At 42.3% G+C, this 576,716-nt stretch overlaps 1 protein-coding gene and 1 long non-coding RNA gene across 3 annotated transcripts; both read right to left on the minus strand.

Moving 5' to 3' along the window:
- Window positions 1-30,787: 30,787 nt before the first annotated feature.
- Window positions 30,788-431,398, minus strand: HS3ST4 (heparan sulfate-glucosamine 3-sulfotransferase 4; the record flags this gene model as incomplete). 2 transcript variants are annotated; one of them, XM_082600501.1, is made up of 3 exons in its annotated part: window positions 30,788-31,524; window positions 430,665-431,047; window positions 431,135-431,398. In XM_082600501.1, 3 exons carry the CDS (start codon window positions 431,396-431,398, stop codon window positions 30,888-30,890), a joined length of 1,284 nt encoding a protein of 427 aa, XP_082456627.1. In that variant the 3' UTR covers window positions 30,788-30,887. The 2 variants fall into 2 exon arrangements, with proteins under 2 accessions (XP_082456627.1, XP_082456626.1); XM_082600500.1 differs by having other exon boundaries at window positions 430,665-431,398.
- Window positions 431,399-511,197: 79,799 nt separating this feature from the next.
- On the minus strand, window positions 511,198-549,166 carry LOC309816255. The gene is made up of 3 exons (XR_014295988.1): window positions 549,110-549,166; window positions 519,686-519,778; window positions 511,198-511,281 (listed from the first exon to the last, which is right to left on the minus strand). It is a non-coding gene; the product is annotated as an uncharacterized lncRNA (long non-coding RNA).
- Between the last annotated feature and the right edge of the window lie 27,550 nt (window positions 549,167-576,716).

Below are 576,716 nucleotides of genomic sequence, written 5' to 3' on the forward strand. Positions count from 1 at the left end.
ATTCATTTCCTAGTTTAATTACTATTGGAAAAATAAAATGTGAGCTCATAATTAGGAAACTCACGTGTCTGAGAAAGTGACGTTTACCCTGATACCTAAAGGATGAAGGGGAATTAGACAATGATGTTGGGTAGGAGATAAGGAAGAGGACCCCATGCTCGGGGAGAACTTTGTACCAAGGAAGCAGCAGAAACTGGGGCTGTCAATGATGTAAAAAAAAAGGGCAGTGTGGCTAGAGATCAGGAAGCAAAAGGGAAATGCATGACATGTGGCTGAGAAAAGCACCATGGTATGATTATACAGGGCCTTACAAGCCAGGCTAAGGATTTGGGTCTTTTTCCTAAGAGAATTAAGCATTCTAAGCAGGGAAGTGACATAATCAGATTTGCATATTTTAAAGCTCTCTGTAGGAAAGGGAAACATCTGAGACAAAGACTGGAAGGATATTCTGCAAGACTTGTTGATTCTTTGGAGGTAGACGGTGAGAGAGAGGATAAAGTCAAAGACAAGTCTTAGGTTTTAGATGTGAGAGTCTGGGTGGGTGGGATGCTCTATATGGAGATTAACACTGGGGAAGATCAGCTTGGGAAACTGGAGGTGCTGAGGAGGAACTGGGACCATGTGAGATATCTAGGTGGTGACCTCAAGCCATCAGATATCTGGGAACGGACCTCAGAGGAAAGATCTGAGCTAGGATGATAAACTTCCAGAGTTTATCAGCAAATATTTGGGGGTGGCCAAAAAGTTCGTTCGGGTTTTCCATGCCATCTTATGGAAAAACCCAAACTAAACTTTTGGCCAACCCAATAGATGACAATTAAAACCATGGATGTAAATGCTCTCAACTGGGGGCAGGGAGGCCATGGGAAGAAACAGGGTCTGGGATGCTGCCCTAAGTAATTACAATGAAAGAACGGGACAAGGAGAGTCAGGGAAGACAGAGGAACATGGTGAGGAGTGTGATGAGAAATAAGCCAAAGAAAGAAAATTCTTCTAGAAAAAGAAAGTGGTCAGTAGTCCATATCAGTTAAGCTGTAAGCAGTAAGTAAAGCCAGGAATGGAAAGAGCTCCTTGGACCTAGCCAGACAGAGTAATTAGTGACCTCAGGAAGGAATCTTCTGGGGGATTGCTGAAGGCAGGGTCCAGATTGGAGGAGGTGGGTGGCAAATGAAGGTGAAGAAGGGGAGTCAGTGAATTTACTGAGACTTTTCCTTTGAGTTGTTTGCCGTGAAGAGGAAGCAAGAGAAACCTAGCTGCTAGAGTGAGATTTAGGTGACATTTTTGTCTTACGTTTCCATTTTGTGCCCGTTAGGATGCCTTTCTGCATCAAGTAACAATGGCAAATTGATCATTCAGTGAATTTAATTTTTTTTCTTTACAGTTTCATTTTAGGCTAATTTCAGTAAATTGACCTAGAGTCAAATTCAGAAGTCCATGTCAATAAAAAACATCAACTTTTGAGTACTTTCTATGTGGCAGGCTCCCTGCTGTGTCAGTAGTACTCTATGTTGTCACATTAACCCCTCACAAATCACTGGCAAATAAGGTGGTTTTAGTCTCAATTTACCAGCCAGGAGACCGAGGCACAGGAAGGGTCTGTAACTTGCCTAAGGTCACCCAGCTGGTAAGGGATGGAGTCTGAATTCAAGTTGGACCTGCCTGGCACCAAGGCCAGGGCTCTTCATTACCATGCCTGGGCTTGCTTCCAGGGCATGGGAAAGGTCTGGAATACCACACCAAAAACTGTCATCCTGAACTGTAAGCAGCAAGGAACTACTTTAGATCCTAGAGTGAGAGTGTGATCTTAGAAAACCATTATTTAAGGCTTTTCTCAGATAACTGGGAAGGGTGGGCTTATATTGGAGAGGTCTTCCTTCTTCTTCTCACCTTTACTTAAATGTACTATTTCATCTCTCAGATTTCAGTGTAATTGTCTCTTTGTCACTAAGTGGGGTAACACAAGGGTGTAAATACCAGAAGACAGAGTAATTGAAAGTCATGTTAGAAGCTGCCTACCACAGGTTGCTATGAATATCTGTATTCTTACCTGGAGACACCTTCATCATCACACATATTGTAGTATACCTCTGGTTGCTTATTTGGAATATGTTTTCTAGGAGAATCATTGGGTTGGATCATGCATATTGTTTATTGTTTTGCATGTTTCCTAAGGCTTTTGATACACAAACCCATAATATCTTCAACAATAAAAAATGTCATAGCATTTTAGCCCCTTGCCTATTTTCATTATTGTATGAGCAAGTTTTTTACCCCACACACTCATCAACAATGGTTTTTATTCACTCCCAAGTTGAGTGAAACATAGTTCACAATCTTTTTCTTCACTTCTTTTTTTTCACTTTTTTTTTTAACTGCTAGGAATCCAACACTCCATGTTTATTAAGTATTTGGGTTTTTTTTTCCTGGAAACAGCTAGTTCATAACTTTTGCCCATTTTCCTATCAGGGCATGTGTAATTTCTTAGTGATTTCTAAGAGGTCTGCATATTTAGAATATTCTATTTGTGTTACATAAACAGTAATAGAATAAACATAAACATTAAAAACTTAACTATACTATTTCTGTTACATAGTTGACAAAAACTTTTTCACATTTTGTAATTGGCCTCTCAGTTTTATGATATTTTTGATATAAATACTTTATTTGAAAATATTTAAGGTAATCATATCTATCAATATATTCCTTTATTTTTTCTTTTTGAGTTATTCTAAAGAAGTCTTCCTTTCTATACCAAGTTTGGTTACATAGAGTATCTTTCATTATTTTTAGTTTCTTTCCTTATTTCCTTCCTCCCTTCCTTCTTCTCTTCCTTTGCTTATAACATTACAATGCTTTAATCCACTTATTTTCTTTTATACCTTCATGTAACCATTCAACGTCTCCTTTCTGCTTCTCTTTTTTCTTCTTCTTACTACTGTCATTTTTATAAATGAATAGTGGGTTGACCATATATAGAATAAGATTCTCCCTACTCTTGCTGATGGAAAATGCCATATTTATCATCTTGTACATTTTTATATATATTGGTCTCTTCTTGAGCTATCTCTGCTTTTTCTTTGAGCAAATGATCCATTCTTGAGCCAGTTCCCATAATGTTTGAAACAAGTATATTAATTTTATTAATATTATAATTTATATACATATTATTCATTAGCATATCATTACATTATTATATTAGTAAATTAGTTTATTAGTTTACACTCTTCTCACTGCTTATTAATATTTTTCTAGCTGCTCCAGGATGTTTATTTTTTTAATTTAAGAATAACTTTGTTAAGATGTGAAAAATTACTCAGATTTGGCTTTAAATTGTTTACACTCATAAATTAGGAGAGTTAATAGTTTTAAAATATTATTCTTCCAAAGAAAAACATAGTAAGTCTCAGTTTTTTTCAGCCTACTTTTATGAGCTCTCAGTAAACATTTGTAGCAATTTTTTACTGATCTTGAGCACTTCGTGTCCACCTTGCAACAGTTGTAACTACTATTTATATTCCATAGCATTGTAGTATAGGGGAGATTACTTCACCTCTCTGAACTTCCTCAGCTCATTTTTGAACCAGACATGTTCACCCCTGCCTCTCACAGGTGCTGTGAGGGTTAAATGAGGTGGTAAATTTAAAGCTCCCAGAGCACTGCACAACACGGCAGGTGTTCAACTTGTGATGGTAAGAATTGGTGTTAATTTAAAAGAAATTGTAGAACAGCCTTAGATAATCATGATCAAACTAGACCATGAAGAAAATTCCTCTTCCACATGACAACTCTCTATGCACCTGGTACAATTAGCCCATAAGTCTTTTGAAGTGAGACCACAAGACAGCAAACATCATCCAAGTTGGAATATTGTGGCTTTAACTCTTTTTTTCTCAGTCCAGCTTCACACTCCATAGCAGATCCATCCAACTACATCAAATGAAAGCTATCGGATTTCTAACTGAATTGGAAATGCCTATCATGTTCTGCCATTAAGTATGATTTGGATTAGAGTGATTCATGGATACATAAACACAGGGGTAAACAGATGTTGTTTACCTCCCCACTATCTTAATCCTTGTCATTCTAATTCTGAGACGCTATGTGATGGTTCTATATGGTGGTTTTATAGGATAGTTCTCTATGATAGCTCTCCATGATGGATCTATCTGTTGAATCTAGAGGGTGATTCTATAGGATGCTTCTAGACGATGATTCTAAATGATGCCCTATGTGCACTCTCCCCATGGTACCATTGTTAAGACTAGTGTGGAATTTCCACTGTCAGCTCCTCCAGCCTGTTGTAGAAGATGACATTCAGCAGATGGAAAATGAGAGAGAAGAAATGGAGGGTTGACAGAGGGGTTTGGAGGAAGAGAAACGGAAATAAGAAGTGCATATGAGTGAGTAGTAGAAGGAAAGGAGGTGGGTGGGAAGAAATAGGGATTGCACATAGGGTGAAATAGGGTGGGTAGAGGAAGAAGTGTTGACAGACCAGCAGAAGAGAGAGGAGGTAGTTAGAACGAAAGGGAATAGAACGGGAAGTCTTAGATGATTCAATTTCTTCAAAAATCATAGTGGAAATGTCCCCAAATGTTGCCAACAATACATTCTGTGACTAAGTCATTATGCAGAGAGATGAGCTGGGGGCTGAAGGACAGAATTAATATAGTAAGTAATTCTATCCTTTTGGCAATGTCTTTCTGCGTGAAATAATGGTTTTATGTCTCACTTCTCTCCAGTCTGCACATTCCTCATAACAAACAGTTCCACAGTGAGTGACTATTTATGTTTCAAGGCAACAGCATTGGCATAATGGACGATCCTCTGAATCTTTTCCTGCAAAGAAATGCCAGGGCTGCCTGGGAAACCTGGGAGAACTTTCTAGTTGGGAATAAAGCTGCTGCCGCTGCTGACTACAGAAGTTGGAGTTCGGAACCTGGAATCAGGCAGATCTTGGTTAAAGCCCTTCCAGGGCTACTTATTGACTTACCTTCACTGCATCAGTTTTCTTGTTTAAAAATGGGAAATGCTCACATCTGGCTCACACGTGAAGGCATACAGCACAGTAACCTGGAACACAGACAGGGTTCAGTGATGGTTGCTTAGGAAAATGTCAAATCTCTTTCCAACCTCTCTCAAGTATTTATATCAAAAATATCATAGGGTTTCCCTGGTGGCACAGTGGTTGAGAGTCTGCCTGCCGATGCAGGGAACACGGGTTCGTGCCCCGGTCTGGGAAGATCCCACATGCTGCGGAGCGGCTGGGCCCATGAGCCACGGCCGCTGAGCCTGCACGTCCGGAGCCTGTGCTCCGCAACGGGAGAGGCCACAGCAGCAAGAGGCCCGCGTACCACAAAAAAAAAAGTCTTTACTCCCATAAACCTCAGAGTGTGTCTATATGTGGAGATAGGGCCTTCATTGTGGTGATTAAGTTAAACTCCAATATGACTGGTGTCCTTATAAGAAAAGGAAAAGACACCAGGGATGCAAGCACACCGAAATGACCATGTGCAGAGGCAGCAAGAAGGTGGTCAGTTGCAAGCCAAGGAGAGAGGCCCCAGAGGAAACCAAACCTGCTTGTTTAAGATACCCCATCTCTGTGGATGGACCTAGAGATTGTCATACAGAGTGAAGTAAGTCAGAAAGAGAAAAACAAATATCGTATAATATCACTTCTATGCGAATCTAGAAGAATGGTACAGGTGAACTTATTTGCAAAGCAGAAATAGACTCACAGATGTAGAGAACAAACTTATGCTTACCAAGCGGGGAGGGGGGTGGGATGAATTGGGAGATTGAGATTGACATATATGCACTACTATGTATGAAATCGGTAACTAATGAGAACCTGCTGTATAGCACAGGGAACACAGTGATCTGTGGTGACCTAAATGGGAAGGAAATCTAAGAAAGAGTGGATATATGTATACGTATAACTGATGCACTTTGCTGTACGGCAGTAACTAACACAACATGGTAAAGCAACTATACTCTAATGGAAAAAAAAAGGAGACCCCATCTCTTATCCTTTATTAGGGCAGCCTGTGTTCGTCTGCTAGGACTCCCATAAGAAAATGCAACAGACTGCCATTTCTTTCTGTGTCTGTGTCCTCTTCTTATGAGGACACCAGTCATATTGGATTAGGGCCCACCCAGAGGACCTTATTTACCTTAATCACCACTTTAAAGACCCTATCTCCAAATGCAATGACATTGTGAGATACTGGGGCTTAGGACTTCCACATATGAATTTGGGGTTGGGGGTGGGGACACAATTCAGCCCATAACAGAGACCCTAAGAAAGATAAGGAGAGAGAGAAGAACACTGGCTTCTCTGGATGATGTGCTTTGGGCCAAACCCTGCACTGGGTGCATCCAATCCTTACAAAAGCGCTGGGAGGTAAACCACATGGTCTCCCTTTTAAAGGTGAAAGAGCCCAGGCCTGGAGAGTAAACATCCAGTCCCCACCCCCAGCCCCAGGTGGGAAGGGAAGGGAAGGGCTTGTGGGGTATGAATTTCTTCTCAGTGTAGCCCTGGGTCACCTAACCTGCCTCTTTTCTAGCCGTTCACAGTGCCCAACCGGAACCAATTTTTGCAGAATTGGCCAGTCACAACTGGGATGCTAATGGGACCAGGCTCTTAGGCTTGTGGGGACATGAGACTGCCATGCAGAACACTCAGCAAAGTGCTCAGACCTGGCAGATGCTCTAAGCAGTGATGGCTCTGCTCATCACGAGGATTATTTTGTTGCCTTGAAAACTTTTGAGTGCAAGAGAAAGAGGCTCTCGAACTGGTGATTTTACCATCTACTTCTAGGTACCTCAGCCAACACCAGGAAACTGAGCTAGGGATGTTTTCACACACATTAGCAGCCCTGGGAAGGAAGAATCATTATTCTCTTCCAGGTAGAGATATCCCTAAGGAGGCCCAGCTGAAAATGCAGAAGCCCAGGTTTTGTCAGCTCACTTGAATGGGCTCATCTAAGTAGAACTGAACACCAGCCTCAGCCACCGCCTCAGCCCTACCCCCACACATCATCGTGCTCCACGGCCCTGGAGATGGTAAATCACAGCAAGTCTCTTCTCAGTCAAAGAACACACATCCTTATCCTTTGTCCCACCTAGACTCTCCTTCCAATTTTCGCTAGTCAAAGCTTCCTGGTCTTAAAAGTTCATCCCTGCAGCTCCGTTCCTGGATCTGCTCTAGGTCCCTGAGGAATCTTCCATATTGAAGGGTAGAGGAGAAATATCTAATGGTTATTAGGGCCTAGGGTGGACCCTTCACGTCCCATATGCTTTACTGCTCCTCACTCGTGTTTGAGGAGGCAGTGTATTGGTCCAGACTTTAGGGATGACTGAGGTCATAGAAATGTTCAGTAACTTGCCAAGGTCACCCTACCACTAAGGGACAAACCCAAGCCAGACTGACTTCATCTTTCCAGGGTATATATATATATATATATATATAATACACACATATATATTACCTATGTATGTATGTATATATATATATATATGTATATATATATATATAATTTTTTTTCCTGTGTTTGATTCTTAAGCCTCCAACCAATTTTACCAATAAGGAAATTGAGAGTCATTTGGTGACATGCTAAGCTCAGTTAGCTCCCAAGATGGAGCTGAGATTAGAAACTAGTTCTTCTAAGTCCAGTGGTCCAATCAAGGGTCATTTATTTATTCAACATAAATGAATTGAGCTAAAACATAGAAGCAACCCCAATGTCCATCAATGGATGAATAGATAAGCAAAATGTGTTCGATACACACAACGGAACATCATCCTGTCTTAAAAAGAAAGGAGGGCTTCCCTGGTGGCGCAGTGGTTGAGAGTCCACCTGCCGATGCAGGGGACGCGGGTTCGTGCCCCGGTCCGGGAGGATCCCACGTGCCGCGGAGCGGCTGGGCCTGTGAGCCATGGCCACTGAGCCTGCGCGTCCGGACCCTGTGCTCCGCAACGGGAGAGGCCACAACAATGAGAGGCCCGTGTACCACACACACACACAAAAAAAGAAATTCTGACGTATGCTGCAACGTGGATGAACCTTGAGGACATTATGCCAAATGAAATAAGCCAGTCACGAAAGGACACACACCGTATGATTCCACTTGTATGAGGTACATAGAGACAGAAAAGAGAATGGTGGCTGCCAGAGGCTGGGGGAAGCGGGCAATGGTGAGTTACTATTTAATGGGCCCAGAGTTTCAGTTTTATAAGCTGAAAAGAGCTACGGAGATGTATGGCTGTGATGCTTGTACAACATTATGAGTGCATTTAATACCACGGAACTGTACACTTAAAAATAGTCTAGATGGGGGCCTCCCTGGTGGCGCAGTGGTTGAGAGTCCGCCTGCCGATGCAGGGGACACGGGTTCGTGCCCCGGTCTGGGAGGATCCCACGTGCCGCGGAGCGGCTGGGCCCGTGAGCCATGGCCGCTGAGCCTGTGCGTCCGGAGCCTGTGCTCCGCAACGGGAGAGGCCACAACAGTGAGAGGCCCGCGTACAGCAAAAAAAAAAAAAAAAAAAAAAAAAAAGTCTAGATGGTAAATTTTATGTCATGTGTATTTACCAGAATTAAAATATCAGGAAAAAACTTGGACTGAGCACCTGCTGTGCACAAGGTAGCCTTCGAGTCAATGAGACTTCAGTCTCATCCCTGCCTATCTAGTGGCAGGGGATGGGGGGGATGTACAATTAACAATAAATGTAACATGACTACTCTGGATAATAGGTAGGAAAAGTTAAAAGGTACGTTAAAATGGGGAAAACGGTGGCCATTTTAAATGAATGAGAAGGTAACCTTTGAGCAAAGACTTGAAGGAGGAAGAGGAATGAGGCTGTGGTTACCTGGGAGAGGAGCATCCCAGACAGAGTAAAGACAGAGAATGAACATGGCGGCCGAGCATGCTGGCTTGATACACAGCAAGAAGGTCAACATGAGTGAGGCAAAGGCAGTAGTAGGAGATGATGACAGAGAGGAAGATGAGCCATGGAAACCATTGGAAGGACTTGGCTTTCTAACATGAGAAATACAGGAAAGCCCACAGTCACAGACTAAATTGTCCCCACAGCCCAGGCTGGTGATGTCACCCCAGGATGGCTCAGGTAGGACTGTGGCAAACAAGTGTGTCTGCCTCTTCTGAATGGGGCAGCCCCTACTCACTTTCATTCCAGATGTCCCCAAAGGAGAAGGCAAGCCTGATGTTGTCTGATCTGCTTTTCAGTAGAAGCCAGAAATCTGGACTTTTACATGAAGCTTCCTGATTTTTAAAAAATATTAGCAATGAGTTCCATTTTTTCAAAGCACCACGTCTCCCTCCAAGAAGCCTCTGATTATAGAATTGTAACAAACTGACCCAGTTTGAGGCCTGTGCATTATACCAGGTTGCCATGTGATCCTACATCACCAGGCCTGTCTGATAGATTTTGAGTCATTAGGAAGAATCAGGCCATTATATTCATTACCTGCATTCAGACATAAGATTTAACCTCTATCAGTGCAGTTACCTCTTTGTGTTGCAATGATCTGTGTATATGTCTGTTTCTCTTACTAATTTGTGAGCTAGTCGAGGCCAGACACTGAGTTTTCCTTGGCTTTGAACCCCTAGAAGAAGGCTACACACATAATAGGAGTCCAGTAAATATTTATTGAATAAAGCTGTAACAGTGAATGTGTAAAAATAGCTTGTATGTGTATTGAGGACAGAAGGAAAAGAAAAGACACAAAAGTAAAATGTGGATTGTGTTAGAGGTTGGCATTTAAGGAAACTATTTTCTTTTGTTTTCCAAACTCCCCATACTGTTATTATATTGATTTTGTAACTGTTAATGGGAGAAAACGTTTTAACAAAAAAAAATCAGTTAGTCTTCTAGGCCCCTCCTTTCAGAGATGCTCTCGTTGGGATACAAACCCTGTTGGGGAGAATTCCCTGCAATATCCCACTTGCTGGCCCCAAGCACTTGCTCACATCATTGAGCTCAGAACCAATCCAACATTATAGTTGTACATATGGGAATCCACATGATAGGCTTGATATCTTCTCTATACCAAAGAGCCAATCCAGCCCAGCCCAGACAATTCCCACTAAATTTCCAGGATCTTTCTAAGAAAGGTTGCATTTAAGAAATGTTGGTGTTTCTGCAGTGAGGACAAACATGGAGAGAAGCGCAGTCTTGGTGATGGGACAAAATAGATGACATGTTGACCTCACAGGTCATAGTGGGTGGTCCAAGCACCATGTCTAACAGGTGTGTGTAGTGGTGTGGGAATTCAATTCAGCAGCCAAGGCATGGCACAACAGAAGCCAAGTGACAATTGAACACTGGGGACCAGATGCATAGTGAACATCCATCCACTCCTTCCTGTGTCTACCACTCCATGTACTCCATTTTGGAAAAAAGATGTGATTTGGGTATTTGCAAATGGTGCCAGAGTAGGCAAATGTGTTATGCATGGGGTGGGGGGTAGAGGTGTCCATGTGGGCTCTGGTGTGTGAACAAAACACTGGTATATTAGGCAGGGGAATTGATCAGTCCTAACTAGAAGCACCTATTACAGAATCTCTGTCCTGTGGATTAAGCCAACAGAGTGGAGAGGAGAATGGAACCAACTGGCTATGATGGATTCTGGTACTAAAGATCTACCTCAATCCTGCTCCAGGGTCTGACTACAGAGAATAAAGAAATGATAGCCAAGTGAGAACTTGGCCATCAGCTTTATTAAAACCCAAGTCCCTCCTTGACCCCCTTCCCTCCAGAGGGAGGCCCTCTGGAGAGCATGGATTGAGCCTGACCCTAGAGTAGAGGTTTCTAATTCTATTCCTCATGCTTTGGGGTGATGCCATTCTGTACAGCAGACCCAGAGTTGACCCAAGTTTGAATGGAAGAAGCTGGGGAACAGAGCCATCTCCTCCTCCAATTCTTCCTTCCCTCTAAGCACAGGCAGGTCCAAGAGATCAAGGTCCAAGGTACACATGAGCAGTGATCAAACCTATAGGCAAACACTGTCCAACACATATCATGTTCTCATCAATTATAGTGGCTACTCTACCTCCCGTGGGGAAGAACAAGAAAGATGGGTTGAAGCTCTCCTTACAACCTTTCTTAGAAGGTTAGAAGCTTTGACAAAAGTCTCCCTTTCTGTAGAAACACAAAAATGAGTAGGAACATACCTACTATGGATTAGACAATTTCCTCTGTCTAATCCTCTATAGAAATGCTACCATGGATTGAGCCCTTTCCAGTGCTCCAGGCATCTTTCCATATATTCACTCATTTAACCCTCCCAACAATCTTATGAGCTAACTAAGATGGGATGAGGCACAGGGAAGCCAAATGATGCACCTAGTAAGTGACCAGGTCAGACTAAGAACCCAAGGGCATCACACCAGAGTATGGACTCTGAACCTCTGCTCTGGAGCTGATGCAAGCAACATTACACCAGCCCTTTGTCCTGGTTTGACAGGTAAGGAACTTGTGGTTTGCCCATGATGTCAAAGAAAGCTGGGTCTAAACTCATGCCTGCCTGAACCTAGAGCATGTTCAATTACACCAAGAAAGAGCTGCTGCATATAAGCAGTTATAAAGGTCCCCAACTCTTGTATCTGATGGGCAGATAGCAACTCACCTGAGGAGATCCCACAATGCCAGTTGAGCCACTGCATCATGGTTCTGACCCGTTATTTAATCCTAAACTCCAGTCAACTGAATGCACACAAGACAAGAGGAAGGCAAAGGTTACTGTGCTCCCTACCTCTCTGGTCTGGAAGATCTGAGTTTGCAGCTGGCGAGGGTGAAGGCTGTAACGGTCATCCATGGTTGCACGTTAGAACCACTTGGGATAAATTTTTAAAAACATTTTTTTAAAGTTCCAGTGTAATTGATCTGAAGTATAGCCCTGACATAAAGGTGTTTTTGTTTTATTTTAAGTTCCCTAGGGGATTCTAACATGTAGCAATAGTAGAGAAACACTGGGCCAGGAAACGCACTCCAAGCTGACAATTAGAATTAAAATCTTCCCCTAAACTAACCTTCATCTTAGACACCTGGGACTTGACTGAGCAATGACACTTGAAATGGAAACGATCTGCCATTATTTATGGAGTTTAATTTCAGCTCGTGATCCTAATGCTGGGTCTGTGAGGAGAGCCTGGGGAGGGGAACTTGGGGGGAAAGGTGAAATTGAAGGATGAGGCCATACAGATGGCACAAGAACCAGCAATTCACTGCCCTTGTTTGGTAAACACACCCAGTGCTTAATGGTGCCTAATGGTGCCTGTAATTGATGTCTAAAGTTATTTAAGAGTAAATTTACTAGAAAATAATTAGCAATTTTATAGTTCACTACTTCCTCGCTTTGGGGATAAAAATTTTTTCAATGGTTTTATCAGGCACCACAATACAACAGTGCTATGAAATCAGTTTGCCCTAAATGGAGGTAGACATGGGTCCCCTAAAGAGATAAATATGTTTAAAAAATTGTTTGATTAGCTATTTTCATTCATTGGAATGTAAGCCTATTTTCCCCTCCACTACCACTCCCCACCGTGCCAATCTCCCGTTTGAATCTGTAATAAATTATCCTTAATCAACAACAAGGGAAAGTTGTAGGAAGGCAGCTTGGGGATGGCTTAGATTTGACCTTGGGAGTCCTTAACCTTAGCAGTGGGAGTGGAGAAGAAAACTGTTCTCTCATTAAGCCAGATACATCTTTCCTTAGTGAGTTTGTAGGAATATTCATTACAACACATTAGCTCACCTCTTCCTCTTTCTGCCCAGCTAGCCCAGGGCTACAAGGAGAGATGGAATGATAGAAATACATTTACTAAAGATTTTATTAAAGATTTACTAAAGAATTTGCTTGGACTTCTCTTTCTGGAGCCCTCTGCTCACAGCCAATAGGGAAAGGAATTGCTGTAGTTTGCAGTTCAGATAGAGGCTCTCAGTGGCTTTTACAAACTTTCTGCAGATGATTACCAGTTTCCACATCTGTGAAATGGGTAAGACAGTCTTTCCTCTTCTTGTTCCTAAAAGTGTGGTCCATGGATCAGTAGCATCAGCAACCTTGGAAGTTTGTTAGAAATGCAGAATTTCAGGCTCCTCCTCAAAACTACCCAAAATGAATCTCTAGGGGTGTGAAGCTAGATACTAGTGTTTTAGTAAGTTTTCAGGTACTTCTTACGCATGCTTGAGTTTAAGAACCAGTGCTTTACAGGAGTACTGTGAACAGCAAATGAGATAAGTGAAAATATACTCTGGAAAAAAATGGAAGATGCTATCAAGATTCTGGGTATTACTATTTCTCTTCATATTATTAAGTGTAAATGTCACAAAAATATTAGGAGGTATAGGCCTAGAAGACTCATCCTGTAGCTTCATCAAAATTTTCTATCAGTGATGTTAAATCTTGAGTCTTTTAGAGGCAGACATATGGAAGACAGAAAGCAGGCTGATGGAAGTCTCTAAGGACATGTGGGGAGTGGGGTGAAGTAGGGACCCACACCCTTCCTAGGAGCACTCCAGTTCTGTTTCAAAACAATAGAATTGTGCAGGCCAGATAGAAGAGTTCTGCAAACTGAATTTGGTCTGGGGACTAATGATATGCATGGCACAAAAGTTTGGAATGCCCAAGAAAAATGTGTCCCCTATATCCCTTTTATTACTTTTCTTCAATTTTTGATATTATAGAAATTAATTGTTTAAGAGTCTAGTGGAAGTCACTCCAAAATGTTCTGCCTCATATTAGCTTTCCTGATCATTTATAATTTTATTTTCACATGGCTGTTGGTTAGCTGTGTTTCACTGAATATTTTCATTTTTGGATATCAGTTGTTAGAAAGATACCTAAATGTGACACCTTCTTACTGAATATATGGGGTCTATGACTGTGTGTTTACATATGACTTATTTCTTCATCTAGAAAAATATTTTGGCTGCAATATTACCTTCTTGTAGCATCAATACTGTGCTTAAAATGTGAACTAAACTCTTTTAAAATATTTTTTCCTATATTAAAATCCACTACAATATAACATAGCCATTAAGAATATGAGTTTTACAAGACGAAAAGACAACATGGGAGAAAATATTTGCAAATGAAGCAACTGACAAAGGATTAATCTCCAAAATATATAAGCAGCTCATGTAGCTCAATCTCAAAAAACAAACAACCCAATCCAAAAACGGGCAGAAGACCTAAACAGACATTTCTCCAAAGAAGATATACAGATTGCCAACAAACAAGTGAAAGGATGCTCAACATCACCAATCATTGGAGAAATGCAAATCAAAACTACAGTGAGGTATCACCTCACACCAGTCAGAATGGCCATCATCAAAAATTCTGCAAACAATAAATGCTGGAGAGGGTGTGGAGAAAAGGGAACCCTCTTGCACTGTTGGTGGGAATGTAAATTGATGCAGTCACGATGGAGAACAGTATGGAGGTTCCTTAAAAAACTAAAAATAGAACTACCATATGACCCAGCAATCCCACTACTGGGCATATACCCTGAGAAAACCATAATTCAAAAAGAGACATGTACCAAAATGTTCATCGCAGCTCTATTCACAATAGCCCGGAGCTGGAAACAACCTAAGTGTCCATCATCGGATGAATGGATAAAGAAGATGTGGCACATATATACAATGGAATATTACTCAGCCATAAAAACAAATGAAACTGAGCTATTTGTAATGAGGTGGATAGACCTAGAGTCTGTCATACAGAGTGAAGTAAGTCAGAAAGAGAAAGACAAATACCGTATGCTAACACATATATACGGAATTTAAAAAAAAAAAAATGTCATGAAGAACCTAGGGGTAAAACGGGAATAAAGACACAGACCTACTTGAGAATGGACTTGAGGATATGGGGAGGGGGAAGGGTAAGCTGTGACAAAGCGAAAGAGAGGCATGGACATATGTACACTACCAAACATAGGGTAGATAGATAGTGGGAAGCAGCCGCAGAGCACAGGGAGATCAGCTCGGTGCTTTGTGACCGCCTGGAGGGGTGGGATGGGGAGGGTGGGAGGGAGGGAGATGCATGAGGGAAGGGATGTGGGAACAGATGTATATGTATGACTGATTCACTTTGTTATAAAGCAGAAACTAATAAAAAGAAAAAAAAAAAAAAAAAAAAGAAGGCAGACCAAAAAAAAAAAAAAAAAAAAAGACTCATGTACCACAATGTTCCACTGCAGCTCTATTTACAATAGCCAGGACATGGAAGCAACCTAAATGCCCATCAACAGAGGAATGGATAAAGAAGATATGGCACATATATACCATGGAATATTACTCAGCCATAAAACGAAACGAAATTGAGTTATTTGTAGTGAGGTGGATGGACCTAGAGTCTGTCATACAGAGTGAAGTAAGTCAGAAAGAGAAAAACAAATACTGTATGCTAACACATATATATGGAATCTAAAAAAAAAAAAAGGTTCTGAAGAACCTAGGGGCAGGACAGGAATAAAGACGCAGATGTAGAGAATGGACTTGAGGACATGGGGAGGGGGAAGGGTAAGCTGGGATGAAGTGAGAGAGTGGCATGGACTTATATATACTACCAGATGTAAAATAGATAGCTAGTGGGAAGCAGCCAAATAGCACAGGGAGGTCAGCTGGTGCTTTGTGTCCACTTAGAGGGGTGGGATAGGGAGGGTGGGAGGGAGCCACAAGAAGGAGGAGATATGGGGATATATGTATATGTATAGCTGATTCACTTTGTTAAGAAGCAGAAACTGACACACCATTGTGGAGTAATTATACTCCAATAAAGATGTTAAAAAATTTTTTTTCAATATGCATTTTAGAGCAAGGCAAACTTAGGCTCAGATAGTGGTTCTGTGACTTACTAGTTGTGTATCCTTGGAAAAATAACTCCCACTCTTTAAACCTTAGTTGTATTATCTATAAAATGGGGTCAATAATTTCTACCTTACAATGCTGTTTTAAGAATAAATGAGATGGGAAATGAGTATCATGCTGTATGTGGCATCTTTTATTATTATTAATTCTTTAATTTATATAGGATAATATTGTTGGTATGTTTGTTCATAGAACAGTGTATTGTATTGGGAGATGATATCTGGTAGGAGAATGGTTCCTTATGAAGTAAATAATTAAAAAAAAAAAAGAGTCCAGTGGAGTTCAGTAGTTTTCTTGAGTGACAGATTGTTTGGGCCATCTCCCCATGATCTAGTAAGGTCACCTGGAAGAAGATGTCATCATTTTCCTCTGGGTAAGGGGGCTCTGTTCACTCTTTCTAGCCACAAAGCACTTCATAAGATTAAGAATGTAGAGGGGGATGGCTAGAGTAAGGTCATCTGGGGTTAGCAACACTGGCTATCCATGAGGAATAGCCTCTCTGTTTGAATGGAATATAAAGATATAATGGCCATTTTGTTTTTAAAAAGGAGGAACTTTGCAAATGGAATGCACCTTACCAGGAACTGTCAGGAAGATCCATTCTAGCAAAAATGACCGATAGCCTTGCATAGTCTGGGTTGCAGAAGGCTTTGGTATGAGTCTCTGTTCTTCCTGCCTGCTCCACGTGTGGCTATAAGCTGTTCACTGCCTGGGGAGAAGAGCAGGAAAAAGGAAACTACACAGAGTTGGAAAACTTCCTCTGGGACAGCTCTCTTAGCCTCTCTATCTTTTGTTTCTTTCTCTGCAGAATGGGAATCATAACCTAAATCAGAGTCAAGTGACATCATGGATGGGAAAACGATTTATAACCTGCAAAGTTAAGAAGTCAGCCCCATAGCTCATCTGTGTCAGTCCAGCAATAGCTCAGTAAATCTCTTTCCTCTGGGGTCCACATGGTGACAGAGAATGGTTGGCCTGGGAAAATGTCCCACTAGGAACTTGAGAAGAATATAAAATCCCATCTCTGCTTTTCTAGTGAAGCCCAGAGATTCCCCAAAGAGGGAGATGCTCACTTAGACCCTGGGTCCTGCTTCTGCCACTTATTAGTTATGTGACCTCTTAACCCCTCTAAGCTTCAATTTCCTCATCTATAACATGGAATGATATTAATGCCTACCTCATAGGGTTGTGGGGTAAATTTGAGTAAAATAATCTATGTAAGGTGCTCAATATGTCTTCATCAACTTGGTAAATATTTATTGAGTGCGTACTGTACGTGAGGCACTTTTCCAGGAGCTCAGGGCAGAGCAGTAGACCCCAGCCAGGGGGTCTTTGCTCACTCACCTGTCCCCCCAAGGGGTATGTCCCAGTGGAGGAGACAGATAGTGAGCAATTGAACACATCATGGTGATGTATGCTGTAATATAACAACAGGCACTGAGAAATGCTATGAACAAAAACACCACAGGCTAAAGGGATAAAGCTCCAAGGTGGAAGGGTTGTGTCTTTAAATGGGGTGGTCAGGGAAGGCCTTTCTAAGATAGGGATATTTGAGCAGAGACCGGATGGAATGAGGCGAGTCATGCAGTACCTGGCAGAAGAGCATTCCAGGTGGAGGGAAGAGCACTTGACACTTAGTAGGTGCTCAGTAAACACTAGCTTCAAATAAAGGGAAAGCTCGACAAACAGATGGCATCTAGTCAGACATAAAGGTGGAATTCTTATCCATGATGATAAAATGCTAAAAGGAGCATTGATTGAGGTCTGGAGGCTCCGAAGCCTTTCTCCAAAGAGATAAAAAACTGTCTTCCTCTTGGAGTTCTTAATGGTGTTTCCAGAAGAAAAGTCAGATGCCCATTCCAGCCTGGGAAAGTATACAGGGGAGATGTGCATAGCTCTTCTCATTCCATTTTTCATCACGTTATCCCTTTACAAGAGATCAGTATGCTCAGTAGGTGAAGAGGCAACAATGGGAAAGTGAGACTAAGAGAAGGTAACAGGACTTCCCTGACGGTCCAGTGGTTAAGACTCCACGCTTCCACTGCAGGGGGGCGGGTTCGATCCCTGGTCAGGAACTAAGATCCTGCGTGCTGCGCGGCGCAGCCAAAAAAAAAAAAAAAAAAAAAAAAAAGGAAAGAAAGAAAGAAAAGGATGGGCAAGGTTAAAGAGTAGGTAACTAAGTAGAGGGGAGTGGGCTCAAATGAAGACTGCAATCTCTTTGCCTGGTGCTCTCCTCATGAAATAATGTTTACTCATTCGTCGAAACTTTCATTCATCCTTTTGTTTGATACTTGCTGTATCAGTCCTAAGATGTGGCATCAGTGGAACAGAGCTGAATAAGACATTCCTATCCCATCCCCCCAAATAATGGCTCAGGGGAATGATTTACAGGGTCTCCATAGCATTGTAGAATCCTTAAAATGCGGAGGATGGGACAACGAGTTCAGCCAGGGAATCGTGGAAGGAACATTTCCATCAGGTCTTTACGCATGGGAAAGAAAGGATTCGTGCAGGGAGTACAGGTGAGCAAAAACTGTGTAGGGGATGATGACAAATTGGTGTGGCAGGACCACTGAGTATGCAGTAGTCGCCAGGGAGGACGCTGGAGGAGGGGATGGTCTGGGGAGCAGATTGTAAAAATCCGAACGCACTAAGCTGAGGAATTTGGAATCTATCATGAAGGCGATAGAGAACTATGAAAAATGTTTTATCGGGGCTTCCCTGGTGGCGCAGTGGTTGAGAATCTGCCTGCTAATGCAGGGGACACGGGATCGGGCCCTGGTCTGGGAGGATCCCACATGCCGCGGAGCAACTGGGCCCGTGAGCCACAACTACTGAGCCTGCGCGTCTGGAGCCTGTGCTCCGCAATGGGAGAGGCCACGATAGTGAGACGCCCGTGCACTGCGTTGAAGAGTGGCCCCCGCTTGCCACAACTAGAGAAAGCCCTCGCACAGAAACGAAGACCCAACACAGCATAAATAAATTAATAAAACTCCTATCCCAACATTTTCTAAAATAAAAACCAAAACGTTTTATCGGCTTCCCATCATCTCCTTTTGGAATCACTTCCCCCCATTCAATAATTGTGTTTTCCAAATCATAAGGGCAGGGGCTGGCTCTGCCTGGTTCCCAGGTGGGACTGGAGCCAGGCTAGGAGACTGCTTTAGATTCTTGGCCACCGTGACTGCTTCCTGAGAGGCCATGCGATCCATTTTTGATGGAGCTCTTAGGAAAATGTGTTTCCTGGGGAATTGTTACGAGTCATGTAGGTTGGACTGCAAGCAGCCATAACAATATAATATGAAAACACTCTGAGAATGATAAGACTGTTATCATGTGAAAAGAGATCAGTGGAGACAAAATATTGGAAAACAGAGTGGGTAAAGGAGAAGGGATTGAAAAAGAGCAAATTTACGAATATTATTCAACCCTTGGATTCAGCATACCTTAAGCCAATACCTTCTGGAAAACTCAGTTGCGAGCCAGTAAATTCCTTTAGTCCTTAATCTCATTTGAGTCATGCTGTCTGTCACTGCCAGTTAAAGAGGTGACTGACTCACCTAGGAGGCATGAGTAGTTTATTAGTAAGGGGATGTTATAATGTTTCCCTTGTCAGCTAACATAGCCCCAGATGCAGAATTGACTATAAGTAAGAAAGGGACAACACTAGTGGAAGGGAGACCATTTATGTGCAGATCTCAGAAGACCATATGAGAAGTGTAAATTGTGAGTATAAATGTGTTTTATGCAATTATTTGCTAAATCCGACAGCCCTAAGTGGAGGCAATGAGAAGTAGCTGAATTCTGGACATATTTGCTTTTAAATTATATGCAGGGGATAAGGAGAAAGAGAAAAATGAGGATGAATATAAGTTTTTGGCTTGGAGAGACAAAGAAGCCATTTACTCAGATAGAAAGACATTGGGGGGCACAGAATTGGGTGGGTTAAAACATCTGGAATTTGACTTGAGTGTATTAAGATTGAGATACCTTCTATAACCCCCAAATGGACAAGTCAAGTGTTGTTCAATATAAGAATCTGGAGCTCAAGAGAGAGAGATCTGGGCTAAAAATGTGAGATTGAGAGTCACCAGCATAGAGATGGTGTTTAAAACCAAGAGAATATATGAGATCACCGGTTAATGGTTGTTAACATTCTGAGGTCATAATGATTTCCCCAGATACTGAGGTATGCTGAACCATGCATTCTCTTTCTTGTCCCAAGGACTCTAGGGGCTTGTAATTTAGGATGCTTTAACATGCAAGAAAAATTATTCATAAATACAAGTGTCTCAAGCCACAAAGATTTTTCTTATCTCACTTGACAAAAAGCTTTGTTGTCCTCATGGTTACAATTTGGCTGCCACAACTCTAAATCTGTCATCCTTTTACAATGGGGTTCAAATGTAGAAAAAAATGGATTCCTATCATATCTTTTCTTATCATTGGCCACTCTTTTTTTTAATCTTTAAAGATTATATTTCTCAAAAGCCCTGAGCTGTCCACTGCTCAGGACCCACTGGCCATAAGAGGATCACATGTCTCCTGGCAGTGGGAAATTAAATGAGCATAATTGCTTAGATTGGTCATGGTTCATTTCTTGGGGTTGTGGAAGAGGTCCACTTTCCACGCATGTATATTGACACCTCTTTCCGGAACAAAACCAGGGCTCTGTTATCAAGGAAAAGGGGAATAGACAGCTGTTGGATAGGCTATCAACAACATCTGTTATAAGAATTGTGACCATTGACACCATAGCTTTGGGAACTTGCTTATTACTTATAGTTGAAACCATGGGAGTAAATGAGACAGTGCAGAGCATCCACACAATGAGGAATGGACCAAGGATAGCAACCTCCACCATTAACTGAAAAACACACACACACACAGACAGGAGGAGGAGTCTGTGAAGGAGAGATAGGAAGAGCTGGAAGAAGTATCAGAGAGAAGATGATATGGAAGATAGAGCAGGAGGGCTCCATGGAGCAAGGGGGTAACCAACAGTGCCAAATGCTAAGGAGAGATTAAGTAGATGAAGGCTGAAAATGGCCTGTATATTTGGCAATTGTAACATTACTGATGACCTCAAGCATTTCTTTAGACTTATGGGAGCTGACCGCAGGACTCAGGGGTGTAAGAAGAGGAAAGCAGTTGAGAGACTGCAGAGAGGGTAAAATCTACTTTCCAAAGCTTTAGCTGTGAAGGCGGGATGGTGTATGGTATTTAAAAAAAATAAGTTTATTTATTTATTTATTTTTGGCTGCGTTGGGTCTTTGTTGCTGTGTGCGGGCTTTCTCTAGTTGCGGCAAGCGGGGGCTACTCTTCATTGTGGTGCGTGGGCTTCTCATTGTGGTGGCTTGTCTTGTTGTGAAGCACGGGCTCTAGGCACGTGGGCTTCAGCAGTTGTGGCACACAGGCTCAGTAGTTGCAGCGCACAGGCTTAGTTGCTCCGCAGCATGTGGGATCTTCCCAGACCAGGGCTCAAACCCGTGTCCCCTGCATTGGCAGGCAAATTCTTAACCACTGAGCCACCAGGGAAGTCCTGTATGGTATTTTGAAAAGTGCTACAGAAAGTTTTTGTCTTTAAATTAGTGATGGGATGATCTGTTTTAGATTGACATTAAATGTAAATTCCAGTGAAGAGGGGGGTAAATGAATAAAGTATGTGATTCTAGAGGTTAAGAATTAAGGATTCAAGGCAACAGTAGGACATGATGAGACGTGGGTGGAGGAATTAAGGATTCATACCATAGCTAGTAATTTATAATTTATAATAACATTTATAGTAATGCTAATAACAGCAAGCCTACTTACTGAGCTCTTTCTTCTTTCCAGTCCCTCTTTTAAGTTCCTTGCCTGTATCATCTCACTTAGTCCTCACCCTGACCTATGAGGTGGGCACTATTATTGTTTCCATCTGACGGATGAGGGGAGGCAAGACCAATGAGAGGCAGAGAGAGATGACCTTGACTTTCTCTACTATGTCAATTCTCTTGACCAATAGAACAAAGGGGAGGGGACATCGGTAGGGATAGAAAGCTTGAAAGAAGGTGGAAATTTCTGAAACAAATACAAGGGACCTGGGGAAAAAAAGCTGCCAGGGGAGAAATAAAAGGGATGAATAACAGAACTGAGAACTTAGCTGAGGTTAGAAACCAGAAATTGATAGAGACCCCAATCTGCATCGTCTCCCAAGAGCACCAGAGCAGAATAAATGGATGATGGGATTCATCCTGGCTTGGGGACTAGTCTGCAAGTCTATGATTTAGACTCAGTGCTCAGATGTGCTGTCTGTGGCATAAACAGTTCCCATTTGAATTTTTGCTTTTTCTTTCCTCTCAGCAGGATGGCCAGAGTAATGAAAGCCCTTATTTCCAAGCCCTTCCCCCGAGCATCCCCAGAAGCAGAGCCTCTCCCCTGGCACCCTTTAGAAGCACTTCTACTGGGATAAAAGCGAACTCTTTTCTTCCTTAAATGACGGAAAAGAAGCTATCTCCTTCTCCATCACACAGTCTTGCCTTTGATCGTCAAAGCCACAGTGGAATCTGCAGCCATCGTCTCGAACGTTACTTGCTCTTTCCTCGTGGGATAGAAGGAAGCAAAGTGATTGCTAAATATTGCTTTTTCCATGAGTTATCAAAAAGAACACACACCACTTTTTTTCTTTATACCATTTATTGTAGATTTTTTATTGTTCCCAAGGCTGTTCCCATGATCTTAGAAACAAACTAGTGACAAAAGCACATCCCCTAAAGGCACATACATTTAAGGGGAAATATCCTTTGTCATAGAGACACTGGTGTAACCGATTTGCAAGTAATGACATGGCAGAGTTAGGTCTGCCAAGGAGATTGGGCTTCTTGCAATTTTTTAGGGAAAAAAGACTAAATCCTTCCATCCAGCACAGAGCTGTGTGAAGGTTGCCCTGTACTGTCCCACTTTTGCCTTTGTGGACCCACTCCCAAGGCATGCAGGACATGAAGTGAGGGGCTCTTAACCTTTCAAGAACCATAATTTGTCATTTTTCCAACCTGCTTCCAACCTAATCCTGCATTCCAGCTCATCTTATTCCCTCTTCCCCACCAGAATATTTTGTGTTTCTTCCAGGCAGGGAAAACTGAAACAACCCCAAAAGAAAGTTAGTTAGAAATGTTCAAAAAGCTTAATATCAACTCCTCTCTCAAATTGAGACTTAAAGGAGATATCCAATATCTTCTAGAGCCCCAGATCCTCTTAATAATCAAATTCCAGAAGTGAATGTCCCCTGGGAAACCATCCTAGCCATTCTTGCTTACTGACTGGATTGCTCTTGTACCTTTCCAGACAGATGGGCAACTTTCTCCTATTAAAGTTTCATGAGGATAGGTAATAGGACTTCTTGTTCACAACCTTCCTCTAACACCTGGCACACCTATGATACATAAACGCTTGCCAAATTAGTGATAGAATGGGATAAATGGTGGGGATTTCACAGCCTACTTGGTTTGCTTTAACAACTGTCACTGCCTAAAACTTCCCTCTTGTGCTTAATTTAGTGGATTCTGGATAAGGATGATTCCCAGTGGACTCCTTGGGACTTCATCTTACTCCTTATCCAAAGATGCCTCTCCTGGTTGACAGATTAAACGTAGAGTTGACAAAGAGCAGTGGAAAGGTATGTGTACTGGTCAAACACACACACAGGTCTAGGCCCACCCAAAGGTGTGCTCTCTGCAGAACTCTGCAACACTCTCAGCCTGCATCATTAGTACCTCATAAGGTGGGGTCTCTGACTTCGGGAACACCATTAAGAAAGGTTGGACTGCATTCCAAAAAGGCAAAGCTGGGGCGCATTTAGAATCAAGCATAAATTCATCCCTTGCTTCCTGAAAAAGTCTCCCTGTCAGTATTTGTAGAAGCACCACATTTCTGAGATCAATCGGTTAGGCAAAGCTACTTTTAATACCCTTGGTTTGTCTCCTTAATCTCTGATGTGAGGGTGTGGAAAGTGCATTGGGCTACAAGTCAGTAGATCCAGGTTGGGAGCGTGGCTATTCTATGAGCTTAAATGAGACAGGATGCTTCTTAATTTTGCATCTATAAAGTGAAGACATAAGACATGATTCTTCACACCAAGTTTCTCTATTGGTCTGCATCTAGACTCCTACAGTAACTTATTCTAATTCTCAGAGCACCCTAAAGCTTGTCCTGACTTTCTGTTGCCTTTTTTTTCTCAGAATAGCCTGTCCTGGAGCTACAGGACCCAGGTTCCCAAGGCACGTGGAATAGATAATCTGGCATTTCTGTAAGGGAAAGCTTCTCTCAGTAGAGACAGTGATATATGTGGTTACTGGAAGATGAGAGCAAAAAACAAGAAATTTATTAGGGAAATAAGCTGTCCAGGAAGGATCCATCCAGGACACCTGCTAGGAAGTACTTCCTGGGGCCAGGTGGCTGAGAGAGGGGTCTACTGCTCTGGGTCTCACTGTGAACATAGATCTTTGTCTGATCTTGGACCAGGGGCTGGGGAATGAGTTCATGACGCTTGAGACTGGCCAGTGAGAAGTGTTCACCCAAATGAGCTCCTTGTCTCACATTCAGACCTACTTACCCCACAACTGTCATAACAACAGGGTGTTATGGGTCCACTCAGAGCCAGAAAGAAGCTGTGATGAAGATATTCCTGACCCCAAAACACAACAGACTGTTCCAGCTCTAGTCTACTCATGGCCTCAAGGATGAGCTGTTGACTGGTCATTCGTTTTAAAATCATACTTTCCAAGTGGTCCAGAATGATTAGATGAAATCAGAGCTATTCAAGGAAAGCTGTTCAAGCCCAGGAGAGGTCTTAGAGAAAAGATTATGAAAATACCCTTTGAAATGTTTCCTGCTATTCTTTAGAACAGGCTGTACTGAAGCTTCTCTCTCCTACAATTCCCAGTGCAGCAACCTGTGTTGTGATTTTACTTCAGTCATTACACTGATGTGCAACTTTGGGAAAGTCCCTTAAATTCCCAAACCATCACAGTTCCCATCTGTAAATTACAGGGTAAGACGTGTCGGTAATCCCTGACCTAGAGGACAAGTCTATATCCAACTTAAGATGTGCGAGTGTGTGTGTTTTCATTTCACTATTATTGAGTTTAGCACATTTTCAGAAAAGTTGGAAATTGGTTCCATTGGTTTGCTATATGAATCAACAAGTAGCTGACAGCTAAGGAAAGGGGGGGTCATCATTTGACCTTGGCCTTACACAACACCAAGGATACTATAGTTGTAGGGGGGGAAATCTCTGTAAGGACTTATGTTCCCTATTAATGGCTTGGCTATGATCAGTTAGAGATACACACCTTTTCTTCTGTGAAAAAATTATCCTTGATAGCAACGTCCCTCATGCATACTTCTCTCTTTTTCCCCCCAAATCTCTGCCTTATAAACTTATTAATTATCCATTCTTGTATTATGTTTTATTTTGCTAGTGTCTACTTCTCTGTGCTTTTAGCCTAACTCTAAAGAATAAGAATAGTTTTATGATTTGAGATGAGGCCAAATACTGCTGAGTAGGGTCTTAGACACCACAAGTACTTGGTGGTCTTTCCTTTTCCCTAGTTGTGACCACCCCCACCCCACCCCCATTTCATGTTTCCATAGCACCCTATGCATACCATCTCATAACAGTGTAAACCTTTTTGTATACATTTCTCCCGTGTCCATCTTCCCCAGTAGGCTGGGAGCCATGTTAAGGCAAGTCAGCTTTGCTCTCTCTTTCAATTGCCCCTTGGTCACTCTACACATATTTGTGGAATAAAATCTGAAGGAAACATGGTTGACTCTGGAGCACAGCTGCTTTTCTGTATCCAGGGACACTCAAGATGCTTGCCTATCTTCCATCTGTGGACTCACATTTCATACATTTTCTTGGCCTTTATTTTTTGCCTTGATGATGGATGATGTACTATTATTACCTTGAAATAACATATTTTCACAATTTAAAAAAAGTGGTATCCCATAATTCAAAAAGAGTCATGTACCAAAATGTTCATTGCAGCTCTATTTACAATAGCCCAGAGATGGAAACAACCAAAGTGTCCATCATCGGATGAATGGATAAAGAAGATGTGGCACATATATACAATGGAATATTACTCAGCCATAAAAAGAAATGAAATTGAGCTATTTGTAATGAGGTGGATGGACCTAGAGTCTGTCATCCAGAGTGAAGTAAGTCAGAAAGAGAAAGACAAATACCATATGCTAACACATATATATGGAATTTAAGAAAAAAAATGTCATGAAGAACCTAGGGGTAAGACAGGAATAAACACACAGACCTACTAGAGAATGGACTTGAGGATATGGGGAGCTGTAAGCTGTGACAAAGCGAGAGAGTAGCATGGACATATATACACTACCAAACGTAAAATAGATAGCTAGTGGGAAGCAGCCGCATAGCAGAGGGAGATCAGCTCGGTGGTTTGTGACCACCTGGAGGGGTGGGATAGGGAGGGTGGGAGGGAGGGAGATGCAAGAGGGAAGACATATGGGGACATATGTATATATATAACTGATTCACTTTGTTATAAAGCAGAAACTAACACACCATTGTAAAGCAATTATACTCCAATAAAGATGTTAAAAAAAAAAAAGTGGTTTCCCATATCTCTTATATTTGAAACGGACACATCCTCACCCACTTGATAAGCTAGAAATCATATGAACTCATCTCTCCCCACCCCAAGTTGTCACACGAAGAACCTCAGGAGGTTCCCCCAGCCCACTTTATTTCCAGAAACATATGAGACCTGCTCCCAAGCACCTGCCCTGATTCTCAAGCTCCTTCATCTTCCAGGTAAACGTTTAGGAGTCAAGAGTTCCAAGCACAGAGTTCATAGCCTGGAAGCTTGAAAACTTCACTCCCACTTCCATCTCAAGGGAATCTGTTTGGCTCTTTGTGAATGAGCCTTGGTGCCTTGTAGCATCTAAAAGAACCTTGAGTGAGGAGCAAGAGAAAGGCCAGAGTGAGGTGACCCTGTCTGGGTATGGGGTGGGGGGAGGGGCCTGACCTGGGTAGGGAGAAGATTTCTCATTGAAATGCCTGAAATCCAGCCAGTTCTGAGCCATTTAGAGAGGGCTTTTCTTCTGGCCTCGGCTCAGAGCAAAATCAGTGGTGGTTCCCTTCTTCTGAGTAAAGATACACCCTTGAAACACTGTAAAGTTATGTTGTTCTCAAAGGGCCATCAGGAACCTCCTTCCTTCTTCTGCTCCTCTTCCCCCTTCCTCATCTTCTTCATGATCATCAGAAGGGTCACCACCATCATCATCACTATCCAGTGTGTTCTTTTCAAATAACTTCCCACCTATTAATTCAGTTTAGTCATTGCAACAACTCTGGGTGGTAGTCCAGTAGGGATTGAATACGTCCGTTTTCGACATAGGAAAACTAAGGTTCAGATAAGGAAGGCTACTTGTCCGAGATAGAGGCAAGGATAAAACCCAGCTACCTTTCTTCTGACGGTAGTGAGACAGAAGTGGTTTTCTGGGGGGTGGGGTGGGGGGGTGGGGATAAGGAGGTAGAGGATGGGCAAATGGGAAGGGGCAAGACAGACTGGAAGGATCGGGAAGCCAGAACCAAGGGACTGAAGTTTTAAAGACGTGAAACTCAGATGAAGACTCCCAGTACCATGGGAATGAGCAGGCCACACTCTCCTGAACTTAAAATTTGGTCCAAGAGGCTCATAAAGTTGCAGGGAATTCCCAGTGAATGGCCACATCCTTCCAACTCTGAAATCAGGGTTTTCGTATACAGTCTAAAGATAAATAGGGATGCTGAATGTTTCTGTTATTATTGCTATTGTGTTTTGAGCTGGGAGGTACCAGTTCTAAGGTCAAGGCATCCATACCTTTCAGGTACAGACTATTACCTGCAAAAAGTGAAGAACACGAGAACAATGCCAGCTGCACTACTTGGAAGGATGAATTCTCCCTTTTTTATCTTCGAACCACTCGCAGCAGCCTTTCCAGGGCTGTGAATCATCCATTCAAGGGAAGGGAAGGGAATAGAACATTAAATATAATTTATGTTTTGCTAATTGAAATCAAATACAACATTCAGTCTCCCGTGAGTTGCCATGCTCGTGTTTAAACAGGGCGGAAGTATCATTAACCTGATTCTATTTTAGTAGGCTGACTTAGCTTTTCTGGATAGGAATTAATTCCTTTGTCAAGTTTCCCCACTGAAGAAGGGGATGTGGCTTAGTGACTTGGAGCAAGTCACAAAGATCAAGCTAGAGGAGACACAGCCGAAAAGAGACCTTAAACATGTCAAGTTGGCATTTCTTTTCAGAGCCATGAGCTTTCAACCATATCGCCAAACAGATGCTTAAAATAAAAATCCTCCAGATCTCAAGGCTTAGGCCTCTGCCCTATTTCTCCAGAGAACTTTAGCCTACTGTTCTATGCAAGGGCAGATAAATTCTTTAAGGAGGTTTCCCCACTTTGATTTCCCAGGTCAAAATGGCTTTTAACCATGGGCTAACCATTTTAAAAATGGATTTGCTTGCTCTATTTATGTGAGGATGCATACTTACTAGGTTTCTTTTTAAGCAGCACTTAAGGTCTTGATGTTCTGGGGTTATGGGGACAGGCAGACAGCCAGTAAGATGGCACATGGAGAGTAGGTGTGATTGAGGGGCTGAGCTAATGGGTGACCACCCACCATAGAAGAGATGCTGGTAGTCTAGAGTAATGGCCATCCTTAGTCGGTGGAAAAACATCTTTAAAGCTTTCCTACCAGCAGCTGCTCCTTTGACCTCGTAAGTTATAAGATCATCCCTTACCTCATTGTCACTGAACTCCCAAAGAGACCTATTCCTCCAAGGAAGCCATGAACACTAGGGGCCATGTGTCTCGGAAGTAATCCCCACAAAAGCATAAAAGGAGGGGGGGAAGGAGGATGAGGGGACAAAGAAATACACAGGTGAGACTTCCCTCATTCTCAATCCCACCTTCCATAAGACTATTTTTGAAAGGATAGATGTCTAGGCCCTACCCTAGAAATTCTGATCCTTTAAAAAGTCTGCAGTGGAGCTTAGGAAGCTGTAGCTTGAAAACACCACACATCTGCCTCTGATGTGTAACTAACAAGATCCACTCCTTACTTTGCTTATAAAACAAGGCCCCAAATCAGCTAGCCCACATTATGCTCTTCTGATTAAGCAGGCATTGTCTTTTTTCAAGTAGGTGTAGATGTGTACGTGTGTACGTATTTTTATATTTATCTTCTTTTACTTTGGTAGTAAAGGCATATATGTTGCCTTCAGCTCAATAACCACTTTCTTATCTGGAAAGAATTTATTTGTTTCTGAATCTGGCACATCAGTCCATTCTTTGCCAGGATGGGTTAAGATAGGAGGGTACCGTACCCCTTACAGCAGTTGCTTCTTTTGTGCTATTTCAAGAATCATCCTGACCTGCAGACAGAATTCCCTGAAAGATTCTCTAATCTGGGTCTTTCTGGCTATCCCAGAGAAGGGATACTCCCAGAATTCGAGGGTAGGGGTAGAGGTGGGAATGGAGGTGACCAACACAAACACACCATCAAAACCCATTAATCAGATTGCATTAAGCTTTATAACAACACAGTTTTCAGTTAGCGGGAGAAATGACAGTTTAATAACAGCCGAACAGATTTCACTCCCCCCCACTCATACATATTTCCAATTTTGCTAGAACAGTTCCTGGTTTTGGAGATCTGTGAAAAGCGCTTTATGTCAAATGCTGCATTTTAATGGAATCAAACTAATGGGAAGGGACATTTTATGCAGCAGCCCTTGATGGGGGTGTCTGCAGACAGCCCTTACCCTCCCCCACCCCCATACACTGGATCTGATAAATGGAGTCAGCCCTCTTGTCACTGCCCCAATATGTGCCATCTCTGAATTAAGCAAATGAAGCATGAGATGACCATGTAGGGGAGACGGTGGGACAAAGAGAAGGATGGTGACTGATCCCCTGTGGGTTGTGTTGCTAAAGGTTATTCATGACAAAAGACATGCCAGCTCTCTGGTCCTCGCCCCTCTGGGGACCCTAAGGGACAGAGCCCATCCTCATAGCATGTGTCAGAACCATGCGGCTGAGGGTCTTCAGGGATGGAGACCTCCCACCAAAATGACTGGCTTTCTTTTTTTTCACTCCCAGAGATGGCATTCATCTTTCCCAACCTCAGGGCTCTGAGCTCTGCTGCAACCCCTCTGCTCTGAGAGCAGCCCTGTGATTCTGATTCTAAGGAGGCACAGGCTAAGCTTCTCCACCGCCCAGGATACTCACAAAGAGAGAGACCCAACCCCCCCTTCGGGGGCTCTTAGAAAGAAGGCTTCCAGGGGTGTCAGCTTTTTTTGGTGAGAAACATGCATGCCTCTGCCTTCATAAGGTGAGGAGGGAGTAAGTCAAAGGTTGTGGGATGAGACCTTTAAGGAGAAGGCTAGAGACACTTTAAGAAGGAGGAACTTGCTCCCTAGGAGTCCTGGAGCAATTGGCCACAATTAGTATTCTGGCAAGATACCAAAGCAGAGGTTGACAGAGCAGGGGCCTTTGCCAGATATGGGGCTAGAACTCGGGTTTCCCAAATTAAAGTGAGAGACTCCGGCCAAAAGTAGACCTTCCTTTCTTTTTTATCATTTAAACAAACATTCATGCCACTGTCTCTGACCTTGACAACTATTTATGTATCCTGTCTTCAGACTGGATTAACCAGCAGAAGACAAGAATTAGCAGTGGATTCTGGTGGCCATCTGGTCAACCAGATGCTGCTACCCAGGCAGGCCTGGTACCCTCATGAGTATGTCATGGGATCCATCCCTTTGCCTAAGCCAACAGCGTTGGAAGCAATCCTGATTGGACAGAGGAGGAGATCTACTTGGCACCCCAGCAAGGCTGAGGCTGCACACCCTGGGGGATTCAGGACTCAGGTAAGGAGCCTCCCTAGCTATTCACCAGCCTTCCCTCCACATCTCTAGCCTCATTTGTCACCCTCTTCCTGTTCCCACTGGAAATTTTGACCAGTCATTTGGTAAAACATCATGTTGAAGGGTTTGTAGAATTTCCGCAGTCTGTGGATCACATCGGGGTCGATGCGGGGATGAGTCCGACCTTTGCTCTTGCCTAAGCACCTGGGGGCGCTGCTGTCTTCTGGCTTCTTTAGGCAAGGGAACCCCTTGGTTTTGTTGAAATAGAAATGTTTCTCAGTCACAACACGCTTGAGGCCTAGAAAATCCTGTACTTTGGCCATTTCCCCGGCAGGGTCCACTATGAGTCGCTCACCGCTGACGAAGAGGATCTGAGAGAGGGGGAAATACTGGAGCCAGTTTTCCAGATGCAGAGCATAGATCCCTATTCGAATGGCGCTCCAGGAGGCATCGATCAGCCCTAGGGTCCGATTTTTGAAGGCCAGCACCTCGAAGGTGGGGATCTCGGGTTTCTTTGACAGTGTCTGGGTGTAATCGGAGATGGCCCTGGTCACGGGGTTTCTCACCACCACGATGAGTTTGATGTCCTTGGCCATGGAGTGGATGCGCTTGGGGGCCTCATTTGTCACAAAGTAACTTGGTGTCTTCTCCATGGTTAACTGCCCATCCAAAGTCTTAGGCATCACATTTCTGGAAGACGGAGGAAAACAAAAGAGTGATTATTCCTGTCCAGAAATAACTGAACTTGTTGCACGAAATGTATGATATAAATAGCCCAGTGGGGAGCTACCCAATAAAATTCATGTACACTTGGAAGTTCTTTTTGGACTATATATCCCTCTATAGCTCTGATTATAGTATTATCAGAAAAAGCAGCATAAAGCTTGTGCAATTCATTCGTGGGAATCTTATACACCTCCATTTAAATTTCTGCTCTATCTCTTACCAGTTATGTTTAACCTAGATCGACTCTTAATTTCTCTATGTATTAGTTTTATAATCTCTGAAATGAAGATAATGATAGCACCTACTTCACACAGTTGTAAAAAGATTAAGGGAGATAATGCTTTTAAAGCATTTAGCACAGAATCCGGCATGTGTTAAGATCTTAATAAATCAAGGATATGGTTGTTGTAGTGACTTTCAGAAAGTGTTTGAGCTCAACAAGACCTCAAAGATGATCTAGTCCAGGGGTTGGCAAACTACTACCTGCCTCCTGTGGGTCATTGTATGGCCCACAGCTAAAAATGATTTTTCATCTTTAAAGGATGGGGAAAAAAACTAAATAATAAGACTAAAATTTTGTGATGCATGAAAATTATATGTAATTCAAATTTCAATGCTTATAAATAAACTTTTATTGGAACATGGCCACACATTCCTGTCTGTGGCTGCTTTCTGCATCTACATCAGCAGAGTCGAGTAGTTGCAACAGAGACTATATGACATGCAGAGCTGAACATATTTCCTATCTGGCCCTTTAAGAAAACATTTCTTGATCCCTAACCTAATCCAAAGGCATCTTTATGCAAATGAGGAAACTGAAGCCCAGAGACAGGGAATCAGACAGGCTTTGTGACCTCAGCAAGTTGAATCACATCCCTGAGCCTTATTATCGTCATCTGTAAAAATCCTAAAACTTACTTCAAGTTCAGTTGAGGATGAAACGAATGACATATAGTGTGACATACAGTGTGACAGCAACTAGCATAGAATTAGTTTTATACATGGGATCCGGCTCCCAAGGTTGCCCAGTGAGCCAGTGATAGATCCCACACCAGGACCCATCTCTCTTGGTTTCCTTCCCAAGGTTGCTTCTCCAAACCCATCCCTCCATCCATGTTTGCCTTCAGAGTGGCCTTGTCTTACTTGGGAACTTCAGGAGATTAAAGGAGTTTGATGTCCTTGTACCTATCGGTACAGCAGGCCATCTGCCACCATGTGCTCCATCCATCTCCATTAAGTCTATTCACTTCCGAGTCTTGCACCAAAGTGGTACATTTAGGATTACCCAAGACCTCTTTGTTATGATGACATGCTTTTAAATGTCTCAGCTAATAAAACTTAATACAGACGAAGATCCCTCAGCTTCCCCTGCCATAATTAAATTTATTTACTATTGCGTGTGTGGAGAAGGAAGGATTCTTCTTTTATCTCTAATTCACATGCTCTGTCAATAATTAATTGCTACTGGGTTTTGAGCTTTCTCGGCAAGCATTTTTATTAGGCAAGAGGCACTTGCCTCTTGACTAATGTAGAGAAATTCACAGGGAGTTTGATGTTGTCCGTGTATAATGGTTGGGCAGTAAGGAGTTTTCAGATCAAAGCAATAGCCCTGGCCATAAACAATCATGCTCATCTTGAACTGATATTATCTCCCCGGTATTTTTTTTTTTTAAGAAGATGTTGGGGGTAGGAGTTAATTAATTAATTAATTAATTATTGCTGTGTTGGGTCTTCGTTTCTGTGCGAGGGCCTTCTCTAGTTGTGGCAAGCGGGGGCCACTCTTCATCGCGGTGCGCGGGCCTCTCACTATCACGGCCTCTCTTGTTGCGGAGCACAGGCTCCAGATGCGCAGGCTTAGTAGTTGTGGCTCACGGGCCTAGTTGCTCCGCGGTATGTGGGATCCTCCCAGACCAGGGCTCGAACCCGTGTCCCCTGCATTAGCAGGCAGATTCTCAACCACTGCGCCACCAGGGAAGACCCCTCTCCCCGGTATTTTGAAAGTTTTCACATTTGTGTGCCTGTTTGGCTCTTATCAGATTTAATTGTGACGTTTGGAGGGGCAGGGCTAAGGACCACAGTTTTAGGGGAGTCACATGTGCCTGATTTAAGAGTTCTGATTACCTAGGTCACCTTGATGAAGTGAGTACACCCACTCTGAATCTCCATTTTCTCATCTAAAAAATAGGGTTAACAAGAGTCCCTCCCTTATAGGATTGTAATGAAGATTGAATGTGATAATGCAGGTAAATCACTTAGAATACTGTCCAATGAATGCCAGAATTTTAAAAGCTTAAGCCAGAGGCACAAGATCATTGGCACAGCAATTCTTAGAGAAGAGTAAGGAGAAAATATTTACGTTTGACCAAACGGAAAAGCTGAACAACGTGGGAACTAAGGAACTGATCTAGAAAAGAAGGATATTCTGATTCAAGCCAGTGTCATCAACCATTCTTCCTGATCTGGAGACTGATCTGGAGTAATGGGGAAGCTGCTATTAGTTCAGCTGAAGTTGAAAGAATATACTGATATCCTACTTTTCTTTTAGTTGGAGAGATAGATTCTCTTCTTTTATTATAGAACTCATTTAATAGTATAAAAATATTAAATAAATGTTGATGCAAAAAATACTGAAGATAGATATTTTTACATGGCCTCTTCCAGATTTTTGCCCCTCAGATATATCTTGCTCCTTTTAATTTGCTGTATTTTTCTTTAGCAAGGAGCAGCTGCTAGGTTTTTCTTCTCATCCAGTCTCTGCCATTCACTTCTTAGACCTCAGTGTTCATCTTTTTTTTTTTTTTTTTTCCCGGTACACGGGCCTCTCACTGTTGTGGCCTCTCCTGTTGTGGAGCACAGGCTCCAGACGTGCAGGCCCAGCGGCCATGGCCCACGGGCCCAGCCGCTCCACGGCATGTGGGATCTTCCTGGACCGGGGCACGAACCCGTGTCCCCTGCATCGGCAGGCGGACTCTCAACCACTGCGCCACCAGGGAAGCCCCCTCAGTGTTTATCTTTACATTGACAAATTCATCTCCTTCACTTCAGCTAACTGTTACAGTCTGTCAAGATCTGTGTTGATCTCGAGTCTTTTATCTGAAGCATCTGAGATAAATGGTACCCAGCCTATAAGCCAGTGTGTATAGGAGTAATTATGTGACTAGCTCAGTGCTTGGTGCAAAAAGCAATGAGAGGAGCAGGGCTAGAGAAGGCAATGGAGAAGGGAGCAGAGACGCCTCAATGGCTTTGATCGTCATGTGACAGATGGTCTACACCGTGCACTTGAGGACAGTTCCTGCATCTGGGGCACACATGGTAAAACCATCTCATTAAGCCAAGAGACAACTGTTGTTGCATGAGATACACAGGATTTTTTGCTGGTAAGAAGCTATCCAGTAGCTGCTCAAAATCAATGAAGTAGCAGTACCCCCTTTCCAAAAATGATTCTGAATCAGTTATATTCATTCATTCATTCATTTGTTCCATAAATGCTCACTTCCATAAATGGCAATATACTAGTGAACAAAACAGACAAGGTCCCTTCCGTGACAGAGCTTCCAGTGTAACTACTACATCTGATAAAAGGAGAGTTCTTTATAGCATCACATAAATAACTATTTTTTTTTTTTTTTTTCTTTTTGCGGTATGTGGGCCTCTCACTGCTGTGGCCTCCCCCGTTGCGGAGCACAGGCTCCGGATGCGCAGGCCCAGCGGCCATGGCTCACGGGCCCAGCCGCTCCGCGGCATATGGGATCCTCCCAGACCGGGGCACGAACCCGTATCCCCTGCATCGGCAGGCGGACTCTCAACCACTGCGCCACCAGGGAGGCCCTAAATAACTATTTTTATCAACAGAGCAGGTATCATTACTATTTCACTTTTAGAGAGAAGGAAACAGACTCAGAACCTAAAGATACTTTTTCGAAGTCTCACTGGGTGAGTATATCCTTGGTTCCTAAGCTCACTGGCCAAGCAAACACCTACCACCAGTTTCTGGCAAACAGCAGGTGCTGAATAAGTATCTGTTGAATGAATGGATGAATAAACCATTAATCTCCTGTCCTAAGGCAAGGCTTTGTTGTGATGGGTTTTGTCCTAATCTGGTCACTTCTCAGGCCTTGTCCCCTCACCAGTCTTCTCACCTGGGCCCACGGCCCAGCAGCTATTTCTGTATCTATCCAAGTGTCTCTCTTCCTAAAAGACTAGAGGGGGCAGTCTATGTGTAAGACCAACTTCTCCCAAAGTGGGCTTTGGATCTTGTCTCCCTCTACTTTCTCAGGAATGATTCATCCCAAGTGTCCTTCTCTCTCCTGGTTTTAGGGAAGTTCTTCTTGACTGGGTCTGACATTTTGACTGCCCATGTTCTCACATCTTTATGTGCTTGAGAAATGGGGAGGAGACCAGTCATGCCACAGGAGAGTGAGCAAAGCTAAGGAAGTGAGAAAATAAGGTCAACGGGTGGGGAGGGAAAGACCACAGGGGGTCTTATGGGCCACGGGCAAGACACTGGGTTTTATTCCATGTGTGATGAGAAACCACTGAAGAACATGAAACAAGAGAACATAAAATTTACATTTTAAGAGATTTTTTTTCCTGGCTGCTTTGCTGAGAACACACAGGCATGTGGCAAGAGCAGAAGGCAGCCTGCTAAGAGGCCATTGCAGGAGACCAGGTTAGAGATGGGGGTGGCAGGAATGCCAGTGGAGAGGGCAACCTAGGAAGAAGTGTTCAGAATTAGGATGCCTTTAAAAGGTAGGGCCAATAGTCCTTTAGGATGGGTGGGATGTGTGTGCAAGAGAGAGAGAATATCAGAGAAGACTCCAAGATTGTTGGCCTGAGCTAATGGGTAAGTAGTAGTGCAGTTTATTGACATGGAGACAACTGAGAAAGAAGCCAGTTTCAGGGGAAGATACCAAGTCTGATTTTGGACTTGGAATCTGAAATACTCAAGTGAAGGAGTTGAGTAAGCATCTTGATACAGGAGTCTGGAACTCAAGGGAGATCCCAGTTGGAAGTGGACATTTATATCATGAGTTCACAGTCCACCTGCCAGAAAGTAGGGCGAAGGAATGTCAGATTCTCTTCACCTTCACTAGTAGAAGGTAGGACCTAACCTCTGCCTATCTGGGGAGTTCTCTTGAATAAGGAAAAGCATTCAGATGCCGGAGTGCAAAACAAATTTTTAAATTCCATAGCAAAGATTTTCACTAAATCCTTTGAATTTCCAGGGTCTTTGATAACTTCCCGTATTACAGAGCTTAGGATAATGTCATAATATGGTTGGTTCCCATGCCCTCCATGGCTAAGCTCAGTTTCCGGAAGCCATGGGCAATGTTTTATTCACCTTTGTATCCCCAGTGCCGGCGGCGTGGCAGCTGCCCCATAACTATGTGTGGTTATTAGATGAATGAACGAATGACATACGAATGAAAACATGATCCGCAGAAGTTAGGAGAATTGGGGCAGTTTGGAGGGCTCCTCTAAGTAGGTTTCCCTCACGTGGGGTTCAGTGCTTCTGAATTCCAAGCCATCCCTCATCTGAAGGACCCTGCACTGCAGTGTGTACCATATGGTGAGAAAACACTGCATCTGGGCTTGGAACGGCTCGTTAACAGTATCTGGGGTGCTCAGAGCAGCCGTGACATCAGCGTCAACACACAGTCCTGAAGCGAGAATCATCCTGCAAGATCACACAGCTGCTCTCACAACCCCAAATGTTTATGAGACACGATCCAACTCGCTCGCCCTCCACCACCTCCACTCTGCTGGTGGGGGAGCTGGGCTGAGCACAAGCCCCAGCTGGATGCAGGTCAGCATCCAGGGCTTCATAGGAAACAACAATAATAGCGATCCTACGGTAGTTATCATACGCCATTTATCCAGTGCTCACTCTGTGCCGTTTGGTGGTTGAGAGTTCAAATTCTGAAACCAGATCAATGTCTCTAAGCACGTTCAGACACTGGGCTCTACAGCCTGGTGGTTAAGAGTATAGCCTCCAGATGAACCGAATCTGGATCCACTTATCAGCTATGTGACTCCGGGCAAATTACTAACCCAAGTAATTTGTGTCTCAGTTGCATTATCTGGAAAACAGGTGTCATACCGATAATACCCATTTCGTAGGGATTTTGTGACGATGATATGAGTTAATGCCTAAAAGAGTGCCTCACAGATAGCAGGCTCGCAATACGTTAGCCGTGAATTTTTAAAACAACTTTCTTAAGAAGGTATGACTACCTTCACCACTTCAGAGGTCAGGAAACTGAGGCTCAGTGAAATTGATCTGTTAGTCCAAAGTAACAAGAGGTAGCGTTGAAATTCAACCCCAGGTCTGTTGTGAACTTTAGCCAGAGCTCTTAGTTACTGCCTGGCAATGCTTAACCAAATGACAGAGGCTCAACAAGGTTACATGACTGGCCCAAGGTCACTCTGCTGGTAGATGGCAAAGCTGAATCTTAGATTGAGCCTCATTACGTGTGTTGTAAAGGTGGGCTGTCACTGACTCACCACTGGGAGTTATAGAAACCCAGGCCAGAAGCCCCAGAAATTCTTACCAGATCAAGCTCCGTCATTCAATTTGCGACACCTCTCTCCGGGGTGCCATCAACTGAAGCAAATGGACACCATCACGAATGCCGAGGGAGAAGGCAGTCACCCGTATTAGATGTAAAGAGCCCATTCTCTCTGGAAGGGTTAGCAGCTGAGCTTGCCTTTCGCTTGCCTGAATCAGAGGTATGTGGGCACCTCACATTTTCCCAAAGGCATTATCCAGTGGGATAAATGGTGCATAAAGGAGCAATATTTTCTGAGGCCTCCAGAAACTGTAACCCAAGAGAATGGTGGTTAGAGCCAGGGCATGAGGTAAGGCTGTTTCTTCTGCATTGAGGAAAGAAACTTAGAAATTCCATCGGGCGCCTGCTACTTGCCAAGCATCGAGACGGGCAATTTCACATATTATTCTGGCTGAACTGCACAAGTAGCATACAATTCACTGAGCCCATTATAGAGATGTGGAAACTGAGTCAAAGAGACAATAAACCCTGCTCAGGACTACTTTTCGGCCTCATTCTTTTGGAAAGTTCATGCTGCTTTTCAAATCCAAGTTTATGAATCCTGGAATCCCTGAAGATGAAAAGTCAAACCCTTTGGAAACCACATTTCTTATGTAAAGACCCAAGAAAAGCAGCCTTTGCCAGGGCCATACGGCTAAGGACCAAACTGAAGGCGAGAAAGAAGGGATCCTGAGTTATAGCTCTGACTTGAGAACTAACTTGCCGAATGCATTTAGGACAAGGATTTTTCCCTCTCTGGACCTGTACCATGAAAGGGCTATGTTAATATGAATTCCCTCATTCATTCCAACGAGTGTTTGCTGGTGCTTATTATGTCGGGTATATAGTGATGCTAAAGCAGGCATGGTACCTGCCCTGCAACAGACTGCAAGTTCTTTGAAGGACACACCTGCATTTCCCATTTTTGTAAAGTGGTCTGTGCTTCAGATGGGGCATCTCTGTTGTGGGCAGAGGTCTCTTTTCAGGCAAAATCACATCTGCCACCAAGAGGGAGAAGGAGGTGACAGAAAAGTGAGGGCAGAGGAGAGGAAAGGAGGGAGAGAGCTGAAGCAAAGGGTGAAGGCGACTAGAAGCGAGAGGAAGGAGAAATGAAGACAAGAGGAAGGAAAGGAGTGAGGAAGGAGGGGAGGAAGAAGGCGGACAGAAGGAGCTGGGCTTTGAGGAAACAAAGAATTTGAATAACTGGAGAAGAATGAGGAAAGCATTCCAGGTTTTTTTTTTTTTTTTTTTTTTTTTTGCGGTACGCGGGCCTCTCACTGCTGTGGCCTCTCCCGTTGCGGAGCACAGGCTCCGGACGCGCAGGCTCAGCGGCCATGGCTCACGGGCCCAGCCGCTCCGCGGCATGTGGGATCTTCCCAGACCGGGGCACGAACCCGTGTCCTCTGCATCGGCAGGCGGACTCTCAACCACTGCGCCACCAGGGAAGCCCAGCATTCCAGTTTTGAATGACACATGACCACATTGTGGGAGAAAAGAGCAAACCCGGATCTCAGGCACTTTTGTGGTTTTAAAGTTTGTGCCAGGCAGGTAGAGATATTTTAGGATCTATGAAAGAAAAAGAGAGAAAACCATTTATCTGTTCATGAATTTGGCAACTGTCGTGTGCCAGGTACATTAGGAGATACAATGAAGAGCAAGATGTGTCCTGAAGATGTTCACATCTTCTGAAAGAGTAAAAATAGTCTGTGAGGTCTATCCTTGTCTCTGAGGATTCACGGAGTTCCATGAGTTTCAGGTAGAGAATCACTGGCTGAGGGTCGACTTGATTCCGGAGTCCACAATCACCTCCTTTAGAAGCTTGTCAGTGGGTGCTCATCCTGACAAAGGCGGGTGGCTCAGCGTTTGACTTCGGGGTTCCATCTCTGAACCACAAGTGGCTTTAGCAACTCATTCCATGTCTTTTATCCTCAGTTCCATCATCTGTCAAATGGGTATAATAGCATCTCCTCATTCAGAAGAAAAGGTATCAGGCATCCTGGCACAGAGCAAGTATTGGTAAATGTCCGCCCTTGTTATTGCTGCTAGTGTAACGTAGCACATAGTAGGTACAAACAAATTTATTTGTTGAATGAGTTAAGGAGACCAGCCTTGCTTAAATTCTGAATCTAAATGCCTATTACTGGTTGTCTAATATATACACCCCTCTGTAAATGATGGCCCTGATTCATGGAAACCCACCTCTCCAACGGGTGTTGATACGACCCACTCTGAGAGGACCAAACAGCTTCTGCTTAGCATAGACTCCAGTGAATTTCTAGAAATCTCTTTCTCCTTGCCATCCCAGGGTGCCCAAGCACTTGGGAAGCTTCAGTGCTAGGCAGAGCTTGGCCACTTTATGGGGCCCATATAGCACAAATCCTAGGCTTGCTTTTATTTCTCCTTGTCATCCCTGGCTTTTCCCAGTTCCCCCCGGGGGGTTCAGCATCAGTAGGCCACCATATGACAGAAGCTGACTTGTTCATATGTTTTTTTTTGTTTGTTTTTTTGCAGTACGCGGGCCTCTCACTGTTGTGGCCTCTCCTGTTGCGGAGCTGAGCCTCCGGACACGGAGGCTCAGCGGCCATGGCTCACGGGCCCAGCCGCTCTGTGGCATGTGGGATCCTCCCAGACCGGGGCACGAACCCGCGTCCCCTGCATCAGTAGGCAGACTCTCAACCACTGTGCCACCAGGGAAGCCCCATATGGTTTGATTTAGAAAACACATATGGACAAAAAACAACTATGAATTTGACAATCCCTTAAAATGAATTTGTGATTGAGTCATCACCACGGAATCTACAGTTTTGAATGTGGCCATGTGTGCGCGTATGTGTGTGTATGAGATTTTTATTGATTTAGTTTATACTCAGTGTTTGGTATCTATAGGGATGTGAAGGTCCCTGCAATAATTCTCAAGCCCACAGGTTGGGAAGCAGGGTTCTAAAATCTAAATCTCTGCCTACTTACAACCTCAGCTCCATCGGTGCCTTCTTACCCACAACTCTCCCTCCAATCCGTCCTCTCTTGTTATTTGACCAACTCACTCCAGAGATTCGAAAACAAGATGCTCCCTGATTTTGAATTCACAAGATCACGGCTCACTTCACCTGCCCCTGACTGGGGATTCCACCCGGAGTCTACTTCTCTGATCCTTTATTCATACACATTCAAAGAGCGTCCCACTGCAGAACCTCATACACCAACTTCTATTAGCTGTTTTATTGTATTTTCTTTCCTCAGGCTCAGCGTTTCAAAGGGCAGGTGCCACAATGAAATGATGATTATGGAGGTGTCAGCGTTGTTTGCCTGGGCACCTTGTGCTCACGATTTAACAGACGGTGACAGGAGAGGGCTCCTCTCGGGAAGGTCCCATTCCAGGTCTCTCCACCGCACACTGCACTCCCAGCTGTGTGTCTGCTCATCCCTGCCTTGGGGATGCTGCCAGCCCTGCTTCCTTCTCACCTGCATCCTGTGGCTGAGCCAAGCCCTGCTTGCTCCTGCTGAGTCTGTCTCTGTCACCCTTTGCATGTCTCAGCCCTACTGTGTGGCTCTATCCTGGCTCTGCCATCCTCACTCTAAAGGACTTTGGAACTTATTTAACCACCTCAAGCCTCAGTTTCCTCATACAATGGGTATCGCAAGCAAGACCTATCTCAGAGCATGTTTTATGAAGGTTGAAAGGGCCGGTGCTTATGATGCTGCTGTAGAATGAATGTGTGTGCCCCCCTCCACACAACTCATATGTTAAATCCTAACACCCAATGGGATGGTATTGGGGGTGTGGCCTTTGAGAGGGGATTAGGTCATGAGGGTGGAGCTCTCATGAATAGAATTAGTGCCCCTATGAAAGAGACCCCAGAAAGCTTCCTCCCACCTTCTGTGGTGTGAGGACGTAGTGAAAAGATAGCCCTCTATGAGCCAGGAAGCAGGTTCTCACCAGGCAGTGAATCTGCCAGCATCTTGATCCTGGAATTCTCAGCTTTTAGAACTGTAAGAAATAAATGTTTGTTGCTTAAGCCACTCAGTCTATGGTATTTTTGTTACAGCAGCCAGAATAAACGAAGGCTTAGCACAGAGCCTGGAAGGAATTAACTGCTGAGTACAAGTGTTAATTATTGTTGCTATTATATATGAATCCTGTTTACTCACTGTGCATTCACAGAGAATGCCATCTTAGGACCTGTGCTGACCGTGAGGTTATTTCATGTTTATCTCATGTGCATCCTTAAAACAAACTTTGTTTTTGTAAATAATTTGTACGTGTCTCTTCCTTGTGATGCAAGGAATCTAATCGGCTAGACGGATATATATATAATAAAACATTGGATGTTTTATTGGTGGAAGGGCTGCTCAGGTCGACTCACACCTGGCCATGAAAACTTGTTAAATAACTCGGTCAAGATGGAGGCATCCATGCATATGAAGGACAGGTGTGAATGGTGCTGGGAAGAACAATATTTTGTCACACGGCCAGGCACCAACTCTAGTGTTGAAGGAAACTTGTTCTCTCCACCAACAGAATGCAGCCCAGAAACCCCTCTTTTTCCTACATTTGGCCAGGATGGCAGGACCTCCTCTCCTACAAAGTGCCCAAGTAAGAGCCTTCCAGGTGTGTCCTTGAGATATTTCCTTCATAAGGTTGCATCCCCAAATCAAGATCTCTAGCTTCAATGATGTAAAGCACAATCATAAATTAATCAGTGCACCCTACTGTGCCTGTACTTAGACCTGACTTTCACAGCTTGGGGCACATGAAATACTAAACAGATTTTCAAACCCATCCATCTGATCGTATAACAGATGGAGAAATAACAAATAGGAAAGAAGATCAGTGCACACCTAGAAAGATATACACAAACAGGCACACAAACTGTGCCCCAAAGATTGAAGATTCTAATATTATATCATCAGATATTCATGCACACTGATCTCCTACAGAGTGTTTCTTTTTCTCTTTCACACACACACACACACACACACACACACACACACACACACACCCCTCTACTCTTCCCACAACTGGCTCCTTCTTTTTCGGTACGCGGGCCTCCCACTGTTGCGGCCCCTCCCGCTGCGAAGCACAGGCTCCGGACGCGCAGGCTCAGCGGCCATGGCTCACGGGTCCAGCCGCTCCGCGGCATGTGGGATCTTCCCGGACCGGGGCACGAACCCGTGTCCCCTGCATCGGCAGGCGGACTCTCAACCAATGCGCCACCAAGGAAGCCCCAACTGGCTCCTTCTTATTATTCAAGTCTTGGCTCAAACATCACCTACTCAGAGGGCAATCCCCTTCCCCAGGCACCATCTAAATCACCCTCCTTCACACCAGTCTCTTTTGTTCACTTCCTAGGGCTTCTTGCTATCTGACATTATCTTGTTTATGTGTTCATTTTCTTGTGTCTAGTCTGTCTGTCCTAAAGGAAGCAAGCTCCCAAGAAGGAACACAGTTTGGCACTTCTGCATACTGCTGAATCTCCAGCATCTCACTTAGTGCCTAGAATTGAGACATAGGTCTCAATAAATATTTGTCCAATGATGGAAGAGATGAAGGAACGAAGGGGAAAAAAAGCACAGCTGGAAAGAAGAGAAGGGAGAATAAAGGAAAAGAGGAAGGAAGAGAGGGAGGGAGGAAGGGAAGGAGGAAGGATAGGAGGAAAGAGAGTTAGGAAGAAGGATGGAGAGACCATCATTCAGGTCTCATATTAAATGTCTGGCTTTGGATTATTAGGAAAGCCACTAGCCACATGGAACTATTTAAATTTAAATTAATTAAAATTAAATTGAATTAAAGATTTAATTTCTCAGGGACAATAGCCACATCTCAAGTGCACAATAGCTACAAATGGCCAATGGCTACTGTGTTGGAGGTACAGCTCTAGTATATTCCATCATCATGTAACATTCTATTAGATAACGCTGGTCTGGTCCATCAGCTATGATTTTTGTGACATCAACAGACCACTCAGAAGTCATCTCTCAGAGAGGCTTTCCCTGATCATTCTATCAAAAATCATGCTTGCTCCAAGTTACTGTCTATCCCATTGTCTGGTTTCTCTTCTTGTTCACACCGTGTGGCATTGGTCAAGATTTGGAATTATCTACTTTACTTACCAGTTCACATGATTTCTGATGCCCTTCGACCTGGAACTGAACTCTGCAGTGGCAGAGCTTTGTCTTATTCACTAGGTGCTCTATCTGTCTCTAATGGAGCATTGTATATAATAGGTACTTAATAAATGACAGTGAATAAACGAATGACCCCTCTGGATGTGCACATTTACATTTGTACACATTTTACACATTTTACTCATTTCATGCATCCATGCAGCAAGACAAGGGAAGTGAAGTAAGGTCTAAGCTGGTGGTAGGTGGGCCTCCATCCCTTCACCACCAGCTGGTGAGAAGGTAGAAAAGGCTGAGTGCTGATGCTTACTCTTGCTCACGGCCCAACCCCCTTCACTGAGGCTCTGCACATCTTGCCAGACTTCTCAGGGGCTGGACTCAGCGTCCTAGCCAGGCTCTAGCACCAAGGGGCGGGAGCCTTGGGAAAATCCAGGTCTACGGAGCTGTGCTGCTGGCTGGCAGGGGAGGAGCACATACAAAGTCACAGCCTTGGGCTTCCCTGGTGGCGCAGTGGTTGAGAGTCCTCCTGCCGATGCAGGGGATGTGGGTTCATGCCCCGGTCCGGGAAGATCCCACATGCCGCGGAGCGGCTGGGCCCATGAGCCATGGCTGCTGAGCCTGCGCGTCCGGAGCCTGTGCTCCACAACGGGAGAGGCCACAACAGTGAGAGGCCCGCGTACAGCAAAATAATAATAATAATAATAATAAAAATAAAGTCACAGCCTTTGCTGCATGTCTGATCAATTGCCTACAGACTTATTCCTCTCACATCTATCCACAATGACACTGCAGTCATGGTATCAACGTGTTAAGAAAGCTCCATTTTTGGAGGATGTTTTCAGGGGGAATGAATATTCCCTTGCTGTTCTCTTTTTATGCTCCTCCCTAGACCCTCTCACAATAGTCCTGGCAGAGTAAGATTCTGCTTATGCTGAAAGATCCCAGGGAAGCAGGACATTGCCCCCAGATGACTGTGGATCTCATCTTCTGCCTGGACTTACTCTTCCTGGTCTACAGAATTTTTGGTCCCATTCCGGAGCTCAGTACACATTTGATATGCTGCCTTGGGAAACAGGCTTCCTCTTTACTCGTCAACCTGTGTGGATGTGTTCTTTCTTTTTACGGTACGCGGGCCTCTCAGTGCTGCGGCCTCTCCCATTGCGGAGCACAGGCTCCGGATGCGCAGGCTCAGCGGCCATGGCCCACGAGCCCAGGCGCTCCGCGGCATGTGGGATCTTCCCGGACGGGGGCACGAACCCGCGTCCCCTGCATCGGCAGGCGGACTATCAACCACTGCGCCACCAGGGAAGCCCCGGATGTGTTCTTAATAAGCCTCAAACCTGTGCGCCTTGAATTGGGTAGATATGCTACTCTGATTCCAGGGGAATCAGATGTTTCCCTTTCTAGGTCCAGATGGCTGGCTTAGTTGCAGAAAAACATAATACCACGGACTCCTCTCCAGATAGATGTTTCCCACTGCCTAGAGCTCCCCATCTGCCTTCAGTCACCCCTGACCGTCTTTCATCATTAGTCTCATAGCTTAGCCCTCCTGCACAGAGCCCGGTGTCTTTGGGTGAATATGTATGCACTTGGGAGTATGTTGACACAAACAGTATACTACCCAATGCAGCATTCTAAAATTTGGGTTTTTGCTCGGTGCTTTGTGAACACCTAGAGGGGTGGGATAGGGAGGGTGGGAGGGAGATGCAAGAGGGAGGAGATATGGGGATATGTTTATACATATAGCTGATTCACTTTGTTATAAAGCAGAAACTAACACACCATTGTAAAGCAATTATACTCCAATAAAGATGTTAAAAAAAATAAAATAAAATTTGGGTTTTCTACTCAAGAATACTTCTTGATCTCTACGTCTGTGTCTCTATTTCTGCTTTGCAAATAAGATCATCTATATATGTATACGTATAGCCGATTCACTTTGCTGTACAGTAGAAACTAACACAACATTGTAAAGCAACTACACTCCAATAAAATTAATTAAAAAAAATAAAAATAAAAAAAGAATGCTTCTTGAGATTTTCCCTTATCAGTTCACTTCCCATTTTTAAATGGATGTTGCATTCTATAGCATATGCAAACCACAGTTTATTTAGCCATTTCCCTGTAAAGGCTCCTTGGATTTTCATCAATTTTCCATGATGACAAAGAAGGCTAACGTGAGCACCTTTGCACATGCCTCTCTTTGTATGTACCCGTTTGAGTATTTTCCTAACGCAGCCCTACAGAAGTTGGGTTGTTGGGTCATGGGAGTTTGTGTCTAAAGGCCATAATAGATACTGGCACATTGCCCTCCATGGTGGTCATGCCAAATTATGCTCCCACTCATACTGTGTGAGAATATCCCTGTCCCATCACCAGCTTCTAATGGTACTGACCCTTTTTATTTCACCAACCTGGTGATAACCATCCTTCAGGACTCAGCCCACATGCCCTGTTTTCCCCGGGATGACAAAACACTTCCCTGCTGTGGACTCTGCTGCCTGGTCTATTTCTACCATTGACTCATCCCACAATATGGCACATACGTATTTCCTTGTCTTCTTTATCAGACTCTGAGCAACTTGGGGAAAAGGCCAAAATGGCTCCCAGGAAAAGCTTGCTTGGTTGGACCAGATTAATCCCCTGCTCTTTCCAGATGCTATAACAGACCTTTGCCAGGAATGCTTGTGCCCCTGGCAGCACCAGGAACAGGTGGAGTGTCATGTGAACTTTGTGCATCGAGAAATATTGATGGGAAAATAATCTATGCAGAAATGAGTGTGACTGGGTGCAACCAAGCAGAAGTAAGGGAGGGACAAAACTCAAAGGAAGGGTCTGCTGGCAAGAATAAACTGTAGCCAGGCCCTGCTGACCCCTGCACGTCAGCTCGGTGAGGAGTGCTGTGCTCTGGCCACAGCCCTGCCGTGCGCCCCCTGCACTCTGCATTTTAGCCTCTTAGAATTATCTTGCCATTTCCTGGAAACAATGGATTTTACCATATCTTAGATTTTGCATATGACGTTCCAGCTTCCTGATATACCCTTTCCTTCCTGCCCACTGACTGGTGGAGCCCTTGTTCATGGCATGCCTGACCCAAAGGCCTCCTCCTCTGTACAGCTTCCCTGGAACATATATAATATAATATAGTATAGTATAATATAATATAGTATGATGTAATATAATACAATATAAATACAAATATATCATAAATATATACCAACCCATAAATTACTGATAGCATTGCATCTATCTGTGTGACGCTCCCCATCATCCCAAACATTCCCGGATGTTGTGCCAGAGGGGTAGATGAGAGAAAGAAAGAGGAAGAAGGGGAGGCGCAGTGAGTACGTGAGCATTCTGGAAAAATACCACATTGGTAATTAGATGGTCAGCCTGGAAATGATTCTCATCCTTTCTGCTAATTGATTGACCAAAACCAGTCTTGTGACCCCCACCCACCCACAAGGGAACAAGAAAGCTGAGAGTTACTAGAGAAATGACCTAAAGACTAAAAAACCCACTCTCCTGAATTTTGAGTTTGTTATTCTCTTGTATGTGGGTATATCATATGTTGCATTTCTAAACGATATGCTGTTTAGTTTTGTTGGTTTTTTTCCAAAATGGCATAATACTCTAGTCTTCTGTTAATTTTTTAAAAAACTTAAACAATATCTTTATAAAATCTATTAATGCCATTGCATTTACTGTTAGTGAATCCATTTTCACTGCTGTATAAGATTCCATTGTGTGGATATGGCATTATTTATCCATTTTTTCTGATGATGGACATTGGGGTGGTTTGCTTTATGAACAATGCTGCTATGTAAATTCTTGTACATGCCTCCTGGTATAAAGGGGAAGAATCTCTCTTGGGTATTTTCCAAATAATGAAAATACTGAATCATGAGCTCTGAGATGCTTACCCTTATAAGATGATGGCGCTTAAGTTATATTCCCTCCACCTGTGCAAAAGAGCTCACATTCATCCTCCTTGTGACTTAATGTCTGCTACTGTCTTACTTTGAATTTCTCTCAGTTTGGGAGATCTTTTTCATTTATTGATGATTTGTGTTTCCTCCTTGTTGAAATATCTGTATCTTTTGCCCATTTTTCTATTGGATCGTTTTTCTAGATTGCAATGATCTTCTCCCAGTTTGTGGCTTAACTTATGATCTTCTTTATGTGTATTTGATGGTCAAAAGTCTTAATGTTAAAGTAGTTTAATTTACCACTCCTGTTTCTTATTTAAGAAATCCTTCTCTACCTGAGAATGAATATATATATATATATACATGTATATATGGAAATTGAAGGAAAAAATTATGTGGCTCTCTGGGAGAAACCTGTTCTAAGCAGAGGAAACAGTTAGTGCAAAGGTCCTGGGGTAGGAGGGTTCTTAGTGTGCACAGAGGCAAGGTGGAGGCCAGTGGGACTGGAGGCCACGGCAGAAGACAATATCAGAGAGGTAATGGGAGGCCTGATGATGAAACTTCATTCTGAGTGTGATGGGAAGTCCTTGGAGTTTTTTGAGCAGAAGACTAAGTGTCATGATCTGAATTGCAATTTTCCAGGACCACTTTCCACAGATGAATTGGAATTGACTGCACAGGGATTTAGAAGCTGGGAAGCTCTAAGGAAGCGATTGCAGCTGTCCAGATAAGAGATGATGGTGGGAGTGATGTGGTGGGCAGAGTCTGGGCATACTTGGAAGAAAGAGCTAATAGAATTTGCAGATGGATTATATTTGGACTGTAAGGGGAATGGGAGGTGTTAGGGTGACTCCAAGGCAACAGCCCTGAGCAACTGGGTTGGAGGAAGACATTGAGAGAAGATCTGGGTTTAGAGTGAGGGAAGATTAGGAGCTCTGCTTCAGACATGTTATGCTTGAGATGATTTTAGACATCCAGATGGAAATGCCAGGTAAGCAGTGAGTCTGGAAGAGATCTGGGTGGAGAAATACTGAATGTTGCCGACATACACAGATGGTATACGCTAAGGTGTATACAAAGATGAGGAAAGGTCCAAGGACTGAGCCCTGTGACACTTCTACATTCATCTCTGGGGTTGGGGGTGTGGGGAGATGGACATGCCAGGAGATGAGCCTGGGAGAGCAGGTGTCTCCAGAGGGACAGGACATTTCTATCCCAGCTGTGTGCTCATTCCTGCGTCCCAGACCTGTGATGCACTGCCAGGGTACCAGCGCCGTGCCCAGTTGCTCCCTCTCCTCTCGTCCTCTACCCCTAGATGAATTACTACCGCCAGTTAACATTTGCTCTGGCTCATAAATCCATAATGCCGACCACACAAACCTCAACGGCCTGTACTTGAGACTCACAAACATGCAGAGAAGACTGTGTGCGTGGAGGGTATAAATGATGCTGTCGCCCGAGGCTGCTGCAGGAAACAGGGCCCCCGACATGGTGCCTGCATTCCGCAGTTACTACCTAAACAGCCTGCTTCCCTTTGCCACTGCCACCCTGGGAGGTAGAGGAAATTAGCTGTAAATATTTTACTGCTGGTTATTTGCAGGAGTAAATCACAGCTCATTTTGCCACAGAGTCAATGGAATGAGCATGAGTTTCTTTTGCTCCCAGGGGTTGTTTGTGATGTCATCTTCCTGGTTTCATCCTGCATTTAACTTAGTCCTCAGCATGTTTATGTCTTTGCAGTGTAAGTTATTCTGTGTCTCCTGGATGGGCAGGAGTGGTGGGATGGGGGTGGGGTGGAGAAAGGAAGCAGGATTTCTCTTAGTGCTCCAACACTGGGGCCCACTGGGTACCAATGCTCATCAATCAGCAACTTATTCATTCATTTACTAAGCAATTTCTGACTGATCACTGTATACCAGATGGTCTTCTAAGTCTTAGAAGATGAAGATCAGTATCACCCATCCCTGTCATCAAGGAGTTCCACAGCCTATTTGGGAAATCCCTGATAATACCTAAAACGTACTCATACCAACAAATGTTCTGTATAATATTTACTGAGATCTTACTATATGTTCCAAGTGTTTTACAAAATTAAATCCATTTGCTGTGCAAAAGCTTTTAAGTTTCCTTAGGTTCCATTTCTTTATTTCTGTTTTTATTTCCATTTCTCTAGGTGGTGGGTCAAAAAGGATCTTGCTGTGATTTATGTCATAGAGTGTTCTGCCTATGTTTTCCTCTAAGAGTTTGATAGTGTCTGGCCTTACATTTAGGTCTTTAATTCATTTTGAGTTTATTTTTGTGTATGGTGTTAGGGCGTGTTCTAATTTCATTCTTTAACATGTAGCTGCCCAGTTTTCCCAGCACCACTTATTGAAGAGGCTGTCTTTTCTCCGTTGCCTCCTTTATCAAAAATAAGGTGACCATATGTGTGTGGGTTTATGTCTGGGCTTTCTATCCTGTACCATTGATATATATTTCTGTTTTTGTGCCAGTACCATACTGTCTTGATTACTGTAGCTTTGTAATATAGTCTGAAGTCAGGGAGCCTGATTCCTCCCTCAGAATGGGAGAAAATATTTTCAAATGAAGCAACTGACAAAAGATTAATCTCCAAAATATACAAGCAGCTCATGCAGCTCAATATCCAAAAAACAAACAACCCATCCAAAAATGGGCAGAAGACCTAAGTAGACATTTCTCCAAAGAAGATATACAAATTGCCAACAAACACATGAAAGAATGCTCAACATCACTAATATTAGAGAAATGCAAATCAAAACTACTACAATGAGGTATCACCTCACACAAGTCAGAATGGACATCATCAAAAATTCTACAAACAATAAATGCTGGAGAGGGCGTGGAGAAAAGGGAACCCTCTTGCACTGTTGGTGGGAATGTAAATTGATACAGCCACTATGGAGAACAGTATGGAGCTTCCTTAAAAAACTAAAAATAGAACTACCATATGACCCAGCAATCCCACTACTGGGCATATACCCTGAGAAAACCATAATTCAAAAAGAGTCATGTACCAAAATGTCCACTGCAGTTCTATTTACAATAGCCAGGACATGGAAGCAACCTAAGTGTCCTTCGACATATGCATGGATAAAGAAGATGTAGCAATATATATACAATGGAATATTACTCAGCCATAAAAAGAAACGAAATTGAGTTATTTGTAGTGAGGTGGATGGACCTAGAGTCTGTCATACAGAGTGAAGTAAGTCAGAAAGAGAAAAACAAATACCATATGCTAACACATATATATGGAATCTAAAAAAAAAAAAGGTTATGAAGAACCTAGGGGCAGGACAGGAATAAAGATGCAGTTGTTGAGAATGGACTTGAGGACACAGGGAAGGGTAAGGGTAAGCTGGGACGAAGTGAGAGAGTGGCATGGACTTATATATACTACCAAATGAAAACAGATAGCTAGGGGGAAGCAGCTGCATAGCACAGGGAGATCAGCTCGGTGCTTTATGACCACCTAGAGGGGTGGGATAGGGAGGGTGGGAGGGAGATGCAAGAGGTAGGAGATATGGGGATATATGTATATGTATAGCTGATTCAATTTGTTATAAAGCAGAAACTAACACACCACTGTAAAACAATTATACTCTAATAAAGATGTTGAAAAGAAAAAAATTACAGCCTAAACTCACCTTAAAAAAAAAACCACATGATTAAACCCATTTAACTCTTACAAAAATCCTCTGGGGTAAAAATTACTTTTATCCCTATTTTACAGAAAAGGAAACTGAGGCAAGGGACAGTTCAGTGACTTGCCTAAGGTCACACAGATGGCAAGATTCCAATAAGGCAGCTCCCTTAACTGCATCAGTGCTACCTTTTGATATGCAAACAAGCAAGAGAAAGAGGGTTAATTATGATTAAGCATCTATTACATTTGCTTTATGATGTAGATCTGTGCTTGGTGATTTCTACAACAAATCCTTTAATTTCTAATTCTGGAAAATAAGCTCTATGATTTTACTCATTTTACCAAAAAATTAGGCTCAGAGAGTGATCCAAGGATACCTAAATAACATGCCACCAGGCTGAGATTTGAAGCCAGAATTTTCCGACTCTACACCAAGCTCTTTTCATGCTGCTGTGGGATGACGGTTGTTGCAGACAAAGGTCTGTTCAAGGCACCACGGAACAGGGAATACCTAACCCCTGAGAGTTTGGGAGGTGAAGAGGGGGCAGCTAGTCTAAATTGTGAAGACAAAAAAGAACAGTTTAGATAATCAAGGGCCGTAATGACAAGAGAGGCAGCGGACCAGCACGTGAACAGTACATAGTGATGTGAAATATTGTTGCTGGTTTTCTTTTCCTAAGTTCTTGCACACAGGGCATGTCAAGTCCTTCTGCACCCAGCAGAAGAGGAGAGATTAAGCAGGAAGATGACACAGTAAAGGCTAAGGAGAGGGGCTTTGGAACAGTTCCCTTGAGATCTCTCCTTCCCTCTGCATCTGTGCTAGGGGACCAGCACCTGAAGAAAGGTTTCCGGTTCCACTCTCCTTTCCACTAAAGATCCAAAGTCCTGGTAGAAAACATCTGATGGCTCTAGTTTATTATGCAAATGAGTGCCAGTCCCAAACCACACACAGTGGGATAGAGGCAATTCCCTGAGTGCAAACTGGGGCACTTTAAAGCAGAAGACAAGGTCAGAGGTATCATCTGAATAGGCATACAGAAGAAGTGTGAAAGTAGACAAGGTCAGAGGTAGCATCTGAATAGGGATACAGAAGAAGTATGAAAGTAAGCCACATGGAGGAAGGCAGAGGAAACAGCCCTTGCAAAATTCTGGGGTGAAAGTATGTCTGGTGTGTCTAAGGATCAGGGAGGGAGGAGGTGGGGTGACTAGAAAGAAGTGTGAGATTGGAAGAGTGGGAGGAGATCAGGGCAGAAAAGCAGCAGGGTCCAGGTAATACAAAGCTTTGAGGCCACTGTAAGATCTTTGGATTTTATCTTGAGTAAGTGGGGAGCCAGTAGGTGGTGTTGAGGAGGAAAAGGACATGGCCAGTCTTACACATTTGGAAGATCATGGTGATTGCTGTGTGGGGAAGAGGCTCTAGGGGGTAAGTATTGAAGGAAAACCATTAGGAAGCTACTGAAATCATCACAGTGAGAGGCAATGGGGGCTCAGGCAAAGGTAAGCGTGATGGGGGTGTGATGACATATGGCAGCCATAACAGCATTTGCTTGTGGATTGGATTGAAGGTGTGAGAGAAAGAGAAGAACCAAGGATGACTCCAAGGTTCATGCCCTAAATAAAAGGAAGAACAGAGCCAAGGCTTTCTGAGAACAGGAAGACTCAAGAGGAACAGGGTTTGGGGAGTTGAGAAACAAAGAGTTTGCTTTTGGACATGTTAATTTTGAGGTGCTTCTTAGATACCCAAGTGGGAATGTTGAGGAAGCAGTTGGATTTACAAATCGAGAGTTAGTAGGTCTGGATTGAGAACTGTCAATTGAAAATCAGTATACAGGAGATATTTAAAGCTTTGAAAGTGGCTGAACTCAGAAACGGAGTGGGTGAAAATGGAGAAAAGTTCTGAGAAATGAGTCCTGGGTTCTCTGTGAGCCCTGACCAAGCTTCCAAAAAAGGGATCTGCTGATCCTTTAAAAGTGGTACCAGCCCCAAATGGTCATGTTTTGGTCACTTACTAGAGTCAGAACAGTGAGTCTAAGGTGACTTCAACTTACTGGGCTATTGTCCTTTTTTTTTGGTTGCGAGGTATGTGGGATCTTAGTTCCCTGACCAGGGATTGAACCCGGCACCCCCGTGTCTTGGAAGCTCGGAGTCTTAACCACTGGACCACCAGGGAATTCCCTATTGTCCTTTCTCAACCACTGTCAATCACGAACAGCATCAAGCCTAAAGACACAGCAGAGACCAGGACAGGTTGGTGACAGAGAGGCTAAATTCGCAAGCTTCCAGGAGGAACAACTGGTTCCAGACACACTTAGTTAGGGTGACTGGTTAGTAGTATCAGAGGAAGGGACACCTTCAAACAAGATAATGCTGAGCTCTATAGATGCCTTAACTGAAGCCAGTTTATCTAAACTAACTTCTCTTAACAAGCAACCCACCTAGTGGTCAGGTCATGAAATTCACACTTCCTTTGAGGAGTTCTAAATCTAGTCAAATGTATTTTTTAAAAAACCACATTTACGGCACTTTAAGATCTAAACAATGTTTAAAAGCATTCCAATTTAGCTTTGTATTTGTAGTGTATGTTTGTGTGTATGTATGTGTGTGTGTGTATGTATTTATCAAATCTGCACATTTTATGAAAGTTGGGCTTTCTCTGTATTGGTGTGGAAATTGTCATATTTTATCTACTTTCAAACACTTTAAGTAGTTTTTAATGACACTGATAATAAACCGTTCTTTAAAATTTGGTTTCCAGGGGTAAAAAGAATAGGATATACAAATGGATGTGAAATACTCAACAGTATTGAATTTTAAAGGATATGGTCATTAAGTGAATTTATAGCTTGGTAAAATGGTGTTATTAGATTAATTAAGCTGGGAAGGTTTGGATTAATCATGCACCAAAAGTCTCACTCATGGAGATCAAGTAAAGTAGCCAGGGCTCCCCTGGTGGTGCAGTGGTTGAGAGTCCGCCTGCCGATGCAGGGGACACGGGTTCGTGCCCCGGTCCGGGAGGATCCCACATGCCTCAGAGCAGCTGGGCCCATGAGACATGGCCGCTGAGCCTGCGCGTCCGGAGCCTGTGCTCTGCAACGGGAGAGGCCACAACAGTGAGAGGCTCGCATACTGCAATAAATAAATAAATAGATAAATAAATAAATAAAATCAAGTAGCCAGACAGAGTCCTTTGAAGGTATAAAGTCAATACCTGGGGATGTAGGAGATGGAGTGGGTAGATAAGAACTTCCTAATGAAGATGGCCAGAGTACCTCCTGTCTATCCTATGAAGCCAATGGGGGGTTTACTCCCCCATTACAGCTTTCATGGCAATTTCGAGAGCTCCAGAGTGACAACTTTTCCTTCCTTAGAGAAGAATTGTGATTCCTTGAGAAGAAAACTGAGTTGGAATCACATGGATCAAAGTTCAAATCTAGACCCTACAACTTATTAACCATAACAATGATGTGTTCTCTTGTAATTTACTTTATGGCTTAGGCCTCAGTTTCTTCACTGATGGTGGTGATGATTAGATTTCTTTGCCCCACTATTGTGAGTATTAAATAAGGCAATTATATAAAAACACCCAACTCTGGGTGGCAGAGTTAGGCTAGCTACTCCCCCAAACTCATTTTCTCTTTCTTCTGGGCAGATAACTAGGTTGCATTTCCCAGCTTCCCTGACAATTGAATGTGGTCATGTGACTGAGTTCTGGCCAACAGAATATGAGTTCAAGTGATGTGTTCACTCCCAGGTCTGTCCCATAAAAATTTCCCACTCATGATCTCCATGGTCTTTCCTCTTCTGCCTGGCGGCTGTTTATAACCAAACTAATCTTAGAAGCTACATGTTTACCATGTCAGAGCCTCTATCAGCTTGGGCTCCTGAATCACTGTGTGGAAGAAAATTTTCCTTCCCTTGCCCCATAATCTGCAACCCCTTGGCTACTGACGTAGTAGAAAATAAACTCTTATTGTATTAGCCTGCCCAAACTGGAACAGACAGAATCTGACACCTAGTAAGAAAGAACATGAGCAAATGAGCAAAAACCCAGAGAGAGTAAATCACCGAACATTATACAACAGAGATGGCAGGTCGACATAACACATGGCGATTGCTGGGTGGAGGTGGGAGGTATTTGTTTTGTATGTACCAGATCTTCAATGGGATAATGAGCCTCATGCTGCCCAAGGGACAGCTGTTTCCAGGAATGGTATTTTACTTTGCTTGATGTGTTACCATTTGAGGAAATGGATAGGAAGAAAATGGTAACAGCAGGGGAGAAAGAAAGAAAGAGGAATGGTGGTGGGATGGACAAGAAACTCAGAGGCTTTTTCCCTGAAGCAACATGGAGAATTCAAAGAACCACCTTTTGTGAGCCTGGAGGATTAATGACAAATGCCCCAGCAGGTAGGTAATATCAGAGTTCAAGATCCTGGGTGACGATGATGTCAAATACCTTGGAGGCCTTCTTTCTTTTTTGCGGTACGCGGGCCTCTCACTGCTGTGGCCTCTCCCGTTGCAGAGTGCAGGCTCGGGACGCACAGGCTCAGCGGCCATGGCTCACGGGCCCAGCCGCTCTGCGGCATGTGGGATCCTCCCGGACCGGGGCACGAACCCGTGTCCCCTGCATTGGCAGGCGGACTCTCAACCACTGCGCCACCAGGGAAGCCCTTGGAGGCCTTCTTGATAGAAAAATCCTTGCTAGTCTGAGCCAAGAGACCTTACAGAGACTGGATTTTTGCATGACTTTAGGCTTTCAAGAGCCATGGTCCAGTTTCAGAATTGTTATATCGACCTACCCACCCTGAGTGGAACCACTGTCTGTAAATTAAGAGTGCTTGAGGTGGGGTATGCTTTTGTATCACACAACTGTTTTGTCTCATATCCTTGGAAGAAGGGAACTGATACCCCAAAAAAGGTAATACTTTCCAATAATAACCCATGTTATTGCGCTACAGCCTTCCAATTGGGGTCACAGAAGAATCTCTTGTCTGTTAAGAGAATACAATCCTGAGACAGATTTCAAAAAGCGATAGAGAGAATATTGTAAAACGGAAAGGGGGGTGGGCAATCACAAAAAGAATATAGCCTGGTTATTTGGTTATGAAAAAAAAGAAAAAAAAATCTGTGAGATCCCAAAGTAAAAAGCACATATCCATCCTTCCAGGGAGAGGGTTATGACATGAGGCTGGAAAGGAAGGCCAGACCCAGGTAGGGCCCAGGAGTTTGGATTTCATTAGAAAGGTCTTACAGTAAAAGGATGACTTGAAGTAGGTCAACTTTGAAGAGTCCATCCAAACTCCAGTCGGGGGAATGGACTGGAGATGTGGGGGAATTTGAGAGTAGAAGTGAGGAGACTATTTAAGAAGAAAGTTGGCAGCTTGGCTGGGGGTGGGAGGAGGAGATGGGGAGGAGTAAGGGGGTTGGAGACACACATTGGAGTAATCAGGTCAGGCTGGATACAAGCGGTGAGGGACATGGTGACAGCAAGGATGGCTCCCAGGCTTCGGTTATTGGGAACTGGGCAGATGGTGTTGCCATTTACAAAACTGGAAGACGGCGAGGCCCAGCCCTCATTTCCTGCCTTAACCCTGGCTCAGCTGGGGAGCTCCTGCTGCCCCATCTGCAAAATGGGGATAATAATGGCTTCCTTAACTACCTCATAAGACTATTAAGACTATTAAGAGGATCACAGGAGATGATGTGATAATAATGAAAACACTAATGCAGGAGTTATGGGAAGAACAAGGCTCTTCGTGATGCCAGGTGGTGGTTCAAGCAAAACTTTTTAAGACCTGAACTGATGATTCCAGTTTGGTTGGGGAGATTTATGAGGCATGAAAATAATGCAAGGGGACTAAGTTTCATAAATCAGAGTGGAAAAGTTTTCTCATTATTGTATGGTTGCACCACGGATTGGGAACAGGTATAAGGGAGGGTGCAAAAGAGTGACTCAAACGTACCATCATGTCTCCTGCTGTCCTCAAAATCTAGGGCAACTAAGTCATCTTTAGATACCTCAGGGAACCAAGAAAGCACCTGCTCGTAGGCACGGATCTGGAGGATCTGAGAGGGGCCCCGCCGAGCATTTGTGGCTTAGGGTACCCAGACTTGTCCCAAATATGCTGTCACTCTGTGACCTTGAAGCAAGTACCCAACATTAAGTAATCACACCTTTTCATACATAACACTGGGGGAGGTACCTTACCGGTACCACTGTTGTGAAAATGACGTGATACAACAGATGCGAATGTCCTTCCCCCAGATATCCACTTGGCCCCTCCATAGTTTCTGCTCTTTCTCCTTCTCAGGGACCCCCTTCTCTTCTCTACTGAAATAGAAATAGGATAACCCCTACACCCTTTCCTCCTAAAATCATCAGTGACTCATATTTCTGTTTATTTACTTACTGTCTGCCTCCCCCACTAGGATGTAAGTTCCAGAAGGGCAGGGGTTTCTGTCTGCTCTGCTCACTTCTCTGTCCCTTGGTACCTGGCTCATAACTAGCCCTCAGTGAACATTTATTGAATGGATGAGTAAGTGGATGTGAGTAAACTTCTCATGAAGATGACAGACATGGAGTGCACGTTGGATTTCCCTTCTTTGATCCCCCTGTTGACCCTGGGAGCGATGTTTGCTCCAGTTCATCCCAGATCTATCCTTCATTTGAGGTTTGAGTCTGACACAGGATGGAGTCTGACTGCCTGGGTTCAAATCCTAGCCCTGCCACATTCCAGATGTTTGACTTGGGCTCAGTTATTTAACCACCCGGCAGCAACACTCTCTCTTCTTTCCTCTACCCATCAGCTACGCTATCCATATGTCCATCTGTATATTCACCCATCATCATCCACACGTCCAAATTTTCATACATCACCCTGGACATTCATCCATTTGTTCATTCATTCAACAAACATTTACTGAGCACGGGCTTTGTGCCAAATTCCATGTCATACCCTGGAGATCCCAAGATACCTAAGTGTGATGCTTAATTTTATGTATCAACTTGACTGGGCCATTGAATGCCCTGGTGTTTGATTAAACATTATTTCTGGATGTGTCTGTGTTTCTGGATGAGATTAAAACTGAATTGGTCAACTGAGTAAAGCAGTTTGCCCTATCCAATGTGGTTGAAAGCCTCCAATCCATTGCAGGGCTGAAAAGAGCAAAAAGGCTGAGTGAGGAAGGACTCTCTCTCTCTCTCTGCCTGTCTTCAAATTGGGACACTGGCCTTCTGTCTTTGAACTTGGACTCAGACTGGAACTTACATCATTGGGCTTCCTGGGTCTCTAGCTTGCAGACTGCAGATCTTGGGACTTCTTAGCATCCATAATGGCATGAGCCAATTCCATTATAATAAATCTCAATGTCTCTCCCTTCCCTCTCCCTCCCACCACTCTCTCAATAGACAGATAATCTCCTGTTGGTTCTGTTTCTCTTGAGAATCCAGACTAACACAGTAAGACAATGTTTCTATTGCAGGAACTGGAGGCTCTACCCCACCAGGTCTAATGAATCATCAGATATGATGCCTTGGGACAGTGGTGACTTGACAAAAAGCAGTGAGAACCATATGGCTTAGCTGTGGCAGGTCTCCTAGTGACATTCCCATGCTTATTGGCTGATCCAATTCATATCACTTCTCTCTGAAAGCCAAACAGACCTGGGGATTGTCCTGTGGAGAAACTCATTATGGCCAGTTCTCCACCATGTTTTTTTTTCTGCCAAGGGAAGTGTAGCCATGAACAGGGTCAGGGACGAGACAAAGACAGATCCCTGAACAATACCTCAGGAGGGCTCTAGAGGTCCCACAATATAATTTCTTGTGCCCACCCCATTCTGTATTTTTTTTTTGAGAGGACTCCAGTTGCCCCATGAAATGGTGCTCAGAACATATAAACAGTCACCAAGAACCTTAGCTCAGCATTTCCAGATTTTATCCAAAACCTCCAACCTCCTGCTACTCTATCACTCCTAATTCTATACTATGATCCTCCAGTAGAATTTAAGCCCCATGGGGCAGGGGTTTCCATCTCTTTGTTCACGACTGTGTCCCCACACCAGAGTAGTACTTGGCACGTGGCAGGTGCTCGATAAATATTTCTTGAAAAAATGAATTCTTGAAATGTTTGCTTTCTGGATCCCACTTAGATTTGGAGTCCTCGGTTTGAATCCTCTAAAATTCTTGGCACATGATGGGCACTTCATCAATACCAATTTCTTCTCTTCTTCCTCCCTACCTATTCCTCATATTGCAGTTACTGGCTGGGATTCCTAGCCTTTTGGATGGCAGTCCAAATGTTCCATCACTAACTTCATTTTGGCGTCTCCTTAGGATATGGTATCTTCTCTTTGCATCTATATCTGTGGCTCAGTAGCTCTCTCCTTCAGTTGGCCCTTTGCACAGGGGTTCCCAGCAGCAAAGGTGGAACAAAGGCTGGTCATCATGATGTACCTAAGGTGTCAGGAAACCAATGCCCAAGGACATGAAAGATGGGCTTCAATAGCAAATACTGCCTTGGAAAGGCAGGGAGCAGGGGGCCAAGTTCTCTTCTGCTCCTTTAAAAAAAAACCTGTATGTGTGTCTGATCAGGCATGATTTATATCCAGCAAGCATTCACTGCATATCTCTTTTTTGCGCCAGAGCCTATGCAAGATGTTTTCAATATATCTGTTGATTAATCCACACAACACACCTGACAGCATGTATTGAAGTTATAGAGGCTTAATATTACCACAGATCAAGGTAAACGTTACAAGTGAAGAAAACACACTTCATAATTCCTCATCTATTCCTCTCCTTTATTAGGGATTGGTTAATTATCCAGAAGGCAGAGTGATTTAAACGTCCAGACATCTGCATATAGACATTGCTTCTTTCTTTAGTCTAGCTTCGTGGTCCTCAAACTTTAATGTGCCTAAGAGAAACTTGACAGGGTTGTATAATAAAACCTCATAGACTGTGCTTTATGGGTGACTTAAGGAATTCTCAAGGGTAATGTTGACTCTATATGTTGAGTGAGCCTCAGGTGCTCACTCCAGAAGCTAGCCTAGTAAACTCAACTTATGGCCTCATCTTCCCAACACAGGCTCCTCACAAGTCCCTTGATGCATTCTCGGGGCCAGGGTGAGGGGGCCCAGGCTGGTGGAGGATTTGCCAGCTCCTTCTGACATCATGCCACCCTTTCTTATAACTCAGTGTTACTGATTCTCTTTCTGTTGCTTGGAGGTTTGGCATCTCCAGATTAAAGTCTCTTATGACTGTTTATGATTGCATACCCTTTGGATGGTGGTACAAATCTTCTATATGGCTCCCCGGGGTCTCCATGGGGAAGGCCACCATGTGGCAGTACAGAATTCTCAGGTCACCTTTATAAATCTAGTTGCTTTTATGGGTTCGGCTCTTTGGGTCTCATTCATTGGTTCTTGAGGACAATACTATTCCTGGGGGAAATTAGGTGCACCTTTTCCATGTTCCTCTGCAGAAGGAAAGAAATGGGCCATTCTCTAGGTAGGGCCCTGAAGGCTTTTCATACAATCATCCCCGATGTCTGTCAGCCTGTGTACCTCGGGGAATCCTGGCCAACGTGGACACAGCTCAATGATTAATGACTTCTCCAGGATGCATGGAAGGACCATAAACATCCAAATGCTGGGAGGTTTCATGTGATTTATTCAACTCATTCTTTCAAGGAGAACTCTGGAGCTGCAAATGGCTTCCAGGCCAGTTCTGCTCTTTCCTTGTTCCAGCTGCATGATCTTGGGAAGGTTTCTCAACTAATCTGAGTCCCAGTTTCATTTTCTGTAAAACTGTCAATAGGAGAGTTGTGAAAATCAGAAAAAGGAAAAGAAGGGACTGACATTAAATGCCTACAATGTGCCCGCTACTTCATAGATATAATTTCATGAGGCCTATTAACAAAATTATGAAATTAGAATTAGTAATAATAATGATGAGAGTGAAAATGAATTATTTACAGTGAGCCTGGTACCAGGCCAACTGGTCTCTATGCATTCTCTCATATGGTTCACAGGGCCCTATCAGGTAGGCAGTGCTGCCTGTCTACAGGAGAAACTGAGGAACAGAGAGGTTAAGTGACTTGCTCAAAGTTGCACAGTCCAAAATTTGGGGATCCAGGACTCAAACTAACAATTCACAGGCACAAAAGTCCAGATGTGCTCTCCTATCTCCTAGTATCATTGTTCCAACTCTGTGCGTGTGGAAATTAAAGCTATGAGAGACAAAACAACTGCCCTCGAGCGACACAGCTTGTAAAAGCCCTATTCAGGGTCTGCCTGCTCCTGAAACACGCTGCCTCTGGGATTAATACGACCACGGTGTCAAGGCCAACAGACCTTCCTGGCATGAAGGAAGCACTCAGCATACGTGAGCAGCCTTGCTTTTTTCCTTCAAGCGTCCTTGTCTTTCTATCTGCTCTTCAGACCCCCTCTGCAGTGACACTTGGCATGTATCCCTTTTCACAAACCCACCCTAATCTCTCTGGCTCCAGCATCAAGCCCTCCTCTTCCGCCAGCCTTGACAACAGACGGCAGAATCAGCCTGGATCCACCCTCCATCAGGACTTTCAGGGGGTACCTGATCTGCTCTCAGCTGCCACAGGCTGGGAGTTGCTCTTCCACCTTTCAGCTGAAAGAAGTCAACCTGCACCACCTGGAGACGCAGACAGTCCCGTTCTGATTTCTAGGGGTCCTTAGGTTGCTTCCTCATATGCACCTTCTCTGGGAGGTGCTGAGGGGTTTGGATAAAGCTCTTCTAGGAGGAAGAGCGGGGCTGGGACGAACCTGTTACACCTGCTCAGAAAAACTCCCACTGCTAGGGACGTATGTGCACGTGTGCGTGGGGATGCACGCACGCACACACACATACACAGACCACACACATATACACGGAGCCCCTGCAGGAACCTTGGAGCAACTCTCCAGGCAGGCAACAAACAAGAGGAGACAGGTCCCCTGGGCAGACTTTCATTCAGAGACAATTAAGCTCCTGCTACTGGCATGTCTGGACTACACCAGAAGAAAACAGCTGGATGGACTTTGTGGAATTTACAGGGTATATTTTGGATGCTTAGACATGAAATATACCCTACATGGCCTAAGGAAAATTTAATATTGGGGAACCTTGAAGAGATCCCGGATAGAAAGGCAGTCTGCCTCCAGAGCAGCTGAAACAGAGAAGGGGAGAGGCCTGTGTGATAGCTAACTGGGGGAGGCGTGGCATACCTGCTCGCACTCCAAGGATGGATAAAACGAGCTGTGATTCGGCATCTGATCTGAAGCTCCTTATCGCAGGTGCTGGTTTGCAACGCGCAGCCTTGCCCATGACAACCACACACTGCAAGCTCCTCCCTCATCATTCACTGACCATAACTAACATGGATGTGTTTGGGGCATTTGTACCTGAAATTAGAGTTGTGTGAGCTCATCGGCCTGCCATTCACCCTACAACCAGCCAGCCACTACCACAACCCACCAACCAATACAAGCGATCCACATTATCATCAACCCTCACCACAGCTGACCATGCACCTTGACGGCCAACCAACCATGACAGCAAAACCAAACATCACCACACAAAGCAGCCGGCACCACAGCTGGTCACTTCCTCAACCAACCATCTGCTAAAACCAACTAGACAAGACCGCGAATGACAATCCATCAACCAAAACCCTAATTAATCAGAGACCATCACAGCTAATCAAACATCCCAACCAACTTCTAACACAATCAACCACCGACACAACCAACCAATCAAATGCCTCTGTATTCAACCAGCCACCCCCCAACCCAACACGACAGCCAGCCAACAGCTAGCACATCCAGCAGCCAGCACTATTAGCTAACTTTTATTTAGCGTTTACCATGTGCCAAGTACCTCCTATGGGTTGACTCATGTTATCCTCACACTAACCCGGTGGGATAGGCATTACTGCTGCTGCTGCTACTACCACTAATATGATATTCCACTATATTAGTTACACTGTATTATACCCTGATGCAGGGATCATCATAAGCGATGCAGAAGGTGTGCTACAGAGAGGTTAAGTAGTTTGCTCAAGGCCACACAGCTAGTAAAAAGCAGATTTGGAAATGGAACTCAGGCATTCTGGCCTGAAACCAAACATTCATGCACTAAGCAAAATTACTCTGAATGACACGCATCATGTGCTGAGCACCTACCCAAGGACAGGCACTGTGCACTGCTGCCCACGGAAGGTCTGTCCACTTGGTGGGGCATCTCTCATCAGCACCATGTGGGTGCTGAGCACTCTGCTAGGTCCTGGGAGACGCAGCCCACCATGGGCCCTGGGGAACCCTGCACGCTCTCGTTAAGTGAGCGAAACCACCAGACTGATCCGATGCTGCTTGGATACTGAGCCGTTTCTACAGCCGGTCACACTGACAGCTTAGTAGGTCAAGGCAACCATGCTGGCTATCATGGACCTGTTCATTCCCAGGGGAGAGGACAGCCTCATTAATGCTCGCCTTCTTATGGTGCTGGGCCCTCGGCCCTGGGTTCCTCAGGGGTAGAACAGCATGGGCAGAATGTATTTGGGGCATCCCATTGCCCGTGGGGCTTGGGAGCAAGAGTTGGTGTGCTACGTGGAGGCTGTTTGCTGTGCTGTAATAAACATCTCGCTCTGATCCGTGGAGTCTCCCCATCTACCCTCAGGGTTAATCCTTGCTGTCTTCTGTGTGGCTGGGGGCTCTTCCCCGATGGTAGGCGATGGAGCTAAGTATGAGCAAACATGGATATGGTCCTGCCCTTATGAGCTTTAAGTCTAATGAGAGACACATGTAATATCCAATACTTGAATCAATTATTATAGTGACAAGTGCTGCAAAGATGAAGCACAGTGAATTGTAAAAGCCTATCATTTAGGTGTTAAGTTTTGTTAAGGTTGGATATTAAGTATATGCATTTCATAGTCTTGGTCTCTATCTATTTTTCTATATTGTAAAACTTCTCCTATTAAAAATATAAATAGTAAAGGCAAGGATAGCAATCAAGATATATTTAAAAAAAAAAAGTCTATCATTTAGGGATTTAACCAAGCCGGGTGGACAGGAAAGGCTCCCACGAAGAAGAGCTGAAGTGGAGCTGAGATCTGAAGGACGAGAGTTAAGTAGAAGAAGAGGAGCTTGTGGCCCACATGCGATGAGACCAGAGGGAGCGTGGCGGGCCGAATGGCTAGAGACGCCAGTGTGGCTGGGCAAAGCGAGGAACATGAAATCTTTCAGAACCTTGGAGAAGGCCACATTCATGAAGGATCTTATCCTCATCTGAAGAGAAATGGGAAAGTGTTGTAGGGTTTTAAGCAAAGGGAGACGTGAGGGGTATAATCCACATCATTTCCTGTTTTTATTTTTATTTTTATTTTTTGCGATACGTGGGCCTCTCACTGTTGTGGCCTCTCCCGTTGCGGAGCACAGGCTCCGGACGCACAGGCTCAGCAGCCATGGCTCAAAGGCCCAGCCGCTTCGCGGCATGTGGGATCTTCCCGGACCGGGGCACGAACCCGTGTCCCCTGCATCGGCAGGCGGACTCTCAACCACTGCGCCACCAGGGAAGCCCCATTTTCTGTTTTTAAATGATCACTTTGGCTACTATGGGGAAAATGGTTTTGGGGGGAGGCAGGATCAATATACAATGGAGTGAGTGGGGATGGCTGGCGCCAATAATCCAAGCAAGAGATGCCACTGGCTTGGCCCAGGGTGGCGGAGATGGTGAGAAGTGGAGAGATGTGAGTTACTTCAGGGTTTAAATCAGAGAGCCTGCTGATGACTTTGATGTTTGGGGAGTGAGGGAGCCAGAGGTGTAGGTAGGTCCCGGGTTTTGGCTTGGCTCAGCAGAATGACAGGCATTCCCTGGTTCCCTTAAGAAGCCTTGGTTCAGCTGAATCCCAATTCCGGTACCAGCTTGTCCCTTGATGGGAAAGAAAGGGCCTCCAGTGAGCGGGCGGTTCATTATGCAACTCTCCAGGGCAGCTTGGGGCTTGCTCTAACCAAATCAAGGGGATTGAAATCCTATTCATCGTAAGTAAATATGTCTAGCTGCTCAGAGATGCCCACTCTGCGTGGCCAGCATCATGCCTCCCGCTGACTTGAATGGTCAAATTACATAAACTTGAGCCCCATCAGGAGTTTGTGAAAGAGATGCCAACACACTCTTAATGATCCTGGCTCATTAAGGTGCAGAAACTGGAACCCCAAAGTGTTTAAAGAACAATTAATCAGCACGTTCTGCATTAAAGGCTTGGAAAAAACATTCCTGCACAATCGAGGTGGTCTGGAGGAAGAAACTGTTCGCTTAACAATGACAGCAGTGGCGTGGAGGAGGAGGGAGAGAAGGCAGTGGCAGTGAATGCGCTGCATCTGGGCCAATACGTGTAGATGCCCGAGACCCAGCTAAACTGCAGTCAGTTCGTCAGAAAATACAGAGGAAAAACCTAAATATACACTTATGAAAGATGCAATCAAATATTAGTTGGTAGAGAGATAAGTGAAGGAAGGAACGGATATTTATTAAAGGTCAAGGGTTTTCTGCATTTCATTCATTCGGCAAGTATTTCTTATATACCAGCTAAGAGCCAGACATTGTTGTAGGTGTTTGGAAAACAGATGCAATCCTTACCCTCATGGTACTGACATTCTAGTAGGTGCATCAGACAATACAAGATAAGCAAATAAAAATGATATATTCTTTTGTAGTTATAAGGACTACAAAGAAAAATAAAACAAAGGGAATAGAGAGGGAGGGTGCTATCACAAGCAGAGCAATGATGAGGTGACATCTGAGCAGAGGTCCTGAGTGATGTGAGAAAACAGGCATTGAGATTAACTGGGGGAGTCAGCATTCCAGGCACGTCTCAGATAAATTCCATTTTATGCTCATGAGCGGTTCATTTTATAAACCCATTTTACAGATGAGAACATTGAGGGCCAGAGAGATGAGTTGGTATTTCTGGGGTTATAAAGCTTGTGATTAGCAAAGCTGAGGTTTGAATCTGCACTAGCCTGACTTTAAATCAGCTACTCTTTCAGTTACACTCAACTACCTGTCTGATGTGACATTTCATTCAGGTTTCTATCAATCAGTGTGGGAGTTCAGTTCTTCAAATAACTAAACATGGATAAGGCTGGCTTAAAGAACCAGGTCTCAGTTGAGGGGAAACACAGAGGGGAGTGGAGATGGACAAGACACCGGCCATAGAGGAGAGGAGGATGTGTCTCTGTTCCTAACTTGATTCACCCAGAAACCCTCTATGTGATTCACTTCTCTCTGCTACAAAGTGTAGCTGCTAAGGGTAGGAGAACATTGAGGAGATCACAGCTGTAAACTAAGAGTTTAATCAATGACAGCTATGACAATGGCTAGAAACCTCCCACGTGTTCTTTGAGACCCAAGGATCACCCCCTTGTTGAGATTCTCTGTATCCCTCCAAGTAGAATTCATCTCTCCTCTTCTTGTTTTACAAATCCCTATTAATGTATTTATTTGTCTTTAAATAGATACATAAAGTATGCTTTTGGTAGATAAGACTAAAAATTTTTATGTGGCTCTAGAGGCCTCTGCAATACCCTGTGGAATTTTAATCAATGTCTTTATGGTTAACATATGATATACAATCTAAGATGCCCTAAGGATTCTGTGGTATATGGCGTACATGAATTTCTGAAAAAAGAAGTATCTGGAACATGAACTACAAGCTCTAAACAATCATTATAAGAATCACTTAACAAGGTTCTGCCCCTACTCCAGAAAAGCAAGACCGAATAAAACAAAATCAGTGCTGAATACTCAAACTACGTCTTCCAAGGTTTTAACCAGAATAAACTCTCTTCCCAACCTGCACAAAGCCATCAGTTACAGCATCGAGGAGTTCCACCATTCTTTCCACTCTGACTGAGCAGCATATTTTATTGGTTAAGGGCACTGGTTTTAGAGACAAATTGACCCACCTAAGATTCAAATCCTAGCTGTGGTCCTATTATTTCTATATTAAATATTTTCTATTAATATTTTCTATTAAATATTTTCCTTTTCTTAGTTTAAAACTATTTGCTAAGTATGAAATGATGTAAGAAGTGAAAAATTTCAAATACAACATACAATAGCAAGAAACACATAATAGGAAAGTCACCATTCCTATAATATTTGAGGAGGTCTTATCCCAGATAGACTAGTTTCTGTCATGATTAATGAAGAAACATGGAAACCACCTTTATTTTCTCAGTTTGTTAAAAGGTTCATAAGAGAAACTGGGTAGACAGGAAGGAGAGAAAGGGAAGCTAAAAAATTGAGGATAAAAATCACATTTCTTTTTTTTTGGGGGTACACAGGCCTCTCACTGTTGTGGCCTCTCCCGTGGCAGAGCACAGGCTCCGGACGCACAGGCCCAGCGGCCATGGCCCACGGGCCCAGCCGCTCCGCGGGACGTGGGATCCTCCTGGACCGGGGCACGAACCCGCGTCCCCTGCATCGGCAGGCGGACTCCCAACCACTGCGCCACCAGGGAAGCCCTAAAAATCACATTTCTTATGCAATGGATCAAAGAAATTACTGCCAGGAAACAAAATAGGCCCCCAAAACTATTAAAAAGTCAAACTGTAGGCAATCCTAGTCTGATACAAAGCAAAAAGAAATGGACAATCTTGGGTATGATGAAGTTTAAAAAGATGCAACAAAGCTCTGTCCTGTTAGGAAATGATGACAGAGATGAATCCAGAAAATACCAAAATTAAATGGGTAGGCTTCTCTTGAGGAGGAAAAAAAGAGTCCAAAAAGGAAACCCGAAGGTTGACCAGATTGGAAACCCATTATCTGTTGACCTTGGGTAAATTCCATAACTTTTTTAGTCTCAATTTTCTGATATCTAAATTAGGGCTAATATATACATTTTTCATAAGGACTAATTGAGATCATAGACGTGCTATCACAGAGTACGGTTAAAATAACATTCAAGAAATGGCAAGATATTATTATTATTATTATTATTATTATTTCTGTCCAGAGTGTAAGCCTCATAAAGGCAGTATCTGTGCCTGTACTGTTCACCAATAATCTATAACACTGCTAAATCTCTGGATTCCTACACAGGGTCTGGTATATATTATACCTTCAATGAATATTTTTTGAATGAATAAATGAACTCACGTTCACATGTGCTACTTAAGTCTTCATGCAATCCCGTGAGGTGGGTATTATTAATATGGTTCCCATGTTAGGGTTAAGATAATTAAGGTTTCCAGAAAGTGGTGAACTAACTTGCCCCAAATTACAGAGTTGCTAGGGAAGAGTCAGGATCTGCATCTAATTTTTCTGGATCTAAACCTTAGCCTCATTCCAGTTCACTGAACTCCCCCCAGAAACCTCCAGGATTCAGGATGAGAGAGGAGCCAGTGGAGGCACAACTTTCCATCAAAGAGTCATATCTGGAAGGCCAGGAGCTGCGTCCCACTAGGCGAGCCACTGAACGGATGGGAGCTACGTTCAGATGCAGGGTCTGCAGGGAGCATCACAAAGGCATGAGCAACCAGGACTCAAGGGATTTATAAAGAACAAAGGAAACTACAACAGACTCCAATCCTTTGGCTGGCAAAAGAAGGGTCTTAGGAGACAAAAAAGTGATGGAAGCATGACCACTGTTCAGACTGGGGAGCATTTAATACTTCAATCCCTATAATCTTGCAGGAGAAAGAAATGGGAGATTAGCTGGGGTGTGAGGTTTGAGACTTGACTTCAGAAAGAAAAGCAAAAGGAGGAAGGGCTAGGGAAAGTGAATTCCAGTGGAGAGGCTATTTCTGAAGGTCCCTGGTGTCTTGAGAAAGACAAATCCCCTAAAGTCTCCATAGAAAGCCCTTGACTGGAGGCACTGAAGTAACAGAGAGGGATTAAAGAAATTAAGTCTGTTTAGTTTGGATAAGCAGAGCCGAAGTGGAGGTATAATAACCACTCACTGACGTCTGAAGAAAGGACATGCTCAGGAGGGACAGATATTATAGAAGCTGGCCCGTGGGGATCTGGCCAGGAACAAAGGGATAAAGCTAAGCCAGGGGAAATTGGACCATCAGGACAAAGTCCAAATTTGGCAGGGAAGCCGTCTCACCAGGAGCTACTGGTTCCTTTGTTGCTCCTCAACATACTATGTCCGTTCCTGCCACAGGACCTTTGCACTGTCACTCCTCTGTAATTCTGTATTTCTCTGTAACTCTCTCCTCCCCAGATCTCACAAGGCTGCTTCAAGCTCATCTCATACGTTCTCTCCCTCAGAGAGGCCATCCTGACCTCAAAGTCCAAATGAAGTTAGCCCTCTAACCCGCAAACCCCCACCCCTGGCAGCAGCCATTCAAATTACTGTTTTCTCTTACTCAGGGCACTTGTCACACGTGAAACTATTGCCTTTATTTAACTCTATGGGTTTATTTTTTATCTCCTCTGCACTAGAATATAAGAATGTAAGCCCCTGTCTGTCTAGATCAGAGATTTGCCAAGTACTGACCACGGGCCATATCTGGCCCTTCACTTGCTTTTGTAAATACAGTTTAATTAGAACACAGCAACATCCATCCACGTACGTATTGCCTATGGCCAGTTTCACTTCACAAAAGCCAAGCTGGGACTCGAGTTTGGTTGCAAAGTCTAAAATATTTCTACCCAGCCCTTTACAGAAAAAGTTTGCCAACCCTTGGTCTGGATAGCACTGAATATTCAAGTGCTTGAGATAGATTTGATGGAATTAATGAACAGAATGAAATAAAGGTTAGAAGGGGACAAAAGTCTCTGATGCTCAAATTAGCTGCAATAGCTACAGAAATATTCAAATTAATGCAGCTCACTCACTTTAATACATTTTTTCAAACGCCCACTCTACTGCCATGCACCATGCCTACAGCTGGGGAAGAAATGATAGAAATAATAGACTTTTTAAAGTGTTGGAGACTAAGAGCTGGTGTGAGGAAGAAACTAACAAATGAATTGCCGTAATTCTATGAGCTGCAGAGGTTTAGAAAATGTGCTGTCAGAGGGCAGAGGAGGAACAGCTAATTATGTCAGACAAGGGAACAGAGGCAGGTGCGGGAGAGCATCACTGAATCCATGTCATTTCACGTTGGCCTTGAATATCATGAATAATGGCTTCTATTTATTGAGCATTTCCTTTGTTCCAGGAACCGTATAAAGGCTTATCACATTCAGTCCTTACAATAAACTCCTGTGACAGACGCCTGTATCAGAACAGGTTAGGCTATGCTACAGCAACAACCAATCCCTCCCATGTCAGCATCTTAAAATAACCAAGGTTGATTTATTGTTCATATAACATGTGTAATACAGTTGGCTACAGTGAGGGGATGGGGGTAGTCGCAGCGTGAAGTTGGTACATAGGACCCCAGGGTGACAGACACTCCACCATCTAATGAAGCTACTTTTTTAACATGAAGCTCCAGGTTTGTTACTCCAGGGCGGGAGAGGATGGAGAATCACATACAGCTCTTAAAATCTTCTGTGCAGGGCTTCCCTGGTGGCGCAGTGGTTGAGAGTCCGCCTGCCGATGCAGGGGACAGGGGTTCGTGCCCCGGCCCGGGAGGATCCCATGTGCCGCGGAGCGGCTGGGCCCGTGAGCCATGGCCGCTGAGCCTGCGCGTCCGGAGCTTGTGCTCCACAACGGGAGAGACCACAGCAGGGAGAGGCCCGCGTACTGCAAAAAAAAAAAAAAAAAAAAAGAAAGAAAGAAAAAAAAATCATCTGTGCAGAAGCGTGGTGTGTGCCATTGTTCATTTGCCCAAACAAGTCACATAACCATGCCTAACTTCGAGGGTGCTTGAAATGTGCCAGAAGGAGAAACAGGAAATACCAGTTGAGCGTTAGTAATGTCTACCAAAGTGTTATTTACAAAATGATGAAGCTATAGAACAGAGAGGGTAGGTCACTTGCACAAGTTCACACCACTAGTGAGAATAGAGTCCGGGTTCAAAACCCAGTCTGTCGGGTCCTACCACTTGTGTCCTTCACCAAAACGGCTAAAATGATCCTAAAGGCTGGACAAGAGCTTCTCAGGGAGAGAAGGGAAAAGTGAAGGCAACTTTAAGTAAATGATGTAAAAAACAGAGGGTAAAGATCAGTCAGGTATTAAGGACTGATGGAAGACAGCAGAGCCATCACTGAAGCCTGGAAATGCTACTTGATGAAGAACAGCTGTAGTCAGGTCAAGGCTTAGAGATTTTTTTTTTTTTTTTTTTTTTGGCGGTACGCAGGCCTCTCACCGTTGTGGAGCACAGGCTCCGAACGCGCAGGCTCAGCGGCCATGGCTCACGGGCCCAGCCGCTCCACGGCATGTGGGATCTTCCCGGACCGGGGCACGAACCTGTGTCCCCTGCATCAGCAGGCGGACTCTCAACCACTGCGCCACCAGGGAAGCCCCGGCTTAGAGAATTTTAAGGGAATATAAAAGTGACTGACAGAATAGGACGCCCAGAACTCACCTCCATAAAGCCTATGCTATAAAAACCCTATGGAATACCAGTTCAGTTAGTTTCTACCTCCCTCCCACTTCAAAGGACATATCTCCTGAGATAAATGGTGTCTGCCTTTACTGGGAGTTCCTAAATGGCTTGGTGTCCTGTTCTTGGCCTCCAACTCTTAGTACATGCTGTTTCCTCTCCCTCTGACATTCTTCTGATTTCTTCACCTGGATAAGTCCTCCCGGCCCTAAGACACAGGTTGGACACCTCCTCTCTTGGAAGCTGAGTAGGGTGTATGCCCCAGAGTGGACCTCCCAGGACACTGTAAACTTACTTTATCAATAGACCTAGTGTACAGTATTTGAAATGCCTCATAAACTCCTCAAAGACCCAGTCTTGGACTTACCCATCCCTGAGTCCTCTGTACCTAGTGGAGTACCTGGTACCTTTGAGAGTTTCAATCAATGTCTATTGAATGAATGACTATATTTGCAAAAGCCCTGTAACCCACTGCTTCCCAAACTTTGCTGTGTATATTTATTACCTAAAGATGTTTTAAAATCAGATTTTGATTTAATTGGGCTGGGGTGGTGCCTGAGATTGTATATTTCCAATAAGCTCTTAGGTGATGCTACTAAATGTTGGTCCGTGGACACACTTTGATTATCAAGGCTGTAGGGATGCTGTGGATGCCCACCCATATCCTCTCATCTCATTGTTTCCGTGGACGCCAACCGGACAGACTGCAGCTGCCAGCACCTGTGACTCTTGAGGTCTTTCTCTGGCTGCTGGACCCCACATGGCCCTGTAGGAGGAAGACTGGAAGGGGCTTAGAATTAACACCCCCAAGAGAAGCCATCAACCAGTGACTGATGGGTATCGGTGAATAAATACCCCAGCTCCCTCATCCCTTGGTTGGAGTGGCCCTGAGACGTTCTCCATAGTAACTCCCAGAGTTTCCCCGTAGGACTGTGCTCCCATTGCCCACATTGGTAACCTACCTGTTGGTGAATTTGCTATTTGCTTTCTTCCCTTCTCTGTCCCTCTTCTACTCCTTTACTAGGGTTTCCTGGGACGACTACCTAAATGAACCACTTGTTATCCCATCATGGTCTCAGGGATGCTTTCAGGGGAAACCAACTTAAATCAAGTCCCTAAAACTCTAGCTATCTGCTCTGTCCGTCCTTGGACTTCTATTAGGTACTCATTCATTCCTTCATTCCACAAGTGGGCATGTAGTGAAAGATCAATCAATACTTGAGGGTAAGGAATAATTCTGATTTTTTTTCTGTGTTCCCAGTTCCTAGCAGAAAAGCAGACAAAAGCAGGTTTGCAGGGCTTCCCTGGTGGCGCAGTGGTTAAGAATCCGCCTGCCAACGCAGGGAACATGGGTTCGAGCCCTGGTCTGGGAAGATCCCACATGCCGCAGAGCAACTAAGCCCGTGCACCACAACTACTGAGCCTGCACTCTAGAGCCCGCGAGCCACAACTACTGAAGCCCGTGCGCCTACAGCCCATGCTCTTCAACAAGAGAAGCCACCACAATGAGAAGCCCGCACACTGCAATGAAGAGTAGCCTCCGCTCATTGCAACTAGAGAAAGCCCGCGCGCAGCAGCGAAGACCCAACGCAGCCCAAAAACAAACAAACAAACAAAAAAACCAAAACAGGTTTGCAGAAAATGTTGGTTGGTGAGAGAAGGACGAAAAGAAGGAAAGAGCTATTCTGCCCTGACTTCCTGAATCCAGCCTTGGCCATGGTGGGTGGTGCTCTCCAAGTATGAGGAGTTAGGCTGTCAGGCAGATAAGTTCAAATTTCCCTTCTGCCATTTTCTTATAAGGTACTTGAATTCTCTGTGCCTTGGTGTCCTCATCTTTCAAACCAGGCTATCAATAGGACTTATTTTTTGGTATAGTTATTATGAAGGTTACATGAGATAATGGATGAATATCAACTCTCTCCCCAAACATGCCTGACACAGTGCTTGGAAAGCAGCAGATCCCATGATGTTGTCATTATCATTGGCTTCCTTCAATGAGCCAGCTCCAGTGCTAAAGCCTTTATGACTATTGTCTGAAAGACTCCAGAACAGAGACAGGAGGTAGAACTTGATATGTGGGCCCCAAGAGGAAATTCCCTTCCCTCTTCCTGAACAGAAATTCTTTTGCCTATCACAGTGGAGGTCCTGGAATCAGACAGACAGGGTTGCGTTCAAATCCCAGCTCTGTTACTGGTGATTCTGGGCCATTACATAACCTCTCTGAGCCTCAGTCTCCTCATCTGTCTAGTGGGCATAGTAATAGTACTCATCTCATAATGCTAAGGTATTGTGATGTTTAAATGGCATCAGGCATACAAAGCACCTGATAAATTGTAAGAGCTAGTAATGTTATTTTCTTTATCATTACTGTTATTAATATCAGACCTACAGAAGCAACAGGGCTTTCAGCTCAGGCAGCATTTGCTCTTCTGTGAGTTCAGGCATCCAGGCTGGACTGGTTCTCCTTGACTGCCAGCTTCAAAAGAGCCTTTCTTTTTCAAAGGATACATTTGTTAAGTATGTGAATTTGCACGCTGCCCAAAGCCCCCCGTGGCTCCTGTAAATCCAGATTATGCTGTTTATCCCTTCAGTCCCAGCTGCTGTTGATCATATGGAGGTAGCTCGTTTATTATGTCTCTGGTTTTCCAGGCACCTGCTCAAGGCTGCCTTCGTGAACTTCAACTGCCACCACCGCCACCGAGTTACATGTTGATGGCAGTACCCACGGTCCTGGTCACCCACAAAGGGGCCTGAGAAGATGCCGGGGCTGGGACGTTCCAGGGAAGAGCCCCTTCCTTGCATCCTGCTGGGCACCACAAGCAACAGAGCTGCCTGTTTCACTATCGTTTCTCCAAATTGGTACCAACAGCTGCTTTCGTTCTCATACAAGACAAACATAGTCGTTTCGCTGTTTTGTTATTAACACATTCTGGCATAACTGCTTGGGCTCTCAACTGTGACCTGTTAGAGATGCACTCAGCTGTGGAATTTTTAAGGGGAATACAGCGTCATGGTTAAAGGTGGCAAGATGATGTATCCCCACCGAATCTATTCATCTGTAAGCCCCCAAGTCAAATCTCTTGTTGAATTTGTTCACACTTAAATTAATAGTTGAATTTACATAGATTTAATGTCTCATAATCTTTCTGGTCTGAGAATCTATATGCAAGACTAGATGCATCAGCTCAGATAGATCGCATTTAAGGCTGAAAATAATTTTAACCCCTCCAAAGCCCAATCCTTTTGCACATTACTAAGCCAGAACAGCCAATCCTTTCTAATAAGACACATAAAACCTGCTGCTGCCCAAGATTAAATACACATTTCTAGGATTTGGGCCATGTGCATGGGTCTGTTTTAAAAAAACAAATTAAAGCACAAACAACTTTGGCAGGGGAAATGCGGTCACTCGTTATTCTTGTCCCCCTCCCCCAAATGAGGCAAACACTACTCATCCCTGAGGGTTATTCAAAGTGCCTGGGATAAACATTCCTTCAATCAATCCACACAAATGTCAGTTGAGTGAACTCAATTCATGCATGCAACCAATATTCACTGAGTCTCTGATATGTGCCAGGCCCTGGCCTGGGTGCTGAGCACATAGCAGAGAATAAACCCGATGACGGCCCTGTTTTCCCGGAACTGATATTTCAGTCGGGGAGGCAGACAAGCAAACCAACACAAATAAATGTGTAACACGTGGCAGGTGGCGATAAGCGCTCAGAACATAAGTACAGCAGAATAAAGGCTAGAGTGACAGTAGTGGGCAGGACATGGCAGCATTGTAGCTTATTGGATAAAGGTGGTCAGCCTCCTGCAAAGGCTGAGCGAAATGGGCAGAAAGCCATGCAGATAACCAGAGGCTGCAAGTGGAGATCATCGTGACCACTGATCCATCAGGCCTCACTGTGACCACACCCTTTTGCAACAGCCATGTTGCTGCTCCTCCCATCAAGAGGTGGCATCTATTTCCCCACCTCCTTGAATCTGGGCTTGCCATTGGTGAAAGCAAGTCATACTTGCAGACCTTCTTTTTTTTTTTTGCGGTACGCGGGCCTCTCACTGTTGTGGCCTCTCCCGTTGCGGAGCACAGGCTCCGGACGCGCAGGCTCAGCGGCCATGGCTCACGGGCCCAGCTGCTCCACGGCATGTGGGATCTTCCCAGACCGGGGCACGAACCCGTGTCCCCTGCATCGGCAGGCGGACTCTCAACCACTGCGCCACCACAGAAGCCCCAGACCTTCTTTCATTCACCCTCTTGGAATACTGAGATCACCATGATGCAAAGAGGCCCAGGCTAGCCGCCTGGAGGCCAAGTTACCCCAGTGGCTGGACAAATCAGTGAGGTCACTGAGGACCATCAGAGGATTGCAGCTGCATGGATAATCAGGTGAGACAAGCAGAAGAGCCACTCAGGGGGGAAAGTGGTGGTGGTGGTGGTGGTGGGATGAATTGGGAGATTGGGATGGACACGTATACACTAAAATGTATAAAATGGGTAACTAATAAGAACCTACTGTATACAAAAATAAAATAAAATTCAAAAATTCAAAAAAAAGATATATCTATAAGGTTGTTTCTTGTAAATGGATGGAAATGCAAAATTGGAAACAATCTGTATGACCAGTAATTGTGTTTATCAATACTATTGTAGCAATTAAAAATGATTAGGTAAATATACATGTACTGAGGTGGAAGAATTTCCAGTATATATTATAAAGTGAAAAAAGCAAGTTTCAGAACAATATGCATTTACATGAAAAATACATTATAGCTATGTATATGAAATGCATATGCATAGAAAAATTCTGTGAATGGTGAATAACAAAATTTTAACAAAGATTTCCTCTGAAGAAGAGAGTGGCATTTATGTCGTGGGTGAGAAGCACTATGTCTTTTTTAAAAAAAATATTTATTTCTATATTTGCAATGTTTATGAATGTAATGTTTCTATTCATGTATTACTTGAGTAATTTAAAAATACAAATAAATTTTATAAATGGTTATAACATTGCCATCTCAAAAAAAAAAAAGAGTCACTCAGGTGCCACTCCACTGAAACATGAGAAAATATAAATAAAAAAATATAAATGTTTGGTGGCATTAAGTTTCAGGTAGTTTGTTATGCAGCAATAGCTAGCTGCAACACTGTCCCCAGAAGAAGGAATAGTAAATGCAAAGGGCCTGAGGCAAACTCTACTTATTGGTGGTGGGGGGCAGGGTTCAGAGAACCACAAAATGGCCAGTGTGGCCAGAATGAAATGTGTAAGAATTCTTAACCATTCTGAATAATGTCTAAGGAATGCAGAGTTCCAATTCTATGAACCTATAAAAGCAGTGGCTACTCCTGCCATCCTCATATTCCAATAACAAGGGCTGCTAGGATTGACATACTTTCTTGTTACCTCATTTAATCCTCACAGAATCTTATGCGGAACATCTCATTATTCCCATTTTAGACATGAAGAAACTCTGCTTGGAGACGAGAAGTTTTGTACCCACCTAGTGAGTGGAAAAACCGAAAATGGTTCTAACTCCAAAGGCCATGTTTTGATCACGATACTTCCCTGGTTCCTAACCCTTAATTCTCTCCCAGGCTCAAGCAGTGGGATAACTTCTTCTAAACCCACTGCCTTGACTGCAGCCATTCTCACAGTATGGGTGAGCCTGAGATGCTCTTCCCCAATCCAATACTTTAACTGATGCCAACACCTTTAGCCTATAAGAATATGATCTTTTGGGTAAAGAAAGCCCACTTCAATGCCAGAGTCGCTGTTCTAACCATGTAAACCCCAATACTGTGCCCTTACTAGATTCCTGGGCTGCCCATCTCCCTCCCTACCAAATCCACACAGATACAAGCACATATGTCTCTCTGCTGGTCCCTGTCCTTGATCTGTACCTGCAAGTGCTTTTGTACTTTAATGAAGCTTGCAGGCTCAAGCTACAGCCTCCAATACACGCAAGATTTCTAAGCAGGTACTATAATTTAAAGTAGATCCATAAAACTGGCTGGGTCTGGGACCAGCAGTGAAGGTTGAAAGGAGGGATTTTTTTCTGTCATTGATGGAAAAATGGATTATACTCAGGAATAAAGGCTGGGGATAAACTATTAAATTTCTAGATGACAATATCTAACCACCGTGGACATCCCAGGGAGGAGTGTTGGTACAAAACTGAAGATATTGAAAATTATGTCAAAAAAGGAAATGTCTAACAATGCAGAAGATAATACATTCTTTTTCAGGAGTGAAAAACCAAGCTGGCATCAAAGAATAACTGGAGTGTGTGAAATAGCCTGGGGATGCCCTTTGGGAATATATTAGGCAATCTGTTTAAGAAAAATGAATTGCAACCATATTTATATCCCAACCAGTTGAGAAAAGTAACTAAGACTCATGCTACACTGTTTCCTAAGCACCTCTGTCCAGTTTACTGCCATGTTTTCAAAGGTCTACAGAATATCTGCATAAAACTGCACGAGATCACATCCCAGCATGAGGCACGCAGGTCTCCAGTTAGATTCATAAGTGATAAGAACAAATTCCAATATAAAATATTCAGTTATTCATTCATTCTTTTAGCAAACCTTTGTTGATTATCTATTACTGATCAGGCATAGCACTGAGTGCTAGAAATGCCGTCCCTATTCTCAGGTAACTACTATCTGATAATAGGGGAGACAGCGTGTTAATGATTGAAATAGAGTATCGTAAGCCCAGCGGCAAATAAGAACAGGTGCTAAGCAATCACCCAGGAGGCCTGCCAGCCATTTTGTGAGGGAGAGAGTTGGCCAAAAAAGATAGTCTGGAGAAGTTTCTTGGACTTAGTAACACACTTTTTGAGTCTTAAAGTAAGAGTTAGTCAGACAAAAAATCGGGACGGGCATTCGCCTTAAATGAATGCAGAAGCTCAGCATTCTTGCTTGAAGCTCAGAGTCAGGACACTGGCAGAAAATATATGGGGAACATGATAGTTGATGGACAGTAGGTAGGCGTTAATATTAGAAAGTAAGAATACTCACATTACAAATTGCATTGTGTACCAAGTCTAGGAACTAAAGCTTTTTTCTGATTCCAAAGGTCAAGGATTCGTATAGAAGAATGATAAAAAGATAGTCGGCTGATAAACCATGTCTTTTAAGGACCCAGCCTCTTTCTAATTTCCCTTCCATCATTCTCAGCCAGTTGGCTTTTGTCTTTGCGGCCTCTCATTGTCAGATGGCTACCCAGCTCCAGGCATCACATCAACACTCAAAACGGGAAGAAGGAGGAAAGCGGCACCAGTCCTAAATGTCCTTTCTATCAAAAAAACAAAAGCATTCCCAGGACTGCCTCCACAGATATCTATTTACATCTCACTGTTCAGAAAATGCCATGGGGCCCCTATCTAGTTGCCAGGAAGGATGGAAATGTCTGAAGCTTTTCCAAACACAGAAGTAGGAAAGGAGCCGTTTGAGACTGGTCAGTCAGACAGTTGTGCCTGATGAGGGATTTTAAGCAAAAAATTTCATTTGGGGGAGAAAAGCAAATACTTCTAGAGAAGGAATTCCCTGGTGGTCTGGTGGTTATGACTGCACTCTCTCTGCCGAGGGCCCGGGTGCAACCCCTGGTTGGGGAACTAACATCCCACAAGTGCCGCAGCGAGGGAAAAAAATGCACTTCTGGAAGATGTGGAGAAGCCACAAGTTTCCTACCCTTAGGGGATCCTGAGAAATGACGTGGGAGTGGGGATGAGGGGCGGCATGGAAATGATATTTCATATTAAGTGAAGGGCTTTTCGTTTGGAAACTGGAAGGCGGAGGGAATTGCTGAAATATTCAGTAGAAATAATCAAAATTGGAAAAATAATTCAAGTTGTCTCCCAATTTCTATAATTTTCATAATAATACCCAGACAGTGCATTAGAACGCATAACATAAATAGTTATGCTTTGTCTTGTTCAGTCTTATGACAACTCAGCAGGAGAGAAAGCTAAGGAATCAAAGAGTGAAAGCAACAAAGTATCCATCCGAGGGTGACACAAGTAACAACTGGCAGAAGTCCTCAAACCCAGGATTATGCACACCACATCCCCGACACACTATCTCTTTGACAGAATATTAAGGAAATTTAATGATACCTAGAGTATGTATGATGCTTTAAAGATTATTTAGATTTTAAAAGTACAGGTTCTGAAGCCAAAAAGCATTGCAGGTCTCCAAATTTGCATAATCCTGAAGAGTTTTCAAGAATAATTTTGACTCTACACAAATTCCACCCTCAACATTGACATTAGAACTCAATCTCCCTGCAGAATGGGGCCATGCTCTTTCTAATGGTGGCTGTAAAAAAATTAAAATGAAATAGTTCATGTAAAGTGCTCAGCACAGGGTCTGGCAAAGATTTAGGGCTCAATAAATGTCTGTTGAATACATAAATGGACAAAATAGCAAGAATTTACAATAGTAAGAACTTATAGTAAGAACTATAACTCCGGAACTATGTGCTGGACACTGTTCTAAGTCTTTGCATGTAGTAACTCATTTAAGCCTCATTTAAGCGAGATAAGGGGTAGTGTTTTGCCCCATTTCATAAAAGTGCTTTTGACCAGTATACTGTACTGCCTCTCATGGAAGAGAAAAGGAGTTATTATCTCTTGGGTGCCATCTTAAATTTCTAAGACTGAGGCCACCACCACACAGATATTCCTTCCAACTGTGTCAGGGGCTCTAGAGACCATTGGTCTGACGTGGGTACCAATTCTGATGCTCCACATCCCATACCAAAGGCACCAGCTCATCAGCCAAGATTCTCCCTGGCAGGTGAAGATGAAACATCCCTCTTCTAGACCACTCTTCTAAAAGCTAACACCCCCTCATCCAGGATCCTAGGTAGTCTGAGTCAGAATGGCCCTAAGAAATAGCTCATCCAAATATTTTCTGAGAATTGAGAACAAGCCCCAGAAAGGAAAGGCACTTACACAAGATCACGCAATAAGTAAGTGGCCCACCTGCGTCCAGAACCCATTCCTTCTGGTGCTGAGTTTTCTACATTACTCTGTGCTGACTTTCTCAAATGATCCTTCCATGTTTGATGGTCCTTCTCTCAGTTCTGTCAAAACCCAAGGACAGCAAAGGTGGCGCCCATCGGAGGAAAAGGTGGGAGGGTATTTGGCTCAATTCACACATTTCTGACTGGGCTTCTGATGAATGTTCCAAATGAGATCATGCATTCAGCAATGGTGATACGCTAAGGTGATTGAAAGAAAAGGTGCGTTCCAGGAGGGCAAGGAGAGCGTGAGGACCGTGAAGTGCCTAAGGCACCAAACTGAAGGGGGCTCCATCCTGACAGTAAGTGCCTCCTAAATTTTGTCCCCAACGAGCCTCACTTGCTTCACTCTAGTCCTGTCCCTGGTGCATCCTGCGCTTTAAACCTGAGTCCGGGGACGAGCTGTTGGTGTACTACTAATGAACGCACTGAAAAATAAATCTTCTAATTATTTTGTGAAGAGCATGACTATTTCGCATCATGTTTTCCTTAGTAAAAGTTTAAATGTAAACATTTGATAAATGCCACCATTCATAACCGTTTTGACAGTTAATGATTTTTTAATACAGCGAAGCCTCAAAAAATGTAAGTGCCTCAGGCATCTCAGAAAGGGAGACGTTTCTAAGTTCAGAAATACTTTCTCTTTGCTCTGGAATCTGCTTTTGGACTTAGATGCCCCAACTCCTTGCTCCCTGCCTGGCTTCCCTCTTCTCTCCTGAAGCATCACTCAGGGCCTCAAGCCCCCCCGACCCCAACTTCTCTCTCCCGCAGTCCCTTCCCTGACCCCCACCCTCCCTCACCCCTCACCTACTCCCACTGATGTTTCTCTCTCTGTTTCATGTGCCTCTTCCTCAGAGCACAAAGAATTTCATCTCAGGGGTTTGTGGAGCTGTGTGTAGGGGCTCCTATGGGGCTTCATGCATAATTAATGACAATTCAGCTACACATGTTTTCTGTTAGCAATTCAGGCTCTTTTAGGACTTTTTAAAACATACTTTGCAATTTGCCAAAATTCTGAGAGGCATTTAAATAGGAAAAATCCATAAAAGGACAGAATGTCGGAGGGTTTTGGAAGGAGGCTTTAATGAAGAATTTCTCCCCGGAGAAGCATTTCCTGAAATGCTTTTTGCTCAGTCCCACAAGTTTTTCCAGATGAGTATAAGACTAAATCGCAGGTCTCCTCAAAAACAATGTCAATGGAATACATTTTTAAAAAAATGGTCCCAGGTTACCATAACAACCAAGGTTCCAACATCATGTTGACTAACTGCAAAGTGATATGATCAGGAAGACCAGAGCAGAGAACAAAAGTATCAGGTTGCTATAGCAACTGGATATACAGAAAATGGAGTTGTTTCAATAGGGAAGTTTTCAGTGCCAAAGTAAATGTACAGCATCCTTCTAGGGTAAATGATCACCCAGGCAATTTTTACATTAGTCAAGCGTTAGCCCATCATTTTGTTTGGTTAGCAAAGCTCTAAGGCAGGAGTTTTATCAGTTAGCTATTGCTGTACAACAAATAATCTGAAAAACGTAGGGGCATTAAACAATGACCATTTATTTTCCCCAAGAGTCTATGTGTTGCCTGGGGAGTTCAGCTCATCTGGGCTGGGCTCAGGTTATCTGTGCCAGGCTCGTCTGATTTCTGCTGGGCTTGTTCAAGAGTCTGCAGTCACAGTCAGCTAGCAGCTCAGCTAGGGGCTGGCTCGTCTAGGAATGTGTCAGCTGGGATGACTTGCTTTGTTCCTTTTAGTCTTCACTCTCCAGCAGGCTACCCTGATTTTGCTCTCATGTTGGAGCAGTTCCAAAAGAAAAGCAAATCTTAAAAGACCTCTTGATCCCTCGAGTCAGAACTGGCAGGCTACCACTTCTACCACATTCTGTTGACTAAAGCAAAGCACAAGGCCAGCTCAGATGCAAAAAGTATGGAAACAGACTCCATTTCTTGATGGGAGAGGCTGTAACATCCCATTTCAAAGGGTATAGGTAGAGGCAAGAGTGGAGAATTGGAGTCCTTTTTGCAAACAGCGTACCAAGGTGCCAACTTTTATATGACATGCCTTGAAATCACACACAAAAGTTGAACATGCAAAAATCAAACAATCCAACTCCATATTAAAAGTCAATTATCTTCCAGGGAGCAAAACAATAACATAAAATGCCAAGTTATAGCTCATGCATTGAACATAATTTTTGACGATGTATTTTCAGGATTTTGTACTTGTTCTTTAATTTCATTCCCTTCCTTCAAAACTGAAGAGAGTCAAGTGACCACTTGAGTCCCAAAGGGCATATAATTAAAGCTGGATCTGAGATTGCCTGAAATGTTCATTCATCAGCTGATGGAAAGAGGCTGTTTGGTGAAGTGATTAAAGTGTGGGCTTTGGAGTCAGATTGTCCAGGTTCAAATTTTCTCTCAAAATCTGGTTACATAAACTTGGGTACAACATCCCCATAATTCCCAGTTCTCTCACCTGTAAAATGAGGGTAGAATATTTTGTTGATCCTAAGATACAATTTTCACTTTTTAATATCTCTGAAGTTGAAGTTGGGGTGCACCACACAATTGATGCCATGTTAAAAATCACACATGAAACTGCTTGCATCCAATTAATGGCATTTTAGACTCAATGACTATGGTGGTGCCTTCCTCAAAGGGTTGAATTAAGCTAAGCTGACTGATTAGAACAGTGTCCATCCCCAGTAAGTGCCCAATAAATGAGAGTTGTGGGGAGGAAGAGGAGAAAAATTCACACTTGGCTAAGATGTTGGAGGTTTAGGAAAGTAGACATACAACTATGTACATCCAAGTTGTGCACAGTGTGAATGCCTGAAAGGGAAGGACACTCTGAATCTGCTCCTCTGTGGTGTCTTTTCAGGAGAAGTGAAGAAACTGAACTTCCCTGATGAGTGGCTGGTGCCAGAAGCAATTTTTCTTGATTACACAAAACTGTCACATCAACCCTGGGAGGACAGTATCATCTTCCCATTCTACTGAAGAGGAAACTGAGAAATAGCAAGGTGGAAAAAAAATGTGCCTGGGGTCACAAAGTCAATTAGTGTCAGAGAGACACTGAACCCATATTTCTCTGATTCCAAATTGCCTTCATTCATCCTCCCGGGACAGGAACAAGTAGAGAGGGGAACACGAAGGACTCCATTGTTTTGGTGCTTAGAATTATTGTGAGTCACTGCTGATTCAGAACTTCTCTCTAGAAGGACTCAGAGGCAGTAATTTGGTTGGAAGTGGGGCTGGGGACTTTGTCCTATGGACTGAGTATTTATGTCCCTCCCAAAATTCATATGTCAAAATCCTATAGGAGGTGAGGACCTTGGGAGGTAATTAGATCCTAAGAGTGGAGCCCTCATGAATGGGATTAGTGCCTTCATAAAAAAGGCCTGAGAAAACTCCTTGTCTCCTTCCACAACGTGAGGTTACAGCAAAAAGATGGCTGTCTAGGAAGTGGGTCCTCACCAGACACCAAATGTGCTGGCACCTTGATCTTAGACTCTCCAGTCTCCAGAATTGTGAGAAATAAATTTCTGCTGTTTATAAGCTACTTGGTCTATGACATTTTGTTACAGCAGCCCAAGTGGGCTAAGAGAGCCTGGAAATAATGTTTGCACAGGAAACGTGATTTTTAATTAGACTGCATGTTAGTTTTGGGGTGCTTGGGAAGTGTTGGTTAATACAGATTATGAGGGACAAGCCACCCCTCAGAACACTGCAGCCTGTAAAATGCTATTCAATCCCATCTACCTCTCAGATCCATGGGCTTACAAGGACCTTCCTACCCAATCAAACTCCTTGGAGTCCCTGCATGTCTTTATCCATGTCTGCATCTCTGGTCCTTGGCACAGACCCTGCCACTAATTATTGGCTACATAAAATTTGCCGATGCCTAAAGAATCCTACAGGAATTCATTCCATCTACAGATTTGATGTTGAAGGAACAAATGTACCTGAACTTCACACATTGCAAAGGGATCTCCTTCCTTTGGCTATAGAAAGACTCTAGAGTGAGACTCATTCCAAAATGAGAAGGAAGAAATCATTTGGAATTTGGCAGAGCCAATGAGGCAGGAGGAATTCTGCCCTGTACGCAAACTGCAGTTACGCAGGTGCATGATGTTTTTCTGTTAATTAAACTTTCACATGTCTCAGCATTGCAGCTGCCTGTGGTGAGTCTCATATCAGCTAGATTTCCATTTACCTGAGGGATAGGTTCCCGTTGGAAGTCATCTAGGTTTCTTGCAGATGCTCACTGAATAAGTAGAAGGAAAGTGGAAGGAAAGGACAGAGGGATCAAGGGACAGAAGGGAACAAGATGAATGCACCAAAGGAGAATGAGGTGAAAACGTTTCCACTTGTGGTCACTTTTAATGTAGAAGGTTTCATTTCCTCAATTAACACAGATAATACAAAATGATGGGATGATAATATTCTTTCTCTCCAGGGGACTGTTTTTGTCAGTTAGGGCTGCCTTGGTCAGTTGGGGCTGCTCTAACAAAGTGCCATAGACTGGGTGGCTTAAAATAACAGAAATATATTTCTTACAGACCAGAAGTCCAAGATCCGGGTGTCAACATAGTTGGGTTCTGCTGAGAACCTCCTTCTGGTTCAGAAAGTTTCAGACTGTCAACTTCTCATTGTACCTCAACATGGCGGAAAGAGAGCGAGCTAGCTTCTATCCTCTTTTTATAAGGGCACTAATCCCATTCATGAGGGCTCCACCCTCATGACCTAATTACCTCCCAAAAGCCCCACCTCCTAATACCATCACATTGGGATTAGTGTTTCAACACAGGAATTTCAAGGGGACACAAACATTCAGTCCATCACAGGGACCATCTGCTAAAATGTTCACTGTCTCTTGCAGAAAGAATACCTTTCCCTCCACTTCCCTTAACAAATTCTTTTTGAAGTTTAGGGGGAGGAAAAAGCAAGTTATATATGATGAACAAGTGTAACTTCCTTTATCTCACGATTAGGTCACTTCCCTCACATTGTTCGTGAGAACCCTTCACCGTCTCTGCCGTTGCCCCACACGCAGGTGACTGTGTCATAAGCAGCTCACTCACAAAGCAAGTTTCCTACTGAGAGGGTTTTCTTGCACCTTGCATTTTAGGGTTCATAGTGGAGACCACCCTTTGTCTTCTTTACCAGGTTGTAATGACCTGACGTGTCATAACCAACACTCAATTCCAGTTGTCACATAACATATTCAGGAAGATCATCTCAAACACACCCTCCAGACTGTGGAACTCCATCCAGCTGTTTTGAATGAAATAATAACTTAAAAATGGGCAAAAATGTATTTTATTAATGTAGATGAGATATAGATGATTGTCTTATTTTATTGTCTTAATTTGCCCCTTTCTACCACAACGAAGACGCGAGAGCAAAGTTTTAGTACTTGGTATCGAACTGTCTTCTCTCTGGACTTCTTCATATCAGGCTGTGAGTAGTTCAAAGTGAGATCTGCTTCCTATTTACTTTTGGTCTCCTGTATCTAGGCTGGTGTAGAGTACTTGGAAACTAGGAGTCTTCAGTAACTGTTGAAATCCGTGGGCAAAATTTTCCCTCCCTTCCTTTTTTATTTCTTGCCTTATGGTTTAGTCTATGCTGACTGTCCAATCTTACTACACTGTGTTTCTAATTCAACCTCAAGTTTTCTTTACCATTGGGCATGGAATAAATAGCTAAATATATAAGAATATATTTCTAGCTGCCATCTCTGCTCCTAGGCTTTCTCCACTCTGTCCTGGTGTACACCCTCTGCCGGGTTTATTCCCTAAATCATGATGCTCAAGAACCTACAAGGATTCCCCACAGCCCATGAATCATATCTAAACTACTGTACTCTGGATAACTTCAAGTCTCTCCCTTATCTGGCTCTACGTACCCTGTGTTGTTCCCGCCAGTCCTCAACCCCTCCAGGCCATTCACATGACTCACTCTGGCTCTTGTACATGATACTTCTGGGACTCTGTTCATGGTCTACCCACACCTGGGCTAACTCCAGTTCTCTCATCCACACCCTCAAGACCTACTCTAAACATTAAGACAGATGTCGGAGACTATTTTTTGCTAGTGATTAAAAATAGCCAACATTTAAAAACTGAGTTTAGTTTAAGAAATCCAGATTTCCATCATCTCTTGAAAGAGTGGAAGATTTGGCTATGCTGAATTTTCCTTCCTACATGACAACTTCTGGAAGGATCTGAGTCATGGCTTGGTTTCTTTAGAAGAGGACTGCATTGTCTGGGGACCACAGTCCCCATCACTCAGACAACACGTGTGTAAACACCAGCCCCATTCACCCGTGTACATTTACCCACCTAGCCTCTTATATATTTCAGTAGTGAACCCAACTGAAGCCCTAAGACCTAATTTAAGGTAATTTTCTCCATAAGGTATATCTTAATTGTGTTTTAGTTGTTTCCCTGAGGAAGTATGGGATGCCAGTTGTCAATGGCCTATTTTAATTTACTGGAATTTACCAGTCACCCACAGTTTTGTTGGAATCCTAGGGGTTCACAGTTGGCTTTCAAACAACCCTCTCTGTATCTGGCTCCATTCACACAGCTAGGACTTTTCCCAAGGGAATGAAGTTGTATCAGATGACCTCTAACATCTTTTCCAACTCAACTCAATATGGTGCTGTGAACATCTCACCCACTCAGTTTCTCCCTATCACATTTCATGACTAGGCTAAGCATGGGCTTGTTAGCTGAAAATGGATAGGACAGGGAATAGCCAGGGACTATACAGTGCACTGAAAGGATTGGGGAAGCTGTTGGCTGTGATGCAGATGGACTGATTGAGCTCTAAGCTATAAGAGGAAGTCAGACTAACCAGAAACTCTGGAAAGTATTGATATATTCATGGGAAGGCTCAGCATGGGGTAGAGGGGTTCCTGCAGTGTATGATGCATGGCAATGAAGATGATTCAGAGCTAAGTCAAGTATGGCAGGTATGTATCAAAAAAGTAGGCTAACAGGGCTGCAGACACCTAGCCAAAGTTCAGGTATAACTATCGCATCTTTGGGGGCAAAAAGAGATAGGTAAGAGGAAAATAGGTCTTCATTTGACTGACAGTACCAAAAAAGTTTTCATGACAGAAATCTAGATAGAAAGACCAAGCCAGACCCTCATTTATTAAAATTTAATGTGCACCAGTCACTGAGAAAAAGCTATTACTATCCCCATTTTAAAGATGAGAAGACTAAGTCCCAGAGGCATTAAGCAGCAAGTTAGTATTGAATCCAGAAGTTGAACGAGATCTTATTCCAATGTTCCCTTCTCTAATTTCTCTGAATTGGATCTGAGAAACTTAGTTGGTTTTAGTCTTGGGGCTCTGGCTCTGAGACAGAAATCTAATGGTTGGATAGTAGACACATGCTCTTTTAGCCACTTAACATTCATTAACCTCTTTCTCTCACTTTTAGCCCATGAGCTTTAGGGAGAAGTCTATTATGGACTCCAGAAAGTGGAGCACATGACCCAGCCTAGCTGTTTAGAAAAGTTCACTCTCCTGGCTACATTTGTTCAAGGATGAACATGTGACCCAAGCGAATCCAAGCAAGGATGAATCTCAGGAGTTTTTTAGGGACAACTGGGAGGAAAAAAAAAAAAGACTTTTTTTTTCCCATGGGACCTGAACCTTGAGAGAACTGGAAGCTAAAGCTGCTGGTTCTACCTTGTCACCGTAAGATCAGAATTGGCCAGAGAATAAAGTCAGCACAGAGATCTGAGCCCTGAGATGGAAGAAGAAAGAGAAACTGAGAAACAGTCTTGATGACATCATTTGAGCCTGAGTCAAATTGCACTTGAAGCTAGAATGACTCTTAGATTCTTCATATTCCTGAGCCAATAAACTCCCAGCTGCTTAGACCACTGTGGTCAGGTTTTCTGCTACTTATAATGAAAAAGTCCTACCCGAATTCTGGGCACAGAGTAAAGTTAAAAGGATGCCAAGCTCCCAATTATCTGGCCAGGATTTCTTAAATCCACACTCCTTCTGGTCATAATTGTTCCCAGATGCTTGTGTGCAGCCAAGATGGTGAGTGGAGGTCAAGGAGAGCTTGAAGAAAGAAGAGAGGTGTGGAGACTTGGAACTAGGTGAGCCTGAACATTCTCCACCATGAGCTAGGCTTGCGCTCTGAGCCAGGACCCCACAGTGCAGCCGTAAGTACATGCTGTGCGATGAACCACCTCTTATTAGAGAGAGACAACACAGTGTCTGCAGTCAGGCTCAACCAATTTATTAGTGCTTTCTGAGATGGCAAATAGGCATCTGGCTAAAGGAGTCTGTGGAAATAATTTAATTAGACAAAAAAAAAAAAAGAGAGAGAAAGAAAGACAAGAAAACCTTTGACAAACTTCCACATCAAAAGCTGTTCAAAACACTGCATCACCATGGGATTGGGGTGTGTGTGTGCCTTTTGCCATGAATAGAGAATGTGCTCAGAAACCAAGAACAGAGAAGTAAACAGGACCTTGAAAGGAAGGGAACATGTAATAAACAGTGTTCCTCAAGGATCGATGATAGCACTTGTTTTACGGATCTTATGAAAGATCGAGGATGCGTTGCAGAGTAGAAAACCCCATCATGTGGATAGTAGCGAATTCTTCCAGTTAGCAAGCAGCCAGAGGGAAGGGACAGAGACTCCCACTGGAATACCCAGCCACTCAGCAATCAATGACTGACCAGTTAATTACAAATCCAGGGTGATCAATTGCAGGGTGGCGTTTGAAACTACTGTGCTCTTGTGGGCATTTCTAGACCAAGGAGAATTAGAAACTGCTGCCTTGCTCCCAACACAGTATCTGCTAGAAGGTTGAACACATACCAGGCACTCAATCAATATGTGTTAGTTGTTATACCAGATTTCAGATGACAAATATGCCACCTTGGCTATCTTCCACCTTGTGGCTAATTGAGAAAGAGTCCCAGTGCCTGTCACGTCTAAGTGTCAGTGTTATGATTGATTGGCATTGTCTGCTATGGAGGAAAAAAAAAGCAGAGAATAGTGCGAGTACACTGAGTGTCTGAAGACTGTACAAACTGAGCTATTTGAGAGCAGGAAGCAAGGTACTCAGGTGGGAGTGCATTTCAGCAACTCAATGGCCACTAGGAAATTCTCACAGCAAGCGAGGAAGATAATAGCTTTGCAGAGCTGAAGTGGGGTCTACTCTGGTGGAAAAGGTTCCAACTAATGTGTCACTGGTATTTACCCTAGGTTACCAGCCACAGACACCCCCAACACTCCAATATAAGAAGAGCACAGGTCAAGTTCAAATTGCTACACCTACTTCCCAGGGCTTCAGGCTCCTCATACCTCTTAGGGAGTTTGAGTAGTCATCCAATCTTTCCATGTGGGGCAGGACTGGGTTTCTCTGAATTGACCATAAGGAAAATCCTAATGCACAGACTCGGGGCTCTGACAACAGTCAACAATCACAAGTAAAATAATCATAATTATACACACACACACACACACACACACACACACACACACACATAGAGAAAGAGTTTTATGTTTTATGGATTTCACAATGCAATGTGTTTACCTTCCTAGAGTAACGCATTTAATCTTATCAAGATCCAGTAAGCTGTCATCATCATATCATCTTCACAGCTCAGACCAGGAGTGTTTATATGTTCTATCAGCCTCACGTAGTGAAGAATGAAGCTGGGAATCTAGCATATATTAGGCTTGTTCATGAATCAGTAACTGAATGAATGAATTGGTTAATGAAGCCAGCCTTTCTGACCCAAGTTTAGTGCCTTGCCTATTTTTTCAATATCGGTACCTAAAGGGTTCTCTCTTCCTTATTGTAGTTCGTTGTTAGGAATAAAAGATAACGATTTTGTGAAAACAGTTCTGCCTCTTCTAGCCTGGTAGTTTTCTGTAAGAAAACCAGATCTCACGTCTTATGGAGAGCATTCAAGAAAAAGAGAGAGCAGGGAAACAAGAGAGACAGGTAAGGAGAGAAAAGAAGCAGCCCAAATACCTCAATATTCATCATCCCAAACCCATCATTTTGACCAGGGCTTTCACTGCTTCCCAACCATCCACTGATGCCTATTGACACATTCTGGGGTTGCAGCTGGCTATGCCTCATTCTTTGAACTAGAGGCTTAGGACAGTTGATCTGGCTTCCCTGTTGATCCTGACTTGAAATCGTCCTTTTTTTTTTTTTTTTTAACATCTTTATTGGAGTATAATTGCTTCACAATGGTGTGTTAGTTTCTGCTTTATAACAAAGTGAATCAGTTATACATATACATATGTTCCCATATCTCTTCCCTCTTGCGTCTCCCTCCCTCCCACCCTCCCTATCCCACCCTTCTAGGTGGTCACAAAGCACCGAGCTGATCTCCCTGTGCTATGCGGCTGCTTCCCACTAGCTATCTATTTTACATTTGGGAGTGTATATATGTCCATGCCACTCTCTCACTTTGTCCCAGCTTACCCTTCCCCCTCCCCGTATCCTCAAGTCCATTCTCTAGTAGGTCTGCCTTTTTATTCCCATCTTACCCCTAGGTTCTTCAGGACCTTTTTTTTTTTTTTTTTTTGGATTCCATATATATGTGTTAGCATACGGTATTTGTTTTTCTCTTTCTGACTTACTTCACTCTGTATGACAGACTCTAGGTCCATCCACCTCACTACAAATAACTCAATTTCGTTTCTTTTTATGGCTGAGTAATATTCCATTGTATATATGTGCCACATCTTCTTTATCCATTCATCTGTTGATGGACACTTAGGTTGCTTCCATGTCCTGGCTATTGTAAACAGAGCTGCAATGAACATTTTGGTACATGACTCTTTTTGAATTATGGTTTTATCAGGGTATATGTCCAGTAGTGGGATTGCTGGGTCATATGGTACTATTTTTAGTTTTTTAAGGAACCTCCATACTGTTCTCCATAGTGGCTGTATCAATTTACATTCCCACCAACAGGGCAAGAGGGTTCCCTTTTCTACACACCCTCTCCAGTATTTATTGTTTGTAGACTTTTTTTGATGATGGCCATTCTGACTGGTGTGAGATGATATCTCATTGTAGTTTTGATTTGCATTTCTCTAATGATTAATGATGTTGAGCATTCTTTCATGTGTTTGTTGGCAATCTGTACATCTTCTCTGGAGAAATGTCTATTTAGGTCCTCTGCCCATTTTTGGATTGGGTTGTTTGTTTTTTTGATATTGAGCTGCTTGTAAATTTTGGAGATTAATCCTTTGTTAGTTGCTTCATTTGCAAATATTTTCTCCCACTCTGAGAGAGTTTTGTTTTTCTTTTTAATTAATTTTTATTGGAGTGTAGTTGATTTGCAGTGTTGTGTTAGTTTCTGCTGTACAGCAAAGTGAATCTGTCATACATATACATATATCCACTCTTTTTTAGACTTCCTTCCCATTTAAGTCACCACAGAGCATTGAGTTCCCTGTGCTATACAGTAGGTTGTCATTAGTTACCTGTTTTATACATAGTAGTGTACATATGTCAGTCCAAATCTCCCAATTCATCCCACCACCCCTTTCCCCCTTTGGTAATCATACGTGAGTTCTTTACATGCCCAATCTTGTCTGATCTCCAAAGCTAAGCAGGGTCAGGCCTGGTTAGTACTTGGATGGGAAATCATCCTTTGGATCACACTCTCTCCACCTCCCTCTGAAAGGTGTGACCTACTACTTGCTTCCCACCCTGCAGGCTGAACCCGGATGATGAATGGGGCCAAATGATGCTCCCCTGGCACGTGTGCATCTGACCTGATTGCTGGGACTCCAGGGTCCAGCTCTACAGTTGTGGTTCTACGACCTCCCTCTCTCTCTTTCCTTCTCTGGGCTTCAGTTTCTCCATCTGTACCAGAAAGGGGCTGGGTGAGATGCTCCATGAGGATGCTTCCAAAGCCAAGATTCTGGAATTAACTGCATTCATGTGGAAGGAAGCAGAGGCGGATGATATGAGAAGCCATTCCCAGCCCCCCTGATTCTGCCTGAGGGAGCAAGGGGGCCAAACAGAAATACGCAGTTCTTCAGGGCTGCTCTGAGGCCAAGACATGATGGACAGGAAGGAACCCTGTAATCACCGAGCAGGAGAGCGGGCAATCCATTAAGACCTTTTAGTCAAAGCTGCCACCGAGCTGTCCACCTCCTGCTACGCCTGTGAGCCCTGTTACTCCCCAGTTTTTGTTTGTTTGTTTGTTTTTTGCGGTACGCGGGCCTCTCACTGTGGTGGCCTCTCCCGTTGCGGAGCACAGGCTCCAGACGCGCAGGCACAGCAGCCATGGCTCACGGGCCCAGCCACTCCGCAGCATGTGGGATCTTCCCAGACCGGGGTATGAACCCATGTCCCCTGCATCGGCAGGCGGACTCTCAACCACTGCGCCACCAGGGAAGCCCTCTTTTTCTTCTTTTGACAGATGGAAAATCTCCAGGGGTTGCTCTGAGCTAATGCCCAGATAATGCTCAAATAACAGGCACGTGTATAGCCCCTAGCTTGGCCCCTTTACCCTATAGATGGGGAAAGTGGGCTTCAGAAAGGTGCGGGGGCTTCCTAGAAATCACACAGCCACAATTACATAGCTCAGAGAACTGCTGTAATTCAATGCTCTAATGGGGCCCTTTCCTTGCAATGACTCGTGTTACTCCCACTTTTCATGGTGAAGCTCTCCCTCCTCCACCAGGACCTGATGCCTCCTTCTCAGGAAGGACTTCTCAGATGGCCATCACTCTGTATTTTAATTCTCTCTCATACTTTCTGGGCAGGACTGTGCCCTTCTACCTTGGACTCCCAGCGAGATGTCCCCCTCTGTCTCCTCTAAGATATTCCACAGTAAGATGGAGACCCCGCTTGGTTCCAGGCTTCTGCATCACTCCTCTTGACAAGAAAGACTGGGTACATTACTTGAACTCTGTGAGCCTTGGTTTTCCCACCTATCAAATGGGGATAGTATCAACTTCACAAGGGAATTGTCAATATGACAATACAACAGGAACTACTCAATAAAATACACTTAGTGCTAATTATAAATAGGAATACACCTTATGATACTAATAATGACACATACATTAACTTGTCATCTCTGGGTAGTTACAGAACTGAGGATGCCAAGTTGATAGGCTGACCTGTGTTATCATGAAAATCAAGAAGGGCAATAAATAAATAAATGCCTGTGTGTCATGGCTCATTATTGGGTGAAACACAAGGATGCCCTTAGTGATTTTTTAGGACATGGCATGGAGGGCATTGGTAGAAGCTGCATTTAGTGAATAACAGAAGAGAATGGAGCTTCAGGGTGAACACACATGGATTAAGAGCAACCAGAACACCTGCCTCGTCCTAGAGAAGGCTGCTTGGGCACCCTGCTCCACCCTGAGATGGACCTTGGAGCATCTTATAGCATTATGCATTCATGGAACCCATGGCCATGTTGCCTGTCCTCAGCTCAGGCTCTCTCTGGAGACTGGATTTCAATGGGGTCTTTGCCTGTAAAACAATGTCTTGTTGCTCACACACCTGGGCTCCCATTTCCCATCTTTCTGTCTCACTTTGGTGGAAATAGCCACTGTTTTTGCACAACCCTTTCCTGATTACTAGCTCTCAAAAATTTCCAGCCTGGCTCACTGGCCACAGTTTTTTTTTTTTTTTTTTTTTACAACTTTATCGGAGTATAATTGCTTCACAATGGTGTGTTAGTTTCTGCTTTATAACAAAGTGAATCAGATATACATATACATCTGTTCCCATATCCCTTCCCTCTTGCGTCTCCCTCCCTCCCACCCTCCCTATCCCACCCCTCTAGGTGGTCACAAAGCACTGAGCTGATCTCCCTGTGCTATGCGGCTGCTTCCCACTAGCTATCTACCTTATGTTTGGTAGTGTATATATGTCCATGCCTCTCTCTCGCTTTGTCACAGCTTACCCTTCCCCCTCCCCAAATCCTCATGGCCACAGTTTTGATTATTTCAACTGATCAGCTTTCCTGACCCCTTGATAGAAATTGACAAGGATTCAGGGAAGAGAGGCATTTCGCCCTTGCACTGGTAGGTAAACTGAGTCCATTAAGAGGGGAAGTTGATTTGAATGGATAAGAGTTAGCAACCTTCTGAAAAATAAGAGATCTTGATGCATATTCTCTTTCTTCCTCTCTCTCTCCCTCTCCCTCTCTCTTGGTGGTGAGGATACATTAAGATGTAAATCCAACCTGTCAAGTATGGTATTTACAGTCCTAGGGGATCTTTATCAAATGTCCAGTGAGCCTGAACCATGTAGAGAGACAAGCCAGGTCTTTTAGAACTCTTGACTCAATCTGTAAAGTTTCCTTATCTGTATGAATCAAATCAATCAGATGGTTAGAATGTAACTTCTTTCTGGTCAATGTATACTCAATTGCTGTGAGACATGATACTTTAGGATGGTATGCATCCCGAGGACACCTAAGAGGAGAGGAAAGAAACAGAGTGTCCCTCACCCAGTGGCTCTCCAGAGTGGAAGGCTTTTAGTAAAGGGACAGACACTTGGTTCAGAGGATCTTAAAGTACGTCATTTGGAGATCCTCATATGGGAAGTTGTTCTTCAAACCCATAAGGTTTGGCATTTATTTGTAGCCACAGCTCCATCGGTGGGTAACACCTAGAACTAGGCTGTTGCCACTGACCAGCAGTTATGCCTGAGACCTCCCTGATAGCCTCCAAATCATTGTATTCCTCAGCCCCCATCACCATGACCCAAACACAGTGCCCGAGTTTCCCCTAAATCACCATCAGCATTGGTCCCATGCCGGCTATGAGCTAGGCAAAGTACGGCGTTTTACAAATATCATCTCCTTTACCATCATAACTGAAAGCTGAGCCTCAGAGAGGGTAAATCACTTACCCAAAGCCACATAGCTTCTCAATGCCAGAGCTGAGATCTGGGGCTGGGCCAGTCCAACTTCAAATCCTGTGCCTTCCACTTGGATCTCAGCAGGCTCTTTCCCTGCTGGCAGTCCTGCCCTTCTCATTAATGATCCACATTAAAGGGCAATTTTGGATGATCTAAAAAGACCAGCTCATCAATTTAAGAAAGGATGACAGAGATGTGGCAAAGCCAAGCCGAGTGACTCTGAATTCAATCTCACAGGAACAAAACAGAACAATCCGATCTAACCTTCAGCAGGTCCTCAGAGAACCTCTAGTCCAGGGGTTGGGAATGCATGTGACATCAGGAGCCACCTATGAAATATCGGGGAGTCAAGCCTCTCTGCTGAGCAGGAGAGCAAACACCCTTTTGTGGTCAAAGCCTTCACAAATATTTGCTTCTCTCGCCCTGGGAACACGGTAGAATCACGTGTCTTCACCTGCTCACTCTCAGACATGACTGTATGAATTGCTTTGACCAATGGAATGTGGGAAGTAGCGACATACGTCATGTTAAGATCCAGGGCATCTACTGCCACAGTCTCCTTTGCTAGCCTTTGTGGTGGCAGAAGTCTGTGTTTCAAAAAAGCCTCCATCAGCTTCCATCCTTGAACCCCATGCTGGGCAATGCACCCCAGCTGATGCACAATAGACATGTTTTCTGAATGTGGAATAAGCACTTAATTATTGAGAGTTTTGCTGTGATTGTTACTGCAACAGAGTCTAACCTATATTGTTACACTTGCCCAGTCATCTGTAGTAAATGCTAATGCCAATAATAATAATAAATATGAAAATTTATATATATATATATATAACTATATTGGGAAAAAATCACATATACATATAAGATTCTGATTTTCAAGTCTCTAGACAAGTAAATTGGGTCCAGAGAAGTCCATACTTGACCCCGATGGTGCACAGGGACACACATTGTAGTCCCAAATCAAGATCTCCTTGTCCCGGGTTGATTAGGACCACACTTCCTAAAGTCCCAATTTGGGTCTTCCTGGGAAAGAATAACCTATGTTCCCTTTACATCATTGTAAAGTCTGCTTCTTTCCTAAGACCCTACTGTTTACATCGCCTGGAACCAGATATGTTTATTGTCCTCTACATGATTTTTCTGTGACTTGGGAGGTTCATGCTGGATGATAAAAGCAACAAATGATAACATTCATTAGTTATTCTCAGTGCTGTGATGACCATTTTAAAACGACTTATCTCACTTAAACTTCCTAAATGAGAAACCTCAAACTTCCACCTGCTCTCACGGACCATTATAGAAAGACAACGTGTCCATCAATTTATGTGGGAAAGTGGGTTTTTGAGTGATGTTTCTTATGTTGCCAGGATATACACATAGATGGCAGAGCTGGATGGGTGCCTAGAGAGTATCATTCAGATGGGGAAACTGAAGCCCAGGGAGGGAAAAGGGCTTGTCCAAGGTAACACAGCAAACTAGTGACCTAGAACTTGATCCCAGGAGTCCAGTCTTGTGGTCTTTTTTTTCCCAACAAACCTCACAGAATCATCTGAAGGCAACTAACAACCTATGTTACATAAGATGAAAAGAGTTCAAGAAGGTAGACAAAGCATATTTTTAGTAAATCAGAAGTCCCCATCTCAAATCAGAAATCATCTGCAGAGATAAAGGTCCCTGCATGGAGGTAAAGCAGCACAGGGTACAAAGGATACAGAAATATATTCTGGCTTCAGGGTCCAGGAAGCATCAGGAGTGGCAGGGACCACGGCAAAGCATAAGGCACATGGTCTGCAGCTACACGCTCCAGCTGCTGTCGCCATGGGGGAATATAGTGCCAGCATTGTCAGATCTTTTGAGTTTTTTCAGAATAAGCCACAATTCTGGATCTTACAGTTTTTTTTTTTAATATGCAGTCTCCTGACTTTTAAATGTTGCCCTTTTCCCCCAAGAGAACATTGTGTAAGACAGACAGAAAACTTTTGCAACATCTGGAAAGCAGAAGGCTGGATGGGCCAGTTCAAAACAAAAGAAAGGGGAAGGAGCAGATGGCAGGGTATCCCAGAGTCTTGTCCTGCCTGCTCACAGCTCCTTGTCCACACATGGACGGTCTCTCTGCCTTAGCCTACAAAGCTGGACATGATCTGCTCCCAGCTTTCTCCTCTCTGAACCAATCTCCTCCCAGTCTCCCCATTGCTCACTCAGGCCCAGCCCCAGCCCCAAGGACCTTCTCGCTGTGCCTTAAACATACCGAACTCATTCCCGCACTGTTATGGCTCAGGTTTGTGTTTCCCCCAAATTCATATGTTGAAGCCCTACCCCTCATGTGATGGTATCTGGAGATGGTGTCTTTGGGAGGTGATTAGGTTTAGATGAGGTCATGAGGGTGGAGCCCTCATGATGGGATTAGTGCCTTCAGGAGAAAAGGAAGAGACACCAGAGCCTCCTTTCTCCAGCGAGAAGGCGGCCATCTGCAAGCCCAGAAGAGAGTCCTCACTAGGTACTGAAGAGGCCAACACTTTGATCTGGGACTTCCAGCCTCTAGAACTGTGAGAAATAAATGTTTGTTACTTAAGCCACCCTGTCTGTGTCTTTTTTGTTATAGCAGCCCAATGAGCGTAATACAGGCACCTTTGTGCTTGCTGCTTCCTCCACCTGGAACTCTCACGGGGCAGATTTCACAGAGTTTATTCCTTTACACCATTCGGATCTCAGAGCAACAGTAACCTTCTCAGGGAGGCCTCCTATGGGCCCCCACTTGAATGACGCTTGCTTGTCATCACTCTCCATCACCTTGACCCATCCCTGAACGTATTTTACATGCTTCCTTACTTGATATTATGCTTCCTTACTTGATATTATTACAGTGACCATGTAAATTCACGAAGCCGAGACATGGCACATTGTTTCCATTTCTCTATCTGCAGTGCTGAGACCAGCATCGATGGGTATTTTGTTTATATTTGTTAAAAGAAAGTGGACGAGAAGAAAGAAAAGCTGAAAGGATGGAAAGAAGGAAGAGAGAAAGGAAAAATGGAAAACAGAAAGAGAGGGGTAGGAAAAAACAGACTAGGAAAAAAACTGTCCTACTCCTATCTGGGTGATCCTGGATGTATCATTTCATATCTTTAAGCCTCAGCATCCTCCTGGGTAAATAAACATAAGAATGCTGACTTCTCAGGGTTTCTTCTGAATTAAAGAGACACTCTAGGAGAAAATATGAATATATTTACTTGCCCTGTGAAGGTGGGTTTCCTGGAATAATGCTCATCCTTGTCAGGAAAGCTTGTGGGAAGACAGCTGTGTTACTTGTGTGGAGGGAGCCTAGGCAACCTGCATAGGGCTCCTGCACTTGTCAGTCTCTGCTTGAGGTTTGCAGGGTAATTAAAGGTACAGTAGGCAGGTGTCATTAACTTGTTAACCTGAAGTTTTCTCCCACTCCCGCCCCTACTGGAAGAGAGCTTGCAAATGGGTTCCCATGAACCTGGTCTGACTTAGATGGTTTCCTTTCAATTATTCTCCCTGGAGCTCTGCACATTTGCTGGGCTCGTTATTAAAATTCAGGGGCTGCATTATATTAACCCACAATACCTCTCTAGATGAACACAACGTGGATGCCAGGCTCCTTAAAAGTCACTGCTTCCCAAAGGAGATCCCTGACCTCCAACCTTCATGGTCCCCTCCATCCCAGCTCTCTGCTGCAGAAAGGGTTATTTTTTTTCCCCACATTTCCAGCTAAATTGCCCAAGTTAGGCAATTAGGTCTTCTGAGGAGCTGTATCTTTTGCATGCTTCTAAGTGAGGGCTGGAAAGGCAAGGACTCTCTGAATGGCACTTTGGAAGCACTGAATGTAAGGCTCACGGTAAGAATGCTGACCACACGCCTTTCCACAATTTGCAGTGTGTGTTCATACATCTTGGCTCACTTATCACCAGGAGTGATATGTGGGGCAGGTCTCTGACATGGGAGGAAGAGGAGGCTCAAAGGCTCAGAGTTCAAATCACTTGGCCAAGGGCGCTTGGTCAGAAAGAGGTGCTGCTGGGAGTCACAGACAATTCTCTGACCTCTTAGCCGGGATCACATCTGTCTTAACCCCTGTTGTAGCTACAGTATCTTGCACAGGGCCTGGCATATGGAAAAGACTCAATGAGTTTTGCTGATAACTATTTCCAGAAAAACAAGCAGAATTCATATTATTTTGTACTTCAGAGTATGTAGCTGTATTTAATTCTATTTATAGAGAAGAAACAAAGGCAGAGCCAATCTTCCGAATTCATCCCTGTTGATGGGGAGATTCCAAGGTATGAGAACACACACACACTCACAGGCACACAGGTCTCCCTCCAACACACACATACACACACATTCACAACGACATCCTCCTCCAGATGCTTTTCCCAATAATTGTCACCATTTTCCTTCCTCTTCTTCCTTGCCTCAGCCCCACAAAGGTATTTCCCAGGGTGCAGGCTTTTGCATTCCACCTTCATCACTTTTGCTGTGGCTTATAAGAGTTAGTCTATTATTTTTTCCAATATTTTCTTTAAATCAACCCACTTCAAAACAATCTTGGCTACCTTTAGGTAATAAAGGAAAGTTTTTGATGATTATTGCAAGTGGAAGCCCACAATCATCTGTCATAAATAAAAGGCGAGCATAAAAATTAAAGAAGATGAGGACTTCCCTGGTGGCGCAGTGGTTGGGAGTCTGCCTGCCGATGCAGGGGACACGGGTTCGTGACCCGGTCTGGGAAGATCCCACATGCCGTGGAGCGGCTGGGCCCGTGAGCCATGGCCGCTGAGCCTGCGTGTCCGGAGCCTGTGCTCCGCAACGGGAGAGGCCACAACAGTGAGAGGCCCGCGTACCGCAAAAAAAAAAAAAAGAAGATGAGAACAAGAGTATTCTCAAATTCTAGCTAGATTCCATTATCTTCCAAGGCCCCTTGTCTTCCTCTTTGTTCCAAGGGGATATTAGCAAATGTCAGAGAGGTGTGAAAGGCATATTAGCACCAACTGAGATCTTCCTCCTGAAAAACTGCAAGACAAATGAAAAGGGAGTGACTTTCTTGTGGAGTGATGCAATGTTATTTAATGTTGAATCCTAGTACCACTTAAAACCTTGTCACACACAATCGTGTGCGTGTGTGTTTTCACACAATCAGTGCTATGGGTTCAGTGAAAAGGTGATCTCGAGGAAGGATTAAGTCCCAATTCCCCCAAGTGGCATTCCAAGTGCTGTGCCACATGATCTGGTGTTTATCTGCAGCCTTTTTCATGATGCCACCTGGACATACCACTGGTCCCAGCTCATTATGGGCTGAGTTGTGTCCTTCCAAAATTCACATATTGAAGTCCTAAGCCCCAGTACCTCAGAAAGTGACTGTATTTGGAGATAAGATTTTTAAAGAGGTGATTAAGGTAAAATGAGGTCATTAGGGTGGGTCCTAATCCAATATGACTGGTGTCCTTCTAAGAAGAGGGCTTAAGACACAGACACACACAGAGGGAAGACCATGTGAGGACACAGGGAGAGGGCGGCTGCCTGAAAATCAAGGGGAGAGGCCTCAGGAGAAAACAACCCTGCAGAGAACTGATCTCAGACTTCTAGCCTCCAAAACAGTGAGAAAATACATTCATTTTGTTTCAGTCACTGAGCCTGTGGTACTTTGTTATTGCAACCCTCGCAAACTAACACACAGTCGAAACAGAAGTTGCACACTTCCCAAAGTTCACTTATTCTCCAATGCTCAGCCTCTGTCTAGGCCATTACATCACATCTGGTTGACTCGGAAGCCATGTCGCTCTTCAAGCACCACTTCAAATGCTTTGGTCTTCATGAGATATTTTCCAATCGTTTACACAAATGTAATTTCTGCTTTTGTCAAAACCCTGCAGGTTTCTGTGCATGCTGCTCATTGCCCTGATGGCACAACCACTTTCTACCATTCTCTTCTCACCATGAGCTCCCTGGGAGTCAAGCCCAGGTCTTTCTTATATAATAGGAGCTCAGTAAGTACATCTTCAATAAGACTGGATTAAGTAAAAGGAAATAAAATGATGGGAGATAGGAGAAAGTGAGTAACAGCTGAGAACACAAGGGCTTCAGAAACAAGATCCTGGCTTGGGTTCTGCCCTCTGTCCTTTGCTGGCTGTGTGACCCTCAGTGACTTTTGAGGCACTTTGAGCTTTTGCTTTCTCACCTGTAAAGCAGGGTTAATAACAGCACCCTGCAAGGTTGCTTTCAGGATTAAACTAGATAATGAGGCCTTCCAGGGCAAGAGACCAGCTAGCAAACAACGAGATTCACCTTCCACCGACGTCCCTCTGAGATATTCATGAAAACGCACACACCAGCACATGCAAAGTTGCTGCAGCCCTGGGAACAAGAAATATTGATCAAAATCTTTGGGGCCTTTGAGGGTTTCCTCTAATCAAAGAAAGGAAGTGCCCTTGCTGATAAACAAGGCCAGGCCCTTCTGCAACAACTTCTTAGCACAAAAGCTTAGGGCCCAGGGCCCAGTGCCAGTCAGAGGCAGGAGAGCTCCCTGAACTACATGGGAACTATTTCGGGAGGTGCCCACACATACTTTTTCTTTCTATTCCTCTAATCAGTGCATCCCTTTCTACACTCATTCAGGACTACGATGCCCAGTTGTGGAACAAAGCTATCATGCCACTTCTTTTAAATAGGAAAGGAAAGGAAATAAGAAAGAGGCAAAAAACCACTTTCTGCTGCTTTCCACTTTTTTTGCAAGAAAGGAATGAAAAGGAAGCATATCATAGTAGTTAAGAGCACATACTCTAGGGCTCCTTTGCTCAGCTTTGAATTCTGGCTCGAATACTTACTAGCTGTATGATGTTGGGTAGATTATACTGACTCAGTTTTCTCATCTGTCAAGTGGGGATACTAAGACTATCAACCTCACAGGATTATTCTGCAGATTAAATAAATGTAAAGGGCTTTGGAATAGTGCCCAGTACCACCCCAGTAAGCAATGAGTAATGTTTGTTAACTAAACTATGTGTATATAAATATATATGTGTACACACACACACACACACACATTTCTCTTCATAAAGCAGAGACAAAAAATTCCTCCTTAATCTTAAAGAACCACACCGGCTAAAAGTCTTCCAAGATGTCAGAAATTCAGCTCAGAGTGGTGAATATCACTCACAGAAAAGAAAATCTAACAGCAACCAGAAGTACCATGTAGGAAATACAAATGAATCCACAGAGCCTAACATGGGCAAACAACAGGCTTGAATAAGAACTCTTCTTCTCCTTTCATGGAAACTATCTTCTAAGTACAGCCAAATCTTGTACAGCAAGAAAGAAGAATGTACCTCTCACACTCATGCAGCACAGGTAGAAAATGCCCATGAAGAAGATATATTCTAGGCAACAAAAGAAAATTTCTGAAAGCAAAAATGTTTTATGGTCTTTATAAAGTTTCAAAACTATAAACTCAATGAAATAAGAAATAAAGTGGAAATGATAAAACAACTAACTGAAATGGAAAGAACTGTTTCAGATAAGCTAGTACGGAAAACAAGAATAACATCAGAGAATTAAAATATGCATTAGGCATGGTAAAGGAACAGGTTATCTGAAATGGACAAAAATATAATCATTAATGTCAGAGAAACACTGGGATGTTATAAAAGTGCAGAGAAACAGCAAAAAAAAAAAAAAAGAAAAGAAAAGAAAAGAAAATATTGAGATGGAAAATTCACAAATGATGGTTGTTCCTAAAGAAAAGACCAAACACACACAACCAACATTCACAGGTTTAGGAAGACACAGTGGTGAGAAGTTAGACACAAAGCCTGCATTAGCAGAGCTCACTGTCTAGTGTGAGAAAATCCTAGCAATGAGGTATAATCTTCCAGGGAGGACAGTCTACACATTTTTCCTTCCTACCTTCTGCAAGTTCTACTGCTGTGCTCCACTAAATCAGTATTTCCTAAACTACATTCTGGGGAACACTGTTTGTAATTCTACTGGCTCTTCTGGGTAAAAATAGTTCTCCGGTCAAAGAAATTTGGACAAGAATATGTTAATCTAAACTAAAACCAAATTCTTTACTTCATAACTTTAATGCTGAGATGCATTATGAATTTTGAAGAGTGAGATATTATGCCACATTTTCAAATTCAGAAAAGGTAGAGGTCACCTTTGGCTGATACTTTTGAGCACGATGCCAACCCCCCTGTCTTTTTCATCTCTCCTAACAGCTACTGACATCTCCTAGACATGGCTGAGAAATGCCAAGGTAGACCCTGAGCAAGCAAATGCCAGGATCGTAATATGTCAGGCTCTCACGGATGTGCCCTCAGTGCTACACCCGCAGCCTTTAGAGCAGCTTGATGTACAAATTACACATTCACACAGGCTGTCAGTGTCTTTTGCAAAATCATGGCTGGGGAGACCACTGTCGGTCTTGCAGGAGAGCACTGAGATCCACAGACTGGTCAACCAGCAATCCTGTCCCAGAACTTAAGTGCCTCTGTTTACTTCTCCTGCCACTCTAGAGCCAGTAACCACAGGGCATGGGAAAGCCCTGACCTGCTGCTTCCATCTGGCTGCAGCTCCACTGGGACATGGATAATGTGCCCTTATGGTAGTACTACAGCATCATGTCTACCTGGGATATTGCTCCAAACCAGCAACCTCTGCTACCACCAGAATCCAAGCATCATCCCAACTTGTAAATCTCCCATATCAGGCCCCACCCACTGGGCTGGATCCTGGAATGTTGAAATGCATCTGAAACACTACTTTCTCCATCTCTAGTCCAGCCTTCCTCCTTTTTGTACGTGGTCTGGGTCTGCCTCCGGACAGCATGTTATGATGCATTGATGGTCTCCCACCAGAAGTCATTTGTCGATTTCTGCCTTTCCTCCTTCTCCTGCTCTCTTCCTGTGGAATGACTTGGTGGCTCCTTGGAGCTCCTGCAGAGTCCATGTAACAATTAGAGCAGCTCTGATGGAACATATGGTGAGGGAGAAACAGGACTCACTTGAGGTGCAATTACCAGATGTAGGAGGTACTGCTGGGTTTCCTCATCCAAATAATATACTGTGCAAGGAAGAACAGAGATCTTGGAGCTGGGCTGCTTATGTTGGAATCCTTGTATCACCACTGACTAGCTGTGATTTGGGGCTATTTACTGAATCTCTCTGGTCTCAATTTCTTAATCTATAAATTGGGGTTTAAAATGGATCATGGAGGCACCAAGCTGAAGACAGAGAAATTGGCTAAGAGGTTCTTGCATTAATCCAGGCAAAAGGAAATAAGGGCCTGGACTGAGACAGTGACAGAGAGGATGAAGATAAGGAGGTAGAATTTGAAAATTACTTAGGAGGTCAAATGGCACAATTTGGTGACCAAGTGACCATGGGGTATGGGGTGCAAGAAGAATAGGAGGGGTAAGATGAGAATGAAACCATTCAAGTGTAGCTCCTAACTTTTCTACTAGGGTAGTTGAGTAAACGTGGGTGCTACTAAAAAAGACAGTCCATAAAAGAGATTCATATTTGCTGTGTGTGTGTGGAGGGGATCAGTGTATTCCCAGGAGTTCTGTTGGAATGATTACTATCTCTGTTCATTTTCCTCACCACACTGTGATTACAATCCTCAGATGAGGAAACTGTGTCTGTTGCTCAACATCTGTTACCTACCTAAATCCTCACACCAGCCCCATGAGGTAAGTGTTCTACTCTTATCTATTCTTAGCTCCATCATGTAAAAAAGTAAAAAGCAACAGAGAGGTAAGACACTGGCCCAAGATCACACAGCACCTCGGCTGGGATTGATTGATTGATTATTTTATTTTTTTGCAATTTTTTTACATTATTTATTTTTTGCTCTCGAAGCTCTTCTTTTTTGAGTTTTAAAATTTTTATTGAGGTATAGTTGATTTACAATGTTGTGTTAGTTCCAGGTGCACGGCACAGTGATTCAGTTTTGTATATATATAAATATGTATTATTTTTCAGATTCTTCAGCTGGGATTTCAACCCAAGGATGAGACTCCTTGAATTATCAGCCTTCCAGTATTACACACTGCCTCTCAAATACACTTTACCAGAGAGGCATTCTGAATATTATCATCCGTGCCATCTTCCTGCATGAAATAGTTCAGTCTTCTACATAATTTTGATTTGAACCCCTCCTTGTATATTTGAGAGTTTGCCCTAGCTAGTGCAAAGGTGTTTTACCATATTATGCATTTGTCACAGCTGTGCTACAAACCTGTGTGGGCATTATGTTTGCATCGTGTGGTTTCTCTAATTAGTGTTGAAAGCTATGACATGCACAGATAGATATGTATACAGAGATTAGGAACACATAGCAATACCATTTTAACATCAAAGTACACATGCCTTAGAAGAATAGCCTATTTTGAACTCTTGGGCACTATCTGCTTAGCTGATAGCTAAGTGAAATTGGGAATGTTAGAAAGCTGTGAATACGGTTCAATATTAATATTATAGGTTACCTGGGAAAAGTGGTTTTTACGCTATAAAATGATACTGCCCAAATCCAGCAAAAGGCTTAAAAGTCCAAACCACTCTAAATATTGATTTGACTCAACTGTTCAATTTAGAACATTCCTATATCCCCGGAGAGGAGTCATTCCTGAGGAAAATTGTGAAAATGGAATGTAAAAAAGGAGAGAGAAGAAAAAGTAATACTGCAGATCTACCATGGACAGAGTTCACTTTCATCTTTGGGTAAATTTCTTTCCACCTCCTGAAAAAGAGAGCCGCAAATAATGGTTCTCCCGATGAAACCACCCCAGCTGGATCATGCTAAAAAGCTTTTAGGAGGCAAGCGGTAAGTAAATTCAACTGTTCAAATGCAATTGGATGTAATCCTAAATCAGTAGCATGGGAAATCGCCAAGCCATCAATAACTAAAAGGATTGAGACTATTAGATGTGGACACCAGAGAAATAATGGATGTTAAAGAGGTCAGGAAACAGAAATGATTGCATTCACCCACCACATTGCTCTAAAGCTGATGATGGGAGAATGGGAGCTCCATTTTCTAACCACTGAACTATTAAAACACACACACACACACACACACACAAACACTGATAAATGTCAGCTTCAGTTTTATCCTGTAGGTGGTTAAATAGTTTCTTCTTCAGTGTTTTGAAATAGAAGAGGACTTTGGTCTTTTACTCGTTTCAGAGTAGAAGGGGAAGGATGTCTGCCTTCTCCACCAACAGTTCAGACTGGGAGGGTTGGATGCTGGGGCATCAACGATTCCAGAACCTTGGAGGCAGGATACTGGAACATAAGGCAGGCAGGGACACACAAAATGTCTATCTATGATCTTAAAGGATTTTTGAAGAAGAGCCAGTTCTGCTTCTCCAGCCAAGCTTTTGCTACTTGCCAGGAACATTACACTTCAGTAGATCAGAGATTCTTGCAGTATGGACCCATAAAGCCTGCCCACATGAAATCATCTGCGTTGCTTGTTGAAATGAAAACTCCCAGACGAAGGTCCCAATGTACTGAAGCAGTATCGCTTGAGGTGAGGCAAGGATTCTTATGACCTTGAGAATTACCATGGTCATTAGTGGAATCAGAAGTTGTGGCTTGAGTGGGATGATATTAAATTCCAGGCTCTTTGAAGTTATTATGATATAGACCAGGGGTCAGCAAACAACTGCCTCCTGGCCAAATTTGGTTACCACTTGCTTTTGTAAATAAGGTTTTAATTGGAACGCAGTCATGTTCATTCATTTTTGTCTTTGAGTAGTTGCCACAGAGACTATAAGGCTTACAAAAATCAAAAATATTTACTAACTGGCCCTTTACAGAAGAAGCTGGCTCACTTCCACAGTAGACCAATGGTTTTCAATTATTTCTGTACATCAGAATCATTTACAGATTTTTTTTTTAATGCCACTTCCCAGACCTATTCCCAGAGATTCTGAACCACCAGGATTGGGGTTGGACTGGGATACAGGTGTTGTTTAGAAGGCTTTTCAGGTGATTCAATGTGCAGCCAGGATGATGAACAGGATGATGCTGTAAAGGGGATTGCACATGGTTTGCAAACTGGCTGAAAAGAACTTGCTTCATAATCCCACCTCCCCACAGCTGAGTGTCCTGGGGTAGCCTAAGTAATTTGTGTGAGTCTCAGTTGCCTTATCTGTAAAAGAGAGATATCAGTAGTCACTTTGTTGGGCAAGGTGTTATGAGGATTAGAGACAAGGAAAGCATACCTCCCAAGACAGGGCTTAGCATCCAGGAAATCTACATAAATGATGTTGGTGATGAGGGTGATGACAATGAAGACAACTGTGATGGAAGGCAATGCCTATGGCTTTAATAATGCAATTAAGTATGCATTCATTAAACACTAGCTGTGTGCTTGGGAAGGGGAAAACGAGATACGTAAGACGTGACGACCCTCTGAAGGAGCTCACGGCCAAGTAAGCCAAGCAGGCACATAAAAAGATACTGACTGCAACAAAACCATTTCAACCTCAGTAATAATCAGAGAAATGAGAAATAAAACGTGAGACATTTTCTCCCAGGAAACATGCAAATATTAGAAATATTGCAAATATTCTGCTTTCACGGAAGTGTAATTTTATAGACTTTTTAGAGGGTAAATAGTCAAGTTAATATCTGTGTTCTTCTCAAATCCTCTATTTCCCTTCTAGGTATCTAGTCAGTAGGAATAATATGCATCTGTGTAAGAACATGCACTGTGGCATGGCTGCAACAATGGAAACCATACAAATACCCCATAAGGCGGGGAATGGCTAGCTAAGTCATCAGTCTATGTAATTTATTGAGGGTTTTTTTTTAATGAGGAATACATACAGGTATAAAACAGACAGCTGTCCCAAGCATTTTATGATGAAGTTGCAAATAATAGAAAATGCCAAAACCTACATATAGTAAAGCACACATACCCACACGCAAACCAAAACTTTACGTTTTTATCCCCTTATGTGTATGTAAAATCCCAGACAAGATTACTTCTGGGAGGGAAAGGTAGATTTAGAGTAGGATAGAGGAGATCTTTCATTTTACTTGTATTGTTTGAATATTTAATAACATGAATGAATGTATTCATGTGCTTCTTATGTACATTTTAAAAATAAAAAACAGGACAATAATTCAATATGGAGAGTATTATAATAGAAGTGTGTGTAAAGTATGATGGCAATGCCAAAAAAAAAAAAATCTGCTGGGGTGGGATGGAGAAGAAGAGATGCCACAGAGACAGGATAAGACTGAGCTGGGCCTTGAAGGGCGAGCCATTGGAGAAGATGATGGTGGCATCCCAGGCAGAGAGGGGACCACGAGCAGGAGATCACGGCCACGAACGTGTACGCTATCACTCATTCATTCATTTATTCACTCAACAAACATTTGAAGAGTGTCTCCTTTGAGCTCAAGAATCTTAAAAAAAAAAGAGATACAAATGAACTTATTTACAAAACAGAAACAGACTCACAGACTTAGAGAATGAACTGATGGTTACCAGGGGGGAAGAGGAGGGGAGGGATAGTTAGGGAGTTTGGGATAGACACGTACACACTGCTATATTTAAACTGGATAACTAACAAGGACCTACTGTATAGCACAGAGAACTCTGCTCATATTCTGTAATAACCTAATTGGAAAAAGAAAAAGGATACATGTGTATGTATAACTGAATCACTTTGTTGTACACCTGAAACTAGCACAACATTGTTCATCAACTATACTCCAATATAAAATAAAAAGTTAAAAAAAAAGAATGTTCTAGGTGCTAGACATATATGGGGTGGGGGGAGGACAAAGGTCCCCACCTTCATGTTGCTTCTATTCTAGTCTGTCTAGATAGACAAGATACAGTCCAACAAGTAAAATGCACAGTGTGATGGTGGGTGTGATCTGGAGGGAAGGGGCATGGGAAGTGCTGGCGTGGGAATGGGGTCCCCTACTTTAGCTAGGGTCCCCTAACTGTGGCTGTGCTAGGAGGTATCATGGACAGAGAGCAGAAGCTGAGAGAACTAGCTATGGATACAATCAGAGGAAGAACATTCCAGACACAAGAACACTGGGTGCAGAAGACCCGCTGCAGGACTGAGCTTGACATGTCCCAGCGACAATGAAGACAGCACAGCTGGAGTGGGTCAGCAAGAGGACTGTGGGTCAGAGGGCGGGCGGGGGCTGGACAGGTCACGTAAGGCTTTGTGAAAAATGAAAAGGATTCTGGACTCTTCTTGAGTGATGGGGGTAACTGGAGGCTTTTGAACTGAGAAGTGGCTTGATCTGTTACATGTTTTTAAAGATCCCTCTGGTTGCTCCACTGAGAAGACTCCAGGGGCAAGAGTGGAAGCAGAGAGACCCGTTGGGAGGGTCCTGTAATTTGCAGGATCTGCTAAGGGTCCGGGCGACTGAATCTGTGGGGGCTGGATCATTTGATACCAGTGTGGGAAACAGGGTCTTGGCAGCCTGTGGACATCACTGGTGCCTCTTCCTTAGGTAGCAGCTCCCCCATTCTCTTGGACAAACCCGCCTATAACGTTGCAGAACCCAGGGTAAGAGTACAAACCAAGGGCCCTATACTATATGCCAAGGTATTTGAAAGTTTTAAAGCAATCTATTACAGTGTTCTATAAAATATGTACTATCATACCATCTTCATGATGACCTGGAAGGCCAGGTTCAAATTTAGAATCCTCAGACTTCTCAGGCTTCCTTGCCAAAATATAGCAGGATGGGGAGGGCTGGCACCTGGCTTATGGATCCTGAATCCGTACCCTCAGCCTGTCCCCCACTTTTCTTCCTCTTGCCAGCTATGTGTCCCGCCCCCCGCCATAGTGGTTTTTTGCACGTGTGGGTACATTGCAACCTGCACGTTGAAAACTGGTGGACAACTGGCTTTACATCCCCTCTGGCTTTGGTATGCAATTTGTCCTTGGAAAGGCAGATCCAGGGAAGAGGCAACTTGGGCAGGGAAATCCAGGTCCTCTGTTACCAAGAGAATGATCCAGAAGGGAAAGTGCAGGTTGTAATAAGCAAGTGCCCTTGCCCCATGGTCTTCTCATCTCATGGGAAGACATGCAGTGGGAGAAGGGCTAGAGTGGAGATCTCTAGGGTATATGACCCAGGGCAAGGATGCTTCTTGCATGGGCTTAAGAATGGTACTGCCTTTCTTAAGCAAGATGGTGAAGCTTAGGTCTATACTCTTCACCCAAGGAACATGGGATGCTTTGATTGGTAACCCTACCAAGAAGCCACGCAATGCAGAGGAGTTCCTAGGAATTTGAATCATGAATGCAGGGGCTGAAGGAAAAGTCTTGGTGCTGGTTTGTACTGGCCACTGGTTCCTGAAGAAACTGTCTCTTAACTCCTATTCTCTGGGGTGTTGGGCATCCTCTGGTTCTAGTACTATCTTAGGCCTCTTTGCTCAGCTATTCCTTCCATTCTAGGAGGTTTTCGCAGTGCATTCTTTTCAAGGCTTGCACCATTCAGAGATAGGTACTGTGCCTGTAACCGAGAAACCCTACAAGATGCAGGTCATGTTACAAAGAATTTCATGTGCCACATGAGAGCAGGTGACTGAAGTTCAGGCTTTGAAACAGAGAAGTGGCCTGGGGTTTTTGTTTGTTTTGGTTTTTGTTTTGTTTTCAATGTCTCTGGAGAAACATGGAAAATGGGCAGAAAGGGAAGCCACTTTAATCAGTGGCTTCAACACAGGCATTCATGATGAAGTAGAAGCTGAACCTCAAGAAAGAATGACATTCAGGTGAGAAAGATGCGAGGAGACTGACGATTGGCTAATGAGCTCATTTTCAGACAAGACCAAAGATTCAAGGCTGACTACCAGGAATTATAGATTGGGCGGAGTAACATCAAACCCCAGTTCAATTCTAGAAAACATCATAAAACAGATGGTTTTTGAGCAGGGAGAAGCCAACAGAGGTTCAGTGTGACCCAGCCATGCCAGACTCCTGTCAGCCCCAGCCTTCCCCAATCCTGTGTACCGGCACGAACTGAAATGCTTCAGCAGCAGGACGCCTATTAAATGCCTTGGCCTCACTAGCTAGTGTGCTCTTAATGGGGCTGCCATGAACTTGGTATACAAGCCTTGATTCCATTTAGCAGTAGCTTTTCCCTAAACCTTCCAGGCCTCTTAGTCTCTTGCTGGCATCAGTATCTCAGTGCACCTGTATAGTGTTGTGAAACCACTAACCCCTTATGAAGTTCTCCCTTGAGAAATTCTCCCTTGAGGGACTGCCCTTACGATGGATGTCTGCTGTCTTTACCTGGCCAGCATCCACTTCCTCTGGGGCTGGTAACAGCTCCGTATTTCACCTTGAGAAAGGACCCTTCCTCCCATCTCAATCCCCGTGCTCATTGAGGTGGCGGTGAGGATGGGGTGTTGACTTTGCTTCCATCTCCAGGGCTTTATCTTTGTCCTGTGACTCAAGGAGTTGCCACTGATGAGTTTCATTAGGTGCCTATGAGGACAAGGTCAATGGTAGGATGATGGGATCAGGTTTGCATCTGGGGAACATCCCTCAGGCTCACTCTGAGGAAGAGACGACATACAACAGGACTAACTGGGAGACCGTCAAGAGTTTGAGGGAAGAAGATGGCGCTTTGGACTGAAATATTGGCAGGAGTAAGAGAAATAGATCGACTCAAATGACTTTTCGGAACTAAAATCAACAGGCTGGTGATAAATCAGATATGGGGAACTGAGGGAGAAAGAGATGTTACAAATGATCCTCAGCTTGTGTTTTGGGCAGATGAATGGATAATGGTGACTTCACCCATAAAGGGGAATCTGAAAGAGAACCAGACTTGAGCAAGGGATTCGTGAAGGGCAGGGCTTCCGTTTGGAATATTTTGAAACTCCTAAGAGCAAGTGTTAAGAGGCAGCTGCATATACACATAAGGAACACTGAGGATGTGTCTAGGTTGGAGGTATTAACTTGCCAGTCCATGTACAAAGCTAAAGACATGCATAATATCAATGAGGAAAGAAGACAGAGCCAGAGACCAACTTGGTAACTGTCCCCTCTGCATTCATGTTGACAACTCTCCTTCCATCTTCCACTGATGCTGTTGGGTTTCCTCCCTCTCAAAATGTACCCACCCATGACTTGTTCCTGTTTAATTAATCCTAATCATCGCCACAGCTAATTTCTGGGGATGGTATTTTGACTTTGTTAACTATTTTTCATGGCACCATGATAACAATGTCTTACATAGGGGCGGTTTAAGAGATCTGACCAGATGATGAGGCTAATTCCATTTTTTTAAATTCGTTCTCCTAATGGAGACACCAAGCATCTGGAATCTGAAACCCTATCCTCTGTTCTGCAGAGACCTCCTTCTCCCACTTCATGGAGCATCTCCAGTTTGGGGGATTACACATTAGGGCAGAAGTGGACAGGTTAGATTATGTCTTATGGACAAGGGTCCAGGACAGAGAGCAGCCTGGAGGTGCTGCAGGATGGAGAACAAGATAACTTGGGGGTTATGATCAAGAGGTCTGGCAAGAAAAAGAGAAACCTGACTTATTCTGTGTGGCCCCTAGAATAAGCAGGATCTGTGACTTGTAGCTCTTGTGTTCTCAGGCCAGCATAAGCCCAGTACAAAGCAGGCTTCAATAAATGGGTGTTGAATGACTCTGTAGATGATGAGGAATGTATAGAGCAGTGATGAGGCTTAGCTGAGGATGCTGAAGATGTCATTCAGGCATCCTGTGCATACATCACCCTCAAACGCTGCCTGGTGACTGGGCATGTGTACTTAGCACCCACCAGAATCTTGCCCCTCATATCATGATGTCCATGGGCCCATCTCCAGCCAGTCCCTCCCTTGCTCTGCCCTCTTCCCTGGAAACTGCAGAAGCCAGAGTCAGACAGCAGGGACTCCAGAAAGGTCCTGGGGAGGAGGCAATCAGGGTGAGACTCAATCATTTACTGCAGCTCTCTTTGTCTTTTCCTGGGATCACCCAGAGCTGAAATCTGATTATGGAGCCTGGGCCACTAGATGGTGGGGACATGGATGGGAAACTATTTATTACAGGGCTTCCCTGGTGGTGCAGTGGTTGAGAGTCCGCCTGCCGATGCAGGGGACACAGGTTCGTGCCCCGGTCCTGGAAGATCCCACATGCCATGGGGCGGCTGGGCCCGTGAGCCATGGCCGCTGAGCCTGCGCGTCCGGAGCCTGTGCTCCGCAACGGGAGAGGCCACAACAGTGAGAGGCCCGCGTACCGCAAAAAAAAAAAAAAAATATATATATATATATATATATATATATATATATTTATTACATAAGACAATATGCAGTGTTATCCTACCAGCCCCTTCACCTCTCTTTGTCCACATGATTCTCATCTCACACCGGTATTCTCACTACCTTTCTTTAGAGAAGAGGAAGTTGAGGCTCAGACAGGCTAGGATCCATCACCCAGCTTGTAAGCCACGGACTGTACTTCAGACTCCGAGCCTGTGTTCTTTCCACTCAACTTCACAGCCACTCTCCAAGGTTCTAATGAGTGGGTCTCACCTCATATAAACCCTCCAGTGAGTGTAAAGAGAACACCTGAGCTAGAGCCACTTCTTTTTTTTTTTAATTTATGATGAGGATATTTTGGGCCAGAATCCAAATCAGGGTTAGAACCATGCCTCACTCTGCTGGGCTGTGCTCCTGGTGGATTAGGCCAGAAAGCACTGACATGCTTTCTAAATGATCACTCCTCCTTTTTTTTTTTTTTTAAATTTGGGACCAATTTGCTCCTCTCTGCTTGACTGGGATCTAACACTAGCTTAGCTGAAATAGATGTAATGATAATCAGCGTTTGCCTCTGTGCAGTCTTTTAGTGGAATAAGCCTTCCCAGGCTTCCTCCCTGGCTGGAATACAAACATCTTCCTTGAGCAAGCGAAGTCTGATCATGATTCTAAACTTATTCTGATAGAAATGAGTGAGACATCTTTGCCAGAGGGGATCGGGGCTGGAATTGTTCCTGTCACTACGTGGCTGGGAGCTGCTAAGCGATCTGTAGCCATCTTCTTGTGCCTGATTCTATTGGTGGGGGGGGGGGGTCCACGTTCCTGGGTTTACACTTCAGCTCCCAGCCCCTCATTGCAGCATCAGATCCCTCTTCTCCATCCCAGCATCCTGGGCAGGCAGCAGGGACATGAAATCCTGCTCCAAATGGAGCTCTTGGCTGGTCACAGTGTTCCCACCCACCTGCCTTCAGACTATCCACAGCTGTTGCTTTCCTGAGTCTGCTACATAGGTGCCCATCTCTGTGCTTGACACTTTGCATAAATCATATTACTTCATTCTCTCAACAGTCCTTTCCTTGACAAATATTTATTTTGCATTTCCTGTGTGCAAAAGGAATACAGTCCAAGGAATGCAGCAATGAACAAAAGGCAGGCAACCCTCTGTCCTTATGGGCCTCATGTTCTTTAGCAGGGGAACATCTCTTTAAATGGTACTGTTATCCTCATTTTTAAAGAGAAAATAAAGTTTGGAGAGTTTTCATAACTTGGAACCTCACACAGCTGGTAAGTAGAAGAGATGAAACTCAAGCACTGGTTTCTAAGACCAAAACCCACCTTCCTTCTATTATATTGGACCACTTCCTGCTGATGGCAGGTCTTACTCGTAGAATCCCTATGACTGAGGGGGTGAGATCAAGATTTAACAGCTTGTGCCTTGGTTTGTACACCTAGCACATTCACAAGGGAGGCTGCAAACTGGTTCTGACTGATTCAAAAGCTCTTTCATTTAATCAGGTTACAGAGAGTGGAAAAGCACGATCATTCTAGCTCATCCATAGCAGGCCTACTATGGGCCAGGCATAGTTTCAGATGCTTTATTTGCATTGCTTCATTTTCTCTTCATAACTAACCTACAAATATGGGTACTTTTAGTATTATTTCCATTTTACAGATGAAGAGACTAACAGATGGAGGGTTTATGAAACTCTTGCCAGAGTCATGGAACTGGGAAGAGGAAGAGCTTGGGTGTGGCCCCAGGCCGGCTGGGGCCAGGGCTAGTTCTTGGATACCACCGGCTGCGTGAAGATGAGATGCAACTGCTCTCAGGCTGGAGGAAGGCTGGATTCCCAGATGTCCCTCGGGCCGTGCTACCCCATCACTTGTTCTCAAGTTTGACAGGTCTTGCTCTTATAAAGAGCAAAAGATATGAAGGACTACGGATCTGGTTTTGACAAACAGGCAGAGGAAGGGTGTACTTAGCGAAGAGGACAGTGCGAGCTAAGGTTCAGGGGTGAGGAAGAAGCATCCTGGTTTCTAAAAAGACAAGTCAGAGGGGCTTCCCTGGTGGCGCAGCAGTTGAGAATCTGCCTGCTAATGCAGGGGACACGGATTCAAGCCCTGGTCTGGGAAGATCCCACATGCCGCGGAGCAATTAGGCCCGTGAGCCATAACTACCAAGCCTGCGCATCTGGAGCCTGTGCTCCGCAACAAGAGAGGCTGCGACAGTGAGAGGCCTGTGCACCGCGATGAAGAGTGGCCTCCGCTTGCCACAAATAGAGAAAGCCCTCGCACAGAAACGAAGACCCAACACAGCAAAAATAAATTAAAAAAAAAAAAAAAGAAAGACAAGTCAGAGGATCATCACTCCTTTTCACACCGGACATGAAACCGGTGGTCACCCAACCAGGAAGATCTCCTCTCTGGTCAGTCCCTTCAGGCCAGCATCCTTCTCCTCCTGGGACTGGTGCAGAGATAGACCCAGGGACTCTCCCAGGCAGAAGCAGCTACATACTTTGCAGGGCCCCGTGCAAAGGGAAAACGTGGGGACCTGTGTTCAAAAATTATTGCGAATGTCAAGAGGGCAACAGCAGATCATTAAACCAAGTGTACGGCTCTTCTAAAGGCAGGGCGCAGTGCCTCCAAGCCAGTCTTGCTCCCAGGTCTCTCTGAGCAACATCATCACCTCCCTTATCTCATCTTTTCCTCAAGGCAATTCTGGGAACTGAATATCATCACGCCCAAGTTCCAGGTGAGGAAACTGAATGTCGAAGGCCAAGAAGGACCTGATCAAGTTCTCAGAATTAATGAGTAACTGTGTCAAGATCAGAATAATAATGAAACGACAACCAACAGGTAACATCTGTGGAGTTCCAGGACTCGAAGCTATGATTCTCTGAAGCCACGTCCATAGACATGCTGCCACTCTGTCTCCTGCCTGTAGCTTGGGGCTCCTGTGTCTAATGCAGAGCTTGGACAGTTTCCTGCCTGGATTATATAGTCTGGTCTGGACCATCCCAGAGGTGGAATCAACGCATGTGTCAACAACTGTCCAGGGTCATGAATATCTTCCCCAAAGCCTAGAGAAGAGGCCCAAGTGGAGACAGCAGGTAGCATCTTTACAAATTGCTGTTGCTGCCAAGTCAACCTCATCCTCGGGCTGGCACAGGCTGCCCTCAACAAACAGATGGAGGAGTTTCTCTTCTTGATAACCAGACATGCCCAGTAGAGTTTTCTATTTAATTATCACAATTTTTTAAGTGAGTTTAAAAATATAGCTCCACCGCCTGCCGATGCAGGGGATGCGGGTTCCTGCCCCAGTCTGGGAAGATCCCACATGCCACGGAGCGGCTGAGCCTGTGAGCCATGGCCGCTGAGCCTGTGCGTCTGGAGCCTGTGCTCCGCAACAGGAGAGGCCACAACACTGAGAGGCTCGCGTACCGCAAAAAAAAAAAAAAAAAAAAAAAAAATACGGGGCTATATATATAGCCCCGTATTCATACTCACTTTTCTACCCTATTTAGTCCAAAATTAAGACTCTTTGTTATCCAGATTGTTTCTTTCCTGTGTGATGCAATCCAGCCATACCATTAGATGGGTAATGTGTTTAAGACCAAAGAGTCAGGCATAACTGAGTTTAGGTCCAGCCCCTTGTGTTACCAGATGTGTCAACTCGAGCAAGTATTAAACCTCTCCTAAGCCTCTGTTTCTTCATCAGGATAATAAAAGAATGCAGAGTTGTGACTATTAGGTGCATATTAGCAACGTGCTTAATGAATGTTAACAATTAGCAGTAGTGTCATTGGCAGTAACACTCCTAAATTGGTCTCATCTAATTCCTCTGCTAACTCATTCACTTTTTCATTCATTCATTTGACTTAAAGAAATCTTGCTGAGTACTTCCTATGTTCCAGACCTGTGCCACAGTTTGGAAAAGCAGAAGGAGACAGAGGCCCAAATCTAGAGGAGTTCACAGACTAGTCAGCAAGGAGGAAGTAAATGCTGACCTAAATAGTTATACTACAGAGTAGACAATGTACCAGAGAACATGGAGACAGGACATGGCTGGGTGAATCAAGGAAGGCTTCTTGGAAGAGAGGACATTAAGTTGGGCTTTTCAATTGGATAGTAAGCAGCTCAGTGGGTAGTGTTTCAACTACTGGCCAATGAGAGCTGAAGCTATTTTTTATGAATGGAACTCTCTATAGCTTCCTGACAGCATGGCTATAGTCCAAAATTATCCCCAGTTCAGAGTTTTACTTTTACTTTTGAAAAGTAAAATAGATTTTACTTTAAATTTAACGTTTTGAAAGTAAAACAGATCTTTTTTCATATTCCAAAGGTCTACAGCAGGGACTTAGGCAGTAGATATTTATAAGCAGGGGCACGTTGAAGGAGGAAGGAGGGCACTGACTTATGAGTAAGGATTCTGCCATGAGTCATAGGATATTTTCTAAACGCTCAGCCCACAGATGTATGCACGCACAAAACGTTTAGCATTTATCATTTAAATGACCCACAGTGACCTCTACCCACCCTTTTGCCCTGTAACAGAAGGTTCTGCGGGCTCCTTCTTCTTTGATGGCTTGAGCACCAATGTCCATTTTCCATACCTAACTTAGAGGACACACCTGATTAGTCCAAAACAATTATGATGATCCCATTTCTCTTGGCAGGGATTCGTGCAGGCGTGGATATGTGACCCAATTCTGGAGAACAGACTTGAGCAGAAATCAACTGGTGGGGGGAGGTGGGGGGCGGGCTTCTGAGAAAGGTTTCCTCTCCGATAAAAAGGGGCACCAGAAAGTGATGTCATATCTTGTTTTCCACATTCTTGTTCTTCTGCACAGAACTGATTCTGGATGTGATGCTTACCTAACATTGCTACGTCTAGTTCATGACCATGAAGAAAAGCTAGCCTGTATAAACAACTGACACATCACAACAGCAGAGGAGAAAGACAAGACTAACCAGATCACTGGTGACATCACTGAGCTACTGAGTTATCCAACACTGGAGCCATCCTATCTTCCAAACTTCTTATTACGTGCAGTACTAAGTTGTTCCTTTTGGGTAAGCTAATGGGATCAGAGCTCTCTGTTATCTGTAGCTAAAAGCATGCTTTATGATTAAGCTATAATCTGTTGGCTTTTGAAATCATAGAATTGGTCTCGGTTATCAACATAAGGAGAAATGAGGGAGGCTTATCAACAAACGATGTTGTTTCTAACCCTCCTGTTACTTGAGAAACTTAATTGCCCGTTATTGCCTATCCTCCCATGTGACATCAATCCATGCCACAGAGGCAGCAGCCAATCCTAGCCTTTCACTCTTGTCCAGTAGTCGGCTTCACCCCCTCTTCGCCAGCTAGCAATTAATGAACCACTGGTGCATCACCAGCCAATCAAGGATGGCCTTGAGTTCCAGGGAGCATTTTGGACATCAGATGTGGGACCCAGGGTACGAATGAAATAGTAACAGATAGTGGAATGATCAAGGAAAGCTGGCAATCGACCAAACCTGCAACTGGGATCTATCTTAATATCAAGTCATGTTATAGCACTTTCATGGTGGAAAAATTTGACCTTTGTGTTAAACAGTAACACATCTTCTCCCTTACATCAGAGATGGTTTTGAAGTATAATTTTTATTCTCTGCAGAACTACAGAAGAGTAACTTGTGCCCCATGGTCTGGAGGAGATATGATGGAATTAATTAAGAAAAGTAAAATCTGAACCTTATCCATTAGTAACTTTATTACTAATGGAATGGGAGAGAGGAATCCATAAAATAAAGACAAGTCATATGCTACAAACTAGCTCCTAGCTGGCCATGCAACTCTAAGCAGATTGCTTAGACGATCTGGCCTTTGGTTTACCCATCAAAGGTAAGGAGGCTGCACTTGACTCATGGCTTTTACTAGATTACATTTTGTCAATGTGGCTAAGGCTGGGATTATGTGAAGATCAATTAAAGAGGTACTGAAAGTGTTTTGCATACCAGGAAGCATTATGTTAAACGAGACTTGTTTTAAAAATAAACAAAAGAAAAAAGAAAAACAAACGAAATAGTTCTAGAGTGCCCTTCTTGCACGTCATAGTTCTAAAGGGAAGATAGACGTAACACCAACTAATGGTCTATTATAATAATCAGAGCTCTCATTTGTGGATGCCTTCTCGACACTGTGCACTGATCAATCCAAGTGTTTTCTATACATTCCCTCTATTACCTAGAATGACCTTGCAGGAAATGCATTTTCAGATAAGGACACAGAGACTCAGGTTGGACAATTTGCTGAGGTCCCATGACTAATAAGTAACAAAGCCAGGGTGCAGATTTATATATGTCTGGCTCCAAAGCTCATATTCAATCTACTCTACTGTGCCATATCAAATCCAAAGTCTGAAATAAGAACCATTCCAGAAAACCCTTTTATGCATTTTGGAATTTCAGTGCAGTCAAAATTGTTTTCTAAAATTCTGTCCTCTGTCCATTTAAATACCATTCCTCTTACCAAACCAGCTGTGCCAAAATTGGGGGCAGGAAAAAAAACCATACACATGCCTATACACATGGCCCATGGATATACATAGTCTTTATGGGGAAGTAGGTGACACAGATGGTACATCAATATGACATAATCTTCAGCCATTAACAATAAAAATCATTAAGTTTTTAAAAAATTTACTTATATTTTATTTATTTACTTTTGGCTGCACTGGGTCTCCGTTGCTGCGTGCAGGCTTTCTCTAGTTGCTGAGAGCAGGGGCTACTCTTCCTTGCAGTGCACATGCTTCTCATTGTGCTGGCTTCTCTTGTTGCGGAGCACGGGCTCTAGGCACGCGGGCTTCAGTAGTTGTGGCATGTGGGCCCAGTAGTTGTGGTGCCCAGGCTTAGTTGCTCCACAGCATGTAGGATCTTTCAGGACCAGGGATCGAACCTGTGTCCCCTGTATTGGCAGGCAGATTCTTAACCACTGCGCCACAGGGAAGTCCCAATCATTAAGATTTTTTATGTTTTGTTTTGGTTTCTTTGGCCGCACTGTGGGGCATGTGGGACCTTAGTTCCCTAACCAGGGATCAAACCCACGCCCCCTGCGTTGGAAGCATGAAGTCTTAACCACTGGACTACCAGTGAAGTCCCAAAGATCATTAAGATTTTTTAAATTGAAGTTTAGTTGATTTACAATATTATTAGTTTCAGGTGTACAGCACAGTGATTCAGTATTTTTACAGATTATACTGCATTAAAAGTTATTACAAGATAATGGCTATAATTCCCTATGCTATACAACATATCCTTGTTTATTTATTTTTTTTTATTTATTTTTTTTGCGGTACATGGGCCTCTCACTTTTGTGGCCTCTCCCGTTGCGGAGCACAGGCTCCGGACGCACAGACTCAGCGGCCATGGCTCACGGGCCCAGCCGCTCTGCGGCATGCGGGATCTTCCCGGACCGGGGCACGAACCCGTGTCCCCTGCATCGGCAGGTGGACTCTCAACCACTGCGCCACCAGGGAAGCCCCCTTGTTTATTTTATACATACTAGTTTGTATCTCTTAATTCTATATCCTTGTGTTGTCCCTCCCCCCTTCCCTCTCCCTGCTGGTAACCAGTAGTTTGTTTTCTATATCTGTGAGTCTGTTTTGCTATGTACATTCCTTTACTTTTTAGATTCCACATATAAGTGACATCATTTGTCTTTCTCTGTCTGACTTATTTCACTAAACATAATATTCTCTAGGTCCATCCACATTGCTGCAGATGGCAGAATTTCATTCTTTTTTATGGCTGAGTAGTATTCCATAATACACACACACACACGCCATCTTTATATTCATTCATCTGTTGGGGGACATTTAGGTTGCTTCCCTATTTACTACCATAAATAGTGCTGTTACGAACATTGGGGTACATGTATCTTTTCAAATAGGGTTTTCATTTTGGGGGGATATATGCCCAGGAGTGGAATTGCTGGGTCATATGGTAAATCTATTTTTAGGTTTTTGAGGAACCTCCATACTGTTTTCCATAGTGGCTGCACCAATTTACTTTCCCACCAACAGTGTATAAATGTTCCCTTTTCTCCACATCCTTGTCAACATTTGTTATTTGTAGACTTTTTGATGATAGCCATTCTGACACGTGTGAGGTGATATCTCATTGTTTTGTTTTGTTTTTTTTTTGCGGTACGCGGGCCTCTCACTGTTGTGGCCTCTCCCGTTGCGGAGCACAGGCTCCGGACGCTCAGGCTCAGCGGCCATGGCTCACAGGCCCAGCCGCTCCGCGGCATGTGGGATTCCCCCGGACCGGGGCACGAACCCGTGTCCCCTGCATCGGCAGGCGGACTCTCAACCACTGCGCCACCAGGGAAGACCCTCATTGTTGCTTTGATTTACATTTCTATAATTATTAGCTATGTTGAGCATCTTTTCACGTGCCTGACAGCCATCTGAATGTCCTCTTTGGAAAAAATGTCTATTCAGGTCTTCTGTCCTTTTTTAAAAATATTGAGTTGTATAACTGGTTTATATATTTTGGATATTAACTCTTTGTCAGTCATATCATTTGCAAATATTTCCTCCTCTTCTGTAGGTTGGTTTGTTTTGTCAATGGTTTCCTTTGTTGTGCAAAAGTTTTTAATTTAAATTAGGTCCCATTTGTTTATTTCTGTTTTTATTTCTTTTGCCTTTTTTTTTTCTTAGCAAAAAAATACTGCTATGAATTATGTCAAAGTGTGTTCTACTTGGGCTTCCCTGGTGGTGCAGTGGTTGAGAGTCCGCCTGCCGATGCAGGGGACATGGGTTCGTGTCCCGGTCCGGGAAGATCCCACATGCCGCAGAGCAGCTGGGCCCGTGAGCCATGGCCGCTGAGCCTGCGCGTCCGGAGCCTGTGCTCCGCAACAGAAGAGGCCACAACAGTGAGAGGCTCGTGTACCGCAAAAAAAAAAAAAAAAAAAAAAAGCATTGTCATAGGCTAGAAAATACTATGAAAATATGGACCTTCTTATTGACTTAGAGCAGGATAACTAACAAAGGTCCATGGACCAGATTGGACTGGACACCTGTTTTTTGCAGCCTGAAAATACAGCCATATGCCTTCATTTATGTGTGTCTACAACACCTTTTACACTACATGAGAAGAGCCGCAGACTCTGGGCCCCCCAAAGCTATCTGCCCTTTACAGAAAAATTGTGCTGACCCCTGACTTAGAGGCCTGGGATTATGAACACGTCACATTCATGCTCGGTATTAATCCTACAGGATATGTCAGATAAAGAGTAGGCCCTAGACATTATCTACCACTAACGTTTTTGGATTTAGCTTTCTTGATTTCAACCAAGATTCATCCATGAGATGAGTATTCACCATTACACTGAGAAGAGAACTTTGATGGGATGTGTTTAGAAACCTTGAGCACTGGGGGCAGACCCATAGCCTCACAGATCTGTGGGTTTCTCTTGCAAACACAGCAACTCAAAAATGGCCACTTTATATCATTTCCAGTGAAACTCACATAATAAAGTGTAGCAGTTGCTAACTCAGAGGTCTAGAGGGGTTAGGCAGGTAATTCAAATGAGTGAAGTTGGTTGTGCATAAGACAATAGGGAGTGTTGGGGACCCAGGTAAATGGGGAAATAATGCCCACCTCATCCCATCCTGCCCATGATGGACGCTGGCTACCGATCCCCAGCTGGTCACTTCTCTGCTTGGCAAAAATGCAGGCCTGCTGTGGCCAGATCTTTTAACTTTTCTAAGGAAGCTGAAAATCCAGATATTTAGGTAACATTTCCTATATTTAAAAGTTGGCAACTTTTTAAAAACTCATCACATAGAATAATAGAAATCTGCCAGACAAATTTGTCCCATAGGCTGACAGTTGTCCAAGTCTGCTGAAATTAAATTCACAAATGTGTGAGTTTGCAATGATTTCAAGAAGTACACCTGATGGATATTCAAATCCTTAAACAAGATCTACTTTGAGATTTGAAAGCTCCAAACACTCAAATAAATATCAGCAATCATGTTTAATGAGTGCTTGCCATATGGTAGGTACTGTTGCAAGTGCTTCACATCTATTCCTTTAGGAAGCAAGGACTGTCTTCGCCATCCCCATTTTATAGATGTGGAAACTGAGGCATAGAGAGGTTAATTAATTCACCAAAGATGGCAACACTAGTAACTGTAGGGACTGGGTTTGAGTCTAGGCAACGTGGGTTCCAGACTTTGGGTTCTTAGCCGGAGCTTTTAACCCTTTAATGTACACACAGATCATCTGAAGATCTAGTTAAACCCAGTTTCTAGTTCAGGAGGTCTGGGTGAGGCTTGAGATACATTGCGAACAAGCTCCCAGGTGATGCTGCTGGCCCATGAACCACACTTTGAGTAGCAAAGCTCTTAACCACTACAACAGGGGTTCTCAAAGTGTGAGTCTTCAGAGCAGCACCACCAGTGTCCCATGGGAGCCCCTCAGAAACGACATTCATCAGGTCCCATCCCGAACCTGGAAGTCTGGAGTGGGGTCCAGCAATCTGTGCTCGCCAAGCCCTCCAGATGATTCTGATGCAAGTTCAAGTTCTTAGAAATGCAAAGCCTTAGTCCTAGGGCTCCCACAGCCCCATCCTTTTTCAGCATCCCTAGCTTGGCTATGGGAATAGTCACAGTGCACCTTCTTTCTGTCTTAGGGCTTTGATTCTTGCTTGGACCAGGAGACACAGTAGTGGGTGCCAATGGTTCTGAGTTTATCTATAATTCCTGGAGGCCCCATAAAGAGCAGCACTGCCTTAAATAGAAGCAAGGGCTGTCTCTGTTATACACATTTATCTTCTAATAAAGCCAAGATCAAGTGAGATAAAATTATCCCAGTTTGACTCAAGCCACCTCTTTGATTCCACTACCAATTGTCAAAGGTGACTGCCACTGTGTTCTCTGGATCTGACATCCCTTCTCAGAAGTTCCCCACATCCTGGGCTTTAAGCATTCATAGACTTTGGGAGGTAAGACTGGTGGGAGCTGGGTGTAATTGGGGGAGGGGGTGGTGTCGGGAGAGCACGGACACCGCACAGCTGTTATCTGGAGCACCAGACGTGTTTTGACAGTTTTCGAGATGGTCATTAAATCACACGCTGGAGAGATGGTGAAGTGGGTGTCAGTCAGACTGGGGATGGGGCTGGTGCAGCTGGCGAGTAGCAATTGCAGTGACTATGTGAGGGGAGTCAGAATGAGAATCATAAATCTTGATTATTCTGTCTCAGCTGATTTGATCCCAACGCCTGGGACAGGAACAGAGTTCACATCTCACTGAAAACTGCAAAAAAAACGGATTAAATGTACAGACTGAGATAAATAGCCCTCGATCCATGTTAATGTTCAAACCGTCACCACAGTGGAAAAGAGGTTACATTTTGCAAATTGGGGATCTGTTTTGATAAGAAGAGGCATTCTGGATCCTTGGGAGCCAGAGGGACCCACCGCCCTTCCTCTGTGTTTTTATTCTAGTCCCGGAGAACAGCTATCTCTGTGTTGCCAGAATGCTAGCTGCTCTTACGATGAAAGCAATTAGTACAGCCAGCCCTCCTGATTCAGAGTGCCCTCCTGTTAAAATCAGGCACCCTATAGAAAAATGGAAATGCAGAGTCGTTACCATAAAGCAATAATTAAGTAAACCATTCAATTATGGATGAAAAAAGCACTTGGATTAATAAGAATATTGTATGCTTAAGAGCATTAAAATACCAGCGTATTACCATTTCTGCATACATAATGAATGAACTTGGAGACCAGAATGATTAGGATATAAAAATACGAACTGGTGGCCCCCTTCCTCATAAACCAATGTTGCTGCTTGGGGTCTAGGGGTGGGGCAATGTGTGAATAGCACAGGACCCCTGGACATTCCTATCATTGCTTAGAAGTAGGGATTGAGGGGTGAGATGGAAGGGAGAACAGATGAGAAAGAAAAACTGAGTAGCTGGCAGCTTCCGCTTGCAGGATGGGAATGTGGCTGGAAGAGTCCTCAGCATCCAGATGAGGCAATGAAAGGCAACGGTGTGGAGCAGGGGTTGCAAAGTCACATGACGACAGGGGCCAGGCAGGTGACACTAACAGGTGAACTGGGCCAGGTGAAAGGTAATGAGGATGGGGTGACTGTAATGAAAGTCGGCGACTGTTTGCTACTCAGCTCCAGCCATTTTTCCGCCAACAGGAAGCATGAGCCCAGTGCTGCCAGATCTTCTGATTTTCAAGAGAAGGTAGAAAAGCTAATGTTTGCCTGAAGTTTCCCAAGTATAACACCATGTGGGCCACACACAGTGTTGGTGAGGGCCAGATATGGCTCCTGGGTCACTAGTTGTGGTCCTAGGTGGAGTGTCAAATGCTTAAACGTAGAGGGTCAGGAAATCGTGTCCTTTTCTGACCTTGTCAATAACTGGCTGCATTACCCTAGAAGCATCTCATTGCCTTGCTAGGACTCAGTTTCCTTGTGTGTCAAATAAAGTCTTCTAGACTGTAAGCACTTTGAGGGCAATTATGATGTCTGCTTTGCTCACCTTGATATTCCCAGAGTGCAGCAGCATGCCTGGCATAGAGCAGGCACACAGAAAATGTTTGTTGAATGACTGAATAAGTGAAAGAATGAATGGGCGTCATGCTGTGAGTTCCCACAACCAGTCTCCTGGTTTCTGACCGTCAGTTCTGACCAGTCCTATCCCCCCAGCTCTTTTTCTTTCTGGTCAAAATACAAACCCTGACTCCTGACCCTGTCACTTTCTCAATTTATACTTTATTTTATCCACTTTCCCAAACCTGTTCATTCATCTGTGAAATCTTAAAGTGGCCCCATTGTTCTAGGTTAGGTCCTATGCTGGGCACTGGACACAGAGAGATAAAACAGTGTTAGCCCTGCTTTCAAATAGCATCCAGTCTAGAGAGCTCAAATATCAAGTGAGCATCAAAACAAAATGCAACGGGATCAACTCTCCAAGGTAGATGTGTGCAAGGCTCCATTTTGGTTTACCTTTTAACCCAGCCATCGAACTCACTTAGAATCCTATCTTAGAAAATAGATTCTAGGACTCTGGTGCTGCTACCTGGCTTCTGAAAATTTGTGTCAGAAGTTCCTTTCTGCTCTTTCCTGACAGTTCTTCTCAGCATAATCCTGACTGTCCCAAATCTCCCCTTAGTACCATCTCTGGGGGCTGCTTTCCTTCCAAATGGCTTTAAAAAAAAAAAAAGGCTAGACAGGTCTCTTATATGTATAAGGAAACTTGATAGAACTGGCATCATTTGCCAAAAATAGATAGGAAGCACAAATAGATCAGAAACAAAGCACACTTTAAAATTTCATGTAGATGTTACTGCTAAAGGGTCCAAGTCTAAGACCCACTTTCCTTTTATAAAAAAGGAGGTAAGCTAATGATAGAGAGAGAATAAAGATATGTTAGCCCCATACTGAGACACTTTCCTCCTTGGCATAAAGAGACAAAAGAGAAGTAAAATGTGAGTAACTTCCCAATGATGTGATTCAGTATTATTTAATGTCCTGTCCATGTAGCCGCTAAAGTGATCTAGTATATACCAGTGGTACTTACACCTGTGAATTACTCTGACTCCAGAGCATGTCTGGGTGGACAGAATTAGATATTTGGGCCCTGCTCTGACAACCACACTTGCAGGATGATTCCTAGATACTGTAATCACAAGAATAGCCTCATCAGAGTCCTCCTGTTCACAGGAGCAAGACATGTGAGAGGGTAAAATCTGTTTGCTCACATTTATTCTGTGCAATTCATGTGTCTGTATAGGCTCATTTCTGGATTTACTTTACCCCAGGGTGTCTCAATCCCATTGAAACTGAGCAGGTCACTGTGGGGCTCCCAGGTACAAATCCTTTCTGTGTCCTCGTTTCTTGTTTGTAGGAAATAGGCTTCTTTCAGCCTCCCAGACCTTCCCTAGGTTCCTGAGGGCAGATTGATGGTTGCTAATCAGGGAAGGGAGGGAATGCAGAAACAAAGGGGGAGCAGTCAAGAAACAATAGTGCAGCCATGGGGCTGGGTCCTGGTTCCTCCTCAAGGAATATACATAACAATATCTTTGAGTTTTTCTGCAGGTACTAAGACCCCAACCAAGGTGGAGGATAGCAACTTCAGGCTGATCACCAAATTCCTGGAACACCGCCCTGTTACCTTACCACCAACCAATGAGAAGAAAGTCTGCATACAGTGGAAGATGATGAAGACTCTGACCCCCTCCCCAAATGATTTTCCCTTTAAAAACTTTCATGGTCCAGCAGAATCTCTGGAGTTGGTTTTTGGATATGAGTCCACCTTCTCCCCAGGTTGCCAGCCTCCTGAAAAAAGCAACTTTTCCTTTCCAGCCAACACGTGTCTCTTGAGTATTGGCTTCCAAGCAGCAAGCAGTGATGCTGTTACCAAGTTTGGTAACAGCGGTAACAGCATCACTACTGACTTGGGGGCCAGATAACTCTGTGGTGGAGAGAGATGGCTGTCTTGCACATTACAGAATATCTAACAGCATTCTGGGCTCACTCATCAGATTCCTCCCTCCCCAGTTGTGACAACCCCAAAATGTCTCTATTCCTGGCTAAATGTCTCTAGGTAGGGGTTGCAGTCACCCCTAGCTGAGGAGTACTGGTTTAACTTAAACCTAAAAAATTAGAGAGACAATCTGTGGATTAAGGAGTTTGGCCTCCAAAGAGAGGTCTGACTTTTGTCCTCACTCCTGGGAAGTAACCTCTAAACCCTAGGAATTTCCCTCAGTAGGATCATCTTTGTTATTCATGCTGGGCCACACCTGATAGTTTATGCTAATTTGGTGACCCGTGGTGGGCCCTTAGATAGTCTGTGTTAACCAAATGACTCAGGGTGGGGGCTGGCCACACCACCACAGAGAGCAACCACGTGATTAGAAGCTCTGAGTCACACAGTATCCTGACCTTTAAAGAGGGCGGGAGGGCTGGAGATCGAGTTCAACCATGTGAGCAATAATTCAATCAGTCATATTTAAGTAATGGAGCCCCAATAAAACCTCTGGACACCAAAGCCAGGTGAGCTTCCTGGATTGCCAGTAGGATAAGGCATCTCTAAGGATGACAGAAGTTCTGTGTTTGGAACCCTTACCCTCTGCCACCCACCTGAGTCTGCCCTATAGATCTCTTTTTTTGGCTGGTTCTGAGGTGTGTCATTTGCTATAATAAAATATAATTGTAAGTATAGCACTTTCCTGAGTACTAGTGAATTATCACATCTGAGGGGAGGCATGGGAACCCCTAAATTCGTAGCCAGCTGGTCTGAAGTGGGATGGCCCTGAGGACCTCCAAACTTATGGCTAGAGTCAGAAACCTTGGGCAAACTTGCCATCTAGACGACTATATCCTTAACCTCCAGTTTGACTAATTCCGAGTACAAGTGTAACAAGGTCATGTATTTTTCATCATCAATTTTGTCTTAAAAATCTTTTCTCCAGCAGTTTACCATTGCTCTTTGTGGGGAAGGGCTGTGCATCATAGCTCCAGTTCACCATTAATACCAGGAGGAATTTCCAAGATGTTGAGTCACAGGGTGTGGTGGAAATGGCTCAGATCTCTAAATCATGAGCATAAACCCTAAGTCTATCCCTTTGTGTAATGGTGGTCAAGTCACTTCACCTCTTGAGACTTGCTGTCCTCACCTGTAAAATAGTGATGATAGAGCTTTCACTCATTCATTCATGAAGTATTCATGGAGTGTCCACAATGTGACAGGAACTGATTTAGCCCCAGGGATATAGTATCAAACAAGACAAAAATCCCTGCCCTCATGGAGTGCACTTTCCAGTAGGAGAAATGGACAATAAACAAATAATTTTACGTGATGAGAAGCACCACAAAGGAAAATAAAGCAGGGTAAGGAAAGAGAAAGTAATAGTAAGAGTGGATACTTCTTTCAGTAGAATCCTTTAACACCTCTCTGAGAATCCTTTAACACCTTGTGCAAAGGCCCTGAGGTAAGCACAAATTTGGCATATGTGAACTATAGAAAAACTTGGCTATTGAAGAACAAACAACATAAAGCCTACAAAATTAATGAGCTTAGCTCCTGGCACTTAAATGAAAGTGTAAGCATCCATTAGGTGATTCTGCATAAATGCACACTGAATGTTGCTGGAAAACATCCCCGGGAATAAAAATGGTTGAATTCGATTGTGTGCTTACCATATATTTTATATTAATTAACATATTTGATCCTCACAACACCCTCTTGAGGTCGATAAGGCTGTCTTCACCATTTTTACAGCTGAGGACATTGAGGCCAGAGTCTTAAGGAAATTGCCGAAATTCACACCGCTTGTAAGTGGCAAAACCAGGAATAGGAACTGACAGTCATCTCTTGAGTACCCTGCCCTTAACCACTCAGCTGTCCTGCACATTTTGACAACAGCTCTAATCCAAGATCTGGTCTCCTTTTTCTGACCTCTCAAAACACACTTGGACCTTTCCTGTGAATTTATCATCTGATATATTTATTCAATGAGCATTTATCAAACACCTGCTAAATTGCCAGCCCTTGAACAGGCACTGAGAATATAAAGAATGTGGCCCGGCCCCTATACATGCTGGAGTGTGGGAGTAGAGACAAGTGCAAAATTATAATGCACTATTTCAAGCCTTGAAATGGCATTTCACTGCCTCATGTGTCTTCCACTTGTCTTCCCAACAACAATATGTCAACAGAGGTTGTGTTGTATGAAATTTATTGCTAGTGTATCTGGACATTTTCATAAACAATGGGGAAAATATTACTGGCTTCTGAGAAACAAAAAATTACATAGTAGAATTACAAATTTCAAGAAATCTTCAATTATGCTTAGAACAGACTTTGCTAACCAGGTTTTCTCAGCTGCCCAAATCTTGATTTTTCTCCTTTGATCTTCCCTCTTTATTCGAAAATTTGGCTCATTGGATGAGATACAAAGCTTCTCTTCCTTTTTGCTACTGTTGCATATTATTTCTTCTCTCCCTAGTCCTCAAGCTCATACATTTGACAGGAGTCCTTTCCCCATGGGCCACATGAGAGGAGGTTAAGACATTAATCTCTGTCTCCTTGTTTTATGGTCAAATAGGATTGTCTGCAAACCACGCCCTGCTGGCTTATCTACTGAGACATAAGGCCCTGTTGCCTTGTTTGATTAATTCTTGAGACTGATTTGGAATTTGTACCTATCTCCTTCACAATCATCAGAGAGGCATCAATTGATTATTCAGGTGTAGAATCTATTCTGTTCTCCAACTTTACAGCCCTCTCAACCTCTTCCAGAAATTGCAAGGGCTGTTTGGCCCTGGTGTGGCTTTCATTCATCTTGGCTTGAGTAATACATGGGAAAAGAAGCCTAGAATCTGTAGACCTCATCACCTCATTTCTGTAACTTAGATCTCCACCTCATATATCCCTGATAATATTTGTAATGGATTAGTAAAACATGGATTTTGCTTCCCTTTCTATTATACTCTCCACATTGTCTCCATTCCAACTGCGTTTCCTGCTTGCGCGCACACACACACACACACACATGCACGCACACATACACACTCCTGTTGCCAGATTGTGATTGGCAGTCCACCAGTCAAACCCAGCCTTAAGTCATGTTTTACTCTCCCTCTTCATGTATTTTAAACAGTTAAATTGGAATGTTTTCAAGTCATACTGGGGCTCTCCAGTAATGGTGGGTACCAGAGACCCCATCAATCTTTATTCTCCAGTTTCATTTATGTATCTCACCTGCCTGGTGGCTGGAGGAATCTGAATTTGCAATCTCTATCTCTAGCCACACAAAACTACTTCCAATTTCCTAACCATGCCACACTGTGTCGTCACTTGATGCCACCACACATGATGCTATTCATGCTTGGACCCTTTTTCCTTCCCTACCTAGGACTGAATGCTGAGAATGTGGTATGGGTAGGGCACTATGATAAGCGTTCAAAATGAAAGAGGGACTGTTGGTATCCCATCTTATAGAAGAGGAAATTCAGGCTTCTGGAGATTAGGATAATTGTGTAATATCATACAGCTAATAAATAGTAAATCCCAGATGAGAACTCAGACCATTGGAGACTCCCTGGTGGCACAGTGGTTGGGAGTCCGCCTGCCAGTGCAGGGGACGCGGGTTGGAGCTGTGGTCTGTGAGGATCCCACATGCCGCGGAGCAACAAAGCCCGTGTGCCATGACTACTGAGCCTGCGCTCTAGAGACTGTGGGCCACAACTACTGAGCCCACACGCCACAATCACTGAAGCCCACATGCCTGGAGCCCGTGCTCTGCAAAGGGAGAGGCCGCCACAGTGAGAGGCCCGTGCACCATGGCAGAGAGTGGCCCCTGTTTGCCGCAGCTGGAGAGGGCCCGTACACAGCAACAAAGACCCAATGCAGCCATAAATAAATAAACAAACAAACAAATAAAAAGATATCAGACCATCAGCTCCCCAAACACACCTTCTTTTCCAATAAGTTATCTCAGTCATTCTGCCTTATTCTTCAACACTCAATTCAGATAAATCCCTCCTCTGACTTCTTTGAGTTTCCACGGGCAGAATTAGTTACTCCCTCTTAAGCATCCCCACAGGATTCTAGGAGTCTTTGTGAAGTTATCACACTTTGTTGCATTTATTTGATTCCATGTAAATATCCCACTGGACCAGTATTTCTCAGACTTGAAAATGACAAACGTCCCAGAGCACATCCTGCAGGTTCCCAGGTTTTCCTTGAACCTCAGTTTAAAAGCCCTACCCTAGCAAACATAAATATGTTTAAAAACTACAGATTTCACCTTGTAAAGCCATTTAGACTCTAAAAATATTGAAAACTCCTGCCCATACTAGTCTATGCCCCTCTTGAAGGCAGGGGCCATGTCTTATTCATTTTTAGATTGTTATTGCTCAGCCTCAGACCTGGCCTGGAATGCAGCTTCTGAAAATGTTAGTTGAATAAATGAATGAATGACAATGTGGGCTTCCTAAGAAGACAGGAGCCACAGCTCATGTTGTTAGGATCAATTAAGCTAAAATGGAAAGCTGAATTTGCAGAGCTAATTCCCCAAGTTCAGTGGCTGCAGTTTAAACCAGTCTCATAGCTGAGACAGTTGGACTGGTTTTCTTTTGGCCATATCTGCATTCTTCTTGCAACAGAGAATGGCACTTCCCAGTCCCAATGACATTTGGCAAGAGTGAGTGACTTACTTTAGCCAATACAATGTGATTAGAAGTGAAATACGTTGCTTCTGGGTGGAAGGCTGTAAGAGCTGGTGAACCATCTGTCATTTTCCTTCACCTGCAACATTCCAGATGGCAGAGGTTGCATGTGCTTACACACCTGAACAAGGATGCCACGGGGCAGAGGCTGGAGCCGACTGCAATGGACATGAAGCATGGCGGAATGGGAAACGCCCCTTTGCCGTGTTAAGCCACTGATATTTGTTGATTGTTACTGCAGCAAAACTATTTACTTACTCACTTAACAAACATTTATTGAGCACCTAATATTCCAGGCTCTAGGCTAGGAGCTGAGGATAGAATGTTGCAAAATCAGATATGGTCTTTTTTTTTTTTTTAACTTTTTAGTTTATATTGGAGTATAGTTGATTAACAATGTTGTGTTAGTTTCAGGTGTACAGTAAAGTGATTCAGTTATACATATACATGTATCTATTCTTTTTCAAATTCTTTTCCCATTTAGGTTGTTATATACAGTCTTTAATCTCACAGAACTCATAGTTTATTGGGAAAGACAAATATTTTTTAAGGAAAGACATACATTTAAATATACAACGTGACATATTTTGAGATGAGGAGTATGCCGCTATGAAATAAACTAACAGAATCAGCTGATCAGAAGTGACTTCCCCCAAGGAATTCACAGTTGAGCAGAGCGCTGAAGGAAGAAAAAGAGTGACTAGGTAAAGGCTTTGGAGGATGGGAGAAGAACATGTGAGGCAGGGAGCACGTGCAAAGAGCCCAGGACAGGACCCCATGAGTTTAAGGAACTGAATGAAGGCCAGTGATACACCAGTAAGACCAGCTTGGAACTTCCCCACCTTCTGTGACGATCAGACAAGATGGAAGCACTGGCATTCTATCCATGGGTACAGCTAAGTGAAATAGTGCATATGAAATTACTTAGGACCTGGAAGGTACTAGAACTTAGTAGGTACTTCACAGATGCCAGTTGACTCTGACGCTGTGGCATGTACCAAATTCCTGACTTCCTGCTTGCTTTTTCTTTTCTTTTCCTTTTATTTTTTCTGTCTTTTCTTTTTTTTTTTTTCAACAGAGACCCTATATCTAACTGCCTTGGGTCCTAAAAGTTTACATCCTTGGAGGGAAAAGAGAGAAAAACAGTGTGGTGAATCAGTTTCTCTGGATATTGCTTCATAAACCCCCATTTCTACTCATAGTTCATGAAAACAGTGTAAGGTCCCTGAAGGACATGGTCATGTGATGGATAGAAGCTCTGGTCTTCACTGCCTGAAAATGCAAATTAGAAAGAGAGGAAATGGCCTGGTCTTGTGAGCCTGCACACCTTGTGAGCGGCACCCCGGAGGATTTGAAAAAATGGGACAGGGGAGCAACATTTTATTAAGTTCTAGGGTACTTTTGGATACTGTCCCTTCTACTTCCCTAACATCCCTAAATTGTACCTGGAAACATTCCCATTTTGCAGATGTGTGCAGAGCCTACAGCAGACAACAGGTAAGGAAACTGAGCCACACAGAAGTCCCAAAGCTCGTAACTAGTCAAGCTAAGATCTGAACCCAGTTCCATCAGATCCAGAATCTTCCCGAGGCTAACAAAGAAGCTTCAGATTGTGCAAAATTGAAAGCAGGAGTTATAAAAGCAAATACCTCCCGGGGCCTGTGCAGGGCAAATGAGGGGAGAAGCAGCCTGGAAGAAGCAGAGAGGGGGCCTGGCGAGCATATGCTTTTTTGAAAAGGGGCAGCTACTAACCAGCTACGATTGGTAATTGCCATGTGGCACTGAGGACAGATCTCTCCATATTTCAAGAGAATCCTCAAATGTAGATAATATTGTAAAACCTCTGAGCTGTTAAAATGCTGGCATCTAAGATAGCTTGCTAGCTAGCTAGATGGATGGATGGATGGATGGACGGATAGATAGATAGATAGATAGATAGATAGATAGATAGATGGGTGGGTGGATAGGTAGGTAGATACATAGATAGATAGACAGATAGATAGGTGGGTGGATAGATAGATAAATAGATAGGTGGGTGGGTGGATAGATAGATAGATAGATGGGTGGGTGGATAGGTAGGTAGATAGATAGATAGATAGGTGGGTGGATAGATAGATACATAGGTGGGTGGGTGGATAGATAGATAGATAGATGGGTGTGTTGGTGGACAGATAGATAGATAGGTGGGTGGGTGGATAGATAGATAGATAGGTGGGTGGGTGGATAGATAGATAGATGGGTGGGTGGATAGATAGATAGATAGATAGATAGATAGATAGATAGATAGGTGGGTGGATAGATAGATAGGTGGGTGGGTGGATAGATAGATAGATAGATAGATAGATAGATAGATAGACAGACAGAGAGACAGATACTCAGTCTCTGCAGGAACCAAAGCTGTACTGAAGCCTCATTTAACCCAGTGGTTCTCAACCAGGTGTGATTTTGGCTCCCAGGAGACATTTGTCAATGTCTGGAGACACTCTGAGTTGTCACAACCGGGGGCAAGGAAAGCTACTCTATTCTGGTGGATAGAGGCAAGGGATGCTTGGAAATATCCTACCATTCATAAGGCAGCCTCCCATCCAAAGAATTATCCAGCCCCAAGTGGCCATAGTGCCAAAGTTGAGAAATCCTGATTTAACCTGTGGTCCCTCAAGCTCTGATATCTGATTTAAAGGTTTCTTAACCCAGTCTTCTCCAGGTTTCATCATCCCTCACAGCTATCCTACGGCAGGGATGGCATGATATTTACTTGCTTTTCATTTGGTTTGCCTTGTTCCAGACCCAGGCTACTTCTTACTAATGCTGAAGGTCTTGAGTTACACTTGCAAATCCAGCTTAATGTTCAAGTGTATAAGAAACAGGAACGATTCAACTCCAGTCAATAATGTAAACAAAGCCTGGTTTAGATAAACCCCATTACCAGACCTGAAGTGGCCCAGGGCACCTCTGCTACTGCTGATTAGCATAAATGCTAAACACAAACCAATTAACACACTCTAAGGCTGCTTATCTCCTGTCACTTAGCGCAGAAATAAAGCCCAACGCTAAATACACATATTGATTTGGCCATTAAATCTAGCATCACTCAAAATAAAACTCATTATATTATTGAGTAACAACAAAGTCACCGTAGTTTTCAGGATGGGCTGTATTATTAAGAAATTTCACTTTTCCACTGTTCCACCGATTTCCCAAACCACACTGAGCATTTCCTCTCAGCGTGGGTCTTACCAGCTCCTGGACAAACCTAGAAAGTAGAGTTCTGTATTCCCCTGAACACGATCTTTGCTTCTTGCCCTAAAAATGTCCATTCAGAAGGGAATCCTTTTTCTTTAAAATGCTATTTCAGCATAGACAAGGAAATTTTATGCTTGAAAGAAAGGACATTAAAGGGGAAGACGAACTGGGATATTAAACAACAAATACAAAAACCACAGGCGTTATAATAAAAATGGGTTAACTTTGAACATTAACCACAGGCATTGATCTGATGCTTACAGGCAAAAAAAACTGCAGAAATATCTTCCTTGTTTAGGTGTAAACAACAGACCGAGGCATCTGAAAAAAATGTAATCACGAAATCACTTTGAATAGGCATTTTAATTTATTCTGCATCAGGTGCCATGTGCCATATCCTATATTCTATTGTTTTGGCAGCCATCCCATTTTACCAAAATGAGTTAAATCTCCTCAGTGGGAAACCAAGCCCCAGTGAATGCTTTGTCTTATTGACCTTCATATCACATATGCTAGTTTGGCATGTTTGCATGTAGAGGACACTATTCCATATGGGTAACACAGAGACATTGGCCATGAGCTGTCTCAAGAAATGCCTGCTTCTAGAAGTGGCCATAGAAGTTAAGTGTCTACTTCTTGGGTTGTGTTTTCCCACAGATTTCATTTGTGGGCTCTTTTATCTTTATTTCTGATTGATAGGATTGGACACATGATCTTAGCCCTTGTAAATATCTCTCTACCAAATGCTCTCCTTACCACAGCATCCTTGTAAAGTACTTAATAACCAGTGTATTTATCAGCTGCTCTTAACACATGACTCTGGTGTGTTACAGATCAATGGTAGAGAAAGAAGTGTACTTACAGCTCAGGGAAGTACACATGATCCATAGTATCTCCTATTTATACAACACACCTTACCAATAGAAATTTGTTATACTAAAGAAACTTATTTGTCAGGATGGCAAGAAGCCCTGTCTTTAAAACAAAACAAAACAAAACAAAACAAAACAAAACAAAACCTTCTGTGGGGACTCAGGATTACAAGGTGGAGTGAATGTGTGCATTTATCTCCTTTCGCTCCAGAAAGATCATTAAAATGTTAGTAAATACATGTTAAACTCTAATTTCTAGGTTTGTTAAACATGTATAGAAATACATATGGACAAAAAGAACTGGACTGGGACAAGAGGAGATGAGGAAACTGACTTGGCAGGATGGAAAAAAACTGGAACTAAGCACCCACACTGACAGGCATCAAAAAGAAGCAAGAAAATGTGTTCCAAAGAAACATGGAAGGCCCAGAGCTTGGAGGTTCCAGGCAGAAGGAGTGGGCACAGGGCATGGAGCTACATACAGCGTTGTCAGTTGAAAGTCTACTCATCCTACATTGCACTGCCAGGCAACACCTTCACCTCACTCCAAAACCCCTGTCAAATGTCAAGCTGAAAATACCTCCCCCACAAAAGAAACGGAAACAAACACAGTCTGTGACTTCAGAAGGGGGACACAATCAGTGCAGCTCATCCCACTGTCCAGAGTGATCCATTCGGGAATGGCCATACTACCTAGTCGTTCCAGTGAAAGTCACCCTTGGAACTTCTGCTGGAAATGTTAAGCAAAAGACACATTCCTCCTGCTGGGATTGCTAAACTGGTAGCATCTGAGCCTGCAGTTTCTGGTGGTCATCTTTCCCCAGCAGAAAAACTGCCTGAGAATAAAGTCAATAGGGAAGCTGGTCCAAAAAATGAGAGAGGCAGATTCATGATGGGCTTTGTTTGAGCACCAGGATCCAGCCATACCTGACGCCATTATCCCTGGATAAAATCAGCAAACACTCAGTGAGCAATTATTATGTGTCAGCCCCACTTCTAAGAGATTTACTTATATTAAATCAATTAACCCTCACCACAGCCCTGTGATGAAGGAACTATAATTATCTCTGTTTTACAGATAAGAAAATCATTTGGACAAGTTAAGTAACTAGGTCAAAGACTCTAACTCAGGAGGTATGGCTCCAGAGCCTACAAGTTTAAAACATTCGAGTATATAATCCCTGGTTGTTACTTCTGTGAGTCAATAAATTCATTGAAGTCAGTTGGAGTTGGATTTCTGTCCCTTCTATCTGAAAGAGACTTAACCAATGTACTGTCTTGTCTGCTAGGAACAAGAAAGAAATCTTTACTGATGGGAGCCTGCCAAGCATGTAAACACTATTTGTGTAAAATGCCTTGACAAACCCTTCTCCTATGAATTGTTTTCAAGTAAGGAATTCTAAGGATGCATCTGGGAATCCAAAGTCCTTCCTCTGGAAACACTGAATAATCCAAATCTTTTTAAAGTCCAAATGTTCAGTAGCTCTTATTTCTGGATTTTTCCTAAGATCTAAGCCCCCACTTTTCCACCATTCCTCTGAATTTCTCAGCTACTCAGATTTCTGGTCGGCAAGGAATTTACCTCTTAACCCTTTCCACTATTTCTGGCTTACTTCCTCTATAAGAAACAAACTAGAACTTTGCCGTACTGTCCCACTTGGCCTCATGAGATACATTTTAAGTGCGGTGGCTGTTTACTGTCCCACCTGCTCTGGAGTAATCCTTAAAAAACAATGTTCACAGGCTCCTAAGTTAGTCCCTCTCTGTTTTTATGCCTCCACTTTTCCTGAGTAATCCCAGCCATTCCCGAGGCTTTAATGACCAACTAACTACACACTGATGGTCCCTAAACTTCATAGGGAGTTTTGGTTCTTCTGAGCACTACACCTATAATCCCAGTTTCCTACTACATATGTGCACCTGGAAATCCCATAGAAGCAACAACACCAAAACAGTCTCAGTCTCTTCCACGCTGCGCCAGAACCCCCATCCACCTACTCCTCTACCTGTATTTCAGTTCTATTAATGGTGTTATCATTCATTCAAGATTCTAAAACAGACAACTTGGCTTTTTCATCTTTCTTGCCCTGGACCCCTTGTTCAATTAGTTACCAAGTCCTGAAAACTCTCCCTTAAAATATCCCTCAGAGAAAAAGAAACCCTTTTACACTGCTGGCGGGAATGTACATTGGTACAGCCACTATGGAGAACAGTATGGAAGTTCCTTAAAAAACTAAAACTAGGGCTTCCCTGGTGGCGCAGTGGTTGAGAGTCCGCCTGCCGATGCAGGGGACACGGGTTCGTGCCCCGGTCCGGGAGGATCCCACGTGCCGCGGAGCGGCTGGGCCCGTGAGCCATGGCTGCTGAGCCTGCGTGTCCGGAACCTGTGCTCTGTAGCAGGGGAGGCCACAACAGTGAGAGGCCCGCGTACCTCAAAAAACAACAACAACAAAAAACCCCCTAAAACTAGAGTTACCATATGGTCCTGCAATCCCACTCCTGGGCATATATCTGGATAAAATTCAAAAAGATACATGCACATTTATGTTCACGGCAGCACTATTTACAATAGCCAAGACACGGAAGCAACCTAAATGTCCATCGACAGATGAATGGATAAAGAAGATGTTATGTATGTGTGTGTGTGTGTGTGTGTGTGTGTGTGTGTGTATATATATATATATATATATATATATATATATATAAATGGAATATTACTCAGCCATAAAATGAAATAATGCCATTTGCAGCAATAAGGAAAGACCTAGAGATTATCATACTAAGTGAAGTAAGTCAGAGAAAGAGACAAATATCATATGATATCCCTTTTATGTGAAATCTAAATTAAAATGATACAAATGAACTTATTTACAAAACAGAAATAGACTCACAGACATAGAAGACAAACTTATAGTTACCAAAGGGGAAAGCAGGGAGAGGGATAAATTAGGATTGGGGGATTAACATATATACACTACTATATATAAAATAGATAACCAACAAGGACTTACTGTATAGCACAGGGAACTACATTCAATATCTTGTAATAACCTATAATGGAAAAGAATCTGAAAAAGAATAAATTTATATGTATATATTTATACACACACATATATATAACTGAATCACTTTGCTGTACACCTGAAACTAACACAATATTGTAAATCAGCTATACAATTAAAAAATAAATATATAAAGGGGGAAAAGGAAAAAAATCCCTCAGAGACACACTCTCTTCTCTTCCCTCATTATTTCCTGGCTGAACTATTGCCGATAGCCCCCTCTATCTCCCATCACCTTGAGGTCCTTTCCATCCTAATCTGCCCTCCCCACTGTAACCAGCACAATCTCTCTTCAAAAACCATGTCGGAGCCTTGGAAAAAATGGCACAGTAGATGCAAGCAGTCAGGAAGCCCTTTCTTGAATCCCTTTAAAATGCCCTCAAACAACCAATAAGAGGATGGTGTGATACCTTTGCGAACAGGATAAAATCAATTACATTCTGAATCAGGGCCGAATTTATATTAATTGTAGCGTCTTTCGAAATGGATTTTGAAACATATTATATCACAAGCTTGTTGAAAAATCTCAACTACTTTGTTATTGCCTAAAGAAAGATAAATCCCAATATTTTTTAGACTTTTTATTTGGAACTAATTTCAAACTTAGGGAGAAGTTGCAAGAATAAAAGCAGCACAAAAAATACCTGTACTCAGATTCACCTATTGTTAACATTTTGTCTCTTCTGCTTTATAATTTGTTCTATATAAATATTCATACAGACTGTTATTTTCCACACCAATTTTAGAGCACATGTACATATCGTGGTCTTTTACCTTTAAATAGTTCAGTGTCTATTTCTAAAAATAAGAGGTGTTTTTATATATCCACAGTACAGTTATCCTCTTCACTAAATTTAACACTGATTCAATATTTTTATCAAATCTACCACCTGAACTCCAATATTGTCAATTGACCCAATCAAGTCCTTTATTGCTTTTTCCTTCCCTCAGAGATTGCATTTAGTTGTTATGTCTCTTTTCTCCTTTAATCTGTAACATTTCCACAACCTTTCTCTATCTTTTATTACACTGACATGTTTTGAAGAATACAGTCCCTTTTTTTCTTTTAAACAGAACTTCCCTCATTTGGGGTTTGTCTGATGTTTCTTCATGATTAGATTCAAATTAACCACTCTCCCATTGAATACCACATAAGTATACCCTGTCCTTCTCAGGGTAATATGTCTAGGAAGCCCAAATATTTCCAATGTAGCATTCAGGGTCTTTACATTTTGACTCTCCCTAGAGTCCACACACCCATTGAACCCTGCCCGTCTGACCTCCCAGAGACCAGCCTTTGGAGAATCTGTTTACCCATCCATCATCCATTCCTTTGCGGAATGCCCTCCCCAAATTCCTTATGAACGCTGCTCAATCCTCTTGGTTTTCATAGGGTAGATCCCACCTCTCTTGTTCCAGAAATATCATCTGGGACCAGGAATGGCCAACAAGGTCCCTCCTCTCCTTAGACACAGAAATGCAATCAAGGATGGGCACATATCACTAGGGAGAACAGTATGGAGGTTCCTCAAAAACTAAAAATAGAATTGCCATATGATCAAGCAATCCCACTCCTGGGCATATATCTGGACAAAACTATAATTCAAAAAGATACATACACCCCAATATTCATAGCAGCACTATTTACAATAGCCAAGACATGGAAACAACCTAAATGTCCGTCAATAGATGAACGGATAAAGAAGATGTATATATACATACATACAATAGAATACTATTCAGCCATAAAAAAGAATGAAATAATGCCATTTGCAGCTACATGGATGGACCTAGAAATTATCATAGTAAGCGAAGTAAGTCAGAAAGAGAACAACAAATACCATATGATATCACTTATATGTGGAATCTAAAGTATAGCACAAACGAACTTATCTACAAAACAAAAACAGACTCACAGACATAGAGAACAGATTTGTGTTGCCAAGGGGAAGAGAGGTGGGGGAGGGAAGGATTGGGAATTTAGGCTTAGCAGATGCAAGCTATTATATACAGAATGGATAAACAACAAGGTCCTGCCATATAGCACAGGGAACTATATTCAATATCTTGTGATAAGCCATAATGGAAAAGAATATGGGAAAAATATATATATATAATACTGAATCACTTTGCTGACCACCAGAAACTAACACAACATTGTAAATTAACTATACTTCAGTTTAAAAAAAAAAACGATGTGCACATATCCCAAGTTAGGCCATCCTGGACTTTCTCCGGACCTCTTAGGACATCTCTTTTCTTTGAGCTTTGTGAATTATGAGAGCACATATGTTTGGATCTGTGGAGGAAGAGCATCTTATCACAGTGTAGAGAGGTCTTTGCTGAGAATGAGGGAAAATGTAGCTGTAACTTGAAGTGAGCATATGAGAAAGAAAAAGACGGAAAGGGATATGTGATGGCCTCATTTAAGCACCTGATTCCTGCCATGCCTGAAGCCTTCATTACCCAGGACTTTTCAGTTACTTGAGCTGGTAATTTCCTGCGTTGTTTAAGCTAAAAGTGGGTGTCTGTGTCTTGCAAACTGCGTCAGCCTGACTTTGTCACCTTTTTCACACTAGTCTGTGTTGCTGATGTCCAGCATGATAACAGATTGGGCAATAGTACATATATTTACTTTTCAACATTGTGTACATTTATCTACAGACTAGATCAGCATTTCTTAGATTCTGTGTTCACCTATTGCTGTACTGACTGTTCAATACTGCTCATGAGTAGTCTGATAGAAGAGATGAGTACATAACTATTTAAAATTATATTTCAAATGGAAAGTTCAACATGAATTTTTGAGAGCCCTTAGGATGTGTCTAAAGTAGTTATCAGAGGAAAACTCATAGTTCTAAATGGTATGAATTTTAAGCTAAACAAATGAAAATAAATTATACTTAAGGATCTAGAAAAAAGAACAAGATAAGTGCAAGAAAAACAGATGGCAGCAATTTAAAAAGATAAAAGCAGAAATTACTAGATTACAGAGTAGAATAAAAATACTTGAAATGATGGATACAATCCCAAACGTGGTTTTCTGAAAAACCACCTGCTCACCTAATCAAGAGAAGAAGAGAAAAATGTGAGTTAACAATATTGAAATAAGAATGGAGAAACAGTGTCAGATGCAGAGGCAATTCCATTATGCAAGAAAGAAATATATGCTCAGAAAGCTTCAGAAGTGAATTATATCAAAACTTCAAGAAAAAAAAAATCTTGTGCCATTCAACCTGTTATAGAGCATCCTGTTAGAAGCATAATGTGATAGGTGCTCAGAGAGAAATCTTAAACACTTATCAGGGCACTTTAGCAGGAGCCTTTTGCTAGTTCTCAAAGCTTGAACTTCCTGCTCTCGTCCATCCCAGACAATGGGAATCTGGGGAGAGAGACTTGGATTATGAACATATGGAGGAAATAAATATTCATCAAATGGCACAAGCCTGGGAAGAGTGAAAAAAAAAAAGGATTAAATGTCAGGACCAGGAATGAAAAATATTCTGATAAACTGGAGTCGTGGAGCCGATTTCTAAAAATACCTGGATATGGTACTGAACTTTGGTAGATCAGCCAGGAAAGTAGTCACACCTGTGATATCAGTTATGCAACACTAACTCATTATAACTCAGAAATATGATGTGCGTAGCAAAAACGTGAAGTAACCTTATGTGATGTTGCAGAAGTATACTATTTAGAAAGAAGAAGATGACAGTCTCCATCTACAGTACAAGTCACTACACTTGATATAGTGCCCAGTTTTAAAGGAATATCAACTTTTTTCAAAAAAGAGAGAACATGTCCAGAGGAAGACTAGGATAATTAGGAATCACTTGATGGAATCTATTGTTTTGCTTTTTCTCATTCTTTGGGGAAAAATAATTCATTTCTCCTTGCAGAAGCATTCGCCATTACCCTCCTCCACACACACATACACACACCATCCTTAGCCCATGTTGGGTCTTAAAACTGTCCAGAGCAGTGGATACATGATCCAGGCATGCCCAACCACAGCCTTATCCTCTTGGAAAAAAAGGAACTGATTAGTTTTTAGGCTCATGATCACCAAATTAAGAATTGAGTTGGAACTATTAGAAAAATATTCACTTCTTGCTGGGATTGCTCAGTTGAGAGGACATAAGTCTGGGGCTACTAGGGACACTGTGACCACGAAGCCAGTGGAGAAAGCATCATAGATAAGAGATGGAAAGAGACAGGTTCCTGATGCCATTAGTGAGAACCTTAGTCCAGTCAGTACGAACTTTTCGGTTATGTGAATCTACAACGCTCTTTAACTAGTTTGAGTTCAGTTTCTGCCATTCACCACCAAAAGATTTCTGGCTAGTTCAGCATGCCATATGAGAAATTATTAAAGGAACTCTTGATTTAAAATTCAAAGGACACACAGAGACCATTACAGCCCTCTTTAAACTCTCAAAAACCATTTCACTGAAATCAAACAAGGTAAGGATGACCTGCATCGCTAGTATTATTTTGCATTTTCCTGGAGGTTTTAAGAATACAATAAGACAAGAAAAATAAATTAATTTCTGAACTACTGGATAAGAAGAGAACATTTTTTTCCTCTTTGCTGATATGATTATCTAGATAAACCATTTTGGTTTGACAAAGTGGCTGGATGGAAGATAAATAAACAAAATCAGTACATTTTCTAAGTCAAGTACTAACTAGAAATGAAAATGGAAAGAAAATTCATAAACATGATAAAAGAAATACTTAGAAATGCATTAAACCCAAAGAATATGAGACTTATCTAAAGAAATCTATAAAACTGTATTTAGGAATATCAAATCTACATATCAACAAGTGGGAAGATATAGTATGTCCATGGATGGGATGACAATACATTATATCAGTTATTTGAAAATTACCTTATTAATTCAATGTAATTTCAATTGGATACCAAATTTTTGTTAATTTTATAAAGTGATATTAGTTTTTATATGGAAGAATAAACTTCCCAGAATAATCAAAAATATGTGAAGAAGAATAGTGAGAAATGACTTGCCTTGCAAGTTATTAAAACATATTATGAAATTACCATAATCAAAACAATGTGGTATTGAAACAAAGAAATAAATAGATGGAGGGGTGGCAGTAATGAGCCCTGAGCCTATATATATATATATATATATATATCCAGTAACAAAAACATAGTTTTATTTAATAAATAGTGCTGGCATAACTGTTTATTATCTGGAAGAAAATGGAACCCATTATCTTATACTGTATATTAAATTTTTGACAGATTAAAAATTTTAATGTAAAGAAATAATAATACAGTTAAATCCTAGGTTATAATTAAAAATTATATGCATATCTCCAGAGATTTAAACCACACAAAATACCCAGAAGCTATAAAACTCTCTCCTAACACTTTATCTTGCCCTCAGTCTTATCCCAGTCCTCTGGTGGAGGAGGATGGATGCAAAGCAATCACATAACAAATAGAGGATTCTTAGAATCTATGAAGGTGTCAGGGGATAGTGTTGTCACCACCAATGCCTGCAGAGAATTGCTATAACTAATAATTAGAAGGCTTTTGGTCCCAAATTTTATCTGGGCTCTGATCACATTTCTTTGCTAGTTCTCAGCCAAGGAAAAAATTTCCTGTATCATTATTTATACTGATTATCTCCTGGTCCATCTTATCTACAAATATACCCTTTTTTTAAAAAGGAGAAAGAACAAATCAACTGAAGCAAATGTGCTTCTTAGCAAGGTGACACTTTTTGAATACATAATCCTGGTAGACTCTAGGGGAAATGGAAGTGGGAGCATCGAAGAAGAGAGAAAAATTCACATTTACTGTTCACCTACTATGTGCAAAATACTTTCAATATCAGAAAAAAACCAAACCAAAAAAAAACAGTTTGTGTCATTATCCCTGTCTTATAAATGAGGAGACTACCACTCAGCAAGTTGAAATAACTTGCTCAAGGTCACTGTGGTAAGTATCCTGATGTATTTTCCCACCTGTTCCCTCCTTTCAGCACTCTGATTTCTCTTTGAGAAATCATCCACCCCCATTCTCAGTCCTTGTGTATCCAGGGATGGGCACATGGCTGAAGCACAGACAATCACTTTGTTTCATCCCCTCACCAGAGTGATTGGGCTAGGCATGGGACTCTGGTCAGTCCTATTAGTGCAAATTTTAAAATTTTGTTGTAACTGTTGAAAAACATAAGTTTTTTCCAGTCCAGTAGTTGAGCTGGTAAACTGTAGGCCTGAGCTGCCCTGTGGACAGAGCCAACCTAAGAACTGAGCTGCGGCTTCCCTGGTGGCACAGTGGTTGAGAATCCGCCTGCCGATGCAGGGGACACGGGTTCGTGCCCCAGTCTGGGAGGATCCCACATGCCGTGGAGCGGCTGGGCCCGTGAGCCATGGCCGCTGAGCTTGCGCTCCGCAACGGGAGAGGCCACAACAGTGAGAGGTCCGCGTACAGCTAAAAAAAAAAAAAAAAAAAAAAAAAGAACTGAGCTGGACAGATGAAGCCTTTTTCAAGAACTAGGGCAACAGACAGGGTCTTGATTGTACAGTTTGAGCCCCTGGATCTAACTATACCTGAAGCAAATGCTGCTTTTGAATTTTGCAGGTACATAGACCAATAGATTCCTGTATTTACTTAAATCACTTCACGTTGGGCTGCTGTCCCCTGCACAGAAAACGTCTTGATTAACTGAGTCACCACAGAGCTAAGAAGTGATACAGCCAAGATATAAATGTCTTTCTTTCTGACTCCAAAGATCATAATCTTTCCACAACGTCATGCTTCCTAGAAAAGCACTATTTATTAGCTGGAGAAAAATAGTCCACTTCACCAAAGAATCTGCTGTGATACCTGACACATCCTTAGCCTGCTGTGAAAACTATGCTGTCTTTGATGAATGGGATTAAGGAAGAACATTCTGGGAAAGCTGATGTTAATGGGATTTAAATTGTATTGAAAAAAAACAATGAAGTCTGGTTACCAACGATGTGGCTGTTACTTGGGAAAAAAGCACATGTTGAAGAGGAAAGAACTATGGACTCTGAGTAAAAAGAACAGAAAGGTAATTCTGGTTTCACCATTCAGCTGTGTGATTTTAGGCAAGATGGGGGGTAGTTCTCTGAGCCTTAATTCTTTCTCTTCCTCCTGGCAGAGATTTTGTACAATGAAAATAAGATCTTGGCTGTTAAAGTACTTTTATTTCTTTAATTGTAAAGGGCTATAAAGTAATATTATTAAATTTGCTGGGGTATTTGAGTACAGTTTAGGTTTCCAGTGCCTTTATTACAATGTATAATAGCGAGTCTTTAGACTCAGCATTAAAAACAAATAACATATTTAAAGAAATGAATATTGGTTAAAAAATAAATAAGTAGGATCAAGTTAATTGCATTTACTAACTGAAGACATTAGCTCAAAGGCAGTATTGGAAAGATAAAAATGGTGACTCATAAGTAAACAGCATATATTATATTGTCTTTACAATATTGTATGAAATGGTAAGATATGTAGATAATGTAAATAAGATAAAATGGGCAAATAAAGAGAATAAATGTTATAATAAGATTGAAAAAATAAATCTAAAAGATTAAAAATACCAAACAAGACTATGTAGAATAAAAATTAAAACATGATAGGGTCATAATAGGGAAAAGAGGAATATATTACAAAGCTAAGAGAGTTAAGTAAAACAACGTACACAGAGGAATAGAGAGATTCTAAAGCCAGACAACTACCTGGATCTGTACCTTATAATTACTGAGCACACAGTATGTTCCAAGAACTAGGTATTTTATATTCAGTATCTCATTTACCCTAACAGTAACACGGTACACTCGGTATTAACATTCCCATCTTACAAACTGGGGAGCCAAGGCCTGGAGTGGCTAAAGGATGTGCCATGGTCTCACAGTAGGTCCAAGTGCAGCTGAAATGGGAACTCCAAGGTTTGGTTTCTAAAGCACACTTACTTTGCCCCACACTGCCTCTAAAACATCTGTGGCTACCTCTCAGCACCCCCCAAAGGTTGCCTCTAGGTGTCATTGGGATTTCAAGACAGAATTAATACTGTTAGGGTGTGACGGACGTAAAAGCACAACGGTGCCCACGATCCACCCGGCATTATCCCAGTAACCAGCCCATTCTTCCCTTGGGAAACCACCCAACCACACTCTCTCGCATCTCAGCTCTGGGCGGGGCACCTAACCTAGGCCTCAGCCTATCAGGTTATCGCATTCCTTTCCCAGCACTGATTGGCTCCAAGGTGGTCAGATGACCCAAGCCAGGCCAATCAGAGCTGCAACCTCAGATTGCAGGGCTTCCGTTGGAGCTCACAGAGAGTTTGATTTCTCATCCCCACTCATCCCACACCCACCTACCTCGATTAAAAAAGAAAATAAGAAGTTTCCCACTGGCGGCAGCCATCTATCCACCCCAAAGGGGACGGCCTGCCTGGGAATGGGCCGTACAGAGTGCAGGATGTAGCTGAGCAGTGCAGAAAGAACAACAACGTCCTCATGGCTCAGCTTTATCCTCAGTCACGCTGAACCTGAAGTAAAATTACCCCTGCACCTTGCAAGTACTTGAGCCAGCGTGCCCGGTGGTTTCTCTTCCTTACAACCTGAAATTTACAGAGACATCAACTTGAAGCCTTGTATCCCTATTGTGAGAAGCCGTGAAGGAAACCAAGAACGTTTCTCACCCCTAGCCTCAAAGTCCCAACAAGATGCTGACTCTAATCTGTGGCTATGGGTGTCACTGTCAGACTGCTACGGTTCTAACTGGGAGCTCCCAATATACCTCAAACGACTTGGATGTCTCCTTTGAAGATTATGTGGCTAAGAAGACGACAGATTCCCTTTTATGGGTTTCAGTGTAAAGAGTCAGATAATCCTGGATTCAAATATTAGCTTTGTCACATACTAGAGTATGATCCTTGGGAAGTCAGTGACTTTTCTCTACCTCTTTGCCTTGATACATATTCCTCTACCTGGAACACTCTTCCACCCCTCTTCACCACCCCCTCCCCTTTGCCTGGATTAGCTCTGGTCAAATCTAGATCTCAGTTTAGACATCACTTCCTCCAGGAAGCCTACCTTGACTTCCTTGACTAAGGTTTAAATCAAGTTCGCCTTAACCAGATTCTCAAAGCACCTTCATTCTTTCCTTGCCCCAGCACTTGTCTCCCTTTAATAATCATAATAATCATTATCAAAAGATAAATATCTAGGTCTCCCACCAGGATAGAAACCCCATGAGGCAGGGAGTGTGCCATAGTATTCACCATCGGATCCTCAGGGTGAACTAGCACAATGCAAAAGTTTTGATGAATGAACAAATATCTCAGCCTTTCCATTTTCTCATCTGTGTAATGGACATCATTGTAGCCAGAAACATAGGATTGCTTGGTGATTTAATTCCAGGTTGCAGAGAGCCCATCACATCTGGCACACACTGGGTGCTCCATAAATGTTAATTCCCTTCTACTTCATTTACCCTTTCCAAGAAATTTGTTTCTTATGGAGTCATTCTTTGCTAATCACTAACTTGATCTCCCTGAATGCCATTAATAAAACTAATAAAATCCTCACTATTTCTTCAGGAGACCATGACAACTCAAGGGTTAATAATAATCTGTCTCAGCTTGACAATAATTCCTGGGTCACAATCACCACAGAAAGCTCTTTTTTTCCTCAGTAGCTGTCAACACAGAAATAAAGTGATTAAAAGTGTTAAATATCAGATATAATAAATGGCACCAATATAAAACTTAATGCCCCTAATATTTCCTTTGAGTTGCTACCTTTTGCATTAATTGAAGCAAGAAATGTTCCACTTAGATAAAATATCTACTTAGTATCCTGCTCATAAACACATCTGCAACCTGAGCTCACCGGTTCAGTGGGTTTAAATTAGTTGGTATCAATGTTATTGATGATACGAGGATTCAGAGAGCATGCTGAGGCCGTAATGAGGAGGACGATGCTTTAGGTTCTCGTATTCTCCACAGGCATGGACACAGTCCCGTGGACGTGTGTGGGTGAGATGACTGCAGGGCCTTACAGGAAAAGTTACAAGGCTTTACAGAGACCCAGTAGCATCATAATGGATCCTTTGCTGAAATGAATAGCAACTGCCCTGCTATGTGCCAGAGGCAGGATGACATTTTTACTGAACATCTATTATATATGAGGCAATGGGTATCACAGCGGTTAAAGGCACTGGCCCCAGAGTCAGGCAGATTTGTGCTTGAATCTGCTTCTGCCACTCCCTACATATCCATGAGCACAACACTTTATCTCTCAGATCTGCTGTTTCTTTATCTGCAAAATGGAGCTAAGAATAGCACCTGAGTCATGAGGTTACTGTGAGGATTAAATCCACAGTGACTGGCACGTGCCAAATGCTAGGCATGATCATTATCATAATACTTGTGTGATGTAATTTCATCTTCACACTGGTCCTACCAGAGTGCATTATCCTACTAGAGGGCTCACTGGATTTAGAGCCAAAACATCTGGGTTCAAAAGTTGTTTAGAATGGCCAAAATCCAGAACACTGACAACACCAAATGCTGACCAGGATATGGAGCAACAGAAATCCTCATTCATTGCTGGTGGGAATGTGAAATGGTACAGCCACTCCGGAAGACAATTGACTGCTTCTTACAAAACTAAACTTACTCTTACCACACAATCCAGCAGTCACACTCCTTAGTACTTTCCCAAATGAGCTGAAAACTTACATCTGCACAAAAACCTGCACACAGATGTTTATAGCAGCTTTAGTCATAACTGCCAAAAGTTGGAAGCCACCAAGATCCATTCCTTCAGTAGGTGAATGGATAAATAAGCTATGGTACATCCAGACAATGGAATATTATTTAGTACTAAATAGAAATGAGATATCAAGCCATTAAAAGACACGGAAGAACCTTAAATGCATATTACTAAGTGAACAAAGCAAATCTGAAAAAGGCTGCATATTGTATGATCCCAACTACATGACATTCTGGTAAAAAGGCAAAACTATGGAGACAGTAAAAAGATCAGTGATTACTGGGGCTGGGGATCGGGGAAGGGGAAGGAGATGACTAGGCAGAGTACAGAGGATTTTTAGGGCAGTGCAACTATTCTGTACACTACTACAGCAGTTGATGTATGTCATTATAAATTTGTCCAAACCCACAGAAGGCACAATACCAAGAATGAACTATATTATGGACTTTCAATGATTAAAAAGAAAAACATCCGGGAGACTAGGTAGCTGTGTCACCTGAGACCATATATTCATTCTCTCCAAAACTCCATGTTCTTATCCGTAAAATGGGAATAAACAACCCAGATGAGGTCACTATGAGTTTAAATGAGGTCATGCATTAGAAAGTCTCTGGTTCAGGGTAGGTGATCAACAAGTCAGTATTAGACTCAAGACTTAAAAAGCATCCGCAGTGCCATTGGCCTCAGCTTGGGGTAGGAGCATCTGTTTCCGGAGGCCCAGCCTAGGATGGTGGGGATCGGAGGCAGGCACAGAGCCAGTGCTGATGGAAGGAAGCCAGAGTTGTTTACATTCCTAATTACAGGAACCAAGGCTTCAGCACAGCCAGGTGTCATTCCAACAGACAAGGTTAATAGGACGTGAACCGGCCAAGCTGCCGCCACTCTGCTCGTGGAGGACGGGCGTGGAGGCAAAGCCGGCAGCCGGGCCATGCTGGTCAGCTTCAGCCGCGTGGAGGCACGGGTTAAAATTCAATCTTGCAGATCCTGAGTTTCTCCTACAACCTCCTCAAGGTTGCTGTAGGTCTGTTTCACAAAAAGGCACTGTCACGGGGTGGGGTGGCGGGGGAGCCATGGTCAAGTCAGGTATTTGGCCAGGGGTTTCCAACAGTGTCCTATTTCCCCTCCAGCCGTGAATTTTAGGGAGGAGAAATGCATGTGGCCGTTAAGGGCACCAGCTTCAGAGTCCAAACCCTGGGGGAGATCCCACCTCTGCCACCTTCAAGTGGGGTGAACAGCAGCAAACCATTTAACCGTTTCGGAATTCAATTTCCTCATCTGTAATATGGGAATAACTCTTTTAGAGTCGTTGGGAAAATAAACTACTTACAGGCACGTGGGAAACTAGCTCAATAAATATTAGTGAAAATTATTAGCAGTATTGCTTTAACGGGCTACCTGGGCAAGTTCTGAGCCCGGGCATCCCTCAATCCACAGTCCGTGCCCTGCCGGCCAGCAGACGCTTTAACCAGACCGATTAACAACCTGTTTCTGATCAGTGATTTATGGCTTATGTTTCCCTGGTAATGAAATGTAATTGCCAAGCCTGAGATGTACCACGGTGACAAAACAAACCGCCGCCTGAAAATTACATTCCAGGTCCCATAAGAAAAGCTTCAGCAACACGCCGGAATGTCTTATGATCAGAGGCGAGTGCTGCCAGGCCTCGCCTTCGAGGCGCTTGTTCTGTTTGAAGGTGGAAGAGGCGCTCCTTGCCAGTGTATTATTCTCCATAAAAATTAACGCCGTAACAGGACGCCGAATGGTTTCGGCTAATGTGCTTTTGAATGAGGACTAAATTTTATTCATAAGCGTCCGTGTCAGGACTAAAATAACATTTTTATGGACACTGTGAGCATAAACAGCAGTGCTGACTCAACCAGGTCTGCCGCTGAATTGCCTTGTTTCCCTCCGGGTGGCTGTTCAGACAGCAGGGGACTGGAAATGAGAGAGCCTGGGCTGGGGTCCTGCCTCTAGGTTCTCCTGTTCTGAGATATTGGAGGCAAATTAACCAGAAACAAAAATGAAAACACGCCACCCCCGACCTTCCGGCTCATCATCTAGAAAGCGGGGATAACAATAAAACCAACTTCAGACTGATGCTGCAAATATAAAGCTCACTTATTCATTCATCCATAATTCCACTTTCCCATCTGGATTCTGGGCACACAGCAGTCTTCAAAACAGAAACAACCTTGATCTCGTGCAACTTCCATTCAGACAGTAAAAAGTGAATACGTATACTGGATGCTCTGCTAAGGAGATGTCGCTGCTAGTGAGAAAAATTAAACAGAAGATCGGTCATGCCAGTGGGGGTGGAAGATGCAGGCAGTTTTAAAGAGGGTGGTCAGAGAAGGCCATCCTGAGAAGATGACACTGAAATAGCCCCGGAAGTGGGGGGGTCAGTATAGATCAGGACTGGAGCAGAGAGCCAGATTCACACAGTAAACATCCAATAAATGGTTGCTATTGCTGTTGTTGAGTTGTTGCTGTCATTACGGGGAGAATGCTGTGAGAATACCTATGTGAGAGCTTTCAAAACTGCAAAGAACCATGCAACCTAAGTCAATGGATTCGTGCGTGTAAACGTCCAAGGAGACTTTTGTCACCCCTTCCTGCGATAGAGGTTAACCTTAACATGGGTGCCCTGGGCAGGAAAAGCTGCCCTTGCCTCCAGGAAGACCAGAGTGTTGTGACTCATTTGTTTAACAGTGGGTCCCCTCTACCTCCTAGAGCATCCCACTCAGAGATTTGCCCAGTGACTAAAAAAGGCCAAGAGATGTGGGGAGAAAGGGGAGGAGCCTTGACTTTTCAGTAACTACCTGAATTCTTGAGGGTACTTAGGGATGCAGGAGTATGCTACCTTGTCATATTAGCCCATGAATTTCTAGAGACTCTGTAAAGTTAAAAGTTCTAGATTGTGATTTCCGCCTTCTGGAATCAAAGGACCAAAGCTCAAACCTGCACTTTGAAACTTCTTAACTGTGTGATGTTAGAAAATGTCACTTACCCTAAAATGTGGATTGGAAGAGTAGCTTATGAGGCACAGAACCAGTACGGGGGTAGAAATGGGACCTAAATGCAGGTCTTTCTGACTCAAAATCCCACGCTCATATGGATTTAGGATGGTGAGAACATATCTCTTTTAGAAGCACGAGGAAAGACTCCACACAGTTTGACCCTGCCTTAGCTATCTAACTGTATTTCCTTCCAACAAAAATTTCTGGTAACAGGAAGGCCGTGAACTTGGGATTCGGAGAGAGTTATACTACACGAGTTACTTACCTTCATCTGAGAAGGAGGAATCAAACCGACTTTATGTCATTGAAGGGATTAAAAATTATATCAAACATTTATTGAGTATTAATATGATACAGATGCAATGCTAAGCAGTTTAGGGACACTACTGGCTTTAATTCTTACAGCAAGAGTATTATTATCCCCACTTTGCAGAACAGGAGACTGAGCCTTGGAAAGTTAAGATTTTTCCCAGTGTCACATAGCTAGAAAATGCGGACTAAACTCAAGCAGTCTGACTCCAGAGCATATGCAATGAATCTCTACCATGTGCATCCCTTAAAGGAGCTAGATCACTTCTGGGTCCACGGTAGGTGCTTAATCAAGAGACACTAGTCCTAAACTTTCTGTAAAGTGAAACCCTATCCCTAGTGCCTATATACACTGCGTCTCCTCCCACTTCTAGGCCTTTGCTTAGAAGGGTCTTCCTGCCTAAAGGGCCTTTCCTGATTCTCTCCTCAACACAGTATCTGCCATGTTTATCACAGTTAAAGGGAAGATCCACTTCCTCGTGAAGCCAACAGAAATTGTGATGGGATGAGTGGGTCGATCTTAAACTCCAAACACTCCACCTGCAGTGCAAGTACAGTACAAGTTTTTTGTTGGCTTGTCTTTTTTGTTTTATTGCCTGCCTGTGTCTCTACCTCTTTTTCTAAAAATAACCCCAGTTTTCTTTTGAGGGAATCTTTACATCCAAATTATCAGTCCAGGTGGTTTATATGAAATAACTCCAGGCTCCAGGAATGACACACCACCCAACCTAGGTCACCCAGTGTACCTCAGAGTGTCCACCAGAAATATATTGGGATACATACAATTTTCATTCTGGGATGACCAAGCTGGTAGTGTGTAATGCCCATGGAGATGCCCATGCCCATCTTTTCCCTTACTGAGGACAGCCTTGGTAAGAATTAAGAGTAAAACAAAAGGAGACAGATACCTGATTGTATTGTTTGAACCCCTTGATCCAGCCATACCTGAATCAGTTACATGATCCCATACATCTATTTTTTTTTCCTATGGCCATTTTGAGTTGGGTTTCTGTCACTTGCAACTAAAGACTCAATGCACACAAATTCTTTAACATTTTAGCTCTGCAGCCTAACCCTTTTGTAATTTTTTATTACAAAAATATGCATTCTGTTACCTCAGTGATCTTATAGACTCTTTAAAGACAGCAGCAGATTCCTTTCCCAAGTCACTAAGAACTTGTAAGACAGTCAAGGGTACTTGGTGGCTGATCACATTAATTAGAATAATCTATTTAGCAGCCTTGGATTTTTTTTTTTTTTTTTTTTTTTTTCCCGTACGCGGGCCTCTCACTGTTGTGGCCTCTCCCGTTGCGGAGCACAGGCTCCGGATGCGCAGGCTCAGCGGCCATGGCTCACGGGCCCAGCCGCTCCGCGGCATATGGGATCCTCCCAGACCGGGGCACGAACCCGTATCCCCTGCATCGGCAGGCGGACTCTCAACCACTGCGCCACCAGGGAGGCCCGCAGCCTTGGATTTTTATGCTTACAGAATCTATGGTGCATGGACAGAGGTGGGAATGTGAAGTTAGGTTCTAGAACTGGTCCCATAGTTTACTGTGTGACCCTGGCAAAGTCCTTTCACCTATCTAAGTCTCAGTGTCCTCATATAAACTGGAGAAAATAATAGAAAATGATAATGTCTAGGATATTGGGTGTAAAAGTGACGTGATAAGACTCATTTCTTGAGATAGGCAAGCAGTTTCTCCTACTTCTCTTCCCTTTGCCTTGGCCTCTAACTCTGTCTCTGCTAACACAGGCAAATGGACCTATTCCAGGTAAGTGAACAAGTAGAAATTAATTTATCCAAACAGACATGTCAACTCTGCTTGGAAACACAAGGGAAGCCTGTTGGACTGGTTCATACCATGGCAACAGGAAAAGCATCAGCCATCACCTACCACAGGGCTCTTGTGTAAATTACATGATGCTTAGGAAAATCATTTGCAAACTGCAAATCACTATATGAATGTGTACCAGGAGAACCAGGTAACTAAAGGGTACAAGCTTTCTGGAGGTCAGCAAGCAAGGGGCTGTGAATCCTTCTCAAAGTTCAAACAAATCCCTGAGAACATGTTCTCTTTTACTGGGCAAATAAAGTGCAATAAAATGCAAAAAAAAAAAAATTCATGGAGTGTCTTCTAAGTGTTGGACATTACATTGAACCTTAATGTATATCTCTAATCATCACAATGATTCGAGATATGTACTGAGTCCTGACTATATGCTCCTTACTAGAGGAATGAGAATAAAGAGATGGTCCCCAGAAACTCAGACCAGTGGAAGAAAAGAACGTGTGAACAGCCACACAAAGAGAGGTCTGTTCAGGGAACTAAATGAGGCCCCCATGTAGGAGATACTGTCAGTTCTAGTCTGTATTCCTAGGACCCACTAGCCAGAACCACTGGTTGATGGGAGTTGGTGTACAAATGCCCCAGCTCCCTCGCCCCTTGGGTGGAATCACCTTGAAGTTCAAGTTCAACATTCGCTCCCGGAGTTCACAGTGCTAACTTACCCGTTATTGGATGCCTTCCCTGTCTTCTTGCCCTTCCCCACTCCCCGACCTCTGTCTCCTGGAATCATTTTCCCAATTCACTATTTGCACTTGAGTTGTTGTCTCAGGTCAGCTTCTGGGACAACCCAAACCAAGACATCCTGTGAGGTGAGAATCATTGTGCCTACTTTATAGACCAGGGAACGGAGACTTAAGGTCACACGGGTGCTTCTCCCATGCCCTCCCAGTTGGATACTGGGGTTCACACCAAGTTATGTAACTACATGCACATCAGGCAAACCAATGGGAGGATCTTCCCTGAGATTCTCCACCATCGACTCCAGTGTTGGCAAACACTGCTCATTTCTCTCCCAACAGATGAAACTCCAGGTAGTACTAAGTGGTGAATAATTCACTTCACTCATCTTTATTAATATGCATTGAGGTCCACTGAGTGCCAAGTGCTGACCCATGCCATGCTATAAATATTCACTCAGGACAATGACACGGATCATTACTTCAGACACTTGGTTGTGGAGATGGAGCCAGATACTTAACCCCAGATCCCATAGCTCTAGGACGCAACTCAAAGGGATCTGAGAATGGCGTTCGGAAAGAAAGAGGGCCAGAATGCCAGAGGGTGTCTTCCCTAGCTCTCCCAGGCTGTATCACCACCCTTGTCCTCTCTCTACAATCCTAGCTCCGCCCAACCTCTGGGTCGTTCTTGCCCAGCCCCATGTCCACCCCCACTGAGTCTCTGGAATAAGTCTGCTTCTGTGACAGGCAGCTTCTAAGATGGCCCCAGTGATCCTCTCCTCCTCGTGGCCATGCCATGTGGCACCCCCTCCCTGTGAGTGTGGACTCAGCTCTCCAACTCATTTCTGGTAACAGGGCCGTCATGATGGGATATCACGAGGGTATAAGACTCTCACTCCCCTCTTGCTCACACCCACTCTGGCTCCTTCCCTTGCTCACTCTGAGGGAAGCTACACTGCATGTTGTCCCAGTGGCTGGGAACTGAACCCTGCCAACAACCAAGGCAGTGAGCTTGCCAATGGATCCTCCCCCTTCTGGAGCCTAAGATGACCGTGCAAGGTTGGCACCTTGATTGCAGCCTGTAGACTCTGAGACAGAGGACCCAGGTAAGTCGTGCCTGCATTTCTGACCCAGAGAAACTGAGATAATTCATACGTGTTCTTTTAAGTCACTAAATTCTAAGATAATTTATTACACAGCAATAGGTAACTAATACAAAAGCCTTCGCATCGTCCTCAGTGTTGTCCCTCATAGGACTAGGCTAACATACGACAACCAGTGTTGTCGTTAGTTAGTACTAGTCAACTTCTACTAGTTCTACGTCTACTACTTTCATTAGTATTACATCGCCTGGAGCAGTGGAAGTGCTCAAGAAATACTGGATGCTACCTGTCTTAGTCTGTTTGCCCAGCTGTAACAAAATACCACGGACTGGGTGGCTTATAAAAAACAGAAATTTATTTCTCACAGTTCTGGAGGCTGGAAGTCCAAGATTAGGGTGCCAGCACAGTCGGGGGAGAACCCTCTTCCAGGATGCAGACTTCTCATTGTGTCCTCACATGGCAGAAAGGACAAGGTGGTTCTTTCAGGCTTCTTTTATAAGAACACTAATCCCATTCATGAAGCCCCCACCCTCCTGACTTAATCCCCCGGCAAAGGCACCACACCTCCTGATACCATCACCTTAGTGGTTACAATTTCAACATATGAATTTTGAGGGGATACAAACATTCAGACCTTAGCACTACCATCATCGTCATCACCATCCTCACCATCAACATCATCACCACCATCATCATCGTCATCATCCTTATCATCATTATTATTTAACAAGTGCTACTGTGAAGTAGCTTCTGTAATAGGGGTAACAAGTAGGGGTATATTATCATATTTAAACCTCAAAACTGATCTCTTCAGGATGCAAATCAGTTCCCCCACCCCTAGGCCCCCCTATAGGCTAAAATGTTTTATTGATTTTCCAGTTCCCTTATGATGTGGACCAAAATCCCTCACTTGTTCTAGGCTTTCTTCCACTCTCTCTGTGTCAGCCACCTACCCTGGCTCTCTTTAAGCTCCTCAAAACCCTCCTTGCTTCCTCCCACCTCAAGTTCCCTCCACCTGCTGTTGCTGTGTGTGCAGGGCTCTCTCCTTCCCTGTGCCTTTTACCTCCTGAGTTCTCTCTCTGTGCTCTGCTCAAGCTCTCAGCTTTCATCGCCCAGCTGACCAATGCCCTGCCAGACTCTCAGAAGACATATTCATCTCTTCACCACATCTTTCCCACAGTTGATTTTCTTGACTTGTTGATTCTTTGATTAATTTCTATCTCCCTCCCTGAATCCCGAACTCCCTGAGGGTAGAAACTACGAGTGTCTTCTTTTGTTAAACATTCTAAGCGCCTTGTTGGGTGCACCTTTTTTCGTTAGCTCCCCAGCAGCCCTGCACAAATTCGGCCCTCAACATGTATTGAATGAATGAAGCAAAGCTTACTACCCATATTTTTAAAATGAAGAAGCTCAGACAGGTTAAGTAACTTGCCCAAATCACACAGCTGATAAGTGGCAAAGCCAGGATTTGGTCTCACACAGCGTAAAGGGTTAAGATCTTCAGGCAACCCTTAAACAAAAAAGCATTGTGCGTGCCTCAGGCCTAAACTGTTCTGTTTTCTTGATAAACCTGAGAGTACAGAAAGTACTTTTCCTGAACTTGTCTTAAACACCTGTTTCTTTTTTTTGCGGTACGCAGGCCTCTCACTGTTGTGGCCTCTCCCGTTGCAGAGCACAGGCTCCGGACGTGCAGGCTCAGCGGCCGTGGCTCACGGGCCCAGCCGCTCCGCGGCATGTGGGATCTTCCCAGACCAGGGCACGAACCCGTGTCCCCTGCATCGGCAGGCAGACTCTCAACCACTGCGCCACCAGGGAAGCCCAACATCTGTTTCTTATATATAGCCCCAAACCACAGAATGTAGGGGTGTATTTGCCCTGGGCTTACTTACCTTGGGTCATCTTTTCTGTGAACTAAGCTCTTGAATGAACTTCTCTAGACTTTAGACTCTCTTTTCTGGAAACTGAAAACAATGACCTAATCTTCATAGAACTGCATTCCCTGTTTCTCAAGCCCCCTCCTCGAGAACACATCACATCTCTGATAACTGCCAGGATTCTAGCACAGTGTGAATTTTAGACTTTCTCCCCTACTGTAGTGGAAATGAAGGCTTTTCTTTCCTCACCTGTTTTTCTGTGATTACTCTAGGACAGTGATTCTCAACACATGATACCAGACTAGAAGCATGTGTGTCCCCTAGAAACTTGTTAGAAATGTGAATTCTTGGGCTCCATTCTACCTACCGCATCAGGGACTCTGCAGGAAGGTCCAGCAATCCGTGTCTTCACAAGCCCTCCAGGTGACTCTGGTGCAGGCTGAAGTGTGAGAATCATGGACTGACAGGCTGATTAAGACCCCCAACTTATCTCCCCAAGAAAAGCTTTTCAGCAGAGAATGTGTCAAGTTAGAGCATCAAGAAAGAGGTGAGGGCTCACATTGGCCAGAATGGCCATGATCAAAGAGTCTACAAATAATAAATGCTGGAGAGAGTGTGGAGAAAAGGGAACCCTCCCGCACTGTTGGTGGGACTATAAATTGATACAGCCACTATGGAGAACAGTATGGAGCTTCCTTAGAAAACTAAAAATAGAACTACCATATGATCCGGCAATCCCACTCCTGAGCATACATCTGGAAAAAACAGAAACTCTAATTCCAAAAGATACATGCACCCTTATGTTCACTGCAGCACTATTTACAATAGCCAAGACATGGAAGCAACCTAAATGTCCATCGACAGATGAATGGATAAAGAAGATGTGGCACATATATACAATGAAATGTTACTCAGCCATAAATAAGAATGAAATAATGCCATTTGCAGCTACATGGATGGACCTGGAGATGATCATACTAAGTGAAGTAAGTCAGACAGAGAAAGATAAGTATCATATGATATTCCTTACACGTGGAATCTAAAAAACAGTACAAATGAACTTATTTACAAAACAGAAACAGACTCACAGACTTAGCAAACAAACTTATGGTTATGTGATAGGGATCGATGCCATTATCCCCATTTTGTCCATAAGGGATTGAGGCTCCAAGATCAGGTAGTCAAGGTTTGAAGCAGAGCTGCAGAGCCCACAACCTTAGAAACCACACTTACAGCCTCCCCATGGAGGCTTGGTCCCTCCATTTCAGCCTTTCTGTGGCCTGTGAATGGTCACCTACAGGATGAGGTGGCAGAGGAAGCCTGTGGACCCTGGACAGACCACAGGTGAAAGCCCTCTGCTTCCTGGGCACCTGCTCTGGCATTTACGGCCTTCCTGAGTGGGCCAAGGGCCTTGTGATAGAACCCAGCTTCTCTGTCCTGTAATCTCTGAATAATCACCACCAGAGGGCCACCCACCCTGAACTCTCCACTGTAGGGGGTTGGCAAACTACAGCTCCTAAGCCAAATCCAGCCACTTCCTGTTTTTGTGAATAAAGTTTTATTGGAACATTCATTGATGGCTGCTCCATAGCTGACTGCAGCTTACAACCGCCGAGGTGAGTAACTGCTATGGAGACTGTTCAGCCAGCAAAACCTAAAATATTTACTATTTGCCTCTTTAGGAATAGTTTGCCAACCCCTGCTCTACTGGGTAATTCCCAAGGCTGGTTAAAGAGAAGAATGAACCAATATTTTTTAGCACCTACTATTTACTTGGTTTTTAAAAACTCCTAAGAGAGTTTTTATTTCTTTTATTCAACGTAAAAGTAACATTTCTATTCTGACAAAGTTCAATGCTGAAAATTCAAATTAAAAAAACCTGAGATTATATATATAGGGGTGTGTGTGTGTGTGTGTGTGTTTATATAAAATTACTATCATCTGAATTTTCACCATCCAGAGTTAAATATTGTTAACATTTTGTTGAATACCATTTCAGGCACATATAGAGACACTGTATACGTGTGTGTGTGTGTGTGTGTGTGTGTGTGTATGTAGACTTATATGTGTGTGTGTGTGTATTTAGACAAATAAGATCATGCTACACGTGACCTTTTGTAACCTGCTTTTTACATTTAATAATATATTACAAAACTCTTTCTATGTGAATGAATATAAATATGACAAATAAAAGAAGAATAAAGGAATTATTAAAGCTAAAAGCAAAATTTAACAAACCAGAAAACAGAAGAATGATAGTGCTGGTAATCTCATATATTCATTTAACAAGTATTTATTGAGTGCCTACCATGTGCCAGGCTGGGAATATGATGGAGAGAAATACACCCACACCTCTGCCCACTTGTCTTATAGTCCAATGTGGTATACACACGTTTATTCTAATAACCTCATATTAAATCAGCTGTATGATGAAAAGGTATCATGTGCTATGTATGATTAACAATCTAGCTGGAGAAGAGATTTAGAGCTCAGGGGTGAATATGGGTAGGTGTATTAAGCATGCTTTTTGGTGGTTTTTTTTTTTTTTTTTTAATTTCAATGCTTTGACAACTTGGGGCCTTGCTGATACTGGAAAGGATTGCCCCCCCAGGGTAACCTAATTCCTAGAATTAGCAAAGAATTCGGCCTAAAGCATGCCTTTCATGTGCAAACCAACCAATCTGAAGCTCATACCCCCCAGCTACCTACTTCCTGGGGCTCTCACCTGCCAGGCCACTGTCCCTCTGCTCTAATCACTCTAAGGCCAGGTACCAGATGACTAGGGACAATCCCTAGCCCCAGAGGATGTGGAAGCTATTCAAACTAGCCAATCCTAAATCTCCTTAGCCTGCTTACCCTAGCTTGCTCTTTCCTTCCCAGGGAAACCACAATAAAGGCTCTTGTCTACCTTTTCCCTTGTTCCCTCTGCCTCCTGGCTGACACTGGTGCTTCCCCATGTAGCCCTGCGTGGTGTGCCATGCCTCTTGTTTCTAGGGATCTGTGAGGATAAAAACTTCTTTCTTCGGGACAGTCATGTCTCTGCCTGTCTGTCTTGCCAAAGCTGAATAAAACAAATCCCCCAGTTCACTTTAAAGCAGGAGTCTGTCAGGTGGGCATGTGCAAAGTGGGGAGATATTGTAGGATGGAAGAGGGCTAGAAGCCTTTGACTGAATGTTGGTGGTTGGCTCCGTCCATTCTACCAAACTTCTATACCCAGGAACCACAGGAGATGCTCACCTGGCTGGAAATATCGAGAGAACAGCAGTGGCTGGCCTCCTGGAACTCACTGTGTAATACTCTGTGATAAATGATGTGGTCAGGAAGTACCAGGGGTTAACATAACAAGGAGAGGGGAACTTGATCCAGACTTAGAAGAAGAAAGAGGATCCAAGAACGTCTCCCAGGCAAAATCACATTCGAGTTGAGTTCCAAAGTTATCCAGGAGAAGCAGGAAAAGGTAAGGATGGGTGTGTACCAGGATGAGAGCTGGAAGCATGACAGGTTTAGGGAAGCACTGGGCAAAGTGCACAAAAGGAATGATGTGGATGAAGCTGGAGAGGACACAGTGCCTAGAAAGACACACCTGTGAGTTTAGAAATCATCCTGGGGAAAACCTGGAGCCACTGCAGTCTTAAGCAAGGAGCAACAGGTCAGAGTTTTGTTTTACAGACACTCGCTGTGGGAAGAACAGATTGGAGGAGGACACGACCAGAGGCAAGAAGACCAGGAAAGAAGCAGGTGGGATGACTGAGGGAGAGCTCATGAGGCCTGAAATGGTAGCAGGAGGAATGGGATGGAGGAAGCAGATCCAAGAGAGAGGCGCGGAAGGAGGGCTACGGTCAGGGATGACGTTGGGTTATAATCTGCATCACTGGGTAGGTGGTATTACCATTCACGGAGGAATGATCCACAGAAGAGAGGAAGCCAACTGCAGGTTCAGGGGAGGGCAAGTACCAAATTCAGTTTCAGAGTGTTTAAGGACATCCGAGAAGAGGTACCAGTGGAAAGCTAGAGGCAGGGTCCAGAGCTTATGAGAGACAGCAAGTGAGCGTCCTCCTCTGGGCAGAGCTGTAAACTCTCTCCATCACTATCATGTGGTCCATAGGTCTCAGGTCCTAGCTCATGTCAGTCATGAATTCTGCCCCTCCCTGCCTGAGCCTTGCTGTGCTTCTTACTGCCTTTTCTCTATAATTTCTGTTCCTAATCCTGAAGAAGTCAGTCATGACGAGGAGAAGGAGAAGGGGAAGAGGAAGGAAGGGGAAGGGGAGGGGGAGGGGGAGGGGGAGGGGAGAGGGAGAGGAAGGAGGCTGAGACTTGTGTTAATCTGAATTTTGGCCAAACGCTCGTAAAGGAAGCAATGACTTTTATGCTCATTTTCAGATGAGGAAATTGCAGTCTGACTTAGGATCACCTGTGAGATTATCTCTATATCTCTATCTCTATATCTATATCTATATCTATACCTATACCTATTTTGAAGTAGGATAGCCAGTTGGTGAAAGTTCTAGTCCAAGTCCAAAAGCAGGAGAAGACCAATGTCCCAGCTCTGAAGACTGTCAGGCAGAGCGCAGATTCTCTCTTGCTCAGTCTTCTGTTCTATTCCCACCTTCAACGTGTTGGATGAGGCTCACCCACCTTGGGGAAGGCGATCTTCCTTCCCTCCTGAGTCTACCAATTCAAAGGTTAACCTCAGCCAGACACACCCTCACAGACACACCCAGAATAATGGTTAATTAAATATCTGGGCACCCCAGCACCTGATCAAGCTGACACATAAAATGAACCTTTCCAGAGGTGAACTACAGCCCCAGGCCAAATCCAGTGCCCATTTGTTTTTGTAATAAAGTTTTACTGTAACACCATGCATACACATGGAGTATTTTCTACGGCTATTTTTTGTACTACAGTGGCAGAGTTGATTAGAGACTATATGGCCTGAAGAGCCTGAAATATTTACCACTGGGCCCTTTAGCAGGAAAACGGTTGCTGACGCTTGCCTAGAAAGTTGCCTCTGTTCTCTCTTCTAATGATTGGAATTTCGGAAACCGGGAAAACCAACTGTCATTGTCCCAGATTATTGAATATTACATGGCAGCCCCTTCCCCATCCTTAATTCAAAGCCAGCATTGGCTGAAACAGTACTAGTGACACCCTCCAGGCTGGAGTACCTACCGTGTGTCAGACATTTTAAGGGCAGCCTCACTCTCCTCCACCACACTCTTACACAGTAGATATTTTCCTCATCATTTTGCAGATGAAGAAATAGAAGCTTGAAAATGTGAAGGTACTCACTCTAGGTTAAACAGCTAGTAAGTGGTGAGGCCCATTCCACACTTCTCTCTAAAAGCCCTGCTCTTTCCACTACCACCTGGGAACCTCCAAGAAAGATGCCTGGTGGGGCTTCCCTGGTGGCGCAGTGGTTGAGAGTCCGCCTGCCGATGCAGGGGACACGGGTTCGTGCCCCGGTCCGGGAAGATCCCACATGCCACGGAGCGGCTGGGCCCGTGAGCCATGCCCACTGGGCCTGCGCGTCCGGAGCCTGTGCTCCGCAACGGGAGAGGCCACAACAGTGAGAGGCCCGCGTACCGAAAAAAAAAAACAAACAAAAAAGATGCCTGGTGGAGGGCTCCAGGCTGGGGGCAGCAATCTGCGTTGGACATCGCAGGGCACCCACCTTGTTGCCTGGAGTGCTTGGGGTTCCACTTCCTCTCCACAGAGGACTTTAAATCAGACTGTCATCAGCTTAACAACTAACTACTGCTTTAATTCAAAAAATAAACAATACCCTTCCCCTTTAGGCCAAGTATCATAGGACTGAAGATTTGAATTCCAAAGAAGCCAGCAACTTGCTATGCTGTTAACAGGGTAATATTTGGGGATGGGATTCTCAGACACATTCAAGGGCAGGTTCTGACAACTTGAATGTGATTCTATGGGGGAAACTATTGACATGTACGCACTGCTATATTTAAAATACTTAACCAACAAGGGCTTACTGTATAACACAGGGAATGCTGCTCGATATTGTGTAATAACCTAAGTGGGAAAAGAATTTGAAAAAGAATAGATACATGTATATGTATAACTGAATCACTTGGCTGTACACCTGAAACTAAAACACATTGTTAATCAGCTATGCTCCAATATAAAATAAACATAAAAAAAAAACCAATAAAGCGAAGTGCAACTAAACAGGTAAAAAATAAATAAATAAAAACAAAGAGACTTTGGGTTGGAGAATATAATGATGGATGTGTAAAGACCTTTTAGGTCCTAGGGCTCTGTTCCTATTATTTATTGTCTCAGTATTGAGAGGAAACCAGTTGGGCTATGTTTAAAGGATTAAGATACGGGGCTTCTCTGGTGGCGCAGTGGTTGAGAGTCCGCCTGCCGGTGCAGGGGATGCGGGTTCGTGCCCCGGTCCAGGAGGATCCCACATGCCACGGAGCGGCTGGGCCTGTGAGCCATGGCCGCTGAGCCTGCGCGTCCGGAGCCTGTGCTCCGCAACGGGAGAGGCCACAGCAGTGAGAGGCCCGCGTACCGCAAAAAAAAAAAAAAAAAAAAAGTATTAAGATATGGAATGTGATGAGAATTGAAAGGTGAAAGAGGGCACGGTGTGTTCAGAAAACTAAAAGGATTTCAGTCCCTTGGAACACAGCATGCAGGTGAGGAGTAGTGACAAGTGCCTTGCATATACACAGGGCAAGAGAAACAAAGGCATTAAATGTCTGTGATGTAGCGGGGACGTCCAGGCAAATCATCTTAGTCATGGTCCAGCAAGTATGTAAGGAGAGAATTAGCCCTTATTTTAAAAATGACAATTCTGATAATATATTACAAAATTGTATTAGTGAAAGAAGAATAGTAATGATATATGCTAAGTGCTTAGTGTGTGCCAAACAACAGGCCAAATTATTTACAAATATCTTCTCATTCAATTGTCCCAAGGCACTAGGACGGGAGTCAGCAAACTGTAGCCCATGGGACAAATCCTACCTGTGAGCTAAGGGTGGTTTTTACATTATTAAGTAGTTTAAAAAAAAAAGAAGGAGATTTTGTGACATGTGAACATTATAGGAAATTCAAATTTCAGTGTCAATAAATAAAACTTATTGCAACACAGCCATGTTCATTCATTTCCATGCTGTCTACAACTGCTTCAGCACCACAGTGGCAGAGCTGAATTGTTGCAACAGAGACAGTGTGGCCCACAAAAGCCCAAGATGTTTACTATCTCTGGTCCTTTAGAGAAAGAGTTTGCTGACTCTGGCTCTAGGACATGGGGAGGCATTCTTCCTAGACCCATTTTCCTGGTGGTACAGAGCTTTGGAGAATCCCCTCTCTGGCCAGCTTTGCACAGCCAGGACACAGTAGAGCCGTGGCTGAAAACCAGTCCTCTGATCCAGACACTGCATGTCTAAATAAGACCCCACACTGCCACCCACCAACCTCTCCTTCCCAAATATGGGTTTACAGGAAGCCCCAAAACTCTACTGGAGGTTCAGAGACCAGTCAAGAGATAAACTGACACTCCTGGAGAAACAAAGGCAGAATACACAAATAGACTATTCACAAATGATCAATAATGGTTTGAAGAAAAAGGCACATGAGCCACTTGTAATTAAGTAAGTGCCATTAAAAACAGATATAATATTTAAAATTATGAAGCTGGGATACAGGAAAAATTTGTAAAATTCACTGCTGTTGAGGGTATAGTTTTCCAGATACTCGCATACACATTTGATGGAAATATAAACTGGGACAAAGTTTCTAGAAATTAAACTGGCAGCATTATTCAACTTCTCTCCTTCCCTGATACAACTGGAGGAGTTTCCTTTATTTAGTTCCTTTTATTTAGCAATTCCACCTCTAAAAATCCATCTTAGATAAATCATATGAGACCACTGCTTACATGCATCATGGTACACTGTTCATAAAACTGGTAGGGGGGTAGGAGTCCACCAGTAGGTAAATAATTTACTGGCATAGCACACTATTTAGCCATACTAGCCATTTTTTTAAAATCATGCCTTTGAAGACTATTTTATGTATGAATTTTATTCTGAGTGAGAACAGAAGCCACAGAGAGATTTGACAGAAAAAGGACCTGCTTGGACTTAATATTTAATCATCTCTCTGCCACATAAGGAATAAATCAGAGGAGGGGTGAGATGACTGATTAGAAGGCTACTGCAATACTCTAGGCGAGAAACGATGCTGGCTTAGGCCAGTGTGGTTATGGTAGAAGAAGAAGTCATCAGGATATTTTTCAAAAATAGACATGACAGGATTTGCTGACACATTACTTCATGTAACTGGTGAGAGCAGAAGTCAAGGATGATTCCAGGGCTTTTGACCTGAGCAACAGGATGAATGGAGTGGCTATTTATTAAGATGGAAAGGCCAGCATTGGAGGAGGCTTGGGAAGAGACAAATAAATAAATAAGAGTTTGGTTTGGATACACTAAGTCCAAAATAATTATTATAGCAATTTCATGTGATCCTGTAATTTTGAATGTCTCAATGATCTATTACAAGTTATTGAAGGTCCAGAAGTATGCCATTTTTAAATGACATTTGTCTAACTGTAATTATTTTGTAAAAATTATAAAATAACACATTCATTAGAGAAAATGTGGAAAATAATATATATAAAGAAAATTAAAATTGCTTATAATGCCCCCCTCACAGATAACTACTGTTTTCTCTTGTCTCTAGACCACAGATTTCATGCTATGTTCTTGAAGCATGGTCCTCGGTCACTCAAAGACCCCAAAGGGGAGTTTCTTTGCTACTCTGAGCTCTAAGGATCTAGCAACTTCCTCTGCTGCCTTCTCAATCAGGACACATTTTCTATTCCCCAAACCAGATGAAAGGACCTCTCTGGAGGAACTTGCATCACTCAGTTTCTGAGCTTCAAATGCAACATAATGTTCATGTTATAACAGTGGCCTTCCCAGATGCAGTGTTGCCAAGTGGCTAAGTAGCTTAGTGCATCCATGTTCCATAATGCTATCTGAGACATCACAAGGGGGTGTTAAAAATAGCTCCAGCGGCAAGCAGCCCTGGAGACCACGCAGGGCCCTCTGATGTCTCACAAAATCTAGTGTCAGACAAAATAGTAACAACTAGCGGCTTGATGACTGCCAGAAACGTATTTAGATAAATACAGCTCAGAGAGATTTAAAGGTGAGTTCTCGAAAAGAGAGGCTGACAGATTATGGAGAAATACGGAGAATATATAAAATTTAAACTCCTTCGGTCATGTCACAAGTATATACAAGAGCTTTGTCTCAGATCAGAAATGAGCAAGAAGCTGAGGTAAGTCTGACCTGGCCCCTGTCCTTATGAGCAAGCTGCCTTGTACCTCTAATCCTCAGGCAGATGGAAAGTCTCTTCCTTTTCTCTGATAGTTTGTTTGCAGAGCAGGAAGGGCCATTTCTTAAGCTCTCAGATATTGGCACTACAGCAGAGGCACTTGAGCTACAGCTCTTAGACATTGGTACTACAACAGAGGCACTTGAGCTACAAAGTCAAATAGCCTGAGGGTGTGCTCTGCCAATTATTGGCAAGTCATTAACCTTTCAAGTCTCAGTTTTCTTACCTGTAAAATGGGCATAATAAAAACCTACAACACTGTTGAGTTCTTTAAAAGTATCCATAAATGGTAGCAATTTGTGCGTGTGTGTGTGTGTGTGTGTGTGTGTGTGTCTGGTTGTCAAAGTATTCAAGGTCAGCAAAATCATCCCAATTTCAGATGAGGAAATAAAAATGCAAAAAGTTCAATGACAAGCCTAAGGTCACAGAACTAGGCACTAGGTTCAGACTCAGCATTAGCCCCGAGTTCTTGGGATTATTTTCCAGAAGCCAAGCAGGACTCAAGACTGGGAGGAAGAAAATGGTGCTCTCCTTATGGGAAGTTTTGGAGAAGGGTCTTGCAGAAGAAACAGTTGGTTTTCTTGCACTGGATTTTCTTCTGTTGGACTCTCATGGCCAAGAAAGATAATCTCTTTTCTTAACTTTAATAGGTGGCTTCAGAGCCTCTAGTCTTGTCCCCTCCTTTCTGGGGCAGCCATCTATGCCTATGACATTCCTCAGCTTAAAAATCCTTCTGGCTTCCCACTTCATAGGAGATGGACTCCAAACTCTCCTGTCACAATCTGGCACTAACCTTTTTTTTTTTTTTTTTTGCGGTATGCGGGCCTCTCACTGCTGTGGCCTCTCCCGTTGCGGAGCACAGGCTCCGGACACGCAGGCTCAGCAGTCATGGCTCACGGGCCCAGCCACTCCACGGCATGTGGGATCTTCCCAGACCGGGGCACGAACCCGTGTCCCCTGCATCGGCAGGCGGACTCTCAACCACTGCGCCACCAGAGGAGCCCCCAAGGACCATTTCTTATATTGAGTAGCCCACCCAAAAGTTTACCCTAGGACAGAGCTTGGAAAACTTTTTCTGTGAAGGACCAGAGAGTAAATATTTTCAGCTTTATCACCCACATCATCTCTGTCACCACTACTTAGCTCTGCCATTGTAGCTCAAATGCAGCCAAAGACAATACATGAACCAATGGGCATGGGTGTACCCTAAGAAAATTTTACTTATAGATACTGAAGTTGGCGTGCCATGTGATTTTCACATATCACAAAACAGAATTCTTATTTTGATTTTTTCCCAACCATTTAGAAATGTAAAAAGCATTATTAGCCCATGGGCAATACTAAATCAGGCAGCAGCCCAGACTTGACTTCTGGGCTCTAGTTTGCCAATCGCTGGCCTAGGATCTAGAAAACTATCTGGACAAAAGTGGTACTTAGGAGCTCTGGTTTCCCTCCCCACATACAACAGTGCAAAAAGATATACTGCATTGCTTTTTTATAAAGTGGCAAATGCATTGCTTTTTTATAAAGTGGCAAATGGTTAGAGAATTGGAGTATAATTTGGGGCTGGCCCACCTCAAGTTCAAGGGCTAACCTGAAGTTTAGCCTGCAACCTGAAGACTAGAATGGAAAGTAGAACCCATATAGTAAGAGCCCACATAGCCTCGCTAAGCAGGCTGAACTTTTTTTAAGTTGCCAATAGGTGCGTAGTACCATGTGACAGTTCCTGGGATTAGTGGGCTAGTGTTCTATTGCTGTGTATCTCCATCATGACACAGTTAGGAGTATATTATTATCCCTACTTCATAGGTAAGGAAACCAAAACTCAGAAGGGTTAAGTGACCGGCCCAATATCCCCAGCACGCAGAAGGTATTCACATGCAGAGCTGCCTGATGCCAGTTTCTAAGCACTGCGGATCCTACACAGGATGAGCAGAGAGGTGAAACACACACAGTCAGTTTCCCCCATAAAGACTGGCAGTGGCTCCAAGCTGGTCTGCTGCATATTCGTTGCTTCAGGCCTGATCTAGGAACATCCACCACTGACATCAGTCTCTAATCTAAATCCCCTCTCAGCTTCCAGAGCTACCCAGAACCAAGTGATGCTGGAAGGCCTACGTCTTAGCAGCAGGCGGGCATCAACCTTACAGAGGGAGGGATTAATTAGAAGACTCAGTGGGATGCCCCTTGCATAGAATCCATGCTTCCTACAAAAACGACTTGTGCTTGGAGTCTACTTGCTGCTCAGGACAAGGAGTGCCCCGTAGGGTAGGGGCAAAGGAGTTGATCCACAGGCAGTGTTTTCAGTAATAATGGCAGGAGTGATCAAAGCTGGCATCGTGGAAGACCTTCCCTCATGCTGGGCTTGGGTCAAGAGGCATCACATATATTATTTTACTTAATCCTCAAGACAACTCTAGGAGGTGGGTTTTACTGCACTTATTTGCAGATGAAGGAACTGAAGAAGCTCAGCTGATCAATGCATCACGCTGAGCAAGAAAGTTGACTCCAAAGTCCATGCTCACTTGCCTGCTGGGCTCAGGAATGCAGTTCCAAGGTGTCAATTTGGACCTTTATCCTCCTTTGGCTTGCAGTGGTTCGACAGCCATTGACCCAGATATGTTTGAAATGACCCAACAGAACTGCTTTAAAATTAAATATTTCAAGGAGGAAGGGCAAGATAAGGGTATAGGATTAAGAAATACAAACTACTATGTGTAAAACAGATAAGCAACAGGGATATATTGTACAGAACAGGGAAATACAGCCATTATTTTGTAATAACTTTAAATGGAGTATAATCTATAAAAATATTGAATCACTATGCTGTACAACTGAAACTAATGGAGCATTGTAAATCAACTGTAGTTCAATATAATTTAAAAAACTATCTACAAAAAAGAAACTATTTACAGTAAATAAAATAAAATAAAAACCAAGGGAATTTCCTGGTGGTCCAGTGGTTAGGACTCTGTGCGTTCACTGCTGAGGGCCTGGGTTCAATGCCTGGTTGGATAACTAAGATCCCACAAGCCACGTGGTGCAGCAAAATAAATAAATAAATAAAAAGTATTTACATAGGGGAAAATTTTTTTTAAATAAACATGTCAGGCAAAGAGTAGTCAAACCCATATAGCATCAAACAAGAAATTTTATAGTCATCATTTGTTTATTCATCTGGTCATCCATCCATCCATCCATTCATCTGTCCAAATATCTGTCCATCCATCCGATTAATCAATCATTCATTTAAACATGTAATCAATACTGCCCGGGTGTCCCCTATTAGTCAGGCCCTGAAGAGGGAAAGTAAAATGATGAATAAGACCTACTCTTAGCCCATTCACAGGGGTTAACATTTTAGAGGGGCCACATTCCTGATTGTGTCCACTCAAGGCCAGGTGGTCCAATGGGTCATCTACCTGGGGGGGTCCAATGGGTCATCTACCTGGATATGAATGATTTGTGTTCCCTGATTACCTCCATCTCTTTTCCCTCCAGCTCACTGCCCTCACTGGTGCCAAAGCCATTATGCCCTAAAAGATCAGAATTTGGGTCAGTGAATAGATGTCACAAGTTGGTAAAACAAAGGTACTTCGTGACGCTGTAAAGAATTCTTAATCTGAATTGTCCTGCAAAGGGATATGCACTAGTTTCTCTGGGGTTATTCAAGGAGACTCTGATGACCACCCCCATGTACAAGATTCTCTCCTTGACCAAACTTGGGTCAAGTTCCTCTGAGCTCCATTTTGATAAGACCCAACCTTGGGCTCTATCCTTGGCTCTTTAAGCCCAGTTTTAGCAAGAATTCTGCAGGGTCAGTTTAGCAAAAATCTCCCACCCTTGATATCTGATTGGATTCCTCTTCCCCCACCCCACCCTCAACCTCTTATCACCCCACCTGTCTTCAGCAAGAATCCTGCTGAGTCAGTTTCGCCAGAATGGCACTTACCCCTGATGTTTCCTCTAGTGATTTTCCATCCACTAACCTCCACCTCAATTCTTGGCTATAAATCCTTACTTGTCTTTTGTTGTATTGGGAATGGAGCCCAGTTCCATACTGAAGTCTCTCTTCCCCTAATGCAATAGCCCCTGAATAAAATTTGCATTCACCACTTTAAGTACTGTTTGGCTCTGCTTTGTTTTGACACATGGATGGCATGGAAGGAAGGTCCACATGGAAAAGATTCATTTGTTCTCTCAGAAACAACTCACTAGATGATACCTGCTCTGATAAGCAATGTATCCCAGTGGTTGCTGAGGCAGAGGGAGTAACAAATACCATCTGGACATGGAAAGTCTTTGGGCTGATGGTCAACTCAATACTCTCATCCTCAGATTCCTGCTTTTATTAACTGGCAAGGTACTTTCTTTGCTTCAGTTTCTTCAATGGGAAAATAGGCCTAATAACAGCATCACTGCAGAGAGGCGTGAGGATCAAGTCAGGTGATGATTACCTAGCCCAGTGGCTGACACACTGCAATGCTCAAAAGATACCAGCAATGATAACCATTGCTACTAATGGTAACTAGTCATGTAACCGGCAGTAGTCATTATTAATATTAGGTGTGAGAAAAGTGCCTAGGTGATGGAGGTGTATAGCATTTGAGTCAGAGAACATTTATGCAGTGCATGGAATTTTACACAATCCCTAAACTCAAGAATCAATACAAGTAATTAGAACAAGGGGGTACAGAGTGATCAATGCTATGAGAAGGCAGCAGCAGCAGCAGAAATTACTTCCAGCTTGGGGGATAACAGGTCTCCAAAGAATGAGGTGATGTATGTGATCATGGCAGGACTAGAATTTATCCATGAAGAGGGGTCTGGAGGGCATTTCAAGAGGAGAGCACAGGACGCACGCAGAGAACCACAGACACCATGTTTCAAAGCTAACACTGGCCACCACTCTTTATCCACAAGCCTAAAATCCAAAATGCTCTGAAAACCAAAATATGTTTATAACTAATTTTTGTGACAAAACCTGAGCTGATCTGATACAAAAGTGTTCACCTTTTTTTTTTTTTCCATTTTGTGTGAATGATCATGTTTCATGGCAGAATATTCAAGATTCTGGTTACAAGTTTTTGCTCCAGAACCCATTGGGGATGTAATGTATTTACTATATTGTGTGTGTATCACATTGCCTTTCTAAAGCAGGAATAATTCTAAATTTCAAAACATGTCTGGTTTTCAGTAAAAAGATATGAACCTATACTAACAATCCCTAATATTTAGGGAGCACATCTTATATTCAAGCACTTCTCTAAACACTTAACTAAGTTAATCCTCCTAATGTAGGTAAGTACTGTGATTTTCTTGTTTTGCATGGATGAGAAAACTGATGCACATGGTGGTTACTAACCTGCCTGGACTCATGCAGCTAAGAAGTCTCAAAACCAGGATCAAAGCCACAAAGCCTTGCCTCAAAACCTTTCTTTATTCTTAAATACCACACTCAACCACATCTACACGCTATAATTAAGAGCAAGTGTGGTTGACTGTATTATTTATTCACAATACTTTCCTTCCTCATTCTCCTCTCTCCATGCCTTCCGCTTTACAGAAGGATTCTACTTCCCACTGCACTGAGGCTGGACTGCTTTAGCCAATGAAATGTTAGTAGAGGTGGCATAAGTAGAGGCTTTAAATGTGCTTTTGTGGCTTGGCTTGGCCTCTCATACTCTCATGATTTATTATGGAAAAAGCATGCTCCAGGTAGCTGAATGCATCTCAGAATAAGGGACAAGTACACTAGACCTCTACCCAGCCCAGAGCCTGAGGCAGAGCTACCTCTGCCAGCTCACAGACTCATGAAGGAGAAAAAGCAAAATGCTTGTTGCTGGAAGCCACTGAGATTTGGGGACTGTTTGTTACCCAGCATTATCATAGCAATAGCAGACTCATTTCAACTGCTCAGCATTTCCTGAGATGAGGATTTAAAGCCGATGAGGATTCATCCATAATGGGAAGAATCCTAAAAGTAATGTTAAAGATTTTGGATCTCATCTCAAAAGCAACGGAGAAGCATAAAATGCTTCTAGGCAGAGGCATAAAATGATATGACTTCTATTATCTACATTGCAACAGAGTCATCTGTTACACAAAATGAGTCACTACCTCCATCCCCCATCACCACACATACACGTACCTAATACCTGTCAACAGCTTTCCACTGGTCTTAGGATAAAACCCCAAATCCTTAATCTCTGGCCCCTGCTCAGCTGCCAAACCACATCTCTCGCCCCATGCTTCCCCTCATACTGTGCTCTAACTCCCCTGTCCTGTTTTCAGTTCTTTGAATGCGATCACTCCTTTTCACCACAGGATCTTTGCATACGCTTTTCGTGCTTCTAGAAAAACTCTTTCTCTAATTTTGGCCTACTTTACTCTCAGTTTAATTGTTGCTTCCTTCTGGAAGCCTTTCCTGAGCTCTTTGGTAAGTCAATTTCCCCTGTTATAGGTGCTCTTAGCACCATGCGTTTCTCTTTTATTTCACTTAATATAGTTGTAGTTTCAGATTTGTTCATAAACTTTGATTAGTGTCCCTCTCTGCCACTAAATTGTCGACTTCCTCAGAGCAGTTACAGGGTCTTTTTCTCCCCCTTATCTTTGTATACCCAGCCTTAGCACAGTTCCTGATACGTGGCTGATGCTCAATAAAATTTGCTGAATGAAAGAATGCTGTTGGATGATAGCTCAGACAGCAGTGAGGGCAATGGATTATTTTGGTTGCCTAAAGCACACAAGAACAGAACTAATCCTTCTTTCTTGCATCGGCCCTTTCAACTCTCGCTTGCTTTCTTTGAGAGTTGGCCAAGACAGACCTGTCACAAAGCAAGAGTGTGGTGGAAATGCATTATCAATCTGTTAGGACCAATGGGGAAATAGGACCTCAACGCAGTGCAATATGGTCCATCTATGTGGCAGGTGTTCATCCTGTATCCCCCAACGTCGCACTGTAATTTTACAATCCAAAAGACTCCCATAATTGGAGGAGGATGAAACATCTGGATGCTGCAAACTCTCTCAACAGGTTGTCTATACCATCACCTTCAAAATCAATGCACAAGAAATGAGAGTTTCTGGAGTAGCAGCATAGTGGCTGGCATTGGAACATGCTGTTTAAGTCCCTTCTTGGTATTAAGCAAAGACTACCTGGATTTCCCTTGGGAGTGATATGGAATATGGGATCTGGCAGTCAAAGAGGCCATGGGTAGGACGGAATGATGACTTCATTTCGAATGTGTTTGTGCTTAGGGAAAAAGACATCCCTGTTATCACATAATATCTGTGAAATAAATAAATGAATTCGGTAAATAATTAACCAATACCCTAGGATCATTCTGATCATAAGATGGAAGTCTGTATCTGAATAGAGGTCAAATGAGGGGTAGTTAAGCATGAGCATGGAGAAGCAGGAGTTGAACACAAGCAGTAGGCAAGTAGAGTGCTGGGAACTATGATCTAAACACGCTAAATCAAGTGCAATGGCAACAAAATCAAGTGCAAGGGCACCAAAGAGAGAATAAATTTAAGAGAGCATAAAAATCAAATTGGTGATCTCAAACGTTGGTGAGGACGTGGTGGGAGTAGAAATTGCCTTGATTGCTTTGGAAGGCATTTGGGCATTATATTTTAAAACTTGAGATGCATATATACTTGCTGTACAATTCTTCTCAGTATATTCCTAGAGAAACACTCGTCCAAGTGCAAAGGAAGGCAGATGATGGGAAGTTCCCTGCAACATGTTCATCACAGTAAAAACTGAGAACCACCCGGCTGTCCAGTATTAGAGGACTGATCAGACAAATTAATCTACGTAGTCATCTATGGCAGGGGTCCCCAACCCCTAGGCCACACAGCAGGAGGCGAGTGGAAGGCCAGTGAACAAAGCTTCATCTGCCGCTCCCCAACGCTCCCCATCTCTCGCATTACTGCCTGAACCATCTCCCCCCGACCCCCGGCCGTGGGAAAATTGTATTCCATGAAACCAGTCCCTGGTGCCAAAAAGGTTGGGGACCACTGATCTATGGGATACTACGCAACAAGAAACATGTTAATACAAGTAAACATTTCCAAAAGATATTGTAAGCAAGTTGTCAAATGACGGAACTAGCATGTTATAATTGTCTTAAATATACATATCTAAAGTAGCAATACTGTATATGGTGCACTTTTTGCTGACATATATATGTGCGTAATCATGTAGCGGGTGGCCCAATGGATGACACCCCAGATGGTTAAGAGCAGTCACCTTTAGAAATGGGGTAGGGACTGGAATTGGGTGTGGGGAGTCGTGGAGATTTGGGCACTGTCTATAATATTCTATTCATTTCACAAGGAATAATAGAGGCAGCCTTAACTAGTGAAATTAAAAGTTTTTTTTTATTTAACAAATTTAATCAGTTATACATATACATATGTTCCCATATCCCCTCCCTTTTGCGTCTCCCTCCCGCCCTCCCTATCCCACCCCTCCAGGCGGTCACAAAGCACCAAGCTGATCTCCCTGTGCTATGCGGCTGCTTCCCACTAGCTATCTACCTTACGTTTGGTAGTGTATATATGTCCATGCCGCTCTTTTGCTTTGTCACAGCTTACCCTTCCCCCTCCCCATATCCTCAAGTCCATTCTCTAGTAGATCTGTGTCTTTATTCCTGTCTTACCCCTATGTTCTTCATGACATTTTTTTTCTTAAATTCCATATATATGTGTCAGCATACAGTATTTGTCTTTCTCTTTCTGACTTACTTCACTCTGTATGACAGACTCTAGGTCCATCCACCTCATTACAAATAGCTCAATTTCGTTTCTTTTTATGGCTGAGTAATATTCCATTGTATATATGTGCCACATCTTCTTTATCCATTCATCCGATGATGGACACTTAGGTTGAAATTAAAAGTTTTTTAAAAAAGAAAAACAAGTTGTTCAAAAGCATGAACGTGTAACAAAGAAACCAAGGAACTGAGTTGAGTGAAATTGCACTTGAAATTGCAGCCAAGAGAAAGGGAAAGTTGCTCAGAGATGGAGGTTTCTAGATGTCTTGATGTGGTCCTGAGGGCTTTTATTGATGGCTGGTCTCTCTGTGGACATTCTCAGCCCTATGCCACCCCTGGGTATCAAGGAACTTCTGACAAATGTGGAAGAGGAGGCTATTTCATCATGGATCAGCAACTTGGAGGTGGAGGGGTGCGGAGAAAAGAAGTAAAGAAGCAGGGAAATGACCACATCTCTTAGATAAAGAAAGGTTCCCCAGGCACCACTGCTGACACTACTGGGCTTCTTTACAGTTTTCACAAATCATCTGAAAGGGATTTATAGTTAAATATCTAAACATACAAAGTACAGTGAAGCTCTGGTGTAGGAAAATGCCAAGCAGATAAGGATAAACAAACCACAGAGCAGAAATGACCACACGTCCAACCCAGTCTAATAATTCTTCCATCTCTCCAAGTTGTTGTTGAGGATTAAATGAGATCGCCCTGGGAAAACTGTAAAATGGTACACAAATGTTGCTTATGACTATGATTATATCATAGCTGGTTTTACATCAGAATTTGATAACAGAGCTCAAAACAGAATCCATAATGTAGTTTGGGAGTCTATCCAGCCATCTACCCTGACTGGGGAGCATTTTATAAGAATGATTCCGCTTTTGTAAGGAATCAGCCTCACTTTTTTGCTTGTTGTGGCTCTTTTTTAAATGGAAATAATCCATCCAAATTTAAAAGCTGGGGAAGTAGAACAGGAAAAAAAAGTTACTCATAGTCTCAGTAGCCCCCAAGCGTCTCCAGTATCTGCTATATGAGTGACAGAATAAATGAAACAATAAATCCATTTTTATCATTTTGCTGCCTTCCCTTTCAGTCTTTTCTCATTAGCATGTTTTACATGGTGGTAAGAGAAGCATAGCTCTACATTTTTATAGCCTGCACTTTCCACTGGCATCATAAATAGTTCCTCACGGTCCTCCATAGCCTTCAGAACTGTGCAGTATTCCCTGGATTTGAGGTATATAATGTATTTAATCCATCCTTCATATTGGAACAGTCGTCATATCCTCTACAAACCTTCTCAGGGGGTACCTTTGTACAAAGTTTTCCATTCGTTGGCCTGCACCTAATGCTTAAGAATTTCCCAGTGCTAGGGAATTATATCCAATATCTTGTAATAACCTATAATTAAAAATAATCTGAATATATATATGTATCAACTGAATCACTTTTCTGTACACTTGAAATTAACACAATTTTGTAAATCAACTGTACTTCAATTTAAGAAAAAGAATATTCCAGTACTTAGAATATGGTTGACGGCTGGTGTTTGGCAGGGGCTCCATTTTACAGACCTTATCGTTAGTGTTCTGGTTCTGCTATTGTTATCATTTTGTGTTAATGAAGTGGATTGCCTTCTCAACTGCTTCGTTTATTTACTTAATGTTTAAGCTAAAGAAAGAAAACACTCTCCAGGAACTACAGAGTTGATGTTAAACAGGAGACAGGGCAGAGGACACACATTGTGGTACGACACTGCAATATAAAATAGTCTCCACAGACATAATTCTCTGGACAAGTCAGCCTGGACTGATGAAAAGCTCTCTCCGTACTCTCTGAGAAAGGATATGGAATAGCAGATGACCCTACTCCCTGAGGCCATCAAGAGGCAGCAAATAATACAGTAAGACGTGACTGTAATCCTGTGAAACTAACTGCCCAAAAAACATACAGAGTGTGTTCTTTTGTTCTTGACTTCCTTCTTCCAAGAATTCTGCTATTGGCCAGATTTTTCAAGACCCACTTTACATTGTTCACGTTGTGATGGATACCCTATCAGGTCCTGTTTCTTCTCCCCCAGTCCCCAGGTTTGTGGCTCCAGGGCCCATAATGCTACTGAGCTTGAATCCATCAACTGGAACAGCTCCCACTACCTGAGACTTGCTGCCAAATAATTATCGGACCAAGTGACACAGGGGGATTCTATTCATCCCCTGAATTCTTTCGAATGGGCTAATTCTGACCTATAGACCAAGCTACCATTCATTTGCTGATTCATTCAGTAAATATTGACTTCACACCTATCACGTGTCATGCATAGGTATAGCTCTGAAGATAAAAGACAGAACAAAGATCCTGCCCTCATGGAATTCCATTCTAGTGCTGGGAGATGCATAATAAAGAAGGGAATCAATAGGGGCTTCCCTGGTGGCGCAGTGGTTAAGAATCTGCCTGCCAATGCAGGGGACACAGGTTCGAGCCCTGGTCTGGGAAGATCCCACATGCCGCGGAGCAACTAAGCCCGTGAGCCACAACTACTGAGCCTGCGCGTCTGGAGCCTGTGCTCCACAACGGGAGAGGCCGTGACAGTGAGAGGTCCGCGCACCGTGATGAAGAGTGGCCTCCGCTCTCTGCAACTGGAGAAAGCCCTCGCACAGAAACGAAGACCCAACACAGCCAAAAATAAATAAATAAATTTATTAAAAAAAAAAAAAAAGAAGGAAATCAATAAACAATTCAAGTACCTATGGAAGTGCTATGAAGGACACAAAATAGGGTATTGGACTGAAAGTAACTGAGGGTGGAGGGAGACTACTTTTGTCTAGATGGTTAACGGAAGGGCTCTCTGAGAAGTTAATATCAGAGATAAAACCTACATGAGAAAGAGCCAGCCAAGCGAAAATCTAAATCTAAAGTGTACTAGGCAGAAGAACGGCCCCAGAGCAGAAATGAAGTAGATGTGTTCAAAGAACAGCAAGAAAGCTATTGGTTGGTTTTTCTGGTTGAAGTTTAAAGGGCAAGGGGGAGAGTAGTAGGAGACGAGGATGGTGAGGAGGTCAGAAAGCAAATGACTTGGGTAGTAAAGGACTTGGTAAGGAGTGTAGTATTTATTAAAATGAAAAGCTTCTGCCTTGATGAGCACTGTGGTCCATCTGGTCAACCTACTTCACACTCCACTCTCCCAACAGAGCCCCTCTTCCTATTATTTATAGAGAGTTCTTATAAGTCTTCTTCCATAGGAGATTGCCTCTGCTCTCTATGCTTCTGATCAAGACTTGCAGACTTGCCTAAAAAGGAGTTGGCACATCTGGACCTAACTCCAACCTTCTGGTTCATTCTGTAAATCTCTGCTCATACCAGGCCTTCTGAACCATGTCTAATTCTGCTTTGCCTTTTGGACTTGACACCTTGGCCAGTTTGAAATCAAGTAAGCACACCCTAAGCCCACATCCTATCCCTACTAAATGGTGTTCCACTTGGTCCTGTGCCATTCCTCCTCCCCGATGGCCCTGGGGCTGATCCTAGCATGCCTTGTCCTGACCATGCTCTTGTTAAAGCTTAACTGCACATCACAGTGCCCCCAAAACAGTACTGTTAAGCTTAATTATCAGGCTAATTCATTCCACTTAGCTCCAAGTAACTCCTGGCTGTTTCAAAAAACCAAATCTGGAGATTTGTCACAATTGAGGACATTTAAAAATTATGTTCAGACTCTGATGGCAATTTTCAAAAAGCAGTTCCCAGAATAGCTGGGAAATTGCCATGTAATTGGAGTAAAGCTATGACCTCCTCAGGGGTCTGCTTGGAAGAAGGACCACATCCATGTGGATGCAGAAGAACCAATGAATTTGTTAATAATTGGCCTCATTACCTACCTACCACCCATGTGGTTGTGGTCGTAACTCTTGTAGCACTTTGGGGTCTAGATTCTTATCTGGTAAATTAGGCACCAAACTGGGAGAGCCGGGGCAGCCAAGCTGAAGAGTCCCATTAAATACCTGCATTTTGGGCAGCTGCTCCTTTCATGGCATGGCCTCCAGACCTTTCATCATTCTGGCTGCCCTAGTTTCACCTGTAGTTTTCAATAAGCCTTTTTTTTTTTTTTTTTTTTTTTTTTGCGGTATGCGGGCCTCTCACTGTTGTGGCCTCTCCCGTTGCAGTGCTCCGGACGCGCAGGCTCAGCGGCCATGGCTCACGGGCCCAGCCGCTCCGCGGCACATGGGATCTTCCCGGACCGGGGCACGAACCCGTGCCCCCTGCATTGGCAGGCGGACTCTCAACCACTGCGCCACCAGGGAAGCCCTCAATACGCCTTTTTAAAAATGGTACTGAGGTTAGAATTCTCTCCTCCCAATGCAGTCTGAGCAGTGCAAAGAGGCATGTGTATGGAGCTTTTCTCCAGAGAAGGCAACCCATTCCCCACAGGGCCAGGGCCATGGCCAGCTCCCATATGTGACTGCTTTGATCAATATAGCATTTACCTTAAAAAAAATATTGTTGTCAACATTAAAAAACTGAAAGGAAACCCATAAAATCAAGACTTCAAAACTTTCTTAACAATACTGCCAAGACCTGTCCACACTGAGTCCACAAAATTGCTTGTAACAAAACCAACAGCTAATGCACTGTAGCATCTGCTCCCTTTCAGTCGGGATATGAGCTCCCATTCACCACCATCCCCACCTGGCCCGACACAGTGTACATGTCTCTGATTTCTGCATGTAGGTTTCATAAGCCAAACAATTCACAGTGGCAAACATATCTGATTTGGAGTCAGAAGGGTCCACTTGATGCATTCAGCCCCCGAAATCATCACTGATCACTTATTTGGTGTCAGATATCACACTAGACTCTGAGGATACAGTTATGAGCAAGAAGACACAGAAGTGGCCCTTGCAGAACTTCTATCTTAGCAGGGGAAAAGGGCATAAACAACTAGCGACTTGCCTTACTTACTAATTGCAAAGGTGAGAAGGGTTTCCAAGGAAAAACAGCACCATTAAAACAAATACAAGAAAAGTCTGCTTTCTTCAGGGGATCAGGGAAGCCTTCTCTGATACAGTGACATTTAAGTTGAGGCTTCAAGGACAAGAAGAAGCAGACAGGAGATGTGAAAAAGAGAGTAAGGAGAGTTCCAGGATGAGGAAATACCCAGTGCACGGGTCTTGAGGCACGAAGGAGCTTGGTGCATCTTGGGAATTCAAAGAAGCTTTTCTTTTCTTCTTATTTTTAATACTGTAGATAAAACCTGGGGAGGATTTTATTACTGTTTCTTTCTTAAGAACAGGTACCAGCTCCCTATCACAACGACGATCTTTCCAATATGCTCCCTATTGTTGAGCAAGAGATAGGTGTGCGGGCTCCTGCCTGTGTTCTCACACACGAATGCATGAATCCCTGGCAGATGATGGGCAGTTTTATTTTTTTCCTAAAAAGACAATGAAATATATGTAACTCATAAGTCCCCAACCTCATCAGCCCGTGACTACAAAAATGAGATGATGCTCTTCTTCCACAGGCAAATTATTATGGCCTGAGGCCTTCCAACGGTCTCCCAGCTGTTTCTGAGAGTTTCCCTGGGCCTCCTGTATGTCCAGAATTATGTTTTTAGTTTCAGTTTGCTCCGAGCTTCTTGTCTTGCTGGGCCCATCTGTCCTCACCGATGGCTACTGCTGATGGAGTTCTTGGCTTTGGGGAGAGGATGCTCTTGCTTAGGTCCAAAGGGACAGTCCTGGTGAGTTTCAACACTTGCTAGGGCGATCTGAATGCAGAAGCATCTTTGAAGCTGGGAAACTTAGCACTGCTCCCAAACGTTGGCTGCCCCAGAAAACCCAGGTTGCAGTGATGCTTTCATCCTTCCTGTCCCCTCCTGCCTCCCTGTGGCCAGAAGGCCGCTCATTCCCACCTGTGCACCCCTCGAGACTGCAGAGTTGGGATTCTTCACTAGATAATCTCGAGCTAACTGCTAACTCTCTCTGTGCCTAATTCTGTATTTACAAAACGGATACACTCACCAACTTCACTGTGTCCTTGGGAGGACAGGACAAGCAAATGAATGTAGAAGGATTCTGGACATTCTGAACAATTTCCACAGAAGCCTTGTACAACAGATCCAAGCTCTGCCCAGTTAAAAACCGTAATTAGCATCTCAGTGCCGACCAGACAACATGGGACAGTGTAGGCCAGGGGATCCTCAAGACTCACCAAAATCTAGCCTCTATCCTCTCTCCAGCTGCATCACCCACTAGAACCTTCTGCAAACCCACTGACACACACCACTCAGATTTCACGAGCACATGATGCTTCCCCGTGCCTCCGTGTTTCATGCACGCTGTTCCTCTGCCTAGAAGATCCTCTCTCTCCACATGGGCCAATAAAATCACATAGGATTCCCATTATTTGAAACTGAGGAGATCATTCAACTCGAAGTCATATAAGAAAAGTTAAAGTGAATTGACAGGTTAGTGTAACTAAACAGTCCGTGTTTAACTAGGTCTCTGGTTCAAATGATAGCACGGGGCAGAATTTCTCTTTGTTTCTTATTTCTTTTTTCTTCATATTGACTCCATTTTTACCCCCTATAAACTCACCACCCAGCTGAAGTAGTTTCTAGATCTTTCTCTCTTCTTGGCAACCAACTAGACAAATGTTCATTCAGCTTTCCTACTAACCCAAAAAGTAGTCCCGGAAGGGTATATCCTTGTCCCTAATTGGTCCAACCTGGGTGGCCAGAAGGCAGAATATCCCGACTATGGATTCCACCTGAGATGCAGGAGCTGAGTTAACTTCAAGCTAAGCACGAGGTCTGAGAGAGCTCCATAATCTCAATGCCACATGCCAAATACTGGGGGTAAAAAGCACAAATATCTACTACTGCTATTCCAACAACCGTACTCTCTGTTTTTCACATGAAAAGCTCCTAATCGTCCTTCAAAACCCCATTTTGGGGCTTCCCTGGTGGCGCAGTGGTTGAGAGTCCGCCTGCTGATGCAGGGGACATGGGTTCGTGCCCCGGTCCGGGAAGATCCCACATGCCGCGGAGCAGCTGGGCCCGTGAGCCATGGCCACTGAGCCTGCGCGTCCAGAGCCTGTGCTCCGCAACGGGAGAGACCACAACAGTGAGAGGCCCGCGTATCGAAAAACAACAACAACAACAACAAAAAATTTTTGTTAAAATTCCCCATTACAAGAAAAAAAATTGTAACTATGTATGGTGACGGATGTTAACTAGACCTACTGGAGCGATCTTTATGCAATGTATACAAATATCAAATCACTATGCTGTACACCTAAAACGAATATAGTCCTCCCTCTGTATTTGGGGCAGAGTGGTTCCAAGACCCCAACCCTCTAGGATACCAAAATCCGATGCTCAAGTCCCTTATATAAAATGGCATACTATTTGCATATAACCTGTGCACATTCTCCAATATATTTTAAATCATCTCCAGATTATTTGTAATACCTAAAGCAACATAAATGCTATGTAAATAGTTGTAAATACAATGTAAATACTATGATAAAGGTGGCAGGGTGGCAAATTCAAGTTTTACTTTTTGGAACGTTCTGGAATTTGTTTCTTCCTGAATATTTTGATCTGCAATTGGTTTAAGCCTCGGATATGGAACCTGCAGATACAGAAGGCTGACTGTATAATGTTATATGTCAATTATATCTCAATTAAAAAAACTCATTTTGCCTCCTATGTGAAATTACGTAATGCTAGAAAAGCAGGCACTGTATATTCTAGACTCCCATAATTCTCTGTAGAAATCTCTTCTGCAGAATTTATCCCACTGGACGGTAATGTATCTGAATCTGCTGCTGGGAGAGCATCAAAAGCAGCAACCCAGCCTTATTCATCTCTTTATTCCCTGCATGTAGCATGTTCCTGGCACAGAGAAAATACTTAGTAAGAGTTGATGAATAGGTGACTATTTGTATATTTTTGGCCTCAGTTTTTTATTATCTTTATCAGACTGCTGGCTATATTCATCTTGTGGTCAAACAAATCCTCCCAGATCTTAGTCTTTTCTCCTTTTACATGGACACATTCCAATTTGTTTTTTTTCTCACCTGGTGAAAATGCAATTCATATTTTAGACCTAAACACCAGGCTCGGCCTTAGCTCTTACTAAGTTTCAACTTAACTGGTATGTTTCTAGCTCTCCAACTTGATCAGAGAGTCTGAGTCCTGATTTCACCATTCCTCCTAATAACTATTACACTCAGCTTGGCATCATCTGCATATCTGATTACTAGACCTTCTAGGTTCTTGTCAAATCACTGATTAAAATGTTCACTAGGGGGCTTCCCTGGTGGCGCAGTGGTTGAGAATCTGCCTGCTAATGCAGGGGACACGGGTTCGAGCCCTGGTCTGGGAGGATCCCACATGCCGAGGAGCAACTGGGCCCGTGAGCCACAACTACTGAGCCTGCAAGTCTGGAGCCTGTGCTCCACAACAAGAGAGGCCGCGATAGTGAGAGGCCCGCGCACCGCGATGAAGAGTGGCCCCCACTTGCCACAACTAGAGAAAGCCCTCGCACAGAAACGAAGACCCAACACAGCCAAAATAAATAATAAATTTATTTTTAAAAAAAATTGTTCACTAGGGCAGAAATGAACACAGGGGATCATTAGTGGACCCATGGATCATGAATAGAAGTCTTTCTCCAGGTGCAAAAAGAACTATCCATCACATTCTAAGGTTCGAACAGCTGGAAATCAACAAGATGGTGTCATCCTCAATGAAATACATCACCATCTCAATCAACAGGGGCATACAGATATGCTCCCTCAGTTATCCAGTAGAAGTCAAGAGATCCTGGTACCCCAATGTGCTCTGTTGGTCCCACAGATTTTTTAAAATTGACATTTTTTTAATGTGGGAGATTTCACATAAAGGTCTCAATTTCTGGCTTTTAAGAAAGCTCCCCAAACCCGGCACCATGGGGCCCATGTTACCTAACTGCAGATTTCCATGCATGTACCTCAGTCAAGGCTCCAGCAGGAGAGCAGATGGCCTCAGCCAGAACATTCCCAGTATCGAGGGGCTCGCTGTTCTGCAGGGTCAACTCTGTCTTTTCTAACAGAGCTGATCATTACTGTTCTTTCTCATGAGGAGGTAAAATTTCCCCCCTCAACCTCCCTTCTTCCTCCATTAGACTGGATCTTATCCTCTGGCGCCATGTTGGAAATCATGACCACCTCTTCCACACACCAGTGCATCTATGTTTTGAGGGCTCTGCCCCCTATCTCCCCCTGGTTGAGTGAGTCTTTTCTTTTCCCATGTAAATAACCTCAGTTCCTTCCATCATTTTTATGGGTAATGGTTTCTAGACCCTACCTATCAGCCTGGTCACCTCCTCTTAACCCCGTGAATGTGTGGCAGTCTTCAGAGAGCAGAATGACATAAAGAACCAAACAGGGAGCAGACACTTAGACACAAGTCAAAAAAGGTATTTACCTGAGAGGCAAGCACCTCTTGCCAGGAATTATCAAGGAGTCTCAAGGTTGGAAGGGACCTCAGCGATCACCTGGCCCTTTCTAATATCCATTTGAAGATGTTTCTCACGGGCACTGAGAAAACCAGGTGTGACTGACCCTCCTCGAGGTGATCAGAAGAAAGAGCAGATAGACTTGTACAACAAATGCCCTTGTGACAACTGCCAGAGAGTTCCTAGGGCAGGGTCAACCTTCACCATGGCATCTAAGGTTTCTTTTCTGCCCCAAGAAACAGGGGAAATAGGGATTTTTTTTTCAACTGTGCTAATCCTCACTTTAAATGCAACTGAAGGTAGAAAACCAATGCAAGACGCCTCTGTTGGGGATGATGCTTCACCTGGGAACCAATTATCACCAGGAAGAGTGTTAGAGAATTAGGGAAACTAACCTCTTCTAATCCGCTAACAGGAACGTCTCAGCAGCCAATCAATAACAGCTGCGGCGGAGGGGCACCTTCATCTTCACATAAGCAATTAAAGCCAGTTTAATGAGATTGCCCAAGAGCTGGGTGTGTGAGAGCAGGAGGGGTAGACAGCAGCGCTGAGTGAGAGCGAGCTAGCGGGTGTGAATCACCCTGAACCTCTGTGGCAGAATGGAGAGGAGCTCTGGAAACAGGCCCCTGAATAAACAGAAAGGCTATGATTGCCTGCTGTAGTTGACAGCCGAGGGAAGGAGAACTCAAGAAAAAGATCCACGTTGTCTGAGATCTGCTCCCCCTGCCCCACCCCCATTCCCATCTTTGCAGAAAACTCAGCTCCAAAATCTCACTGTCCCTCTATGGAATGGTGGAAAGAGCTAGATTTAGAAACCAGATTGCACTGAGTTTAAAGGCCAGTTCTGCCACTTAGAAGCTGTTCTATTTTGAATAAGTCCCTTCGATCATAAGCAAGTTCCTTCACTTTCTTAGGCCTCAATCACCTCTTCTGTAAAATGGGATCATAACAGTACATACCTCTGAAGGATTTCATGAGGGGTTAAGTGGGATCGTGCATTTAAAGTGCCAAGCACAGTGACCAGCTTCCGACGAGCATCCATCAGGCATGGTTATCAGCTACTGTTTTCCCTCATTGTCTCAGGCTCTGCATCCAGGTAATGGGAGGAATAACATCCCACACAAAGGATGATGTTAGGCTGCTACAAGATGCAGCGTACGAAGGTCCTAACTAGGTCCAGCAGGAAGCAGCCACAAAAAACGGCAACTCCTGGGGCTTCCCTGGTGGCGCAGTGGTTGGGAGTCTGCCTGCCGATGCAGGGGACACGGGCTCGTGCCCCGGTCCGGAAAGATCCCACATGCCACGGAGCAGCTAGGCCCGTGAGCCATGGCCGCTGAGCCTGCGCGTCCAGAGCCTGTGCTCCGCAACGGGAGAGGCCGCTACAGTGAGAGGCACACGTACCGCAAAAAAAAACAAAAACAAAAACAAAAAACGGCAACTCCTATTCTTTGTCTGGACTAAACACTGCAGACAGAACATCAGCAAAGAATTACCAGATAGAAAACTGCTTTACAGAGTGCACACACTGCAATTTTGAGGGTGGCAGAGAGAGATCAGGGAAATGAACTTTCAGTACAGTGTTTTGCCTCTTTTCTTTCAAAAATCTCCATTTGAGGGAAATGCAGCCTTTGGAAACCAAGTCCCATCCAATAGACTTGATTCCCCACAATCCACCCATTGGAAGCAGCGAGGCAGCCTCTGCCATGACACCTTTCAGAGACGGAAAGCCTTGAAGGTACAGCGGCAACAGCCAGGGGTGCTGGCAGCCCCCAGACAGAACCATAGGGCTTGCTACACGTTCCACATAAATTACCTATTGGCACTGAGCTAAACAGAAGAACTTAAAATCATCCTGCATTTGAATAACAACCTCCCTTTCTGCGGCATCCTTTCCCACCAAACAGAATCTATCTGCATATGTTGGCGCCACATGCACCCTGGTCAGCTGGCCTGTGGTTGAAGACCAGCTGTTTCTCATCTCCATCCTACATAACGAAGTCAGTCCCATTTTATTGCCAAATGGTCCCGGTAATGCCTCTGTAACTGCCCATCCAGGGTGCTCTGGCTTTTGGGAATAAAGAGCGAATCTGAATTTCAGCAAGGTAAACTCATGACTGGGTCAATACATCGGACGGTTATCGTGGGTGCCCTGTACTTCATTGATTTTTAGGCCTTGTTCCTGCAGGGGAAATAAAACTGGATCACCTGACTGCGTAAAAGCCATGGGCCTGAGGGCGAGCAGGACCATTTGGGAACTGTTTTTTGCAGGGTGGGGACCAGACGAAGCAAGCCCTTCACTGCTGGTAGAAAAGAAAAGAAAAGAAAAAAAAAAAAAAAAAAGCAAAGCAGGAGGGATGAGGAGGGGGGCAATAAAAAGAAGGAAAAATCACTTACTCCAGTACTGACTTTGTACTGCATAAGAACTTCTTTTTCCCCATGGGTGACATTCAGTCCTCCAAGAGTTTTGAGCGATAAGCCTCATTTTACACAAGGGGAAACTGAGGACCAGTGGTCGAAGGGGTCTTTTTCAAGGTCACACGGGGATTCTGGAACTTAGATGAGAACCATGTTTCCAGTTCTCTCGCCTGCTAGACACATGGAAAAGTCACACCCTGGCCCTTTTGGAGTCAGGTGTGATCTGTGACTTATTCTGGACCACGGAGCGTGAGCAAAGGGAAGAGTGTCACCTCCGGTAGAAGCCTGGCCAGCCAGAGTGCAATTCACGACTCTCTCTGTGCTGTGACCAAACCAATATTCCAGACGGTGGCTGCCCTGGCAACCTGGGAGTGAGGGGATACGAAGCAGAGCTCCAGCCCAACCATGATGGACACGAGCAAAAGTGAGAAAGAACACTTTGCTGTCTCACACCCCCGGGACTCGGGTGCTGCTTGTTACTGTGGCATGACGGAGCCCATCTTGACTCTCAGCTCCTAGGCTGAGCTCTTCCCTCCGCTGAGCAAAGCCAGAAATTGAGCTCGGGTCTCCCAAGTCCAAGCACTCAATTTTTCTTTGACCTTTCTTCTTCCGTTAGGAGGTTCTCAATTTTTTAAATTCCTATTTTGTAGAATATGAAATTAAATCTTGGAGAAGTCGCTTGCCTGACAGCACAATGCCGATGAGTAGCCTGATGATGTCTGCTTTAGTACCAGAGCTCCTCTTGGCATCCTCTCCTTTTAATTCATTGTCCTCACTTCCCAGGAAATCCTGTAGTCCAGGGATTAGCAGCACAGGCTGTTGAGCTGGATTCAAATGTGACTTTGGGCAAGTGTCTAAGCTTTCTGAGCCTTCATTTCTTCATCTATAAAATGGGTGCCAATAGTAACAGCACCTACCTCTTGGGGTTATTGCAAAACGTGTAAAAGTGCTCCACGCCGTTCATGGCATGCATTAAGCGCCCAGTGTATGCTCACCCTCACTCTCCTTCATCTGACAATACTTTGGTACTCACAGAGGATGCCAGCCTCCTTTGGGCATGGTTACTGCCAGTTCTCCCACGGTTCTCCCACTGTGTCCACCAGCCTGTACTGCTGAGATGCCAGCAACCCTGCCCCTAAACCTCAACAGTGTGGGAGGGGGACCCCACTTGCAGCCCACGCCCTGGAGATCCACAGGCAGGTGGCTCTGGCCTTGGGCCAAGGTGGCCCAAATTTTGTCCTCTGTTGCTCACTCAACCTCACAAACTATAATTATTTCTCTTAACACTGTTATCATTACTTCAGATCTTTAAGAACTTACTTTTTCTTCCATTTTCATTCATTATTTACAGAGTGCCTGCCAGGTGCCAGGCACAATGCTAGGTGGCCGGAATATAAATGGCGATTCAGACACAGCCCCCCAGGATTCACAGGGAAGCAAGGGAGGTAGACCCATAGGAGAGCAAATCTAAAACACTCTGGGCTTCCCTAATGGTGCAGTGGTTGAGAGTCCACCTGCCGATGCAGGGGACACGGGTTCGTGCCCGGGTCCGGGAAGATCCCACATACTGCGGAGCGGCTGGGCCCGTGAGCCGTGGCTGCTGAGCCTGCGCATCTGGAGCCTGTGCTCCGCAATGGGAGAGGCCACAGCAGTGAGAGGCCCACGTACCGCAAAAAAAAAAAAAAAAAAAAAAAAAATCTAAAACACTCTGATCAGCACTTATGATAGAAGATGTATATGGTGTCCTGGAGGCATATTGCTCTATTCAACAAACAGTTACTGAGCACCTATGTTGTAGATGACATTTTGTTCAACAGTGAAAACACAGTGGTGGAAAAGCCAGGAACTATTCCTTCTCACATGGAGTTTAGAATCTGATATCTGCACCAGCTTCTCTCCATATACTCCCTATGGCTAGTCTAGATGGCTTAGGCATGCCTGACTCTCCTCTCTGACTCCGAGGATGGGTTTGTAATCAAGACTTGGCCAGTGGGAGTTTGGTCACAGTCACTGGTTCAGGAGTGGGCAAATGATCCAAGTGTCCATTGACGGCCAGCACCTAGACATCTGCTGGAGCTACTGAAAAAGGGATCATCTCAGTTTGCTGGGATGTAAACCTGGAGGGACCAATGTATCTCTATCAATATTTAGGGAGGACCAGGCTGACGATGAAAATATCAGCCAGGAAAAGAGAGACAAGAGATGAAGAAAGAAAGACTTCTGTTGATATTCTTTTAGCCACAGTCATACTGAATGATGCTGGACGTAGCCATACCTGAAGACATTATTACACCTTGATTTTATAGTTAACTGAGCATTTTTGACTCAGCCAGTTTTAAGGGATTACTGTCACTTGCAAATGAAAAAATTCTAACGCACTAGGCAAAGAAAGAGGAAGTAGAAAGTTCTGTGAAGAGAGAACAGCATTTCCCAGCCCAGGACGTTGCAGATTTCATATCAAGTACAGATCTGTGGGAAGAGAGGTCTGATGGAAAAGGCAACTTAGCGTGCCAGTGATCCCAGTGGATGGGGCTCAAACACCAAAGCCAGAGGTTACAAACTGGTCCATGGACCAAATCTGACAAGCAAATAGGATCTGTTACTTGCCTACATGTTTCTAATTGACCAGGCAAGACAAAGGCTGTATCTCTTCTGTTCAATTACATCCTCAGCCCTATGTGAGCAGTATCCTCACATAATAAGTATTCAGTAAACATTTACTGAATTGATGGATGAATGGATACTGGAGTTGGGTGATTTTCAATAAACATCCAGATTTCTAGCTCCTTTTGAAAAATTAGAAAAATAGTAAGCTGGGGCTGAGTAGCAGCCGTTCCCTGTAGACAGAAGCTGTTCCCTCCATTTTACCACAGTCCTCACCACTCTCTATTGTCTCATATGGCACCCACTTCATTTCTATACAACATTGCCGGCATGTAAGCATTTATGTTTGCTGACCTAAGCCATTATGGGAATTTTCCAGGTTAAATTGACTCTAGTCCCTGAAAAGGGTGCAGCCAGAGAGCCTGGGTTATCACTTGCCTTGCTAGCCCTTTAAGCATCCCTCCTGAGAGAGCAGGGCCTCACTTCTGCCAGAGTCTGTGGACTTTAGGAGGTCAAAAATGTCACAAACTCACCCCACATCTTGTTCTTCCTTTGCTTCCAACATTTCCAAGATGGGGAACATGAATCATTCAAAATTCAAAATAATCTATTTCAGTTTTTTTTGTTTGTTTTTTTAGTAAGATCACAGGCAGGTTTTTTTTTTTCTAAAATGCTTTACAAATGCTAAGTTTGTTATTATTACCGCATATTCCACTGGGCCATTGCCTGCAAGGAATCAATGGGTAAGGAAAATGTAGTTGATTAAGGTGATCAAGAAAATCAAATAGCTTCACACTAAACTAGTCAAAGACCTTAAAGTATTTGGAATGGTCCCACTCCTGTCAGAGAGAGGGACCCCAAAGTGAATGCAATGGGGGGCACTCACTGACCAAATCACAAATTAAAGTCTACAAGGTACAGACCTATTGAGATCCCAGGAAATCCATTAGGCATGGCTCTTGTGGATACCCTGTCAGCAGCTGGGAAGCACTGCAATTTTGTGGTTAAGGGAATGGATTTCAGCTAAACAGATCCAGGTTTGAGGTCTGGCTCTGTCACTTCCTATCTGAAAGTGCTGAGTTTCTCAGCCTCAGTCTCTGTAAATGCCAATAAGAATAGAAAACACTTCTTCAATTGAAATGAAGGTTAAATAAGGATTGTGAGGTTTCGGTATTAATACAAACACTTAGCAGAGCTTCCAGCACCCAAGAAATGCTGAGTAAACATTAGTTATGCTATTCTAAAAGAGAAATGGCATGAAAGTTTGCCCCAGATCAAGCAATAAACTTCATTCATGCCCATGCTCACTCATATATAGACTGTTCTATTCGACCTATCATCTGCAGGCATTCTGCTAAGCCCCAGGATAAGGAAGTGATCTTGGTATTTAAATTCTAGCTGGAGAAACACACACATAAACAATTACCAGATCATTTTACAAGTTCATACAAAGGATGAACAAAGTTCATACAAAGGACGAACAAAGGCCTAGAGGATGAAATTACTCTGCCAGGGAGAGTCTGAAGTTCTTAGAGAGGCAAATCTATAGAAGCAGAGAGTAGATTAGTGGTTGCCTGGGGTTGAGGGTAGGAATGGGGATTGATACAAAAGGGCACAAAACATCTTTTCTGGGGAGAAGGAGATGTTCTAAGTTGGACTGTGGTGATGGTTGCACAACTATGTAAATTTGCTAAAAACCGTTGAGTTGTATACTTAAGTGAATTTTAGTAAATCGTATCTCAATAGATTGTTTTTTTTAAAGAGTTCACAGAGAAAATACCATGTAAGCTAAGTCTGCAGGTTGGGTAGGATTCACTATAAAGAGAGGATTTAGTTTTCCTCCAGGTCCTGGCATAGAAGCAAAGGCAGAGAGTGGGCAGAACTCAGCTGATCGGGGACCAGCAACGTGGCAGGTGGAGGGAGAGATGTGGGGAAAGGCGGCATGAGGTATCCCACCTAGTGTTGAACTGCGGGGCAGGGGGCTTCCCCAGGATACAGCTGTATCACCCCACCCTCAGAAATGCCTGGTCTCTTGCTGTTTCACCTTCTGTCTCCCACGCAAATGGTGGGCTTCGGCTTTGCCTAAAAAAAATACGTGCTCACTGATTAAAACCTGGAGTCCCCTCACAGGACAGGATAACAGAGCGAAGTGTTTGATTTCTCTGCTGTTTCCCCAGTTGAAGCTTCCCCTTCACTGGTACTTAGGGGATTTGTAGCTTCTATACGGAAACGGCACAAGAGGTTTCTCTGCTTAATCCCCAGATCTTCATAGTTGGGGCGGCATTCGGTTTCTGTTTCAAGAGCACCACTGTGAAATGTGTGACAGCCAGCTTCGAGCTGGGAGAAATCAAGGCGATCAGAAAGCCTTTTTTTTTTTTTTTTTTCCGGTACGCGGGCCTCTCACTGTTGTGGCCTCTCCCGTTGCGGAGCACAGGCTCTGGACGCGCAGGCTCAGCGGCCATGGCTCACGGGCCCAGCCGCTCCGCGGCATGTGGCATCCTCCTGGACCAGGGCACGAACCCATGTCCCCTGCATCGGCAGGCGGACTCACAACCACTGTGCCACCAGGGAAGCCCCAGAAAGCTTTTAAAGTTGAGAAAGCTGAGGCCAAAGCAGCACCTTTCAAGATTTCTACCCAGGCCACAATTTCCCCTCTGTTGTCCCACCTGCCAATGTAGCAGACGGGGTTATAGTCTCTGACCCCACCCTCCTGACCTAGGGTGACTGGATCCCTGGTCCCAGCTGAGCCATTTACATGATCTTTCCAAAGGGTTTAGAACACCACTGAGGAATGTGCATTGCTCTGGGCTGGTCAGTGGACCTGCATCCACGTGGAATTGACATCTGCTCTGGAGACAGTGATGGACTTGACCTTTCCCCTCCATTCTGACAGCTTTCTGGTTTCCAAGTCTAGTCCTCTCTGAGATTGGGTTCACTTTATGACACCCCTGGGATTTATTAAATGCTCTGGATGCTTCCAGTAAATTCCTATATTTTGCTTACACAAGTTGGAAATGGATTCCTTTCACTTGTAACCACAGTGTCCTAATTGAGTCAGAGAGTGGTTGGCCCAAATCACAAAGCAAAATTGACACCAGAATCCTTCTCTCCTGCCAGACCACGGATCTTGATGTTCATTACCCAAGATGGTAGAGGTCAGCTGCTCATCAAGTCTGGGCACCCACACAGAATTCATGTGATTGTTTCCAGAAGCAAGTCCACCTCAAGTTCAACCTGAGAAGGGAATGCATTTTATAAAAGAGGGAAAGGTTGTGGAAATCATAAATAGAAAGACAAGCCAGGAGAGGCAAGCAGGGGTTATAGTCGCAGGACTTTACGGCCATTGCAACAACTTTAGTTTTGCTTAAAGGGGGTGATACAGGAAAATGGGTTGAAATATGTAAAACACAGAGCAGTGTCTAGTACAAAATGCTGTGCTAGTTATTATTAAATACTAGTTAGTATCCTGAGGGTAATGGGAAGTACTTGAAAGACTGTTAGCAGAGGTAATATCACTTTTAGATTTTGAAAGGTCCCGTGGATGTAGGGTGAAGAATGAACTGGTAAAGAGCCTCAGAGGGTTGAGGAAGAAGATAGAAGGCTGTTGTTACCCTCAAAATGGGAAAGGATAGTATCTTTAATAAGAGTGGGGCCAGTGGATAGAGAGAGGAGCTGATAGACTTAAAGGGATGCTTAAGAGGTAGAACTGACAGGACTTAGTGACAGACTGACTATTTGGAATAAAAAAGCAAGCAGCTCAGAGACTATTCTCAGATTTTGGACTGAACAACTAGATGGTTGGTCATGTCATTTAACGGAGACAAGCACTAGAAGAAAACTAAGTTGCATGGGGTGGTGATAAGTTTCATCTCTGGGCACTTTGCATGTGAGGTGAATGCGAAATAGCCAAGTGAAGATGTCAAGTAAGCATCTAGATACTGATGCCTAAAGCTGGGAGGAGTAAACCTAAAAAAGGAAACATTTTAAGTCATTGTTGTTGCAAAGTTGAAGCCATGAGTATGGATGAGATGTTCCAATGGGAGTGCCCAGAGTCACATTCCAGAGAAAGCCAATGGGATCTACTTAAGCATGATGGATGCTGTAGCCCACGGAGCACCCCACCAATGCCTCAAGCCCCAGCTCAATAAATAGTTACTTACTGAATAAACAATCAGTCAAATTCATGAACGGGATTGAAAGCTAGAGTGGCATATCAGATCCTTCTGTGGAGGCAGTGAGAGGGAATCATAGCCTGGAACCAACTTTGGGGTTTATTTCCCCAGTTTTATTGAGAAATAATTGGCACATACCACTGTATATATTTACGGTGTACAGCATGATGGTTTGATTTACAGATACTGTGAAATGCTTACCACAGTAGGTTCAGCTAACATCCATCTCCTCATATAGACACAATAAAAAGAAAACAAAGGAGAAAAGAAAAAGAAATTGTCTCCTTATGATGAGAACTCTCAGGATTTACTCTCTTAACTTTCCTATACATAGTACAGCAGTGTCAGCTGCTGTCATCATGTTAGATATGACATCCCTGGTACTTAAGTATAACAAAGCTATACCTTTTGACTACCTTCCTCCAATCCCCCCATCCCCCATCCCCAACTTTGATAACCACAAGTCTGACCTCTTTTTGTATGAGGTGTTGTTGTTGTTATTGTTTTTTTTAAGATTCCACAGATAATTACAACAAAAAGAATAAAATACCTAGGAATAAACCTACCTAAGGAGACCAAAGACCTGTATGCAGAAAATTATAAGACACTGATGAAAGAAATTAAAGATGATACAAATAGATGGAGAGATATACCATGTTCTTGGATTGGAAGAATCAACATTGTGAAAATGACTCTACTACCCAAAGCAACCTATAGATTCAATGCAATCCCTATCAAACTACCACTGGCATTTTTCACAGACCTAGAACAAAAAATTTCACCATTTCTATGGGAACACAAAAGACCCCGAATAGCCAAAGCAATCTTGAGAAAGAAAAACATAGCTGGAGGAATCAGGTTCCCTGACTTCAGACTATACTACAAAGCTACAGTAATCAAGACAGTATGGTACTGGCACAAAAACAGAAATATAGATCAATGGTACAGGATAGAAAGCCCAGAGATAAACCCATGCACATATGGTCACCTTATCTTTGATAAAAGGAGGCAAGAATATACAGTGGAGAAAAGACAGCCTCTTCAGTAAGTGGTGCTGGGAAAACTGGACAGCTACATGTAAAAGAATGAAATTAGAACGCTCCCTGACACCATACACAAAAATAAACTCAAAATGGATTAAAGACCTAAATGTAAGGCCAGACACTATCAAACTCTTAGAGGAAAAATTAGGCAGAACACTCTATGACATAAATCACACTAAGATCCTTTTTGACCCACCTCCTAGAGAAATGGAAACAAAAACAAAAATAAACAAATGGGACCTAAGGAAGCTTAAAAGCTTTTGCACAGCAAAGGAAACCATAAACAAGACGAAAAGACAACCCTCAGAATGGGAGAAAATATTTGCAAATGAAGCAATTGACAAAGGATTAATCTCCAAAATTTACAAGCAGCTCATGCCGCTCAATATCCGAAAAACAAACAACCCAATCCAAAAATGGGCAGAAGACCTAAATAGACATTTCTCCAAAGAAGATATACAGATTGCCAATAAACACATGAAAGAATGCTCAACATCATTAATCATTAGAGAAACGCAATCAAAACTACAATGAGGGGCTTCCCTGGTGGCGCAGTGGTTGAGACTCCGCCTGCCAATACAGGGGACACAGGTTCATGCCCTGGTCCTGGAAGATCCCACATGCCATGGAGCGGCTGGGCCCGTGAGCCATGGCCACTGAGCCCGCGCGTCTGGAGCCTGTGCTCTGCAACGGGAGAGGCCACAACAGTGAGAGACCCACGTACTGCAAAAAAAAAAAAAAAAAAAACTACAATGAGATATCATCTCACACCAGTCAGAATGGCCATCATCAAAAAATCTACAAACAATCAATGCTGGAGAGGGTGTGGAGAAAAGGGAACCTTCTTGCACTGTTGGTGGGAATGTAAATTGATACAGCCACTATGGAGAACAGTATGGAGGTTCCTTAAAAAACTACAAATAGAACTACCATATGACCCAGCAATCCCACTACTGGGCATATACCCTGAGAAAACCATAATTCAAAAAGAGTCATGTACCAAAATGTTCATTGCAGCTCTATTTACAATAGCCAGGACATGGAAGCAACCTAAGTGTCCATCAACAGATGAATGGATAAAGAAGATGTGGCACATATATACAATGGAATATTACTCAGCCATCAAAAGAAACGAAATTGAGTTATTTGTACTGAGGTGGATGGACCTAGAGTCTGTCATACAGAGTGAAGTAAGTCAGAAAGAGAAAAACAAATACTGTATGCTAACACATATATATGGAATGTAAAAAAAAAATGGTCATGAAGAACCTAGGGGCAAGACGGGAATAAAGAAACAGACTTGCTAGAGAATGGCCTTGAGGACACGGGGAGGCGGAAGGGTAAGCTGGGACACAGTGAGAGAGTGGCATGGACATATATACACTACCAAACGTAAAACAGATAGCTAGTAGGAAGCAGCCACATAGCACAGGGAGATCAGTTCGGTGCTTTGTGACCACCTAGAGGGGTGGGATAGGGAGGGTAGGAGGGAGGGAGACGCAAGAGGGAAGAGATATGGGAACATATGTATATGTGTAACTGATTCACTTTGTTATAAATCAGAAACTAACACACCATTGTAAAGCAATTATACTCCAATAAAGATGTTTAAAAAAAATTCCAAAAAAATAAGATTTCATGCATAAGTGATATCATACAGTATTTATCTTTCTCTGTCTGACTTATTTCACTTAGCATAAGGTTTTCAATGTTATCCATGTTGTCTCATATAGTAGGATTTCCTCATTTTTATGCCTGAATAATATTCCTTTTTATATATACGTATGTGTATATATATATATGGAATATTTATATATACACCACATCTTCTTTATCCATTCATACATCAACCACTTAGGTTGGTTCATGTCTCGGCCATTGTAAATAATGCTGCTATAAACATGAAAGTTCAGGTATCTTTTTGAATTACTGTTTTCATTCTCTTTGGATATATTCCCAGAAGTGGAATTGCTGGATCATATGGTAGTTCTATTTTTAATATTTTGAGGATTTCCATAGTGGCTGTACCTGTAATCAATGTTTATTTCCTGAATTCTAGGCTGTCTTTGACAATCATTCATATATATATATATATATATATATATATATATATATATATATATGTATACACACACACACAAACATACATATATTTTTTTTAGAAAAAACAGAGAGGCAGAAGTTGCAAGTACATAAAACATGTCTGAAGTGTCATTCCCAAAACAAACAAAAAATCCCCAAACTTGATTGTATTGTAGAAATCTATTCATTACTATTGTTCCAAAATATCTTTCTCTTTGATAGATGTCTTAGGTTTCAGGCACCAGAATTATAGAAGAGCCACCCCTGAGCTTTCTAGCATGGACATAGGGAAACAGAAAAGTATCAGGCAAGCTTGGCTGAGAGCAGACATTTAATAACTTTGTTTAATATGAAGGCAGAATATAGCCTTGAGTACTGTATCTTCCTTCCAACTAGCATCAGCTTTTCCTCCCAACTCAAAAAGCTCTCAAAAACCCCTGCCACCTCCTCAAAAGAAATTCCAGAGAAGAGTAAACTGGAATTTGAAGAGTGTCACCCTACAATGCCTTGTTTGAAATTCATTCAGCATATGGATTTGTGCAACAGTGGTGAAAAAAAATGGAAGAAGCAAAGAGCAATAAAAACAAGGTTGGTGAACTTGATGTAGTAGAGTCAGAAAACCTAATTTTTTAGGTGGCTGCTAAGGCCATCAAGCAATTGTGTTTCTATCAAAAAAGTTTATATTATATTCTAGATGCCACCACTCCAATGGGCCCTTCAGAGGAAAACTGACTGATGGCCCTGGCCTTCTGCCACAGCTGAGTGGACCAGGGTGAGACCCAGCCCAGGGCAGCTATTCTATATGGCAGTAGTTGTTAAATTTTAATGTACAGAAGACTCACCCAGAAAACTTGTTAAAATACGGTTTTCTAGGATGCATGCTCTGAGACTGGAATTCAGGAGGTCAGCACGTAGGCCATAGATTTGCATTTCCAACAAGCTCCCCTGTGGTGATGCTGATGTTGCTGGTGCCTGGGACTGGGTGCAAGCATTTTGCTTAACAGCTGCTATCTCTGCCATGGCAAGGATGCTCAGATATCCAGCATGCCCAGAAGAGTGCCAGGCCATAGTAATTGCTCAATAAATATTTGTTGAATAAACAGTCCTCTCTTGAGGAGTTGCAATATTTAGAGACAGCCAGTTAGCAGATAAGAGAAAGGCCAAAAATACAAATAAAGAAGGCTGTGGGAAGAAGCCACGAGACAGCAAAAGCCACAAGGCAACCAAAGGCATAGGCTTGCAGTGGCCATGTATGAGTCAAAACTTAGAGAGAAGAGGGAAGTTCATCAGTAGTGTCCAGGGTAATAGAAGCAAAAGCTAAGATTCATTGACTTGCCTACAAATAACAAATGCTGGAGAGGGTGTGAAGAAAGGGAACCCTCCTACACTGTTGGTGGGAATGTAAATCGGTGCAGTCACTATGGAGAACAGTATGGAGGTTCCTCAAAAAGCTAAAAATAGAGCTACCGTATGATCTAGCAATTCCACTCCTGGTCATATATCTGGACAAAACTATAACTCGAAAACATACATCCATCCCTATATTCATAGCAGCACTATTTACAATAGCCAAGACATGGAAGCAACCTAAATGCCCATCAAAAGATGAATGGATAGGGCTTCCCTGGTGGCGCAGTGGTTGAGAGTCCGCCTGCCGACGCAGGGGACGCGGGTTCATGCCCCGGTCTGGGAAGATCCCACATGCCGCGGAGCGGCTGGGCCTGTGAGCCATGGCCGCTGAGCCTGTGCGTCCAGAGCCTGTGCTCCGCAACGGGAGAGGCCACAACAGTGAGAGGCCCGTGTACCGCAAAAAAAAAAAAAAAAAAAAAAAAAAAAGATGAATGGATAAAGAAGACGTGGTACATATATACAATGGAATATTAGACATAAAAAAGAATGAAATCATGCCATTTGCAGCAACATGGGAGGTACCTAGAGACTGTCACAGTAAGTAAAGTAAGTCAGAAAGAGAAAGACAAATACCATATGATATCACTTATATGTGGAATCTAAAATATGGCACAAATGAACTTATCTACAAAACAGAAACAGGCTCACAGATACAGAGAACAGACTTGTGGTTGCCAAGGGGGAGGGAGTGGGGGAGGGGTAGATTGGGAGTTTGGGGCTAGCAGATACAAGCTATATATAGAATGGATAAACAACAAGGTCCTATTGTATAGCACAGGGAACTATATTCAATATCTTGTGATAAACCATAGTGGAAAAGAATATGAAAAAGAATATATATATATATCTGAATCACTTTGCCGTACCCCAGGAACTAATACAACATTGTAAATCAGCTATACTTCAATAAAATTTTTTTTAATTAAGAAAAAAAAGAAAACAAGGGCTTTTGAGGGAAATCAAAGACGAACAGGGTGGAAAGAAGCACAGATCCCATAGTCACATGAGGAAGAAGACTTCAATCCACACTCTCTGCTTTATAGATGCTTAGCCCCTGGCTTCACTGATAGTTACTGAGGAGAAACTGGGCCTTTTTCTTGGGTCCCTTGGTTAGCCAAGTTTCTTGGAAGACTTATTTATAGACTGAATTTAATTCCTTTCTTCCCTTTCATTTTTCAACCCCCTCAGATAGAGATTATTTCCTTATCACTCCTCTAAAATGATTGCCAAATCCTCAGGATACATTTAGGGTCTCACCTTCTCACACCTCCCAGCAGCCTTCAGGCACAAGTGGCTATGCCATCACTTTGAACACTAGCCCTTCTCAACTTTGGTGGCACCAGCTTTCCTATCCCCCCTCCAAATCATTTGGCCACTCTTTCTCCTAACCTGGGTCCTCATATTCTTCCTACCATGTTAGAATTTGCCAGGGCTCAGGCCTGGACTGATTCTCACTCCACATGGTCTCCCTAAGTGATGCCCTAAGTCCCATGACTTGCAAAACCAGTTATTGCCAATGACACCCCAAATTAACTGATGCCCTGAGCTCAGGCTAATACCTACAAGTACTTTCTCAACCACTCTATCTGCATGTCTACTAGACATCTCACACTTAACATATCCAAACAGAATTCTTGATGTCTCCCCAACCCCCAAACACATCCCATCTTCTCTAGTTAGTTCCAGTAATGATAACTTTTAAAATGCATTGCCAACTTTTAACAATCATGGAAGTTCCTACAAAAAAATGGAAAGATCTGTTCACACGGGGCCCCTATTCCCACAGGGTGAAGGATTACTCCAGGAAGCCCATGCACGTTCCAATTTTTAAATCCCTGGCTGGCTCACTGCACACAGATACATCACCTACCTAGCCTCTGTGGGCATTCAGCATGGCACTCCTACACCAGCCTCCTCTTGCACTTTTCTCCCCACTGAGCACACTAGCATCCATCCACATGGGCTTTATTTTCGTTCCGTAACTGAGCCTGGTTCTTTTCTGCCTCAGTGCCTTCCCTCTGTCATGAAAAAGTCCTCCTTCCTTACCAAGCTGTCCCTACTCATCTTGCAGATTTCGGTCAAATGTCACTTCCATTAGCCTCATCACCAGCCCCCATCTAAACTGCCCTTGTCATGTGCTCCTTCGTGGCACTCCCTACAATTTCTAATTCTGCACATGTGTGCTGAACAGTTTAGGGCCATCTCTCCTCACACAGGCTGTAAACTCCTTAAAAGTCCATCATCTAATGGTATTCATCTCTGGATATCTAGTGCTTGGCACAGAATAAATATCCAATAAATACTGGCTAGATGAGTGAGTGAATGAATGTCATCTACTTTATAATATGCCGAGGGTCGGCTTCCTCATCTGTAATGTGATGACAATGATATTTGCCCTTCTTTGGACATGTATTACTTGATAGACCAAATAAAACCATGAGCTAGCACGCCATTTCATTACATTTTTATTCTCCAGGAGAGAAAGGCTATTCTACCCACATCTGTATCATCAGCACCTGGTATAAAGTTACTGGGCAATGAATGTGTGTTGAATTGAATTGCTATTATTATTTGTCTGAAGAAAGATCAAAACAAAAGTTGATGGTAGCTCCCCAGTCCATAGTTAATGCTCCTACCCATCTATCTCAAAAAGATGCTTTGACCCGATCATAAGGTTTGGAGATCTTAAAGTAAGCATGTTTGGGGTGAATCAATACATTTATGGCCTAGGGCAAAGGGTTTTTTGTTTTGTTTTGTGTTTTCCCTGAATGAGTTTCTGTTTCTTACCTGTTTATCTTTGGAAAGGCACCTGAAGTTCATCAATAAAGGTGATGTTCATTACTTGAAGGTTTGTTTAGGCAGCAGAAGAAAACAGCTGTAGATTATAGAAGGTCTGTTTTCACCCAAAGACATCAAATATCTAGATCACATGTACAGCAATGGTTAAAGCTAAGCTGTACAATGATGGGGAGGGGATGCCCAAACCTGGTCTGTGGGTATGGGCAGCGTAAGGATACTCATACTCATCCAAAAAGCTCACCTCCATGACTCCCCAGTGCACATGTGAGAGTAACCCATATGGATTCAGTCTACGTAGCCCATCTATGGCTCTCCTGTCCAATTCACAGCCTGGTGCGTTTAGAAAGCGTGATAATAGACTGCATGCTTGGGATTTCCCTGGCAGTCCAGTGGTTAAGACTCCATGCTTCCAATGGAGGGGTCGCCAGTTTGATCCCTGGTCAGGGAACAAGATCACACATGCCCCACGGTATGGTCAAAATAAATAAGTAAGTAAAATAGGCTGCATGTTTACTGAGCCCCTACTATGTGCTAGAACCTAGCGAGGCATCTTCCCAGCTCATTTAACCCCTACCTAGGAGGGATCGTTATCTCTTTTTAGAGATGTAGAAATGGAGGTTCAAGTAGGTTAACTTGCCCAAGAACATAAAATTGGCCAATGATGAAAAGCAGTGGTACCCGCATTGAAGAATGGATTCAAAGAACAACACAGCAACAACAAAGGATGTACTACACCAAGACACCTGTACGTTTCAGAGTCTGCGCTGCCCCATAGAGCGTCAAACAGCTAATCACTTTCTTCTTGAGCTAGCATGGCCATATCTCAGAGCACATCATGATATTGTTGAAGGAACATGCGTTTTGGAATCACATCTCGATTTGAGTTCTTCCTCTGCTACTAATGAGCTATGTGCTGCCAGGAGATTTGTCTCTCTATACCACTGGTCAGGTGATCACGTGTTCTGTGGTTGTCTGGCCTATAACAGACCCATAATGAATGATATTTCCACTTTTCCTCCTTTCTGCCTCAAGGAAGTAAACATCACCATGATGTTTACCCTAAAAACCAACACTGATAACTTTCCTTTTTTTCTTTTTTTTTTAACACGCCAAGGCACCCAGCTAAGCCTTTAACATACCATACTTTCATTTAATCCTCACAAACCCTTTTTCTTCCAGATCGTGGAACTGAGTCCTGGAGAGGTTAAATAGCTTGCTCTATCTTAGTAATGGGGCCAGGACTCTGACTTGAACCCTAGCCTATTTTAAGCTGGATTCCAAGCTATTTAATACTATGCCACACTGCCTCTTTCCTTACACTCCTAGACAATAAATATTGAGAAAGTATAAGCTTTTTTTGTTCATTCGTGTTTTTCACAATAATATTCCCTAACCTGGCATTCTATGTTTATGCATAATCACCAGAAAAATTTAAAGGTAGAAAGATCAGGAGACATCAGCTCAGGTTGTATAAAAATCAGCCAGCCTGATCTGACATTACGATGGGCAGGAAATTACCAGAAGTTCAATATTATCTGTGGGAGTCTACCTTGGATATTATGTTACCTTTAAAGTATTCTTAGAACTCCAAACACATCCACAGATGTTAAGCAGTTGAAATTTTCATGACATGACTGTATTTTCCTCGACAATTCCTTGTGCATCAAGAAGAGGGAAAGGGGCTTCCCTGGTGGTGCAGTGGTTGGGAGTCCGCCTGCCGATGCAGGGGACGCGGGTTCGTGCCCCGGTCTGGGAGGATCCCACGTGCCGCGGAGCGGCTGGGCCCGTGGGTCATGGCCGCTGGGCCTGCGCGTCCGGAGCCTGTGCTCCGCAGCGGGAGAGGCCACGGCAGTGAGAGGCCCGCGTACTGCAAAAAAAAAAAAAAAAAAAAAAAAAGAAGAGGGAAAGGGCCGAGAAATGGAGGGAAGAGGCAAATTTTAAAACAGAATTTAGAAGCAGGTGCGTTTGTGTTTCTCACTCCAGGCCAGGCTCTCCTCTCCTCGCTGTTGCTTCAGAGAAGCAGCAAAGTGATCGATCTGGCTCAGAGGTGATGCTCTTCACAGAACCTCTTCCAGGAATCTCGCAGGGCTACTGAATATTTGAAGGATCTGGGCTTCCAAGAACGAAATACAAAGAAGAATGAAACATGTCATGCTTTAGAGCAGTGGTTCTCAACCATGGGTTATTTTGCACCCCAGCAGACATCTGACAATGTCTGGGGTCATTTTTGGTTGTCACAATGGGGAAGGGTGCTCCTGGCATCTAGTGGAGAGATGCTAATAAATATCCTACAATGCACAGGACAGCCTCCCGCAAGAAAGAATTATCTGGGTATAATGTCAACAATGCTCCCATCAAGAGACCTTGCTTTAAGGGAAGTGTCTCTGTTTTTGAATTTTTAAAAAAAATTATCACCGAAAACGCAAATTACTACCAGCCTGTCAATAAAATGGTCTTTCTAAAACACACTCCTTTAGATTACTTCCTGAATGAGGCTCCACAGCTCATTGCCCCTTACAGGGTGGTCTGAAGCCCTAAGCACCACATGCGAGAAACTCCATGACCCGGATTGGCTATCTTCTCCTCACCTCCTACCCCACCAAGAGCCAATGGCGCTGGACTTCCTACCATCTCCCAGGCCAGCCTTGAAATTGCACCCCGCCCTGTGCCTTTGCACACCACTTTATCTCAGCCTGGGAATCTTTTCTTTCTTCTCCACCTTGCAAAACTCCATTCATCCCTCAAGGCTTCATGGCATCACCTTCTTCACCTTTTCGGAAAACACTTTTCACCAAAGCTTGTGGGTCAAGAGCATCAGCATCACCTCGGGGTTTATTAGAAAACCAGAATCTCAGGCCCTCATCCCAGACCTAGTGAATCAGAATCTGCCTTTCAACAAGATCCCAGGTGCTCTGTTTGCATATTAAAGTGCAAGGGAACTGCTGTAGGCAAGGTGAGCTGCCAGCCACATCTCCATACTTCCAGGACCTCCTAAATAGCCCCATACACCCAGATCGCTGGCTATACAGCAGTTGTCTGTTTGTGGGTCTGTCTTTCTCTCTACTTTGGGACCCTGATATGGAGAAGGATGCTATTTTATTTATCTTTGTATCGCTGGCAACAAAATAGAAGAGACACATAGCAGACACTCAATATTTACAGCTAAACAAATGAACAGCCTATTTATCCATGCTTCCTCCATCCCTGCCAAATGGAAACCCTACATCCTTCTCCAGACAGCTGAGCCCAGCCGTGGGTCCAGGACTAGCCTCGGGGGTATGATAACACTCCCCATCCAGTAGTTCTTAGAATTAAGAAGAGCCAGGACCCATCCTATAAAATCCCACTGAAGCTTACTGTGTGCCAAGCCCTTTGTGCAGTAGAGATACAATGTTACAGAAAACATACCTGAAGAGGACTCACGCCAGTGTTTAGCAGAGTACTGATCAGCATGTGAGAAACCAACAGGCCTGAGTTGAGGGAGGGAACCATCTGAAAGGACTAGCTGGAACCCTTTCTAGCAATCAAGGTCAAAATAGTGCCTGTCCCATCAGCTAGACCAGAAAACTTCACAGTTATGGAGTACTGGGTAGAGTACTCAGAGAGTCTTGCTTCAGTAGCCCTAAGGTAAACAATGTTTTAAATACTCAAATATTTGAAAATTAAGTAGAGACATGGAAGATATAAAAACATAAATCAAATTTCTAGCAATGAAAACTACAACGTCTAAGATAAAAATTATACTGGATTGGATTCATGGAAGATTTGATATCACAGAAGAAAATATTAGTGAACTTGAAGGCATAGGAATAGACACTGCAAAATGAAACACAAAGAGAGAAAAAGGAATTTTAAAAAAGTCAATGACCTATGGGTCAACATCAAGTAACCTAATATACACATAACTGTAGTTCCCAAAATCAGATAGACAGAAAAATACTTGAAAAAATAATAGCTGAAACCTTTCCAAATTTGATGAAAACTATAGACCTACAGACCTGGGAAATTGTGCAAATCCCAACCAAAGGAATAAAGAGCCCTGGAAACGAAAAAAGAAAAAAGAAAGGAAGGGAGGGAGGGAGGGAGGAAGAAAGAAAAACACACCTGGTCCCTATTTACTGGGGCTGATATTCTGGGGAGGAAAGCAGAAATGAACATGTCATCCCAGGGTGGTAGGTTCTACCAAATAGGAAGTCTGGGATGCTAGGGGAGCAGGTGTGACATGGGGTGGGCGTGGTGCTCCTGCTAACGTAGTCTTCTTCCTGAAAGAGTGACATTTTAGCTTAGGGGTTAAGGGTGAATGGGAGATAGCCAGGAAAAATGGAGTAAAAAAGTCTTCGGGGATGAGAGGAAACAGCAAAGATCCTAAGTTACAGAGAGTGTGACTGATGAGTTCACAGCATTTTCTACCCCAGGGGCCCAGATAATCCCTTAATTAGAGTCCTCTCTACACACGCTTTTGCCCCCTTCTGATGGGCTTTATCTTCTTTGCTTGGCTAGTGCTTGCTTTCCCAGCTGGACTTGAGACCTTCTCAATCAACAGCCCTCTTAGCCAAGGCCTAGACACCCTTCCCAGGCTCCTTAGAAGGCTAGACCGTGCTTTTCCCAAGACCCATCTTTTACCTGTTTCCTGCTGCATTTAGACAGGTGGCCATCCCTCACTCATTCACTCATTCATTCACTCAGTATATTTATTTTGAGTCCTTCTCTGTGCCAAGTCCTGGGGCCACAGAGGTAAATAAAATAGACATAAAACAGGGCTTCCCTGGTGGCGCAGTGGTTGAGGGTCCGCCTGCCGATGCAGGGGACACGGGTTCATGCCCCGGTCCAGGAAGATCCCATGTGTCGCGGAGCGGCTGGGCCCGTGAGCCATGGCCGCTGAGCCTGCGCGTCCGGAGCCTGTGCTCCGCAACAGGAGAGGCCACAGCAGTGAGAGGCCTGTGTACCGCAAAAAAACAAAACAAAACAAAGCAAAAAAAAAACAGACATAAAACAGAACAAAACCAAAACCTGCCCTTCTTCTCTGGACTCTGCCAGGGACTGGCAGCGGGAGATGGGTACAAGGAGGAGAGAGCTCCCAGGCAAGCTCTGCCTGAGCCAGCCCTAAGATGCCCCGCCTGCCCATAAAGCCATCTCCAGGGCACTCAGACCTTCCCACCACCTCCTGCAGTCTACTGTGGTGACCGCCATTACTGCATGCCCCCTAAGTAAATGGGAGGTGTTTTCTAAGGAATCTGATTTCATGATTCTTTAAGGAGCTATCGGCATGGAAAGCACCCGGGATGGAGCAGCCTCCCCTGACTGATAGCACTTATCTGGGTTACTCTATCTTACAGAGATTCATTCTGTAATTTCTGGGGCCTCAGAGAGAATGTCTTCATATTTCTCAATACATTAAACTGCACTCACTATTCGTTGGCCCTAACAGCTCCATTATCAAAGAGCCCAATATTATTACCAGGCATTAAGTTATCTACAATTATTTTGTTTTATTCTCCATTTTGGTGAGATAAGCCATGCAGACTGGGCAAGTCTGGGCATCGTTTGCAATTTGTATGTGAGTTCAACAAAGAGCATGGAGCCTTATCTAAACTCCTTCCTGGGGTTTTTCATTGGACCTCTTGCTGTGCCTTCTTCTTAGTAAGAATGTTATAATAATGCTCCATATCAGGGGTCAGCATACTATGGCCTGGGGGCCAGTGTGGCTGCTTCTGCAAATGGAATTTTCCTGGAAAATGGCCACACCTGTTCGTTTACTTTTTTTTTTTAATTAATTAATTTATTTTTGCCTGCATTGGGTCTTCGTTGCTGCATGTGGGCTTTCTGTAGTTGTGGCGAGCGGAGGCTACTCTTTGTTGCAGCACGTGGGCTTCTCATTGCAGTGGCTTCTCTTGTTGCAGAGCACGGGCTCTAGGCACATAGGCTTCAGTAGTTGTGGCACGTGGGCTCAGTAGTTGTGGCTCACGGGCTCTAGAGCGCAGGCTCAGTAGTTGTGGCACCCGGGCTTAGTTACCCCGTGGCATGTGGGATCTTCCCGGATCAGGGCTCGAATCCATGTCCCCTGCATTGGCAGGCGGATTCTTAACCACTGCACCACCAGGAAAGCCCTCATTTACTTATTGCTTATGCTGCTTTCATGATAAAAACAGCAGGGCTGAGTAGCTGCAACAGAAATCATGGGCCCTCAAGACTAAAAATACTATCAGGCCTTTTTCAGGAAAAGACTGCCAACCCTTGAGCAATAGCTAATGTTTGTAGCATATAAATCCTGTGCAAAAATCCTTTATGTGGTTTGTGTCCTTTAATCCACATAAGATCCCATTTTACAGATGACACTATCGAGGCTGAGAAGTGATGGTCAGTCCAGGGTCCCAGCAGCGCTAAATAGCAGATTCGGGGTTCAAGCCTTTGTTGCATCAGCTGTGTCTGATTGACACATTCACATGCCTCTTGATATCTGAACTTGCACTGACCCCCTCGAGCTAAGGGACTTTGTCAAATGAGGCAGGTAAGTCACTTTTTCTCCCCTGATAAAAGCTAGTGGGCTGTTCAGACAGCTGGATGAGGTATGGTGGGTAAAAACATACTGAGTCTCGGTTAAACATTCCGGTTGCCTCCCAGGTGACATATGTCCATCTGGAGACAGCAGGCTGTGCTCCCTGATGCCCCCCAGCAGCATCCAGTCTGATAAGGCTTCTCTACTCCCTTGCTTCTCAAAGCGTGGTCTGCAAACAACCTGGGAGCTTGTCAGAAATGCAGAATCTCAGGCCCCACCCCAGACTTACTGAACCAGGATCTGCAGGCCAACAACATCCCCAGTGACTTGGTGGGGATTTGAGATGCTCTGCTGGTATCCGCACCCTGATGAAATCCTGATGGTAATGCCATCAGCCTCAGCCGGTATCACGGACCAGAGCATCTTGACAATCTCACCACGCTAGCCAAATGGACTTCTGTCCTGGTTTCCTCTATTTAATCCTTTCAATAAAGGGCACCCCAGTCTGTCTCCCAAGACCACATGGATGGGCTCTTGATGCCTTCCCAGGGGCTTGTGGGCCTCCTCTCCTAAGGATTTGCCTTTTAGACCTTTTGCTATCTCCTCCGCACCTGCTGTGCAGTGATTCCTGACACTTAAATAACAATACACTCCTGGCATTGAATATCATACTCTACCATGCCAGGGCAAGACACGCCCCCTGGATACTCGTAGAAACAAGCTGATGCTGCCCTCCTACTTCCTTGACCTTGAAGGCTTATCACTGTGGTTCATATTCCTGATGCCCCAGCCAGCCTTATGTCTGGGATGTGACAGTCAGTAATTCCTCATGGGCAATGCAAAGGGTATACACCTTCACCTTAGGGTGGGATGCCTTATCTATGTGGATCTGGAATGTGCCTCACCAGCCCCAGCTTCCAGCACAGGGCGCAGCAAACAACAGATGCTCAATCATGCCCTGACGATGAACCAACTAGGTGATCTCCAGACTCTATGAATCCCAAAGCTGTATTTCTGACCTCAGGTCTCCCATCCCCCACCTCCTCCATCTCTCTCATGCATATAAGAAAGAAAGGGAGTCAGTTAATGGCCTGAGCAGTGACGTAGCACTACATCCAAGTGATGCCAGAAAACACATCATCCTATCAACTTGACCTCTCCCTGCCCCATTAGCTGGTATCTCGGCTTCCCAGGGACTCAGCTGTGGCAGATGTTACCAGGTTCAAGCAGCCCCAGCCAGGCTGCACCCATACTGTTTGCCAAACGCCTAAAATCAGTCAGATGTTCTGGCGCAGATGCCAGTAGGTTTCTCATCTCTCTCCACACACCTATGATTCATCCTCCTCCTCCTCCCCTTTTCTATCACAAACACACATCTGTTCTGACTTAGGATAACTAAAGGAAAATTAAACGAATCTGTTTCATGAGTCACCAAGGTTATTTATAGGACTTTAATATAGGCTGATACAAAATAAAGAAATAAAGAGAGAAATCAAAATAAGTTATCTCCTCAGGAAGCCAAGCAAAGTTCAAGGAAGAGAAAAATAAGTCATGTCCTTTGGGCTGATGAAGCTGTAGGCATCTTTGGTTTATCACAGTCTTTCTTCCAGGTCCCAGGAAAATCAATGAGGCTTGTTGGATTTTGAGAGATCAATGTTAAAAAGACGCACTTTGCAATGCAGAACATGTGCGCGGTGTGCGTGTTGCAAGGGGCCACAGGCCGATGGAACCATCCTAATCCAGCACTTGGAGGAGTGTAAATATTGACTGTGGGGATAAGGGCATCGCCAGGTCCTTCTCGCGCTGCCCCTCCAACTCCTCTCCGTGCGCTTTGAGCTGCCTCTAGCCGGCAGGTGGCTGAAGCTTTGGGTCACTGATGAACTTCAGCTTTCCTTAGTCCCTGCTTACGAGGACGCCTTTCAGAAATAGGTCAGAGACGAGATTTTATAATAACTGTATGGAGTGTAATCTATAAAAATATCGAATTACTGTGTTGTACACCTGAAACTAATATACTCTTTTAAGTCAACTATACTTCAAATAAATAAATAAATAAACAAAATTTGGGGAAAATGCTATTAGGGGCTTGCATAGGCACGGGGATCTAGTATATTGTTTCCAAACAAGGACATTCTGAAATGCCATGTTTCTGGATGTAAATACAGCATTGCCTCTTTTTTTCCTCATGGTCAGGGATATAAAACTAGCCAGAAATATGGTGCTTGACATTAAAGAACACAAAGAGATGGTTGCTGGACATGAACAGGAGGAGATGGTGCCTGGCCCTATGAAGAATCTTCATGTGCAATAATGGACAATAAACAAGTGCATAATTACCTCTTCTTGAAAGAAAGGAAGGAAGAAAGAAAGGAGGGAGGGAGGGAAGAAAGGAAGGGAGGGAGGGAGGAAGGAAGGAAGAAAAAAGAAAAAGAAATAAGTCAGAGGAGAACTATAGGCTCCAAAGGAAATGACCAGAAGGGCAAGATCAATGCTACCTCTAATCTGGGAAAGTAGGTACCACGTCACCCTAGACACCTCTGACTCATCTCTCTCTTTCCCAGCATCCCCAGAGTCATCCGCTCACCAAACTTCCCTCCTGATGTCTGCTAGAACCAGGCCTCAGGTCTCCACCTCTCCATCTCTCTACTACTGTCTTGGTTCATCCCATGTCTGCCAACTTCCACGCAGTTGCCAGCATAGCCTTTATTAAGACAGGCATCTTATTAGGTTTCTCTAATGCTTGAAATCTAACATTTTTGGCAGTTCATTAGGAATTGACTTGATTTTACTTTCGCGGGGAGCTACCCCCAAATACATTTCCCCGATACCAGTCACACTGGCACTTAACATGTCTTGTCTTTTCACACCTCCACGCATTTGCTTAGTAAACAACTAGTTATCAACGTGCGGTTCTAGTGCCTTCCCTCTCTCCTCATTTCCTGATTCTCTTTGGCAGATATAAATGGGATTTTTTGTGTGTGATCCCATGGGACCCCTCTATTCCAGGATCTATTCTGTAGTACTACACTGTATTTCATATTTATCTGTTTACTTGTTTCACTGTCCTCCTCACTGGAATATAACCTCTTTGAGGACAGTGACTTTCTCATGTTTACAGCTCTAACCCCAGCACCCTAAGATTAGTGCCTGGCACGTAATAATCACTCAAAATATATTTGTTGAATGAATGAATAAATGAAAGTCTACCCCCGGGGGCTAGATTGTGAGTTCACTGAAGTCAGAATTTCTTGTTCATTTCATATTCTGGGTACATAGTTAAGTGCCTGGCACAGGGTAGGAATTCAAAAAGTAATGTTTTGTTGAACTGAATGGGCTTGAAAAGCACTTTGCAGGGGGAACTTACCAAGGGGGTCCTCAGAATTGCTTCTCCATCTCTGTGTACAAAGCCAGATTAAAAGCTACAAAAGTGAGACTGCTTTCCAGAGAAAGAGAAGGAAGTCTTCAGTGAGGCTCAAGGACAAAAGATCCCCAAATCTCAACACCCCAAATTGGCAATTAGGCTTCTCAGGCTTCACAGTTCCATTTATGAATGTAAATCCTTACCTTATCTCGAGGAAACATACCGCCCTGTCAACTCGATTTTCAAAGACCTTTATAGTCGCCACAACTTTGATATATATATTTTATTGTGGCACCATTTGCTCTGCTAAGTTAAGGCTGAGTCAGCACTTCTAGAAGGAAATCCATGTTCTGGGATTTATAACTCAGCCATAAACTCTTAGCTTCGGCTTTGGTGATACAGAAATGAAATCTGCCCCGATGTGCAAAGATATGTAAGTGAACCCATGAGCTCAAGGAGAAACCATGGTTGTCCCTTTTTAGAATTCTAATGCTACATCAATATCAAGGAGAAAATATCACCAATGAGGAATACAAGCTTCTTCCATTTCTCAAGAAACAGAGGGCTTCCCTGGTGGCGCAGTGGTTGAGAGTCCGCCTGCCGATGCAGGGGACAGGAGTTCGTGCACTGGTCCAGGAAGATCCCGCATGCTGCAGAGCGGCTAGGCCTGTGAGCCATGGCCTGCACGTCCGGAGCCTGTGCTCCGCAACAGGAGAGGCCACAGCGGTGAGAGGCCCGCGTACCGAAAAAAAAAAAAAAAAAAAAAAAGAAAGAAACAGAATCCAGTATGTGTGCTCAATTATGTGGACACCCTAATTCCTAATTACTTACCTCACTTTCCCCACACCCCGGTGGTCGCCAGATCCTAGTGGCTCTAACCTGCTGTCCTCCTCAAGCCTTAATGGGCCTGTGAATCACCTGGACATCTTGCTGACATGAAGTCTGGGCTGGCACCTGAGAGTCTGCGTTTCTAACAAGTTCCCAGGTGATGTAGATGCTGCTGCCCCAAGGACCAGTCTTTGAGAGCCCCCAGGATTTGAAAACCCCCAACATGTCCCAGGCTCTGCCTCCCCCCTCTTCCTTAATGCAGACCCTCCTCATTTCATACCTGGCCTGTTTAACACCTGCCCCTCCACCCACTTTTCTGCCGTCCCATCTGCCTCTATTTTATTTCATCCTTCTTGATGCTGCCGAGGAAGTTTTAGGGGAAAAATCAAAATCATATCACTTTAAAACATATCAGCTTAAAACATTTTATCATCCCAAAATTACCTTCCCTACGCAATTAGGCGAGAATTCTCTAGCCATCTCCCCATCTCCCCACAGAGAGGGTGAATCATTCCCTTCCTGGTCCTACCACTTCCCACGCTCTGCCATTAAATCTGTCAGAGTTTCTAATTATTGACCCATGTGTCTGTCAACCTCAACTGACTGTGGGGTCTTAAAAGGTAGGAAGCATATTTTACTCAGCTCAGGGTCTGCCAGTCAACAGGAGTTCAATAAGTGTTCGAAGACAGGAGGAATTAATAAATTAGGGAGGTTATAAGAAGAGCTATCATTTATTGAGCACTGCTTGTTTACCAGGCGCTGTGCAATAGGCTTTACATTTATTAACCCATTTTATGCTCGGAACAACCCCTAGAGTTAAATACGGTGAGGCCCGCACTATACAGAAGAAAGTTGAGAGAAGCTGCATAACTGTCCCAAAGATGTACAGCTGCTAAGTGGCAAAATTAAGTCCAAACTCAATTTCATTAAAATTCCAAAGTTCTTTCTCCTAATTGCCAAGCTATTATGAAAGACTGACAGAACAAATGAAAACAGGAATGAAGGCATGAATGACTTTGTCATTCATTTTGTTGGGGATCTGTGAAGCCAGACAACCTCTTTCTATAAGTCAATGAAGGTACCCTATTCAGATGGCCAAGTGCTTATATATAAGACCAAAAAAAAGGTGATTTATGCCTCTGGTTTACTGCTCTGACCTCTGGCAGCTCAAAATAAGATTTGATTTTTAAAAAGCAAACGCTTCCACCTGTTATTTCAGTTCCTTGACACCAAGATGAAGGACATGAAGATGCTTGACCGACACTCTGGACCCAAGAAAGTTAAGAGCAGTGAATATGTTTTACCTACAGATATCACTAGGTGTGAGAGGCCAGAAATACCACACATCATTCATTCACTCATTCATACGTCCATCCATCCATCCACCCATCCTTTCGCTCACTCATCTTTCCATTCATTTATTCTTTTTTTTTTTTTTGCGGTACACGGGCCTCTCACTGTTGTGACCTCTCCCGTTGCGGAGCACAGGCTCCGGACGCGCAGGCTCCGTGGCCATGGCTCACGGGCCCAGCCGCTCCGCGGCATGTGGGATCTTCCTGGACCGGGGCACGAACCCGTGTCCCCTGCATCGGCAGGCAGACTCTCAACCACTGCACCACCATGGAAGCCCTATTCATTTTTTATTCACTTATCCATTCATTGATCCATCCTAATGTTCATTTTTTCATTCACTCAATATTGATCAAGACTCGGTGTGTTTTAGAACTATTTAAGCCTGAAAATATGGCAAGGCTGGAAGGGAGATGTCAAATGAATTTTCCTACAAAATTACTTCTCAACTGATACTTGAAAGATAAACAAAAATTATTCAGGTAAATAGGTATGTGGATTACAGCATGTTACGTAATGGATAAGGGAGGGATGAAGGTAGTTCTAGACATAAGTAACAACATGTGTGCAAGCTGTGTGTGTGTGAGGAGTGTGGCACACTTGAAGCATGGAGGAGGTGTGGGATGGCTGAACAGAAATTAGAGTACAGAGCAACAGGAGGAAGGGAGAACGATGAGATACAGAGACGCGGGCAAGAGTGCTCGGTCCTCCTCTTCGCTTCTAGTGACTAGAGGGTGTCAGTCGCTCTGTGGATCTACAAGGGATGCCCTGAGAAAGGACTGTGTCAAGTTGAGGGGACTTGATACAACCATATCCATATTTATGTCCATATCCTTATAGGTTAACAAATAAATGAAGAATCAGGTATACCTGGAACACTCAAACATGGAAGTACAAACACATACATACACACACGTATGTCTATATCTATGTCTATCTACCAATCATTTTCATCTTTCTGTAAAGCAACTTCAGTTATGACCCTAAGTCTTTAGCATAGTGTGTGTGGGGGGGGGCGGAAATCCCAGGTTCTTCCTGATGGCTTCCCCTGACCTTGAGATTCAATGCCGCGGTGCCGGAAGTGTGACAGTGAGTTGCTGAGGACCCCAGGGATCTATCCAGCCAGGGTGGCTGTGTTAGCAGTGCCCTGCCGCCGCCTCAAAGGCTCTCTGCTACGTCTGCATCATGCTCAGCACCTGCAATTGTTTTAAAGCTGCCTGGGACCCCATTTGCCCAGAAGTTCCACATTGACATTTTCTTGCAGAGTCTTGTGGTCCCCGCTGCATGCATCCAAGAGGTATGGTCGCCTCTCTTTTGCACCCAGAGATCTCTCGCTCTCCCTCACCGCTCTTCACTCATTCTCTAACTCGATGTGTTGAAGGGAGGGATTCTCCTTCTAGGATGGTAAAGAGGAGGCCACACTCTTCCCATGATGTTACTTTACATCCCAAATCCCTGCCCCGTCTAGGGTTTCATCTTTTGAACACAAAAACCACAAAGAAAGTATGGGGCAGGCAACATTGGTTTTCTTCCTGCTAGATCCCTCCCCAGAAGCAATGAGCACTGAAATGAGTATCTCCTTTGTTGGGGCAGGACTAGGAGAGAGAAGAAAGAAAAGACAGGAGACATGCAGAAAAAAGAAACATAATTAATATCCATATTACCATAGACATGTGCTGCGGAGGTGAATATAGACAGAGACAGTGACAGAACCAGTAGATAGTAGACATATACATAGGATAAGATAAAACAATGTTAATATGCTTGTATTTCCCAACTTCTAATCCCTGCAGACTAAACTCATTTTTTCCATCTCCCAAACTCTAAGGAAGGCCCTGTCTGGACAAACAGGTCTGGGGGGAGTTTTGTAACGGAAAAAATGAAAGCAAGGGGCAGAGGACAAGAAAAGGCTGAGGGAAGCAGGGGTGGAAGAACACTGCTCTATAGTTTAGGAAGAGAGGTGCTGTAACAGCTCTTCTGTGTGAGAATGGGGAAAGGAAGGGGAGGGAAATGAAAGTGCATTTTAAGAATGGTTGCTGAATATTTCCTACTACTCCCTGGAGCTGGAGGTGGGATACTGCACTGCCAGTTCCCATGGGGTTGGTTAAGTTTCCACAGATGCTGAGAGCTGCTCTCAGATGACTATACATGGCCCTGGGACCCCATGGAGCCACAGTGAACATCCTGGGGCAGAAACAGAGAAATGTGTTTAGGGCCAGGGATGAATTTCGTCCCAGGTTCTTCACCAGGAACCTGCAGGGGAGGAAGAAAAGTAACTACTAGCTGTGGAGGAATTAATGCTTATGGGCTCAAGGAAGTCAAGAGCTTCTCCTAATAGCACAGAGGCACACATCCAGCTCATTCACTCCAGGGATGAGCCGCGGGGTCCCTGTCCTGACTTCTAAGGGGAGTAGATCAAATTCAATAGCAGGGAATCATAGGGTCCTCAAGCAGGTGTCACTCAGGTGACAGAGTACACAGAACAGGGCATCCAGAGTTTCAAAGACTGCATCTTCAGTCTTTCTAACTCTATCCTTCCTCTGGTAACAGCTACATCCCAGTGTGGTTGTGTTACATTAATCCACACACCTAAGAGACACATAAGAGGATCTGAATCCACCCTAATTCTCTCCCCCTATTGCCCCCCTAAAAGCTCAAGAATATACAATTTCATGAGTTCAAGTAAGGGAAGTTAGAAAAAAAGAAAAACAAACCAAAATACAGAACAAATGACGGAGCCTCATTTTTAAAATCCTAATATTAATAAAGTTGTGAAGTAAAACTGGCATAGAAACCAATTCTGCAAATCCTCCTGCTGGTAAGTTATTCATTCATTTGTTCATCCATTCCACTTTGATCAACCACCAGAATTATACCGTTAAGGGTGAAGGATGCAGGCTCTGGAGCCAGACACAGAGTTTGAATAAATATCAGCTGTTTTTGTTGCTAATAATAATAATAAACACTACCATGCTCCAAGCCCTATGTGAGTGAGGGGATTGTTAAAGATAAACACTCTACATCTACCTTAGAATTGCTCAAAATCCAGCCAGGGGTGGAGTTTCAGTAAAGAAACTCTGTTGGAAATGTTTTCAACTGCATGTAACAGAACTTCTAGTTAATTGTGGCTAAAACCATGAAAACATTCTTAATTTATTTAACAAGAAATTTGTAAGTAGGCAGTCCCAGGGTTGGTCTGGCAGCTCCATGATCTCCCAGTGAGATGTGTATCTTTCCACTCCTGTCGACTTATTAGTCCTATGCATGTTGCTATGTGACCATAACAAGGCTACCACTGAAAGAGGTACCATGTTTGCCTTCAAGACTGGAGGAAGGAGTAAGGGACCATTCTAGTGGAGCCTTCTCCCAGGCTTGCCCTGACCATCAAGAAGCAAAACACCTTTCTAGAAGTCACTCGACAGACTAGTCCTAAGGTCTCACTAGATGCAGCTGGATCACAGGCCCTCCCCCCATAGGTTCAGGGGAGGCTGGTGAAGTACATCTTGAGTTTTCAGCTTCTAGAAGATGCCTGTTGGGTTGGCCAACTAACAGTACCTCCCTCAGAAACTTCCAGCATGTAGGACGACCAAAACGGAGGGGGCACATTTAAATTGGGACCACAGGGGAGATTGACTGATTCTCCTTTGGGATTTAGGACACACCTTATAGAGGAGGCAATGTTGGTGAAACATCTGGAGGAAATGGGTGGTGGTGTGTCAGCTGGAGTTGGAAGGGCCTCCTGAAACAGAGAACAGCAATGCAAAGGCAGAGATGAGAAAGAGTAAGAAACTGAAGAATTGTGAGACTGGAGCCGGTAGAGGGGAAAACTGTGGTGGGAGTGGAAAGAGATGGAGACAATCCAACAGATCAGGGTCCCACTGAACTGGAGCTTGTCATACAGTACTTTTCAGTGAGGGACTGCTTTCAGTGACTAGGAGATGATTTTAGAAGACAGGAACACAGTACTAAAGGGCATGAGTCGTATGAGAAAAATATTCCCCTATAAACTCTCGTTGACATCTTGTTTTTGCATCAAGGAGAAAGTCTTGGTTTGGGGTTGCTGTATCTTTAACATCTCTCTCTCATTCACGTCCCTTTGTAGCACAAAGAATGCAAACCTCAGGCAGGCAACCTTGTCGACAGTCCCCAGTTCAGATCTAACAATGCTGTTTGGTTTTGTTTGCATGATATTTATACTCATGGTTACCTTCTAGGGATGGCAACTGATACTGCATTTGAACGACACTGTGAGTTTCTCTGATCTTAATCTATGTAATTTTTTTCAAAAGTGAGTTAATTTACAGAAAAACCTTGAGTAAATCATGGCACAGGTGGTATACAATATGATAGGATTCGCAAAGACCATCCATGATATCTTTCTGTTGGAAAACCATGAAGGTGGTGGGCAAGCTGGGGAAGTTTGGAAAATCTCACCCCAGCACCCAGGGAGCATGTTAGTGCAGAAAGGGATGATGAGACCTGTTTTTACAAAGACTTGTTGTGATGAATATATGAGTTCATACATGCAAAGAGTTTAGAATCATTCCTGACAGATAAAATAAATATTAACTATTGGAATCCTATCAGGACTACTAATATCATCATCAGCCGAGAGGCAAAGTGAGTTCAAGGATGAACGACTGGATGCAGGAGATGAATCAAGGGGTTGTTAGTGTGATATAAGCCAAACAAACTCTGGGGAGAGTGGGGATGGCAAGAGAGACTGGAGACATTTAGGAAGAAGAATCTGCAGGTCTTGGTGCGACGGAGGTCAGGGTGAATGTCTCCTTTCTCTCTGCTGGGGCTGGAAGCTGTCTGAGCCCCCGGCTCACGGTGACACACTGCCCGGTCTCCCTGCACAGACTGACTCAGATGAACATCACGCACACACAGATAAGACTCCCAGAGCACATTCTGTCCCCAGTGCGGCACCTTGTCATTTTCAGAATATCACCTGTCACACATAGTGAGAGTTCTCTTCTGCTGAAACGAGAAAGGAAGAGGAAAAAAGGAAAAGAACCTGAACATAAACTAAAAAAAGATCCGAAACCTTGGTCTGAAGAACATATCATTGGCCACAGAGCCCTATTAACGAGGCAGGGTCTCCAGGGACATACTTCATACCTCCCCCAGGCAGGAGGAAGGGAGAGGGAAGAAGCCTAATTCAGTGGGTTTGCCTGGCCAGCAATGCCCCCTACCCACCAACGCCCCATCCCCTATCCGATTCAGTCCTCATCACAGTCCTGTAAAGAGACCAGAGCTCAGAGGAATTAGGTAGCTTGCCAATGGTCACACAACTAGCAAAAGGTCATGGGATATGAACCATGTTTGACCAGCCCATGTTTTACTCAAACTGCACCTATGGGTCAATATTTAAGGAAACCGAAAGAGTAGGCGAAATGAGGGCTTGAAGGCTAATATTGATAGAACCCTGCAGTATTACTTTTGACTTCACTGTTGACTCACCCAAGACATATTGCTTCACTCCTCTCTAACCTAGTCAGCATCCTTCAATATTTCCATAGTTAGATGTGTGGCAGATTCGATAAACAAAAGGGCACTGGAATTAGATTACATTGGTTTCAATCCCAAGAGACTCTCTAACAAGGGACTGAGATTCTGTTGGTCAGGAGTGGGGCCCAGAAGGATAAGAGGAGCTGAGCCTAGTCCATCACCTCCTACTCCCTGAAATAAGTCACTCACCAGGGCTGTTGATATTACTCCCACCCTTTCTCCCTTCCTTCCCCATCCCTCTCTGTCTCCTTGGCCACTGCTATGGATGGAATGTTTGTGTCCCTCCAAATTCCTATGTTGAGTTAGGAAATCCTCAGTGTGATGGTGTTTGGAGATGGGGCCTCTGGCAGGTGATGAGGTAATGAGGGGGGAGCCCTCATGAATGGGATTAGTGCCCTTAGGAGAAGAAACACAAGAAAGGATCTCTCTCTTTCTTTCTCTCTCTCTCTTTCTCTCTCTAGCCCTCTCTCTGCCTTGTCAGGATATAGCAAGAAGGTGAACTGTGAGCAAACCAAAAAGAGAGTTCTCACCAGACACCGAATCAGCCAGCACCTTGATCTTGGACTCCACAGCCTCCAGAACTGTGAGAAATAAATTTCTGTTGCTTAAGCCACCCAGTTTGTGTTATCCCGTTATAGTAGCTTGAACTGACTAAGATAGCCACTGTCTCAGCTCTGATTTTCATCCTTCCCTGGTCCACTGCCTGCTCATCAGGCCCCTGTCACTGGTCCTTTGACCACCCCAGTCTCTGTCCACACTCTACAAATTCAGCAGAATGATCTTTCTAAAACACAACACCAATCATGTCACTGTCCATGATTGAAACTCTCAGTCATTCCCCACTGCCCTCATACACCATGTCCAGACCTAAACTGTCTGATCCTTGTCTACCAACCAAGCTTAGTATCTGGCCATAACCCATCTACCCTTCCTCCCAGTCATATTTGAACTCACATCATCCTGTTCTCTCAAGCCCTAGTGGCTTTCTTTGTATACATTGTTCCCACTGCCCAGCACGCGCGCACACACACACGTGTGCACACACACATGCATGAGTGTGCGTGCACACACACACACACACACACACACACACACACACCCTGCCTCCCTCATCCATCCTTCTTCCCTCTCACAGCTCTGGTCTCAGGCACTTCCTGGAAGGATCCCCATTAGCATATACACTTATTACAGCCCCAATCCCACTTCCTTGCCATTGCAGTTTCTCTTCTCTGTCTCCCATATTACAGTCTAGGAGATTTGTCTGCTCCTTTCTACAGCCCTACTGTCCAGTACTTAGTATGCAGTAGGTACTCAACAGATGCTTGCTGAATGCATGACTACAAAACATGAATTCCACACTAGAGGAAAATGCAGATGGTATGGGAAGAATATTCCTACCAACTTTGCTCCTGTCAGTAAAAAAGAGACCCATCAAATACAGGACGTCACAAATGTTACAGAAAACCCAAAAGCCCCCCAGAAATATGGCTCTCCTAGTAACTCCCACTCTGCTTTTCAAGCTGCTTTTTGCTGACCTGGGCTCCCCCGGCATCAATAATTATTAACTAGTGACTTTATCTAGAGCTGGGAACAACTTCATTTGCATACTATACTGTTTTATTTCAGCCTAAATCAGGCTTAAAGTAAGAAATTGCTCCTGTTAAACTTGAAGTCCCCCCACCCCATTAACAGAACCTAGCATTTGAAAATCTGATGATGTCTCAAGCACTCCAAGGAAAGAATCTAGAATGGTAAAGACACTGTGACCTGGGTAGAGAAAGCAATGAACTGAGGTTATTTAGGGCAGAAAAATGAATATTTGAGATGTTGCTATTCCCTTCAAAAGGGCTACATGGAATGGTATTTCAGCTCACCTGTCAGGTTGGGTGAAAACTGCCCTGTTTTAAAACCTGGAGGAGATGCCTTTCTGTTCAAGCAGTTCCCCAGTGGCTCCTCTGGTGAGTGGCAGAGAGGAACTCCCTGAACATCACTGAATGTGCTCAAGCAGAGATGGGATGTCCACACTTCAGGAATGCCATTGAGGGGCATAAAGGACTTCTATCGCTTTTGCCTGTCCAATACCCATCACCACATTTGTTAAGTGTACCCACAATTTTCATTTATGGAATTACTCTTTCATTCTCAGTGGATGAGTCTCCAGAAGTGGGTATATGATCATTCAAAATACCACATCATCATGGCCACAGTGATTGGTCTGTGAATTTGCATGTGACCCAAGGCTGACCAATGATATCCCTCCCTGGGACTTTGTCTGGAGGGGTTGCTAATTGGGAAGGATGTCAGCCTGGACCCAAGAATGCCCATCTTTGCCACTACATTCCCTACAAAGAGTGATTGTTTAAATAGGCAAATGAGAACACACCATTCCCCTACTTAAAAATCACCAATGGCTTCTCAATACACTTAAAATAAAATCTAAACTCCTTCTGATGGTCACAATCCCTGTACCATCTGCCGCTCTCACTTGTGCTCACATGACTTTCCTCTTTGGTCACTAAGCCCCAGCCGTAACAGCATCCTTTTAGTTATTCAAACACAGCAAGATCATCTCAAAGTCTTTGAAGGTGCTGTTCCTTCTGCCTGGAACTCTCTTCCCCTCAACAGCACATACCGGGCTCCCTCTCACTCCACGTGTGCCTTCTTACAGGTCACCAGCTCAGAGAGATGTTCTGTGATCATTCTCTTTACTCTCACTCTCTATCTCTATACTCAGCTTTATTGCCTCCATTACACCATTAATTGCAATTATACACACATTTTCATTTGTCTATTCATTTATAGCTTTCCCCCTACAGAGATAAATTCCATGAGATCAAAGACTTTGCCATCTCATTCACTGCTGTATCCCCAATGCCTAAAACATGGCTAGTGCAAAATAAGCCACTAGTAAGTATCTGATGAATGAATGAATGAATGAATGAATGAATAGATTTATTCCAACTGAGAACAGGGCCAGAAATTTAAAAAATAATAAAAAAAAGGAAAGTGGCTTTGGAAAATAGAGAGAGACAGGATTCCTAACAACATCATTGGAGCACATGGACCAAACCAAGGTTATCTCCACCTGGACTTTTCAGTTAAACAAGCAAATGAATCTCCTTCTTAGCTTAAGCTGATCTGAACTGGGTTCCTGTCACTTACAACCAAAGAACTCTGACTTACACCAAGAGGGTGCGTACAGCCAGTGGTGATGCCTGAGCATGCAATCACTCTCCTCCGTTTCCACTCATATATTCTCCAAACAGATCTAGACAAGCCTTGGTCACAATGGTTTAGGCCTGTTTCATCTGTCACTCACTGGTAATTTAACATGGCTTAGTTCCATGCCTTTTACCTGGAAGTAAGATGAGGCAGGAAGAGACACAGAGCGGCTTATGTTGAGAAAGGTGAAAGCAAGTGTGGTGGGGCCAGACATTTATTAGATGTGGCAGAACCAGACCCTGTATTCTTCCTGTGTCTGGGGTCCATCTCACTCCTATAGGGGCCACTGGCCCCATCCTCTGCCTGCCCTTAGAAGAGAAGCCCTATCTCTGGGATCAGTTCTGATCCAAAAGTGGAGTAATTAATCATCTCTAGTACCACATTCTATGTCAGCATCAGGACCTACTTCCTAACAGGTTAGCCTGAATGTTGCTCCTTGGTTTAAGTCTTTGAACTGTTCCTGGCTGGTTCCCTAAGCCTGAGTCTCTGCCTTGGAAGCCTTCTTAGTCATGATAATAATAGTAAATTCTTGCCTTTAGCTTACCATGTGCTGGGCTCTGTTCTGAGTACTTTTCTTCTTCTTAGTTTTTTGGGGTTTTTTTAAATTGGGGTATAGTGGCTTGACAATGTTGTGTTAGTTTCTGCTATACAACAAAGTGAATCAGCTATGTGTATACATATATCCCCTCCCTCTTGGACCTCCCTCCCACCCCAGCCCCCATCCCACCCATCTAGGTCACCACGGAGCACCGAGCTGAGCTCCCTGTGCTATAGAGCAGGCTCCCACTAGCTATCGATTTTACACATGGTAGTGTATATATGTCAATCCCAATCTCCTGATTCATCCCACCCCAGATATAATCAGCATCACCAATAGACATGTGAGTGGAGATGCCTCCAGATGGCTCCTGCTTTGAGTCATTGAGTTACTCCCACCCTTGAGTCTTCCCAAATGAGGACCCAGTTCCGGGGAAGATGGCGGAAGCATAAGACGCGGAAATCACCTTCCTCCCCACAGATACACCAGAAATACATCTACACGTGGAACAACTCTTACAGAACACCTACTGAACGCTGGCAGAAGACCTCAGACCTCCCAAAAGCCAAATGAGGACCCAGACATCAAGGAGCAAAGACAAGCCTACCGAAATTCCTGACTCGCAGGACACACGAGCCTAATAAAATGGTCATTGTACGCCCCTAGGTTTTGTCGTGGTTTGTCACACAGCAATAGTACCCGGAGCATCACCCCCGACCACAACCTTGTATATACCGTCTATAGAGCTCTACCTGTGAACAGTATCTGGCTCAGTCCCTAATAACCAATGACCGGTCCATCATATTCTGCTAGCCTGATATGTCACCCCATCATTCCTTTTTGGACTTCCTGAATGCCAAAAGCCACCCTCAATTACCTCTCTTGTCTCTAGCCAGATCTTCATGACACCAAGTGTTACCAGCTAGACTGAACTTGCTTTTACTTCCTGAAGCTGTTTCTGACCCTTCCGAGATTGTCCAGAGATCTGTTTCCTGTCTCACTCCTCTCCCATCCAGGCCCATCCATTTTCAGGTGACTCAGTCATGGTTCAGAAATGGAGATAATCCAGCTTTTTCATTTGAGAGATGTAAAAATAGAGGCCCAGCAAAATAACACAAAATAGTGGGGATCGATCAAGATGGTACAGTAGGAGGATGTGGTCACCGCCTCCCGTGAACACAGCAGAAATACATCTACAACGTGGAATAATTCTCACTGAAAACTAACTGGAAACTGGCAGAAAGACTCCTGTACAACCAAAGCTGTAAGAAAAATCCACATGGAATTGGGTAAGAAGGGAAGAGAAGCAATCAGGTCGGGGGAGGGGACCCAGAGGAAAAAGGAGATGGCACGAGCGGAGACTCATCCTGGGGAGTGAGAGGCACAGATTGGGTGTCCCCTTCCTGGGGTCCTATGCAGGGGAGATGAGCCCCCTAGGCTGGTTGGAGGACTGCTGGGACTAACGGGAAGGCTGTAGGAAGCCTGGACGGCACTCCTGAGGAGTGTGTGCACTGATTTGCCCCAAGCAGAGCAGAGAGGGCAAACTGAAACCACACAGCTGCCTCAATGCATGCCCCAGCCAGAACAAAGCAAGTCCTTCAGCCCTGCCACAGTGCAGTACTGGATCTGGGGTGACCCAACCAGGGAAGAGACTTGACTGTGGGACACGGAGGTGACCCAGTCCCAGGGCGGAGCCTGGGTGGGGCAGCAGAGGGCACTGTTGGCACTTATGCAGCACATCAGAAGCAGCCCAGTTCTCCGATGGCAGTCGCACCACCACAGTTCCTGCCCTGATACACACTGAGATGCAACATGGGCCCCACCCACCTGCCCTGCAGTGCAGCTCCACAACAGGGCCAGGGTGGCAAGGGTGTGGGGAGGTATTGGCTCTGAGGGATAAAGAGGATTTGGAACCAGGGGTGCATCTGAGCAGAGCGAGGGAAACAATTGCTGGCACTTGCAATGGACAGAGCAACGGAGACAGCTCAGATCTCTGTCTTCGGCCAACACAAACTGAGAGTTGACTCAGGCCCCCACCCCCACCCCACTCTGGCGCTCCCTCCCTCTGGGGCAAGGATCCCAGTGCTGGGAGAGGGGAAAGCATACATTTAAAGGGAACAGAGTCACCTTGGGCCCGACCCTCAGGGCTTCTGCTCCAACAATTTGGGATCAGACCCCACCCCAATAAAGTGACAGTCACTGAGCAGAGGGGAAGCTCCACCGCACACCTAACTCCAGCTCTAGCCCCTTCATCTCCAGCCCCACCCCTACCAAGGTGATAGCTGCCAGCACACCCTGGGGAAAGACGTGACTTGCATTCATGTCAAATCCTGCTCTCCCACCAAAAGCATAGGGAATACACAGTCTGTAAAAGGACGTACCCACATAAGAACACCCCTTTCAAGACTGTACTAGGTAACTGCTCCACCTAACTGCATGAAGGCAGAGAAAATTAAGCAAAACAAAAAGGTAGAGGAACTCGTCTCAGTTAAAAGAGCAAGCGAAAACTTCTGGAAATATAAACAATGAAACAGAAATAAACAATTTACCAGATAAAGAATTCCAAGCACTGGTAATAAGAATGTTAACTGAATTAGGGAAAAGAATAGATGAACTATGAGAATTTTCACAAGGAACTAGAAAATATAAAAAAAAAAGACTCAATCAGAAATGAAGAATTCAATAACTGAAATAAAAAACACACTAGAAGGAAACAATAGCGCACTAAGTGATATATAAGTGACCTGGAAGACGAATAATGGATATCACCCAATCAGAAGAGCAATAAGAAAAACAAATTTTTTAAAAAATGGGAATGGTTTAAGAGATCTCTGGAATAACAATAAGTATACCAACATTCACATTATAGGGGTCCCAAAAGGAGAAGAGAGAGAAAGGGATCAAAAATAAATTTAAGGAAATCATGGCTGAAAAATTCTAAATTTGAAGAAGGAAATGGATAATCCAGGTACAGAAAGCACAGAGGGTCATAGACAAGATGAAATCAAAAGAATCCACATCGACATACACAAAGAGAAAATTCTAAAGACAGCAGGAGAAAAATAGAAAGTCATATAAAGGGAATCCCCAAAAGGCTATCAGCTGATTTTTCTGCAGAAACTTTGCAGGCCAGAAGGGAGTGGCATAATATATTCAAAGTGCTGAAGGGATAAAACCTGCAACCTAGGATATTCTGTCCAGCAAGCTTATAATTTAGAATTGAAGGAGAGATAAAGAACTTCTCAGACAAGCAAAAACTAAAAGAATTCAGCAATATTAAGCATGCCCTAAAAGAAACATTAAAGGGTCTCCTCTAAGTGGAAAAGAAGCAAAAATCTATAGGAAAGGGAAAATCCCACTACGAAGGGCAAATATATAGTAATGACTGAGAATCAACCACTTAAATAAGCCAAAATAAAGATTAAAAGACAAAAAATTGTAAAAGCAACTATAGATACAATAAATAGTTAAGGGATAAACCTGAAGATGTAAAATATGACATCAAAAAAGCAAAATGTGGGGGAGGGAAGTAAAAAATGCAGAGATTTTAGAATAATGTGTTTGAACTTAAATGGCTACCAGTTTAAAACAAGTTGATATAGTTATAGGTCAACATATATGAACCCCTATGGTAACCACAAGTCAAAAAACTACAATACATACACAAAAAACAAAAAGAACACAAGCATACTACTAAAGAAAATCATCACAGCACAAAGGAGGAAACAAAAAGAAGAACTGAACAGAAAAGAACTACAAAAACAACAGGAAAACAAGTAATAAAATAGCAGTAAGTGCATATGTATCAATAATTACTTTAAATGTCAGCAGACTAAATGCTCCAAACAAAAGACATAGGGTGGCTGACTGGATAAAATAACTAAAATTCATAACCACGAAAGACCCTGAATTGCCAAATCAGAGAAAAAGAACAAAAGTGGAGGTATCATCCTCCCAGACTTCAGAATATACTACAAAGCTACAGAAATCAAAACAGTGTGGTACTGGCACAAAAACAGACACATAGATAAATGGAACAGAATAGAGAGTCCAGAAATAAACCCACGCAACTATGGTCAATTAATCTACGACAAAGGAAGCAAGGGTATACAATGGAGAAAACAGTCTCTTCAATAAGTGGTGCTGGGAAAACTGGACAGCTACATGTAAAACATAATGAGATTAGAATGTTTCCTCACACCATATACAAAAATAAACTTAAAATGGATTAAAGAACTAAATGTAAGACATGATACCATAAAACTTTTAGAAGAGAACATAGGTAGAACATTCTTTGACACAAATTGCAGTATTTTTTGGATCTGTCTCCTAAGGTGAAAGAAATAAAAGCGAAAATAAACAAATCAGACCTAATTTAACTTAAAAGCTTTTGCACAGCTAAGGAAACAGCAACAAAACAAAAGGACAACCTATGGAATAGGAGAAGATATTTGCAAATAATATCACTAACAAGGGATTAATAACCAACACATATAAACAGATCATACAACTCAATAGCAAAAAAACAAACAACCCAATCAAAAAATGGGCAGAAGACCTGAAGAGGCATTTTTCCAAAGAAGGCCTACAGATGGCCAACAGGCAATGAAAGATGCTCAACATCGCTAATTATTAGAGAAATGCAAATCAAAACAACGAGAAACCACCTCACACCTGTCGGAATGGCTACCATTAAAAAGAACACAAATAGCAAACGTTGGCAAGGATGTCAGAAAAGGGGACCCTTGTACCCTGTTGCTGGGAATGTAATTTGGTGCAGCCACTATGGAAAACAGTATGGAAGTTCCTCAAAAAAAAAGAACTACCATAGGACCCAGAAATTCCACTCCTAGGTATATATCTGGAAAAAACAAAAACAGTAATTCAAAAAGATACAGTGACCCAGTGGTCACAGCAGTATTACTTACAGTAGCCAAGAATATGGAAATAACCTAAATGGCCATCAACAGACAGACGGATAAAGAAGATATTGTTATATATGTAGAATGGAATACCACTCAGCCATAATAAAGAATGAAATTCTGCCATTTGCAGCAGTATGGATGGACCTAGAGAATATTATCCTTAGTGAAATAAGTCACACAAAGACAAATACTATATGATATCACTTATATGTGTAATCTAAAAAATAAAACAAATGAATGCATATAGCAAAACACAAACAGACTCACAGATATAGAAAACAAACTAGTGGCTACCAGTTGGAAGAGGGAAGTGGGGAGGGGCAAGATAGGGGTATGGGATTAAGAGATATAAAGTACTATGTATAAAATAGATAAGCGGGTTTCCCTGGTGGCGCAGTGGTTGAGAGTCCGCCTGCCGATGCAGGGGACACGGGTTCGTGCCCCGGTCTGGGAGGATCCCACATGCCGCGGAGTGGCTGGGCCCGTGAGCCATGGCCGCTGAGCCTGCACATCCAGAGCCTGTGCTCCGCAACGGGAGAGGCCACAACAGTGAGAGGCCCGCGTACCGCAAAAAAAAAAAAAAAAGATAAGCAACAGATATACATATAATACACCACAGGGAATTATAGCCATTATTTTGTAATAACTTTTAATGGAGTATAATCTATAAAATACTGAATTACTATGCTGTGTACCTGAAACTAAGATAATATTGTAAATCAACTATACCTCAATAAAAATAAACACTCCTGTATGATATATAGGAAAGTTGTTAAGTGAGTAGATCCCAAGAGTTCTCATCACAAGGAGAAATGTTTTTTCCTTTCTTTTTATTGTATCCATATGAGATGATGGATGTTAATTAAACCTACTGTGGTAACCATTTCACAACATATGTAAATCAAACCACCATGCTGTACACCTTAGACTTATAAAGTGATTATGCCAGCTATTTTTCAATAAAACTGAAATTAAAAATGCCCTTAAAAGAACAGTAGCAACTGACATCTCTTAAATCCCTAATGTATATTACTGAATTTAACCCTCATAATTTTTCCTGTGCAATTAATAATATTGTTGACTCCATTACACAGAAGAAACTAGGCTCACTGACTCCATTACACAGAAGAAACTGAGGCGCAGAGAAAGTAAATCATTTTTGGTCATGCAGTTGTGTTAAGCTGCCTTGGTGGCCCCCTGAGAGGTCATATCTTGGAAGGTTGAAAACAAGATAAATTATGGATTCCAAGATGGAAAAACCACTGGGTTTTTCTCCAGGCACAGAGAGAATCCACCTGATATTCCAATAAGGCAACAGCTCTGGTCTGGATTTCCTCCACTTTGGAAATACACCTTATATCATAAGTACATCTAGGAAAGAAAGATGGTCCTTCCTCGTGAGTTGGTATGGTGGGTGTGGCCAGTACAGAAGATTTGTATTGGCCAGATCCCTCCAGTTTTTATTTCTTTCTTTGTGTCACATTCCAGAATGTCATACTGTAAATCTGGGTCCTTGCAGTATGAAATCCGCCTTTGATGAGCGTACGATGCCTTCTCACGGCATGAAAATATACAGTGGTGGCTAAAAGAGCAAACTTTTGGTATCAAACAAAGGTATAAATACAGGTCCTGCTGCTCACCAATAATATTAGTTGTGTGACCTGGGGCAAGCTGTGTAACCTGGTAAGTTTCCATGCAGTCATCAGCATAGCAGGGATAACAGGACCCATGTCACGGGGTTGTCGTAAGGACTAAGTGAGATAACGTAGACAGTCTAGCACATAATAATCCCCCCCATGATCATTATTATTGCTATTATACATAGAAATGAAAGAATCCCTACCAAACAGAAGTAAGCAGAATCTTACTACAGTCTAGAAAAAAACCACCAAATTTTCTCAAACTACAGTATTAACAATCTCTAAAATCCCACAAAGAGGCAAGAATGCCAACTCCCAGATTCCCAAGTGTTTATTCAGCCCCTTGCTGCTGAGAAGCATTTTGACACTCATCATTCCCTGCAATCTCCAGATATTAATCACTACATTTCTATCTTCTCTGGTCAGTCTAGAGATTGGAAGACCCAGCTTCTGACCTAGAGGCTGCAGGTGGGAGCCCTGACCTTCTTAATCTCTAGTCTAAAAAAAACAAAAGAAAACGTAGGCAAATGACGATATCAGAGTTCCAGCCTTCTGGCAAAAAGGAGAGACCATAAAAGCGAGCGAGAAAAGATTCAATTGTAATCTGATTAATGCTTCTCCAGAAGGTTTGCTATCTGCTGCAGAGCACACCCCATTAAAGAAATCAATTTAGCATTCGACTTCTCCTCCTGTGGCGCACATTGAAGTGGGATCTGACAAGGATGGCAAACAGATTTGTGTTAAATAACTGCCAATAACGCCTGTAGCTCAAGGTTACAGCAGTCAACGGAAATCCAGTGCCACGGAAACCCTGAGACCCTCATCCATCAGCCAGAGTCAGCAGCTTTGAAAGGAAATTGTAGGTCTGGCTCAGGAAGAGGGACAGTTAACAAAATTGGGTCTTGGGGCCACAGTAGCCTAAGATGCTGGTTTTGCATTAGGTCCTTAAAGCCTGAGCTTCCAGGTCTCCAAGGATCTTGTTGGTTTTTCTTGGCTGTAGTGGATATCTCTTATTTTTGCCTGCCTAGCATCCATTCAACTCTTGCTTTTCTATCAATAGCACCCACTTTATCTTGGGGAAAAGCTCCTTTTCTACTTCTCAGTCCATGAGATGTGGGTGGGATTTAACCCACCTCCAGCTGTAACGGTAGGTAGGCATGTGATCTCGCCCGGTCCAGTCAAAGCTAAACAGCACCCTGACCTCAGTGAATGCTTCCGGGATGTGCACACAATCCACAAAGGCCAATCAGAGCCAGTGTGACTCAGTCTTGGAGTTTATCATAATTGTTTGTTAAAATAAGTCATCTCTCCACTGGGATGGTTGGGAAGACAGGAAGCAAACCTGAAGCTTCTGGAAAACCGTCTTATCATCGTAAGGAGAGAACGACTCAAACCAGAGAAAGACAGAGATAAGAGATGGAAAGAGATAATCCAGAATCTGATTAGATCATTAGAGCTCCTAGAATCAAGCTGTACCTGAAAACCATCCCCTGGACTTTCCAGGTCTGAGATCAAACAAGTTCGATTTTTCTTGGTTTTAAGCCAATGTGAATTAGGTTAGAAAGAGCTGAGGACTGCAAGGTCACTGTATGTCCCAGATGAGGCAGACCTGTTTGGACAGCGTCAGCTCCCTGGGGAGCCAAACTGAAGGCCACACTCAGCAATTAGTCACATATTCCAATCAGATTCAACTTTCCAATGTATTAAGAACAAATGGGCACAGTTTTGAAGATTGCACACGATTCCTGGGAAAGCAGATACAACATCCCAAACCAAGACTACGGGTACCGGTGACCCTCCACATACCCCCTCGGAGCCCCCCACCACTGCCATGCACTCCATTCTCACCTTGAGCAGTCAGAGCTTCCGTCTTCCTGAGAAAGATGCCCCAGGGTTCAGAACCCCACTGTGCCCGTGCCCACGACAAGTCGGTAGTGCCTGGGAATTGGGCAGCCCTTCCTTCACCATTTTCTTGCCCTTTGGCAAGGTTGATTTGGGAGCTTTTTTAAACCTCATTTCTCAGTTTTCCCCACAGGGTTGAGTTTTAGGCCCCAACCGTGATAGCAGGATTACTAACGCCCCCCAGTCAGCTGCCTCCCCTTCCCCCATCACCTCCCTACACCCTTGGTGGTGTCCCCATACCTCCTAAATCACCTACACGAGCTCCATCACTGTCTCAGTATCCGCTTCTGCCTTGAGAGCAGAAATGTCATCAAACCTCCCATCAGACACACCTCTGTTATTGTCCTAATGGAAATTCCGCCCCCGACAGCCTTTTTTTCCTTGGGCTGCCCAACCTTTTACAAATCCGCTTCCACGAACTCTAGAAACTCATCTCTCCCCTCAGCCTGAATATCCCACGAAGCAAAACAAAATCCTAGAAGCTCTCGCACCCTCCCCACCCGCCCCCAAAACTTATCGATATATTCATGCAGCAAAAACAGACTTCTTCCTGAAGAATGCCGCTGCCATCCAAATGGGATGCACCTACAAATAACCAGTGCAAAGGGTGGCAAGCAAGCTGGTGCCAAAACTGCATCAAAAGTCAGGAGCGTGCTCCCCAGGGTCTGCCCCTACCCTGCCTCACCTCTCACCCCTCTCCCACCTTCCCTTCAGCATTTTATGTGGATCCAGCCACACTGCATTAACGACTTGCAGTTTCTCTAAAATAGGCCATGCTGTCTTTCCTTCTGCCTTGTTAAATGTTGTTCTATCTGCCTGAAATATCTTGTCTTCTCAGAGGCTCCTAAAGACTCATTTCCTTGTCACACCTCTCATTTCCTTGTCACTTTACTAAGAAGGTCCAGTGTTCCAGGACCTTCTTACCCTAAACAGAGATAGAACTTGGAGGGGTTGCATTAGAAGACTGAGCTTCCTTCAGAGCAGATGATCAAGACAGGTCTAACGATAACTTGGCCAGATGTTAGAGATGGGACTGCAGATTTGAATACTGAAGTGGCTCCCAAAGTTCTGGACAAACACAACCATTATTTCAGGGGTTTTGCCAGATGTCTTTAGGTGATACATAAATACAGCAGTCAACTATTAAAATACACAGTATGAAAGATACTCTTTTCAAATTTCCTCCATTCCTTCCAATTGCTTTAAACAAAGTCTAATGTTTGTTATTCGTATGTCTTTAAAATCTAACATTTATTAATCTCTCATTTTTAAAAGGCACAGCATTAATAATATTGTTTTCCTCTTATTGTATTATGTTTATAATTCCCTTCTACTTAAGGTTAGTGATACCTTTGGTTTCTTTTCCGTTTACATGAATGATATAAAGTTTTCATTTAAATGCAAAGAGTCAAAATAATTAAAGGTATTAAGTGTTTACACACACAGATATTTATATGTACAAGGGTGATACCTCTCTATATTATATATATATAACATAATATAATATTATACATATAATTGCATATATTAACTGCAGATGGTGCTTGGATATGACAAAAATTTGTGATGTTGACACTCAAACAAGTCAAGTTTAGGGAAAAAACCTAGAAGAAGGAGCTGGATGGAGTAACTGACTTTTAAGATGCCCTCCTGCCAATGAAATGATGCCATTTGCAGCAACGTGGATGGACCTAGAGATTGTCATCCTGAGTGAATTAAGTCACAGAGAAAGAGAAATATCATATGATATTGCTTATATGTGGAATCTAAAAGGAAATGATACAAATGAACGTATTTACAAAACAGAAACAGACTCACAGACTTAGAGAACGAACTTATGGTTACAGGGGGGAAGGGTAGAGGGAAGGGATAGTTGGGACTGACATGCACACTCTGCTGTATTTAAAACAGATAACCAACAAGGACCTACTGTATAGCACACAGAACTCTGCTCAATGTTATGTGCCAGCCTGGATGGAAGGGGAATCTGGGCGAGAATGGATACATGGATACGTATGGCTGAATCGCTTTGCTGTGCACCTGAAACTATCACAACATTGTTAATCGGCTATACTCCAATATAAAATAAAAAGTTAAAAAAAAAGACGCCCTCCTTCCTTGATACCCATGAAGGGTTTGGTGGGTAGAGCCCCAAAGCAGGTGTACTCCCAAATTCTCCAAAGAAGCAGAATTTGAGAAACGGGCTGAAGCTGATCTTCCCAGCTTCACAGAGGGCTTCAGAAACCAGCTAATAATTTGAACTTTCCTGTTCTCCCTCCTCTTAGGGTGTCTAAGCAAAATCTTAACATTCCTGGATTCTTTCAGAGTTGAAAAACTACTGTTCTAGCTACATTTGCCTCCTCTGAAGTACAGGGCCTAGCAAGTTCCCATCTTGCCAAATCCCAGCTGTGATGCAGGACAAAGGCTCTGCTGTCTTTGATAAACAAATGAAGCTAAACATTAAAGGTGCTTTCTGATCCTCACTTAAAGAGGCAGCCCCAAAGCAAGCCAGCCAGACCTTTCTAAGCAGCTTTTGACGTCCAGGTCGAAAAGCAATGGGTGGTTAAGCTTGTCATTTTTATTCTGAAATGTGGCTTAGAGATACACAAGATGGGGCTTTTCTCTTCCTCATCTTTCGGATCGCTCCTTCTCACTCAACCAAACTCATTCAGATATATTTATCGAGCAGCGTTTCTGAGCCTGGCACTGTTCTAAACACCACGGATGAACAAGAGGCCAGAACCACGAAGTACCTATGCTCCAGAGATTCTAGAAAGGGGAGAGACAGTAAACACAAACAAACATCAATAAATGAAAAGATGATTCCAGAGGAGGTAATGCTACTTAAAATATGAAATAGGATTCATCAAAATACGTCCAAGGGTGTGTGTGTGTGCACTCAGTGGGTGGTTAGATTGGGTGGTCGATGATGATCTTTATAATATTTTGATCTGAAACTTGCATAATGAAAGGACCCAGCCTTAAAAGATCTGAGGGAAGAGCGTTCCTGGTAAAGGGAGACACATGTACAACAGCCATGCAATGAGACTCCTTCAAGTTACCTCTTCTTTATCCAACTTCCTCAAGTATCGACCCTTCCTTCATTCCCTCCACTTCTTTTCACGTGGCTTAAAGATGTGGCTCTAAACTGGTTTGATTCTTAGTTCCATCACTCACTAGCCATGTAACTAATCTTCTGTATCTCAGTTTTCCCATCCATAAAATGGTAACAAGAATAATAACACTTATTTCATAAGATAGCTGTGAAAATATGATGGTGTATCTAAAATGTTCAGTTGACTTCTTGGGTAAACACTCAGCATTGGTTATTCATCACTCTAATTTCATTGCTTTCCTTGGACAAACTCCAGAAAGCACTTAGACTCAAAAAAGTTAAAGGACTAGTCCTTTGTAAAAGCTGACCTGAATTCGAATTCTGAGTCCCTTCTTGTTTGAATGGGTTTGAGATTGATGATTGTGCAATAGGAGCTGATGTAAATTTTATTTTAATTTCTTTGGTTCTAGGTACCCCTTCAATAGCTGGAACATTCTATGCCCACTGTCTTCCCTGTAGGGTTTTTTCCCTAGTAGGGATCCAAGGAGAAAAAGAGTCTGTGTTTGGCCTTTGAGGTTAAAAACAGGTCTTTGAAACTCAAGGCAAGGACTACAGTCTTGAGTAAAAAGGCTTTTTGAGTTTCAAGAGCCTATATCCTTTGAGTTTCAAAAGACCAAAACCCTGTGCTAAGCAACAGACACAGAAGAAAATGGTCATTGATCTGTGAGAATGAGTTTTTCTTCTGCCACAAAAAATCCCACAAGCTGGGGAGAAGCAGTAGAGGAGAAACATGAGGGTTAGAATCTGGTCAGGGTACCTACGGAAGTCAAGTCCTGTGGAATATAAGAGTTAGGAATAAAATTGCAGATATGAGGGGATAGGGGAACCACTTCTCATTTCCCAAGTGGAGACGGGAAAAGTGAACATGAAACCAAGCAGGGCCCTATGGGGCTCCTAGGCACAAAAGCCTTTCTGTGTCCCCTTCCCTGAGTTCCAAAGGGCAGGTTCAAACAGTAGCTAATCAGGGAAGGGAGGGGATGTGGAGTTAAGGGAGGGGCAGCCAAGAAACAACAGTGCAGCCACGGGGCAGGGTGCTGCTTCCCCCTCAAGGATACACATAACAGTATCTTTGAGCTCTTCTGCAGAACTAAAACCAGCAACAAATGGAAGATGTTCACTGCTTGATGAAGCACTCTTCATTCCAGGGAGAAGGTCACAGTTTGCCCATCACCACCAAACGCCAGATGATCTCTGGATTGAAGGAATGCGGGCCCTGCACACACCCTGATCCTTATCAGCAATCTGCCCCTGGACTATAAGACTCCTCACAGGCCTCCCCCAGGTCGGGACACACAGTTGTGAAGGCATTAACCCGCCGTGGCCCCTTTTGCCTGGTAAAGCAATAAAGGTATTCGTTTCCACTTGACCCAAAACTCTGTCTCCGAGATTTAATTCGGTGTCAGGGTACAGAGACTGGATTCGTCATCAAACAGGATTCGAGAGTTCTCCAGCACCCTCCTGAGGGTCAACACTGGCCTGGTGTTATCGATGAGGGCAAGAAGCTATAGGGTTCCTGGATCTGGAGACACTTTGTGGATAAAGGTTGAAGCTGGTGCCTTCCTTCCACCATTCAAGGGAGCACCGGGCATCACCACGTTAATTGCTCTTCTCCTGGGCACCTGGTAAGCACAGCAGCCAGCATCCTGGACAAAGAGAAACCTGTCTGTGCCCCAAGACTTGGCTTAGCACCATCTGAATTACCCCACGTGGACACATCCCCTTTATCATGGCCCAGAGTAGTCATAAGCCCTTAAGATGGAATGGTGGCTCTAAAAATCAAGATGAATCAGCCTCAGCATTGATGCTTCAGTGGGAATGAAAGGAACCCCCGTGAGTTTCCCCTGGAGGAAGAAGGACAGTAAAACACGCTTTCATTATACACTTGCAATCCAAAGAGATTTTCTGGAAAGACAACCCATCATCAATAAAGTAATGGTCTAGAGAAAAAGCAGACGAAAGCTGCCTGACGTGAAGCTGGCATAGCCCTCTGCTTTCCCCTCTTCATTCACCTTCTCTCCTAGAACTGAAATGAAATTTCAGGAACATAAACTTTGGCAATGTAGGGTTAGATGGGGAGGGGGATACACAATGCCCCAGTGTCTCCCAAGCTCATTCCTTTCACTTTCTGGACTCCACGCTCCAGAAATCTTTCACGGGATGCTAACAACTAACTGGACAAGGGAAGGATGGAGGAAAGGTCTCAAAGGGGTATTCAGCTGAGGAACATGCCTTAGTCCTGGGCTGCCATCTGAACACTGTAGCAGAAGGAACACAAGCCACTAGCTTGACTGAATTTACGACTCTGTGTACGTTCACATGGATGACAGAGAGGGACAAAAGGTAACTGCCTCGGTTTCCCCAAGGGGACATCTTAGGTTTTTGAAAGCAAAACAATCTAAGATACTAAAAGCAAAACGTTAATACAGGAATGGGGGAGTGGGAGGTATAAACTACTGGATGTAAGATGGACTCAAGGATGTATTGTACAGCACAGGGAATATAGCCAATACTTTGTCATAACTGTAAATGGACAGTAACCTTTAAAAATTGAATAAAAATAAATGTTTTTTAAAAATCAACTAAAAAATAAAATAAAGTAAAAATAAAATTCCACTGTGAAAATAAATAAATAAAAGCAAATCATTAGGAAGCAAAAGGTTAACTGACTGACTCCATTCAAAAAGTAGAACTTTCAGGGCTTCCCTGGTGGCACAGTGGCTGAGAATCCACCTGCCAATGCAGGGAACACAGGTTCAATCCCTGGTCCAGGAAGATCCCACATGCTGCAGAGCAACTAAGCCCGTGAGCCACAACTACTGAGCCTGCGCTCGAGAGACCGTGAGCCACAACTACTGAGCCTGCGTGTCACAACTACTGAAGCCCGCGTGCCTAGGGCTCATGCTCCGCAACAAAGAGAAGCCCACACACTGCAACGAAGAGTAGCCTCCACTAGCCGCAACTAGAGAAAGCCCGCACGCAGCAACGAAGACCCAACACAGCCAAAAATAAAAAAAAAATAATTAAAAAATTTAAAAATAAAAAAAGTTTAAAAAGTAGAACTTTCCATTAAGACTTCCCCCTAAAAATCACTGTTAGAGACCAGCCTATGAATCTGAAGCCTTTTCTTATAAATTTTCATAAAATTAAGTGCATAGTCAATGTGACTTGTACTTGATAGGAACGAGGTCACTGGGTTTGCTGAGGTCTGAGAACCCAGTTGTCCTCCAAGGTTCTCGGGCTCCAGGGAGCACGTGCTGCTCCTGTCCTGATGTTGGCAGCCGAGCCCCATCCCCCTCCCCGGGGCCAGCCTCACCTAGCCAAGGGGAGCCTGGCAAAATACAGGAAGCCCAACAATTGCATTTCTAGGAATGTATCCTAAGGAAATAATCACGCATCTATGTGGAGGTTTAACTACAAGGATGTTCAGCCCAGAATTAATTAAAATAATGAAAACTGTAAATAACTTAAATACGTGACAATTGGGTAAGGATTAACTAAATGACAGGAAATCCATGGGCTATTACATTGGCCTTAAACGTCCTGTTTTGAAGAATATTTAACAATGTGGGAAATTGCTTAGGGTAGAACATTTTTAAATTACATTACTGTGAGTGTGTACAAGGTTTGCAAATATTCACATGTGTAAAGAGGTTCACCAAAATAAAACAGCGACGCTCTGAATGGTGGAAGTATGAGGGTATTTAAGTTTCTTATGTGTGAGGGTTCAGGCCAACAGCAAAATTAGAGGGCACAGTCGCCAAGACTGCTCTCACTTCTGACACCAAGTACAAGTTTGGGGGCTTGCTGGGCTTCGGTTTTCCCAGGCCATGCACACTTTTAATTTATTTCAGCAAAACTCTAATTGTATTTTCACTGCAGTATCTTGTATTTTTTTGTTTGTGATTTAAGAAATGGGAAGAGAAAATACACAGATGCCTAACAGCTAACAATGTTTCTTTCATTCCTTGTTCTAGAGCTAACCACTCTTAAAATTGTTTGGTAATGTCACTTAGTATAATTAATTGTTACATATTCTTTTAAATAAATTGAGTTATCGATGAAACTAAAACAAAACAAAAACACACAAAAAACAAACCTATCACCACCCCAAGTTTGGATAATTCATTAGAAAAACTCACACTTACTGAAAGTTGTAATGGGCATCGTTACAGACGATACAGGGAAAGGATACAAACAAAGATCAGCCAACAGAAGAGATGCATAGGGCAGAGTCCAGGAAAAGTACCAAAAGGGGAGTTTCCATTGCTTTCTCCCCCTGGAGTAAGGATGCATTACTTTTGGGACATCCATGCGCAACAACTCTCACGGAGTATTGCCAACCAAGGACACTCCCTTAGCCTCAACGTCCAGTTTTTTGGTGGCTCCATTATGCAGGCATGACTAATGGCCCATATGGCTGATCGGTCTCCCATCTCCATCCCACTGGGCATGACCCAAAGCCCCCACCCCAAATCACATTGTTGGTCTTTCTGGCATGGCTCACCTTCCTCCTCACACATGGCCATCCCCTACCCTAAATCATATTGTTAGACCAACGTGTGTGACCCAAGGTCCCAAGCAAACACATTCCAATCATGCATGACATTAGATCACCTCCCAATAGCCAAAAATAAAGACTGGACTTCTTAGGCAAGGTTAAATTCTTTACTACACACTATGAGAAACAATAAAAGTTATTCAAACAATAATATTAAGAAGTAACCCTGCATTAGGTACCTAGCATGTCTGAAATCTGATCCTGGACACCCAGTGATGCCAAAGGGCTGGTTCTACCCCATCCTTACCACCTGGACACTGTCTAGAGGGGCTTCTGCCTTTCTTTGGTTGCACCTTAAGTCTTCAGCGGGGCTCTGACCCTCTGCCATTTTGTTGTTGCTATTCTTATTCTTGTTCTATTACAATTTCAAGAATGCCAATGACAACAGCAATCACTGCCATCACGTATCGATCACTGACAGTGTTCCAAGGACTGAGATAAATTTGTAACATAGGCCATGAAATATTTTCATCTAAAATATCCGTTCAGTATGTGCTATTTTAGCCCCATTTTGCAGATGAGAAAACTGGGGAACGAACAGGTGAAGTTATTCATCCAAAATCTCACTGCTAAGAAGAGACAGAGCTTTGATTCAAACCCAAATCTGTCTCATTTCAAGTGCCCTTGACTTTGCTGCTGCACTAACAGCCCCTCCCCTGGAGAATCACCATTCTCCGATTCATGGTCCCCCACTCTGGCCCAAGATAACCAGCTAGGAAGCCAGGTGGCCACCCACCTGAGGCCAACGATGAAGCTTCCACTAGCCTCATGAAGTCCTTTTGAACAGAGCCCCAAGCCCACCGAAAGCCCCAGGAGCCTTCTGTCTGGGTGCTGGACACCAAGAAGGAGTTCCCTGTCCACTTAACCCAAATAAACACTTCACCTGGACCCAGATCACCTCTCAAAATTCCATTCCCTTTTGGGTGACTGTCCATTCATCCAGCTATTCTTTATTCCCAGTCTCTGACATCTAAGGATTTTTTAAAAAACTAATTTGTCGAAGGACAACTTCATCATAATTTTACACATCTAATAAACACCGAACAAATCTCAGATACATTTTAGGAATGTTTTATATAATGAGGGACTTCTTTCTCAGTTTACTTTTTTCTTTTTCTTTTTTTTTTTTTTTACTTTGAATCTCTAAAGACTCAAATTTTGGTTAAGTTCCTTCCTTCAAAATGTATTTTAGGGCTTCCCTGGTGGTGCAGTGGTTGAGAGTCTGCCTGCCGATGCAGGGGACACGGGTTCGTGCCCCGGTCTGGGAAGATCCCACATGCCATGGAGCGGCTGGGCCCGTGAGCCATGGCCGCTGAGCCAGCGCGTCCGGAGCCTATGCTCCGCAACGGGAGAGGCCACAGCAGTGAAAGGCCCGCGTACCGCAAAAAAACAAACAAAAAAAAACAATGTATTTTAATTTGTACTGACAGATGAAAGGCTATGAAAACACACAAAATGGAATGGAAGGTCTTGGTCATGAAGTGAAAGGGTTTAGACAAATCTGCCTGCAAGGGGCTTTCGCGGGACGAACTGGTCCTCACCCCTGTCCCCTGACTTCCGTTGTTCCTGTTTATTTCTCTTTCCCACTAGACCAGCACCTCTGTGCATTTCCTGCTTGTTTTCAATCGTTGTCACAAAGGCATTTTCCAGTCACAGTTTTACTCCTGCTCAAGAAAGCCAGCTGCTTCTTCTGACTTACCTCCTTGATGGGTGAGCCACCGTACTGAAATCAGAGCATAAAAAGACAAATTGCCCTCATCCCACAGGACTTCATGCAGAACGAGAGGAGACCACCCATCAAATACAGCCACTGCATCCTCCCACAAACCACTGAACTAGCTCAAAGTCTAGAAAAATCCATTCTTGCAACCCTAACTCGAGTCATGCTCTTTATTTATGAGATGTACAAGCAGAGAAAACCTCTGTATCGGGACGTCTCTATTCATTCCACACGTCCGTCCCTAACTTCACTCTATTATTTTCCATCTATTAATTTAGCAACCCAAGCGCTCTGTGAGTTATTTAGCAATTACTGGGGGACGCACAGGACGGGGAGAAGGTTGACAAATGCCCATTAGCACCAAGCCCATAATACCGCCTTGCACTTAGCCAGATGAAAGCAGCTATATATTGCAAGGAATTTTAAAGGGTGTCACCAACCTCAATTAATTCTCAATCCTCCCAGAGGAAAGTGTTTACTCCCATTTGGGACTCTGGAAACGGCCGCACAGAGATGGTTACATGTCAAAAGAAAAATACCCTAAATCAAGTTTACCTTTGAGCCTATTGAAGTGGTTTCAAGCGCATTTGCATCTGGAGTCCTTAGCTCATTCAACAAATATTTATAGAGTGGTAGCCACGTGCAGGGCAGGGTGCTAGGCTGTATGGAAGAAAGATGAGCCAAGAAGACATGGTCTCTGACCACGTGAAACCGAGTCTCACGAATGAAAACAGCCCTTAAGCAAATGTATTTCATTAACTGGTTAATCACACAAGCATCCCGCTGAGCTATATAAAGAAAAGTCGCTTGATGCTAAGAGAGGAGCCAGGTGTAACCCAGAGTCTCAGGGAAGAGAGGCCTGGGTTTGAGTAACTATAGGACCAATTATTAGCCACATGGCCTTAGACAACTTTTCAACCTTTTTTCGACTCAGTTTCCTCATCTACCAAGTAGTGATGATACCAAGCAGGACCCTGTGGCGCTCCTGGGTACAAAAGCCTCTCTGTGTCCCCCATTTCTTGATTACAGGAAATAGGTTTCATTCAGCCTCCATGATCTTCCCTGAGTTCCAACCAGCAGGTCAAACAGTTGTTAATTAGGGAAGGGAGGGGATGGAGAGACAAGGGAGGAACAGTCAAGAGATACAATAGTGTAGCCTTGGGGCAGGGTCCCAGTTCCCCATCAAGGTATACACACAATATCTTTGAGCTGTTTTGCAGATACGGAAACCCCCACCAGGTGGGAGAAGTTAATGGTTCACAAAGGTATGTTGCCCACAAGCACGTATACTCCATACCAGTTGGAACCAGAAGGTGGATGATGGTGACTCCCACTTATCTCACCACCAACCAATCAGAAGAACGTCCATAAGCTGATCACGCCCTCTTTGAACCATTACTATGACTTCTCACTACTCCCCCCTCCAGGTTGGGGGGACACAGTTTTCAGGTCACTAGCCTGCTGTGGCCCCCTTTGCCTGGCAAAGCAATAAAGCTATTCTTTTCTACTTCACCCCAAACTCTGTCTCTGAGATTTAATTTGGTGTTGCAGTACAGAGGCCAGATTCAGCTTCAGGGTCCACATCAAAATTCTGTTGAAAGGATTAAGTGAGTCCGTGCATGGTGCCCGCCCCAAAGTAAGTGCTGAATCAAGGTGAACGTGTATAGCTATGATTATTATTCTTCAATAGCCAAGGAAAGTGTGGGTCCACTGCTCATTCAAAGACATATCAGTTAAACCTGAAAGAAGTTTCTGGAATCCTTCAGAACTAAATGGACCTCTAAAGGTCTGCCAAGTGCAACTGTGTCTAGAGTTAACCCCAGGGAATTCAGCTTAGATGCTTGAGACAGCGACATCCTCCTGTCCTCCTAGGATAGGATCCTTGCCTGGAGAGAGTAAGAGCCGGGAGAGACAGAAGCGCTGGGCGCTGTTTCAAAGCAGAGGACAGCTGATTTGGGGAGCCTTTTCTGGAGCTGCCACCAGGGACCCCAACCTACTGCCAGAGCAGTGTCTTCACCACTTAGCCAGGAGGGAAGGTGGTCTCAGCCTAGGGCCTGAGAGTCAACATTTTTATCGAGGGCTCAAATGAAGGCTCATGAAATTCTGCATGTGACACCAAGTTGGGACTTTATCATGTATGCAGTATGCTACATAATGGAATCAGGTTCCCAGAAGACCTCCACCAGCTGGTGTGAAGACTGAATTACACAACATGAAATGTACCAGAGATCAACACAAGGTTCTGCCTTGGGGGCCCAACAACCAGCTGGACAAGCCCTGAATGGGGAAGCAGGTGTGAATGCACCTGGCTGGTTTTCATTCCCTCTAAGCTCAATACCAGTCAACAGTGTCATGTGGTTCTCAAAGGACAGTCAGATCATTTTTGGTTGCATTACTCAAAGCAGAAGTCTAGAGAGCAAGGGAGGTGACACTTCTGTCCCGTTCTGCTTTGTGTTGTCGGTTTGGGTGTCATTCTGCCAGATATTAGCACTCTTGAGCATCACGGAATAAGTGTAACCAGGGAAGTGGTGGGGACATCACATCACATCCTTTGTGGCTGAAGAAACTGGGAATGATTAACATGGAGAGGAAAACACTTGGGGTAGCAGGACCGTTATTTTCACACTTTTAAGAAGCTATAAAAATAGCAGTGGAGGCTTCCCTGGTGGCACAGTGGTTGAGAGTCTGCCTGCCGATGCAGGGGACGCGGGTTCATGCCCTGGTCCGGGAAGATCCCACATGCCGTGGAGCGGCTGGGCCCGTGAGCCATGGCTGCTGAGCCTGCGCGTCCAGAGCCTGTGCTCCGCAACGGGAGAGGCCACAGCAGTGAGAGGCCCGCATACCGCAAAAAAAAAAAAAAAGCAGCGGATTTGGGCCAGGCAATGGTCTGAACACTTGGCACGCAGCAACTCCTTCCTCCTTCAGTGATCCCCAACTGAAAATGAGGAAACTGAGACTGACAGGGATTAAAGGACAATTTGCCCAAGCTCACGCATCCAGTGAGTGGCGAAGCTCAGATATGAGTTAGGTCTGTCTGAGTCCAGATTCAGCGCGTTAACCAAGATGAGATGTGATGTATGGAAGACACTCCTTCCGGGAGACAAGTCATAGAATACGGCTTATGGGTGGGATGCCTGTTTGCCTGTGCACTTGCCAAGAAGATTCTGACCGTATGGGCCCTGTCTTGTCCGTCACCACATCTGCAGTGCCCAGCACACACTAATATCTAATAAACTGCCGAAGAAATGAGTGAATTAATGAACAAAGACAAGCTGCAGGGTTGCATAAGGAACAACTCTCTATAGCAAGAATCATCACTGTACTGGATCCCAAGGCTGCCATAACAAAGCATCACAAACTGAATGGCTCAAAACAACAGGAATTTATTCTCTCGCAGTTCTGGAGTCTGAAATCAAGGTGTCAGCAGGCTATGTTCCCTTTGAAGACTCTAGGGAAGAATCAGTCCTTGACTCTTCCTAGCTTCTGGCAATTGCTGGTAATCCTCGGGGTTCCTTTGCTTATAGCTGCATTGCTCCAATTTCATTGTTCTGTCTTTGTGGCATTTGTTCCCTCTGGCTGTGTCTCCTCTGTGTCCCTATAGCTCTTCTTATAAGGATCCAGTCATTGGATTAGGGGCCGTCCTAATCCAGTATGACTTCACTTTAATTATATCTGCAAAAATCCTATTTCCAAATTAAGGTCTCATTTACAGGTTCTGAGTGGACACGAATTCGGGGGGACGCTAGTGCAATCACTGAATAGGAGGGGCAATTCTAGGGAGGTAGGGCATGGCTCCACCCTAGGAATGAGCAGGCGGAAGTCTTCAAATTTAATCATGAGGACTCAGGCAATAAAATTAAAGCTCCATCTAGAATATGATCCTTTCATTCAATAAACATTTACTAATCCCAACCGTCTACCTAGCATATAGTCATGTGGTTGGATAGTCCAACATGAATAAGGCACAGTGGTTCCCTCGGTGGATCTCAAAGCCTGGTGGGGGAGACAGATGTGCAAAGAAACAACCAAAATATGATACAAGGAAGCTTGCTCTGAAGACCTATGGAAACATAGAAGTTATAGTAACTAACTCAGCCTGGGAAGAACAATGAAAGTATCAGGGATGACTGGAGTTCTCTGGGCAGAAAAATTATGGCAAAAATATGTGTCTCCGGCCCAGGTCCCATCCATCCTTCCTCCTAGTAAAAACACAAAAATTTCCTTTGGGAAACCACTCCTTCTCCATCCTCAGCACTGCCCACTGAGTAGAATGACACCACCACAGCTCCAATAGTTTCAGGCCAGTCAGTATATCCCATGTTCTTGACTAACTAGAGCCAATAAGAGACGAGGAGACAGTGGCCGAGGTTGGGGGAAAGAGTGGTTTGGATTCCGCTGCATTCAGTGCCGTAAGAATATGAGGCTTGCGGCAGCTGGAACCATCGTGCAACCCAGAGGGGAGAATCTTGAAGCTGCCAAGAAAAACAGCAGATCCTGGGAATGGAGCCATTCACAAGAAGCATGGCCAAAGGCTAGTCCTGTTAACATTATTTATGTCCTGAATCAAACTGTACCTGAAACCAGCCCTACCCATGGACGCTCCATTATGTGAATCAATAGCTATATTTCATTTTGCTTAAGTCCGTGTGACACCTACATCTAAATGACTCTTAACTGAAACAGCAGTCCAGGATGCAAAAAAGGCATATCAGAAGTCACAGAGGCCAAGAGAGCAGGGTGCTTTCTAGAAATGGTTGTGAATTTAGTGTGGTTGGAAAATGGGCAAAGAGATGCTGGAGGTGTCATAGGAAGGGACTTTAGGTCAAGTGGGGTTTGGGTTTCATTGTGAAGGTTTTATACCCTTTCCAACTCTGAAATTCTTTGGTTTCTGAGTCTGCATTCCAGAAATCTTTGCAGGAGAAAAGGAACTTTGGCCCAAGAGTAGCAGCCTTGCCTGAGTTACAGCCTCAGATCTGAATGTGCCTGTTATTGGCCATTTTATCTGTATCCATCAATCTACAGGGAAGCAGAGAGTCAGGGGTAAGAGTTACTGCCCGGGGCTCCTGGAGCCCATGGTCCCTGGGTATGCTAATCACACACGTGGCAGTAACCTTCACAGACTGCATGAGCTACACCTCCATGGCCAAGCCTCCCCCATCCTTAGGCACCTACAATCCAATCACACTTAGGGATGCTGGAAATTTCCACTTCTGGGCTCCTGAGCATTCTCAAGAGTAGGCAGCAGAGTTGAAGCCTGCAGTCATATCTTAACATTCACATGGTCCTCAACCCTCGTACTGGGCTTAGCAGCTGTGACACAGAGGAGACAGTTGCCCAGGGATCACCAGAGACTCATGCTGGCCACTCCACATGGTACACATCTGTCTGTGTCTGGAGGAGATGGGGTCTGTAGAGTCAGCTGTCAGCTTGGACATGCAGACTCGACTGGGCACATGGACACCAAGAGACTGCTTGGCACTCTCATTAGTGCCATAAATGAACAAAGCCACATAGAGGGGGCAGTGTCCCCTCCCTCCTGAAAGGGAGCCAAGGAAAAGAGTAGCAAGGCTCCCATATACCCAGGTATCCAAGAAGCAATGACAGGGACAAGGGAACTAGTTCAGATAAAGGTGAAGTTGTAGGAGAGTTTGCTTAGCTGTACTTGTCTTGGTTACCTGGTTGTTTGCCTGATAATTGACTAATTTGCTAAAATGTAGGTTCCATGACAGCAGTGACCTTGCCTTTTTTTGATGAACACTGTATCCCATGCATATAATGATTATAAACCAATAGCACTACAGTGGGGCCACAGTGGTCAAGCAGTAGTCTAAGTGTGTGTGTGTGTGTGTGTGTGTGTGTGTGTGTGTGTGTGTGTGTGTGTGAATGTGTTTGATTCTCTCAATAATCCCAGGAGGTAGGCACAATCATTAACCTCTCAGACAAATGAGTAAGCTCAGGCAGAGGCTGGATAACTTGCACAAGGTCACACAACTAGATGGTGGAGCCAGAATTTGAACCCGAAACAAACTGGCTCCAGAGTCCAAGCTCTAGTGATTCCTATGCTTATACTGCCTTCCAACTGCCTGGGATGTTCATTCAACAAGTACTAACTGAGTATTGACAACACTCCAGGTACATTTCTAGGTGCTGGGGATTCAGCTATGAATAAGGAGAAGTCAGGAGTTCATTAAACATTTGCTGGATGGATGGATAGACAGAGGTAGAATGGATGGCTAGAAAGATGAAGCAATTGATGGATGGATGAGTTGATGGATCGGTGAAGAACAAGGTGGGAATCAGAAATATGGAAAGGATCCGTTGAATATTACAGGTGAGCCATCAACAAAAGAGACTGTGGATCTCTCTTCATGTGGTTTTTTTTTTTTCCTACATTTGACAGTAATTTGTCAGTGGAATGCATGCATGCTCTAGGACCAGAAGCCTGGCTCCATCCCTCTACCATCTGTGTCATCTGGAGCAAATCACTTAGCCCACCGAACCTGTTTCCTCACTTATAAAATGAGAATAACCCCAGTTACTCACACAGTTACTGTGGATTAAATGTTATTTGCTATTGTTTGGAGCCCATTTCAATTGTTATCTCTTTTCTGTAGCTTTCAATTCAATTCAACGATGTTATGAAATGTGTCCTCTTTGCAGACATTGTGCTGGGGATAAGGATACAACAGTAAATTAGACAAATATGGCCCTTTTATTTGGGGAGATTTTACTTTAGCAGGGAACAGGGGAAAAAAACGTATCAGATGAGTGTTAAGAAAAGGGAACTGTAGGATGCTAAGGGAGTGCTGAGCAAGGATAGAATTAGCCTCTCTTCCTTTATGCTCTCATATTACTTCACTTGGGTTGGCTACTAGTGTGCACATTTCTCTCCCCTGTCAATCAAGGCTCTTAGAGACATGCCCACACAACCCTTAAAGAGGAATCAATTGCACCAAATGAATATATGGATGGATGGATGGATGGATGAATGGATGGGTGAATGGAAGGAAGAAAGGAAAGATGGATGGAGCAGTTGATGGATGGATGGAAGGAAGGAAGGGAGGGAGGGAGGGAGGGAGGGAGGGAGGCAGGGAGGGGAAAAAAGATAGATGCATGGATGGATGCATGCATGGATGGACAGATGATCAAAAGGAAGCTGAAACAATGGTCCACAATCAGGGAACAGTCAGGACTTCCCAAAAGCCAAGTCCAGGGCAAAACACAGTCTACTCTGAAATGATGTCCACATATTTGAAACCTGAAAGGAACAAGAGCATTAGAGGCAGATCTGGGGCAAAGCCAGAAACTTCAACTGAGATGACACGAGGAAGATGGAAAATGGGGCTCGGCTACAGGAGATGAAATTGGCAAAAAGAACTCTTTAGATAGCTGGACTCAAGGGGACAGGCGTAGTATGTCACAAAAATGGCCACAAATGTCTCCCACCCTTACTGGTGCACCCCTTCACAATATGACTTTGCAGCTCCTCTCATCAAGAGTGGAACTTTTTCATCTGCATCTTGAACCTGACCTTGCCCATGTGATTTGCTTGGGTCAATGGGACATTAGCAAATGTGATACAAGCAGAGGCAGAAAAGCACTTGCACACTGGAGTTTGCTCTCTTGCTGCTTGGGAAACCCCAGAGACCACTGTGAACCACCAGGCTCACTAAGCTTGCTAGATAATGAGAGACACATGGCTGTGTCATGACTATCGCCCCAACTGACACAGAGCCAATCGTCAGGCATGAACGGGACCATCCTAGAAAGGCAGCCTCCGCTGTGCTGCCAGCTGACTGCAGAGATCGGGCTGCGTTGGCCCATAACCAGAAGAACCCCCCAACCAGCCACAGAATCATAGGAAATAATAAAATAATGACCATTTTAAGCCACTAAATTTGGGGTGGTGTGTTATGCTCTGAAAGCTCATTGAAACACAGGGAATCATGAGTAGCCATGCCCACCCCAGCAGACTCAGCGAACAAGCTAGTATGGATGAAGCCGTTCCTTTCTATTTGACAATCCTTGGAGCAGAGGGATAATTTCAGCAAAAACCCTTCTCATCGGCTCCAGCACACGAGCTGACCACTCTCTAGAATTTGAGAGCCAGCTTGCAGGCATGTCTTTATTCCATCACTTTTTAATTGTTGAATAATTTATTCAACAAACATTAATGGAGCACCCATCTGGATTAAGCCCTGCAAAGACAGTGGAGGCAAGACAGACATGGGTTGTATTCCAACATGGCTAAGTGATCACATTAGGGGCTGGAAGGGGGCTTTGAGCAGAAAGAGAGTTTTGAGCAGGAAGTGGCATGATGACAACTGTCTGGCCTGAGCCTGGGCCCTTGGCCAAAGGATTTCACCCTCATGCTGACTGCCAGCACCCAGGAAGGAGAAACAACAGCTGTCTTCACTCTTCACAGAGTGGTTAAGAGGACGGACTCTACTGTCTGAGTCGGGATTCAGGACTTACTATTTGTGTTAATTAATCTCCCAGCGCTTCAGTTTTCTTATTTAAAAAATAGAGCTGGTAATAGTTGCTACTTTGGAAGGTTGTTGTAAGGATTAAATAAGATAATCCATATACCTAGAGTACCGGGCTCTATGAAAGCACCAGTAAGAATATGTCATTTTTAAAAATTTATTTTATTCAAGTATAGCTGATTTACAGTGTTTCATTAATTTCTGCTGTACAGCAAAGTGACTCAGTTATATACATATACACATTCTTTTTCATATCCTTTTCCATTATGGTTTATCACAGTGTATTGAATACAGTTCCTTGTGCTATACAGTAGGATCTTGGTGTTTATCCATTCTATATTATAATACTTTGCCTCAGCAAGTCCTAAACTCCCATTCCACCCCTCCCCCAACGCCCCCTTGGCAACCACAAGTCTGTCCTCTATGTCTGTGAATCTGTTTCATAGATAAGTTCATTTGTGTCATATTTTAAGTTCCACATATATGTCATTATTTTTTTATTTTTTATTTTTCTGTACGCGGGCCTCTCACTGTTGTGGCCTCTCCCGTTACGGAGCACAGGCTCCGGACGCGCAGGCTCAGTGGCCATGGCTCATGGGCCCAGCCGCTCCGCAGCATGTGGGATCTTCCCGGACTGGGGCATGAACCCGTGTCCCCTGCATCGGCAGGCGGACTCTCAACCACTGCGCCACCAGGGAAGCCCTGTCATTATTTTTTATTATCCTTCCTGTCATCCTCTTCTCACTCCTCATTCCATGAGGCCCCTGACATGTGGCTCTGACTTTTTTGCCCCGAAATGGTTTTTCCTTCCCCAGTTTACATTCTGGGCATCCTCTTTGAGGCAGCCATGAAAATGTACCTCTCGAGTCCACTGCTGCGGGAGCATAACTGACAGGTAGTTCTGGTTTCAGGGCTGTCCACTGGCCTGGCCAAATTTGAGAATTGTGTCAGCAACAAGTCCTACCCATCCGTCCTTCTTTGCTCTCTCCTTTGCAGACCTACACTGCAATCTGAAGACTCCCCTGCCATCTCCATCTTCCTTGCCTTTTTCTTTCACATTCTCCCCCAAACCTCTCATACGGCCCATCTTGTACTGACATCTGCTCCTGATCCTTGGAGGACCCAAGGTAACATAGTCTTTGACACTATATCCTACCCATGTTCTCTGGTTTCTTCTGTTTATTGTTACCACAGGCAATCGCCTCTCAAACAACTAGAGTTCAAAACCTAGAGCATCTGTCTCCCTTCTCTATGGACGAGGAGAGAGTGTGAGAGGGAGAGGCATCAGCTGTCTCATACCCCACATCTTATCTTATCTTATCGCCTCTACCTTAAAATACAGCAGAAACCTGTCCACTTCCCCCTCCTCCACTACCACCGCCTTGGTCCAGGATGCCATCCTCTCTTGTCTGTGTGCTGGCAATAGTATCCTAGCTGTTTCCCTGTCGCTGCACTAGCCCCTCTGCAGTCTACTCTACTCCGTTAAAATGAAGTGATAGGAGTAACATATACACACTACTATATAAGAATAGATGACCAACAAGGACCTACTGTATAGCACAGGGAACTATACTCAATATTTTGTGATAGCCTATAAGGGAAAAGAATCTGAAAAAGAATATACATACATATATATATATGTATGTATAACTGAATCACTTGGCCATACACCTGAAACTAACACAATATTGTAAATCAACTATACTTCAATTTAAAAAAAATTTTTTTAAACTAAGTGTTCCTATTAAAGCTAAGTCAGATGATGTCAGCACCTCTGCTTAATGTCTTCTAACACATTACCATCACTCCGACCAAAGGCTAAAGACCTCACCATAGAGCAAAGATGGCGGAGTGAGGTGTGCCAAGGCTATCTGGCCTTTGGGCCAGGGGAGGTCCGGCCCCCGGGGCACTTGAGTGCTTCTGCTGGCCCATGCAAGGAAGAACATTTTCCTTGACTTGTAGGTGCTTTTATATTCATCTCGAAAAGAAAACAAAATTCGAAACTCAGGATTTGCCAAGTTTTGAATCAGAACTGTCTTGTCTTCAACCAGAAGAGGTTATTCAAGCTCAGTTTGGAGTCGAGGTATTTCTATGTTGTCTCCTGGAGTGGGGCTGTCCTGCTTCTTTTATCAGGCTACCTTCCCTATTCTTGAAATGTGGATATCTCTTCTCTACACTTTACCTCCATGATTTGGGCTGGAAAAGGCTGCTTTTCTTTTTGTTCCACCTCTCAGATTCAACAAAGAGAAACCCCCGGGATGCAGTCATCCTGCAAACTTCGCTAGGAAGAAAGAAGCAACTGACATGCATCTTCTGCTGCAATTTGCTTAATCACAAATAAATTATTTTACAAGCTGAAAATAAATAAATACAGTCCTCTCCGTGGTCTGAAAGGCCCTCCCTGACCTACTCCAGCACAGCCACTTGCTCATTCCACTACGTTTACATTTTTATTCTGATGCTTCCACCTCAGGGTTTCATCATTTGCTGCTTCTCTGTCTGTAAAGCTCTTCCTGAAGACAGCGTTTGGTTCAATCCGTCTCTTTACTCCAATGCCAGCTTCTTAGGGAGACCCTCACTGGCCACACTGCCTGAAATTCCAAATTCCCCTCCCTACTCCCTTTGCCATTTTTTTTCATAACACTCATCGTTATGTAACATAGTTTATACTTTACCTTATCTTGCGTATCGTGCATCTCTCCCTAATAAAATGTAAGTTCCAGGACCGCAGGTAATTTTGTCTGTCTTGTTCACTGCTGTATTCACAATACCTACTATGCTATCTGGCACATAAGGGAGGGAGGGAGGGATGAAGGGAGAGATGATGGAAGGATGGAAGGAGGGAGGAAGGATGGGTGGATGGATGAATGGATAGAGAAATAAAGGGAGGGAGAGATGGATGAATAGATGGAGGGATGGATGGAGGGAAGATGATTAGATGGATAGAGGGAGGGAGTGAGGAGAGAGGGATGGAGGGATAGAGGAGGAACAGAGGGAGAGATGGAAGCATGGATGGAGGGATAGAGAGATGGAGAGAGGAATGAAGGGATGGATGAATGGATGGCTAAATGGATGAAGAAATAAAAGGAGGGAGGGAAAGAGAGATGGATGAATAGATGGAGGGATGACTAGATGGAGGGAGGGATGAAGGGAGAGATGGAGGGATGGAAGGAGAGATGGGGGAGGGAAGGAAGGAGAGGGGGGTGAATGAATAGATGGGAGAGAGGGATGGAGGATGAACGGATGGAAGGAGGGAAGGAGAAAGGTAGGGAGGGATGGAGGCATTCATGGAGAGATAGAGAGATGGAGAGAGGGATGGAGGGCCGGATGGATGGAGGAAAGGAGAGAAGAGAAGAAGGGAAAGAGAGAAGGAGGGATGAGAAATGGCCAGCCAGGTGCTGGAAGTACCACAAAGCTCATCCAAGAGAAGCAAACTACTATCAGCAAGGATATAACTGATGCTCACGTGGACTGAACCCATGGATTTACCCTGAAAATCCTCTGCTGTAATCTAATGTAATCCATCCTTCCAGACCCTGAGTTGGGTGGGAAAACATAAGGTTGGATGGCCTGGGACCTCTACCTGTTATATCTCAAAGATGGAGATGGGGCTTCCCTGGTGGCACAGTGGTTGAGAGTCTGCCTGCCGATGCAGGGGACGCAGGTTCATGCCCCGGTCCGGGAAGATCCCACATGCCGCGGAGCGGCTGGGCCCATGAGCCATGGCCGCTAAGCCTGCACGTCTGGAGCCTGTGCTCCGCAACGGGAGAGGCCACAGCAGTGAGGGGCCCGCGTACCACACACACACACACACAAAGAAGGAGATGAACACTTTAGGAAGATCTGAAGCTTTAGCATAAGACAGACAGAGATCTGAATCTGGGTCCTGGGCAGTCTTGGCCAAGTTACTGAACCTCTCTGAACCTTATTTTCTTCATCTCTAAAACTAAGATAACAATATGTTTATATTAAGATAACAACAGAGGTATTCTAAGAATTAAATGACACATATAAAAGGCTTAACACAGAGTCTGGAATTTAATAAATGCCAATTACTCCCAGAGACAAGTCATTCTGTGTCTTAGTTTCCCCATGAGGAAGAAGGGATTAATAACACCACCTACTGACTGAGTGTCTGTGAGGATGACACAAGTTGACAGTGGGCTCTGAACAAATAACGGCTCAATAAATGTGAGCAGTGTTGCTGCTTCTGCTGTTGGAGATGACGGGCTTTGCAGATGAGAGACGTGCCCCCAAAGTCCCACAGATACCCTAGAATAAGCCACTGAACTCCTGAGCCCTCCCTGTAACTACTTATGAGATGATTATCTTCACTTACTTTGCATCTGAGAAAAAAAGTCAAAAAAAGGTCAAATAACTTGCCTAAAGCCACAGAGTTTACAAGTGGCAGAACTAAGATGGAATCCATGGGGTGGGGGATGCTGCCTTCAGCATCTATCCACTTCCCCAAATCCCCGAGGTCATTCTGACCACCCCACACGCAGGGGAAAGTTGCCACAACTTATCCTTCTCCACCTGTTAAGAGACTGATATTATTTCACAGTCCAGACCTTCTCTTGCTCAAGGGGAATCTGTGAACTTGTACCATCAGGGCTGTTTCTCCACAGAGCATGAATCACCAGCCTGGTCCCTGGGGCTGCGACTCGGATACAAACCCCTTCTGCTTCCCAGCAGCAGATGGCTGCTTCTGAAACCATCTTTCACTGAGCTCCTTTCTGGTACCCCAGGAGCCTTCAGTAATTACTGTTATTATTCTTACATTAAATGAGTTAATAAAATCAGAAGTCCAAAGGTACAGTGGAAATACACACAGATATGCACACACCCAGAGACACATAAGCACACACACAGACACACACAGACACAAGCACTTAGATGCCACAGAGACTCTCAGAGGCTGTGACACAAAGAAGTTCTGGGAGCATCATTCTATTAGTGGACCTGTCTACACAGAGATCTTTTCATCTTGTTTTCTCTTCCAGGCAGATCCAGGGTTTATTAACCACCTTACCCGCAATTTACCTGCGAGGAACGTGGCAGGGGTAGGCAATGACTATGGTTGACAAGGGCAATCTCTGTTTCTCTTGATTCCTAACCAGTTTTTAAAGTTGACAATCTGAATTACACCATTTGCTCCTTAAGGAAATTACTCACAAGGAGTTTTAGCCTCCGGATGAAACGCTCGGTTTTTCCTCTGTTTGTTTGAATTCTGAACCTCTTCAAAGTGAGGGTTCACCAACTGGTTTCTGTTTACGAAATATTTTCTCTTCCAACCTAAACAGTGGTCGCATTTCTTTTTCTTTTGAGATGACCCTGAAATGGAGCGGGCTGTCGCTCCGTGTCAAGGTGCTCCTGGGCGTCTGCTACAGGCTGACAGAGGGACATCTGTTGTCAGGGCCGCGGCCTCCTACGGAGGGGAGGGGGGCAGGGAGAAGAGAGGAGCAGGTTGTGATGCCTGCTGTTCCATCCGGATTTAGAATCTTACAATGAATCTTCAATTTGTAAGAAAAATCAGCTTTTTGGCAAAGAAGGTGTTGCAGCCGCCGAAGTTCTAAGTCTGTTTCATTCTCTTTTACAGGATTCCAAAGAAAGTGACTGGATCCTGGCGTTTTCCATCTTGGGAGCACCCAAACCTCATTCAGGTGGGAGGCAGGCTAAAGGCAGAAGCAGCAGGAGCAACAAGACAAGGATGCAGGTCCAGATTCTGCTCTAGTTGATACCTGTGCATCCGATATGAACCATCCTAGAATCTTTATTGCTTTATTTTTCTGATATCTCAAAAGAACACTCTGAAGGAGATACATACATACCTAAATCTACATACCTACCTGTCTCCCTATCCATCCATCTATCTATGTATCTACCTACCTATCGGTATGTTTATTTTACAGTTGAGTAAACTGAGGCACAACAGATACTTACCAAGCTCCTGTTACATGTCAGTTTCCGCGAGGTTTATGCAACTTGCTTGGATATGAGTAAGTGGAGATTAACTCAACTCTTCCACCCTCACTCCCAATGTTCTTAAACCAGGATCCTACTCACTTAGTAATTCTTAATCGTGACTGTAAACAATTTCAGCATTCACTCAAACTAGATTTGTTGAGCATCTAGTATGTACCAGGGCCGCCTGTGGCTAGTGAAAGAGATATGGGCTGAGTCCTGGGGATTAAAACCCCCATAGAAAATGCCTTAGTAGGCCTGTGTGCATTGAGCAGTGTGTGTGTGTGTGTGTGTGTGTGTGTGTGTGTGTGTAAATGCTGAAGGTGAAGACAGATGATACGTACATCTAAAGCAAAGGGATTGCACTGCAGCAGAATATGTTTTGTTAGATTAAAGGAGTCAGTCTTATTATCACAAGATCCTAAAGCCACACAGAGGGCACTATAGGGTCAGCAGACTCTCCTCTTAGGGAGAGTTTCAAATCTTAGGGGATGACCTAATTTCTCCCCTTCCAGCTCTGCCAAATCAACAACACAGAAGAAATGGTAGCATCTGCTCCCTCATCAGTGAGGTTGTTTATGTCCCCATGGCCCTCTTTCACCCTAACACTCTCCCATGATTATCCTCCATGAATCCTCCTTAAGCCTTTGGGGAATCTCCTAAAGCATGCCATGGCTTTGTAAACTGGGCCCCAGAATCCGGGCTGGACATAAGGTATAGGGTTTGACAAGTCTTCTTTACTCTCACTGGAAGGTAGGATTTAAAGGATGGATTTTTATTTTAAAGTTTGTTTCAATTCTATCAAAGAAAAGACAGCCCAGGTTCGATATGTTTTCTGTGACTCTGTGGTCGGGTAAGATTGGGTCCACTCCTCTTCTGTATGAATGGATGAGTGAGCTTTCCAGGGAAACAGGATTCCCTAAATACGTATAAAGAACGAATACAAGGCTTAGAGAAGCCAATGAAATGGATGTTCTGACCATTAAAATTCCTCTGCAAGATCCCAGTGCATGGAATAATAAACCTTGCTGCCTCCTCTGCAATACATGTTACCTTTAATATAGAAGAATAAGCCCTCTAAGCACAAGGCAAGTCTCCAGCCCTTTAGAGAGATCCATGAATTACTTAGAAGTACAAGTGAACTCACAGCAATAGATGACACATAGGAAGTCTCAGACCATTAGCCTCTGTTACAGACTGAATCATGTCCCCTCAAAATTTATATGTTGAAGCTCTAACCCCAATACTGAATGTGACTGAATAAGATAGGACCTTTGGAGAGATGATTCCATTGAAAAGAGGTCATCAGATAGGCCTTAATCCAATCTGAGGGGTGTTTTTATAAGAAGAGATTAGGACACTCAGAGAGACATGGGGGGGTGCAGGGGGAGGGTGTCCTGCACAGAGGGATGACCACGTGAAGAGGCAGCAAGAAGATGGCCCTCTGCAAGCCAAGGAGAGACTCTCAAGTAAAGTCAACCCTGCTGACACCTTGATCTTGGACTTCTAGCCTCCAGAAGTGTGAAAAAATAAATGTCTATTGTTTAAGCCCCCCAGTCTATGGCATTCTGTTATGGCAGCCTGAGCAGACTAATACATGAGTCCAAACATTGGACACCTTTCATAAAATGAGGTAGTATTGGAGAAAACCTTATGCAGAAAGTGTCTATGTTCAGGTGACTTTTAAGGAAAGAAATTTTTAAACCTCTAACTATCTAGCTTAAGTATGTCTTTCCAGAAAAATGCACAATACAACACATGTCTATAAAATCAAAACAATGTTTAATTTCAGTGGATGACTTGACCTTTTAAAGCAAGATTGAATATTTAAAAAAATATATATATATATGGGGATGCATGTATATGTATAGCTGATTTAAAAAATATATATCCAATTGTTCAAAATTATAAGACTTTTAGAGAGCCATATAGGAGAATATGTCCATGCCATAATAGTAGACAGAGAAACCTCAATAAAAAAAAAACTCAACACATAAAGAATAACTTTTGATTACCTTAAAATTAATAAGTTCTATTTCTCATGAAACATCATTAAGAGAGAAGTAAAGCCACACAGTAGAAAATATACTTCAAACACGTAAAACTAACAAAGAATTCATATCCAGGATATATTACAATAAGAAAGTGTGCTACACAAGAGAAAAATGAGTAAAATACAACACAAAGAAAAAAATCTAAATAGCCAAAAAGAAAGAATGAGTGTCCAATTCCATTAGAATTAGGGATATGCATATCAAAACTGTAATGACCTACCACTACACATTTTTGACAAAGATGAAAAATTCAAACAATATCAAGAATAAGCAATATGGGGCCTCCCTGGTGGCGCAGTGGTTGAGAGTCCGCCTGCCGATGCAGGGGATACGGGTTCGTGCCCCGGTCCGGGAGGATCCCACATGCCGCGGAGCGGCTGGGCCCGTGAGCCATGGCCGCTGAGCCTGCGCGTCCGGAGCCTGTGCTCCGCAACGGGAGAGGCCACAACAGTGAGAGGCCTGCGTACCGCAAAAAAAAAAAAAAAAAAAAAAAAAAAGAATAAGCAATATGAAGCAACAGGAACTCTCATATACTGCTGGTGGGAGTAAAAATTGGTAGAACCACTCTGAAAAGCAATTTGGCATTCTTCGTTGAAGTTGAAGACACAAATACCCAATGATACAGCACTTCCACTTCTGGACAAGTACTGGAGAGAAACTCTTGAACACACACACCAAATACAGGTACAAAAACATCCATAGCTATTGTGATACTGTGATATAATAAGACATATATATCCCTGGATCCTGGTCAGAGCTCCAAAAACCTTTGTAATTTCCTAAGTGATAAAGGTGCTAGGAGTATCTTATGTTCTAATATTTAGTCTTTGACCTCCATTTCCTGACACAAAGTTCCTAAAACCCTTAGAATTTCCTAGGTGATAGGAGCATCTTTTTTTCTAATGAGGTGACTATTGGTGAGCTCTGGGATAGCTCCTGGATAAGGGTTTGTGATATTGTGATTTATAATAAGAAACATACATTTGGTCTTCAATGATTCCTGGCACAGAGCTCTGAAAGCCCTTGGAATTTCCTAAGTGATGAGAGTGATAAAGGTGTTTTTTGCTTTGTTAATGAGGTGACTAGACCACACCTAAGGATCCAGGCTGGTAACCAGGAGAACAAACCAGGTGATTAGAGGGCTGGAACTTTCAGTCTCACCCCACTCCCCACCCCCAACCTTCAGGGAGGGGAGAGGAGCTGGAAACTGGATCAACTGCCCATGGCCAATGATTTAATCAACCGTGCCTATGTCATGAAACCTCCATCAAAACTCAAAAGGATGGGATTGGACTTCCAGGTTGGTGAATGCATGGAGATTTGGGGACAGTGGTTCAGAGAGTATGGAAGCCCCATGCCCTTTCCTCACACCATGGCCTATGTGTCTCTTCATCTGGCTGTTGATTTGTATCCTTTAATACCCTTTGTAATAAACCAGTAATCTAGAGTGGGAAAAGGTTTCCTGAGTTCTGTGAGCCTCTCTAGCAAATTAATCAAACCCAAGGACAGCAAGGAGAGAGAGCACAGTGGGAACCTCCAGTCTATAGCCAGTCGTCAGAAGCACAGGTGACAACCTGGGCTTGGGAATGGCATCTGAATCGGAGGGCAGTCTCATGGGACTGAGCCCCTAACCTATGGAATCTGGTGCTATCTCCAGGTAAATGGTGTCAGAATTGTGTCAGAGAATCACTTGCTGCTGTGGACAAAACCCTTACACATGCTGGAATTGGTTCCAGAATCTTACAGGGCTGGTCACCAGAAAAACCAAGCCATGATTAGAAGTTTGGAACTTCAGACCCCATCCTCTGGGGAAGAGAGAGGGGCTGGAGATTGAGTTAATCAATCATGCTTATGTGATGAAGCCTCCATAAAAATCCCTTAACTAGGGGCTTTAGAGAGCTTCTGGGTTACTGAACAGATCTACATGCCAGCAGGGTGGATTATGCCAACTCCACAGGCACAGAAGCTCCTGCACTCAGAACCCCTGTAGGGCTCAGACCTTGCCCTATGTATCGTTTCATCAGATTGTTCATCTGTATCCTTTATTGTATCCTTATTATATAATAAACCAGTAAATGTGTTTCCCTGTTTTCTGTGAGCTCTTCTAGCAAATTACCACATCCAAGGAGAGAGTTGAGGGAACCCTGATTTCTAGCAGGTCAGTCAAAGTTCGGGTGACACCTGGGACTTGGGATTGGTGTCTGAAGTAGGGACAGTCTTGTGAAACTGAGCCCTTAACTTGTGGGGTCTGATGCTAATTCCAGGCAGTTAGTGTCAGAACTGAAATTGAATTATAGGACACCCAGTTGATATCCACGGAGAATTGGAGAACTGCTTGGTATGGGAAGAAGGCACACACATCTGGTCACAGAAATGTCCCGTGAGGGTTGCAGAGGAGAAACACAAGAGTTTTTTCTCTTCAGTCATATCACTCATCATTGTCATAAACTGGAAGCAATACAAATGTCTATTATTATCAGATGGTCTAGTTACACAATGGAACACTACACAAAACTGAAAATGAACGAAACTACAACTATACACGAAAGTCAGGGACTCTTTCAAATGTTATTTTAAGCGAAACAAGCAAGACATAAAATAATACACATAATTTCACTTGGGCAAATTTTAAGAACTGGCAAAAATTTATTAAGGGATGACAGGTGGTAAAATTAAAAAGAAAAGCAAGGAATCAATTACCATAACTCTAGATAATGTGTCTGTTTGTTTTCTGAGAGAAAGGGAAGGTGTGACCTTGATCAAGCTATCTGAGGGGACATAATGGGGTCTTTTGAGGTGCTAACTAGATTATCTCCCTGATCTGAATAGTGGGTCTATGACTGTTACATTGTTTCTCATTCACTATACTTTTGGTGCACTGCTTCATGTTTTATTTTACAATAAAAAAGTAAAGAACAAACAAATAAAAAGCTTTCACACATGCCAATAATTTAAATCATAAAACATTACAATAGGAGTAGGCCTTATGTATTCATCAGAGGGTTTATTTGTAAATAACAGGATCTACTCGGTTTTTAAGAGTTAGTAAGCAGGATGGAATTCACTGTGGGACACGGCACACAGAATCATTGGGACAGCTGAAGAAAGAGACTCTAAGCTGAGCTCACAGAACTACACAACAGAACTGGGTCAACAATGGAGTTGCTGCCATCAGGGAACTCCTGAGTCAAGAGCCACCACTGCAGCTATAGATGCCAGGGCCCCACGTCTATTGCTCTAATCTATACTTGAACAATGATGCTACAACTCAGTTCAAATCAATGTTTCATACAGGTGCATCTGATAACAACACTGAAATCATCCGTACCCTGAAAGTAAGGTGGGCTGGGAAATGCAGGTTTGTGTGGTTCTGGGATCTGTGCGTGTGGGGGTGTTTGCTTGTCTTTTGTTTCTTGTTTTTTGTAATTTTACCTGGACAAGGCAAGATTTATATCATTGGGTACTATCAAAACAGTGTTCAAAAAATTGTGGGCACCCATAAGGGGAGGTATTCACAACACAGTCCAGGTAGTTCAACCTTGTTATTTTGCAGGTTGATGAAATGTTATCAGAGAAAAAAACAACTCAGTTGCTTAGAGGAAAGCATTTTCAAGGGCACATCAGAAAAACTGATTTTGTCCTGACCCTGCACTTAATAGGAGAATTCTCTACCTCTCTGAGGCCTCGGTTTTCTCAACTATAAAATGGACATCATTATAGAGTTACCAAACAGTACAGCTGTGAAAATTAAATAAGATAATGCATGTGAAATAACCTGAGATTGTATGCCCTCATTTAATTTTTCATTTGCCACTATTCTTTTTAGAGATTTGCCGAGAATTGCTTTGTATCTGTACTGTCTGTCCCAACAAACATAGCTCTGTTAAAACTGCCTGTCCATTAGGAATACACATAGAGAAGATTGAATTCACGTGTGGTTTTCAGAACAAATTTCTCTTTTCTCCCTCCAAAATTCCAAAAAATGCCAAAAAACACATTTTTAAAAGAATAAGTTCAGAAAGCCAAGGAACTATGCCCGATCTATGGGGGAATGCTGGAGTAATCCCCACAATGCAGGAAATGACTGCTTAAGAGCAAAGACTGGTTGACACTTTCCAAACCTAAAATGAACAAGTACAGAAAGTCATAAGTCCCTAGGGATATTCTCAAGTTGAAAAACTGGGAAGTTACATTCAGAGCTGCTAGACAAATAAAGAGAAGACACACACACAGCAAAGGTCTACGAACGTGGGGCATCATTTTAAAAATTATATGAGAGCACTATGTAAAATTTATACATGTAAAATGAATGACTTCTTGGGAAAACATAATTTACTGAAATTGACTCAAGAAGAGGTAGAAAACTCGAGTAGACCAATAATCATCGAAAAATTGGAACTGCTGTCAGAAAAACTACTCAAAATAAGGAACCAGTGAAAGGAATTTGGAAATAGCTTTTAAAATAAAAAACACACATACCTTTCAACTCAGAAATTCCACTCCTGGGAGTCTATCAAGTAGAAATAAAAGCACTAGTACATAGGATATGTGTTAGGGTTGGTAATGCAGAATTATTTGTAGAAGAAAAAAGCAGGGGAGAAAGTGAATGGCCTACCATGGAAAATTATATAGTCATAAAAAAATGAGCTAGATTTTTATCAGCTGATTTGGAGCAATCTGCAGAATGTATTGATAGAAGAAATTGCAAGACACAGAGAAGCACATAAAAGTGTATTCTGATTTTTGCAAAACAATCATCAAAACAATTCCCTGTGTGGTGTGTACACACACAGGTATTTGTATAATTTTATGAACATACAGAAGATTCTGGAAATGTACATACCAGACTGAAAGTACTGGTTATAGAGTGAGGGTCAGGGAATGAATTGCTAAGTGGAGGGAAGGTAAAAGAAGCAAAAAAGGAGAAACAAAAGATTACATGTAATAAATTAAGGATTCCATGGCAAAATGTTTTCATGCTATGATTCCTTTATCTGGCATCAGATATGTGTATGTTTGAGTATGCATGTGTATGTATGTGTGTTTGTTTTGTGTGTATTCATCAGTGCAAAAAGTGAAAATTTAAAAAGAAAAACAGGGCCTCCCTGGTGGCGCAGTGGTTGAGAGTCCGCCTGCCGATGCAGGGGACACGGGTTCGTGCCCTGGTCCGGGAGGATCCCACATGCCGCGGAGCGGCTGGGCCCGTGAGCCATGGCCGCTGAGCCTGCGCGTCCGGAGCCTGTGCTCCGCGACGGGAGAGGCCACGGCAGTGAGAGGCCCATGTACCGCAAAATAAATAAATAAATAAATAAATAAATAAATAAGAAAAATAAAAAAGAAAAACATAAATAAATGAAAAAGACACTGACCCAAGCTTTTCACAGGTTTCCCAAACCTTTAAGATACAATAAAAAGCCCTAAAATTTAAAAGGAAGGAAGCTTCTTAGCTCATTCTGTGAATCCTGATGGCAAAGCTGTACAAACAAGATACACATACCAATGGAAAACTATAGCCTAGTCCCACTGATGGACAGAAAAGCGAACTATGAGGTAATCCTCTCTAGAAGGGCATGAAAGAACATCATGGCAATGAAGTGTTCATTCAAACAATGTGAGGAGACTTCCAGTTTTGGTCCCAGCATGTAAAGATCTTGGAAGTCATCACACCCATCCTTCCAATAAGAAAAAGTTGAACAAGTAGGAAATCAATGACTTTTCTTGGATCCATCACAGAACTGAAGTCATAGGGTAAATCCCCACCTTGTAATGTACAAGTGAATCTACAGTGTTATGGTCAGGATCTGCTTATCTGGAGCCACAGACTGCAGGAACACTTAGATGGTCATTTTGACAAATTGCTGGAGGCCAGGTATGGACTAGTGTGAGAATGAGAGATTCCTGGGGGCTCCAGTCTTAGGGAGTCTCTGATTCTACGACACCAACTGGGTGTCCAGTGATTCAACTTAATTCTGACACTGATTACCCAGAGTTAGTGCAGACCCTACAGGTTCACAGGCTTAGTCCAACACGACAGCCCCGCTTCAGAGGCAGCCACAAATGGAGTGCTCAGGCTACCCACACTTTTGCCAGCCAACTGCAAAGTTGATGGTTCCTATGACTGCCTTCTTTGATTCTGTAACTTGATAGAACGACTCACAGAACTCAGGAAAACATGTTATTTACATTAATCAGCTTATTATAAAAGAATACAACTCAGGAACAGCCAAATGGAATGTATGTGTGGCACAAGGTATGGGAGTGGAGGGTAGTGCAGAGTTTCCATGCCCAACTTGGGTGTGACACCCTCCCAGTGCATCACTTACACAAAAGCTCTCTGAACTCCATTGTAGTTTAGGGGTGTTTGTGGAGGTTTCATTACACAGGAGTGATTGGCCATTGGTGACTGAACTCAATCTCCAGTCCCCCTTCCCTACCCCGAGGTTGGGGTACGGGGCTGAAAGTTCCAACCCTAAAATCATGACTTGGTCTTTCTGGTGGCCAGTCCCCATCATGATGCTCTCTAGGGCCCTCCCCCTCCCCTGCCAGGAATCATCTCATTAGCACACACAAGAGTAAATTCCAAGGATTTTAAGAGCTCTGTGCCAAGAACTAGGAACAAAGAACAAATATTTATTTTTTTATTATACCACAGAGGGACTCCACACTTTCATAGGTTTTACCTTCAGAAACCCCACCAGCAACTCACAGTGAACAGCAGAGAAAGATCAGCTTGTGGTTCTCGTGACGGAGAGGGGAGACGACTACCACAGTAGAATTTGTCCAGCGCATTCTCCATTACAAAGGACTACTTTCTGGGGATGTGACTGTATGAGTTTTATCCTACTGGGGGGAAGGGTATTCCTGCACTCCTGAATTTGAAGTCGCTGGCACCTACAGCTACAGCAAGTATTAAACACAGCCCAGCCCACAGCCGTGTTAACATAAAACTTCACATGATCTATTTACCTCAGTTCCTATTACCCAATACATCATGTCCAACTTTCAACAGAAAATTACAAGGCATGTTAAAAGGCAAAGAATGAAAGAACTAATGAACTTTAGGGTTTCTATTCATATCATTCACTACATTAAAGAATAAGAACAAATATATTTGATTATTCAAGTAGATACTGGAAAAGCATTTCATAAATTTCAGCCTTTAGTTTTTTTTAAGAAAACACTTAGAAAATATTTCCCAAGTCAAGAAAGTGTATCTACCAAAAGTCTATTATAAATGCCAACATAAAAAATATTCTCAATGAAATCAGGTGTGAATGAAAAATGTTCCCTGCGTATCAGTAAACAAAGGATGTTGCAGCCATCAAGACATCACAGTCACCCCTGCCCCACGGTGAGTCCTGAGGGAACTCAGGATGGAGAAAAACAGGCAGCCAACTGCCAAGCCCTCAGCCACTGCAGCCGCCCCCAACGGTGCACACTGAGGGGACTCGGGATGGGAAAGCACAGGATGCTGGCCCTAGACAGCTGAGGTGCACATCATCGCATAACTTCAGAGAGCCCAGACTCTTGCATCTTCCCCGTGGGAGGGAGGGAGACGCAAAAGGGAAGGGATATGGGAACAGATGTATAACTGATTCACTTTGTTATAAAGCAGAAACTAATACACCATTGTGAAGCAATTATACTCCAATAAAGTTGTAAAAAAAAATTCCTTAACTTGAGATATCTGGTTTTCTTTAATTAACAGTAATCTTTTGATGTTCTGACTACCCGAACTTTGTTGAAAAACTCCTATATATCCTGGCTCCTCCCTGACCTCCCTGGAGCAGTCCCTCAGAGCCATCTGAGAGGCTGATCCTGGGCTTGAAGTCCTCAGAAAGTCCACCAGATAAAACATAATTCTCAACTTTTAGGTTGTGCTTTTTTTTTTTTCAGTTGACATAGGAAAAGACAAAACTCCTGATACCATATTTGTTATATGATGTTATTCTGGAGTTTGAATGAAAGCAATAAGACATGTAAAGAAGATGAAATATTGGAAAAGAAAAGGTGAGAGTCATTATTAGAAGATATGATTGACGTGAAAAGCAACTGAAAAACTATTCAAACTAATAATGCAATCCAGTTAGGTGGTCAGATACTTTATAAATACACAAAAGTTGTGTTCGGTCCTGTACACAAACAACAGTGAATTAAAAGGATTAATGATAAGATATATCTTCTTCAAACAAATGAGATACAAAGGAAAAACTAGGCAAGACAAATATAAAGAAAATTGCATAAATTTATAGAACTATCTTAAAGAAGATCTGAATAACTCAAGAAGGCAAATATTTAAAATCTCACCCTGAAAGTATCTATAAATCCAGTCCTCTACAAATTATCACAGTATTTTAATCAAATTCAGTAATCTATTTTTAAAGGAAATATTTTTAAAAATCATAAAAATTCTGTAAAAAAGTAGTGGTGGACACATGCTCTATCTGCAACCAAAACATGTTAGGAAGCTAAAGTAATTTAACAAGTGTGTTACTGATGTAAAAACAGATAAATGGATTAACAAAACAGAAGAGAGCCCAGAAATACAATCACGACTTGAAGGAAAGTTTGTGAGCCATGCAGGTGGCACTGAAATCAGAGGAAGCTCTTAGAACTGACTTCAGCAACTGGGGTTGGTCTAACTGACTATATATTTGGAAAAATTTTAATGATATTCATCCATCACATTACACACACAAAATTAAACTACAGATGAATTAAAGACCTGAACATTAAAAATTAGTTTAGAGGACAATATAGTATAATACTTTTATAATCTTGGGATGGGAAAATATTAAGCAATAAACAAGAGAAAGAATCAATGAAAGAAAAAATTACTGATTTGACCTTGAGATAAATTTAAAACATCTGTTTGACAAAAGACTAAAGAAAGTTATAAGGTCAGATTCTAGGAGAAATTATTTGCATCATATATGACAGAAATAGGATATCGATGTCCATAATATTTCAGAACTCTTATAACAGATTTTTTTTTAAAAAGAAAGGATACTAATTTTTTTAATCGGGGAAGATACATAAGAAATTCAGACAAGAAGAAATATAAATAGCAGATAAATATTTGAAGATATGTTCAAGTTTACTAGTAATGACTCTCAAGTCATTGGAACTGAGACATTTTAACAGGATCAAGAAGAAACTGGCAATTCATTCCTGTTCTCAGGCCCCAGAACTGGCTGGGTTCCCAGTCTTTCTGCTATCTTTTTATTCAATGTGATCTTTAATCCCGCAAGATACCCCATATCTTTCCACTGTATTTGCCCTTACGTTTTCTAGGCTCATCTTCTGTTACTTACAACCTTAGTTGACAGAAATTTTAAGGAATATTTAGCAGTCCAAAAAGCCACATTTTCTACTTGTATTATTCCTATTGTAATAAAGTATCATGAACTGCATGGCTTAAAACAACAGAAATTATCATCTCACAGTTCAGGAGGCTGAAAGTCTAAGTCAAAGTGCCACCAGGCCATTGTAAAGCAATTATACTCCAATAAAGATGTTAAAAAAAAAATGCCACCAGGGCCAATCTTTGAACCCTGTAGGGAAGGAGTCTTTCTTTGCCTCTTCCTAGTTTCTGGTGGCCCCAGGAGTCCCTCAGCTTGTAGCAGCATCCCTTCAATCTCTGCTTCCATCTCCCCTGGCTGTCTTCTCCCTGTGTGCTCTCTGTGTTTTCTCATGGCATTCTCCTCCCTGTGTCTTCCTTTTCTTCATATAAGGACCCTAGTCACATGGGATTAAGGACACACCCTACCTACAGTGACCTCATCTTAACTAATTATGTCTGTAAGGATCCTGTTTCCAAACAGGTGGCATTCAGAGGTAATAGGACTTCAACAAATATTTGCGGGGAGCGGGTGGGGGGAAGACACAATTCAACCATAACTCAACAATAAAGAGAGTGAAGTATAAATGCACACAAAAACTTGGATAGGTCTCAAAGACATTATACCAGTGAAAGAAGGCAGTCTCAAAAGGTCACATATGGCATGATTCCATTGATATGACATTCTCAAAGAGACTGAACTACACGATAGAGAACAGATCAGAAGTTCCCAAGGGGTAGGAGTTGGGGAAGATTGTGACGAGAAATATTTCGGGGGGCCAATGGAACTATTCTGAACCCTGATTGTGGTGGTGGTCACATAAATCTTTACATGTGTTAAAATTCATGGAACTCTATACTTTTTAAAAAAAGTGATTTTTTACCACATGATAATTTAAGAAATAGAAATTTTAAAAGCCACAAATTAGAGTGCTGTTGGACCTTCAGGCTGTACTCACAGAGCAAAAGGCTGATGCTTTGTGGGCCATCAAAATATTTAGACTAAAGTAATATCCTGTGTTGTTTCTGCCTCATAAAATCAGCCCCAAGCAGAACTAAATGATTCTGACATATTCCCAGCTTTACATGTATAACCCTTGATTTGATAGTTTTTCCACCATTGAGAACTTTAATGCAATATTGTTTACTCATCATATACCTCACAAATCGATGATTATAGAGTCATTCCTATAAAACCATAGAAGTTCTTTTAAAAAAAGAAAAGGAATAGTGGAAAGTAAGCTACTTTGATGTAATTAATGCAGCTCAGATGCAGAATCTGGTGCTATAGACAAATTTGTAACGCTCTGACCATTCCATTTTTAACAGAATTATTGTCTTTGGTATTGCCCGATGATCATGTTATTTTGTTCTTCACACAGCAAAATACCTGCCACAGAACAGATAATGTGCATATCTTCTTGGTTAAGTCCCTGATGATATGTAGAGATTTCTGTCGAGAGCAATGTATGATTTTTATGGATGGTATGGAAGTCTATTCTTAGATTTCACATTGTGCAATCTGAACAATTTTAGCCCATCATTCACCAAAATGCACTGAGCCCTCAAACGTGCCAGTATATTAGCATGGACATCATCACCATCATCACCATCATCACCATCACCATCATCACCATCATCATCATCATCAACACCATCATCATCATCACCATCATCACCATCACCATCACCATCATCATCATCAACACCATCATCATCATCAACCCTATCATCATCATCATCATCAACACCATCATCATCACCATCATCATCATCACCATCATCATCAGCAGCAGCCCTTTGAAGAACTGGCATTTATTTCTTGCTCCAACTCTATACCCATGGGCTAACTGGTTGGCTGGGGGCTCTGTGCCACATCTTCCTTTTTCCAGGACCTGGTCTGCTCGTCACCTTGGCCAAGAAAAACAGGAGAGGTCTGAACATCTCAGGTGTGGTGGTGTGGGATGTGCCATGAGGAGATTGCCAACAAAGGCTAACGGCTAAGAATGGCCTCTGGACTCACATCATTTGAATTTGAATCTCTGCTCCATCACTTACTACCTCTATGACCCCAGAAAGTAACTGAACCTCTCTGTGCCTCCATGCCTTCATCTGTAAAATGGGGGTAATAATAATAACTACTTGACAAATCATGCAGATTCAACGAACCAACCCAACGTTCAGAGAATTATTATGTTCTATGCTTGATTCTACCTTAGAAGTGATGGAGGCAACTTAATGGACTTAAACTAGGCAGTAACAACATCTGCCTTAATTGCTTTAAAAATAGGACTCATTCTAGCTTTGCTGTGGAAAGGGGATGGAAGAGGGGGTACGGTGGATATCAGGTTGAGAATGAATTTGTTGTCCTTTCTTCTGTGTGTATACATTGGGGTGGTTAGGGAGTGGAGGCATCAAGCATGAATTTCAAGTTTCTAACTAAGAGATTTCATTAATCAAAAGAGTTACCAAAATGTTGAGTTGAGGATTTGTGAATCATCCAAACAGAGGTACCCAGCATATGTGTGGCACTATAATTAGGGAAAGGTCTAGGCTGTGGATATCAACATGGGAGAGTCAACATATAGAGACAGGGGAGCAGAGGGAGGTGATTATACTTCAGAGAGAGTTGGTAGAATAAGAAGCAAAGGCCAGAGTTTCAGGAGTACTTAAAGACTTTCAGAGGAAAAGGATTCAGAAAAGAGACAAAGAGGATTCAAAGAGAAGCAAGTAAAACTAAGGGGAAGTAAGAAGCTATCTATCATGAGAGGCTCTGCTGCTTTTCTCATCTATCCTTAGCAGCACTGATTCAAATCCCAGCTCCACTGTTTACTCACCTGACTTTGGATGATTCCCTTATGTCACCTTCCTCATCTCTAAAATCAGATAATATAGAACTCACCTGATACTATTGTCATTGATGATTCATAAGCGAGTGTATAAAATGTGCAGACCGGGACATGTAGCCCATGGTCCCTAACTATCTACCATTGTTATTATATCACAGCCAGACCCCTTAATGACTTTTCTGAAGTGTCAGTAGGTATTTCTCATTAAGAGATTGTATGTCACCATCAAAACCAAACTGAATGGTACCTTTTAGGAGAAGTGTCAAATGTGATAAATTCTTGGTTGTTTACTAGGTCTAGGGTGAGTATTTCAAGCACACTAGCTCCTGATCTGCCTGTCCATGTCCCACAGTTTTCCCACTTAACCCCACTCCCCTCTAATTGAAGCAATAGAGATTGTCCACCCAAGTCCTCTTACTGTGCCCCACCAGCTATGCCCCAAAGCTTTCTTTCAGAGGAACCTGTGTTTCAGCTACCTCTGGCCTCTAGAATGTGGGAAGGGGGCAGTTTCAAGAGTAACCACAAAAGATAACAGTGTTGGGAATTATTCTGGAAGAAAGAGAAGGTCACACGATGGCAGTACACTCAACAAATACATTGGAAGCTGGCTCTCTGGGGCAGAAGACAAATGGGAGGCTCTTTTCTCAATCAGCCCAGTCTATAGGACCACATGAGCATCAGTGCTCACAGAGACAGGAACAATGGGAAACAGTGATGACGGCCATTTGCAACTTGCCCTCCTGCGTGGAATCAAGGACAGTGGGCAAATAATAAACATGAAATAAAACAAAAGGGGCATAGTGCCCAACCTGCCAGGCATCTGTGTGGAAAAGCGAGCACGTATTATAAACCCCCAATGGAATCAAGTGCTAGTAGGGATGGGGCAGGAAAATGGGAATGTGTTGCATTATTTACGAGTGCCACAATGCTTGGCCATGTCTCAGTTCCCTTGGCAAAATATGCCCTGAGTGATTTCTCCAAGCTCCATTCTTTAGGAGTCCAAGGATTGCCAGCTGTTCAACTATAGGAGTGAAATGGGACATTATCAGGTAAAAGGTCCAAGTTGAGTTCAAAGACTTTGTAATGGACCAATAGACTCAGCATCACCCTTTGTGGAAAAAGTATTTCCACATGAAAACCTCTGTCTTTTTCATCCTCACCTACCACCACTTCTTGCTCCCTCCTTAAAAGAAAAATAGTTACTAGCCACAATGACTTGCTAGTAAAGTCCCAAACAGGTCCAGTGTTTTTATGCCTTGGTGCCTCTGTATGAATTTTCCTTCTCTTTCTTCACTTTGAAATCCTTCTGCACACAACAGGCACAGCCTCTAAATACTCAGGAGACCCCAGGTCTCTGTAGGGGGTTGTAGAACCAAGAATAACAGTAGTAATTGTTTTTTTTGGGGGGGGGCGGTGGTGCTGGGAGCAGGGAAATTGAAGTAGCAAAGAAATAAGAATTTTGTTTTTTCTTTCATGAATCCTAGAGAAAGTTAGTTGAGTAGATACAGATAATACAGATAATACATAAAACATGATTAAGTTCTGAAAATCTAATGTATAACAATGTGGCTATAGTTAACAATACTGTACTGTATACTTGAAGTTTGCTAAAAGGGTTAATCTTAAGGGTTCTCACCAAAGGAAAGAAGGGAGGCAGGGAGGGAGGGAGGGAGGGAGGAAGGAAGGAAGGAAGGAAGGGAGGAGGGAAGGAAGCAGGGAGGGAGGAAGGGAAAGAAAATGGTATCTGAGGTTGCGAGGTGAAGGATATGTTAATTCTTTTGATTGTGGTGATTGTAAACATATATCAGTGCATCATACAATGTAAACATGCAAAGAATCAAGTTTTATACCTTAAATATATACCATTTGTTTGTCAATTACACCTCAATAAAGCTGAAAAAAACTCCTCTCATTGTAATCTAGACCTTTTTTTACATAAGAAAAATAAACTTCCTACTTGTTTAAAAAAAAATCGAAACTATTCATTTGTCGGGTGGGGAGGGTAAAAAGTATTTTCCCACATAAATAAAATCAAATCCCAGATTGATTTTTTAAAGAAACTTAAAAATCAGAAATATGAATACATGAGAAAACAGAAAACAATTCCTAATGGAAATAATGAAAACTAAAATCACAAACAAATGTAATAACAGAACTGACTACCTTCAACATGTAAATTCCTGTGAGCTGACTCGAAACTTCATTAAGATACTGATGACAAATGGGAAAATGCGACTTAAATGGCAAGTAACAGGAGGTGTTAATACCAAAGTGGCAGGCACTGTTGGTGAGTTAACCCAAAACTCCTTATCAACAGTCTTTTGATTGTTCCTATCTCCATTCCAACCATTATAAACTTCCAGCCATTATAAACTTACTTCCTTCCTTACTACTAAGTAAACTTCCTTACTTCCAGAAAGCTGTAGCTTTCTGATAAAAAGGACAGAAATATGGCACTAATATTCTGTGATCAAGAGGAAAAAGCCAAGAGCCTTACAGAGATCCCAGTCCTGAGAAGACTGAGCCACAGAGCAAATGCCAACAGCCTCACACCTCTAGGCTTCTTGCAGCGCAAGAAAAGTAAACCCCTACTCGTTAAAGTCATCGTTAGTCCGGTTCCCTGTTCCTTGCAGGCGACACTTCCAAATACCATCAGTAATATAAAGGAGCATAATAGGAATCACCAAGATAAAAACAACGCAACAGAAAAATGGACAAAGGCCAGAACTGGTAATTTAGAGGAAAAGAGAAACAAATAAACAAATGTGCATTAAATATATAAGAATAAACTTTACCAAAGGACATGTTAAACAGTAAGATGGCATTTTTCAGCCTTCAGATTGGCAAAAATTAAAGAGAGAGAGAAAGAAATATGATATCCAGTGCTGCCAGAGCACAGGGCATCACTATTATTATCACATGCTATCCCTTGGTACAGCCATTGTGAAAGTCAATTTTTCAGCATCATTTAATCAAAACTTTAAACGGGCCTTCTCCTCGACCCTTGACCCCCAGCATTTCCGCTTTCTTAAGACTCAAACAGAAAAAAATGTTGTGTATGTGCCCAAAGATACACGTTCAAGGAGGATCACCGTTGGATTATCTGTAATGTCAAAAAAGTGGAAAATACTATGTGAGCATCATTAAAGGAAGGGCTAAATGAATAATCTCATTCAGCAACTAAAAAGTATAGGACAGCTATATGTACTGATACAGAAGAATGGCCAAGGTATGTTTTTTAAAAGAGAAATAAAATTTCAGACGTACTGGCACTCAGAAAATAATTTCTGAACCAATAAATGTGAATGTCTAGTTGAATGAACAAATGATCCCAAATTTGTTTAATAAGCAACAAAACTATAAATATATCTTTGCAAAAAGAATAGAAAGCGGTATTGGATGGACACTGAAGTGTTAGAAATGAATACATACAGGAAGAAAAATTAATGATGGACCAGAGTGGGGATGAGGCTTGTTCAGCAGTTGGGAATTATTGCTTTAACTCATTGCAGATAAGCTCAGGGATATCAACGTAAAACTTAAACTGGAGGGAAATCCTGTCTGTTTCAAGAACCCAGGATACAAATTCCAGGAGGCTGGGCCAACTTGAGAGGAGAAGCCATTCAAAACCCATTAGAATGAAGTTCAAGCAGTGTCACAGCGGATCACCTTGCATGAAGCAATCCTGATTCTTCAAATGATAATGCAGTCCAAGACTTGCATGATAATCAGAAAACCCTGCACACAATGCTGCAGGCTGCTGCCATATAAGTAACAGGACTCATTAATAGCCATGACTGAAAGATTGAAGTTGATTATAGTTGTTAAAGGTAGAGGATCTTTTGACGAATTCCCCTGCCATGTTTATTTCCAGACTCTTCTGCCAGAGGAGCTGAGCTCACTTTGGTAGCTCATCTCTATAAAGATAAGCTTCTACCCGACCTTCCCCCAGTAAACCATGCCTCCCAGTATTCGTGCCCTGATATAGCTTCCTCCTCTCAAATCTGGGCTGGTACTGGGATTTAGTTTTGACCAACAGAATACTGTGGAAGTGACACAGATCAGGTCTAAGGCTAGGTCGTTGAAATCTTGCATTCAGGCTGGGTCTCCTGGAATGCCTGCTCTTAGGATTGCTCCCTGTTGGAAATTAGCTGCCCTGGATAAGGGCAACTTCCTTGAGACCTCCCTGAAAACCCCAGGCCTTATGGAGAGGCCATATATAGGAGCTCCAGTGGATAGCTCCCAGCTGACAGCCAGCATCAACTGCCAGCAGAAGAAGTGACCCCAGACAAGCCTTCAGAAGCCACTATGTAAGCATCCAGGTTAGGGGATGCCCAGAGAAAGAGAGCCAGGAATGGCTTTCTTTTTTTTTTTTTTAATTTATTATTTATTTATCTGGCTGCACCGGGTCTTAATTGCGGCATGCGGGATCTAGTTCCTTGACCAGGAATCGAACCCAGGCCCCCTGCATTAGGAGCGTGGAGTCCTAACCACTGGACCACCGGGGAAGTCCCAGGAATGGCTTTCTTGACATAAGAGAATCCATTCTGGTCTAAGCCATTTTGTGATCTAAGCCTGGCCGCAATGCTTGCCCTTGAACAGGTCTCAATAATTAATGATCTTAAGGGAACAAAGGAATGAAGGAACAGAAAAAAGGCAGTCAAACAATGGTGCAGTGATAAGGCAGGGTCCTGGTTCCTCCTCAAGGGATACACATAATAATATACCTTTGAGTTCTGCAGGAACTGAGGCCCTCACCCAGGTGAAGGATGGAAAGATGGTGTTGACCCTCCTGACTTTTATCAACTAAAGCTTGGATTCTGTTGACCTTTGCCCCAATTCTATGCTGAATTTTCCTTTGCTCAAGCCCCTTCATGAATATGCATGTACGCTTCCCTTAAAACTTCCCCAGTTTTGCTGTTGGGGACACACTGCTTTGGGAAAGATCCCCGGCGTTCTCCTTACTTGCTGCAAGTAATAATGAATCCTTTCTTCTTGCAATCTTTGGCTTAGTTGTGTCTACTGGCTTGACACCCACCAAGAGGTGAACTCAATTTTCCGGTAACAACTATTTGACAGGAACTGCTTTAGAGACCATGATGAGAACTGCCCAGCTAAGCCAAATTAATCCACAAAACTCTGAGAAATAATGATAAATTGTTGTTTTAACCCACTAAATTTGGGGGTACCAGTAACAATCATTCATTTTCCAAGAAGACAATTGTCTGAAGGAGAAAGGAAAGAAAGTGATGCTGTGGAAGTGCAGGGAGGTATCCATCCTTCTTGTCAAGACTTAGTCAATGGCTGACAGTTATGACTCATGTTGCTCATCTCTTTATATGCTAATTTCATGAAATCCACTACCTCCCAGGTAGATACTATTATTAGCACCATTTTCTAGACGGAGAAGCTAAGGCTTTAGAGAGTCAGAATAACTTGTTCCAGGTAGCACAGCTAGTAAACAGTGAGGCTAGTACATTCAAAATTACCTATTCTCTCAGGAAATACTGATAGAACACCTATATGATCAAATACTTACAAAAGGGCACTAAGCTCCTTGAGTTCAAAAGAGTCATTGGTCTGATTCCTAGGATTCTGGTGGTAGAACCATATTTCAATGACTTCCTAATTAATAAAGCAAAAACACAAAGAAAGTTTTCAGGACTCAACTCAATTAATTTACTGGGTATCTAAAATATGCCCATCCAGGTCCTAGATTCTGGGAATAAAAAGATGAAAAAGACACAGTTTCTGTCTTCAAAAATATCCCAGCCCATGGGGGAGGGGGGTGGGAGTAGGGGAAAGAAAGAAAAAAAGAAAACCCACAGTACAGTATGATACATACAATTTTCAAGTTGTTTGAAGTGTTTTAAAAGTAGCTAAGAAAAAGCCCACGTTGTTTCAGTGTATCAATTATCCAAACTTACTTTAACATAAACTCAGATCTTCGGGTGTGAAATTGTTGGATTTCTACATCAATACTGCAAGTATTTCACTCAACCTAAAAGAAGTGGTTCATAGGGCCATATGGAATCCCCAAACTTCAGCCAAAGCTTCAAGACTCCTTGAGGTGACCTTTTCTTCAACAAAAAGCAACCTCATCTGAGCCACTTCCCTGCCCACTGGAACAGGGCATGATCTGCAGCTGGACTTACCATATGACGAAGACTCCAAAATGTCAAGGAGCCACTGACTTCCGTAATTGTGCCAACACATTGCAAATATGGTTTCTTATAGTGGTGGGGCTGAGCTCAGCCTCAAAGTGCCAGATGGTCCTGAGTACTTGAGAACAAAGCCATCTGCAGAACGATTCCTTCTACGGCCGTTACAATTTGTACTGATTATAAGTCTCTATCAGAATGTGTTTAGAACTCTTAGCTATGGATAATCCTAGCCTCTTCATTACAGCTCTGGGTTTAAGACTATACTTTCAGCTGTAAGAATGGGAGAAACATATTGAATGAATATTCTGCCTATTACCCACTGATGTAGGTCCTAATGTGCATTACACCACCTCCACTGGAAACTCATAGACCAGAGGACAAGTTAGACCCACTTGTGAAAGCTAATCTAATGATGCAAGATGCTCCATGGGACTGACCATGGTTTTGAATTAAACATGAAGGAATAAAATGTTAGAAGAATTAAATACTGGATTTCATTTGGCAAATGATGAGACTCTTCTGTCTAGGACAAAAAGCCTACTTGACCATGGATGGCCTAGGGAGTGGGTGTAGCACCACAAGCCCACCCATGAGTAATATTTACATGGGTGCTGGCTGCAAAAATAAAAACTCTTCACTGTTTATTTGATTCAGGACGTTAGCAAGTGTAATATCTCCTAAGAGGATATTCTGTAGGTGATGAAATCCTTTTCTGAATCAATTCTGGCCCCAGTAGGTTGATACATTATATCCTCACAGTGCTCAAAGCATTAAGGTACTCATAAAATTAGTTAATGACCCATTTACAAATGCTCTTTATGGAAAAAAAATCACTTTTCTATTCCAGGAAGCTGACATTACATTATCTTTATCATTACAATGTGATAGCATCTGAGAACTATTTACATGAAGGCACTGGCTAGACTAGAAGTTACATGAGGACCAACAATTTATTTGATATTGGGAGTAAAATAAAATACTAAAGTTATTATAACCTATCAAAACACTCTCTAGTGGAATAGTCAAGATGTCTTGCTCACATGACAGAGCCATACTATGTGGGGAAACTTCTGGTTCATAACAGATTGCTTCTCAAAATGGCTAAAGGAATCCTACACCGATTTCAAACTTCTATTGCAATAACCAAAGCTTTCTGTCCAGTATTTTCAACAGAGGTTTCCCAGAAAGGTTTTTAGGACATTTAAGGAATTCTGGACAGGAGTCTTGTCTGAACTATCTCCATCACACCCCCCTCATATTCCTGTGAGTTATCAGGATTAAAAAGGATGTGCAGATAATCAAGACACCTTACTTTGTTGTAAGAAGAGACCAACCAAAAAGGGCATTCTGGTTTCTCCTGATCAACACGCCACAGGCGGTATAACTCAACCATTTCATTCTGGACTGAACCCACGTCTTATATGATAAACATTTAATAAGGAAAGCATTCCAGATTTAGCTTCTTCTCTGCCTATACTTTGCTTCTTTTAATCAGTACTGTTTGCCTTTTACTTGCGAAGGACTAGATTTGCCCTAAAATCCAGCCCATGATCCCAATGGCACATAAAGCTCAAAGTCCTGGTTGGCTTTTGTGATCATTACTTTATCAGTAAAATTAGGGGACAGGACGAGGGCAGAAAACCCTGTCTAGGACCACTTAAGGCTGGCATTCTAAATCCTCGCTCTGTCAACTTATCAAAGACGAAAAAGTAGAGTGGTGGTCACTGATCATCACTACGGTTGTCGTTCAAGGCCCCTGTATTTTAATAAATGCTAGAATAGAGCACAATATCCTCTTGCCAGAAAAAAAAAAAAAAAAAAAAAGATCATGTAAGTAACTCAAGGAGGGAGGATCTCCTGTGTGTCAGAGATCACTGAATCCACAATAATTCTGTGCATCTGTGTGTTGGGGGGAAGGAGGGTGGGAAATGAGTGGGAGGTGCTTTTATTTTGCTGGTAACCCCTCCTAACTGCTGAGGAACTACCACTCATTGTCCTAAGGCAGAAAATTCTGGAAAAATTCTTTAAAACTGGGGGAAGGGAGGATCAAGCAGGGAATGTTATTTTTTAAGCTTTTGTCTCTCATGAGAAGAAGGCCACAGTAGAAGGAGAAATAGTCTTCTTTTACGAGATTTCCTTTGCTGTCTGTATGATGTCTTCATACAACCAGATATTTCTTCCCAGACAGATACATAAATAGTACATTCCATAAAGACATTATCTTTATTCCAAGAAGTTAATCTTTAAAGATCTGTTTTAAAAGGATCAATACCAAAGAGGATATAAACAGAGTGCTGGACTTAACATGTCTCAGATACTTTAATTTTCCAAGGCTTTTTATGCAGGGTTGGTTCCTGTATGGTAGCCAGTCTTCAGGTTACTTGACAACTTTAAAATGAGGACATACCTAAACCTGCCAGATCCCCTTAACCAATGGTCAAATTTCACAGTGCCAAGGCCAATTTGGTTCCATTTTATTTATGTGGAGCAGTGACACCTAGTGGCAGGGAAGGCAAATCACAAAAGACAATTCTCTGGTGGTACCTCCCCATCCCTCAAGGGATCCTTAATTTCTCATCAGGATTATTGAAAAAAAAAAAAAATGACCCCAAAAGGGCTTACGTATTTTCTTGGTTGAGCACAGGTCTGATTTTGAAGACATCCAGTGACTTATGATTAAGGGCCATGCCAGTGGGCTGGATCTACTCCAGCTTCTCTGGAAAGATGCAAACCCAGTATAGTGCTCAAGAATGCGAGGATCCATAAAGAGACATAGAAGGCACTGATGTTCTAAGGAAGGACCGTAAGCAAATAGGGCATCACAGCTCTTCAAGAGCCAACTGAGGACACTGGGCGATTATCCAAAGATTCTGGAGTGAACAGCACACTGAGGACATTTTACCAGTACACGATGAGATGGAAGAATGAACTGCAAATATGCATCATCATCATAGACTCACTGGTTTTCTGCCATTAGACTGTGAGTTCCCTGAAAGCTGAAACTATTATCTTTTCCTTTTGTTAAAACCAGCTACATGTGTCTGACAAATAGCAGGTAACAGTAAATGGTAAATGAAAGGGAAGTAGAGTGATAAAGAGAATGAATCAGTCAGACGAGTACTTCTGGGAAGACTGCATAAGATAAGAAGCCTGCAATATACTTCCACTAAAGCTGAGACAGCTTTTAGCAAACTTGATGTAGTTAAGTCAGAGTACTAGTAGTTGATATTCACTGAATACTTACGATACACTATTGAAATGTATTCCTCTCTTGGCATCCCCATTTAGAATCTGGGAAACCAAAGCACCCTTCATCCAGCTAGGGAGCTACAGAGTTGGGATTCTAACCAGGCACCTGACTCCAGCACCCCTGCTCTTCCCCATGATGCCATGCTGCCTCTCTTCAATAAAAGTGATTTTTTAAGTTCTAAAAAAAGCATTTAACTTACAACAAGACTTCTTAAAGAGTGAGATCCATTACTGCAATGAAAATATGATTCACATATATTATTTCTTCAATGATTCTGTTATATCGAAGGAATCCAACCTTCCATACACCATGCAATGAACCGGCTGTCCTGGCTGGAATATCCACATACCCTCTTCAGATAGATGGAGGTAGGCACTGAGCTCTTCCCCACCCTAAAGACATTTGTTTTGTTTTGTTTTTTATGACTTCAGCATATTTTACAAGAGATAGGCTCTCCCCTCCTCCACTCTCCCCCCCACCAGACTTTTTAAGAACAAGATTATATCATTTCTTAAGAGTTCCTGGAAAATGTCTGGAAAGTGGTCCTTATAGTTTTTTTTCACAAATTCCTTATTGAAAAACTCTTCCCTCTTGAGGCCATACAGAACCCCAATGTGTCCACCTAGGACCTTGGTCATTCAGAATGAGAGGAAAGCAGGTTATGGGTATATTTCACATTTGGGGTTCATATATGCCTCATCTGAACATGAATGAACTGGATGGCATCCAGTGAATTTTCTGACTTGATAATATGCTGCAGTGGAAAGATCTCAGCTGGCCTTAGAAAGGAAATGTGGTATCTCCTAAGCTCCATTTGTAATCTTCCATGAACTGAAGATTGAAAAATCCACTGTAATTGGCATCAACCCATACTGAGCTGAGAAGATCTGAGGTCCCCAAGAGGGGCTATGAGCACACAACCACATAGCAACTCCTCCTTAAATTCTCTTTCTCATTATTATTGTACCCAGTGTTACTGAAGAATAGCTCTCAGACACATTTTGGGGCTGCACGTAGAGACCAAATCAATAGTCTCGAAATCACCTTAATTATAAATTGTGAATTTATACTCTGAATTCTTGCTACCTTAGGTTTTCTGTTCCTCGTATCCTTTATTCAAGAATTATGCAATGTTGTATTCTAGGTCTATTGTAATTTAGCATTCACAGTCCACGGTGCCTTTGGGACTAGATTACCTCCCTGCGTGATATTGTTTTTCATTTCTATGCTGACAAATACACCATTTCAACTGTCACTTAAGCAACCAGTTCAAGCTCTACTGTTATTTTATTTTATTTTTTTTTTTTTATTTATTTATTTTTTTTTTTTGTGGTACGTGGGCCTCTCACTGTTGTGGCCCCTCCCGTTGCGGAGCGCAGGCTCCGGACGCACAGGCTCAGCGGCCATGGCTCACGGGCCCAGCCGCTCCGCGGCATGTGGGATCTTCCCAGACCGGGGCACGAACCCGCGTCCCCTGCATCGGCAGGCGGATTCTCAACCACTGCGCCACCAGGGAAGCCCTCTACTGTTATTTTAGCTCCATATTGTCAAACAGGTGGATTTATAAATGTGTTACCTGAAGGAAACGTTCCCCCAAATAGCAGAAGTGGAGACTTTATTTATTTATAATTATTTGTTAGATTTGTAAAAATGTTCCTGTTGCCGGAAAGCCTCTGGCTAAATACAAATTAAAACACTTTTGAATGTAGTAAAAACAGCAGTGGCATCATTTTAATTACCCACTGGGGGAAGCCAGGCAAGAAAGATGTATGTCTTTCTTTCTTTCCTTGCTTAATGTAATGCCTGCTTAGGGATATGAACTTCCGGTCTGTGTGTCTGCCACACTGACTGCATTGCCAGCACCCATTTACCCCTTCTTAATAACATCCTGATTTTTTTTTTTTTTTGGTGGGGGGCAGTGGTAGGAGGGAGAAAGAGATTATTCTCTCTTATTTTGTAGGCTTAGGAAGAAGGTAATTCAGGTTGACTTTCTCCCAGAAGAGAAGACTAGCTCTTCCCTCTTCCTGATCTGGACATGGCTGTGGTTTTTGCTGCCCAGCCCTCCAGAGTATACTTCTATCCATTTCCATTTCTTCCAGTCTTCTTTTCCATTCCTCTTGATATTTTCCCACTAAGTTCTCTTCTGCTTACATAAGCCAGCAACAATTTATATTACTTGCAATCAAGAAACCTGACTTAGGGCTTCCCTGGTGGCGCAGTGGTTGAGAGTCCGCCTGCTGATGCAGGGGACACGGGTTCGTGCCCCGGTCCGGGAAGATCCCACATGCCGCGGAGCGGCTGGGCCCGTGAGCCATGGCCACTGAGCCTGCGCGTCCAGTGCCTGTGCTCCGCAACGGGAGAGGCCCGCATATCACAAAAAAAAAAGAAAAAAAAGAAAAAAAAAAAAGAAACCTGACTTACATAGAAGGTTAAACCAAAACCAAAGAAAAACAGTGTGGACCATCTTTTGGTATAAGAGACAGTATGTAGGTTGGTTTCCAAACCCAATCAGCCTTAGACCAGTTAGGGAACCACACTATTCTTTAAAGATAGCAGAGACTAGTCACTAAAGCAAGGTTCTGACCTTCATACAGATCTGATTTTGACTTCTGACACTGCATGTACTATACTTGAGCAAGTTCCTTTAACCTCTCTGAAACTCAGTTTCTTCATCCGTCAAATGGGTTAACTCTAATGACTACATGAGAAAATGTGTGTTAAGCACTTCTCTCCAGAGATAGCAATAAAGAGTGCTCAATAAATGTTGGCTAATTTGCTTTTTTTTTAATCATCTGTCAACTGAGGAATAATAATATCCACACTCACTCGCAGAGTTATTTTCAGGACGAAAATATGTGAGACAATACTTTGAAATATATAAAGAGTCCACAAATATGAAACCAGAAAAAACAGACAAGCTGCTCTCCGGCTCACGTACAGAACTGAACTGGCTCATACAGCAAGGCAATGCTGGCCCAGCGTTTCCTCTGGTAAGGGATGTTCAGCAAGAAGTTGGAGGTTTTCATGTTCCAACAAAGGTGGGAAAAGGGAAATTACCCTGGGAACAAAGAGACCTATTTTAGGAAAGCCTTTCCTTAAAATTAGTTGTTGATGATATATTTTAGACATTCAAACAAAGAATAATTTAATGAAAACCAACATGCCCATCACTCAGCTTAAGAAATAAAACCTTGCTAATAGTGATGAAATCTTTTGTGTAGCTTTTCCTATCACATTCCTTCCCCTGTCCCCTAATTTTTCTACAAATGCATTCGTCCTTAAACTATACGTAACTATAGACACATAGCTATATAATTCTTGCAAATTTTAACATTATAAAATAAATGGTGGTGGTATACTGCATGGATTCTTAGGCAACTTGCCCTTTTTTCCCTCTCTCTCAACATTATGTTTTTTGGTTTTTGTGGGTTTTTTTAATTTTACTGTAGTTGATTTACAATATTGTGTTAATTTCTGCTGTACAGTAAGGTGACTCAGTTATACACATATATACATTCTTTTTCATATTCTCTTCCACTATGGTTTATCACAAGATATTGAATATAGTTCCCTGTGCTATATAGTAGCACCCTGCTGTTTATCCATTCTATATATATGAGTCTGCATCTGCTAATCCCAAACTCCCAAGCCTTCCCTCCCCACACCCCTTCCACCTTGGCAACCACAAGTCTGTTCTTTCTCAACATTATGTTTCTGAGATACAACCTTTGTTGTGCATGGTCTTGTTCAGTTCTGAATAGTATGATTTCATAGAATGTATCATAATGCTGGTGATGGACATTTAGATCACTTCCGGTTCCAACACTTTCTCATCCAACTCCTTTGTGCCTCAGCTCCAGAATACTTCCAGGCTAGTAGTTCTCAAACTTGAGAGTCCACCAGCATCACCTAGAGGGCTTCTTAAAACAAAGGTTGCTGGGTCCCTCTCCCAGAGTTTCTGATTCAGTAAGTCTGAGATGAGATTCAAGAATTGAGACCATATTCAAGCCCCTGGGTCCCTGTCCCTTGAAGTAAAAGGCTTTTGCTTTAGTCTCCTGGGCCTCCCTTGAGTCTCAAAAGGCTGACTCAAAAGTTAAACGATTAGGAATGTGAAGATGTAGAAACGAAGAATAGCTATTGGGTGGGGAAACTGGTACCAATTTAGACTATAAATCTGCCTCATGGCAGAATCACCAAACTCTCAGTTCCCTGAAAGACACAGATACAGGCCTTACACACAGTCCTGAGTCATTTTTACAGGAAGCCAACCCCCTCCAGATGGAAACTGCTGACCGCAAGAATGCAGACCCTAGACTGGTTAAAACCAGAAGGTTGATGATGCTTGAAACTTCACCTTGATCCCCCAAATCCCAGTACTACGCATGCACTGATCATGCACCCTGTAGCCCTCTCCTTCCCACTGCCTTTAAAACCCCTTCCCTGCAAGCCAACGGGGAGCCCGGGTCTTTTGAGCATGAGCTGCCTGTTCTCCTTGCTTGGCACCCTGATATAAATGCTGCACTTTCCTTCACCACAACCCGATATCAGTAGATTGGCTTTACCACGTGCAGATGAGCAGACCCAAATTTGGTTTGGTAACAAGATGTGCACTTTTAACAAGTTTCCAGGTGATGTGGGTTTTGCTGCTCCTGGGGCCACACTTTGAGAACCATCCCTCTAGGTTATATTTAAGAGGGGAAGTGGCAGGACTTACAATACAAACACCTTCAGCTTTGCTAGATATTGCCAAGTCGTTTTCTAAAGCAGTTGAATCGACTATATATGGGCATTCCCCACTCTCCAAATTCTCACAGACCCTGGGAAAATACCTTTATCATTTTTTTCAAAGTCGCCAATTAGTATTTCCTGCCAGGCAGAAAGCTGCTCATGTTGTATTAGTTCCATCAGACCTACCACACAGCATACACCACAAAGTTGGTTATAAATGGGTGAATGCTTGGCAAAGCCTCCAAGTTCACCTGGCAGCATCCTTACCCTGGGGTAGAGAAGACTCCAGTCTGCGAGGCAAGAACTAAAACATCTGCTGTGACAGGGACATATTTGGTGACTCTAGTTACTAATTTCCTTGGATTTCAAATTCTGCCTTTTCATCCAATAATCCTCTGTGGATAACCAAAATGGAGCTCATGCTGGCCAAGTCCCAGCTGTCCTTTGGGGTTCATATTACATGAGCGCTCAGTGTGTGTGGGGGGGGTCTGTCCTCAGGGGAGAGGTAGAAACCCTCATATATACTGAGCTTCCACCACATGTCACACACTTGATCTCATTTAATTTCCACAGAAGTCTATGTTGCAGGCCTCATTATCTCCAATGCATATAGTTGTAGTAATAATAGTAATAACACCATCTAAAGTTACTGAGTACTTCCTGTGTATAAGGCACTGTCTAAGCTCCTTGTATGGATCAATTCATTTAATCCTCACCACAGTCCATGGTATGATGAGCAATGGTTTAGAGCAATTAAATAATTTGATCCCAGCTGCATCCCCAGTCAATGAAGTCCTAATCTGTTTGACTCCAAGATCACTGTTCCTTCCTTTTTAACCATCAGTATCAGCCACTTCACTTGCTCACACACAAAATGGAATCCCAAGTTTGGGGAGATGCAATCTCAGCTTTGTTTCTATCAATTCAGCTGGAATGAGTCCCAAGGATTCCCAAGCCATTGAGGGGAAACACACAAAGACTTACATGAACAACTCTTTTTTTTTTCCCCAAAGGAAACTAGCTAGATTCAGTGGAACAGAACTCCAACTGGAAAGCTTTTAAGGAGGGTGGAAAATAAACATGAAATTTAATTTGAAAATATATTTACTGACACCCCTCTGTCAATCAGATGTCTCCCTGGCATTTGCCCAGGTCTAATAGCTGTGAACTTCAGCTGAAGGAAGGCATTCTGCTACCGATCAAAATTATTGTATCGCAGACCATTCACATTCAGAAGCCATTGCCTTTCCTGTATCTTATTTTTTGTTTTGGGAAATATTGAGAGAGTCTTTGCTACAGATAGTGCTACCAGACAAGATGAATGATCATCAAAATACAGTCAGCAAAATTTAAAAATATGGATAAAGAAAAGATATTAATATCCTTTCTAAGGTAATCAGTACTTTTTGTTTGACAAAGAAATTGCCCAGTGTTTATGGTTTATGCAAATAATATATGTTAATATCAAAGCTGCAGAGTATACAGCTTTGCATATGAGTGTTTGTGGAAAATACATGCCAATACATTTTAAACCTTATCCTCATATAAACACAACGATTTCATAAATATACAGCACCTTGTTCTTAAAAACATTTATTATAATTTATGCATGCAAATCCCATTAGAATAAATTATTTTTTGCTAAAATGGCGAAGTCAGCAAAATTACAGAGAAATATAAAGTCCCTGCCATTGTGTGCTTTTCAATCACATCAAGATGAGCCCAATACCATGTTGAATAGAAGTAGTGAGAGAAACAAACAACCCAATCAAAAAATGGTCAGAAGATCTTAATAGACATTTCTCCAAAGAAGACATACAGACAGCCAGTAGGCACATGAAAAGATGCTCAACATCACTAATTCCGAGAGAAATGCAAATCAAAACTACAATGAGGTACCACCTCACACCGGTCAGAATGGCCATCATTAAAAAGTCTACAAATAACAAATGCTAGAGAGGATGTGGAGAAAAGGGAACCCTCCTACACTGTTGGTGGGAATGTAAGTTGGTGCAGCCACTATGGGAAACAGTATGGAGGTTCCTCAGAAAACTAAAAGTAGAATTACCATATGATCCAGCAAGCCCACTCCTGGGCATATACCCGGACAAAACTGTAATTCAAAAACATAATGCACCCCTATGTTCACAGCAGCACTATTCACAATAGCCAAAACATGGAAACAACCTACATGTCCATCGACAGACGAATGGATAAAGAAGATGTGGTATATATACAGTGGAGTACTACTCAGCTGTAAAAAAAGAATGAAATAATGCCATTTGCAGCAACATGGATGGACCTAAAGATTATCATACTAAGTGAAGTAAGTCAGACAGAGAAAGGCAAATACCATATGATATCACTTATATGTGGAATCTAAAGTATGGCACAAATGAACCTATCTATAAAACAGAAACAGACTCACAGCCATAGAGATCAGACTTGTGGTTGCCAAGGGGGATGGGGGGAGGAAGCAGGATGAACTGGGAGTTTGGGTTTGGTAGCTGCAAACTATTACATGTAGAATGGATAAACAACAAGGTCCTATTGACAGCACAGGGAACTATATCCAATCTCCTGGGATAAACCATAATGGAAAAGAATATGTAAAAAAAGAATGTCTCTATGTGTGTAACTGAGTCACTCTGCTATACAGCAGAGATTGGCACAGCATTGTAAATTAACTCTACTTCAATTAAAAAAAATTTTTTTTTATTTCATTGACAATTAACAGTAAGTTTAAAAGACAGAAAAACCTTTAAAGGGATTTGAGGAACTGCAGTTTATTCCGTTACTGTCAGTTCATGTTCTGGACTCCCCATCTCTACCTGAATGATATCTGCATCTGTCCTAGGCACCTGTGGGGTGGAATCAGGGCACAGAAGATAGTCACTCCCCGCTTACTGCTTGAATAGAGGGCACACAAGCTCTGAGACTGTTGTGAGGCTGACCCCATGCTTACCTGACCAGAAGAAAGCCAGTCTGCAGGGCTGTGTGGCTCTGAGAGGCTCCAAGAAAGAGGCTGAGAGAGTAGCTACCTTGGATCCCAGTGGCGTTCTGATTCTTGGTTCTCGTCCCTCGTTCCTGCTGAGTTTCCAGTTTCTGATTCTAGCCTCCTGAGAGGTCTGGCTCTATTTCGCATTAAGTTCCATGTTATACCTTTGAATCCTTATAATAAATCTCCCTTTCATTTTTCCTTAGCCTAGTTTGAATGATCTCCTGTTACTTGCAAATGAAAGGCATCCACAACAGATGCAGCTTTCACTAAGGTGGGAGCTAAAACCGTGGATCATCACTGTCTTGAAGGGCGCATATTCTGGAAGGCTCGAAAAGGGCAAGCATGTCTATGCTTTATAAAGAGATAAATGGCTCAGAGAAATTATATGTCACGGAAGGTATTAAAATCACCTCTGAAACCACTAACATAATCACCCCGCTCTACAACCACAGCTTCCTGATCCCTCTACCTTGCCTATTCAACTGCTCCCTTCATGACCCCCTTGGCGTCACCAAGACATTTTGTCACGGCTCCACTACTCTCTTCCCTTTCTTTCTGTGTCCTCCCCCACAGCTTCATTTCCCTCTCTGGTTTCACGGTCCTTGGTCCTTATTTCTACAATTTCCTTGATAATATCCTTGCCCTTTTGCATTTCCCTACACTCACCAGGACAAAAATCCCAGCCCCAAATGAACTCTACCCTCCCCTTTTCCATGTGTTATGGGCTGAATTGTGTTTCCCCAAAAATTCATGTTGAAATCTTAAACCCCAGCACTTCAGAATGTGACTGTATGTGGAGATAGGGTCTTTAGAGAGGTAAGTAAAGTGAGACCATTGGGGTGGGTCCGATCTAATACGAAGAGTTAGGGGAATTCCCTGATGGTCCAGGGGTTAGAATTCTGCGCTCTCACTGCCGAGGGCACAGGTTTAATACCTGGCTGGGGAACTAAGATCCCGCAAGTCACGTGGCATGGCCAAACAAAAAAAAGAAGAGTTAGGACACAGACACACACAAAAGAAAGACTATGTGAAAACAGAGAGGATGTTCTTCTATAAGCCAAGGAGAGAGACCCTCAGAAAAAACAACCCTGCCAACACCTTGACCTTGGACTTCTAGCCTCCAAGACTATAAGAAATAAATGTCTGTTGTTGAAGCCAACCAGTCTATGGTACTTTGTTATGGCAGCCCTGGCAAACTAATACATGATGCAGGTCCCTGAGCATCTGAGAGTTGCTGGAGAAAACTACACACCTGGGCAGGATGCTTTCACTATAAAGGTATGATCATCGTCAACCCTAACTGGACCCTCGGCAGCGCCTAGGAATCCTGCTACAGTTCTCTCTGAGCAACTTACGTGTCCACTATCCTTAATGACTATTTCTAATTTTTTCCAATCTCCTCCAATCTCCAAATGTCCCCCACCACACTTCCCATCCCTCTCAAGGATGACCTTAACTCCTACTGCACACTACAAGAAGAGCCATCAGGAGCAGAAGGCTTCACCTCTCTACCCATACACCTACAATCCTATCTACAACCTGCTTCACTCATGCTCTGGTTCCCATTGCCCCGCACCCCAGCCTTCTTAGAATCTTCTCTGTTTTCAATCATTCTACCTCAACTAGCTTCTTTCCATCAGTATTTAAAAAGTGCTCAAGTTTCTCCCAGGTTGTTTCAGTCTCCCTGACTATAAGATGAACATAATTACAGCTACCTTAAATGGCTCTTATGAGTGCTATATGCAAGTGTCTAGCACATGCCTGGAACACCACAGACACATATGATCCTACTTACGTTTCCATCAGAATGTCAATGTCTCTGTCTCTCTGTCTCTGTTTCTGTCTCTCTCTATATATATATATATGTATATAGATTTATATTTTACATTTATATAAATATATGTAAATATTTACTGTAATATATATTATATGAAAGCTGTATGTCATAGATTTTGCATATAAGGAAGAAGAAATACTTTTCTTTTCCCAGTAGATATTTAAAGTTTTAAAATAATTATTTTCATCTCTAAACTCTGACACACTGATTTAGACTGTGCTTGATGAGATCCCCAGAGAATAAAACACGTTCTGTGCCACATGAAGAGGCCAGAACATGTTGTTTAGTACAAAACCAGTGAGGTTGCTGGCACTGCTTCTGGTGATTTACATGCAGAAGTTGACACTATAAAGAAAATGCTGCCTTGGTTAAAATAAAGTACAGGTCCTTTTCCAGACAACACAGAGGGAACACAAGGACAAAGGACGGGGGAAGTGCTGCTCTGGGACAGTCATGCTGGGGAGGATAAACTCCGGAGTGTAAGCATGAGCAAGAATCTCTGTTACAACTGCTGCTCTGGGAGGGAACCACTAGTCCCCCAGCCTGGATATCTTCACCATGGAAATGACCTTTGAGCCCCTGGCCATCACCATCACGAGGAACAAGGGGACCAGCACATACAGTTGTCACTGTCGATGCTCTCCTCCTTGCCACTGGACAAGAAGCACCACATGCCCTGTGTCATCCATCAGTACTGCTCTGACTCGGCCAGCTCAGTCCACTCCCTTCACCCTGAGTCCAGCAAGCCCTGATGCCCGAGGAGGAAGAAGAACCACTGGTGCTTTCGGAGTAGTTACTAGAGAAGCTGTGTGGCCAACTGTGTGTTCAAGAATCTGGTTGTCACTGGACGCACAGTTCTGTAGAAGATGTTCTTTGAAGTCAGAGCTATGTCTCAGGACACCACCAGGCTGATGGTGGTGATGCAGTGACCAGCAGACTGAGGGCTCTTCCCCCACTGTGGGCATGTCTTCAGAGCTGTGGAAGGTGGGCCTGTGTCAGTGCTCCCTCACTGTCAAGCTGGCAGTGTCCCACAGCTGGCTCTACTTGGGGGCCATGGACAGGACATGGGAAGATGGGATTTGCTCACAGAATATCCAGGCCAGGCCTTGGCTCTCCCTGGAAGGGTCCTGAGTCTATCTGAGCCAGGCCACTTCATTAACAGGCCTCTCTGTTATTGTGTTTGTCATGCAGGGATGTGTGGTTTAGCCAGGGTGCTCCCAGCCCCAACTCAGTGAGTTTCACTCTCCACTCAGTCCTGTTTCTCCAGGGCTGCCAAGACAACACCAGGCCACCCACACTCTGTTGCCAGATGCAGTGCTAGCTCCACCCACCCTTGTTCCCTCCTAGATGTACTGCAGACCACTCTAGTCAGGTCTTCTATTGTTTTCTAGACTGTATATAAATTTGATTACTTTCGGATATTTTTTTTCACACACACACACACTGTATTTTATTTTTTATTTTCTGATTTAAATAAAAACTGAAGGGGCTTCCCTGGTGGCACAGTGGTTGAGAATCCGCCTGCCAATGCAGGGCACACGGGTTCGAGCCCTGTTCCGGGAAGATCCCACATGTCGCAGAGCAGCTAAGCCTGTGTGCCACAACTACTGAGCCTGTACTCTGGAGCCCGCAAGCCACAACTACTGAGCTCGAGTGTTGCAACTACTGAAGCCCGCATGCCTAGAGCCCGTGATCCACAGTAAGAGAAGCCACCGCAATGAGAAGCCTGTGCACCATAACGAAGAGTAGCCCCCACTCGCCACAATTAGAGAAAGCCCGTGCACAGCAACGAAGACCCAACACAGCCAAAAAATAATAATAATAAATAAATAAAATTTATTTTAAAAAATAAAATAAAAACTGAAAAGGCAAAAATATGTAAATATATAAAGAATAGTGGTCTTAGAGGAGATTTCCGGCAAGTCTTATAAATCCAATATATAATAAATCATCCCAAATGATTAAAGGAAAATTAAGACTGGGAAGAGTTGTGTAATGAGATTCACACCTCACTCCTGTATTTCCTTTTACCTGTGGCCCTTCTTGCTTTTGGACAGGTAACAGTCATTGTCAAGGGGTGGCTAAACAGAGAGAAGCACGGAGTCCTTCTCTTGCTTTTGTCTTTGAAAAATTTAGACCTTTGAATTTCAGAAACCTAAGCCCTGAGGGAAATCAGGAAGCAGAAAATACAATGTGTAAGTGCATCCTGTGAAGAGAAAGAAATCCTTGGGCTAAAAGAATCAAGGGCACAAATATGACCATTGGTACCAATTTCTAGGAATCCTTTTTCAACAAAGCAGGGATAGGACTAAATGTCAAGAAGAAATTGGGGCCTGAATTGCAAGTCTCTTCCTGAGAAAGCAGCTTATTGTTATGAAAATGAAAGCAAGAACCCAGAGGAACACCACCAGCCCCACTACCCCTCCCGCATATGGAGGAACAAGTGTTGAGATACAGACACACTGTGGGGGGACTAGAGGGATCTCTCTAGGCCAGTGGTTCACAGCAGGGCATGACTTTGACCCTGAGGGAACACTTGGCAACGTCTGGAGACACATCTGGTGTCGTAAGTGAGAGGGAGGTGTTGCTACTGGCATCTATTAGGTAGAGGCTAGAGATGCTGCCAATGACCCAGTAATGCACAGGACAGCCGCCAACAAAGAGCAATCTGAAACGAGATGTCAGTGGTGAAATTGTTGAGTAGGATCAGCTACATAACTGCAGGACCCAATGCAAAATGAAAATGTAGGTCCACATGTTCAAAAATGTCAAAGTGGTGATGGTAGAGCATTAAACGAAGCACAGTTCTTTCTAAGCATGTGGACCTGAGAAACTACACAGACTGCACATCCATGAAGCCAGTCCTGCTGCTGAGAAGCCTGTGCAGGTAGCCCTTTTATCATCAAAGGGCCATGAGGCCATCCCCCTAAAAGGAAGTCTGGGAGTGGCTGGGCTTCCCTGAGACTGTTCTCTGACCTACAGAAGCTCCAAGGAAGAGATCAGACGTAGACGTATCATGTACCATGAATACAGGGGAGGACAAAAAGACAAGTAGATTTAGGAAGCCAGTCTATGAGGCATCAGATTCATCCAACTAGAGAAGATATCTCAAATATGCAAAGTTCCCCAACTGTGACTGCAGGGGAAATAAAAGCATGTTTCTAAAGGCATTGGTCCTGAGGAAATCGTCAGGCAAGAGAGTTATAAAAAAATCAGTAGAGGGCTTCCCTGGTGGCACAGTGGTTGACAGTCCGCCTGCCAATGCAGGGGACACAGGTTCGTGCCCTGGAACGGGAAGATCCCACATGCCACGGAGCGGCGGGGCCCGTGAGCCATGGCCGCTGAGCCTGCGCGTCCGGAGCCTGTGCTCCACAATGGAAGAGGCCACAACAGTGAGAGGCCCGCGTACCACAAAAAAAAAAAAAAAAAATCAGTAGAAAAAGAAAAGGTTCTCTAAGTCAGGGGTCCCCAACCTCCAGGCCATGGACTGCTACTGGTCCTGTTAGGAACTGGGCTGCACAGCAGGAGGTGAGCAGCGGGTGAGTAAGCAAATCTTCATGTGCTACTCCCCATCACTCCCCACTGCTGGGACTGCCACCTGAACCATCCATCCCCCATCTGTGGAAGAACAGTCTTCCACGAAACCAGTCCCTGGTGCCAAAAAGACTGGCGACCGCTGCTCTAAGTTACCTAAATTCTTTCATTTGCTAAACAGCAGGACAGGTGTTTGAGCCCAGATCTGCCTTCTCCAGATGCAGGAACATCAACAATAAGCAGGTAGGTCATAGGAGGTCAGTAAGCAATTGTCAGTGGGTCAAACTCAGGGCCTGGACCATCCCTCTCTCTGCACATGATATGAGAATCATCATGAGCTGGTGGGATGGGAGAATGATACATTTCTAGGGATCTACACTTTCAGCAGGAGGAGGAAGATAATTTAAATCCTTCTTACAGTGGGCATTTCCTCAGGACTCCAGGCCAGGATCAGACTCTGTAATGAATGTTGAATCCCTTGCCCTGTCTGTTCTACAAGAGCCAACCCATGGTGTGAATGAAAGACATCTCTCCCATTAGTTAAGAGCCTTCGGGTTATGAATGAGAAACCACTTCCTTCCAGAGCATCCCTGGAGCACGTGTCTAGTGAAGTTGAAATTTCACCTGGGACCGCACCTCTGAGTGATGACTAGATTCCATGGATGAATGACCATAGAATCCCCAGCACAAAACAGACGGGACACGCATTTTCACAGGCAGAAGTCAGTCTGATGATCCCATTAGAATTAGGAAGGAATGGACACAAGACTTCCAGGGGCAGGGGGTGGGGAGGATCTGTGATCTCTTAGTGTACTTCATCTTTGGAAAGCTGCCTCTCTACAGGCCAGGCATACATCAACAGAAACCATCCAGGCCTTGGTGGGACCATGACCCTTTGTGGTTTGCAGCATCACCCAGGGCAACCCTCAAATATCATATAAGAGCGAAGGCTGGGACTGCAGTGGATTGGAGGAAAACTCTTTGTGTGATAACACATTGTGTGTGTGTGTGTGTGTGCACGCGCATGTGTGTGTGTGTGCTATGGTTCTTCCCAGCCTTGCAGAGTTGCAGACTCTGAAGCCCCCACCAATGGATCAACCCTACTGTGTTTCCTAAGCCAAATCCTCCTGGGAAGATGATGGTCTTACCAACAGCTGGGGATTGGGGGATCCTAGGCCAATCCTCTCTGACTTCCTTTCTTCTGCCTCAGCTCCCCTGCCTCTCATGCACGTGGTGAAGAGTCTGGAGTCCTGTAGGGAACCCCCGTCTGTATGCCCGGTCAGTTCACACCCTGCTTAGTTCTCTGAAGTGACCTTTTCATAGTAAGTTTGACCCCCATCCTCTCTGGCCCTCTCTTTAATCTGTCCCCTCTTCACACACCCCAGCCTGCCAGCTCAGGCCTGTCTTCAGGGATCACCACTCCTGAGAACATCTCTGGATGAGAACCACAAAGATAGAAAGTGAGAGTGAAAACAGAAAGAAATCAAGACTTAATTGAACAACCAGACCCAAAATCGGGAGCTTTTACAGTGTCACATGGTGGCTAAATGCAGACACCCAGGGAGTTTCTTTTCCCTCTTGCTTTTATTTTCTAACTTTCTCATTTCTTTATCGAAGATCTTTACAGCAGCACTGTTTATTCTTTTTTTTTTTTTTTTTTTTTTTTTGCGGTACGTGGGCCTCTCACTGTTGTGGCCTCTCCTGTTGCAGAGCACAGGCTCCGGATGCGCAGGCTCAGTGGCCATGGCTCACGGGCCCAGCCGCTCCGCGGCATGTGGGATCTTCCCAGACCGGGGCACGAACTCGTGTCCCCTGCATCGGCAGGCGGACTCTCAACCACTGCGCCACCAGGGAAGCCCCAGCACTGTTTATTCTTATCTCTTGATATATAATAGAACTGACACCTCTCATAGGAAATGGGCATATTCTCTCCTTGGACAAAATAAATGACACGTAGGCCAAAAAAGATGCTTGCCACCCTAGAGATACTCTGGACTGGTAGAACCTTTACTCTGCAATTTCCATGGTTCTTTACAAACATTAAGTCATCGGTCCCACCCAACACTCTGCTGGATCCACATTTCACTGGTGAAGAAATTCTGGCCAGGAGAAGTCAACTAACTTCCCCAAGATGGCAGTGAGTGCCAAGGCAAGGGTTTCATGACTCCCAAGTTCCAGGAACAGTCTCACAGGAGAAAAATATTAAGTGAATCATATCACAAATGCATAATTATAAACCACAATAAGTAAAACTGGAGCTATATCTCCAGCAGCAGATGACGAGCCAAATAAATGATGGTTCATCCGTATATAATAAATTACTAGTGTAGGCAATAAAAATGAATATGCATAAATACATTTAGTTATTTACAGTATGTGCTCTATATGCTGATACATAAAAAGAAAACAGGGTACAGAACAGACTGTAAAATATGATCCTATTTTTCTTAGAAGAAAAACAAAAGACATATATACATAGCCCAGGCTTTTAACTGCTATGGATACTGCCCTTCTGGGTACAGACCATCCTGTTAGCCCATCCTTTAGGACAGGGATGGGAAAACCATAGCCCATGGACCAAATCCACCCTGCTGTCTTTGCAAATAAAATTTTACTGGAACACACATACCCACTCATTTATGTATTGTCTGAGCCTCCTTTTATGCTACGACAGCAGAGTTGTGTAGTTGTAGTAGACACTGTATGACAGCAAAGCCTAAAATATTTACTATCTGGTCCTTTACAGAAAAAACTTGCCAACCCCTGTACTAGTCTACCCAGGAATCTGAGGGTATGCATGTTCTGAAATTATAGTATCTGAAGTCCCATCTAAGTGCCAGTCTTTGTGTGAGAATTTTGCAAGCATCCCTCACTTCATTAGCTCAACAGCCCTATAAGGTAGGTACTGTTATTAACCTCACTTTGTGTAATAGGGCAGAATGAATCTGACTCCATACTGGATCTGTTTCTTTCACTGTAACCTTTATATTCTATTGCTTTTGCTACAAGTTAAGAATGTTGCCTATAGCCTGAAGTACACAGAATAGCCCATTCTCAAGGCTCTGGCCTTTAAAGGTATAACAGTTTTCCATTCATATAGAGATAAAAAGTTGCAGAACAGAGAAGAACATTTGTCTTGTTGGAGGTTTACAGGAACATCGTGACCTGACCTACCTGGACAGTTGCAAGAACAAAGGATTCCAGCACCAAGAAGTTTGCAACAACAAACCACACCCCTCCCTTTTCAGTATAAAAGAAGCTTGAATTCTAACTTGGGGAAGATGGTTCTTTGGGACACAAGTCCACCATCTTTTCAGTCTGCTGGCTTTCCAAATAAAGCTGCTATTCCTTGCCCCAACACCTCATCTCTTGATTTATCAGCCTGTCATCTAGCGAGCAGTATGATCTTGGACTCAGTAACGTTTGCAGATGAGAAAACTGGGGTGCAGGGAGGGTAAGTAACCTGCCCAAGATCACACCGCTGGTAAAAGAAAGAGCTGAGATTCAAATGGAGCTTTCACAGGCAAGGACACGCTGACTCCAAAATTACTCTAAGAGACTCATATGCTTCTCCTTACCTTTTGGTTCTAACCTCTGGCTTCATAAATAGAGCCGCTTCTAGCCTTATCTCTGTCTGAAGTCCTGTAATGCTGTCAGTATCTCTAACTTTGGACATAAATGATTAATAATATTAATCAGATCGGACATCAGTAGGAACGCCGCAGTGCAGCCAGGGTAAACCACAAGTCTGGACGGATGTCAGAGGTACAGATGACAATGGTATTGATCACCGCTGGAGCAGTCAGCTGTCAAGGGAAGCTTCTGGATGAGGGCCACCACCTGAGCCTTGATTGCAGAGGATTTTAAAAGCTAGGACAGTGGGGGAAAAGCAGTCCAGCGAGAAGGCATAGGGTCTGCTAAGAGCAGAGATGGAAATGGTCTCAGGGAATGCTCCTTGACACTGAAGGTACCAAAGCCCGCAGGACAGTGGAGGAAAGAAAAGGGGAGGGTAGTAAATCATAAGTACATGTTTAGCTCTTTGGTACAGTCATGAACAAGCATTTACACAGTGGTATGTATATTATTTTACAATAAATTCCTTTCATTTTAATTTCTCCTTTATATTACAATTAGGTCACATAGATTTTTAAATTATACATGTGGATTGGTTACATTATCTATGAATTTCATTCCAGGGGGTCCTACAAAATATTTTTTATAAAAAGGGAACACTGGGTTAAATGGATGTTGAAAACCAATAGCCTAGTACATTCAGGGAATAGTAGGAATTCCATGAGGCTGAAGCTGGGTGGAGGGTTGGAGATACGAGTTGTAAGAGGATGAGGTGAGTGAGATGGAAGGAAGTAGATTATGGGAGAATCCTTGGGCACAGAGGCCATTTTACCTTGAAGCTAATGACACTGAAGTTTCAGTTAGTCCCTCACATGCTTGGGGCCAGTCCAAGACCTTGGGAGGAACCCTACAACATATTCAGATGGTCATGTTTTTATTTTTAATTTGAAATATATTTTAATTTCCATTTTGCTTAAAGAGGGTCTTCCCCAAAATTGCATATGGAGGGCCCCACAAACTTTGAACAGCTTTGCTTGGGTGGAATTCATGCTTCAACAATGTGGAACACAGGGGTGTGTTTAAGCCAAGAAGTGACAAAACCCCTGGTGCAGAAAAATCACTGGGCACTCTTCTCTCAAGGAGATAAATGTTCTTGTTTCTCACTTCCCATTCCAGAGCAGTGAAACAGGCAATGTGGTTCAGATTTGCTTTCTGCACCATCCATATATGGAACTAGATACATCGCTGCATGGTCATCATGGTCCATCTGCCATCATGCTCTCCATCCAGCAAGTCCCGCACATCCGACTGTCCCAGACACATTTCCCTCACAGAACAAATGAACTAGTCCTGGGTTGGAGGTAGGAAGACCAGTCCTTGCACCAACCCTAGCGTGAGGACACATCTTTGTATTCCTCACACCTTCCTTAATTTGTGGCTCCACTGCCTGGGTAAGGCACAACTACACCAGCACTCACTGCAAATATGTTCATTCACTCTACAACCATTCTTTGTACTCCTGCTACACACCAGGTCTTGTGGTAGATGCAAGAAAGATGGGTAACAAGGTGATTCGTGTGCAGTTTCTGGAGTCTTTGCACACCACTTACTAGCTAGGTGAATTGTGCATGATGTGATTTCAAATTTATCTTTACCATAAAATGGAAATGGTGGCAGTGAGCATCTTGTATTTCTGTCTGTCCCACAAGTCTTTCTCTTTCTTGTTTAAGCTTCCACTGTATTACTAATTATCTTTTTGAGGTAGAGTTTTCATATGATAAGATGCAGTTCTTAAGTGTTTAGTTTGATGGGTTTGGATAACTGTTTACGTCCAAGTAAACTCCACTGAAAACGAGACATAGAACACTTCCATCACCCCAGGAAGTCCCTTTAGGCCCCTTTCAGATCAATCCCCCCCCGCCCCAAAACAACCACTTCTTATTTCTATGACCGTGGATAAATATTTTCATACATAAGTATCTTTTTGTGTCTGGCTTCATCTCAACATCATAATTATACATTCACGTAGTCATATATACCAGTTGATTCCCTTACTGTTGTTGTTGAGTGTTATATATTCCATTGCCTCTGTATATCCACAATTTGTCTATTCATTCACCCAATGATGGACATTTGGGTTGTTTCCAGAGTTTGGCTATTGTGAATATAGCTTCTGTGAGCATTGCTGGGCAGATCTTTTTGTGGCCACATGATTACATTTCTCTTGGGTAAGTATCCAGGAGTGGAATTTCTGGGTCATTGGGTAAATGGATGTTTAACTTTATAAGAAATTAACAAACAATCCTCCAAAATGGTTGTAACATTTGATACATCCCCCAGCAAGCAACATAATGTTCCTGCATCCTCTCCATATCCTAACTCCTGCTTTTGCCAATTTTGGTTTTTGTTTTGTTTGCTTTTACCATTCTAGTGGTTGTAAAATGGTATCTCATTGTGGTTGGAATTTGTATTCCTTGTTGACTAATGATATTGAACACCCTTTCCATCCACTTATTGGCTATTTGTATATCTTCTTTTACGAAGTGTATGTTCAAGGCTTTTGCTCATTTTAAGGCGCTTGTGGATTTGTACTGTAAAATTTGTAGGCATTGTTTATATGTTCTGGACATGGGTTCTTTGTCAGATAGCTGTACTATGAATATTGTTTATCCGGTCTGTGGGTTGAACCATAAATGTAACCATACCTACCACCAGGAATTTTCAGTGATACGAACCAATAAAATCCTCTTTTTTAAAGTTCAATTAAATTGAGTCTCTGGACTCTGTCCTTTTCAAGTGGGAGTCTTGTTTGACACATTGAGAAATACCTACCTCACAGAGCAGATGTGAGGATCAGATGAGATTGAATGTGATAATACATGGAAAGTCTTTAACACAGGATCCAGCCCATAATAAACTGTTTCTGTTGGTTTTACCAACATAAAAACAAACAAACAACAAAACAGCCCTTTCTATTATCAAGAAAATAGTATTTCTATAGGAGGGGAGAGGCAAGAAAAAACTATGAGGATTTATGGGACAATCTCGTGATTGAGTATAGAAAGGCAGGTCAAATAAACTTTCCAACAAAAGACTGGAAGATTATTAGGCAATAGTAAAACTTGGAAAGGAAGATGGCAGAGGGGATGCAGCTTCTAGGCAAAAGGAAGGGTATGAAAAAGTTCAATGGGATGAAAATACCTGAGGCATTTAGGCAAGGCTGCAGTGTGTAGTGCAGGTTGGGACTTGATGGGAAATGAGGTTAGGGATGTAGGTGAGGTCAGATTATTGAGGGTCTCTGCCACACAGTGTTTGTTCTTTGTCTTACAGACCTAATTTCTCAAAATGCATCCTCAGAGCAGCAATATCAACACCAACATTATCTGGGAGCTTATTACTATTGACCAAATCAAAATCTGAATTTTAAAAACACTCCATGTGATTCATATTCAAATAAAGTCTCTAGAGCACTGCTATAGACCAGGGGTCCCCAACGCCTGGGCCACGGACCAGTACCAGTCTGTGGCCTATGAGGAACTGGGCCTCACAGCAGGAGGTGAGCAGTGGGCGAGCCAGCAAAGCTTTATCTGCCGCTCCACAGCGTTCCCCATCGCTTGCATTACCGCCTGACCCATCGCTGGCGTTGCCGCCTGACCCATTGCTCACGTTGCCGCCTGAACCATCGCTGGCTGGCATTACCGCCTGACCCATCACTAGCATTACCGCCTGACCCATCACTGGCTGGCATTACCGCCTGACCCATCGCTCACATTACCGCCTGACCCATCATTGGCTGGCATTACCGCCTGAACCATCGCTGGCTGGCATAACTGCCTGACTCATCGCTGGCTGGCATTACTGCCTGAACCATCGCTGGCTGGCATAACCGCCTGACTCATCGCTGGCTGGCATTACCGCCTGAACTATCCCCACCCCCACCCCACCCCCGTCCGGGGAAAAATTGTCTTCCAGGAAACCGGTCCCTGGTATCAAAAGAGTTGGGGACCGCTGCTACAGACAAGGAGAGTCATCTGAAGATTTGAGCAGGAGAGTGATTTGATCAGATTTACGGGTTAGGAATTCGGAGGCAACACGGAGAATAGTCTGAAGGAGGTTAGACCACAGACAGGAAGATCATTTAAGGGTCCACTGTTGTCAGATCTTACCAGACCTCAAGAGTTAGTGTCATTTTTGATTACAACACTTTCAGAGCTCAACTTATACTGAAGGTATCCCTATAATACTGTTCTAAGAACTTCCTGGAGACATTTAATATTACTAATTTAATATTACTAATATTATTAAATCCTACTAATAATCATCATCATTATAATATCAAGTTATCTGACATGTAATGAATAATGCCAGGCACTACAAAGGGTACCCCCTGCATATTATTTCTAATCCTCATAACAACTTTGAAATACTGGCAACTACAACAGACATGTATTTGTCTGCTTCCTCTGCACCCATTTCCCATTTAGACCCAGGAAAGACCCCTATTTTCAGCCAAGTGGTTTGACTGGGACTGACAGCACCCTCAGTTCCTTCTTAATAGTCTTGGTGATTGGTTCAGGGAAGGTCATGTGATCCGGTGAAAGCCAATGAGAAGCAAGAAAAATGTCTGGGGTCCTTATGAGGAAGAAGTTCCTGTAGGAGCTGCCCAAGGAGATGTTCACCCTTTCTATGTAAACTGTGATGGGAAGGTGAGAACCTGAGATGTTATTTCTGCTACTATGAGGGAAGCCACTCTAAGGATACAACTGCCACTGAAGACCAAAATTACAGAGAATCACAAAAAATATAGCTACATTCCCTGATGAGAAAATGAAGCTCTGACTAGATCAAGCCACACCTGGAATGAGTTACTTCCACAATTTTCTGTTAAAGAAACCAATTTTTGTTGTTTTTTAAGCCAGCAGTTCTGTCATTGTCACCAACTGTTTCCCAATTGACAGAGTGCCATCTTTTTCATTTTCCAACTAAGAATCTGAGAATTAAAGAAGCTAAATTATGTGTTTGACCACACAGTGGATATTTAAAATCAAATCTGTCTCACCCAAAGTCCATGCTTCTTCAACTGACTTTTGATCCTTCTCAAACTTAATTTTTAAATCAACATTAAAAAACATAAATGAGGAATAAGATTTAATTGAAAATTATATGATGCATAATTTGTACAACCAAGGGGAAAAAAATCACAGCTTGAGAAAGTGAAACATTTTCCATCTTTCACTTACGTACTTATTTAATTTTAACTTGCTAAGTCATTCAGGCAATATCTGCTGAAAGCCTATATTACATGTGGGCACTGTATTAGAAATATAAAAATGAATAAGAGAATGATCCTGAATGTGTACTCTCCAAACAACAAAGCCTCAGGAAAAAAAAAAAAAAGATAGTTTTTTTTAAAAGGAGAAACAGATAAATCCGCAGTTAGGGTTGGAGGCATTAACACCCCAATTTCCGCAAATGATAGAACTACTAGACAGAATATCAGCAAAGGAATAGAAGTTCTGAACACAATCAGCCAAAAGCATCTAGCGGACACATATAGAACATTCCATCCAACAAAGCAGAATATATATATTTTTTCAATCACCATAGAGCATTCGCCGAGAGAGCATACTCTGAGGTATAAAATATATCTCAAGAAATTTTAAAGAATTGAAATCATACAAAGAATTTTCTTTGACCACAGTGGAACCAAACTAAAAAGCGATAATAGAAAGACAACAGGTAAAATCTCTGAACACTTGGAAAATGAACACCATGCTTCTAAAAAAAAAAAATTTATGAGTCCAAGGGAAAGTCTCAAAGGAAATAAAAATTACTTATAACTAAATAAAAATGAAAATACAAAATATCAAAATATTTGGGATGCAGCTAATGCAGAGCTGTCAGCAAAATCTATAGCATTAAATGCTTACTTCAGAAAAAAGGAAAAACAGCAAATCAAAAAGCTAAGCTTCTCAGAGCACAGGGAGATCAGCTCGATGCTTTGTGATGACCTAGAGGGGTGGGATAGGGAGGGTGGGAGGGAGGCTCAAGAGGGAGGGGATATGGGGATATATGTATACTTATAGCTGATTCACTCTGTTATACAACAGAAACTAGCACAACACTGTAAAGCAATTATACTCCAATAAAGATATTTTAAAAAATAAAATAAAAAACTGGAAAAAAATTTTAAAAATAAAATTTAATTTAAAAAAAGCTAAGCTTCTACCTCAAGAAACTAGAAAAAGAACAAAATAAACCCAAAGCAAGCAGAAGAAAGCAATGATAAAGATAAGAGCAAAAATCAACAAAATTGAAAATAAGAAAACATGGAGAAATCAATAAAACGAAAAACTGCTTCCTTGAAAAAAAATCAATAATATTGGTAAAACTCAAGAAAAACTGGTGAAAATAAAAATAGCAAAGCCAAAATTCACCAATATCACAAATGAAACAGGGGATACCACTACAGATCTTAGAAACATGAAAAAAAATAATAAGGAACAACCATGTACAACTTTACATTCATAAACTTATCAACTCAGAAGAAATAGACAATTCTTCAAAAACCACAAGCTACTAAAATAAAATCAATGAAGATGAAACAGAAAGTTTGAATAGTCCTATAAACCACTGAAGAAATTGAATTCATATTTTTAATACTACCGAAAAAGGAAATCTCCAGACCTAGGTGGTTTTACTGGAAAATTCTACCAAACATTTCAAGAATAAACACCAATTGTACATAATCTCTTCTCAAAAATAGTAGAAGAGGGACCACTTTTCAAATCACTTCATGAAACCGGTATTATCTTGTTTTAAAAAAAGAGACAAAGGCAATACCAAAAAGAAAAATACAGATCAATACTTCTCATGAACTTAGATGCAAAAACCTTTAAAAATATTAGCTAATTCAACAGTGTATAAAAAGAATTATACACCATGACCAAGTGGGAATTACTTCAGGTGTGTAAGGGAAATTGAACAGCATCCCATAAGGGCTCTCTTAGGATAGGAAGCCCCAAGTCAGTATCCAGTAAGTAGCATCACGAAAGGAGACTGATTCAGTCACCCCGCTTTGCTACCCAGCAACCAAACAGACACAGGCACCAGAGTTTTAACAAACAGAGAAGTTGCTGACTGGACTGGCTTGGTCCCCAAACGCCCTTTGCATCCTACCTGAGGCTGTGGTTTCCTTGACCTTCTAATGCCAACCTAAGTCATCCTCTTCTCCAGCTTGAGAAAATACTGTAATAACAATAATAGTAACTAACAATTATTAAGTTCTAGTAGCAGGCGTTAGCCAATGAATGAAGCTCATTAAACATTATTTCACTTCATCATTCATGTTACGTGATCAAAGATAAGGACCCCAGAGGACATAAGGGCAAACAGAATAAAACCCTAGAAAAATGCTGTGCGATTCTGGGGCAAGTAACAAGCTGCAACATGACTGTCCACATTCAAGGATAAATTTAAAAGAGAACGAACACCACCTCCACCACCACAAGAGGCTTGTGAAAAGAATGTGGAACTTTGAAGGAGGATTTAAACATAATATACAACAAGCAGAGGAGGATCATATTTTCAAGAAAAACTGCTCGGGAAATTTTAGATACCATCTGCTTTTCACTTTCAAGGAAATCACAGAAAACACAGACCCTCTAAAATAAGAGGAAATAATAAGGCAAGTTACTGCGGGAAAAATAAAAGAGACGCTGATAGAGTTAGGGAATTAATTCAAGGAAAGAAATAAGTTTGCAGAATTAAAACATTAAAGGGGCTAAACAGCTGAATTGACAATACAGGAAATTTCAACACCTTCTTGAGCAAAACAAATTGAAGAAGCTCTTCCTGAATGCACAAGAAAAAGGAAAGGAGATAAAATTAATTAGAAATGACTTTTATAGTGGTTCCTATAAATATGTTGATGACGGTGAGACAAAATACAAACTCAAAACCCTGAGGAAGAACATAGGAACAATGGGATAGAAACTATATGACCACAGCCAGGGTGATCACAGTTGGTCCTCACTTCATACAGATGAGGCAGACCTTTTATAAGCTGCATTCTGCAGATGAGCAAACTGAGGCCTTAATAAGCTAGGTACCTGCTCAGGGTTATGAAGCCCGGGAATAGAGCTGGAATTCACACCCAGAGGCTAGTCTGCCTCTAGAGGGAGGGGTGAGCAGGGGGGGACAGAGAGACAGAGAAGAGAAAGTGGGGGCACAAACAGAAGGAAGCTAAAAACTACAAAAGGGAAGAGCTCATTTACGAACCAAAGAAAAAAGTGAAAATACAGCCACGTCTGGATACAGCTTGATACCACGCAAATTGGTTCCAGGACCCCTACCGATACGCAGCGCAGCAAATACAAGTTTTGCTTTTCAGAACTTTCTGGATTCCCCATCCACTCACCCACCCAATGTTTCCCCATCTGAGGATGTGGAAGCCTCGGAAGAGGAGGGCCAACTGTATGCAGTTCTGATGAAAACCTGTTGCAACCAGGTGACTGTATATTTGGGTAAATTGAAACTCCCTGTGAAAGCAACAAAAAAGAAACTCTCTTGACAGAAATTGACTGAGAAAATGAAGCCCTCACTGATGACCGTTCATGAAAGAAAAGAAAAGTCTATAAGAAAACTCAATAAAATGAGGAATGAATTACAAAATAAAAATAAAAACCTCCCTTGTGAGGAAGGCGCGTCATAAAAGCACCAAAGTCATGAACTGAGTGCTGAAAAATCTGCACATGAAATTCTCCTGACCTCCAGCACCTAGCACAGTGCATCACCTGGAAAATATTAAGTGCTTGAGAAATGTCAGCTCCATCATATTCAGTGATGATAGGACAGAGGAATTCTCATTAAAGTCAAGAACAGGAAAAGGAAATTGTCTCAGTTTTTCTTTTAACATCATTCTAGAAATTGTTGGCAACGTGAAAATATAAGAAGAAGCAATACCGGATAAATTTTGGAAAGGAAGAGGTAACTATAACATTATTTGTGGATCATACACACCACTTAAAAACCCAGATTCCACTAAACTTATTACAATTGTTCAGTAGGGGGTCCAAGATATATATCATTAAATTATTATATGTTTATATATTAAATTATGCATATAATTTAAAATCTTCTAGCTTCCCCAGATGGCAATAATATCCAGTTAAAAAACATAATACCCAATTACCGCATTTACAATAGCAACAAAAAATGTAAAACACCTTGAAATAACGTTGTAGAAAAATGCACACAACCCAGATGAAAAATATTTACCCTTTGATGGAGAATATAAGGCTAACAGAATACACTGTTATATAAGCCAAGTTCTTAGATAGGACAACTCAATACTGTATTAACTGATTTTAAGTCCTTACACATTGACCTACAAATTTAATATCATTGAATAAAATCCCAAAGTGATTTTATTTGGAACTTCACAACATTATTCTAAAATTTATCAGCAAGGATAAGAAGATCAGAATAGTCAAAAAAATACTGCAAAAGAATGAGAAGGGGGAAAGTTGCAGTTTTAGAGAATAAAATATACAGTGACCATTTAAAAAAATTGTTCCTGAGACCATAACGGAGGTAGATCAATGGAACATAATTTAAGAAAAAGAAAAAATAAAAGAAAATGACCCAAATATATATGTTTAGTGCACCTTAAAGATATCTCAGATATGTAGGAAAAGAACAATGTTTTCAAGAAATAAACTTAGATAAAAGACAGGCTTAAACCACATTTCAAGGTCTTACACCAAGATAATTTGTAAATGAATGAAAAACTGAAAAATAAAATAATAATAAACTGAAGAAAATCGAAGTGAATATACACGTCATCCTTCCCTGCTTTGTTTTTCTCCATAGCACTCAACAGTTTCTAAAACATTATATCAGTTCTTTATTATATCATTTACTGTCTAGAATACAAGCTCCAAGAGGGCAAGATTTTTAACTATCTATACCCAGTGCATTGGAAAGCTTCTAGTATGTAGTAGCTGAGCAAAAAATGTATGTTAAATAAATGAACAAACAAATAATATCAGATTATAAAAAGTACATGAAGGAAAATAAATATGCATAAAAGGCAAATTAAATTTTTCTCTTCATCAAAAAAGGCAAATAAGGGCTTCTCTGATGGCGCAGTGGTTAAGAATACGCCTGCCAATGCAGGGGACACGGGTTCGAGCCCTGGTCCAGGAAGATCCCACATGCCGCAGAGCAACTAAGCCCATGCGCCACAACTACTGAGCCTGCACTCTAGAGCCCACGAGCCACAACTACTGAGCTTGTGTGCCACAACTACTGAAGCCTGCGCACCTACAGCCCATGCTCCACAACAAGAGAAGCCACTGCAATGAGAAGCTCCCGCACCACAACAAAGACCTCCGCTCGCCACAACTAGAGAAAAGCCCACACGCAGCAACAAAGACCCAATGCAGCCAAAAATAAAATAAATAAATTTTTTTAAAAAGGCAAATAAAATTATATGATTAACAGGTAAAATATCTCCAACCTTAAAAGCTGACTGTCTATGATTAAATGACTAGCTTTTATAAAACAGTAAGAATGAAAGTGAACAAAGATGACGTCCAAAAGAAAAAATGCTAATGGCCGATAAACATTTAAAATGTGTAACATCACAAACAACAACAGAAATATTAAAATAAAAGTGAAACATACTTTGTTTCTCCTCTGACTGGTAAAGAGTGATCACACTGTCTTTGCCCAGTATGTGAGGAAACTCTTACACCAGTAAGCAGAAGTAAATTTCGGTACGATTTTTCTGGAGAACGGTGAGATGTGTCAAACTTTATATAAGCATGCCCGTTTACCAGCAATTCCACTTCGAGGAAATTGTCCTACAGAAAAGCCTGTACAAATACAGTATTCAGACAAATAGGAACACAGATTTTTGATGCATTGCTATCATAATAATAAAACTGTAACAACTTAAATGCCTCTGATATCAAATAAGATGCACTCTGCTGCATACGAAGGTGGGTCAGAACTACATAAATACTGTCTGTGATAAGTTGAGCAAAAGATAGGAAGTTACTGAACAGTATGGGTGCCTTGTCTGTGTGTCTATACAACAGTGGTTCTCAAACTGTGGTCCCCAGACCAGCAGCATCAGCATTATCTGAAACTTGTCTGAAATGCAAATTCTCAGGCCTTACCCCAAACCTACTGAATCAAAATCTTTAGGTATGGAACTCAGAAATCTGTGTTTTAACAAGCCTTCTAAAACATTCTAATGCACAATAAAGGTTGAGGACCATTGGTAAATCTTGAAAGACAGGCACCAAACTGTATATAAAAGCTGTCTTGGGGAAGAGTTTCATGGGAAATTTCATTTTTCTCCTTTATATATTTCTATATTCTAACTGACATGTATCACATTTGAAATTAGGAAAGTTATTTCCAACAGAGAAAGAAAGAGGGGGAGAGAGGGAGAGAGAGGGAAAGAGATTGAGAGAAGAGTGTGACTGCCCAATAGAAAAATGGACAAGAAATTTAAATGGGTGATGACACTCCCACAAAAAGGCAAAAAAATTTCTAATAAAGGTACTTTTTAAACATTCATTTTGACTAGAATTAAAAGAAATTTGTATTAAATTTTGGCAATTGTTTCCACTTATCAGATAAGCGTCATTAAGAAAAATACTAAAACTGAATGGATTCACAGGTATAGTGGACCCAGAGGCTTCTGGCAAATGTTACAGAGAGAGCACTGGAAATTTATAGCAAAAGGTATAAAACTGGCCATGTATTTGACCTGGTGACCCAAATTCTAAGGATTTCTCCTAGTTAAATATTTGAGGGTATCTTTTTTTCAATAATAATGAAAAATAAATTGAAAGCACCCTAAATATTCTACCATATAAAACTGATTAAAAGAACTATGTTATACAGTGCTCTTGTAACATAATTATTTCATTCAAAAGGATGGCATGACTACAGATATATTGATATAGAAATATACTAACATGTAAATTATCCAGAAAAAAATATACCTGTCAATATTAAGCATTTAATATGTTAGGCAGTATTCTAAGAACTTTATAAAGAATAACTCACTCAATCCTAACAACAATATGAGAAAGTAAAATTACCATCTTACAGATGAAGAAACACATTTGGAGAATTTGAATAACTTGACCATCAGGTTATGAGTAGTGGGGGCCAGCTGTGCTGTCAGCCTCCACACTGGTCATTGCTGTGCACATAATATCATTTATATTGTTGATGATGGTTCACGGAGAAAAAGTCTGAAAGGTTAGCCACTGCAACAGGAACAATGGTTATCTCTGGATCATGGAATTAAAGGTAATTTAAATCCTGTTTTCTATCAGTTTATCTTTTGTCTCTAAAGATTATATAAGACTTGTGCTATGTAAGTGATAAATATTTAACTGGGGACATATTTTTTTGTATATTAACAGAAAAGAATGAGTAAGAGCTCACTATGAGGGTAAGACCTACAAAATCCAAGCAGCAGAGAAAGAACTTTTGAAAGGCATGGAGTTTTGAAAAGAAATGGTACTTCAAAGTAACAGTGAGAAACTGAATGTGGGTGGCATGGAAACCACTTATAACACCATCATCCCACTTCAAGACTGCAGCTACCAAAAAAAGGTAAAGCTCAGGAAAATTTTGGTTCCAGTCTGCCCCATGAAAATTAAAATGGCAGCTTTTCCTCATTGAAGAGACCCTGACAATTGGGGTATTCAAATTGCACGGGACCTTCCTGCTCCATATACACCACCAACAAGATTATACTTGGATTCTTCCAGAAAGCCTTTATTTGCTCATTAAAGAGGTCACATATGTTCATACCTGTGTTCTGCTAACAACAATCTCAACTCAATGTCCAGAGAAATGCTGCAGGAGTAGACAGGTGGGCATTCCTGATACATATAAGTCTCTGGATGAGACTGTGTCACAATGGGATCATGGGCTCCAAGAGAGGACTGGAGACAAACATCTGAATAATTAGGATGCTGCAGAGACTTGTATGTCTCAGCACTTCCCAACTGCCAGCAGTCAGTATTCAGATTTCTCCAATAGAGCCATACTAGGGCATCCAAACCCTTTCTTTGTGGGTGAACCTGTCCTTATGGTAGATTATATGATTGTTCAAAGTTTTCACTGCATCTCCCTATGCAAGGCTTATTTTTCTCCACCCCACTAAAATCAAGATTGTCCATGTGACTTTCACTGGCCAATGAAATAAAAATGGAAGTTTCATATAAACACTTCCAATCAGAAGCTTTAAGAGTCACTATGCGCTTACAGTATTCAGCTATTATGTTCTCTTTTCGCCTTGCCATAAAACCACTGATACAGCAGATAGGTGCAGCTCTATTAGCCTGAATCCCAGAATAAATAAGTTGTGTAGCATAATTACAACTGACCCATAATGGACATGAAGTGTGAGAAAAACCTTTGTCGTTGTAAGCCAGAGACTTTGGGGCAATTTGTTACTGCAGCAAATCTCAGTATAAACTGACTGATACACTACCAAATCCCTGCTTTCATACTTGGAGACCCACTCAACACCAAGACTCACATCCTCCTAGAAGCTCTGTGAACACTCACAGAGTGTTCGCAGAAGCTGGCCTGTGTGCACCTTCCTTGTTGTAGCTGAAGGAGTTTTTAATTCTCCTTTGGATTTGATGATTTGAATCACTGAGCCCTCTCTGGAATAAAATGGCAGGCTGATTTCCTTACCCCTTCCTCCTACCCTAAGCTCACCATGTAATTATACCAAAAACCTCTCCTTCCTTCCAGAATGTCACATGCCCTCTGCCAGTCCTGCGATGACAGGATATGAGAAGCAATGGACAGCTTCACCAGCTGAGAATGAAGTGGACTTCAGACAGCAGCCAAAAGATGACAAAACAGGAAATCCCTCATTACAGTCAATATCCTCTAGGGCTTTTGGTTTCTCAAGCCCTGCATAAAGAAATTTACAGTTTGAGTAACACTGTTTTCCAAGAATCCAGGATTCCAGCTGTTATTCATATTTCTACCCACTGACGACAAAGCATAGTTGACACTGGCAATGAAATGCAAGCATCTGCTTTCTGAATGGTTTATGAGCAGTATTTTTGGACCTCTGCAAACCTACCACTTGAATATTACAGGGGAAGACTTGGAAGGAAATGCAAATACAGGGAGCTTTGGGAATGGCCAAGAGGCATTAGTAGCAACAATGGCAAACACAACACCAATAATATTATCATTATTAAATATGATAGGTAACAATAGCTCTTGCTGGATGGCATATGGTGTTCTCAAGTCCCCACGTGCATTAATCCTAACTTACCTGAGAGTAAGGTACGATGTATGATCCATACTGTAAAAGATGACAAAATAGAAGATTAAAAAGGTAACTTGCGAAGGGTCATATCATAATTAAATGGAAGATTTTGAATTTGAATGTGGGTCTCTTAACAGCAAAGTCCAAGCACTTATTCATCATATTATATTGCCTGAGATTAAGGATACAAATAAATAAAAATACCTGGGCATTCTTCCATATCTAGAATCTTCTTTCAAGAAAAGTAACATAGATGAAGGAGAAAAACTTACTGTGTAGATGGCTTATGTTTGAGTTCAAACAGTGGCATTTTTTCACTGTGTGATTTTGAATAACCCACTTAATCACTCCTAAAAGATGTCACCTCATTTACAGAATGAGGAAAATGATTCTCATTTTATCAGTGTAAGATTGCAATGAAAACAGAAAGTGGTAATAGATGGGAACAACTATAAAGTCCAAAATGCTAAATAAGTGTAATTTATAATACATAGTTCATTTTTGCAGTGCCATAATTGCTTGCTCAATGGCAACAATGGACTGATATTGACCAGCACTATTAGACCAAAGACAGGAGGTTTGAGTATAATATGCAATTCACAGCATCCACTGTCTTCTAAACTGGAGTAGCTTGTAACAGACCAACACTCCCACCAAGAGCAATGATAAAAACCAATAACATATCAAAAGTCATTTGTTTGAAAGCACCAGAGTTTCTGTGGCAGTCAGAATTTAAAATCCAGACTCCAGAGAAAAGGAAAGCTTACTGAGGTTACACCAACTCTCTGAATGCTGGTATTTTCCATAGGACATTTGTCAATTTTTGCCACAGGTTAGGAAGCTGAAATGATAGGCAGGGGTAATTGTTACAAGGGATAGAAACCAGCAGAGGTACAGGCAATTTCACACGGCTGGGGTTAAATTAAGTTGAGGTTCAGGGCTGCCAAGTTAGCCAGAACTTGAGGAGCAAAGATCAGAGACAGAAGGAAAGAACAGAGATTTGAGACCCATATTCAGTACCAGTTTTCTTCTTGAGGCATTTATCTATAAATGTCACAGAACAGGGTAAGAAGCCAGACTAAAAGGGATAAAAAGAAAAAAGATTTTTGACAGCCTCACAGTGCTAGAGAGACAAAAATTAGATTTGAAGACCTGCCAAGGAGAACAGTTCTAGGAGATGTGATAAGCCCTAAGTTGGGACACCTAAAGGGTGAGACCCTAGGATGGAGGTTGAACAAAAGGTAGATTGACCCTTATAAAGAATGCAATCCAACCTCAAGTCAGCTCCACCCATGATGGTATGAGATAATTTGTCCCCTGCTGCCTGCTATAGAAAAAGGTGAATCTTCTCTGAAGAGCAATAACACCATCCAGAATTTCTACAATTTGACATCCATAATGTCCAACATCTACTGAAATTACCAGACATATAAAAAGTAGGGAAATAAACAATTAAGAGAAACCCACAAGTGACTTAGTTATTGGAGTTACAAGACTCAGATTCTAAACTTTGATTAGAATGTCCAATAAAATAGATGAGATATTAGACAAGTTGACCAAACAACTGAAATATATAAACAAGAATAAAATGGAAGTTCTAGAGCTGAAATCTACAATAACTGAAATTTAGAACTCAGTACGCAGGTTAAACAGCAGATGGGACACAGGTGAAGAGAGATGGAAGAATGCATGGGTAGAAATACTCAGAATGAAGCATAAAAGGTAAAAAAAAAAGATGACAAGTACAGAAAAGAACATGAAAGAGATATATATGTAACCCTGTGAAAAGGTTTACCATATACGGAATTTGAGTGCTACAAGAGAAAAATACGGAGAACAGGACCAGATCAATATTTGGATAGATAACAGCTCAGAATTTTCTAAAACTGGTGAAAGACATCAAGGTATGGATTAAAGAAGTGATACAACTTCCAAGAAGGACACCTACAAAGAAAAGTACCCCATATATAAATGATTGAAAACGAAAGAAACAGAAAATCTCAAAGCATGAGGTTGAGGGGATATTGTCAAAGGAGCAAAGTTTAGACTAACAGCTGACTTTTCAATAAAACTGTGGTAGCCAGACACACTGGAATGGCACCTTGAAAGCAGAGAAAAAACCAACCACCAACCTAAAATTCTATACTTAAAGAAAACATTCTTCACTAAAGAATAAAGCAAAATAAATGAAATGGATTAACTGAATAAAGGTGAAATAAAAATATTTCCAAACATACAAAACTTCAAAGAATTTATTGCCAATAGACCTGCACCAAAGAAACACTATAAGGAATTATTCAGGAAGGAGGAAAATACTTCCACACAGAAACAAGAAATGCAGAAAGGAATTTTTTTAAGTTTAAATATGAGAATTAATTTAAAGAAACATTGTACAAAAAAGTGTAAAGTTTTGTAGTATATAAGATATATGTAAAATTAAAATACATGACCACAATCACACAATAGGCTAGAAGGGGTACAAGAAGTTAAAGTGTTCCATAATCCTAGTATTATTTGTGAACTGATTAATATTAGACTATAACAATTCAAAGATTCATGTTTTAATCTCTAGGGAACCCATAAAAGAATATCTACAAACTAATAGATGGGGAAAATGGAATATTTTTTTAAAAGGTTGAACTAACCAAAAAGTAAGCAAACACAGAGAGAGAGAGAGAGAGAGAGAGAGAGAGAGAGAGAGAGAACTATAAAACATAGGGAAAATTAAAAATAAGTGGCTATATAAAAATTGCAACATATCAGCAATTAAATATAAATAGTTTAAATGCACCAACTTAAAGTATCACACTGAATTAAAATTAAAAACTATATACTGATTTTATAAGAGACATACCTTTAATATGAGAACAAATAAAGGCTGGCAGTAATGGGCTGGGAAAAGTTATAGCTTGCAAACACTAAATAGAAGAAATTGATGTAGCTATAGTTATAAAAGGCAAGGTAGACTTTAAAGCAAGACATACAACTAAAGATAAACAAGAATATCTCATACAAAGAAAATGGTCAATCCTCCTGGAAGATATAAACATTCTAAATTTGTCTGCAGCAAACAGTATAACACCAAATATATAAAGCAAAAAAGGATATAACTAAAAGAAGAAATAAGCAAACACATAAATATAATAGAAGACTTTCACAAACTCTTCCAGTAACTAATAGTAAATGGTAGAACAAGCAAAGCAAAATACAAGAAATAAGTTTTTAAAATATTAACATGATAACAGTATTTACCAAAATGAAATATATAGAATGCTACACTTAAAAATGATATGATAATAAACAAAATTTTCAAGTTTATCTGAATGTTTATTAAAATTTATCATATTCTGGATCATAAAGTAAGTCCAAGAAAATATAATTCAGAGTATGTTGTTTGACTACATTAGAATTCAGCAACAAATCAATAATAAAACAAAAACTAGGAAATCAAAAATGTTTAGAGACTAAGCAATATAATTGTAAATAACCATAGGGAAAGACATTATTAACATGGAAATTAGAAAATAGTTTCCTGTGAATCTTAATGAAAATAAAATTGGTAGAATGTAGCTAATGTTGTAATTGGAAGGAAATTTATAAACTTAAATGCATCTATTAGAGAATAAGAAAAGCTGAAAACAATAATCTACTAAGTTTAGCTCAAAATATTAAGAAAAGAGCCAAATAAACTAAAACAGAGGAAATAAATAATAAATATAAGGGCAAATTTAATATTAAAATAGAGAAAAATCAAAGAAGGTGGTTCTTTGAAAAAAAAAACAATTTCATAAACACCTAGCAGTCAAGAAAAAAAAAAGGAACAGCATAAATTACAATATCAAGAGTGAAAGGAGCATCAATCCTCAACTAAACATTAGCAAAACAAATTCAACAGTACATTAAAAGGATCATAGAAGAAGACCAAGTGGGATTTATCCTAGGTATGCAAGGATGGTTCAATATGTGCAAATCAATCAATGTGATACACCACATTAACAAACTGAGGAGTAAAAATCATATGATCATCTCCATAGATGCAGAAATAGCTTTTGGCAAAATTTAACATCCATCTGTGATAAAAAAAAAAAAAACTCTCCAGGAAGTGGGCATAGAGGGAATATATATCAACACAATAAGGATATATATGATGAGCCCACAGCTAACATCATACTCAATGGTGAAAAACTGAAAGCATTTTCTCTAAGATCAGGAACAAGACAAGGATGCCCACTCTCACCACTTCAGACAAGAAAATGAAATAAAAGAAATCCAAATTGGAAAGGAAGAAGTACAACTGTCACTGTTTGCAGATGAAAGGATATTACACATAGAAAATCCTAAAAGATGCCACCAAAAGACTACTAGAACTCATCAATAAATTCAGCAAAGGTGCAGAATGCAAAATTAATATACATAGATCTGTTATACACTAACAATGAACTATCAAAAACAGAAATTAAGAAAGAAATCCATTTACCATCGCATGAAAAGAATAATATATCGAGAATAGATCTTAACTAAGGAAGTAAAAGATCTGTACTGGGAAAACTATAAGATGCTGATGAAAGACATTAAAGACAACACAAACAGAAATATAAACTGTGTCCACAGATTAGAGGAATTAATATTGTTAAAATGACCATCCTACCCAAGACAATCTGAAATTCAGTGCAATCCCTATCAAAATACCATGACATTTTTCACAGAACTAGAACAAATAATTCTAAAACTTCTATGAAAACACAAAAGATTCTGAATAGCCAAAACCATCTTGAGAAAGAACAAAGCTGGAGGTATCACACTCCTTGACTTCAGGTTATACTGCAAAGCTACATAATCAAATCAGTATGGTTCTGGCACAAAAACAGACACCTAGATCAAGGGAACAGAACAGAGAGACCAGAAATAAACATATGCATTTATGATCAATTAATCTATGACAAAGAAGGCAAGAATACACAATGGGGAAAAGACAGTCTCTTCAATAAATGGTGCTAGGAAAACTGGACAGCTCAATGTAGAAGAATGAAATTCGAACATTTTCTGATACCATCTACAAAAATACACTCAAAATGGATTGAAGACTTAACTGTAAGACCAGAAACCATAACACTTCTAGAAGAGAACAGAGGCAGAACACCCTTTGACATAAATCATAGCAATATTTTTTGGATCTGTCTCCTAAAGCAAAAGAAATAAAAGCAAAAATAAACAAATGGGACCTAATTAAACTTAAAAGCTTTTGCACAGCAAAGGAAATCAACAACAAAACAAAAAGACAATCTGTTGAATGGAAGAAAATATTTGCAAATAATATGACCAATAAGGGGTCAATATCCAAAACACAGAAACAGCTCATACAACTTAATATCAAACAAACAAACAACTTGATTTTTAAAAATGGGCAGAAGACCAGAACAGACATTTTTCCAAAGAAGATATACAGATGGCCAACAGGCACATGAAAAGACACTCAACATTACTAATCATCAGAGAAATGCAAAGCAAAACCACAATGAGATACCACCTCACACCTGTCAAAATGGCTATCATCAAAAATTCTACAAATAACAAATGCTGGCAAGGACGTGGTAAAACCAGAACTCATACATTGTTGGAGGAAATGTAAATTGGTGTAGCCTCTATGAAAACAGTATGGAGGTTCCTCAAATAACTAAAATTAGAGCTACCATATGATCCAGCAATTCCACTTCTAGGTATATATCTGAACAAAACAAGAACACTAATTTGAAAAGACACATACACCCCCAATGTTCACAGCAGCATTATTTACAAGATGGCCAAGATATGGAAACAACCTAAGTGTCCACTGACAGATGAGTGGATAAAGAAGATAAGGAGATATATATATATTTTGCCATTTGCAACAACATGGAAGGACACAGAGGGCATTATGTTTAGTGAAATAAGTCAGACAAAAAAAAGACAACTACTGTATGTTATCAAACAAATATAACAAAACAGAAACTGACTCAAAGATATAAAGAATAACCTAGCGCTTACCAGTGGGAAGAGGGGAAGAAAGAGGGGTAAGTTGGGGTAGGGGATTAAGAGGTTAAATTACTATGTATAAAATAAATAATCTACAAGGATATATTGTACAGCTCGGGGAATACAGCCAATATTTTTATAATAACTTTAAATGGAGTATAATCTATAAAAATTCTGAATCACTATGTGTACAACTGAAACTAATATGATATTGTAAATCAACTATACCCCAATAAAAAGGAGCAAAAACAGCAACAGCATTACAAATCCTACAGACATTTAAAAGATAATGTAAGAATATTAAGGACAACTTTATGCCAACACATTTGAAAATTCAGGTTAATGAAAAAATTCCCAGAACAACACAATGTAGAAAACAAGTATGTGACATTAATTAAAGAAACCTCAGCTAAAATTGGAGACCAAACAGGCCTGTATGGGGACCTCTCATACCCTGTCATACATACATTGGCAATTACTCCAAACAGGAAGAGACCTACACATGCAACACACATCTCTGACAGAAAGGTGCTGCCCACCTTACTATACAGCAGGAAAAAGAAAACTCTCTGTCCAAAGACAGCCCAGCCAATCAGAGGCTGCAGCAGCCCAACCAATGAGAAGACTTCATACTCTGAACTCCCAGCTTCCTCCAGTGGACTCTTTGGTTATTGCAGCCCCTCCCAATGCCCTCTTTTTCCCTGTAAAAGCAAGTTCCTCTCCCTTGTTCTCTGGGTTTGCCTAGGTCTGCCATAGTTCATAGATCCTGAATTGCAATTCCTCTGGCTAGTCCCAAGTGAACCTGCTTTTGCCAGTAAAATAACTGGCGATTTTATTACTAACACTGACAGGTTCAAGAAGAAATGGTAAATGTGAATACTTCTATATCATTGAGGGAAATTAAATTTAAATAAAAACTTCAAACATAGAAGTCTCCAGGTCCTGATAGCTTCATCAGTGAATTCTTCCAACCATCTAAATTATAATTAACACAAGTATTACACAAAACCTTCCTAAGAATAAAAAGAAAAAACAAAAACAAACAAAAAAACCCAGGATTACGTCCCAATTTGTTTTGTGAGGCTAGGATTACCTTAAACAACAACCAAAATCTTACATGACTAGGGCTTCCCTGGTGGCGCAGTGGTTGAGAGTCCGCCTGTCGATGCAGGGGACACGGGTTCATGCCCTGGTCTGGGAAGATCCCACATGCCACGGAGCCTGCGCGTCTGGAGCCTGTGCTCCGCAACAGGAGAGGCCACAACAGTGAAAGAGCCGCGTACCACAAAAAAAAAAAAAAGAAAGAAAGAAAGAACAAATCTTTACCTCTACTTCACTCCTTGCCACAAACTCAGTCATATATGGATTGCAGATCTAAGTTTGAAAAATGTAAGAAAAAATCCTTTAAGAAGAAGACACAGAATATCTTCAGACCCTGAGATAAAGCCTTAATTTTTAAGCGTGATGAAAAAAAGCACTTATTTTAAAGAAAGATATTAATAAACTAGGCTGTATAAAAATTAAGAATTCCTGTTCAAAAGACAATATGAAGCAAAAAGACATGTCACAGACTGCTTGAAGATATCCAACATGGAACTTCTATCCAGAATACATAAAGAGCACCTAAAAAATCAATAAAAAAAAAAATAAACCATTAAGACCAATGGGCAAAAGACTTAAAGATCCACCTCACAAAAGAGTGTAGCCAAGTATTGGATTAGCATAAGCAAAAGTACTCAATCTCATTAATCAGAAAAATCTTAAAAGCCATAATAAGATACACCACAACCACCAAAAAAAAAACCCTAAAAATTAAAACAACTGACAATACCAAGTGCTGGTGACGATGTGCAGCATCTTGAACTCTCAAACACTGCTGGAGGTAATTTAAATTGTCAGCAGCAAATTTCAAAAAACTATCACCTAAATTTGAAAGTACACATCATGACCAAGGAATTCCACTATTCGGAATATACTCAATAGAAATGTGTATATATGCCCCCCAAAGGAATGTTCAAGAATGTTCATGGTAGCACTGTTTATAATAACAAAAACCCAGACTCATCCTCAACATTCATCAAGAGTAGAATGGATACATTATTTTCAGTATACTCACACAATGAAATACTACACAGTGATGAAAAAGAATGAACGACAGACAACATGAATGGATCTTACAAACCATGTGGCACTAATGAAACCAGATGCAAAAACTATAACATTTTATGATTCCACTGATGTCAAGTTCAGACAGGCAAAATAAATCTGTGGTAACAGAAGTCACGATAGTCTTAGGGATTGGATGGTAGTGATGGTGTGGGATACAAGTGGGTAGTGTTCTATTTCTTGACCTGGGTGCTAGTTACATGGGTATATTCGTTTTGTGGCAATTCATCATAGTGTATGTTTAGGTCTTATGTACATTCCTGTATGTGTTATATTTCCATTAAAAATTACTTTTAAAAATCCAGTTCTACTCACTATTATCTTTTCATGAGATAATAAAAAAGAAAAATCTCTTTTGACCTGGGTTCTTTTATCAGTAAAGGGCAAAACTGGAATTATATAAGATCTTTTGTAGCAGTCATTTCAACTTCTGGTAGAAAACATCCATGCCCCCCCCACTCCCAGACCAGCAATTTCAGGTAGAATTGACCCCCAATCCCACAAAACCCAGACCTGGCCAATCAGAGCATTCCACCTCCTGGCCATGTCACTGATTGATTAAGAAATGAGCATATAACCCAAACAGGATCAATGATTTTAGGGCAGCTTTTTGATGGAATTATTCGACAAGAACAGCAAAGGTTGCCACTGAGACTGATTAACTAGTGAACACAATCCTTAGCATTGCTATCACACCGTGAGATTCTGCCTGAGAACAACAAAAAAAAAAAAGAGAAAAAAGCAGAGATGATGATGATGATGATGATGATAGATAGATAGATAGATAAATAGACAAAAGATGACAGATGGAGCCGTAGACTATACACAAGTGATGGATAGAAAGAAATATAGAATAAATAGATTATTCACAGAGACTGACATATGATGACATATTTTTGAGAATCTGAATATAGTCACATCCAATCTTGGACTTTTCAGTTTGGTGAGCCAATAAATTCCCTCTTTTGCTTGAGGCAATAAGTTGGGTTTCTGTTATGTGCAGCCAAGAGCACTAACTGTTAAAATTTCCAAGGCCACTTCCAGCTTTAATTCCATGACTTAGGCAATGCATTCCAAACTTTTCCAAATAAGCATCCTTTATGGCTTAAGGAGAATGAACAATAGATTCCGGAATCAAGCCCTTCTGCTTGCAAGCTTGAAGTTTCTTTGAAATCTCATATATTATTTAAAAAAAAAAAGAAAATCATGTAAATTTTCAAACCTATTCCATGATATTCTGTCTCAATGTGAAAATATTTCTTCCATATCATCATGTAAAATCAACACTGTATTATTCTGAAGTTATCCATGCTACCCGTACAGTACCACTACTCCTAGGGGCAGCATATCCCTGCTTTAAAAGAACAGACATAGGGAAGGGGTTCAGACTCAAATTCCTACAGGGGTCAGGCAGGTAAGACAACAGGGTACAGAAGAGGGTGAATACAAGCCAGCCAAGGCGGGTGGCTCAGCTCCACTCCATTGTGGCTACCTAGGAATGTCTTTCCAATCCCCATGCAGGCCAAAGACATCTGCAAGATGAATGAAGTCTGGGCAAGACTCCTTCCCCACCTCTGATTTTGAACGCACATTGCTCTGTTTTTCCCTCTAAGACTCAGGCAATACTTACACGGTTGCTAACATCCATTCTCCAAACACCCAATATTTTTCTCCTTATAAAAGATATTTCTTTTAAACAGAGACAAGGCATAGAAGCTTTGGCATATATTATTTAGTGAAACTATATTATACTTTCTGAAAATCAGATGGCTTTACCTATACAAGCTCTAGAAGGAAAATTACCCTATTCCAACAGGCACCTCACATTTTTAACAGCCTCGAAGTTCCAACCTCAACCAGCCATGTTTGAATTGCCTTTAATTTAGCAAGTATGGAGAAGAGAATAATCTGGCAGCTCCTTCTTAAAACATGTCAGAGGCGGGGTCCTCCCAGGAGAATCTGGTGTTCATAAAAGTAATTTTTTCCGTTCATTCTGCTGAGAGCCTCCTCTTATAGCACAGTCATGTGGCTGTCACTCTGGAGGCAGACACCAGCCTCTGAAATTACAGGGTGATTTTTTGGTGGTTTTATTATTTTTTTTAATAATATAATCAAGAATTTGATCTGAACTATTAAAGAAAGGAAAAAATTAATTTAAAAACTGACACCCATGACCTTTAAAATTATGTATTGTGGCGCTTGTACAGCATGCATTCAAAGGTGACTGTTTGCCTGATTTATTTGTAATAAAATGTCCTTTATGGGGAACAAGATCGCATTGTTCAAGGGAGTCCATTGTTAAGTCAAGAAGAAGGTTCAGTAGGTATATACTGAAAAAGTAAAGCGTTACCTACCCTGTCGCCCAGAGGTCCTCCAGTATTTTAGTTACAAATCATTTCAGAATAATAACAATGGTGATAATGAAAATGATCTAGGTTAGTAGACTGGGTACTTAGCATCTGTAGAACACTGGGCTAAGTGCTTCAGGCACATTTTTTATTTAATCCTCTCAACGCTTGAGGGCAGGTACGATAATATCCCTTTGACCCAAGAGGAGTCTGAGTGAGTCTCAGAGAAGTGACTGGAAGCTGCCAGAAGTTTCAGAGCGTGGACTCCAGTCCATGTCTGACGCCAGAAACTATGTTCTCAACCCCTCACTGACTATAAAGTCGGAGCGCCCTTCTGAAATCAGCTACCCAACTTCGACTCTGCACAGATTCTGATCTTCCCCCCCGCCCCAGATCTAGCCATTTTCCGGTCTATTCTCGCTCAGTGACTATCACCAGCTTCCATTTAGCTGCTCAAGCCAGAAACCCAGAAGACATTACTGATTCATATTCTATCTCCCTCCCTCCCTGCCCAAATTCAATGCAGCTCCAAGACTTGCTAATGCTACCTCTTCGAAAGCAACTGTTACCAATTCACTTCTTTCGCCTCTCTTCCACCACCAGCCTTGTCCAAGCCACCAACACTTCTCTAACGCAACAGCCTCCACCTTCCACTCAGTCCGTGTCCAGTTTGTGTTTATGTGGCTGAAATCTTCTAGAAACGCAAACGCCACCCTTCCTGCTCTACATCATTGGACGGTTTTCCGATACTCTCAGAATAAAGACTGGAAGTCATAACCTGGCAACACTAGCCCTGCACCCCGCCTGCCCGGCACCGCACCCCTCCCCACTTGCCTCACCCACTTCCCCTCTTCCTGTCTGTACTCCGGAAGCCACACCGGACTCCTGGGTTTCTGAAGGCTCTGTGCTCCCTCTCTGGTCACAACTGTCGTGCATGCTGTTCCCTCTGCCCAGAATTCTCTTCCCTTCCTCCTCACCTGGGTAACTTCTATATGTTTTTCAAGTTCAGCTCATTATCATTTCCTCAGGGAAGCTGAGGCAGGGAAGGTTGGACCAGGTCAAAGCCCTCTCACAGAACAGCCTACCACGCTGGTGAAACACTCACCACAATTACGATGTTCTATTTATGTGTATAACCACATGATGCCAGGCCCACTTATTTGGACTAATCAGAAACAAATTCTTTCTGTATGTCTGAAATTTCTGAGTTAACGAACAGTCAGAGGCAGCTTGGTGAAATGGTAGGCATCCATGTTGGGAGGTCAGGGACCTGAGTTCAAATCCTGACTCTACCTACTAGCTGAGTGACCTTGAACAAAACACTTCCAACTCCCTGATTCTCAGTTTTCTCCTACATAAGATGAGGATGGTGTCAACACCCAGCCCTTCCCTCCCAGGGTTTTTGTTAAGCTTAATGAGGAAGAGAGGTGAAGATATTAGCTCATCCTTCCCGCCACGTGGTGAGGATCCAACTAGCATTTACTGGAAGCTTCACTTCCAAGAAATACTGCTTAGTAATAGAGCAAATTGCAGGTGGTCCAAAAGTACAAACTTCCAGTTATAAGATAAACAAGTATTAGGGATATAACATACAGCGGGATGACGATAGTTAAAACTGCTGTACGGTGTATTTAAAAGTTGTGGGGAAGTCTACTCAATGCCCTGTGGTGACCTAAAAGGGAAGGAAATCCCAAAAAGAGGGGATATATGTATATGTATAGCTAATTCACTTTGCTGTACAGCAGAAATTAACACAACATTGTAAAGCAACTATACTCCAATAAAAATTAATTAAAAAAACCAACACCGTCAATCAACTATACTGCAATAAAATATTTTTTTAAAATAATTGCCATTATCAAAAAATCTAGAAACAATAAATGCTGGAAAGGGTGTGGTGAAAAGGGAACCCTCCTGCACTGTTGGTGGGAATGTAAATTGATACAGCCACTATGGAAAACAGTATGGAGGGTCCTTAAAAAACTAAAAATAGAACTACCATACCATATGACCCAGCAATCCCACTACTAGGCATATACCCAGAGAAAACCATAATTCAAAAAGAGACACGTACCACAATGTTCACTGCAGCACTATTTACAATAGCCAGGACATAGAACCAACCTAAATGTCCATCGACAGATGAATGGATAAAGAAGATGTGGCACATATATACAGTGGAATAGTACTCAGCCATGAAAAGAAATGAAATTGAGTTATTTGTTGGGAGGTGGATGGACCTAGAGTTTATCACACAAAGTAAGTCACAAAGAGAAAAACAAATACCGTATGCTAACGTATATACATGGAAACCAAAAAAAGAAGAAAAAGATGGTACTGATGAACCTAATTGCAGGGCAGGAATAAAAATGTAGACATAGCGAATGCACTTGAGGACACGGGGTGGGAGGGGGAAGCTAGGGCGAAGTGAGAGTAGCATCGACATATATACACTACCAAATGTAAAACAGTTAGCTAGTGGGAAGCAGCAGCATAGCACAGAGAGATCAGCTCGGTGCTTTGCAATGACCTAGAGGGATGGGATAGGGAGGATGGGAGGGAGGCTCAAGAGGGAGGGCATATGGGGACATGTGTGTGCATATGGCTAATTCGTTTTGGTGTACAACAGAAGCTAACACAATATTGTGAAGCAATTATACTCCAATAAAGATCTACTAAAAAAATAATAATAACCTTCGTAATTTCACTGTGTTAACCCTAGATACTATAGTTTCAGCTTCAAAAATCTTAGTACATCTTCTTATGTACCAACACTATTACCACACCATCAAAACTTTAAAATATACGTTAACATATTCTAATACCAAATCCATTTTCAATTTTTCCCAGTTGCCCTCAAAACAACTTTTTATGTGTGGTTTGTTTGGATCAAATTTCAAATAAAGCCTCTTTTAATCTTGAAAAAAAAAATAAAAGTTGTTAAGAGAGCAGATCACAGGAGTTCTCATCCCAAGGGAAAAAAAACTTCTTTTTCTTTTTTTTTTTTTGTATCTATATGTGATGACAGATGTTAACTAACTGTGATAATCATTTCACGATGTATGTAAGCCAAATCATTAACTGTACACCTTAAACTTACACAGTGCTATATGTCAATTATAGTTTAATAAAACTGGAAAAAAATAAAATGAATTGCTCAGCCATACATACAATATAATAGTATTTCTGTTTAAACACCCATGAAACAGGGCTAGAGAGTACACATCTATGGAGAAAAAAGACTAGAATGATACAATCCAAATACATTATTGGGATGGGGGTTGAGAAGAAGGCTGGCATGGAGATCAAAGTAAGGGGGCTTTGGCCTTATTTCTCTGAAAAGGATAATGTACTCACATACATGTGTAATAAATATATGTCAAATAGCTAAATAAGACATGTAAATCACTCCAGTCAACTCACTAATCTATGAGCCTTGTGGCTTTCTAGTTATCACTGTACCTAGAATTATGCCTAGATTAGCAAAAACACTCAATAGACATACATTAAATAAGTGAAAAAATTCATTGAAATATAGTTAATGTACAATATTATATAAGTTACAGGTGTACAATATAGTGATTCACAATCTTAAAGGTTATACCCATTTATAGTTATTATAAAATATTGGCTATATTCCCATTGTACAATATATCCTTGTGGCTTATTTTACACATATTAGTTTGTACCTCTTAATCCCCTACCACTCTATTACCCCTCCTTCCTTCCCTCTGCCCACTGGTAACCACTAGTTTGTCCTCTGTACCTGTGAGTCTATTTCTTTTTTGTTATGTTCACTTATTTGTTGCATTTTTTAGGTTCCATACATAAGTGATATTATACACTATTTGTCTTTCTCTGTCTGACTTACTTCACTTAGTATAATACCATCCAAGTGCATCCATGTTGCTGCAAATGGCAAAATTTCATTCTTTTTTATGGCTGAGTAGTATTCCATTGTATGTGTGTGTGTATATATATATATATATATATGTATACATATATATATATACATATATATATACCAATTCTTTTTTTTAACATCTTTATTGGAGTATAATTGCTTTACAATGGTGTGTTAGTTTCTGCTTTATAACACAGTGAATCAGACATACATATACATATGTCCCCATATCTCTTCCCTCTTGCATCTCCCTCCCTCTCCCACCCCTCTAAGTGGTCACAAAGCACTGAGCTGATCTCCCTGTGCTATGCGGCTGCTTCCCACTAGCTATTTTACGTTTGGTAGTGTATATATGTCCATGCCACTCTCACTTTGTCCCAGCTTACCCTTCCCCCTCCCCGTATCCTCAAGTCCATTCTCTAGTAGGTCTGCATCTTTATTCCCATCTTGCCCCTAGGTTCTTCATGACCTTTTTTATTTTACATTCCATATATATGTGCTAGCATATGGTATTTGTTTTTCTCTTTCTGACTTACTTCACTCTGTATGACAGCCTCTAGGCCCATCCAGCTAACTACAAATAACTCACTTTCGTTCCTTTTTATGACTGAGTAATATTCCATTGTATATATGTGCCACATCTTCTTTATCCATTCATTTGTTGATGGACACTTCGGTTGCTTCCATGTCCTGGCTATTGTAAACAGAGCTGCAACATTGTGGTACATGACTCTTTTTGAATTATGGTTTTCTCAGGGTATATGCCCAGTAGTAGGACTGCTTGGTCATATGGTAGTTCTATTTTTAGTTTTTTAAGGAACCTCCATACTGTTCTCCATAGTGGCTGTATCAATTTACATTCCCACCAACAGTGCAAGAGGGTTCCCTTTTCTCCACATCCTCTCCAGCATCTATTGTTTGTAGATTTTTTGATGATGGCCATTCTGACCAGTGTGAGATGATACTTCATTGTAGTTTTGATGTGTACTTCTCTAATGATTAAGCATTCTAATTCTAATGATTGAGCATTCTTCCATGTGTCTGGTGGCAATCTGTATATCTTCTTTGGAGAAATGTCTATATAGGTATTCTGCCCATTTTTGGATTGGGTTGTTTATTTTTTTAATGTTCAGCTGCATGAGCTGCTTGTAAATTTTGGAGATTAATCCTTTGTCAGTTATTTCATTTGCAAATATTTTCTCCTATTCTAAGGGTTGTCTTTTCATCTTGTTTATGTTTTCCTTTGCTGTGCAAAAGATTTAAGTTTCATTAGGTCCCATTTGTTTATTTTTTTTTAATTTCCATTTCTCTAGGAGGTGGGTCAAAAAGGGTCTTGCTGTGACTTATGTCATAGAGCGTTCTGCCTATGTTTTCCTCTAAGAGTTTGATGGTGTCTGGCCTTACATTTAGGTCTTTAATCCATTTTGAGTTTATTTTTGTGTATGGTGTTAGGGAGTGTTCTAATTTCATTCTTTTACATGAAGCTGTCCAGTTTTCCCAGCACCACTTATTGAAGAGGCTGTCTTTTCTCCATTGTATATTCCTGCCTCCTTTATCAAAGATAAGGTGAGCATATGTGTGTGGGTTTATCTCTGGGCTTTCTATCCTGTACCAGTGATCTATATTTCTGTTTCTGTGCCAGTATCATACTGTTTTGATTACTGTAGCTTTGTAGTATAGTCTGAAGTCAGGGAACCTGATTCCTCCAGCTCCGTTTTTCTTTCTCAAGATTGCTTTGGCTATGTGGGGTCTTTTGTGTTTGCATACAAATTGTGAAATTTTTTGTTCTAGTTCTGTGAAAAATGCCAGTGGTAGTTTGATAGGGATTGCACTGAATCTGTAGATTGCTTTGGGTAGTAGAGTCATTTTCACAATGTTGCTTCTTCCAATCCAAGAACATAGTATACCTCTCCAACTATTTGTATCATCTTTAATTTCTTTCATCAGTGTCTTATAATTTTCTGTATACAGGTCTTTTGTCTCCTTAGGTAGGCTTATTCCTAGATATTTTATTCTTTTTTTTGCAATGGTAAATGGGAATGTTTTCTTAATTTCACTTTCAGATTTTTCATCATTAGTGTATAGGAATGCAAGAGATTTCTGTGCATTAATTTTGTATCCTGCTACTTTACCACATTCATTGATTAGCTCTAGTAGTTTTCTGGTAACATCTTTAGGATTCTCTATGTATAGTATCATGTCATCTGCAAACAATGACAGCTTTACTTCTTTTCCAATTTGGATTCCTTTTATTTCTTTTTCTTCTCTGATTGCTGTGGCTAAAACTTCCAAAACTATGTTGAATAAGAGTGGTGAGAGTGGGCAACCTTGTCTTGTTCCTGATCTTAGTGGAAATGGTTTCAGTTTTTCACCATTGAGGACGATGTTGGCTGTGGGTTTGCCATATATGGCCTTTTTTATGTTGAGGAAAGTTCACTCTACGCCTACTTTCTGGAGGGTTTTTATCATAAATGGGTGTTGAATTTTGTCAAAAGCTTTCTCTCCATCTATTGAGATTATCATATGGTTTTTATCCTTCAATTTGTTCATACGGTGTATCATGCTGATTGATTTGCGTATATTGAAGAATCCTTGCATTCTTGTGATAAACCCCACTTGATCATGGTGTATGATCCTTTTAATGTGCTGTTGGATTCTGTTTGCTAGTATTTTGTCAAGGATTTTTGCATCTATGTTCATCAGTGATATTGGCCTGTAGTTTTCTTTCTTTGTGACATCTTTGGTTTTGGTACCAGGGTGGTGGTGGCCTCATAGAATGAGTTTGGGAGTGTTCCTCCCTCTGCTATATTTTGGAAGAGTTAGAGAAGGATAGGTGTTAGCTCTTCTCTAAATGTTTGATAGAATTTGCCTGTGAAGTCATCTGGTCCTGGGCTTTTGTTTGTTGGAATATTTTTAATCACAGTTTCAATTTCAGTGCTTGTGATTGGTCTGTTCATAATTTCTATTTCTTGCTGGTTCAGTCTTGGAAGGTTGTGCATTTCTAAGAATTTGTCCATTTCTTCCACGTTGTCCATTTTATTGGCATACAGTTGCTTGTAGTAATCTCTCATGATCCTTTGTATTTCTACAGTGTCAGTTTTTACTTCTCCTGTTTCATTTCTAATTCTATTGATTTGAGTCTTCTCCATTTCTTTTTTTTTTTTTTTTTTTTTTGCGGTGCACGGGCCTCTCACTGCCACGGCCTCTCCCATTGTGGAGCACAGGCTCCGGACATGCAGGCCCAGCGGCCATGGCTCACGGACCCAGCCGCTCCACGGCATGTGGGATCATCCCGGACCGGGGCACAAACCCGTGTCCCCTGCATTGGCAGGCGGACTCTCAACCACTGCGCCACCAGGGAAGCCCCTACCTTTATTTCTTGATAAGTCTGGCTAATGGTTTATCAATTTTGTTTGTCTTCTCAGAGAACCAGCTTTTAGTTTTATTGATCTTTGCTATTGTTTCCTTCATTTCTTTTTCATTTATTTCTGATCTGATCTTTATGATTTCTTTCCTTCTGCTAACTTTGGGGTTTTTTTGTTCTTCTTCCTCTAATTGCTTTAGGTGTAAGGTTAGGTTGTTTATTTGAGATGTTTCTTGTTTCTTAAGGTAGGATTGTATTGCTATAAACTTCCCTCTTAGAACTGCTTTTGCTGCATCCCACAGGTTTTGGGTCATTGTGTTTTCATTGTCATTTGTTTCTAGGTATTTTTTTATTTCCTCTTTGATTTCTTCAGTGATCTCTTGGTTATTAAGTAGTGTGTTGTTTAGCCTCCATGTGTTTGTATTTCTTACAGATTTTTTCCTGTAATTGATACCTAGTCTCATAGTGTTGTGGTCGGAAAAGACACTTGATATGATTTCAATTTTCTTAAATTTACCAAGGCTTGATATGTGACCCAACATAAGATCTACCCTGGAGAATGTTCCATGAGCACTTGAGAAGAAAGTGTATTCTGTTGTTTTTGGATGGAATGTCCTATAAATATCAATTAAGTCCATCATGTTTAATGTATCATTTAAAGCTTGTGTTTCCTTATTTATTTTCATTTTGGATGATCTGTCCATTGATGAAAGTGGGGTGTTAAAGTCCCCTACTATGATTGTGTTTCTGTCGATTTCCCCTCTTATGCCTGTTAGTACTTGCCTTATGTATTGAGGTGCTCCTATGTTGGGTGCAAAAATATTTACAATTGTTATATCTTCTTCTTGGATTCATCCCTTGATCCACGTCTTCTTTATCCATTCATCTTTTGATGGATACTTAGGTTGCTTCCCTATCTTGGGAATTTTAAAAGATATATTTTAAAGAACAAATAAGAAAAATATGATATAAAAAGTGCCTTAAAAGTGTTTAACAGGGCTTCCCTGGTGGCGCAGTGGTTGAGAGTCCGCCTGCCGATGCAGGGGACGCGGGTTCGTGCCCCGGTCCAGGAGGATCCCACATGCCGCGGAGCGGCTGGGCCCGTGAGCCATGGCCGCTGAGCCTGCGCGTCCGGAGCCTGTGCTCCGCAACGGGAGAGGCCACAACAGTGAGAGGCCCGCGTACCGCAAAAAAAAAAAAAAAAACTGAACAATTCTGGAAAGTACTAGAAGGCTTAAAAGAGAAGTCACAAGCTATAAATGAGAGCAGCGGTGAGTTAAAGAGATAATTAGATTGGTGAAAACAAACACAGTGGAAAATTGAAAAAGAAGCCTTTCACTAACAATGACATCTTCAAACATATTTGCAGTATACAAAATACAAAGGAAAAAAAAAGGAGAACGGGATTCCTCTGATATAAGAAATTGGAGCAAGGCAGACTGGCTAAATAGCTCCCAATCGTCCTCTTTTTTTTCAAAGAAAGCAGCAAAATGAGGGTGGATTAGGTTTTCTTTGTGTTAAGTAGGGAAAGAAAATGCTGATGACAATGAAAGCATCTGAAAAGAGACCCAATACCAATGAAACAGACAAGCTATTACCACAAGAGAACTAAAATCTAAGAGAAGTATTTTTAAACTATTAAGCCAGTAAGAATGGCAGTTTGATTTCATACACTCATGATTGCAAAAATATATGAAATCAATTTTATTTTCACCTATTTGGATCTTCTAATTTAATAAGATCTCATTGATTTTTTTTTTTTTTTTTGCGGTATGCGGGCCTCTCACTGTTGTGGCCTCTCCCATTGTGGAGCACAGGCTCCGGACGCGCAGGCTCAGTGGCCATGGCTCACGGGCCCAGCCACTCCGCGGCATGTAGGATCTCCCCGGACCAGGGCAAGAACCCGTGTCCCCTGCATCGGCAGGCGGACTCCCAACCACTGCACCACCAGGGAAGCCCAGATCTCACTGATTTTAAATGAGATTAGAACATTAACAAAAACTAGCTGATATTTGATTTGCTTGCATTAAATTATCCAATATTGTTATTAAAAAACAATGGACTAGCCAAGCAGCAGCAAAGTGCATCCTTCTTTAACTAATCTAGCACTTTCTTAATCAAGTTGGCTTTGAAATAATCCTGGGACACCAGAGATATACGTAAACAGATACAGAGGGTATACAATATAACCTGGTCAAGTGTAATATATTCTTCTTATAAACTGAATCCCAAATTATACCGTTAAGATCTGACAGTGGGGAAAATCTAAGTGTGTGCCAGAGAGAACTGGTGTGAAACACACAGAAAAGGCAAGAGGCACAGAGACAGCATCTGGGAAGGGCACTGGATGCCACTGAGCCCGGGGGTCGAGTTCCATGATGCTGAACCAACAGATGTCAGCAAAAGACAGGGGTGTTTCTATTTGGTAGCTGAGTTTGGTTCTGTTTTTCTGTATGGTCAGGTGCTTTTGGAGGGAGAAGCAAGACGGGAGAAGATACTAGATGAAGATAACTAGAATTTGGCTAGCCCCATACCCCCCCCCCCAAAAAAACCCAAAAAATTCAAAAACAAAGAAAAAGAATTGTACACAATCTTTAGACATCTTTTCCCAGACAGTAAAGGAAAACAGTAATGCTAAATTTTAAGTTGAGAGTATGACTTGGGTGGTTAAAACCTTGGGCTCTGGGGTCAGAGGACCTGGATTAAGATCTTGACTTCATCACCTGCTAGATGTGAGATCCTGACTAAGTTATGTGTGTGCCTGATGGCTTGGGTTCTGCCTCTGTCAATGCAGACAGTGACAGGTCCCATGCCATCAGGGCAGGGTAAGAACAAATGAGTTTGTGGGGAAGCTCATGTTTCCATGGATCAGATGTAAGCCATGTGTGAAAGAAGTTTCCATCCAAGAGGACAACTTGGAAGGAAAAACGGAACCTCAATGGAAAAAGGCTGGAATCTGCTTTCCTAAGGGTGGAGGAGGAAGCCGTAAGTGACAGTGCAGAAACAGAGATGCAATTACTGCCATCCAGAGAATCGTTGGTGAGAACGCTCCAGCAATTAGGGATGGATATGTGTTCAGGAATCTCCAAAGAAACCCCAAAAGCAACCATGAGAGGAAAAGCCTGCTTGAAACATCTGCCAATTCCAGAAAGTGCCGATACCAGCTCATGACAGTTCTGGTCAAGTAAACACATTCATACCTCCTCCCCTCTCCCCCTGGGGCCCTCCAACCCTGGAGAAGGCAGAAACTGGCCAGTAAGATGAGGAAGGAGCCAGAGGTTGGCCACCTCCCTTTCATGACAGTGAGCTGCCCTGCACGTAGCAAGCCCCAGAAACCAAATTCAAACTTTCAGCAATTGCACTGGAGTGGATATTTTAATTAGTGACGTGCAGCTGAGTTTTGCGACTTCCAGGGGCTGTAGGACCTTCTATTACTGAATAGGTACCAGAAAGTCAGTAGGGCCTTCCAGAATTTTCATCCAGAGGCAGCCACAGAACCAGCCCCACTGAGTAAATCTAAAGAGACAACAGAAGACAAAAATAAAGTTACTTTTAGGATGACAATACACAGATCATGCTCATTTAACAGTGGTGAAATGTTTCAAGGTGCAGAGTTAAAAATGATTGTGTCCCTTGGGTGTTTACTAAATGCTAGAGACTGGGCTCAACACTTTCCAGGCAACATCCCATTTGACCTTCACAACAACCCTATTGGGGGGGGGGGGCAACGGGGAGGGGAACCGTCATCATTCTCATTTTACAGAAAACTGATAACTTGCCCAAAGTCATGTTAATTAGTGGCAGATCTGGAGTTTCAAGCAACGATGTCAATTCTCTGCTTCTTCTCCTTCTTTGGGGATGACTTAAGTAATATAATAAAAATAATCGTTCTCATTTATTTAGGATTTACCCTGTGATTTACGTGGATTAGCTCAAATTCCTCTCCATAAAAGCCCCCTTTGATTGCCCACACTTTATTGATGCAGAAACCTAGGTAGAGGGAGTGGTAACCCAAGATTATCTACCCTGCAAAGGCTAACCAGACAGTTGGGCTCCAAAGGCCAAGTTCTGAAGTAGTGTGATCTACCACATCTCTGAAAGTCCTTTATAAACTATAAGTGCTCCATGAATGTCAAAAGGGACCATGATTACTATTATTACAGCTCGGCCATATGGGAAGGGCAGGATTTGGACTGACCTACAATAACAGGGAGGACAGACACATCAGACAAAGGCAAGAGCAAAGGCCCAGAGGTAGGAGTCAACACGGCAGCTTCTAGAAGCAGCAAGGCCAGGAGCTGCTCTCACAGTGGAACTCATTCACAGGGGCAGCCAAGAGAGTGAATCAAGCAGAGAAGAAACAGTAAATCCATGATACAACTGTTCGCACTTGTAGGCCTGCTTGCCTCCTAGGACAGACACCCTCAGCACTCACGTAAAGAAGAAATGGAGCAATAACCAACCCAGGGACCTCGGGAGGAAAGCAGTGATCTGCAGCTGCTGAGATGCCGAGCGAGCTCTGCGCATGGGCACCGTACATCTTCCTCTGACCCATCAGGAAGGCTTCCCTCTTATAAGGTGCAGTGGGTGTTGTCGTTATCATTGTTCTTACCCTTCTGTTTCTCTGTTTGACCTCATGCAGTGAATTGAAAATGGGTTAGCCTGGTGGAAAAAGAATTTGTACTCATCTCTGAGGACCAATCTGGATTTGAATGCGCCTGCTCTGAGAAGCTCAAGGGAAGTGGATTTTGTTCAGAATATCTGAAAAGTGGTCTATAGCACAAGACATATTTTCTTCTCTTGTGAGGGATATTTTTAAGGTCAGATGGTTTAGATTCCTCAGGGTCCAGCTCAGTCTATGCCTGTCAATATTGAGCAACAAGTAAATATTAGTTTAATGTTGGTTGGTTGGTTGGTTGGTTGGTTGGTTGGTTGGTTGGTTGATTGGTTGATTGCTTGGTTGGTTGGTTGATGAATGAATGAATAAATGAATGAATGAAATGATCAGTACAGAAGAAAGAATACAGACTTTAAGAGCAGGCCCACTTAGGCATGGATCCCGCTCAATCACCAACTTCCTGTGTGACTTTGACCAAGTCACTTAAGGTCTCTGAGCCTGTTAATTGATTTGTAAAAGGGAATAATATTAGCTACAGTGATGGACTTGTATTCTCTGCCTTATTTTGTTTCCTTCCAGCCTCCATTTATTTTACTTCTTGTAACACACTGATTTCGGTTTGGTGACCCATCCCTCTCCCACCCTTGGTACTCTGGTCATTTGGGTAGATCTAACCCTACCCATAGCCCCAGGAGTGAACATATAACCTTAGGCTAGGCCAACCGGTGTGTTCCATTCCTATGGAGAAAGTAACTTCCTCAGGGGGAGGACCATGACTCAAGCCAGGCTAATCACAGCTGTATTAGTCATGGGTCTCCAGAGAAACAGAACCAAGAAGGGGGGATATATACATAAAGAGAGAGAGAAATACACACTGATATAGACATAGAAATAGACATAGATGGTAGAGACAGAGAAAGAGACAGAGACAGAGGTGGACAGGGACATGGAGATGGAAATGGAGATTGAGATGGAGATGGAGACAGAGACAGAGATAGAGAAGGAGGTAGAGACAGGGGTAGAGGTAGAGACAGAGACAGAGACAGAGACAGAGGTAGATTCAACTGATCGGATGAAGCCCACCGCATTATGGAGGGTATCCTACTTCACTCAAAACCTACAGATTTAAATGTTAATCACATCTTTAAAAATTTCTTCTTCCTGCTGTACTTGAGCCAGAAAGGATGTAAGAGCAGAAAAGCCAGGGCAGGGGGTAAGAGGCTCAAAGGGAGGACAGGAGGCAAGGCACCATGGGGTTTCAACCTCAGGAAGCCAGTCATCAGCCACGCAGACCTGACAGGCTCAGGAGTCGCTGTCCCAAACCAAATGGCCAAAGTCCCTGGAGAACGTCTGGTGATGCCGAGAAGTTAATCTCTCACATGGATTACTGCGCAGCCTTCTAACCGGTCTCTCCACCTTTGGGCCCATACGGTCCGTTCTCAACACAAAAGCAAGAGTAATGATGTGAAAACATGAAGTCAATCAAGATTCTCCACTCAGAACTCTCCAATGCCTTCCCACCTCACTCAGAATAAAAGCCAGAGTCCTTCAGTGGTCTTCCATCCCGTACGTGATCTTCCTCCTTGCTGAAATCCATCAAGCCCTCTTCCACCTCAGGGCCTTTGCACCTGCTGATTCCTCTTCCTGGAATGTTCTTCCTCCAAATATCTACCAGGCTTATTCTTTCACCCCTACTTTTCTCCATAGTACTCTCATCTTCTCTCATAGTATTCAATTTAGTTATGTATACAATGTATCAGCTATACATTGTTGTGCTTTCTACCGTATCCCCAATGCCTGGATCTGTGTCTGACACAGAGGCAAAAAATAAATATTTGCTGGGGGAAAAAAATGAGTGATTACTGAATCCTGGCAAAGCTATGGAGGTGTGAAGGATATTGGCAGGTTTTGAGTAAAGGGTTCGAGAAACAAACAAAACAGACAAAGCGGGGATAGCAAATGCTAATGTATCAGTCGTGCCAGACGCCACATGAGTTCAACTCGCCAACGTGGAGACCAAGGTGCTTGTGTCAACAGAGAATTCCGACCCACACTGCAGGGGCACATCAGAGACACCTAATGCTTTTCAGAGAGGAAGCCCTACAGGAGTGGGTGCAGGATGACGCTGATCAGGAGGGACATGGATTAAATTAAGGACAAAATATTGACTAAGCAATGCCCATGGGAAAAATGCACCTTGTAATGAAGGCATGCATATTTGGGGGTGGGGGTCGGTTCAGATTATTACTAATAATAGAATGAATTTAATCAGCAGGACTAGACAAACATGACTCAGTCACCAAGATGTGTAGAGACTTAGGAATGATGCAGAGGAGATTTTTAGAGTTGAGATATCCTTGTGTCCACGAGAGAAAGGAAAGAGCTGAAGAACACGTGGCCCAGGTCTAGAGCTTCAGATAAAAGGTCATGTACTGAGTGCGTGCAACTGGGCATATACGGCGCCTAGTACCCGACTTTTTTTTTCTCCCAGGGCCATGATCACAGCCAGTGTGATTAAGCCAAGCATCTGAAGACTGAGGTCTAGTCCTTGCACTGAGGGGTTGAAGAACACCCAGCAGAAACAGCAAGCTGACAGTCTACTGAAGAAGCAGCCATCATCAGTACTAAGGTGCAATTCAACTGAAGGCCAGGCCTCTGGCCTGGGAGGAAGAGGCTAACTTCTTTGACAGGATGTCACTGCTGGACCCCCGGCTGAGCCTCACCAAGTAGGCTTGGCCCTGCAGAAACCGGACTTCTTCAAACCAGGATTTCTAACTCATCTTTTTTTTATTTTTTATTTTTTTTTTTTTTTTTTTTTGCTGTTTTTTTTTTTTTTTTTATAACAAATTTAATCAGTTATACATATACATATGTTTCCATATCCCCTCCCTTTTGCGTCTCCCTCCCACCCTCCCTATCCCACCCCTCCAGGCGGTCACAAAGTACCGAGCTGACCTCCCTGTGCTATGCGGCTGCTTCCCACTAGCTATCTACCTCACGTTTGGTAGTGTATATATGTCCATGCCGCTCTTTCACTTTGTCACAGCTTACCCTTCCCCCTCCCCATATCCTCAAGTCCATTCTCTAGTAGGTCTGTGTCTTTATTCCTGTCTTACCCCTATGTTCTTCATGATATTTTTTTTTCTTAAATTCCATATATATGTGTTAGCATACAGTATTTGTCTTTCTCTTTCTGACTTACTTCACTCTGTATGACAGACTCTAGGTCTATCCACCTCATTACAAATAGCTCAATTTCATTTCTTTTTATGGCTGAGTAATATTCCATTGTATATATGTGCCACATCTTCTTTATCCATTCATCCGATGATGGACACTTAGGTTGTTTCCATCTCCGGGCTATTGTAAATAGGGCTGCTATGAACATGTTGGTACATGTCTCTTTTTGAATTATGCTTTTCTCAGGGTATATGCCCAGTAGTGGGATTGCTGGGTCATATGGTAGTTCTATTTGTAGTTTTTTAAGGAACCTCCATACCGTTCTCCATAGCGGCTGTACCAATTCACATTCCCACCAGCAGTGCAAGAGTGTTCCCTTTTTTCCACACCCTCTCCAGCATTTATTGTTTCTAGATTTTTTGATGATGGCCATTCTGACTGGTGTGAAATGATATCTCATTGTAGTTTTGATTTGCATTTCTCTAATGAGTAAAGATGTTGAGCATCCTTTCATGTGTTTGTTGGCAGTCTGTATATCTTCTGTGGAGAAATGTCTATTTAGGTCTTCTGCCCATTTTTGGATTGGGTTGTTTGTTTTTTTGTTATTGAGCTGCATGAGCTGCTTATAAATTTTGGAGATTAATCCTTTGTCAGTTGCTTCATTTGCAAATATTTTCTCCCATTCTGAGGGTTGTCTTTTGGTCTTGTTTATGGTTTCCTTTGCTGTGCAAAAGCTTTTAAGTTTCATTAGGTCCCATGTGTTTATTTTTGTCTTTATTTCCATTTCTCTAGGAGGTGGGTCCAAAAGGATCTTGCTGTGATTTATGTCATAGAGTGTTCTGCCTATGTGTTCCTCTAAGAGTTTGATAGTGTCTGGCCTTACATTTAGGTCTTTAATCCATTTTGAGCTTATTTTTGTGTATGGTGTTAGGGAGTGATCTAATCTCATACTTTTACATGTCCCTATCCAGTTTTCCCAGCACCACTTATTGAAGAGACTGTCCTTTCTCCACTGTACATTCCTGCCTCCTTTATCAAAGATAAGCTGACCATATGTCCGTGGGTTTAACTCTGGGCTTTCTATCCTGTTCCATTGATCTATCTTTCTGTTTTTGTGCCAGTACCATACTGTCTTGATTACTGTAGCTTTGTAGTATAGTCTGAAGTCAGGGAGCCTGATTCCTCCAGCTCCATTTTTCGTTCTCAAGATTGCTTTGGCTATTCGGGGTCTTTTGTGTTTCCATACAAATTGTGAAATTTTTTGTTCTAGTTCTGTGAAAAATGCCAGTGGTAGTTTGATAGGGATTGCATTGAACCTGTAGATTGCTTTGGGTAGTAGAGTCATTTTCACAATGTTGATTCTTCCAATCCAAGAACATGGTACATCTCTCCATCTATTTGTATCATCTTTAATTTCTTTCATCAGTGTCTTATAATTTTCTGCATACAGGTCTTTTGTCTCCTTAGGTAGGTTTATTCCTAGATATTTTATTCTTTTTGTTGCAATGGTAAATGGGAGTGTTTCCTTGATTTCACTTTCAGATTTTTCATCATCAGTATATAGGAATGCCAGAGATTTCTGTGCATTAATTTTGTATCCTGCAACTTTACCAAATTCATTGATTAACTCTAGTAGTTTTCTGGTAGCATCTTTAGGATTCTCTATGTATAGTATCATGTCATCTGCAAACAGTGACAGCTTTACTTCTTCTTTTCCAATTTGGATTCCTTTTATTTCCTTTTCTTCTCTGATTGCTGTGGCTAAAACTTCCAAAACTAGGTTGAATAAGAGTGGTGAAAGTGGGCAACCTTGTCTAGTTCCTGATCTTAGTGGAAATGGTTTCAGTTTTTCACCATTGAGGACGATGCTGGCTGTGGGTTTGTCATATATGGCCTTTATTATGTTGAGGAAAGTTCCCTCTATGCCTACTTTCTGCAGGGTTTTTATCATAAATGGGTGTTGAATTTTGTCAAAAGCTTTCTCTGCATCTATTGAGATGATCATATGGTTTTTCTCCTTCAATTTGTTAATATGGTGTATCACGTTGATTGATTTGCGTATATTGAAGAATCCTTGCATTCCTGGAATAAACCCCACTTGATCATGGTGTATGATCCTTTTAATGTGCTGTTGGATTCTGTTTGCTAGTATTTTGTTGAGGATTTTTGCATCTATGTTCATCAGTGATATTGGCCTGTAGTTTTCTTTCTTTGTGACATCCTTGCCTGGTTTTGGTATCAAGGTGATGGTGGCCTCGTAGAATGAGTTTGGGAGTGTTCCTCCCTCTGCTATATTTTGGAAGAGTTTCAGAAGGATAGGTGTTAGCTCTTCTCTAAATGCTTGATAGAATTCGCCTGTGAAACCATCTGGTCCTGGGCTTTTGTTTGTTGGAAGATTTTTTATCACAGTTTCAATTTCAGTGCTTGTGATTGGTCTGTTCATATTTTCTATTTCTTCCTGATTCAGTCTTGGCAGGTTGTGCATTTCTAAGAATTTGTCCATTTCTTCCAGGTTGTCCATTTTATTGGCATAGAGTTGCTTATAGTAATCTCTCATGATCTTTTGTATTTCTGTAGTGTCAGTTGTTACTTCTCCTTTTTCATTTCTAATTCTATTGATTTGAGTCTTCTCCCTTTTTTTCTTGATGAGTCTGGCTAATGGTTTATCAATTTTGTTTATCTTCTCAAAGAACCAGCTTTTAGTTTTATTGATCTTTGCTATCGTTTCCTTCATTTCTTTTTCATTTATTTCTGATCTGATTTTTATGATTTCTTTCCTTCTGCTAACTTTGGGATGTTTTTGTTCTTCTTTCTCTAATTGCTTTAGGTGCAAGGTTAGGTTGTTTATTCGAGATGTTTCCTGTTTCTTAAGGTGGGATTGTATTGCTATAAACTTCCCTCTTAGAACTGCTTTTGCTGCATCCCATAGGTTTTGGGTCGTCGTGTCTCCATTGTCATTTGTTTCTAGGTATTTTTTTATTTCCTCTTTGATTTCTTCAGTGATCACTTCGTTATTAAGTAGTGTATTGTTTAGCCTCCATGTGTTTGTATTTTTTACAGCTCTTTTCCTGTAATTGATATCTAGTCTCATAGCATTGTGGTCAGAAAAGATACTTGATACAATTTCAATTTTCTTAAACTTACCAAGGCTTGATTTGTGACCCAAGATATGATCTATCCTGGAGAATGTTCCATGAGCACTTGAGAAAAATGTGTATTCTGTTGTTTTTGGATGGAATGTCCTATAAATATCAATTAAGTCCATCTTGTTTAATGTATCATTTAAAGCTTGTGTTTCCTTATTTATTTTCATTTTGGATGATCTGTCCATTGGTGAAAGTGGGGTGTTAAAGTCCCCTACTATGATTGTGTTACTGTCGATTTCTCCTTTTATGGCTGTTAGTATTTGCCTTATGTATTGAGGTGCTCCTATGTTTGGTGCATAAATATTTACAATTGTTATATCTTCTTCTTGGATCGATCCCTTGATCATTATGTAGTGTCCTTCTTTGTCTCTTCTAGTAGTCTTTATTTTAAAGTCTATTTTGTCTGATATGAGAATTGCTACTCCAGCTTTCTTTTGGTTTCCATTTGCATGGAATATCTTTTTCCATCCCCTTACTTTCAGTCTGTATGTGTCTCTAGGTCTGAAGTGGGTCTCTTGTAGACAGCATATAGATGGGTCTTGTTTTTGTATCCATTCAGCCACTCTGTGTCTTTTGGTGGGAGCATTTAGTCCATTTACATTTAAGGTAATTATCGATATGTATGTTCCTATTCCCATTTTCTTAATTGTTTTGGGTTCATTATTGTAGGTATATTCCTTCTGTTGTGTTTCTTGCCTAGAGAAGTTCCTTTAGCATTTGTTGTAAAGCTGGTTTGGTGGTGCTGAACTCTCTCAGCTTTTGCTTGTCTGTAAACGTTTTAATTTCTCCATCAAATCTGAATGAGATCCTTGCTGGGTAGAGTAATCTTGGTTGCAGGTTTTTCTCCTTCATCACTTTAATTATGTCCTGCCACTCCCTTCTGGCTTGTAGAGTTTCTGCTGAGAGATCAGCTGTTATCCTGATGGGGATTCCCTTGTGTGTTATTTGTTGTTTTTCCCTTGCTGCTTTTAATATGATTTCTTTGTGTTTAATTTTTGACAGTTTGATTAATATGTGTCTTGGTGTATTTCTCCTTGGATTTATTCTGTATGGGACTCTCTGTGCCTCCTGGACTTGATTAACTATTTCCTTTCCCATATTAGGGAAGTTTTCAACTATAATCTCTTCAAATATTTTCTCAGTCCCTTTCTTTTTCTCTTCTTCTTCTGGAACCCCTATAATTCGAATGTTGGTGCGTTTAATGTTGTCCCAGAGGTCTCTGAGACTGTCCTCTGTTCTTTTCATTCTTTTTTCTTTATTTTGCTCTGCAGCAGTTATTTCCACTATTTTATCTTCCACCTCACTTATCCGTTCCTCTGCCTCAGTTATTCTGCTATTGATCCCATCTAGAGTATTTTTTATTTCATTTATTGTGTTTTTAATCGATGCTTGATTCATCTTTAGTTCTTCTAGGTCCTTGTTAACTGTTTCTTGCATTTTGTCTATTCTATTTCCAAGATTTTGGATCTGGGAAATAGAATCTTGGATCATCTTTACCATCATTATTCTGAATTCTTTTTCAGGTAGAGTGCCTATTACCTCTTCATTTGTTAGGTCTGGTGGGTTTTTGTCTTGCTCCTTCTCCTGCTGTGGGTTTTTCTGTCTTCTCATTTTGCTTATGTTACTGTGTTTGGGGTCTCCTTTTTGCCGGCTGCAGGTTCGTAGTTCCTGTTGTTTTTGGTGTCTGTCCCCAGTGGCTAAGGTTGGTTTAGTGGGTTGTGTAGGCTTCCTGGTGGAGGGGACTAGTGCCTGTGTTCTGGTGGATGAGGCTGGATCTTGTCTTTCTGGTGGGCAGGTCCACGTCTGGTGGTGTGTTTTGGGGTGTCTGTGGACTTTTTATGATTTTAGGCCACCTCTCTGCTAATGGGTGGCGTTGTGTTCCTGTCTTGCTAGTTGTTTGGCTCAGGGTGTCCAGCACTGTAGCCTGCTGGTCGTTGAGTGAAGCTGGGTGCTGGTGTTGAGATGGAGATCTCTGGAAGATTTTCGCCGTTTGATATTATGTGGAGCTGGGAGGTCTCTTGTGGACCAGTGTCCTGAAGTTGGCTCTCCCACCTCAGAGGCACAGCACTGACTCCTGGCTCCTCAATTTGGGATGATGTGTTGTCTATTCATGTATTCCACAGATGCAGGGTACATCAAGTTGATTGTGGAGCTTTAATCCGCTGCTTCTGAGGCTGCTGGGAGAGGTTTCCCTTTCTCTTCTTTGTTCTCACAGCTCCTGGGTCTCAGCTTTGGATTTGGCCCCGCCTCTGCGTGTAGGTAGCCGGAGGGCGTCTGCTCTTCGCTCAGATAGGACAGGGTTAAAGGAGCAGCCTCTTCGGGGACTCTGGCTCACTCAGGCCAGGAGGGAGGGAGGGGCACGGAGTGCGGGGCGAGCCTGCAGCGGCAGAGGTCGGCGTGACGTTGCACCAGCCCGAGGCGCGCCGTGCGTTCTCCCAGGGAAGCCGCCCCTGGATCCCGGGACCCCGGCAGTGGCGGGCTGCACAGGCTCCCGGAAGGGCGGTGTGGGCAGTGACCTGCGCTCGCACACAGGCTTCTTGGCGGCGGCAGCAGCAGCCCCAGCGTCCCACGCCTGTCACTGGGCTCCGCGCTTTCAGTCGCGACTCGCGCCCGTCCGTGGAGCCCCTTTAAGCAGCGCTCTTAATCCCCTCTCCTCGCGCACCAGGAAACCAAGAGGGAAGAAAAAGTCTCTTGCCTCTTCGGCAGCTCCAGAGTTTTCACGGACTCCCTCCCGGCTAGCTGTGGCACATTAGCCCCCTTCAGGCTGAGTTCTCGCCGCCAGCCCCAGTCCTCTCCCTGCGCTCTGACCGAAGCCCGAGCCTCAGCTTCCAGCGCTGCGCGCCCCGGCGGGCGAGCAGACAAGCCTCTCGGGCTGGTGAGTGCCGCTCGGCACCGATCCTCTGTGTGCAGATCTCTCCGCTTTGCCCTACCCAGGTATGTGGGGAGTTTCTTGCCTTTTAGGAGGTCTGGGGTCTTCTGCCAGCGTTCAGTAGGTGTTCTGTAGGAGTTGTTCCACGTGTAGCTATATTTCTGGTGTATCTGTGGGGAGGAAGGTGATCTCCGCGTCTTACTCTTCCGCCATCTTACCCGGAAGTCTCATCTTTTTTTTAAATTGAAGTATAGTGGATTTACAATGTTGTGATAGTTTCAGGTGTACAGCAAAGTGATTCAGTTTTACATACATATACATGTATTTTTTTCAGATTCTTTTCCCTTATAGGTTATTATAAAATATTGAGTATGGTTCCCTGTGCTATACAATAGGTCCTTGTTGGTTATCTATTTTATATATAGCAGTGTGCATATGTTCATCTCAACCTCCTAATTTATCCCTTCCCACTTTCGCCTTTGTTAACCATAAGTTTGTTTTCTATGTCTTCGGGTCTATTTCTGTTTTGTATATAAGTTCATTCGTAGCATATTTTAGATTTCACATATAAGCGATCCCGTATGATACTTGTCTTTCTCTGTCTGGCTTACTTCACTTAGTATGATAATTTCTAGGTCGAGCCATGGAGCTGCAAATGGCATTATTTCATTCTTTTTTCATGGCTGAGTAATATTCCATTGTATATATACACCACATCTTCTTTATCCATTCCTCTCTGCTGATGGACATTTAGGTTCTTCCCATGTCTTGGCTATTGTAAATAGTGCTGTAATGAACACTGGGGTGCATGTATCTTTTCAAATTATGGTTTTCTCCACATATATGCCAATCATATGGTAGCTCTAACTCATCTTTCATTCCTATAATATGCACAGGGCTAGGACTATGCCAGGAATTCAAAGATAAATGGCCATCAAAGAATATGAACTGGTGGAGAGACGTAACAAAAAGTAAGTGCATCCATTATCATGTCAGAGAAGAGAGTGGCAGACGAGGACAGAGGGCAAGTAATTTGGCTTATGGGCCTCGCAGAAGTCTTCTCCAAAGGAAGAGTTATCAGATCTGGGTTTTGAAGGATAAATAGGAGTTTGCCATTGGAGAAAAGGAGGAAGGGCATTCCATACAAAAGGAAGTGAATATGCAAAGGCAAAAGCTATAAATGAGTATAAACTATCTGGAGACCAGTCAAGAAATTCAGTAGAAAGTGATTATGGGGTACATGTGGTGAAAGCAGGTGGATTTTTGGACACAGCTGGAGATGAGGGGCCTAAGACTGTAAAGGCCTTATGTGCCATGCTGAGGACTTTGGGGTCGATTTTGCACCTAACGAATAGCCAGAGGAGGTGTGCAAGCAGGCAGGTAAGATGACTGGATTGGTTTAAAAAGGGCTTTTCCCACTGAACCATCTAACAAACCCTGATGTTTTTTAATGACAGAATCTGTGTCCTTTCAGCCACAGAACACTCTGCAGTGATGTGCTGCTTTCTTTTATGGGAGGGCAAGAGGCAGGCAACAGCTGCTCATCCTGCAGACACATGCCAGTCGCACTCATTGTCCAGATCCATTCTCTAGAATCTTCAGTACTGACGTCCCGCGAGTTGGGGGCCCATAGCAAAACAATCCTCCAGTATATCAAACAGAGAGCGTGACCAAGGTCTTCACAGAATAACAGAATGAAATGCGCTTCTGCTTCTGGAACCCTTGATGGATCACTCTGCCAGTTCGCAATCTACACATAAACATGGTGGGTGCAACAGCAACTTAGCCACCAAGGCCCCTGCATAAATAACATCCTATTTCATCAGTGCTAAAAAAGACATCCCTGGGACGCATAATCTTGCAGAAGAAAATAATAACATCACCAGATTTTAAGCTACGAGCTGGGGCATTATGCAGCAAAGGTTTCCGTGTCCTTGGAAATTCCGTGTAAGCCAAGAAAGGAATGGTGGGTGAAAAGTACATTGTGATATGCAAACAGACTCTGCTGTCAGGCAACTGGCCCATCAGGAAGATGAATGCAAAGCTACACAACAAATAGATCAAGTAGGTATTGTGTGTGTGGAAGAGGCAGTCTTCTGTAATAATAACAAATGCTTGTGTGGTGCTGGCTGTGTGTCTGACACAGTTCTTGGCACTTCACGCATATTACATCATTTAATCCTCACAATGAGGTAGGAGGCTATCATTATCCTCGCTTTACAGATGAGGAAATAGAGGCACAGAGAGGGTAAGTCACTTGTCCAAGGTCACACAGCTCATAAGCAACAGAGTTGGAAGTGAAACCCAGTCTGGAAGTTTGGCTTTAGAGTTCATGGTCAAAACCATCATGGCCACAGCAAGGGAAGAGACTGTATCTTGAAAGTGGGAGGCCTGAGTTTGAATCTTAGTCCTTCTAATGCTCTAGCTCTAAGTCTTTGGGAGAGTTGCTTCATCTTTTGAACCTTGATTTTACCAACTGTGAAATGAAAATACTTGTAGAGCTTATCTCCGAAGGTCTTGAACCGACTGAGTGAGTCCCTGGTGCACAGGGGACAGCCGGTGGATCCTGGCTAACTCCCAAGCTGAGAAGCTATCCAAAGGGCTCTCATTGTGGCTGCTCCTTCTAATTTAAGAGCTCACACAATGAGCATTAATCACTTCCCAAAGTGACTCCTTTAACCCGCTCACCTTGCCCTCCAATCATCCTGGATCAAACCTCCTACTTATCTACATAATGACCATAACTAGTCCACAGTGTCAAAATCTTCAGATCCTGGGGTGTTCCTTGAAGGGTGGCTCCCTTCCCTAGGGTTCCCACAAAAAAAGCCCTACAAGACTGATTTTTGAATGACAGTGCTCCCAGCAATAAAAACAATCACAACAAGTTTTTGAGTAATTTTTTTTGGTCACTAGGATGCTCTGAGATTCGTCAAAGACTTATTAGCAGGGCTGGTTTAAAAGGCTGGATCACTCAACTTTGAAGTCAACACAAAACTTTTTTTCCAGACTGCCAGTATTTCCAAGACATTTTCCGTAATGTCAACTTGCAAATATCTCCACGTTTATAAATAAGTCCCTATTTTCAAAGTCAGCAATATGTATCAGGTTTTTATTAAGTGCCCACTACCATGCTAAGTCCTCAAACTAAGAGGATTAATAAGATATGGCCCCTGGCTTCAAGGAGCTTTTAATCTGTTAGGGAGACAAATTCACAACCAAGGTCAATTCCATGTTTTAACTGTTCTGGGGTATTAAAAACAAAATGCTATGGGGCTGGACCAGGAGCATTTCTTTCTACCTTGGGGAGGGGGCCAGGTCATGGTGATAAGATGTAAAAGATCACCAAAGCTCAGTGGTAAAAAAAACATGAAGATATTGCAGCTAAGGAGTGTGGAAGGCAGCTTGGACCAAATAGAGACAATTTTGAACGTTTGCAGAGATCCTGTCTGGGAACAGAACCGGGGAAATGTGGGCAGATGCGGAAACTGACAGTTCTCCGTGTGACATTTAGTTGCCCTACACCACATGCAAGTAGTTGTACAATGTATAAACTTCTGGTATGTGGCGTGTATAGATATCCAGCCTCTTCTTTTTCCTGATGCAGGGTCTCAATTCTTACTCCTTCTGGTCCCCGAAGTTTCATAAGGGTCTCTTCGATATCTTGTAGGTATCAGATCTACCTGCCTTGAGGAGCTGAGCACAGCATCTCTGGCCTGGGTCTGCCGACTGCTTACCTGCCACCTCCGTTTCCCTGTCCCCTGACGTCATAGCCACCTTTGATTCCCAGGCTTATATTAGACTTGTAACATTGCAGGTGTGAAACTGAAATGTCAAATTTTTCTCACTCTCTCTCCAAAAGAATGGTGAGACAGTTAGAAATGATGAATTCCTCAGACTGAAATGTCTCTCACTTTTCAAAGACTCTTTCTAGAATTCCAAAGACACTGGGCCTCCCAGGGCTCCACTGACTTTCACAGTTTACATTTCCATGTTTCTATTAAAAGGTTGAGCTTTTGGATAAAAGTCTGCAAGAAGACAAAGTAACTAGTTTTGCTCAATCTCTATTATGTGCCTGAAACCCACTAAATATTTTCCACCCATTAAAACCCTACAAGGCTGGGCTTCCCTGGTGGCGCAGTGGTTGAGAGTCCGCCTGCCGATGCAGGGGACACGGGTTCGTGCCCCGGTCCGGGAAGATCCCACATGCTGCGGAGCGGCTGGGCCCGTGAGCCATGGCCGCTGAGCCTGCGCGTCCGGAGCCTGTGCTCCACAACGGGAGAGGCCGCAACAGTGAGAGGCCCGCGTACCGCAAAAAAAAAAAAAAAAAAAAAAAAACCTACAAGGTAAGTATGATGATCTAAGTAATACAGATGACAAAAGTGAGGATCAGAGAGGCTCAGTAACTCACCCAGATCACGCAGCTCAAATGCAAAATTCAGACCAAAACAGTTGACTCCAAAGCCTAGGTCCTTTGCACTATAACCTGTGGTAAGATGATACCTAAATGGGCTGGCGGTGCTGTATTCAGAGTGATATGTATATGACATTGAGCAGATAATCTTTTCTTCAAGGTCTAGTTTAAAATAATCGCTTAGGCACCTAAGCTAATCTTGACTGTGATAAGAGAAACCCAACTACCATCTTGCAGTATTTGTCATGATAAGAATACTCTAGAACAGGGATCAGCAAGCTACAGGCCATGTGCCATATCTAGCCTGCTGCCGTGTTTTGTCAACAGTTTCATTTCACGCTACTACAGCAGAGTTGAGTAGTTGTGACAGAGACTACACAGCCTGCAAAGCCTAGAATACTTACTGTCTGTCCCTTTACAGAAAAAGCTTATCAACCCCCAGGCTAGAAACATCATTCCGTCTTCCACTACATGCTATTTGAAGCCAGAAGATAACAAAGAGGTGGGAGAGAGAGCAAAATGATGAGAAACCATCATTAAAAATGTACTGAGTACTGTGATGGTTAATTTCATGTGCCAACTAGCCTGGGCAAAGGAAGGCCCAGACAGCTGGTAAAACATTATTTCTGGATATATCTGTTTCTGGAACAGACTGAATCAGAGCTTGAGTAAAGAAGATTCACCCTCATCAAAGTGGACGGGCATCATCCAATCAGTTGACGGCCCGAAGAGAATAAGAAGGTTAGAGGAAGGGCGAATTCTCTCTTTCTTCTTGAGGTGGGATATCCGTCTTCTCCTGCCCTGAGACGTTGGAGCTCCTGGTTCCAGGGTCTTCAGACTCAGCCTGAATTATACCACCTGCTTTCTTGGTTCTCCACCTTGCAGATGGCAGATCCCGGGACTTCCTGGTCTCCATTACCACGTGTGAACTAAAAATGCCACCTGCCATATCAGTAAACAAAGGATGATGCAGCCATCAAGCCATCACGGTACAGGCGCCCTGACAGTAGTGCACCCTGAGGAGACTCAGGATGAAAGGCACAGGATACTGGCCCCAGATAGCTGAAGTGCATATCAAATGAATGATTTCAATCAGCCCAGATTTTGCATCTTCCCATACACAGAAAAGCTCTAAATTCCTTAACTTGAGATATCTGGTTTTCTTTAATTAACAGTAGTCTTTTGATGTTCCAACTACCTGGTCTTTGTTGCAAAAACTCCTACATATCCTGGTTCCCCCCCTCCTCCACCGCCCTTGTCTCTTCAGAGTAGTCTCTCAGAGCTCTCTGAGATGCTGTGTCCGACGCTTAAGTCCTCAGTTTTGTCTGCTAAATAAAACATAACTCAGCTTTTAAGTTGTGCATTTTTTTCAGCTGACACACATGAGCCAGTTCTTATAATAAATCTCCCCTTATATGCATCTATGAATATCCTTTTGGTTCTGTTTATTTGGAAAGCCCTAATACAAGCAACCTATCATAAGTACTCAATATGACTGTTACCGTCCTCCAGGCTGCGCGCCAGCAAGAGAAGGACTCATTTACTCACTCAACAAACATTTATTTAGTACCTACTATGTACCGGACATTGGAGCAGGTGCTGGGGAGACAGTGATAAACATAAACTGCATATTCTAGTGAGATACATACCTCATAATCTCTGCCTCCAAGAATTTACAACTGCATTGGGTACATAAATTATGACAACCCTATGTAAGGAGGCTAGTAAGAGAGTTTAAAGACACTGGGCTTCCCTGGGAGGAAGGAGGAAGAAGCAACTAGTTTTTTTCCCTAGAACATGAGGAAAGCTTTTTGGGGTGACATCTGAACCAGGTGCTAAAGCATAGTTTGCCAAGCAGAGAAGAGGAGGAAAGGTGTACCAAGAGGAGAGAAGAGGACGTGCAAAGGTCCTGAGGTAGAAAATCACTTTGCATGTTAAACCAACAGCGAGGAACCATCCTGGGGCTGGAGCGGAGGGCACTAAATGGGGGAAGAACAGAGAAGGAAGCTGCAACATCATGGGCTGTACAGTAGATTCTGCAGACAGGCTCCACAAGTTCAATCCCAACCCTATCCATCCTGGTTCAAATTCTGGCTATAGGATCATGGTCAGTGACTTCCATACCCAGCTCTCAAAGTCACTGTGAGGGCCAACATGAAAATGCATTTAAAGCACTTAGCACCATCCCCGGTACACCAACAGCACCTGGATTGTCACTTCTATTGTTAATATCATCTTATGGGGCTGATCCGAAATGTCCGGCAAACTAACCATGCTTCATAAATTGCAACACTCAGCCTCCACTGATCTTCAACTAATGGAGAGAAAAGTATCAGGAAACACACAGCCAGATGAAATGTATCAACATAGGCTACAGTACAGCAATGTGTTCCACTTAAGAGAATAAGCGGAGCTCAAATCCAAACACCACCATCCACACTGTGTGGCCTGAGAGAGGTTACCTAACCTCTCTGTGCCCTGGTCTCTTGATCTGTAAACTAGGGATGATAACAGAACCAACCCCCCAGACAGTTGTGCGGATTACAGGAGACGATCATGGAGAGCACACAGCACGATGTCGGGATGTAAGGAGCCGTCAATAAACGTTAGCTATTCACTTATCACCTTCAAGGCCATCATTACGCGAGCGAAACAAGTACACGTTTTCTTTCCCACATTCTAGGAAGCCCTGATGGAGGAGCAAAGGCTTTTTTTACTCATCTCTCGGGAAAACCACTTGAGATTCCAGACATCTCTAGTAAAAGCAGAGAAGAATATTCACTGGGTGGGAGGCAACTATGAATCCTGAAATTTCTAAGTTTCATTTTAATGGTCAACACTGTGTCCCATCATCTTTACTGGAAACTCCACTAGGTTAACAATCAAACAGTACTTCCTTGTCTGTGTTTTACATTTAGAAGTGAGGCACACACAAAAAAGAACCTTGGAGTGACCACAAAAATATGGCAATGGAACTAGAAGGGAGAAGCAGGGGCAAGACAGAGTCTGCATGGGAAGGACTGAGGAGAGGAGAGGAGAGGAGAAAAAATTCCACCCGTGACTGCATTTGCCATCGTCTCCCCCCACCCACCCCCAACAGTTGTCAACAACCTTGTAAATATCAGGTTTGTCCCCAGGCTGGTGAGGAATTATGGCAGATGGCCCCTTTCATGATCTAGGAGTGGAATCAATTAGAATACTGTTTGCTTGTTGTAAGAATATAATCCAGCCTGCACTTCAAGCATGAACAGTTAAATATGTGCTTATTTAAAAATCAATCTAAAAGTCAAGGTTTCCTTTTCAAATCCTTTCCATAGGAGGGCAGTAATGGCGGAATGGAGGGATAAAGCTTTGAGTGGTACCACCTGCTGAACGCACGCATTCAAGGAGACTGCTACAGATTTCAGAGCATCACAAATGGAAAATGATTGTGAGAGGCAAACAATGGGTAAAATGCCAAGAACACCAGCCACTAAAGGGGCCTGCCATAAGCCAGAAGATGCCCAGTCCCCCCTGCATCAAATAACAAAAGGTCGCGTCATCAAGCCTGAGAGCCAGGGCTGAAGACTGCAGAGATGACTGCGGAGGAAGCTGAAAGACTGAAACAGACATGAGAAGGATCAAACCTGCATGACATGTGTACATGTGCGCACACACAGAATAAATGCAGATGTGTACACACACATACACACACACGTGCTCAAACCCATACAGAGACAGACAGACACACACACACACACACACACACACCCCTTACACCAGATGCAGGTAAAAAGGAAATGAGTCTTGAAGCAGGAAGATCCCAGCAGGACTCACTTTGCCCTGGGAGTTATCTCCTGCTTGGGAAGAGGTAGCGCTCTGATCCTTGCTGCCAATCCACAAGGACACCGGGTGAGAAGGAATGCCCCTTTTGTGTTCTGGCTCAACACAGATTTGAACCTGGGACCACAAATTCAAATGCCTACAGGAACCAGAAAGATCACATCAGTAAATGAAATGGGCCAGAAATCAGTCATAGGGAGTGGTGGGGACTGTGGCACCTAACTGTCTAAAGGGACTGCCACCACTCAACACCAGCAGACTATGACTGGGCAAGGATGGGGATCAAATGGCTCTCCATTATTCCCTTTTTTTTTTAAGAAGCCAGAAACCCAGATTTTTATGTGAAATCTCCCAATTTTAAAACATTAGCCATGGATTCAAAGTAGTCTTAAAACCCTCTGAGCTAAACAAATCAAATCCCTTGCAGGGCAGGCCCTGTTCCACTCTACATCTGGTCTGCAAAATGTCCAATCTGCTCCCTCAAGCAACATTCTGGATTGTCAGCTCCTGGCCTGCTCATGCCCTGTGGGATCCCCTGCCCTGAATTCCTATCACCCAGGAGTTGGTCTTCTGATTGTGTTTGTTCAAAAACAAGAGAAACAGAGAGAGAGGTAACACAGCTGCCCTCCTAGGGCCTCGGGATCAGTCTGATTCCCCCCGGAGACACACTCCCCTTTCAAGCACATAGCAGCACTGTGACGATTCTAAAAGAAAAATAAATGACACTGGAAGGGTATGATCCTTAGGAAAATTACACGCACACACACACACACACACGTGTGTGTATATATACATAGAGTATATATATACGTGTATGTGTATGTATATGTATAGTATGATTTCATCTCTGTTGACTGAAACGTGCATGGGTGAAAAGACAGGAAAGCCACAAGTTTGGGGTATTAGAAAAAGCACAGGCTTCAAAAACCTAGTTCTGCATCCTACTCCACCCCCCATACATGACATGGGCCTAGATCTTTCATCTCCTGGGCCTCTGCTTCCTCCCCTATAACATGGGAAGGTTGGGCCTTAAGCTTTAAATTTCTTTTTTTTTTTTAAATCTTTATTGCAGTATAATTGCTTTACAATGGTGCGCCAGTTTCTGCCTTACAACAAAGTGAATCAGCTATACATATACATACGTCCCCCCCATAACTCCCCCCTCCTGCGTCTCCCTCCCTCCCACCCTCCCTACCCCACCCCTCTAGGTGGTCACAAAGCACCGACCTGACCTCCCTGTGCCATGCGGAAGCTTTAAATTTCTAATCTCCACTGTGAGCTCCACAGTGACACAGATATGCTTCTATCTGTCCATGTACCCACTACTAAGAACAGCGCCAGGGACACAGCACATGGTAAAGGAACAAATCTGCCTGGGTGCCGTAAGAAACTGAAAAGGACAAGCCAACATGCGTCTGAGTGGAAGCTTCGTCACTTACTCGCTGTGCAACACTGGGTGTGTGACTTAACCTCTCTGAGTTCCCGTTTTCATGGAGAAGTGTTTATTGAGCATTTGCAACGTGCCAGGCATTGCTAAGTACTCGAGCACACAGGAGGCGCTTTGAGCAAAGCAGCCATCCCTGTCCCATCACCAGCATGTTGTTATTCAGAGATCAAAAAACCTCAGCCTATGACATAAAATGGCCTGGCCAGCAAGCGTGTTTCTTTGGTTTAGCCCACAATATGCGTTTTGTTTCCTTTTGTTGAAAATTAATTAAAATTTAAGTTCAGGGATTCCCTGGTGGCGCAGTGGTTGAGAATCCGCCTGCCGATGCTGGGGACACGGGTTCGTGCCCCGGTCTGGGAAGATTCTACATGCCGCGGAGTGGCTGGGCCCATGAGCCATGGCCGCTGAGCCTGCGCGTCTGGAGCCTGTGCTCCGCAACGGGAGAAGCCACAACAGTGAGAGGCCCGCGTACTGCAAAAAAAAAAAATTAAGTTCAATATACTACGCATAAACGTTTCATTTGTGTTTCTCGTAAACTAGATGCACTGACAATGTTGAGTACCCTCAAACCCTCCACCTCCCCGCCTCCATGGGAATTGGATGGAGTTGAGTGGTGGCCACCCCCGGGAGGGTGGATCACTCTTGGGTCCACCAGCATCCCCACCAGACTCCCTTCACTTATTCTAACACCTGTCCAGTCCCACTGGGCACTTGCCTTGTAGCCCCTGGACTAATCCAACAAGAAAGGAGGAGAGTCATCAAGAACGCCGGGCTAATGTCAAACCAGAATAATACGGCACACTTGACCGTGGCATTGCATTACCGGTAAGGATAAATATTTGCCTGGCATTACAAGAAGGTGAAGTACCCTGAACCACTCAGAGAAAGTGTGCTATGGAAATTTAAAACCAGAAATGAAAATAAAAGTAACTGAGTGAGCTATTTTTTTTCCCCTTTGCCATTCATGGCACTTCTTAAGGTTGATTTACAAACTCTTATTTTGAAAACCTTCTCTTTCTTTTCTGTCAGTTATATTTCTTCCTTCACCCAGGAAGTTACATTACGGGGAATTCCAAAGAATGCAGGATTTGGAGTCAGGAGGCTCTGCCCCAGACTGGCTGTGGCCACCTGGTGAAACTGACGCCCCTCCCAGAGCCTTACTTTCCTTATCTTTAAAATGGGATGATAAGACCCATAAGAGATGCTGTGAGGATAAATGAGGCAATGCAGGCAGAAGCTCATTACACTGTCACTATCCGCAGTGAGTTTACTTTTACGTATCATCTTTTGCACCATCTTTATACCCAAAATGTAAGCTCTGTGAAGTCAGGGGGCTCGTTTTCTTCGTCACTGGATTCCCAGTGCCTGGCACATAACAGGCATTCAATAAATATTTCTCAATTAAAAAATGATGCGTGTGTTGGGCTTCCCTGGTGGCTCAGTGGTTGAGAATCTGCCTGCTAATGCAGGGGACACGGGTTCGAGCCCTGGTCTGGGAGGATCCCACATGCCACGGAGCAACTACGCCCGTGAGCCACAACTACTGAGCCTGCGTGGCCGGAGCCTGTGCTCCGCAACAAGAGAGGCCGCGATAGTGAGAGGCCCGCACACCGCGATGAAGAGTGGCCCCCGCTTGCCACAACTAGAGAAAGCCCACGCACAGAAACGAAGACCCAACACAGCAAAAATAAATAAATTAATTAATAAACTGTTGTTGTCATAAATACACAATCTGCCTATGTCAAAAAAAAAATGATGCGTGTGGACATAGATGACTGGTGGGTGGAAGAATAAATAGATGATATAGAGAGAGGTGGGTTAAATAGTGAGTGAATGAGTGAGCGAGAAAGACAGAGAGGCAGACAGACCTGTCACCACTACTACCGCCTGTATCTCTCCTCTCTGGATACTGACCCAAAGTTTGGCCACAGTCTGCCAAGCTCTTTTGGCCACAGTTACTAACATCTTTACACATGTTATGCCCTTGGGTGGACACAGTCTTGCTACAATTCATTCTACACTGAAAGGTCAGTTGTAAGTGACCTTCACTGTAGGGAAACTAATGTCATTACGTGCCTCCTGGGTGCCAGGAGCGAGGGCAGGCACCATCATCTCACCCCATCCTCACAACCCTGGGTGGGGTGGCGGGGTGGGGGAAGGGTGGGCACTGTTGTCCATCCAGCTCACAGTACAAGAGACTGAGGCTCTGACTGCTTAACTGAGCTTCCCAAGAGCACACAGCTTCTAAGTGGTCGTGCCTATTTTTGAACCTTGCCCTTTGACCCAAGTCCAGAGATATTCCCACATTCCTGATAGAATAGACTAGATAAGCCTGGGAGGCTCTTTGCATTATCCTGGGATTCTTGACTTGCTACTGAACACGTGTGCTCTTCTGGTCCCATTCTCTAACCACAGTGGCCGATTAACACACCAACCATTAACCAGTCTGGTAACTCTTGAGCCAAGCCTTCTCCCACAACAAGAGAGTGTGCCTTGGGCCAGTCAGCCATGGTTCAGCCACATCCAACTCCCCCTCCCAGAACGGTGCACTCAGTAAAATAACATGCTTTGTCTGAGTTGGTCACTGATCAGACCAGGATGGGCACCCCACTTACAGATACATCCATGGGTTGGCCAACCATTACCAGGAGGCTTGCTATAGAGGGTTCCACCCACTAGGGTGCAATGGTACTTAGTTAAACCAATGAGGGTGTCCCCTGTGGACAAGTCAGAGCAAATTCACTGAGATGCAGAGAAGCCAAGAGCCACGGCAGGGTCTAAAAGGGACTTGAAGATTGTCACAGCCCTTCGAGGAAGATGTTCCACTCCTGAATCCTACTCGCAGAAGGGTGGAATCAACACCCACTGAATCTCCCATCCAAACACTGACAGCCCCTCTCATCTTTGGATCTGATTTAGAATCTGGCCCATGTGCTCTCCTCCCAGCTCTAAACCCCATCTGAGTTGGCCCTTATTTCAGGGAATCAGCATTTCCAGTCCCAGCTCAACTCTAACAATGTCAAGGGCAACCAGCTCCTCAGGACTAGGTCTTGACAACCCGAATCCCTCAGAAATGCCTTCTCAGCGGCACTGCTGGATTCCCATGACGCCTCGGCCCACTGAATAGGAGCATCTTTCAGAATAAATTCAGTGGAACAGAACTTCAGGCCAGGATTCATTTCCTTTACACACACACACACACACACACGAGTCTGCTTCCAAGGATCAAAACATAACTTTTAATAAGGTGACGGTGGCCTCTGGAAGCCCAGTGGCTGTGGCCTTGCTCTCCACTTTCACAAAATGTTTCACGTGATCCCCACCCTGCCACGCTCCAACAGCCAAGTGTGCTGCAGACGTGGCTGTGCTACCCACTGCCACCATTTATTTCTTCCCCCTCTTCCATCTCTTCCCCTTAAGGTATTTCTCTTCTTTGATGTCTAAGCTTTTTTCTGGGTGAAGGAGTGAGCTGGCAGGATCAGGAGGGGGCCTTTCACAAGGTTACTCTTACCTCAGATAATTCCGTGGCAAGTTCATGCACACACAGAGCCGAGTGGAATTATTTTCTGATCTCCTGTTCTTCAGTCGAAAATTGATTTCACCAAGATCCACATTCATGGCCACGGTAGCTGGCCATATGGCAGGGTGCAAAAAAGAACTTGCTACATCTAGCATTCAGCAGTCATGGTTACATTATTCTGCCTTCGTTTTCCGATCCATCCACTAGCACCAATTTGCGTCCCAAGTTACTGGTATCAGTGTGCCATCCCTTTCTAGGGGCAGGCGCCGCTAGATGTCCCATAGAAGGAAGCCAAGTTGGCAAAGGCAACTGTGATATTTTCAAGCACTGGCTGGCACGGGAAAGAGTGATGACAGGATTGCCTCTTGGGGAAAACACACACACACACACACACACACACCACACCATACACACCACACACCACACACACACACCACACACACACACACCACACACCACACACACACCCAGATACCACACCACACACACACCACACACACACACACCACACCACACACACACACACACACAGGGTGTGGTTCAAATCTCAGCTTGGGCACGAAGCCGTGTACGATCCTTAGCCTTGCTGTGCCTCTGCTTCCTTGCTTGTAAAATGGGGTTGTATTGCGAATATTAAAGGAAAAGAGTTTGATGAATGTGCCTATACTACACTAGGGATGAATAGGCCCTTTCTCACCCTCCCCTCCTCTTGCAGCTCTGCAAATCATCTCCAGTCCAGATCAACTGCTGGGCTCAGGGTCTGACTGCCTGTGGGCACCTCCCTTCGATGTCCCAACATGTCCCCAAAAGAATTCATCATCTTCCCTCACACACCTGCTCATCCTTCTGTGTTCCCTGCATCACTGCCTGGGACCACCTTCCACCCCGTTGCCCAAGCCAGCAGTCAGCCTGGGATCTGTGCTCTCCTTCCGGAGTCCTTTAGAATCTGCCTCCTATTTCCTGACTCCATCCACTTCTTTCCATCCCTGCTCCTGCCGCCCTAATGCAGTCCAGGCCATCACCTAGCCTAGTTTTCTAAGTGCTCTTTCTGAATCCTTTCTTGCCCTATCTCATCCATCTCCAATCCCACACAGCTAAAGCAGTGTCTCCAAACACTCAAATCTGAACAAGTCACTCCCTTGCTTAGAAATCTTCAGTGGCTTGTCACTGCCTTCAACATAAAATACAACCTGTCTACATCCCACGGCTTAGGAAGCCCTTCGGTGTCCCATCTTCTCCATCCCTCTGCAGCCACACTTGCAGCCCCTCCCTTCTGGCTTTTAAGATCCAGGCACAATGACTTTCTTTCTGTCTCCTGTACGTACCCTTCAGGGCTCTGAACTTGTTCCTTTCCTCTTCCTGCAAGACCCATGTCCTTCCCCCAGCCACACCCCCTCATCTGACAAATTCTCATCCTTCCGATACTTGACCTAGACAGTGTCTGTCCTGTCGGTGCTCGTATCCCAGCACCCACCAGTGCCTGGTACTTGGCAGATATTTGGCAAATGCATGAATAATGTGACACTCAAAGGTTTGCCCAGAGGTGGCAGGAAAATGTCTGCTCTGGACCCCTGAGGGCCTGCGCTGGGTTTACCTTTAAAAATCCATTCTCACAACTGGTTGAAGCCTGCCTGGAGGAGACCTGGGAGGTGGCCATCAGGTGGCATTTCCTGTTGCCTGGGCTGTCTTCCATCCTGCAGAAGCAGCTGAGCAGAAAGCAAAGCAGCCTTGGAGATTCACAAGAGGCTGCAACGTCCCCAAAGGCAAGTTTCTGCTATAAACCTGGAGTTTCCTACCGTAACTCCTGGACCTCAACTGACCTTGCTTGACGATAGAGCAGCCTTCTTATTAGGCAGCCTGCTTGCTACCTGAGATTGCTGCTGCTCTAAGATGCATCAGGTGAAGCTGCCAGAGGGGCAAGGGTGCAGGAAGTGATGAGAAGCGGGTCGATGAGACGAGCTCTTCAACTTCACGCATCCTCTCTGCCTCCTGGGCACCTGGGTGTCTGTTCCTTTCCCACCACGCATTTCACGACCCTACAGACTCGAGTCCTATCACTGTGTCTGGATGCCCCGCCCTTCCTGGTTCAGCATGTTCACCATCGGCTTTTGCCCCACCTTTTGCTTGAATTAAATCTCTTGGCAGATGCCTTCGGATGCCTCATCCGCAGCATCCTCCTCGCAGGAGCTGGTCTTGCAAGTGACAGCATCTCTAAAGCCAAGCAGACGTGCTCCTTCTTCTGTTGCTCTTCGTGGAACTCCCCAGCCCACGCCCTTCACCTGCAACCCCTCTCCAGTGGGATCTTCCGTAAGAGGACAGTGATTATGAGTGTGGACTCTGGAGTCAGACCGACCTGGGTTTCAATCCTGCCTCTTCCCATGACCTGGGCAAGTCAGTCAACCTCTCTGAACTCCACTCTCTTTGACTGTATTATTATTATTATTATTATTTTTTTTTTTTGCAGTACGCGGGCCTCTCACTGCTGTGGCCTCTCCCATTGCAGAGCACAGGCTCCGGACACGCAGGCTCAGCGGCCATGGCTTACGGGCCCAGCCGCTCTGCGGCATGTGGGATCTTCCCGGACCGGGGCACAAACCCGTGTCCCCTGCATGGGCAGGCGGACTCTCAACCACGGCGCCACCAGGGAAGCCCTCCTTGACTGTAAAATGAGAAAGATGATATAGCTGCCTCAGAGGATCGCTCTGAGGATTAAGTTAATACATATAAAGTACATGTAGCTGGCACATGGCAACCACTCAGTAAACAGTATAATTAGGTAATAGCTATTATGCCAGTGAAGCACAGCAGTGATGCTAGAACAGAGGCACAGATTGAAGAAATATTTACTGAATGAATAAGTAAACTCTGCCCTTTAAGATGCTGGAGAGCAGCCCAAGAACCAAGAACTGGTTCCCTTCGGCCTCGCGGCTCAGTCCCCGTGGCAAATGGATGTGGACAAACGGCTCCATGCAACACATGCATTTCTCCGTGGGACCCACCCCAGGCCTGGTTCATGGAGATCCCCACTCCTTCCTGGATGGTCTACCAATCAGCTTAGATCAAGACTGCACTGTCCAGGTCTGAGGTATCCAATATGGTAGCCACTAGCCACATGTGACTTTTTAAAACTTAAATTTAGGGAATCCCCTGGCGGTCCAGTGGTTAGGGCTCGGTGCTCTCACGGTCAAGGGCCCGGTTCAATCCCTGACCAGGGAACTAAGATCCCACAAGCCGTGCGGCGTGGCCAAAAAAACAAATAAAGTAAAATTTACATTTGTTAAAAATAAATAAAAATTTAAATTTATTAAAATTAAGTTAAATTAAAAGTCTCAGTCACATGCACTAGACACATTTCAAGTGCTCAACAGCCACATGTGACTGGTGGCCACCATGTTCAATCAAGCACACAGGCAGAGAACATCTCCATCATGGCAGAAAGTCCTGTTGAACAGAGCCAGTGCAGAGCCATCTGAGTTAGATGGTAGCTATGGAATGATGCACAGTGACGATCTGCTGAGCAAGATGTAGCTGCAGGAAATCCACTGGATAGATCCTGACCAGGCCCTGGTTTCCCTAGGACCCTAACCTCACCTGGCTTTGACCTGGCTCTCTCTGACTCTGGTATCTGGTTTGGAAACCACTCTGCATGCATCCAATCACCCAAGCCCCCTTGCCCTGTCTGGCTTGGCTTTGACCATTTGCACACACTCCTGTTCGAAGCCCCACATCAGGGAGGTTCTGTAGTTTGTCTCCCTTGCCTCCGACTCAGCATCACGCCTACAGCCCACTTCCTTAGACTATCCTAAGCCCTCTTTTTCAGTAGGGTCACTGCTTTGGGCTGAACTGTGTCCCTCCACAAAAAATTCATAGGTTGGAGCCCTAGCCCCCAGTTATCAGAATATAACTGTATTGGGATACAGAGACTTGAAAGAAATAATTAAGTTACAATGGGGTCATTAGGGTGGGTCCTAATCCAGTATGTATTTATAAGAGGAGATAAGGACACAGAGAGACACGCACAGACCAAGGGACAACCATGTGAGGACACAGCTAGAAGGCGACCGTCTGCAAGCCAAGGCAGAGAAGCTGATCCTGTCTTGGACTTCCAACCTCCAATACTGTGAGAAAATACACTCCTGTTCTTTAAGCCTCCACAGTGTGTGGTACTTCGTTAGGGTAGCCCAAGCAGATGAATACAATTGCCCAGAGTGGAGTTCAAGTCTCTGCCATTTACAATGCCACCTTCGGCAGCTCTCCGAACCTCAGCCTCAGTTTTCCTATTTATAAAAGAAGGAAACACCCATCTTCTATCTCCTAGGGTTATCAGTCCCTTGTACTAATCACTCTTTGGCCCCATGGCTGTTTCCTGTGTGAAGGAAGTTTCCCCTCCCTCCCCTCTTCAGCCACCAAGCCCTTGCTTCCACATCTCAGTGGACCAATCACACTCCAACTTCTATAACAGGCCTGTTATAAGCACATGGCCCCTCTTGTCGGCTCAGGCTGACTGGGGCCCTCTCTTCTCTAGCACCTGTCCTCAGTGTCTATGTGGTTGGTAGAAAAGAAGCTACTTTCTTTCCAAGCTCCCAACTGGGGAGCCGATATATTAAACATTTACTGTGATCTTCAATGTTTCTGGCAGCGTCACAGGGGCTGGACACTCAACACAGAACAAGACAGGTTCGGTCCTCGACTTCCCGTGCTTTTGCTCCTCCTTGGCCTCCACCTGAAGAGACACCTGCACCCAGACAATCTCCATCTTAGTGTCTAGGAAGAAAGGCTGAGGAGTCTGAGATTCCCCCTCAATTACGCACCTGAGGAAAGGAAAAGGAAAGGAGACAGGAATCCCGTAACATATGACCAGAATGTACTGGATAGACATAAAAATAAATTACAGAGGATGCTCCACATCGTATGTCATCAGGGAAATGCAAATTAAAGTAACAAAGAGAGAGCACTACACGCCTGTTAGAATGGCCACATCTGGAACGCTGACAACACCAAATGCTGACAAGGATGTGGAGCAATGAAAACTTGCCCTCACTGCTAGTGGGAATGCAAAGTGGTACAGCCTCTTTGGAAGATGGTTTGGCACTTCCTTACAGAACTAAACATCCTCTTACCATATGATCCAGCAATTGTGCTCCTTGTATCTATTTACCCAATGGAGTTGAAAATGTATGTCCACACAAATATCTGCACACAGACCTTCAGAGCAGCTTTCCTCGTAAGTGCCAAAACTTGGATGCAACCAAGATGCCCTTCAGTAGGTGCACGAATATATAAACTGTGGTACCTTCAGACAATGCAATATTATTCAGAGCTCAAAAGAAATGAGCTATCAAGCCATGAAAAGACATGGAGGAACTTTAAATGCATATTATTAAGTGAGAGAAACCAATGTGAAAAGGCAACATACTGTACAACATTCTGGAAAAGGCAAAACTATGAAGACAGTAAAAAAGGTCAGTGGTTGCCAAGGGTTGGGGGGAGAGGGATGACTAGGCAGTGCACAGAGGATTTTAGGCAGTGAAAACATATTATATAAAATTATAATGTTTGATGTATGTCATTAGAAATTTGTCCAAACCCATAGTATGTACAACACCATGAGTGGAAGCCAGTGTAAACGATGGACTTTGGTGATAATGATGTGTCAATGTAGGTTCATCAACGGTAACAAATGTACCTCTCTGGTGGGGGGGTGTTGACAGTGGAGGAGGCTATGCATGTATGGAGAAAGGGGAATATGGGAAATCTCTGTACCTATTCTATTTGGCCGTGAATCTAAAATTGCTCTTTAAAGAGACTACTGCTCTTTAAAGATGCATAAAATGGCAATAAATAAATTATAAAGTATAAAAAGGCAAACTATTTAATTAATCAATCAAAAATAAAATTTTAAAGTACAAAAATAAATTTATTTGTACGGAGTAGGACGCTACTACCATTCCTCTAGCAAAGGAAAAATTCTACAATCTCCTGCTTCAATGACTTGAACTGGGACTACCTCGTTCTAATCATTTCAAAACCCAATTGGCAACGATTATGTAGCATATAGCAGTCATCCAACTATCAATAACTGAACACCTGCTATGTCTCAGGCCCTGGGATTTTCTCCAGGCCCTACAGAGCAGGGAGCAAGTTCTGGGGGAAACATAACATCTTAAACCCACAAAACAAGCAATACTTTGCTCTCTGAGTTAAAATAATACTCTTTATTGAGCTATTAATGTATACTGGACATTGCACCAAGTGTTTACCATAGTAAGAGCTGGCCTTTATTGAACACCTACTATGTGCAGTACTCTGTTCTAAGCAATTTACATACATTGACTCATTTAATCCTCACAAGTCTATGATGTATGTGCTATTACTATCCCACTTTATGGATGATAAAATGAAGGCACAGAGAGTTTAAGTGAATTTTGTCAAAGTCCCTCAACCAGGAGGTGGCAGAAAGCTTCAAACCCAGGCAGTCTGGCCTCAGAGCCTAGGATGAAGGTAGGTATCATAATTGTACCTGGTTTAAAGATAAGGAACATAAGGCTCAAGGTATTTAAATATCTTGCCCAAGGTCACATGCCTATAAGTGTTTGACATTTGAACCCAGGTTTTAAAAAGTTATACTATTGAACAGAATAAAGTTGGAGGACTCAACACTTCCTGATTTCAAACATACATCAAAGCTACAACAGTCAAAATAGTGTGGTACTGGAATTAACTAATCTACCAGGGCCACTTAGTACAGTTGTACAAGTTGACCAGGGCATAAATCTAGAGAGCAGCATTCACATTGGGATCTATGTGAAGTGTTGTCCTAGAGTTGAGCAGTGCACAACCTGTTCAATCTTACTTGGCAATCCCGAATGTATAGGAAACTGATTTTATTAAACTATAAACACAGGTAAGAGGTTATTAAATTAATATTGGAAACATATGGCTAGCTACCTGCCCTCATGTTATTCTTGATCTTATTAAATACATAAGAAGTACTTTCAGGATGAGAGCTGAAGGAGCTATTCTAACAAATTTTGCTCCACTTCTTTCAATGAAGCATGAAGTTTCACAGGCTTTCACCATCAGGTGCAAGAAAGACGTAACTTCAAAGCAGTTTTGCTTCTTTGCTGTGCTGTACTGTTAGGTCCTTTTTTTGTTTGTTTTACAGTGTTTTCAACTCCATTGTAATTCTTTATCTTTCCTCATCTTTCTGCACCAGCACCAGTGACATCTGTTTCACTAGGGATCATTTTTATCAACAAAGCAGTTTCACTACAAGGTTAGATTGTAGGTTTTGAGGGGCTGCAGATACCTCTGCCTCCACAGGAAGGTTTGTGGTCAATATTGAACTTGAAGGCCTCAGTTCTTCTTCGGGGTGAAATGAGAGGAGGGGAAGTGGTACAAACGGCTGCCATGTGATTCACCCTTTCAGGTTCTGTCTCAGTCTCTTCTCTTGCCCTTGCTGTCAATTATTCCTGCTGCTGTCATATATTCATTCAGACACACATCTTTCCTCCACTGGATAACTGTAACAGCCTTTCTATGTTTAGATTTGTCCAGCACCCTCCCCTCCAACTGTAAAACCATCACCATCAGCAACCAGAGTGATTTACTAAATCACTGTTCCAACAATACCTATGTCACTTCTCTGCTTAAAATTCTTCCAAGATTCTGTGATTCCTGCAGTAATGGTTACAGACTCAAATGTCTTTCAGGAGCAAAGAGTAACATAAAGGAAAGAAACCGGCGTGTGTGTGTGTGTGTGTGTGTGTGTGTGTGTCTATAATGCCACCTAGAGCTGTATCCTTCCCACGCTGACATACTTTGTTTGCATATTAAAGATGAAGGAATATTCTTCACTTCCACAAAGAAATATGTTTTCTCTCTCACTTTTCTTGAAAGAGACAGACCTCTCGGTCTAGCTTTTGTTTTTCTTCTTTTAATAGAGACGTAAGAAAAGGAAATATTTTACGTTCCTCTCTATTCTCAGACAAACAGCAGTACAAGCGTGATGATAAAGGAAAACATACTCAGCTTCAATGTGGGGAATACCATGGGGAGGGCACGACTGGGGCAAGCTGGGAGACACGTGCCCCAGCTTCAGAGAGCAGCTTTGACTGGATGGTCAGCCCAAGGTGGGCCCAGAGTTGCTGAATTTTCTGATTTTTCCAAGAGAAGCTGGAAATCTGGATTTCTGTGTGTGAATCTCTTAATTAAAAATGGGGAAATTGGGCTTCCCTGGTGGCGCAGTGGTTGAGAATCTGCCTGCTAATGCAGGGGACACGGGTTCGAGCCCTGGTCTGGGAAGATCCCACATGCCGCAGAGCAACTAGGCCCATGAGCCACAACTACTGAGCCTGCGCGTCTGGAGCCTGTGCTCCACAACAAGAGAGGCCGTGATAGTGAAAGGCCCACGCACCGCGATGAAGAGTGGTCCCCGCTTGCCACAACTAGAGAAAGCCCTCGCACAGAAATGAAGACATAAATAAATAAATTAAATAAATAAATAAATAAATAAATAAATAGCCAAGCATTTGAAGCCCTTTAAAAAAAAAAATGGGGAAATTGATTCATTTTTGAAAACCTCTATCCAGGCAGCACATAGCACAGCTGCAGGCCAAATGTAACCTGTGACTTTCATTTTATGACCTCTGACCTAGAATACAAAGGTTTCCTCACCTCCCTGCACTGCAATGACTTGCTCCGTTCACTCTTAGACCCGCTCCATGCATGCCATGACTCACCCACCTCTGCATCTTTGCGCATGCTGTTTCTTCTTACTCCTTTTCTACCTGAAAAAACTCCTTCTCCTACAAAGCATGAATGTCACCTCATCAGTGAAGCCTTCCTGATTCCCCTGGCAGAGTTCATCACTGTCTCTCTAGGGCTCCCTTAGTACTCTGAAGATTACACTGTGAACCCACTTTTCACATTGCTTATATTAATTTCTGTCTCTCTTAATAGCATGTGAACTTCTTAAAGGTAAGAATTATGTCTTACCCATCTCTATGGCTCCAATGTTACCAACGGGGCTTATTGCAGAGTAAGCTTGCATGAATATTGGTTGGATGGATGGGTGCCTGGCTGGCTGGATGGATGGATGCATGGATGCATGGATTGTGTGATTGGAGGCTCCGCACCAAGGCCTTAGGAACAGCTGTCATGGATTAGTCCCGACCCTGGCTTTATTTAAGTTCCTCAAACACACTAAGCTCATTCCTTTACCAGGGACTTTGACCTTGTTCTTTCCCCAGTTCTTTCCAAGACTAGCTCCTTCTCATGATTCAGCTTCAACTCAGATGATACCTCCTTAGAAAACCTTTCTCAACCATCCCAATCATAAGAACCACAACAAAGTCAATAATTATTACATCGTTGGGTTCGTTAGTAATTCTCACTGAATAAAACTGCTTTGTCTATATTTTTGTTTTTACACATGTATTTTATGCCTCCCATCCACCTACATTAGAAAGCTTCATGAAGGCACTGCTACAGATTTATGCCTACTATTGTGTCTGGAACATTGTAGATGCTGAATAAATATGAATAAAGTGATTACTAGGAAGGAAATAATCAATTAAATGAATGAGTGGAACCCACTTCTCTGGTGCTTTTTATTGGCCTTTGTGGCAAAACAAAACAAAACACAAAACAACACTGGGAATAAGAAATCTCTTGTCCTTATTAAGATTTCCTCTAGGAAGCCGCATGTTATAGCTGGTAAGAGTTTGGGGTTTAGAGCCAGAGAGACCTGAGTGTGAGACCAGGACTTGTCACTTATCATCACTAAGTGACCTTGGGAAAACCACTTAACTTGCGAACCCTCAGTTATAGAACACAAACTGAACACCAACTGAAGAGCAGCATCACGGTGGGGACTGTGAGGCCATGCCCACTGACCCCTAATGTCATGAGACATGGCCTGTGAAACAAAGACATCAACACATCTGACTCCTTCCCAAAGCACTTTACTTACTGGGGCTTTGCAAGCCACCAGCTCTGTGAAAGCCTGTTGGGCTGGACAAAGGTCACGAGTGTTACATCACCCTCTGTGCTACTCACCAGAAAGCTTCAGGGTCTCCCCACCACCGCCACTGCAGCTGAGGGTGAACGGTGTCCACACCCCGTGCCAGCCTGATCAGAAGCAACCCGTGCCAGGACAACACTTGTTTCCAGGCTGACTTCCTCTTGGCAATGCCATTGTCCTGGGGAAATTTCTCCTGAGCCCCGTTTCCTTGGAGGTCAGACCACCATATAAGTGAATCTTCTCTGTGGGCCCAGCATATGTCAACATGGTATTTTGCTAGGAAAACTCATAAAGAGGATTGCCGGCTGCAATACAACACTCACTCTATAACACCGTCAGTCTAATTGTTTCCAGAAGCAAACAATTAAAACAGCTTATGAGAAAAACTCTATCTGTAACTGTGGGTCCTCCACACCTGCTTCCCAAGTACGGCAGTTGGAGAGGAACCGGTGCAGATATGAAAGTACAGTATGTATTTAGCAATATGGCACCTAAATGCATCACAGCAGACCTATCGGGGAAATAAACAGCGTTCAAGTGTATTTTTGGAAGACAAACACTCAATACTTCATTTAATGTATGTTTGCAGTTAGTGGTTAATCTCAGACAATGAAGAGAGAGCTGTGTTTCACGTGGCTACTGAGGAAATGCAGAAATGATTGTGAGAATGACTGAGGATTTTGAAAGAGCCCAAATCCCAAGCCAGCAATGCCCTTCGTTGCTTTTTTCCTCCTTCTTTTAAATTTGCCTATAATCCATTCACACAAAACCTTTTATCGCGTTGATTTCCTCTCCTCATTATAACCAATGTGATTAATTGCTAAACTTTTCTCTCATTCTTGCCCACCTCTAAGATCTCATTTTTCATGTGCAGAATGGCCTTTCTTTTCCCAGTACACATATCTGCGCTCCCCCCAGAGCATCTCTATTTTATGTCTCCGGGTTATTAATAATAGTATTCAATTGGCCCATCCGGCTGGCCATTTGCAAATGTGAAATATACCTAGGCCCGGCTGAGCAATGCTACAGAAGAGCCCAACACCTTGATTCGATAATCATTCGGCATAATTAGTGACTGTGACCCTCAGAGTCTTTCATGAAAGTCCTCTTTTCATGACATATTTATTCATGGAGTAAAAGGAACCGGGAAGACCCTTCCTAAGCCCATCTCCACCTGTATTTCCCAAAGCTGGTCTGAATCTCTCCCTGGCTTGGAAGCTTCCAAACAGTCCCAGATTTAATCTTAGGATAAAAAAGAAAAGAAAAGAAAATGGAAGCAGTAGAGCAGATTTAAAACTTACGTGTCACAGAAACACAGTGGGAAAGCCATTTTTTTTTTTTTAACAATCGAATGCATAACAACTTAGGGACTTCCTTTCATCATCGTAGGCTGAGATCACTACCAACGGCAGCAGACCCGTCTTTTCTTACTCTAACCTCCAGCAAACAGTCTCATCCTCACTTCCCAGAAATACTATCACTGTGTGTAAGCCAAACAGCAGTGGAAAACATGAAAGGCAATTAGATTGAAATCGAGTCCTGCTTACTCCCCACCAGTTCATTTTTTTTTTTCCACTAAGAGACTCTTCGGTCTAGTAACAAATATGATTCCTGTTTAGCAAAGTGTAAAGCAGGAATGAAATGCAGGTTCTGTTCGCTATTCAGCTAACTGACGACATAAACTCCTGAAAGGAGACTCAAAACACAGATTCCCGATAAAAACCCAGAGTGCTATGTAATTACTTCTATGTCATCCCTACATAATCAATGTCGCTCCGGCACCCAGAGAGCTTAATTCCTGGCTTTGTGTAATGTTCTCTGACATTCTGCGAGTCATATTATAAAGATCCTCAGCTCGGTCTCTGCCACGTACTGCATTTTCCCAGTGATGGCCACAATGAAAGAGCATCTCCATGACTGGAGAGTACAGAGGGGAAATGAATGAAGCCGGGCTCACATGCACTTAAGCACACAGGCATCCATCCGCATCCTCACACACTGTCAGGGGAAATCTCTCTTCTGAGGTGGACAGAGGAGTGATGGCCATGAGCCGTTTCAAACCAGGCTCTGGCCAGGACCCACACGACACCCTCCTGTAAGGTCATGGGTCTCGGCATGTGCAGACACCGGGGAGGGGTGCGGTTTTAAGCATGCATCATCAATTCTTTATGTACTGTGAGAACATCAAGTGGCAGCTTCTTGTCTCCTCTTCGGCAGTGCTCGCACCACACAACAGGGACTCCCTGCAAATTAACATTCCTTTCCTTCCGCCTGCCCTGCCCTCAAGTTTTCAAACATAACAACACTCTCAATGAAATAATGAGAGAGACTCATTCGAATGCTGTAGAGGGAACTTCTTTATTGCTAAGGGAGCAAAGAGAACTAATTGAATCCACTGGAAAGAAAGAATTAGAAGGGAAAAAGAAAAAAGGAGAGTGAAGTAACAGGATGGAATGATGAAGACACACACAGCGCACACATGCACACACACACAGATGCAGGGCAGGTGAGTGGGAACCTGAATATTCATAGGAGAGAAACTGCGTACGTGTGAATGCAAAGAGCTTCCAAGATGGCAACACCGCTGAGGGCTGGGCTCAGGAGTATTGAGAAAGTTCCTCAACCACTGTATACTCTGAGCTTTCCAAGAGCTACACAATATTAGCTGGAGCAAGTAATAGCAGTCTACATCCAGGCACAAAGGTAACATCAAGTCCCAGCAGCATGTGTGGTGGCTATAAAACATAGCTGCAAAGTCTATGACACTCGTTCCATAGAAAATGGAAATCAATTCAGGTGGGTTCATCACCTTTGACCCCTGGAGTGTGAAGTGATGTTAGGTGACTTCCAAGGCCACATCACTGAAGACCATGAGGCTTCTACTAGACTCTGTCACCAGAATGCTAGCTCTGGGAACCCTGAGCTGCAATGTGAGAAGTCTGACTACCCTGAGGTCACCATGCTGTGAGGAAGCCCAAGCCATATGGAAACATTCTAATCAACCACCCCAGCTGAACCCAGCCTTTGCGACATACCAGCCCAGGCCCAAGATATATGAATTAAGAAGCCTCCAGAGGATTCTAGCACCAAGCTATCTGGGTTCTCCCAGCTGAGGCCCCAGGCTCTGTGAAGCAGAGACAGACCAACCGTGCCGGGCACTGTTCTATTTCTTCGCCACAGAATCCATGAGCCTAATAAAATAATTGTTGTTGCATGGTATAAAATTTTGTGAGTGAGGGCCTCCCTGGTGGCGCAGTGGTTGAGAGTCCGCCTGCCGATGCAGGGGATACGGGTTCGTGCCCCGGTCTGGGAGGATCCCATATGCCGCGGAGCGGCTGGGCCCGTGAGCCATGGCCGCTGAGCCTGTGCGTCCGGAGCCTGTGCTCCACAACGGGAGAGGCCACAACAGTGAGAGGCCCGCGTACAGCAAAAAAAAAAAAAAAAAAAAAAAAAAAAAAAATTTGTGAGTGAGTTACATCACAACAGTGAATCAGAATAGCATTTGTTTAGTCTCTCTGCTTCTTCAGAAAATAATCAATTTCTACATAATTAACCTTAATTTCAGCATCTGGAAAATGGAACTAATAATATCTACCTCACAGAGTTTTTTGAAGAGCCACTAAAATATAATCATAGTAATAATAATAATAATTAATAATAAACTAACATTTGTTCAGAGCTTCTTCTGTTTCTGGACCCATGTCACGTAACTTAATTCTCTTAACAAACTCATGAAGCACAAAGCCATTATTATCCCTTCTAAGAGTGGGAAACTGAGGCACAAAGAGAAATGTAGTTTTCTGAAACTCACACAGTAAGAGGCAGAATATGAATTCGAAACCAAAGCAGGCTTCCTCTAGCCTCTTAACCACTCTAAAAATCTGCTTATAGACAGTCAAGCATAGAAGACAGTGCCTAACACGTATTTAAGCTTGAGCGATGTTTACTTGTTGTAATTATTATTGTTGTGGCTGTCGTTCTTGTTTAAGAATCTGATAACTAAGAGATACAGACTCGGGAAATACCAAAATGGGTTTTTCCTACTTCCCTGTGTTAGCATCTGCAGGTGAACTTGGCATGTTTGTCCACTGTCTATAATCCCCCCAGAAAATGGGAAGACTATTCATGTTGTACATTTCATACGCCAAAAAGATTTCAATTTCACGCTGTACTGAACCTTAGAAATGCCCCCCCTTAATCCTGTTTTTATTCTAAACCAGTATAAAAACTTTAACATTTCCTAATGGAGCGTATGTTTAATCATTCCTACCAACCTAATGGCAATTTATGAGAAGTCAAGCAATAGCCAGTAAGATAAGCTTGAAGCTTTGGTTCCAAAAGTTCAATCAGTTAACCTAGGACAGCAATGACTTCCCCAGAATGAATAATGATGTGGAATAACATGTGGATGGAGATAAACCCTTTTTGCATAGAAAATTGCATTATCATGTGCAGTATCTCAGCTGGATATGTAAGTTTACCAATAAGGATACGGCTTCATGCATTTTTATCATGGAGCTTTTGATTCTGAGATTTCCAGAGGATTCTGCCTTGAGAAAGGAATCCTTAATGTTTGTATAACATGTGATGCTCTCTGAGCTGTAGATACGAGGGTGGGAAGGCAGGAGCTGGGCTCTGAAGCTTCTGAAAAGCTGCCACCACACTTTCCCAGGGGTTCTTCCTTCCACTTAGCAAGGCAGGGAAAGCTAGCAATGCACAGTGAGATAGAGTTCTTTAAAGAAACGGCATTGAAAATAACCATCATGTCAACTTCAGCTACTGGGGCACAGTATGGGCTCATTTCAAAACGAGGAGGAGTGGCATGCAACCATTAAGAAAGAAATGCTTATGCCATATGTAAGCATACCCATCCAAGCACAGCCAGGAGTTCTCTGGGGAGAACTCGATGCGTCTCTCCCACAGACTTGGAGCTGGACCTCCCACTGACCAGATCCCAGACAATCATTAAGGAAGTATAATTATAAATGAAATTAGTGAGAAAGTAGCCCAAGTGTTTTTCCACTGGATCTTCAATGACTCCTACTTGCATGAGAGAGAGAGAGACTAAATTCTTGAATTCCACTAACTTCCCTTTCACAGGTGCAACTGGGACAACATCCAGACGCACACACCTGCTTGCCAGCTGACGCATTTATCTGAGACCACCCTTTCAAACTCAGGAGGAAGCAAGCTAGGAAAAGCCCCCTTTCCTACCACCACTCCTGCTGGCTCAAGCAAGATTCCAACTATGAATCATCTACAGTGCTTGTCTCCACTGAGAGGATATCCACACTTGGGCATCTGAAGGAAGCTGGAGAGTTCCACAGGAGTCTTTTGGGGCCCACTGTAAGACAAGTGTAGTGGCTCAGAGCACAGATATCAGTGTCATGAAGACCCAAGCTTGAGTCCTAGATCTGCCAGCCATCTCTTGTCTCTGTGCCTCAGTTCACCATTCTGGAGAAAGAGAAGTAAAAATGACATCTACCTGAGAAGAGCTGGGATGATTCGATGGAGAAATGCAATACCCCTGGGCCAGTGAGGTACCTGTTACTTTTTGATTCTGAAGTATAGATGCTCTGGACCACAGGTTTCGAGTGCCATCCTGCCGTATGTCCATCATAGAGACAAACCAAATATCTCAGCCTGCAGAAGGCAGCAAAAGCTCATCGTTGAAATAGGTGCTGTCCACACACATGGTGCTGAAAACGAGCCATACCTCTGCCTTTGGAACTAGCACTCATGGCTCTCTCTGACTGTCATGTCCACAAGCCTCTAACTGGCCAGAAACCAATGGAAAGAGGATTTACACGAGTATCAAGTAATAATGCCCAGGGTATTTTTCCATGTCAGACATAAGTTTCTCTCATTCTTTCTGATTATTGTAATGGGTATCATCAACTGTGGGCTCACAGCTTGATCCCCTCTTTGCTTGCTACACACCTCATGCTCTGATCACCTGTAACTCTTCTTTCCTCTTCAAACACCTCACATCCACTCATAAGTCCATGCTTTTTGCACAGAGTGACTGCTTTACTCAGGATGCTCTCACCCCATTCTTTGCCTAGCAAATTTCCTTCAAGGTCCAGATGACAACTTCTGTAAGCCATTCTCTGAATCTCCTCAGCCATATTCCTTTACTAACCTGTAGCACTTTACATCAAATTATTGCACTTGTAACACCATTCTGTGTTCAATCAATCACTTGGAAATACTTTTCAAGTACCGTCACAAAACCAGATATTGGCATAGGCACTGGGGATTCAATGACAGGCAAAGAATAGGCACTGCCCGTAAGAAGCCCACAGTCTAATGGGAGCAAACCTAGAGTAAGCTTAGAATCAACAAACAGGTAAGTCCATGGAACAATGAAGCATACAGAACAAGCACATCTGATGCATGACAAGAGGAGTGAAGAAGGCTTTACAGTGGAAGTGAAATCTATACTAAGATCTGAAGGATGACTTAAATGGGTGAAAATGAAGGCGAAAGCTTGTATGCAGTGGACATTTGCATCTCAGTATTTGTCAGATATCTGATAAATTGTCCCATGATACTACAGACACCAGACTAAGAAATTAGAGCCAAATGAAACAACAGTTATGTCAGAGCTTATTTTTATTGAAATCATGTAGATCAGTGAATCTCCAAGTTTAACGGTATATAAATGACTACGTACTATATAGTCTTTTATATAAAATCCTAGACAAGGCAAAAATAAAACTGACATAAAGCATATTTCTTGTGAGGGGACAGCAAAGGGAAACAAGGAAACTTTGGGGGTGACAGAAATGTTCTATACCTTGATGGTACACATGACTGTATATATTTATCAAAATTTATCAATTTAACATTTAAATTTTGTGAATTGTATTGAATGTAAACTATACTTCAATAAAATTGATTTTTAAGGGAGTAATAAAATACTTAATGTGCATAAAATATAGGACATGGCCCAGTACTCTGCATCTTTAATAAGCATCTCTAGCAAATGGGATATGGTCTAAGAACAACCATTTCAGAAACACTGATGGAGTGATCGCCTATTCAGAGTCATATTTGGGAAGGTCTCAAGTTGCGCAACACAGGACCTAATGCTTGACCTTGTTCAAAAATGTTATCACCAACATATCTGTGGCCAATATTGTCAGTTGCCCAACTCACCATTTATTCTTTCTTCCATTTTTAGTAATAGAACTCTTATTTTTATCTGGGTACATAGCCAAAAGACTGTATTTCCCAGACTCTCTTGCGACTAGACATGGCCACGTGATTATGTCCTGGCCAATGAGAAGTGTTCTTCAAGATTTCCAGGAAAACTCCTATAAAAGGAAGAAACATGACCTTCATTTTCTCTTCTCTATGCCTCCCACTTGCAATGGCTGGAGTCCCAGAAGCTATCCTGAACCCTGAGGCAGCATATTAAAGATGGAGAAACACCTGTTAAAAGGAGCCTGAGTCCCTGATGGCCATGGAGAATTTATAGACTATGTTAGAACAAGCTCAACTCTGGAATTCTTTTATGTTGAAGAGAAAAACAAATTTCTGTCTTATTTTAAGTCGCTGTTATTTGGGATGTTTCCACTAGATGCAGCCAAACCTAATACTGTCTCATATATGCAGTTTATTAATTTTGTATTTCACACCAAGCTTGTTTCATTATCCAGTGTGCTGGGTGACAGAATCAAACTTCAGGCAACTATAAAAGATATCTGGGGTATGGGGAAAAAGGAACCCTCCTACACTGTTGGTGGGAATGTAAATTGGGGAACAGTAGGGAGGTTCCTTTAAAAAGCTAAAAATAAAGTTACCACATGATCCTGCAATCCCAGTCCTGGGCATATATCTGGAGAAAACTCTAATTCGAACAGATGCATGCACCCCAATGTTCACAGCAGCATTATTTACAATAGCCAAGACATGGAAGCAACTTAAATGTCCAATGACCGATGAATGGATAAAGAAGATGTGGTATATATAAAATGGAATATTACTCAGCCATAAAAAAAGAATGAGGGGCTTCCCTGGTGGCGCAGTGGTTGCGAGTCCGCCTGCCGATGCAGGGGACACGGGTTCGTGCCCCGGTCCGGGAAGATCCCACATGCCGCGGAGCGGCTGGGCCCGTGAGCCAAGGCCGCTGAGGCTGCACGTCCGGAGCCTGTGCTCCACAACGGGAGAGGCCACAACAGTGAGAGGCCCGCGTACCGAAAAAAAAAAAGGATTAAATAATGCCATTTGCAGCAACAAGGATGGAGCTAGAGATTATCATACTAAGTGAAGTCAGACAGAGAAAGATAAATATTATATGATATCACTTATATGTGGAATCTAAAAAGATGATACAAATGAACTTATTTACAAAACAGAAATAGACTCACAGATATAGAAAACAATCTTACGGTTACCAAAGGGGAAAGGGGGGAGAGGGATAAATTAAGAGTTTGGGATTCACGTATATACACTACTGTATATAAAACAGAGAAACAACAAAGACTTACTGTATAGCACAGAACTATATTCAATATCTTATAATAACTTATAATGGAAAAGAACCTGAAAAAGAATGTGTGTGTGTGTTACTGAATGATTTTGCTGTACACCTAAAACTAATACAACATTGTAAGTCCACTATACTTCAACTTAAAAAATAGTTTAAAACAAGATACCTGGCCAACATTGGGATGAATGGAAAAGTCTATTGGGAGTCTTAGTTGACCACAGGACTCATTTTAGTCAACCTTGTGATGTAGATCATTTTTAAAAACTAATTCAATATCAAATTACATTAAAGGAGGTAGAGTATAAAGAACAAAGAAGATGAGCTTTCCGACAGGCTTTTTAGACAATGGATGAAATACTGAATTTATTCTGAACACCTCTTTTGAAGAAGAATGTTGACAAAATTGAGGTGATCCAGAAAGGAATAGAGAGAGTGGTCAAAGGCCTAGAAAATGTCAACCGAAGAATTTAGACTATCTAAACCTGGGAAGGGAATACTGGGATGGGGTGATACAGATGATGGAAAATATCTGCAAAGCCATCATGTTCTAGAACAGTAAGACTCATTCTGTGTAGCTACAGAAGAAGCAAGTAGAACAGGATGTGAGAGTCAGTGGAAATCAGCATACGAAGACCCATCAAACAACAAAAAAAATGAACTGCCTCACAAAATACTGACTTCTCTGATATGCTGATTGATTAATTGATTTACACCTCACCTTGTGCCCAAAATAAATACCTACCATTTTAAAGTGATTATGTGATAACACTCTTCTGAGTGCTTTATATGTATAATTCATTTGATTCACACAACAGTCTTAAGTAGTTACTATTATTATCCCAATTTTTATGGATGAGCAAACTGAGAAAGAAAGGTTAAGTAACTTGCCCAAGGTCACACAGATAAGAGAATGGATGCTAAGCCGAGATTCAAAGGCAAGTGCACTGGCCCTGGAAGCCCACGTGTTCATCACCAGACAGCTACACTGCCTCTTCCTCGCTGAAACACACAAGGCTTCCTATGATTGTCCCGTTACTGGAGCAGACCATAACAATTAGCTGCCTAGAATGTTAAGGTGACAACTGGGTATGATGGACCTCTGATATCTTCAATGACTTGGGACTTTGGGGAAGCTCAGTGGGATTCTGGTTTTGTGGAACTGCTGATATGCTGGGTTGGTAACATGTAGAATTTGATGTGAATGTAACACAACTGGAAGGTAGTTCAAGGGAAACATTAGAAATCAGAGGCACACATTTGTCACAAAGGTCAAAGCTAGACATAAAGAATTTGAAATCACTCTTTGGATATGTGACCAATGAAGCCATGAAGCATTCACGTTTGAGAAGGCAGAAAGCAGAGACCAAAGAAGGCAGATACTAAGGCTGAAACCATGAACCATGCATTGCACACAGAGAGTAGAAAGAGAAACTAGTGGCAGCTAAGCATGGAAACAGCCTCATGCTCCAGAAGACAGTACAAGAATCTTTCAAAGGGTTGAGTAACTGAGAAGTGTGAGATCTCTGCTGCTTTTGTTTGCCAAGAATCCATTCCCCCTTATTCTTCCAACAGCACCCCATTTTCCTCTGAGAACCATCCCTCTCTGTCATGTTTTCCTGGTGTGATTGACCCCATTCCCTGGAGAATCCAAGGCTGCCCGTATTTCAAACCTGGCCAATAAGCATAGACTATTCCCCTGATCACCACGGTTGGTTTAGGGTGAACAAACATAAGACCCAAGTGGGTCTAATGAGAATCAACACTGAAACGTTTGGTGGAATTATTAGGAAGATACTTCCTCTTTACCACTCCGGGTACCTAAGCCAGTAAGATGAATGCATGGAGCTACCAGGGCCATCTTTGCCACTATGGGGAGAGCTTGCCCATAAATGAACCAATGCGGATAAAAAAAGTAAAGCCAAGGGACTGGCTGGGGCCAGGGGGTAGGCATTTGTACTACCAGATCCTGCTATTTGAGTATTTACATATACCCCCTAGATTTTTCATTTATGTGAGCCAATAAATTCTCCTTTTCGGTTGTTTTTTGTCATTTGCCACTGAAAGCGATGGCCAATATATAACCTATGTCTCAGAGATACCTCTTTCTTTATGTATCCATGCCTCTCTATTACATCATAAACTCCTTGAAAGCAAGAAATGTGCTTCCCCACATGGTAGCACCTAGCACAGAGCCAGGCACATTCTTGGTAGAAACAAACCTCACAGAATTATTTCACAACAATTAAATGAAATAATACAGGCAAGAGGGTGTTATAAGCCACAGAGCATTTTTTTACTATTATATCAAAGACAGATGATATCACAGCCTGTCTTTATATTTAAAGCTTACTGAATCTGAAGTTCAATCAAGTTCATTAAGAAGAGGTACCCTCAGAGTACTTTGTTCAGCCACGTATAATCTTAACAATCTTGGCCTGCTGCCTTTTCCCCCCTCTTCTTTCTCGAATGTACCCTTTAAGGAAATGCAGTGCTGGCACTTAAAATCAAATCTTGGCAAGGTAAATGCTTTCCTTTATACGAAAACAAAACAAAACAAAAAAGACTGAGGAGTAGTACATCATTTAAAGTAATAAAAAAAATTATTATCCATCTCTGATGTTCAAACGCAAAATGGGATGGAAAATGTCTGTGTATAATGAATTTTGCAACATTTGCTGAAGCCCTGCATGAGAAGGAAAGAAGAAAATGACTCAAAAATAGAAATCTCTTCAATTCAAATACTTTTCACAAAAGGAAAGTATACACACACACACACACACACACGCACACACAAATGTATAATATAATCAGAAATATAATAGTGACAGATTCTAGACAGAAACTAAAAATCTCTGATAGGCTCAGTAATGAGAAACTCTCACCATATCTTTCAACTATATTTACCCTTTATATACTCTTTCTTTCCCTTGATCTTAGCAAACAGAAATTTAAAAGTAAATTAAGGGGAGAGGAGGAAACCTCATCCACTACAGCTATTAAGAATGTGGGTTTGGGAGGGCAGGGAAAATGAGAGTCCCTGGACCTGGCACTGTATGACTTCAGGCAAGTCATCTCACCTCTCTGAGCTTCAGTTTCTGCATCTATATAAGGGGTGACATAATCATAGGTCGTTGGGATGGAGTCAGAAAACGGCATGGACAGTGCTTACCACAAAGGAGTGATCACTCTACATTATCCTTTCATTCTGCGTGGTTTAAACCAGCCACCATGACATCAACAAGACTCCTCTCCGTGAAAGAAGCCACAACCAGAATATCTGACTGCCAATTGTGGCTCTGCTTCTAACTATCAATACTTGTCCCACCTTGACCAAGTTAATTCAACGTCTTGAAAAGGAGTCACTTGGAACCTAAGATCTTTGAGGCTCATTCCATCCGAGAATCGACCTGTTCAGAGCAGGCAAATACCTATATTAAGGGAACAGGCAGAAACGTGTCCTGAGCACTGGTTAAATAGTCTCTCCTGTGTCTCCTCTCTGCCTTTCCGGAGGAGGCCGGAAGGGTGCCAATACTTTAAATACTTCAACCACGGGAAGATGCCAATGAATCTTTGCTCCCCTGTAATCAAAAGGTCTGTGAACTCACGCTTGAAATCTCAAAGAAAGCTTAAGTGGAAAGAACATCTTTCAATAACCAACAACATAATCCTCCTCACGTTTTGCCATCCCAACGTTCAGGGAGTCGGGCTCCAGAAAGCACTTTTCAGGAAACAATCAGCTTAAGACATCACCCATCCAACTCACTTTGACACTGATGAGCGATGACACTGTTCCTTAGAAAACAGAAACAGGAATGGCAGACCATCACTACGACAGCCAACTACTGGGTAGTCTTTTGGGTTGCTTTTTTGTTTGTTTGTTTAAGTGTGTCATTCGCTGAAGAGGAGACAGGGAAAATGGGCAGGTTACAAATAGCTTCCTGTCTAATTGGAGGCTTGAGATAATTAGTAGACAATTCTGATTCTTCATCCATTTGTTCACTTATTCAATAAATATTTATTAAGTGTGAGGTTCTGTTCTGGATGCTGAGGATATAGCAGTAAACAAATAGCCAAGATCCTTGCTCTCAATGTATATACTAGTGGAAGAACACAAACCAAAAATAATAAAGTAATAACGCTGCCATGAACACTGAGGTGCACCTATATTTTCCTATTAGTGTTTTCATTTTCTTTGGCTAAATATCCAGGAGTGGAATTGGTGGATCATATGGTAGTTCTATTTTTAATGTTTTGAAGAACCTCCATGGAAGCGACCTGAGTGTCCATCAACTGATGAATGGATAAAGATGCTGTGGTGTATGTGTGTGTGTGTGTGTGTATACACATATATACACCTATATATAATGGAACATTACTGAGCCATAAAAACGAATGAAATTTTGCCATTCGCAGCAACATAAATGGATATGGAGGGTATTATATTTAGTGAAATAAGTCAGACAGAGAAAGACGAATACTGCGTGTTTTCAAGTATATGTGGAATCTAAAAAATAAAACAAACAAATATAACAAAACAGAAACTGACTCACAGAGATGGAGAACAAACTAGTCATTACCAGAGGGGAGAAGCGTGGGGGAAGGGCAACACAGGTGAAGGGGATTAAGAGGTACAAACCACTAGGTATAAAATAAATAAGTTACAAAGATGTAATGTACTGCACAGGGAATAGAGCCAACATTATATGGAGTATGACCTATAAAAATATCAAATCCTTATGTTGTACAGCTGAAACTAATATAGTATTGTGAGTCAACTATACTACAATGAAAATAGTAATAATGAGATGAACAAACAAGATAATCTCAGGCAGTGACAAGTACTATGGTGGAAATAAACTAAGCAGTATGATAGAAAGTGACCCAGGCTGGAGGGAGCAAGGCTGCAGCCTATGCAGGCAAGTTATGCTCTGAACACTTCTAGAGGGTACCATTCACACCATGAATGAGTGACAAGGAAGAGACAGCCATGCAAAGCCAAGGGCAAAAGCCACCGAGGTCAGGTTTTCTCGAACGGGATGCTATTGGCATTTGGCATGGGATTGTTTTTCTTGTGTGGGTCTGTCCCGAGCATTGCAGGACATTTAGCATCCCCTGACCCTCCCCCGTACCCAATATCTGTAGGGTCCTCTGGGTAGTCATTGGGGTAGCTGAAAATGTTTCCACTCTTTTCCCTAGAGGAAGGGCTACAACTCCCCTTGTTGAGAACCCCTGATACAGCAGAGAACAAAGGCCAGTGCCTTGAGTTAGAAACAAGCTTGGGCTGTGCAATGAACAGCAAGAAGGCCAGTGTGCTTGGCATATAATGAGTGATGGGGAAAGAGGTGACAGTTGACTTTATAGCCATATATGCTCAGCTGTGGCATACTGAGTTTGCTTGCTGTCAGCTGGGAAGATTTCATACAGGAGACAGAGGATGAACAGAGCACAGAAGCCACAGTTACACACATACTTTCTGTACAGTACCAGGAAAGGGGATACAAGTCTATCGGCAATTTGATGACATTTTGCTGCCCAGGTGCTGCAATTAGCAAAGCTGGGAGGAGAGGAAAGTGAGCAAACTACAATATTTCATCAATCCTAAAATGTATCTTTTTATTCACATTTCAACCTAGCTGGAATCAAAATGTGTCTCACAATCATCATCACGTATTGTCACTGCCTGAGTCTGTGTGCCAAAACCAGCAGCAGCCTGGAAGAAAAACCTGAGGGCAAGGATGGAGCACTCTTTAAGAAATGCTGCCAGAGCAACAGCCTAGGTGGAATTAAGAATGAGAGCACGAAGAACACGCAAGAGAAGGACACTGCTAACTGGGGTGGCTTAGAAGGGTCAAACTTGGAATAAGAAATGTCAGGAATCCATGGACCAATTTATCTCATTTATTTTTTTCTGATGTATGAATGCACAAGAGTGATGAAAGATAAATGTTCAAGCATAAGGATGCTCTTTCCAATAAACGTGAAATTTAAAAATTCTATATGAAGGGCTTCCCTGGTGGCGCAGTGGTTGAGAGTCCGCCTGCCGACGCAGGGGACACGGGTTCGTGCCCCGGTCTGGGAGGATCCCACATGCCGCAGAGCGGCTGGGCCCGTGAGCCATGGCCACTGAGCCTGCGCGTCCGGAGCCTGTGCTCCGCAACGGGAGAGGCCACAACAGTGAGAGGCCCGCGTACCGCCAAAAAAAAAAAAAAAAAAAAAAATTCTACATGTAGAAGTACCGTCATGGTTTAATTAGCAATGCTCTATTCCTAGTGATCATAAGAGCAAGAGTGCACATTACACATTCGAGGAAATCTGAGAACCTTTACTGAACATCCAGCCGGTGCCAGGAATTTTATATGTGCTATACAGCAAGGAATCTCACAGCAGCAGTCTAAAATTCACAGGATGAACTCCACTTCACAGACATGAATAAGTAACTTCATGTGGCATGGTTTCTTTTCTCACTTCAAATGAACCATGTCTAATATTTAAAGGGCCAAGGTCACTCTGCAGGGACATGATGACCAAGAGTGGTCCCATCCTCAAAGACACAGTCTTGCATCATTGTTTTGGATCATCACTCCAATCAGCCTCCTCACTCTGCCTTTGCAATAGTTCATTTTAAGCATCAACTTGACTGGGCTAAGGGATGCCCAGGGAGCTGGTAAAACATGATTTCTGGGCGTGTCTGTGAGGGGCTTTCCAGAAGAGATTAGTATTTGAATCAGTAGACTGAGCAGAGAAGATCCACTCTCACCAATGTGGGTGGGCATCATGCATTCTTTTGAGGGCCAGAATAGAACAGAAAGATGGAAGAAGGGCAAATCTGCTCTCCCTGCTTGAGCTGGGACGCCCACCTTCTCCTGCCCTCAGACACTGGTACTCCTGGTTCTTGGGCCTTCGGACTCGGAATAAATTACATACCACCAGCTTTCCTGGTTCCCCGTCTTGCAGATGGCAGATCATGGGACTTCTTGGCCTCTGTAATCACATGAACCAATTCCTTATAATAAATTAATATATTTCTATAGATGATGGATATAGATATATAGATACAGATACAGGTGTAGATATAGAAATTGGTTCTGTTTCTCTGGAGAACCCTAATACAGTCTTGGAAAACATCCTTTGACCTCTGCTCAGACACCATAGGGAGGCCCATCTGGAGCCACTCGGAGGCATGAAGGGATGAAACCTGCACTAGGACAGATGGAGAGGGATTCGTGAGAAGCCCTGCAAAGTTGGATGGAACCTGATGGAAAAAATTAAACTGTTGCAACATCTTAGGCAAAGAATTTGGCCCATCAGAGTCTCTCTGCCTAGGTTTTATTCTTCCATCTTCTAGTAATTTGTACCCCAACTTCCCTTCAGGGAACATCCCTCCTTCTTCTCAGTCTGTGTTGTTTGGTGCAGGATGCCTCCAGCCTAGCTACAGAGATGGCAGGAGACCCGGGTCTGTGCCATTAGGTTCACAGTGATTGGTTCAGGGATGGATACATAGCCCAATCAGTGAGCATCAGCCTTGAAACTTCTGCCGCATTCCCTCTCCTCTGCTATGGGGGGTGGCCATCAGAAAGTAAGCCTGGAACTACTGGCAGCCACCACATAGAGGAGGCCTGCCTGAGAACAAAGCCAGTGCAGAGCAGAGAAAAGACGTAGAGACAGACAGAGCCCAGATGGTTTTGAATCCCTGGATCCAGCTTTGCCTTAAACCTCTACACAATGTTAGATTTTTCAGTTAGTTAAGCAAATGTCACTTGCCACAGACAGAGCCCTCACTTACAAACATTATACAGGTATCCTCCATTTTCAAAAGTTTGCTTTACTCCACTTCGCTTTCACAAAATACCTACATTAGTATCTATTTTCGCTAACTGAAAGAAATCTGAAGAGGATTTTCACTGTTACAAAAAAAAGGTGAAAAGCAAAAACAGCATTCAGGGCTTGTTTTGCAGCAAGTTCAGCCGTTATAGAGACAGGGCACAGCCCCTGCAGCAGGAGTGGCATCACCAAGCACCTTCCCCAGGAACCACACTCAGCATCTCGGCATCAAGCCGCCACAGCCCTGAAATATGTCTGTGAGCACCTGTGCTTTATCTCAATTTATTTTGTGTATCTGTGAGCAAGATGTGTCCTAAGGTAATTGCTTCTTCGCTTTACGCCATTTCAGCTTACAAAATGTTTCAAGCTCTACTTTCGGATAGCGGGGGAATCCTGTACACTACTATATCCTGTAGTGCCGATGACTTAAATGTTCAGGCAGGTGGACTGTGTCGGCCTCTTATCCAAGCTTTGAATGAGACTTTTTCTACAAGAGTGTAAGTGGCTGGCGGCCAAGGTCTTCCATGCACAGACACCAGAAGTATACTCATTGCAATACCCTAGGAAATCAAGTACATTGCCAAAGGTCTTCTAGATCAAAGACTGGTTCAGAATTCACAAAGCACACTCCACTGTAGACAGGACTCCTGGTAAGGTCAGCCCCCCACAGCCTGGCGTGGGTGTCCCAGGGGAATAATGTAAGATGCACAAGAAAACTCTATTGGGCCAATGTAGCTATTGGTCCCCTCATCACTCCTATAATAAAGCCTGAAATCCCCACCATCAGGTGCCCCCTTTGGTTTCTAGCACTCTCTTGCTCTCTCTCTCTCTCTCTCAAAGGCTTCTGTTGGGATCCATTTGTGTCACACAGGAGAGATCACCTGAATTGACTAGCTCATCTGTCCAGATCACACAGGTCTGCTCATTACACCAGCTGTAGCCTCCTAGGGGAATCAGAAAGGCCTGGGACTGTTGGCTTGTTTATGGCTCCACTACCCTGTAAATTCCTTAAGGGGGAGGAATTGTGTCTTTCCTGGGCTCCACTGTATACCCAGCACCTCACTTAGTGCCTGGAACTCAAGCACACAATCAATACGTATTGGATAAACGGTTGATGGGAGACAGCCCTGGGGCTGGGAGTTAGGGCCTGGTTTCCAGTCATAGCTCTGCCCCAAGTCTGCATGTTTATTCATGCTTCTCTAGGGGCCTGGGTCCTCATTCCAAATGAGGATGTGGGCCTCTGAGACCTAGGATCAAATCCAGGAGTCCTGCACAGCTGGGTTTGTTTGGCCCATCTCGCGATTTTACACTCTTGTAACAATCTAAAAAACTGGGAGATTTCGTATAAAAATTCAGATCTCTGGTTTTTCTTTCGTAATGGAAGCTTTGGCAATTTTGAGTACACACTGCACATGGCGGCAAAGGGCCAGAAAACAGTAAGGGCTGCACCACTGGATGGAGCCTAAAATCGCCCACCCTCCACGGTCCCAATGTGGTCCCTGCACCAAGGCCAAAGGTCAGCTATTTATGATCCCATGATTCTGTTTCTTTTCTTTTAGGAAATAAATGTCTATAAAGATAGACCGAGAGGGTCATGTTTTAAAAAACATTTAGAGAGCACACATTCCTTTGTAGGAGTGAACTTAATCCCCACGTAGTTGATAATACATCCATCACCCATGCAGCGTCACTATAGACGCCAGGTGCCATTCTAAGCATGCTACTTTTTTTTTCTTTTTTTTTTTTTTTTTTTTTTTCTGTACGCGGGCCTCTCACTGCTGGGGCCTCTCCCGCTGCAGAGCACAGGCCCTGGACGCACAGGCTCAGTGGCCGTGGCTCACGGGCCCAGCCACTCCGCGGCATGTGGGATCTTCCCGGACCGGGGCACAAACCCATGTCCCCTGCATCGGCAGGCGGACTCTCAACCACTGCGCCAGCAGGGAAGCCCTAAGCACACTACCTTTATTTCACCCATTCAGTCCTAGATACTATGACTATCCAAATTTTTAAAAAGAAGAAACGGAGAAACAGAAAGGTTCAGTAATCTGTCCAAGATAACACAGCCAGTCAGCAGCCTCTAAACCTGGAACTCAGGCAGGCTGCGTGCACCTATCACACGCCACTGCCACATGCTTTTGAGCTGAAAGAACCCAGCCTAACTCACGCCCCGGCTTTTGCACTCACCTGTTAACCACTTTAGTTTCCTCTGCTTCCCCACCCTTTTTCATAAAGGGAAACTGAGACCCACAGATGGGAAGTAATTTTTTTTTCCCAAAAAATTCATTAAAAAATTTGGGACAGGACAAAGGCCAGAAACCAAGCCAACCAACTTCCAGCACTGTTCTTTTTTCTACCACCAGGATGTTTAATCCTGGAGCCTAGACTGGAGATAAATTCTCAGGTAGCTTCTTTAGGAACCAAGAAACCTGAGTCATTTTAAAGAGTCCCACTCACTACCTTGTAAAATGTGATGCTACATAACCAGGCTTGAGGCTCAGATACCCGAGGAAACAAGCCCAAATACAGAGGGGTGTCCAGTGTTAGCTTGTGCATGGGTGTCTCCTGGCAGACAGGTGACTCCCAGCGAACTCCTGGCACCCTGCACCAAGATGCCTAAGAAAGGGGAATATGTAACAAATCCAGTTATCTGAGCCCAGGCTCAAGATGGAAAGAGACAAGATGACTCAGAGGAACAATAACCAAAGATACTAAGAGTGCATCTCACATCACCAATTTATTGGCACTTCTAAAATAATAAGATGCATGTGCTTCCATCTTGATAATCTCTAAAATATACCATCCACTGTTCCCATTTCCCCATATCCTGGAGGCAGAGGGAGCCTAGGCAAAAGGTTCTAGAAATCCTCTACATGAGGTGGATCTCAGAGACTGTCTTATTGGGAAGGCACCTTTAATCTATAAATCTACAAGGTAGGTATGGAGCTCCTTAGCTCACTATCAATTTATTATCAGAATGTATTATTTTTACTATGATTACTGATGTTAGCAACAATGGACGTTGCCATTTTTTTAAATTTTATTTTATATTATAGTTGATTTACAAGGTTATTTTAGTTTCAGGTGTACAGCAAAGTGATGCATTTATACACATACACATATCCATTCTTTTCCAGATTACTTCCCATATAGGTTATTACAGAATACTAAGTAGAGTTTCCTGTGCTATACAGTAGGTCCTTGTTGATTTATCTATTTTATATATAGTCATGTGTATCTGTTAATCCCAAACTCCTAATTTATCCCTCCCCACTAGGCTTCCTCTTTGGCAACCATAAGTTTGTTTTCGAATCTATTTCTGTTTTCTAAGTTCATTTGTATCATTTTTTTAGATTCCACATATAAGTGATATCATATGATATTTGTCTTTCTCTGTCTTCACTTAGTATGATAATCTCTAGGTCCATCCATGTTGCTGCAAATGGCATTATTTCATTCATTTTTATGGCTGGGTAATATTCCACTGTCTATATATACCACATCTTCTTCAGCCATTCCTCTGTCGATGGACATCTAGGCTGTGGAGGTTGCCATTACATGGTTGTGTACTATGTGCTAAGCACAGTGTGGAAAGCCTTACTTGCTCTAACCTACTAATCAGCATAACTATGCCATGAAGTAGGTACTACGGTTACCCTCCTGTAACTGATGAGGAAACAGAGTCTGAAGGATGAGATGACATGCCCCAAGCTCCACAGCTAGGAAGCAGCAGGAGCAAGGTCAGCAATTCAAACCCAGGGCTTCCAATAACCCACGCAACCCTACCTCCTTCCAGAAATCTAATTGGTCCTATTCAAGTAGTGGGATGTTTTTTGAGTTCTGTTGTTCAACCAGTCAAGACTGCATGAGCTTATCACCAAAACCCATTTCTTAAAGGCCGCTTCAGGGTGTCAAGAGCTCCATGGGGTCACCCAGGCTCTGCCCATCCATTGTGACACCCAGAATGCCAGCCGAAAGTCAATGGGTATCACTGTGAACAGCTGGGGTGAAAAAATAACTTGCTGCTCTCCAGTGCTTGTTAGCATGAAAATAATCATGCATTTCCTACTGTTTGGGTGGCAGAGTTACAAGGGTCAGCCAAAGAGATGGCAAAACAATGTGGTTCACCAAATGAGTCATCAGAATGAGAACATCAATTTATCTGAGCAGACATGTGTTGTGAGAATTCATCCAATGTAAAAAGGGAGCTGATGTAAACTGCCTCCAGAAAGTACCACCTACTTGACAATCTCTCCTAATGCTCATCTGGTGCCCAGGGCTTACGGGGCAGGAAAAGGGGTGAGAGAAAGGAAGGGAAAGGGAAAAGCTACGGTATTTGCTTTAGAATATTTGTTTTAAAGACATAAGTTTCAAAAATGGAAAGCCTGTTCCAGTTACTTTGACTGAAACTTGCTCCCTGGAATCCTAAGAGAGGGCAGGCCACCTCTAGCCACATCCCTTGTGGGTCTTACAATATTTCCACCCCAATCTTGCATCAGGAGAGGCCAAGTGAAAATGCAGCAATATGATGAAACAGCTCCTTTGCAAACATTATGAAAAGATTTATCCTTCCAAGGTAGAGTCTAACCAAATGGTTTGCTCACTGTGGGACAGCAAAGAGATGAAAGCAAGTCTTCAGATTTGCATATAGTATAAGAAAGCAGGGCTTCCCTGGTGGCGCAGTGGTTGAGAGTCTGCCTGCCGATGCAGGGGACACGGGTTCGTGCCCCGGTCTGGGAAGATCCCACATGCCGTGGAGCGGTTGGGCCCCTGAGCCATGGCTGTTGAGCCTGCGCGTCCGGAGCCTGTGCTCCGCAACGGGAGAGGCCACAACAGTGAGAGGCCCGCGTACAGAGAAAAAAAAAAAAAAAAAAAAAAGAAAGCATCTTTATTTTCCCATCAGCTTGCACTTGCCTGACCTAGAGTCTGTGCTGGTGTGGGAGTGTGCACTAAAGAGTTTACTCAGCAGGCTTGGGGTCCCCAAACCTTGCACACTCCAAAGAAAAGACTGACCCTTGACCATGCCCTGGGAGATAAACTCTGAACCCTTGGAATACCCTACCTGATAAGAGTGTCTTTGTGTACCTGAGACAGTGGACCACGCCAAACAATTTATGCTAACACTGTGATTTACAGTGAACAGCTGTTTTTGTTTGCCTGGGGCCCTGAGCCATGCCAAATCAGTTGAACCTTTAGAAGGGCAGATCCTGGAGGCTGAGTTGCTAAGGTCATCAGTCGGGCACTCCGTGCCTAGGTGACTGGTTGCCAGTACAATTCCTGGACATCAAGTCTCGGTGAGCTTCCCTGGTTGGCAACACGTAGCACATCTGTCACTGTTGTTGGGAGAATTAGTGCCGTCTGTGCAACTCCACTGGGAGAGCAAAACTGTAAGCTTGGGTCTGGTTTCTCCTGGGCTCTGCCCTCTATGTCTTTTTCCTTTGTTGATTTTAATGTGCATCCTTTCCTGACTGGGAGTATAACATCTTTTCTGAGTTCTGTGAGTCCTGTTTGAAAATCATCAAACAGGAAGGTGGTTTTGGAGATACCCAACCCAGGCAGGGAGGGAGAGAGGGGGAAAGGAGGGAGGGAGGCAGGAAGAAAGAAAGAAAGAAAGCAAGGGAGGGAGAGAGGGATGGAAGGAAGGAGAAAGGGAGGAAGGGAGGGAGGGAAAGGGGAGGGAGGGAAGGAATAAAGTGAAACAAGAAGAAAAAAAGCCAAGGAATTGTTCTAGTGCCAAATTTCTTGCTGTTTGGGCTCAAAGTAACAGCAGGAAAGAAAATACCATGTATACAAGAGCCTCGAAAGACACAGAACACAGATAAAAATCAGAGGCTGCCCGTGCAACACCCAAGGCATCATTGAAGACTCTATCATGCCGTCATTGAGATTGCTTTGTCTAACTGTTTGCCCAGTACAACGACTAACCTCCACCATTAAGAAATCGTAACTATTCCCTTCTGATGAAAACATTCCATTTCAGAAATAAAATAAAACTTTCAAAAGTAATCTTGAAGAGATTTAAATAGATTACAGCATTAAATAATACTTTTCTTTCTTTTGGTGGTCAAACAAGAGAAGAAAATGGATTGCTGCCTATGTCTGTACTGCCAGGTCAATTGTACAACCACGTTGAATGCTCTGGCAAAGCCGAGGGGATACGCTCCATGCCTGGACCCAATACTAGAAACTCAGGCCTCCATTCATACGCTTAACCCTTCTCAATTCATTGAAAACCACTTCAAGCAAAAATCATTTGAAAGAAATTACCTCTATGTATTACACCATGAGCAGTGAAAAATGTCCCACCTGAGACTCGATGGTCCCGAACCAATAAAATTTTTGCTGAAGTGCAAGATGTAATAACTCAGGGAAAAGAAGTCCCCATGACAACAAAAGGGGAAAGGAAATGAGTGACAGTCTGAGGCTTCAAGTCTCTCACAATACAAGGCATCTCTAATTCGTACTTGGAAATATGTCTTTGGGATTGAAATCCCAGAAAGTAACTTCCTCTCTATCGTTTCTCTGCCTGCCCAGGTGGTAACGTTAAACCTAACTACACTTCATCAAAAGAGGATGGAAATCCAGGCACTAGGATGGAACCTGCATCTATTCCACACCTTCCACAACTCCCAAATCAAAATGATGCAGGTGTACTATGGAGTGGATAGCAAGACTGGGATTTTGGAGGGTTCAATATGCACACGTGTAGAAGTTGTAGCCAGAGAAGGAAACCACAGGATTTCACACCATGAGATGCCTGGGATCATTTTCCAAACACTCTTCCATTTCTTTTTTTTTTCTTTTTAATTTTATGTTATTTTTATTTTATCACAATAATTTTTTTAAAGGTGGGAAAAGGTATGGTCCAAGAAATAAAAATAGCAATAGTTTCAGAGTCGACACATCTTAAATTATACTTGGTCTCTTCTCTAATACATATTATCTGAAGGAACACTGCCAATTAGTGAGTCAAAGTTTTATGCAGCAGTTCCCTGGAGGTGCAGTGGCTAAGAATCCACCTTCGAATGCAGGGGACAGGGGTTCGAGCCCTGGCCTGGGAAGATCTCACATGCTGAGGAGCAACTAAGCCCGTGCGCCACAACTACTGAGCCTGCGCTCTAAAGCCCGCGAGCCACAACTACTGAGCCCGCATGCCACAACTACTGAAGCCCGTGCCTAGAGCCTGTGCTCTGCAACAAGAGAAGCCACCACGAGAAGCCCACGCACCGCAACAAAGAGTAGCCCCCGCTCACCACAACTAGAGAAAGCCCGTGTGCAGCAACGAAGACCCAGCACAGCAAAAAATTAATTTATTTATTTAATTAAAACAAAAAACTTTTATGCAATGGTTTGCTTTTTTTGTTTTTTAAGCCTACAGCACCCATTATTCCCAGGTGGCCTCCCATCCAAGTACTCACCAGGCCTACCCTGCCTAGCTTCTGAGATCAGATGAGATCGGGAGCACTCAGGGTGGCATGGCTGTAGAGTGCAATGGTTTGCTTTTATAATAGGTGCACTTTTTAAAAATTGAACTATAATTGATTTACAATACTGTGTTAATTTCAGGTGTACAGCAAAGTGATTCAGATAGACAGACAGATTGATTGATTGATTGATTGACTGATTCAGGTTATTTTCCATTATAGGTTAATACAAGATATTGGATATAGTTCCCTGTGCTAAACAGTAAATCTTTGTTGTTACCTATTTTAGTATACAGTAGTACATATCTGTTAATCCCATACTCCTTATTTATCCCTCTCCCCTTTCCCCTTTGTTTTCTATGTTTGTGAGTCCGTTTTTGTTTTGTAAATAAGTTGATTTGTATTATTTTTTAGATGCCACATATACATGATATCATATAATAGTTGTCTTTCTCTGTGTCCCATTTCTTTTTCAGGAAAAGATCCCAAGAAAAAACTCCTAATTTCCCTACTTAATTCCTTGGTTTGATGCTCCCAGCCTGGCTGCTCAGTGGGGCCCCATCTCTCCAGACTCTTCCTTCATACCCCCTCAAAACCCATAGGATTAAAACGTCTTAAGGGTTTCCTAGTTATCAATACTGAGAAACAGAAGACACAAAGAAACAAACACTGGAGATTCTCCTGGAATCTTGGCTTGCACAGCCACTTCCCCACTGAGTCTCTGAGTCCTTATTCCTGAATGTGTGGTTGCTATGGCCCTCCCGACCCTGCACAGCCCAGATACCTTCTTAATTCCCACTGACACCTTCCTAACAGGAGGTCTGTACTACCAGAACTATATCATAACAAGAAACAGCTTCCAGTTAACCAGGATCTACCAAGGGGCGGCCATCAGGCTAGGCACTTGATATAATTTATCTCCTTTAACCCAAATCAAAGCCCTATGACAAAGGTACTATACTTTTCACTTTTTAGATGAAAAAAATATAGTTCAGAGAAGTCAAGCAATTAGCCCAAGGTCACAGAGCTAGGATTTGGCAATCCTGTGACTGGAGCCTGAATGTAAATCTACTGAAAATCTAATCAAAACAGAAGAGTAGTTAATTCAGGTGATAAGTGGTGTGAAGTGTATAATGCACATTCCCAGGCTCTCCACATGGAGCCAAACCTCCTCTCTACAAGCTCACCCCATTGTTTCCAGGAGATCTGTAATGCTGAAATCAGATATATTGACTTTATCAAGGTAAAGTGTGTGGACCAGAGGACAGACAGCAGAAGCAAGAAGAACTACTATCCTGCAGCCTGTGGAACAAAAACCACATTCACAGAAAGATACACAAGATGAAAAGGCAGAGGGCTATGTACCAGATGAAGCAACAAGATAAAACCCCATATAAACAACTAAATGAAGTGTAGATAGGCAACCTTCCAGAAAAATAATTCAGAATAATGATAGTGAAGATGATCCAGGACCTCGGAAAAAGAATGGAGGCAAAGATAGAGAAGATGCAAGAAACGTTTAACAGGCTTAGAAAAATTAAAGAACAAACAGAGATGAACAATACAATAACTGAAATGAAAAATACACTAGGAGGAATCAATAGCAGAATAACTGAGGCAGAAGAACGGATAAGTGACCTGCAAGACAGAATAGTGGAATTCACTGCTACAGAACAGAATAAAGAAAAAAGAATGAAAAGAAATGAAGACAGCCTAAGACACCTCCGGGACAACATTAAACGTAACAACATTCACATTATAGGGGTACCAGAAGAAGAGAGAGAGGAAGGACCAGATAAAATATTTGAAGAGATTATAGTCAAAAATGTCCCCAACGTGCGAAAGGAAATAGCCACTCAAGTCCAGAAAGCACAGAGAGTCCCATACAGGATAAACCCAAGGAGAAACACACTGAGATACATAGTAATCAAATTGGCAAAAATTAAAGACAAAGAAAAATTACTGAAAGCAGCAAGGGAAAAACGACAAATACATACAATGGAACTCTCATAAGGTTAACAGCTGATTTCTCAGCAGAAACTCTACAAGCCAGAGGGAGTGGCATGACATATTTAAAGTAATGAAAGGGAAGAACCTACAACCAAGATTACTCTACCCAGCAAGGATCTCATTTGGATTCGATGGAGAAATCAAAAGCTTTACAGACAAGCAAAAGCTAAGAGAATTCAGCACCATCAAACCAGCTCTACAACAAATGCTAAAGGAACTTCTCTAAGTATTCTTAGAGAAGAAACACAAGAGAAGAAAAGGAACTACAAAAACAAACCCCAAACAATTAAGAAAATGGTAACAGGAACATACATATCGATAATTACCTTAAACATGAATGGATTAAATGTTCCAATCAAAAGACACAGGCTCGCTGAATGGATACAAAAACAAGACCCATATATATGCTGTCTACAAGAGATCCACTTCAGACCTAGGGACGCATACAGGCTGAAAGTGAGGGGATGGAAAAAGATATTCCATGCAAATGGAAATCAAAAGAAAGCTGGAGTAGCAATATTCATATCAGATAAAATAGACTTTAAAATAAAGAATATTACAAAAGGGCTTCCCTGGTGGCGCAGTGGTTGAGAGTCCGCCTGCCGATGCAGGGAACACGGGTTCGTGCCCCGGTACAGGAAGATCCCACATGCCGCGGAGCAGCTGGGCCCGTGAGCCATGGCCGCTGAGCCTGTGCGTCCGGAGCCTGTGCTCCGCAACGGGAGAGGCCGCGACGGTGAGAGGCCCGCGTACCGCAAAAAAAAAAAAAAAAAAAAAAGAATATTACAAAAGACAAGGAAGGACATTACATAATGATCAAGGGATCAATCCAAGAAGAAGATTAACAATTATAAATATATATGCTCCCAACATAGGAGCACCTCAATATATAAGGCAAATGCTAACAGCTATAAAAGAGGAAATCAACAGTAACACAACAATAGTGGGGGACTTTAACACCTCACTTACACAAATGGACAGATCATCCAAGCAAAAAATTACTAAGGAAACACAAGCTTTAAATGACACAAAAGACCAGATAGATTTAATCGATATTTATAGGACATTCCATCCAAAACCAGCAGATTACACTTTCTTCTCAAGTGTGCACGAAATATTCTCCAGGACAGAGCACATCTTGGGTCACAAATCAAGCCTTAGTAAATTTAAGAAAATTGAAATTATATCAAGCATCTTTTCTGACCACAGTGCTATGAGATTAGAAATCAATTACAGGGGAAAAAAAGGAAAAAACACAAACACACGGAGGCTACACAATACGTTACTAAATAACCAAGAGGGCACTGAAGAAATCAAAGAGGAAATCAAAAAATACCTACACACAAATGACAATGAAAACACAATGATCCAAAACCTATGGGATGCAGCAAAAGCAGTTCTAAGAGGGAAGTTCATAGCAATACAAGCCTAACTCAAGAAACAAGAAAAATCTCAAGTAAACAATTTAACCTTACACCTAAAGGAACTAGAGAAAGAAGAACAAACAAAACCCAAAGTTAGCAGAAGGAAAGAAATCATAAAGATCAGATCAGAAGTAAGTGAAATAGAAACAAAGAAAACAATAGCAAAGATCAATAAAACTAAAAGCTGGTTCTTTGAGAAGATAAACAAAATTGATAAACCATTAGCCAGACTCATCAAGAAAAAGAGGGAGAGGACTCAAATCAATAAAATTAGAGATGAAAATGGGGAAGTTACAACAGACACTGCAGAAATACAAAGCATCCTAAGAGACTACTACAAGCAACTCTATGCCAATAAAGTGGACAACCTGGAAGAAATGGACAAATTCTTAGAAAGGTATAACCTCCCAAGACTGAACCAGGAAGAAATAGAAAATATGAACAGACTAATCACAAGTAATGAAATTAAAACTGTGATTAAAAATCTTCCAACAAACAAAAGTCCAGGATCAGATGGCTTCACAGGTGAATTCTATCAAACATTTAGAGAAGAGCTTACACCCATCCTTCTCAAACTCTTCCAAAAATTGCAGAGGAAGGAACACTCCCAAACTCATTCTGTGAGGCCACCATCACCCTGATACCCAAACCAGACAAAGACACTACAAAAAAAGAAAATTACAGACCAATATCACTGAAGAATATAGATGCAAAAATCCTCAACAAAATACTAGCAAACAGAATCCAACAGAACATTAAAAGGATCATACACCATGATCAAGTGGGATTTATCCCAGGGATGCAAGGATTCTTCCATATATGCAAATCAATCAATGTGATACACCACATTAACAAATTGAAGAATAAAAACCATATGATCATCTCAATAGATGCAGAAAAAGCTTTCAACAAAATTCCACACCCATTTATGATAAAAACTCTACAGAAGGTTGGCATAGAGGGAAACTAATTCAACATAATAAAGGCCATATATGACAAACCCACAGCCAACGTCATTCTCAATGGTGAAATACTGAAAGCATTTCCTCTAAGATCAGGAACAAGACAAGGATGTCCACTCTCACCACTATTATTCAACATAGTTTTGAAAGTCCTGGCCACGGGAATCAGAGAAGAAAAAGAAATAAAAGGAATACAAATTGGAAAAGAAGAAGGAAAACAGTCTCTGTTTGCAGACGACATGATAATATACATAGAGAATCCTAAAGATGTCACCAGAAAACTACTAGAGCTAATCAATGAATCTGGTAAAGTTGCAGGATACAAAATTAATGCACAGAAATCTCTTGCATTCCTACACACTAATGATGAAAAACCTGAAAGAGAAATTAAGGAAACACTCCCATTTACCATTGCAACAAAAAGAATAAAATATCTAGGAATAAACCTACCTAGGGAGACAAAAGACCTGTACTCAGAAAACTATAAGACACTGATGAAAGAAATTAAAGATGATACCAACAGATGAAAAGATATACCATGTTCTTGGATTGGAAGAATCAATATTGTGAAAATGACTATACTACACCAAGCAATCTACAGATTCAATGCAATCCCTATCAAATTACCAATGGCATTTTTTAGAGAACTAGAACAAAAAACCTTAAAATTTGTATGGAGACACAAAAGACCCCGAATAGCCAAAGCAGTCTTGAGAAAGAAAAACAGAGCTGGAGGAATCAGAATCCCTGACTTCAGACTATATTACAAAGCTACAGTAATCAAGGCAATATAGTACTGGCACAAAAACAGAAACACAGATCAATGGAACGAGATAGAAAGCCCAGAGATAAACCCATGAACCTATGGTCAACTAATCTATGACAGAGGAGGCAAGGACATACAATGGAGAAAAGACAGCCTCTTCAATAGTGGTGCTGGGAAAACTGGACAGCTACATGTAAAAGAATGAAATTAGAACACTCCCTAACACCATACACAGAAAAAGTTCAAAATGGATTAGAGACCTAAATGTAAGACGGGACACTATGAAACTCTTGGAGGAAAACATAGGAAGAACACTCTTTGACATAAATCACAGCAAGATCTTTTTTGACCCCCCTCCTAGAGTAATGGAAATAAAAACAAAAATAAAGAAATGGGACCTAATGAAACTTAAAAGATTTTGCACAGCAAAGGAAACCATAAACAAGATGAAAAGACAACCCTCAGAATGGGAGAAAATATTTGCAAACAAATCAGCAGAGAAAGAATTATCTCCAAAATATATACACAGCTCATGCAGCTCAATATTAAAAAAAACAAACAACCCAATCAAAAAATGGGTAGAAGACCTAAATAGACATTTCTCCAAAGAAGACATATAGATGGCCAAGAGGCACATGAAAAGCTGCTCAACGTCACTAATTATTAGAGAAATGCAAATCAAAACTACAATGAGCTATCACCTCACACCAGTTAGAATGGGCATCATCAGAAAATCTACCGACAACAAATGCTGGAGAGGGTGTGGAGAAAAGGGAACCCTCTTGCACTGTTGGTGGAAATGTAAACTGATACAGCCACTGTGGAGAACAGTATGGAGGTTCCTTAAAAAAACCTAAAAATAGAATTACCATATGACCCAGCAATCCCAGTACTGGGCATATACCAGAGGAAACCATAATTCAAAAAGACACATGCACCCCAATGTTCACTGCAGCACTATTTAAAATAGCCAGGTAATGGAAGCAACCTAAATACCCATCGACAGACGAATGGATAAAGGATATGATACACATATACAGTGGAACATTAATTACTCAGCCATAAAAAGGAATGAAACTGGGTCATCTGTAGAGACAAGGATGAATTGCATACAGAGTGAAGTAAGTCAGAAAGAGAAAAACAAATATCGTATATTAACGCATACATGTGGAACCTAGAAAAATGGTACAGATGAACTGGTATGCAGGGCAGAAATTGAGACACAGATGTAGAGAACAAATGTATGGCCACCAAGGGGGGAAAGGGGCGGAGGGGGGTGGTGGTGCTGTGATGAACTGGGAGATTGGGATTGACATATATACACTAATATGTATAAAATGGATAACTAATAAGAACGTGCTGTATTAAAAAAATTAAATAAATAAATTAAATAAATAAATAAATAAAGTGTGTGCACGAGCATCTGGGTGCGCACATGTGTTTTTGCCAGTTACAAGTCTTCCATAAAACACTTAAATGATCAGCAAGCCCAGAAGCCAATCATAATTCTAGTCATGAGGTGTACCAACTGGCATAATTCAGCTTTGAAGAGGCTCCCTCTAAATGGATTAAGTATGATTGAATGATACGGGTTCTCCCTGGGTGTAAATGGGGTGGTAGTGTACAGGCATTCTGGGAAGTGGAGTTAATTCTTTCCAAGTGTCTATTCGATCCCCAAGGGATCTCCTCCACCCTGGGAGCACTCAGCTCCAAATTCTCAATCCAGGGAGGGAGGGAAGGGGAAGGGATGGATTGGGAGTTTGGGATTAGTAAGTGCAAACTATTATATATAGAATGGATAACCAACAAGGACCTACTGTATAACACAGGGAACCATATTCAATATCCTGTGATAAACCATAATGGAAAAGAGTATGAAAAAGAATGTATATATGTGTATAACTGAATCACTCTGCTGTACAGCAGAATTTAACACAACATTGTAAATCAACTATACTTGAAAAAAATAAATTTTTTAAAAAACTCTCAATCAGAAACAACACAGTATCAATATAAGACAGTTGAGGTGTTTTCTGATGGGTATTTTTCTAAAATGCCTTAGACACTTGCTAATCTTTACTTTTTTTCCATTATCTATTTTAACTGAAGTAATACACTCAGAGGATTTTAGAAAAAGAGACATGCACGCTGTCAAGGATTTACACTAGACGCCTCTCTGCAGCCTGTTTTTTCTCATCAACAACAGATCTTGGAGTTTTTTCCACGGCTATATGCACAGTGCTGTCTCTTTCTTTTAAACAACTGCATTGTATTCCTTCTGTGGGTAAGCCATAACTTACACAACCAGTCTCGTACTGAGGTACACTTAGGTGGCTTCCAATCTTTTGCCATTAAAAATAAAACAACTCGTACACATTTTTTTGCTGGACAATTAAGATTTCTCCAAACTGAACACAGAGTAGTGTTGTTCTCAACACAGGCATATACCTGTTCTTCCAGAGATGTTATGATCCAACTCAAAAGTAAGGACAACAACTAAGACATAAACTGGACCAACAGAGAGCAGGCACATCTGAAACAAAATCTGTCCTGAAAATTGCACAATGCATGGTTACTGCATCTATACTCTTTCTGAGAGAATCAGAGGGTCCGTGGCCAAGGACAACGGAAAGATCCACAGGATCTAAAGAGCACTGTGCAATGTTTAAAATAAGCACTTCTTTTTGGCGGTGTACAAGAGAAATATAAATGTTAAACCTCACCAGCAAAGCACACTGCATGGGACATTAACATAATACAATTTAGACACAATAGCAATCTTCAGTCATAGAGCAGACTTCCATCACCGCCAAAAACATTTCTCCCCTCACTGTTGAATGCTGCTGTGAACTTCATCTGTGACTGAGATTCTAAGATAACTCAAAGAATGTAGTTTTTATGTGTGAGGGCAGGGAGAACTGGGCATCCCCAGACACAGCAAGCAAGAGTGTAAATATTTATATAAGCTTCCTGGAGGGAAATTCAGCAATGTGTACCAAAAGCTTTAAAATCATGCTCACTGCTCACCTTTTGACCCAGTAATTATATGCCCATGTATGCCCTGGGATTCATCCTAAGAAAGTGTGTGTGTGTGTGTGTGTGTGTGTGTGTGTGTGTTTTCTGTACCCATTTGTTCACTGCAATGTTTTAGGACCAGAGAAACACTGGAAGCAATGTAAATGTCCACCTGTAGGGTATCAGTTAAATATATTATAATGTATTCGTACCATACAATGAAAACTACACAGCCAATAAAATTCATGAGTTAAAGGAGTAGTTTGCAACCTGTGGGTCACAAATCATTAATGAGTCATGAAACCAGTTTTTGTGGGCCATGGACAGCTTTTTAAATAGAAGAATATCAGAGTGCATCACACAAAGTAAGTGTCAGTATGGTTTCATGAAACTTTATTTAAATGCATGTGTGTTTATTCTGGGTCAGTATATAAAATGTACTTCTTACTTTAGGATATAGTAAAAAAAAAAAAAACTGAAAACCACTGTGGCAACAGAATATTCAATAGTATGGAAATATGTCAACATTCTACATTTAGTGGGGAAAAACAGGTTAAAAATTATATAGTATAATCCCAAATTTGAGATAATACCAACAATCAAATATGTATGTGTATATGTGCACAGAAAAGAAACATTCTCTGGATAGTAGTATTATGGGTGAAGGTAATTTTTCTCTATTTTCCCTACATGCTTCTGGAATTTTTCTAAATTTCCTATAATTTCTGCTTATTATGTTAATAAGCAGAAAAAAAAAACAGAGGCTATTTTCAAATATGGTTTTGGTAAGTATGTTAAGTATTTTAAGATGCTCCAAAAATGAGTCAAGGGTGACAATAAATGAATGAGGTGACCAGGCAATCATTCCATCCTCTGACACCCTCCTATGAAAAATCTTTCAGAAATGTTGCATACTAACACATTGGGACAAGCAGCATGGTCCTATAAGAAGGTGCACAGGAAAAGTAAAATAATGGTAGGACAGACTGAAAGTATTCTTATTCTGTATCACAGAGTATACACAAGTGACTGTTATTTCTATTAAAAAAGAAAGGAAGGGGCTTCCCTGGTGGCGCAGTGGTTGAGAGTCCGCCTGCCAATGCAGGGGACACGGGTTCGTGTCCTGGTCCAGGAAGATCCCACATGCCGCGGAGCGACAGGGCCCGTGAGCCATGGCCGCTGAGCCTGCGCGGCCGGAGCCTGTGCTCCGCAACGGGAGAGGCCACAGCGGTGAGAGGCCCGCGTACCACAAAAAAAAAAAAAAAAGGAAGGAAGGAAGGAAAGGAGGGAGGGAAGGAACAGAAATAATGGAAGGGAAGAGTGAAAAGAAAAGAAAGTACCAAAAATATCTGATATGTTTAAAAAAAGAGAGAGAAAGAAAGCTTGTCTTTAATACACAGCAGCAAAAAAATTGGACAAAGCTTTCATTTTATGACTAGAGGTTTCAGCCAGCAAATATCATCCTGAAGTTATTAAACTTTAAAACGCCCAGGAACTCAATAAACCCTTTTTTAATTCATAATGAGTTAATGATGTGGCCAATGACCTGACCTCTTTTCAAACTGGAGGAGGGATTTGATGAGTCAGTGCTAATTCAGGTTCAGGTGATCACTTCACTGTTAGGAAAACATTGTTACATTTTTTTTTTCTGAGGAAGGGGCTTTAGTATGGAAGCATAATCATTAGTGATGCTATTTAATCTTCTGCTTCACCTCAGTGGTACACCAGTGAGGCACATAACTAATGAAATTACTCAATGTTAAACAAGGAAGGGCTTCCCTGGTGGCACAGTGGTTGAGAGTCCGCCTGCCGATGCAGGGGACACAGGTTCGTGCCCCGGTCCGGGAAGATCCCACGTGCCGCGGAGCGGCTGGGCCCGTGAGCCACGGCCGCTGGGCCTGCGCGTCCAGAGCCTGTGCTCCGCAGCAGGAGAGGCCACAACAGTGAGAGGCCTGCATACCGCAAAAAAACAAACAAACAAACAAGGAAATGGCAGCTTTTCTGTATGAATTCCATTTCTTCACTTTCCAAATCTTTCTCAAGTAGAGATAGGACCCTGTCCTCAAAATGTTTATATTCTGTTGGGGGAGACAATGGCAACTCCTGGATTTCTATTTACGTAGGTGATGTAGAGGTTTAGGCGGCTTGGAAGAGAATGCTTGCTGATGGAAATGACTGGTGATAAGACTTAAAACCACCCTTCCTACTGCCACTCAGACTAAACATAAATAACAAGATACGAAGAACATTGGGAAAAGAGTGTGCTAACTCAGGAAGAGTAAGATCACTTCTAGGCTGAAGGAGAAAAGCATTTGAACCTCACCAGTTATATTTTGGGAATAAAAGGTACAAAATTGTTGGACAGATGGACAAACCCATCCTTTTGGATGCTACTGTGAAAATTTGGAGCCAAACTAAGGTTGATCACAGATCATGATTTCCAAAGAGTATATTGGTCAAATTTATATCACTTTTTTCAAATCTTCTGATTTATTTGTGTATCCCTAGCATCTTGCAAAGCACTGGGGAGAGCAGACAGTTATAAAGTAATTATCCAATGTTAGATAAATACAGTTGCTTGATTTTTTAGTGGAATCCAATAAGGATTTGAGGAAAGAAACATAGATGCTTAAGGAGAACAACTGGTATACCAAAGGCACATGGATTAATTTGTCTATACTGATAGACGACTTCTCATTTTTAAAAATCTCCACATTATCTGCTTTGCTCTATTAGTATTTATTTTCCAGAGCTTTGCATGTGTATCTCATTTAATCCTTGTAACTAACCTCTAAAGTATACTATTAATATCTCCATTTTAAAGATGAGGAAACTGAGTCACAGATCAGTTTAGTAACTCATTCAAGGCCACACAACCAGCAGGTGCCACAGCCCATACTCATAGCCAAGCAGTTGGCTCCAAAGCCCATGTTACCCTAGTGCCCCCTATTTCGGAAGCACTCTAAACATTTGGCAGATGGTATCTTATTCTTTCCCCCAAAACCACTTGAAATAGCTTGTTAAAATACTGTGACCTTCCCCAAGTCACTGTATGCCCTTGCTGGGTATTGTCTGAGAGACCAAGGTAATTTCCCACAAGGCCAGCTTCATTCCTCACTAGCTGAAAAGCAAAGCAAATGAAACAAAAGAAAAGGAACATGAGAGATTCTTTGGGCACATTGTGTGTTGGATGTAAACAAATAAAATGGTTTTAATAAAGGGATGGCAAGTGAGAACATATATCAGTCACCTGGTACCTTGGTAGACCAGATAACCCTCCTCATGGAGTCTCAGAGACATGAAGGAGGAAGTGCCCTTATGTCCTGGGTTTTGTACCTTCTGAGATCCGATAGAGGTCTGCAAGTTGGTTTTTTTTTTTTTTTGCGGTACACGGGCCTCTCACTCCTGTGGCCTCTCCCGCTGCGGAGCACAGGCTCCGGACGCGCAGGCTCAGTGGCCATGGCTCACAGGCCCGGCCACTCCGCGGCATGTGGGATCCTCCCAGACCAGGGCACGAACCCATGTCCCCTGCATCGGCAGGTGGACTCTCAACCACTGCGCCACCAGGGAAGCCCTGCAAGTTTTAATGAAAACAATTTGCATTGTAGGGTGCCGAAGGTAGCAGGCTAATTTTAGGGTGGAGTTGGCTGGTTAGTTTTGTGCTCCAAAAAGTCTGGTTATGTCAACCCACTCCCAGTAGAGTCTCCCTGACAGTTATCTAATAAACTTGAGTTTCCCACTGCCAAAACATACTGCTGACAACAAAGGGTCTTTCTTTAGCATTGAAGAAAACTGAGTGCATTAAGGAAATCTGGTCACAAAAGAACAAGGAGACCTATAAAAGCTCCCCCACGTCTTCCATGCCTTCCTTCCAGCTTGATGTTTCTCGTCAAGAGAAGGAAAACTCTCAGTATAAATATGCATTTGAATCATAAAACAAATCCACCCAGTACTTTTGCAGAAAAAGAGAGAAATAAAAAGAGGCTCCAGGACAAACACCTAAGTAAAAAATATAAAGTGCTTTTACCCCCTCATCTCACGATGTGCCTGTCTCTTCCACTCTCCTCTTGCACTGAGCAGTGTGTACACTTTACAGAGAATGCCAGCTATAATCCAACAGATGTCACTGTGAACATGGAGGAGAAAATGGCCAGAAACAGCCTCTCAAGGGTTGTCTGCACAAAAATACACTGACCAGCTTTGATTTTCAGTGCCACGGTCAACTAGACCAGCCCACGTGTGAGCACAGGAACTTGTTCCTGCCATAACCTGAGTCACGTGAGCTGGGAATGCTAATTCATTTAGATGAGATTTGTGAAAAATATTGCTTTGGCTGAAAGAAGGGTATCTCATTGTTATGCAGACATGTATTATCAGGGGAAGAAAAGCAAAAAAGACTAAGGTTAGCCCGTATAAGATAGTCCTTCGAGGCAACTCTCAATCCAGAATATGAGTGTGCCTCAGGGATCAGCATGGTTAGACTGCAGTTAACCCCTTCTCTGTAATAATCCACACTGAAGTCACGTTTAAAGAGAAGAATCATGTCATTTCACCATCAGATGTGTAGGTATCACATCTCTCTCCTCCAAGCCTTCACATATTCTGTTCCTTATGTCCAACACCCTTCCCTCACCATTGACCCTTAGCTTAAATGGCTAACCCCTACAAGTCCCCTACTTCTCAGCTTAGGTGTCACTTCCCTTATTTTATCTACAAATGTGCCTGGCAGATAGTAGTGAATAAACAGATTTTTTAGAATAAATGAATAGGACCCATTTGTGGCCAGTGGGTGTAGAGGAAATATACCAGGGTCTTCTAGAAGGAATTTTCTCCCTAATGAAAGGCAAGAGCTGCCTGAAGAATAAGCCTTTTTGTCACTTTTCCTCCCTTCCTTCTTTGCATACTCTCATGCAAGAATGTAATACCTAAAGCTGCAGCAGCCATCTTCAGATCACAATGTAACAACCCACAGTTCAAAACCCAACAGGCTAACATGGCAGAATGGAAAGATGCAAACAGCTTGAACCCTTCACAGCCTGGTAAACTGCTGACTCTACCCTGGAACCACCCATCTGCATTTCTTGCTAAGTGAAATCTAAATATCCTAAGTCACTGTTCATTAGGTTTTCTCTCACTTACAGCCAAAAGCATCCAGACTGGCATATCCTGCACTTATTAACCTAAATTGTGATTGGCATTTGCTTGTCTGTCTTCCCATCTAGACTGTGAGTTCCAGAAGGATGAAAGTGTCTTGTTGTTTACCTTCCTCCTGGCATACAGCAAAGAATGGGATGCCTTAAACATTTGTTAAATGAGAGACTCATTTCCCTCACACCTGCCTCCCCCAGTTCCCAAGAACTAAAACTTGATGCTGACCCATTTCTATCTTTCTGAACCTTTAGAGGTATCTTTGATGTTAGATCTGGCACCTCTCAGTTCTCAGAACGCTATGACACATCTTAAAAAGTCAACTCTTTTTCAAGCTTTCTCTAAGTCAAATGGATATTTTTCAGACTTCAATTTAGAAAATCTCTTAGTGACATTCAACTTGGTCGATCACTCCTTCCTTTTTAAAATCCATAGTGCCATAAAACTGATTTGCTTTCTTTTTTATGGAAGTAATATTGATTTACAGAATGGAAGAAAATATGAGCAAGTGATAAGACTGACAAGGGGTTAATATCCAAAATATACAAGCAGCTCATACAGCTCAATATAAAAAAAAAAAACCAAACAACCCAATCAAAAAAAAAAAAATGGGCAGAAGACCTGAATAGACATTTTTCTAAAGAAAACATACAAATGGCTACCAAGCACAAGAAAAGATGCTCAATATCGCTAATTATGAGAGAAATGTAAATCAAAACAACAATGAGATATCACCTCACACCTGTCAGAATGGCTATCATCAAAAAGTCTACAAATAACAACTGTTGTCAAGGATGTGGAAAAAAGGGAACTCTGTGCACTGTTGGTGGGAATGTAAATTGGTGCAGCCACCATGGAAAACAGTATGGAAAGTCCTCAGAACACTAAAAAATAGAACTACCATATGATCCAGCAATTCTGCTCCTGGGTATATACCCAGAAAAAACAAAAACACTAATTCAAAAAGATACATGCACCCCAAGGTTCTTAGCAGCACTATTCACAACTGCTTTCTTATTGTCCTCTACACTTTTCTCTTTTACAAGCTCGCCTTTATGTACTCTGCACCCAATTTCAAAGCCTCATTCTAAGCCTTCCTTTCTTGCCACCATACACTTGCTCACAATCATCACTGACCATGGCTTCAATTATCACTTTATGTTGATAAGTCCCAAAGTTATATCTCCTAGCCCTGTCCTCTCCTCTGAGCTCAGCTACATACATCTACCTATTTGAAATATATATATCAAATATATATATACATAGTCTCAAAACTATATATAAACAATATATATACATATATATATAAATAATATATATATATGTCTCAAAACCATCTGAAATTCAACATTTTTGAAACTGAACTTATTATCCTCCCTGACTCATCAGCATCCAGATGGAGGTATCAAAAACCTACCTCAAGCTGACTTAGGGCACTAAAGGAAATGTATTGGCTCAAGGAACCAAAAAGTTCTTGGACAGAGCTGGTCTCAGGCATGCATGAATTCAGGAATTTAAACAACACAATAAGGTCTCTCTTGCCATCTCTCATCTCTATTAATCTCCATCTAACTCCTTTCTCTCTCACTGCACACCAGCTTTCTCCATAGGTAGGAAACACCTCCATAGGTAGAAGCATCTGTAGGACTCCATCCTTCCTGCTCCAAGACCCCAAAGGCAAGCCCCCTTTGCCTTCACCTCCAACATTCCACAAAGAAGAATCTCACTGTGCAAACCTTGGTCACTAAGCCAATGCCTGTTACAGCCAGGGGAGGTGGGTTTTCCTGAAGGGAAATCTAACCCAAAATCAGATGATTGGATTTAACAGTTCTTCAACAAAAGGGAGCACAGGGTTTTCTGGACAAGTTAACTGAGAAGATGTCCTGCAGCTACCCCAAGCCAGCTCTTCTTCTCGTGGTCTCTGTCTTGGTAAGTAAAGCCATCCTTCTCCCATCCACTTATACAAGCCAGAAACCCAGGAGCTCCTGAAGACTTCCCTCGCTCTCACCCCCCAAAGGCAAGCCAGCACCATATCCTTTCAGTTTTGCCTCCCAAATGTCATTCAACATCATCCACTTCTTTCCAACCTCACTGCCATCTCCCTAGTCTAAGCCACCAGAAACCTCTCCTGGACTATTTTAAGAACCCCCTATAGGTACTTACTCTCATCTCCCCAGTCCATTTCCTACATAGCAACCAGGCTGATCATTTCCAAGTGTGAACCTGACCCTGTCCCCTGTCTGTTGAAACCATTAGACAGCCCTCCATCTCTCTGAGGATAAAACCCCACATCTTTAACATGTCCTGCAATTCTCCATAGCTATCTCCTCTCCAGTTCCATTCTAAGCCACGCCTCTCACTCTTACTGAGTTCCAGCACCGTGGGTCTTTAGTTCTTCCAACATGCCAGCCGTCTTCCTGACATGAGGTCTTTACATGTCCTGTTTCCTCTTGGATTGCTACCCTCCCAAACATACATACACACACACACACACACACACACACTCTCTCTCTCTCTCTCTCTCTCTCTCTCTCACACTTTCACCTCCTACTCAACCTTCAGATCTCTTCCCAAATGCCACTTATTTAGGAGAGTTTCCTCAACTCTCCAAACCTCTAATAGGTTACAGCTCTTGCTAGATGTTCAAACTGCACCCCCTTCATTATAGTCTCTTACAGCACTGGATACTGTTCCTTCACAGTATTCATTCTGCTCATCATTTTAACTTTATTTACACTGACTGATTATATCGTTCTTCTCCATTGAAAGACAAGTGCCACAAGGCCAAGAATCAACTGCTTTTACTTACCTTTGTGTCCCCAGCCCCAAGCACACTGCCTGGCACATTGGGAGGCAATCAATATGCAATGAGAAATAAATGTCTGAGTCATTTCTGGAAAGGACAGAGATTAAAAGTACAAGTTGTGGAGTCAAGCAGGTTAAAATCTTGGGCCCATAGGGACTTCCCTGGTGGTCCAGTGGCTAAAACTCCACACTCCCAATGCAGGGGGCCCGGGTTTGGTCCCTGGTCAGGGAAGTAAATCTTGCATGTTGCAACTACGGGTTCGCATGCTGCAACTAAAGATCCCACATGCCGCAACTAAGACGGGCGCAGCCAAATAAATAAATAAATATTTTTTAAAAATAAAATAAAAACAAATAAATAAAGTCTTGGGCCCATAGAAATACAAGGTGTGTCACCTTGGACACATCACTTAGAATTTCCCTTCTTTAAGTTTCAATTTCCTCATCTGTAAAATACGGACAATAATAAGGATTCATAAGATGACCTACCTTTTAGGTAGGTTTTTTACACTTAAAGCAATGCCCAGAACACAGAAAGCAGATGTATCCATTACAATTAAGTTTATCCAAGAACAACTAAAGCCCAAAATAGTATGGCTGAAGCAACACAGAAAGGTATCCCTCTGTTACCCAGAGGTTTCCATCGGGCTCCTTCTGTCCTGCTGCTGCTTCATCCTCGAGATGACACTCTCTCCACAGAGCACCAAATTACCGTTGAACTTCAATTCTCATACTCACATTCTCATCAACAGCAAAGAGCATCCTTGTAAGGACCTTCCTCAGAAGTCATACCCAGCATCTGCTCTCAAATCCCACTGGCCCGAACTTAACCTTGTCAAGCCACATCAAGCAGGAGGAAGGCCGGGAAACAGAGTCTTTATTTCAGATTGTCATGTGCCCAACAAAAATTGAGAGATGAATAGTAGCCTCTTTTACAGCAAGACAGTGAAAGGAAAATTCTTACATGGAAATTGGACATTTTGTGTCAAGGAGTGCCTCCATAAAAGATGAAATGGGCAAATGAGATTGTAGAAGCACCCTCCCCAGAAACACATCCGTCACAGTAACAGGCACATAAATGCATTTGGTGGATTTTAAAGAAAACCACCACCATCATCCCATATGTGAACTTCCTAAACCCCTGGGTCCTGGGCTCCAGTGAAAGTGTGTTTGCCCAGAGAGAAGCCTTCAGAGGTTCGTCCCATTGTCACTCACTTAGGCCTGCCTTGATCTTTTCTCTCTGAATGATGCAAAATGCTTACAGGTGCCAGGCGGGACTTCTCAGGTTGCCCTGGGGCAGTCCTTTGCCTGCAGAATCCCTCCAGGGCAGGTCACCTACAGGAGGACTGTGGCTTTGCTGACCTGACGCATTGAGGGCCTTCCCAACCTGTCGCCAACCACCACCTCAGAAATCCAATCTTGCTTTACAGCTAAATCAATCCTGTCACTCCAATTAAATTCGCTTGGGAAAAGTTAAAAAAGGAATCTCTGGCCTCAGTGTGAATTCTCAAGTCTGATAGAAAAACAACGATTCTGCCTCAGTTCAAAGAGAGAAAGGAAGTATTTACTCTGTCCCCTTCATGCAGAGGGAAAGGGGCATTGACTGTTATTTTGATACTAGAAACTAAACTCTAAATAAGATCATCCGAGAAGGATAACCATATTCAAACTGCCTATTTTCTTTCATCTCATGGAAATGGTACATGGAATCACCATCCTTATTATTAAAAGCTTCTATCAAGGTGCCTGGGGCACAAAACAGGCTGAGTTGTACTAAATCTGTAACATTACTTGGGGATGACACGGAGGTCTTTCCCAAGAACTTAGAAGTAAGATTACCATCTGACAGCTTATCAAAATATATCAAAGTGTATCAAAATTTTAACAGTGCATACTCCTTCCATTGTCTCTGGAGACATGCATTCAAGAGCACAAGGGTATCCTCTGTAGCCTTGTCTGTAAAAGCAAAGGATGGAAATGACAGAGATGGTCACAAAGAGTAGAGAGGTTAAGTGTATCATGATACAACCTTACAGGGAAACACAATGTCAAGATTACGAAATAGTGAACTCAGCCTCTATACAGTGTCATGAAGAAGTGTTCACGCTCTCATGGTAAGTAGCCATAGCAAATGCAAGCTCTGAAGCCAAAAGGTCTCACTTAATTGTTTCCCAGCTCTGAGACTATGAGTAAGTCACTCAACATCTCTAAACCGGAGGTCGCTTATCTGAAAAATGGGGTAATAACAGCACTACCTCATAGGGTCCTGTAGGATGAAGCACGGCACTTAGCCTAGTAGATGGTGAGTTGGCATGGGGTAACTGTTAACTCACTACAGTTCTGTGGCAGTCTTAGTAATATCAATGACACCTCATCAGTGTCATCAAACCATATCAGTCAACACTTCTTCCTCCACTGTATACATCACTCAAAGGGAAACACAGGCCGACTATAAGCAGTGGCTCCTTTCTGGGAACAAGGCTGGCAGTGCAGGAAGCAGGATGGAAAAAAAGGAAAGAGGAAAAGTCTTTGGCTTTACTTTCATTTATATGTTAGTGGGTTTTTTCTTCTAAAACCAGCTCGTGTTTCTTTTATCATAAAGTGTTTTTTTTTTTTCAAGATTGGGCTCTAAGAGTTAAACTTGCATCTCTTAATTGCATCTCTTAATGGATGAGAGCAGAGATATGCAAAGTTCCCAGCAAGGAGATTCTGAGCCTCAGGACCTGATGTAACTCAACTGAAAACAGTAACGTATCTAAAGAAAGGATATGACTACCTATGGGCTGAGGGTGGGGATGGCACCGAGTCCTAGTAGCTTAGGAAGAACAGGAACAGCAGACGTGGCAGGGCATGCAAGCAGTTCACAGGGGAGAGGGAATTTTGGTCCTTAGACTCATATTTGCAAGTGTGTCCTCTAGGCTCTTCACTTGGCTTTTGCTCTGTGTTAAGGACTGAATTGTGTCCCCCTCCCCAAATTCATGTGTTGAAATCCTAACCCCTAGGACCTCAGAATATGACCATATTTGGAGACAGGGTCTTTCACGAGGTAATTAAAGCAAAATGGGGTCATTAGGGTGGGCCCTAATCCAATAGGACTAGTGTCGCTGTAAGAAAAGGAAATCTGGGCACAAACACACAGAGGGAAGATCATGTGAAGACACAGGGAAGAGAAGACAACCATCTGCAAGTCAGAGAGAGAGGCCTGAGAAGAAACCAACGCTGCCAACACCTTGATCTTGGACTTCTAGGCTCCAGGGCTGTGAGAAAATACATTGCTGTTGTTGAAGCCCCACAGTGTGTCATACTGTGCTGTGGCAGCCCTGGCAAACTAATACACTCTGTTCGTGATTCTTTTTCCATACATGAATTTTACATTTTCTATGTGCAAATCCACCAATCTTTCCCTTTATGGATTCTGGGTTGTCATTTTTTTAAATCTTGACTTCAAAGGATTCTGCCACCCCAACTTTCTTAAGATATAACCATACTGCCTTCGTATCATCTGTGTTGCTGTTACTATTGCCGTGGTTGTACTGTGGCACCTCTTTTGTTCCGTTCTTTATCCGAAATATATTTCTGTAACATGGGTGTGGTCAGACCCTAACTTTGGGGCGACCCATTGTCTATATTACTTTTATACTCATAAAAATGTTAAAATTATATTACAGAAATAGATTTTTAGACACAGGAAAACATTCATGATACACATTTAGGTGAAAAGAGGGAATTATATTTAAAAATACACATTTTTGAAATAAAATGATTTATATATACTTCCTAAGTATTGAAAAATGTATGAAAGAACATACACTAAATTATTAGTAATAGTTATCTCTGGGTGATTAGGATTTTTTATGCTTTTAGTATTTTCTTTTTGGTTGTTTGTTTTTGTTTTTTGTTTTTTGTTTTTTGCGGTACGCGGGCCTCTCACTGTTGTGGCCTCTCCCGTTGCGGAGCACAGGCTCCGGACGCGCAGGCTCAGCGGCCATGGCTCACGGGCTTAGCCGCTCCGCGGCATGTGGGATCCTCCCGGACCGGGGCACGAACCCGTGTCCCCTGCATCGGCAGGCGGACTCTCAACCACTGCGCCACCAGGGAAGCCCCGCTTTCAGTATTTTCTAATTGACTTTACCGAAATAATAATTTAAGTGAAATCCTACTGTATCTCAGATCTCCTTTTCTTAAAAGGACACTAGTCCTATTGGATTAGGGCTCACCCTAATGATCCCATCTTGCTTTAATTACCTCTTGAAAGACCGTATCTCCAAATATGGTCATATTCTGAGGTCTTAGGGGTTAGGATTTCAACACATGAATTTGGGGGGGGCACAACAATGACAAGAATACAAAATTTGATAGTGAAACTCTGGGATTCAGACCAACTCATGTTAGGATCAGGGTGACCTTAGGCAAGTTATTTAACTTTCCCTACCTTAGTTTTCTCGTGTGTAAAATGGGTATAAGAACAGGTGGTCATGGGGTAATCAGGAGGTCTGTTCTTTGGGAGAGGGTGCATATAAAAGTTCTTGGTGGGAATAACATTCAGTAATGTTATTCAATAATAACATTCCATCAGTGGTACTGTAATGTACCTTCCAACTTCGAAGAAGGGCAAAGCTCCAGGAATAGCAGGTGTCCCTCATCAGGACAGGGAAATTCCATAGGTGTGGTTCATACCGTGCAGTCAGGGGGACAAGAAGTAAAGCTGGGCTTGAGGAGGAGCCAGGATTCAGAAGCTGTTCTACTCCACACCAGCCACCCTGCACTTTGTAAAGGCCGGCGGTATGCACGTCACAGAGCTTTGTAACAAGGAGTGATGAGATTGCTAAAATTTCAGCCAAAGTACTGTTCATGGAAACACTTTCCCAAAGCTAGCTGTCAACCTGGGGGGGGTTAAATGTGCTTCATCAGGAACAAGAATGTGACCACGATTTCCCTGAGCAAACCAGCCCCTGCGACCAGCCCCTCCCTGCAGACATCCCACAACCAAGGCAGCAGGTAGGAAGCATTCCTAAATAAGATGCCAGTGAAGAGATGCCTTCCCTCCCTCACACGGCTTTGAAATAGCCAAGCCTGAAGGATTTTTTTCCTTCCCTTTCTTTTTAAAAAATACACAGCCCAGGGCAAATCTCATACCTCTGCTGTCCCGAGAAGAGGTAGCTGAGTCACTGGGTCTCTGAAGCTGCCAGCTCACAGCAGGGCTTGGAAAATCAATACTTCTCTCTGAAGTTATCCAAAGTACTTAGACCTTTAAACCAAACTCCAGTAGATAAACACTATCAACGGTCTTTCAGAGCATTAGGAGATGTGAGTTTATTTCCCAAACAGCCTTGAAATGCGACAACGGGAGCTGTTCTCTAAGATGTGGACGTGTGGAATTTGGCTGCAGAAGTGGTTTCCAGAGAATCACCACTCTGTCTGCCGACAGGAACAAGACACAGCTGGACTGTGGATGGAACACTCCCTCAGCATTACAGCTGTGTGGCTAAAAGAACATGCCCTAAATGCCTATGCTGGAATCCAGGTCGCATCCCTATGGACCTGTGTATCTTTGGAAATCACTCTTCACCACTCTGTGCCTTAGTGTTCACCTAAAACCAGGTACCCTAGCTCAGCAGGGATTGCTGGGAGGAATAAATAAGATAAAGGAGGAACATGTATGCACTGGGGTTTTCTTTTAATCCTATAAGCACATCAAGGAAGTTAGCAGTTGCTATTAAAAATGCATAATATGCAAAAGCACAATTGCTAGAAAGGAGAAATTACGAAAGTTCACTTCCCACCTAACCTGTTCGTTTTGAAAGTTTGCCTTTTTCTGAACCAAGAGAGAATTTGGAAGAGGTCTTTGACTCTTAAAATAAATCACAAGAAAGCTGGAAAAGAACTCTCTGAAAACAAGGGTTCAAATATATGAGCCGCCAGAGGCTGGATGGCCGTTCCTAGTTCCTCCATCTCTTTTACCTCCAGCAGGTAAACCCTTCAAGGGAAGGGTCCTATGGCTTTCTTCTGGGGGGAAATGATGGGGAGGGACCCTCGGCAAAGGGGGAAACATCACTGCGTGCTAATAAGAATCCCCCAGACAACACAAGGTACCTATTTTTCTCCCCCACCGGTACGCGGGCCTCCCACTGTTGTGGCCTCTCCCGTTTCGGAGCACAGGCTCCGGACACGCAGGCTCAGCGGCCATGGCTCACGGGCCCAGCCGCTCCGCGGCATGTGGGATCTTCCCGGACTGGGGCACGAACCCGTGTCCCCTGCATCAGCAGGCGGACTCTCAACCACTTCCCCACCAGGGAAGCCCACAAGGTACCTATTTTTAAACAAAACACCAAGACACTAGATTTGACCCAAAAAAACTCCCCAAAATGTAGATTTATTTTTATAAAAAGTCTTACAAAAGCATAAAAAATTAAATCACACTTAATATTCTATCATCAGCCTTACCTTGGCTGCAAAGAGGAAAATGACAGAGAATCAGGGTTGTTCTAGAAATTCTGGGCTATCTAGTTGTCCCATTAGGCTGATGAAATGCCAAATCATTTCTCCCTCTTGACTTGAAGTGAATCTGGGCAGGAACGCTTCATGTGATGAAACGATTTCACTTGCTATTTGAAGAATTTTCTTGTAAGATATACAATCTCTTTAAATTTTCCCAGGCAGCTGCTAAGGGTTGCTAAGGAAGTGATGGAAATAGAAAATATTCTAAATAAATAATTAGTGATTTCTGCGGGGCAGGTACTTTAGATACTTTTTTCAGGATGTCACACAGCTTAGGTACCAAGACTGGACAAGTGACCTGTCTTGTCTTCCCTCCCTCTCTCTCTTTTTCCCTTCTTCCTTTCTTTCTGTGTTAAGGAAGATAAAATAGTTAACTAATAAGGACTTACTGTATAACACAGGCAACTCTACTCAGTACTCTGTAATGGCCTATATGGGAAAAGAATTTTAAAAAGAGTGGATATATGTTTATGTATAACTGATTCACTTTGCTGTACACCTGAAACTAACACAACATTATAAATCAACTATACTCCAATAAAAATTATTAAAAAAAAAAAAAGAATCTTCAAGCAGTAAGCTGGAGAGGGAGATTTTGAGCCATGGTGTGCCCACCTTGGTGGAGAGACACAGAGGAGGACCCAGGCCCTCCATCCCCTCACAGGTCAGCGGAACTCTCGGTGTATCTGTTTTAGTCTGTTGTGCTTTAGCAAAAGATTATGTCTGAACAGAAGAGTCTTAAAATAGACATCTGTGGTTTTGGCACCAGCATCCATTTCCCTTCTTTGATAACCATATCCTGGCTCTGTTTTGGGAAAATGCCCACATCTCATCTTCCGTGCCCCCAGGAGAAGCATCCTGCCTCTGCTCCAGAGGGGCGAGTACCTCAAGCCTCACACCCACTCTGGCAACAACAGCTGGTTGCAGGATGTGTTTGTGACCCCGTAAGAGGCAATGAGACTTCAGCAGACACTTCTGGGACAAAGATGGCACATTTTTCCTACTGCATTTGGGGTGAGAAGACTGCGCTGGCGCCTACTCCCATCCACAAGGGGACAGGTTTTCAGAAAGCAGCCGACCACCTCAGAGGCAGTAAAATCCAAAAATGAGAGATCTGCTGACACTGTTTAAGCCCTAATTAAGCCATTCCACCCACAACTTCTTAAATATATAAGCCATTCAACTCCTTTTTGGTTCATGCTTGGTTCAGATTTTACCAGGAATTTCTGCGTGTTATAACCAGAAGGATCCTAGACAACAGAGTTCCACAGCTACACTTCAAACTACTGGGAAAGATTTCCTTTAAATGTGCTCTGACATATTATGATTGGGGGCAATTTCTTCCTCCTGGTGGAGGAGAGGGAAAGAGACATAATCCCAAGAAATCTAGGAGCACCAAGGTCAACAGCTGAAAGTAAACTAAAAGAAGGGACTCTCGACACAGCAATTCATACATGAATGAGAGCCAGTGAGTATAGAACAAACTCATATTTTATTTTAAATAAGAAAATCAGTGGTTCTGGATAAGGTCATGGGGTTTTTGTTGGCTGAAATCGCCATACAATTTTCAGAGTGTATATAGGCAGTACACCTATTTAATATCTGGCATATATGTTATAATAATAATTTCTAATGTTAAATGCCTTAACATATAATTTTGGAAACATGGTATATTCATTTTGTTTGTCCACATTCAGACAATCATAGCTAAGAAGGAAAGAAAAATGCCACCTGGCAATATACTCTCTGTATCTGAACACAAATTTTAAAAATTGGCTAAGAAGTGTGTGGAGAAAAAAGATAGCCAAATGTATTTGAGTTTGTTTGTTTTAAACAGGCTCTAAATATCTGTTTTGATGTCTGTTTATTGTTTACTGAAAGTGAACCTTTTATAAAGTCTCTAATTTTGCAGGGGCAAAATATGCAGGGTTAACCCAAGGTGGAAGGAGCCTGAAACCATTCATATCTTTTATCTCAGGAAAAGCCTTATTGTGCTTTGAAATGAGCCTATGTCACATGACCACCACCTAGTGGTGGTGTACTTAAATAGCAGGAATAGCTGAGAGTTACAATAAACATCTTTTAAATGGACCCCAGCACTGTCATGGTCATTTTGATCAGAACTAGATTTTCCCTCCAGGATGGTGGAATTAAGAACCAGGAAACTAAGAAAGCAGAAATCTGGGTAAGAGCAGAATAACTGTGGAATTAAGCAACTGCTGGTGGTAACACTGTTTTTACCAGCATTTACCAACGACTGGACCTCTTACCACTAGGAATACACAAAGTGAGTCCAGGTAGTAAAAGAAAAGGTCATACGGAGGAGGGACAGTTGAGCAGAGGCTCAAATGAATGGAAGAGCAAACCACGCAATTATCTAAGAAAACAGCATTACAGGAAGTGGAGGAGGCAACAAGTGCAAAGGCCCTGAGGCAGGGCCATGTTTGGCTTCTCAGGGTACAAAAAGGAGGTTAGTGTGGTTCAGGCAGAGAAGCAAAGACAAGAAGGCAAATGAATGTGGTTGAAGAGGTGGGCAGGGGTCAGATGCTTTAGGGTTTTGTAGATCATGACTGGGACTTAAAATTTTTTTCTACGTTGACAAAAAGCCACTGGAAAATGTGAAGTAGGAGAGTGATGTGGTCTGCTTTATGTTCTAGAAGGATCACTTACTCTAATCACTGTGAAGAGCAGACTACAGAGGTCAAGAGTGTTGGCAGAAATAAGAATAGAAGTCTACTGCAACAGTCTGGGCAAGAGATGCATGTGGTACCAAGGCAGATTGATAGATACATAGATAGATAGGTAGACAGTTATCTATGTATACAAACATAAATGTGTGTATGTATGTATGTCTCCAACTCATCAAACACACTTATAGTAATGATACAGTCTTTACAAATATTGAAGAAAATTATTTTTCATGTAAAAAAAATCAATATAGGCAAGTATATCTATATGGCAAAAAAAAAAAAAAAAAAAACCCTGCAAGAGTAATACTTATGACTGACGTTTAGAAGATACCAAACTCTCAATACCAAAATACACTATTAGAGAATCAGGTAAGTTTTATGTGTTCCTCTAAAATTTCCTGTGACCTCCTAAAATAGTTCTGTGTTCCAACTGTGAAAAACATTATGCCTACTCAATTTATTTCATCCTTCCAACTGGATTCCCTTCTTGATGGAAGAGAATAAAAAGAGGTCTAGTACGACCATATCCTTGTGTTAGTTACCTTGGCAGATAGCTGACCCCCTTCATTCTCCCCTCCTTCTTGAGCACAGAGAGAGACACTCATATGGTCCCCAGAATCCTCTGCAGTTGGATCTGGCCATGCACTGGAATTCTCACCAACAGAAGGAGAGTGGGAGTCATGAGGGTCATTTCTGCTACTTGCTTAAGAGAAAACTGCTTCCTAGACTTTGCCCTCTTTGCCTGACAGTTGGCTGGAAGGTAAATGGGGTGGAGCCTCAGCTCTGATCACGCAGGAGGAAAATCCTCTAAGGCAAGGGTTCTCACTCAACCACAGGCAATTTTGCTTCCCAGGGACATCTGGCAATGTTTGGAGGCATTTTTGGCTATTCAAATGAGGGGTGAGGAGTCAACTACTGGCATCTGGGGAAGGCAGAAGCCAGAGAGGCTGCTAAACCTCCTACAATGCACAGAAGAGCCCCCCACCACGAAGACTTTCCTGACCCCAAACGTCCACTATGCTGAAGTTGAACAGCTTTACTGTAAGGCCACCTTCTCAAACTTTGTGCAAAATTATTCCCCAAGTATCTTCTTAAAATGTAAATACTACTTCCGAAAGTTTGTGATGGGATCTGAGATTCTGCATTTCTAACATGCTCCCAGGGGGATGGCAGAGCAACAAGATGGAAAGAATGGAACTTGGGTCTCTGAATGGTCTCCCTGAGCACAGCTGCTCCAGCAGTCCAGTCTGGCTGGAGTGCCCATGCAGGGCTGCTACTCAAACATATACACCTGCACACCTGAACTCACTGTTTGCAGCTTGTGTTCCTTCTGAGTGGTTGGTCTCCAGGCAGCAACAATCGCTACAAACTTTGAATATCAACTTGCATTATGAGGGAGAAAAAAATCATCTATCTTATTTAATCCACTGTAGGTTGGGGTCTCTTTGTTGCAACAGTTCAGTTTTTTCCCTAACTAATACAGTGACCATCTGCAAATAGTGGACAGTGACATCTATGTTGGTGTTTGGCAAGAGACCAAAGAGCCCCAGAGATTATACTCTCCAGAAAAAAAGAGAAAAAGCAAAGGGAAGAAAAGAAACAAGATGGCGACTTCTAAAGATATGTGGGAAGAGTGTTTTGCTGCTGTAACAAATGGCCACAAACTAACTGGCTTAACATGCTAGAAGTCAGAAGTCTGAAATGGGTCTCCATGGGCTACAATCAAAGTGTCAAGAGGGCTGCATTCCTTCTAGAAGTTCCAAGGAAGAATCCATTTCCTTTTCTGTAGCTTCTGGAAGCTGCCTGAATTCCTTGGCTTGTGGCCGCTTCTTCTATCTTCAAAGCCAGCCACAGCATGTTGAGTCCCTCCCGTGCTGCCATCCCTCTAATTCTCTCTCTTCTGCTCCCTCTTCCATTTAAAAGGACTCTTGTGATTACATGGGGCTCACCCAGATAATCCAGGATAATCTCCCATCTCAAGGTTAGCTGTTTAGCAATCATAATTCCATCTGCAGCCTTAATTCTTTGCCATTTAATGTAGCATACTGACAGGTTTTGGAGATTAGGATGTGGTTATTGGGAGGGTGCATTATTCTGCCTTCCATAGCTTAGAAAGTAGGCTAGTCAGGCAGCCAGAAGGTGGGAATTTAATATGCTCATCTGGGAAATGCAGAGAGTGCACAGGAAAAAGAGATGACAGGTCATTTTAGAGCAAAATGAGAGAATCTTCTGGTCACTCCCAAAGCTCGTCAACTGCAGGGCAATCCTAAAAAGCAAATGTGCCCTATAGTTTTTGTGGTTTTTTTTAAGGAGTTTTATTCTCATTTTTATTTTATTTATTTATTTTTTATTTTATTTTATTTTTTTGGCGGTACGCGGGCCTCTCGCTGTTGTATCCTCTCCCGTTGCGCAGCACAGGCTCCGGACGCGCAGGCTCAGCGGCCATGGCTCACGGGCCCAGCCGCTCCGCGGCGTGTGGGATCCTCCCGGACCGGGGCATGAACCCGTGTCCCCTGCATCGGCAGGCGGACTCTCAACCACTGCGCCACCAGGGAAGCCCCCCTATAGCTATTTATGCTTTTTCAGTATGAAAGAATGATGCATTAGTGGTCATGAATCAGATAAAAGAATTATGCAGACAGAGGTTCTCCAGGAATTCTCAGGATCTTTATGCAGTCTGCCCTCCCAATGTTTGATATCCATGCTATATAATAGTTTCTGTAAATTAAAGTTCTTAATCTAACTTTATGATAAGAGTGCTTGTCCTGTATTTCAGATACTCCCTGGAGTGCAACATTCCAGAAAACCAATTACCTGGGGAAGTTCATGAAAACGTGTGTGGATTAACAACTACAGAATGTACACAAAGCAGATGCGAGCACATCACCGTCATTCTGCCCTTGGAAAATCACTGCAGGGTTATTAGAAACTGTTATTCCCATTTTAGAGATGAGAAAACAAAGGCTCAAAGGCTAAATACTCTCTACGCACACAACGCAAGGTAGACACAGAACTCAGACTCCAAATATTTAATTTCTGATTTTAGGTTCAGCTTTCTTTTCTAAATATCACAGAGCTCCAAGCAGGCAAACTGCCCTAAGATAAAGGCACTCAAGCAGTTTGACTCAAATTTCCTCAGCTCCGGGGACACCCAAACCTCCAACCCCCTGTAGAGGCTTTAACCTGGAGGCAGAAAGGTGTATCTGCACCTATAGTGAGCAACAAATCGAACAAAGCCTTGATGTAATTGTTTGATTATTAAAAGGCAATAATGCCATTTTGATAATGCATTTAGAGAAACACCATCCAAACTACTCTTGGAGCATAACAGTCTGTCAGGAATCATCCAGGCTCTTCTAAAACTTTGGCGACTACAGCAACAAAGGCCAGGAACCAAAAACCACCTGTTACAATGTGGAAAGACACCTGCTGTGTGACCCCGGGACCGTCACCTGCAATTCTGAAGTCTCTTTCTCTTTATTTGTAACACTGGGATAAGACAGTATCTACTTCACGAGGCTGCCGAGAAGAATAAATGGGATAACGTGGTATGCCGCTGGGACCTTTTGGGGAGACTGTCTAGCCCACACAGCTTGTTTGAGTGGGTTTCTCTTTCTTGTACCCAAAATAGTCTTGCAAAAATAGTACGTGAAAGAGCTGAGAACAATCCTTAGACAGAGTTCCCAAGGAATGTGAGTGTGTGATTTCTTTGCAGAAGCCTGGGGTTTTGAAAGAAAACAGCACAAAGAAGGTACCCCTTTCATTCAGTAAGTCATTGATTCAGAATTAGTGATGAATAAGCCACCATTATGGATTGCCTAGCATGTGCCAAGTACTGCTTCTGGTTCAGAGCACTGGCAAGATGTGTGGGACAAGGCCCTGCTCCCCCGTACTTGACCTTCTGGGGAGGGAGAGGTAAGTCATTAGGATGATTTGGGAGAGTAATACATGCTCTGAAGAAAATAAAACAGTGTAACAAACTCAGAAGTGGAAAGGGGTCTTTAAATTAGGTACTTAGTAAAGGTCTTGGGGGGGTAGCTGAAATGTGATCTGAAGGACAGGTAATGAGATACCTGCAGTCTAGGGATCTGGGGACAGAGAATTCCCAGAAGGGGAAACAGAGATTTAAATGCCCTGAAGTGGGAATGAGCTTGGTCCCAGAACAGAAAGGGAGACACTTCCATGGTCTCTTTTGGGGGCAAAACCCCACAATAAGCCTGTCCTGTAGGTAGGCCATGCACACACAGGAAACCAAAACCTTCTAGCACAGAAATGCTGGCATTTATTATTCACCCCCGGGATGCTGGAAGACAACCCTTCCAGTGGAAAAGAGTTTGGGGACAAATCAAAGGAAATGCTGGGGACCTCCCTGGCAGTCCAGTGGTTAAGACTTCGCCTTCCAATGCAGGGGGTGCAGGTTCGATCCCTGGTCAGGGAGCTAAGATCCCACATGCCTCATGGCCAAAAAACCAAAAACATAAAACAGAAGTAATATTGTATCAAATTCAATAAAGACTTTTAAAAAAATGGTCCACATCAAAAAAAAATCTTCAAGAAAAAAAAAGGAACTGCTGTATGTTTGGAGCCAAACACTTGGGTTTGAATCCCAACTCCACATCTTGAGCAAGTTCCTTGACCTCTCTGCGCCTCAGTTCCCTGACCTGTACACTGTGGGCAATCACAGTACCTGTCTCACCAGGCTGTTGGGAAGACTGAATGAACCCACTGCTCGGGGCAGAAGCTGGCATATACAGTACGTGTCCACCACCACGATTCTTACCACCCTGCTACTGTGATCCTTTCAGGTCCAAATATTAAATCTTCATCTCCCTGTTCCATTAAATAACCATCATTTGTCTGTGATTTGTTTTTTGCTTTGTAGCAACACGAGTGCACCTAAATTTACTAATTTACACCAATTCAACTGTTAATCCTCCCCTTGGCACGATCCTACCAGCCCTGAATTTGGGATGTAAAGCAGCCAGCACCCACCCTCCACGAGGAATTCTAACACTGTTTATGAATCTGAACAGGAGTGGTCATCTTACCATCCTCTCCTCAGTCAAATAAAATATAGAAAGTAAGGGACTCCTACATTTGAAGTACAACTTTTTGGCCATGTTCATAGAGACAGTATCTTCAGACCACTCTCAAACACACCTGACCTCAATGTAGTAGCAAAGATCTCCAGTTAAAAAGGGGAGGTGGGGAAGGAGAGGGGGAGGGAAAGCAGGAAGGGGGCGGGGAAGGAAAAAAAAGAAGTGTTATCCAAGAGAAAGAGCTTCTCTTTCCATTTACTGTTTTCTTCTCTGACACCCGAGTAAAGTATTAAAATTTTGTTCTTGCAAGTCCCTTGCAATTCTTGCTAAATTTATTCATAGTTATTTTGTCTCTTTGGTTGGTTCTATAAATAGGATATTTTCTCTCATTATATTTTCAAAATGCTTGGCACAGGCAGATAGGAAAACTATAGATTTTGCATAGTAATTTCCTCACATTAATAAATCCTGTTATTATTTCTAATAGATTCATGGGTTGGGGGGGATTGCTTATCTTAGGTTTTCCAAAAAATGATGAAACTACTGGCAAATGGTGATAATTCTAACTTCCCCATTCTTATTCTTTTTTGCATCTAACTGCATTATCTATTCATTCCTGAGCAATGGTAAATCATAGTGATGATAGTGGGCATTCTGGTCTTGTTCTGGATTTAATGGGAGTATTTCTAGTGTTACACCATTAAATATGATGCTTGCTTTGGGTATGATCCACTTTTATTAGCAGACGTTCTAAAAATCAAAAATAAATATTTAGTTTTATCAGACTTTTTAGCATCCATAAAATAATCATAAGATATTTCTCTAAATGAGAAGTGTTACAAGTCAATCACAGTATTTATTAGATTTCCCAAGATCAAACCATCCTTCCATTCCTAGAATAAATGGCACTTTTTCAAGACTTTAATTACCTTGTAATGTAATCACTTACATGTTCATTTCTCCGCTCTGTGAGTTCTTTCAGATCACAGGACATGACTGATTCATGTTTGACACATAATTGACATTAAATACATGTTTAATGAATAAATAAATGAATAACTGAAATAACAGGTACATTTAACCTCCCCAAACTAACCATTTGTACCTCTTCCCAGCTTAAAATTGTCAAAGAGATCATATGCCTTCCCCAGAGTGGATCTTTATATGTTTAATGAATATGTGGTTTTAACTGGTCCCTACTTCTTATATCAATAGAACCCCTGAACACCTCATTCTTTATGGGGAAACTACTCCCTATGGTTGTATTGGGAATAACCCTGCTTCCCTATTCCCACCATCACCCCAAGCCAAAGGGGTGGCTACATCCCCCAGGCCTGATTACAGTAACTACACAATGATTGCTTGAGGATGGACACCTGACCCAACCTGGGTCAACAGCATCTCCAGGAATTTCTCACAGAAGCTCTTAAGAAAAAATTTTTCCAGAAGAATTGATAAACAAAAAAAACGCTTGTCTAGGGTTGCTGCTTACCATCTTGCCTAAAATGTAGTGAGACAACCTATCTGAGCATGAAGCAAGGTATAGACAAACATGGCAAAGAATGGAAAGAGACAGAGACCTAGTGCCATTATTTGAGCCCCTGGATTCAGCTTTTCTTAAAGCCATTACCCCTTAGACTTCCTAAGTAATAAGCCAAAAATTACCTTTCTTGGTTTAGCTCCATTTCTATGACTTACAACCAAAAAATATGGCCTAATTCATGTGTTGCTTTGTTTTCCTCCATATATGCTTTATACATGCTTAAATAAAGGTTGAAAAAAAAGTTTTTTAAAGAAAGGCAATCCTGGGCTTCTCTGGTGGCGCAGTGGTTGAGAGTCCGCCTGCCAATGCAGGGGACACGGGCTCATGCCCCGGTCCGGGAAGATCCCACATGCTGCAGAGCGGCCAGGCCCGTGAGCCATGGCCGCTGAGCCTGCGCGTCTGGAGCCTGTGCTCCGCAACAGTGAGAGGCTCGCGTACCGCAAAAAAAAAAAAAATCCTAACTAGTGAGTGTTAAAAAAAAAAAAAAATCAACCGCCTGCTTTTAATTAATGGCAAGATACGCTGAAAGGCTCCCTCAGTGAATTATAATTTCAGATTGAAATTCCCAAGACAGTTATAGAGGAGCCTGTTAAACGGCAGAAACCAATGGAATCAAGGGATTACTTTAACAGGGCAGTGGTTCAACCAGTTTCAGAGATATCATCCATTATGCAAAACCAAAACCTTTAAAAACTTTCTACCGTGCAACCCTAGCAATCCCTCATTCACCTGAAGTCTGGAGGCCTCTCTCCTGACTCAATTTAAAAGTAAAAATGCTTGGTATGATTTACAAAAATAAAAATAAAAATAAATAAATCATGTCATGATGGCTAGAGAACTCCCCAGAAAAAGCTGCCAAATCTCATATCTCAAGACAGGGAGTCTCATGGGGTCTTCCTGAACCATCCTGCGTTCTCAAAAGCTTTCAGATCTGCAGGAAAACTGAAGGCAAGCATGCCCTTGGCATCCTAAATATCCCTGTAGCTATCGGAGCAATCAGCATCAATTCCTACCATAGGCTCAAGAAAATGTCAGTGGGCCAGCCCAGAGAGCCTAGCCACTTCCCTACCCCATCCCCTTTATGGAGAATTCTGGTTGCACTTACCTCCTGCAATCAGACTCTTCTCCTTCAGCTCAAGTTACCATAGACCAAATTCTGGAATCTGGTTTTGATTATTCTCTGGAGAGCTACTTAAGAGCTGCTTCAGGGTTGGAAATCCCTCATTCAGGCATAATCTTGAAATAAAAGACTATATTCAAATGAAAAATGCATTACTGCATTCTCTTTAGGGCCTTCTGTACTGACAGGCAGGATAAAAGGAAAGAATGGAAGGAAAATGAAGAAGAAAACCAAGGGGGAAAAGGAAAAAATGGGAGTAAAAGAGAGAGGAAAGAAGGGAGAGAAAAATGTATTATGTCACAAACTGTGTAGGGCACTGTGAGTGTCATTCCACTTCATCCTCACATCATCCCTTCGAAGTAAAGACTACTGAGCCCATTCTGCAGATAAAGAAATTGAGGCTTGGTGATATTGAGTAATTCGCCCAAGGTCACACAATGAGGATGCAGTGGATTCAGGCTCAGAGATACAAATACATGCTCCAAAGTATGTCGCTACTACTTGACTAGCTTCCTCCTTCTTAAGAGTCTAATACAAGTGTTTGTTCTAGAACAAAAATATTTCAGTGGTTGAATGGACCCTATGAAGATAACAGAGCCTCGTCATCTAAGTAATAGAGAAGGAAGGAAGGGAGGGAGGGAAGGAGGGAGGAAGAGGGAGGAAGATATTAAGGAACCTCACATCCAGTGGAACTAGTATGTGGCAAAGAAAAACCTAGAACCCTAGAAAACTCTCAGGTCTTACTCCGGCCATGGGACCAGAATCTATTTTGTAAGTGCAACTGACCTAAACGGATCAAATACAGATACTCCTGATTAAGGAGCGAACAACTGAGAATTTCCCCTCCTTCAAGAAAATGTTCACTGGGAACAAAAGGGAAATTTATTTGTGAATTGTCTTTTTCTGCTTATATCCAGTTTATATCCAGTTCCTGTTTATATCCAGTTTCCTTTGTTGCTGTTGCAACATATCTCAGAGGTACTTCCCCCATGCTGTTGCAAAATCAGTTAAGGGGGAAAATATCTAAACTAAAATAGCACAGGTAAGCCACAATTCTGGCAACTGCAGAGGGTGTGGGTATGCCAGGTACTTTCTGAAATGAGTTTAAACCAAAGGTCGCTAACCAGCAGCCAGTTGGCTGTATCCAGCCCACAGATGTGTTTTGCTTGTCCTGCAGTGCTGGCCCACACCATGCTTTTAAGAAATCTCTATCTGTTGCCAACATTAAAAACCAGGCCACTTCACACCAAAACCTGGATTTCCAGTTTCTTTTTCCAAGTGGAAGACCTGGTTCCCCTGATGCCACATTTGCACATGGAAAAAGGCAGCTGGAATATAGCAGTAGCTGCTCCTTTGGAAAGAACATCTGTGCCCCATTTTCTCCCTACCTAGTCTACTTCACTCATGTATATTGTCCACATGAGCCCTGAAGAAGGCATCTGAGTTGGTGACCCTTGGTTTAAAAGGTTAAGCAGATGTAGATTTCAAAGCGAATCATTATTAGGCTTTTCCCAAAAACATCCCCAATAAGAGCCGCCAGTCAATATTACAACAGCTGGGACAGAAGGTAAAGCATATGAGACCAAAACCCAATAGTTGGGTTCATTTGGATTTCTGCTCTAGGATACTCATTTTTTGTTTCGAAAATATATTCACTTTTAGTATTTCATTTATTCTTCCTAACAGCCTTGCAAGGAAGGAATTACTCTCAGATAAACTGAAGCCAAGTGATGTTATGTCAGTTATCCAACCCAGATCATCCGACAAGTAAGTTGCAAAGCCAGGTTTTGAACCCAGTTTTGCGCAGCTACAAACACTGTGCTTTTGGAATAATGAAAGAACGCTCTGAAAAGCCATGAGGCTTGTTTCTACCTCAGAGCCTTTGCACTTGCCGTTCCCTCTGCTGAGAAACCTCTCCACCCAGGTCTTCACATGGGAGGATCTTACTCTTTCATGACACTTAGACCACCTCCACGGAGAGGTTTTTCCTCATCATTTGATTTAAAATAACACATGCACACACACACACCAATTACTTTCTAGGCCGCTGCTACTCAAAGGGAGGTCCAGGAATCAGCAGCATCAGCATCACCTTGGAAATCAAAAATGCAGAATCTCAGGCCCCTTCCCCGACCTACGGACTCAGAATCTGCACGTTAACACCACCACTCCCCACCCCCGCTCCCCATGTTTTGTGTGCACTCCAAGTTTAAAAAGCACTGCCCTACAGGAGTGCTGCCCGGTGGAAATAAATAAAACAGGAGTCACAAGTGTAAATTTTAATTTTCTAGTAGCCACATTACAAGAGTAAGCAGAAAGACTTGTTTGTTTGCTGTCTCCCCTTCTCCCACTCCCACCCCCACTAATATGTCAGTTCCAAGAGAACAGGTGCTTCACCTGTCTAGTTCACCCCTTTACCCCCAGCACCTAAAACAGTACACTGAGCACATATTAAGTATCATTAAATGTTTGCTGAATGAAAGAAGGAAGGAAAAGACCTTGCTAGCACTCTATATACCAGCATTTTGGACAGATGTGGCTTCAAATGTCAGCTCAACCACTGGCCAGCTGAGCAAGCTCGAGCGAGTTGTTTTACCCTCTGGGAGCCAACTGTAAAGCAGAAATGCTGTTCTTTTGCTCACAGCCTCATCATGCCGCCCAGATGTGATAACACGTCTATAAAACGCAAACCACCATGATAACAGGTGTTCAATACATGCCAGTGCCTTATGCTGCCCTCTTTCTTTCTCTCTCTGGACACCACGTCCGAATGATGCTGTGGACCACTCTCTCCTCTGGGTAGCAGAAGCATGACTACTGAACGCCAGCTAGCTATTTCCCTCCAGCCAACAGGATGTGTGTAGTAACTGCTGGCAGTGAAGACAACTTGAAACCATGGAAGGTCACTTCCCATCACCCTACAGCTGAGCGCTTTCCAAAGCAAAGTGGTCGCAGTCACCGTACACTCTGTAATCCACGAGGGAGACCACAGCTCAAGTCATTTCCGTCACTTTAATGAGTTCTGCCATGGCAGCCACTTGGCCTGCCATAAGGTCCCAACCCCTTAGAGGGGTTTAAGGTCTCTGCCCAGTGTGCATTAGCTCCTATTGAAAGGCGTATTGTGGCTTTGCCCTTTTAATTTTTTGAGGGGGGGATGGATGGAGAGTTTAATCTACCCCCACTTATTAATCACTGGCCTGTGTCAACCCACCAAGTGAGGCTTGCTGTTCCACAGCTTTAACACACCCTAATCCATCAGTCTATCTTGTTCTGCAAATCTGATGCATATGTTCTAATCACAAATGTGTTTTTAAATCACATTAGATTAACAGCATAGGCGAAAGCAAAACCCGGATTTAGACATAACCAGAGTGACACCAAGGAAATAAAACTGGGGTTGCTTAGTTGAATATGAGGAAACCCTTGCCAGCTCTGCCGAGAGCAGCCCCAATTTCTTCTTTCTCTCCCTCTCATGGAAATCAAAACAACCATGATCACCTGCAGAATCAGTAGGCTACTGGGAAGCGCATTGAAATGAAAAAGAAAAACAAAACAAATAATGGGAAGAGGGGATCAAAACCTTTAATTAACCTGTGAATCTCTATCAGGCAAATAGTAGAGTAAGATTCCAGATAAGGTACAGGGCATATGGGGAGGAAATGTAACCACTTAAGTACAGATGCCACCATTTAAAAGATTGGGACCAGGGAACCAGGAGAAAGGGTTTCTGTTACCGGTTTGAATCAATGCCAGTGCTTCCTTTCTACGATATAGTGAGGATGCAGTCCCCTCTTCCTACATGGGAGAGGGAGAGAAGAGCCTGAAGAGATGCAGCCAACGGAAATCCCCAAAATGCCCTCAAAAGACTGCTGTCCCTGCTAAGGCTAGAGGGCTATCCTAGGATCCAAAGGGTTTCTGGGAGTCATCTCAACAGCCAGGTTTCGGTGGAAAATGATTCCTCTACGTTAGATAGATTCTCCTCCAGCAACTCCAATCAGCACCCCTAAGCATAATAAAGATCTACCATGCGTGTGATGCTGGGGCAGGAGATCAGGGATACAGAGATATCACATGGTCCTCTTAAGTGAGGATCAAGGGAACCCAGTTCCATCTACATCTCTGAGTCCTATGGGGCACTGAGCCCCAAATACCACAAGTGATGGCTGAGGGTACCACAGATCTTCAACAGCCATGTCCTGACAGCGAGGCAGTTTACATACCTCCTTTTCCCAGCCACAGTATAAAAGAACGTAAGAAAACCTGGCATCTTTTATCTTTTCATTCAGAAAATGCTCCACACCCTACGATGGGACTTCCTGACATGCAGTCCGCCACACACCCTTCATCAACTTTATTTTAACTCATCCAAATAAAACACCCCCTTCTCCATTTCCAACTGCGGTAAAGCAACCCAAACACGTGTTGGAGAGATTTGATCTTTATGCCTCCCTCCCCCACAAAGGGCATTTGACACTTCTCACAAGATACAGGGCTTTAAAATTAGAATTGGAAAAAGCCATAGTTATACCCTCTTAGGGCCACGGCTGCCTCACAGCAGAAACCAGAACATTCCTCCAATCAACAGTTAAACAACTGAAACCTTCCCAGACATACCTTTTTTTTAAAAAAATTATAATTGCAAACTGGAAGCCATGGCTTGTGATGTTATAAATACTGATTTTCCAGTTAAATTAGGCATTTGCTGTTTTTTATTTTGATAGGAAGGGGCTGTTTGAAGCCTCCTAAAATACTGCAATTAGTTCTCTCTGTTGAAACAGAAAAGACATGAACAGACGTATTTAATGTTTAATGTGCTGGAATGTTCATCCCTAAGTGTACTTCTCTCAAGCTTTGAAAGCATAAGGCATATTTTTAAAACGGAAAGAAATCAATCACAATACACACATTTATCATATATTTCCAAAGTTAAGTTATTTCTAAAACTTTCCTAGGCTGTAATTTAAACTTAGAAAGCACATCTCTTCAACAAGAAGGCAACTTGTCAGGAAGCAATCCTTATTTTACCTATTGGCTCTGTTAAGATGATAACATCACTTTAACTGACAAAGCCTGTGTTTCTGGTTGACAACCGCAATTAATTACTGAGATACAACCGAGATGGGGCCAGCCATCCAGATCTGTTTTCCAGAGAAATTAAAAAACAAGAGGAAAGGAGGAGGCGGGGGTACGACGCTGGCTTATTAATTTATTTTACCCACACTTAACTTACTACTCCTCTCTTCTCCCTTTCCCTCAACGCTGGCAGACGGTGGAAAAGGAGGGAGATGAACAAACAACTCACTAGACACAAGCTCCAATCTGTTGCAAAGGAGGTTAGAAAGGGCACGGGTGCAGGGCATGAAAACTCTTAGGGCACCAACTGTCATGTAGGCACGGATACTTCTGATGCAAAATCAACCCAGTGTTCATGCAGCCCAAGAGGGATAGAAAGTTCTGGAGATGGGGGACATCCTGAGTTTTTACTAGAAAGCCCAAACTCGCCAGCATCATCTTTTTAACTGTTCCCTGTTCATTTTGCTCTTAACTGAAAACACTGGATTCCAGCCACGCAAATGCGTTTGAGGGCGATTTTGAGAGATTCCAGGGGATCCCAAAGCCCTCTGGTCAACCTAGCTGTCCTGTCCATTCCTCAGCGTCCCCAGGCCAGAAGCGCACCGCCCCGCAAGAGCCTGGGTTAGGAAACACCCCGGGGGCACGAGGCCTGGGGATTCCCAGGCTTGGAACTAAGGCAGATTCGGGAAGCAGCTCCCTGGACGAGGAGCCTGAGGCAGGCAGAGCAGGGGGACCCCTCTCTCCTCGCCCTGCAATAAAGTGATCCCTGGCTAGCCTCCAGCCCTCTCCGCCGCTCCCCCAGAGCAGCCCCGCCAGGGTGCGCAGAGCCCGTGCGGGGTCAAGACCTCTCGGGACACTGCCCGGATCCCCAAGGGCCAGGGGAGCGGCAGCTTCCCGTGCTGGTCTCCCCTACGCGCCTATCCCATCCGCCGAGCTCGGGGTCCTACCTGTACCATTCCAGCCCCTTTTCATAGTTCCTGTCGAAGAAGTGCGGCTCCACGCCCACCGCCCGCACGTCCGGGTGCACTCGGATCGCCTCCAGCAGCGCGCGGGTCCCTCCTTTCTTGACCCCGATGATAAGCGCCTGTGGCAGCTTCTTCTCCCCGTAGTCGGGGGTGCTGACGGCGCCGCCCCTCACGCTGCTCCCGTTGGCCGCCCTCCGGCCTGCGAGCTCCTCGTCGGTGGTGCTGGACTCCTGCGCTTCCCTCTCCAGCAGCGCGCTCTGCGCCGTGACCATCTCTCCAGAGGCCAGCGGGGTCCGGAGCCAGGAGTCCCGGGCGCCCCCGCCGCCGCTCGCCAGCCCCCAGCCGTCGGCCCCGGGGGCGGCAGGCTGCTCGGGGGGCTCGGGCGGCTCCCCGCGGCTCGCGCTGTCCGGCGGCGGCGGCGCGGGCGGCTGCGAGGGGGCGCCGAGGCGCACGGGGGGAGGCGGCAGAGAGGGTGGCGGCGGGCTAGGCTGGGGCTCGGCGGCGGCGGCCGGCGGCTCCTGCAGCGCCAGGGGGAATTGCAGGGAGCCCGAGCCGCCCAGGAGGCTGTAGCACAGGTAGGTGACGGACAGGGACAAGGTGCACATGAAAAGCAGCTTGCGCGCCGGCGGGCCCTTAACCGAGGCGCCGGGCGGCGGCGGCGCGGCGAGAGGTGGAGGCGGAGGCGGAGGCGGAGGAGGTGCGGACCACTGGGCCATCGCGGCTCCCGGCTCGCGGCGGCGGCGGCGGCGGCGGCGGCCCCCGGCGCTGCCCGGACATGGTTTCAGCCGCCGCCCCCGCCGCCGCCGCCGCCGCCGCCGCCGCCGCCGCTGCCCAGCCGCCCCGGCTGCATGAAGCGACGCCGCTGCGCCCCCGGCCCTGGCCGCTGTCCCGCTGCGCCGGGGGGAAACCCGGCCGCATGGCACCCCTCCCCGCTCTCCTCGCGGCGTCCGGGGGGCCCCCCACCACCCCCCTCAGCCTCTGGCAAGGGGCCCGAGGGGGGCGCGCGGACCCGCCGGCTGCACCTTCTCCGTCTGCAGCGCCCCAGCTTCCCCCGCTCCGCCGCGGCTCCCGCTCCAGCTTCTGCCGCCGCCGCCGCGCGCTGTTGCAGCCCCGAGTTCCTTCCCCGCTGCTAACTTTCTGTCGGGAGAAGAGAGGCGCCGAAGGGAGGCGGAGGGGGCCGGGCGCGCGCCCCGCGCCGCCGAGGGAAGGGGGAGTGCGCCTCGTGCGCGCCTGCGGAGGGGGCCGCGGGAGCGGAGGCGTGCGCTAGGGCTGGGGCACCTGGGGAAGCGGAGATCGTACCCCCCGCCCCCCGGCTCGGCACGCACTCGCTGGAGGTGTTCCCCGCCGCATCCCGCGTGCTTCCCCTCTCCTGGGAGCCTGGGACGCCGCGTTCTGCATCCCTCTCTCAGTACTTTTAAGGACGTAGAGCCGGACGCCCGCCGCCGGTGCCGCTCACCGAGCTCTCGCTATCCCCTTTCCCCCTGGGACTCCAGGCAAACTCGGCCCATCCCTGACGCGCCCTTCTCTAACCCTGGATATCCTCCTGCCTTTGGTCCAGGAGTGGTTTCTGCTCCATAACAGCTCTCTCATTCCAACTTCCCTCTTTCCAGCCTCCCCATCTTATCTTGAAGCTCCTGACGGGTTGAGCTTGGACACAAATCCCCAGGTTTCCCCACCCACAGGGATTTTGCCTCTGTCCCGCCACCGGGGGACTGCGCTTTCTGCTCCGAAAAATGAGGCTGTCCCTTTCTCTACACCCTTAACCAGAGGTACACCTGCGGCCCTTGGGGGCGTTGCCGCGAAAGGAGTTAGATTTCCCTGGACTGAAACCGACTGAGACCGTCATCGCTCTAAACATCTAAGAAGCTGAGACAAGTTGCGTTGCAGGGTGTCTGTGCATCGCTTCATTGATTTTTTTTTTTTTAAGTGCCTTCTTTTCAGCGAGATTTCCATCCCTCACCTCCCTCTCCTGGGGAGGTAATGGCAAACATCAGGATTTGGGAGATTCAAAACTAGGGTCTTGCTTCTTGGAAGTGGGGGAATTGGGAGTCTGCAACGGGAGGGAGAGGCAGAGCAATCAACTCTGCTTGCTGGGGACAGGGGCTGCCCCCGCACACACCCAGGGCCAGTATCTCCCAGGGGCTGGCTCGCTGAGTCCCATTTACCCCATTTACCCTGCCAGCCACAGCTGGGTGCCTGGCGGGTCTGTCTGTTTTCACAGATGTGTTTGGCATCTCCGGTTTTGTTTGATCACGTAATAGAAACAACAGCTGAAAGAAAAAGTATATAATGTCTAAATATTAACTAGATACCTAGTGCCAAAGAGGGGAAGCAAATGTTAATCAAATAAGATGAAGAACACGGACTTTTCCCTGAGTGAACAAAAGCTCACTGCTGCTCTCAGCTGGACACGAGTTTCCTTCACTGCAGCTTTAGTTCAGATAAAGATTATTCCTTTATAATATATTTTTTACGGTCCACTGGAGACCTCTGAAATGCAGAGTCTGGTGTCCTGTAAATCATTCCGTGTAACTAGAGATGCTTTTTTCAAACACCACACGACTGCATTACTGTAATGTTAATGGGAAGGGGCCAACTAGAGCTGGGAGAAACCACAAGCTTGGCCCATCTCTCTTCCCACTCCAAGCCCAGCTCTGGGTGGTCAGCCAGGAGGCCCCAGTGGCAGCAAATATTGCCGCTGCCATGCCCCATCTCCCTTTCCAGGCCCAGGCACCAGGATACTCAACATGTGGCCCAGGGCCACCCTGTAGTCCAAGTGCCCAAACTTTTCCATCTACCCTCTCAGCAATCCAAATAAACCTTCTCTGTATCTAGTTTTACTAAAGATGTGCTTTTCCACATTTGGCAACGTTTTGATAAAACTGTGTTAAAATTTAACCCAGAGGTGGCAAACTGGTGACCAGCAAAGCTGAATGAGGCCAGCACAGTGATATGAAGAAATTTCAGCTAGTTGCAGTACTTAAATATTAAAGGCTTTCCAGCAAAAAATATCTGGAGATGAGGTTTCTGTTGAAATAAAGGGGCCCAGCAGATATGGGCCCCTCAGCCAGAGCTGAGAAGCCTCCTTTAGGAGGAGCACGTATGCCGTATTCTTCATGGGGCACCCAGATTGTCCCCCTATATTAATGTTGCTTGCCTAGACGATGCTAAGGAGGAAATTTCCCGGAATCCCTTCTCCCTCTTGTCCCCAAATAGTCACACTTTAATAAAAGACTCTTGAAAGAATGGAGCCCCACTGGTAAGGTGTCAGCCCCACAACTGATGGTGAAGAGGTGATTTGGGGACCAGAGGAGCTTTGTAGATTTCTCACGTAGGCAGTTGTCTATTTTTTTCTACTTTTGATCCAGCCTTTTTCTGGAAGCGAGTTCTTGAGAAACCTACAATAAAAAGCAGGAGCTATCTACATAGGGAGAACCCAGACTTCATTCAGCAAATCCCAGTGGCTCTGGAGACCAGATAGAATTTTTTTTTTTTTTTTCTGTTTCCACTGCCAACACCCATGCTCATTAAGGCCTATCTGAGTTTTTGCAATATTCCTCCAACTGCTCTCCAGGCCTCCCTTGAGCCTCGCGTGCCTGTTTCTAGTTCCTAGGGAACGATATTTCTGAGACAGAGCTCTACAAATGCCCTCAGTGACTCTGTACCCTTCCTCTCACTGCCGAACTCATAGATTCCAACCTCTTTACCTTTGCACTAGGGTGCCCTTCCACCTTTTATGTGTCTCACAGTCATTGCCAAACCAAACAGTACCTACCATTCAAACATGCACGCTGCATCATTGTTTCATCTCCATATGGTCAGACAATAGAATTAAAACAAAGCTGTCATTTGCTAGCTAAGTGGCTCTCCCGGACAGGTCATTTCACTTCCCTGAGCCTCATTTTCTGCATATATAAATTATGGACAGTAAGACTCACCCCAAATTGTTTTTATAAAGAATCAAATTGACTTACAGAGCATATGCAAAAATACCTGGCTCCCTGCCTGACATGCGGTGGCTACCAATAATTGTTTGGATCTAAATATTGGCTCATCCATGCCCGTCTTCTTTTCTTATTAAAACCTTATCCTTGAAAAATATGTGTGTGCCCTTTCTTCAAAACCAGCGGAATGTGTCAGCTGAAGTTCACTTTCCTAAGCTGCTCAGTTGCATTGATAATGCCAAGTCCAAAGCTTTCGATAGTTTTTTGGGTTTCTTTAAGCAATAGAAACTAACTGACCAACTTCGGTTTGGTTCGGTTTTTTATTAAAGAAATTTACTAGAAGGATGTATATAACTCACGTAACTGAGGGAATTTTTTAAAAATCAACAACAAACAAAAAGCAACAGTCAGCTTTGGAAAAGGCAATAAATGGGGCGGAGAAGTGTACAGTTGTCATCACTGCCATTCAGCAAATATTGTCGGCTCTCCTGTGGCCCATGGGAGGGATGTGTTTTCTTGGCCCCTTGAAGTTAGGTGTGACTGTGTGCCGTGTTGGCTAATGAAACAAGAGGAAGTGAGATTGTCTCTTCCAGGAAGAAGGTTTGAAACACAGCGGGAGATTTACCGGTGGGAATGATTTTCCTGCCTGGCAATTGTGCAAGAGGGGGCTTGAGCCCCTCTTAGCTGCCATCTACTCAATCCTCCACACTGAGCAAGGACAGTAAAGATCCAGCCCCTGATCACTTGTAGCATGAACAAAAAATAAACCTTGCTTGTTCTCAGCTCCTGAGACGTGGAGGGTTGGTTTGTGAATACAACACAACCTAGACTATCTGACTGTTGAAAACATACATATTATGAATTTCCTCTGCTGTGGACCAAAATGACTTCCACAAGCCAATATTAGAATTCCCTTTCACAGAAGTGGATGAATGATGGATTAGAAGTCTACATTGTCCCAGCAGTATAGACAGAACCTTTGTCTCATATACAGCAAATGTATTTCCCCATTTTGTCTTCTACCTGTCAATAAAAAGGTATATCTATAGAAATCCGGAGGTAAAGCTCCAACCAAAAGCAACGTGGTGACAAAAATGAACATTATATACTTATAAAAGGAGCAAAAGGTTAAAAAATAATAATAATGGCTATGAACTTACAGGACCTTGCATTGAAAAGGATCTCACATGGGAAATCAGGAAATACTTAGAGCTGAAAGCACTACATGACAAAATCTGGTGGGTGGAATTCAGCAATACTTATAAGAAAGATTGTATCTTCAATATACTTATCCAAAAGAAGAAAGATTAAAAGGAAATGAAGAAGCTAGAAAAAGAGCAAGAGGGTCAAGTAAGGAAGAATGGAAATGATCAATTAATTGCTGTGGATTGAACTGTGTTGCCCCAAAATGTGTATGTTGCAGCCTTAACCCCCAATGTTGCCATATCCAGAGACAGGGTCTTTAGGAAGTAAGGTTAAAATGAGGTCATCATGGTGGGACCCGAATCGGATAGGACTGTGGCCGCATAAGAAGCTAAAGAGATACCTCTGTCTGTTTCTTCACACACATATACACACCCTGCTGTCTGAGGACACAGTAAAAAGCGGACCTTATGTAAACGATGAAGAGAGTCCTCACCAGAACCTGACCAGATCTCAGACTTCCAGCCCCCGGAACTGTCAGAAAATAAATTTCTGTTGTTTAAGTCATCTGCTCTATGGTATCTTGTTATGGTAACCCAAGCTAAGACATTTATCTTTTACAGTTTTGTAAATAGGTTCTGGTACCAATTCCAATGTGTATGTTTTTTTGGGAGTGGGGTGGTCCCCACACCAACAAGAAATTCTTGTGAGGCCAGCTGGGTGTTCTACGATTCAACTCAATTCTGACACTGTCTACCTGGAGACAGCATCAGATTCCACAGATGAAGGGCTCAGTCCCACGAGACCTCCCCCACTGCAGATGCCAATCGCAAATCCAGGTTGTCGCCACTGGCTATAAATCAGAGATTCCCAAGACCCCCTCCTCGGGTTTGATTAATTTGCCAGAGGGGCTCACAGAACTCAGAGAAACATTTTAGTTACTAGATGACCAGTTTATTATAAAAGGATACAATCACGAGCTGCCAAGCAAAAGAGATGCCCAGGGCAAAGCAGGGGAACAGGGGTGGAGCTCCCATGCTCCCTGAGCGCTCCACTCTCCCAGTAACTCCCTGCGTTCACCAACTTGGAAGCTCTCCAAACCCGTTCTTCTGGGTTTCTATGAAAGCTTAATTACACAGGATTGATTAAGTCGTTGGCCATTGGCAATTGATCCAACCTCCAGCCCCTCTCCCCTCCCAGAAGGTTGGAGAGGATGGGGGTGGGAGCAGGGACCAAAAGTTTCAACCCTCTGATCACATGGTTTGTTCCCCTGGCAACCAGGCTCCATCTTTAGGCTGCCTAAGGTCTTTCCAAAAGTCACCTCACTAACATAACAAAAGACACCTTTATTGCTCCTATCATAGAAACTCCAAGGGTTTTAGGAACTCTGTGTCAGGAACCGGGGTGGGGATCAAATACATATTTCTTTTATAACTCACAATATCACAGTCCACCCCCTACTCCTCTAACATGGATCCCTTAGAGCAAAACAATCATAAAGGTCAAAAGATACAGGCACATTACTAGAATCCCACTCAGTCATTAATAACTATCATCAAATGGTATGAAAAAGCCTCCCGGGGCCAGCCCACTCAGGTTTTCAGGCTTCCATTCAATCTCATCAGGTTCCAAAAGCAGAAGTGGTCTCAGCAATATGTGGCTTCACCCTTTCAGGCGCCTGGTATCATCAAGCTAAGAGACAATAACATCTCTTCCTCTGAGCCCTTTGGAGGTGTTAATGTAATACTAGATTTCCCTCATTGCATAGCCTATTTATTGATTCCCTTTCCCTCAGCTACTATTTTTCTTTTTTTTTTTTTTTCCATTTATACCCAAACATTTCCACTTCTGGAAAGACAGTAGTTTCAGCCCCTGTGCTGGTCTAGATTGCAGGCAGCAATACTGGTCTAGCAAGTGCCTCCCCTTCTGTTCCATTTCTATTCAGTTAAGTGAGGGTTAAACAGGCACAGAGCTAGCAGGCTATCTTTCCCCCCAGACGATATATCTACATTCAGTGGGGTTTTTTTTTGGTTTTGGTTTTGGTTTTGGTTTTATTATTAGTTTCTGCTTTATAACAATGTGAATCAGTCATACATATACATTTGTTCCCACATCCCTTCCCTCTTGCGTCTGTGTTAATCCCAGTTTTGCTGGATGGGGTGAAGGTACATCCTGCCCCCCAGGATACTATTCCTAAGGGCCCCCATCAGGCCCTTAGGAATTCTGTCTGACATAAGGTTAAAAGCACAGTTACAGTGTTTTGTTTAAGAATCATCCCTACTTCTAGCCCCTTTAGTTGCAGCCCTGGTCCTATGACCACTGCATCAAGTAGGGAGGAAACAAGTTGAGATGATGTAGGGAAATTTTTTAAAAAGTATAGTCATCTCTGGGCATAGTCCCCCAGATCCACCAGAATAACCGAGAACTCTGTCCAGTTGGGACACACTTTTAGCCCCACTCATGTTCACATTGAGTCTGAGCACACTCTTGTGAAGGTGTTTATTTTTATTTTTAACAGTTTTCTATTGCTCAGTTGCTATTTCTTACTGATTCATAAAAGTCTCTTATGTGGTAAGGATATCAGATTTTTTTCTCTTTCATATATATTCCAATTATTAAATTACCAATTTGCCTTTCAGTAAATTGTTTTTTAGTGTTTTTGATTACGTAAGTTTTTCATTTTTATGTACACAATCTCTCTATTATTTCCTTTGTAGTTTCTACCTTTGGTGGAAAACCATGTCCCCAAAGTATGTAAATGTACATTTTCTTCTAGGACATTTTTTGGTTTACTTTCTACACTTAAATGTTTAAACCATCTGAAATTTATTTCAGTATGTAGTCTTACATGAGAACCTAACTTTATTTTTATCTTCATTTCCCTAGCACTAGTTATTTCCCAACAGTTTGAAACACCAATGTTATATAATAAACCCAGAATGTTGGAGTTTTCCCACGCAGAAATATAGAAAGTGAATCTCCATTCATTCAATCTTCTTTTATATCTCTTATTGGACTTCTGTAATTTTATTGACATAAACCTTACACAAATCTTTGGATGAGTGTTTTCACAGCTAATTCTGCTTTGTTCAATTTCATAGTTTCTTGCTTTCTTTTTGTTTCATTCATTTACTCATTCTTTCAGTTGTCGTTTTCAAGAGACTAATATATTCTGGGCCCTGGATTAGACACGGAGGATAAAATAGCAAGGCAGAAAGCAACAACCCTGTCCTGATGAAGGCAGAAACAGTTACACAAGCAAGTTAAATAAAGTTAGGCATTTAAATTTATTTATTTATTTATATTTATTTTTGGCTGTGTTGGGTCTTCGTTTCTGTGCAAGGGCTTTCTCCAGTTGCGGCGAGTGGGGGCCACTCTTCATCGCGGTGCGCGGGCCTCTCACTGTCGCGGCCTCTCCCGTTGCGGAGCACAGGCTCCAGATGCGCAGGCTCAGTAGTCGTGGCTCTGAGCTTAGCCGCTTAGCCGCTAAGGGCTTAGCTGCTCCGCGGCATGTGGGATCTTCCCAGACCAGGGCTCGAACCCGTGTCTGCTGCACTGGCAGGCAGACTCCCAACCACTGCGCCACCAGGGAAGCCCCTAAAGTTAGGGCATTTAAAAAAGAGAAAATACAATGTACCATGGAACACACTGTTGGAGATTCCTAACTAGTATATAGGCAAAAGAGAAGCCTTCAAAGAGGAAGTGACATTTAAATCCACATATAAAGGGACAACTGGATTAAGCCAGGGAACGCAAGATTATTTTTAGTATGTGAAATATCTCACCCACTTCATTCCTTGTCAATATACTTGGCAAACTACATTGAAGGTAACTTGACTAAGAGAAAGGTTAAGTTATTTTTCCCCATCTGCCAAAAACCTACAGCAAACATTATAATGAGACATTACAAAATATGAGAGCTGAACCTTTAAAGACAAGAACAAGACAAGTATACCTGCCATCACAGGTCCTGAATAGCCTTAAACTGGGGTTCTCAGTTAATGCAATAAGATAAGAAAGAATAATAAAAAACATGAGAATTGGGAAGCAAAAATCAAATGATTATTATTTGCATACTATGTGTTTGTTGGCAAAAGAAAATGTATGAAAATCTACAAACAAAAGAGTTTGGCAAGGTTGCTGAATAAAATTCAAAATACAAAGAGTAATAGCATTCTTATATACAATCTAGATACGTTTAGAAAATATAATTTTAAGAGAAGATACTCTTCAGAACCACAATAAAATCCATTAAGTACTTAGAAATAAATGTAATAAAAGGCAAGTGAGTCCTTTATAGATAAAATTATACAACTCTTTGGAAGGGCATTGTATTAGTTTTCTAGGGCCGCCATAACAAAGTACTACAAACAGTGTGGCTTAAAAAGAAATTTATTCTCTCACAGTTCTGGAGGCTAGAAGTCTGAAATCAAGGTGTCAGCAGAGCCATGCTCCCTCCGAGACTCTCAGTAGAATCCTTCCTTGCTGCTTCTTAGCATCTAGTAGTGGCCATCAATCCTTGGCGGTCTTTGGCTTGCAGCTGCATCACTCTGATCTCTGCCTCTATTGTCACATGGTCTTCTTCCTGTGTGTCTCTGTCTTCATATGACACTTTCCTCTTCTTGTAAGGACACCAGTCATACTGGCTTAGGGCCCACCCTGATGAGCTCATCTTAACTTGCTTAAATCTATAAAGGCCCTATTTCCAAATAAGTTCCCTTTTTCAGGTACTGAGGGATAGAACTTCAAAATATCTTTTTGGGAGACACAATTCAACTCACAACAGGCATAAACTTGTATGAATAAACAAACCTACACATTTATTCATTTATCATATTTATGAATGAAAAACTCAGTACTGTAAAGATAAAGTTTCTCACCATTAATCACGAAATTCCAAGTAATTTCAAACAAAATCCCAATAGGGTCATGTGTAAGTATGCATTATGTATATTTTGATAAGTTAATTCTAAATTTCACATGGAGTCACAGGAGCAAAGTGACATAAACCCCTCTTTGAGAAAATAAAATGTGTAATCAGAAAAACTAGTCTCCCTTTAAGAAGGGAAACAGATTTTTTAATTAAATAGAAAGATTAAAATAAATTTCTTAGTCCAAAAAGGACTTTGTTTATTCAGGTGCTACAACGTAAATTCTTTCCATATTCTGATAAGAAAGCTAAATTGACAACCTCATGAACTAATCAAGGAGCTTAGGTTTGTTGATATTAAACTAAGATGAGGTTCTCAAGTAGGAATATTGCAAGTAGAGATAAATGTAACTATGTAATCTGATCTCCATCATAAGTGACAGATTTGAGCCTGTGTATTTCCCTGCCCTACCATGTACAAAGAAAAGAAGTCTCTAGTTGTGAAGTAATTTTTATAACAGAGTATTTCTTTACCTATCTGAAATGAGCACGAGTGTTAGAATGTGCAAAATACACTTTCTATAATTATGAGGAGCCATAAAACATGACTCATAGGAGGAAGTAATGATTGCTCATTGTTATTCATGTCAGTGAACTCATTTACAATGAACTCACTGGGTTTTTTAAAATGTTTTTATTTTGTAATAATTTTAGAATTACAGATGTGTGTCAAGATAGCACAGTTCCTTTATACATTTCATGCAGCTTCCCCTAATGCTAACAACTTACATAAAGCATGGTACATGTGTCAGAACTAAGAAACTAACCTTGCTACAGCACTATCAACTAAACCACATATTTTATTTGCATTTCACTATTTTTCCACTAATATTCTTTTCCTGTTCCAGTAGCCAATTGTGTGGTATTTTACTGTCATGTCTTCTTCATCTCTTCTGGTCTGTGTGTTGGAGGAGGTCACTGAGAGGATATGACTGCTGGTTGATGCTGGAGCTGGACTCTGGCAACTGGAGGCCCCTCACCCCCATCCCTGTCCTTGGAATGTATGTTCTGCTCACTGTTTCCACAGCTGGAGCCGTTTTCAAGGACACAGACTTGAGAGGGTAACGTGTTGTTGCGACCATCTGGACAGTAAACATGACTAAGCCCCATTAAGGTCTCTATATAAACTTGGAGGATTCTGGAGGGCAGGTGTGGAGATCTACTCATATTGTGGCCACTCATGACAAGCCTTGTAAGTTCCCTTGCTTATTAAACCTGCCACCTACCAATCTGGAGTGGCTGCCTCTTCTTCTGGTCTCTCCTTGCCCTCCGTGTATGGGGCTAGTTTCAGATTTCACCCCCAGGAACTCCCGAGGCTGTGAACCAACACTGTGGGAGTTTCTCAATCTTCCCATGTCTTTCACAACCTCAAGATTTTTGAAGAGCACTGGACAGGTATTGTGTAGAACCCCTCAGTTTGGGATTTGTCTAATGTTTTTCTCATGATTAGTTTGGGGTTATGGTTTTGGAGGAAGACAACCACAAAGGAAGCACTCTCCTCATCACATCCTATCAAGGATACAGGACATCGACATGACTTCTTGGTGATATTAGCCTTAAAACAAGATTAACGTGGTGTCTGCCAGGTTTCTCCACTATAAAATTATTTTCTTTCTCTTTCTAGACTCTTTGTTTTAGAAGTAAGTGACTAAGTCCAGGCCATACTCAAAAGGAGAGCAATTAAGTTTCACTTCCTGGAGGGAAGACTATCAAAGATTATGCAAACATATGTTAAAATCAGTACGATAATTAATAACTATTGGGGGGGAGATATTTGAGGTTATGCAAATATCTTGTTTCTCTTTAAAGTTCCATCCACTAATTTTAGCATTCAGCAGTGGCTCTTACCTGCAGCAATTATTACTGTGGTGGTCTAATGGTGATTTTCTATTTCTCTCATATTTTACATTTATTAATTGGAATTTTCATCTAAGGAAGATTCGTCCCTTCCATTTTTTTGTCTATTCAATTGCTTACTTACATCAGTATGGACTCACAGATATTTATTTTATTCTTTGATCTACACAATCAGTATAATCTATATAAATTGTAATTTATTTTGTTGTTGAAAATGTTCCAACTTTAGTCATTGGGAGTTCTTTCATGTTGGCTCCGGTATCCTTTCCACTTGTTCTCATTTTTTGTTTTTGTTGTTGTTGTTTGATACTTTCTTACTTCTTTCTGGCCACTTCAAGATGCTTCAGGCTTATCTATATGTCTGTGTATGTGTGTATGTATGTATGTATGTATCTCTCTCTCTCTCTCCATATATATATAGGAGAACCAAATCTGGAAGCCAACATATAGGTTTAGTTTGAATGTTGTCTCTGAGTTTGGCACTCATGTGTTCAACAGGGTATGGGATGTCTCTTGGGTGGCCCTGTTGGTGGGCTGGCCAACCCTGCCTGCCATGGGTAGTCATCTCTTTGAGCAGTCATGCCCATGTCCATGAACTCGGGGCCAGGGCTGTGGCCTAGATGGCTGGGATGCTGAGGAACCCATGTGAGAACTGAATCCTGGAGCCCCAGGCTGGGGAAAGAGGAGAGAGGACTGTGGGGTGGGAGAGGTGGGGGTAGGCCCAAAGAACCTCCCTAGACCAAGCCCTTCCTTTGGCACCATTGCTGGGGGACACTTTCTTCCTGGAAGGTGACAAGAGGGGTCTTGGGCACACCTGGCACTGAACTTCACCACAAAGGACCAGGTTCACTGTCCTTGTTTATCTCCTGTGGCCCTACCCTGGGCTGGAATCAGGAATGTTCCAAAGAGTGACAGTCTTTTCTTTTGGCAAAACTCTACTTAATCCAATGGAGTATATGTATATATATATAGAGAGAGAAGAGAGATTTATTATAAGGAATCAGCTCACTAGATTATGGAGACAGAGAAATCCCAAGATCTGCAGGGCAAATCAGGGATTTGCAGGACAGTTGATGGTATAGCTCTAGTCCAGCTACGAAGGCCTGAGACCCAGGAGAGCCAGTGTTTCAGTTCAAGTGCAAAGGCAGGAAAAATTCCCCCTTACTGAAGGGACCATCAGCCTTTTTGCTTTATTCAGGCCTTCAACTGATTGGATAAGGTCCACATTAGGGAGGGCAAACCGCTTTATTCTATGGATTCAAATGTTAATCTCATCCAGAAACACCCTTAGGGACACACCCAGAGTAATATCTGAACAAATATCTGGGCACCTTGCAGCCAGTCAAGTTGGAAGATAAGATTAACCATCACACCTCCTATATAAAATAAATTATCCAGCTTTTACTCTCAGCTCCTCTCAACCTTTCTGCCACTTAATTTCTGGTATAAACTTTGGAATTTTGGACTCATCATTGTTGCATCAATATTTTAACTGTATATCTTCCTTTATATTTACATGTGTTTTCCATCTATATTTATATAATCATGGGTTCTCAGTGCATGCAATGTTAAACTTCAACTATTCATTCCAGTCCCTTCACATTCCCTATAGTTGGGAGGTGTTTTGATTTGACTTTTGATTTTCTGGAATATATCGCTCCACATTTCCACAGGGTTTGAGCTTCTAACTGGAGCCAGAACCTGGCAGGGCCCCCAGTTAAGTAGTCCGCTTTTACATAAAAGACTAGAATCAGTTGTTTCTCTGGACACAAAGGATTCTCAAACTATGATTAGATCCAAACAAGCAAACAAACAAAAAACACTTTTCATGAGAGGATAAAAATGTACAGAAATGCAATTCATTCAGCCCACCAGTAGATGACACAATTATAAGGTATCTTTCTTTTGTTTTCTGGTTTTATAATTACAAAATAAAATATGAATACATTGTAGAGAATTTAGCAAAAAATAAATCCGAGAATACAGATGTAATTGGAAGCCCCTCTATTAACAAATATTGAATTTATGAATTCTCATAGATATCATGAAAGCTACTTTTCAAAGTTAAAATGCATTGAGTCCACCAATGACGGATGATGTGATGCTGTTTACCCTGATCTTCAAGCTGCCATTCAGTCTACACTGTATTTCCCATGTTTATGCTTGGTGTTTAGATATTTTACAAATATTATTGAAACCATCATATCTGATAAATAGAAGAGCAGCAGCAAGGATATTGAAAAAGTTGCTAAGAAAGGGCACATGATTAAAAAAGAAAAAAAGAGAGATTTCTGGAAATAAAAGGCAAGAGAAGGAAGAAGGCGGCATATGTGCATGGCATGAATTATTTGAGAGTGTGAGTGATTTTGAAGTAAGAATGAATTGCACGAGATAAAAAGAGGATTGTGGCTATGAAATCCACTATATTCATCAAGAAGTGAGAAAAACCATTTGACTGAGTGAGAGAAAGAAGTCAGACGTCCATCCGCTTAGTGTTCATTGTTGACAAGACTTGATATGGGGAATTGAAGGACTAAGTAGGTCTTAACAGGCTACTCCTGACTCTTTTGTCTCATGGATTATTCCCACCAGGGTTGAAAGCCTATCTGAATCAAGACACCATCAATGTGAGTGGCAAACTAGCACACGTGGACTTCAAACTGCTAAAGGATGATGTATGACTCCTGCAAAGATTGTGCAGGAAGAGACAAATACCTGCCTTAACAGATTTCCAAGGAAGACAAAATTTATCTATTTGAGGAAAATAAATCTGCGAGAAAATATATGTGTAAGAAAGAGAAGAATATGCCTGCTTTTCAAGCTTCAAAGAAGTTGATTCACGTTCCTGTCAGGCAGAAATGCAGTGGAGATCACACGTTTAAATCTGTCTTAGTTGCTTTGGAGTTGAAAACATATGGGCTTACAAATATCCTTTCAGAACCTAATCTATCCTAAAGTGTAGAGTTGCCCTAAGTAACTATTGTTAACAGTTTGATTGCCACTAGTCTTTCCTTTTATATATATAAATAAAAATTGGATTATACTATAAATAATACTACTTATCAAATTCATTTTGTCACAAAGATTTAGGAGACTTTTTTTTTCCTTAGCATATCAGTTTTACTTGCTTTTTTTTTTATACAGCAGGTTCTTATTAGTCATCAATTTTATATACATCAGTGTATACGTGTCAATCCCAATCACCCAATTCATCCCACCGCCACCACCCCCCGCCGCCACTTTCCCCCCTTGGTGTCCATACGTTTGTTCTCTACATCTGTGTCTCAATTTCTGTCCTGCAAACCGGTTCATCTGTACCATGTTTCTAGGTTCCATATATATGTGTTAATATACAATATTTGTTTTTCTCTTTCTGACTTACTTCACTCTGTATGACAGTCTTTAGATCCATCCACGTCTCTACAAATGACCCAATTTCATTCCTTTTTATGGCTGAGTAATATTCCATTGTATATATATACCACATCTTCTATATCCATTCATCTGTCGATGGGCATTTAGGTTGCTTCCATTACCTGGCTATTGTAAATAGTGCTGCAGTGAATATTGGGGTGCATGTGTCTTTTTGAATTATGGTTTTCTCTGGGAATATGCCCAGTAGTGGGATTGCTGGGTCATATGGTAATTCTAATTTTAGTTTTTTAAGGAACCTCCATACTGTTCTCCATAGTGGCTGTATCAATTTACATTCCCACCAACAGTGCAAGAGGGTTCCCTTTTCTCCACACCCTCTCCAGCATTTGTTGTTGGTAGATTTTCTGATGATGCCCATTCTAACTGGTGTGAGGTGATACCTCATTGTAGTTTTGATTTGCATTTCTCTAATAGTTAGTGATATTGAGCAGCTTTTCATGTGCTTCTTGGCCATCTGTATGTCTTCTTTGGAGAAATATCTATTTAGGTCTTCTGCCCATTTTTGGATTGGGTTGTTTGTTTCTTTAATATTGAGCTGAATGAGCTGTTTATATATTTTGGAGATTAATCCTTTGTCCACTGATTCGTTTGCAAATGTTTCCTCCCATTTTGAGGGTTGTCTTTTCGTCTTGTTTCTGGTTTCCTTTGATATGCAAAAGCTTTTAAGTTTCATTAGGTCTCATTTGTTTATTTTTGGTTTTATTTCCTTTACTCTAGGAGGTGGATCAAAAAAGATTTTGCTGTGATTTATGTCAAAGAGTGTTCTTCCTATGTTTTCCTCTAAGAGTTTTATAGTGTCTGGCCTTACATTTAGGTCTCTAATCCATTTTGAGTTTATTTTTGTGTATGGTGTCAGGGAATGTTCTAATTTCATTCTTTTACATGTAGCTGTCCAGTTTTCCCAGCACCACTTATTGAAGAGACTGTCTTTTCTCCATTGTATATCCTTGCCTCCTTTGTCATAGATTAGTTGACCATAGGTGCGTGGGTTTATCTCTGAGCTTTCTATCTTGTTACATTGATCTATGTTTCTGTTTTTGTGCCAGTACCATATTGTCTTGATTACTGTAGCTTTGTAATATAGTCTGAAGTCAGGGAGTCTGATTCCTCCAGCTCCATTTTTTTCCCTCAGGACTGCTTTGGCTATTTGGCGTCTTTTGTGTCTCCATACAAATTTTAAGATTTTTTGTTCTAGTTCCATAAAAAGTGCCATTGGTAATTTGATAGGGATTGCATTAAATCTGTAGATTGCTTTGGGTAGTATAGTCATTTTCACAATATGGATTCTTCCAATCCAAGAACATGGTATGTCTCTCCATCTATTGGTATCATCTTTAATTTCTTTCACCAGAGTCTTATAGTTTTCAGAGTACAGGTCTTTTGTCTCCCTAGGTGGGTTTATTCCTAGATATTTTATTCTTTTTGTTGCAATGGTATATGGGAGTGTTTCCTTAATTTCTCTTTCAGATTTTTCATCATTAGTGTATAGGAATACAAGAGATTTCTGTGCATTAATTTTGTATCCTGCAACTTTACCAAATTCATTGATTAGCTCTAGTAGTTTTCTGTTGGCATCTTTAGGATTCTCTATGTATAGTATCATGTCGTCTGCAAACAGGGACAGTTTTACTCCTTCTTTTCCAATTTGTATTCCTTTTATTTCTTTTTCTTCTCTGATTGCTGTGGCTAGCACTTCCAAAACTATGTTGAATAATAGTGGTGAGAGTGGACATCCTTGTCTTGTTCCTGATCTTAGAGGAAATGCTTTCAGGTTTTCACCATTGAGAATGATGTTTGCTGTGGGTTTGTCATATATGGCCTTTATTACGTTGAGGTAGGTTCCCTCTATACCCACTCTGTGGAGAGCTTTTATCATAAATGGGTGTTGAATTTTGTCAAAAGCTTTTTCTGCACCTACTGAGATGATCATATGGTTTTTATTCTTCAGTTTGTTCATATGGTGTATCACATTGACTTATTTCCGTATACTGAAGAATCCTTGCATCCCTGGGATAAATCCCACTTGATCATGGTGTATGATCCTTTTAATGTATTCTTGGATTCTGTTTGCTAGTATTTTGTTGAGGATTTTTGCATCTATACTCATCAGTGATACTGGTCTGTAATTTTCTTTTTTTTTGTAGTACCTTTGTCTGTTTTTGGTATCAGAGTGATGGTGGCCTCATAGAATGAGTTTGGGAGTGTTCCTTCCTCTGCAATGTTTTGGAAGAGTTTGAGAAGGATGGGTGTAAGCTCTTCTCTAAATGTTTGATAGAATTCATCTGTGAAGCCATCTGGTCCTGGACTTTTGTTTGTTGGAAGATTTTTAATCACAGTTTCAACTTCATTACTTGTGATTGGTCTGTTCATATTTTCTATTTCTTCCTGGTTCAGTCTTGCGAGGTTATACCTTTCTAAGAATTTGTCTGTTTCTTCCAGGTTGTCCATTTTATTGGCATAGAGTTACTTGTAGTAGTCTCTTAGGATGCTTTGTATTTCTGTGGTGTCTGCTGTAACTTCTCCTTTTTCATTTCTAATTTTATTGATTTGTGTCCTCTCCCTCTTTTTCTTGATGAGTCTGGCTAATGGTCTATCAATTTTGTTTACCCTCTCAAAGAACCAGCTTTTAGTTTTATTGATCTTTGCTATTGTTTTCTTTGTTTCTCTTTCATTTATTTCTGCTCTGATCTTTATGATTTCTTTCCTTCTGCTAACTTGGGGTTTTGCTTGTTCTTCTTTCTCTAGTTCCTTTAGGTGTAACGTTAGATTTTTTTATTTGAGATTTTTCTTGTTTCTTGAGGTAGGCTTGTATAGCTATAAACTTCCCTCTTAGAACTGCTTTTGCTGCATCCCATAGGTTTTGGATCATTGTGTTTTCATTGTCATTTGTGTGTAGGTATTTTTTGATTTCCTCTTTGATTTCTTCAGTGATCGCTTGGTTATTTAGTAACGTATTGTTTAGCTTCCATGTGTTTGTGTTTTTTACTTTTTTTCTAATCTCATAGCATTGTGGTCAGAAAAGATGCTTGATATGATTTCAATTTTCTTAAATTTACTAAGGCTTGATTTGTGACCCAAGATGTGCTCTATCCTGGAGAATGTTCTGTGCACACCTGAGAAGAAAGTGTAATCTGCTGGTTTTGGATGGAATGTCCTATAAATATCAATTAAATCTATCTCGTCTATTGTGTTATTAAAGCTTGTGTTTCCTTATTAATTTTCTGTTTGGATGATCTGTCCATTGGTGTAAGTGAGGTGTTTAAGTCCCCTACTATTGTTGTGTCACTGAAGGCAGTTGCCTTCTGTATTGAGGTACTCCTATGTTGGGTGCATATATAATTGTTCATCTTCTTCTTGGATTGATCCCTTGATCATTATGTAGTGTCCTTCCTTGTCTCTTGTAACATTCTTTATTTTAAAGTCTATTTTATCTGATATGACTATTGCTACTCCAGCTTTCTTTTGATTTCCATTTGCATGGAATATATTTCTCCATCCCCTCACTTTCAGTCTGAATGTGTCCCTAGGTCTGAAGTGGGTCTCTTGTAAACAGCATACATATAGGTCTTGTTTTTGTATCCATTCAGTGAGCCTGTGTCTTTTGGTTGGAGCACTTAATCCATTCACATTTAAAGTAATTATTGATATGTATTTTCCTATGACCATTTTCTTAATCATTTTGGGTTTGTTTTTGTAGGTCCTTTTCTTCTCTTGTGTTTCCCACTTAGAGATGTTCCTTTAGCATTTGTTGTAGAGCTGGTTTGATGGTGCTGAATTCTCTTAGCTTTTGCTTGTCTGTAAAGCTTTTGATTTCTCCATCGAATCCAAATGAAATCCTTGCCAGGTAATCTTGGTTGTAGGTTCTTCCCTTTCATCACTTTAAGTATATCATGCCACTCCTTTCTGGCTTGTAGAGTTTCTGCTGAGAAATCAGCTGTTAACCTTATGGGAGTTCCCTTGTATATTATTTGTCATTTTTCCCTTGCTGCTTTCAGTAATTTTTCTTTGTCTTTAATTTTTGTCAGTTTGATTACTATGTGTCTCAGCGTGTTTCTCCTTGGGTTTTTCCTGTATGGGACTCTCTGTGCTTCCTGGACTTGGGTGGCTATTTCCTTTCCCATGTTAGGGAAGTTTTCAACTATAATCTCTTCAAATATTTTCTCGGGTTCTTTCTCTCTCTCTTCTCCTTCTGGGATCTGTATAAAGCAAATGTTGTTGCGTTTAATGTTGTCCCAGAGGTTTCTTAGGCTGTCTTCATTTCTTTTCATTCTTTTTTCTTTATTCTGTTCTGCAGCAGTGAATTCCACCATTCTGTCTTCCAGGTCACTTATCCGTTCTTCTGCCTCAGTTATTCTGCTATTGATTCCTTCTAGTGTATTTTTCATTTCAGTTATTGTATTGTTCATCTCTGTTTGCTTGTTCTTTAATTCTTCTAGGTCTTTGTTAAACATTTCTTGCATCTGCTCCATCCTTGCCTCCATTCTTTTTCCGAGATCCTGGATCATCTTCACTATCATTATTCTGAATTCTTTTTCTGGAAGGTTGCCTATCTACACTTCATTTAGTTGTTTTTCTGGGGTTTTATCTTGTTCCTTCATCTGGTACATAGCCCTCTGCCTTTTCATCTTGTCTATCTATGAATGTGGTTTTTGTTCCACAGGTTGCAGGATTGTAGTTCTTCTTGCTTCTGCTGTCTGCCCTCTGGTGGATGAGGCTATCTAAGAGGCTTGTGCAAGTTTCCTGATGGGAGGGACTGGTGGTGGGTACAGCTGGCTGTTGCTCTGGTGGGCAGAGCTCAGTAAAACTTTAATCTGCTTGTCTGCTGATGGGTGGGGCTGGGTCCCCTCCCTGTTGGTTGTTTGGCCTGAGGCGACCCAACAGTGGAGCCTACCTGGGCTCCTTGGTGGGGCTAATCGCAGACTCTGGGAGGGCTCATGCCAAGGAGTACTTCCCAGAACTTCTGCTGTCAGTGTCCTTGTCCTCACAGTGAGACAGAGCCACCCCCCGCCTCTGCAGAAGACCCCCCAACACTAGCAGGTAGGTCTGGTTCAGTCTCCCGTGGGGTCACTGCTCCTTCTCCTGGGTCTCGATGCGCACACTACTTTGTGTGTGCCCTCCAAGAGTGGAGTCTCTGTTTTCCCCAGTCCTGTCAAAGTCCTGCAGTCAAATCCCACTAGCCTTCAAAGTCTGATTTTCTAGGGATTCCTCCTCCCGTTGCCAGACCCCCAGGGTCGGAAGCCTGACGTGGGGCTCAGAACCTTCACTCCAGTGGGTGGATTTCTGTGGTATAAAAGTTCTCCAGTTTGTGGGTCACCCACCCAGCAGTTATGGGATTTGATTTTATTGTGATTGTGCCCCTCCTACCATCTCATTGTGGCTTCTCCTTTGTCTTTGGATGTGGGGTATCTTTTTTGGTGAGTTCCAGTGTCTTCCTTTTGATGATTGTTCAGCAGTTACTAGGAGACTTTTTAATTGGAATGTATAGCTCTACCCCATGTATTACACGGGGTAGGGTGGTGGTGGTGGGATGAACTGGGAGATTGGGATTGACATATATACACTAATATGTATAAAATAGGTAACTAATAAGAACCTGATATATAAAAAATAAATAAATAAAATTAAATTTTAAGAGTATTACACAGAAATTCATCTATCATAAAATATTAAACAATTCTACTGTTGGACATTTAAGTTATTTACAATTTGGGAGTGTGTATATATACAAACTACATATAAATTAAATTCATATGCAATATATATACATATTGCACAAATATTGCATATATATAACACATATGTGTGTGTATACATAAATTTCTATGCAGTAGAATTGCTGTGTCAACTGGTTCAAGTGATTTCATAATTTGAAGAGCTAAAAATATGTTTCAATTTATATTTTCACCCAGTTATTTCTAATTTTTTATTTTGAAAAAATATTAAATTTATACAACATTACAAGACTAATGCATAGGACTCCCAAATAACTCTAAACAAGATTCACCAATTGTTAACATTTTGTTTTATTCTCCCCTCTCTCCTTTTTGCATTCTTTCTGAGTTCAGAGTAGTTTGTATATGTAACACCAAGTTGTTCTCTAATATTTCATTGTGTATTTTCTAAAAGCAAGGAGATTCCTTTATGTAACCACAGTGCACTCATCAAGTTCAGAAATTTTAACATATATCCACTTTACAGTTTACATTCCATTCGTCAATTGTCCCAATAATGTCTCTTACAGTATTTTTTCCCCACCAGTACAGGATCCATTCTAGAATCATGTTTTGTATTTAACTGTGATGACTCATTAGTCTCTTTTATTCTGGAAATAGTCCTTAGCTTTTCATTGTTTTTTATGACTGAGATGTTTTTATAAAACATGGCAGGTTATCTTATAGAATGTCCTGCAGTTTGGGTTGGTCTTTGTTTCCTCATGATTAGATTCACATTATACCTTCCTGGATACACGACTATAAGTCATGTTTGGTTTTCAGAAGTTTACGTCTGGAGGCACTTGCTGGCCATCTGCCCCCTCATTGGTGATTTTAATTTTTCTCAACTGATGAAAGTGTTGTCTAGTTTCACTGTATAATAATTACTATCCACTTATAACTAATAAATTCTCTGAAGGGAGACACTTTCAGATAATATTCTATTCTTCATCAGACTTTCATCTCCTAAATATTCTATCCATTGACAATTATTATCTGAACAAGTCTTTAATAAAATGATTTCAAAATGGTGATTTTATACCTCTACCACTCCCTTCACATTTATCAACTGGCATTTTACTGAAGAAAGAACGCTTTCTTGTTATCTGTCTGTCTGTCTGTCTACCTACCTATCTCACTATTTTGCTATGTTTCTGTCTGCATATCCACCCTTTCATATACCATCTACTTAACTATTTACTATCAGTGTTGATACACTGATACACTGATAGTAGTATAGACTAGTGGATTACTATTTTATTCAGTGGGTTAAGATACATTTAAATCCTTACTTATTTTGATACTCAATTTTCCCCAGATCTGTCCAGGAGGATCCCCTTTAAGCAGGTTCATGTGTCATTTTGATAAGTTCCCATAAGTTTTTGTCAGGGCTTGCTTACCTCTTGGCACTGTAAGATGTTCCAAGTTCTTGGATGTTCTAACCCTGGAATTAGTACTTCCTCCAAGGATTCCTGGTCTTCTTTGTTGGGACTGGAAACTAAGATCTGGGTTCTGGATTTGTTCATTGGCACTGAGCTGTCATTGCTTCCAGGTCTTTTCATTTGCCAGTTACTGAAATATTTGTACATTAGAAATCATGAGTAGATACTGATATTCCCTCCAATTCCATTCTAACCCAACAAAGTCTTTCCTTGCTTTTTCCATACACCCCAGTGAGAACCCTGACTTCCAAAACATCAGCACACTTCCTCATTTGCACAATCCTGTGTCACACAGAAAAGCGTCTCAGAATTGCTATGAAAAACATACCTAATAATACATGTTTGAGATTAATTCATAGTTTTTTGTTCCCTAGACTGATGGTCTAGAGTAAAAGTACTGTATGCAAAAGTCAGTTGCATTACTATTTTCCTCTGCAGCTGATTGTCTTAAATTTGCAAAACAAACGGGTTTATTTGTCTCTTTTCAGGTTCAATTTAGGCTTTGTTTTTTCCCATTATGATGATTAAATTTTATTTTGAATATGTAGAACATCAGCATTCTTAGTTGCATTTGTCTACCTTATTGGAATATTTAACATTTATATATTGTTCTTTCACTCATGTCCCCTTCCTTGTTTTAGTCTTATTACAATTAAACATATTACAATTATATATTATTACATTTAAATGTAATACATTTATACCTAAATATATTAACTATGTTAATATATTTGTTAAATACAATTAAAAATATTAAATGGTCCCCATTAGCCCTTTCGCCAAAATTTTTTCAGTTATCTCTTGCTGGGCTGAAGTTCACGCTCAAATAGATTCTCCAGGATGGGCACAAGTGTATAATATCTCCTGAATTTTTGCAAGTTCAAAACTCCTTCTATAGCATGGCTTCTCAACCTCAAAACTATTATCCTTTAGGGCTGGGTAACTCTGTTATGTACGACTGTTCTGCACATAGCTTTCCTGACCACTAACCACTAGGTACCAGTAGCACTTTATCCCCCACATCATGACAACATAAAAGGTCTTCAGACATTGCCCAATTGTCCTGTGGGTTTGGGGGAGAGATTGCCTCAGCTGAGAACTATTATTCTACAGCCTAAATATGTAAAGGACAGTTTGCTGGATATAAAAGCTTTGGTTAGCACTTTTCTTTCCTTGAGGTCCCTTGTTCCCTTGAATTGTTTGTTGCTTTTAAAAAGTCTGATGCCAGCATAATTTTCTTATTTTTATAAATAAACTTGATTTTTATTTTCTGCCTGGAAGCCCAGAGGACTTTTTCTTTGTCTCTGAATTTTAATCATTTAGGATATGGCTTAGAATTGATTCTTCCAGGTCAGTTCTCCCAGGAACTTTGTGGTCCTATTCAAAATGAATATTTAAGTTTTCAAAAATTTCCAGAAAGCTTTCTTGAACTACAGTTTTAAGTACTAGTTCTATTCAGTTGTTTTTTCTACCCCATTTCCAAACCCCAGAATTTCCAACAGTATGTAGCTTGGACATTCTTTGCCTATCTTCCATTTCAACCATTTGGTGGTTTAATGCCTTTCTTCAGTGGTTTTACTGAATTTTCACATTCAAATGCATTCTTGCTGAGACATCTTCTATTTTAGTCTTCATTTCTTGAGATGCTTTTATATTTTTCTTCTATTTTTTTCTTAAATTTGATCAAATCTCACTTCATTTCTTTCTATGCTATGTCCATTTCTGTTCTTAGTATTTGGATTTCTAATTCTAGGTGTTCTTTTTTTTTTTTAACTTTTTCAAATGTTTGTTTAAAATAATTAAATGTGGAGTTTTGTGCTACAGTTTTTCTCCTTCATGTTTTTGGAGGAGCAGAGGAGAATTTTTTTATTAGCTGAGATGTTATGATTCACTTTTTCTGTTTTCTTCTTACAGTAACTTTCTATGAAAAAATTTTTTTCTCTTCCTAGATATTTTATGGACAGCATTCCAAGTTTTAGAGGGGCCACTTCTATCAGTGTAATGAAATGCAGTTTCTTTAAGAGATAATGTTACTGGGAAATGAGAAATGTATTTTGTTTCTCTTTCATTTATGCAAGATCCTTAATATTCCTTTCTAGTTTCCTTACTTCTTTTTTCCTTCATTGCCACATCTTTAAGGAGCATTACCTCTTTTCCAGATCTCTGATTCTCCCACAGAAGCAATGCTTTTCCAAGGCTGACACCTCCAGAGGCTTTCACTTTCAAGCTGCTTGCTTATAGCCAATGCTGAAAACTACCAAGCCTGAGACCTGTGTTCAGTATTTTAGCATTTAGTGTTGGACTTATTTTTTATTTATTTATTTTTTTGCCATATGCGGACCTCTCACTGTTGTGGCCTCTCCCGTTGCAGAGCACAGGCTCCGGACGCGCAGGCTCAGCGGCCATGGCTCACGGGCCTAGCCGCTCTGCGGCATGTGGGATCTTCAAAGACCAGGGCACGAACCCATGTCCCCTGCAACAGCAGGCGGAATCTCAACCACTGCGCCACCAGGGAAGCCCCTGGACTTATTTTGGAGGATGATTGTATCTGTATTTCATCTGATTCCTCCACGATCCTCTCCTCATTTTCATGACGTCCCTTAAACCTTCTAACCTTCCACTCTCTCAAAGGCTTTCAGTAGTGGTGGGAACTTGGTTGGAATTTGATGTTTACTTATGAACTTACAGATAATTTGAAGGTTATGGTATTCTTTGTCTTCTTGTAATGCTGAGGGCTTGGCTATATGTAGCTCTGTTCTCCCTGTTGATTATGTTTTTTGGATGGAGCTGATTGATGACTGTGAAGAGATTTGGATTCAGAGAGCCGTCATTATCTTACAGACGCTGAAAACTCTCCCAAAATTTTTACAAGTACCTATTGTCACATGCTTTTCCAACACATAATATTGTCAGCATTATTCATTTTCTCAATATAATGGTTGAAGATGATATTCCATTGTCAATTTCATTTTTAATTAATGAATTCTAACATCTTTGCATAATTGGTCATCTATATTTTCTTCTCAGTAAATTGTTTATCCATACCCTTTGCCTGTTCATTAATTGGGTTTATGGAGCTCCTTCTTCAGTATTAATATTAATCATGTGTCTATTTTGTGTATTGCTAATATTTTTTCTGAGTCTGACTCATCTTTCAACTCTGTTTATAGTATTGTTACTAAATGGAATAGCGTAGAGTGTATTTTCTGAGACCTTGCACATTAATATAAATGTTTCTTTTTCTTTCTGTTTTCACTCAGGATTGAGAGATTGTCTGGCTATAGAATGCTTATCTCACAAAATTTTGCCCCTCATCTCTATCTACACACATTACTTCATTATATTCCAGAATCGCAGATGAGCAGTTTAATGCAAATATGGCCTTTTTTCTCTTTCTTCCTAGATACCTAGAAAATTTTATTTATCCTTTAAATTCAAAAACTTTCTCTATATGTGTTATTACTTTTGCCTAGTATAGGATGTGCCTTTTTGATGAGTGGGGCCCTTCCTGACTTCAGGTAAGTTTTTCTGACATATCTTTAAATATTATTTTTCCCATTTTCTCTGTTCTCTCCATCAGATATGGCAGTCATTCTTATAGTGGGAATCTCTTCCATCTCTGGAATCTTCTCACTCATTACTTTATCTCTTTTTCTTTATGCCCTTCTTTCTGAGAGAATTTGTCAAGAATGGCTTCAACATTATTGATTTCATTCCCAGGAGTATAAATTCTATTTTTTATTGTTTGTAAGCTGCATTTAATCTCAAGGGAAATACATCCTTTTCAAAATATTTCCTCTTTATTTCTATTTATTTTACTCCAATCTCCCTTTTCATCTCAATCTCTCAATTTACTGTATAATTTTTTGTTTCTTGGTTCATAGAGCAAAGAATTTCCTGAAATTTTATCGAGAACACAGGCACAACACTTTCCAAAGTATGCTTCTGCTTCCTCTAACAGTACCATTTCAAAGACCCTTCCTCTGATGCTTGAGCTTAATATTTCTGTCCTCATGCTATATAATCTTGAAAAAAATAAGTCTGAGATAAATGGCTGAGATGTTCGTTGTTCTTATTTCTACTTCTGCTTATTCATCAAGGAACAAGAAATTTATAGCCTTTTCCTATTTGCTACATATGTAAATTTCCTCCTTATTTCCCCTGAGTGCCCATCAGGTTGTAATGTGATCTATTCCTCCTTTTTGCTCTGATGTTGGAGAGCTATTTGATGTGCAGCCTTTAGCCAGCTTTGTAGTTTAACATAGCCAACTATTATTAAACTTTCTAGTTTAAAAAGCCAATTATTCTTTAATATTCTGGTGACTTAAAGAGGGATATCTTAGTACCACTCCCTCATTATCCCTCTATGGTATTTAGAATTTATTCCTGAATAGGCTATTTCTGCATTTATGACTAAAAATCTACAACCTTTACCGTGGCCACTCCACAGCTCATTTCTCTGCAAATGCAGATTTTATATCACAACTGATGCTTTGTAAGGGTGTTAAAAGGCTCTGAATACTCTAGTCCACAGTTCCTATATGAGGGAGATTTGAATTCCTTCACTCTGATGGAAGAAAGTCCAAGCTTGTGAGATTTCTTGAAATATTTTTCCACTAATCGTTCCACCATTATACCTATGGGCTTTAAAGATTTAACTCATGGGTATTCTTCCTGTTTTCTAGCAGGTCATTGTATAATACTCCTAATTCCCTGTGCTGTTGAAATTCTTCATCTCCTCTTGAGTTTTGTATCTGTAGGGAATGGCTACTCAGAGGTCATTGTATTTCTATCATCGTAACTCAGAATGAAGTGGGCTATGATTATGTCACTCTGCTGTATAAAATCCTTCAAGGGTTTCCAACTGTATGTAGTGTAAGGCATAAAAGCCTCTCAGAATAACATGTGAGCTCTTTACAATATGGCACCAAACTATCTCTTCAACTTCATGTTTATTCACTTCCTTCCATATATCTCAAATTCTCACCATACTAGATTATTAATCTTTTTTCCCAAACATGCCAGGTAATTTCAGACCTTTATATTTCTGTTCATATACGGTTCCCTCTGCCTCAAATGCCTTGCCTCTCTTGGCTCAGTGGAAAATTCCCATTTATCCTTTGAAGTGGAACGGAAATGACATCTCTCCTTTGCAGTATACCCAGATGCTCAAAGCAAGATAAATTATATCATTCTCTGCGGCCCCATTGCTGTGGTCTGAATGTTGTGTCCCCCTAAAATTTATGTTAAGTCCTCACACCCAATGTGATGATATTTGGAAGCAGGGCCTTTGGGAGGTGATTTGGTCATGAGGGCAGAGCCCTCATGGGTGGGGTTAGTGCTTTTATAAAAGAGGCCTGAGAGACCTCCCTAGGCTTTTCTCAGGGAAATTATCTTCTGATAGAACATTGAATTTTTCCTCCCTTTTATTGCCTCTGTTCTCTGTCTCCAGAACCCCAATAAAAGAAATAGCAAACATCCATGCTGCTTTATATTTCTTTCATATATTCCATTCTTTTGCCTTTGGCTCAGGTCTGCAGGATTCTACTGACTTTATCATCAGATCATCAACATGGTTGTCAAACATAGCCATTCTCTTATTCAGTCTGTCCCATGAATTTTTTTTTTTTTTAGTGCCAAACATATTTTTAATTACCACGTACTCATTTTTGTTCTGATTGCTCCTTTTTTTGCAGTAGCAGTCTGTTCTGACTTATGTATGTGACGTCTTTCCAATCTCACTGGAGTCCTTTGTTACTGTTTTAAAAATTGTTTTGTTGGGCCTCCCTGGTGGCGCAGTGGTTGAGAGTCCGCCTGCCGATGCAGGGGATACGGGTTCGTGCCCCGGTCTGGGAGGATCCCATATGCCGCGGAGCGGCTGGGCCCGTGAGCCATGGCCGCTGAGCCTGCGCATCCGGAGCCTGTGCTCCGCAACGGGGGAGGCCACAACAGTGAGAGGCCCGCATATCGCAAAAAAAAAAAAAAAAAAAAAAAAAAAAAAAAATTGTTTTGTTTCCTGAATGATCTGTGTTTCCTAAAAACACAATTATCTTATTTGTGAATTTTAATGTTTCTCACGCATGTGATTTCTTTTTCTCTCATGTTTGTTGATCTTTGGTTGTTCGTTCATGTTTATGAAGAAATATCTCATTACTCTATTAAGTAATGAGAGTTTCATTTGGATTTGTATAGATCTGTTCCCAAAAAAACTTCTCCCTGGATGATTCTGTACCAGTAGGTGGGGTATGATTACTGGAAAACCACATTTAAGAGTTGTGGATAAAAGGTCAGTAGGCTGTGGATAGCAAGTAAAAAAAAAGGAGGACTTGACTTTAGCAGTAGTTTATTTTGATGTATTCCTTCTTGAGAAAGGCTGCCTTGCCTTTCTTTTTTCATTAGGTACAAACTGTGTGTTTTAGAGTTTTCTAGAACTCTGTTTTTCTTCCCGTTCATGGTCTTACACTCGAAAAAGAGGCATCTCCTTGTGGGTGAGACACTTTCTTTAGAGTGCACAACTTGGATTTTTAAGTGGGAGCAAAAAGTTATCTGCTGTATATATTTGGGGAGAAGTCAGGGAAGAGTGACGAGGTCCAACTAGCTGAGACTTCTCAGCTTTAGTTCTTTAAACCAAATACATTCAACATATATTTATTGAAATGACAAGAGTACAAAAATGGCTAGAAATTCTGCCCATCCCCGTCCCCATGCACTTTTGCAATATGACTTTGGAACCCCCTAGCACGAGTTGGGGTCGAATTCTCCACCCCCTTGAATCTGGGCTTGGCCATGTGACTTGCTTTGCTCAATGGGACTGTAAAAAAGTGACCTGAAAGAGAGTTGAAAATCTCTTGAACACTGGGGCTTGTTCTCTCTTGCTGCTCTTGTAGGGAAGATAGATGAAAGACCAGAAAGTTAAAAATACATTCTTTTACATATGAATTCTGAGATATCAAAAGCAACAGTGCTGGGAAGAAGCCCAAGAGGATATAAGAAGAGGCATGTGGCCCATTTGCCTTTATGGCTCTGATCAATGGCCTGTTAGACACTAAGCATATGAAAAAAGACTTCTCTTGATTATCCAACCAGCAGTCAACCCACAGCTGACCATGGATGCTTGAAAGAGTCCAGCAGAGACTAGCTGAGCTCACACAGGTAAGAACTGCCTAGATGATCCAAATCATGAACTGAATAAAGAGTTGTTAGTTGTTTTTTTATTTGTTTGCTTTTTGTTTTTCATTAAAACTTCTTTAATGAGGTGAGGAACTCTTAATGGTAAACTCAACAGCTGAGTAACAGGATGATGGTGCAACAGTAGTTAAGAGTTGTTATTTGAAGCCATGAAGTTTTGGAGTAGATTATTACACAGCAAAAGCTAACTGATATAAGCACCAAATTGTATTAGTGTTCCAGGTACTGTGAATACAAGATGAACAAAAGTAGATAAGGCCTTTGCCCTCAGCTGGTGATAAACAAAGAAATAAATGAGGAAGACAATTTCAGAGAGTAATACACAGTGTGAAGGAAAGGAAACAGGGAGATGTGACAGAGTGACTGCCTAGGGTTGGGATCTAATTTAGATATTGTGGCCAGAAAAGAATTCTTTGAATAGCTGAAGTGTGGGCCAAGATCTGAATGATAAGGAAGAGCCAACCACGTGAAGGTCTAGAGGTATTTTTTCCAGACAAAGGAAACAGCAAGTGCAAAGGCACTGAGGTGGGAACACATATTAAAGGGACATAAAAAAGGTCAACAAAGCTATAATATAGTGAGCAAAGGAGAGACTGAGTGAAAGGTTATAAAGTCAGGGAAACAGACCACATGGGAGGACTTGGACTATAATTAACGTAATAATTACCTTAATGCTTGTGCCATATCTCATTCCTGTCCTTTAGATTTGTGGACTAGGAGCTTGGAGTTTTAAAAGACTCCTATGGGAAGGATCCCTCTTCCCTCTAGCATTTGGGCTACAACTTCCTATGATCTGTTTTCATCAGTCAGATCCATCTGCTCTCCATCTTCTAGGATTGCATCAAAATGTCCTCCAGCTGCCTGCCTTTCTAGTTTTCTAACATTATTATGGATTAATTCTTTTTTAAAAAAGAACACTTGATTTACAATGTTCTCTTAGTGTCAGGTGTACAGCAAAGTGATTCAGTGTTATATATACATAATTTATTTATATATATATATATATATATATATATATATATACATAATTTTTCAGATTCTTTTCCATTATACGTTATTGCAAGGTTTTGAATATAGGTCCCTGTGCTATATGTAGGTCCTTGTTGTTTGGATTAATTCTTTTTAAAACACAGGGTTGTTGGTGTTTTGTTTTCACATTTTTAAGGACCTTGGTATATGTAAGTCCTTAATTCAGTCTTTAATTGAAATCTTCTTAAATCATTTTTAAATTTGTAGCTCTGAGCTCATCTTAATCTCCTTGTTATCCTATATTTTTCTCTTTGTTTCTTCTCCTTTCAGCTTGTCTTTAGAGTGGCTGGTAAGAGGTGAGGCCTCAATAGGATATTTGCTTACTACCCAATAAATATTTATTTGGCATCTTTAACCTGCAAACAAAATTGAGGCCCTTCTCCCCCACCAGTTATCCTTGCAGGCACCTGCCTTCCTCAGTTCCAGCTGAGTCGAGGATAGCTCATCAAAAAAACCTCATGCTGGGACACTGAGGAAACACAAGGGTTAATTCTTCCCTGTCCCTTAAATTTCACTGGACCCTTCAGGTGTTTCATTTCCTAGGGAGGTGCTGCTTTTGATATGTTAGAATTCATATGCCAAAAATATGTATTTTAACTCCCTGGTTTCCTTCCTTCCTATCTATATACCTATCTATCCATCCATCTATTATCTATCATCTATCTATGTATCTCCATTGAATTTGGAGTGCCATAAGTCAATAGGGGATGGCACATAGGATGTCGTACCTGGAAGGGATGGACCACATAAACCCATTGAGAACAGAAGACCCTTCGCCCTTGCAAACCAAGAGTTTGCTTGGTAGGCATTTGTAAAGTTTCCAGGCACAGAAATCTTAACTCATCTCCCTAAAGCAAATAAATATACTTTTGTACAGAGATTAGAGTACTTGAATGGTGATATTAGCTATCTTCAGAGCCCAGTACACACTCATAATATTTTATTGCACAAATCTGTTGGGTTCTTTGCAGAACTCCAGAGTAAAATAAAAAAATGTTTGCCTGTCCTGTTGTTGCCTTACGGGAGCTACGTTCCTTCTCTTAAACCCAGAATCAGGAGGCCAAACCATCTTGAAGAAAGAGAAAAGGAGGCCAACATCCTCTTCTCTGCCTCAGGGCCATTGCATGTGCTACTTCCTTTGCCTGGGACACCCTACTCCCTGCTCCTCCTCCAAGTCTCTTACTTATCCTGTCTCTTACTTACACTTCTGGTCTCAGCTTGTAAGCTGTTTGCTCAGAGGCCCTCCTTTCCTGCTTTTCTAATCTTCCCTTCCCGCCCCCAATATAGAGGATGCTGCTGATGCCCTGCCCAGGTCCCCTTCACTGGTGGGACCTCAGTTGATGTGAGTATTCATTGCTAAAAGGGAGCTGCCTTGCCTGGGAAGTTACTCCTGGCCAGTGATCAGTCAGTGGCCAATGATTGACCAGGGTACAAAAGGCCGGCTGCCTGGCCTCAAGGTGGACCACAGACTTCCAGGGTATTGAGCTGAAGTTAGTCTCCAGCTGAGACCCCAGCTTTGCTTAGTTTTCTTCTCCTGCCTTATCCTGCTTCCTTCACACCCCGTCCACAGAGAGCGCTCCCCTAATAATTCACCTCCACCAAGATCACCATCTCAGGCCCTGCTTCTAGGAATCCTGACTTCAGCCACTTAGGATGCTTTATTTAAGAGGTTTATCCATCTACATAACTGAGAACAACTTTTCTCTCTGATCCCTGCACCTGTAACCACGATGGAGATTTACGTGGGCAGACTCATATGTGAATAACATCCCCAGAACTGGCCACACAGTAGCCCCCTCTCCCCAACCCCTTCCCAGACTGAGGCCCCTAAGAGCTTCTCATCTGGGAAGTGGAGGTGGGAAAAAAAAAAAAAAAGAGAGAGACACTGCACACAAGCAATTCACCCTGGAGGCTGTGCTGACATTGCAGAAGCAAAGCTGTTTGTCTGACCTAATAAAAAGGGCTATATTTTAGAGGCTTTAGTGAAATCATTTAATCTAAAATTCAATATAAATGCTACTCTGTGTTAATCTTTAAGAACCAACAAGTCAATCCAAGATCTGTTCTTTCCCTGAAATGAAACTAATTTGGTTAAAGACAGGGGTTTTGAGTTTATTTACCAGAAAGTTCAAAGTTCAAAGCCATGATTAAGTATCTTCTCCACAGTGTAACCCCTTGGGAGCAACAGTAACAGCACAAACTAATAAAACATAATGAATTCACCGTTAAAGAGCCTATAGAGACATTGACTAATGGCATGAGACCCACAGAATAGCTTAGAAATAAGTTCATATGCAAATATTGTTAAACGCCAGTCCCTTGTCACTTACACATCCAGTACTTAAAATTTAGACTATTTGAAAGTGACTCTGAGATGTAACAATTGTGAATTTTTGTGTGGCAGGGCGTGGCGGGAGGGGCACGAACTTACCTCACACATGGAGTTGGATGCTGAAGCTATAGATGGTAAGTAAACCAACTGACCACTCAGCATCTACTTGGCACGTGTGTAGAAACTCACAGGAAGGGATTTAAAATCTTTACAACTGTTACTGTTCCTAATGGAAGTGCAGAGGCGGAGGAAAGGAATGGCAAGTAAGGATTTGAGGACACCCAAGACCAAAAGTCTTGCAGCTGTCAAGTCTTAGTGCATCCATGTCAGTCACTATGGTGTCTGCCTTAGAAACTGATTTTCCAAATGCACTGTTCAGGAAACAAAAGGACTAGCATTCCGTCTTATGGAAGAAGATAGAGCTTAGACATCTGTTGAATTAGAATTTGAAGATGGTCAAAGTGGCCATTCTCCCTCTGATTTCCCCAACTTCCCCACCTGCAGTTCAAGAAGCCATCTCTTTACAGTCTCAAGCAGGCTCATTCCACTCAATCCCTTCGCAGTGTAGGTTTGCTTTTCCTTCTGCATCTTTCCTTTCTTTTGATGGCAGCATTATCGTCTTAGTTGCTGAAGTTTCAAACCTTGGCCCCTATACCTTGAGCCTTCTTATTTCTTCTTTTGCTATATTATCTTCAGGGCCAGTACCATCCATAGTCTTGGCTGTGATTCCTTGACCTCCTCTTGGGATGTGACCATCACTTTCATACCACTTGAGTCATTCATGGACCTGGCCACACCTTGGATCTTTGTATTACTCTGAGTCTTCCTCCTCTAAGAGCATGATTGCGGGGACCCACTGGGAGAATTCTCTACTTCGGCTCTACTACCTACATGTCCCCCTACACCAGCTTGTGCTGATTTTTTTCTTATCACTTGAAGCATGTGAGATTAACTGTTTTGACTCTTTTCTCTTGTTTTAAAGAAAACCACACAAAGATCTATGTGTTTCCTCCCAGAAAGGCTAGAGATATGCAACAAGGAAGGGAAAAATGTGTCTGCAAATCTGTACCTTGAAGTCCCATATATTTAAAAATCATTCTTGTTTGCCTTTTATATTCCTATAAAAATGTATAGAGAATCTTATCCCTCCAAATTCCAAATAAGGTAAAAATCTTGTGTTTGCACAGCACAAATCAAAGAGGAGGAACCCTCTCTCCCTGCTGCCCATGAGCAAAGGCTCAGCTACAAGGTAAAACAATCACACTGAAATATGTTCCACCAACAAATGAACCATAGTAACTCTGGGGCCCAGGGCCGTCCTGACTAAAACCAGAAGACAGGAATAGTGTAGGTTATAATACCTGAATAGTACCTGGCTTTGGGTTTGATAGATAAAGACTTTAACCAGTTTTATCCTTTTAATATCTCATAATGCTTATTTCATTTCCATCAAATGGAATAAAAGCATGCTATTGGCTGGTGAGAAGATGTAACCCCAGTGTTGACCTATCCTACACCTAGTGTGAATTCTGAAATCAACTCCACTGGTCATAGTAGCTTCTCCTTCTGCCTCTTTGCCTCTATTTTCCCCTGGAACCGACTGTCTGTCTAGCCCAGGAGCTCCAATCTCACAACAATCTGATCTCACTTGTTTCAGCCAAGAGTCAGCCACTTCACCGGCTCTTATGAACATCCACTGCCCTTGCCTCCATGAACTTCCATTACCCCTGCCTTTCCATCCTCAGCTGTGCCACTCACTACTCCCTTCAATATCTAGAACAACTATCAGGCAACACTTAGTAAAATCATGAGAGGTATTTGCTCTTTATCTACTGGGTCCTTTGATAGCTCTAACATCCTTGATTTTTCCTTGGCTGACTCCATAACATATTCTTAAAGCACTTCAAACCTATTCCACTCTGATCAAAGGACATATTCCTTTCCCACCGCCGAACCCTGCAAAATCATATTTTGTAGGGACCAAGTCCATCCAATGTGAGTTTTCTCAAAATCTTTCCTATCTACATCAAATTTATATTTGTATTTGCCTCTCTCTTTTTTCTTTCTCACCTCAGGTAAAGAAATTTCCTTTGGCATTATCTAATAAAGTTGAAAATGTACATGGCCTATGACCCAATGGTTTTTTTTCCCTATCTATTTGTCTCCTAGACCATTTCCTATTGACTTATTGTACTTACTTTTTAGTGGATCTATGTCTTTATTAGGGGGCTGAGACTGTAGAGAGAGCTATGCTAATTATGTATGCCCCTTTCCTCCAGAATCTAAACCTTCCCCAAAATAGACACAGAGGTCAGACACTGTCACCATGGAGCTCAGAGTTCAGTAAGGAAGGTGGGGTATAAATTATAATGCAGCGGGCCTCCCTGGTGGCGCAGTGGTTGAGAGTCCGCCTGCTGATGCAGGGGATACGGGTTCGTGCCCCGGTCTGGGAGGATCCCATATGCCGCGGAGCGGCTGGGCCCGTGAGCCATGGCCGCTGGGCCTGCGCATCCGGAGCCTGTGCTCCGCAACGGGGGAGGCCACAACAGTGAGAGGCCCGCGTACCGCAAAAAAAAAAAAAAAAAAACAAAAAAAAATTATAATGCAGCATAAGTGCTATAATGGATGTCTACTCAAGGTATGCTCATGACACAAAGAAATGTATTAACTCTCTGTGGGTAGAAGCAAAAAAGCATTATAGACAAGGTACAGCTGAGCCAGGTCTTAAAGAATTAGTAGCTGAGTAGGTAAGATTGGGAGGTATCCATTCAATATTTGTCAGATCAGTAAATTAAGGGCATATCACACAGAGAAAGCAACATGTGCAGCAAAAGTAACAAAGTTTAAACAGTTTAGTCTCTTCAGGAAAACTGCCGACTCGGTGTAGCTAAATCAAGAGGGAGGCAGAGAGTGCGGGCAAGTGGGCCTAAGAGCTCAAAAAATAAAATAGAGTATACCTAAGAAAAATTAGATGAAGGAAATGATATTGATTAAAGCAGAAATTTTTGGTTTGAAGGGCATAAAAACAGTAGAATTAACTAATTCCAAGAGTTGTTTCTACAAAAGAAAGAAAGAGCAAGGGAAAAGAGAGGGCCAGAGACAGGAAGGTTAAGAAGAAGGGGTGGAGGGAGAGAGGATAGACAAAGGTCTTGCAAGTTTAATCAAGGGGAAATGGAAACTACATAGAAAGTTAATTTACTGAAGATATATTTACAGAGTGCTTAATACTTGCCAGGTCTTGGAGTAGATGTTGGAGACAAAACAGCTGTATAAAGAGATATGTCTTCTGCCTTGGAGAAGCTGAATTTTGGATGAGGAAGTGCTTCTTTTTTTTTTTTTTTTTTTTTGCGGTATGCGGGCCTCTCACTGTTGTGGCCTCCCCTGTTGCGGAGCACAGGCTCCGGACGCGCAGGCCCAGCGGCCATGGCTCACTGGGCCCAGCCGCTCCGCGGCATATGGGATCCTCCCAGACCGGGGCACGAACCCGTATCCCCTGCATCGGCAGGCGGACTCTCAACCACTGCGCCACCAGGGAGGCCCAGGAAGTGCTTCTTTAAACATATAATTATCAGATGAAAATATAACTACCAATTGAAAGTGGTATGAAGGAAAAGTAAAGAGTCCAATGAGAGGTTATAGCAAGATCAAAAATTAATGTGGGGCTGGGTGCTGGATCATGAAAGGCTTTTTGGAATTGTGACATTTAAGCCAATGTCTGGTGAAGGAGAATGAGTTAACCAGGCAAAAAGTGATTGGAAAAGCAATCCAGGGGGAAAACCCAGCCTGTGTGAAGGTCTTGAGGTAGGAAAGAACATGGTCAAGTTCAAGTAACTGGAAGAAGGTTGGGGGGCTGCAGCAAACAAAGGAAGCAGAGAGTTACAAAGACATAGGTATGATGACCGACAGTCCCAGATTGACCAGGACTGAGGGGTGGGGGGTGGGTGCTGGGTTGTGAGAATTTCCATCTTAAAACTGGGACAGTCCCAGGCTAACCTGGATGAATTGGTCACCTTATTTACTGGCCTTCTTCAACATTTTGGACCTTAGCAGAAGAACAATATGGTAGCCATAATCAAGGCGGCCATAGTGAGGATGGAGAGAAATGAATGGATTTAAGAAATATTTAGAGGTAAGTTGATAGAACTTGATGACTAAATGATAGCCAGGGAAGGAAATAGGGCAGAGGGAATAATCAAGGGAAGAATCAACTGACAATTTTTGGCTTTAGAAACCAAAGGAATATGCATAAAAAAGGAACAAAAGCACCAAAAAATGACACTTTGTTCATTGACATCAACTGTCAAATCAGAGCTCCTGATTTTATCACCATTGAGCTATACAGAAATAAATTTTAGTACCCTCCATTTCTTCCATCCCTGGGGTTGAAAAGGAAACTAGGCCTGGTAGAAACCCAAATGTGCTCAAGAAAGAATTTGGAAGTCAGTTTCAGCCTTTAAAGAAAGGGAGTGTTCCTCACCCTAGTAAGGGCGTATGACTCAACATAATGAGAAAAGAAAAATAGGAAGCCTTTAATACAGAGTGCGTTCATCTTGCATTCAGATGGCACGTCAAGGAATGTATTACTCTTGCCCCTCCCCCCACTCCCAACTCGCAGACTCCCTTATTTAACCCAGAGGAAATTGCAACTGAATTATGAAGTCCTTTCAAAACTAGACATTTGACACATCTGTTATAGAAGCCTTATAAAAAGCACACTGGATGGCTGTAAATTTTATAATTATGTTAATTCAAACTCAAAGACACTCCCATGAATTTAAAAAATATATATTTCCAGCTCAAATCTCAGAGTTTGTTCTGCCTGCCATTGAGATATGGGGAATATTTGCTGTATGCACTAAATTCTTTTCTTTAACTGCCCATGTCACGAGAGCACAGGACTGGAATGAAGATGAGCACAGTAGACCAAGGGTGAGAGTTTATTGAACACGTAGATTTAATCCAGGTTCAAAAGCACAATCCCAGTGAGATCTAAATCAGGTATCTGGACAGGTGAACACTTGCTTTCCAATACCCCTGAATCCTCAATGGAAGGATGTTTTTTTTTAGACATGGGAGCAGAATGCCAAGTCTGGGATTGGCTACCAAAATCATTCAGCCCAAACTTATATCTACAGTTTTGTTTTTCAAGCATTCATTCACTCATTCATTAATTTAACAAATAGTTATTGAGCACCTACTGTACATGAGGCATTCTTCTAGGAATTTGGGATATGTTCATGAAAACAGATACAAATCCTTCCTCTCAGTGATTTTAGATTCTAAAGAAAGGATTCAAGTAATAAACAATAAGAATAAGCAACATACGTAATGCGTGAGTAAGTTATACAGTACCATCTGGTGGAAGGTGAAAACAGTTCCATAACAAAAGAAAAAGGAGGGCAGGGTAAAAGAGATCAGAGTGATTGTGAGAGGAGGGGCAGGTTGCAATTTAAATAAGTTGGTTGAGTAGCTCTCCTTGTGAAGATGACGTTTGAAAACATATTTGAAAGAGGTGAGGGAATCAGCCATGGGGACCTTTAGGAGGAGAGCCTGGTTGACTGTTGGTTTTTTTTTTTTACTCCACATAGTCCAGAGTCATCTAAAATGGGACTTTTAGCCAAGTGCTCCACTAGGCTCAGAAGCTGGGTTTTGCTTGTGTTCCACCCATAAGTCATGTGACCTGATCAATTTCATCTGTAATACTCTAAACTTAGCCCACCACCCTTACAATTTCCATGCTTCCAGAGCCTCCTCTGAAGCTCTTGCTGTGTTGCAGCTTGACAGAATGCCTTGAACTTGTCTGTTTGGGTGTTTATCTTCTGTAGAAGGCAGTAGAGAAGCTCAGAGATTAGGGCAAATCAAATTAAAACCTGACTCTGCCGCTTAACACTGACTGTCCTTGGGAAAGTTAGTTAACCTCTATGAGTCTCAATTTTCTTATCCGTAAAGTAAGATAATAATATCTACTAAGTAGAGTTGTCATTAGTATTAACCAGAGAAATTGTAGAGCGCTTAGCATAAGTGCTTGGCAAAACAGTAAGTACTTCATTAAAGCTAACACTTCTTGGTGGTACTCATATCAGAGCCATCTTTTTGGAGGCAAGCTCCCTCTTGTCTTCCATTCTAGTTTACCAGTGTCCACCTTAGAGCCTGGCGTGGGTAAGTATGGTTATGAGCAATGGAATCCAGTTCTTCCAAGACTACCCAGAAAAACATGCCTGAAGCCCCACTGGAGAACTCGCCCTCTGTACCTGGCTGATAAATAGCCATCCATCTATTCACCAGGATGAGAAGTTTAAACACACACACAATAATCAGATTTTATCCCTTTTTTTTTTTTTTTTTTTCCTGAATTTACTATCTTGGGAAGAGTGGAGTAACCAGGTAAGGGAAATATTTGGCAAAGTTTTTCTTTCCTTGTAACATGCTATTAAAGGAGGCTGTTTCTTATCCAAATTATAGTATTTCTTGGTTCTCCTTTGTTTCAAAATGTATTCTTTGTCTAAAATTAAAGCATAATGTTAATAATAAAATTAATTCTCTGGTGTATCAGGCTGCAAGATAAAGGTAGGATGTGATTCTATATATAGAAGGGCTTCATAAAGAGAATCAAATCTCTGATCCCAAATGCCTTGCAGTGTGGATAGAAAGTTAGGTACCAAATTAAAAAGACTTTTCCCCAAGTCTCCTTTCTTACTGCATTTTAGAGTTTCAGAATTATAACATCATGGTGCTCAGACTCTGTTAGTAAGCATTAGTCTCTGGTGGCTAATGGGCAAAGTCCATAATTACTCCACCCTTCTGGATGTCCCAGCAGGAAACAAGTGGTTATGACATGCAGGCATCTCTGAAGTCTCTTAAGGTTGAGGGGCTCTGGGTGGAAACCACATGCTGGGCCAAGGAAAGTGGCAATATGATCATTCTTGCTGTGAGCTGATTTGGATACAGATGTTAAGGAAAGAGGTCATGGTTATCTGACACTTTTCTATATCCAAGTTTCACAAGCTTTGGTTTGCGAACCAAATCCAGCCTATTGCCTGCTTTTTAAAGTAAATTTTATGGTTGCTTGTAGTGGTGACTCCTTTCCTTTCACATAGTCTCCTGGCTTGTCAAGTATGCGTCCGCAGCTGAACAGAAATCCTACCAATCTTCTGCTTTCCTGGTTGAAGTCCATGATCTAGAAAAGAGGTCAGCAAACTATAACCCACAAGCCAATTCTGGTCCATTGCTTGTTTTGTCAATAAAGGTTATTGGAATACATACACACCCATTCATTTATGTATTTTCTGTGAGTGCTTTCAAGCTATAATGGCGACATTTGAGTAGTTGCAACAGGGGCCTGCTAAGCCTAAAATATTATCATCTGACCCTTTACAGAAAGTTTTGCCCACCCCCCATTCTGTATGAATAAAGTTTTCTGAAGAATTTTCACCCAGAGAAGCTTGTGAAAGAATTAAATCATCACCCACATATGGCAGTAGACACCTGTATTCACACTCTGGCAAATCTGGAGACTGGCCTTGGGCCTCAAAGCAGCAACTTGTTGCAGCAGAAAGCCATCACCTCTCACATTAAATTAAGGCTGTGGATGTGAAACGGATGGGTCTTGTGGTTTTGTTGGTATTTAATTTTTTCAATTTTTTCCTTTGTTTTACAACTGTGTAAGAGCTAAAAGAATAAGGAACTTTTAACTAAGACATTTATTTGTAAATATTTAATCTATATTTGAATAAAAATAACTTAAGTGACACTAGAACTTCTGTAGAAGTTTTGTAAGGGGATCTGTAAATTTCTCGGGTTTGAGAAACAAAAGTGAAGCAACTTTTCCTGTTGGTTGAGGAGCCAGTGGAAAGAAGTAATGGGGGGAAAATGGGTGTAGACAACTGTTTTGAAAAATTTACTGTGAAAGTCAGAGTAATATTAGCAATAGTGTGCAGGGGAGGGTGAGATTCAAAAGAGGCTTTTGTGAGTACTTTTTTTAATAGAAGAGGCTTCTCTATTTAAATTTCAAAGGGATTCTTGTTGGCAATCATTGATCTGTTTACTGTCCTTATAATTTTCCAAAATGTCATACAAATGGAATCATATAGTGCGTCCCTTTCTGAGTATGTCTTCTTTCACTTGGCAAAAAACACTTCAGATTCATCCGTGCAGTTGTGGGTACCAATAGTTCATTCCTTTGTATTCTTGAGTAGTAGCCCATCGTAGGGATGTACCACCGTTTCTTTAACCATTCACTACTTAAAGGGCATTTGCATCATTTTCAGATTTTGACAGTTATGACGAAACCTGTAATAAACATTCACACACAGGTGTTTGTGTGAACATAAATTTTACTTTTTCTTGGGTAAATCCCTGGGAGTGGCATTGCTGAGCCATATGATCACTGTATGTTTAACTTTATCATAAACTGACAAGCTGTTTTCTACAGTGGCTGTACGATTTTGTTGAATTTAATTTTTTCAAAAATTAGTGAATGAGCTCAGTTGTTTTCCCTCAAGACTGCTTTGGCTATTCGGGGTCTTTTGTGTCTCCATACAAATTTTAAGATTTTTTGTTCTAATTCTGTAAAAAATGCCACTGGTAGTTTGATAAGGATTGCATTGAATCTGTAGATTGCTTTGGGTAGTATAGTCATTTTCACAATATTGATTCTTCCAATCCAAGAACATGGTATATCTCTCCATCTGTTGGTATCATCTTTAATTTCTTTCATCAGTGTCTTACAGTTTTCTGAGTACAGGTCTTTTGTCTCCCTAGGTAGGTTTATTCCTAGGCATTTATTCTTTTTGTTGCAATGGTAAATGGGAGTGTTTTCTTAATTTCTTTTTCAGATTTTTCATCATTAGTGTATAGGAATGTAAGAGATTTCTGTGCATTAATTTTGTATCCTGCAACTTTACCAAATTCATTGATTAGCTCTAGTAGTTTTCCGGTGGCATCTTTCAGATTCTCTTTGTATAGTGTCATGTGATCTGCAAACAGTGACAGTTTTACTTCTTCTTTTCCAATTTGTATTCCTTTTATTTCTTTTTCTTCTCTGATCGCCATGGCTAGGACTTCCAAAATTATGTTGAATAATAGTGGCAAGAGTGGACATCCTTATCTTGTTCCTGATTCTAGAGGAAATGCTTTCAGTTTTTCCCCATTGAGAATGATGTTTGCTCTGGGTTTGTCGTATATGGCCTTTATTACGTTGAGGTAGGTTCCCTCTATGCCCACTTTCTGGAGAATTTTTATCATAAATGGGTATTGAATTTTGTCAGAAGCTTTTCCTACATCTATTGAGATGATCATATGGTTTTTATTCTACAATTTGTTAATATGGAATCAGACTCCCTGACTTCAGACTATACTACAAACCTACAGTAATCAAGGCAATATGGTACTGGCACAAAAATAGAAATATACATCAGTGGAACAGGATAGAAAGTCCAGAGATAAACTCTCGCACCTATGGTCAACTAATCTATGACAAAGGAGGCAAGGATATACAATGGAGAAAAGACAGTCTCTTCAATAAGTGGTGCTGGGAAAAGTGGACAGTTACATGTAAAAGAATGAAATTAGAACACTCCCTAACACCATACACGAAAATAAACTCAAAATGGATTAGAGACCTAAATGTAAGGCCAGACACTATAAAACTCTTAGAGGAAAACATAGGAAGAACACTCTTTGACATAAATCACAGCAAGATCTTTTTTGACCCACCTCCTAGAGTAATGGAAATTTAAAAAATAAACAAATGGGATCTAATGAAACTTAAAAGATTTTATAAAGCAAGGGAAGCTGCAAACAAGACGAAAAAACAACCCTTAGAATGGGAGAAAATATTTGCAAACAAATCAACGGGCAAAGGATTAATCTCCAAAATATATAAACAACTCATGCAGCTCAATGTTAAAAAAACAAACAACCCAATCCAAAAATTGGCAGAAGACCTAAATAGACATTTCTCCAAAGAAGACATACAGATGACCAAGAAGCACATGAAAAGCTGCTCAACATCACTAATTATTAGAGGAATGCAAATCAAAACTACAATGAGCTATCACCTCACACCAGTTAGAATGGGCATCATCAGAAAATCTACCGACAACAAATGCTGGAGAGGGTGTGGAGAAAAGGGAACCCTCTTGCACTGTTGGTGGGAATGTAAATTGATACAGCCACTATGGAGAACAGTATGGAGGCTCCTTAAAAAAACTAAAAATAGAATTACCATATGACCCAGCAATCCCACTACTGGGCATATACCCAGAGAAAACCATAATTCAAAAAGACACATGCACCCCAATGTTCACTGCAGCTCTATTTACAATAGCCAGGTAATGGAAGCAACCTATATATTCATCAACAGATGAATGGATAAAGAAGATGTGGTATATATATATACAATGGAATATTACTCAGCCATAAAGAGGAATGAAATTGGGTCATTTGTAGAGACGTGGTTGGATCTAAAGACTGTCATACAGAGTGAAGTAAGTCAGAAAGAGAAAAATAAATATCGTATATTAACACATATATGTGGAACCTAGAAAAATGGTACAGATGAACCAGTTTGCAGGGCAGAAATAGTGACACAGATGTAGAGAACAAATTTATGGACACTAAGAGGGGAAAGTGGCGGGGGTGGTGGTGGTGGTGGGATGAATTGGGTGATTGGGATTGACATATATACACTAATATGTATAAAATTGATGACTAATAAGAACCTGCTGTATAAAAAAATAAATAAAATTCAAAAATTCAAGAAAAAATTAGTGAATAAAATTAAAATGCATAAAAATATGTGTAAAATAGATAACTAATGAGAACCTGCTGTATAGTACAGGGGACTCCACTTTGCTGTACAGTAGACACTAAAGCAACATTGTAAAACATCTATATGCCAATTAGAAAAAAAAAAAAAAGCCAAAGGCAAGAACCTGTACAGAGGAACAGAGGGAAGATACAAAATCCAGTGGGGATAGGTGAATATTAAAGATTCAAGAAAAAAGAACAGGACGGGATCCAGAGAACAGGCTGGCCTTACCCAGAGAAATATCACCTTTCTCACTGTGAGAGGAGAGGGGACAGGAAGGTTGAGGCAGACGTTGGCTTGTTCTCAGAGCTGAGAGGTAGTGTCCATCATTGAAACAGAAACTAGCAAAAGGGGAAATGAGGTCGAAGTTCGCGAAGAGTGGAGAAGATTTAAAGCAATCTTTGCTGAGTGTGGAGAAACAGGCTGCCTAGAGAAATGTAGTGAGATGTATGCGCGGCATTGGGCTGGTAATCAGTGCTACCAATGTGCTTGTTTGGAACAAAATGAGTTTATGATAGCAGCCAGAGAGTAACCGAAAGGATGATAATTAATCTCAAGCTGGACAGACAAGAAAATGAAGACGGTGTGGGGGGGGGGGAGGATGGATAGGAAGAAAGTAAAAGAGTTGTTTCAATTATTAAGCTATTGTCTCAGCTTTCAACTCACCTGGAGCTGGCATTGGTGCTCTGAAAGTGACATTTGGGCATGGCCAGCTGGCTTCCTATTAGACTCTGCTGAGAGAGAGAGAGAGAGAGAAACTAGAGGGTGATTGCAAGGCTGGAGGTGGGAGGAGGGACTTGCTTGTCCCTGTATGCCTGTTGTTCCTGCGACCATCACCCTAGCAATGCTTCTTCATGATGGCAGTGACACTTCCTTCCTGAAGCAGCAGCTGAAGCCAGTTTGCAGCTTTTCCAACACTCTCAGAACTAGCTTCATGGCACCCTCTCAAAGACAGCAGACCCAGCCAAGCAGTGCCCCTCCTCAGAGATCTGGGACCTAGCACCAGGGGACCCCTCCTCCAAGCTTCTGTGTTTTAACAATTCCAGCATCTTCTCTCTGTTTCTTCTTTCTAGTGATGCTAGCTGCTTCCTGCAATCACACCTGAAAGTTAGAGAGTTTTGCCTTTTCACTTCTTCGATACCCATTAGCACTTTTTCATATTAAATTCTTTCTGCTCAACTAACTCTGTGGTGCTTTCTTTTGAACGAGCTCTGAGGGATACAGGAAACATTGAACTAGAGGTACCTAAGAAGTGCAGGAAGAGCAGTAATAAAAAAAGTTTGAGGGCTTCCCTGGTGGCGCAGTGGTTGAGAGTCCGCCTGCCGATGCAGCGGACACGGGTTCGTGCCCCGGTCCGGGAAGATCCCATATGCCGTGGAGCAGCTGGGCTCGTAAGCCATGGCCGCTGAGCCTGCGCGTCCGGAGCCTGTGCTCCACAACAGGAGAGGCCACGGCAGTGAGAGGCCCGCGTACCGCAAAAAAAAAAAAAAAAAAAATTCCCCTTTTTAGGCATTCAACCTAAAACAGTAAGAATACCTGGGAAATTAGGAAAGACAAGAATCTCATTTGCTAAACTACTAGTTCTCACAGAGACTAGAATGTCATCCAGGATTAGATCTTTCAGGACTCAACGCTCTTGTAGACCCTACATTATCTTGACACGTGCTCAGAAACACATTGTTTCCTACCCTGTTATGACGGTGAATTACTTATACTCTGTACTTAATCAATACTATTATTGCTAAGTGCTGTCTACTCAGCTTCTTGTTACTCTGCATCCTTTGCTTAATCATGGCTTCCACTGTCCTATGGCATCAGCCGCCTCCAAGTCTGGTGCTGCTCTCTTTCTGTGTGTCTTTTAGCCTCTGCTCCCACCACCTACTGCTGACTCTCTCTCTGGCTGATGTATGGTTCCTGCTGACAATTGTTCCTACGGACCCATGGTTCCTGATGAACAAAAGCTCCTACTGACCTGATGAACAAAATCTCCTACAAAAGCTACTTCTGTCTCCTGTTGACCTGTGGCCTCTGCTGACTCATGGCTCATGCTAACTCTTGGTTTCTATAGATCCACAGTTCTTCCTGACCCATGGCTTCTGTTGACCCCTTGCTCTTACTGTTCCATGGATCCTACTGAACTCTGACTCCTAATGACCCTTAGTCCCTACTCATTTATTTCTTCTGCTGACCCATGTCTTTTGCTGAAATATAGCTCCTGCTAACCGATGCCTTCTGTTCACTCATAACTTGTAGTGGGAAGAAGAAAAGGATCCAACCCTTCAGAAAACTCAGGGTTCCGGAAAACTAGATCTCAGTTCAGGGAAGGTCTGGAACCTCAACAGAAATCTGTAGCACTGATTATGGAAACTGCCTAGGAGTGCACTATCCCTGTACAGACTTCTTGTGCCTTCCCCAGGCCCCCTCAATTGACTCCATTGCTCGTTTTCAATCATATGGTATCTGAGAGACCATGAAAAATCTTCCAGCTCTAGGCTACTGGAAATGAGTTAGTTTTTGCAGAAAATCCCTAATTCAACTTCTTGAAAGCATGCTTTCTCTGTGAAGCCCCAAAGAAGCCAGTTTATGCAGTATGTGTGATGATTTTTGAGCACTTTAGAAAAGTTTATCTTCTGTTTTAAAAGAAATACATTTCTCAAGTGGAATTACTACCTGCATAGGAAATATTAAAAAGGAAAGACAGCAAGAAACACAGATTTATAGAATTTCAGGGATGAGAGATACTCTTAAACTTTGAATCTCTCCTCTTTTGTATGAACGTCTTATATAAGATCCTGTCTAAGAACAACCTAGTCTCTCCTTGAATGCCTCCAGTGAACAGGAGCTCATTAATTCTGGATCTAGACCATTCTATTTTTGCACTGTTTTTATTATAACAAAGATTTCTTACACTGATCCCAATATCTTTCTCCCTGTAATTAATTCAGCCCTATGGACCAATGGTGGGGGGAGATGAATTTCTCATTTCACAATTTTTTAAATATTTAAATGCAAACTGTTGAATCATTAATTAATTTATTTATTTATTCTTTAGTCCCCCCCAAACAAATAATTATTTTGCCCCAAATGTCAATAGTACCAAGATTGAGAAACATTACCATAGCCCATTCCAATACATAGAAAGAAATGTTATTGCTTCCAAAGAAGGGATTTACCTGACATGAAGGATTATTTTTCCTCAAAATGAAATATGCTGAGGATTGAGGAGAGAAAATGTCAGGCCTCAAGTCATTTTTCTTTTCTCTAAATTTACCAAAGAGTATGAGAATGAAGTTCCTATCTGTCTTCAACTTCACAGACTTCTTAACAAAGTTTTCATTTCATTGTTTTTCACCTCCTTCTACTTATTTGAAAGGATGGTGAGGAAATCAGTGCTTTGTGGCTGCACGTAGAACAAAGGCAACCCTTTGCTCACGGCTTATAGTCAGTCTCAAAAGCTCCTCTCTATATCCCCTGGCTGCCTCCTATTTGGGCTCATTTCTACCCTGGAGTTACATGTGTGAAAGCACAGCCCAGCACGTTTGCAGTCTGTACCAGAGATCTGGAAGTCATGGCTAAGCTTCTCTGCTTGGGATTTCCAGCCACCTGGCAAATTCTACTCATAGAGGAAGCATTTGTTCTTGCTACTACTCTTGCTATTGGATGGGTTGAATGCTCATGATCTGAAGTATCCTTTGCTATGAATAAGACGACAATAACTGGAGATTCAGAGAGAGATTTATGCACAAGAATGTAATCAAAGCATTTATGATAGAAAAAACCAGAAAGTATCTAAATTGTTAAAAATTATGTTATATCCTATAATGAAAAAATATGCAATCATTAAAATTATGATTTTATTAAAATAATTCAAGAAATTGCTCCCAATCTTATGTGATTAGTAAAATAATATACAAAATATTTTATTTAATATGAAATTGATGGAGAATGAGCATGGATCAAGAGGGGGAAAAAAGCATCAGATTGGTAGCAGAGATTATTTGGGCATGGAGAATCGTGAGTGATTCTTTGTCACTATCTTTATAATCGTTCCAATTCTGGTACAATACACATGTACTGCTTTGATAATTCAAAAATTGTTAAAGATTTTTAAAATCTGGAGCCAACAGGTCTGGAGGCAAGATCACTGAACTTAGAGAGACTGAGAATCAGAGTCTAACTCCAAGCTCAGCTTCTCACGAAGAGTGGGCTTTGAGAATCCCACCTTATCCTCTAGGAACTCAGGTACTAAATGGGGAAAACAGTGCTACTGCATGCAGTTGTCCTGATAGTTAAATAAGATGATATACGATGATAGGTATGTTGAAACTGCCCAATAATTGTTAAATAATTGAAGAACTGAATATGGGATGTGGGGAGCCGAATGATGAAATGCCCCTGGGAATGAAAAAGCTTACCCAGACACTATAGTGTAGGAAATCCTGAGTTGTGTGGATGAAAAATGTTGCCTGCCACATGAGCAAACAAAGGATGTTGTGGCCCTCAGACCATCCGCCACTCCAACTGCCCTCAACAGTGAGCCCTGAGGGGACTCAGGATGGGAAAGAAGAGGTTGCTGGCCCTAGATAGCTAAGTTGCATATCAAAGGAATGATTTCAATGAGCCCAGACTCTTGCATATTCCCCTACATAGAAAAGCACTAAATTCATTAACTTATCTGGTTTTCTTTAATTAACAGTAGTCTTTTGAAAGTCCGACTACCTGGTCTTTGTTGCAAAACCCCTATATACCCTGGTTCCTCCCTGACCTCCTTGGAGCAGTCCCTCAGAGCTGTCTGCTAGGCTGCCTCCTTGGTTTGAAGTCCTCAGAAAGTCCACAGAATAAAATATAATTCTCAACTTTTAGGTTGTGCATTGTTTTTCAGTTGACAGTTTCAGTCCTGAATCCACCACTTAGTGCTCTGGGATCTCATACAAGTTACTTCATCACTCCGGGATTCTGTTTTTTACCTGTAAAATGGGGAGGAGTAAAAGTACTACTTCCCAGTATCATTGGGGTCAGTGAGATAACGTCGGAGTCAGCAAACTATAGCTTGTGTTGAAAATCTGGCCCACTAACGTGTTTTTGTAAATCAAGTGTTATTGGAACACAGCCCTACCCATTTGTTTACTCATTGCCTATGGCTGCTTTTGTGCTACAAGTACAGACTTGAGTCGTTGTGACAGACCACGTAGCCCACAAAACCTAAAATACGCACTGTCCAGCCCTGTACAGCAGAATTTTGCTGACTCCTGAGATAATGTATATAAACTGCCTAGAATGATACCTATCACTCAAAAAATGCTGCTGCTATTATTATTATCAATACCATATTATTATTATTGACTGGTTCCTCTGCTTAGAAGTAATTCTGAAAAATTATATCATCCTGTTTTCATCGGTATTAAACCAAATGAATCCAGGATGGCTGAGTCATTCTTGCTGACTCCATTTTAAAAACTGTCAGAGCAAGAGTTCCCAAGGAATTCCTCTGCATTCCAGCACAATACATATCTATCATCACCTTGAGGAGAAATATCTTGCCTCCTAGCTTTTTCTTTCACCACTTTTTCCATGCATGTGCTACTCCTAATCAAGACAAAGAAGTTTTGGGAAAAAAAAAAAAGTTTTTGGTGTGACCTTTCTTGTCTTAAGAATAGTGTATGGTCACTTCACAGTGTCCTCCCCTGAAAGTCATATGATTCCAGGTCTCTGCTATTTGCTCGGGCAGGCTGTGGTCATAGGCATCCTGGGGCTCCAGGAATTCAGCCAGTGTAGATAGGGAGGGAGGCAGGGGTCAAGGAAACTGACCTCACTATAGAGCTTGTCCAAATATACAATGTCTAATATAAGGCAGCAGTTCCAGGCTAGGTTGAAGAGACATCATGGTCTCAGGAGTCCAGTTCAGTGAATATGGTGAAATCAGGGGAGCCCAGGCAGCAGGCAGCACCCAAAGTCAGTACAGGTAGATGGCAATGGCATTGGCTGGGGAGATGTCCATTCAGTTATCAGGTGCCTGCTAAGGGAAACTAAGGCAAAAGATGCTTTTTCTGGATTGGGCCAATGTGGTGAAAGTAGAAGCTGCCTGTTTTATGAGCCTGTGAATGCCCAGGTTCAGGGTAAGCTATCTAGATACCAGGTCTTAGCCCAGCTCATTGGCTTAGGATGGGAGCACAGGTGAGCCCACAGGTGGGGATGTCAGAAATTCCAGAGGAAAGGAGATGTGGAAGCTCCATCCTACACATACTAACCTTTTGCCTTGGTCTCTCTGACCTGTAGAACTTCACCCACCCACAAGTCTTGATTGAACTGTCTTCTCATAAATTATGGAGCTCATGATGGACTTTTGATCCTGGTGAAATTCACATGAAGTTCCACCCTCCCCTGAAACACCTGGTAATTCATTAAGCATTTAGGTTGCAGGTGGGGCCTGAAAAAATATATTTCTAGCAAGTTCCCAGGTAGTGTGAGTGCTGCTGGTCCAAGGACCATACTTTGAGACTGGAACTCTGGGTATAGGAACAAATTGTGTGTAAAACAGATGTATAGAGCTTAAAGCACGATCTCCAGTTCCACTGAATCTTTATCAAAACCCTGAGTAAGTGTTATCAATCCATTTTACAGATAAATCAAAGGAGGTTCAAAGACATAAAATGGCCTGGCTCAAGAGGAAATGCTTGGGAACAGTAATTCCCAACTAGGAAAGAAGTGGAGAGGTGAGGGCATGAAGTAGGAGCTGCAAACAGAAATGCCTGCAGAGACCATGCAGATATCCTAAGTGAACCAAGTGGTGCCATGGCAGCTGGGAGCATGTATAGTCTGTTTCCAGTTACCATCAGTGTTGCTCGATCTTCCAATCTTTCAAGAGAGGTCAGAAAAATCCCAACTTTTAAGTGTTGTCAATCATTTCTAAATTTCAAAAAATACTCTGTAAGCCACGAAATATCCATCTGCCAGCAAAACTTGGCCTGGATGCTGAATGTTTGCACCCTCTACGTAGTAATGTTTTTCAATCCTGTGTGCATACAAATTTCCTAAAGCCCTTTTGAAAACATGGGTTCTGGGCTTCCCTGGTGGTGCAGTGGTTGAGAGTCCACTTGCCGATGCAGGGGACGTGGGTTCGTGCCCCGGTCCGGGAAGATCCCACATGCCGCGGAGCGGCTGGGCCCGTGAGCCATGGCCGCTGAGCCTGCGCGTCCGGAGCCTGTGCTCCGCAACGGGAGAGGCCACAGCAGTGAGAGGCCCGCGTACCGCAAAAAAAAAAAAAAAAAAGGTTCTGATATAACAGGTCTGGGATGGGCTTGATATTTTTAATTTCTAACAAGCTCCTGGATGATGCTAAGGCTGCTTCTCCATGGAGTACACACTGAATAGCAAAGAACAGAGCTACTCAATGTATGGTTTGTGGAAAGGCAGCAACAGCCTCACCCGGGAGCTTGTTAGAAATCCATATTCTCAGCCCATCCCCAGAAATAATGAACCCAGTTTCTGGATTTGGGGTTTGGGAGTCTGTGTTTTTATTAAAACACATCCTACAGATGATTATTCTGCATGTTCAAGTTTGAGAAGCACTGACTAGATCAGTGGTTGTATTGCTTTGGTGTGCATTGAAATTCTTGAGATTTAAAAATACTGATGCCTACAGACTTTTTAAATTGATTTAGAGTGGAACTGGGCACCAGGATTTTTAGAATTCAGTTATATTAGTCATATTGGAACTCAGCTGCTTCTAATATGCAGGCAAGGTTGAAGACCACCACCCTAGAAGTTCACATCAGATTCTTCTATGCATTTGGTCCAAATTGGAGAGATAGGAATATATTTTTTGATTTCATCTAAAGCTTGGGAATGGGAGTTGCATGTAGATGAAGTCCATTGCTCCTGCACAGCAGCCGTGTGCCTAGGAGGAAATGCTGAGAGGCTGTACAGGGTAGGAGCCCTGACTCTACCCTGCGTCCCAAGAAGCCAACACCACCGCTTTCCCCGGCACTTCACAATTCTTCCCACAGCCAAGACCTTGCTGAGAAATAAAGCTACCATCACACGTGGCCACTTGGAGGAGGATAACCAGCCAATGCTTGGAGTGGCCAATGGCCAAACTAACCGATCCACAAATGGCCCATTTGGTCAGGGGTAGAACCTGGCTTCTGTGCTTTGCCTGATCATGTAGTTATAATGCAGGCCACTCTGTTTTCTGGTTTTATAACTTAATTCATGACCAGTTAAGTGTCCAAAATAGCAATATTTGGATAATGACCATGACTTTCTCTCCTGAGTGTTATTCAAATGCTCTGGTCTGGACTGTCTCTAAAGACCAGTTGAGCATGGGAGAAAATGGGACTAGTCCAGGGCTTCAGAACACAGAGAAAAGAACTGAAATCCCAGAAAGAATCCCAGAGGGGGATGGGCCTGTTTCCAGTGGCAGAGAATGGAGCAAAGGAACAGAACGGTAGAATCGTTAGGTCACAAGCATACAAAAAGACGGAATGGGAACTAAAACAGATAATCAACAATAGAGAGGAAGCAAAACAAAGCAAGTGGGTTCTGGATGCAGAATTTAGAAAGCATCCCAGAGGACTGTAGGATGCAGACGTTTATAGGATGTCTGTGGCTGAGCTGATGGACTGGAAAGGAGATGCCGAGGACAACAAGCCTGTTTAGAGAATATCTCTCATTACCTCCTTCTACATTTGTCAGTTGGTCAACAAATATTTATTGAGCCCCTACTATGGGCCAGGCAATGGGTTAAGTTGGATTGAGTTTTCCCAATTTCATTGATGAATAGTTTTAACTTGAATAAGCATGTTCTAAAGATTCATTCATACATTTTGCAAATATTTGTTGAGTACCTTTGTATTCTAGGTACTGTGTTAAACACTAAAGATACAATAGCAAAGAAAACATATGATAAGTTTGCTTCTACTCTCATGGAGATTACAGTACTAGTGATAGAGGCGAATCATAAGCAAACAGAGGAACAAAGCAAATAAATATATTTCAGTGTGGTGAAGAAAAACTATAGGGTACCAACAAGAAAACGTTTCTTAAAGAAAAACTTTCAGAGGTGTGGAAAAGTTTCCCACAATAAGTGACATTTGAGTTGCTATCTGACAGGAGAATGGGAATTAATTAAGCAAGAACTGTGGTGAGATGCTGACAAAGGGAACAGAATGTGCAAACGTCCAGGGACAGGGAGAAGCATGATGCTTTCAAGAAATGGAAAGGGGGCTAGTATGGCTGGAACAAAGTGAATGAGGAGAAGGAACCAGCTCTTGCCAAGGCTAGTGTGCAATGCAGGGGACTTGGAGTTTCATCCAAGAGTAATGAAATACCATTTAAAGGCTTTAACCAAACAGGATTTCCTGAAGAGTGAGGCTCGACAAATTCTTCAGGTTGTCGGACAATGATGATGCCCCAGCCACCTCTGATAAAAGGAGTTTTGCCTGAACTCAAATTCTCACCTGATGGGGAGTTCTCAAGATTTCCAGGTAATGGAAGCTCTCATTTCCCAGAAGTTCCCCTAGCTGGCAACTGAATTCAGATTTCTTAGCCTGTGATCCCCAAATGATTAGAGGGCCCATGTATCCTCTGATCCCCTTACCCAAGAGATACAGCCAGGACTCAGTGACACTGCTGGGCTCCCCTGAGCTCTTGGCTTCACCATGGCATAGTCAGCTTTGTGTTTTTATAGGATCACCTGGGCTACTGTGTGGAAAAGGGACTGAAGGCTCTAGAGCAAATGCATGTCAGCGTGCTGTCTCTGTATATTCGTGTATTACAACGGTTGAAGTAGGTCCAGGATACTAGTGTTCTCTCTCTGTGTGTATTTGTCTACTAGAATGGTTGAACTGGATTCTCAGAGTGCTCTCTAGATAGATAGATAGATAGATAGATAGATAGATAGATAGGTGTCAGTATAGACAGATACAGCTCTAGCACTTTCTAGCTCGGAGAACTTGGGCAACCCTCTGTGCCTCAGTTTCCCCATCTGGATAAGCTGGGGATAATAACAGTTCCTAACCCAGAGGGTTATTGTGAGTCAGTATATATAAGCCCTTAAAATACTACCTGGCAGGTAGTAAGTGCTACAAGTGCTGACTATTATTTCATGTACATTATCTCATTTAATCATCATAAATTCAAGATGATAAATACTATCCCCATTTTACAAATGAGCATACCTAAGTTCAGAAAGATGAAAGAACATTCCCAAGGTCCACTTCATTAAGCTGCCACTACCCACCAGTGCTGTACTACCCCTCCTTGCTCCTCTAGATTGAACCCTTTGAATCCCACACCATCCTACACAAAAGTCAAGCTTGCTACAGGCATTGAACTTGCCAAATTAGACTTTAGACTCCTTCCTGAGTTAGCCTCTGCACCCTCTTTCCATCTATCTGACATTCATGATGGACCTTTGTAACACCAAGTCACACAGAATTAACCCAAGAAGGAGCTAAGCATGTCTCATTGGTGATCAAATCAAGGTAGGTCATGTATTCTAAGCCCTGGCATCAGCAGGGAGCATAAAGGACAAAGTCCCTGCCCTCTTGGTGCTTAGCCTCTACTGAGAGACACAGACAAGTGAATATGTAATATAGCAGGTACTAACAAGTGCTATAAAGAGAGAGAGAGCAGGATAAACGATAGCATCATAAAATTCTTCAATTTCCCTTAAACTGTTGCTCTCCATCTTAAAGCAATCATTTTTTGTGACCTGCCATCTGACATACACGGTCTCTCCAAGTGGCCAAGACATTTCAGAGCAGACAAGAGAGTAACACTTAAAAGATCAGCTCCACGGAACAGATGGCTTAGTTATTTTATGCCAATTAAATCAACCGTTCAGCTGTCTGATCCATTGCTCACTGATCAAGCTGCCAGGAGCCTCTTGTGCTGTTGCAGATATCCGATTGAATGTAAAAGACGTTGATGGAGACAGACACAAGGGTCAGACAGACAACTGAGCCAATATTGAGATAGAGAAGTTATACAATGGCATCGTGGGGAGGCAAAGGAGCAAGTGGAAATTGTGGGATGAGTGACTGGGGCTAAAAAAGCTTTATGTAAAGAGGATGATGTTGGGGGGAGGCGGAAATTGCTAATTATTCAATGCACTTAGACAAATGTTATTGTGATAGTGTACTTACTTTGTGCCAGGCTCTGTGCTCAGCCCTGGAAATCAGGACAAGGAAATTTAAAGACACATAAGGTGCCGTCGCTGCCTTACAGGAGCTCACGGTCCAGAGCTAGAGGCAGATTCAGAAACAAAAAGCTGTTTGGGATTAGCAGATGCAAACTATTACATATAGGATGGATAAACAAAAAAAGTCCTACTGTATAGCACAGGGAGTTATATTCAATATCCAGTGATAAACGATAATGGAAAAGACTATAAAAAAAGAGTGCATATATATGTATAACTGAATCACTTTGTTATCAGCAGAAATTAACACAACATTGTAAATCAACTATACTTCAATTAAATTTTTTTTTTAAATAAGAAAAGAAAAGCAGAAATGAAAAGCTGTGATGTGAAGTCCAGTGATAAATGGACAGCTGTATGGTCTTGGGTGCGACTGAACTCCATGTTTATTTTTTTCAACGCTTGATAAGAAATTGAGCAGTTCAGTTCTGTCATAGATTCTGTATGGCAGCGGTCATAGAAAGAGGGTTTAGGTAAGGTATTTATACTACTTAAAAAAAAAAGCCTAAGTACTGCTTACTGTCCATTTCTAAGTCTGTCCTTAAATAAAAATAATATTTAATAAATGCTAAAAAAAAAAAAAGAAATTGAGCAGTAATGAGATTGGCTTGGCATATCCTAAAACTACCTGGGCTGTGACATCACACATGATAGAAAACAAGACAGACACTCTGAAGTCACTGTTGCTGGACCATTGTGTGGTTATCCTTATAGGGACCATCCAGAAGGCCCCATGGTCGCACACTTAAGGTGGAGTCGGCCCAGAAGTGAGCAATTCCTCCTGTCATCAGTCAAGCTGGGAAGGGCTGAGCCCTTGGATAGGACATGAGGATTTGAGAGGCAGGTCTAGACTGAGATGACCAGGGAAATTTTCTGTCTTCTTTCTGTGATTATTAGTAAATTTAGGCCAATCATAGAACAATGAAAATACCTGAAACTCTTCCAGGGGTGAGCACAAGCTTCCCCTGCCCTCAGGAAGCAGGAAAGGGGCTGAGGCAGAGTCCCTGAGGAGAGATCTGGGCACGGGTGAGAGATGTAAGTCATTCTCTCAGTTATACATTAGTATCTCCCTTCCATTACCACAAAGCTCCAGGAAAGCCTCCTCAAAAGCTACAGCCTATCACAGTGTGGGTCTGGTATGGAACTAGCCAAATACATAGGTCAATGGAATAGGATAGAGAGCCCAGAAAAGGCTCGCGAACGTATGTGGGTTTAGTATACTGTCAAACCAGCATTTTCAAAGTGGTGGAGAAGCAATTCAACAAATAAGATTTAGCTCTTTGATGGGAGAAAAGGTAGATACCCACCTTTCCCCGTACTTGAAAAGTAAATTCTAGATGAATTAGAAAACTAAATATATCCAGCAAAGTCACTTCCAGAAATGGAGAGATCAATACTTTCCCAGACAAACAAAAGCTGAGGGAATTCATCACCACTAGACCTGCCTTGCAAGAAATGCTGGAAGGAAATTCTTCAAGCTGAAATGAAAGGAAATTAGTTACATGAAAACATATGAAAATATGTGATGGAAGTGTTAGCTAATGTCATTGTGGTAATCATTTTGTGGTATATAAGTGTATCAAATCAATACGTTGTACACCTTAAACCGACATGATGTTATATGTCTCAATAATGCTGGAAAAAATGAACCAAAGGCTTGATATCCAAATATATCAAGATTTCTCCAAAATCAATGATATAAATACTAACACAATAGAAAATTTGGCAGACAATATAAACAGGCAATGCACAAAAAGGAGAAAATGCAAACAAAAAGATGTTTAATCTTACTAGTAACCAAGAAAATGTAAAATAAAACAACAGTGAAATTTCATGGATTTTTTTTCCCAATGGAATAGTAAAGTTTAAGCAATATTAAGTGCCTATGGACAAGCATTTCCATACATTGTTGGTAGAAGATCAATCTGGTAAACCTTTTCTAGAAAGCAATTCAACAGTATATTAATTTTTTAAAGGAAATGCATCTGACCTCTCTACCAAGAAATCTGGGTAGATATCCTCTGGAAATACATGGGCACAGAGGGGTACATATAATTGGAGATGAACAAAATACAGATCTTCCTCAACTTACGAGGGGTTACCTCCTGATAAACCCACAGTAAGTTGAAAAAAAACATAAGTCGCAAGTGCATTTAATAGACCTAACCAACTAAACATCACAGCTTAGCCTAGCCTACCTTAAACATGCTCAGAACACTTACATTAGGCTGCAGTTGGGCAAAGTCATCTAACACAATGCCTATTTTATCGTAAAGTGTTGAATAACTCACGTAATTTATTGACTACTGTGCTGAAAGTGAAAAACAGAATGGTTGTCTGGGTACAGAATGATTCTAAGTGTATCGCTTGTTTACCCTCGTGATCACGTAGCTGCCTGGGAGCTGCAGCTGCCACAGCCCAGCATCAGGAGAGAGCATCATACCACACACTACTAGCCCGCAATAAAAGCAAAATTCAAAGTACAGTTTCTATTGAATGTGCATTGCTTTTGCACCATCTTTAGGTTGAAAACTTTAAGTCAAACCATTGTTACATCAGGGACCGTCTGTAAACAGCAGTAGCAGAACACTTAAATGATAGAACATTTATGTAATAGAATGTTATGCAGCTATTAAATAAAAGAAGTAGATTTATATGTGTTTATCTAGAAATATCTTCAACACATTAAGTGGAAAAGTAAGTTGTGGTAACATATATAGTATGACGCTATTCTGTTAAAAGAAAAAAGTCGCACAAAGGCAAAGGTAAACTGTATTTTTTAAATAATGCACAAATACTCGTTATATAGATACAGATTTAGATGTAGATTACATAGACACAGACGTGGGTATAGATGCAAAACCAGATTGAGATATATACATATGCAGAATAATTGGAAGGCTACACATCAGCCTGATATTCAGGGCTACATTGAGGGTGGGAATTTGGGAGTGGGGGTAGAAGTGGGGGGATGAGAAGGGAAATTTTCACTTTGTATTTTGTATATATCTGCCTTAAATATACACACATGCGTGTAGGTAATTATGAAAAGAATGTATCTAGATATTCTGCAACTCGGAAAAAGAGTGGGGGGGAAGGAAGAAGGGAGAGAGGGAATAAAGGAAGGAAGGGAGATAAAGGAAGATGGAAGGATCAAATTTGAAGGAGTTTGCATGAAAGTGATGAAGTTTTGATTTTATCCTTGAGTTGGGAAGAAATCATTAGAGGCTGGTAAACAAGTAAGGGGTATTCTGAGATCTATAAGTCATACATGGGATCAAATGATTCTCAGAGTGCATGGAGGCAAAAAGATCAATTAGAAATCCCTTGGAACCAACCAATTAAAAAATGATGAAGGCCTGGACTAGGGCAGTAATCCAAGAAAGCTTCTTGGAAAAGGTGAGATTTCAGATGGGGCAGTTTAACAACTCCTAATTAAGACGGGGCACAGAGTTTTGGAATGTAGAAGCAGACTTCAACTCAGGGCATTCTGACACAAAAGCCTCTTCTTTTAGCCTCTGTGCTATGACTTTGCTATTGTTTTCACCATTTTGCCTATGAGGCCCAGAGAGACTTAGTGAATACTTTACAGTCACACAGCTAGTGTCCTCTGATTTTAAATTCTGTGTTCTTTCAAGATATCGTTAGATTGAGTAAGTTTCCTTCTCATAACATCCCCATGAGCTGTTTACTTTCACTTCCACTTCCACTTTCATGCGAAGAAATTCAGGCTGCAGTTAAGAAAACGTTGTTCATTGTTAGTACTAAGGGCACTATGGTTAAAAAAAAAATTAAAATTTCTGTCAGTTGTATAAATGTATTACTTCTATTTGTAAAGTTTAATTCACTAGAAATAACTTTATTTAACAATAAATATTTCTAAAATTAAAAAAAAAAAAGGAAAAGTTGTTCAATTATTGGCTGGAGGGGCTAGATTCACAGCTAGGTCATTCAGTATCGAAGACCATGATCTTCCTCACGTTGCCCATGAATAGACTTTGAAACCTACTACTGTAACAGAATCAATATCTGTGGTAATAGCATCCAAGTGCCATTTATTCAGTGAGGAATTGTGGTGGATGTCCTTTCAAGTGCCTGTGCAACCCATGCCTCCCTATCTAAGAACTGTGCTCACCAAAAAGCCCTGGTCCCAGAGTCCTATTTGTGCCATGTGCTTCTACTTCCTTAAACTATAGCTAATCAGGCTTGTCCCAAGTGGTAACATTAATATGCTTTCTCACAGATTTTTGGAACTGGAGCCAGGGGCTGTAGGTAATTTACCATGTTTTCTCTACACCAAGGTCATGTAATCCCAGAACTGGGGATGCCATGTTCGGGCAGCCATTGGTGACCATGTATAAGCAAGAATAAGAAATCAGTTTTTTAAGAAAGGAAAGTGAATCAGACGCACCAAGAACAGAGATGAGAAGCCACGTGACCCCAACCAGAGAAACAAAGCATGGCTGGCTGCCTCAGTTCTTTGATGCTTTCTAGTTCACTATGAGATTCAGCTGTACATAAGTTCTTTGAGTTCCCTGAAATATCCTATTTCCTTATGTGCCTGGTCTATACATATTCTTCCATTTTCTTCTTGCCTTTCCCTTCATTCACAGAAGTTGGATCTATGCTCATTGGCTCAAAGGAGGGAGGCATCTGAGTGGAAAAATCAAAGTTACCAAATATGTCTTCTTGTCCTGGATTTTCTTTTCAAAATCAATGTCCCAGGTATTCTCAGGCTTGGCAAAGAAGAGCAGATATTTAACCCAAGACATTTCCCTAGTCTGGGGATGTGGGGAGAGAGGGAAAAAATAAGAGTGCGTTGTCTAGGGCCCCAAAACGGGACCCTATTCCTTCCTTCTCAGTCACACCACCAACAAAGCAGCTAGATTCCAAAGGGGAAATCTCTCTGTGGTGGTTAATTTTGTGTCAGTTTGACTGGGCTAAGGGATGCCGAGATAGAGGTAAAACATTATTTCTGGGTGTGTCTGTGAGGGTGTTTCCAGGAGAGCTTAGCATTTGATGGAGTAGAGCAAGAGAAGAAGATCTGCCCTCACCAATGCAGGTGGGCATCATTCAATCCGTTTAGGGTTTGAGGAGAATAAAAAGGTGAAGGAAGGGTGAATTTGCTCTGTGCTTGAGCTCCATCTTTTCCTGCCCTCAGACATCAGTACTCCTGGTTCTTGGGCCTTCGGACCCTGACCAAGACTTTACACCATTGCTCCACTGGTTCTCAGAACTTCAGGTTTGTACTGGAACTGCACCAACTTCCCTGGGCCTCTGGCTTGCAGAGAGCAGATTGTGTACTTCTCAGCCTCCATAATTGCATAAGTCAATCTCTCATAATAAATCTCATCTATATCTATGTATTGATGTATATCTATATATCTATATCTAATCGGTTCTGTTTCTCTGGAGAACCCTGACTGACACAGACTCCATGGTGTGAATAGGTGGGTGGGACCAGGGGCAACCTCACTCTGAGCAAGAAAACAAAATAGCAGAAAGCCCCTGAATCCCAAGGGCCATGTAGGCAGACATGATGGACATGTCAGCAACACTCCATGAAGGCCAGAAACTGAAAGCCGAACATCCATTCCACTGATGCCTTCATGCAGCCTAACATCAAAACCGTACCCCGGGAGAGGGTGCATTACAGGAAGAATAGGAGTTAGTTTTCTGATGTCATTGGGGGATCGGGGACTTGGAGAGAAAGATTGTTTTAGAAAACAAAGAGAGATACTTCCTGCATTTTCAAGTTTTTAGGCTGATATCTGTACCCACTGCACTTACTATTTCCTTTACTTAAGGTGGCCCAAGTGGGTCTCTGTTCCTGACAAGTTATCCTTGATCAAGATGGTCCAATGGGAAGTGAATTACCATTGCCAAGCACATCTGTTTCGACATTCTTTTCTTGTCTCTCTGGCTAAGTCCTAAAACTGCAGGTTCCTTTCCAGTACACGTTAGTTAACTTCAGTGTGTTTTACATCACCAAAACCAAGTCTAACCCTGATCGATTTTCTCCCAAAGACACAATGAATGTTGCGCAGATTTGGCGGCCAGTGTTCAAAGAATCCCAGCCTCCCCCCTGGTTATTCTCAATGTTGCCCCTGACTGTCCAAAGCCATGCCTGGAGTCCAGGTGAGGATTGTGATGAGAGTTCTGACTTAGCCTGCATATCAGGTGACATGGGCTCTGATTTAACTCTCAGGTTAAGGGTTGTAAAATAATCAGTTGTGTGGTATGACTCTTCCTCCCAATTGACTCTGAGCTCTAACTTCTACGGGTACTCTCACTGCTGAGTCCTCTCATCTTCTGTTGTACCAACATTTTCCCAAACAACATTTCCCAAACACCCTTTAGATAGTCACAACATTGGATTACCCTGCTTCTCATCAGGGTATCAGCCACACAGCCAGGTGCATTTCTCTGTCCCTACAACTAACATCCTAGGATGTCTTGCCCCCAAGCCTGCCCCATTTTTAATACCCAGGTTTGGAATGTAGCTTCAAGAGTAGGTCCAGTGAAAAGTGCTATGGTTTGAGATCCTCTTCCTTTAATTCTTTTTGACTGGTCTCGGTTTTAATATGAATTTTGAAAAAGAAAAGAAAATTCCATTCTTTGGTCGATTTAATTTCTGTCAAGCCATGGCAATGGTGGCAGTCAAGGGATGGGGTTCCCTTGGAGTTACCTCCTGGGTTTCCTCCTATATATAGTTGAAGCTTTCTCAGGACCCAATGACAAGGCTCAGAGTACTAGCTCCATCCGGTTCCTTGGACTGACAGCTTGGGAACTCTCAGGACTTTATTTGCAGTGATCAACATCGAAAGGCTCCCTCCAAGCGCCATTCTCCCTCAGCAAGTTAAACCAAATGTATTCAGCAGAGGACTTGACAGAATATACTGGCCTGAATAACTGTGAACCAATTACCTGAGGCTGTTGTACACTCCATCATCTATCCACGCCATACTCTGAGAACTCGATTTTGTGTTCAGGAGATAGTGAGGGCATGACTTTGCATAACAAAGGCAGAGCGGTGTGCAGCATGCTATGTCTCAGCTGCTAACTTCAGTGAATCATTCATTAGCAAGGTTGGTGCATCTGAGAGGGAGAAACACCAAACCTGATTTGAAGGAGAATTTATCACCCTGCCTGGAAGAGTAAACAAAACATAAGAGCTGTCCATCACAGTGGGGTCTGGCACCACCTTGGCAGCCAACATCTGCTCCACTGGGTGACGTTCACCTTAGGAAGGGGAGAGCAAGCAGATGGCTTCTAGAAATACTCTGTGTCTTGCTGATGCCATAGAGCACTTTTCCAAATGGACCAGAAGTGCCTAGGCACCTGTAGGTTCCAGAGCAGCAAGACAGTCTTTAGGAAAATGGGTGTGTTAGTTTGTGTTACTGATCCACCAAATGTTCCTGTGCCCTCTTTGTGATGCCCCTCCTAGTGGGAAGGTTATGTATCCTCATTCCATTGACATCAGCCTTTGTCATATGAGTTACTTGGGCCAGTGAAATGTAAGCAGAAGTGTCACTTACAAATGGAAGCTTTAAGAGACAGTGTGTGGTTTACCATGTTTCTTTTCCCTTAGCCATGAATGCTCATGGACCCCAACCCAAGCTGCTCTATTAGCCTGACTCTGGATGAAGATGTAATGCGGCAGGACTGCAGTTAAGCAATGATGAACATATAATGAGAGCCAGAAATAAACATTTGTTGTTATAGGTCACTGAGATTTGGGATCATTTATTAGTGTAGCATCCTCTAGCCTAGCCTGACTGAAAACATATCCATCAATTTCCTACACACACACATCCGTTTTGTGTTTCATTCTGATATAAAATGTACCAAAGTGGGGCTACTGTTTTGTAAGTTTTGGTGAAACAACTCTTCCAGTTTTTATGTACAGGTGTCTCTATCTAGTCCCTAGTAATTAGTGCACAGGGCTACATAGGGACAAAATCTGGTGGTAGCCATCATGCTGGATCCCCAATAAACTCTTAACTATAATCACTATGTCTAGACACTGGGTCAAGTTTATCACACCTGACTTATTTTTCTAACAATGGAATCACTTTCACTCTCTCATAAATAATTTTCTGAAAACTAAATTAATCAGGCCACCAATGACCTCAAACATATGTGAGTCTCCATTATAGGTGATAGTCAAAATATCTAATAGTTGGCATGGAGTTACAATAAATTGATATAGTGCTATACTCAGAAGGGTCATCCCTAACTAAATTTTACATTACATATTTACTAGCATTTTTTTCACATGTTGTTATGTTTTAACTTTTTCCATTTAATTTATGAATCTATCTGGCATTTTTTTTTGGTGCACAATATTAAATGGGAATTTAAACTTTGTTCCCAAATAGTCAACCATTTGCCTCAGAGTCATTTATTGAATAATTGATCATCTTGTTGCTTATTTAAAATGCTAACATCCTTGTGTAATAAATACATATTTGTACTTAAATCTATTTCTATGCTTTCTTTTCTGTTCCAAAGATCTGTTGGTCTCTATATGAAGACACAGTTTCAGTAGAGTATGACTTCATCATGTGTTTTAATAACTAGAGTGTATCACATTGTATTTCTTTTTTTGAAAATATTCTTGGCTATAATCCTATGTCTTCTTACAAATGAACTATTAAATTATTTTTTCATCCTCTTTGCCTTTAAAAACTATCTCAGGGTCTTCCCTGGTGGCGCAGTGGTTGAGAGTCCGCCTGACGATGCAGGGGACACAGGTTCACACCCTGGTCTGGGAAGATTCTACATGCCATGGAGCGGCTAGGCCCGTGAGCCATGGCTGCTGAGCCTGTGCATCTGGAGCCTGTGCTCCGCAACGGGAGAGGCCACAACAGTGAGAGGCCCGCATACCGCAAAAAAAAACCAAAACAACAACAACAAAAAAATCTTGGTATCTGTACTGGGATATCCCTAAACTTCATATTAATTTTAGGCAATTAGATAGAAATCTTTATGAAATTCCATGTTTCTATCCAAAAACTTGATATGTCTCTTCATTATTTGACTCTGTTTATTTTTCAGTCTTCTTTTATGTCCCCCAGTCAAGTTTATATTATTTCATAAGAATTCTACTCTTACATTTTAAGTTTATTCCTAGATGTTTTATTTTTGGGTCATTATGTGAATGGCACCTTTACAATCCATTCAATTTTCTCACCGTTTCTTTTTTCAGGCATATTTGAAAGTTGTTAATTTTTTAATATTTCTCTTGTGTTTGGCCACCTCATTGAGCTTTCATTTAATCCCAATAGTTTTTAAGTTGATTTTCATGGGTTTTCAAGGTAGACTTTCCTATCACTTAAAAGTAATAACTTTGTCTCTGCTTTTCCAATATGTATACTGATAATTTCTCTTTTCTTGTTTTATTATGTTGGCAAGAAGCTCTAGAACAATGTACAGTACGTTTTTCTATAACTGAATTATTTTGTTATAAACACATTGTAAAAATTTCAAAGATGCATTTTAAATGTAGACTCCATTGGAAAAAACATAATCGTGGAGCTAGAGAGTTTTAGATTTACAACATTTTTTGTCCTGCAGGGATTTGAAGAATAATACTTTTTTTTTTTTTTTTTTTTGTGGTACGTGGGCCTCTCACTGTTGCGGCCTCTCCCGTTGCGGAGCACAGGCTCCGGACACGCAGGCTCAGCGGCCATGGCTCACGGGCCCAGTTGCTCCACAGCATGTGGGATCTTCCCGGACCGGGGCATGAACCCGTGTCCCCTGCATCGGCAGGCGGACTCTCAACCACTGCACCACCAGGGAAGCCCAAGAATAATACTTTGAGTGTATTTTTGTTATTATAAGCTAAAAATGCCAAATGAAAATTGACAAAAACGGACCTAAACATTGCCTTATTTTTTCTTCATTCTACATACTCAGCTATTTCTTGGCCTCCTCTATCATCCATGACCTTGACTTTGAAGTTTTGATTGATATTCAACAACAAAATAAAATAATGCAACATAAAAGCACAGCTAACCTGGGCTTCCCTGGTGGCGCAGTGGTTGAGAGTCCGCCTGCCGATGCAGGGAACGTGGGTTCGTGCCCCGGTCCGGGAAGATCCCACATGCCATGGAGCAGCTGGGCCCGTGAGCCATGGCCACTGAGCCTGCGCATCCGGAGCCTGTGCTCCGCAATGGGAGAGGCCACGACAGTGAGAGGCCCGCGTACTGCAAAAAAAAAAAAAAAAAGCACAGCTAACCTCTAAAGCAAAGCAAGTGTGTGTCTCTTGTCTGCACAACAGCTTTTTTCTCTGTGCATATACAGAAATGGAGATTTTCTTGTAACTTTAGTGGACCACATGGTATAAACTGTGTTCCCTAATTAATTAGTTGTGCTTATCTAATTCTTGTTTTGAAAACTTATTCTGTTGTGGAAATGCTTATAATAGTGATAATTGCTGCCATTCTTGTCTTGACCCTGACTGCAGTGGGATAGCCTCTACTATCTTACTTTGCACTTCTAAGTACAGTGTGGGTAATATCCGGTTTAACATGGTCAATGATTAATGCTTCAGGTATAGGCTTGCCTTTCTACTCTCTAAAAATGACAAAGACACTAAAGATAAATATTTACAGCAAAAATAAATAAATAAAACGGACAAAATCTTCGATGCCTAAATCTGGGGAGAATTTAATTCAATTATAGGGTAAATGGATCTAAACTTATAAAAATTAAGACCTGCTTGGGTTTCTGTTTCTGTTGATTCATGAAAGCAAGAGCACCAGAAAAAGGTAAAACAACTTTTCATCAGTCCAGTACTTCCCCTGGCTCAGGGATGTGGTGACTGTAACCATCAGAGAACTTGGTCAACCCTACTTCAAGGACAGCCCAACATATTCCTACGTTCAGACAGACAGGCAAGTCTGAGAGGAGAGTGGAAGTGGATTGAACTTGTGGAGGTGTTGTACCACATGGTACCAGTCTGGTAGCCACACGTGACAGCAATTGCTGCTTTACAGGTAGAATTTCAGTTCAGAGATGTGTGAAAGCTGGCCATGGGTTTAGGAGGAAGATGTCACTTCAGAGGATAGGGGTTCATGAGGAAAGGAGCTGAATACAAACAGGATTTGACTGGAGCGCTACACCCTGCCTTTGGTTGGCAGTTTGGGAAGATCTCATCAGCTCCAACCCCCCTTTCTCTCCCTCTTGGGCTTCTTCAGTGGCTCCCCAAGGGTCTCCCTGCTCCTTCCCTTGTTGCCTCCCATAGTCTATCTTGCAAACAGAAGCCACTGAGATTCCTTTAAAATGTAAGTCAGATCATGTCACTCCTGCTCAAAATGCTACAGATGGTTCTCATGTCACTTGGATATAAAATTCAAACTCCTAACCATTGTCTCAAAGCCGTAGTGGTCGAACCCCTACCCACCTATGTGTCTGAGTTCCTATCCTAACCACTCTCCTCTCTCTCACTCTGCTTCAGCCAAACACACCTCTTGCTCTTCTTCAAACGCTCCAGACAAGCCCATTTCTATCTCAAGTCATTTGTACTTATGGTTCCTTCTTCCCTAGGATATATCTGCCAGGGTTGTTTCCTCAATTTTGTTGGGTTTCTGTGCAAATGCCAACTTATTAGGGAGGAGCTGTTTGCCCCTCTTCCTTGAGGTTGCTTTGTTTCCCTTCCATAGCACTTATCACACATATTTGTTAATGATTTTCCTTCCCCCAACTAGGAAATAATTCCCACATGAGTAGGAACTTGGTCTCTCTTGTCTGTTGATATAACTGCAGTGTCTAGAACAGTACTTGGCACAGAGTCGGTGCTCAATAAATATTTGTTAGATGGATGGATAAAGAATGCATGGGTGGTTGGATGAATGGATGGAGGGGATTTAGATACCATAAGGGTAAACAGAGGAAAAAAAGTTTTTAATGTGGTATTTTTTTTTTTTTTTTTTTTTTTTTCCGTACGCGGGCCTCTCACTGTTGTGGCCTCTCCCGTTGCGGAGCACAGGCTCCGGATGCGCAGGCTCAGCGGCCATGGCTCACGGGCCCAGCCGCTCCGCGGCATATGGGATCCTCCCAGACCGGGGCACGAACCCGTATCCCCTGCATTGGCAGGCGGACTCTCAACCACTGCGCCACCAGGGAGGCCCTAATGTGGTATTTTTATGAACTCCTGAGCCTGGAAAGATTTCTTCTTTTTCAAGAATGAGGAAAGGGAAAGGCAATATAAAAAAAACCCTGCCAGCCTAATAATCTGCCTTTGTAGGTAATCATTTTCATACAATCTTTATGCTCATAGAATTTTCTTTATCCTGAAAGATAGCCCAGAGTTCACTTCTTTCTGTTAAATTTTCCCACAACTAGCTGGAACCTGTACATCAGTAGGTTTGGTTCATTCTCTGTTCAGGAGTGCTGTATTCAGTTTTGTCTTTATTATATAAAATTCATTCTCTTTCTCCCAACAACTAATTGTTTGTATCATGAATCTCCAGCCTCTGTCCTCTAGACATAAGTTGTAACATTCTTCTCTTTGTTTTCATTGCCTTTTCTTGTATTCTGCATTCTAGAGCTTCCCAAGTTTGAGTCATATTATCACCGACTTAGTTTTCTAATGTCATTTAAAATTCTGCACTGCCATTATTGGTTTTCTTGTATTTTCCCTTTATCCCAGGCTACAATTTCATCACAGACTGCTGTGATATCATCCTGTCTTTCTACTTTCACTTCATAGAGAGTGGAAGGTACGTGTTAGCTAAAATGTACTTCTGTTTTTTTCTAAAGATATCTTCTTTTGAATCCTATATTTTCTTTCCTTTTTTATGTTGAAATATCTTTCCCTGGGTCTCAAGTTGTTTTTCTTATTTTTTAGGCTTGATGGAAGATATTTCGATCCTTGCCTCATATTTATGAAAGATAGTGTGAGCCATCTCCCTTAAGTTCTCTCCTGTCCATCTGGACGCTGCAATAGCATCATGATTTTTTTCATTATCAGTTACAGGATCTAACAGACTGTACAGATTGGATAAGAATCAAGGTGCTATAGAAGGTCTCTGCCTTACTTTTTCTTTGTATTTGGAAAAGCTACTGAGCTGAGCACCAGTTATGTTCATTTTATAGTCTATGAATCTTAACCTCTGTTTCAAGTAGACACAGTGGTTCTACGGACCTTCCTAGTGATGCTGCCAACTGGATCAGGGGAAATCATACTATGTCATGGACAAGTCTTCTTGTTTTCCAGCTTCCGTTGGCTGTTACCACCTTTGACCATGGAAGCAGCAGCTTCTTGACTGATAAATGAAATTCATATGTAGTTTTTCCCCTACATACCATGATTTATCCTTCCCTCTAGACAGTTCCTCTTCACATTTGAAAAGCAGTGCAGTTTTCTTCTTAACTTTGCACATCTCTTATTGTGACCTTTGCTGCCTTCTTGTAATAGTCAAGCTTCCCTAGAGAAACAGAACCTATAGGATACATATAGGTATAAAAGAGATTTATTGTGGGAATTGGCTCACATAATTATGAAGGCTGAGAAGCTCCATGATATACTGTCTGCAAGCTGGAGAACCAGAAAAGCTGGTGGTGTAATTGAGTCAGAGCCCTAAGTCCTGAAAAGGGGGAGCTGCTAGGGTAAGTCCCAAAGTCTGAAAGCCTGAGAACAGCTGGGATGGCCAAGGACAGGAAAAGATGGATGTCCCAGCTCAAGAAGAAAGAGAAAGAATTCACCCCTCCTCTGCCCTTTTGCTCTATGTGGGACCTCAGCAGATTGCATGATGCTCACCCACATTGGTGAGAACAGATCTTCTTTACTCAGTCTACTGTTTCAAATGCTAATCTCTTCTAGAGACTCTCACAGACACATCCAGAAATAATATTCTACCAGCAATCTCAAGCATCCCATTGTTCAGTCAAGTTGACACGTAAAATTAGCCATCACACTGTCTTTAATCTAGTCCTAGCTTCTCTAATTCTAGGAGAAATTTCTTGATGTTTGTAGCATGTATATGCCATCTTCTCTAATTTCCCTTATACATCTCTTTGCGTACTCCTTGGGTCATTTTTGGCAAGACCTTGGAAATTGAGAGAAGAGGGAGAAGGGCTGGACCACTGTTTTTGGATCTCCATAATTCCATGCCTGTGACCTAGTAGAAAATTAATAAATATTTGTTGGATGCATAGATAGATCAATGTAGAAGACCCAAGAGATTGGATGATCTCCCCAAATCCTCACAGATCATATGTGATCTGTGATTCTGATCCTTTTCATAAGGTTCTTGCTCAGATCTATTCATGCTTCAAAGCCTGGATTAAATACCTTTTTTTTTTTTCCCTGTAAAGATTTTTCTGTTCCCCTAAGTCTGAAGTAGTTTTTCCCAGACTGTTTTCCCAGAGTGCTTTTCTCTGTATCTCTCTTACTACTTTGATCTTTATGTTATAGTTATTTATGGACCTTTCTTATTTTACCTATACCTATACAAAATAAAAATACTTCCTCTTTAGATGGGGCAGATTTTGATACCCTCTAGCATCTTTACAGGGCTTAAGATTGAAAAAGGAGAAGCAAGTTTGAATTAAGTCAGCCCATAAGATTGCTTTCCAGCATTCCCAAACATGTCCTGGGGATCCCAGCCATCCCATGAGCAAGAGGACACATCTGAACTGTTGGCCTTGTTTTTTTTTTTTTTTTTTCGGTACGCAGGCCTCTCACTGTTGTGGCCTCTCCCGTTGCGGAGCACAGGGTCCGGACGCGCAGGCTCAGCGGCCATGGCTCACGGGCCTAGCTGCTCTGCGGCATGTGGGATCTTCCCAGACCGGGGCACGAACCCGTGTCCCCTGCATTGGCAGGCGGACTCTCAACCACTGCGCCGCCAGGGAAGCCCCTGTTGGCCTTTTAAAGCAAGTGTTGGCAAGCTTTTTCTATAAGAGCGACAGTAAATATTTTAGGTTTGCAGGCCTTAAAGTATCTGTCACAACCACTCAAGTCTTCTGTTGTAGCATGAAAGCAGCTGTTGACAAAATTTAAATGAATTGGTGTGGCCACATTCCAATAAAACTTTGCTGACAAAAGCAGGCAGTGGCCCTTGGGCCATTGTTTGCCAACGCCTCTTCTAGATTATGGACTTCTTCACCAGGAAAATGGAAAATAGGCAGGATTTTCTGTTCTGCTGTGGACATACACTTGACAGGCCAGCTGACCACTGTGGAAGGAGGAAAGTTCTCCCCAACAACCAACCAGCACCACATCTGCACTTGTGTAGCTGTCTTCATCAACCACCAGTAGAGCGGGGTTACTGAAAGTTTAGAGGTAGCATACAGAAGAAAGTCTGCACATCCAATCAGATGTTATCAAATTTTGTGGGAGAAGTGACCTATTTCTCAAAAAGTCAGTATGGAAATGTCTCATAAAACAATCTTTAGAAAATTCAATAGCAAGCACCACTCTATGGCATATTTTAAAGTTGTCCCATCTGTGATTTTTCCCTGGCTAACACAGGTTCCAGCTAAGGCAGCTGTTTGTAGAATCTTATGGCAGCTAACTCTGCAAACTGACCTACTTCTTCCAAACTCAGCTTTGCAAATTGCATGATTTGAAAAGGCCCTGTGTGTGACAGGTTTCTTTTTCAGAGACTGCAACCTGGCTGCTATTTCATTATTGCCAACTTTGAGATTTGCCTTGATGGTTTCCCAGGTTTTATAGGAATGCTTAAGGAAAAAATAGGCAATCAATAAAACATTGTCATGTGCTGAACATGAGGATGGTTTTTCTGGGTTCCCATCACATCCTCCCAGACTATGTCTATCTTAGGGCTAGATTTATAATTTGTTCATTCATCTGAGTGTCAACCACAAATCCTAGTACAGTGACTTTTAATACAGTAGCTGCCCAATAAATATCAGTGCAGTGATGTGTGCATATACAAGTGGGGATGAGAAGGAATGAGGAAGAGGACAGAGAGAGAAAGTGTGGGCAGGAGAGAAGAATACTTTCCTTTGCTTGTTCTTCAGGTAGATCAGCTCCATTCATTCATTCACTCATTCATTCACTGATAAATATTTATTGAGCACCTTCCTTGTGCCAGGTATTCATATAGTCACTGGACATGCCCCACAACTAATAGATGCACAAAATCTGCTGGGTCAACATTGGAAATGATTTCATAGAAGCCTTATGTGGGGCTTGATTCTCAAACTAAAGGTGTAAATTTGAATTCTGAATATGACTCTTACTTGTATCCGTGACTCTGTCATTAATAAAAATCACAGATATTTTCGTACCATTTTACCGTTGTTGCAGATATACAGAAATATTATTGATGCTCTTCCTCACTTTAAAATGAGTTATTAGACCCACTGCTGGATCTTTTTTATTTAATATGTTAATTAAAAGCACATATATTCCCATATTACAGATTTGGGGTTCTTTCTGTAACTGATAACTGTATTTCAATATAATTAGTTTCCCTTATGTATTTTATCTTATGTACTTAAAAGCATTATTTTGAGAAGGAGTCTACAGGTTTCACCAAACTCCTAAAGGGGCCAATGGCACAGAAAATGATTAGGAATCCCTCTCTTAGAATTATATAACATTTCTGCTCTAAGAATCTGGAAGCAAAGAACGTGAAAAGACCCCTTAATCTTCATTAGATCGGCACGGAACAGAGAGCAGTTAAAATAGTTATTCCTATTAGTTTCTTTTCCAGTTTTACTAAGGTATAATTGACAGATAAAAGTTGTTTATATTTGAGATGTACAAGTTGATGTTTTAATGTACATATACATTGTGAATAACCACCACAATCATGCTAATTAACATATCCATCACCTCACACAGTTACCATTTTCTTTTTCTTTTTTGTGGTAAGAACACTTATGATCGGGAATCCCCTGGTGGTCCAGTGGTTGAGACTTTGCACTTCCACTGCAGGGGGCACAGGTTCGATCCCTGGTTGGGGAACTAAGATCCCTGTAAGCGTTATGGCTCAGCCCCGCAAAAAACAAAAACAAAACAAAACAAAATACTTAAGATCTACTCCCTTAGCAAATTTCAAGTATCAAATATAGTATTTTTTAAAACTTATTTTAATTGAAATATAGTTGATTTACAATGTCATGTTAGTTTCAGGTGTACAGCACAGTGATTCAGTTATACATATATATATTCTTTTTCAGATTCTTTTCCCCTATAGGTTCTAATACAGTATTGTTAACTGCAGTCATAGTGCTGTACATGAAATGGGGAGATGCTGGTCAAGGGCAAAAAGTTTCAGTTATGTAAGATGAATAAGTTCTGGGGATCTATTAATCTAATAAGATTTGAACGCTTCTGAGTTTTTTGAAATCTTTGGTGGTGATCAGTAGGAACCAGAATGAAGAAACCACCAACAGCCTGCGGTCGAATTCTGAATTCAATTCTGAATTGAAAAAGGCAGGAGGTATTTTTGTTGTTTATTTTTGCTTATTTGTAGCACATCTATATATTTTTATACTTTCAAAGCATTTTATTGATCGTTTCTATGTTTTTGGACTGGAGGGCAGAGATCTCTGATGTACTCCCCCTACCATGTTACTTAGAAGTCTTCAATCCATTTTGATTATGTTGCCATTATGGGGTTTCTAAGAGGTAAATTTAATGGCTCCCCAGTTCCTGCAGAATGCAGTACTAATTCCTCAGCATAGCAAACAAACTTGGCTTCATCCAATCTTTCCACTTTGATGACTGACCATTCCCTTACCTAACTACATGTTTCAGTCATATTACATTATTTTCTCTCTTCTCATAATGTCTGATGAGTTAATACTCAAGGCCCAGGAAAAAATCATCTCCTCTCTCTAGCTTTCCATGAGGCCGATTAATTATCCTTCATCTGTGTTTCTAAGCACTATAAGTAGTGGTCTATTAAAGCGTTTAATCACACTATACCCTAAGTATATAAAGACACTATATACTAAGTGTCTTTCTTTGCTACCTGACTTTAAGCCCATCTAAAATTTGATGATCTATTCTTCATCTTTGGAATCTCATGACTTAGTATACAGTGGGTGTTCAAATATATGTAATTTGTTGAATTATAACATATCAATTCTTCACTCTCTCTGAAAACATGTTTCTGGTGTATATTCCATCTCATTCCCTTGGGGCAGTCGATCAAAATCTGTAGAGCAACACAGAACTTGAATATAGAGTGAATTAACTTTGGTTTAATTCACACAATCAAATATTCTCAGGTTAGGAAGACGTACTAAGAGCTATGCAGTCCAATCACCCAACCATCATACTGATATTCTCTACAACTTCTTAACCTAGCAATCACCTAGAATTTGACATCTTCTGTTTGGCCTGTCTTCATCCCATGCACACGTGGTAACAGCTGGCTCCCTTTCCTAGCGCTGTATCTCCACTCTCTCTCTGAGGCCTCCAAGCTCTGCAAAGTTCAACAGTAGTGAAAAGGGATTTAGACTCCAGTGTTTCTCAGATGTCTTCCAGCCTAAAGCCATTCCCCTTCTAAACCAGCAAATGATGGTTGAGTTCTGGCAAGGTCCCTTCTATTCATTTTCTACTGTAATTTTAAGAAAGAGAGTTCGACTAGCTCTTACTGTGCCCTTTTGCATTGATTCCTTTTGTACTCTAGGAGATACCCTCCTGGCAGGACTTCACATGCTGGGAATAATATTATTCTTTCCTACAAAGGAAAATGATGTTTACCTCAAATTCGTCTCTCTCCAACATGTTTGCTTTGGAAACCAAAAGAAGTGAGGTTGTAATGACCAGCACAAAAACAGACATCTGCCACTCATGGTCACACACCATCAATTCAGCCAAATAACTTCATTCTCCAAATGCATAACACCTCTTATATTTGGACAGCTGTCACCAAACAGACATGGACTCAGAGGCCTTCCCAGACAAATCCTTTAGCAGAGCCATGTGGCGGAAGAGATGAGCCTGTTTGGAGAACTGAGGTTTTCATCTTGGGGGATTTCACTTCAACTTTCAGAGGACACTGTCTACATGTGCTGCTCTATGTCTTTATTTGTTTATGTGGTCCCTGGGCATATAGAAGACAGGAAAGAATTGTACTGGAAAGAACGGAGCTGTGATGCAGTAGAAAAAAGAACTAGGTGTCAGAAATAAAATGGGAAGTGTAAACAGATCTGAAATAAACAGTTTAGTTTAAGTCTATTCTTGTATCATCCCACAGACATGTAAAATGCAATCTCCAAATTGAAATGGTTGCACACACTCGGTTCTCACCCTCCAAGTTCCCATACCAAAAAATCCAAAGCAAAATCTTTGAGAAAATATAAAATTAAGTCTCTAATCTAGACTGCAGCTATAAAGTTATAAGTAAAAGCCAGAGACAGAGTCTAAAGAAATGGTGTTCCTCCAGCTACATTCAATTTTCCATGGCCCTTAATGTCACTGAATACCAGCTCTGCACTAAGAAGCTGTGGAGATTGGCACAAGTTATACCATCTCTGCCTCTCAGTTTCCTTATTTGTTAAATAGGGGATAATAAAACCTATGTGATAAACTTTAGATGAACCAATATTTCCAAATATAAGTCCAAAGGATTGGACTATTCAAGCCCATCCCAAGAGAAACTGGGGAATTACAAAATCTACTTTTTATCACTTATTCCATTGTTCCATTGCTCCATTGCAAGAATTTAGTAATACAGCATATATGAAGACTACCCCTGGGATGAGAGCAAAGATAAGAAAATTAAAAATAAAAATGAAGCATCAAGTAATAAGAAGAAGCCACTTCCCCAGAAACCTTGTGCAGTCTTGTCCATTGCCTAACTGTCTGCCAAAGCCAGAGGCCACTCAAGGGGAAAAGTGGTCGTGTGTGGCAGTGAGGAGAACGGACTGTTGTCGAGGACTGGCCTCCCCAGCAAGCAGAAGCCTCATTCCCAGACATCTGAAAAGGAAAACCGTACCACGGGAAAACCCAGAGAAACTATTGGTCTCCTCTGTGCCACTGACTTCTGTTTCTTCTCTCTTTGGTCTGCATATGGAGTCACTATTCCAATTCTGCTAACTTAAATCTATCCTGCCATTTGTGAAGGACAAAGTCCGGCATGGGGAAGTCAGCTTTCTCACTGAATTCTCTCCCAGTTTGGAGATTAGGAATTATTACACCCGATTCGCAGATGAAGAAACTGAGACTCAAGGAAAAATTACTGATCAATGCCACATAATTAATAAAAGGAGGAGCTGAGTGTCTTTGCGGTAGCCAAATAAAGGCTTTGGGTCTTTTTCTCATCCCCATTTAAATAGTCATTGTGGTTATTTATTATATCTGCTCATAAGGTGAACCTGAGCCTGAGGTTCTTCAAGCTCATTTCTCTTCATGAAAAGTAGCATCGGGGGTTCAGCAGCACAGTTATGAATCTCCATTTACAGATGGAAATCAATGAATCTTAGATATTCAAGGTCATTGAAGATTCAAGAGAGAACAGGAATGGAAATATCTAGCCAAAACTCCAAACTGAATTTACTCCTTTTGATAAATCTCAAATTACTAGCTATAAGATGCTGGGCAAGTTACTTAACCTCTCTGAGCCCTTACTCTTAATCTGCACAATGGGAATAATAACTTACACAGTGTTATGATGAGAATAATCAGTAGTGATTATTATTGAGGATTACCTTGGGCCAGACATTATCTAAGTGCTTCTTATATTTTCCATCTATAGCTAAATGCAAGATTCCATCTCCAGGGTGAAGGAGTAAGTTTCAGTAGACTGACGCTCCTACAGAAAACAGCTATAAACTTGGGACAAAGTACCCCCTAAGACAACCACCTGAAGGGTCTAGAGTGTGAACAAAGGCAAAAGATTTTGGAGGAGAGTCAAAACCTGGAAGATGCAATCATGATAAAGTGAGTTTCCCATTGGGGATAGGGGTTTTGACCTGATGGCAGACTCCAGTCATAATTTAGGGAATCTAAAACCATAGAAAACCCAATTTTCTGGCCTAAGGAACAAAGGGATGGAACCTGGAGCAACTATGGCTGCTGAAGACTGAGGAGGCAATCTCAAAATAAGGAAAGAATCATAGAAGAATAACACTAAATTCTGCGTACAGATTCTGCCCCAAGTCTCAGGCTGATGCCTGAACCACATATGCGTGGGCTATAAACAGCCCAGCTAAATATAAAATATTAAAACTGAGATTTGAGTTGCCACCCACCTAACCAAATTAATGCAGGTTATACACATTAATACTCTTTGGAGAAATATAACTGAATTCGCAACATTCACAATGTCCAGAACACAAGTCCAAACTAGTCAACATATACACAATAAAGAAAATGTGACCCATTCTCAAAAAAAAAAAAAAAAAAGACAGTCAACAAAGGCCAACACTGAGATGTCTCAACTATTAAAATTATCAGGGCTTCCCTGGTGGCACAGTGGTTAAGAATCCACCTACCAATGCAGGGGACACAGGTTTGAGCCCTGGTCCGGGAAGATCCCACATGCTGCAGAGCGACTAAGCCTGTGCATCACAACTACTGATCCTGCGCTCTAGAGCCCACGAGCCACAACTACTGAAGCCTACATGCCTAGAGCCCATGCTCCACAGCAAGAGAAGCCACCACAATGAGAAGCCCACACACCACAACGAAGAGTAACCCCTGCTCGCCGCAACTAGAGCAAGCCCACATGCAGCAACAAAGACCCAACACAGCCAAAAATAATAAATAAATAAAAATAAATAAATTTTTAAAATAAAAAATAAAATTATCAGACAAGGACTTTAAAATGGTATAACTATGCTCCATAGGTAAAGGAAAATATGCTCATAATGAATGAAAAGATAGGATAACTCAGAGAAATTGAAAATATGAAAAAGAATCAGTTGGAAATTTTAGAACTAAAAACACGGTATCTGAAATTAGAATTTATTGGATGGGGTTAATAACAGAATGGAGATGACATAGAAAAGAGTCAGTAAAAGTGAACTTGAAGATAGATCAACAGAGATTACCTAAAATGAAGAAAAGACAGAAAAAATACTGGAAAAAATGTACAGGGACTTTTGGGGGGGGGTGGGAATCAAAAGTTCTAACATATGGATTTTTAGAGTTGCTGAAACAAAGAGTAGAAAATATAATTTGAAGAAATAATGGCTGAAAACTTCCCAAATCTGGTGAAACACATAAATTTACAGAATCAAGGAGGTCAGCAAACAAAACATATATGAAGAAAACCATGCCTGGGCCTATCATAATCAGACTGCTGAAAATCTTTAACTAAATTCGGGGAGCAATGTCTGTCTAGAGCTCATCTCTGTGTAGGAGTGTTAGCCTTTCAAGACCCTACTGTCTGTTTCATCAGAGAAATAGCTTGTCTCAAATATTTTTACTTCTCATTACTCTACATAACCACCTTAGATGCAATGATTTTTCCCATTTTACAGGTGGAGGAACTGAGATATACATAAATGACACTGACTGCCTGGTATCATATATAAAATAGGTGGTGGGAACAAGGCTTGCACCTGGCTCTAACTTCAAAATCCATACAATTAACCATCCTGATTGGCTCCAGCGTGAGAGAAGTTAATAGCTGTGAAAGTATCAAGACAGTGTCTTGTGCTCAAAAATTACTAATTACAATCCTCCCTTTATTCCTTGTTTCTTGGTGGCCTTTGTTGTTAACACCCTCATCAATCAATAGTTATTTATTCATAATCTAATATTTATTTATTCATAATCTAACTATTCATAAGTACCATATTAGTTTCCTATGGATGCTGTAACAAACTGGGAGGCTTAACACAACAGAAATGTATTATCTCACAATTCTGGAGGCCAGAAGTCTGAAATCAAGGTGTTGGTTGGGCCCCACTCTGATTCTTCCTTGCTCTTTCCAGTTTCTAGCAGCTCCAGGTGTTCCTTGGATTGTGAATATGTAACTGCAACCTCTGCTTTTATTTTCACATGGCTTTCTCCTTGGTGTCTGTGTCTTTAATAGAGACACTTGTCTTTCTATTTAGGTCCCATATGGGTGATCCAGAATGATCTCATCTCAAGATCTTTATCTTAATTACATCTGCAAAGAACTTTTTTCCAAATAAAGTAACATTCTCAGGATCTGGAAGTTAGGATTTGGACGTATCTTTTGAGGGGAAAGCCATTATTTAACCTGCCACAAATACCAAGCCCAGTTTTGTTGTGCTGTAAGGTTAAAATTAGAAAGGCATGTAAATCATTGCCACTTCTTAAAACTGCTCACAATCGAATGTGGAAATAAGACATTCATAAAAAATGATCATATAACTTTTTTTAAATATAAAAACTTAAAAAAAACTTTTAAAGTAATTCTAGGCACAGTGCTAGGTTAGGTACACATGGGTTTTCCATCTACAAGGCCATGTTGGGTAGATATTATCTCTACTTCATAAATGAGATACTTAAGAGCCAAGGAGATGATGTGCATATCTCAGGTCATTCCTGCAGTATCATGTAGTGTTTACAGGCACTTTGGGTCTCATCTTCCTGTAAGAAGAAGATAATACCACCTCCCTCAGAGGAAATTACATCAGTGCATGGAAATCTATTAGCACAATATCTAGTACACAGTAAGTTCTCAAAGAAGAAAGCTTAAAAAATTTTTTAAAGGAAGCTAATCTTGGTAAATGGTCGGTATGGGATTCAGATGATGATGTGCCTGGCCCCAAACCCATGTTCTTTTTATTTTACCACAAAATATCAAACAGAAAAGCTAGGGCACTTACATTACCTAATCTCTCTGCACAGAATGCTTCTCCCAAATCCTTAATCCTTCTATGGTGGGGGGGGGGGGCAGATGCTGCTACTTTATTCTCCTTCTTCTTCATCTTCTTTTAATAAAATCTTTACTGAGCCATAACGCATATACCATAGAACATCACTATTTAAAGTTCAGAATACAATTCAGTTTTTTAGTATCTTCACAAAACTGTGCAATTATCACCACATTCAATTTTAGAACGTTTTTCTCTTTCCCCCAAAAACCCATAGTCACTCCCCTTCTCCCCACTTCCTGCTGTCCCTAGGCAAACATTAGTCTACCTGCTGGCTCAGTCGCTTTGCCCCTTCTGAACATTTCATATAAATGGAATCAGACAGTGGAAGCTTTTGTGAGCGGCCTCTTTCACTTAGCATAATGTTTTCAAGGTTCATCCATGTTGTAGCATGTATCAGTACTTCATTACTTTTTATTGCCAAGTAATATCCCATTGTATAGATATACCACATTTTATTTATCCATTCATCATTCGATGGACATCTGGGTTGTTTCCACTTTTTGACTACTACAGTCATGCTGCTAGGAACATTCACATACAAGTGTTCATGTGGGCACGTGTTTTCATTTCTCTTGAGTATATACATAGGAGTGGATCTTCTGGGTCATATGCTAACTCTATGTTTAATTTGGTGGGGGGCAGGGGGGAACTGCCAGACCCTTTCCAAAGTAGCCAAATTCTTTTACATTCTCACCAGCAGCATATGAGGGCTCCAATTTCTCCACGTCCTTGCTTACACTTCTCATCTGTGTTTTTTATTATAGTTATCTTAACAGGTGTAAAGTCGTATCTTATTACAGTTTCAAATTGTATTTGACTGATGGCTAATGATGTTGAACAACTTTTCATGTGTTTATTGGTCACCTGTATATTTTCTTTGGAGAACTATCTATTCAGATCATTGGCCCTTTACTTAAAAAATAAAAATTAGGTTGCCTTTTTCACCGCATCACTTCCATGGCAGCACAAAAGCTTTTCATTTTGATCAAGTCCAATTAGTCTATTTTGTCTATCATTCCCTGTGCTGACTTCTTGATACTCAGGTCACCCTGTATTGTTTTCCTCATGGCTTTTATGCTTACTTATATTTATTTATTTATAGGTATCCTTGGCTCTTTTTTGTCTCCCACTAGACGATTAGCACTCTGAAGGCAGAAGCTTATCTACTGTGCTCACTGCTCCATCCTCTGTGCCTAAAATAGTCCTTTCCCAAAGCAGACACTTGATAAATATTCTATATAAATAAACATAAGATTCTTTGTACTGTCCCAGCAAACAGTAGACTGTGAGGGACAACACGTTAGCCATGAGAAAAGTGTATGAGTAAGTGGTGAGTCTATCTATTCCCTCCCCCCAAATCGGTTTTAGGAGCAACCCCTGCAGCCTCTGTCCATTTTCACCTAGAACCAAGGCACTGCAGATTGTGGGGAAGCAAAGGCCCTTGCTCAGAGGTTGCCTGGGATGGGCATGGGCTGCTTGTATGGAAATGAGACTGAGCTATGTTAGGCAACACCTGCTTATTGAAACCAGCCAATGACAGCTCACACACAGCCACCAGCCTCACATAGCTTTATTCCGAGGACTGACAGCCATTGCGCGTCCCTGAAAGGCTCTCACTTGGATACGGTTGGTAGCAAACCCAGTAGTTGCTCAACTCCACAAGCTAATGGATCACTGGCCGTTAGCATTGCTTACCTCCTACACCACATTCCAGGCTCAATCTCCTCTCTGCACATCGCCATCATCCGCAAGGTTTGTTTTCAGATGGTTTTCTTTCCTGGTTAACTGTGTAAAAAGAATATACTTGGTCCATTTCACTCAAAAAAGAAGGCTCTTCAATGGCCCATTTTATCTTCTATGCATCTCAGGTCTATAGCCTCCTCTTATTGTAACAATTTAAAGGAGAGTCCTGGAAGGATTTTATGCCAGAGAATAATATAAGGATGTAACGTTAATGGGAAGAGTGATGTTACCAAAATGTCAGTCCCTGACTCATCCAGGTGTGGTCAGTGAGGCCCTTCACTCCTAAACTCAGTTCAGTCCAGTCCTTTAACCAAAACGCACCAGGGAGTCTTCTGGTGGTCCACTAGGAACCTCAGCCTTTCAGTTGGTTGGGGAGGAAGACCTGGCTAGACTGCAACTGGTGGATTTGGAAGAAATCACCAAATTTATCTAGGTTGGCCTAGTCTATGATTAGGTTTGTTTTTTTCTTCTGCCTCAAATTCCATTTCCATGTCAGAGCTAGAGCCTTCAGTCTGGTTGCCACCATCAATACCTGAGTCCTATTCTTTTTTGGTCAGTAGTTCTCATTATTGTCGGTACTTGCCCATTACAATTATATGGGGAGTTTTCCAAAACTGCTAATGCCCAGGCCAATTAAGTCATCATCTCTGTTTATGGAGACCAGGCATCTGATATATCTAAAGCTCCCTTGGTGATTCCAATGTGCAGCCAAAGTAAAGAACCATGTTTAGCCTCAGATGAGGTCAGGTGACATTAAGAAGGAACCATTCTCCTGTAACGCCACTGCCAACAGCTGCCTGACTTTGAACACTAACTGATAGGGTAGTCCAAGTCTGAGTTTGTCACTCTCTTGTAGTTGGACAGGGATCAGACTGATTTCATGGTGGTGCCTCAATCTTGCATCATGCCATATCTTAGTTTACTTCTCCTTGCTGTTGACCCAGTTTCTGAATACCTAAGCATGTCTAAGTGTTCTAGACAGGCTGGGGTTGAACTCGTGGCTAAAGCTGAGTCTATGGCATTAAGTAGGGTCACTGGGAGGACTATAGCGTGGCCATTGAAGCTGGAGGCCCAATCTCTTGAATGAAATAAAAATTGGGCCGAGCTCTATATGCCAGAAATGTTGCTTTTCGGATCATGTGGGCATTGAAAAATCTCCTGGGACTCTGAATTTGATGCCTGGTGACTGATTACCAGCAACTTATGTAAAGACAGTCTTCTGCAGTGGCTTACTGCATTGCGTTCTTCCAGAAGTTAAGGTCAGTTCCATTCTGTTATTGGTAAGTCCATTCCAGGTTGAAAGAAATGTACTGGTTATAATAAAGATATACAAACAGAGAACAAAGAATAAAATCAGCTTCTGAGATTTCTTTTGATGTCATAGGATGATGGTAGGAAATTGGGACTGGCACTGATAAAACTAACTTGGCACAGAGAGGGGAACTAAACAATGTAGACAAAGTCCAGGGCTATATGACTCTCTCAACGGTAATTCTTGGAGGCATCTGTAAAAGATGGGGAAGCGATCACTTAGGCCATAGTAACAAGAAGTTTAGTCACCTGGGGAATATTTAGGAGTCTGACAAGTTGTGGTTATAGAATGGGGAGATCTGCCCATTGTGGGTGAAAGTAGCAAGAGCAAACAGGGCTCTGCAGAGTTATGCTGGCTTTGAGCTTGAGGCTAAAGGTGAATTTAGAGCATTTAGCAGTATCACTGGGAGGTCGATCAAGCTAGAAGCCCTGTCTCTTGAATGGAATAAACACTGAATGAAACTCCATATTCCAGAAGTTCTGCCTTCAACACTCTGTGGGCATCCAAGGATCTGCTGGAACTCTCAGTCCAGTGAGGGTTGTCTGATTGCCGCCAACAGAGCCTGGGAAGGAGCAGAGACAGTGGAGGCAGCCAGAGGCCCAGCTATTGTGTTGGCTTTATTTTCTGAGAATATGAATTTATTCTGATCCCTACTGGTCTGGGGGTGGAGACTATTAACAAACTCTGTGCCCCTAAGGAAGTCTGCTCTGTAACTGGGGATGGTTCAGCCAGTAGGTGGGAGGTCTTTGAGACACAAAATTTGGAATTTCAGGAAAGGCAGAAGTAGGGCTGACCAAAGATGGGGAGCCAAAGACAGCCAGCTCCTTCTCAGTGTGCTGGGTGGGGGGGGTTACCCTCGTGCTCCCTCTCTTCCCTTCTTTCCCTGCTCCCTTCTATATTCAAATTCCAACTAACAGCTAGACACCACAGGGGTGAGAGCACTCTTTAAAGGCAAAAGTAAAGACCTCATTAAATTGGGGAATGCAGAGAATAGAATGAATAGGAATAAAACACTTTCAGCTACCCCTCGGGAGGCCTCAGCAGAATAGCTTCTCAGTGGAAAGCATTAGCACCAAGCTAATTCCTTAATGGACTGCATCTCTACAGTGCTCCCAGAGGCCCAGCAGCACTGGTGGGGGTGGAAGAATTTACACCCAGCCCTCCCCCGTCCCCACATTCAGCCTCAGACACAAAGCCCCAGGGCTGTAGGTGATGAAACACAAGCCAGGCTGGGGAAGATCTGGAGAATTTGGCTTCAAACCCACCCTTCCAACCACTCACATGCTCTCCCAGAGAGCTGTGTGGAATCCTCCCAACAGGCCTGGCTTATTGAGGTGTTTTAGAATGTAAAAAGTGAAAGTGAGGAATGGTAAAAAATTTAAATAACTTCAGTTGTCCTGGTGACCTGGGAATCCAGGATGAAGGAAAACCTCTGCTTGGGCCAAAAGTGCTCTCCATGTAAAGAAGATGAGCTCTTCTATGTAACCTGGTGATGCTAAAATCTGGAGCCCCATGAAAGCCAGTAAAGGCATCAGTAAATGCATCAGGATATCAGTAAAGGCAGCTCAGTGGAGTGGGAAGCAATGGGATTCAGAGTCAGGGAATCCTAACTTCATTGCTAAATTGCTGTATGATATTGTTTAGCCTCCCTAGGGTTTAATAATTTTGTTATTTGTAAGTTGAGTATAATAAATACCTATCTCATAGGGTGTGCTGTAAAGATGAAATGAAATAAAATATATGAATAAGATCAACTGTTTATTCCGATGAAGAGCAGACATCATCAGGTGTCTGTGGCATTGTAAGTAGCCCATGAGACCTTCCTGATAATGATATTAATAATAGACATTAAAGACAAGACAACAGGCCCAAAATGGAGTCACTTGTGCTAAGTCCCATGTCACCAAACCGAGATTCAACAAATGTTTCAGCTCTCCCAGAGTGGAATCTTTTCTGTTTTTGCTTTTGTTTTTTTGGCTATGCCGCATGGCTTGTGGGATATTAGTTTCCCAGCCAGGGATTGAACCCGTGCCCCCTGTAATGGAAGCACGGAGTCTTAACCACTGGACTGCCAGGGAAGTCCTCAGAAGTGGAATCTTAAACCAACCACTCAGACATAACTTGATGAGAATTAATTAGGTAATCATCTGATAAACCCCTGCCATTCCCTAGTAAACTTGCAATACCCAGTTGGCTTTTTGCCTTATCCAACTTGCTTGTTCCTTCTGCCTATAAAATCTCTTTCTTTGTGCAGCTCTTTGGAGCTCCTTTCCATCTGCTAGATTGGATGCTGTCCAATTCATGAATCATTGAATAAAGCCAATAAGATCTTTAAAATTTACTCAGATTAAATTTTGTTAACATAAATAAAAATTTTAAGCATTTACTATATGCCAGGCACCGTGCTCTAAATTTGCATGCATCAGCATATTTATTCCTCCTAATGATGTTGTGGGTCAAGTATTCTTCTTATGCCCATTTTACATGCCAGAAAACAAAGTTTCAGAATATATAAGTAATTTGCTCAAGACCACATACCTAGGAAGGAGCAGAACTGGGACTTTAACTTACCATATGCCAAGCAACACTAGGCCACATTGCCACCCAGCTGAACAGAGAAGTAAGTTGCCCCAAGGTTTGCCATGCCCACTTGGGAAATAGAAAACTGCCACAACTGCACAAGGAGTAGATGGTGTTGAGGAGTGGAATTACCCCAATATTCTCAGGGTGCAGTTCACCTACTTAATGTTTAGTATATGTGCTAAAGGATATTTTCGTTTTGTTGTTGTATTTTTTGTTAAATATATCTGTGGCAGGTAGACTTCTAAGCTGGCATGCAATGATCCCCATCACCTAGTGTTACACCCTAGGGAACCCCTCCCCCTGAGTGTAGGCTGGATCTAGTTACTTTACCTTTAATGAACAAAAGAGCAACAGTGGTGGAAAGTTACTGTTGGTTTTCTATCAATGCATGTATTAGCTTGGGCTGCATAACAAAATACCACAGATGAGGGGGCTTAAACAACAGACATCTATTTTTCCACCGTTCTGGAGCCTAGAAGTCCCAGATCAAGGTTCCAGCCGATTCGGTTTCTGGTGAGAGCTCTCTTTCTGGCTTGTAGACAGCCGCCTTCTTACTGCATCCTTACATGGTCTTTCCTTGGTGAGTGTGTATGGAAAGAGCGAGTGAGCTTTCTGTTTGGATCAGTCACCTTATGACTTCATTTAACCTTATTGTTCTTATCTCCAAACACAATCACACTGGGGGTTAGGGCTTTAACATGTGAATTTGAGGGTAGGAGACACAATTCAGTCTATAACACTGCATAACAGATCACCACACACAGAGAAGCTGAAAACAATATGCATGTATTATCTCACTCTTTCTGTGGGCCAGCAATCTGGATATAGGTTACCTGGGTTCTCTGCTCTAAGTGTCACAAATGTGAAATCAAGGTGTGGGCCAGGCTGAGTCCTTGTCTACAGATTCTGGAGGAAAATCTACTTCCAAGCCCATTCTTGCTGTTTGCAGAAGTCAGTTCTTACAGTTGAAGCACTGAGGTTCCTGTTCCCTTCCTGGCTGTTATCTGTGGGCTGCTCTCAGCTACTGGGGCCACCTGCATTCCTTGCCACATGGCCCTTTCACCTTCAAGAGCATGTCTAACCCTTCCTGTGCTTTGAATCTCTGACTTCCCTCATCTCTGACCTTGAGACCCAGACTCATTAAATACACATGTGGTAGCTACCCTTCTAAAGGCCTCATGTGATTAGGTCAGTTCCACCCAGATAATCTCCCTATCTTTAGGTCAACTGATCTAAGACTTTAATTACATTTGCAAAATCCTTTTGGCCATATGATGTAATAGAATCATGGGAGTGCCAGCCCATCATATTCACACTCCTGGGTCATACAGGATGTGTACACCAGGGGAACATCTTAGAATGTTGTATCCCACGGTCACTTCCAAGATTAGGTTACAAAACACTGTGACTTCTGTTTTGCTCGCACTTTTTTTCTCAAGCTCTTTTCTCTTCTTCCTCTGCTGAAGCAAGTTGCCCTGCTGTGGGCTGCCCTGTGGAGAGAGACTCATGTGGCAGAAACTGAGGGCAGGCTCAGTCCCACAGCCCATGAAGAAGTGAATCCCACCAACAACCAGGTGAGTGAGCTTGGAAGAGGACTCCCTCCCCTGCAGCTGAGCCTTATGGTGCAGCCCTGGCCACAACTTGATTGTAGCTGATTGAGAGACCCTCAGCCAGAGGACCCACCTAAGCCACACCCCGATTCCTAAGTGCTGCTATTTTAAGCTGTTAAGTTTTGGGGGCAATTTCTTACACAGCAGTGTATAACTAATACAAGATCTCTTAGCAAAAGCAATGTGATAAGAGTGTATGACTTCTATGTGGGTTATTTCCAAGAGGTTGAATGAGGAAAGAAGACTGATTGGTTCCCAATAATATTCCATAAAATGTAATTCATGTGAGTTACGTATGAAGTTGCTTGGCTTACCGTAATGGCTGGTTTATGATAATAGGGATTTGTGATAAAACGTAGGAAGGGTCCTCTTTGAGAGGTGAATTTCCCTGCTCACTTGACATGTGGTCCTTTCTGTTTAAACAAGGCAGTAAATCTTTCCCACATCCCATGAGCTACCATAGGGCCACACAGAAAGCAGTCAGGATTTTCTAGTCTCTAAATGGTATAATTCATCAATAGTTAGCAGTTGGTACCTGGGTACCATCTGGCATCTTGTGACTGTGCCCAGAACTAACATCTTCATGTTGGCAAGAAATACACCAAGATGCACCTTTCCCTGGGAGAAAGAAAAAAATTGTCCAGATTTGGTTCCTTCATAAAAGATAAGAGTACAATGGTCTGCACACCTCTAACATTTGCAAGGGCCAACGGCAAGAGTAAAAACACAAGGCCCATATACCATATGTTAAATAGTTAACAAAATGAAAACCTAAATAAAATATGTTCTAGCCTGCTTCCTTGATAAATATACCTTCACAACAACCTAGAAGGCCAAGTTCTCTTGCAGAGTTCTCAAACCCATTCCATGTATGGGAAAAGCCACCTCTGAGCCTTTGGCCCACTCTCAGCTCTGTTCTACACCACATCCTCTTGTACAAGCCTGTGTATACCCTAGACTGCATGTCCAAGCCTGTCCACACTTTGTCACAAACAGCCTTGAGGCCTAGGAAGGCACATACCAGCATAACCCACCCTCTGGAAGACAGACACGGGAAGACCCCCGAACAGGTCCTGAAAGTGGGCATGGGGCCATCTGAACAGGGAATTGCAGGATTCTGATAAGCAGATTGTGGTCTAGGAGGGCACTGCCTCTGGATATGTATGTTCCTTGGCATGATAATTTTTCATAACGTGTGTGGGTGGTGTGGGGAGGGGGACATAGAGAGGAACCAGGATGGGGCCTCCAAAGCATAGGGATCCTTCTTGCCCAGCTCTGAGAGCAATGCTGCAGCCCTTTTCCTATGGCCTGAAGTGGGGTGAGCTGCATGATAGAAGGGGAATGAAAAGGCCATTAGCTGGGACTTAATGGAGCCACTGCACTGGAATCCACACTGATGGGATTGCAGAGTGAAGGTTGGTTACAGACTAAGAGAGAAAACCTAGCCGACTGGGTTGATTTTCCAGTGTGGGTTTGTCAATAATGGAAGTGGTAGCTCAGCCCAAAGTCAGCACTGCCCAGCATGAAATCACAATAGAAATGGAGATCCAGAGGGCATCCAGACAGGGAGGAAGGCCCCACTGTCATGGAGACATCCTCAGTCACTGATCGAGGAAGAGGAACTGGAAGGGGGCAAAGTTCTCCTCTCAATCCAGACACTGAGGTGCCCATCAAGATGGATAAGTTTGCAGTTACCTGGTTGGGGTCACCAGGACAAAACCAGACTAGTAGCAAAATGATGTGGTACAGTGTCCAGTGTCTCAGTTAACGGCATGCTGAATCACCCAGCTCACCCGCGCTAGAAACCTTCAAGGTGCCAAGTGAAAGGCACTTTCCCGGTGAACATTTTCCAAACCCTTCTCCAGGAGAACCAGCCACTTTCCCTGTCCTGCCTTCTAGATACATTACCCGTACCTGCAAGGCAACAGAGACAGCGAGAGAGGCCAGGCAGCTGGGTACTCAAGCATGTAGACACTTGAATCACAAAGATCTGGGTTCCAATCACCATTCCTGCGTAGTATTGTGAACCTCTCTCAGCATCTGTGTCCTCATCCTTAACCAAAGAAGACATTAGTGCCCATTTCATAGGATTGTTACAAGATTTAAAGGAGGTAACAGGCATTAAGCATTGAGCCTGGTGCCTGGAATACAGTAAGAGCTCAATAAACATTGGTAATTATTGCATTAGAGTTAGCTGTTCACAAAACTGCCTTCCCTCCTTAAGGCTAATGGCAGTATCTTATATCTCCAGAATCTGTCACAGTGCCCTGTTAAAAAAAAAAAAGAAAGAAAGAAAAGAAAGAAAGAAACTCACTTAGGGCCCACTCTATGCCAAACACTGTGCGAGGCCCATAATAAGCCATGGCTAAGTATGGATTTGCAGAATCAAATAAAGAAGTCAAGAGATTTTAACTTATAATTAAGAATTTCCCAACTCTCAGTTAAGCCCATAAAGTATCTATAACTAATCTTGACTCTTCCTTATTTGAATGTTCATTTTCCCCCCACACTCCCTTTTGTAACCCCTCAGGGGAAAGAAAAAAAATTTTTTTTCTTTGTTTTCAAACAACCTGCTATATTGGGTGGATCTACAAGAAAAGACTCTGCCACCCCCTCAGACATCTCCAGTTTCTCTGATCCCACGTGGGAAGAACTGTCTGTTATCTGTCCTTTGGTTGTTTTACTAGCAAAATAGCTCAGATGCAGATTCCCAGTGGGTGTGAAATCATTTCTTCTCAAGAGGCAGTGCTAAGCAGAAACATATTTATAAGAGTCACAATACATATTCACCACGTAGCTTCCAGCAGCGTGGCCTGTGTGGAAAGTATCTCTACTGATTACCAGTAAACCGCAACCAGATTAGATTTCCACATTTCATTTATAAGCATTAATGGAGAAGGTTGAAAAAGAAGACTGAAGGAGAAATAATGCATTGTGTTACCTGTCTCCTCCATTTGATTTGGCTAGAATGCTTTCTCCATTAGACCAGGCTGATTTCACCACTGGATCCCAAGTTCTAGGATGAGAAGAATGCCTGCCACAGAGTAAGAATTTGGTTAAGTATTTGTTGCATGAATGAATGAATGAATGAATGAGTAAACAAATGAATGAATAAATCCTGCCCTGGGTATTTTTACTATACCTGGCGCCTTTGCTGATACCTGATCCACAGTGGTATGATCTGCTCAGACCTTTCACGGGCTTCGTTCTGATGGATTTTGAAAACATGCCCTTTTAGAATCTGAATTCATTTTCAAAATGCTAAACAGAGACTATCAGCTCCTATAGCAAGATGAGAGGATGACAAGTCTGAGCTGGCCTGCAGATATGGTGGAGTATTAATATCCTGTGATCTGTTTGCCCTGTTGGCTAGAGGTTCCTGCCTGAGTGTTTTGGGCAGCAAAATTGAATATTGCTCCTTTAACTTCTGGGACTCGTGGAGTTCCACTTAGATAGCCTGGAGGGTTTTCCTATGGAATAGCTCCTTGGTCCCCCTTTCCTACCATGAATTCGGCATCCCCCTAATTTAGCTCTTCTCATCCCCTGCTGTGTGTAACAAAGGACCAGATAATACTTGAGGAAAATTAGAAGTAACAAAATCTGAAAATCATCAGGTCTGGAAGGAAGTCGACAAAGATGTATTCCAAGGATTTAAGAATAAGGTTTTGACCCTGGGTGGGGGGCATCTGCCTCCTATCAGGAAGAAATGAAATGCTCTGAGAAAGAAAGCAAATCAGTGGGTGCCCATGATGGCAAGGCACTTGTCAGGCTGGAGGGGAAGAAGGAAATTCAGGCAGAGGTAAATGGAAGAAAAACTAGTGAAGAAAAGAGCTCTGGTCACCCAAGGGATCTACAATGGGGCACATGGTGAGGGTGAGAATAAAACTCATCTCCAGGAAGCTCATCCTCTTTCAACTCCCAGTCCCAACTTGGAGTAACAAGAGTAGACGTCAGGGTGGACAACAGAGGAGAGCTGGACACAAAATCATCTTCAAGGATCAGTGATTGGACAAACAGATGGCCAACAGGAACACGAAAGGATGCTCAACATCACTAATCATCAGGGAAATGCAAATGGGTGTGTTCTTAACATTGCAGATCAGATTGTAAACTGGCACAGCCTTTTTTAAGAGAGCAATTTTAAGTGTGTATCCAATGCCTTAAAATGGTCACACCCTTTGATCCAGTAATTACACATTGGAATATGTAGCTTAATGAAGTCACTTGAAATACTGGTGGTGAGCTGGGGACTGGGAGGGGGTGAGTTTATGCAATAAGATTATCATCACAACAGCATATTTAATAGTGAAAAAATTTTTTTTTAATTTAAATGTTTGGTTAAATAAGGCATGCCATAATCCTAGCATGAAACATTATGGAGTCATAAAATGCAATGTTCACAAAGTCTGTATAATATGGAAAATGCTTGTGATATAATAGTTGAAAAAAAGAAAGATAAAAATTGCATATAGAGAATAGATATAATTATGTGAAAAAAAAAACTATGCATAAAAAAAGCCCCGAAGAAAAGACATTAAAATGTAAATAGTGGCTATGCATCAAATTATGGATGATTACTTTCTTTTCTGCTTTTCAGGAATTTTCTCTTTTTCCAGTAATATGAGGAAAAATGCGTTTATAAACATGCAATATTTCTATTCCCTTTGACATCTTGGGTGATTATGAATGTCAAACATTTGTTTCAGACAAAAAGCCCCTTTGGAGGGCTTTGGAATGTAGTTCACATACAAGGTAACGTCCAATAAGGCACATAACATAAAACCTCTGTCTTAATGGAAGCAACCTAAGTGTCCATTGACAGATGAATGGATAAAGAAGATGTGGCACATATATACAATGGAATATTACTCAGCCATAAAAAGAAACGAAATTGAGTTATATGTAGTGAGGTGGATGGACCTAGAGTCTGTCACACAGAGTGAAGTAAGTCAGAAAAAGAAAAACAAATACCGTATGCTAACACATATATATGGAATATAAAAGAAAAAATGGTTCTGAGGAACCTAGGGGCAGGACAGGAATAAAGATACAGATGTAGAGAATAGACTTGTGAGGACACAGGGAGGGCGAAGGGTAAGCTGGGACAAAGTGAGAGAGTGGCATGGACATATATACACTACCAAATGTAAAACAGATAGCTAGTGGGAAGCAGCTGCATAGCACAGGGAGATCAGCTCGGTGCTTTGTGACCACCTAGAGGGGTGGGATAGGGAGGGTGGGAGGGAGAAGCAAGAGGGAGGAGATATGGGGATATATGTATATGTATAGCTGATTTACTTTGTTATAAAGCAGAAACTAACATACCATTGTAAAGCAATTATACTCCAATAAAGATGTTAAAACAAACAAACAAAAAAAACAAACCTCTGTCTTAGTTCAGGCTGATATAACAAAGCCCCACTGACTGGGTGGCTTATACACAAAAGAAATTTATTTCTCACAGTTCTAGAGGCTGGATGTCTGAGATCAGGATGCCCTCTTGGTCGGGTTCTGATGAAGACCCTCTTCTGGGCTGCAGACTTCTCGTTGTGTCTTCATGTGGTGGAAAGAGGGGGAAAGAACTCTCTGGGGTCCCTTTTATTAGGGCACTGATCCCATTCACGAGGGCTCCACTCTCATGACCTCCTTTCTTCACAAAGGCTCCACCTCTCCCAATACCATCACATTGATGGTACTGAAATCCTAACAGAGGTTAGGATTTCAACATATGAATTTCGGGGGGAACACTAACATGCAACCCATTGAAACCTTTCAATGCAAAATTGAGGTAGAATCACAGTGCTGGCCCAAAAGTGATGCTCAGTAAAAAGCTGTACAATGAGGAAATCACTGAGTGCTGATGGCTAGTACTCATGTAGCACTCACCACTGGCCTGGCACTGTTCTAGTCCCTTTACACATCTTAGCTCATTCAATCCTCCAACAACCAGGAGATAACCGTCACAGAGTTCTACAAAGTTGGTGGCTTTAAACAATGGAAATTTACTCTCTCATTGCTCTGAAGGCCAGAAGTTTAAAATCAAGGTGTTGGCAGGGTTGGTTCCTTCTGGAACCATGCCTCTCTCTGACCTTCTGTGGCTCTGGATATCCTTGGGTTCCTTCCCTGATAGACGCCAATCTATACCTCCATTTTTACATGGTTTTCCCCTCTGTGTGTGTCTCAAATCTTCCCCTCCTTTCTCTTATAAGGACACCAGTCATTGGATTTAGAGTACATCCTAAATCTAGTCTGATCACATTTTGAGTTTCTTAATCACCTCTACAAAGACCCTATTTCCAAATCAGGCCAAATTCATAGGTATCAGAGGAGGACACAGTTCAGCCCCCGACAGTGTTTTACAGAAGAAATGGGAAAATGTGGAGAACCCCTGAAAAAGAGTAGGTGGAGGTCACTTGAGAGAACTTTGTGTAGTGCAATCTAATTTTCAGTCTCCACTACTAAACTATGAGTTCCTGGAAGGCAAAGGCCTTTTCATTTTATGTCCCCAGGGCTTGGCATATTGCCTGATGACACTCAGTAAATATTTGCTGATCTGAGCTCTACCTTAGTCTGTTTGGGCTGCCATAACAAAATACCATAGACTAGGTGGCTTAAACAACAGAAGTTTATTTTCTCACAGGTCTGGAGGCTGGAAGTCTGAGATCAGGGTGTCAGCAATGGTCGGGTTCTGGTGAGGGTTCTCTTCCTGTCTTGCAAACGGCTGCCTTCTCACTACACCCTCAAGTGGTGGGTGGGATGAAGAGATAGAAAGAGCTGAGCTCTCCTGATGTCTCTTTATAAGGGCACTAATCCCATCAGAAGGGCCCCTCTCTCATCTGAACCTAATTATCTCCTAAAGGCCCCACCTCCAAATACCATCACTTCAACATATGAATGTGGAGGGGACACAGACACTAACTCCATAGCAAGTTTATATTCAGTTGACAGCCAGGGGTCCTCCGGAGAAGAGTACTCTGCCAGCTGTTATAACATTTTCTTTATCCTCAGTGTTAGATACGGGATGAGCACACGGTTAACAAACTGAATGTTTCTTTCTTATACACACACAAACTCTCCTGCCTTCACCGTTCTTAAGATCACTATAATTTATAACTCTACAAGTTCAAAAGAAACAAGCATGCCAACACAGAGCCAGAGTCAGATGCACAAATGGAAAGTTGCTTGCAGATTCCAGAGTTTGTCACCAGTGTTGTATATAAGCCATTAGGGATATAAGCCTGTTTCCCCACTGCTGGGCTCTGGGATTTGCACTATTTCCCTGCAAAATACCTTCTTTTTACTGTCTTTCTCTGTTGCTGAGACCAGACCTCCTTTTCATGGCTATTGTAAGTATGCTCCTTGCCTTGAATCCGGGAAAGCTAAGGGGAGAGAGACTGAACAGGCTATCCTCCCCTCCACCCCCACCAACAACGCTGTGCTTGAATATTAGACCAAGAAATGTTCTGACAGCCCAAAGCCACTCCTACAGGGAAGTAGCTTGAGACCTCTGGTGAGAAAGGAAGTGTTCTCCCCAGCTATCCTTGTTTGAAAACTAACCCAAGAATAACATTCTATCTGTGTACTCAAGTGGGATCTTAGAAATGGATTTCTAGGCCACATGGATTAGTCCAGCAATTTTCCAGAAGGACTATTAGTTTTACATGTTGCTTTTTCAAAGCATTCCACTGAACGAGAGATCTATATTTATATTTACATTTATATTTGGATGTTTATATGTTTATTCTCTGCCTCCCCACTCCAAAATGTAAGTTCTTTGGAGAAGATGGGAATTGTCTTGTTTATTGTTGAATCTCTATTGCCTAGTACCTGAGGATCCCAATAAATAGATAACTGACAAAAGGACCCACCTAATCTTTCCCACCACCTAAAAGTGATAGAAGTTAAATGTGGTGAGTAATATGACTAAGACACAGAGGGAAGGTCATTTAAAGGAGGTGGCATTTGGGTGGTGTGATACTGTGATTTATAATAAGAAATATATATTTGGTCTTAGTCCATGGTTCCTGGTTCACAGCTCCTAAAACCCTAGGAATTTCCTAGTGTTGAGAGTGATAAAGGTGTCTAGTGTTATGTTAATGAGATGACTCTGGACCACACCTAAGGTTGAGGACTGGTTGCCAGGGGAACCAACCTGAGATTAGAGAGTTAGAACCTGCAGTCCTACCCCTGAACTCCAGGGAGGGGAAAGGGGCTGGAGATTGAGTTCAATGATCAATGGCCAGTGACTTATTAATCAATCATGCCTATGTAATGAAGCCTCCATAAAAACCCAAAAGGACTGGGTTCAGAGAGGTTCTGGGTTGGTGAACATGTGGATATTTGGGGAGAGTGGTGTGTTTAGAGAGGGCCTGGAAGCTCCATGTCCCTTTCCCATACCTTGCCCTGTGCATCTCTTCCATCTGGTTGTTCCTGAGTTAAATTCTTTGTAATTAACTGGTAATCTAAAAGGTAAAATATTTCTCTGATTTCTGTGAACCACTCTGGCACATTAATCAAACCCGAGAATGGGGTTGTGGGAACTTCTGATTTATGGCCAGTTGGTCAAAAGTACAGATAACAACCTGGGCTTTCGACTGGCATCTGAAGTTGTTGGAGAGGGTAAGACTGAGCTCTTAACCTGTGGAATCTGACTGTACCCGGGTTGATAGTGTCGGAATTCAGTTGAATTGTTGGACACCTGGTTGATGTCCATAGAGCTGCTTGTTGGATGTATGGGAGGGACCACCCCCCACTCCCCCTCCAACATCGGAATTTAGTGGACAGAACGCAAAAGAGGTGGAGTCCTGAATAATGAAGAGGCCACCAGGGGATGATGTGGGGAACAGAGTTCTTACCAGAAGGAACAGCAAATGCAAACGTCCCCTGAGAGAGACCAGTTTAACATTTTCAAGGAAACCAGTGTGACTGGGCAGAGCAAAGGAGCAGCATCAGCAAGTGGGTGAGTCAAGGTCAGAGAGGCACATGGATGGCACAGGGCCTCTAGGAGCTGAGGAGCTGGGATGCTGCTCCAGTGTGGGCAGCTGTGTAGGGCTTGGAGCAGGCAGAGGTTGAGAGAGGCCTTATTCTGCTTTAGAAGCATTAGAGTCAGTGGATCTGAATTTGTTATCAAAATTCCACCTGGTGCTAGTTTGGTACTGAGATATGCCCTCCAATTAAAGATCACTGCATGTGCCACAGAGGCCCCCAACAGGGAAATGACAGAAAAACAATGTGCAGAGAGCACTTTCAGTTGCCTTGAGTTCTTGATGCAGGAAAGGATGCTCTGTAAAGCCTTTGCTTTAAAACTCACAGAGGCTGTTATTGTGTTCCCTCCAATTTCATATGCTGAAGCCTTAACCCCCAATGTGACTGTTTGGAGATAGGACCTTTACAGACGTAATTAAGGTTAAATGAGATCATAAAGGTGGGGCCCTAATCTAATATGACTGGTGCCCTTATAAGAAGGGGAAGAGACACTAAGGATACCTGCACACAGAGAAAAAGCTCATGTAAGGACACAGTGAGAAGACAGCCATCTGCAAGCCAAGGTGTGTATTGTACATTTTAAAAACTTAATTTTCCTGATGCCTCAGCATCCCCACAAACAGACTGTGAGCACCTGCCAGGTGACCACATATACCAGTGTGATAAGGCTGGTGCTTGCTACTCTTGCCCTCCTCTGAGTGTAACCTAGTGATGTTCAAATGCACCAATGCACCCCCTTCATGCCTTTTGCTTCTGTAACTCCACTCTGATCCCCAATCAAGGTACTTCCTACAGTCCTCTCTCTCTCCCTCTCTCTCTCTCTCTCTCTCTCTCTCTCTCTCTCTCTCTCTCTCTCTCGGCTCCTTACCTGCTTGGGTGAACCTGTTCCCTGGATTCCCCTCCCATGTGTTCCCCTGTGCAGTGTGCCGTGCTCCCCCTTCTAGGACATGTAAGTATAATAATTCCTCTAATTTCCTATGCCTCGCCAAGTATAATTTCCATGGCTGTGTTGAAGTGATCCTTAAAGACCCCACAGGGGACTTACACCTCCATTCACACAAGGAGAAAGGCTTCAGGAGAAACCAACCCCACTGGTACCTTGACCTTGGACTTCCAGCCTCCAGAATTGTGAGAAATAAATTTCTATTACTTAAGCCGCCTAGTCTCTGGTGTTTTGTTATGGCGACACTAGCAAATGAATACAGTCTCCAATCATACACACTTATCCTCACAAAACCCGCAAGTCAGCATATCTTACTTCCTCCTGGTTTGTCTGAAACTGAGGGGGTTCCCGGAACCTGGGAACTGCAGTGCTAACACCTGGAAAGACAAACCAGGATGAATTGGCCACCCTATACTACCACAACCTTCCCACATCCAGCCCTTGGGAAAGGACAGGAATGAAAAGAGAGAAAGATGGCTTTAGAGCCCCATTTTCTATTGCTTATCATCCAGGACATAGCACTGACCGGAACCCATGGGAAACAATGCAGAACATCGCCGGTATTGAAAAGGTGAAGCAGTATTTAAAGGTTTTAATAAAGAAATACTTATACAGCCTTCACCACGGCATCAGGCGTTGTTCAAGTGCTCTACATACAATGACGCATGGAATCCTCACACAGCCCAACGAGGTGGTACCACTATTATTCACATTTTGCAGAGGAGGGAACTGAGGCCCAGAGGCAACGGAGGCCCAGAGATGTGTGGCCCCAGGTCATACATTGTGTCTGACACAACACTGCCTTTGGGTCCAGAGTCTCAGGCATTCCTCTTTGCCACATTGGTCACAATGGGCCAGTGTAATACATCAGTAAATCTAAGCAACTAAGGCAACCTGCATGAGAAGTTTCCCTGGTTTATTTTCCATGGACACCTGTGGCCATGGCCTTGATATTAGATGTTAAGAAATTTCCCAGGAGCATCAGATCTGTCTGGCCAGCCAGATTGGGTGGCATCCCAACAATCTCACAGGTTGTTAAGAGGCTAGATGAGGATAATCCATGCAATGCCCTTAACAGAGTGCCTGGTGCAGAATACAGAGCATTCAGTGAATGTTCACTGATCATAATAGCAACAGCAACAATAATAAGAGCCACCACCGCCACTACCCACTGTCTGAATTACTGTCAGTCTCTGCATTAGCTTTAAGATTTTCTGATTTTCCAAGCAGGTGTTCAAGAGCTCAGTGATCTTCCAGCTCAACACCTTGGACAAGCTTCAGTTGAATAGATCAAAACACAAGGCCAGAGCGCCCTCACACCCTGACCAGCACTTGGAAGCATAAAGGCTGCCAGGTCCTTGTGATGGAAAAACTCTGCCACTGATTCTGCCCAGCCTGCAGGAGAGCAGTAACCTATCCCATCTCCCATTTCAGAGATAACACCTTAGAAGCCCCCAGTTTATTTATAGCAAACGTTCAGCTGCTGGTCCTCTCCGATGTAAATGAATTTCAAAACACTTTAAATTCAGGATAAAGCAGTGAAATGGGAAAATCTTTACACTCCAGTAAGACATCATTACTGGCAAGCATATTGCACTTTCAATATCAGACTGAAAACCACCAGTGCATGAAAGGGAATGAGGGCATCTGGGTGGTCATCGGGCAACTTGATAAACAGTGTCCTGCTGGGGAGGAAGAAGCTCGGGAGACTCCAGATGAAGGACTCCCCCCACCTTTCTGGACTGTCAGAAGTTTCCAAAGATGGCAAGGTTTCCAGCCCACACCCTGCACAAAGGGTGGGGGTGGGGGGAATAGATCCTGTTTACTTCTGGGAAGTTTTTCTAGGGTGTGTTTAGTTGTAACAGTAGAGGGGGATAAAGCAGCAGGTTAGGCAGGGATCATTAGCATTTAGATTGCACAACTGAAAAACTGATGAGTGGGAAGAATGGGTTGCTATGGCCCATAAGAGGGGAGACCAAGAGCAGACACCAGAAGTCCCTGAAATTGATCAACTGCTCTTAAATGGACGTCTCAAGAATGTGCAACGGAAGGGTGAGAGAGAGGAAAGGAAGGAGGTAGGGAGGAAGAAATGAGAGAAGGAAATCAGAGCAGGATGGAGGGAGGAAGGGAAAACAGGAGCAAGACACAAATGAAGAGAGGGAGAAAAGAAAAAGTGAAAGATATAAGTTGAGAAGGAAGATAAAAGGAAGGCAGTGACAGAGGGAGGTGTTTGAGGATGCCAAGCACCAGGTAGACATTCTCCACTTCCTTCTGTGAGGGAAGGACCTATTATCTTCATGTATGAATAAGGAACTGGAACTCAAGAGAATTTCAAGTTCTTTATGGTCATATGGCAGACTCAAATCCCATGCTCTCTGCACCCCATCATGCCACTGGCTCTTCCCTAGTTTTCCCAGAGCCAAATGTTCAAAGGCACCTGCTCGTTCAAGGCTGTTAAAAATAGCAGGAATGCCTAGCATCATTAATTTTCTGTTCCATATCAGATGCTGTGCTAGACACTTTTAAATAGTGTCTCATTTAATAACATTATCACCATTTTACAGATGTGGACACAGAGGCTCAGAAAAGCCTGACTGAGGCCATCCAGCTACTCTGCCAGGATTCTCACCTGCACTGTCTTAATTTAGAACCATTAACCTCAGTTCTAGTCATGACTCAGCTGTTACCTTAAGGAGTGACCAGGAAGCTTCTACCTTTAACAGCCTGTGGCCGGCTGAATAATGGTCTCCTGAAAGATGTCCATGTCAGTCTCTGAAACCTGTGAATATGTTTCCCTACATGGCAAAGTGGGCTTCACAAATGTCATTAGTTTAGGATTTTGAGATGGGAACATTTTCCTGAATTATCTAGGTGGGCCCAATATAATCACAAAAGTCCTTATAAAGGAAAGAGGGAGGCAGGAGGGTCAGTGTCAGTCTCAGAGAGATTTAAAGATGCTGTGCTCTTGGCTCTGAACGTGAAAAGCAGGTCATGAGCCAAGGAATGCTAGTGGCCCTTACAAGCCAGAAATGGTAAGGAAACAGATTCTTTTCTAGAGCCTCAGAAGGAATGCAGCCCTGCTGGCACTTTGATTTTATCCCAGTAAGATTCATTTTGAACTCCTTTGTGTTGTTTCAAGCCACTAAGTTTATGGTAATTTGTTATAGCACCAATAAGAAGCTAATACAGAGCCTCAGTTTCCTTATCTGTCAAGCAGAAATTATAGTCTTGGATCTGCCTATTCTGTGTGGCTTTGATGAAGATGCAATGTCTTGGGTCCTTATGCTGGCCCTGAATGCCACTCCCACTAGGACATCCCAAACTAGCTTTGCCCTGTCTAAAGAGGGCTGTCAACCAGGCTTTAAATATCTTGGTCTATATTCCTTCAGAGCTCTGTTCTGCTTGCTCCAAAAAATAACCAGCTAGTCTGCTGGGCTCAGTGAAGAACAACGTCAAACACAGAAGAAAACAGTGCCCAAAGGTGGAGAAAGACTGAGTACTGAGGACATTGCTTGAGCCCCTGGATCCAGCTATGCCTGAAACCGATATACTCTTGAACATTTCAGTTAGGCAAGCCAAGAAATTCTCACTTTTCCTTAAGCTGGCTTGAGTTGGGCTACTGTCACATACAACTTAAAGCATTTAGGGCAACTACTATGTTTCAGGCCCTGTACCACAAAGCTTTGCTGCAGCAATCCTATACAGTGGAATTTCTCCTTTTAATAGATGAGAAAACCGAGGCACAAATTTAGTTTAAGCAACTTGCCCAAAGTGCAATTGTTCATAAGTGAATAACAGTGGAATTCAAATCAGTTTGAGTCCAAAATCTTTGCTCTTTCCCCAGCACCAAGTTTTAACTTTCACTTAACTTGAACACAACTTGGGAGGGCCATAAAGTCAAATTGAAAATGCTATTTCTCTCAGGTCTTTACACTTGCACTAAAAAGAATAGGTCACTGTTGTTGTTAAGTCCTACCATAGATCCTCTTAAAATTGCTGCTGAAAATCTTATTAAGTTTTCTGTTCAGAATGTAATGCTTGGTAGTAAAAAGATACAAGCTCTTTGTGAAACGGTTTGTATCAGAAAACATGTCGTAAAAGCTGTGGGCTGCCAGGTAGCTGCCAAAGAAGTCATTTTACTTAAATTCAAATAACATCTAGAACACTTAACAGCTGGGGATTTTTGTTGGGAAGGAGTTTGTTTGTTTGTTACAAGGTAAGGGCAATTGAAAGTTGCAACTAGAATGGCTGGAAATATCAACATGCAATCCACAAATTCTCTCCTCCCACCTCCCCACCTAAAGTGGTTTCTGTGTTTGTCTGATCAACTGGGTCTTGGTTGTTCGTTTAATCCGGGCTTGAGCGGGTGAGAAGGGGTCTTTTTGTTCTGTCAATCTGATCTAGAGCTCATAAACTCAAGTGCCAACAGGAATATGTAGAAGAGGAAGAAGCCAGGGTTGTATTCTTTTTTCAAAGACCCTTGATCTTCTTTTCTTCTTTTTAGTCTTCAAACATGGGTGATTACTGTTTGCATCCAAAGGAAAATATGGGGTCTTGACACATGCAGTGTGTCAACATGTCTCTCTACCTTTCACTTCCTTATCTTTAAGGATACCTGGAAACAAGCATGGATGGAGTCAAGATTCAGAGATGAGCAGACACTGGTGGTGAACAGAGGTGATGAGACAAATTGGATAGTGTGTGTGACTGGGTGGCCAGGGATGCAGGACCACTCTTACTACATCTTTCAGAAATGAGGCAAAGGCAAGCCAGAAATTTGCAAGTCAGTGTGAAAGCCACCGATTTTTCAGTGTTACCTAAAATATTTTGAAAATTGTGTTCGCCAGACAAAAACACTTGGGGTGGTTGAATACAGCCCACTGGTTTGGGGTATTTGGTGTAGAGAGGAGAACTGGATAAAGCCAAGAAAGTCTTGATGGATTTTTATTTTAAAAGGAACAGAGCTATTTCCATGAGAAAAGAGATCTGAGATGGAAGGAGGAAAGGGGGGGGTAGCAATGGGGGAATGGGGGGAGAAACTATAGGTACCAGCCATGCTTATGATGTGTGAACTCTTAGAAGAAAGGTGGAGAGAGAGGATTATAAGAGGCTTCTCTTTATATCCAGCAACAGAATTCCCTTTGCTGCTCCTATAGAAGAATTCAGTATCTATTTAAATTTCTTTTAAAAATTTTTTGACATAGGTTGAAACTTTGTTTTAGCTACACCACACAGAGGGTAGAAAGCCTCAGCCCCAGCATGTCACTCACCTCTCTGTGCCCCATTTTAATCATCTGTAAAATGGGACTCCTATGGGCACCTACCTCTTGGAGATAATGTTGGTAAAACACTTGGCAGTGCCTGGCCCTTTTAAATTCTCAATGGATGTGGGCCATTATTATTTATTATCTCATTTACCTTGGCTAAATTGTCTAAACTCTCAGAACTTCTCTTTCCTTATAGTTAAATGGGATATTAAAAAATATCTGCCCCTTATATGTATAACTGAATCACTCTGTTGTACAGCAGAAGTTAACACAACATTGTAAATCAACTATACTTCAATTAAAAAAAAAAGAGGAATAAAAATCTTCCCCTTGGGGAGGATTATTACATAGCCTTGTATACAGTAATCCCCCCCTTACTTGCAGTTTCACTTTCTGTGGTTTCAGTTACCTGTGGGTAACTGCAGTCAGAAAATACTAAATGGAAAATTCCAGAAATGAACAGTTCATAAGTTTTAAATTGCACGCTGTTCTGAGTAGCATGATGAAATCTCACTCTGTCCTGCTCTGTCCCGCCTGGGACATAAATCATCCCTTTGTCCAGCATATCTTGCCCATTAGACACTTAATAGCCATCTCGGTTATCAGATGGACTGTCCCAGTATTGCAGTGCTTGTGTTTAGGGTACAAACCCTTGGGTATAGGGTTCAATACTATCTGCCATTCCAGGCATCCACTGGGGATCTTGGAAAGAATCCCCCATGGATGTGGTGGGGGAGGACTATTGTATATAAAGCGTGTAGCACAGAGACAGCACAAGCAAGAAGAACTACAATCCTGCAGCCTGTGGAATGAAAACCACATTCACAGAAAGACAGACAAAATGAAAAAGCAGAGGACTATGTACCAGATGAAGGAACAAGATAAAACCCCAGAAAAACAACGAAATGAAGTGGAGATAGGCAACCTTCCAAAAAAAGTGGAGATAGGCAACCTTCCAAAAAAATTCAGAATAATGATAGTGAAGATGATACAGCACCTTGGAAAAAGAATGGAGGCAAAGATCAATAAGATGCAAGAAATGTTTAACAAAGACCTAGGAGAATTAAAGAACAAACAAACAGAGAAGAATAATACAAAAACTGAAATGAAAAATACACTAAAAGGAATCAATAGCAGAATAACTGAGGCAGAACGGATAAGTGATCTGGAAGACAGAATGGTAGGATTCACTGCTTCAGAATAGAATAAAGAAAAATGAATGAAAAGAAATGAAGACCACCTAAGAGACCTCTGGGACAACATTAAAGGCACCAACATTCACATTATAGGGGTCCCAGAAGGAGGAGAGACAGAGAAAGGTCCCAAGAAAATATCTGAAGAGATTATAGTAAAAAATTTCCCTAACATGGGAAAAGAAATAGCCACCCAAGTCCAGGAAGCACAGAGAGTCTCAGGCTGGATAAACCCAAGGAGAAACACGCTGAGACACAGAGCAATCAAATTGACAAAAATTAAAGACAAAGAAAAATTATTGAAAGCAACAAGGGAAAAATGACAAATAACATATAAGGGAACTCCCATAAGGTTAAGACCTGATTTCTCAGCAGAAACTCTACAAGCCAGAAGGGAGTGGCACGATATATTTAAAGTGATGAAAGGGAAGTACCTATAACCAAGATTACTCTACCTGGCAAGGATTTCATTCAGATTCGACAGAGAAATCAAAAGCTTTACAGGCAAGAAAAGCTAGGAGAATTCAGGACCAAACCAGCTCTACAACAAATGCTAAAGGAACTTCTCTAAGTGGGAAACATAAGAGAAGAAAAGGACCTGCAAAAACAAACCCATAACAATTAATAAAATGGTAATAGGAACATAAATATTGATAATTACCTTAAATGTGAATGGATTAAATGCACAAACCAAAAGACACAGGCTTGCTGAATGGATACAAAAACAAGACCCACATATATGCTGTCTACAAGAGACCCACTTCAGACCTAGGGACACACAGAGACTGAAAGTGAGGGGATGGAAAAAGACTTTGATTTCCATTCAAATGGAAATCAAAAGAAAGCCTGAGTAGCAATACTGATATCAGATAAAATAGACTGTAAAATAAAGAATGTTACAAGAGACAGGAAGGACACTACATAATGATCAAGGGATCAATCCAAGAAGAAGATCTAACAATTATAAATATATATGCATCCAACATAGGAGCACCTCAATACATAAGGCAAATGCTAACAGCTATAAAAAAGGAAATCAACAGTAACACAATAATAGTGGGGGACTTTAACACCTCACTTACACCAATGGATGGATCATTCAGACAGGAAATTAATAAGGAAACAAAAGCTTTAAATGACATAATAGACCAGATGGATTTAATTGATATTTATAAGACATTCCCTCCAAAAACAGTAGATTACACTTTCTTCTCAAGTTCACATGGAACATTCTCCAGGATAGATCACACCTTGGGTCACAAATCAAGCCTTGGTAAATTTAAGAAAATTGAAATCATATCACGCATCTTTTCTGATCAAAACGCAATGAGATTAGAAATCAATTACAGGGAAAAAAACATAAAAAAAAACCAAACACGTGGAGGCTAAACAATACATTACTAAATAACCAAGAGATAACTGAAGAAATCAAGGAGGAAATCAAAAAATACCTAGAGACAAATGACGATGAAAACATGATGATCCAAAACTTACGGGATGCAGCAAAAGCAGTTCTAAGAGGGAAGTTTATAGCAATACAAGCACACCTCAAGAGACAAGAAAAATCTCAAATAAACAATCTAAACTTATAGCTAAAGGAACTAGAGAAAGAAGAACAAACAAAACCCAGAGTTAGTAGAAGGAAAGAAAACACAAAGATCAGAGCAGAAATAAATGAAAAAGAAACAAAGAAAACAATAGCAAAGATCAATAAAAGTAAAAGCTGTTTTTTTGAGAAGATAAACAAAATTGATAAACCTTTAGCCAGACTCATCAAGAAAAATAGAGAGAGGACTCAAATCAATACAATTAGAAATGAAAAAGGAGAATTTACAACAGACACTGCAGAAATACAAACCATAATAAGAGACTACTACAAGCAACTCTATGCCAATAAAATGGACAACCTGGAAGAAATGGACAAATTCTTAGAAACGTATAACCTTCCAAGACTGAACCAGAAAGAAATAGAAAATATGAACAGACCAATCACAAGTAAGGAAATTGAAACTGTGACTAAAAATCTTCCAACAAATAAAAGTCCAGGACCAGATGGCTTCACAGGTGAATTCTATCAAACATTTAGAGAAGAGCTAACACCCATCCTTCTCAAACTTTTCCAAAAAATTGCAGAGGAGAGAATACTCCCAAACTCTTTCTATGAGGTCACCATCACCCTGGTATCAAAACCACACAAAGATGTCACAAAAAAAGAAAATTACAGACCAGTATCACTGAGGAATATAGATGCAAAAATCCTCAACAAAATACTATCAAATAGAATCCAACAACACATTAAAAGGATCATGCACCATGATTTATGTGGGATTTATCCCAGGGATTCAAGGATTCTTCAGTATATGCAAATCAATCAATGTGATACACCATATGAACAAACTGAAGAATAAAAACCATATGGTCACCTCAATAGATGCAGAAAAAGGTTGTGACAAAATTCAACACCCATTTATGATAAAAACTCTCCAGAAAGTGGGCATAGAGGGAACTTACCCCAACATAATAAAGGCCATATATGACAAACCCACAGCAAACATCATTCTCATTGGTGAAAACCTGAAAGAATTTCCTCTAAAGTCAGGAAGAAGACAAGGATGTCCACGCTTGCCACTATTATTCAACATAGTTTTGGAAGTGCTAGCCACAGCAATCAGAGAAGAAAAAGAAGTAAAAGGGATACAAACTGGAAAAGAAGAAGTAAAACTGTCACTGTTTGCGGATGACATGATACTATACATAGAGAATCCTAAAGATGCCACCAGAACACTACTAAAGCTAATCAATAAATTTGGTAAAGTAGCAGGATACAGAGCTGGAGGAATCAGACTCTCTGACTTCAGCCTATACTACAAAGCTACAGTAATTAAGATAATATGGTACTGGCACAAAAACAGAAATATAGATCAATGCAACAGGATCGAAAGCCAAGAGGTAAACCCATGCACCTATGGTCAACTAATCTATGACAAAGGAGGCAATGATATACAATGGAGAAAAGACAGTCTCTTCAATAATTGGTGCTGGGAAAACTGGACAGCTACATGTAAAAGAATGAAATTAGAACACTCCCTAACACCATACACAAAAATAAACTCAAAATGGACTAAAGACCTAAATGTAAGGCCAGACACTATAAAACTCTTGGAGGAAAACATAGGAAGAACACTCTTTGACATAAATCGCAGCAAGATCTTTTTTGACCCACCTTCTAGAGTAATGGAAATAAAAACAAAAATAAATGAATGGTACCTAATGAAACTTAAAAGCTTTTGCACAGTAAAGGAAATTATAAATGAGACAAAAAGACAACCCTCAGAATGGAAGAAAATATTTGCAAATGAATCAACAGACAAAGGATTAATCTCCAAAATATATAAACAGCCCATGCAACTCAATATTAAAAAAACAAACAACCCAATCCAAAAGTGGACAAAAAACCTAAATAGACATTTCTCCAAAGAAGACATACAGATGGCCAAGAAGCACGTGAAAAGCCACTCAACATCACTAATCATTAGAGAAATGCAAATTAAAACTACAATGAGGTATCACCTCACGGGTTAGAATGGGCATCATCAGAAAATCTACAAACAATAAATTCTGGAGAGGGTGTTGAGAAAAGGGAACCCTCTTGCACTGTTGGTGGGAATGTAAATTGATACAGCCACTATGGAGGTTCCTTAAAAAGCTAAAAATAGAACTACCATATGACCCAGCAATCCCGCTACTGGGCATCTACCCTGATAAAACCATAATTCAAAAAGAGTCATGTACCACAATGTTCACTGAAGCACTATTTACAATAGCCAGGACTGGAAACAACCTAAGTGTCCATTGACAGAGGAATGTATAAAGAAGATATGGCACATATACACAATGGAATATTACTCAGCCATAAAAAGAAACAAAATTGAGTTATTTGTAGTGAGGTGGATGGACCTAGAGTCTGTCAGACAGAGTGAAGTAAGTCAGAAAGAGAAAAACAAATACCGTACACTAACACATATATATGGAATCTAAAAAAAAAAAGGTTCTGACGAACCTAGGGTCAGGACAGGAATAAAGACGCAGATATTGAGAATGGACTTCAGGACATGGGTAGGGGGAAGGGTAAGTTGGGACAAAGTGAGAGAGTGGCATGGACATATATACACTACCAAATGTAAAACAGATAGCCAGTGGGAAGCAGCCGCATAGCACAGGGAGATAAGCTCGGTGCTTTGTGACCACCTAGAGGGGTGGGATAGGGAGGGTGGGAGGGAGAAGCAAGAGGGAGGAGATATGGGGATATATGTATACGTATAGCTGACTCACTTTGTTATACAGCAGAAACTAACATACCATTGTAAAGCAATTATACTCCAATACAGATGTTAAAAAAAAAAAAAAGAAGAAGAAATACGATACATAGCAGAGTTTGGGGTCAATAGCTCTACCACCTGCAGGGTATGCAATCTATCTGGGCTTCCCTTGTCTCAGCTGTAAAGTATGGATAACACTTAATTTTAAAGGTTTTAAAGAGATCTGACATGTTATATATATCAAGTTCCTGACACTCAGACACTCTTATTACACTCAAGAAAAATAGTAGTAGCTGCCATCGCCACCAGTGCCGCTATTATCATGGTTATTATGATTCACGTTGTATTTCTATTAATCATAGGAACTTTCTATGGAATAGCGGCCCTGTGTTTCAATATCTATTGGGAGAGGAGTCAACGTATTCATTCATTAAACAAATATTTCTGAAAAAAAAATTAAAGGAATTACCATATGACCCAGCAATCCCACTACTGGGCATATACCCAGAGAAAACCATAATTCAAAAAGACACAGGCAGGATTCCCTGGTGGTGCAGTGGTTGAGAGTCCACCTGCCGGTGCAGGAGACACGGGTTCGTGCCCTGGTCTGGGAAGATCCCACATGCCGCAGAGCGGCTGGGCCCATGAGCCATGGCCGCTGAGCCTGCGCGTCCGGAGCCTGTGCTCCGCAACGGGAGAGGCCACAACAGTGAGGGGCCCGCGTACCGCAAAAAAAAAAAAAAAAAAAAAAAAAAAAAAGACACATGCACTCCAATATTCATTGCAGCACTATTTATAACAGCCAGGTGATGAAAGTGACCTAAATGCTCATCAACAGACGAATGGATAAAAAGGATGTGGTACATATATACAATGGAATATTACTCAGCCAGAAAAAGGAACAATATTGGGTCATTTGTAGAGACATGGATGGACCTAGAGACTGTCATACAGAGTGAAGTAAGTCAGAAAGAGAAAAACAAATGTTGTATATTAACACATATATGTGGAATCTAGAAAAATCGTACAGATGAATCAGTTTGCAAGGCAGAAATAGAGACACAGATGTAGAGAAAAAATGTATGTACACCAAGGGGGGACAGCGGGGGGTGGGGGGGTGGGGGTGGGATGAAAAAGATTAAATAAAATGTAGCGTTTAGCACAGGTTACCACAGTTTAACCACGCACATTGTAGACACTCAATCTGCTGTTCCCAATGTGCCTGAATATCCTCTTCCTCCTGTCTCCCTCCTTCGTCTACTCTCCTCCTTTCTTCCTTCTTCCAGGGAAGCTCTGCTGAAGGCTACTTGCAAATACATCCCAAAAGGCAGGCCAGGAGCAGATCATGCAGCTGAGAGACCATGGCTGAGGGTTTTATTTCAAGATGATGGGAAGCCATGGATGGTCATTAAATAACAAGAAGGTCTGCAACAATTTTGAGTGGAGGGGAGAAAAGATCAGAATCTTTGAAAGCAGTCAAGAAGCTCTACAGGGTGAGGAATGATGGGAACTTAACTAAGGTGGTAAAGGTGGGCAAGGAGCGGAAGAATCAAATTAGGGAAATGAGGCAGAATCAATAAAGCTGGGCAACAGATTCGATATGAGGTTAAGAGAGAGAGGAGTGAAGAATGAAGATGAAGTTCAACCTCAGACGACTAGGAGACTGTGATGCCCTTAACAGAAGTCTGCCAGGAAAAGGGATAGGTTGGATGGACAAAGATATACATCTGGTCTAGGACAGGAATGATGCACATGCAAGCCTAAATGTCTAACAGACAGCTAGAAGATTGACACAGATTCCATGAGGGTCAACCGTGTCCGTCTTGTTATATGCCCAGTGCCTAAGGCAGAGCCTGTGTAGTATAGACGATCAATAAACACTTTCTGAATGAATGCTGGGCCAGAATCCAGGCAAGAAGTTGAGCCTGGAAATGAGTGTTGGAGTCTCCTTATATAGATCCATTAGCTGAAAACATACAATTTAATGGAGCAGCCAAGTATAGAGTGATAGGCAGAGAGGAAAGGCGGTCCAAGGAGGGATCTTCGTGGGGGAAGATGCTGACAAGTGTCAGTAGGTCTTTACCAGAGTTGATAAGTGAGGAAAGAAGAGTCAGCAAGGTGAACGCACACCAGAGAGATCTATCAGAAAGTGGGTCTTCTATTCTGAGGCTCAGAACCATTACATCAGCCTTCCCAGAAGCTACAGCTTGGAATCCTAGAAGGACGAGGGCCCCACTGGCACCTGAACAAGAAAAGAGTTGCAGAAAAAGCAACAGAGCAAAAACCTCCCCAGCTCATTAAATCCTGCTTGAGGCAAAAGAAATTCCAGCAGATTCCAGGAAACTGTCAAGAGGAGGAATTGCCCTCACCAAGACAGCGTGACAACCATATCCCAATAGGGCCAAGATGCCTTGCAGGGTGTCACTGAGCGGGACCCTCAGCGGCAAAAGAAGCCAGTCTGCCAGTTGAGTGTTGATCCCCCACTGTTTCCCTTTGTCCCTCTCAGCAATTCCAAAGATTCACCCATTTCCCTTGGGTCTGAGCTGCTTGCAACAAAGTGAAAGTATTTTCCCACTCAGCAAATATGATCCTTGCTAGTCTTGCTCGGTCTTTCTTGACTGATTTTGCTCATAATTTAGTCATCTCCTTGCTGTCTTCCCTGGGTAACCCCCAAGTTACTGCCATTGAGGAAGAAGGGACATTGCCCTGAAGTTTCACGGCTTGAAACTGATCTTCAAAGAAAAACAACGTTATTTCTTTTTAATTGTTATGGATGCTTTCATGGTTCTTTAGAAGGGAAGAAATATCTTTTCTGGTTCTTTTGGAAGAGGGGGAGAGAGATCTAAAATATTAAATTCCAAAGACTTTCTTGACCTTCACACCTGACACAATCCCTGTTCCAGGTCCCAGCGTGAGGACTTAGTAAATGTTTGGTCAAGTAAATTCACAGAATCAGAGGGCATTCCCTCACAGGCAACACTTCCTGTGGGTGAAACACAAAGATTTCAAACTTCAAGGTCAAAAACTATCCTTCCAGCTGTGTGCTCTGTCTCCTGGAACAGAGTCACTGTTTTCTCCAAGCCAAACAAAGTCACTGTTGACACTCCTCCTACTTCTGCATTTAGTCGCTCACCAAGCTATTGGATTTTACTCCACAAATCCCTTTCAGATTAGCCCTCACCCCGATAACCCTACTGTCACAGCCTTCCTTTAGGGTTTATTATCTGGAGCTAGAAAGCATCATTACAATAATTGTCTCTCTCCTGGTTCTAGCCAGGAGGAATTTGTTCTAGTAACTATACCCTATATATATGCTAGTTATCTTTGTCAAATAAAATTATATCATTATTCTCTTATATAAAAAAACTCCTGGGGACTTCCCTGGTGGCCCAGTGGTTGAGAATCTGCCTTCCAAGGCAGGGGATGCAGGTTCAATCCCTGGTCAGGGAACTGAGATCCCACATGCTGCAGGGCAACTAAGCCCACGTACTGCAACTACTGAGTGCGTGCCACAACTAGAGAGAAGCCCACGTGCTGAAACGAAAGATCCCAAGTGCCGCAACTAAGGTCTGATGCAGCCAAAATAAAAATAAATAAATAAATAAATATTCTTTAAAAAACCTCCTGGGAATCAATTTTTTCCAGAATAAACTCTATACTCCCTACTGAACTTTCCAGCTTCACCCCATTTCAGCCAGTGTCCCAGCCACTCTGAGCTACTCATTTTTCCTAAAATGCAACCAATTCTAAGATGCGTGTGTACCTTTCCTTTCCTTTCCTTTCCCCAAAAGTCCTTTTCCCCTTTTGATTGCAGAGCAATTTATCTTCTATAATCCCCTTGCCAGTCCTTCACAGTCTCAAATTTAGTCCCACTCACCCTACTCTACTCTGCTTATATCCTAGGTGTTGAGGCAAGAGATCCATCATTCTCTGTCCTTTGGGGGGGACAAAGGACATCCCTTGTCTCCCGCAAGAGAGGACATAGTCCTCCAAGACAGAGTTTTATCTCCACTATTTATTTCCTGAAATGTCCCCAGAGTGGGAAGGACAAATAGCATCATGTCCATTTGATATGTGGAAGGAGACAGTCTCAGGCAGGAGTTGTCACAGCAAGACAAGATGTGGAAAGTAGCACAGAGTCATCATCTGGCTCTGTATCTTCTTGGCCCACTCACTGAGCAGCTCCACAAGGCACTATGTAGTACCCGAGAGCTCTTCTCACCCAGAATTCCAAGAAAAAAAATCCCCAGCTCTCAGCAGGAGCCCAGGATGACCTGCTCTGTCCTGCCAGCCAGCAGGACCAGCGATTCCTTCTAGAAAACTGTACTGTGTAGTGTAGATGTTTTCCTAAAAGAAATGAAGCAGTCTCTAGGAGAAATGAAGCTCAAAATTAAGTGCCCACAACCACACTACTTGATATTTATTATTGGGAAAAAAACAATATATGAACATGGAAAAATAAGCAAGCAGTACAGAAAGATATACCATGAAAAGGACATCTATCTCTCAACACTTGTGCCCCATGCTCTCTCCCCAGCAGTTGTTTACCTCCTAAAACTATGCCGCCTTATATAACAAGTGCACATTTTTGAAATGAATGGAAACACAGTAAAAATACTAATCGATACCTTGCTCTTTTCACTTAAAATATACTTTAGAGATCATTCTGTATGAGCCATAGACATCTAAGTCCTTTCATAGCTGCACAGTATTCAACTGTGTGGATGTGCCCCCATTAGTTCAGCTTCCCTATTGATAGGCCCTTAGATTGTTTCCAAGCTCTAGTTATCAAAAGGGTTGCTGCAAATAGGTCATACATATGTCATCATGCACATATGCCAATATCTGTGACATAAATTCACAAAACGGAAGATGATGGGCCAAAAGATATGAAAGTACAAACAAAAAAAATGAAGGTCCTTCTGTGGATGATGGGTCCCTGGAGTTCTGAGTCATTCTACATGGCTCTGTTGGCCGTAAGTGCGGAGCAGCTGACTTCAAACAGAGTGTCTGGCATGACATGGCCCTGCACTGCACTGCACACAGTAAAAAAGCTCTGGGGTGAAAGAACTTGGGGTGCTTTGGTGTTTTCAAATTCATTGTCCATATATAAACCCTTAGCATGGCATTCAAGGCCTTTCATGATCTGGTGCATCATATAATGAAGTGATTTAGGTCTTAGCTACAAGCCACACTCCTGCTTAAAAACTTGAAAGCAGAATATAAGAGGTGCGAAGATGAACTCAGAGTGTGGTTAACTTTCCCCAAGGCATATGTAGACCTGGCCCAATGTTACATCTTCCTAGTCTGATCCCAAGTCATTAACCAACCCTCATGCATATCCCAAAATAGTCATTAGTCACATCCAAAGAGGCAGAAAAAAGACTTGTAGTAATTTAAGACCTAGGACACACCCAATTAGGAATAAAGATGTAGATTTGGAGTTTCACACTCATATACATACATAGCCCCACCACCACACACATACACAGACACACATCTTGTGTTATGACCAAGCCCAGTGGAGAGCTCAGGCCCCGTCCAAATGGAGCCACCACTATTCAGTTCAGTTCCACTTCTGCTCCCTTGTGAGACAGCCAGCCTGCTATCACAAGAATTTACATGTTTCCAAGACAAACTAGAAATACAGATTTGTATGTAAAACTTCCAAATTGTATAGAATTTGAAAATAATATTTTAAAAAGTTAATCCTAGGCCAGGTGAAAAAAAAAAGCATATAGTCAGATTAGGTCCATGAGCCCTCAGATCTCTCTGCTCTCTTTCCCCTTCTTCTCCAAACAAGTTCTCCCAGTACTCAGCATCCATGCTTCCAACCTAAGTAATAGAAATCCAGGAAGGTCTCCAATTTACAGCTGAAACAGAGGCCAGAAAGCAAGCCCACTTTTGTTGAAAGGAATGTTCTGAAGGACTCTCTGAGCCTGTGCTCCAGCTGTTGGAATGAAGCTCACATATTAAGCATTCTGAGGACCTCACAAGACAAGTTATAACTAAGAGCTAAATTATATATGACCAGCTGGTGAACTGAGTGTGTTGGGCCATAAAACAATGATCAGTCAGATCAACTTAAGAAAGTGACATTGCTTCATTACCAATCCTAAAGCTGCTTTGCTATCCGAGGCTTCTTGACCATTTCTCACTCCCCAGGTGGTGTTCTTTCCCTGATCCTTTGAAATGAGTTGTGTGCTCCTTCCTAAAGTGCCTCAGAGGAAGAGCAGAAAATCCGGGGGCTCCTCACACCCATCCTTTCCATTCCCCCTTTGAGTGGGATGTGCAAATGTGCTTCTCCTTGGAACAGCCTCTTGTACATATGGCATGTTCTTGGAGGAGATGTGCCTGCATCTTTGGGAACTCACTCGGGGCAGGGCTGGCACTAGCCTATGGCCTTCCCTTTCAGAACTAGAACAGCGGGGAAATGGGACTTCAGGTTACCAGTCAACAGCACCCCAAATCTGGCTACCACTGTGTATGTACAGGAAAACAAGGATGGATTTAGATGCATTTGACCCTGATTTTTCTGTTACTATGTTGAAACGTGAAACACTGGGAGAGATTTGAAATTTTCCATGTTATATATAAACCTTGCTGGGAAATTAAAAGTATCTCTCTACATATTCCACTCTATTGGCTGCCCAGCACCCCTTTAATTGTCTCTTGATAATATCACCCCGATTTCCCTTTGGAAAATTATCTCTTCCTCGCTGCTTTGGGCTTAGGGACTATTTTCCCAGATGCTTTCTTTATCTTACCCTAGTCAAAGCATGAAAACATTCTGTCATTCCTTCAGTGGTTCATTTCACAAATACTCACTGAGCATCTACTTTGTTTCAAGTACTGTCCTTGGTGCTGAAAACATAGATTGATAATTAATAGTCTTCTTACTTCTGACTTTATGGAGCTTACCTTTGGCCTAAGCGGGGCTGTCAAGTTCCTTCTATGGAATTAGGATCGTAAACAGAATGACACAATAACTAAAAATGATTGGACTCATCTATTCCAGCTTTGGCACCCTTGTGAGATGTGGGAGGAATTTCTGATTCTCGGACCCAAGAATTACTTACATTTCTATCCACAGGGACTGCTGGGTGCTTACTTATATCTATATCCTTTTTTTCCAGCCTTGCCATCAATGCCATGAGTACTCAACATACTTCCAATAAAATCCTCTTTTGTTTTTATTTACTGGTGTCAATTTTTACTACTTATAAACCAGGAACCTCCACTAATGTTGGAGCTGCTTCTCAGCCTATCTGGTCACTAAGCTGGCTTGGGTATCTCATCTTACCACAACTTGGAGTGTTTTTTTTTTTTTAAATCAGTTTGATAAAAACAATAAAACAATTAGTTGAAAATAACTGAATCCACACTGTAGAAAACATTACATGCAATTTGACACTACCCTTCTCTCTCTCTCTCTCTCGCTCGCTCGCTCTCTCATATCTCTTCTCTCTTGATCCCCCATAGAAATCAAGACTATCTAAAGCACAATTTTTTTTCACCAAGCCAGGCAGAATGCAGGATCCCAGTTCCCAGACCAGGGATCGAACCCATGCCCCCTGTAGTGGAAGTGCACGGTCCCAACCACTGGACCACCAGGGAAGTCCCTAATGCACAATTTTAATAATAACCATTGGTGTCTTCTCACTAGGATATTGTTACTGTCTTTAGGCAGGGGTAGCTAGGAATATGTACGTCCTAGTTCTTGCCTATCTTGGTTTCTTCCATATTTTAACTCATCCACTTCTCCATCCCTCAGTGACTGGCACAGCTCACTGTTTGGAGCATGCTTTAGTAAAGGTTTTGTATCAGTGCAAATATCCTAATGGCTTGTCTTTCAGACTCTCTGTATAGTGTAGTTTCAAGTGAGTCTTAAAGGGAATGTGAGTCTCTGAGATGTGCCGCAAATGCAGCCTATCTCTTTCTAAGCTGAATTGCACATGGCAGAAGAAAACATAAATTGTTTTGGTTATTTTCAGAGTCTAAGCAGATAATGTAAACAAATAAATATAGAAAGACACAAGGCAATATAAGGTTGTGGAAGCCTATGAATCAGAGAGCATGTGCCCTGCTTATAGAACCAGCCACCACCTGGCTGTTGCCATGCAGAAATGTGGGCCCAGGATTGTCAGATCTTCCCATTTTTCAAGAGAAGTTTTGAAATCTGGATTTGTGGGTGAATCTACCAATTTGGGGATGTTGGCAATGAAATAAAAGGGAATTATTGCTTGAAAACAAAACAAGATATGTTTATGGGCAGATTTTAGCCAAGGAGCTGTCAGTTTTCAGCTCTGGATCTTCCTTCATCTCTGCAATTCATCTCACAATATATCAGCTGGTTGTGCTTCTTGATACTTTTAGCTTTATGTTTTGGTTCTTCCTTATTCTCTCACCTTGTTTGGAATTGATAACCTTCTTCCAGACCACTTGCTTTATGGTGTTGCTCTAGGAATTACCCCAGGCTCTGATGCTCGGGTGCTCTTGACTTCATTGCAGGCCTGGGGATGATTGTCCAAGCCTTCCAGCCTCCAGCCTCTGCTGCACTGCAATGCTCTCCATGACAAGGAATTTACTACCACACATCGGATGATTCCATCATATGAAGCCATATAATGTAATGGAAAGCATGTGGATTTTAGGGTAAAACAAATACCAATTCTTCCCAGCTTGGTTACTTAGCCTGTGCAAGCCACAGTTTTATCTGTTAAACAGATACTCGTTTGAGGAATTAAATGTGATGACTGGCCAGCATGTTGTCACTTTCACATAGGAAGTAAGGGGGTCATTGTGGTGGTTTCCATTCTTTCTATTATTTCTTCTCCATTTATCTTGTGAATGCCCTCCTGAGTATATATCAAATCTCACTTTCACATTGTAGTCTTTCAAAATTAAGAAACCATGTTCATATCTCCCCAGGTGTTCTCTTTTCCAGACTCAGTGGAACCAGTCAAGTGTAGAGGGACCCCCATATGGACATTAACCCCAGTCATTCCTGGGATTCAAGCAAGACAAGGAGGTGTGTTTGCAGCTGTGGTAGAGAGGGACTTCTGGAAGCCTGTCTGGGGGACTGAGGATCCACCTGGGAAAGGGATCATCTTAAGAAGAGGGTCTTGGGGAAAGGGTTTCATTCAGTTACAATGCTCCAATCTGAGAGTGGGAAGTGGTAATAGGGAAAAGGTCTTTCCCAGCACAGCATGTGAGATTTGTGCTGTAACACAGCACCTGTGGACACATGCCTGGCTGACTAAGGAGAAGGCAGTGCAAAAAGAAACGAGTAAAAGAAGAACAAAAGGAAAAGAGCTGTTTTGACTTTGTAAAACATTGGGACCCAGGGCAGGATCGCTTGGAAGCTCATGAGACTGGACTGTGAGGGCGAGAGAGTTCTCCCATCAACACAGGCTTTGCTCCTCATCACCACCATCCCCAGCAGACAAACCCCTGTCAGTATTAAAGGGATACCGGCTCTGCAATGCTTTACACATTGAACCTGCAATAATTGCTATTATTCGGTGTGATGGTGTGTGGCTTATAGCATCTGTGACTTGACAATCAAGTAATGAGCTACTGATGAGGGAAATGAACCTGATGACAGCTGAGGCTGGAGACCATTAACATATAAGACATTTCCTGCTGATGTTATCACCTGGGATTCTTTGATAATAGCTAATAATTATAACCACATTTATTGAGATGTTACTCTGTGCAGGGAGTGCTTTATATGGATTATTCCATGTAAGCCTCACAACAACTCTATGAGAAAATTGTTATTACTGTTCTGACTTACAGATGAGGAATCTGTAGATGAAATCTACAGATGAAAACAACACAATTCCACAAAGTGTTGGGAAATGGGGGTTCAGGCATACTCATCAGTAGAGAGTTTAAGAGACACAGCAGAGGAGTGACAGGGTGTAATAGGGAAGAAGAAATCTGACTGCATATTAGATCTGTTTCTTTTACTTTAATCTTTGTATTCTACTGCCTTTGCTTCCAGTTAAGAATGTTGCCTATATCCTGAAATATACAGGGTAGCCCATTCTCAAGGCTCTGACCTTTAAGAGGGTAACACTTTTCCATTCATGTAGAGATAAAAAGTTGCTGAACAGAGAATAACATTTGACTCATTGGAGGTTTACAGGAACATTGTGACCTGACCTATGTGGACAGCTGCAAGAACAAAGGATTCCGACACCAAGAAGTTTGCAACAACTAACCACACCCCCTCCCCCTTTTAGTGTAAAAGAAGCCTGAATTCTGACTGGGGTAAGAGGGTTCTCTAGGACATTAGTCTGCCATCTTCTCGGTCTGTTGGCTTTCCAAATAAAGTCATTATTCCTCGCCCCAACAACTTGTCTCCTAATTTATTGGCCTGTCGTGCAGCAAGCAGAACGAGTTTGGACTCAGTAACAAGAGCACACATGATCCCCTGAGCTATGACTGTCCTCAAGGAGGGACGATGCTCAGACTGGGCAGAGATAGGCTGGAAGCACCATGGGTGAGGATTCCACAGAGATGGATGCTCCTCCTCTACTTGACCATGGTAATAGGGAAAGGGCAGTGTCCGTGCCTTCCAGACATTCAGGTGCAAGGGGGATGAGCTGGGGATCTTGTTAAAAATGCACATTCTGATTCAGTAGGTCTGGGGTGAGGCCCAAGATTCTGCACATCTTAAAATCCCTAAGGGGATGCCAATGCTGTGGGTCCACAGATCACATTATGTGTAGCAAGGATCTAGGCAACTATATAACAATGGAGCTTGTGGTTAAAGAACTGACCTCGTGGGGAAAGAGTAACCCAGCTCTGGTCTCGACTTACTCTGCCACTGAGCAAATTCAAAGCTGCTGAACCAACTCACTGCTACAGTAGCAGAGAAGACAGTAGTAAGGAAATGAGACCCCACAGCCATCCACATGGGTCTCTTCTTAGTTCTCCAAATGAAGTTAAAATGCCTTGTTTTTCACAATTAAAAAAATTGCACATTCAATGTAGCAAAACCACAAAACTAATAAAGTTAATTTTTTAACATCAATTTAATGCAATGGTAATATGTTTAATACTGTGGTAAATCAGCACCCATTAAGTGAACGGGATATAAATTACTAGAGCCAGGTTTCTCTTCCTTTTCCTTTAGCAATGTCCTCCGATTTTTAGTGTGAACTAACTGCAAAACTTATTTTTGTACGGCTCACAAGGATGTTATGTGGCCTTCGCTTGATACAAAAGCGTCCTTTATCTATTATACTCACCTCTCTTATTTTTGCATTAGCCTGTGACAATGAAAGTCATACATTATTGCTTTCATGATGACAAATCAAAATTTTCATTTCATAATTACATTAGAAGCTGAAGTCTTCTTTCATCAAAGTATCTTTCGATTGCAAAAAGGAATCTTTGTTTTTATTCCTGCCAAAATACTTCTAAGTGAATACAAGAACCGGAAGATGCAAAATTATGTGCCATCTTGTTTTTTAATTTTTAAAATTCATTTTTAAAAACTATTTTTTTCTTCCATCAAAACAGTGTATTTTTATTTCCTACTTTTTCATGTGAGAATATAGACAAAGTATCAGTTCTGTTTCCATCTCTACTTCCCAAACTTCTTCTGAATTGTTACTTTTATAATGTCACATTTACAATACTTACATTTGATTCTAGAATGGTAATTAGTCCTCTGAGCTTTATCAGTAGGCTGATTCTGAAAATTGAAAATCAATAGTTATTTCATTATTATGACTGTTTAAACGTGGTTCGCCACACAACTGTTTCTCTCTACAGTTAAATGTTCTTTCTCGTACGACTTTTGGCCTGGAGTTCAATTTTTTTGGAACTAATTACTTTTGGCATATTGTAAATTTTGTTCAACCTCTCCTACAAATTTAGTATCCTATCAAGTTCTCCCGTTTCCCTGGAGATAATGTCTGATAATGTCTTTATTCTACCCTACTATTTATTGATACTTAGCTATATACTGAATCTTTTTTTTTAACATCTTTATTGGAGTATAATTGCTTTACAGTGGTGTGTTAAGTTTCTGCTTTATAACAAAGTGAATCAGTTATATATATACATATATCCCCACATCTCTTCCCTCTTGCATCTCCCTCCCTCCCACCCTTCCTATCCCACCCTTCTAGATGGTCACAAAGCACTGAGCTGATCTCCCTGTGCTATGCAGCTGCTTCCCACTAGCTATCTATTTTACATTTGGTAGTGTATATATGTCCATGCCACTCTCTCACTTTGTCCCAGCTTACCCTTCCGTCTCCCCACGTCCTCAAGTCCATTCTCTAGTAGGTGTGCATCTTTATTCCCGTCTTGACCCTAGGTTCTTCATGACCTTTTTTTTTAAAGATTCCATATATATGTGTTAGCATACAGTATTTGTTTTTCTCTTTCTGACTTACTTCACTCTGTATGACAGACTCTAGGTCCATCCACCTCACTACAAAATAACTCAATTTCGTTTCTTTTAATGGCTGAGTAATATTCCATTGTATATATGTGCCACATCTTCTTTATCCATTCATCTGTCGATGGACACTTAGGTTGTTCCCATGTCCTGGCTATTGTAAATAGAGCTGCAACGAACATTGTGGTACATGACTCTTTTTGAATTGTGGTTTACTTAGGGTAGATGCCCAGTAGTAGGATTGCTTGGTCGTATGGTAGCTCTATTTTTAGTTTTTAAGGAACCTCCATACTGTTCTCCATAGTGGCTGTATCAATTTACATTCCCACCAACAGTGCAAGAGGGTTCCCTTTTCTCCACACCCTCTCCAGCATTTATTGTTTGTAGATTTTTTGAGGATGGCCATTCTGACTGGTGTGAGATGATATCTCATTGTAGTTTTGATTTGCATTTCTCTAATGATTAATGATGTTGAGCATTATTTCATGTGTTTGTTGGCAATCTGTATATCTTCTTTGGAGAAATGTCTAGGTCTTCTGCCCACTGTTGGATTGGGTTGTTTGTTTTTTTGATATTGAGCTGCATGAGCTGCTTGTAAATTTTGAAGATTAATCCTTTGTCAGTTGCTTCATTTGCAAATATATTCTCCCATTCTGAGGGTTGTCTTTTCATCTTGTTTATGGTTTCCTTTGCTGTGCAAAAGCTTTTAAGTTTCATTAGGTCCCATTTGTTTTGGTTTTTATTTCCATTTCTCTAGGAGGTGGGTCAAAAAGGATCTTGCTGTGATTTATGTCATAGAGTGTTCTGCCTATGTTTTCCTCTAAAAGGTTGATAGTGTCTGGCCTTACATTTAGATCTTTAATCCATTTTGAATTTATTTTTGTGTATGGTGATAGGGGGTGTTCTAAATTCATTCTTTTACATGTAGTTGTCCAGTTTTCCCAGCACCACTTATTGAAGAGGCTGTCTTTTCTCCATGGTATATTCTTGCCTCCTTTATCAAAGATAAGGTGACCGTATGTGTGTGGGTTTATCTCTGGGCTCTCAATTCTGTTCCATTGATCTATATTTCTGTTTTTGTGCCAGTACCATACTGTCTTGATTACTGTAGCTTTGTAGTATAGTCTGAAGTCAGGGAGCCTGATTCCTCCAGCTCCGTTTTTTGTTCTCAAGATTGCTTTGGCTATTCGGGGTCTTTTGTGTTTCCATACAAATTGTGAAACTTTTTGTTCTAGTTCTGTGAAAAATGCCAGTGGTAGTTTGATAGGGATTGCACAGAATCTGCAGATTGATTTGGGTAGTAGAGTCATTTTCAGAATGTTGATTCTTCCAATCCAAGAACATGGCATATCTCTCCATCTATTTGTATCATCTTTAATTTCTTTCATCAGTGTCTTGTAATTTTCTACATACAGGTCTTTTGTCTCCTTAGGTAGCTTCATTCCTAGGTATTTTATTCTTTCTTTTGCAATGGTAAATGGGAGTGTTTTCTTAATTTCACTTTCAGATTTTTCATGATTAGTGTATAGAAATGCAACAGATTTCCGTGCATTAATGTTGTATCCTGCTACTTTACCAAATTCATTGATTAGCTCTAGTAGTTTTCTGGTAGCATCTTTAGGATTCTCTATGGATAGTATCAGTGACAGCTTTACTTCTTTTCCAATTTGGATTCATTTCTTTTTCTTCTCTGATGGCTGTGGCTAAAACTTCCAAAACTATGTTGAATAAGAGTGGTGAGAGTGGGTAACCTTGTCTTGTTCCTGATCTTACTGGAAATGGTTTCAGTTTTTCACCATTGAGGATGATGTTGGCTGTGGGTTTGTCATATATGGCCTTTACTATGTTGAAGTAAGTTCCCTCTATGCCTACTTTCTGGAGGGTTTTTATCATAAATGGGTGTTGAATTTTGTTGAAAGCTTTCTCTGCATATATTGAGGTGATCATATGGGCTTTCTCCTTCAATTTTTTATTATGGTGTATCACATTGATTGATTTGCATATATTGAAGAATTCTTGCATTCCTGGGATAAACCCCACTTGATCACGGTGTATGATCCTTTTAATGTGCTGTTGGATTCTGTTTGCTAGTATTTTGTTGAGGATTTTTGCATCTATGTTCATCAATGATATTGGCCTGTAGTTTTCTTTCTTTGTGACATCCTTGCCTGGTTTTGGTATCAAGGTGATGGTGGCCTCGTAGAATGAGTTTGGGAGTGCTCCTCCCTCTGCTATATTTTGGAAGAGTTTGAGAAGGATCAGTGTTAGCTCTTCTCTAAGTGTTTGATAGAATTTGCCTGTGAAGCCATCTGGTCCTGGGCTTTTGTTTGTTGGAAGATTTTTAATCACAGTTTCAATTTCAGTCAGTGCTTGTGATTGGTCTGTTTATATTTTCTATTTCTTCCTGGTTCAGTCTTGGAAGGTGTGCTTTTCTAAGAATTTGTCCATTTCTTCCAGGTTGTCCATTTTATTGGCATATAGTTGCTTGTACTAATCTCTCATGATCCTTTGTATTTCTGCAGTGTCAGTTGTTACTCTCCTTTTTCATTTCTAATTCTATTGATTTTTCTCCCTTTTTTTCTTGATGAGTCTGGCTAATGGTTTGTCAATTTTGTTTATCTTCTCAAAGAATCAGCTTTTACTTTTATTGATCTTTGCTATCGTTTCCTTCATTTCTTTTTCATTTATTTCTGATCTGATCTTTATGATTTCTTTCCTTCTGCTAACTTTGGGGTTCTTTTGTTCTTCTTTCTCTAATTGCTTTAGATGTAAGGTTAGGTTGTTTATTTGAGATTTTTCTTGGTTCTTAAGGTAGGATTGTATTGCTATAAACTTCCCTCTTAGAACTGCTTTTGCTGCATCCCATAGGTTTTGGGTTGTAATGTTTTCATTGTCATTTGTTTCTAGGTATTTTTTAATTTCCTCTTTGATTTCTTCAATGATCTCTTGGTTATTAAGTAGTGTATTGTTTAGCCTCCATGTGTTTGTATTTTTTACAGTTTTTTTTCCTGTAATTAATATCTAGTTTCATAGCATTGTGGTCAGAAAAGATAACTGATACGATTTCAATTTTCTTAAATTTACCAAGGCTTGATTTGTGACCCAAGATATTATCTATCCTAGAGAATGTTCTATAAGCACTTGAGAAGAAACTGTATTCTGTTGTTTTTGGATGGAATGTACTATAAATATCAATTAAGTCCATCTTGTTTAATGTATCATTTAAAGCTTGTGTTTCCTTATTTATTTTCATTTTGGATGATCTGTCCATTGGTGAAAGTGGGGTGTTAAAGTCCCCTACTATGATTGTGTTACTGTCAATTTCCCCTTTTATGGCTGTTAATATTTGCCTTATGTATTGAGGTGCTCCTATGTTGGGTGCACAAATATTTACAATTGTTATATCTTCTTCTTGGATTGATCCCTTGATTATTATGTAGTGTCCTTCTTTGTCTCTTGTAATAGTCTTTGTTTTATTATTTTTTATTTTTATTTATTTATTTATTTTTGCGTTACGCAGGCCTCTCACTGTTGTGGCCTCTCCCATTGCAGAGAACAGGCTCCGGACGTGCAGGCTCAGCGGCCATGGCTCATGGGCCCATCCGCTCCGCGGCACGTGGGATCTTCCCAGACCGGGGCACGAACCCGTGTCCCCTGCATCGGCAGGTAGACTCTCAACCACTGCACCACCAGGGAAGCCCTAGTCTTTGTTTTCAAGTCTATTTTGTCTGATATGAGAATTGCTACTCCAGCTTTCTTTTGATTTCCATTTGCAGGGAATATCTTTTTCCATCCCCTCACTTTCCATCTGTATGTGTCCCTAGGTCTGAAGTGGGCTATGTATTGAATCTTAAATCAAAATAGTTTTCCCTCTGAACGTCAAAAGCTCCTAATGTTTGGAGCTGATGATGAGTAGTATGATGATGACTTCTTGGTTTCATTTTGAATTTTTTTTTCCTCTTTTTTTGCTTTTAGGGTTTCCCTTTTATCATAGATGTTATGACATTTTGTGGTAATGTTCTATGTGGGTTTTTTGTTTTTGTTTCAGTTCACTGGGCACTAGGTGTACATTTTCAATATGAACATGAAAAGTCCTTCAGTTCTGGAGAACTGTCCTCATTACTTCTTTGATACTTTCCCCTATCATTTTTCCCTTGGTCAGATGTTCAGTGCTCCTGCCTTGACCCTCTGCATTTCTTTCTCATATTTTCCACCGCTTTGTTTTTGTGTTCTACTTCTGAGATATTTCCCAGATCTAATTTTCCAACTTTGCTATTGAATTATTTTCTCTTCTGACAAATACATATTTACTATCTAGGAGAGAATTTCTTACTATGTGTTTATTCCATTTTCACTGTGTTCTATGCTTGTTTGAATATTTTCTCAAATCTCCCTGAGGACACACATTAGAGTTTGGAGAAGTTCCCTCCTGTTCTTTGCATGAATCCAGTTCCCTGTTGTGTGTCTGTTCATTTTGATGTCTCTCTTCCATGTTGGAGGGTCTCTCATTCGAAGACCTTAGACTTTTCATGCTCAAGAAGAAGTCAGTTAAACCTGATGAGGGTCCTGTGGTATAGATGAACCTTGCTCATTTTGCCAATTTGCTCTAAGTGAGAGCAGTTTGGGGAAGCAAGTAAACCATAACCTGGCGAGCCCCTAAATGATAAAATATAAAAGACATTTCTCTGGAGCCTTCCAGTTTCTGTGGAAGAGAATACTCTTTTTAAAAAAAGTATTAGAGTAGAAGCTTAGCTTCCAAGAATTATGCCCTCCAGAGTGGAGTGGGTTTGACTGTTTCATATATAAACTTTAGATTAATCACCTTGTTTTCTACCTCACAATTTTAATCCTACCCTCTTTTATACATGATATTTCATAGTGCTGATACCCTTAAATACATGGAAGGGCATATTGTCTCCCTCCTCATTTGAATCTCCTTCTGTTTCACCAGTTTTCAATTCTTCATATCTTATCCATCTTCTAGAAATTTGATAAAATCTTTCTTCTCATGGCTCTCTTTTTATCTTCTTATCATTGAATATTTAGACATCATTTTCATTCCTTTACTATCGTTTTACTGAGATACTGGTAGAGAAAGGGAACAAACTCATGTTGTCAAACAGTCAACTTCAACCAGAAGTCATTATTGTTACGTTAGCATCAGAAATGCCAATCTATTGCCAGCCTGATATGCTTACCTAGGTCTTTAAAGGTAAATGCTTCCTTTAATTGGCACCAATGATTACTAGGTGGAATTATAAACCACATGCAAAGACAGTACTTGATCATAAGGATATGTGTCAAATACGATGGTATTCTCTGTAAGTAATAGGGAAACCTCAACTCAATCTGTTTAAACAATAAGGAAATGTATTATTTCATATATCATTAAATCAGGGGGAGGCAGAACCCACAGTGAGTAAAATCAGGACTGTTTATTTTTGAGATTTTGTTGAGTGCTTTCCTCTGTATGCGGACTCACATTAGCTTCCATGCAGTGACAAAATGGCTTCCTGCACATACACAAGATGATTTCCTGCATGTATACAAGATGGCTTCCTGCATGTACATAACTTCCTGCATGTATACAAGATGATTTCTTTCATGTATACAAGATGACTTCCTGCAAATACACAGATGATTTCCTGCATGTATACAAGATGATTTCCTACATGTGCACAGATGACTTCCTGCATCTACACAAGATGATTTCCTACATGAACACAAGATGGCTTCCTGCATGTACACAGATGACTTTCTGTACATACATAAAATGATTTCCTACATGTATACAAGATGAATTCCTGCATGTACACAGATGACTTCCTGCATCTACACAAGATAATTTCCTGCATGTGCACAGATGACTTCCTGCATGTATACAACATGACTTCATGCATATACACAAGATGATTTCCTGAATGTATACAAGATGACTTCCTGCATGTACACAGATGATTTCCTGCATGTGTACAAGATGATTTCCTGCATGTGTACAAGATGACTTCCTGGGGATTCCCTGGTGGTGCAGTGGTTAAGAATCTGCCTGCCAATGCAGGGGACACAGGTTCAAACCCTGGCCCGGGAAGATCCCACATGCCGCAGAGCAACTAAGCCCATGCGCCACAACTACTGAGCCTGCGCTCTAGAGTCTGAGAGCCACAACTACTGGGCCTGTGTGCCACAACTACTGAAGCCCGCGCGCCTAGAGCCCATGCTCCCCAAAAAGAGAATCCACAAAAATGAGAAGCTCGCGCACCACAATGAAGAGTAGCCCCTGCTCGCTGCACCTAGAGAAAGCCTGTGCACAGCAACGAAGACCCAACACAGCCAAAAATAAAAACAAATAAATTAATTTTTTTTAAAAAAGATGACTTCCTGCATGTATACAAGATGATTTCCTGCACGTGCACAGATGACTTCCTGCAGCTACACAAGATGATTTCCTGCATGTACACAAGATGGCTTCCTTCATGGTCACTAGAGACAACTAGGGAAACTGGTTTCCCATTTTTATATCCTGTGAATGAGAGAGGGGAGAAAAACCTTTCCCCTAACCACAATATAAAAAGTCATCGTGGTAATCTCAAGCCTACCCCACACTTTTAAGTCACCAGGGAATGCTAGTTTACTTACTTAAATCTGTGTTTCTGAAACAAATAATTGCAAGGGAAATAGGATTGCCATGATTTGCATAAAGAAACCAGAATCCACCTTGAGAACATGGGCTGAGTGAGGCATGGGCATACCTGAAGAAAAGATGGGGCTTTGGAAAAGATGACTGGGAAATAGGACACAATAGGTAAACAACAGGGTCTACCATTGTTGGGTGATCCAGGACATGCTTAAATTTTAATTACTATTAATGCCAACATGGCAATGTACTATTTAAATATCCTCATGGAGAACTCTCAAGCACCTGACAACACATTCAGGAAATTCCTCACCTCACCACACCACACTGTTTCTCCAGATGTGGGCCTCCCCATCAATCACCCTCTCTATGCTCCCTCCATACAGAGAGTAGGCTCCACTTAATGTGCCCTCTGAGATGAAAGTTGCCTGGAGGCTCTTAATTGCCAGTCCCAAGAGGCGAGTCCCCAGCAAAGATTTTAAGTCAGCTTTATGAGGGGTAAAGCCATGATGCTGTCCCAACCCCAGTGACGTCTGAAAAAGAATGACCATTATTACTATTTTCCAACACTGCCTTTCCTTTCTACTGCCTAACTTCGATTTACAGCCCATGCTCAGTTCTTGATCGCACTGCTATCTGCCTGCACCTCCCACATTAATACTGTGTGTGCAAGTAATTCATCTTCCAATGTATTATAAAAGTGTCAACCATGCTAGGTTCATCCAGGCAACATTAAAGTTCAATTAAAATAGAAACCTGCAGGGTAAGTGAATGTTATCTTACCTAGGCCCAAGATTAATTTCTCAGACTTTGAAGGTCCAAGTTTTGTTAGCAAAATCAGAAAAAATTATGTAGCTTGGGAAAACTGAGCAGGTCAAATTTGACTAACTTTGCTTTTATTCATGGATTTATTCCATGCACATTCCCGAATGTCTACTCTGAGGAAGCAGCTGGATGAGGCCCTTAGGGAGACCTAGATATTCTCCACCCATAGAGTCTTAAATAAAGTTCCCTAAAGACACAGACTACTGAGATGGAGATTACTAGAGGTGCTCTTGGAATTAGCACCTGGAAAGCAGTGAGTGAAGCAAAACTGATAAAAGAAGTTGAACAGAAATAGGTGGGAGGGAGATGCAAGAGGGAAGAGATATGGGGATATATGTATATGTATAGCTGATTTCACTTTGTTATAAAGCAGAAACTAACACACCATTGTTTTGTTTTGTTTTTTTGCGGGCCTCTCACTGTTGTGGCCTCTCCCGCTGTGGAGCACAGGCTCCGGACGCGCAGGCCCAGCGGCCATGGCTCACGGGCCCAGCCACCCCGCGGCACGTGGGATCTCCCCGGACCGGGGCATGAACCCGTGTCCCCCGCATCGGCAGGCGGACCCCCAACCACTGCGCCACCAGGGAAGCCCTAACACACCATTGTTAAGCAATTATACTCCAATAAAGATGTTAAAAATAAATAAATAAAAAGCATTTTTTGTCCCCAATTCAAAAAAAGAGAAATGCAGTTGCAACAAAGGCCTGAGCTTGTCCTACGGGGAGCTCTGAAGGGGGGATGGCCTTTTGTCATGATCCTGAATTGAAGCGAGGAAGCCAGGCCTGTGTGCCTTCACTTGATCAGTCACTAGAATTTCACTGCTCCTGAGGAAAGGTTATAACTTTTGGCAAGGCAACTCCCTTCAGCTGAAAACAGTTCTGGCAGAGTGACTCAGCTGTGAGCCGTCAGCAGCCAAAACTCCCAGAAGCTGAGGAATGAGTGCTTTAGTTCTGAGGGGAATCTGGGCAGTTCACCACTGCTTCTACATCAGGGAGTGGAGTTAAAAATGTATAGCTTGACTTCTGGTCGAGGGAGAATTATAAGGTAGGTGTCTTGAAGCCCTACTGCTATTCCAAATACATGGCAACAAATGACAAAATATAAAAAGTAATTAGCAAAGATGCACATTCACATAAGATACAAAAAAACAAAGATTAAAAAGATATGTTCATATGTTTGACACATTGCCCTAATACGAACATTCTTTGTGGGCACAAGATGGGTCTTTACAGCAATAAGATGACTTTCTATAGTAATTAGAGCAACAGGCTTCCTTATTTGTATCCTATGAGAGTGAGAGGGAAAAATCAACCTCTTGTTTAACCACAAAATAAAAGTCCTACCCTCCAGTTTGTGTCATCAGAAACGGAACATGGTAAAGGGGTTCCTGGAGCAGTAAAAGGCAGCCAGGGGTTTGGCTCCTGCAAGAAAATGGAGACTGAACATTCCCCATGACAGGAAGGGGACAAGAGCCAAGATTACTGCTTGAGCCCAGGAGATAGATTATCTTTTCCCACCTCTGGAAGAAAGCTGAAAAAGCTGAGACTTACTACAATGAGAGAGCGAGGCAGGCAGGAGGGAGTAGATATAGACTCAATCCAAAACTTGGACAAGCAGTCCAGTGGCTCAGTAGCTGCATCTATGTTAGTGCAACATTATCAACAAATACCTTAATCCAATAAGAGAAAACTGGGCTCTGGACCAGGGGCCATGAAGAGCCAGGTGCAAAACTGGTTAAGTAGGGAGGAGTGAGCACAGAGAAAAAGAGGAGGGGAAAAAAGGTTTCCACTGAAGTTGAGACAATAATACAAAATAATAAAATATTTAGTGAGATCTAATGTTAAGAGAGAAATCCTGGACTCCCCTGGTGGTCCAGTGGTTAAGAGTCCACACTTCCAATGCAGGGCACATGGGTTTGATTCCTGATCAAGGAAGTTCCGCATGCCACATGGTATGGACAAAAAAAAAAAAAGGCCAGAAATCCTATAGAATCCACAATGAACAATCAACAATGAGTAATCATTAATGAAAATAACAATAATGCAAATAATAGAATAATCTGAAGTTAACATTAAAATAATTATGTTCCAGAGGATGACATCAGCATCATGGTGGCATGAGAAGCCCCTCATTGTTGTCCCCCTTCCCCCCAACCAACAACAAAGATTCGGCATCCATCCATGGATGGAAGTACCTTTAGGGACCTATGGGATCCAGCATCACATAGGACCTGAGAGGAGCCTCACCAACCCATGTGTTGAAAAATAGATAAGTAGACCTTGGTCCTGGCTGTGGACCCTGCTGTGGCCCATGAACTGGCTCCAGCCCCTCTCAACTTCAGCCCATGAGCCCCCAGAAAACACTATCTTAGATAATCACCCACAGATGAGAGAGCCTTTGTGGAAGTCCAGGTTTCAAGAGGAGAGGTTCCAGCACACCGCTGGGGGAAAAAATATGAGTTTGGATGCACCATAGTGGATGAGAGGAACAGTTTCATTGAACAGATAAAGAATATGTGGGATATGCATCATATATATATGAAAAAGTATTCAGCCATGAGAAGGAAGTAAATCCTGCTATTTGCAAACAACTTGGATGGACCTTGACAGCATTACGCTAAATGAAATAAGTCAGACAAAGAAAGACAAACACTGTATGATATCACTTATATGTGGAATCTAAAAAAGTTGAAATTGGGAATTCCCTGGCAGTCCAGTGGTTAGGACTCTATGCTTTCACTGCTGAGGGCCGGGGTTCAAACCCTGGTTGGGGAACTAAGATCCCGCAGCCAAAAAAAAAAAAAGGTTGAAGTTTGCTTTAGAAACAAAGTGAAGAACTGTGGTTACCAGGAGCTGGGGAGGGGATGGGGGTTGTGGGGAAAGATGGGGAGACATTGATCAAAGGGTACAAATTCCAGTTATAAAACAAATGGGTTCTGGGGATCTAATGTACAACATACTGACTGTAGTCAATAATACTGTATTATACACTTGAACATTGCTAAAGGAGTAAATCTTAATATTCTCACCACAAAAAAAGAAATGGGAATATATGATGAGATGGAGGAATTAGCTAAGACTATGGTGGTAATCATTTTGCAATGTATACATATACCAAATCAACACATTGTATACCTTAAACTTACACAATGTTATATGTCAATTATATGTCAATAAACCTGGGAGGAAAAGTGAAAATCTAATTATTAACTAATTACTGATCCATATCTTTGAAAGAAAAAAAGGGAAGAAGTAGCAAAAAACATTACTTTTAAAAAACCAAGAAGTTATGAGGGGACACAAATGGTTATAAAATATATATTAAAAAGTGTCTCCTAAAAATGCTGGAAATGAAAACAATTTTTAAATTTAACATTTTTAAATCAGTAGATGATATAAACTCTAGACTGGATATAATTAGCAAGAATTGGTTGGGCTTCCCTGGTGGCGCAGTGGTTGAGAATCTGCCTGCCAATGCAGGGGACACGGGTTCGAGCCCTGGTCTGGGAAGATCCCACATGCCGCAGAGCAACTAGGCCCGGGAGCCACAACTACTGAGCCTGTGCGTCTGGAGCTTGTGCTCCGCAACAAGAGGCCACGACAGTGAGAGGCTCGCGCACCGCGATAAAGAGTGGCCCCCGCTCGCCGCAACTGGGGAAAGCCGTCGCACAGAAACGAAGACCCAACACAGCCAAAAATAAATAAATAAATAAATAAATAAATTTTAAAAAAAGAATTGGTGAATTGAAAATACTACTGAGAGTGCAGTAAAATGCAGAGAAATAGAAATATTTTTTCATTAAACAATAATTAAGAAACAGAGAGAATAGTCTCCAAAATACATCTAATAGAAAAATTTTAAGTATAGGATAAAGTGAGTGGCAGAGTAGAAACATTTAAAAAGACAATGGCTGAGAATTTTCCAGATTTGCTGAAAGACGCACCCAATCCAGGTAAAATAAGTGAAAATGAATGCACATCCAGACGCATCTTAGTGAAATTTAAGGACATCAAGAAAAAATAGTCTTTAAGTTACCAGAAAGGAAATAGATTACCGACAAAGGAATGACAATTACATTGTCAGCAGACTTCTCATCCACAACCGTTAATGCCAGAAGGCAATCTTCACAGTGCTGAGGGGAAATAACCATAACCTATAATACCCTACCTTGCTAAATGTAAAGGAAAAATAAAGGCATTTTCAAATATACAATGATTAAAATAATATACTACCTGTAGACCCTTCTGGACACTCACAGAAAGAATTATCAAGACATAATTCAGGAAGAAAGAGATAATTTTTGCACTGGGTGAGGCAGTCAGTAAACAAACATTTATTGAGCATCTATTATACATAGAACTGTGGGCTTGGCCCTGTAGGTACATGATCCCTGACCTACAGAGTTTATAGTCTCACTCTAAAGCACTAAGTTGAAGAGTATCTCAGGCAGAAGGAATAGAGGGTAGAAAGGTATACAGGCCTGAAAGCACATGGGGTGTTACAAGGATAAGTAATCAGGAGTTGAGGTCAAATGGCTCATGGTTGAAAGAGCTGAAACTGAAAAGACTGATTGAGTCCAGGATGTTCTTACAGCAATGGGGATCCACTATGGGCTTTTTTTTTTTTTTGTGGTACGCGGGCCTCTCACTCTTGTGGCCTCTCCTGTTGCAGAGCACAGGCTCTGGACGCGCAGGCTCAGCGGCCGTAGCTCACGGGCCCAGCTGCTCCGCGGCATGTGGTATCTTCCCGGACCGGGGCCCGAACCCGTGTCCCCTGCATCGGCAGGCGGATTCTCAACCACTGCGCCACCAGGGAAGCCCCCACTATGGGCTTTTAAGAGTGATTAAATCCTGGTAATTTAGTTTGGTATCAACATGATAGCTTGGGTTGTTAAAAATGGGAATACAGAATGTGTGAATCCCCAAACCCTCCTTCCAGGGAGAATAAAGTTAAAACTTTCAGTGGAGACATTTAAAAGATATCAGCCCTTTTCTGCATATCATTTAATGCATCTGAATTTTTTCAGTTCTAGTTATTAACCATCTTTATACTTTGATGCTGTGGGTCACAAAGGAAGAGAGTTAAAACAGGATAAATCCCAAATGAAACCAAAACAAACTAAAATAAAGGGTAAACCTCTGACCTTTAGTCAGTTTTGTTTTCTGAAGAAAGGTATGCACATGAATTTGTTTCCCTAGCTACCATGCAGAAAAATAGAAGATGCAGTATTTGGTAATTTTATGGCTATTAGAATAATAAAGTGTCATGGAAAGTTATTGCATTTTAAGACAGTATTCTCCTTCATACACGGACCCTAGGGAGCAGGAAAAGATGGGGAAGACATCATATGCAGAAACAGTTCATGTGTTTATAGGTCATTTTAGAAAAGTTCTGTGTGACTAGGCAAGATGCTAGTCAGCAGTGGCTGTACTGTATGCTATGCTCTCAGGAATTAGCCCACAAGGTAGCTCCTCTGAAGGTAAATACAATGTAATGAATCTGATACTGGAGCTACTTCAACCAAAAGCACATAAAACTGGCCAATTTGATTTTGTGCCGGAGCAAAAACCATGGCAATACATACAGTGTAGCAAACACACCAATATAGCCATGAATGCACCTTTTCAGGAATACAGAGGAGCTTTCAAAAGAGGACATGAAGGACTAAGGAGTGTTTGATGATACTGTAAATGATTGGGGAATGGGAATGCTTTGCTTTTGTCTAGGGAAACTAATGGGCTCTACATCCTGAAAAGTATAAATTCAGTCATTGTAGTTGAATGGAAGAAACTTAAGGGAAGTATTTTTTTATGAAGCTAAAAGTTGTCTTTACAGGTAATCTAATCCAATCTTTGGAATCCAAGCACATCCTAATTATGTTCACAGAAAAGGGGATGGATATGTCAACCATTGCGATGGCCTTCTCCAGATTCCATCTGTCAACAGAAAGTCTTTCCTTGTATTCCCAGGGGACTTGAGTAGATTACTCAACCCTCCACCTATCTTAGGCAATACCATAGGGAAACCTTATCAGATGAAAGCCTGTCATTAAAAAAAAAAATGTCAACCATGCCTACTCTCTTTGTAATCTATCCTACCATTGGGTAAGTCTTCCTAACATTTTAATATGTTGACATTGCTAATATTCTCTACCATCCACTGGTTTTTATGCTCCAAAGGCCCCCATTGCCTTTGGATTCAAACAAAACCCCTTAGAATAACAAATATGCCTCCTCTGATCTTTCCCCTACATGCATCCTTCCCCAGCTTACTCTCTGGACTCATTTAACTGTACCATGAGCATTCGGTGTATGAGCCATGCCAAACCATTCATGCTCTTCAGGACATGCCACTCTTCCTTGTCATCTGTTTCAGATGGTCCCTGAGTTAGCTCAAGGAATAAGGGGGTGTGAACTGGATTACTCAGTGCTTCCTAACCCAGTCCCACAAACAGATAAATAAAGTGTTCATTACTTCCAGGCTCTTGAAACCAAGGGTGGTCAAAGAACAAAGCTAGAGTTGCACCCATCCACCATCCCTTACCTAAATGCCAAAGGTGTGCTCCACTGGGATGGTGATAGCTGACAGTAGAAAAGATGTTTGTTACTGATTCCTCTTGGACCATGTCATCACTATGGCTGGGCCACTGACTTCAGCAGCTTTTTCAAGAGGAAGACCAAAATGTCAGGTCTAGAGTTGAAGCAATAGCTGAACAAGAATAACGTGCACTGAAGTTAAATTAATAAGTTAAAGAAACGCACACACATACATACATATCACCTATGACCAGGTTTCTGCCTTCCACCATCTTTTTACTCTACACCTGTTATCCATCATTGGTGCAAATGCTCCAAGTTTGATATATCAGAATATAAATTCACCTCCTAACTGTCTTGTTAACTCTTAAGTCAAACACATTAGAAGTAGGAACCTATTTATTATTGAGTCAACCATTTTATCTTGATTAATGAAAACAACTTAGGAATAAGAAAACAAAGAAAGAAGCTGATGGTATTGAGTGCAAGGCTTTGATTTGCCTCTACACTCAAGAGGACACTTCCAAATCTAAAAGCTTTCCTTTTTCTCACAATTTCCTATTTCTCCAAGTCAAAGTAATCACAACAATTCTTTTTTTAAATTAATTTTTATTGGAGTATAGTTGCTTTACAATGTTGTGTTAGTTTCTGCTGTACAGCAAAGTGAATCAGGTATATATATATATATATATATATATATATATATATATATATATATCCCCTCTTTTTTGGATTTCCTTCCCACACTTCACTATATGGCATTACAGCTCACATATGTTTCTTCTTCTAGCCAGTTAATTACACTTAAAAATAAATATGCATATATTAAACAGCTAACAGTGAACTCCCTCTAAATATTAATGATTGGATTTAAAATACTATACTCATTGTAGAGCAAGACTTATGAAGTATAAGACATGTTTTTCTGAAATTTGGCCTCCACCCAACTTTAAACCCTATCTGCCTTGAAAGATCTTCCACATTTCTTCCATAAACCTTAACTATGCTTCAAGGCCAGGCTTCAACCTCCTTTCTGAATCCTTTCTTCAACCCTCCAGGTGGTGCTGTAATAAGGGGTAGGAATGGTCAGCTCCAAAAGAGAGAAGTATTTTATCACTGATATTATTTAGAATTGCCAGCATACAGTGAAAATAGAAAGCAGATTGATTTTATGTTGGTTTTATTATTGTTTTTGCATTTTCTATCGTTGCCTATACCCAGGGCAAACTTCTTCCCACTCCTTCTCCCCACATTGGTATACCACTCTTTCCAAATGGAAGCGATACCTACCTTCTTTTTTTATGCCTGTTTTCTTTTACACCACTTGCATGTAACATCAAATTTTGTCTTGTGTGGAGAAGTGTGTCCAGATTTCATCATAAGTCATTTGAGATCAGGGACTACATCTTTTCCATTCCCTGCAGTGCTCAGCAGAGTGTCTGAAACAAAGAAGGCCAGCAGTTCACACTGGTTTAATCAATAAGTCATGAGTGTTACCATATGATCCAGCAATCCCACTCCTGGACATATATCCAGAAAAGATGAAAACTCTAATTTGAAAAGATACATGTTCCCCAGTGTTCATAGCAGCACTATTTACCATAGCCAAGACATGGAAGCAACCTAAGTGTCCATCAACAGATGAATGGATGGTGGTATGTGTGTGTGTGTGTGTATGTGTATATATATATATATATATATATATATATATATATATATATATAATGGAATATTATTCAGCCATAAAAAAGAATGAAATATTGCCATTTGTAGGAACATGGATGCACACAGAGTTTATCATACTGAGTGAAGTAGTCAGACAGAGAAAGACAAATATTATTATATGATATCACTTATGTGATAAGTAGAATCTAAAAAAACAGTACTAATGAACTTATTTACAAAACAGAAACAGACTCACAGACATAGAAAACAAACTTACGGTTACCAAAGTGGAAATGGTGGGAAGGGATAAATTAGGAGTATGGGATTAACAGATACATACCACCAAATATAAAATAGATAAACAACAGGGTATATCATATAGCACAGGGATCTATATTCAATATCTTGTAGTAACCTATAATGGAAAAGAATCTGAAAAATATACAAATATATAATAATCAGTTATGTATATATATATATATATATATATATATATATATAAAACTGAGTCACTTTGCATGAAACTAACACAATACTGTAAATCAACTACAGTTCAATTTAAAAAAATCATGAGTGAATATAGGTAGGAAAGCTGAGATTCAGAGAGGTTAAGCAACTTACCCAAAGTCACAGAGAGTTATCAATGGAATTGATTGGAATCCATGACTGTCCAATTTAAGTAAAGCCATCAATCATGCAGAAATTGCTCATTCATACTGCTAAACTAAACTCACAGAAAGCTGACTACTTATTTCACTTCAGCAATAACAGGTCATGTAAGAGTATGTGAGGTCAAGAGTATATACTTTTCTCTAAACAAATGTGAAATATCCAGAGGTTAAGAAAATTTCCTAGTTTTATTTTTTGAGTGTTCTAGGCCTTTTTATCTTTTGAGGAAGAATATAAAGATGAAAAAGCATTCACAGGTTTTTTTTTCAGCCTAATTGAAATATTCTCTACATCAAATATGTTCAATGTAGTAAAAACTACAGATGTTATTGCTTTAATTTTATAACCCAATTATCCTTTTATTTCTAGTTGTCTTCAGGATAAATTAACTCTTATCAGCCATTCAAATAGGTAATTATCATAAAGCTAAATACCATACAAGCTCATAATCCATGTTAATTTATAGACTAAACTGGAGTAAAATCATGCTCTGGAGTTACAGGAAAGGAATTCCAGATTTTTATTATTTCTCAACATTTTATCCCAGAATACCTAAATGAAATTTAAAAAGGAGATGATTTCTTTTTGTGAAGAAAAGGATCTAGAATTGTTTGTTTCATTGTAGCAAAATGAATGCTAAACTTGAGGCAAAAGATAATGCATTTGGATACAAGATCTATAAGGTCAAGCCATGTGGCCTTCAAGAACAAAATTGTATTCATCTGCATCCCCTCAGGGCAGGGCCATGGTTAAGGGGATGAAAGTGAGACACTCACATCAGTGCAAAATTTAAGGGTGTCCCCCAAAACTCAGTCATCAAGACAAATATTATTTTAGTGCAATATTTTTTTGAAAAATCAAAATTAGTGCAAAAATCCACAATGAACAAATATCAAATCTTTCAACAAAGATAGGATTAATACTCAGAGAGGTCTTTATTAGTCAGAATAGGCTTATTTATGTTGCAGTTTTTTTTTTTAAGCATAATTCCCAGATCTCAGAGGCTAATGAAAAAAATGTTGAGTTATTGTTTCTATTACAGATCTGGTAAAGGTCCACATGGGCTCTTCTGCCCATAGTTACACAGGGACTCATGCCAGGCAGGCAGTCTCTATAATCGCTGCAACAGAAAAAGAGAGATCTGGACGGTCATTATATGAGTCAGCTTAGGTTCAGTAATGCTGTAGTAACAAGTGGCCGTGAAATCTCAATGGCTTCCAGCAACAAAGGTTGAATTCTGGCTCACAACATGTCCTTCATGAATCAGCTGCTGCACATATATTTCACTCCAGGTCCAAGGCTGAGGAAGCAACACTTATCTAGGACATATCACTCTCATGGCAGAGAGAAGAGATAGAAGGGAAGAATTCTAAGGTGACTATAAAACTCCTGCTCACAATGGCACACCTCACTTCTGCTCAAAACTCATGGCCAAGGAAAGTTATATGGTGTATCAGGTATCAACAGAGTGGAGAAGTATAATCCTCTCCCAGAGGAAGAAATAGAAAATATTGTGAATATAATGCTATGTTCCACAGTCCACCATTCTTTTCATGGATATTCACCTCTCTTCCTTCTACATATACACACACTCCTTAAAGGAGTCTACCTGAAAGTCCCATTCAATCATGGCATTAGGCACAAAGCACAAGATCTCTACATCTTGATCCCTAAACTTTTCTTTAAAAAGAAAAGTTTTTGCTCTACATACTATTATTAGAAAGGGTAGAATAACATCTTTAATTATCTATTGCTGCATTATACATCAGAGACAAATAATAATAGTCCCTGTTATACCTTAACTGAATCCCAAATTCAAATGCTTATGAGCATAATAAATTTGTTTTTGTTTTATTCCTATAAGTTTTGAAGTGGTTTGTAATAGAACAATAAATGATCAGATCATAAATTGGTACTTAGAATGGGGTGTTGTCATTAAAAAAAACCCAAAACACTAAGATATGTGATATTGTCTTTTGGACTGAGTTGTAGACAAGAACTCAAAGAGCCTCAAGAAGTCTTAGTGAACTTGACTCCTTGAAGTCAAGTAAAGAACTTGTTATTAGAGACTGGAGTGAAGAGAATATATATCCTTCTTAATGGTAAAAAGTTTGGAAACACTGTTGCCTGAGGTAATGTGGAAAACAGATTCCCAGGAAGAATGTTGAAGCTGACAGTTGATTTTGTTTACCTACATATAAAAAAGTATAAATGGAAAGAGATAAACTCTTTAGTTTTCAATTTCAATAATAATTTACAGGTAATATAAGGGAATCAGAACCTGTAGGTTCAACAAAACTATTTCTCATTCCCAGTCTCTCAAGGCAGCAAAAAGATCTCAATACAAGAAATGGCCTCCGGGTAAAGACCATCTCAAGGATGAAACTGAGATCCTAGGCAGAGCCTAGTTCAGAGCCTAAACTTTAAGAGGACCTGCAGTTTCTGCCTTGGTCTCTTGGAATTATGGTTGAGTTATGCTTTAGAAGGAAAAGATGCCAATATCTCAGTGATTTGTTTCTTACTCCTATTTCAAGTTCACTGTGAGTTGAATGCAATTCTGGCCCACATCTTCTTCATTATAGGTCACAAGATGAATAAAGTGCCTCTATCTGGACCAAAACAATTTCATGGCAGAGGGAAACAATAAAATGGAGTAACCATATATTGGCTCTTGCAGCTTCTCCTTGGATATGTCACATCTCACATCTGCTCACAGCCTGTTGACAAAAAGCAATCACATGGCTCAAACCAAACTGCAAGGAAGCTTGGAAATGTGAAGGAGTTCATAAATATTTGGTAAACATCTTTGTCATAGAGGGAATATTATCAAATTATAGAAATCCCTCTTACTCTGAGGGCTACTTAAATGGTCAGTAGTGTTTTGTGTCTCAAGTCAGAAGATTCAATACAAGTCAACACCAAACTTCCTGTCTTTCTGAAGCATGGGATCTCAGTAGAATTTAATCTAATTCTGAAAAATTAAAAAAAATATGGCCAGAGCTGCACTCTGAAAATTGTAGAGTAGTTCAAACTGCTTAAGCTAGTATCTTCCATGGAAATCTTGCAGAACAAAATTAAATGACTGTGCTGAAATCAAAATGTTTCCTGGAAGTCCCCCAGGAGTGCTTTTTCAGGTTGGAAGTAGGGAGACTAGTTAGGAGGCTGTTACAGTAAACGTAGGCCAAAAATAATGAGTTCTTGGCCAATGTAAGGAAGTTGGAGGTGGAAGAGGGGATACATCCAAAGATATTATAGAGATAGAATAAAAGAATTTCAGGAACAAATGGTTGTGGGTGGGAAATCCAAAAAGTCAGAAACTAGGGTGCATCAAATATTTGAAAAATAAAAAATTAAAGTCCCAAAGTAAAATATGGATGAAAATTATTGCCTTTCATTTCATAAACAGGAAATCCAGGAAAAAATTAAAAGTTGAGAAATTTGACTACAGAAGCTTTAAAAATGCCTGCACTCTTCCAATACATGTACATACAAGATCAAAGATCAAAGGAAAACAAAGTACAAAGTGGGAAAAAAATGTTGCAACTCAGATAATAGAGAGTGCATGTTCTAATATGTAAAGATTGCTTACAAATCAATGATAAAATATAAACTCCCAAATCAAAAATGGCCAAAAGGCATGAAAAGGCAACTCACAAAATAAGAAATACAAATCACTGATAAATATGTGATGTTCATTTTCACTGGTGATCAAATAAATTCAAAGTTTAAAATGTAACATGAACTTTTCCACCAGATTGCAAATATTGAAATTATTTACAAAATCTAGTGGTGGTAATAATTTTGGAGACAAAACATCTCACAATCACTCTTAAAGAAAGTGCAAACTAATATAATTTTTTTGGAGGAAAGTATGACAATATGTAAATAATTTTGAATGAAAATAACTTTTGACCATCAATGTAACTTAAAGACTTTAAGGGGAGAAGATAATTGTGCAAGTATTTTTTTAAAGTATGTTCAAGGATGTTCACTGAGGGAATGAACCTATTGGAAAACTTAATATCCATTAGTAAAAAGAGCTTGTTAAATAAATCGTGGTATGTTTATCAAAGTAAAATACAGCCCTTGTAGATTTACATTTATTGACCTGGAAAGTTGGCTAAATTATATTGTTTAATAAAACACAAAGCTACAGCATTGTATTGTGTGATCATAAATTATAAAATTATATGTTTACAATCAAACCAGCTTATTCAAATAGGAGAGTTTCCCATAAGGGTGTTAGGGAATCCCACAGCCTCTAAGAACAGAATTGCAACCAGTCAGCAACACATATTGTTATAACTCTCTCTCTCAGTCTCTCTACTATCCTCCTCTCTGTCAACTGAAAACAAAAACAAAACAAAAGTGAGAGTTGTGAGTTGAGTTTTATTTGGAGCAAAATGAGGACTATAGCCCAGGAGACAGTATTTCAGATATCTCTGAGAAACTGCTCCGAAGAGGTAGGGGGGAAGGTCAGTGTATATGTGATTTTGGTGAAGGTGGGTACATGCAATCAAACACACATTCTTGCAGAAGGCTGCTGCTAGTCTCGTAAAGGTTACTACTAGTCACGAGGAGCAGATGTCACCATTAATGATTTTAGTGCTAATATAGACATGAGGAGATGCAAGAATTGGGCTCATAAGATGTTCTCCAGATAATATTTATCTGAAGACCTGTTCTGCCAGTTTTTCCCAGAGCATAGAGTGTCTCATCCCTGATCTTCACCCTGAGCTCCTTTCAGGGGGATATTGAAGGTCAGCAGCTGCAGGAGCTCATGACTTAATCCTTGTAGAGGTAGATGGCAAGCGACAATTTTTAGTTGGCATCTACATATAGGTGTTGTTCTTAAGTCACAGTCTACCCTCCCCTTTCAGTTTCAACTTCATATGGCAGAAACGGGTCACCAATATCATATCCTAAATGTGCATTTCTTTTTGTTTTTTTAATAAATTTATTTATTTTTGGCTGCGTTGGGTCTTCGTTGCTGCGTGTGGGCTTTCTCTAGTTGCGGCAAGCGGGGTCTACTCTTCGTTGCGGTGAGCGGGCTTCTCATTGTAGTGGCTTCTCTTATTGCAGAGCACAGGCTCTAGGCACGTGGGCTTCAGTAGTTGTGGCACACAGGCTCAGTAGTTGTGGCTTACAGGCCCTAGAGCACAGGCTCAGTAGTTGTGGCTCATGGGCTTAGCTGCTCCACGGCATGTGGGATCTTCCCAGACCAGGGCTCGAACCCGTGTCCCCTGCATTGGCAGGCGGGTTCTTAACCACTGTGCCACCAGGGAAGCCCTAAATGTGCATTTCTTTAATTCAACCAAGCAGCCAAACTAGACTGGAATAGTCTGGCCTCAACTCCAAGTCCTCAGAGATCTACTCTGATGGACTCAATCCAGGAAACGCTGGTTTAAGCAACTGTTAACTGGATAACAATGTCATATTTCATAAAACTGTTCTCCCTGTGGTAATCAAGAGTGAGACTGAGGTGGTGTTGCCTCCTTCACCCAACCTGGGTTATAGTCTAATAAGTGGGCTTTGGAGGTAAAATAAAAACCGTCCATCTTTCCTGGGATTCTCCCTAACATCCCCCAATTAGCACAATCAGTACTACTACCACTTTTCTAATGTTCACAGTATATTTACAACATAGTAAAGAATCCACTACCTACCATTCAGCAAGGTATATTTGATCTTAATTTGCTTCAGAAAAGATTTTCCTATAAGAAACTCACTACTGGGCCAACTAACTGTGGACAAGTGTTGAGTTTTTCTAACTGGATACAAAATAACTGTTCCTCTGGTAATCATGGTTGGAGGAGCTGCCTCCAAAATTGAAAACAACTCCAAAACATCAAGGAAGAGAGAACTGTTTAGACACAATTTTGAATCTACTTCAGAGAGAAAGAGAGATTGGGATGAGAAAGGATGGCCATCTAATATTAACCTTAGTTTTATCTTGGGGTAATTTTATCAAATCAACTTTGTACTATTCTGCATTGCTTTAGTGTTTCAATAATTACATGTCAATTTTAAAATCGATAAAAATGATAAAATTTCCAGAGGATTGGGATTGGGCTAAGAGAACTAAAAGGAAATACCTGGGGTGGGGTTGGGGGGCTGGGGAGGAGGAAAGAGTCAATTAAGAAAGCTAAGAAAAGATTTTCAATAAAGAAGTAGTCAGTTTCAAATGCTGTAGAGAGGTCAAGTGAAAAAAAGAATAAATAGTACCCCATTACATTTAGCAATTAGGAATTCTTTGGTCACCTTGGAAAGTCTTAGTTCAGTGACTGGGGAAGGGGTCAAAATATGGCAGCTGAGGAGTTATTGAGAAGAGAGGAAGGCAGGATAACAAATTTGAGCAGTGGATGACTGTTAAGTAGTATACATACTTAGGCGCTGCCTCTGGGTGAAGGGTATGAAGAAGATAATAGACCCTAGATGGTCCCTGACCAATGGAATGAGCACTTGGAGTTTGGGTCTATAAGTCAGACCTTAATTTGTAGAAAAGATATAAATTTGGGGAATTAAGATGATATTCCCGAGGAGAGTAAATTTCAGTTTAAGTGCAGCCGAACAGAGTCCATGAGTAACTTTCTCCTTCAAGTAACATACTTAGAAAAAGTCAGAGTCCCAAGGAAGCCAATGTCTGCCCCCCTCCACTGAGTTCCAGACTTACACAGGACAAATACATTGGATGTCTACAGGTATTTCGCAACGAACATACCAAAATGAACTCATTTTCTTAAGAAAGTATTCACCTTCTTGCATTCTGATCTTGGATTAATAGCATCACCATCCACCTAATTTTCAAAGTTAGAAATTTCATGGTAATCTTCAATTTCTTCCACACCGAGATGGCCACCAAATGTCCTTGATTTCAATTACTAAATTGTTATCAAATTTTGTCTTATTTTCTGCCCTCTGCCATCTCTGGATATTAGTTCTGGGTCTCATCTTTTCTTATGTGAACAATAAAATGTTTTCACAGTTGGTCTGCAATGTCGACCTTTTCATTTCATTCTCCGTGTGTGTACCCAGAGTCATTCTTACAAAAACTTAAGATCACTTAAGATCCGTTCATTTCTATTCATCACCATTTGAACTACTTTACAAACATTAGCACCACTCTTTCTTACACACCTTATACTCTAACTCCATGCAACTACCTTAGTAAGGTTGTGGCTGGGTCCTAGGATATAAGAGTCTGTCTTCTTGGAATTCTTTCACCTTCTCTTTACCTGGAAAACTACTTATCATTAAATGGAGAGTAAGAATGTCATTTATTCTGTGAAGCTTTGAGCTTCTCAGGGGAAAACATGGTGTCTTTTTTTATTTTTGCATCACTAATGACTTGCATAGTACCTGGAAACCAGTAAGAGATAAAAAATTGAATGTTTTTGCTCTACTCTGAGCCCTTGAAGCACAGTCAAAACAGCAACCACTGAATAAGCTTCAGCCAGCTCATTTAAAAAGTCACGAACAGGAGATAATGTTTCTCTTAACTCCTAACCCCTTTCTTTTTAAAACCATTTGATCATTAAGTTAGGTATCACTTAAATAAGAGGGTATTTTCCAGGCACTCCACCAGGGACAGAACACAACGACAAACACTATACATTTCTTGCTCTAGAGGAACTTAGAATCTAGTGTGATTCTCAACTGTTTGCACTTACTCTCATTTCTTTGCCTCTGAACTCCTTGCTAAATATAGCAACTTACTAACAAATGCCTCACCTTATATTTTGGATATTAATCTACAGGATGGCTTTTGGCTTCTCTACCTCCTCTGGTTTGGGAATATTCTATAATCTCTAAGAACTTTCTATTTTAATCCTGGGACACTATGGGAACACAAATGCAGCTCTAACCCTTGACTGGTGTTGAGGAGGGAAAAAAGTGGTTTCTCCCTAACCATCTTAGGTTCTCTGGCTGGGACCATATAAATTAGACTGGCAAAAGGCAGATCAACAAGAGAAAAACAAAAGAGGTCTACTAGCATGTTCATTGTTGGGAGCACCCAGTGATGAATAACACAAAAGGGGGGTTGGAATTTGGGCTTATATACTGTTTTAAGCTAAACAAGGAAAAGGGGTTTGGGGCTTCTGAGAGGAAGAGGAAAGAGATGAGAAGGTGATCAGGGAAAGCATGGTAAACAAGGCTTGTTTGGTAAGGTTTGTCATGCAGATTTAAGTTGGTGCCTTCTCCAGGGATGAGTTGTTAAGAATCCTCCCGTTCCTGGTAGGAGAATAGGAGCCAGGGAGCCAGCTCTACAAATGGAAATTTCCTTTGCAAAAGGAAAACTTGTGATCTGTTTTGAGAGCTTTTCTTATATCTGCTGCCTCTCCCATGGCCTTTCGCTCAAAATAATCCATATGCCAAAGAGGCATATTTTGAGGTGGCTTATTCTGGTACCCTTTATTGGTATCCCAATTTTACCAAACCTGACCCCTTTGAAAAGATTTTGAAAAAATGAAAAGAATGTTTCAGTTCCAATCTCTCCTATGAGTTTACTTATTACTCTTGACCCACAGTACTATTTGTATAGTTTTCTCCACTTGTGTTGGGGCCAATAAGAATGCAATACTGGGGATCTTACATCCAGACAATACATTTTCAAGCTGTCCTTTCAGGCTTGCAAGTGAGAGATAGAAGACTGAAAAGAGAGGGATGAGCAGCCAGAGTGAGCTGTCAGTTTCAAGAAGGTCATTGAGTTTTGTTCAGGCTGCCAAGTTCCTGGGATTGTTCCCAAACTCCCGCAGTGCTGCTTCAATTTGGCTAGAGACTCTATGCCACAGACTAGGATCTCTGGCTCATTCGATGGAACCAAGCCAGATTCCTCTGGGGTTTCAGATGCTCTATGGGTGTTAATTGGGCAACTCAAGAAGTCACATTCTTGATTTCAGCCTCCTCACTGATATTTTATGGTCAGGAATAAAAGCTGGAAATAGTTTATTATTCTTTGAATACATTATTCAATCTGTGTGAGTTCACATGAGGCACCTTTATTTTTATTTATTTTTAACATCTTTATTGGAGTATAATTGTTTTACAATGGTGCATTAGTTTCTGCTGTATAACAAAGTGAATCAGCTATATGTATACATATATCCCCATATCTCCTCCCTCTTGCATCTCCCTCCCACCATCCCTATCCCACCGCTCTAGGTGGACACAAGGCACCGAGCTGATCTCTCTGTGCTATGCGGCTGCTTCCCACTAGCTATCTATTTTACATTTGGTTGTGTGTATACATCCATGCCACTCTCTCACTTCGTCCCAGATTACCCTTCCCCCTCCCGGTGTCCTCAAGTCCGTTCTCGACGTCTGCGTCTTTATTCCTGCCCTGCTCATAGGTTCTTCAGAACCTTTTTTTTTTTTTAGATTACATATATATGTGCTAGCATATGGTATTTGTTTTTCCCTTTCTGACTTACTTCACTCTGATGGACTCTCTAGGTCCATCCACCTCACTACAAGTAACTCAATTTCATTTCTTTTTATGGCTGAGTAATATTCCATTGTATATATGTGCCACATCTTCTTTATCCATTCATCTGTCTATGGACACTTAGGTTGCTTCCATGTCCTGGCTATTGTAAAAACAGCTGCAATGAACATTGTGGTACATGACTCTTTTTGAATTATGGTTTTCTCAGGATATATGCCCAGTAGTGGGATTGCTGGGTCGTATGGTAGTTCTATTTTTAGTTTTTTAAGGAACCTCCATACTGTTCTCGACAGTGGCTGTATCAATTTACATTCCTACCAACAGTGCAAGAGGGTTCCCTTTTCTCCACACCCTCTCCAGAATTTATTGTTGTAGATTTTTTTGATAATGGCCATTCTGACCAGTGTGAGGTGATACCTCATTGTAGTTTTGATTTGCATTTCTCTAATGATTAGTGATGTTGAGCATCCTCTCATGTGTTTGTTGGCCATCTGTGTATCTTCTCTGGAGAAATGTCTGCTTAGGTCTTCTGCCCATTTTTGGATTGGGTTGTTTGATTTTTTGGTATTGAGCTGCATGAGCTGCTTGTATATTTTGGAGATTAATCCTTTGTCTGTTGCTTCATTTGCAAGTATTTTCTCCCATTCTGAGGGTTGTCTTTTCATCTTGTTTATGGTTTCCTTTGCTGTGCAAAAGCTTTTAAGATTCTTAGGTCCCATTTGTTTATTTTTGTTTTTATTTCCATTTCTCTAGGAGGTGGGTCAAAAAGGATCTTGCTGTGATTTATGCCATAGGGTGTTCTGCCTATGTTTTCCTCTAAGAGTTTGAGAGTGTCTGGCCTTACATTTAGGTCTTTAATCCATTTTGAGTTTATTTTTGTGTATGGTGTTAGGGGGTGTTCTAATTTCATTCTTTTACATGTAGCTGTCCAGTTTTCCCAGCACCACTTATTGAAGAGACTGTCTTTTCTCCATTGTATATTCTTGTCTCCTTTATCAAAGATAAGGTGACCATATGTGCATGGGTTTATCTCTGGGCTTTCTATCCTGTTCCATCGATCTACATTT

Source organism: Mesoplodon mirus (genome assembly GCF_964341445.2).
Source record: "Mesoplodon mirus genome assembly, chromosome: 15".
Classification (NCBI taxonomy): Eukaryota; Metazoa; Chordata; class Mammalia; order Artiodactyla; family Ziphiidae; genus Mesoplodon; species Mesoplodon mirus.